The sequence below is a fragment of the Phodopus roborovskii genome, unplaced genomic scaffold (assembly GCF_943737965.1).
Source record: "Phodopus roborovskii unplaced genomic scaffold, PHOROB, whole genome shotgun sequence".
Classification (NCBI taxonomy): Eukaryota; Metazoa; Chordata; class Mammalia; order Rodentia; family Cricetidae; genus Phodopus; species Phodopus roborovskii.
In genome coordinates, this window is record NW_026126410.1 from 7,912,592 (window position 1) to 8,470,548 (window position 557,957).

At 39.3% G+C, this 557,957-nt stretch overlaps 25 protein-coding genes across 27 annotated transcripts; 23 read left to right on the top strand and 2 right to left on the bottom strand.

Moving 5' to 3' along the window:
• Positions 1-3,465: 3,465 nt before the first annotated feature.
• Positions 3,466-66,505, bottom strand: Wdr17 (WD repeat domain 17). Its single transcript, XM_051182427.1, has 29 exons — positions 66,438-66,505; positions 61,975-62,103; positions 59,163-59,346; positions 56,577-56,807; positions 51,774-52,025; positions 49,956-50,078; positions 46,965-47,149; positions 45,972-46,140; positions 44,813-44,904; positions 42,889-42,971; positions 40,742-40,828; positions 34,250-34,414; positions 32,395-32,597; positions 30,112-30,261; positions 29,866-29,996; positions 29,454-29,579; positions 28,033-28,188; positions 25,839-25,903; positions 22,825-22,957; positions 21,745-21,836; positions 20,604-20,703; positions 19,656-19,795; positions 13,520-13,631; positions 10,889-11,030; positions 10,495-10,597; positions 9,180-9,281; positions 6,611-6,709; positions 5,813-5,996; positions 3,466-3,666 (listed from the first exon to the last, which is right to left on the bottom strand). Exons 1-29 carry the CDS (start codon positions 66,501-66,503, stop codon positions 3,547-3,549), a joined length of 3,924 nt encoding a protein of 1,307 aa, XP_051038384.1. The 5' UTR covers positions 66,504-66,505; the 3' UTR covers positions 3,466-3,546.
• Positions 66,506-123,877: 57,372 nt separating this feature from the next.
• Positions 123,878-386,698, top strand: Gpm6a (glycoprotein M6A). Of its 3 annotated transcripts, none has more exons than XM_051182436.1 (7): positions 123,878-124,042; positions 353,627-353,819; positions 371,759-371,915; positions 375,906-376,059; positions 380,208-380,284; positions 380,840-380,905; positions 384,598-386,698. In XM_051182436.1, the coding sequence occupies exons 1-7, from the start codon at positions 124,039-124,041 to the stop codon at positions 384,748-384,750; spliced, it is 804 nt and encodes a 267-aa protein (XP_051038393.1). In that variant the 5' UTR covers positions 123,878-124,038; the 3' UTR covers positions 384,751-386,698. The 3 variants fall into 3 exon arrangements, with proteins under 3 accessions (XP_051038393.1, XP_051038391.1, XP_051038392.1); XM_051182434.1 differs by lacking the exon at positions 123,878-124,042 and adding an exon at positions 274,999-275,608; XM_051182435.1 differs by lacking the exon at positions 123,878-124,042 and adding an exon at positions 307,318-307,354.
• A 10,799-nt stretch (positions 386,699-397,497) lies between these two features.
• Positions 397,498-399,798, bottom strand: LOC127220721 (disintegrin and metalloproteinase domain-containing protein 25). The gene is made up of 2 exons (XM_051182647.1): positions 397,974-399,798; positions 397,498-397,673 (listed from the first exon to the last, which is right to left on the bottom strand). The coding sequence occupies exons 1-2, from the start codon at positions 399,796-399,798 to the stop codon at positions 397,498-397,500; spliced, it is 2,001 nt and encodes a 666-aa protein (XP_051038604.1).
• Positions 399,799-455,493: 55,695 nt separating this feature from the next.
• On the top strand, positions 455,494-456,985 carry LOC127220722 (elongin-A3-like). The gene is made up of 2 exons (XM_051182648.1): positions 455,494-455,985; positions 456,068-456,985. The coding sequence occupies exons 1-2, from the start codon at positions 455,494-455,496 to the stop codon at positions 456,983-456,985; spliced, it is 1,410 nt and encodes a 469-aa protein (XP_051038605.1).
• A 2,359-nt stretch (positions 456,986-459,344) lies between these two features.
• On the top strand, positions 459,345-463,134 carry LOC127220723 (elongin-A3-like). The gene is made up of 5 exons (XM_051182649.1): positions 459,345-459,944; positions 460,012-460,820; positions 460,862-460,929; positions 462,674-462,801; positions 463,057-463,134. The coding sequence occupies exons 1-5, from the start codon at positions 459,345-459,347 to the stop codon at positions 463,132-463,134; spliced, it is 1,683 nt and encodes a 560-aa protein (XP_051038606.1).
• A 61-nt stretch (positions 463,135-463,195) lies between these two features.
• Positions 463,196-464,686, top strand: LOC127220724 (elongin-A3-like). The gene has a single exon (XM_051182650.1). It carries the CDS (start codon positions 463,196-463,198, stop codon positions 464,684-464,686), a length of 1,491 nt encoding a protein of 496 aa, XP_051038607.1.
• A 2,339-nt stretch (positions 464,687-467,025) lies between these two features.
• On the top strand, positions 467,026-468,516 carry LOC127220725 (elongin-A3-like). The gene has a single exon (XM_051182651.1). It carries the CDS (start codon positions 467,026-467,028, stop codon positions 468,514-468,516), a length of 1,491 nt encoding a protein of 496 aa, XP_051038608.1.
• A 2,348-nt stretch (positions 468,517-470,864) lies between these two features.
• LOC127220727 (elongin-A3-like) lies at positions 470,865-472,356 on the top strand. The gene is made up of 2 exons (XM_051182652.1): positions 470,865-471,356; positions 471,436-472,356. The coding sequence occupies exons 1-2, from the start codon at positions 470,865-470,867 to the stop codon at positions 472,354-472,356; spliced, it is 1,413 nt and encodes a 470-aa protein (XP_051038609.1).
• Positions 472,357-474,714: 2,358 nt separating this feature from the next.
• Positions 474,715-476,205, top strand: LOC127220728 (elongin-A3-like). Its single transcript, XM_051182653.1, has one exon. It carries the CDS (start codon positions 474,715-474,717, stop codon positions 476,203-476,205), a length of 1,491 nt encoding a protein of 496 aa, XP_051038610.1.
• A 2,370-nt stretch (positions 476,206-478,575) lies between these two features.
• Positions 478,576-480,066, top strand: LOC127220729 (elongin-A3-like). The gene has a single exon (XM_051182654.1). The coding sequence runs from the start codon at positions 478,576-478,578 to the stop codon at positions 480,064-480,066; it is 1,491 nt and encodes a 496-aa protein (XP_051038611.1).
• Positions 480,067-482,441: 2,375 nt separating this feature from the next.
• LOC127220730 (elongin-A3-like) lies at positions 482,442-483,869 on the top strand. Its single transcript, XM_051182656.1, has one exon. It carries the CDS (start codon positions 482,442-482,444, stop codon positions 483,867-483,869), a length of 1,428 nt encoding a protein of 475 aa, XP_051038613.1.
• Positions 483,870-486,318: 2,449 nt separating this feature from the next.
• Positions 486,319-487,809, top strand: LOC127220731 (elongin-A3-like). The gene has a single exon (XM_051182657.1). It carries the CDS (start codon positions 486,319-486,321, stop codon positions 487,807-487,809), a length of 1,491 nt encoding a protein of 496 aa, XP_051038614.1.
• A 2,367-nt stretch (positions 487,810-490,176) lies between these two features.
• Positions 490,177-491,668, top strand: LOC127220732 (elongin-A3-like). The gene is made up of 2 exons (XM_051182658.1): positions 490,177-490,394; positions 490,522-491,668. Exons 1-2 carry the CDS (start codon positions 490,177-490,179, stop codon positions 491,666-491,668), a joined length of 1,365 nt encoding a protein of 454 aa, XP_051038615.1.
• Positions 491,669-494,045: 2,377 nt separating this feature from the next.
• Positions 494,046-495,536, top strand: LOC127220733 (elongin-A3-like). Its single transcript, XM_051182659.1, has one exon. It carries the CDS (start codon positions 494,046-494,048, stop codon positions 495,534-495,536), a length of 1,491 nt encoding a protein of 496 aa, XP_051038616.1.
• Positions 495,537-497,904: 2,368 nt separating this feature from the next.
• Positions 497,905-499,395, top strand: LOC127220734 (elongin-A3-like). Its single transcript, XM_051182661.1, has one exon. The coding sequence runs from the start codon at positions 497,905-497,907 to the stop codon at positions 499,393-499,395; it is 1,491 nt and encodes a 496-aa protein (XP_051038618.1).
• A 2,367-nt stretch (positions 499,396-501,762) lies between these two features.
• Positions 501,763-503,253, top strand: LOC127220735 (elongin-A3-like). The gene has a single exon (XM_051182662.1). The coding sequence runs from the start codon at positions 501,763-501,765 to the stop codon at positions 503,251-503,253; it is 1,491 nt and encodes a 496-aa protein (XP_051038619.1).
• Positions 503,254-505,619: 2,366 nt separating this feature from the next.
• LOC127220736 (elongin-A3-like) lies at positions 505,620-507,110 on the top strand. Its single transcript, XM_051182663.1, has one exon. It carries the CDS (start codon positions 505,620-505,622, stop codon positions 507,108-507,110), a length of 1,491 nt encoding a protein of 496 aa, XP_051038620.1.
• Positions 507,111-509,493: 2,383 nt separating this feature from the next.
• Positions 509,494-510,984, top strand: LOC127220738 (elongin-A3-like). The gene has a single exon (XM_051182664.1). The coding sequence runs from the start codon at positions 509,494-509,496 to the stop codon at positions 510,982-510,984; it is 1,491 nt and encodes a 496-aa protein (XP_051038621.1).
• Positions 510,985-513,360: 2,376 nt separating this feature from the next.
• On the top strand, positions 513,361-514,851 carry LOC127220739 (elongin-A3-like). Its single transcript, XM_051182665.1, has one exon. The coding sequence runs from the start codon at positions 513,361-513,363 to the stop codon at positions 514,849-514,851; it is 1,491 nt and encodes a 496-aa protein (XP_051038622.1).
• Positions 514,852-517,222: 2,371 nt separating this feature from the next.
• Positions 517,223-518,713, top strand: LOC127220740 (elongin-A3-like). Its single transcript, XM_051182666.1, has one exon. It carries the CDS (start codon positions 517,223-517,225, stop codon positions 518,711-518,713), a length of 1,491 nt encoding a protein of 496 aa, XP_051038623.1.
• A 2,374-nt stretch (positions 518,714-521,087) lies between these two features.
• On the top strand, positions 521,088-522,578 carry LOC127220741 (elongin-A3-like). The gene has a single exon (XM_051182668.1). It carries the CDS (start codon positions 521,088-521,090, stop codon positions 522,576-522,578), a length of 1,491 nt encoding a protein of 496 aa, XP_051038625.1.
• A 2,368-nt stretch (positions 522,579-524,946) lies between these two features.
• Positions 524,947-526,438, top strand: LOC127220742 (elongin-A3-like). Its single transcript, XM_051182669.1, has 2 exons — positions 524,947-525,735; positions 525,803-526,438. The coding sequence occupies exons 1-2, from the start codon at positions 524,947-524,949 to the stop codon at positions 526,436-526,438; spliced, it is 1,425 nt and encodes a 474-aa protein (XP_051038626.1).
• Positions 526,439-528,801: 2,363 nt separating this feature from the next.
• LOC127220743 (elongin-A3-like) lies at positions 528,802-530,292 on the top strand. Its single transcript, XM_051182670.1, has one exon. The coding sequence runs from the start codon at positions 528,802-528,804 to the stop codon at positions 530,290-530,292; it is 1,491 nt and encodes a 496-aa protein (XP_051038627.1).
• Positions 530,293-532,654: 2,362 nt separating this feature from the next.
• LOC127220744 (elongin-A3-like) lies at positions 532,655-534,145 on the top strand. Its single transcript, XM_051182671.1, has one exon. The coding sequence runs from the start codon at positions 532,655-532,657 to the stop codon at positions 534,143-534,145; it is 1,491 nt and encodes a 496-aa protein (XP_051038628.1).
• A 2,362-nt stretch (positions 534,146-536,507) lies between these two features.
• LOC127220745 (elongin-A3-like) lies at positions 536,508-537,998 on the top strand. Its single transcript, XM_051182672.1, has one exon. It carries the CDS (start codon positions 536,508-536,510, stop codon positions 537,996-537,998), a length of 1,491 nt encoding a protein of 496 aa, XP_051038629.1.
• Positions 537,999-557,957: the final 19,959 nt, after the last annotated feature.

The following is a 557,957-nucleotide window of genomic DNA, read 5'->3' on the forward strand; positions in this document are numbered from 1 at the left end:
TTATTCTTGTTGGGTGTCAGAACACAGCTATAGAACCCAATCTGGTCAGTGTACCCTGAATGTGGGATATGGCCTTCTGCCTTGCTTTCATGCTTTCCCAGATATAATCTATAGTCTATGCCAGACAATTGTGTTTAAACTGGTCTGTCCTGAGAAAGTTCTGGAAAAGGGCTGCTCTGTTAATATTTAGTGTGTGCTTATGGGCATGTATTTACATGTTTTTCTGATATTGTTTCCTTTTTAACTCCACCTTCCTTGTATCATTGCTTTCTTTGTTTCATTCATATATGAAGGGGCACTGAAACTACTGTAAAACTGTCCACAGCATTACACTGTAGTTTGTCCTATTTTTTAAGGTTCTCAAATTCCAGCTCTTGCAGACAGATCTACATAGTTTGGCAAAATTTGACAAGTAGATACATCAAGAGGCAACTGAACACAGCCAAATTCTATGGACAAGAAATAGCAGCACCCATCTGGGAAAGTTTGTTGGGTGATAATAGGGGCACTGGTGGGAGGGGCTCAAACACTGGAATATCCAGGTGAGTAACCACGGGAACACTGGAGACACCAGGTGTGATTGGAAGTTTTCAGGTACCAACTGCCATAGTTAGGCATGTTCAAGTGTGACTGCTCTGGTCAGCAATGCTCAGATAGCCAGCCATTAGGGATTTTCTGAGAATGTTTCAAATTTTTGTTTCTTAGCAAAACCAAGAATCCTGGCATTGCTAGACCCTGGTGAGACCTGCAGCTACACCAATATTTTCATTGGCTCTGCCATTTTTGGGGCCTTATCTTGGAGATCCCAGTCCTTTGGCAATGATATGGAGAAGCAATAGTTGCCTTAAGTTACTTAGAGCTGAGTAGAAATATTGGAAAGGGGAAGGTTTGGAATAGTGATCCCCAAAATGGCCTCAAGCTGACAGATGGTGGTAGGAGACCTGAGGGAATTCTCTCAGGATCATTAGGTTCATTGACCTATTATTTCCTGAAAAAAAGTCTGAAGAGCCTGGGCAATCATTACTATGAGAATACAGATGAGAGTCCAGGGAGAAGTACAAGCCGTGAGGCCACAGGAGAGCACAGTGAGGGTTTTGTATTAGAGTCTGCCCGTGGGAGTCAGATTCTGCATGACAGCTCATGTAGTATATTAATCTGCTCTCCTGCCTGGTCAGGTCGGTTTATACAGTAGCAGCAGTTTCCTTCGTTGAGAATGAAACAAGTGTCTTCTTCCTCAGCTGCCAGCAGGTCTAGGGACTTTTGGTCTTAAAATACTACCGAGGTCAGGGGGGTGAGCTGTTATTTTGTTAGCAGCAGGGCTGAAGCAAAATTCTGGGTGATACCTGTTACATGGATGGAGATCTGCTAAGATGCAGACTATGACCCATCATCCCTGAGATTACCAGGTTTATGCCAACTATGAGTAGGAGAGCCATTGCATGCCGGTCCCTATGGAAGTGCTGAAAAAGAAGACAGACTTTCCCTACAACATATAGGGGAACTAATAAGGTTAGGAAGCAGAGACCAGGGGCGGATGCATCTGTACATTTATAGAGCTTACAGTGACAACAGAAGAGAATCCCCTCTGCGATTAGTAAGGGTTTTGAGACTGAGCTAGCCTCATAAGCAGGTGAAAGACAAGACTGGAATACCTTGTTAATGGACAATCGCCTGGATTTTCCAGAGCGTGAAGAGAGGCACTAGAGATCTAGGGGGAAAACAAAATATTTGGGGTTATGTTGAAATGTGGAGGTGGCTTTGATGGTTTATAAAGATGTCACAGTTATGAGAGCAGGCTGAATGAGTCAAAGGTCAGGTGGATCTACAACCAGAGAACGGAACAGAAGGTGGCATTGAAGGTGAATGAAATTTGGGCAGAGTGTATTTGAAATCTCCATGCCAGTCACCCTGTCTGAGAGATCAGGAGGAAAGAAGAAAATACCAGCAAAGGGGCAAGGGGAGAGCCCATAATAGATGTTGTCAAGGACAGTAGGTTAGTCAGCATTCTTTAGAGGAGCATAATTGTTAGAATGGATAGATATAGATAGACAGACAGATAGATAGATATATAGATAGATAGATGGATGGATGATAGAATGGCTTTATTAGAATGGCTTACAGGCATGAATTGGGATTAAAAATTGGTCTTTCTACTTCAACTACTTTAGTTAAGAAAAACACCTCACTGGTAAACTGAGACACTTGTGTTTTAGTTAATTTCAAGCAAGAGATTCTTAGCTTAATGATGCCATCTGTTGTCAGGAGTACTTATCTCAGAGAAGGAATCAGGGGCCTGTTTGAGCTGTAACAGGTAGATCCATGTCAAGACACCCTGAAGCTTAGCCATTGTTGGTGTGGTGAGGATGACCTGATGTGGAAGGGCTCATGGATGAGAAACTTTCAAATTAACCCAGTTCCATGGTAGGGTGGTCTGGACATAATCAGCTTGTCCACTGAGCAGGTGTCTTAAGAGAGTATGTGAAGGTAAACAGTCACAGAGTGAGCCCAGTCCCAGAGGAGGTCAATTTCCTAAAAGAATAGGTTAGTGATACTTTCCATCAAATGGGCAGAGGGAGGAGAGAGCTGCAGCTTGTCTGGAATGCAAATTAGGGTGAGAGGTAAGCGTTCAGTCCAAGGAAGGTCAAGTTCAGAAGGCAATTTCAGTGAGTTTTAATAAGTACATTAGTCCTCTCTCTTTCACGAGGACCTAGAACAGCAGGGAATGTGAAGATGCCAGAGCTCCTGACACTAACCTTGTGACTTTAGAGATGAATGCCAGGCCACTGTCAACTGTCTAGATCTAGGAAGTTCAAATATGACTAAACTCTTCATGAGGAAGAACCATGCCACTGTTGCAGTCTCAGCCATGGTAGGAAAAGCTCCTTCCCATCCTGAGAAAGTGTCTAGCATAGTAAGAAGATACGTATGTGTTTTTGTTAGGAGGTATATGTGTGAAAGTTAACTGCCAGTCTTCCCCAGAGTAACTACTCCAAAATTGGTGAGGATTAAAGGAATGAGGGGTTGACAAATCTCCCTGTGGGGAAGGAAGTTTGGGTGTTGTGTTGAGGCATCCCTGGGTGAGAAAACCAAAAAGGTTGGGATGAAAGAAGAGAGGTTGGAGAAAGTGTGAACAGGCCTTTGGATATCTGTCAGGGAAAAGTATGTGTCTTGAAGAAGCTGGCCCTGGGGGCCTGCAAAGGCTCCTGTGGCCTGGAGTGTTTATCATTGGGACTCAGAGTAGGTATTTTGTTGACTTTCTTTGTTGTCTTTTGAAGCTTATATACTCTGCAGATTATATAGCCCTTTATAATTCAATCAAAATTTATAAATGTATAAATAGCATTTATCAATGAGATATTTTTCCTTTGGAATTATATAAATATTTTATTTTTGAAATTAATAAAATTTAATATTATTCCTTCATATCTTCTAACCACCAACCCACCTCCCAATTTATTATTCTTGAACAGCCAAAATGAAGATTACAAATACCCCAAATTTCCTTTTTACAAAAACCACTAATTTTGGAGAAAAAAAAATTTTCAGTCAAAATGGATTGAGACGTATTCCAGTTCCTAAAGGTGAGAATGGATTCACTTTTGCCCACATCAGAGCATCGTTCAAAGAAATAGCTGATTTCCCATCTTCCAGAAAATACACAGGGCCCTGTGCACAAAGTTGAGAAAAGAGAAGATGAGACTACATTTACCACACAGAGAAACCACTGGTGTAATTAGGCAATGCTAATAGGCAACTTAGTAAAATAAAAAAAGAGTTTTTGTTTGTTTGTTTGTTTGTTTTTTAAGGTTACCAACTTAGGAACATCTTCAAGTACTTCATGTTCCACAATTCTGTGATGGCTATTACAACAGAGATTTATGCTATAATTTTAATTTTGTATATGCAGCAGTACTATCAATGACAATAAGTGCTGTTAGTTGATTTATTGTCCCAAAGTTAGCTTATTTTATGAACGCCCACTGTCAAGTAACAGACTCAGATATACTTTGTTGTGTTAGTTATGAAGCTAATGTCAGCGTGCCTGGGAAGTGACTAAAGCCAGCAGCTTGTGTCCCTTTCTACAAAACAGGAGGAATAAATTTCTCTGTGTGTGTGTGATTTAAAATTATACTCTGTTACGTGACTTGAAAGACTATAGTTTAGTCCCATCAGTTATTAGTTCATCTTGAGTAATTTGGAAAAGTCTTTCAACCTGTCTTACTCTGCTCTGAGGAAAAGCATAATGTTAAAAAAAGAAAAAATCAAAAGACAGTATAATTTTAATTCTTTGATTAGGCTATAATTTTATCAAATTCTGGTTATAATTTTAATGATATGTTCTATTGTTTGCAATTTACCTTTAGAGCTGGAAAAATTAATCATTAGTTACCTTCACATTAGTAAGTACTTCAAATTTATAAAAGACAAATATATCAATTTCAAGTTAATGATACTCTATAAGAAGCTGGGCATTGGTGGCACACACCTTTAATCCTAGCACTCCAGAGGCAGAAGCAGGCAGATCTCTGTGATTTCAAGGCCAGCCTGGTCTATAGAGTTAGTTCCAAGACAGGCTCCAAAGCAATACAGAGAAACCCTGTCTTGAAAAACAAACAAATACTCTGGAAGGATAGTACATATTCTACATTAGTTATATGTGCATTGAAGTAATTAGTAGATCTTTTGTGGGTGTGGGCCTGTATAAAGAAAAACAGCAGCTGGTTGGCAATCCTTCATGGAGCAAAGGGGCCTTGTGCGGAAAGGGATGAAGGGACCAAGAAAATTGCTCATGAGAGCAGAAAGTGATTTTGAGACAAATTTCCAAAGTTTCATGATTCACTACTAAGCTACTGGTTTTGCTGCTTATTTTTTAATCTCTCAACACAAATGAATGATATGAGTGTACACAGTTATGTGTCCTTTGCTTTGGAGATTATTATTGTGTTCTTAAGAGTCTGGTTTACAATTGGTCAGCTAAGCTATAGGCAGGGATTGTATTAATGAGCAGCTATTCCATGTATTTTGAGTGTCAGAATCACTCACTGGCCTAGCATGTCATGATAATAAATATGTTTTTAATATTACATCAGAACTGCAAGGACCTGCCCATTAAAATGTATAACACTGGCAGCTGGAGCACTCTGTGAGAGACTGTGATAATTCACTTGGCAAATTTGGCTTTGTTTACCTGGCAAGGACAGCTACTCTAAGATAATGAAGACTTCTCTTATAACAATCTCCTTGGGTTACATTTGGAAGATCTTAGCTTTGCTCATCATTAATTTGACTATGTGTTAGACAATGCTCTTCAGTAATTAATCATCCTCTGACATGAATCACAGTGAATTTTAATTGCTGAAAGTCCAGCAAAATCATGTAAGATCACTTGATGTAACCATAATATACATGTACTGGTTTTATTTCTTTGTGTTTATGCAACACAAATGGATACTAGAAAGTAAAATACAATCTTCTGTGATAAAATCATGTGTAAATGATTGTTTCACTGACTTACTTTCCTTTAGGCTATGAAGTATATTTATTTTACAACATCTTTTTTACTATCTACGTAATAAACTGCTGCAAATTGTATGCATTACACCATTGCTTCAGTGATAATAACTCAGTGATAATTTCGAGGGGTTTATTTTAAGGGGAAAGAGACAACTTATATTAACACAGAAGCACAAACGGCAATATTTTTATACTGAAACCTGTACATTTGCCTAATTTACTGAGTTTATATTTGTTTTAGGATAATATGAAAATGCATAATAGATTTATAAAGTTAGTGTCTGATATTGTTCTGTACCTGAATTTTTAGTCCAGTAAGACAAGAGATATGAATGTCTGAATGGCTTGGGAGATTTGATCCAGTCACATAATCTGGTCCAGTAACTCCTTTGAGTGTCTCTTCTTTCAGTCTCTTTAATAAAGTCTCATAAACGGTTTGTTGTGAATTGGAAGGGGGTGTACACGGAGACTCTTCTGATGACCTACATTTTAAATTAAATTTTAATGTGTCATTTTTTTATAGAATTACTGAGATTTAGATGAGAGATGGTCTCTAATGTTGTGGAATAATCTTCTTGCACACTGTCAAGATGTGTCACTCTGATTGGTTTAATAAAAAGCTGAATGGCCAATAGCTAGGCAGAATTTCTAGGTACAGGGAATACCAGGAGACATAGAGGAAGCAGGAAAGCAGGATAGACAGTAAACAGATGAGGTAACAAGCCCCGGGGCAGAATTTAAAAGAAATGGGTCAATATATAAGAGCTAGACAAAAACAAGCCCAAGCTATTGGCCAAGCTTTCATAATTAATAATGAGTCTTTGTGTCATGATTTGGAAGCTGGCTGATGGGACAGAGGAAGACTCATTACAGCCTAATTAGTTCATTATTCTTTCTAGATGGACACAAATTAAGTTATATAAAAGCAAAAGACTTCAGAAAGGCAGAAATTGTCATCACAATATACTACTACTAAATATCCTAAACAAATTGACAGTTTTCCTAAAATTGATTTTTAAAAAAATGCACATCTCAACACTTTTGTGTGTAACACTAAATTCCTTCTGCATTTGTATGTTTTATTGTATTCACTCACTGTTTGTCGGGCTGTGTGCAAGCTCTCCATGCATCCAATTCCTCAGAGAGATGTTCAATTTTTAAAGGTACTGACACCACTCGGCGTTTTAATAGCTGACTGAAACACAAAAAAAAAATTGACATCTGACATAACAGTAAAACATCAGACAAAGCACATGAACTCTAATAACGAATTTTATCTATAACAATTGTTCAACAGTGTGTATGCACATACAATTATGTATGCATAGGCATATATATATATATATATATATATATATATATATGTTACTTATATGTTTATCATTTAAGTCCCTGGTAAGTCTAAAATGCTCAAGAAACATGGTTGGACGAGTGACTGTAGTTAAATACATTGCACAGTCTATAAAACATGGGTGAGACAAGACAAGCAATGCTGAATAGCAGAAGTGAGATAGAACAGCTAATGAGAACCTTGACTTAATTATGGAATAATACATACATACATAGATAGATACATAGAAAGAGAAAAGGACTCAATTCGAGAAGCTTGTTTTACTTGAGCCCACACTGAGTTTATGGCTGGAGTGTGGTGCAGGCTCCTAGACTCACACACAAGGGGCTTTGAGACTATATTACATCTGAACATAAAATGAGTTATCTCCAAAATAACTATAGGTAAAGCTCAGAAGGAGTTTTGGGGGACTGGTTGTGCAAGTCTGGCCACCTGAATTTTCATCTCAGACCCCACCTAAAGGTGGAAAAAGAGAATCGACTCCACAAAGTTTTCCTCTGCCTCCAGATGTGTGCCTTAGGATGTGGCATGAACCACTCCATCCCCACCACACATGCAGGAAAACACACACACACACACACACACACACACACACACACTTTAAAATTAACCTTCTGTAAGACAAATAATAGAACAGAAACAGGAGAGGTGTGAAGATATGGGTGTTTAGGGACAGGGAAAACGGGAAAAGAAAAGTACTGGAAACAAGACAATGGAGAATTGGAGAGTTAGTACTGTAAGAGAATAAACACAAGCTGGAGGATATGACAGAATCGTCATCAAAAAGAAATCCTCTAAAACTGAGACTTCATGAAGTTCTCTTTCTTAATCGCCATGGTTTTCATAACCTAGACATATTCTAGGAAGTGTCTCCTGCCTTACACATAATAATAGCCTTTGCTTTTGTACTTTGCTGTTTTTGCTTTCCAGTTTCTGAGGCAGGCTCACTCTGAATGCAGGCTTATGTGAAACTCTCCATGTAGTCCAGGCCGGCCTTGAACCAATGGGAATCCTTTTACCTCAGATTCCCATGATGAAATAGAAGGCATGAGCCATCATTTCCTTCTTTCATCTTTTTTTATTAATACTAATTTAAGAGACTGCTTTTCTCTCCCTTGCTATAAGTCAAACATAGTTGAACAAATTCATCATGGTTTTAATGTCTATGACACCCCTTATTGCTCCCATGTTTTAAGATTGAAAGTGGGTTTTGACATTTGGTTTGTTGCCTTCATATACACAATTATCTTTGAGCATCCAGGTGGTATTATTCTGCCTTATTGCTTAGCTTGTACTAGGTAGCAGTGGATGCTTCTTCACCAGAGTTAAGAATAAGAAATCTTTCCATTTATCTCATAGTTTCCTACCTTGTATAAAAGGTACTAAGAAAAAAATTTCCTCCTAGATTCTAAGCAACAAGAATCAAAGGGTTGCACGCTACACCATTTTGCAAGTTAATTAATTTTGGAAATTAATTTTCAGGAAATACTCTGTGAATTTTTTACTTACAAATCATACGCATACAATGAGATGTATCCTGCTAAGTAGTGGGATGGATTAGAAATGAACATCCCTTGTTTCAGCTTTAAATTTTTATTTTCGAATGAAGCAAGTTTTAAGTATAATGGATTATGATTGAAGTTTAGTAAGCTGTTAGAGAATGTAGGTGTTTGGCTGGCAGGGTTATAAAACACAATCTATTGTGAATATTAAATACTAGCTTATTTGCTATTTTCAAATGTCCTTTACTCGAGTTTTTTTCTGCCACATATTTTGGGAGCTAATATATATAGCTTCCTATAATCTAATAGCGGTGTTACACAATGATGGAAGTGAAATGTAGGCATGAATATAGATGGAAGACTTTCCAGAACAAAATGAAGTCTGGCCTGAAGATGACCTTTAAAATCCCCTCCTCCCACACCTTTGTGTCCTCTCTAGGTTGCAATCATGCACACAGAAGGTAGCTTCTATTTTGTAACCTTGGTAAACTCACATAGAAGGAAAGAAGAGGAGAGATTCAGAATAAAACAAAAGGGAAAGATCCAGGTCCTTGATGGAATTGCTGGACCACTTTATGAGTTCTGGGGCGCCTCTCTGAAGAATCCTGATAGGCAAACATCAACATTTCCTATGCATTTAAATGTCTGTTAGTATCTGTCGCCTAATGCACTCACAAGTCACATACTTAGCCCTTGCTTTATTGTCCAGAACACACTAAGTGAACAAGTGAATGCATTCAGTTCCTGTGGTCTACTCGGAGGCTGTTTATCTTAGTACAAAGGATTTCTCCATAAAATATTTTTATTCTTACCTTGTGTACTCATAAAGAGCTGGGACAATGCTTTGATAGCGTCTCCTGATAGCCAGTAAGGCACCAACATAACCACATAATATGAGTAATTCATTTCGAGCACTGAAAGAGAATGTTCATTTTTAATCTTTACAATTTGAAGCATAGGACATTACTCTCTTACATAATTCAAACACATCTCTTTATGTTCTTACAGATGGTACCTATAAAATACATTTAGGGGGCTGCTCTTCCAGAGGTCAAGTTCAATTCCCAGTTATCACATGGTGGCTCACAGCCATCTATAATGTGATCTGATGCCCTCTTCTTGTATACAGGTGTACATGCAGATAGAGCTTTCATACATAAATCATCATAAATGTTAAAAAAGAAAAGCTGAAATTACATAAAAAATACACTTAGAAATTTTGTAAAATTGGAGAAAATTACTTATTTATTAGATAAAAATTAATCCATAATTCTTATTCAAAAATTAATGCTCACATATATTATAATTTAAAACAAATGTCTTTAAATTGCACTTAGTTCTTATCTGCTTATTTAATGTATTTAACATATTTATGTTTTCATGCTTGAACCTGAACCAGAGTCCTCACATAGAGCAAACGCCCTACTGTTCTAATTGATCTGCACCTGGAGGCTGCTCAAGCCCTTCTCTTCATGTCATTTGTCTCTAAGTAATTCCTTTTATCAGATTTAGGCACTTATGTCCCATTGTGTCGACTCTAGGAAAGAACTAGCAAAATCAATTGCACTTCCTGTAAGGTGAACTTGACAGTTTTCCAGGATGTTCCATTGAAAATCTCTTACAAATTACCCTCAAATCTCTGAGGACTTCAATTAAATGGGGGAAAAATTCCTAGGTAGTTCTTGAGTTTAAGGATGCTGTCATTTTCTGTTTTATGTTTTTTTATGGCTCTTGTATCTCTCTTATCTAGGATTAGCATGATGTTTTACGTGCAGCGGATATTGAAGAAATATGACCTTTATTTTCTTAAGAGTCCCATGCCCACATCCATCTAAATGCTTTCAACCAGCTTTCTTTGAACAAGTGTGCATAAGCCAAAATATAAACACGTTCACACACATAATCCTACACATACTAGCTATTATTAACAGTTACTATTAATTTCAAGTTCAAGTTACTGTCTTCTCTTGATATTGTTGTAATAACAACAAAAGTAATAACCAATGGTTTAATTTGTCTTATAAGTTCAGCTACCTATAATGATCCTATCTCTTGATTTGAACACCAAAACCAACAGTACTGTTAAAAATGGTTTTATGTTTTTATGTCTTGAAGAAATGTACTTACTCAGTGCACAGATGCAAAAGTAATTTTTCAGTACGAATAAAACTCAATAGGTCAAGCACAGGGTATACAGCATCCAGAGTCCAGTCTGAGTTACCCATACATCCTGGCAAAATAAAGCCAAATGAAATGTATTTTAAATTACAGAACCGAGTCTTGTTCATCCCATTTTTAAAGTTCTATAATCAACACTTGTCTGTAGTTTGTACACAACAAACTATCGTGCCCTTCACTGTCACTAGGCTTTCCCATAGCATAAAATCAGGAGGGACACCATGTTTTACATCAGTAATCTCTCTCCTTGTGAAATGTAGGGTGTTCAGTGCTTGATTATTAATTAGTAAAAATACCAAATGAACAAATAGACCTGAAAACCAACCACCAACTAGAAACTTACCTTTGACAAAGTCAATACCAATAGGGAGAGCCTTTTCGGGTTCCTGGCTTAGTAAATAATACTTTATGGTCTCAAATACATTGCCATCTGCAAAGGCTTTTTCAGCCAACTCAGTGCATTCTTCAATTGGGGGTAGATTGCACTAAAAGTAATTCATTGAAAGACAATATTACTAAAATTTACAGGGATAAAAGCTATAGAACAAACACTCATTATTGCCAAAATAATCTGTCTGTTTCACTTATTAAAGTTGCCCAAAATATATGTAAGTGAAATTATTTATAAATGAAATTATGGAAATACTTCTTTAAATTTTACTTTATTTAAATAAATTTTTCATTTATTTTACATAGTGACCATTTCCCCTCCTACTTCTCCCTATATATCACCCTCCCCTCCCATTCCTCCTCCACCTTCATTCAGAAAGGAGCAGGTCTCCCAAGGGCTTGAACAAAACATGGCACATCAAACTCCTTCCCTTGAGTGAAGGTCCAGCTAAGAGCCAGGAATAGTTCCTGCTCTCCTGTTAGGACTCTTACAAAAAGTCTAAGCTATACAACTGTCACACACATGCAGGGGGCCTAGGTCAGGCCCATGGAGGCTCCCTAACCATTGGTCCAGAGTCTATGAGCTCACATGAGCTCAGGTCAACTGTGTCTGTGGGTTCCTCCATCATGACCATGAACCCCCTGGCTCATACTATTCCTCCTGCCTTTCTTTGGGAGGACTCCTGGAGCTCTTCCCAGTGCTTGGCTATGGAACTCTTCATCTGCTTCCATCAGTTACTGAATAAAGTATCTCTGATGACAATTAGAATAGACACCAATCTGATTATAGTAGATGCATTTTAATTTAAACTAAGAGTTTCTAATTGTGTTTACAAATATGAAACACAGATAATATTTATTTCAAATGTTTTATTTATCTTTAGGCATTTGTTATATTTTTTTACTTATCTATGTGTGTACTTTGTGAATCATGACATACATGTGGAGGTCAGAGGGCAACTTGCATGCATTGTCTTACTCCTACCATGTGGAAACAGGGACTGAATTCAGGTCATTAGAATTGAGAATAGGCACCTTTACCCATGGTCCATCTCCACAGTGCTCATTTCTTAATAATTTTTCAGACAGGAATTCAATGAACAGAACAATACAAGGAGTATTTGAAAATTTCCAATAATGTCACAAACAATATTTTCCATAATATCAGATATGGACACACATATATACATTTACTCCATTACATATTTATTCATACTTTGATCCATCTGTGTTAACATAATAATAAGTATATGCTAAATGATAAGTGTTACTCACTAATTGGGAAAAAAACGTCAAATTTAAAAATAAAACAAAATTTTGTTACTTTGAAAGTTAAGGATGAGGAAATATGTTTGCTTATTTTTGGGGGGGGGTTGATTTTTGTTTTGTTTTTTCTTTTTTTTTTTTTTTTTTTTTTTTTTTTGCTTAAAAATGTAGTAATTTTGGCTGTATGTAGTGGTGCACACCTTTAATCCTAGCACTAAGGAGGCAGAGGCAGAGGCAGATGGATCTCTGTGAGTTTGAGGCCAGCCTTGTCAGAATAGTGAGATCAATGACAGACAGAGCTACATAGTGAGACTCTGTTTCAAATAAATTAATCTAGCATTTTCGTACATGCGTTATAGCAATATATACATTACTGGTTATTTTTGAAATGAAAGTATTTCACATTATTAAACTACTCACTATTAAAAACTCACAAGTTTTTATTAATGTTAATGTTATTAAACATTATTAAAATGTACTCTTAATTGTACAAATATTTTCTGTTAAGCACTTTGTCTCTTTTTATATGCAATATTGGTAATTAGATTCCAGCAGTCTTTGAATATATTTTAAATCATATTTGAATAGTACATATGAAATTCATTGATTTTTTTTTAAGTTGTTAAAGGGGTGGTGTGATAGCTCAGTCAACAAAGCACAAGGCCTGTAATCATGAGGTTCTGAATTTGGCTCTCCAGGACCAGTACAAAAGCACAGCAAATCAGTCTTGCTTGTAATACCAACACTGTACAGATGGATACATGAAGAATCCTGGAGCTCACTGGTCAGCCAGTCTAGACAACCAGTAAGATCTATGTCCCATGAATGACTTCCTAAGGACTAAAATCTGGGAGCAATAGAGGAAAGCATCTGACACTGTCCTGTGACTTCCTGAGGTGTGTGTGTGTGTGTGTGTGTGTGTGTGTGTGTGTATGTGTGTGTGTGTGCGTGGTGTTAAAATACAGTCTCAATTTGGAAGCAAGTCTTCAGATACAAAGTAGTACAGTATAAAGGACAATGGGTTGGAGTTGAAATTTCCAATTTTCAATTAATTTGGGCCGATTATTCTGTGACTTTCCTTTCTGTGTACAAGTTTTATGTAAATAGTTCCCAAACTATATGTATATCTATTCCAAGCCCTGAATAGAGGTCAATAGTATTTCTTCCTTTTAGCTACTATTTTTGTTGAATCAATAGGTATCACAGGGTTTATTTAATTTTTGTCATGAATTTCTATTTGATTGAACCCAAGTCATAGCATTTACTAAAATCATAGCATTTCATTCCAGGCTAGAGACATTAATAGACCACTAACTACCTTCTTATGAAGATCATTTATCTCTTCATTGCACCCCGGGTAGAAGGCACAGAGTTTCACTAACTGTGCTTCACTATCAGGAGTCATCAGTAGAAGATCAGCTGCCAAGTTCCTGTTTGTATAGCAAAGGAGAAAACCCCATTGAGGAAATGATCCAAAAATAGAGCCACAAGCATTTCAAAAAAAAAAAAAGAGGAGACTCATATAATGCTTATCCAATGTTTGCTTCATTATTTATAGCAACCTGTCTCAAATATAAATTACAGAAAACACATTATGAAGGATGAGTACATTATCAAAAGTTTACAAAATGCCAAATTTGCATAATTTAAGTTCTTGGATTATAGAACCCAATTTTATTATTAGAGAAGAATTCTCTACCAGACTGTGCAGTTGTAGATTCTATTTTGGAGAAAATCATAAAGTAAAGAGAAAGGAAACACATTTCCCCTCTTTATCATACTTATCAACAATGGGAAGTTCTATTACCCTATGCTCTGACTCCAGCAGAATACTTAGCTATTTTAACTTTTTTGACTTCTGTTGTTCTGCATGTTTTTTAAGGTTTAGGAAGAAACCAAAGAAAGAGATATAGTTTAAAATATTTTAAAAGACTTCAATTAGAGTAATAAACTGCTTATAGGGATAAAATGGCACGGATTTAATAACACTGTGATAAAAGATATTTTCTGTGAGAAGCTTTCCATAAAGCAGTAAGAGAGGACTGTTTTGTTTCAAGTATTATAATTAAGGAAACACCAAATTTCCAGTGGCTCAAGATAATATTTAACTTTCAAGAATGGCACATGCACACACACACATACACACACACACACACACACATACACACACACACACATAAATACATACACACACAAACACTCACACATGTACACATACAATACACACATACAGCAAACCAACAGCCAACATAAAACTAAATGGAGAGAAACTCAACATGATTCCTCTAAAATCAGAAACAAGGCATGGCTGCCCACTCTCTCCATATCTCTTTAATATTGTACTTGAAGTTTTTGCTAGAGCATTAAGACAACACAAGGAGATCAAGGAGATACAAATTGGGAAGGGAGAAGTCAACCTATCTCTATTTGCAGATGATATGATAGTTTGCCATGTGACCAGAAAAACTTTACCAGGGAACTCCTACAAATGATAAAGACTTTCAGCAAAGTGGCAGGATACAATATTAACTAAAAAAAAAAAAAGTAGTCCTACTATATACAGAAGATAAAGGGGCTGAGAAAGAAATCAGAAAAACATTACCCTTTAAAACTGCCACAAACAATATAAAGTATCTTGGAGTAACTCTAACGAGACAAGTGAAAAACCCATATGATAAGAACTTTGAATCATTAAAGAAGATACCAGAAAATGGAAATGTCTCCCATGCTCTTGGATAGGTAGGATCCACATAGTAAAAATGACAATCTTACCAAAAGCAATCTACAGATTCAATGAAATCCCCATCAAAATCCCAGCACAAATCTTCACTGACTTTGAAAGAAAAATACTCAACTTTATATGGGAAAACAAAAAACCCAGAATAGCCAAAACAACCTTGTAAAATAAAGTAACTTCTGGAGGCATCACCATCCCCGACTTCAAGTACTAATATAGAGCTATAGCCCTGAAAACAGCTTGGTATTGGCACAAAACAGATAGGTAGAGAAATGAAATAGAGATGAAGACCCTGATATTAACCCACACATGGGCACCTGATTTTTGACAATGAAGCTAAAACTATACAATGGAAAAAATAAAGCATCTTCAACAAATGGTGCTTGTATAACTGGATGCAGACATGTAGAACACTGCAGATAGAGCCATATCTATCACCATGCACAAAACTTAAGAACAAATGGATCAAAGACCTCAATATAAAACCAGCCACACTGAACCTCTTAGAAAAGAAAGTGGAAGGAACACTTGAACAAATTGGTACAGGAGACTGCTTCCTAAACATAACACCAGTAGCATAGACAGTTTGAGTGACAATTAATAAATGGGACCTCCTGAAACTGAGAAGCTTCTGTAATGCAAAAGACACAGTCAACAAGACAAAATGGCAGCTCACAGTATGGGAAAAGATCTTCACCAACCCCACATCTGACAAAGGGCTGATGTACAAAATATACAAAGAACTCAAGAAGGTAGTTACCAAAACACCAAATAATTCAATTAAAAATTGAGGTACAGAACTAAATAGAGAATTCTCAAAAGAGGAATCTAAAATGGCTGAATGACACTTTAGAAACTGTTCAACATCCTTAGCCATCAGGGAAATGAAAATCAAAACAACTCTGAGACAGCATCTTATACCTGTCAGAATAGCTAAAATGAAAAACACCAAAGACAGTTAATGCTGGAGAGGATGTGGAGAAAGGGGAAACACTCCTCCATTTCTGGTGGGAGTGCAAACTCGTACAGCCACTTTGGAATCAGTATGGTGGTTCCTCCAGAAAATGGGAATAGTCTACTTCAAGATCAAGCAATTCCACTCTTAGGCATATACTCAAAGGATGCACATTCATACAACAGGGATGTATGTTCAACTATGTTCATAGCAGCATTATTTGTAATAGCCAGATCCTAGAATCAACCTCAATGCACTCAACTGAAGAATGGATGGAGAAAATGTGATATATTTACACAATGGAGTACTACTCAGTGGGAAAACAAACAAACAAAACAAAAACCCAATAATGAAATCTTAAAATTCGAAGGCAAATGGATGGAACTAGAAGAAACCATCCTGAGTGATGTAACCCAGACACAGAAAGACAAACATGGTATGTACTCACTCATATATAGATATTAGACATAAAGTAAGGTTTATCAGACTACAATCCACATCTCTAGAGAAGCTAGGAAGCTGGAATGACTATAAGAGACATACACAGTTCCCCAGTGAAGGGGAAAGGGAAAAGAGCCCCTGAACAAATTGGGATCATGGGGGGAGAGGGAAGAGAAGTAAGAAAAAGAGGAGGGGAGAAGGGGGTGTTGAACATGAGGGATCAGGATGATTGAATGGGGAAATGAATAGAGGAGAACAAGAAAAGAGATACCATAATAGAGGGAGCCATTATAGGTTTAAAGAGAAATCTGGCACTAGGGAAATGTCTAGAGATCTACAAGAATGACCCCAACTAACAATCTAAGCAATAGTGGAGAGGCTACCTTAAATGCCCTTCCCTTATAATGAGAATGAGAACTACTTTAAATGCCACCCTAGATCCTTCATCTAGTAGCTGATGGAAGCAGAAGCTGAGATTCACAACTAAGCACAGAGCCAAACTCCTGGAATCTAGTTTCAGAGAGGGAGGAGTGGTGAACAAAGGGTCAAGACCATGCTAGAAAACCATACGGAAATAGCTGACCTGAGCAAGTGGGATCTCATAGATTCCAGAATGACAGCTGGGGAACTAACATAGGACCAAACCAGGCTCCATGAACATGATATTAGCTAAGAGGACTGAAAATGGAACCAGTATGTATCCCATGGAGGGATACTCCCTTAGCCTAGAGACACGGGAGGGCCTAGACCCTACCCCAAATGACTTGACAGACTTTGATGATACCTTATGAAATGCCTCACCCTCCCTGGGGAGTGGATGGAGGATGGGATGAGGGGTTCGGTGGGGAGCATGGGAGGATAGGAGGGAGAGGGAACTGGGACTGCTATGTAAAATAAGATTGTCTCTAATTTAAATAAAATTTCTAATAAAAAATTCTAATTTTTCTATGGTTAAATTTTAGAATATATAACTTAACTTATACAAATTGGAATATGGTAAAACCAAATGTTAATCTTAAATACTTAAAATTGTATGAATTTCTAAAATAACATGTTAAAAAGAACAAAAACTAGACAGTACCTGTATGAAACTGACGGGAAGCTGGAGAGAAGATATTGAATATAAATATCAGACAAGCATCATAAATACCGAGAGGCAAACAAAACTGCATCATGTAAATGTAAAATACAAAAACTTTTGATTAATGAAATTATGACTAAATAACTAAATTTTCTTGATTTTTAATCTGTATGATTCCAATAGCTATGTGTGCATTTCTCGTGAAAATTGCCATGCTAAGCATGTTATTTTCCAGAATTTGAACTTTAGCCTGGTTTCTGGCCATGCAAAGGAAGATTCCCCAGGGGCTTGTCACCAGGTATAAAAGTTCAATTTTTGTTAGAAGGAAGTATGACAGATATCAGCTCATTGACATAGTTTTAAATTAAACACCTGGATAAAACAATACTAATTAGTAATTAGCAACCATTTTATCTTTACTTTTTCTCTCTTATAAAAAGTATAATACTTTTTTACTTTTTGAAATTAGAATTAAACACCATTTATAATTTTTCCTCCATCTCAATCTCCCATGTACCCTTCCCTCTCTCAAACTCATGTTCTCTTTTTTCTTTGTTGTTATGTGTATACATATATAATCCTAAATTATAATTCTAAATGTATGAATACAACCTAGTCATTCCATATAATGATATATATATATATATATACATACATACATACATACATACATACATATATATGCAATCTTTTTAAAAAATACTTCATTCAGATTACATATCATCTATGAGCATGGAGTCTGCCATATTTGTAAATAAATCATTTGTGTTAGATTTCAAACTTTTTGATTGGTCTAAGGCCAATCACAGTAGACTACATAGTTGATTGTTGTAGGCTTTTGACAGGGAGGAGGGGGGGTCATTTGAAGCTCTCAGAGGACAGTTGATATTGGAAATATTTTAGTCTATCACAGGGTACCACTATATTTGATAGAGGGGAGTACTCTTAAATCACTATAAGTCATGAGTAAACTCTGAGTAATTGTGATATCCTTAGTTTACTATCAAATTCCAAGGTCAAGGAAAAAAATAGAAAGTGTCTTTTCAATGAACCAGTGATAAATTTTAATAGTCAATGGCACAAGCTTTATTGCTAGCTTGTTACTTTTGTTCATGATTCACCATGTCCTTGGACAAAACAGTATCTGCTCCACAGAGCCCAGTACTTAATGTCATATAAACTATTTTAACTACTGCTTGGTACACAGTAAGAAGTTCAAACATGTTAGCTATGCCCAAATCCTCCTCCTCATCATCATCATCATTATCAGCAGCAGCAGCAGCAGCACATGCATGGTTTAATACTAATGGTCATCCACAAATCTTACCAGTTTGTTCACATGAAGTGTGGACTAAGAAGAAGCCAACTTCATCATTAAAACATTTGTTTAGAAATTCCCGAGAACGTATGTATTTTAGAGAAAGAGTAAAATTCTGAAGGTTTATTTTTTTTTTTTTGGCTTTATGTGAATGTTGGTGTTTGAGAATAAACGTGCAGCATGTGCACAGGTGCCCTTAGAGACCAGAAGGGGAGTTAGAGTATTTGCAAGCTGCTTGACATGGCTGCTGGGAATTAAACCCATGTCCTCTGTAAGAAGAGTAAGTACTCTTAACCACTAGGCCAATTCCCCAACCTCAAACTAACAAACAAATTCTATAGTCAATAATCACCTATTGAATGACAGCTAAATATATTTTCTAAAAGTGTCAGGGTAGTGACAGACTGTCTGACCTGAGACTAGGCTGATATAAAACTGAATGAGAATGCCTTAGACCCAGATTCCTATGTAACCCTGGGAAGATCTACCTCTTGAAAGTACAGAGTTTGGACAGGGACTCCTCTAAGATTTCAGCCAAACTAATTTTGTTCCTCAGCCTTAAAGTAAGACACAAGATGTGACAAGAAGAGATGGGAAAAGATGTGAAAAATCTTAATAGTGGGAATGGGTGGTCCTAATATTGTTGAAAAATAGATTTATTTTCTCATGATTTTTATAACACTTGAAGCTTTAAAAAATTATAGCTGGGCTGCTTCAGAAAGGGTCATGATAGATTGTGTTCCTCTGCCACACTTTCTTTCACAATGATATCTCAAATATATGTATATAGATAAATGGTATAGATATTATAGATATACAGATAATCACACATAACATACTTCATATCTTTCCAAAAGCAGCTTATCATTTTCTAAAATGCATACTATAACTGCATATACCCTTTCAAGTAGAAGTGTCTTACCACATTGGAATCATCATGCATTTTCTTGCCAGTAACTGCAGGGCATAATGGGTTGCTGGGGCTGCAGGTTCTCCTAGGACAGTGCCCACTGAGACAGCCAGGTCTAGTTCATTCCCACGGATCAGGTATGCCATAGCCAGCTTGTTTTCAGAAAACAGTTCCTTCAGTTGCACAGATGCTTGGTGGAATGCTCATTTTCATCCAAGTTCATAAGCAGATAAATTAATATTAACCTAGATACTAATTGTATTAAATATATTGAATATACTATTTCAATTAAAGTACCTACACAATAATAATTTAAATTTTCTGAAGGAAAAACTGAAGGTGATGGTGAGAAATACAGCTCATTTTTCAGCTTAGAATTTAAAATGTCATAACTCACTTTCTGCAATGCTAGCGATGAAACCTAAGACTTAATACATGCTAATCAAGTGTTCCATCAATGAGCCATGATCCCAATCCCTTTTGCTCCTAAAATACTGTCCAGTATCTTGAACATGTCACTTGGTCTCCATCAGAAAAGAGCATAAAATCTTAAAAGCTCCTTCTAGATTACACAAGATAAGTAGATAAAACAAGAAAACACATAGTATGTGGTGTGTTCATGACTAATTCATCAAGACACTTGGAAGCATGATGCCATTTAGTCTTCCCTTCTCAAGTACAATGACATATTTGTGAGCTATTCAGCTATATCATTGGTTCTCAACCCTCCTAATGCTGCAACACTTTAATACAGTTCCTCATGATGTGAGCCTCATCCATACATTATTTTGTTGCTACTTCATATTTTTGCTACTGTTATTATTAATACTGTAAATGTCTGTTTTCCAATGGTCTTAAGTGATCCCCGTGAAAAGATAGTTGGTTGACCTTCACTGACTGGGTCACTGACCCACAGGTTGAGAACCCCTGAGCTATATGCACCACTCTGAACTATTTTACCTCAATATCATCTACAGCAAGGTGACAGCATGCAGCCAACACCGCCCGGCCATCCTGAAAATACCATTCTGCCAGTTCATTTATGACTTTGTGTAAGAGCCTAGAAAGAAAAAAAGAAACCAGTATTTACTATTAATTCAATCATAACTATGAATTATGTACATTTTACGGTAATTAAAAGAACAAACAGTTCAGTTTACAGTCTTGTTTAAGGTTTAAGCCAGATTTGAGACTGTAGCCAGGAAATCAGTTTCAGAAAGTGATACAAAGCTTTGCCCAGTCTTGGCCCCTACAAGCACCAACAGAAAGCCTTGGGGGTGCCAAGACAGCACTGTATTGTCTACCATTCTGCATTAGATAATTTGTAACAGCTATGGTCTGACTGTAGAAAAAGCAAGTTTGAAATGAAATTTAAAAATTTTTTAGTTACTATCCATGATGGGGCACATATACATCATTAACATTCCAAGTTCGGAAGAAAGAAAGCAAAGAACAGAAGCTAAGACACACACAAAAGGAAACACTTGTTATCACTTCAGTTGTTTGCTTCATGGTGGATCACCTAAAAAATAAGTCTAATATTGTTTAGGTGGATCACCTAAAAAAATAAGTCTAAAAATAAATTAATAGAAACCATTTAGAAAAGTCATAGGAAAGACCAATAAGCAATATAATTAAAGAAAAGATTGAAAGTCTACAAAGTTTTAAGTCATAAGTTTCAAAGTTTTAAGCCATAAGTTTTTACAAGGATTTCGTCTTTAAAAGAATAAATGGTATTCTAGGCTCTAACATTGGCAAATGTGGTTACAAAGAGATTGTGGGTATTGTGTATTCTGCTTTTTACAATAAAGCCAGACCTCCTAGTCTACTACATGTCTTGCTCTGTTTTGAAACTAGTTAGGTGTTCCCATTGATATGCCCCCAGGAAGCTCTATGAGTTGGTAGACTGGGTCTACCTGCCCAACAGTTTTCATTCATAGGGATGGATTTCATCATGGAGGAGATGATGGCAAGTAATGCATTTGAACATTAGACAGCAAGTGCTTGCTTCACAAAAAGCGGCTGAATGACCTCACTTTCAAAACTTCTAAAAGGGAAACAGCCACAACATAATGACCCAAAACTAAGGCACATCACTCACTCATTAAACTCTTCTTTGTAGATATCATCAGAACATGAAGATCCCTTCGGTGTAGATACATGTAATGGTTGCATATTTCCTTCACAGGCAGCCTAGAATTCAATGGAGCTTTAATTAACCATTAGAAAATTACGGATAACCCACTTCAGATTCATTCATTTATTTATTTATACATGCATTCATTTTTATTTATTTATTTATTTATGGGTTGATGGTTTTTTGTTTTTTTGTTTGTTTGTTTTGTTTTGTTTTGTTTTTTGAGACAGGGTTTCTCTGTGGCTCTGGAAGCTATCCTGGAACTAGCTCTTGTAGACCAGGGTGGTCTCTAACTCACAGAGATCTGCCTGCTCCTGCCTCCCATGTGCTGGGATTAAAGCCTTACACCCCCACCACCCCACTCAGATTATTTTTTAAAAGATGATATACTTACTCACCCCTCCCTGTGAGTGCAATGGGTGGATGGGTGTGTGTTTGTGTAAACCTGTGTATGGAAGTATGGGCATGCAGAAAGCAGCCACTTTAGAAGTCTGTTCTTTCCTTCCACCTCATTTTGATGCTCAGTCTCTCTAGTTTCTGGCACTGCAATGCACTACACAATCTTGCTTCTGGCTAATCATCTTGTCTCAGCCCCCATCTTGCAGTAAGAATGCTTGGCTAGAGCTGACAGCCACCACACTGGCTTTGTCAGTGAGTTACAGGAATCAAACTCAGGTTGCAGGAACTTTGTGAAAAGCACTTTCCTACATGGAGCCTACAAACTTAGAATTTAAAAAGGAGACAATATCAACTTCTTCATGAGTACCATTATCAAATGTCAAGTAACTTTAAGAGAGATGATCAGAGCCGAGACAGCTGAAGGTAAAGACATGATTATTTGCCTATAAAGTTGAGAATGAGTCCAATGTGACCAGGCTAGGATAGTATGACTGAAGTGTCAGGACAGAAGGCTGGGAAAGTACACTGACTACCACAAGTCATCTGTGCTTGTCCATCACATGAAGACAGACTGACCAACATGGCTTTCTACATTCCCCATATCCAGCCACAATGTATTTACCCAGCATGCCTGTGTGATTGTACCTGTGCAATAAGCAGAGCTTCTTTCAGCTGACCTCTGGACACAAAAAAATTGACGAGTTTTTTCACATCACCAGTGGCTATACAGTAGGGAATGACATCATCCTTATCTTCCTGAATTAATTGGTCAGCTCTCCTAAAGACACAAGACTATCTTTATTACTCTACATTTAATTGAAACATTAGTTTTGAGGTGTTTTTATTGGAATGATATTTTCAAAAACATGTCTACAATTACTTGATTTCATAAAGACCAAAGTTTGTATTTTAATTGTATATCTTGCAAGGAATATAATAAAGTTCTCTAAAATGATTCATTTAGTTTCTAAGTTTCCCTTCAAACACTTATCTATCTATCTATCTATCTACCTACCTACCTATCTATCTGATTAGAGAAAGGATCATATGTATCCCAGTCAAATCTTGAACTTATATTCCATCTCTTTCCATGTCCAGAGTTCTGGGATTGCAAGTATGTGCCACATGCTCAATTTATAGAGTACTAGGAGCCTATCCCATGGATTTATGTATTCTAGAAAAGCTCTCTGCTGACTGAGTAACATTTAAGAAACAGATGAAAAAAAAATCAGGTATTGGCTTCCTAAAATACAGTTGGAATTTTTTTTCTACATTCCAATTTGCTCCCCCTTTCTTCTAACCTTGCTTTATCTCTTTTCTGTCCAAAGCCTTTGACCTTTCAACTATTACTAAGGAAAATAATATCCTAGTGTGGTCCAGTTTTCTTGTATGGGCTAACAGAGTAATATTACCTATTTTATATTGCTATGAAAATAAAAAAAAAATCTTCAACTCAACAATCTCAAACAAAGCTAACAATCTCATGTGTTACTTAATTCAAACATGCTAAATTTCATTGGTACTTTGCTTTGTTTTGAGATCTCAGTTAATAGCAAGCAGCATCTACCTTTTTTTTTTTTTTTTTGAAACCTAAGACCCAAGGACTCTTTATACAATCCCTCCTGTCTGTTACTGCAGCCAGGTCACTTTAACTCATAAGCATGTCAAATTTGCCAGCCCTTCTCCCTCTGTATCACTGTGTAAAGCTTCCATGCCACCCTTGTCCTCTGGAGCAGAGGGAAGAAGCAGATGCCACTATGCTGTCCTCGTGTCTGCCATTGTCCTTTTCCAATCTGCCTTATTCTTCAGCTTATGTGAATTTTTAATAGGGAAATTTGAGCTGGTCCGTTTCTACCCTGTTTAAAATCCTTTAAAGTCTTCTGTTGGTCTTAGGAACTAGAAAAAAAAATCTTAAATGTTTAAAAGCTCAGAATAGTTAGGTCTCGCTTCCCTACTATTTCCATTAGGGACTTACACCTGAGTACTCCAAAACCCTTCAATTCCTTATCTCTACTGACTAAGTCTCAAACATTTTTTCTAGTGCCTTCTATTAGCTTCTTTTGATTTGTGGCAGCTAGTATAAATACAAGCCAATGCCCTATGTCTTCTTTTATAACATATTTGAAGGTTGAAAACATTTATCTCATTAATATCTGGCATTAAAAATTAATATGATAAAGATGCTACAAAAGTATATTGACTATCATGAAATACCTAATATTATTTAGTTTTGTCTGCTATTAACAATGAGTGAGTGACTATACCTTGGTCCTAAGTGACTTTCACTTAAGATTATATTGAGGCAAATTAGGGTTTTATATAATAAGTCACTGCTAACTTGAATTCATTAAGCATTCATGGGAACAGTATCATTCTCAGTGTGTTGATAAAGTATAGAAAGGATTTGACATTCTGGGAGCTTGAAGGCTCAAGCAAGTGGTGTACTTATCCTATTTCTGGAAGAGTGGATTCTAGCCAACAGTGTACTTTCCCATGGCAAACTGTACACATCCTTCTAGCTTTCATGCTTAGCCTTTACTAATTTTAATTTGTGTGCATGACTAGAAACAGGATTTTTTTCTAAACCAAGTCTGAAAAGAAAAAACTCTAAAATTTCTCTTTATATTAGCAAAAGAAAGATAAATACTCTCAAACAGTACTCCAGTGGCTTAGTACAGAGATTAATAGGTAACCACATAATGGGTATAAAATAAACAACTGCTGATGGTAGACTAGATAAAATGTGTTCTGAGTAAAAATGTGTTCCAAAAAGTATGCCTTTAACTCTTAATACATGGAACATTTAAATGCAATATTAAAATGAAATACAATCTTTTCCTATGTACTCTACTAAGTCATGATAAGGTAGGCATGAATTGCAGTATGAATATTTTTTAATAAAAATTAAATTTGGCTAAGGAGACACAATGGATATATCAAGAGAGAGCAGCAATGCAATGCGTCTTTAGCTAGTAGATATCCGAGATTGCAGCAGCCACCAGGAAACACCCCTACCCCACCCCTTCTCAAGATACTGCCTCAGAACCTCCGGTAAAAACAACTCAGCCAAAAAAACTGGCTTTGGATGTTTAACCTCAAAGAATTATGATATTATATCCCAGTTTGTGGCCATTTGTTACAGAAACTCTAGGCAATTAATATAAATGAAGAAAAAAAAAACATTTTTGTAATGTACTTAAAGTTTTTGTAATGTACTTAATGCAGTCCAATGTGGTCAGACAAATCTTTTATTATTACCTTAGACTTAACATGGAGACATGGCAAGAATTAGTGTCTTCATATAGTTTTGATCATACATAGAATAGTATTCTACAAGCTTTTGATAACCTTCAGAAAATCTTCCCACTGAGACGTCAGTAGGAATATATATTTGGTAATTTGCTGGGTTTTGTTTTTCTCCATTGGCAAGGAGAAAATTCCACCTACTATAGCCATTAGAGATCAGGGTAAGCATAATAATACCAAAATGGTTTGTAATCAAATCATCTAATTATTATACCGGTAGATACAAAATTCTCTTATTAATTAATATAACACAGCTATAAGAACTATTAAGAACTGCTGCCATATTTGCATGTTCTTTCTGTATCGATATATAATATTAAGATCACCCTTTAGACACAGGCTATTGGCTTTACCTCTGCATTAACTTCCTCCAGTATTTCATGGAGACTCCAGGTGCAATGGACAGGGCTTTGTCCCACTAGAAAATTAAGCAAGAATAGAAATGTACATATTGAGATTGTATTGTATAATGTCAAGCAGACCTTTTAGAGATTTATGCTAATAACATAATTTTTAGGATTATTAGAATATCAGGAATTTAACTGTAAAGTATTTAATGCAGTCCAAAAAAGATAAATACCAACACACTGTAAAATAAAATACATTAGATTTTCATATTTCAGAAAAAAATCCAACTACAAACTTAGAAGGATCTGTTTCTTTTATTGAATAATTGATTCATTTATATTGTATAATTAATTTTGTAAATATTATTTACTGTTGTGGATTCCTTTAAAATTAAAACAACTTGTCATATTTATAACTTGGACAACATTGGAAGAATATTATTATTCAATCAAAACTGGTTATTATTTTACTTCAAAATATTGGTTTGAGGTCTAATAAAAATGGAAGAGAAAATATTTTAAAATACTACTGCATAAATGAAAATTTCATTTTAATTTAGGCATTTCAAAGCACTGGGATTTATAGTGCAATTAAGGCTACATGACTGGTATTAACTTAAAATTTTAAGTTACAATTTAAATAAATATTTATTTTTATTTATCTGTATACATTTTCATTTGTGTGAATATGTGGTATCATTTTTAAAACTGTCTATTTAAGTCATACTAATTAAAAGGTTCTTTAGATATGTTTTTACTGAAAAAAACATCTATTGTAGAGGAAATGGAAGAATAAAATTGAAATGTAGATGAACTTTGAACTCCCTAAGCTATTTCAATAAAAAAATAAATCTTGTAAGTGCATTATGTTTACTGACATAGAAACCACTCAAGGAGTGGTGGTGACAAGTACATATAAACACCATCAGATTTCTGAAGAATTCAGGTAGAATTTCAGGAATCATTGAAGCCATCAGCATGTACACAGCAGTACAACTATACAGCTTTTAAATAGATTCCCAACTGAGAAAGGGATGGAGTTAAGAGTTTAAAATCTTATGTACTCAAATACAAACAAATATCAATGAATAATTGTACTATTCTCCCAAAACGTATTTATTCATTTGTCATTTGTCATCCTGACTTTAAGGGCTCTGTTGAAAATGTAACATTTAATCAAATTGTCACTATGTGCTAAATAAAAAACAATTTATCACTTTTAAATACTTTTAGTTACCTTTCTAATAATCAACATTTTGAACTGTATGCTTATTTTACTTATATTATTTCTGTGTTCCTTTTTTATTTTTTATTTGTGTGTGTGTGTGTGTGTGTGTGTGTGTGTGTGTGTGTGTGTGTGTTTGCGCGCATGAGCGCACGCGCATGCACGCGCACGCACATGCTCCCAACCACTGATCCCCCCTCCAGGCCCTAGACATGTGTTCTTAATACCACAATTGCTAATAAAAATGTTACTAACCTCAAGGATTTTTAAAAATAATAAAGTGTTGTATCCATGCCACCCTACCCTTTGTTTTGTTGTGGTAGAGAGGTAATGTCTCTTGATCTAATATACGTTGGGGAAAAAACAGGTAAAAGACTTATGGACTTTCATGACTACGTAATCAGTACCCAGGCCAGAGAGTAGAATCCCCTTCATCTGTGTCCATATTCCACTTCATTTGGTACCCACTTGTCAAAGGAAGCTTTGTTCTAAATTTTATTTGTACATATTCACTCTAAGCTTTTCTGAGAAGTGTGCTTTGCTGCTTTAGTCTTCTTTAGAAATTGTAACTGTCCTGATCACATCTTAATCTCACTCACTGAGAAATTTCTCTTCTGGCCAGGGAGGAATCCGATTGTGACAAATGGAGGAGATTCTACTCTAAGCAGATCAGCCAACACAGATGCATTAAAAAGATCTTGGCAGCAATTCTCATCCTTCAGCATAGAAGAGAATATCCAGAAGGGCTATTTGTGCTTCTGTAGGTCTGATGTGGGACATGTGTGTTTCTATGTGGGACTGATGTTGCTACCCTGGAGACCTTACTTTGCTACTTCCCTACAGTATACAGCTGACACCAGTTTGATGAAGAAGTAATTATATATGGGAAAGTTAACTTCTATGTGGGATGAATTCTGTTCCTAATATATGGGATGCTATGTTAGACTCTTGACTTTTCGTTTAACAGCACATTACCTCTCCAAGCTCTACCATAAGTTCACAGTATCTCTGAATTTGTCCCAATCTCAGGTGCAGTTCAGCGGCTTCCTTCAGTTTTTTCTCCTTAGTAGGTGCCCCAATACCACCACCAAATTTAGACACTTTGATCGTTGTTAGTTCTTGGGCCTCAGACTGAAAAGAAATCGTAAATAGATAAATTAGTATGAGAACAGACATTTTAAAAGCATGTAATTTTGGAAATTAAATGTTCAGTATGTTTAATCTGTAAAATGTGATAGCTGTGAGGGAAAAAATAATAACTAAAAGGTATAAAATTAAGGCTTATGGCAAGAAAGGAAAACTAGAGAGAACAAGAATTTCTGCCAGTAGATAACTCCCTGACTACAGAGCACAGAGCCCACATGATATTCTCAGGAGATAAAGAAGAAAGCCAGAGCCCACCACCACCATCCTCGCTCCCTGCCCCATTACCTTGAGAACAAGGCCACTGAGCCTACCTACCTTGTAAAGAAAGTTTGTACTCTGTAAAATCTCTGTAACCTTGGAAACCTTGTGAAGTAAGACTAGCAGTTTCTAGCCCTTTTCCCTTTTAAAAATACTTCACTATTGTAATCAGGTGCCTTACTCTTCCAATAGAGTGAAGTCCCAGCCAGTTTGGTTCTTAGTAATAAAAACCTTTTGCTTTTGCAGTCAGGAGTCACTTCCTTGGAGGATGAGGAAACCCGGTAGACACATTAATAGCCTTTGCAATGTTTGGCCAGTTCATGGAGTAAGCCCTTTGGAAGAGGTGCATCCCACTTTCCTTACTCTTTTCCAGTGTGGGTTATCTAGAATTCCAGAGGCCAAAGGTGGTGAGACCTAGCTATTTAGACCTATAAAAATGCTTTCCAATGAGAGGGAAAAATTCCTGGCTCACTTCGGTCCCCAATTTGTAAATCTGTTTTCCTAGAATAGTTATCAGACATTCTGTTTGTGACTTAAGCATTCTTTTTTATGAAGGTAACCATCAAATATGATTCCTAGTGTTATTTCCTTGCTGTCTGATCCATTGATGTTCAACAAAAACATATAAAGTGTTGTACTTTTTTTTTTTTTTTTTTTTTGTCTCCAAGGGCGGATATTGTTGTTGTTGTATATTATCTCAGACATAATGTAGGTAGTAGTCACAAGAGTTCATAAGCTAAGCTATGACCACCTGAGGTAACAGGGTAAAGGTAAACCTTTTCATGGAGTCCCAACTCAACTTGAAGACTCATGGAATTCAGTCTATCAAACTATGGCCACCTTAACCAATTCTCAAGTAATTTGTACTTTCCTCATTAGTCTTACTATTTCATCTTCTCGGTGTTTATTTCAGTCTACCAACAATTTTCTTGCTTTAAGATTAAAAATAGAAAATTTGGTTGGAGCATACCATACTTGTGTACCTCACTTACCGTTCGAAATTTAATCAGGTGTTTCAAATGCATCATTCCTTTGCTGTAGTTCTGAGGAAGCAAGCTATCATCTTGTCCCTTAATCACGGCAACCAAGTTCCACAAGTTATCACTGCCCCCTGGAGGCTGGAAGTAGGCACAGAATAACCAAAGAGAAAACCTCACAGAAGAGAAATCCTCAGGTATTTCAGCCCTTCGGGGTAATTATGTCATACAGTTCTCTGAATTAAAAAAAAAAAATTAACAGAAACCTAAATTCACGATCTCATCTTTTCTTCTGGCTTTAGATCTGCTCTCTAGTATTGTACAGCTGGGGTGATGAGTGCAAACAGGCTACGGTTTAAGGATAATACGTGCTGTAACTATTCTGCCTAAGGAGACAATGTCTACTGAGAATTTCTGTATTACTTACTGATAAACACTCTGAAAACAATCTTAGCTTTTTCACTCGAGAGTTACACGTGAGTTTTTCTACTTCTTGTTTAATGTCCCTTGACACTTTCCCGCACAGGAGAGGTGGACTGTTTTCTTTTATAGTACTGTCTGAGGAAAAAAAAAAAAAAAAAAAAAAAAAAAAAAAAAACATGATTCAGTGAGGAAATGTTTCGTAGAAAATATTGTTTAAAGATAAAATCAAGTGCATGCACATATTCAATACCAGTGTTCCCGATAATTTCTTCCCAAGATCTGTCTGCCAGAATATTTATTTGTAAAGGGCTGATTAAAGGTATTAATGACCAGAGTCTCACTGTAGAATCACGGGAGCAGGAAGCCATAGTGAAGGGACGACTTGGATGACAAGTTAAACCTGATTGAGAGGGGAGAAAACCTGTTTTAGCAAAAGAAGACATGGAAAAATGCTTTATTTAAAAATGTATGCACTATTTTATTAAACTTTGACAGAATTGAAGCTATGAAGAAATGTAACTCAAAGGCTCTCTCTGAGCCAAACTTCTACTTGCATTTACTTAATACTAGAAGGTAATAAGTTGAATATCATAGGATATTCATATCCTATGAATATAGGTAGAAATGTATGATTATGAGAAAGGCAACTTTCATTTGGTTAAGCAGTAAGTACATTGCAATTCCTTTCTGGCTCATGACATCTATAAATTAACAGATGAACAAATGAAACTTCTAGTTTCAAAATGAAAAGCTCAAGACCTTTAAGTTTAGACACCAGAAAAAGTATTTTTTATTTAATTTATTATTTTACATGTTGATCCCAGTTCCCTCCCTCCCTTTTACCCTCTTTGCCCCCTCATATGCACCCTGACCACCCTCCCCTCCCATACCCCCACCCCAATTCCACATGTAGGGAAATGCCATCCAGGTGGGGTCATGTAGATCTGACAAGTCATTTGAAGTAGGGACTAGGACTTTTCTCCTGTCTCTAGGTTAACGCAGTATCCCTCCATGGGGGATGTGCTCACAAGATCCTTTTGTGCACCAGGGATACATCCTGGTTCCACTGTCTGAGATCCCTTAGACTGTACAGTCCTTCTCGCTGAGACCCATATACAGGGGGGCCTGAGTCAGTCCCATGCTGTATTCCCAGCTATCAGTTAGAAGAAGATATTTTATATTATATATTAGATATATTGAATGTCATAAGGGAGTATGATAACATTCTATTCCTTTCTCCTCCCACTCCATACTCCTCAGAATCAAATGTATTCTTCTATAGTTAGTGTTCTTTTATATTTACATATATGTGTTTATATACACATAGCCTACTGATCCTACCTAGTGTTGTTCATATGTGTTTAGGGCTGACTAATTGAGATTGATGACTACTGCATATTCACCCTTGGGGGGAAAAACTCATTTTTCCCTCCCTCAGAAGTCACTGACTGCCTTCAGCCCTTCACCTAGGGCTAGAGCCACACATCCTCAACTAGAGGCTACTGGGGGAAAGTACATGGTTGTGAATGCAATGATTTGGTCTGCCTTCCCTAGAACATATTTTTAACTCTTAATTTGATGACTTACTTCCAGAAATGCTTAAGAATGGCAGAAGACACAAACACAGATGAGTAATTTGCTTTCTATTCCAAGCTTAGTTGTACTAACAATTGTGATGGTCAAAAAACAAAACAAAACAAAACAAAATCACTGCTCACAATACCCTCAAATAAGGTAATGGATAGATGTACTGGCTGGTTTTATGTGTCAACTTGACACATGCTAGAGTCATCAGAGGAAGGAGCCTCAATTAAGAAAATGTCTCAATGAGATCCAGCTGTAAGGCATTTTCTCATTTAGTTATCAATGCGGGAGGGTCCAGCTCATGGTGGATGGTGCCATTCTAGGGCTGCTGGTCCTGGGTTCTATGAGAAGACAGGCTGAAGAAGTCATGAGAAGCAAGCCAGTAAGAAGCTCCCCTCCATGGCCTCTGCATCAGCTCCTGTCTTGGAGATCATGTCCTCTGTGAATTCCCGTCCTGACTTCCTACAGTGATGAACAGCAATGCTCATGTGCAAGCCAAATACAACATTTCCTCCCCAGCTTGCTTTTTGGTCATGGTGTTTTGTCACAGCAATAGAAATGCTAATCAAGACATAGGTAAGTTGTATCTGAGCTGTTACTAATTTCATATTCTGTAATTTCTTCTGGAGTAAGGCAAGTGACAAGAGCAAAATTACATGTGTCTACATATATGTGCACACCATGAATATACACAGAAACACAATTCCTGCAGAACGAGCTCCACCTGCTACTGAGCGGCATCTTCTGAATAATCTGTCATGTTTTCTTTGGCTAGTGTGTAGTGATTCTAATGGTTTTATATAAAAAAAAATAGACATGTGTTTTCTCCAATGTGAAGTAACATCACTTCAAAGTACTGTGACTTATTATAAATATTTCATTGCTCAAAAAATAAGCATCCCAGTTCTCACTACACCAAAATAACAAATACATGGGAAAAAAAACTTACCATATACATCCGCGCCATGATCGCATACAGTGTCTATGCAAACTCCTCCCCGAGTATCCCATACTTTGATAGTAGAGTCCCAGCTTCCAGATATTAGTAGGTATGGAATCTCAGTGTTCCACGTTAATCCCCTCACAGGGGCAGTGTGTCCATTGAGAATGCTGATGCAAGCATCCTGAGTATAATCCCAGATTCGAATGGAGCTGAAAGACAATTTTATGTCTACATAATAATTTCTCCCAAATACTAACCTTGTCTCATTAGGACACAATGCTTACTTCTTAACACATTTAAAAAGCATTGTACAGGGCTAAAGAGATGGCTGGAAGGTTAAGAGCAATAGCTAGTCTTCCAGAAGATATGGGTTCAGTTACCAGCACTCACAAAAGTGGCTCACAACCATCTATAACCCCGGGTCCAGGTGATCTGATGCCCTCTTCTGACCTCTTTGAGCACTGAACACACACAAGGTGTGCAGATGCAAGCAAAAAACCTAGATAGGTAAAACAATGAAATTCCTAAAAGCATATTATATTCAAGACCTGAGAATTTTCTCTTTACTGCTGACATAAATGAGTATGTTAGAGTTAACTATTCCAACACAGTTTTTCCTAATCTTTATTGGTAATTTATTATTGATACAAAATACAGTGCTTGGGAACTTTAAAAACTATTTTTGCTATATTTATATTGTTTTAGTTTTTGTTTTGAGAGAGAGAAGGAGGGAAATAACATAAAGAAGGGGGCTGGGGAGGGGAAGGAAAATGATCAAAATACATTATATAAAAAATTTTTAAATCAAAAGAAGGAAAATAAAATGCTTCAGAATTTATATAAGTAAGAAAGGATTTAAAATGAACCACTAGATCTATAAGGACTGGCTAAGATACCCAGAACATTTTGCTTTGTTTAAATGTAAAAGATACATTAGAAATGACATTAGAAATATCATCTGTGCTAATGATTACTACTGCATGGGAATAAACAAGCTGCATTTGTAAAGACTTATAACTGTCATTCAAATTAAAATTTCATGTTTTTAAAGATTATATTTTAGAAAAGTATAAGACAACACAATTTTTCATGCAGAATAGAATTTAGATATTAAAGTCTTTGCTGAGAGACTAGAATAATCTCATCAGGAAAGTATATTCAACTTCACACAATAATCATAATAAAAGTCACATTTCAAATAACTCTCTCCTAGTTAGTAAAATATAATCCAAAAGAGCAAAGCTGAAAATCCTCAGCTATGTAGTATGAATCAGGAGGTATTATGTACTGTCTTTAATTTGTGCAAAGTAAGATTATTTTCACTATTTTTTTCCTTATCTGCAAATAGTGATTACCAAATTATAATATCAAAAGTAAAAGAAAAAATATACACAAGATTTCAGGAACTCTTACCAATAGAGAAAAGTATAAAATTACTCTCTATTGTTTCTCTTTATGCTAAAATTTATAATGTTTTTCATTCCAATTTTGATAAGAGTACAAATGTTTTCTACATTAAACATAAAAATGTTATAAATTATCTCATTTTATAGGGATATTTAAGATCTTTCATTTTACAATCATTTTCTATGAAAATTCTTGATACTAAACTAGGAACAAGCATCCACATTTAGCAAAATATACAAGAAAATTAATTAAAATCAGGAATACAGTGGCAAATATAAACAGCATAGGATTTAAACTAAGTTTTTGGAACTTATTTTGTCTCCTTATTAGTTGTATATATATATATATATATATATATATATATATATATATATATATATGCTAATATAACACGCATTTCTGGGAAGCTGCAAGCTTATAAAGTACAAAAAAATTAGAATTCAGAAATACATACCCATCATCAGAACCACTGCAGAGAACACCTTCCCTCAGAGGAGACCACTTAACATGGAAGACTCTGGCTGTGTGCCCACTAAATACTTTCAGTGGCTGGTTAGAGCTAGTGGCTACATAGAAGACCCGGACGTTTTTGTCTTCACAGCCAGTAGCTATCATGTCTCTGAAATGCCACCCATGGAATATTAAAATATGACAATGAAAGATTAATTACTACTAGCAATTTAAAAATATGTCACAGTTCTAATTACTAAGGATGTTATTCTTGCTTCATATATATATATATATACTTATATATATATGTATATGTATATATATATACACACACACACATATATATATATATATATTATGCACGATCATGCAGTTGCTCATTTGGAGAAACTGAATAAGAGTATAGTTTCTTTCTTAGTGTTCCCTTTTAATTGGTTGGTTTTGTGCTTCATTTGTTATAGATCCTAAGCTGACTTTCAACAGCTCAGGCTTAACATGTCTTGTGCTTCTCAAACAATACATTTTTCAACTATTTTCTTAAAAAGGGTCCCACATGGTGAGTGATGAGATATGCTTACTTGCCGGTCACCTAATTATTATTATACACCATGGACTTTATTGATTTTTTTACTTTTTGTGGAATGGAAACAAAGAGCAAAGACTTCTCTGGAAGGAAACTGGGAAAGCTTACTACTGCAGACAAGGACTGTTGCAATAAGTCACCTTGACCTTTCCATTCCTCCTTGTTGGCTTTTCCATCCAGTTTAGTTTAGATGCAAATAAGAATCCCATGGAAACACAATACTATCTTTTAATATGTTAATTCTCACAATTATAAGAGCATAATTCTACTTAAACCAGATGATCAAAACTGAGCCTGGGAAGGAACTATGGCTACTAAGCAAAACGAGGAAATCATGAACCTGCCAGACACAAGTCTACTTGAGGGACAGCTACACTGAGCAATACCAGAGCAGTCTCTTCCTCCTAGAGAAGAGGGAACTTAGATACTTTGGACTGTATTAGCTAAGAATTGTGGTAATGTATGCTTATGATTTATTAAAGCCACTGGAGACCAAAATAGCAAAGTAGCCATACTAGTTAGCCAGGACTAAGGATTAAGAGGTAGAAGGATCTCTGTTAGTTCAAGGCCACACTGACTACATGAAATTGATCCATTCCTAAAAGAAACAGCTGGGATCACAGGCTTTTGAGCCTAGCACTAGGGAGTTATACAAGACAGGAGCAGGGTCTCAGAGCTGGCATTCAGTCTGAGAGTTAAGTCTCCAGCCACATTGTGGAAAGTATAGCAGTCTGAGTGAATCTGAGGAGCAGTGAAGTCAGGAGCAGTCTGAGGATTGCCCCTTTTGTCTCAGGTAAGGTAGAGGTAGTGGCCAGCCAGCTGCTTTGTTTTTCTGAGCTACAGCTTGAAGCTTGAATTCCAGTATCTGTCTCTGTGTCTTTTATTTATTGTGCTAAAAGAATATTCTACTGAGCACAACATAAGACAGCCAGTAATCTCACAGAGCTTACCCTGGCAGGTATGTCTAACACTCATCCCATGGCCTCAAGTGACTTAGGATAGCTATGAATGTGACTTGATACAAACTTCTAACATAGTCAAAACATTATGAGATTTGTTTTTGCAACTCTTTTTTTTTTTTTTTTTTTTTTTTAGTAATTTGAAGAGTTCTTGAGTGTGAACTTTGTAGGTGACATGACAATGTAGTTTTTTTAGTATCTAATGACTGAACACAATTGTGACAGTCTTGGTTGTCAACTTGACACACTTAGAAAGAGGGAACCTCAGTGGAAAACTGCCCCCATCAAACGGTCCTGTGGGCATGCCTATAGAGTATTTTTTAAAATTGCTAATTGGTACAGGAGGGCCCAGTCCACTGTGGGAGGTACTAATGCTGGGTAGGTGGTAGGACTGTGTAAAACATGTAGTTGAATATGCGCCAGGAAGTAAGTCAGTAAGCAGCTTTCTTCCAGGGTCTGCTTCACATCCCCACTTCCCTAGCCGTGGCCAATCTCTGCTTCTTTTTCTCTCTGTCCTGAACTCTTCCAGATGCCTCTTGATGTTGTCTCTCCCTCTTCCTCCCTCTCTCTCTCTCTACTATCCACAATAATACCTGCCCGTGCTTAATCATGGAGTGACCATCTGGGTGGTTTCCTTACTGTGTCCTGGATTACAGTTCACATGGTAGGCACAGATAGAAATCTATAGTGCTGCAGAGCTTGGTATGGAGCAATCTAGAGAGTACTGTATTAAGACAGGTAACCCTGGCCTCTCTTATTCAGATTCAGGCTTAAATGTCAGTACAATAAGTATAAGTTTGGGTGAGTGTACATATATGCTATGAATCTGGTAGAGCTTGAGGGGAGGGAAGATGAGTTGGAGAGCCAATAGGATAAATGTGACCTGACAGCAGAAAGGAGGCTTTGGGGAGGGGTGAAAAGAAACAGGGGTTTCAAGAATATGAAAGAGAAAATAAGAGAACAGAAACACATTTTGCTGATAACGCAGTAACAAAACCTAATACTGTATATGCTAATATAAAATTAAAATATCCATAAAAAAATTAAAATGTCTCTCCTAAGGAGTTTGAGGGTCTTGTGGATTCTCTTTACTTTCTAAGGAAGAACAACCAGAAGACTGACCTTTCTCATCTATTATTACTACAATTTTGCTGTCTCCAAGAGTACACCACCAGTTCTATTGCGTCGAACACTTTGAGGAGAAGTGATATTAGCTCTTCTTTGAATTTCTGGTAGAATTCTGCACTGAAACCATCTGGCCCTGGGCTTTTTTTTTTTTTTTTTTTTTTTTTTTTGGTTGGGAGACTTTTGATCTTTTGATGACTGCTTCTATTCCGTTAGGAATTATAGTTCTATTTAAATTACTTATCTGTTCTTGATTTAATTTTGGTAGGTTATATGTATCCAGAAAATTGTCCATTTCTTTTAAATTTTTGAATTTTGTGGAGTATAGGTTTTCAAAGTATGACCTGAAGATTCTCTGGATTTCCTCAGTATCTGTTTTTATGTCCCCCCTTTTCCTTTCTGATTTTGTTGATTTGCATGTTCTCTCTCTTGGCCTTTTGGTTATTTTGGATAAAGGTTTGTTTATCTTGTTGATTTTCTCAAAGAACCAATTTTTTGTTTCATTGATTCTTTGTATTGTTTTCTTTGTTTCTACTTTATTGATTTCAGCCCTCAATTTGATTATTTCCTGGTGTCTACTCCTCTGGGGTGAGTTTGCTTTTTTTTTTTTTTTTTTTTTTGTTCTACAGCTTTCAGATGTGCTTTTAATTTTTTAGTGTGGCTATTCTCCAGTTTCTTCATTTGGGCACTTAGTGCTATGAATTTTCCTCTTAGTACTGCTTTCAGAATGCCCCATAGGTTTGGGTATGTTGTGCCTTCATTTTCATTGAATTCTAGAAAGTCTTTGATTTCTTTCTTTATTTCTTCCTTTACCCAGGAGTAATGCAGTTGATCACTGTCAATTTCCATGCATTTTTAGGGTTTCTGCAATCCCATCCTAGAGTCTTTATCCAGTAGCTTATGGGAGCAGAAGCAGAGATCCATAGCTAAGCACTGAGCCAAACCCCTGGGAATCCAGTTGTAAAGGGAGGAGTGGTGAACTAAGGGTCAAGACCATGCTGGGAAAACCCACAGAAACAGCTGACCTGAGCAAGTGGGAACTCATGGATACGGGACTGACAGCTGGGGAACCAACATAGGACCAAATCAGACCCCCTGAACATGGGTGTTGGCTAGGAGAACTAGGAAGTCTATGGGGCCTCTGGCAGTGGAACCAGGATGTATCCCTAGTGTAGGAACAGACTTCTCAGCCTAGATACATGGGGGAGGGCCTAGGCCCTGCCCCGGGAATGGATGGGGGATGGGGTAAGGGCATGGGAAGAAGGGAGGAGAGGAAACTGGTTTTGATATGTAAAATAAGATTGTTTCTAATTTAAATTTATTGAAAGTTAAAAAAAAAAAAAGACTACAACCCTGGTTGTCTGCCAAGATTCAATGAATTTTAATTCAATGCTTAAATGGGTCTTCCAATATTTAATGATTTTTTTTTTTAATGCTTAAAAAGAAAGCTTGCCTTTTTATCCTATGGTCAATACAAGAATATTCAGGAATTTCCCCAGGAGAATACGTGCAAATCTGTGGGTTTTTTTTTTGTTCCTTGCACTTGGAGTAGAAACTCTAGCAGCTCACATATGCTGGGAAAGCACTCTACCTCTGACATGGATCCTCACTCCTTGGACCTGTGCTTAAATGTTCAACCTGATCACAATAAAACAAAGGTGACTCTTGCTGGATGTTCCATTACACTGTGAACCCCGAGTTCACATTTGTATTAAGTAAATAAAATCAACCTTGGGTCAGGAGGCCTAGTTAGCTACTAGATGACACGAAGTAATCATAGAGAGTCAGAGGTTATCTGGAAGATGATAGAGAGATGCACAGGAAGTAGTAGGGAGGTACTTTGAAAGGTGTATGGGGGGGTTGTTTGTTTGTTTGTTTTGGTGGAGGGCTTCCCTCTTTCAGAGAAGCTGGTAAAGAGAGAAGGTTGACTAGTTGCTACTTAGCCTCTCTGAGCTAGTAGGTTTTCATCCCAGCTTCTGACTCCTGAGTCTTATTGATGAATAGAATGATAGTGATTTAATTAAAAGCTATATTTGGTGGCAACCAAGGAGCTGGTATCTGATGCAACAAAATTCCTGCCAGACCACAGCTTGAGCAGCCTGGTCACTGCTAGAAAAGCAGGCCAATAACTGCAGAGCTGCAGTGAATGGATGAAACTGGAGTAGATCAAAGTGTAGCCTCTGCATTGATAGAAAAACAACAGGTGACTGGAGAAAAGACAAACATAATAACATGTCTAACTTCTGAAAGGACTTTGAAGCAATCCAAAACCAATCACACAAATACCTAAACTGCATATCTGGAAGGAGCATGTTGGAATATGGATATATGGATATTTAGATAGTCATGAGGAATTGAGACAGGCTGTATTGGGCAATAGTCCCCAGCCATAAAAAACTGCTTAGTCCCAACCTGATACTTCTTGATTGTGTGTGTATGTTTGTGTGTGTGTGTGTGTGTGTGTGTGTGTGTGTGTGTTTGAGAGAGAGAGAGAGAGAGAGAGAGAGAGAGAGAGAGAGAGAGAGAGCTCAACCATTCTAACTGTGATTCACCTTCATCCCATGGAAAGGTTGGGGCCCTTTGAAATGCCAATACAGCAGTCTCAGCCTATTGAGACTGGTTCTGCTTCTCAGGCTTCACTTTTCCTACAAGTATAACCAGCATTGATGGTTATGATAAGGCATGAAATGGTGAAATGGAAGGTTACAAACAAAAAACAAACCCAACACCAAAGCCTCCTCGTGGCAGCTTTTGTTGTCAGTGACTGTTAGTCTTCAAGACAAGAAATGATGGGAGAAGGCTGGCCTAGTCATCAGCTAATTTTGTATGTCACCTAGTTATATACAAATAAATTCTGTTATCCACTGGTGCATACATAATGGAAGAAACACAGATCTATTATTTTGTATTGTATGTTGATTCAGGAAGTATGTTTCTAATATTTACTGATGTTTTCCATTTTTATTACAGGGAAGCATTAGAGAATTCATGTTGTTTTTGACAATATCTAAAGAAACCTTCCTTTTAAAACACGTATTTATACCCTATCAAAAGAAGCTTTTAAGCAAAATTATTTGAAATACAGTCAGTTGGAGGCCCAGTTTTAGTGGAATTTTACTTCTATTGAATTTTAAATGGGAGCTGATCTTTACAGGATAAGTAGTTCTCATACAAGCCTGTCTTTCAAATCCACCCACAGAAGTTCTGCATCTTGGGAAATTATGCAACGCAGAGGCTGGCACTCAAACTGGGGGAAGGTAGAAAGGCAATGTAGAACTACATAGATGCCTAAAAGAACCACATTTCTGTCCTGGAGTCACACATCGTATAGGCACACTTCTTATTTTTATTGGTTTATTAGCAGTGTGCTATTTCCCCCCAGTGTTTTATAAAATTATTTTGAGGAGGGTAAATCAGTATTCTTAAATCATATAAGAAAGTACCCTGGTAACACATGCCTTTAATCCCAGCACTTGTGAGGCCAGCCTGGTCTACAGAATGAGTTCCAGGACAGGGTTCAAAGCTAAAGAAACACTCTGTCTCGAAAAACCAAAAAAAAAAAAAAAAAAAAAAAAAAAAGAAAGAAAGAAAAAAGAAAAAGAAGAGAGAGAGAGAGAGAGAGAGAGAGAGAGAGAGAGAGAGAGAGAGAGAGAGAAAGAAGGCACTGTGGACTACAAACAGCCAAAATAAATGGGCTTTTCCAAAGCTCCTTGTTTTCTAGATAAAGCAAATTAACAGCAACGGAGAATAGGTATTATCTATGAGAGTAGCTTTAAAGTTTTTTTTTTAAATCTCTGAAATATAATTATTATTTAGGAAAAGAACTTACTTGTTGTTTTGACTCCAATCACAGCCAAACACTGCAGCTGGGTGTTTGTACTTGTGTAGTAGTTTACCATCAATTGTTCGAATAATACTAAAATTAGGTAAACAAAGTAATAATTGCAAGTTTGAAAGGTCAGTATTCTAAGATAAAAGCCATATCTACAAATTGCAAAGGAACAAGAGGTACCACATGTGGTGACACAGACATTTAATCCTACCACTCAGGAGACAGAGGCATGTAAATGTCTATGTGTTCAAGGCCAGCCTGATCTACATAAAAAGTTCCAGGTCAACCAAGGTTATACAAAGAGGCCCTAAAATGCACACACACCCACACCACAGAGAGAAACTGTACATAAAAGATGATACCAATTACAAGTCTACTTCACATAATATGAATGACCATAATTCATTTAGATCAAATTAGAGGTGAAAACTGATTCAGAAGCTACTTTGTTGGAAAGATTTCTTAATTGTAGAAAAATATAATTTCATGTACTGTCAGATATGATGTAACATATAGATTAGATTTTCAGCTTGAAATTTATGCGCTTAAAATTAATTCCTGCTTGTTCATTAACAAAGTTCATTCAATGGACTATTTCACCAAGATCAAATATTGCAGTATTTTCCCTGATGTATATTCAGATATGCAACTTAAATTCAGAAATTCTTAATGCAGGGTCCTGTGATCAAATTATAAAGTATACTTTGCTACACTAAAGATCTCTGAATTTAAGCCACATTGCAGAAAACCTATTTTATTATTGCCACAATGCAAGTGCTCTTGGAGATAAAAGAAGCTGTCCCAGATCTCCATGGAAGATGCTTTTGCATTACATTTGGCCTGTCAAAATTTACTAGGCACTCCCACACATTGGGCATGACTGATGCTGACAAATGAAACTAAATGGTGCTCTGAAGATGAACTGTGAAGTTAATTATGGATTATTTAATTTTAAACCCTTAAGCATGTCTTTTAGAATTTAGAATATGCCAAATATCAAATCACTCTTTACGGAGGAAAGTCACTAATGGTGACTTGTGAAGTATGTTATTGTTTAAGCTTGTTGGTTTTTTTTCCCCATTGTGATTTTCTATATGTATTTATTATATGTAGTGTTCTGTCTGCCTGTATCTCTGCAGGCCAGAAGAGGGCATCAGATCTCATTATACATGGTTGTGAGCCACCATGTGGTTGCTGGGAATTGAACTCAGAACCTCTGGAAGAGTAGCCAGTGCTCTTAACACCTGAGCCATCTCTCCAGCCCAAGGTGGCTGGATTGACAGCTGTGGGGGCTAAGGACAAAACTTTTTTTTTAATATTTGGTTGTAAGTCTAGCCTTTAACGGCTGAGCCATTTCTCCAGCTTTCCATTACGATTTTCTAAAAGAGGATTAAAAAAAAAAATTGGACTTTGTACAGCAAAGTCTAATGAAGGCAAGTTTCCCACTCTCAATGAGCAATGCTCAATGGTGACTTCATTCCGAATTACAGGGTAGCATTGACTTAAAACAAGGTAGTCATTTCTGTATGGGTTTTTACCCATACAGAAAATGCACTTTTTCCTCGGACTTGTCAGGATTAAGAACACGTACATCAGAAGCACATGCTCCACAGGAGGGCCTTTTCACCTTTTTGTCATATTCCTATTTTCAACAGCTTTCATTCTTTAATAAATAGTGGAATCTGTGAATCTGGGAGTTTATTATGTTACTCAATGTCTCTTAAATTTTCTGGGAAATTGGGTGCCATAAGGCAGTTCATTTTTTCAGTTTAGTGTTTATTTAGAAGACAATGTCTGTGCCAGATATGGTGGCAAAAAGTATAATCCCAAACTTGGAATGGAGAAAGGAAGATCAAGAGTTCAAGGTCATCATCAGCTACATAGGGAACTGAAGGCCAGCCTCTGCCTTAAGAGACTCTGACTCAAAACAAACAAACTCTATATTGGGTTCATTTTGTATTTTGAAATGCTTTTGCATTGCATTGTTATTTAATAATGACATGTTACACCAATATACCACTGCTTATGTGGGGATTTAGATAAAATTTATAATGGTACATTGTACAAACAAAATATACAAGTGAGATGAGCAAAGGTGTCCTTTCTAGACCAATGAACTTCTTACTATCAGATATAGTACTTACCAAAAGCCATCACCACTGCAGGTTGCTATTCGATTGGAATCTCGATGACTCCAGGCAATGTAGAATATTCCATTTTTCCCATGCTTTAAAAATATAAAGCAGTTATCAGTAAAAAAAAAAAAAAAGCATTCCTTTTTAATTTTTTGTACTTATTTCTAGGAATTATTCTTATTAGTAACTAATTCTAGAGGATACTAACATAGATGTAAATGTCAGTGGCAGAAATCTGAGTATGTATATGCTTACACAAAGTTTTTATTTGTGTGTGTGTGTGATGTGTGCATGTTCATGTATATGCATGTGTGTGAAAAACAGGGGTACACCTTTCACGGCATGCATGTGGAGTTTAATGGACAACTTTAGTTATCAGTCCTTGCTCTCCACATTTTTGATACATTTTTTTTTTATGATCACAGCTGCATGTATAAAACACAGCTGACCCTCAAATCTTCAGAAAGTCTCCTATACAGTTTTCCACAAACTGCCTTGCACAAACACAGGGATTACAGCACATAGGCTACTGCATAAACAGAGGTTTAGGTGAGTGCTGAGAACTCAAACTCAATCAAGTTCTCCAGTTTTATGTCTTGAACTTTTCCAAGTGTTAGGTTCAACATGGGCCCCAAACAGTAGCTCTGCTGACAATGTCCTGTTTGACTGTGTAGGCTCAGCACAGGGTGGATTCTGACTGGGAAACAGGATTGCAACTTAAAGTCAGCATTCCTGGGAATCTTGTAAAGTGGGTTTCTGTTTGCCAGGGGAAGCCATGATTTCCCTTGTCCTCCACTGCAAACAACTACCTCCCCAATGGGAACTCTAGTTCCCTATTAACTCAGCACAGCAGATCAAAGTCCCACCATGGGTTGCCAGGCTGTTCTGTCCCACTCCCACTACTCTATCTCCTAGGCTGTTCCAGCAAACAGACTCCCTCCTCCCCACAACCTGCCTTCTGCATACTCTCTTTGTCTTCTGAAGGACAGCCTGACAGTTTGAATTCCCCCAATAAACCTTTCTTTCTATTCATGCAGGGGTCTAGTACTGCGGTTTCACCAGGCCCTCACAATCAGCACCTGAACATGTATTTTAAAATATATAAAGGAGCAGCCACTCTTATAAACAGATTTGGTAAGCATACAATAGGCTGTAATTTTTGTTGGTCCCAAGGCTCAACTGGACCGGTGCTCTCACATTAGTCATATGTAAACACAGTCAAACTAAGTTAAAGGAGGCTTCTCAGGCCATTCACAGATTTGGATTCACTTGTCTGTCCCTTCAAGTCCAGTACACAGTTGCTAATACTCACCTTTCACCTTTAAGCATTCAAACACAGACTACCACAACTAATGTTTAAGGTATAATGTCAGTTAACTTTTTTTTTACTCATGTTGCTCTCGTTTCAAAGGTCAATTTTCATTAAGATAATTGGAGAATTTCTAGAACTGGGAAAGACCTAAGAGGTGCAGTTATCTCATGTGAGGAACAGGGGAACGTCTTTCATCAACTCTGTGATGAGGAAATAAAAGCTGTAACAAACCCATTCCCAGATTTTAATCAAACTTCCTCTGTTTTGTGAATTGCTTAAATCATGACTGCTATCAAGGTGAAGCCAAAGGAATTTATAAACACCATTTTAAGGTTGATTTACAAGAAAATATACTCGAGTTGTTAAGACAATTTTCAGTGGGTTTTATGATGTTGGAGAACCACAATAGAAATTTATACAAATGAGGAGCAGGGGTGGGGGGATGGGGGAGGGGAAGAGCAGAGAGCATAAGTGAGCACAGGTCTTTCTTTTAAAGGGGTCCTTTGCACCTGGGCTGGCCAGGGTATTGCCTAAGTACATTCTGCTAGATGACAGGGGCAGGCCAGCATAATGCCTGAATCCTTACAAGCATGCCACTGGACAGCAGTAAGCTAATCTTACCTCATTAAATCGCTGTATCATTTTGCCCTTTTGAACATCCCAAATAAAAGCACCATTTCGGGAAGTCGCACCAGCAATGCAATTTAAGTCACCTTAGGAGACAATTGATAGGAGATTACATATTTAATATATTCTACAAATGTGATTCTCTTTAAAAATGTAATTTTTGAAAAGGGAAGACTTGAACTTTATTTAAGAATTATGGTTGATACTTTATTTCTGTGGGGAGGGGAATGTGCATGTTTTAGAACTTAGTAGAGGAATCCGTAGGAACTGGTTCTCCCAGTCTATAGTGCATGTACCAGCAGATTAAACTCAGGTCACTGGACTTGGCTCATATAAAACTTCTAATGGAAATTTTCAAAAGTATAATTGTATATAATTGCTATCAATGAATCAACTATGAAAGAGAACCATGAAATGAATATATTAGCTATATAACTTCAATAGTTACACAGTCAATTTATTTAGTCTATAGCCCCTACTAAATTTTTTGGAACATATCTCTGATAACATTTGGAGATCATAAATCATCATAGGAGCTGAAAAGACAGGTGGTTGTATTATCAAACCAAGTACTATAGGCATAGTCCCCAAAGTTAACAGTAGCTTCTGAGTATTATATGAATGTGTTAGTAATCATATTTCCTGACTGTCTAGTACTATTTTAATGGGTAGGAAAACATTATTGTATGCTGATCAAATAAAAAAAATTTCACTTGAAAATACAAGCAATACTACCTGTTTTAAAAATGAAAACACACACACACACACACACACACACACACACACACACACACATGAAACTTCTGCTAGGGAATTTTTATTTTCACAAATCAGAATCATATGAAAATATTCAGGAAAAGTTTGTATCATGCAAAATCTAATTATCTTTAAAGGCATAGCTCTAAAATACAACCAATAATGCAATAATATTCAGATCATCTATATTTACTGTAGGTTTTCTATGTGGCTATTGTCTTAACAGTCCAGGAGTCAAAGCTTTTCTGGAGGTGATCTGTGCTAAAGCCTATCATTTCATAGAAGAGGAACTGACCAAATGTGGCTATTAATAAACCTGGATGAAGAAGATAAATCTGAATAAAATTTAGGACTGTCCATTGATTTCATTCAGATTTTAAGAAAAAGGAGGTCTTACCTGGAGCCCATGAAAGAGCAAAGATGACCCCTTCGTTGCCAGGAGATGTGTACACTGCTGTTAAGGTGTTTATATCCCAGACTTTTATAGTTCCATCAAATGAAGCTGTTGCTAAAAGATTTGGATCATCGGGCTTGAACTTGCAGTCAAATATAGTTTCCACATGGCCCTATGATTCATTATTTAAAATAAAATCACATTGTGGAGGAAGCTGTTATTAATAAAGCATAATACATAATAAAATTTATACATGTATAGTGACAAGAACATGCATAAGTTCATAATTTCCATTAAAAGAAAAAAGCTTTTTCCTACTGTTGTGCTTTGGAACTTCAGCTTTGGAGACTTGAAAACTCATAGCAAATCAAATATATCTGTTTTCTTTGTGCCAAAAGGAAATGATATGTGTGAGAGAGAAAATCACAGAATTTTTCTTAGTTTTAAAGCCTTGTTTTGAAGGCTTTGATGCCCAATGATGCAGCAACCACAAGTGGGCCTCCCAAATGCTAAGTGATGCCCTGAGTGTCCAGCCTCATCAACAGATCAACCTGCGGGCATTTTTCAGAAGTGGTAGGCACTTTAGGAGGTAAGGCCTCATGAACAGATATAGGTTTTGGGGGCCCTGTTTTAAAAGGGCGTATCTCTGCAGTTTCCACCACTCTGTGTCTGCTTCTTAGCTGCCAAGACAAGAGGACGCTCCAATCATTTTTCTTCCAATAATATACTGCTGTTCCCTCTTTGCTTCTTTCTCATCTCTGAAGCCAGCAACTAAACCGTGTCTCAAATACAAGACAAATCCAAAGAGCTACATCCCCAGCTTTTGGTTGTTATTACTCTGTGTTATTTTCTAAAATGTTTCAACAACAAAAACGTCAATATATTATTACCTACATAAATAATGTTTAGCAATATTAATACACAGTGTATATAAATATCACAAATTTATACAAAATAAGCATTGTACCCAATAGAAGGAATAAACTGAGTACATACCAATTCCCTAAGAAAATCCCATTTCTTGGCTCCCATGTCATAAAGCCCAACTCCACCATCCAAGAAACAGCACACAACATGACCAGGAGGAAGAGAAAATGCTTGATTCTGTGTCAAATTCGGGGATGGAACTGCTTCACTTGTTGAAGATGTATAATGATTTTTGTTTGGAGACTGGACTGAAACTAAAACATGAATGAAAATAGCAATCACTTTTCTCTAGAATAAAACTACAGGACTTAACTTATACTTCAGTTCTCTGTTTTGTTCTAAATGCATAATCTGTATCAATAAGCACAATTTCTGCTTCCTTGGAATCATCAAAAATGTGGACATATGAGCATAAAATTTGATTATGTTCAGGAAGTATATACAAGTACAGATAAATCAGTATGATGGCAAATTGGTCAGGAATCTTAGTCTTTTAAGAATGTGTAGCTTGTTATCTCCATAAAATACAATATTTTTTATTTTAACAACAAAAACAATCTCCTTTCAAAACATTGTCATGAGAGGCCGGAAGAGGCAGCTCAGCAGGTAAGAGCTTGCTGTACAATCATGAGAACAAGAGGTAGAATTCAAGAACCTGAGTAACAAACCTGGTTGTCCCACAAATACCTGAAGCTCTGTCTCCAGTGGATCCAATGCCATCTACTTCTTCCACACTCAGAGGTACACACATGTGCACATATACTCCACAATTACATGGGAAGACACACAGACACACACACACAAAATATATAATATGCAGTAAAAAAGCTTAAAGCCCAACAACACACATAGGTGATGCTTTTCTGTCAATACAAGTAACTTTACGACTTGATTTTCCAGCTGGTGAGAATTGTTTCTGATACTTGATGCCATTATAAATTTTTGGTATGCATAAGTAGTTCTTAGTATTTTAGTTTCTGTTTAAAATTTAAGAAAGCCCTTGTTGCATTCATTATAGATTTTTTTTTTGAGCCTGAGAGTTACAGGAAGTCCAAACCAGAATGGAAAATAATAAAATAGGCATTTGATAGCAATCTGTTTAGTTCAATGACATGCACGATGGGTAAAAGTTAACATGATTCATGATGTCTCCTTGATAATTTAATTATTTGACATCATGAGTGGTCTTGACACATGCTCTACATCAAACTACTTGGAATTCTTGTTGTTTAGACTTAAATGTCTTTATTTTTAAATTTCTCTTCATAGTGGTTCTTAATGCATGATACTGTATTTAATGCAAACTAGGAAAATAAACATAGAAGTCTATCTAACAACAGAGTATTTGAAAGATACTACTCAAAAATAACAATACTGGTATATAATTTAAATTTTCTGGCTTTTTACTAAGTTATGTACAATTTCATAGTCAGAAAAATACAAAAGAAGAGAATTATGAAGTCTAAATCTTTCCACAATGTGAAAATTCACAATCACAAAACAAAGAAAGTAAAGCAGTCAGAAAAAGCACATAGAAATGGTGTGCAAAATGCTAGGAACCTGTCAAACATTATCCACAAAATCTGATTCTTCTAAACCCAGGATCAAATCCCTGAAAAGCTGGGACTCTACAGGAAGATTTAAGTTTATAAAAATGGTCAGAGTTCAAATATACTAACTTCTAACTATCAAAGATCTCTGAATTAGAAAAAAAAGCATTAACTTGAATAGCCATTGTTAATTAGATTTTTATGAGGAAAAATAGGCATGATTATGGGGGAAATGATTATTCTAGATCAGTGTGTGTGTGTTTGTGTGTGTGTGTGTGTGTGTGTGTGTGTGTGTGTGTGTGTGTGTCTGTGTCTTTGTCTGAGTGTATATTACATGTGTGCAGCTGCCTGTCAGGGCCAGGCAAAGGTGTCAGATGTCCTGAAGCTGGAGTTACAAGTAGCGTGAGGTGCGTGGTGTGAGTACTGGGAACTGAACTCAAGTCTGCTAAACAAACAAACAAACAAACAAACAAATCAGCAAGCTCTCTCTTAACCACTAAGCCCTAATTCTAGATTACTATTATTAATACTATGTTTTAATCAAAAGCCCCATGATTGGCTATACAATACCCAGTGGTGACCCCTAGAAACATATACATGGATCTAACACTGGATGAAGTCCGCAGATTGTATCTGTTTATTCTGTTATCTGTCACAGCAATGGCAAAAGAAGAGGAATCTGTGAATTTGGGGGGGGGATCAAACATTAAGGGGTAAGAGAAACTATTTAATTATTTATTATTATTATATTATTTTAATTGGAGAAAACTGTTCCTTAGTCCACAGTTTTTACAGTCATAATATGGGCACACTAGCAGCTGTGCAGAACAATTATGATAGACCTAATAGAAAGTCAATTTTATTCTTGTTTAACTTAATAAAAAAAAAATCTAATGAAAAACTTCTTCCAAAGTTCCAGATATTTTATTTAGAAGGTGTGTTTGACTACTTATCTTACATTAGAAAATTAGCAAATAACCAAAAAGTAATGTGCAAAAACAAAACAAAACAAAAAAGAGTAGAGGTGACTCAAAATTCTATAAACTTGTGGACAACTGATGCCCAAATGTGAAACCCAGATTTCTAAGTCCTGTAATTTGAACACTGAGATTATTTTGAACTTTTTTTTTTTTTGCTATAAACTTTGTAGGTTGTAAATAAGGTGTCCTTAAAATATGAATTATACCTTCTGGGCCAATTTTTAAAAATCCCATCATTCTTGGTAATTCTCACTGATATCTGTTTCATCTTCCTCACAGAAATAAATCAAGATTATATGAATATCATCATTCAATGGCATTTTGCAAATGTAGGTTGGCTCTAAATAATTTTATATTAGAAATACTAGTTATTCTGTGGTTTTGATGGACCATTCAGTATGCATATTATCAAGGCTAATTCTTTAACTTGCTTTTCAATAGTATAAAATATGTGATATATTTTTATTGTATCAATCCATGTGCAGAAATATGATATTGTAAAATATTAAAGCTTGTATATTTTTACTTACATTTTTTCTTTGGAGGAGAATTAACTACATGCAAGCAGTGAAATCCCGTTTTCTTTAATTTAAAATTATCGATAGGTGTTGTTCTTGAAACACTCCAAATTCGTAAAACGCCCACTTGAGAATCTAGTCAGATCATCAGAAATGCAAATGTCAACACATTTTGTTTGACATTAAAATACCCCCAGTCATAGAAGGTAACAACAAGATGTCCAAAGGTAATCACTGATGTCATTGAAATATTAATGATGCAATCAAAAGAAATAGCTGATATCCTGCTCTGGTTTTATATTAGGACATGCTTATTTTTTATTCCATTGCACTCTGCCACAGGGTTAGAAACTGCCTTCCCTAGAAGCTATCCACTGTGAAGGTCACAGGCAAGCTCCATTGACAATATTAATTCTAGGAAATGGTTGGGCACAGAAAGTTGTCCACTTCTAACACTAATGTATCCGTCTGTATTGAAATATCCATCTACTGCTCATTACATGCTTTCAGCCAGATAAATCAAACATGCTTGAAAACCAAATAGAAAATTGCCTTCTCTAAATCTTTCTTCAATGGCTGCTTTGGACAATAGTCTGTTTGTGCCTCAAGCAATCACATACTACCACTTAATACCCAGCAATTTTACCAGTGTTTATTAGTAAATTTCCATAACAATTCTACCCTGATGCTCATAATAATAGTGGTATTCACAGCCACCTAAAGTGTGAAGAGTGTAAATAGCACTACCAATGACAAATCACATAATAAGATATTATTTATGACAGGAAGGTGTGACAAAGCTGATCTACACTACCACACAGATGACTCTTAAAAATACTGTGTTAAGTGAAAGGAACAAACACAAAAGACTACATTTGCAATGATTGTCTGAAATGCTTTCCAATAGGCAAGCTCAGAGACAGAAGGTAGATTATCTGTTTATATGCATATGTGAGTTTTTCAGGGTGTCAAAAGGAATATGGCACAAGGGTATTAGGGGGTACAGGTTTAGTTGAGTGAAAAATATAAGTCATACAATCTTGAGAATAGACTAGAAACTACTGAGGTGTGGTTGAAACAGATGAATTTTGTGGTATATGGAGTTTATCTTAATAGTAATAAAAACATTTAAGTATTTTTCTTATCTATTATTCATAAAACCCCACAAACTTAATTAAAGTTTATTAAGATATATAAATTAGGAATCCATCTATCCTGTATTTAAATTAAAACTGCAAAAGTAAAACAAGTACAAAATCTCACAAACTATTGAGAGGAAAAATAGTATTATTTCATGCCAAGTAAACTTAACTCTCATGGAATGATTAACTCTCCCCCCCCCCCCCGAACCTTAGTAACTGGTAAAAGCTAGATGTCACTTTGCCATTCCTAAATTCTTCCATCTTCTCCGATGTCATTAACCACCTTGACAGCTTCTCTCAGGCAAAGGCAGGAACGATATACTACTTTCTCTTTAAAACTTGATTGAAAATATTTAACTATTTTGGCATGTCTGGTGATGATCTGTTCAAATTAATGAGGCTAATTAGCTCCTATCAGGAAATTTGATTATTTTCCAATCAATACCTTTGCTATCCTCGATTTACTCCTGGTTTGTGCATATATATAATAAAATATTACAATGCATTTTCACACATGGGAAATATGGTGCCTTAATTTCAGTTTAGTCATGTCAATGACACACTTTATATCTCAGACATTTACTATATTAAATATTAGTGATGCTAATCAACTAACAAAATACAATTTACCTAAATCAGTTAATGAATATTCACATATGTGAAGCTTTAAGAATGTGGATACATTTACCTCCGGTTATAAACATGCCTGGAGCACTGGGAACCCAGGCTAGGCACTGCACAGACCCTGCTGCATTGGGAAAACTAAACGTTGTGATGCAATAAAGAGATTCAGAATCCAGCAGACGAATGCCATAATGCAAGTTAGCCACCAGAAGGTAGTCAGTTGAGAGTGGGTCCCACTCCAGGGCTGTCACTGGATCCTCTTCATCTGTTCCTTCAAGAGACTCAGGCTTCAGAACGTGCTTCTGATGTTTACTACCTATTTCATAAAAAGAGAATTGAGTCAAAGAGCATCGAAGATCCGTGTTTCACTGATGTTTTCTACTGCATGTCACCAGGCTCTGAGACTCCTAGCAGCATGATCTGGCTTTCTTATATGGAAGGCATTCTTGGCATGTGAATGGGAGAATTTCTTGCCCTGATGATATGACACAGGGTTAACTGCTTTGCTTTGATACTCTCGGATGCTTTAAGTATTTCTCATATTCATTACTGAAAATCTGGAATAAAAAGATTTCTTATCTTACCAGGAGTCATTTTCACCTTCTCAGGGACAGGGAAGTAGTTGTAGAATAGAGAATATCATTAAAATGTTTACATAAGTAAAAATAGTTGGTTGCCTAGGTCCACACTTAGGTTCTACTGCTGGCTAGCCTTGCTCTCCTGGAAAAGACACAGTGTTCAGTGCCTAAGCTTCTCTGGTTTTATAATAGAGGGTTTAATATTTGTTCACAGAGATTTTGAAACTATTGCAGGGGTAGTTCATTAAAGAGCTTATCATAGTAAAGTGTGCTATAAATAGCATTTTCAGTATTTATAGTAATTCCTTTCTCATTTATCATCGTCAGTTGCCATAATTCAAACCAGAGTGTTAAAACAATAAATCTGAGAACAAGTGAAATTAAACATACAAAAAACTATCAGAAATTGTTTTTGCTTTTATAAATTAAGCATATAACAAGCAGTGTGGGGAAAAAAAATCTTTCACTGATGAACCACATGAGAATTCCTCTGGACCAGCCCAGTCCTCTTATTCTCAAAAGATAACAAATGATGCAATTAAACATAGACACTGCAAATACAAAAGACATATTTTTAGTCTGAAGAATTATAAACTTCAGAGAATGTGCTCGCTTAAAAGTGCATGATTATGGAGTGTGGGAAGACAGACACTGCTTGCCTTGAAAGTGTAAGGATCTATATTCAATTCCCAGAGCCCGATAAAAATGCTGAGCATGATGGGACATGGTTATAAGCCCAGCGCGCTGGATTTGGAGACAAGCAGACTTCTGGAGCTTGCTGGGCAGCCATTCTGGCTCTATGGACATGCTGCATGCCAATGTGACAGCCTGTCTCAAAAGTGAAGGAGATGGCATTATTGAGGAATGGTGCCTGACACTCTCCTCTCAACACAGACATATGTACATATGCACATGCACACAAATGTGCATCTTCAAACATTCTTATGCATGTACACACACACACATCACACATACATACACAAATACACACACACACATACACACACACACACTTGCAAGTTCACCTACACACATGTAGTCCCCCACACAGGAACACACACATCAAAAGCAAAGCAAAACAACAACAAAACCCAACTACACAATCACTCCTGTGTCAGTCTCAAAATTACATGCTCTTTTTGACAACCCAGAGCATAAAAGTATAAACAAGTTAATATCCCTTAGCTACATAAACTATTTACTTCCATAGTGAATTTAATATCTTATTGTTTCAGCTTTGATTAAGTTCATAAAACCATGCTATTTTCAAAATACACTGCTTGTCTTAAATAGGTAGTATTTTATTTAGAATTATATGCTCACAGAAAATGGATGTGAGATTTTGTTTATTTAACTTTCTACACTTTGTATATTAAGATAAAAATGGGTTTGATGTTAAAGAGATGGCCTTAGAGAGCAAAGTGCTTACCATGTAAGCATAGGACCAGAGTTGGGATTCCCAGTACCTGTGGTATCTTGAAATTCGCAGGCAAGTGGATGGCAACTGAAGAAACCATCCTGAATGAGGTAACCCAGTCACAAAAAGAGGAACACAGTATGTACTCACTCATATATGGATTTTAGACCTAGATCAAAGGATCACCAGCCTATAATTCACACCACCAGAGGAACTAGGATACAAGGTGTATTCTAGGAGATTCATATAAAGTCCCTCACAGAACTGGGAAGGGACAAGTCCCCCAGAGCTCAGGTGAAGTGGGGGGGGGCAGCGAATGGAGAGAGAAGTAGGAGAAAATGACGGGGAGGAAAGGAAAACATGTGCGACCAGGAAGATTGAGCCTGGTTAGGAATAGAAGACAGGAAAGAGAGAGACAGAGACAGAGAGACAGACAGAGAGAGAGAGAGAGAGAGAGAGAGAGAGAGAGAGAGAGAGAACATAAAAGAGGGAGCCAATATTGGTTTGAAGATAAAATTGAACACAAAGAAAGGTCTAGAGAACTACAAGACTGCTGCCAATTAACAATTTGAGCTTCCATGGAAAGGCTATCATGAATGCCCTTCCCGGAGAGTGAGATCAACAACTAACTTATCCATGGAGCCCTCAACTAATGCCTGTTGGAAACAGGATCAAACACCCATACATAAACAGAGTCGAACTATAACCCAGATGCAGATGGAGAGGACAAGACCATGAGGCAGAAACACATACAGACAGCTTACCTGAACAAGAAGGAGCTAATGGCCACTAGACTGATAGCTGGGAAGCCAGCATGGGACTGACTCAGGCCCCCTACATATGGAATTGGGGTGGGGGGATGGGAGGGGAGGGTGGTTAGAGTGCATGTGAGAGGGCAGAGAGGATAAAAGGGAGAGAAGGAGGGAGGGAGGGAGAGGGAACTGGGATAGACATGTAAAATAATAAATTAAATTTAAAAAAAAATGCTTTGACTCCCAAATTTAAGTTCAAGGGCAAGTTACTGGGGAAAAGGACTTCTATTTTTGTTTCCACAGAAAATGAAAAGATGTGGATTCCTTCTAGACTAATGTGGTTTGATCAAGCCAGACCGCCTGAAACAGAGTACAAGGTGCTCCTACATTCAAAACAGCTGGATAAAGCAGCCTTGCAGACTACAGCCAGGATTTCTGAATCTTCTTAGAATCCCCAATGACAGCGCCCCTTACCAGCAGGAAGTAGTTTGGAAAGAACAATGCCCAAATTCCCAAATATTGTCTATAAATGTTTATTTTCATTTAAATGGACTTTGTTATATAAAATAAATTTAAAAAAAAAAGACTTGTGGATTATAAAGAAACATACAATGTATGTTAGTAACTGCTCTTTTTCCTTTCTTTGCTGCTGTATTCTTATAATTTATTCAGAGAAGTCTTTCCTAAATTACTGTAACTAGATAAAACCCTTTTTAAGAGTTAAAAAAAATGTAATTTGTATAACACATTGTATTGATTCGGCTAATGTGTTTAGTAAATTTTCTTTTGAATTTAAAGAAAAAGAAAAAAAATGAAAGTGAAATATCATACAATTGTCAAAATTTTGATTTTGAGATTAGATGGTTAAAGAGTAAATAAATCATGTAAAGTTACACAATTCACTGTGCCCATAGGGGGGAAAATATAAAAGCAACAAACAAAATATATACCCACAAATAAAACTTCTTCCATTCAAATTTAATTCTTTATTAGTGTCAGAAAAATTGATCATATTTTTAGTTACATCATTCTTGAAAAAGCAATAATAAAATAATTTATTGCCTAAATTTTAAAATGAATGTAAACCTGACAAAAATTCACAACAGGCCCAGTCAATCCAGTTAAGTAACGAGGAGCTCAAAGATTTACTGTCCTTTTCTGTGAGGTGGCGACATCTTTGATAAAGAGCAGAGTTATCCCAACACCTTTATCAAAATGTAAATCCTCTATGGATAGCATTAGAAAATCGTCACAACCCCCAGCTAAAAATTCTTGTTCATTTGACTTATTTTCCCATAAATGTGCAGATAAAAAGAACTGATGTGAAAATTCCAAGCAATGATGGATGATTGGAGCTGATTCAAAAAAAGGTGCTGCACAGATGACAGAAGGCCTTTCAAAAAAGTTTGCTTCATATGAACACTAGGACTCAGCACAACCTGAATACTATTGTGCTTACACTATCATTTTGTGAAACTGCACTTCAAGCACTGTTGTAGTTCAGATTTGGGAGAGTCCTCCAAGGGCTCATGTGTAGGTTTGGTCCACAGCCTGTGGTCCTAGTGACAGGCAGTGAGAGACCCTTTAAACATCCAGTTCTGGCTGTCCAATTCCAAACACACATACAAGTAACATTAGCCAGCCAGAATAGGTTGTGTTTAGGAAGAGGTACTGACTATTCACATGCACATATGCACACAGCAGTTAATGGAAGAAGAGTCAGTGAATCTGAAAGACAGCAAGGAAGATCCCATGGGAGGGTCTGGAGGAAGCAAAGGGGAAGGAGAAATGATGCAATTGTATTATAATCTCAAAAAGCAAAGCATTTTTAAAAGTTCATTAAGAGCATACTTTTGAATGGGATGATGGGATTAACTTCCCTTCCTCTTCTCCTTTTCATACCCAGCCACGTGATGGGTAAGACTTTCCTGTCATGTTCTGGGTAAGTGGCAGTGTGTTCACACAGATTCAAAGCAATGAGGATAACTGACCAGAGACTGGAACCTCCCACACTGTGAGCCAAACTGAGCCAAAGTAAACCTTTCATTTTTTCAAGTTGTTGTGAATAAGAAAGTACATTTGCTAAGAAAAGTAGATGGGATCAAGTTAAAATTACTTACCAGGCTGAAAAATTGATATGCTGCCATCAATATGACCAAATACAACTTTCCCCTTCTTTTGGGTGTGCCATCTAAATATACTGATATCAGACACAAAACTGTGAGCTTCTTTGTGTACAGACACTCCACTGTCTGGTCCCGAGATGGTCCAAAGGAGCAGAGGACCTTTGTGGGAAACAAATGCCACCATATCGTCTGTGTCCCAGCACCAGCCGAGACAGGCAGGTATCCCTGGAAAAAATTAAATGCAAACACACACAACAGAAAGATGGGCATAAGATTTGAACAACTGCTGTTTGCATTGCACATTTATAAAACTTCAAATATAAGCATTATTTCACTAATGCATATTTCACTAATCTGAAAAAAATCAATTTCTTATTTGGGAATTGTATTTATAAGATAATCTTAAAAACTACAGGGAATATGCATAGAGAATACTAATTCATTCAATCCAGTTTTATATATATATATATATATTTGAAATGTGTAGGGTTGATCAGTATGTTACTGTGTAGACCTAGTGACAAATTTATCATTTAATAATTGGGCAAATCTACCACTTGTTTTCCACTAGATAAATTACTAGGGGAGAAAAGAAAATAGAAATGAAAAACACACAGGTCCAGTACTACATATGGAAGTTGAAAAAATCCACTGAATAGCAATTTTTCCTTTGCTTAAGCTCAATTTCCAAACAAATGAAGTCTAAGATACCTTAAGAATTCATACTAGAACTAAAAAAATTTAAACATTTCTAAATAAACTACTAAAATTTTCAATCTTTAAATTATGAAATATTTGGAAATAACCTGAAGGAGTCTTTGAAAATATTCAAAGCAAAAATTAAATCAAGATTTCCTACACTATTAGCACAATCATTTAATTTTTCTACAGATGCCAGTGAGAAAGTCCTTTTAAGCTGTATATACAGAAACACAGGGAGCTATGGCTAATCAATTAAGCAGTCTCCTCCCACAAACACCTTAGATTCACGTAAGGTTTGCTCATTACTTCTTACTTTTCTGGTTGTGAGCCTAGTCTTTAACAGCTGAGCTGTCCCTGCAGCCCTGCTCATTACTTCTTGACAAAGGCATCTAATAATTATCTGTACTTCCAAAGCGTATTGAAACTATTACTTTCAAACAAGCTAATACAGATTCTGTGCTGTGACTTTATGAGAATAATGCAGGACAAATATTTAGTTTCTTTATCATAAAATATAAAATTAACTTCCAGTAGAGTTTTCTATATTATATAAGATCATCTACAAAAATATAATGTATTGGGTATATGTACTGTTATTAATGTAAATAATACTAGAATGATCCATAGGACTTTTGATGAATGAGATTACATACAGAGAGATACAAAAACTCCTGATTCAGACACAAATGGCTGTTTTTATGTCACAATAGATGTTTTTCTCAGTGATACACTTGAAAAAAAATCAAAGAAAAACTGTCACGTATATTAATAGATGTTCACTACATAGTTGGCTTTATAAATGTCTTTTCAGAGGTTGGAGAAAACTTTACTCACTATCTGGCTATTCCAAGACATGAAAAGAGATTACATAAATTTAGAAGTAAAATTCACTCTTTGCAGTTACAAATTACTTTAATTTGGCAAATACCCTTAAACCACTTGAGTAGCAAAATTAATTACTTTCACCAAACTTTTAAACATTTTTAATGACCTAAGTTGAAAAGACAATATACTAAATGTGTTGAATATGGCTAGAAAATAAAGGCTGTTATTGTTACAGAAAAACATAGGAATAAATGTGTGAATTGCCAATATTGCAAGTACATGTTAGAATATAATAAAGAAATTTTGAATAAAATTACCCTATTGTAATAGTTGTGTCTCAGTTTTATATCTCAAAGTTATTTATATCACTTTTAAAAGAAACTTAATATTGACATCATATCTAGAAATACCTTACATGGTTATAAAAAATCATCGAGTTATCATTGGTAGAGAAAAGTAAAGTTAAATATGACACTGAAAATAAAATGGTTATTTAATTATATCATCATTATAGGTAAAATCAAAGCCCAGTGCTGAGTAAAAAAGGATTGTGATATTATCAAATTCCCAAAAACTTGTTGAAACAAGTTTTCATCTCTACCAAATCATACCAAAAGAAAAAGAAAAAAGAAAAAAAAAAATCACAAAACTTGCTTAGCAGTACATCATGTAGACGCAAAGTATCTGCATATTATCCTTATGTCTCAAAGACCATTAGGGAGTACCCTAATGAACAGTCAAGGTCTAGTACCTACCTCACTAATATTTTTCTGCTTTTGTGTTGATTCTGGAAATTTTCATATTGAGCTTTAACATTAATTTAATTATTTGTAATTGGCTGTATCCTTAGTTAATAACACCCTCTGGATATTTATCTTGAGAAAATTTGTTTCAGTTTGCATTTGTTTGCATTTGTCATGGCAAGAAATTTATTTTGTATACATGTTACTACTAGAAATTTTAAATGTTGTTTTAAAATCTAAACTAGCTAAATAGTGATTATTGAAGTAGAAATATTTTACTTGATATAATAAACGTTAATGGTAAGTATACCTTTGAGGTTGTCGAGTTTAGCAATGACTTTTTGTTCTGCAACATTCCAAACGATCACTAAGTTATCAGTACTGCCACTGGCAAACAGGTCAGGGTTATGTGGGCACCAAGAGATTGCCGTGATTGTCTTTTTATGTTCCGACATAATTGCATGGAGTTTGAATTCGTTATAACGGTGATCCAACTAAAACGAAGCATGTCAAGCAGTTCAGTTCTCCTTTATTAATTAGTATGCTCTCCATTAGAAATCATACTCTATAAAACAGAAGCTATGCACAGAAATTTTGGTTTGCATAATAATAAATATGAATTCAATTCATGCCTTGGTTTTCATTCAACTGAATTCAGTAAGCAGAAAGAAACCACTTGAAAAAAATAACTGAGGAAGCAAAGATTTTATATTAGAAGTAGTAAATTGTTTAAGATTTTAAACATGTGCATTTTAAATTTTTATTATATTTTTATCCATGTATTTTGTGAAATATAAGAACCCTTTTAATTTAGAGTCTTTTAAATTTAAGACATTTGCATAAAAATTAGGTTAAATAAACCAACTGTTCTTTTTTTTTTAGAGAAAAACAAAACTAGGTTTTAAAGCTTATTTTAAAATTGGTTTATTTAAAAAAAAAAACACACAAGTGTTTATAAAAACTTTGAAATATTCAATGATGTTGAAAAACAATTCTCCAAAATATTAAAGGTGTTCCTTCTCTTAAAATGAATTGCTTTGACTATCTCTGGCATATATTTAATACATTCTGGTTGTTGTCTTCCACTAGTGTTCCCCCCCGCTGCCCCCCACAACCTCTTTTCTAGATGCATGATTTTGAGAGAGACAGACAGAAAGAGAGAGAGAGAGAGAGAGAGAGAGAGAGAGATCTATTTAAATTAACCAGGCCTATCTGTGTGAGTGCTGATTAGAATAATCCACTGGAACCTGGTGGGGTCTGCAATGGACTCCCAAGCAAAAACAATTACTGGCCTTTTCTCTGAAAGTGTCTGTTAGGTCCCTAAGAAACTCAGGACAACTCCATGGTGCCTATTAGCATAGCCAAGTGCCTGTTGGTCTCTAGCAAGTACCTGTTTTATGGAGTCCACTCATAATCTCTCATCCTGCCCCCTTACCCTAAACCTCTCCAGCTCAGGAGCCTCCCTTCCCTCTCCCCTGCTTCTGTCCTATATAATTGCTGTTTGGGCTCTAAGTTCTCTCTCTCTCTTTCTCTCTCTCTCCCTCTCTCCCCCTCTTTGTCTCTCTCTCTCATGTTCAGCTACTCTTTTTTTTTAAACTATTAATGGTGTAACAGACCCTTTATAAATCTAAATCACTGGTTTAATTGTATTTGTATGTATTAGTGGATGAAGTGTCCAAGGAGGCCAGAAAAGGGCATCATATAACCTGAAGCAAGAGTTATACAGCCAGTTGCTAGCTGTCTGATGTGGACTCTGGAAATCAAACTCAGGTTCTCTGGAAGAGTAGTAAATATATATATAAATATATATATATATATATATATATATATATATCTCCATTAATTATTACTGCAGGAATTCATTCCTCATTACTTTATCACTTGGATTTATTATATCTTCATTAAGGTTGGTCTTTTTCCTTTAACATATACCAATGAACCTTCACAGTAGCCCTTGAAGTTTTAAAAATCATTAAATTAAAGGTTAGCTATTTTTTACCACATGCTTGAAATAAAATCCTACTTGCTAACCATAGTGCAGTTTCCTACATGATCAAGCTTCTTCTATCTTGTCTCCTTGGCCTTCAATGTTTTCCTCACGGATTTTCTCTATTTTTCACTCACCATCCCTGAATATGAGTTCAGAAATATGTTTTAAGACCAAGCTCCTTAATTTCATAATTCTCCCCACAAAACTTAGCCTGTACAACTCTGTCCTGTCGAATGTTGTTCTGTTTGCATAATTGTTTATTTTGAATAGCTATTATAGTTTTAAATTTAAAATTGGTTAGCAATGCAAACTATCTGTAGCAGTATTATGAATATTCCCAGTGAGTCTAACAAAGAAAAGGGGGTTATATAGTGGTTCATCAGAAATATCTATATATACAAGGATATACGAAGAAGCAATGTTGTACACCAGTGATCTTCACTGACTTTACTAGCACAGTGTAGAACTTTAATTTATTAATAAATTCTATTACAACAATATTATGAGACTGTGCTGCTACACTGATAGGAATCTAAATTGCTATTTGCAAAATTAGCCGAATATATTTTTTCATTGTAAGTGAATGGTTATATCAAGTTCTAATGCCAGGCAGAAAAAAAATACCATTTATTAATTCAGAAAAATATGATAGCAAATTATTGCTAGTGTGCACTGGTACCAGGAACTATTTAATAAACAGTCTCTGAAAATTATTTTTTTTAATTTATGTGTATGTGTCTGTGTGGGCATATAAATATAGTGTCCAAGGAGGCCAGAAAAGGGCATCATATAACCTAAAGCAAGAGTTACAGCCAGTTGCTAGCTGTCTGATATGGACTCTGGAAATCAAACTCAGGTTCTCCGGAAGAGTAGTAAGTATTCTTAATTTAACATTTTCCTTCATACCATCATCTTCAAAGCACTTTAGATGATGTTTAAGGTCATAAGCTTAATTCAGATTAATGCCATTGCTTAGTAATATAATTTACCCTTTAATATAAATATTCAAAGAAAAAACACAAATACTGATTAAACTATCATTTCTCATATTACATAGAGGTAATGTAAACATTAATTAAATAATAATTGTATGCACTAGAATCAGAAATTGAAATAATCCACGCTATTAGACCTGGTATATATAGATGGCCAGAGTTGCGCAGTATGCAAAGCGGTCTCCGTTGGCAGCACACACATCTTTGTTCCATGGCTGACACCCAGCAGCCAGCAGCCCCACTTGCCTGACCTGGGACATGGTTGCCTTAAAAGCAAAATTGAACAAATGTCAATCATTCTCATCATTTGGTACTGTGAATCAAACTTCCCAATTTTATCTTCCCTAATACTTGCTTTTATGTACTGAAAATAAATTATTGGTAGTATTAATCTCAGCTTAATTTTTTCTGATAAAAATATCTGAAAATACCAAGTAGACTTCAAAGCAGGCAATTTAAGTTAGAAGAAATCATAAAATGACAACTGTCATGAGACATGGACCTAGGGTGGGAAGACTGTCAGGGCTGATGGGGAGTAGAGGGCAAGTGAAAGTTCATCTACATGGTTTAAAAACAGAAACACCCAGATCTCTCTCTGACATCTACAATTATCCAGTATTGGCCATTCATCCAAGGCAGCCAGTTCAAATTTGGAATAACTCGGTTCACAGATTTTTAGCATAAAATAATAATTTTTTATTTGAGTGTAGTATAGTTCATTTACCCACTCATCTACCGGGGAAGCCATTCATTGTTATATCTCAACTATTTTTTATTTTCCAAAATTATGTAATATTAGAATTTCTTTGTTGGTATAAAATTCAATATGCTGTCCATCTTACATATGTTTTGCAAATCTAAGATACAATACATTATATTCCTTCATCTATTTATTTTTATTTATATTTTGGTTTTTCTGAGACAGGGTCTTGCTACATTGCACAAGGTGATGTCTACCTCTCCTAAGTAATGCATGATGGTCTGAAGTTGCAGTAATTCCCTTGCCTCTATCTTGAGAATACTGAGATTATAGGTGTGTTCACCACTCTCACCCTTAACTCTTCTTAAAATTTGGAACTGAGTAATCCTTTAAGCCAGCCAAAAAAATAGTAAATAGAAAAAAAATTAAAAATGACATTTTATTCTTAAAAGTCCATGTATCAATAAACAAATCAATACCATTACATTTGAAAACCTTTATTGGGTATTTAAATAAATCCTAGTATTTGGAACTTCTAGAATTTTTTTTGACAGGATCATAAAATAGATGTAAAACTTACATAGATTTTATTGGTGTAAATCTGTTACTAAGGAGATGAAATGGAATTCCCAGAACCCTCTATTATTTTTGTCATCAGCATGAATAGTTACAAAATTCATGATTCTTCATTACCAAAAATAGAATATATTCAATTTAAGGGACATTTTAAATGCTATTTTCAGAAATTTTAAATATAAGTTGTAAAAAGTTTCACAGAAAAACAACTAGACTGTGACAAGTAGCATTTTGCAGGTACACAGAATAAATTCTCAACATCCTCACTTCATCATGCAACATGGTTTGTGAACCAGGAGACAGTGTCATGTGCATTCTAAGCATCAGTTCTTGGGATGGGGGTGTTCGTTTTGGATGGAAACTAAGCATGAAAAAGCTCACTGAATAATGCAGGCTTATAGTGGCTTCAGGGAGAAGGCCTGTGCATTGTTAAAGCCACATCAATGGTAATGATAGCGGCTGACAACAACAGGGCTATTATTTTCATTTTGTTAACTTGTGTCCAAGGTTTGCTCTTGAGCCCCTACACAGAACATGTGCAAGCACACACACACACACACACACACACACACACACACACACACACACACACACCTCCCTTATGGAAACTTACTTTCTCATAGTCAGTGGGTGAAATATAACAGAAAACAAGCCAGAGAAGGATTTTATATATTAGGATTTTAGAGGTAGTAACGTTTACTTTTGAGTGTGAGGGGTTATTATGATTTAAATTTAGTTAAAATTTAAATATAAATGATGTGGCATTACAATATAGTCAAGAATAAATTATAACTGTAAAGTTTGTATATGTGTGTTTGTATATTTGAGTCATAAATCGTCCTTATATTAAGGTACAAGTGTCAACTTACTGCTCTAAATATCAAACTCACACGTAAGTGTCAGTTTTCAAGCTCAACTCAATATTTTAATTTGTTTTTTTATTAACTAACATTTTTAAATGGTGATAATATAGGCTACATATACATATACACAAACTGGAAAATAAGCTGGATGGCTAGGGGTGATAAAAGCCAATACTTACTTCATCTCATCTGTGTCTGGATACAAATGAGTGAACCCTGAGCAAGAAGGAGCCCAGACTCATGAAGATGATATGTCCAATTTTAGTAGTAAACTATTTTTGTGATTAAGAAAGGGGACAAGACCAGGTTATAGAAACACATAGAGACAGCTGACCTGAACAAAGAGGAGCTAAGGGCCCCCCAGACTGATAGCTGGGAATCCAGTGTGGGACTGACTCAGGCCCCCCGAATATGGGTCTCAACCGGAAGGACTGGGCAGTCTAAGGGACCTCAGATAGTGGAACCAGGATGTATCCCTGGTGCACAAAAGGGCCTTGCGAACACATCCCCCATGGAGGGATACTGCCTTAACCTAGAGACAGGAGAGAAGTCCTAGTCCCTACTTCACATGACCTGTCAGATCTACATGACCCCACCTGGATGGCATTCCCCTACATGTGGAATTGGGGTGGGGGGATGGGAAGGGAGGATGGTCAGGGTGCATGTGAGGGGGCAGAGAGGATAAAAGGGAGGAAGGGAAGAAGGGAGGGAGGGAGGGAAGGGGAACTGGGATCGACATGTAAAATAATAAATTAAATAAAAAAAGATAAAAAAAAAAAAAAAGAGAATACTTTCTTTTAACATCTTGGTTTATTTTCAAAAGGACCACAGTAATACTAGTGACTGAAAAGAGGAAGATTCTAAACCCTTACAATCTCTATACGATGCTCCAAAGGCACTTTAAAATAACATGTATTTTAGTAAAAAGCGTTTTTACTAAAATCAGTCCTTTCTTGACCACATGGATTGCATGTCAAAGAAAATCTTTCTGAAGACATTAAAAATGAATTTGTTATTGTATTTAAAGTGTACTCACAAACTTAAAAAAGGGCATTTGGCATTGTAGTTCAGTGTTTGCTCCATGGAGTTTGGAATCTTGCTATTAATACTCATAGGCTGAAATTCCCCCATCATTTTCATTGTATTATCCCATTACTGAAGTTTAGAATTCAGGATGGAGAGCTCTTTACTATGTCACAGCACGTTTCCTGAAGAATGCTTTAGAATTTACTTTATGTGTGTTTTTCTCCAGAGGCATATGGCTACGAGATCCAGAATGTTTATCAGCTTGTTCCACAGCAAAGAAAAGAAAAGACTACCTGAAAAACAAGTCCCCAGAGGCTATGCACTACTGAGCATCTATAATTAAAAAAATAAATAAATAAATAAAAAGATGAGAAAAAAATTGTGATTGGTGTGATTAGAACAGACTGCAAGGAAGTGAATAAAAAAAAAAAAAAAGAAAAATTACTGCATCTCCTCAGTAGCATGTGCCCTTGAACAGCAATGAGAACCATGGTCAAACTTCACAAAGACACTCTGACTCTTTTGTTCACAACTTAATGCAAAGAAAGTTCACAGTCTGTCTTCTTCTAAATATCAAGAAACTCTCCATTGAAAAAGTAAAATTAAAACTTTTGACATTTTATATTTTAAATAAGATTTTTTTCTTTTACTATTATAATGCTAAATTGTACTTTGTTCAAGATAATGGGCTGAGTTGTCATGGTAACATTTGACACCCTTTGAAACATAATTATAAGCATTTTAATTCTCTTTAAATTTATCAGATACAATAAGATACCCAGGATGTTTGTTTTTCCTCCAATAATAGTATAATAATACTAAGTATTAATATAAAACTGCCTTCTATTTAATTAAATAATTTTATTTATGGGAAAAAGGTTTGTAATCATTGCTATTTTTATACATGAATCACATACAAAAGAGTATTTTATAGTTCAGTCTTAAAGACAGTCTGAAAATATTACTGTGAGTTTATCTAGGCAGGAATGATGCCTCAGGCCTATTATATAGCTACTCAGAAAGCTGAGGCAGGAACAGCACAGGTTCAAGGCCAACGTAGGCAGTTTAATGAGATCTTGTCTCAAAACACAAATGTAAAGAGGGTTGGGCATATAGCTCATGGGTAGAACACCCACTTAGCATCCAGGAGACACTAGGTTCCAGCTAGAACTAAAAAAGAAAATAATCTAAAATTGGAATGGGAAGAGACCTTTGGTCAATGTATAGCTATAACCAGTATAAATTATATTCTTACTTCTGTTTAAATGACTATAATAGTCTCAGAGTTTTGTATTACACAATGTCCATAAATATAAGGGATGGAACAGAGCTCTACAAAAAAAAAAAAAAAAAAAAAAAAAAAAAGCAAAATAAATAAATAAATGAATAAATAAAACCTCATAAAAATTGTAATTACAACATAAATATTTCTTACTCTTTGTAGTCCTTCAAACCAATCATCTTGCTCAAACCAATGTGAAATGTAAGTCATCCAAGCCATAGAGTGTTTGTACTTTAAGCAAGTCAGCTGGAGAATTGTCAGCGCCTAAAGTAATAACAACGTGTTTCAACCAAGCAAGTTTCACCAGGATCTCCCCGTGAAATCATGTTCAGTGCAAGAAGCTAATACTAAACAAACATTTGCACATAGCTGTTGAGAGAAAGCTAAATCAGAAAATACAAACCTATATTCAAAACTAAAAGCTAAAGTAATTTTATGTCGTTCAGTTCCAGAAATGACTATCAAATATTAGGCTTTATCCTCACCTACTAGGAACCCCTTAGATTTAATTGTTTTAAGAAAAAAATGGTTTATAAAAGTTAACAGGTTTTAAGTTCCAGAAAAATAACAAAAAGGAAGAAAAATATATCAGTCATGTATTTCTGTTTTCTTCTATTACAATACTTGAGAGAGAAATCATTTTGTAGTTAATGAAATACAAATGAAGTAGCTGCAGCAGAATTTTAAAGGTTGTGCATCACTTAATACATCATGAATGAGTTAGAGTGTGATAAAAATCAATTTAATATTAGTTAAGTTTTATCGCTTCTGGAAAAAAATAATTACTAGCTATAACAGTGTAATGTTACATATATTTCAATATGTATGGTGTGATGGTTTGAATAAAAATGGTCCCAACAGGCTCATAAAGAGTGGCATTATTAGGAGATGTGGCCTTGTTGGAGTAGGTGTGGCTTTGTTTCAGTCAGTTTGTCACTGGGTGGGGGGGGGGACTTTGAGGTCTCAAATGTTCAAACCGGGTCTAGCCCTTCCTGCTGCCTACCGATGCAGCACTATGCCAGCCTGCATGCTGTCATACTTCCTGCCATGACGATAATAGATTAAATCTCTGAACTATAAGCCAGCCACAATTAAATGTTTTCTTTTATAAAAGTTGCCGTGGTCATGGTGTCTCTTTACAGCAACAATACCCTAACTATGACATGTGGGGAAGGAGTGTGTGTTTTATGTTTCTATGTGAGTGCCTTTTCCTTCACATAAAAGGATCAAGGCAGGTTTTGTTTGTCTGTGGAAAGATGAACGTGGGTGAAAATTCAGCACCACCAGTTAGTGGACAACAGTCCCATCCTTATTGTGGTCCTTACTCTTCAGAAATATTTTCACTAACATCTGCTTGCAACTTCAGACCAAAAAGCATGGGCATAGATTCCTACTTCTATATGAGGTTCCAGGTGTTGTTCCTGTCACTGAATTTTGATGCTGTCCTGGAATCTGGACCTTGACTCTTCTGCAGACTCTTTATTTTGTTCCTGATGATCTCAGATTGGAATCTGAGACCTTTTCTTATCCTCCTCATTCTTCTCTCTCTTATGCTATTTTGTGTTGTATGTTGTTGTGGTTGCTGTTGTTTTTCCAGACATGGATTCTATCTTGCTCTGTAGACCAGGCAGACCTCAAATTCGCAGAAAGGGATACACCTGTCTCTGCCTCCCAAGTGCTGGGATTAAAGTGTGTATCACCACATGTAGGCGACTTACAATTTCTGACTTAAATCCTACTTTCACCCATTCTTAGCTGGCACCACCCATTCTAGTGAGTGCTTCCTATAGCCAATTGTTCTCGCAGTATATGGAGACTACTCTAAGCATGCAAATCCCATCAGCTTCATTTTAAGGCCCCTACTTAACCTAGAAACTTCAGATTTTACCTGCTCGTTTCAACACCAACATGTTCAAACCTAGCCTGTCTCTCTACAAAGCCCTTTCACCACCCAAATGTCATTGGTTTTAACAAAGCCTCTCATGATGTCTGATACAGACTACTGAAGTAGGCTAATGACTAGTGCCCTTATTTCATTGCAATTCCCAAATGTATTAGTTTACTTCTATGGTGCTATGATAATCACCACGATAAAAAACAAGGTGGAAAAGAAAGGTTTCATGATGTTTACAGGTTACCATCCATCACCAAGGAAAACCAAGGCAGGAACTCAAGACAGACCAGGGGCAGGATGTGAAGCAGATACCACAGAAGATTGCTTACTAGCTGCTATCCCAGATTTTCTCAGCTACTCTGTTTATATGGCACTGTCTATGGTAGTATGGGCCCTCCTTCATCTATTAGAAGTTAATAAAATGTAGGTCAATCTGATGGAGGCAATTCCTCAATAGAGATTCCCACTTCCCAGATGACTAGCTTGTGTCAAGTTGAAAAAAAACCTAACCAGCCCATTAACATGTATTGATCTTTACTTCCTGATGCTCTTATATAGGCAGTATTTTCCTCTCACCCTTTTGTGTGAATGAACTCTTTCATTTTTTGCAAGTCCCAGCTTAAATATGTTTTTTCCTTCTCATATTGTCAAAGTTCCTCATATATGTATATTAATATCTAATATTAAGAACTCAATGGTGACTATGGTGATTATTTTTGTAGGTATAAAGTTAATTCTCCAAAGTCCCCCCCCCCAAAAAAAAAAGTGCCTACTCTTCACTGTATAGAAGATATGAAATGTTTACTGGATACATGCAGTGTCAGGGAACTCTGCCATCTACTGGTAGGTACCTGTGAATAAGCAGTGCACAGTCCTGATACTTGGAAAGGACACAAAAGAATGCATTCAGAATGAAATGAGATTGCAACCATATAGGAGTTACATTCTGCTTCTTGTAGTGACGTAGCTAACCAAATAACTTACTAAAAACCTTCAGTGGTTAAAACACAAACCAGAGTTGGTAAACATGTTTTGTAGTCATGTCACTACATGTGTTACTGTGCATTGTGCACATGTGTTATTGAGAATTATGTTCTTCTAAGCCCAGGGTAGTTACTATTAATACATTGTTTATGAAGTATGTATTGTAATAGCTATGTCTTATTTACTGATGCATTTTGAAAAGCACTACCTTAGCTCTTTGAATGAGAGTGTCCAATGAAGGCTCTTCTCATGTACTTGGTCCTTTAGTTGGTGGTGGTGTTTCAGAGAAGTTTAGGAGGTGTGGCTTTGTTGGAGAGAGTATGTCACTGGAGGTGGAGGTTGAGAGTTTAAAGACCCATGCCATTTCTAGTTAACTATTTGTTTCTTGCTTGCCATGGAAGATGTGAGCTCCTGGCTTTCTACTACTGTTATCACACCTGTATCAGCGGCCATATTGTTTCCACCATATGGACTCTAACCCTCTGTCACTGACTAGCACTGCCATGTCTGCACCTGCTGCCATATTGTCCCCACCATATGGACTCTAGACCTCTGGAATTATGAACCAAATTAACTCTTCTTTCTGTAAGTTGTCTTGGTTAAGGTCTTTTATCACAGCCACAGAAAAGTCACTAGTACAGTTACTTAACAGTTTTTTTTATTTTAGTTTTAATCAATTGTGAGTATGTGTGTGTGTGAGAGAGAGAGAGAGAGAGTGAAGGAGAGAGAGAGAGAGAGAGAGAGAGAGAGAGAGAGAAAGAGAGAGAGAGAGAGAGAGAGAGAGAGAGAGAGAGAGAATGTGCACATGAGTGAGGGAACTCTCAGAGGCTAGAAGAGGGCATCATACACCCCAGAGGAGACTTCACAAAGAGTGCTGAGAAGTCCTTTGCAGAAGCAGTACATGTTTTTAACTATAGTCCTATAGTTTAACCTTGTTTCCAATACTAAAGGCAAACTATTTCCTGTCGTCAAAGCAGATCGCATTTTTAAATGTACTTGTTGGTCTGATTGCATGTATTTTGATTTTACCTCTTTTAATGTCAGAATAGTAAATGGTGTTTACTTCCTACATTTCTCTGGGGGGACGGGAGGCAGGGTGTAATCCTTTAGTTGACTTAATAGAAAATGTATGTCATAGTTAATCAGCAATAGCTGAGACACGAAGGAAAAAGTCACAGCGCAGTTTATCCCACATATTTGCACCTCAGAATCTATGTCCATCTGTGCAAATACCTAATGGTTTATTACCCACAAATGTCATCAATTCACATCAGAAGATTATTACACAGATTGTACTCAGCAATGAAAGAAATGATAAAAATACTGTTAGCACTTAAAATAAAGATAATTGAAGTACAGTCTTTTTTAAGGCTAAAATACTATGAGTGTAAGACATCCAAACCTACAAGGAATCTGTGGTCTTATTATTAGTCCTGATTTTCATGTATTTCTCTCGCATCTTCATCTTTAAATAACTTCATCATGGGAAGACTCCACATCCCTGCCTATTGCCTTTGAGGTTGCCAAGCAACTTGCTTTACCCAGTGACAGATGGGCAAAAGTCACATCCTTGTTTCCATTGTAGGCCATGATTGTAGGGCTGTTTCAATGACAATGAAATCATTTTTGTTGCTACTTCATAACTGCAATGGTACTAATGTTATGAAGCATGATGTAACTATCTGATATGCAGGATATCTGACAAGTGACCTCTGTGAAAGGGCCGTTCAATCCCCTGAAGGATTGAGACCACTGGTCTAAGAAGGGTCATCAAGAATAATAACATTCCGCTTGTTCTCTAAAGTTAGGTCTCCATCCTTTAGATCTGCAGTCCCATTGTACTTGATATCTCAGGCCCAGGTATTGACTATGACTCTGAAATGTTGCTATTTGCAGCCTATCCTCTGTACAGCACTAACCTTCTCTCCTCCACATTGTATTATCCTCTATGCTGTGATAAAAGTGCAATTAATTCCTGAATGGAAGGTGTGAAGTGCCATATTCACTTAGAGTACCTGGTTACCAGGCACAGGTTGTGTTTGCATTTCTTTTCATGGTTTTTCCCACAAGCTTCAGCTGAGAGCCTTGGAGAAATGCCAGAAGAGAACCTGGGAGAATCCTTCACTGGCACTGACAGGTAAAGTTCACCTTGATTTTGATATTAATAGACCTTTAACACTGCACACTTTCCCAAATCCCCCTTTGATTAAAGAACAGTCTCTGTGCTTGCTGGAGAAAAGAGAGGAACAAACACTTGAGTTCCTAGACTCCATCTCCTCATTTGTTTTTTCCTCAGGAAAACATCTTGAGCCTTATCCTCTACCAAAATAAAACATATTTGTCACTGTTGGACAAAGTGCAAGAAACATCTCCTGAATACTAGGCATTCCACGGTCTGGCTATCACAGAAGGGAATGTGGGCCTAGGTACAGGACAGGAGCCTCACAAATCTCCCCTAAGAGCTCAGTCTAGAAGATGAATTTTGTAATGTAACCCCCCATTGACATAAAATGCTAATTCAATGGATAGGTTGCTAATGAATTGTCTTAATGCTGTGACTCATCTGCACAAATAACTATAACTTCATCTTCACTTAAAAATACTTTCTGAGTATGTAGTTATCTATTTCTTGGCAGTTTAATTGTAATTTAAAACTGGATATCTCCTGAAAATTTCAGCAAAATGTTTTATTAGAATCTCTAAGTCATTCCATTCTAAAACAACTGAAAAACAAACAAAACCAAAACAAGACTTTCATTGCAGTAATAATTCACTAATGCTAATGCAACTCTAAAATGTCCAGCATGTATTATAATATGTCATATGCTAAATAATTTTTGTTATTATATTATAAAATGTAGTTCCAAGAGCTACTTAAAAGAATTTCATTTTCCAAGGAAATCTATCTTGAGTTCCTGCAAAATGCACCATACTTACAAGAAATGTAAATGCAACCAAATAACATTCAGAGAAAAGCATTTTACTTTCTATGAAAATCAGTTTGATTCAGCAGATAAATCTAACAAGATGTTTTATTTTTTATTAAGGATATACTTTCTTTTCTAAAACACATCCCTGTCCTCATTATTTCATAAAACTCAGAGTAAATACATTCAAAATATTCTCTGTAAAACTTTTTGTAGAATGTATTAAACATGTCCATACTGCAGCTTGCAGGCCATGTATGTCCCAGGATGCCTATGAATATGACTTAACACATTTGTGAATGGCAATATCATGTCACAATGTCAAAAGTTTGGACACCAATAAAGATGACTCTAACATTAGAGAAAATAACTTCAAGGTAAAAAAAAAAAACATGTATTGCTAAGTACTAAATATACACACATTTTTATAATAAATAGAAAGTGCCTATCATTCCCACTAACAGAACATTCCATTTCACCTTACCCTTTATCTGCCACTGGATTCTTGGCCCTGTTTTATGAAGCTCCAGAATTTTGGTTGGGGTATGGCAGCACACCTCACATGATTTAGATGACTAAGGTCAACAGCAGAGACAATTTACTGGGAAAGGCACATCTAGTATCTTGTAAGAACAAGGATTAATCCCCTAAATTCCTGCCATTCTTGACTTTATGTTTTATATGCTTGACACAATATTTAACGTAAAGATTCTCAGTGTATGTCAATTTGTGGTGTTCTTAAAAGCTTAGATGATAAAAATAGGTCACAATAAGTACAGTATTAACCTACTTTGAAATCCTGGATTAGGTGGTGAGTAGAAAAGAGTAAGGTTATTAAATGGCTCACAAACTGATGTTTAAACCTGTGAAAATTTCAATGTGTCAGCCAAGCCAGAAGTTTTATGTAAGGTCTAATAATAGATATCAACCAGAAAAGCAAGATACTTACTCAAAAAGGTAGAAATGTGAATTATTTTCAATGTCTATCTAAACATAATTATATTTATGTAAGTGTGTAGATATGTGTTTATATGTGTGGAATTGCATGTACATGCAGCTATGTGTACACATGTGTGCATGTATTGGATACCAGAGGGCAGCCTTGGGGGTCTTCCTCAGGACTGTGGCTCATCTTTTTTGAGATAAAGTCTCTCCTTGGCCTGGAGCTCCCCAATTGGGCTAGAGTGCATGGTCAGTGAATTCCAGAGATCTTCCTGAGTCTACCTCACATGTACTTGAGGCTAGTTAAAAAAAAATAATAATTCTGGGGAACTTGTTAGAAATTCTTATTTAGCAGATGTGTGACCTGCTTATTTAATGTTTATCAAGCCCTCAGGAAAGCTAATGCTTTGGTGGAGGGTACACTTTAAGTAAATGGGTTATAGATGCCATTTAGTACCAAAGCAGGTGACAAGCCTAGATTTTAAACATGTCCCACTTTAAAATTTTAACTAAAGGCAGCCATAATCTATGCTTCAGATATAACTTCCCAAAGCATCTTAACTCTAATATTCTTAATGACCAATTTAAGTGTGTCAGCTATGTAAATTTATGCAACAAGGGGTACAATGGGTTGAAGAACCAAATTGCAGTCACAAAAGACTTCTATGCAAAACTTAAATTGCATTCACTTATAAGTGAATCAACAAGTAACAATAATTGTGGAAAGTGAGTTTTCAAGTAGCATTTTAACAGTTTTTTATTTGTGCTTTTTGTTTGTTTGTTTGTTTGTTTTTTGTTGTTGTCATTTTTGGTTTTTGGTTTTTGAGACTGTCCTGGAACTTGTAGACCAGGCTGGTCTTGAACTCACGGAGATCCGCCTACCTCTGCTTCCCAAGTGCTGTGATTAAAGGCATGAGCCACCAACGCCTGGCTGCAAACAGTTTTATATGATAAAATCAAATACATGTATACTGTTTATTAGATGCAATTATTATTTTAGGAATATATAAATAATTTCAACCTTAACTATTCAAAATACTTGGATTAGCACAGAAAGAATTTCAATGAGGGAGAAAACAATGTTGGGAGTACACTTCAGCTCCTAAGAGGGAATGAAGAATGCTAGGAATCTGGAATCCGGAGCCTGAGGGGTTCAAGACCAGGCTTCCAGTGCTAATTTTGAGAGCCAATCTGAAGGCCTCACCAATAGAATAACCATGCTCTACAGACCTTGCATCTGACATTCTGAAATGATTTCTTCAAATACATTGTCATATTTTTATCTAAGAAAAATACTAGATAGAAGGGTGAGGTGGCTTATGCCTGTAAATCCAACACTCCAGAGGCTCAAGCAGGAGGATTGCTATGTGTTGCAGGCCATCCTTGCTGCCAATGTGAGATTCTATCTCAAAACAAAACACTACATAATTACATTTTTACTGAGATTTATTCAAACATGTATCAAAAAACAAAGAATTAAATGTACTCTATTACTAAGCAATTCAATTACTCTGTTTTGAAGACTTTGTATGCAGATATTTGTATAAAAAATGAAAGGTATTTTATACCACATCAAACATGAGTGTTCTGTGTAATAAGAATTCCTTTCTATTTTCAAATTACAAAGTAACTTTTCTGCATGTATAATATGACATGTAGCTGACTATAGATGAAATTTCCTGGAAAAATATCAATGTTTGTAACATAAGGTGTCCAGAATTTGAAAGCAGAAGTGGTAAGCAGTAAACCTGAGTACAAGGAAAGCTACTTAAGGAATTCTGCTTTGAATTCCCCATCTCCCAGCATTTGAGTCTACAAAACAAGTACTACATGTTCTAATATTCTCATGGACATGGGGATTTATCTCAAGACTCTTCAGCAGAACAACCTGACCATGATATTTATCAGACAACCTTGACAAGGCAAATGATATTGATGGATTATCTCCTACAGTGTCTTACTGTTGAAGATTTCTATTACTGCCAGTTTATGTGTTCCTATGTTTTATAAACTGGAATGCAGAATTTCAGGAGTTTGGAAATAACCTAACAAGCCATACTTTTTAAGTTTTGTAAGATTATAAATACAGTATCTTTAGTGTGGCAAACAAAAACATTATTTCACAACCATACAGCTGATAGTGGGATGACATGTAAAGGATTATATGTGACTCCTAATTCAGAGTGTCCCTTGTCCTTTCTTTTTTGGCAAAATCTAGAAATTTTTAAATAACTGAATTTCCCTTCAATCTTTCAAAAAATGATAATGGGATTTTCTTTCTACATATTTGTCTCCAACCAGCACGTGTCTCCAACCAGCTGTGTCAGGGTTCTTTACCTGGATTGAAGTCAGATAAATAAGAAATTTCAAATCCTGGACTGTAGAAAGTTTTGTTTCCCTCAGTGTTGGCATCTGGGGCAATGACAGTAAGCAATGGGAAGTAGTAGTAAGTTCATAGTCATATGCAGGCCTCAGACATGGGGGTCATTAGCCTTACAAGGGTTAACAGTTCTCAGCCCCTGGCCTGAGACCTTTGACTCTGAAGTCTGAGAGCTCTCTGAAACTTTTCTAGTGGTCAATGTCTGCAGTGTAGTCCTCTAGCCCTAGCCACTCTAGAACTTTCGATTATCAGTGGTCCTTGTCAGAACTAGCGATATCTGCCTGTCTCACAGGCACCCAGTGCATCCAGGGGTTTGTTCAAAAACTAGAGTGTCAAGTATGATTGGAATCAATCAGGCACAGGCTCCCCATGGAGCATATAGTTTGTGCCATATCTAAGGACTCAACCCATGTTTCTTTAGCAAACAAGCAGTGACTGCTGGCATGTTGTGCTAAGAAACCTGTCCCTGGGGCTAACAGATTCAGTGTTATAGAGTCCTTGCTTGTTGTCAGACAAACAGCACTACAATGATTTTAATAGACTTAACAGATTTAATGATGCTTTGAAACTTCACAGTTCCCAAGGAGTGGTGAATCCTTCTTGGAACTTTTAAATAATGTCAGATGTGAACTCAGTTTTCCTTTAGGTTTTGTTTCTATAGCAGATTCTCTAGGGGGAATTTCTAAAATTCTCTTTAGGCATGCATATATAATTGCTTGCTCCAGATCTCAAAGGCACAGCTTCATTAACTGTGGAAGAAAAATGGCTATGATATTATCAAAGGGCAACTGACAGGCATAGGTACTGGAAATGTGACCTGTAGTTTAACATGCTTCTAATACAAATGAAAGGGCATGATTAATAAATTCATAAGAAATCCTTCCCTGAAAAAAATATGAAAGAAAAAATCCTATCTCCTTAAAAAGGTTTATTTAAAAATAAAATATTCTGCATAGGTTATCCATCCATGAAGTTACACTGGTAGTCACATACGAGCATTTCATTCTTCCATGCATAGACATAGCATCTCCATGAATGGCTAACTAAACTGGTTATTCAAGTAATATTAACTACTATTCTTCCTGTATATATCAGATTTCAACTAAAGCTAGACTATGGGAAGAAAATGCTAATCCTTCAAATTAGTGGAACTTTGATTTTAGTCTTCAATACCATGCTTCGGAAAATGAAATTAGGTTAAGTTAGAAAATGTATACATCTTATTAATAATGACATGGTAACCATTCATGTTGACCTTGTATGGCTCAGCAAGTTAAACAAATCATAGAGGCAAACACACAGGGTGATTCAAAGGACACTCTTGGCCCATCTCTGCTCAGGCTAAGGGCTTCAGAGTCATTTCTAAAAAACAGTAACAAAAACAGACTAACTCTAGTCATCTTTACTTAGAGCAGATAAATTTTAGAAATGAATTTTGTAAGCTAGTTCACTTATAGTTTTCTATACATAATACTATTATATATTGTGACAAAAGTGTGACTTTAGAATGACAATATACAAATTTTAACTATAAAATTAAAAAGAATGTTCTAATAGTCAATTACATATAATATTTCCCTAGTTGTCTATGCTTCTTGAACAATTTCTATTAAAACAAACATAAAATCTAACAACATTAATATAAATTAAATATCCAACTAGTCTTTATGTGTGTGTGTGTGTGTGTTTATATGTTATACTTGCAGTGTGCACTCAAAAACATGTTTTTCCTTTTATGAAAGTCTTTTGAAATAGATCATTGGTTGATTTCAATTTAGAAACCTTCCTAAGCACTCTCAGTTTAATGACCTAACACTACCACGTGTTACATTAATCCATAGATAATCCACTAAAGCAGGTTTTCCACATTTTCTAAAATTGACAACTTTTCAGAGTAACTTAAGTTTATCAGATAATCTCAGATTTCTGCCTTCCAACATAAAACTATGATCATGACCTTGCATATTCAGGCTGTTATGGCAGCACCTCAGAGAAGAAAGAATAGTCTTTCTATACATGTTAGTCTCTACTGTGACGTTAGGTTCTCCACATGTGAAATGATAAGAAAAATCCTGAGCCAACAAATATGTAGAATGTTTCCATCTTTGTTGAGTTCAAGTTTTTAAATCCTCATATATTCTCTTGCATATAAGTAGCTTTTGATTATTGCAATCCAGAAATGACATTATAATGCTAAAACTTGCCATTACAACCTAATATTATTGAGTTTTAAATTGAATATTTCATGTCTCTTAAACAATAAATGTGTGTGTGTTTTTTCTTTCGACAATAGTTGCTCTGAATAAACTAAAAATATAACATCTTCAAATTTATGTTAAAGATATTTATATAAAATAAGCAACTTGTGTATGATATATGAGTCAACTTTTTAGTGCATTTCATTCTAATGGATTTTAAACAGCATAGTTTTTGCTCCTATATCTGAATAAAAAAATAAAAAAGGCATATGAGGAACAGGACAAGGAAATATTTTCATAATTTCCTTAATATGGAATAATCTTTCTTCATGTTTGGCATTGCTGTACTATTATAGTAAATTTCTTTTTCGAAGCTTTTTTGGTACATTCCAAAGGGAGAGGGTAATCTACGCAAATGTGTCAGGCATACTGATGGAGTAACATTCTAGGCTCTAGTTATGCTTAATAACCTTAGAAATAAAACCAACGTGTCTAGAAACAACCACAGTTTCCGTGCAGAGAGAGTTGACACACATAACTGTTGAGTTCTTACTGTGCCTTCTTATACTCAGATGTGGCTGTAAAACTCCAGGGATTAGCCGGTTAAGCACCACAGTTTGCACAGCTCTGAAGGAGACACAGAGCCCTACTCTGCGACCTCAGAGTGCTGGTTTCTGAGGAAAAGCCAACTCATTTAGCATCACCCTCTTCCACCGGGCACTGACCCGAGTGCGTATTTTGTCAGCTCACCTAGAGCCTTACCTGGGGGAGGCAGCAGCTGCAGTCCAGGACAACGGCAGGTGTTGAAACGGGAACGGCCAGAGGGAACGCCCCGGCCCGCGCACCTGCCACGCCCTCCTCGCTGCCCACTCAGCTCTCAGGGGCGGGGCGGCCCTGAGCATACCAGAGCCAGAGGCGGATCCCGCCCACCCTCCACAGTGCAGGGTGGGGCCGAGAGCACTCTGGGTCCCGTCCCCTAATAGCACGTGACATGCATGCTAGAGTTTGATTGGAATACCTGGGACAGAGAGGCTGAAGTCTTTGGCGACCTCTGGAAACCAGGCTGAGAGCAAGTGGGTTACCTAGCAACAGAGCTGCTCTTCAGAAGATGCAATTCCTAAGCACTGGGGGATAGCTTCAAGCCCAGGGTGGGTTTTAAAAGGTAGGGCAAAAGGAATAGGACCCACCTGCGTTGTCATCGCATAATATTCCACATCAGAGTTGTACCATATATAAAAATGGGTGGAACGAACAAGAAACAAGTCATCTGACTTCTACATTAGTCTTGAACCATTGTTTGGAATGTGAGTGTAGAATGCTGTCTGCAGAGCAAACAGCATTCTACATCTGATTGGCTCAAGTAGCCCCATAGACCACATCTGTGAATTGGATTGTTTCAACTAATCCAGCTGCATCCATACAGTGAGCAACAATGTATTTCCCCTGTGGACTCTGGTGGAATGCAAATGCTTGCTGCTGTTACTCATGTGATTAGGGTCTACACATTTCTGAAATAGCTTTTTTAATTGGGTCCTTTAGTCAACACATTAGAGGAAATTGGCCTTCGTATACTTGAAACTGACCCAAAAAAAGCACAGTATTCACTGCAAAGGGAGAAAGCAGATGATCATAATCAATGTGAGTAGCCACAGCAAAAGAACATTGACTTAACTTGCCCCAAATAGTGGGTTCCACCCGTGGATGTAGTTAACAAACTTGTTATAGTCACAGAACAAAAGTCACAAATAAAGCATTTGTCAGATTCGGGAACATCAGACAAGCAGGTTACACAAAGCTTGGAAATCTACTAGAGGTTGTCTAGAGACATGCTTAGCCTTTGGTTTGTAGAAGCTCATGGTCTGCTAAGTTAATACACGTGAAAAGTTTTATATAATAGTGAAAGGGATTTTATGTCGACACTGAACAATAAACAGCTACTAAATGGAGTACTGAGATCCCAAATAATTTTGGCTGTGGATCTTTTCCCAACTCTCTACAATCATTAGCTTTTTAATTAGTTCATCAGTCTAAAAGCTCTTCTAAATAACTGTGATTTTTTTTCCAGAGAAATTCAGCTCACAGAATGAAGTTCATTGTGACATTTAGAGCTTCAATCATATGTCAAGTTCTGAATAATCATCTACCCTTATAAGAGAAACTTTTGGGAAGCAATTCCTACTCACCTTCATAATACATTTTCCTGCTATTTTCTTCAAACATATTCTCTAAAGATATTGCTCCCCTGGGGTCACTTATGCTATATTTGTAAATCAAAATTAAAATTGACTCTCTCTGTAGAAAATAAATTTGACAAAAGTTGAGACTATTTCTGATAACTGTGTGCCCTACATCATAACAAAATAACTTAAAATAGCATATTTCCAGTAAATGTTTGAAGGAGTGAGTGAATGAAAACTAAATGGCACACAATATGCTCCCCAAAACTATAAGAAGTAATACATAGAACATTATGTGTTAAATAATGATATTGTGAGTTCATTTTAGCTGAGGGAGTTTTGAAGTTTTTGTTTTCATATTATTCAGGAAACAGAAACAAATAGGATTTAACAGACAGAAAAAGAGATGGGAAAACTGTGAAGCATGGACAACACTGGGAAAGAATATCACAAATTTAATTTTGTCTTGCTTGCTTTCTTTGTAAGATGTGAGGGTGGCTATCAAGAGATATGAAAGGGCCTAAAGACTGTGGGAAGAAAGATAAAGCTAGAAGAATAGGAAAGCCAGATTCAGGAAGATACAGAAATCGGCATTTAGGTCAAACATTAATCTCTTGTAGCCAAGAGAATCCAGTTGCCTTAGTGATGGGAGATGTCATTCTGCAAATATGTTTCTCTTATTAGTTAATGAATAAACACCTGTTGGCAAATTGGAAAGCAAAATAGGTAGAACTAGGAGACAAGGAGAATTCTGGGAGTTGCAGTAGAGAGGAGTCGAGATATAGGACCTAAGAGAAGAGGTCTGAACTCTCTCTCTCTCTCCATAAGATAAAACCACATGGAAACACTTAGATTGATAAAAATGGGTTAATATTTAAGATAGAGCTAGCCAATAAGAAGCTCTAGCCATTGGCCAACAGCTTTATCACTAATAGAGTCTCTGTGTGTTACTTTGGTACTGATGCAGCTGTGGGACCAGGCTGATGAGAAAGTGCTCTTAACATCTTAGTTAACATTTCTTTTGCTCTGAAGAAACACCATGACCATGGCAACTCTTATAAAAAAAAAAACCAAAAAGAAAACAAAAACATTTAATTGGTGATGACCTATAGTTTAGGGTTTAGTTCATTATCATTATAGCAGGAAACATGGCAGTGTCCAAGCAGACACGGTGTTGGCGAATGAGCTAAGAGTTCTTGATCCTCATGCAACAAGAAGTAGACTGAACTTAGTTTGAGCAAAGGAGACTTCAAAGCACACCCCCACAGTGACACCCTTTTCCCAACAAGGTCCTATCTCCTAATATTGCCATTCATGAGTTTATGTGGGCCAATTACACTAAAAATACTACACCATTAAAATTAGTAAAAACAAAACAAAAAAAACAGGCCTTTTTCTTAAGGAATGATAGCTTGGAGAATATATATATATATATATATATATATATATATATATATATATGAATACAGAGAGGTAAAAAACATGCATGACTGAGAGGAAAAAAATGACATGTTTGTTGTCTGGGCTATCACAGAATGACAAGGATATTCATATGAAAAAAATGCTGCAATTTTTAGAATTGGCTTGTGTTCCATGTAGATATGAATGCTTTATAATGGAGAAAAAAATTCTCTCCATAATGGACCTAATGAGAAAAAAAAAATTCTCTCCATGTAAGAAAATATACTGAATGAGATATCCATACCCAAAGTCTCTAACTGTGCACTCACTTTTTACAAAGAAAATACTGATGCATGAAAAAGATTACTGAATACATGGACACATATGTGTCTTTGAACACCACACATACAGCACACACGTGGATGCCAGAGGACAACCTTCCACTCTGTGAATCCTGGGAACTGGTCTGGTGTCAGGCAGCTGAGCTGTTTGGTTCAGTCGTTTTTTTTTAACAGGAGAGTAGTTTTTAAACAGCCCCAGAGTTAGATGCAGAGAAGCTGCATGATCTCATTTCTAAAGGAAGGGTGGCTTCACTCTGCTGTTCAGTCTTTTATTCAGCTGATACTTGACGCGATGTTCCCATCTCACCAGGGAAAAATGTGTCAGTCACTACAGATAACTGACATTTTCTGAATCATTATTAGTTCTTGCCATTCCAAGCACATGGAGCTCACCATCATTAAAACATGCATAAAATATGCTAACATGGTACAAAAGGTGAAAGCAAAGTTTAGACTTCTGATTCCAGAAAGTATACCTGCAGCTGTTTTGCTATGAAAACAAAGTAAGATGTTGCTGTCTGGGAGTCCCATATGGGGCAATTTGTTGAAAACATTTCAGAAGACTTTGAGTCCCTAGATACGGCCAATTTTGTTTAAAACTGGCTGCCAGCACTTATTTTTAATTCAAGGTTTAAGTCTTTTAATGACACCAGGTTGAAAGAAAGTTAATTTTTTATTTTATTTTTTTAATTCTAAAATCATAGCAATAAGTAAAAATCCAGTTTTCATAAAAATCTGTTCAGAATATGGCTAATTCCCTTTGGGCATGCTTTTCAGAGCTGTTACAAAACTAAGCCTCAGGGCATTTGCCTCTGTTACCATGGTATTCTCAGTTCATAGAATGCTTGCCAGGAAAAAATATCTCAGGAATTCATTATAAAATATGACATTAGCATATTGCTTTATATTTTCATGATAGTACAATTTTTTTAAAACTATGGATTTTATTTTATGACATAGATCTTCTTTGTTCTTTTATTGTTCTCTTCCTTCATTTTTTTTTTTATTTTTTGGTTTTTTCAAACCATGTGGTTTTTCCACATAGCCCTGGAACTTACTCTGACTCAGAGATATGCTGGCCTCTGCCTCCCAAGAGCAAGGCAATAAGGATTATTCTTCCATGGTCTCTGCTTCATTTCCTGCCTTGGCTTTGTGGCATGATAGACTGCCATTTGGAAATGTAAGATGAAATAAACCTTTATTGCTTAAGTTGTCTTTGGCTGCATTTTATCACAACAGAGAAACAAAACAGAATAATGATCATTTCTAAGTACTGTCTAAATCTTTACTTGCTAGAGCATCCTACATAATATTATTATGCAAAGGAATTTTCCAACTAGTTCTTGAAAGACATGATCAGATTTTAATGTTTGTATGGCAGGATGGTGCCTCTCATTGTGACCTGAATACTTGGGAGACTGCAGTAGATTGTCTCCTGTCTGAGTCCAGCATGGGCTACATAGTAGGTCCTAGGACAGTGTGAGATCCTGTCTCCAAAAATTATTTTCAAGAGTTGTTTGGTTTTTTTAATTCAATAAATATAACCTCTCCACATTTATAAGCACTCTATGTATCAGAATGGTATTATAAACAGTTCAAAGGAAAATCCAAAACATACAAATCCATGTTATATGAATACATATTTTGATAATAAATAATAAAGGAAGTTGATTTAAAACAGTTCTTCAGGATACATATTTTAATGTTTATTAAAGACTAAAGCAAATTTGAATATTAATGAGACACATGTGATGTACTTGTTAGTTTTTACATAAATAACTAAATCACAGCCAAGTGTTTGTCACTGCAGGACACAGAGCATCTTAAAAGTTTTTTTAACTGAATAATATTCTTATTTGGTTATTGTAAACACTGAGAAAGCCACTATACTTAATACAGAATAACGGAGGTGTGTTTCGGGCCTTTTCAAAGTTGTTGGACATTCTGCCTTAATCTGAAGCCAAAATTTATTTAGCAGTTTTACAATTTTTTTCACAGTCTCATAAACTACACAATCCACACCGATCATATTTACTCATTATTTTTGCTTAACCCTTCCACTCCTACATAGTTACCCCTCCCCAACACTGGCTCACTTTCATTTCTTTTTAAGTATGTTGTCTGTGTGTGACCTAATGTGTTTAATTAAAGTTACTTGCATGAGCTTCAGTGAGGAGTTATTTACTCAAATATGGCAGATTATCATCTGCTGTCCCACAGAGGAATATGGCTCCCCACTCCCTCTGCAACTTTTAACTGCCTATAGCTCCCTGGGGGAGGAGTGGTTCCTCATCAGGCACTCCAGTGCAGGGCAAGGTCAGTGATATCTTTTCTCGTCCAACAAGCCAGTGTGGAGGAAACTTGCAGTTCAGGTCTAGTTTGATTTTCCTCTGTCCTGCAACCAATGTGTGTGTTATCTTCAGCAATAGTTTTGTCCCTTAGGTCTGGTGAGTCACAAATAGCAATGGCAGTACCATGTATTGTCGTGAGGTCTCTGGGGCTTCCCTGAACAGCAAGCAAAAGGAGGGATCACATAACACACACACACACACACACACACACACACACACACACAAACACATGTGTGTGTGTGTGTGTGTGTGTGTGTGTATTTCAAAATACATAAACCTAACCTGCTCAATTTGTATAATGTTACTTGTATGTTTGTTTTGGGCTCTGCATTTACTATTGCATAGTCAATTGATAGCTTACACAGTAGCATTCCATATGTTTTTGCATTCTTAATCGTAATTAAATGTACCCCACCCTCCTCTGCTCTCCACTCCTATACTCTATCTCTGTTTAAACCATCTGATTCCCAGTCATCCTTCCTTCTTATTGATGTTTAATAAGGATCAGGAGAAACAAATAGGCCGAATAGATGTTTATTCAGGGAGAAATAACTTACAACATAGACAGATGAACACCAGCAGGTTCCTGGTCCCAAGGATGTCTCCAGATGTACTCCTGTCCCCTGTCCCCGTGCTGCAAGCAAGAGAGCTCTCTGAGCCCCCTCCTCAGACTTGGTTCCCCCAGGTACCTTCCAGACCTGTCTCCATCCCCCAATGGGCGTGGTCTATGCCACAGGTGCAGAAAAGGTGAATATCTCACTACACCTTCTATTTTTACATTTAAGTGCTTTATTATGCTCCCCTCCATTAATCTCTCATGACCCCTTTCTGGCTTTTCAGCCTCTATTAGATATTCACTACAATTGAAGACTACAACTAAAAACTCAAGAGTGGAAATCTCACACTTGAGAGAAAACACATGATGTTTTTCTTTCTGGGTTACCTCAGTAAGTATATTTTCTATTTTTTCCCAGAAAACTTCACAATTTCATATTGAATACATTGTGTAAGTTTGTTCATCTTTTGGTGGACAGCTAGGTGAATTCCTTTTGTAGCTATAAGCTAAGAGTGCAGCAATGAACATGGGTATTCATCAACCTCTGTAGTAAGATAGAGTCAAATATATGTTTGCAGTAAGATATATCATATATATGCATGTGAAATAGCAATATATATGTGTATATTTGCAGTAAGATATAGTTGTGTGTGTGTGTGTGTCTGTGTGTGTGTGTGTGTGTGTGTGTGTGTGTGTGTGTGTAATAGCAATGTCCTTCTATTATGAGTTTCATGGAACTTCCACACTGATTTCCACAATGGTTGCCCCAGTTAGTACTCTCATCAATAGTGAATGTGGTTTCTTCTTTCCCCACATCTTTGTTAACATTTGTTGTCATTTGCTTTCTTTACTACATCCATTTTGACTGGGTTGAGATGGAATCTCTAAGTAGTTTGATTTACATTTCCCTGATGCTCTATTGAAAACTTTAAAAAGAATATGTATTGCTCATTTGCAGTTTTTCTTTTGAAAAGTCCCTGTCCAGTGCTATAGTCTGTTGTTACCACCATTATCTGTTTTTTGAGACAGAGTCCTGGAACTCACTCTGTAGACTAAGCTGGCCTTCAACTCACAGAGATCCATTTGCCTCTGACTGCCATGTCCTAGAATTAAAGGCATGAGACACCACACCCTGCTGGTTCTATAGTCCATTTTCAGTGGGTTGTTTGTTTTCTTGATATTTAGGGATTTTAGTTCTTTGTGTGTACAAAATGTTAATTCTCTATCAGATGTGTATCAGGAAAGTATTCTTCCCCATTCTCAGGGCTACCTCCTTACTTGCTTAACAGTTCCCTGTGCTGGACAGCGACTTTTTAATCTCATGAGGACCCATTTGTCAAACACTGGTCTTATTTTCCGAGCAACTAGAGCCCTATTTTAAGTTCTCAGCAGGGCCTCCACCTTGAGGTATAGTTCTTACTTTTTTCTCTATTTGTTTCTGAACCTATTAATATTGTAGGAATTTTGAGTTGTTTGTAGAAGGTAAGTCACTACAGGCCCTCCAGTTCTCTATAAGGCTGTTCATTAAACTATCCTAGAGACCCAGCCACCTTCTGAATCCACCACCAGTTTCAGTCCAGTGATACCTGGATCACGTGAATAAGTGAATAGCCAAAGGGGTACATTTGGTGCTTTGCCATCAATGTCAGGGCCACTGGAACTAGAGTTAGACAGTTGTGAACTGCCATGTGGGTGCTGGGAATTGAACCCGGGTCCTCCTGAAGAGCAGTCAATGCTCTTAACCACTGAACCATCTCTCCAGCCATCCCCCCACCCCCCCCCACTCCCACCCCTACACTCTTATAGTGTGAGATAACTGGCATTACACCATGAGTCCACCACACCCACCAGGTCAAGAAAGTGGAAGCCACAGAAGGTGCTGTCAAATGGACTATCTGGACTATGGCCTCTGGGCCCTTCCACTTCCTGCCCCTCTACCTCCTTCTGAGTCTTGTGTTTGGTATGAATACAGGGTCATGGTCCAATACCCACTGCCCTTAGGCCTGGACTAGAAAATGAGGAAGACAGGGATCTTGACCTGTACTTACTGAGGCCCACTTTAAATGTCTAGTTGTATTTTTTTTTAAAGTATGGAAATTTATCTTTTGAGATGAAAATACAAAGTTTACAATTCTGCGTGTGCCCTGTGGCTGGCCCCTTTAGTTGGCAGAAACAAAGGAATAATTTGCATTATAATAACTGTGTAAAGCTAAGACTTCCTAAAACAACCCTTTAAACAGATTCTTGCCTTTGAGAAACAGGAAAAACCCTGGAGAATCAGACTCTGTGCCCCAGTAAGGGAACCCAAGGACAAAGTTAACAATTCCCAGTCAAAAATCAGCCAGGACTGCTGACTATGCTTAGACACCCAGCCTTATTCTTCTTAGGGATAGGAACTAACCAGACTGTCAGCCCGCTGACTGATAAAATTCACTGTGACTGGGGGCAGCCCAAATTAATGTTAGACAACTTACAAGGGGCTAAAACTTGTCTAATATCCAAAACTTTTAACTGAGGCAAGTACCCTTACTCTAACACCTGGCATTCTACATTATGGGTTAATGCATCTCAATACCATAAATATTAATGAACCCCTGAGACTACTTGGTAGACATGTGCCAGTGGTTTGACTAAATATGCCTCTTCTGATGTTTTCCAAACTAATTAGACAGGTTGATGAGGACATAGGGGTAATAAAACAACAGTAGATTCCCTTGCAGGAATGATCATACAAAAGCAGAGAGGCTTATACTTACTACTTGTGAAATAAAGCAAATTATGTCTGGCTTCAGCTGGGGAGAGGGGACCTGTTATTTCTATGCTAATTGATTAGCAGCAATTAAAAAAAAATCTGTCATGACCAAAGAGAAAGATGAGACAGACAGACAGACAGACAGAGAGAGAGAGAGAGAGAGAGAGAGAGAGAGAGAAAGCATGCTAGCATGAGAGAGACATACTGTTGCTCTTCTCTTGGTCCCCCAGCCTAAGTACTTTGCCATCAGCCTTGGCTGGACCTTTAATTCGCATTCTGATTGTATTAACATGGGGTCCTGGATCTTTAACTAAAACAGGATGAGTTGTGATTTGACTCATTCAGTAAGACCAATGAGACTATAACAGGGCCATAGACCTTAGGAAGCCTCCAGACCTTAGCACAACTGACTCCATGATGGAAGTGCCACTAAAATTATAAAACTCAGTGTGTAGACCTCATCACTTACCAAAAATGAAAACAAAGACTTAGTTCATTTAAGGCCATAGGTTTTGGAAAGTCTCTAAATGTACTTAACTTGCTTTTTGGCTTCTGTGGTTCTCCTTCTGGCTAACTGCTCTTGTTACCCAGGACATAATTTTTGTGCTTAACAGCTCACCCTGAGAAAGGCTTGGGGCTACACTGGAATGCTGAGCACCAAGTGTAGTCAATCAATGGCTGGGTAAGAAAGTCTTTCTATTAGCTTATACACATGTTTGAGCAGTCTTCCTGGTGAGTACACTACAACATGTCAACAATCTGTTGGATTTATATATAGAACCTCTATTGTGTTTGACTTACTGTTTTACTACAATACCATGGTTTTTTTTGTTTGGTTGGGTTTTTTTTTGTTGTTTGTTTTTTGTTTTGTTTTGTTTTGTTTTTGGTGGGGGCATGGGGTTCGAGACAAGATTACTCTATGTTGTTTTGGAGCCAGTCCTGGAACTTTCTCTGTAGACCAGGTTGGCCTGAAACTCACAGAGATTCACCTGTCTCTGCCTTCCACCTGTGGGGATCAAAGGTATGCACCACCAACACCTGACCCATGTTGGTTTTAAAAAAGAAATTAGAAATTAATTAAAATTCAAGGAAAGGTATACTAGGAGGAGGGTTTATTTTTGTTGTTTCATTGTTTGTTAGTTTGTTTTTGGCTCAGTATGAAGGGATAAAGCACATTAGCATCATGGGAAATGTGGATCAGACCAGAAGCAGGACTAGAGTCTGAAATCTCAAGTCCCATCCCACAACAATGCACCTCCTCCAGGTGGGTCCCAAAAGCACGGCCACCAGCTGGGGAGTCATGTTTAAAAGCATGTGTTTGTGGAGGCACATGTCACATTCACTGACTTCATGACATGTAGGTTACCTAAAGAATAAACATATTTTTAGCATATGAATAAATTGAAATAGCACTTAAAGGTGGGTACAGACAGCACAACTCCTGGTAGAGAGGGAGGAAGAATGAGCAAAGGGGTCAAGACCATGCTGGGGAAACCCACAGCAATACCTGACCTGAGCAAGTGGGAGCTCAGAGACTCCAGACTGCCATCTGGGGAAGCAACACAAGACCAAACTAAGCCCTCTGAATGTGGGTGTCAATTAGGGGCCTTGGGAAGCCATGGGTCACTGGCATTGAAAACAGTATTTATCCCTAGTGCATGAACTGGCTTTTTTGGAGCCCATTCCCTATGGAGGGATACTTTCTCAGCCTAGATACAGGGTCCTGCCCCAAATGATGAGACAGACTTTGAAGATCCCCCATGGGAGGCCTTACCTTCTCTGAGGAGTGGATAGGAGTGGGATGGGGAGATGGTTGGGAGGAATTCTAGGACAGGAGGGAATGGGGACTAGAATTGGTAAGAAAAATAAGATTGTTTTAAATTTAAATAAAAATTAATCTTAAAATGTAGGTGCATAATAATATGTGGTCATGATTGTAACAGTTACCAATGTAGTAAAAGAAGATTTTGGTCCATTTATTACCTACTGCTATTCCAAAGTTTCTATTATCACTTTTAAAATGTTTTCTAGAAGAGTGTTTTTGATGGAGCAAGGAGCTAGGAATAGGGGGGAGTGATATATGACGATAACTGTCTCTCTAGCGGGAAACATATTAAATATCAATAGTAAAAATTATGGTTACCTTTGCTTGGTCAAAGTATACAGCTTAAGACAATATTTTCGATATTATCTGAACAAATTTATAAATGCCCTATCCAGGACAATTCAAGTTTTCCAAATGGTTTTTAAATGTGAAACAGTTCTAAATTGCCACTAGATGACACTATTGCCTCCTTAGAAGAGTTGGCTTAGAGGTTGCTTTCTGTTGTGAATGTTTGGGAAACAGAAGTTCCTCCGGTCATACTCCCTGTTTAACCTACCAGTTTCATCTGCTTGCTCATTCAAGTAGTTCTAGATTGTTGATTTTCCCAACCTTGAAATCATGGAGTAACTATTAAACCAATAGAATTAATCCAGGGAAGTTCAAGCATTAGCCCTTCTTCTTCAAGAGGGCCTCTTGCCTTGTGCTTTGTGGGAAGGCAGTAGGTTGCTCCTGAGTCCTGCACTTCACCTACCTAGCTGTTCTCATTCTCTCCTGTGCCCCTACTTTGCCATTGATGGCTAGACAATCAAGCAGAATTATTCCAGTGAGATGCAGTTCTATCTGCCAAAGCTATAGTAATGGGTAAGCACATAATATCCACAGATCAGGTGAGTTCTCAGTCTCTTCACATCCCATCTTTGCAGCATCTAGAGCTAAAGGATGCATCAGACTTCCAAAAAGAACTGCTCTAATAAAAGAACTTGAACCAATTGGGAAGAACTTCCCACTAAATGCAAAATATGTGTTTTATTACCATTCATATTCCAAACACCAAATACAAACCACAAACCAAAAACCACTGAGTTAAATTTATTTTTGCAATGTAAAGATTTTCCTAATGGGTCCTCATAAATTCCTCATCTTGTTATTTTTACATCAGTAATTGCTACTTTGTAAAATTATTCCCATCTTATGGCGGATTGAATAAAAATGGCCAACATTGGCTCATATATTTGAATGCTTAATCATCTGGGAGTGGCACTACTTGAGAAGGGTTAGGAGGTACGGCTTTGTTATTGTAGGCGTCACTTTGTTAGAATAGGTGTAGCTTTGTTTAGAGGAAGTGTGTCATTGGGGATGAGCTTTGAGGTTTTAAAAACTCAAGCCCAGTGTCTCACTCTTCCTGCTGCCTGGAGATCCAGATATAGGACTTTCATTTATTTATCTCTTCCTGCTTCTGGGGGTCTGGATACACAACTCTCAACTACTTCCTCAACATCACATCTGCCAATATGCCATCTTTCTCCCCACTGTGATGATAAATGGACTAAGTCCCCAAAAGTGTAAGTAAGTAGCAATTAAATGTTTCCTTTATAAGATTTGCTGTGGGCATGGCATCTCTTCACAGGAATAGAAAAGTGACCAAGACACTTTAGATTCCCTATTCACTGTCCAAGTACTCCATCTCTTACCAACAGTGCTTACTGTTATTTTGTCTCAGAGTCCATCTTTGTCCCCTTACTAGAATGAGTGCCATAAAAAAAATAAAAAAAAATTAAAACAAGAGAGGCATTCTAAAATACCACCTTTGTAAGATATGAGGACAGGAAGGAAGCAGAAAGAGTGAAAGGAGGATCTTCTCTGGCATAGTTTCTTAGAGCAAACTTCTGCCATTGTGAGTTCATAATAAGAACCTCAACACTTGAGAAGCAGAGGCAGGTAGATTTCTGAGTCTGAGGCCAGCCTAGTCCACAGCCTGAGTTCTAGAACAGCCAGGGCCACACAGAGAAATTGTCTTGAAAAACTAAACCAAAAACTAAAAATCAAAACCAAAACTGAACCGAACCGAATCAAACCAAACCAAACCAAAACAAAAAAAGAACCTCAATATAAATGAGCAATTTAGGCCTGTTCCAGTCAAGGTCTTCTGGTACTGCCTTTGAGCTATGCTTCTTTGCTGTCAAATGAGTTGCCGAGAAAATAAACAGAGGAGCAACACACGCACTCTGAAGACAAGTATCAATTAGCACAGTCTGTGCAACTTAAAATGACATTATCTACATGTCTGGCTATGTCAAACCAATAAACAGCATTGTGTTTAACTTAAAGTCTTAGAATGTTTAAAAATATATTCAGTAGGCTGTTTTAGTTTTGTGAACATTTGGTAGATATTGAAGCAGAGGTGGAAAGGTCTCCAACTTCTCCCCTCATTCCTCCCCACAATTCTCAGAACAAGCAAAAAAGTAACCATGCTACTTTACTATTAAGAACTTAATAATCTTCGTATTAAATCAATAGCTGTCATGATACACCCTTCCCTGTTCCTAACTTCTCTTCTCTATCAAACACTCTAATTATTTTAGCTTTTCTATGCAAATCACACCAGAATCATTGGCAATATAGAACTGTGATTCCAATGATGTCAATCAGCTGAGCTCCACAGTTACTGATACTCTCTCTATATGAGGCAGAAGACTCTAGCTGGTGGTTGGGAATAGAAGCACAGAATGAAAACGGGAATCCAGTGAAAACACTAGTCATGGCTGAGAAGGCTCCAGACAGCATTCCCAATGAGTCTATACCAGATCACAACATAGGCCTGCCCTACCTTGGAACCCCTCTGAAAAGACACTTCTTCCCGCCATATATTCAAACTCTACAAGCCAGCTGAATTACCTGCCATACATTGTTAGCTACAAAAGCAAAAACAAGGACATCTTAGTAATCTGGCCATCTCCTATATTGTCATCAATAACTTATTGTATCTGAGACATATATAACTTAATGTATTTTATTAAAATAGCACCCCACATCCTTTGTACTTTTTAAACATCTTTATTCCACTTTAAAACTGACATACCTTTACCTTTGGAGATTCTGACATTACACTTTCCATCCAATGCAAAGACCACTCCTTTTATATCCCAAAATGTATTTGTGTCACATTGAAAAGAACGAAAAGATTGTTTTGACATCTAGAAATATGAAACTTGGCTTTTGTCTGGGGAGGAATGGAAAATATGTTGTAAACCAATTGAAAATAAGAAAACTACTATAGAATGAGCAGAGGTGTCTATTCTTCTTGCTGTCAAAAGATAGGACCCAAATCAACAAGATATGATATGAATGCTTGAGGAAGGACCAGTTTTTTGGACATGCTTGGACACCATTGACAAATGACTTAATATTGTTGCTATGCATTCATTCCAGTTGTCATCAAGAGTGGCCATCTTTGTCATTAGCATCAGCTGTCATTTTGAACTTAACAAATAAACAAAACTGAATTTTCTATATTAATTATTTCCAAAAACAGCTCTTGGTACTAGTTTACAGATATACCCAGATTCTTCCAACAAAATAATAAATAAAAAATGATAGATTTACTTTTAAAAAGCTTGGAGATCTACTTTATAAAATTATATACTTATAATGAAAACTACATTGGGGTAAATGAGAGTAACCTCGGGCTTGTTTTGGAGACATCACAAAATGCACTGGCTTTAATATACTTTCACTTCATACTGTCGTGTTTACTTATTCATTCTTGATTTTATTGAGCTCTTGACTAATGACTGTGAGGTAGGCCTGTGCTTGGTTTTAAGATAATAAACTCAGAAAGACCAATTTTCTAGGTTCAAGAATGTCAGAGTCTAACAGAAACACTGAAAAACAACTTAAACACAGTGCAATAAGTGTACTAATAAAATCAGTGTGTGGAGTTTTAGAAAAGAAAAAGTAGTTGAGAAATCAGGATGCCCGCATGGAGAAAAATAACTGGTCAAACAAAATATCATTATTTTCCAAATTTTTAGATTAAATGACAGAGCCAAAGAAACATAAAGTAACATTTGAAAATGCAAGTGTAAATTATTTCATTTCAATAGAAAATGTGCTATTGATCCCTCTGCTTCCAGCATATAACCTATAAACACAAAAATTGTGCTCCCATAGCTACATTCTCCCATAATGTTGGGGTTCTTCCTTTCCCTTCTTCCCTCACCCTTGATGAGAAAGGGTTGTGAGCAGAAACAACAGCCTTTTGTTTTTAGCCTCAGTCCTTTTGATATGATAATCTGTTTTCATATGCCAGTCTTCCTCTCAACTCCCTACTGAGTTCAAGACCTTACTTCCTGGCATAATGCTTTCCTCTCTAATTGCTTCTGTACCCAGTGAGGGCAACATTCTCATACATGACCCTGTTTCTTTATCTTCACTGTCACTATTTTGTTCTAGCATACTCAGATCAATTCCATAAGTCTGAGGATCAACATATTAAACTTGCAAATATGAAGAGTCTAAGATGTCTGCAATGTTGTATCCATATATATAAAACATATCCATGATGTATGTAATATGTGTATGCACGTATGTATATGTACATATGTAGCATACATGAACTTGTGAATGTGTATATGTGTGTATATATAAATTTGAAATCTCAGGTCTCTTGTTGAAAAGAAGGAACATTTGACCTTGGTTTTTTATATTCCTAAAAGTTCTTGGGAAACCTCAAAAGTTTATGTTTATGTCTCATGTATATTGAAATTTATGGTAAATTATAACAGAATATTTAAAAATACTTTTAATTTTATCTTATTATAGCACCAACAAATTACTTGCAAATATAGCCAGGTGGTTTTTTTCTATTAAATATTTATATTTAGAATAGTTAGAATAAAATAAATAGTATAAAATAGAAAAAATTATTTGATATTTTAAAATTTCTCCAATGAGTATCTAAAAAGAACGTGACTAGTGGATTGAATATTTAGACTGAATACTTTGCATTAATTTGGCTCTAGTGTTGTGTATGATGACACTTCTAGAACATCACCATGAAAACATGATACAGAAACAGCAAATGGTACCTAATGATTTTTATGAGGCTATTATGGAAATGATCTCAACACTTTGCAACCCAATTGGTCTTTGGTGTAGCCTTGTGGAATCATCATCATCATTAGCCCTTCTTTTCTACCTGGTACCCAGAGTAATCCCATTAATATCTTCCGATTCTAAAGGAAAGGTCTCAAACACTGTGAACAGAATAAGTCAGTAGTTAAGTCCCTAACATTAAGTGGTCAGCGTAATTGTTACTGAAGGTAAGGGCTTCAGAGACTGTACATCCCATTCTATAGCCAGGTTAGTGGGGAGAATGACCACGGAAATAACATCGAAGACAGCACAGTTTACTGTACGGCAAGGAGAAAATATAGGTAACAGATACAAGTTTTCAAACTGCCTTGTGGCTTGAAGTGGAAGGCCTGTGGGTATAGGGAGCAAAGGAGAACAAACTACTTTAGCTTTTCTCTGTGCCTGTGAGCCTCCCAATGTAGTCTCAAAACCAGCAATGCACTTGAAACTGCTAAAACATGAATTTTCAAAGACGTATGTCCTACAGCATAAGCATATGGTGATGTGCCAGCCACATTATGGCTACATAAAATGGAGGTAAGTTGGGCAATCTAAGAATGTGTGGAATGGACTCTCAACTTAATGGGCAGGCTATGAACTAATGTCAGATACAGAGAGTACATCATCAAAATAAAAGTTAGGGCAAAAGAAAAATTTTACCAAAAGAGTTATGTAAGTATCTTGTATAGATCAAGTTAGTTAATCAAATGCCAGAATCCAGACCATATTCACAGTTATTTCCTCTTTCCAACTGCCCCATGCCCCAGTTCCTTCAGAAATGGCCCTTTCCAATGTCATGTCCTTTTAAAACATTTTTTATTATTATTGTTCATTTTGTTTTTGATAACTCACGAAGACTTAGTGCTTCCAGTATGTGTTTAGGTGTGGAGCCATCTGCTGGAGCATAAGAAATCTACTAGTGGCCACACCAAAAAAAAAAAAAAAAAAAATGACCCTTCCCAGCAACTATCAGCTGCTCATAGCTTTCACAGTACCAGACAGTGCTAGCAAGCCTTCTGGGAAGACACCAGCAACCTTATCAAGCAGTATGTCTTACATGCCACAATACTGACCACTCCCCTCACCCCCCCAGGCCAAATGGCCCACTGGTTCGGGAACATTGTAAGTGATATGGAGAATCTAACTGCATTTGGATTGGATTTTAGGCCGCTTCTAGAGGAGAAAATTGCATGCATGGTACTATAATTTTCGCCAAAAGTCCAAGGTTGGTGTGCTGGCTAGTTTTGTGACAACTTGCAACAAGCTAGAGTACCTGCAAAAAGGAAGTTTCAACTGAGAAAATGTGTGCATAAGGTCTGTCTGCATGACGTTTTTTAAATTAGTTATTGATGGGGAAGGGACCAGGCCATTGTGGGTGAGACCATCCCTGGGCTGACTGGTCCTAGTGTCTCTAAGAAAGCAGGCTGAGCAAGTCATAAGGAGCACGCTGGTATGCTGCCTGCCTCTGTGGCCTCTGCTCAGATCCTGCCCTGTTTTGAGTTTCTGTCCTGACTTCCTTCAGTGTTAGCTATGATGTGGAAGTGTAACCCAAATAAACCCTTTCCTCCTCAGCTTGCTTTTGGTCATGGTGTTTCATCACAGCAATAAAGATGTAACTAGGAGAATTGGGGAGGTTATAGACTGTAGGGAGGCTCTCAGTCTTAGTCAGGGAAGCTTCTTTATGCAGTGACCTATGGTCAATGATAGTGCTGTAAGTACATAATTTGTTCAAGTGACAAAAATGCAAGCCTGGGTGCTTACCCCTAAGTGGTATGTCTCTTTTAACCCCAAATCCCACTCCTTCAAGGCTCAAGTGAAAGGAATGTAAGTGCCAGATGATGTGAGGACTTGTTTGAAATGCAAACATCTGGACTGGAGAGGCTACAGCATTCAAAAGTTCACAATAGCTGTGTTCACCTGCATAAGACATGTACACGATTGATCCAGCCAAAAACCTTTAGACTCTATCCTTTACCTAGAAGCTGCATTGTTTAGAAATTAGATGTGTTTATTTGTCATTATTTCAGTAAAGATTTTACAAAAGTAAACTATCTTATTAACCAATTAATTGTAATTATCTAAATTAGGAATTTGATATTGAGATTGTTGGCTAATCCACAGACACTCAAATATTTTCATATTTCTCAGTAATTTCAAATAAATTCCTGACCATGCATTGCTGTCAGTTGAATGTCTTCCTCTATAGTCTGAACTATTCCTCAGGACATTTTTCTCTTTTTTTTTAAATTTAAATTAGAAACAGTCTTGTTTTACATAACAATCCCAGTTCCCTCTCCCTCCTATCCTTCCATGCCTTCCACCAAACCCCCTCCCCCATCCCATCTCCTCTCATAGGTGATCTTCAAAGTTCATCACATCATTTGGAGCAGGGCTAGGCCCTCCCCCATGTGTCTAGGCTGAGAGAGTATCCCTTTATGTGGAAAGGGCTCCCAAGGTCTATTCATATACTAGGGATAAATACTGATCCTTTACCAGAGGCCCCATAGGCGGCCCAGTCCTTCTAACTGACAACCAAGTTCAGGGGGCCTGAGGAATTGCTTGTGTAAGTTTGCTGGCAAGAGATGAAATGCTTTCTTTCTTTATCACACCTTTCTATCATAATATACAGATCACAGGGTGAAAAGCAACCAAGCAAACAAGGAATGAATACTCTAAGCAAAACATACCTCCTCCAATAAGGCTGATATATCTCTGGTATTTTGTTACAGCTCTGGAACACTGACTGACACAGCTGTTGTCTCCAAATTAAGCTACTTTCCTTTCCTAACTAAGTATATTATCAGAGATGATTTGAAACCAAGATATAAATAACCTTTTACTTATCAGACGTTCATCCACTAATTTTAGTGTCTGTTAATGACCCTTGGAATCAGTTGCAGTATAATGGCTGCCAAAACATGATTATCTAATCTTTAATAGTCCTGTTTTAATCAGAAGTAAGATACATTCTATAATTGGGTTTATACTCTCATAGCTTAATTTTTTTCCTAATGGGTTTTTATATTTCCATTACTTTCCCAATCTCAAAGTTCTATAAAAATCGTGTAGGCCATTTGGTCAAAAGCTATTTTATAAGTTCATTTGCTTTCCCAAATAAAAATAATTATATGTATTAATTGTTTTAGTCATATTTTAAAAAATGATGTTGAATACATTTTAAAGTATAATTTTTAAATATGGAAAGTGCCACTATAAAGATGGATTAATGTTTTACGTTAAGTGAATTGGGTTAGATTTTTCCATAAATATGAAATTCACCAGGTCATGCTCATCTTTTTGTCCTGAGTATCTGATATTGTATATGTACATTGATCATGATCATGCATATCTTCAAAGTATGGGCATAATAATACTTTTCTTAATAAACTAATTTGCCTCAAGTATTTTCTTTTTCTTTTTTTTAAAATTTATTTTATTTTATTTTATATAACAAAGTCCACTTAAATGAAAACAAACATTTATACACAATATTTGGGAATTTGGGCGTTGTTCTTTCCAAACTACTTCCTGCTGGTAAGGGACACTGTCATGGGGGATTCGAAGAAGATTCAGAAATCCTGGCTGTAGTCTGCAAGGCTGCTTTGTCCAGCTGTTTTGAATGTAGGATCACCTAGTACTCTGTTTCATGCAGTCTGGCGTGATCAAACCACGTTAGCCTGGAAGGAATCCACATCTTTTCATTTTCTGTGGAAACAAAAATAGAAGTCCTTTTCCCCAGTAACTTGTCCTTCAACTTAAATTTTGGAGTCAAAGCATTTTTTTTTAATTTAATTTATTATTTTACATGTCGATCCCAGTTCCCTTTCCCTCCCTCCCTCCTTCCCTCCCTTTTACCCTCTCTGCCCTCTCACATGCACTCTAGCCACCCTCCCCTTCCATCCCCCCACCCCAATTCCATATGTAGGGTAATGCCATCCAGTTGGGGTCATATAGATCTGACAGGTCATGTGAAGTAGGGACTAGGGCTTCTCTCCTGTCTCTAGATTAAAGCAGTTATCCCTCCATGGGGGATATGTTCGCAAAGTCCTTTTGTGCACCAGGGATACATCCAGGCTCCACTGTCTGAGGTCTCTTAGACTGCTCAGTCCTTCTGGCTGAGACCCATATTCAGGGGGGCCTGAGTCAGTCCCATGCTGGCTTCCCAGCTATCAGTCTAGTGGCCCTTAGCTCCTTCTTGTTCAGGTAAGCTGTCTGTATGTGTTTCTGCCGCGTGGTCTTGTCCTCTCCACCTGCATCTGGGTTCCAGTTCGACTCAGTGTTTATGTATGGGTGTTTGATCCTGTTTTCAACAGGCATTAGTTGAGGGCTTCATGGATAAGTTAGTTGTTGATCTCACTCTCCAGGAAGGGCATTTATGATAGCCTTTCCATGGAAGCTCAAATTGTTAATTGGCAGCAGTCTTGTAGTTCTCTAGACCTTTCTTTGTATTCAATTTTATCTTCAAACCAATATTGGCTCCCTCTTTTATGTTCTCTCTCTCTGTCTCTGTCTCTCTTTCTCTCCTATCTTCTATTCCTAACTAGGCTCAATCTTCCTGGTCGCACATGTTTTCCTTTCCTCCCCCTTGTTTTCTCTTACTTCTCTCTCCATTCGCTGTCCCTCCACTTCCCCTGAGCTCTGGGGGACTTTTCCCTTCCCAGTTCTGTGAGGGACTTTATATGAATCTCTTAGAATACACCTTGTATCCTAGTTCCTCTGGTGGTGTGAATTATAGGCTGGTGATCCTTTGATCTAGGTCTAAAATCCATATATGAGTGAGTACATACTGTGTTCCTTTTTTTGTGACTGGGTTACCTCATTCGGGATGGTTTCTTCAAGTGCCATCCACTTGCCTGCGAATTTCAAGATACCATTATTTTTTTTCTGCAGAGTAGTATTCCATTGTGTAGATGTGCCACATCTTCATTAACCATTCTTCAATTGAGGGGCATCTAGGTTGCTTCCAGGTTCTTGCTATTACAAATAGTGCTGCTATTAACATAGTTGAACAGATGTCTTTGTTGCATGGATGTGAATCCTTTGGGTATATGCCTAAGAGGGGGATTGCCGGGTCCTGTGGTAAACTAATTCCCATTTTCCTGAGGAACCGCCATACTGATCTCCAAAATGGATGTATGAGTTGGCACTCCCACCAGCAGTGGAGGAGTGTTCCACTTTCTCCACATCCTCTCCAACATAAGTCATCACTGGTGTTTCTAATTTTCGCCATTCTGGTAGGGGTAAGATGGTATCTCAAAGTTGTTTTGATTTGCATTTCCCTGATAGCTAAGGATGTGGAGCATTTTCTTAAGAGTCTTTCAGCCTTTTTGATTTCCTCTATTGAGAATTCTTTCTTCAGTTCTGTACCCCATTTTTTAATAGGGTTATTTGGTGTTTTGTTGACTAGTTTCTTGAGTTCTTTGTATATTTTGGAGATCAGCCCTTTGTTGGATATAGGATTGGTGAAAATCTTTTCCCAGTCAGTGGGCTGCCGTTTGGTCTTGCCCACTGTGTCCTTTGCCTTACAGAAGCTTCTAAGTTTGAAGAGGTCCCATTTATTAATTGTTTCTCTCAGTATATGTGGCCCTGGAGTTTTGTTCAGGAAGCAGTCTCCTATACCAATTTGTTTAAGGGTACCTCCTACTTTCTCTTCTAAGAGGTTCAATGTGGCTGGATTGATGTTGAGGTCTTTGATCCAATTGGACTTGAGTTTTGTGCATGGCAACAGACATGGGTCTATCTGCTATCTTCTACACATCCTTATCCAATTGTGCCAGCACCATTTGTTGAAGATTCTGTCCTCACCCCATGGTATAATTTTAGCTGTTTTGTCAAAAATCAGGTGTTCATAGGTGCATGGATTAATATCAGGATTTTCAATTCGATTCCATGCCTCAAGTATTTTCTTACAGCTTTTGAAAGTTGTCTTTATGCTAAACTATATTCTTTTTCTAAGTATGTTATAGTCAACTTCTACCGATCGATTTAGACATGGGACCTGAGGATTCAAAGAACAGGTACACCACAGTCTAATGCTGTAGACAACCTTGATTCAGTTTCAGTGTGCTTATATTCACAAATATAAGAAAGCAATAATCCAAGAAAGGCTGTTTGAGTTCAGAAAAGCATAATCAGGAAAAAAAAGTAAATAAATACCAGTAAGTATATACTAAATATTAACAAAGCAACCATTTCCCAGAACTTTCTCAGGACAGAGCAATTTAAACACAATTGCCTGGCATGTACTATAGATTACATCTGGGAGAGCATGGAAGCAAGGCAGAAGGCTATATACAAATTCATGGATCTTTAGCTATGTTCTGACAACCAACAAGAATAAACATGTCTTATAAATTGAATGCAAATGTTTAACACGGGAGGCATGAAATCACATCCAAGAATAAGCCAGGAAACAAAATGCACCTGAGGTAAAAGGCCATTTGCCTTTTACCTGGAGCCTCTCTCACAGTTCCCAAAGATATTTGTTCAGCATGTGTCATCCTTTTGTCTGTATTCTGACATATTGTGTGAGGTAATTTGTAACTATGTCGATATATGTGAATATGATATCAAGTAGCCATAGCAATGGTAGTTTTTAAATTTACAACTTGACTAGACAAACTAAAATGCTAGAGACTGCTGGCATTCTAAAGTTTTCTCTATGTATACATATGACAGGAAGGTGTGAAAGGCAGAACATATTTACCAATAGGCAAACATTGCCTCTAAATCTATACACATTTTATCTCTGGATATTCAGATATCATCACTATCAAATTTTCTAATCCACTTAAAAAGAATAGAGGAAATCTTCACTGTTAGAAAATGATATAAATTGGTGATACCACAAAGGAAATTTGAAAATAACCTTGTGAAAAATTGAACATACAAATAATTCTACCATGGAATTCAAGGAGTGACATTTTATTAGTGGTTTTTGGATAATTAACTTTAACATCCAAAACTATCATGAAAAAATAATTTGCATGTGAATGCCTAACTAAAGCTTTTAGATCTCTCTCTCTCTCTGTTTCTAACTTATTGTATGTTTAGATCTGAACCCTATTATTGCTTTAGACACACATTTTATATTTACTCACTGGGACTGCAGTCTAAATAACAAGCTTATTGAATATAAGGGTTTGACAGTGTCTCACGTAGCCCAGACAAACCTCAAACTTGATATGTCGTAGCCCAGACAAACCTCAAACTTGATATGTTGCCAAAGATGGTCTTGAACTCTTGATCCTCCTGTCTCCACCTCTTATGTTCTGGGATTGCATGAGTATGAGTATAAAATGACTCCTATCATCATGGTTTTTGCTTATTGAAACTTAGTTTGTATTTTTATTTTATTTTAAATGCCCAAATTTTCTTTCTTCCAGGCCTGAGGAGTGTTGTGTTGTCGATATGGACCATATATTTTGCTGATCTACACATTCATAAATTGACCTAGGATGCTTCTATGGCTAAGCAGTTGATACTGATAGTGCTTTGAACATGGATGTGTCAGCATCATGTCTACACCACTGTATGGTTCTTTTACTACACAGTGAGAAGTTGAGTTTCTGCACCATATTCTATTTTGAACTCTTTTTTTGCACTTAATATTTACTTTCTTTCTGTTTGTAGGGAGAAGCAAAATACCTAGAAGCAGAGCCATGTGTAGCAATTCTTTGAAAGGAAAATTTCTACAATGCATTTATTATTGGAGAAGTGTCTTGCAAATTTGGATCCAATACTTTGAAGAAATGCAGAAAGTAAAAAACACCATCACATTTTTGACAATCATCTTAGGGAATTCAGCAATTATCTGTGGATGAGACTGTACCTTGTCATAAGTATAAAGCTGAAATTTAGGAAATGGTTATCTGGAACGGGAAATGGGTTCTAGATTATTTGGTGAACTTGTTTCTTACACATATGTAAATCTCTTGTCATCATAGCTGTATTTCCCCCCTGAGGCCTGATCAGTTTTCAGCCTGGTAACACACTCCTATATTGAAACCAGTTGCTCAGTCCTTTAAAGTATTTTTTTCTGACATTTTTATTTAATTTTTTTACAGTACATTTTGATTTGAAAGGATTTGATTTCCTTTCTCACAACTCCTCCAAGATCTCCCCTACCCATTGAACTTTAAGTGCTTTCTTTCTCTCTTTCACTTAAAAAAAAAAAAAGACAAATCACAAAACCCCACAAAAATGTAAATAAAACAAACCAAGAAGGCCAAAAAAAATAAAATGCCACCCCCCAAAAAAAATCAACACACAAAATAAAGCATTGAGTTCATTTTTTGTTGGCTGACTACTCCCTGGAATGAGACTTGCCCTACAGTATTGCTGATATACCCAGTGACAAAAATTATTTTTCCTTTTCAAGTGGGTATAAATTACAAGTGGCTTCTCAGCTAGGGGTAGAATTCCATCTCTAGACGCTGGAAACCTGTCTGTTTTTCACGTGTGCAGCTCTTGTGTGTGCTGTCACAGTCTCTTTGAGTTCATATGTGTGTCAGTCACATGTATGTGCTGTCATTATCTTAAGTTCTTATGTATGAAAGACAATGTCTCCTTGGAATCAGTACAGCTCTTATAATCTTTCTGCCTCCTCTTCTACATGGATCTCTTAACCTAGATGGGAGGGTTTTGGTGAACTCATTTTATTTAGCACTGGCTGCTCCAAACTGTCTCACTCGTTGCTCAGTTTCCCGTAGTGGATGTGTAGCAGACTTTCTTTCGGGCCACTAACCAGCTCCCAAGTCATGACAAGGAGACTTATAATTAATTATGAATGCTCAGCCTTAGCTTATCTTCATTGTTTGCTGGCTCTTACAACTTATTTTAACCTGTTTCTTTTAATCTACATTTTCCATGAGACTTATTGCTTTTTTTTTTTTTTTTTTTTAATTCTGTATGTCCTACACCTGCTTCTCATGTCTGTCTGACTGGTGGCTGCCTAGCTGGGTGGCCCCAGACATCTCCCTCCATTTTCCTTCATTCTTCTCTCTCTCTGTGTCTCTCTTGAGCCTAGATTCCTCCTCTTAGTTATTCTCTTGCCATCCAGCCCCACCTATCCCTCCACTGCCTAGCTGTTGTCCATTCAGTTCTTTATTAGACTAATTAAGTTCTTTAGGCAGGCAAAACAGCACATCTTTATATGTTAAACAGATGCAGCTAAACAAATGTAACACACCTTTACATAGTTAAAGTAATATTATATATTATAGGTATCTGAGTTAATTCCCATGTATTGAGAGAGGAAGTATCTCTGATGTGAGTTGAACAGGGCACTGATCTATGGGCACAGTTGTATGTCATTAGGAGTTACTCTATTGCTATGCTTCTTTAGCAGAATAACAGTATTAGGTTTTCTGCTAGGCCAGTGACCAGTTAGTTTCAGGTTCTCAGACACTTAACAGGGTCAGATATGGGTTCGTTTTCATGGAGTGAGCCTAAACTCCAATCAAAAAGTTGTTAGTTACTCCCATAACACTTGTGCTAAGATTTCACAAGCCTGTATTGCAGACAAATTGCTTTTGTAGTTCTCAGGGTTTGTAGCTGCTGGGTGATACAATTAGTTTTTCTCTCTGGTAGTGTTCAGAGTATCTTCCAGTACTGTGAACTGTGGTGCTATGTTATTTATGACTTGTTAAAGCTTGCCTGAAGATTCAGTAAGCAAGTCACCCTCTAGCTATAGAAATCAGGCAGTGGTGGTACACACCTTTAATCCCAGGACTCAGGATTAAGAGATAGAGGGATCTTTGTTGGTTCAAGGCTACCCAGGGTTACACGAGATTGAATCAGTGTAAAAGAGTAACAGAACTCATGCCTTTAATCCCAGTAATAGAGAGATATAAAAGATAGCAGGGTTTTCAGTAGTCAGTCTCAGGATTCTATAGCCACACCGAGGAGAACATAGCTGTCTGGGATTGAAGTCTGAGGTTTGGTGGAGCCAAGATAGCCTTTCAGTCTGAGCTAGAAGTAAGAGCTAGTGGCTGGCTGCTTTACTTTTCTGATCTCAAGCTTGAAGTCTGAACCCCAATATCTGTCTCTGGGTCTTTTATTTATTGTGCTACAGTGAACAGTAGTTAATAGCTTCTAGTTGGGCACCAGCTCAATTGCTCTGTGTTCAATGACTTAAGTAAGAGTTGTCTTCAGCCACAGAGCCTTACCACCAGGCTGAGAAACATTCATAGTATTTTCATAGAAGTTGTATAGTTTTACATCCCATTAACTGTGTACAAGGGTTCAATGAGTTCACATCCTCTCTGACACCTGTAATTTTCTTCTTTATAATTTTTATATTAATAGGTACGAAGTAGTAGCTCCCTGTAGTTTTGATTGGCATTGTGATTCTGAACGTTTTCATGTGCTTACTGGCAATTTGTTTATCATCTTTGAATAAATGTCTATTCAAGTCCTTTTCACATCTTGAATCTAATTGTTACCAAGATTTCAGAGTTCTCTGTATTCATGATATTATTTCCTTATCAAACATGCTTTGTGAAGATTTTCTTTGACCCTGGGCATTGTCTTTGTACTCTGCTAATTAAGAACTAGTTTTATTTTTAGAGATGCATGTTTAGAGTATATAATTTTCACAGATTGAATATATTTATAGATCAGAATATGAAGTGTTTATTCTATTCATCAAGAAACATTTCAAAACTGGCAAAGAAAATCTTAAAGAAGTTTAAATGCAAAGATTTAGAATGGCCTAATTTTAAAATAACATTTTGTGAATTGTAAGCAATCATGTTGTTAAGTATACTATTGGCACTGAAATAAATATGGAACTTTTACATGCAAGAATGTTGTTATAATTTTATTATGCATCCTTTTTTTGCTGCTGTTGTTTTGAGACAGGGTTTCTCTGTACAGCCTTGGCTATCCTGGAACTCACTCTTTGGACCAGGCTGGCCTCGAACTCACAGAGATTAGCCTGCAGGACCATAGCCAACAGATACACAAGATGTCTTTTATTCTGATAAAGTGATTTATTCATATAGCTTGAATTAGTATCATATAATTTAAGGATCAATGACACAAAAGAAAAATAATGACAATGAAGAGCTTTATAGTGGCTCACTTATTTCCTGTAAGATAAAACACTAATTTTATTATATTCCTCTGGTCAGTTCAGATAATAAAAATTTATTTTACACAATTTTCACATTACAGTTCTGTTGGCATTTTTCTGAAATGATTCCTTTTTTTTCTCCAAGAGCTCCAATTTACACTTTGTAAGAGTCCAAGATGCCCTGCCATTTTCTTAGCCAGTTAGTTCATGTTTGGCAATTGTATACACTTGATTTATAATTGAGGACCAATATCACAGATGGTAATCAACCACTTAGGTACCAGGGGATTCCAAGAATGATGGGTTGATAAATGGCATGATCTCTCTTTGTATTCTCCTTCACCTTTGTCTTAGCAGACAAAGCTTCCTTCTCTAGGTGAGATATTTTTGCAGTAGATAAAAAACTAAGTTACCTTCATAATGTAAAGTCAACTGCCTTAAAACTTGACAGCTTAAAAGAACAACGATTTACACTGTTCATGGCTGATTGCTGAGTGCTTCTCTCCATGTGGATGTGGTTGTCATGACTATACTGAGTTGGTAATTTTCCAGAACTTAAAATTTCAGGGACATTAGAGCTGACCACTGCTGTGGCATCTTATTCTCCATGCCGTGTCTAATTCTTAACAGGTCCTTTGCAAAATCATGATATTCTGGACATTTTAGCTAGTGGCTCAAGAATCTCATGAAACACAGTGTCTACTTCTGACCCTGGTAGAGTACAGCTTTCATTTCATTCTTTTGAGTAAACAGGTTAGAAAATCATGATTCCAAGGTACAAATAATGAACTTCATTTACATGTGTGTACATAGGAAAGAGGAAAACTTTGTCAGATAATTTTCTAATTGTAAGCAGAGCAGATTTTTATGCTAGCAAAGTTACTTTCTCACATTTGTCAGCAATTACTTTCTTTTCCTACTTTCAGCCCATCTGTTTTGAGTATGCCCCTATCATATTATTTTATGTGTTGAGTCCAGGAATAAAAACATGATCTAAATGAAAGTCATGTGAGTGGATTAAAGTTCATTTTTCTGGTCTCTTTTGAAAAGTGAGATTCCCCAATTTCTCTCAATTAAATTGAAGCTATAGTGATTTTGCTCGACAGAGCTAGTAAACAGAAAGTCTGTCAGAGACTGAACGCAATGACAGGAAGTAGAGTCAAAACCTGAGTGGAGGGTCTTGACAAATATTAAAATTAATATTTGTAACTTGAACCTGGCACCAGCATGCTCAAAGACAGAACTAGAGCTTGGTTTTCTGTGTTTTAACCAGTTTCTTTATGACCCTCTCTGAGACTAAGATGGGTTGTGTTCACTTATGATTAGAAGATATGTAACAAATAAAAACAATGAATTAAAATAATCTACAAGTCAACAACTGTCTTCACTATTTTGGTCACAACTTATTGAAGGCACAGACATAAGGAAAAAGACTTGTTCTTTGTAAAAATGAAGGTGCAAGTCTCCAGGTCATGACTGCTACCACATCTATGTTAGAAAATGAAAGCAATAGATGTTGATAGCATCAAGTAAAGAGGTTATTTATGAGGGGGGAAGATGGCCTGTAGTTGTGGGAACAGAATACTAAAAGCCCTGCATGGAGAGGAAGCTTGCTAGATTGTAGAAACAAAACAAAATACCATTGATTATGAAGGTTGAACACATGATCAATGAGGGAAATCACAGTCAAGTGAGGTCAGAAGGTAAATACTAAGGTAACCCTATCATGAGAGGCCCAAGAGGCTATTTAAATTGCTTTAATTTTCTTTCATTATTTAGGTGGAGGGTTTTGTTTGACTAATCTGTGACATGATTTGTAGTTTTAAGAAGTTGGGTTCACCTGTAGAACAGAGGATAAAGGGATGGTATGTGAATATGTCTGAGAAGACATTCTATGTGGGTAACCATGGGGTTCAACTGCCTCTCTTGCTCTGAAACATTGTCTTGACTGTACTCCTCCTCAGCAGCTATATTACAAGATCTTTTATTCTGCACTCCTCCAGATAGTCCTCTTTCAGTCTACATAATCTAGAACTACTAAAACTCATTGGCAGTCTCATAGAAACATGTTTCTTTTTAATTAATTAATTAATTAATTAATTAATTTTATTTTACATATCGATCCCAGTTCCCTCTCTATCCCTACCTCCCTTTCTCCCTCTCTTCCACCTTCCCATGGCCCCTGGCCACCCTCCTACCTCACCCACCCCCCACTCATATGTAGGGTGATGCTTTCCTGGAGGGGTTATCTAAATCTGTCAAGTATTTCGAGTAGGAACTAGGGCCTCCCTCCTGTCTCTACGTTAAGGGAGTATCACTCCATGGGGATCATGCCCCCAAAGTCCTTTTGTGCACCTGGGATACATCCTGGTTCCACTGTCAGAGCTCCCTTAGACTGCCCAGGCCTTCAAACTGAGACCCATGTTCAGGGGGTCTTAGTTGGTCCAATTCTGGTTCCCTTGCTATCAGCCTGGGGGTCCATTAGCTCCTCCTTGTTCAGGTCAGGAGTCTCTGTGGGTTTCTATAGCCTGGTCTTGTCCTCCCTCTCTGCATTTGGATTCCAGATTGGCTCAGTGTTTAGCTGTTGGTGTCTGCTTCTGTTTCCATTAGCTACTAGATGAGGGCTCTATGATGGTGGATAAGTTTGTCATTAATTTCATTATCAGAGAAGAGCATTTATGGTAGTCTTTCTACTGTTGCTCAAATTGTTAGTTGGGGTCAGTCTTGTAGGTCTCTGGACATTTCTCTAGAGTCAGTTTTCTCTTGAAACCTATACTGGCTCCCTCTTTTATGGTCTCTCTCTCTCTCTCTCATCTATTCCTCCCTTGACTCAATCTTCCTAGATCCAAATGCATTCCTCTCCTCCCTTTCTCTTTCTCCTAGCCCCCTCTCCACTCATTGTCCCCCCCCCACTCCAAATATGATCAGGAGATCTTGTTCCTTTCCCCTACTTTGAGGGACCTTGTATGAATCCCTTAGAATCCTCCTTGTATCCTAGTTTCTCTGGCAGTGTGAATTATAGTCTGGTGATCCTTTGCTCGATGTCTAAAATCCATATGTGAGTGAGTACATACCATGTTTTGTGCATGGCAATAGACCTGAGTCTATCTGTAATCTTCTACACACTATCTTCCAGTTGTGCCAGTACCATTTGTTGAAGATGCTTTCCTCCTCCCATTGTATACTTTATGCTGTTTTGTCAACAATCAGTTTTTTGTAGGTGTGTGGGTTAATATCAGGATTTTTGATTCGATTCCATTGGTCTACCTATCTATTTTTGTGCCAATACCAGGCTGTTTTCAGCACTATAGCTCTATAGTAGTGCTTGAAGTCAAGGATGGTGATGCCTGCTGAAGTTCCTTTATTGTACAAGCAATTTGTTTCTTTTACTAGCACTCATTCAAATAGCATTCATTCACTAGTATCTTTCTTCCACCATTATTTTTAATAAACAATGTCAATAAATAATGTCAATCTTATTCAGTATAGATAACCTGAGGGACTATCAGAGTTGCAATAATATTTAATAATTCCTCTGAATTTATCTTCATATATCCCAATTACATTATAATTATAAATTACTAGCATTTCATAGTCATTTTAGCTTATTGAGAACATTATATTATATTCATGTGGTTATAGATTTATTATAGGCACTATAATAAAAATATATTTGTAATTTACAACCAGCCTGACCTTTTTGTTTCTTCTTCATAAGGACTGAGGACAATCCTATAACCCTAACACCTTGGGTTTAATTACCTGATTAAAATACCATTAATTACTTGTTACATTTATATTTAGGTATACCAGCACAAAATGAAGAATCATAACACAGAAGCTGTCATCAAAACATATCAAGCATCTCCAAAGACAGAAACAAATAATGAAACTTGAAAGTACTTATCTTTGTTAATGATATATATGAGTTATGACTGACATGGTGTGACTTGAAGCCAGGCTCTGCAGGAATATACTTTATTATTTTATATTTCATGATAGAAATGTTAATATTGTTCTAGATAAAAATAAATCTGCATTGTCTATACTAAGTGTAAACTTATTTGAATTTTATCTTAGATTATTTTTTAAAGATATTGCAGTAACTTTTTATAGTAGAATATGTTTGAATTTATGGAACTTCATTTTGAAATCGTCATGTCATTTTATCTATATAATGCACAAAGTGAAGGGAATAACATTTAAAGCTAGAAAACGTGAATCTAACTGACTTCTGCTAATTGGATTGTATTTCACAAAAGATTTAAGGTGAACTTTCATAGCTTTCTCCCATACCCTTGGGTGCACACAAAATTACATGTTGTTAAACCTTTTTTTAAAAAAAGAAAGCATACTCTTCTAAAAAAAAAAACAAAATAAAGAAGAAGAAAGAAAAAAGAAAAAAAACATTCTAAATTCTGTATTTGATACTCAACTTTCATCTGAAGTTTCTTAATAATTATATAACGTTTAAACCTAAAATCGGCTATGCTTATTTATGTTATACAGTTTATGAAAAATGCATTATGTAACCAATTTCTGTATAACATTATAGTCATGATCGTCTCAATTTTTTTTCTTATCATTTAATGTCAAACACCTAACAATAATGTTCAAAGATTTTCCCACACATTTTAGGAAAAGAATTTAAGTTTGTAAGTATTGTTTTTATTCTGTCAGCAACAGAAATTACTCATTGCTAGTTACCTTTCTCATTACTATGCAAAATAATTGACAAAAGATAACATGAAGGAGGAAAGGTCCATTTTAACTCATGGGTCCTTGGAGCACAGTTCCCCATAGTGGCCAAGCATTGTAACAAGAGCATAGGGCAACTGTTAGAATGTGGGTTCTGGAAATGCTCAGATGACTTCTGGTGCTTAACCTGATTTTTCATTCATTTCCAGCATCTGAAACCATAAATTGCTACCACTCCAAACCATGGGCTGTTCTTCCCAACTCAGTTAAGCCCCTTTAGAAATGCCTTTAGAAGTACTCCCAAGATTTTTTTCTCTTGGTGATTCTGTGTTGTCAGTGGAGACTGGTTGTCCTATCTGCTATATGTGGGTTTCTAAAAATTCTTTTTCTAAATAGTGATAAATGAGCAAAAGTATACATATTTGCAACACTTATTTTTCTTTTTTGTTTTTGAATACTTGCTGTTTTGAATCTATTTATCAGGAGAGCATAGTCAATTATAAAACTATGCATTACTTACCCAGCTTTGGACTCATACATGCACCTTCCAGGCCAAGAATAATAAGCTGAAGCCTTATAGAAGACAAGTTGATTATAATCTGTTGTGGGATATTTGTGCACTGTGTTAGATGTATTGCTGTGATTGGTGAAATAAAAAGCTGAACAGTTGATAGCTAAGCAGGAGGTATAGGCGAGACTTCTAGGCAGAGAACTCTGGGAAGAAGAAAGGCAGAGACACCAATAGGACGTAGAACAAATAGGACATCAAGATAGAGGAAAGCTAACTGTGTCCAGTGATGGAATGCAGATCGACAAAAACAAGTTAATTGAGTTATAAGAGCTAGTTAGGAAAAAAGCCTAAGCTAAGGCCAAGTTTTCATAATTAATAATGTTTCTCTGTTGATGTCTGGGGACAATGAGAAAGTACAATTATAATAGTCATACAGTATGGATTATGGAGTCAGATTTCCTGAGTATCTTTGTAAACTTGTATGAATTTAAATTTCCTTTGTCTCAGCTTTCCCACTTATATAACACCATAATAATTTGGGTTGAAAAGGAGAGGTAATGAAAGAAAATTACTAGCAAATAACATGATACATATTAATACCAAGTGAATACTCCAACCAGTTTCTATGGTACCTTGGGATGTTTTTTAGCTAGAGTTCTGTTAATTAATAATTTCAGATGTTTTTTTCCCAGAACTAAGTGAATTCTGAGAGATTATATAATTTCTGGGATTTATTGCAAGGCTCATGAGGAGCATTTTGTGGCAGTGGCTTGCTTAAACTATAAACATAGCTATGATCCTCCCACACACCAGTGTGTTGGAGGTAAAGGAAATGAAGTTTGAAAATAAATTAGGTTAGATATGAAAAATAGGAAAAGGACTGAAGTTTATATTGGGGCTCTGTGTTAGCCAGTCTTTCATTAGGATAATAAATTCCTGAGATGAATCAATTTTTCAAAAAGAAAAGATTTATTTTAGTTTAGTGGTTTGGAGGATTTGCTGTGTATTCTGTTGGCTGCATTGCTTTTGAGGCTACTACATGACAGCACATCATGGTAGGTGTATGTGATAGGACAAGGCCACTCACCTAGTGACTGGTAAGAGGTAACATTCAGAATTCTGCTATTTCTGTAGAAGGCACGCCCACTCCCTTGAAAACCATCCAATGGTCTTTGCATCTTAAAGCTTCCCAGTACCTCCCACTTCCAGTAACAATAAGCTAAGGACCAAGTCATTTGCATATGGGTCTTTGGAGGACATTTTAGATCTGAACTATAGTGGGAATAATCTATAATGGAATTTTGTATTGCTATTGTCATTATCTTATTTATTTAAGTTATATCAATAAGATTAACTCAAGGGAATTTTAAATGCTTAAAAAACGTTTGTCGCCTCAGGGACATAGTAAGTAATATGTTTTTTAAATATGCAAGAATGCAATATCAAGCAATGGAATAGAAAGAGAGCCCAAGATTGATATTTTTAAGACCCTAAGACTATAATCAGTTACAAACACTAAAGTAGTGTGGTTATAGGATAATTATGGATGCATGTTGAATACAACAGGGGAACATTTTTGGCAGCAAAAACAGGGAACTGATGTAATGAGAATCAGCACAGAAGAAGAACAAAGTTACCACCAAGAGACATTAAGTTAGATTAGGGTCAGCACTGCTCAAGGGAAGGAATGAAGATTCCGGTGCCAGTTCCTACTCTGAAATTCAGTGATTACATAAGGATGGGAAAGAACACTGCATGTTTAACCCCAGTTTTTCCATCTGTCATAGGAACAATGTTAATGTTACTATTTTGTTGTAAAAGAGGGTTTTGGTGTGTGTGTGGAGGAGTGTTTGGTCTTGTGTATGAAGGTACAGAAGCATGTGAATGCCCAATGTGCAAGCAAGCACATTGTCTTTGAGAGGGTGAAGTATATATAGGTAAACTGTCACGTATGCAGACACTTGAATATTAAGGGTCATAAGGCATGTGCTAAATGTCTGCCTTCTGTCCAGCATGCTGTGAATCCAAAACCATCATAAAATGTATTAAACATGAAAGAAGAAAAATGAAGAAAGGGCAGAAGGATGTCAGGCAGGCACAAAGAGAAATTTCAGCCATATAATGTGTGTTATACAGTATTGCTACGAAAACTGTATTATGCCCAGGAACCTAAGGGCAGAAAACCTACAGTTGCTATGTAAACAGTTTTCTCAAAAAATTTGCAATTCTCAATCAGTAATCTCTTTTCTGTTTTCTTAGGCTTCTTCCTGTCCCCAAAGTACAATCACCATTGGTGGATGTGTGGTGCCCATTGGTTCTTCTCTCAACATTGTGTCCCATTCATGATGGTCAGCACACAACATTTCCTTTGGCTCCTTTTCTTCTGTTTGTTTGTTTTGTCCTATTCTGGAATATTTGTTTTTATTTCATATAATTTGTTATCATTAGATGCCTTTTCTAGATGCCTGTTGTGTATCCTAATGGAAGAGGAAAAGAAAGGGTGTGGATTTGGATGTGTGAGGAAGTGGGAGGATCTGGGATGAGCTTGGAGAGGGGAAGCCATATCACAATATATTGCATAAAAAAACTATTTTCAATAATAATAATAATAATAATAATAATAATAATAATAATGCATTAATTCATATGGGAGGATATCTGTGATTGGATATTGAATAGTCAAAGTAGCCACATTAGATCTCCTAGCCCGAGAAGAACCAGGAGTCATGATAGAAGGCTATGGAATGAGTGCTAGACTCCCTGCTAAAATCCTGATCAGCTGGAAATAAAGACCATCCCTACAAAGCCAAGCCTTCCACCCTTGCCTGTGGACTCCTCTCCACCCCAATACCAGCTCATGTTACAGTCACATCAGAATCACCATCCTGAACCATGTATCCCACAAATGAAATGTTCTCCACTCTTCCCCATCTAAGCAGGTAAAGGAAGAACCAAATATGCCTGAAAGAGTGGCCTCAGCCTCTGTCAAGAGCCCTCTCTGCCAAGAGCCAATCCCTACAATGGGCTTCTCAGGGCCATTGCAAGGTATTCTTCACCTTGATCTACATTTTAAATAGCAGAGAGAGAGAGAGAGAGAGAGAGAGAGAGAGAGAGAGAGAGAGAGAGAGAGAGAGAGAGAGAATGGCAGAGACAGAGAATGAAGCCGAAAACCATGTTAAGCAATCAAGCAGCATGGAAGGCAGCAAAGGTAGATGTCTGGGATAAAATTAACCAAGAATGTCAGCTGTATCCTGTTACTCGAGGAAGGAGGGTCTTCAGAGCAGTGGGGCCCAATGAATTGTGTGGGAGATCAGGCCAGAACTGAACACAAACAACTGCTAGAGGAAGCTTGGAGTACTGTGCTTGTAGAACACAGTAACACTGAGCATTTTATACTTCAGGGGATGAAGATGTCCACACGGTCATCAATGTATTTCTCTACAAGGTTCAAATTAAGACTATATCCAGCACTGAGTGTTACGAGCAGTTTTCCTGCCAGCCTGGTCCCAGAGCAGGATCGGCCCCAAATAACACACAGAAGACTCTATTAGTTATAAAGCTGTTGGCCTATTACTAGCATTTCTTATTGGCTAGCTCTTCCTTAGCTATTAACCCATTTCTATTAATTTAAGTATTTCTACGTGGTCTTATCTTATTGGAGAGAGAGTCCAGACCTCTTCTTCTCAAGTCTCTACATCTTGAATCCTCCTACACCTCCCAGAATCCTCCTTGTCTCCTGTCCTGTCTATCTTGTCTTCCTGTTGGCCAACCATGCTTTATTAATTAACCAATAAGAGAAACATATTTATAGAATGACATCTCCCATCACCTAAGAGCTTCTGTTGCTGTTAGAGGACAAGTGAAGACACTTCCAGCCCCCTTTGAAGGAAATACAGAGACCCTAGCCTCTTCCTTTTTCTTCTTTCCTTCAAGCGACCACCATGTGGGAGTTTTGTGCTACTTCATGCTTCTTGCCATGAAGTGCTGTCCTCCCATAAGGTGAAAGGCAATGGAGTTGAAGAATTGATTTGAAACCTCTACAACATTTAGTAAAAAAAAAAAAAAAAAAAAAATTCCTTGCCAGCCACGGTGGCACAGTCTTTAATCCCAACACTTCAGAGGTAGAGACAGAAGGATCTCTATGAATTCTAGGCCAGTCTCGTCTACAGAGTGAGCTCCAGAACATCCAAGGCTACACAGTGAAACTGTTAAAAAAAAAAAAAAAAAAAAAAAACCAAACCAAGATAATTGATTATCATTATCTAAGGAATTTTTGTCAAGTAGTAGAAAACTGAACATATGCATCCACTCAGATAACACTAAAACAAATTTACAAAAAAGCGAAGTAAAACGCAACAAAATGACGTATTGGTTCATTGGCTCACCAAAGAACACTTATTCTTACTGAGGAGCAGGGTTCATTACCCAGCACATACATGTGGATCAAAACCATCCATAACTCCAATTCCAAGAGACCTGATGCCCTCTTCTCACCTCTGCAGTCACCAAGTATAAATACTCACAAAATAAAATAAATAAATCTCTACATGTCTCTCAGCATTTGCTATGCTGCTCAAGTATCTATAAATTTTATGTTTTTTTTCTTTTTTTACATATAAGTCATGAACATTTTTATTTTTAGGTCATAATGAATTTCGTTCATATCTCCAGTAGTGTTCACAATTGCAATTTAAAATAGTATAACATTAAATTTTCAGTATTTCAAATGAATTCCGCTACTTAAATTCTACTTATGAGTGCTTTCCTTACCAACTCCTAGTGTTCCTGTGACTTAATTTACTACATCTATAATGCTCCTAATATCTGTCTACAAAGTCTTGCCTCACAGTGATTATCATGTCCACTGAGCTTTATAAATAAACTCCATTGGTAATTCCATGGTTTACTTTCTCCATAACCCCGAATTTTTATGTAAAAATAGTAAAATATCAGCTCCATTCTTTACTGCCTTTCAAGCTTTATTTCCACTAAATTTACTCTTAAATTTCATTTGTGCCTTGAGGAACTTGACCTTCTGTTTATCCCCATCTATTGATATTGCCCGGGGTCCTCTACCTTACAACTTTAGTTCAGACTAAAAGTAAATTAACAGGTACTCACCCAAACACTGACACACACACTCAAACACACACCTGTGCACATACACACTTTTTTGTTTGTTTGTTTTATAGAATGAGTCTAACTATATTGTTCGGGCTGGCTTTGATCTCCATAAATAGCTCAGGCTGAGCTCAAATTTGTGGCACTTTTGCCTCAGCTTCACCATGGCCAAGTCTAATACTGCCACCATTGCTTCATCCTCCTTCTCTTTCTTCTTGTTTGTTTTTGCATCCCAGCTTCCTAACTCTTTTTTCTCTACTAGAATTTCTTAGTCTTTTATTAATACACCTAATCACTTCATTTCTTCTTCTGTCCAGGTTATTATAAAATGCTGAAATAATCACAAAAACAATAGCTTATTTCCTTATAAATTTCTTCTAGTCTCTGCTGGGACCCTGATACTGCCTGGTATTTCTTTTACACACTGTGCTCCTCTCCCCTGCCACTCACTGGGGCAGCTTTGATGAAATTCCTTACTTTTTGCCAACTGAGCTACAGTAGTAATCATTTCTTTGTAAATATGTCTCTCTCAGAATGCCCAGAGGGCGCTGACAAGATCAAGCCTAAGTTTCTCTACCTCTACCTCAAAGTTTTGTACTTATTTAAAATTTTCTTTTCTTTGCCAGTCGTTTGCTTTCTGAAAACTCTGTAACTTTTTCAGATGTTTTAACTCTCCTGCCCTGTGCCTAGGTTATTATCTTCCATTTGTTTTTAGATCAGAAGTAGATTTATAAGTGCTTTATTTTTATGTGCATTATCTAGTTAAACATTTCAACAATTATTTTAGCTTTCACAAAATAAAAATTTCCCGATCCCATATACCTTACAGGCACTGCCCTACCCACTTTTCTGCAAACCCCTATACTAATCCAGTTCTTATACATGTCCATTTCAGCTACAAATTATTATAAGAGCTTTAATGACACAAGTTGAACATGCCTCAAAGCTTTCCTGTCCACCATTTCAGCTTTTCTAATATGTGCCTAGTGAACTTTGCCACATCCTTTCTTGTTAAGCTACAACCTCCAACTGAGTACATTCAGGGGTACACTCCTTAACTGAGCATTTTAAGCCTTGACAGTTCTGTTGTGTGAATATTCATAGACTTCCTACTACTTTGGAAATAATTGCCATGCTTGCCTTACCTACTCCAGGCAATAAACCTTTCTGTTCTCCTTAGTTTTTGACCTGTTTTATGCTTATTTGCTTTTGTACTTACCAAAATGCTCATTGTGTTTGGTAACATTCTTGCTAATTTTTTCTAATCATTGAGTTGATTACCAGTTCAAATCAAATATTTCAGTTGTTACCTTAACCTTTCCTCTAGTGACAGCTAACCCAGCTGACCATTTTGTCTTAGTCAGGATCATTATTGTAATGAAACACCATAACCAAAAGAAAGTCAGGGAAGAAGGGATGCATTTGCCTTATGCTTCCATGTGATAGCTCATCATCTAAGGAAGTCAGGACAGGAGATCAAACAGGGTAACAATCTAGAGGTGGGAGCTGTGCATAGGCCATTGAGGAGTGTTGTGCACTCACTGTGGCTTGCTCAATCTACTTTCTTATAGAACTCAGGATCACAGGCTCTGAGGTGGTCCTCCCATATAAATCAGCAATTAAGATAATCATCTATAGGCCTGCTTACAACCCCATTTTTTCCTGTTTTAAAAAAAATAAGTGTTTATTTAAATTAAAAACAATCTTAGTTTACACACCAATCCCAGTTCTCTCTCCCTCTCAACCTCCCCTTCCCCCTTTCTGCTAATTCCCCCATCCATGTTCCAGGGAGGGCGAGGCCTTCAACAAAGTCTGAGACATCCTTTGGGGCAGGACCTAGGCCCTCCCCTGTGTATCTAGACTGAGAGAGAATACCTGCATAGGGAATGGGCTCCCAGAGCCCATTCATGTAATAGGGATAACTGGTTCCAACACCAGAGGCCCCACAGACTGCCCAGGCCTCCCAACTGATATCCAGGTTCAAGGTTCCTGGTTCGGTCTTATGCTGGTTCCCCAGCTGTCAGTCTGGGGTCTGTGAAGTTCCACTTGATCAGGTCAGCTGTTTCTGTGAGTTTCCCCAGCATGGTCTTGACCCCTTTGCTGATCACTACAACCCCATTTTATAGAGGCATTTTGTCAACTGTGGTTCTTTCATCTCAGATGATTCTAGCTTCTATCAATTTGAGATCCACCAATCCACCACACACTTCTTTCTTTACAATTTTTCTGGTTTATTAATGGCTTTCTATATCTTCCCTTTCCTTATCCATCATTTCCCTCAATGAATTTAAAGCACTGATAATGTCAAATTGATATTTGGCTGGGACATAAAATGTTCAGTTTATGACCTGTGCTGCTCTATCAAATCCCTTTAGTCTGCATGAGGTTTCATTCATCTCAGAATTATCAAGTTCCACCCAAAGCCTCAATTATTATTCAAAGGGATGTTAATGACTTCCATATTCTCAAATAGAATTCTAGTAATATCGCCTTAGGCCTGGCTACAAAGGTGACCTAGATAATAAGGCTTGAGACGATACATGAATGCAGAGGTATAATGATGACAACTTAGGACTTAATGAGCAATTGGGAGATGTATTAGTCAGAGTTCTATTGAGGAACAGAACTTATGGAATGAATCTAACCACACACACACACACACACACACACACACACACACAATTTGTTAGAATGGCTTACAAGCTGTGGTCGTCAGTCTATTCCAGAATCTCAAACAAGTAGGCTTTAATGCTAGGGAAGGAATGGACTTGCCAGTAATTCTATGTCCTTTATACAGGCTGCCAGCGAAGGTGTGTCCCAGATAAAATGTGGATCTTCCCACATCAAAAGATCAGAATTAAAAGTGGGTCTTCCCATATCAAATGATTTAATTAAGAAAAATGTACCTCACAGGTGTACCTAGCCTCTTGGGTTTTAGTTAATTCCATTTGTAGTCAAGCTCACAACCAAAGATAGCCATCACAGGAAATAAGAGTGAAAAAGCAAAAGTTGGGGCTGGGGAGATGGCTAGATTGGTAGCGTGTTTTCCATGTTCTCTAGCACCCATGTAATAAGTGGTGCGTGGTAGATCTGCCAGTAATCTCAGTACTGGAAGGTGAGGGTAGGAGGTTTGTTGGCACTCACTGTTTTCTGGCACTCTTGCTGACCCAGTGAGCTCCAGGTTAAGTGAGAGACCCTGACTTGCACAAAAGACTCGATGTCAACATCTGGTTTACATACACATACACCAAAAACATGCAAGCATGCTAATAAACAATTTTAAAGAATTTTTAGTCTTTTTCCTTTTTTGAAAACAGATTTTTTTTTCATACAATATATTTTGATTATAATTTCCCCTCCCCCAACTCCTCCCAGTTTCTTCCACCTTTCTTCCCATCTGGATCCATACCCTTTCTGTCTCTCCTTAGAAAATAGACAGGCATATGAGGAGTAATAATACAAGAGAAGAAAAGAAACAGACAAGTGGGAATAGAGCAAAACAAAGAAGAGAAAAAGCAGGATGAACACAGATGGAGGTAGAAACACACATGTTTTCACACATCAGACTCCTATAAAAAAACAAAACCAAAAGCCATAATGTGAGCAAAGAACCCATAGAGTAAAACAACAGCAACAAAAATACCCAAACACAACATTATGAGGCAAAGGACCTCCAAGAATGCTGTTGAGTCTGTTTTGTGTTGGCCTTCTACTCCTGGATACATATCCTACCCAAAAGAGTAGTTTGTTTTCATTTGCAAGTGGTTGTCAATTGTAGATTACTTCTGGGTTAGGGGTAAAGGCATGTGTTCACTTCCCACAGCTCTAGGACCCCATCTGATGCAGACCAGCACAGGCCCTGTGCCTGCTGCCTCTGTAAGTTCTTATGTGTGCCAATCTTCCTGTATTTAGAAGGCCTTGTTTCCTTGGTGTACTTCATCCCTCTTTTCTCACACTCTCTTATTTCCTCCTTTTCCATGGGGTTTCCTGAGCTCTGAGTGGAGAGCTTTGATGGAGACCTACCACTTAGGACTGAATGTTTCAAGGTCTCTCACACTTTGAATGTCTGGCTATGTGTCTCTGTATTTATTCCTGTCTGCTGCAGGAGAAAGCTTTTCTGACAATAGTTTTTTAAGGTATAAGCAAAAAGAAATGCAAGAGAGTTGATATTATAAATAGCAGATATTTATTGAGGCAATGAATTAATTTGTTTCTATTGAATCTAAATATAAAATTTTGCAATTTTTAAAATCTCAACTAATATGATAGTATTCTACTTGAAGGATCACTTTAAAATAGATAGCTAATACATGCCTTCCTATATTGATGTATTAGACCAAAAAAGAAATAATAGCATGGCTTTGACTCCTAGATATTAGTGTTTGATATATTCCATATCTTTATCATTATTGTTTATATTTTTGGAAATTTCATACACCTTTCAATAAAATATTATCTGAAACCTCCTCATTTTACCTTTGATTCTCTCCATATTCCATATCTGCCCTCTCCTACCTGACTCTTTTTTTTTTCCCTCTCCTTTTTGATAGTCACGTACAATTAGTACTACCCATACACTCATGGGTGTGGGACCATCCACTGACTCATGGGAAAACTATCAGTGGCCATACCTTCAAAGAAAAATGATTTTCCTTTCCCAACAGTTATCAACTGCCAATTGTTCCTCACTAAGGGGTGGGACCTGGAGATTATCTCATGTGTCTCTGGAGAAACATTGGCAAGCTTGATACTCTGTAAGTCTTGTGGAGTCTCAGATGAAGCGGTTAATGAATGCAAAGGCATGGCATGCCCCAAAGACAACGTTTGGCAGCATTCCTCCCTATCCTGCAGCCCTTACATTCTTCCTATGTCCCCTTCCTCCATGATCTCAGAGTCTTGGAAGCAGGGAGAATTGATACAGGTTTAGGCCCGAGCGAGTTATGCATCTCAGTACTGGCTGCAGTCCACTGCAAAAAAGAAAAAGGAGTTTCTCCTACCAAGACTTACAGATACCAAGGTCTATGGACATGAGCATGAATATTTAGAAGGCAATTTGGCAAGCTAATAGTAGCAAGATCTACCCTAGGCCTATGACCTTCTCAGTCTTTGGCTTTTGACCAGGGTTACTGTAATAGACAAGGAATTCTTTCCTGTGAAACATGCCTCAAATCCAATCAGAAATCTATCAGATGCCCTGTAACAGTCAGGTTATTATTGCATCAGTGGGCATATCTTGCCAGAGAGGTCCACATTGCATCATGCTGAGTTCAGTATTGGGTAAGACAAGTAGTGTCTTTCCTTCCTCTGCAGTGCTCATAACAATCTTCCAGAATTATTAAAGCTAGCCACCAGAGAGGAAGCATTCCAGTTAATTTGGGATGGATTTCTCTAAGCCCTTCAGCCAAAGTGTGTATGTCTTCACTAATGGGGATTTATCATGTAATTATGGTGGGTAAACCAAAGGCAATGGCAACAGCCTGCATTGTTTTGGAGAACCCTGGGGCCTTCGTCTCATAGGGGATACCCCATGCTTTGTCATGTGATTTTGCATGTGGATTTAATAACCTGCATCTACTGGAAACAATATCATCTACTCATGCAGGGTATCTCCATTTGAACTTAATGTTTCAAGGTTATATTTTACAATTAGCTTCCTAACAAGTGGCTTTTTAATGCAATTTCAGTTTAAGTTAGTCCACCCTCTATCTCCTCCTCTGACCTTTGTTCCACATCCCATCCCTAGTTAATCCTTTACCCAGCACTTAGCCATTCTCCTAAGCTTCCACAAACCTCCTTGCTTACTCAGTATTCCCTTTTCCTCTTTTGTATTACATGCATTCTATTATCCCTTCAAGGATAGTTTTTAATCAGGTTGTGAGACAGTAGGCTTCCACATGACTTTCTGTACACACTCCCTTCCAGTTAGCCATTCTCCCACCCCCAAGTTCCCTCAAGCTTCCACAAACCTCCTTGCTTAATCCTTTCTGCCCTCAGGGTTCTGCCTCTTTTGTTTTACCAATCATTGACTGTCCTCCCTCTTTCAGTGGTCACCACTCTCTCCAAAAAAGGCCCCTTTCTAGTTTCCTGGCTACCATTATGCTCCAAGTTAAAGACAGAATACAAGGGATTCGAAGCAAGGACCTGACATCCACATGTGTAGTTTCTCGTCTGAGTTACCACAATCACTATATCCATCCATTTACTTGCTAATTTCATGATTTTAGTTTTTTTTTTTTTTTTTTTACAGCCGAGTGTTAGTCTGTTGTGTATATGTACTTCATTTTTCTTATCCACTAATGTGTTGATGAATACCTAGATTATGGCATTCTCATAGCTACTGAGAACAGCGTGTCAATAAGCATGGTAGGATATACAGTCCCTGCTTTGACTGCATGACCCACAGTGGTATGGCCAGGTCATATGGTAGTTCTATCTATAGTTTTTATGTACTGTGATTTCCAGAGTGACTGAACTAATTTGCATTCCCATCAACATTGTATGAGTTTCCCCTTTCTGTGTCTACACCAGCATTTTTTGTCATCTGTAGTCCCAATGACAGCCATTCTGATGGGGATGGGATGGAATCTTAAAGTAGTTTTAATCTACATTTCCCTGATAATTAGAGATGTTATACACTTAAAGTGTATCCTAGCCATTTATATTTCATCTCTTACAAATTTTCGGTTTGGGCCCACAATCCACTTTTTTTTAAAATTGGGTTGCTTATTCTTATAATTTTTTTAGGGATATTTAAAGTATTTCTGAATCTTGCTCTGCTGAAGGATACCTAGCCTTTTCTCAAGGCTTTATCAATCTCCATGGATACAGTGATACATTGTAGTAAATTGATTAAGTTCAGACTCTGTAGCATCTCTGCTTACCTATGAGTTTGTCTTGCCTACTTACTACACAGAGGAATTAGAGCAAGTGCCTAGGAATACTGTCTGGCAGTTAGACTCACTTGATGTTGCCACCTTTATTTAATATTTCAGAGTCATGATGGAATTCCACAGAAATTTTAATTTCTAATTATATTGTCTTAGAATGAAACAGCTGGTGCTTGCAGATCTGAGCATTTGAATCAGTCTTTAGTATTCATAACTTATTTATGTAAAACTACTGTATGAATGGCATGCTTTGCTATAATCACATGTTGTTTACATCTATCAGTTACCAGAAGGGTGACTGAATGATATGTTGACCACTTTTAACTGTTATTGACTACTTCCTTTCTCCTCCCACAAGAATGACTTTCTATTCCCATTGAACTGAGATACATTAGCAACATCCCTTCCATGAGGGTATCTCTTCTTTTATGGGAGACATGGCTGAGTAAATGTTTCTAAACTATTTAGATGGTATGGTCTGTATGTGTTCATGTCTCCCACTATGTATGTTTTATATAGCACCTTCACCATTGGATAGCAATCTCCTCAAGGTTGATCTACTTTATATTTTTTTATTCTTGGGATAAACTTGTACACTTTAGGGTGTATGCTACAAGAAACAGAAGCTCAAGGCACTGGGGAATTACTAAAATAAGCTCTCCAGGATAAACCTTGAAAAAAATTAGGCCAAATCCCTGTGGAATTATTATTACTTCTTTTGGCTTGAAGGGACATTAGAGGTAATTTTTTTCCCCAGATCTTTTCTTTCTTTCTTCCTTCCTTCCTTCCTTCCTTCCTTCCTTCCTTCCTTCCTTCCTTCCTTTCTTTCTTTCTTTCTTTTTACAAATTAGGAAACCAAATCCCAGTGTATCACTGGTATAGCAGGGTTCCAACTCCAGCCTCCTTCTGTCCAGGTGTCTGTTTGTCCTCTGCTCTCAGGTGAGTTCTGCTCATTATGGTGTGTGTGTGTGTACATGTTTGTGTGTTTTTTATAGTACTATTACATTGCAAAATGAAATATTTAATGTAGAGGATATTGCATAGTATAATGGAAAATTTTCTTAATTTTCTTCTATTTTTTTAATCATCCTTATTAAGAAAAAAAATATTGTACTAAAGACAACGGGGAAGAAAAGACAACATTGAATAAATTCATATCAGCTATCTTTTTTTTTTTTTTTTTCTGGAAGATTTGTTTTTTCCTTCCCGAGACTATTCCTCTTCCCACCATTCTTTTGGGTAAGAGTTAATTCCTGGATTCCTGGGGTGCTATGACAATGTGTAGGTTGACAGCGTGTTTAGGATGGAGACATTTGCATGGAGCTTTCAGAAACTGAAAGGGGTCAGGGTAGGGGCCTCTGGGAGCTAGGCAACTGCAAAACCCGGGAACTAGGTTTCAATCAAGAGGCACAGGTGGTGAGGGAGGGGTCTGCGGGCGCGCGCAGCGGAATTTTGCTGGGGCCTGCCGGGCTGTCTCCGCTGGGAGGGGCCAGGCTGTGAGCGGCCGAGAGCAGCTTGGACAAGTGGACGGCTCGCAGCGACTGCCTGTTCCTTCACACGTCTCTGGGGACCTCAGGAGAAGCAGGAAGACTTTTGGATATGGGTGAGTGCTGCGGCCCCCAAGGCTCCGGCTGGGGTGGGGGGAAGCTGTGTTACTGAAGGGGAACGCTTGTGAAGCACTGGTTGGGCCGACCCCCCGTTGGCCATTCCCTCCTGCGCTTTGCCGCCAAGGGCTAGCCTCTGGACTTGTTCTGAGGAGAGGGGAGTTGGCACTTGAGGCAAAGAACGGAGCTTAGGGTGCCTGCGAGTTTGGCGTACCTTGCTCTGGACATCACCTGAGGGATTTTAAAAGAGAGACTAGTAATAGCAAGTGGATTCCAAGAGGAAACAGCATCCTGACGTGTTTGAAGAGGGCTTCGTGGTGCAAGTTGAAACAAGTCATAAGTACCTACAACTTAGAAAACTTTCAGCTCTTAACAGGTTTGAGTAGAGGAAGACACTGCAGAAGGGCAAGCTTTGGGGGCAGTTTCTAGTCCCTGTGTAAGCGGAACCCCCATTTTCACAGATGTTTTTGAAGTCAAGGCTGAAAGCTTCACATTTCCTTGGAAGGATCTTGTTAAAATAAATGATCTAGTTGAAAGGACGCCCTGAGTGGCTCGGGTCACCTCCGGGTACCTCTTGGAGCAGTTCAGTTTCGCTCCAGTTTATTTGGAGTTCAGCGGCGCAGGTTGGCACACTCCCAGGAGTGTTGTGGGGTGCGATGGAGGTGGAGGACTGCGTGTCGGTCTTAGGGATACAAATTGAGCATCAGAATGAAGTGGTAAGGGTGAGAAAAGTTCTTAAGCCAGTGGAGAAGTGACCCACTATCTAGGGACTCGGTTGTGTTGGTTTGGTTTATGCGTAAAAGTGCTTGCACAATCTTGCATTTCCACGGTTACTGATTAGTGATCCACCAGCCGCAGGGGATTTACTATGCAAAGGCCAGTGGACTCACTGCTTCCGATCCAAGTCCATTAGTCGCCCCTCCCCCGTCGCTCCCTTGTCCTTTGTTGTGATTTCACTAAGAGTAAAGGAGCCCTTTGGGCTGACATGCCCCTGTAGAAATTCCTAAATTCCCACAGGCTCTGTGTTAGGGGATGCTTTGACTACTAAGCAGTGAGGTTTATACACACTGGCCAACTTGGAAGAAAAGAAAACAGAAAGGGCGAGGGACATTTTTGCCTATGAATGTTAGCCTTGATCAAGACATTGATAGTTTCTTCTTGCATGACCCTGCAAGAGTCGTAGAAAGACTCATTTTTTTTTTTTTTCTTTTAAGTCCTTTGAACAAAAAGTGCTGGCAGTGATTTCCAGAATGAAGTCTAACTCTAGTATTTTTTTTTTTTTTTTTTGAAAACGGAAGCCTTATTTCCAACTTATAAAAGAAAACCAAACCTCTTCCCCACTGATATAGAACATAGGTTTTTAAAAATACAGTTGTATTTTTGTTGCACTAGAATAGCAGTTGTATGAGAATAATACCTGGGGAAGGAGTCTTTTTTGAATGAAAAGCCAAAATAATTGACTTGATGTAATCTTGTCATAAACTCTATTAAAACATCAAGATACTAGTATTTAGAAAACATGACATTATTTACCTTTATCAACTTATGTTTGAATTGTTTGGCTATCAAAATTAAGGTTTTCCATTTCAAAGTTAATTATTTCTATAGTTTGTATTTCCAACCCACAAAGAAAATGATAGACTCTGGACTTTACTTTGATGCTTTACTTTTACTTTAGTGATTACTAACCAAAATGTAGAAAGTGCTGTGGGACCAAGTTGGAGTCAGTTTTGTATGCTGGAATAATCTGGAGTTTACCCTTAGTTCTTAAAACTACTGTTCCTTCACGAAGGATTGCATGTTCCTCTTGTATTTAGGATCACCTAAAACTCCTATAGGTATCAGTTACCTATTAGGAGGCAGGATAGTAGAGGAACAAGTGAGAAGCCGCAGATTAGGAAAGAGAAGACAGGATAAGAAAATCAAAAAATTAGTGTGTAGTCAAGGAAAGCAAGAGTCTAAAGCCAAGACTCAGAATAGAAATTAAGAGAAACAACCTACAGAAAAGTTAGAATAGCCAGTGTGAGAAGGGAGGAAAGAAATATGCCCAAAAACTACATAGAAAATACTTTATTATTGAAGTTATAGTCCTTCTGTTCCTTTCAGTTTACTTGTTAAAAAGACAGAACTTCATTTAGTACCTCTTTTATTTACAGGTGATAGTCGTTAGTTAGTGGCTCAGTCTAGATTGCTAGGCTAAACAGGAAAATGTTGGACTGTCCCAGAAGTCTGTATCTTCTTCTGGTGTCATGATAGTTGAAAATTAAGTGGGGGGAGTGATGGCACACTCCTTTGATCCTAGCACTCAGGAGGTAGAGGCAGGCAGATCTCTGAGTTCAAGGCCAGCCTGGTCTACATAATGAGTTCTAGGATAGAAAACTTGTCTCTCAAAAAAACCAAAGAAGAAAGAAAAGAGTACAGAAATGAAAGTGGTGGTGTGGGGATGAACAGAATAATCATCAATTGTCTGAGAACTCCTTATTTTACCATTGTGGAAAAGTAAGAGTAATTGGTCCAATAGTCTGAATAACTTATAGTCATCATATCTATAAAGCACATTGCTAATTTTAAGAAAACAAAACAACAAAACAAGTTTTTGCAAAGTAGGGAAGTAGGATTGGGGTCTTTTGGATTTTCCTTCTTCAGCAATGCCCTTGGTTTGGGTTAAAACACTTTTTGCCGAAAACTTCTCTGAAAGGTTGAAGAAAATAGATTATATTTTAAAAAATTGCAGCATTAACTATTTGCTAAGCATATTAATATTTTAGCTTCAAGGTTAAATTTAATTACCATTCCTGCTCTCAACTGTGGGTTTTCAGAGTTCAGTAGAGAGATAGGTCAAGGATATTTAAAATTTCTTTCCTAAGCATGTTAGTCACTGATCTTCTTAATATGTCAACTTGGTGATCTTTGATAGCTCACAAATTGTTGAATTATTGGCATCTGATAGTGTCTTTTGATTTTGGGCGCATCTGTGGCCATCTTTGTTGTTTTCTGGAAAGGAAAGTTTCCAAGAAATAGAATTCCAAAAACAAGTGTTTTAAGACACCCATGGACTGACCTAGCATCAAGGAAGTGTCACAGGAAATGAGTTTTGCTGCATTTTCTTGACCACAAAAGTCTAACACTGTGTGAGTCATGGATAGGAGATGAGGACGATCATCTGGATGCCAAGTACATCATGGCTGACAAAAGAAGAGAAGGAGCTGAACAGAGCAGAACAATATATATATTTCTTAAAACAAATCCCTTATAAATGTGCTTCATGTTATGTGTACAACCAGATACTAAGTAAATTTCATTGAAACACATATTGCAAGTGATTATATCTTTAATTAGAAATGTAGAACTACCTGATCAATTACACCACAGTTTCAGAGCAAAACACTGAGTGTGGCAATTGATCCTTGGGTAGAAATATGGTTTTTGAATCTTGATTTTCAACTCTATGCCAAATGGTGGCAATAAAATCAGCTAATCTTTCCTACTTTCACATAAATCAGAAATTCTAAGGGTATTATAAATTAATGTTTTATTTACAAATTATTGAGAACAGAATTTATGTCATAAGTTCAAATGCAGATAAAATAGCAAACATATTCACTAACCTCTTGACAGAAAAATTAAATAATTGTTGATCTGTTTAGGAGCTTATTTTATTTTTCTAGAGTATATTAATTTTTATAAGTGTATTATTTTAAATGTGATTATACTTAGTTATACTTCTGTTTGAAAAAGATGCACTCAAATTAACTATGTAAATTTCTACTTCATGAAACTACATCTAAATCTTTGTGTTATTTTTAACTCCCAAAGATCAGAGCTGTCACAATGGATAAAAACAAAAGGTCTCTTCCCTAGACAGGTGAAAAATAAAGAAAACCTATTATAAATTAAATGTTTAAATTCAAAGAAAGGATTCATTTCAGCTTAGAAACATAGAGATCCAAAAATGTTAGATTCCTACTGTCTGTCTGAACTTGATTGATTTGAGGTCATTGTGTTAACAACTCTTTAAAAAGAAATAGAAATTAGGGATAGGTCATATGATGCACATACTTCCATACTGTACATACATACTTCTCAAAGTAAAACAAACAAGTATCCTTTCATATTGAGGAATCAAAATGTCAAAATGTTAGTTTTACACACACACACACACACACACACACACACACACACACAGAATCAAGTGATAAGCAATGTTAAGAAACTATTCTTTAGTTTGTTAAGATGTTCCTTTACTACTTATTCTAGAAGATATGCTTAAGATCTCTTATAAAAATAAGTAACTCTTGCTACTTCTATTTTTCTTTTTGTTACAGAATTTCTAATAAAATTAGACTACCAGAGAGCCTGTTAAATACTTATTCCTGGGCCTGACTCCTGAGACTCACATTTACAATGCCTGGGCTCCAGACTTCTACCTACAGTTTTAATGTTCAGTTCAATTAATTTTGAGTCAGGACATGTGGGACTGTATTGAGAAATAAAATGTTCAGAATGCTTCTCTTCCTCAGCAAACTAATTGTGCTACTCATTACAACTTTTAATCATTTCCTTATATAGATACAGTAATTCATAATTATCATAATCATCAGCACTTAAACATTTACTACCAAGGCCTATATTTTGAGATATCCACATTTCCATTTTATCACACTGGACAGTGTGATATTTAAGGTTATCACTGCTGTGCCTTTTTTTTTTTTCTCACAGGAAACCTAACATGGCATTTTTCTTCTAGAATTTGTGGAATCTCTCCCTAAAATCATTCATGACTTTCAGTATCAAGGCTTCAGGTGTGGTTTATGCTTATATGACTTTCTGGACCTCTGTATTCAGCTGTCGGGCTCTACTTCTGCCCTGGAATCCTTCAACATCAGTATGTTCAAAATGGATACCAGCCACCAAGGGGAAGCTCATTTTCTCCATCCTCTTGTTTCCTTTTTCCCTTTGGTACCTAATATAAAGAGATACTTGTCGATAAAGAAGAGATGCTATAAAAGAGATTTGAATGCAGTGGTCAATGAATTATTAAATGCATATACAATGCTAGGAGAATGGTAGTCAAACTATGAGTTTAATGCACTAGCACTTGGAATTTGAGTCAACATTATATCCAGTTAAAATATATCTTCTGGCTAGGTGCTGTGGCACATGCCTTTTATCCCAGCACTAGGAAGGTAGAGGTAGGTGGATTTCTGTGAGTTTGAGGCACATGCCTTTTATCCCAGCACTAGGAAGGTAGAGGTAGGTGGATTTCTGTGAGTTTGAGGTCCTTTGGGTCTATATGGGGGAGTTATGTTAAGTGGTTACATAGTTACAGGGTTACATGGTGAAACTCTCTTTCAAAACAAACAAAACCCACCTTCTCGTCTATGAACACCCAGTGCCTGATCTCTGCATGTCTTTTTTTTTTTTTAATGGGTAACAGTTATTTGTTAATATAAAATTTCTCTTCATTACTTGGTACATGTCTGGATTCTGGGGGTAGGGGGTGGGGTGCAGCAATTTCCAGAAAGCTGACCAAGATATCATCAAGTTCATGAATTTTAAGGTATTGGTTCAATGTTGCCTCCTACCAATACAGAGTAACTAAAGTGTAAAACTGAGTGTTTGAGGACTGTAACACATTAAGCCTTAATAAAGGTAGGGGACAGAAAAGAAGGTAAAAACTTGAGTGTGTCTGTCAAGAACAGGATAGGAATATGACTGAAAAATACAAGACAAAGATCATTGGTACATGATAACAATAAAGCAAAATTAAAGGACCCACTGAAAAGAAGATTGGAGTTAGAGTAATTCCATTATTCAAAGAGGAAAAGCCTTTGCAATGAGTACCCTACAGTGTTCAGTGCAATAAGAACCTAGAAAAATCAAATATGGCTCTTTAAAAATTTTTTTGTTTTATTGAAAATGGATTTTTTTCTCACATACTATATCCTGATTATGATATTTCCTTCCCCTCAATTTGTCCAGTTCCTCCTCATTTCCCTCCCACCCAGATCCCCAATCTTTCTTATGAGAAAATTAACAGGTTTCTAAGTGATAATAAAGGCTAACATAACAACATGAAACGAAAACTAACATAGGACAAAAACAAACAACAGGAAGAAAAGAGCCCAAGAAAAGGCACAAGGGATGCATATTGACTCAAAGATCCACTCATTTGTATACACAAATTCCCCAAAACCAGTAAACTGGAAGCCATAATGTAGACCCAAAAGGACCCATAGAATAAAATGGGAAAAGGGGAAAAGTAAGTATATAGATAAAATAAAACAAAACATAAGATAGAATAAAAACAAAACAAAAACAAAACAAACAAACAAACAGAAAACCCCCCAAATCCCTGACAAAACAGTGAACCTGTAAAGATGCCATTGAGTTCATTTTCTGTTGACCATCTACTACTGGGCTTGTAGCCTACCCTAAGAGTAGTTTGTTTCCCCAGTGAGACTCATTTGCAAGTTGTTACCAATTAGAGATAGCTTCAGAGTTAGGGTGGGGCTTGTATGCATTTCTGGTGCAGACCTGTGTAGGTCCTGTGCATGCTGACACAGTCTCTGTGAGTTCATATGTATGTAGATTCCTGTTGATTTAGTGCTTTAGTGGGTCTCCTTTCCTTGAATTTCCCTCATTCCCTCTGGTTCTTATACTCTTTTTGCCTCCTCTTCCACAGGGTTTCCTGAACCCTGAGGGAAGGGGTTTGGTGGATGCATCCTATTTAGGGCTGAATGTTCCAAGGCCTCTTACTCTCTGCTTAGTGTCTGGCTGTGGGTCTCTATTTGTTCCCATCTGCTGCAGGCAGAAGCATCTCTGATGATGACTGAACAAGACACTGGTCTATAAGTAGAGCAGGCTGTCATTAGGAGTCATTTTTTTTTTTTTTTTTTGATACATTCTTTTAGTAGAATTGAAGTATTTGGTGTTACCCTAGATCCCAGGGCAATTTAGTCTCAGGTTGTTGGTCACCCAAGCAGTGTCATTTATGGGTTACATCTTATAAAGTGGTTCTTAAGTCAAATCAGATATTAGTTGGTTAATCCCACAAGCTTTGTGCCACAATTGCACTAGCATATCCTGCAGTCAGGTCACCACTGTAGATCAAATGCTTGTGCTTATCTTGGTGTTTATATTTCTCCTATGGTAGCATTCAGAGAACCTTCCTGTACCAAAGATGATGGAGCATAGAGTTGAAGTCTTTATGTAGGTACCAGGTCAGCTTCTTCACTCAATGAGTTCTGTAGCTGTTGCCTTCATCAACAGGGTATGCGGAGGGCAGAATACAATTTTGTGGAATTAGTTCTCTCATGTTTTTGTTTGGATTCTGGCTATCAACAAATTCAAGTCATCAGACTTTCACAGCATCTTTACTTGGTGAGATATTTCGTTGGCCTGACTGATACTTTAATGAGTAAATTTGCATTTATTTTAACACCCTAAACTTTTAAAACACATTGCCATTTATATGTGGGGATTTTGGACATTTCATTTTGTTTATTTGGTTTACATTTATATATGTGATCACAAGATATTACCCCTTGTTCTATGGCAGTAATAATGATATAGGAATCATTTTGAAATCCTACAAATAATGTTTTAGTCACTGATAATGTTCTCTGCTGGTAATACCATAATGTGGTCAAATCCTAACATTTAGGTCCTGAGCAAAGATATTATTTTGTTATTGTTTAAATATCAAAGTCCAGAGAAAAGATGCTATCAAATAAGTAAGTCACTGCTGACTTACTCCTTCAGGTATAATATATTGCATTTGTTCTTATTTTTAATAAAGAAAATCCTATATTTCAAAAGTGCCAAGTTAAGTTTTGGAGCTAAGTTTTCAAAAGAATTGTAAAGGCATATTGTATTTAGTAGATGGTTTCCATTAAAATAATCCTACTCTATACTCTAGTCTCTCTTTAAAGGACAGCAAACATTGGATATTTGGGGAGTTTTTTGCATTCTTTTTTGTGTCCCTATACTAAACGGTAAAGAAAGAACAAATAGCTACATACTAGGTATGCACAGAATATATGACAAAGTTATCTGTCGTTGCTATCCTTCTAACATTATTCCTTCCTACAGAAAGCTCTAAAAGGAAGGGAATACTTTTATTTGTTAATTGTATGTCAGAATGCAAATTCAATGTGGAAGTCTCTGGGGAGAAAATATCAGAAAGGTTTGTCCGTAGCTATTTCCTAAGTTATACTAATGACTGAAATCACAGGGAAAAAAGTTAGTCTTAATTTCATTTCATTTCTAACAGTTTTCCTTAATTAAAATCCAATTACCCAACACAATAAACATATCTTAGTTCAAACAGGATGAGATGTTAAGTGATACTCATTGTAAAATGTCAAAAAACATAAAATATCCATCTCAATTCACATGTGTCATTATGTGTATAATATAAGGCCACCACATATTCCATGTTAGAAGGGTATTTCTCCCACCACAAAGCAGCCCTTTGAATTTATGTTAGTGTTGATTTCACTGAAAAGGGAAAAGGTACATCTAAGGGGGAACCTCCTGCTCACTTTGGTTGGGAAACATAATGACAGAATGAGAGACTTAGAGTAAGAACAATTTCCAGTTTGAAAGCAATTCTGCTTATTGGAATTAAAAACTCTCTCTCTCTCTCTCTCTCTCTCACACACACACACACACACACACACACACACACAAAATCTTGCACACAGGGAACCGATGATTATTATTCTGAAGAGTAGCTTCAGATATACAGATTAGTATATTTTATTTAGAACACTGGCCAAGATGGAAGAGAGCTTAGAAGTTGCAGGCACGACAAGTTCTCTGACGGAGTACCTGGAAGAGAAATGGGGAACTTGTGACTTTATCAGAAGGTGGACCAGTAGTGATGTGGAAATATACTGTGAAGAGCAGCAAAACAGCCTTGGGTGTGGGGTGCGCATGCTCTGGGACACTCCAGCTTTTGCTCAAGGGTTACTAAGTTCCCTCTGCTAAATTTCCCATCCTCAGGAAAGGTATGTGGGACCACACCCTAGCCAGAATTTTATAAACAAAGTAAAAAGTACCCTGGGAGTGAGCCAAGCAGGGGTTCAACTAAACAACAGTGTCTTATCCTTCCTGTTCCCTCACCCTGTCACTCCAAATCTAGACCTGTCTTCATCTTCACAGGCACTGTAACAGACCTGCTAGTATTTTCGTCCTTATAGATTACTATATGGCCAAACACAGCCTTTTAAAGTCATCATTAATTTTTAAAGTTAGTATATAAAATAATGGGTTTCATTATAGCATCTTAAAACATGTATGTCAATTGCATATAGTTCTTACCCTCTTTTCTCCTCACTCTTATCTCTTTTCCCCTTCAATTTCCTCCCTACTATTGCTTTCATGATCATGCAATTGTAGTGTTACTGGAAGATAGCTATCCGATCAGATTACAGATATAATAACAAAATAAACATCAGAAATAATAAAGCCACCACCATTCTTTTATTCACTAGAATAAAGACATGGATGAAAGAAAAAAAAAGACATTTCAGTGAGACAGTGGAAGGAATCAGCAAGCTTAAGCAAACTGAAAATATTTACAATTCTGGTAATTACCAGTTAATGAAGCTCTATATTGCAATCCTGCAATTAAAAAAGAAAATGATTTGGAATACTTCCTGTTGGCCCAATTGCTCAAAGTTGTGATATTCCTCTGTTTGTAGACCTTCCATGACTTCCTTCCACCTTACATGGCTGTCCTTACCTTACCATCCTTACTGTCCTGCTACCTTACATCAGATAATGGCCTGATAGAAAACAGAGTTGTTAAAGACTGGGCTGCCAGTTGAATCCATTTATACATAGGACTTCCTAACAATTTTTAAAGTCTAACTAAATCCCTGCCATGATCCAGTGAGAAATTTTTATCATCTGATCTAGAAATAAGAAGATATATAATTATAAATTAAATAATGTATCCTATTTAAAATGAAGCATTAATTATAAGTTAATAAAATATTATAATGATTAAACTAAGTTTAAAAAATCTAAAATTTAAATGTTTTGGTTTTACATAAATATGGCATAGTTCAGTGTCCATAAAGATAGCCAATCAACAGATTGTTCATTATTGAGCACTGTAAAAAGTTTCTCCTATCCCATCCTTCTTAATGGTTTGATACATGTGTGATTGACTTGACATGAAGGGGAAAGAGGAAGATTCCCTTTTTTGTTACTTGAATTTCACAATCTTACTTTTAGGGCTCTAAAATCCTGGAACCCTCTTGTCTCCCCTTCCTTCTCTTTCCGTCCCTTCCCTTCCCTTCCCTTCCCTTCCCTTCCCTTCCCTTCCCTTCCCTTCCCTTCCCTTCCCTTCCCTTTTCTTTTCCTTTTTCCCTATTTTCCCCTTCCTGGGCTTCTTCTTGGCTTTAGAATTCAAATGGTGCATGCTTGAAGAAAGCTATAATCCTTGTGTTTGAAAACCTCATTCACTGCTCTCCTATCCATGTTAAGGACCGATTCAAAACAGCATTATTACAATAAAACACAGCACAGCATAATTAAAATACTGCATTCTCAATAGGTCATTTAAAAAAAAAAAGTAATTGGATATTTGTAATTATGCTTTCTTTGCTTGTCCCTGACTCCTTCCTCAGTTAATGTGTGGTGCTATGTGCAGATGAAATTGAGATGCAATGTGTATAGAGTACATCTTGCTACCAGGGCACAGGACTTTTCTGTGTGATCTTTCATTTCCTACAAGGAGTACAGAATTGAGGTACAAGTGGCTTTTTGTTTTCCTCAAGTTGAGTCCTTCTGTTTTCTTTGTCACTGGCTTTCATCCTCCGCCCCACTGGCTGTAGCTCACTGTTTATTTATTAGCTGTTTAGTATGGAAAAACATCCAGTCTTTTAGTATTAATAAGAAATCGGAGCAACGAGTGTGCCCATCACGGTACACTGGGTATCATCTTTGCCTGTTAGGCTCTTGGCTGGTTTTTATTGTATTTGACTGTCCTCAAAGTTTGGGAAATCTGACTGTGGGTTGTTATGTTCCAATCCTTATTAACACTTGCCAAATCTTTTGTCCTGCATCTTTATACTCATGACAGCTTCTAGGTCAAATTTTAGTTTTGATCACTGAATCTTTAAAAAGAAAGCTAAGGAACCGACATAGCCAGCTCATTTTCAGGGTTGGCAAGGGATGCCGATTAGCTGTGAGCTAGTTGTTGAAGTCATAGCAACAAGTCCCACTTACTATCTTTTAAGCATCTCAATTAAGTTTCTTTGGTCTTTGGAACTATAACTACAAAAAATTTCATCTCTTTGAGAAAATGAGATGTTTGGGAGAAGAACTTCATAGAGTTAATTAAGAACTCTTTTCTAAGGTTCATTTCTGAACTGGGAAACCAGGGATTATTTGGGCTCCTGGATTTTCTTTTTATTGCCAGTTTTTATAATAGGCTTTTGATGGGCTTAATCTTTTAATTTTAAACTAACTATTTGCCAAGATTCTGGCTGCCATTGCTGAGGCTACCAAGCTAAGTATATGCATCAATAACCAGAGAAATGGCACTGAAGTTGTCCACAGAGGCAACAAACACCATATTATATTTTCAACAGAGGTTCAGGACAATTTTTAGTAATACAATTATTCTGAGAGAATATAGCTAAAGTTACTTTCTGGAGAACATAAATTTGGGGAGACCGCTTATTTTTTATTTAAATTGCAATAAAACTGGATTAAACTAGATTTTTTTTTCTAAAAATGACAAGAACTATAGTTCTTGCCTACATGAGAACTGTTTTTATATCAAAAAGTAAATTTCAAACTTTTCTCCTAGAGAATAATGGAGAAATAAGGTTATATTATTTTCTTTTATCAAGCCACTAAATAGTATTTTATATTGTCTGGTTCATTATTTTCTTAGATAATGAACAATTTAACCTTCCTCAGCAAATGTATTTCATATTGGTTATACATTTTTATGAATATGTTTTGGTGATATTTATGAATAAGTTTATGTAAATGGAGTACATAATTGGTCTTAGTAATAAATACCTGGAGTCAGATATAGAGGGAAATGCTGAGAGATCAGAGAGAAGGAGCAAGCCACCACCACACCTTAACTCATTAGCGCTCGGCAGACAAGAGAGCAAGTTTCTGTTTCTCCTTGCTTATATCCTGTTTCTAGCTCACTTCCTGTCTGTCTATACAGACCTCTACACCTCTATGATTAGCCAGTGGCATGCCCCATTCTCTGACCTTCATATAGGCTGTATTTAAACAAGCAATTACATATGCATGTATGCATGAATGAGTATGAGGGTGCAAGCACATTCATATCCATTCATATTGGCTCATGTGAGTGAATGTTGGAAGACCACCTCAAGTATCAGTCACAACCTTTGACTTTGAGACAGGTTTTTGTTGTTGATTGATGTGCACATTAAGCTAGCTGGCTTACAGCACTCATCCGACTCTCCTGTCTCTATTTCTCCTTTCCTTGTAGCATCATTGGAATAACAGTTTGTGTTACTGTGCCTTGACTTCACTAGCCCTAGGTATTTGGCTAGGTTTTCAGTAGCAGATATGACTTCTTTGTTGTAGAACAGTGGGTCTTAAGTACCATTGAGGAGCTGTTGGTTACTGACAAGGTATGCATGCTACTACTGAACCCTTAGAGTTATTGTGGTGGTCATTGTTGTGGTTCACAGACTTCACAGCTGCATAGGATTGTTCTTTGCTTCCCTCCTTTGTAAGGTTACAGAGTACCTTCTGGTACTATGAAGGTTCTTAGGGAAGAGGTTTTCAAATCAGTTCTAGCTCAGGAGCATCTGGGTCTTGTATCTGAAGTGGATAGCATCTGCATTCAAAAATCTTAGAAAAACAATGTTTATAGTAGTTTTACTTATAGCCATTTAGAATTGGGAAGCAATCCAAGTGTCCATGGACAGGTAAATAGATAAACAAGTTTTGTGGTTGCCATGCAAAGAAATTCTACTCAACAGTAAAAAGGAACAAATTACTGATAACACAACATGGATAAATCTTAGATATATCTTAAATCAAATGGGTAAATAGTCAAGGATATCAACCCACTTATATGACATCCTGGAAAAGGCCAACTGTGTAACAGTAAAAGACACATCGATGATTAGCAGAGGCTAGAAATAAAGTGACTATACAAAAAACATAAGACAATTTGAGGGAACATTGGTCCACATCTTCACTTCGGTGTGGCTCACATCACTGTACATATTTTATATAAATGATAGAACTGGAATGTACAAAAGTGGAGTTTAAGTTCAGCAAACTAATCTCCCAGCAAAAAATAGATCAAAGCAGAAACAAATAATACTAAGTATCACTGTTGGTTAGTTTTGAGCCATATAAGCCATGGTTGTTAGTCATTTTATATTATTTGAAGTAACAATGCCAAAATAAAATGACTTTACTAAGTGATAGAATGAAAGTTACTTCTGGAAAAATTTGCTGTGTAAATTTCTATGTCTTTAATCAGTTTTCTTCCATTTCTTTCAATTTCATCTATTGTATGAAATCTGTTAACTTCTAGACACAATAGAAGAATTTCTGAAAATTGCTCTCAGTGACAATCTTCTTTAATTCATCTTACTAAACAAGAAGTAAAGAATATATTCATTTTATTTTGGACTAAAATGGATTACTTTTGAAGTGATTGATTAAAATTGATTATGTTTAAATTGTGAATGCTAATAAGCAAAAATCAAGTCCTTTGGCTGGTGTACTGGCATTCTGATAGAGACAGAGCCCTTGAAATCTAACTCCTGAGACCTGATAATGCATGTCATCCTTTCCAGTGGTCACTTCACTGTAGTTATTGCTGGCTTAAACATTTTATGTGTCAGTTTTATTGAAATATGAAAATTCTATCTTGTTCCTGCATTTCTACTATTAGTGCAATTATTATTATTTCCCATACAACAGATCCAATTATAATTTTAAGAATTTTAAGTTAATTTTAGAGAGCCTTTATAAATTTACTAGAATATTCCAGTTAGTGGAAATCAATCTTACACAAATGGAAGATAATACTGGTAATAATAGGACTTATCTCAGAAAGCAAAAGGTATTTCTGTGTTTCTGGCATGCAAGGACTATTGGTGTTATATTTATAGCCATCTAAATATATCTAAATCATCTCATCTAGTATACAAGCCATGATAGATGTTCCAAACTTAGGGGTGTAAGCTTTATTTTTATTAAAACAATACAATTGATTGTAGCTAAAGGTGTAAACCACATAGCCACTATATACACCTACCAGGAGCAGCTATGTCATTCAGAAGGCAAGCAGCAGATGACTTTTATAATGCTAACATCAATGCAATTAATATTGAATTAGGATAATATGATTACGACTACTGTGATTCCTAGTTTTTATTATTTGTGCTTGATTTTGAATTAGCAATGCAAATAAAGTAAAACTATTTGTAGTATATTGATTGGACAATCAATCATTTGTATTTTCAGTAGGATATACAAGGTAAAATTCATTCTCTTCCCCTTGTGCTGCCCTCTGAACTTCTCTTCCAGTTCCAATTTTATTAGAGTGACATTAATAACTCAATATCTAAGGAAGAAAGGGTTTAATAGGATTGATATTTGCTTTTGATTTTGGTTTGGAATTATAATGTTGAACTTAAGAACAGAATAATTGACTCTATTGATGTGCACATTCTGCTTATCCCACTGCATATAGAAAAGGTGTTTAAATAACCTCGTGTGCAATGTTTTGATTAAATATTCAGCAGTATAATTTAGTTCTAGCTTGAAAACAAATCCTCAGCTCTTGATATTTAAATAGAATTGAGTGAGTTTTTGCTGTTTGTAAACTAGTACCTTATAAAACTATTGTTTTCATATGATTGTGGAAGTTGTTTCTTGAGGAAAGTTATATTTTCTTCAAACACTTGATTCCAGGTCTGACCACATTTAATTAAGAGAAGACTGATGTCTGCTGTGAGTTAATGACAAATTTATTGGGAGAGATTAAAAATGTATACTGGAACATTTTTCTACAATAGTTCTGTGTTTCAGGTGTGTAAATTTTTTTTACCTAAGTTGACAGTTTTACACTTTACATGGGCTCCGATGAACTAGGTTATGTACTAGGTTTGACACCATCTCTAGTAGGATACAGTGTACAGGACAGCAGGGGTTCCCACTTCTTACTATACATCTGAAACTGGAGAACTTTTGAAACATGATCCTTGACTTTCCCATAGAGACATAGCTCCAGCTGTTTCAAATGAATGCCCAGACATTAGTATTTTGAAGAGCTCCGAACTGGAATCCAATATGCAACCAAGACTGAACATGCTTGAATTAGACATTGGGGGAAGTATATGTTTGGGAATGGTGGTGGTTAATGTAGGCATGTGCACATGTAGGAAGAATAAGCACATGTGTGTTCACAGACAACTGAGTTCAACATCCAGTGTCTTCCTTGATCAACCTTGTAATTTGAAATAGGGTCTTTCAGTGAACTTGGGAATCAGTGATCTGGCTGCGCAGGGCAGGCTAGCAAGTCCCAGAAATCTGCCTGTCTTCCTCTCCTGAACACTTCATTTTAGAGGTAAACATTGTGCTAGGCATTTTCTGTGGGCTCTGACTCAGATCGTCATGCATGTGTGACAAATACTGTACGAATGGACTTATCACCTCAATCTCTAGACTTTGGCATTTTTTTTTTAAAGGAGCTCAGTACTTGAACTCAATATGAAACCATGATTGGGGACATCTGAGTTAGACTCTTTGTGTCTTCTACTGTTGTGCTATTCAATGACTCAAGATCAACCTACTGCTGGACGGACTTAACAAACCCAAGCTTTCATGGTTTACACACTACAGTCTTCTTCCTCTATTAAATCACAGCTCAGTGTGGTTGTAGGGAAGGTTTACTATGGCAAGTTGTGGGAGAATGACACTTTTGATTACTAGCACCATCAAACTTCAGAATTTTTCACACAGTAAACAAGAAGAAAAGAGAAAATGAGGGAATTCATGGTCATTTTTATCGATCAGCTCTGAAATGCCATATCTACTGAACATGACAATCTGTGAGGCAAATTTAATCCAATGGTAGCCTCATGTAAGACCAAGGAAGTTTGGAATTCCAGTCTCATGCATTTACTTGAGATTTGAAAACAAGGTTTAGGTAATAGACCCAGGAAAGGGTCATGAATGAACTACTAAGGAACATTTGTTGGTAACTGGCCTTTTAAGAATATTAAAGTCATGAACTTTGATTTTCCACAAGTGGTATTTCTATTAATAGGGCACAAAAAGTCTGATAGTTCAGTGCAAATGCCATATTATGAATTCTAACTTTGACAAATTTATTTCTTAGATGTGAATTATTTTTTTAAATTTCAGAATTCAAACTATTCTAAAATATATTTCTTTTGATTCTTACTAATAATTTATTCAAAATGAAATATTACTTTACCGTTTTAACTTTATTTTACCAAGAGTTAGTAGTAGCATAATTCATCTTCAGAACTTTTTTATGATTTTAAAAAATTATAGTTTCCAATGTTTTAATTATGTAAATGCAAGTCTGCTTATCTTCAGATCTCTTAAAAATGAAGAATATTGTATGCTTTATTTTTTAACTTCTTGGACAATATTTTTTGTTTCAGTGTATACACTTCTATTTATTTATTATTAACTTGGTGTCTCACTTGAAATCTTTGAATGGAATTCTCTATGTCAGTATTTTCATTTTACACAAGTCTTCTTCCAAACCCATGGCAGGATTTGGTAGATGAAGCAGACTATTAGATCACCATTCTCCTATGTAGCCACTTTTACAAAGACAAGTCTATGAAGCTCTTATTGCATGGATACATATCATACCTCTGGTTGGTTCTGAATTGGTGATATACTGCACTTTGTTCCTTTTTTTTTTTTTTAAACAAACACTACAAAAGCAGGAAGGGCCAGTTTCACACTAGGAAAATGGTTTGAATACCTTCATGCTTGAACCAAGACTGAGACAAACATAAAGGATACAATTTTGGCTAAAGAATCAGTGTAAAATATTATTTATGTACATTAACATTGAATGTTAGTTCTGAATTAGAGGCAGGCCTACTTGTGTTCTTAAACAAAAGGACTTAATTTTGATTTCTAGCATAAAATAGAGTTTCAAAACATCTATACCATGTTGGAAAGAAAATCTCACATAAGAGGGTTTTAAAGGAACCTAGGGCCCTTTGCATAGAAGTTAACTTGGCACTAACATGCCTTGAGTCAAAGAACCTCCAAAGATGCTGTTGAGTTCATTTTCTGTTGGCCATCTACTTCTGGGCACGCAGTTGACTCTAAAGAGTTATTTGTTTCCCCATTGAAACTCTCTTGGAGGAAGTGGTTGTCGATTGAAGATAGCTTCTAGGTTAGGGGTGAGGACGTGTGTGTGTTTACATTTTCAGCTTTGGGATCCCATCTGATGCAGACTTGTGCAAGACCTGTATATGCTACCTCAGGCTCTGTAAGTTCACATGTGAGTAGAACCATTCCATTCTGCCTTACACTCTTTCTGCCTTCCCTTCCACAGATTTCCCTGAGCCCTGAGGGGAGGGATTTAGTGGAGGTATCCCATTTAGGGCCAAGAATCCCAAGGCTTCTCCCTCTGCAATTGTCTGGCTGTGGGTCTCTATATTTGTTCTCATCTGGTGCAGGAGGAAGCATCTCTGAAAAGTGGCTGAGTGAGGCAATGATCTATGAGTATAGGAGAACATCATTAGGAGTCATTTAATTGCTATATTCTTTGTGCAGAATTGCAGTATTGGGTGTTACCCTAGTTCCCAGGTTCTTTGTCATCCAAGCAGTGTCAGGCGTGGGTTCCATCTTGTGGAGTGGGTCTTAAGTCAAATTAGATATTGGTTGACTGCTTTGTGGAACAGGTTTGTGCCATTATTGCAGTAGCATATCTTGCAGGTGGGATACCAGTATAGATTCAAAGATTTGTACCTAGTTTGGTGTTTACATTTCTCCTTTGGTAGCCTTCAGAGTACCTTCCTGTACCATGGACATTAGCATGTGGTGATGTATTATTTATGATTTATTAAAGCTTGCCCAATAATTCAGAAAGCAAAGCCAGCCAAAAGCTATAGAAGTCATGCAATGGAGATATACATCTTTAACCTCAGAAACTGTACTAGCAAGCCAGATAGCCAGGCAGAGGTGACACACACCTTTAATCCCAGGACTCAGGAGACAGGCAGTTGGATCTCTGAATTTAAGGCTACCAATGACTTCAAGGCTATTTCCATTATTTTTTCTATTAGATTCAGTGTATTTGGTTTTATGTTGAGGAAAGCAGGGTGTTCTACCAGTATTTGCTTAGTTCCCTAGGAATGGGGGCAGAGAATGAGGAGATGCCACAACAGATAGTCTGCAACAGAACTATGGATGGGACTGGGGCATACAATATGAAGGAGAGGAGGGAAACTAAAGATCTGAAACTCACCTACTTGCTGAGTTGACCTATTTGCTTTTCTGGCAGACTTAGTTGGTTGCTCCCAGAGAATGCCTGCTAAAGTTGTAGGCTGGGATAGGAGAATGAGTAGGAAAGAAGGTTGGAAGAGAAGATCTGCATGATCTGTTGGAGATGAAGGTAGAGACCGCAGCAGGCATTCAGTTACAGAGATAGAGATGTGATTGGGAGATTGCATTTGGATGAGTGAGGGGTGAAGTTCTGACGTTAGCCTACCTGCTTCCTTGGCCAGCACCCACACATTTGTTTCCCTCTACCTTCACATTGGATGACACCAGCTCCAGAGGATTGACACTTTCTTCCGGCCTGTGAAAGCACCTCCACAAAGGTACTGGTACACATGTATGCATGTGCATGAATGCACTCATGTGTGCACACATACGTGTGCATACACACACACACACACACTCACACAGAACAACAAGATCATCCTGTCTATCCAAGCTAAAAAATATTCATAGTTAATGGGGGAGAAATACAAATAGACAGTTGCAACCCAAAGAGTAAAATTTCTACAAGAACAATGTTAATGACTTTGTTACCCAAGTTTGCATTGAAAACACATGATCTGGAAGGTGGGGCTTAAAGTGTTAGATCTTTTGCTGAACAAGAGTTCCTGGGATTAGGTCTTTGGCCAATTTGTGAGGTGGAACTCATATTTTGAAAGACTTATGCACAAGTGCCATCCTTCATGTGTGGAGAAGATGCAGGGTAGAGCTACTGGATGATAGAAGAAAGTCAGGTGTGAAGACTGAGTGTAAATAGGTGGAGGATTTGGAGTTTACAGAATATAAAGTAGGTTAGATTGATTGACAGGTTAGTCAGGAAGAGTCTTCCTGTGTTGAGAGAGGTATATGAGGGCTATCTGTGGTGTACATGGCCTTGTGGTCACATTGACAGCTTTGCAATCAGAGGGCAGACAAAGCTATGCTGTTTAATAAATACTACTTGGGGAACTGAATATGGGTAATCATGAAAGAAACAAAACAACTAAGCATCTACTTGGTACATTTCAACAGTGCAAATTACTATCAAGCTTCCAATGATAAGTTAAAAATGATGAAATAACAAAACTGGTGAAAACAAACATGGTGAAGTGTCTCAGAATGAGCTATTAAATTTAGAAAAGTAGATCTGATGACGGTGTGAACAGGAGTAATGATTGATTGGATGATGAATTGGGACATATGAGATGTTCCATGTTCCCAGCCCCTCCTCAGTGAATTCCCTGCTAACTAGCATCTCCACCCAGAGAATGAACAGGAGGTGAATCAAACCTCTTTAATGTGCTTTCAGAACAGATGGTTTGAAGAGTGATGAGTCAGTTTTTTAAACTGCAATTACCATTTGCAGTGTGATTTGGGAGTCACTGAAGATTTCATTTATTCATCCCATCCCAAGATTTCATTAGCATGTATGATTGAGTCAAATTGATTTTAATTATTTAGTTGACCCTTTTAATTGCCTCTGACAATTTGTAAGCTTCCTGCAGATTTGTAACCTGACCACATCAGAGGAGCCATGTCTTCAGTAAGTCCAGCCTGAGGAAAAGCACGGCAGTGCAAGCCACAAAATCATGTTCTGAAACTTTGAGAAGTTGATTTGGGCATTGGATGAAATCTAGATAATATCTTGATTCTCTTTATATTTTTAAGATTAATCTTTCCTTTTAGTATATATACTTTCTTAGTGGATTGCTTTAGGTATAAAGACCAAGCATGGACATGTAATGGCATGTAATTCTTCAAGGATTTCTGTTAATGGAAACTAAAATACACACAGAAGAAAGTTTATTTTCTTCTTTTGAAACAGGGTTTCTCTGTGTAGTTTTGGAGCCTGCCCTGGAACTATCTCTGTAGACAAGGCTGGCCTTGAGCTCATAGAGATCCAACTGCCTCTGCTCCAGAGTGCTGGGATTAAAGGCATGGGACACCACTACCCAGATAGAAATAAGTCTTCTTGATTTTGTCTCATGTAGTTCTTTTTTTTTTTCCTTTTTATTTATTTATTTTATATTACCAAGTCCATTTAAATGAAAACAAACATTTATAGACAATATTTGGGAATTTGGGCGTCGTTCTTTCCAAATTACTTCCTGCTGGTAAGGGGCACTGTCACGGGGGATTCAAAGAAGATGCAGAAATCCTGGCTGTAGTCTGTAAGGCTGCTTTGTCCAGGTGTAGGATCACCTGGTACACTGTTTCAGGCGGTCTGGCTTGATCAAACCATATTAGTCTGGAAGGAATCCACATCTTTTCATTTTCTGTGGAAACAAAAATAGAAATCCTTTTCCCCAGTAACTTATCCTTGAATTTAAATTTTGGAGTCAAAGCATTTTTTTTTATTTATTTTATTATTTTACATGTTGATCCCAGTTCCCTCTCCCTCCCTCCCTCTCTCCCTCCCTTTTACCCTCTCTGCCCTCTCACATGCACTCTAACCACCCTCCCCTCCCATCCCCCCACCCCAATTCCATATGTAGGGGAATGCCATCCAGTTGGGGTCATGTAGATCTGACAGGTCATGTGAAGTAGGGCCTAGGGCTTCTCTCCTGTCTCTAGATTAAGGCAGTTATCCTCCATGGGGGATGTGTTCGCAAGGTCCTTTTGTGCACCAGGGATACATCTTGGCTCCATTGTCTGAGGTCCCTTAGATTGCTCAGTTCTTCTGACTGAGACCCATATTCAGGGGGCCTGAGTAAGTCTCCTGCTGGCTTCCCAGCTATCAGTCTGGTGGCCCCTTAGCTCCTCCTTGTTCAGGTCAGCTGTCTCTATGTGTTTCTGCTGCCTGGTCTTGTCCTCTCCATCTGCATCTGGGTTCTACTTTGACTCAGTGTTTATGTATGGGTATTTGTTCCTGTTTCCATCAGGTATTAGTTGAGGGCTCCATGGATAAGTTAGTTGTTGATCTCACTCCCCGGGAAGGGCATTTATGGTAGCCTTTCCATGGAAGCTCAAATCGTTAGTTGGGAGCAGTCTTGTAGTTCTCTAGACCATTCTTTGTGTTCAATTTTCTCTTCAAACCAATATTGGCTTCCTCTTTTATGTTCTCTCTCTCTCTCACTCTTTCCTATCTTCTATTCCTAACCAGGCTCAATCTTCCTGGTTGCACATGTTTTCCTTTCCTCCCCCTCGTTTTCTCCTACTTCTCTCTCCATTTGCTGCCCCCCCACCTCCCCTGAGCTCTGGGGGACTTGTTCTGTGAGGGACTTTATATGAATCTCTTAGAATACACCTTGTATCCTAGTTCCTCTGGTGGTGTGAATTATAGGCTGGTGATCCTTTGATCTAGGTCTAAAATCCATATGAGTGAGTACATACTGTGTTCCTCTTTTTGTGGCTGGGTTACCTCATTCAGGATGGTTTCTTGAAGTGCCATCCACTTGCCTGCGAATTTCAAGATACCATTATTTTTTTTTTCTGCAGAGTAGTATTCCATTGTGTAGATGTGCCACATCTTCTTTAACCATTCTTCAACTGAGGGGCATCTAGGTTGCTTCCAGTTTCTTGCTATTACAAATAGTGCTGCTATGAACATAGTTGAACAGATGTCTTTGTTGCATGGATGTGGATACTTTGGGTATATGCCTCATGTAATTCTTTAACTCCTTTTTTTTTTGTGTGTGTGTTTTTCGGTTTTGAGGCATGAGTTTCCTCTATTGTGCATGGGCTTTCTTTCTACTAGCACACAGTGGAAATATTAACATAGATTACAGTCACGTACACATATATGCATGTCCACTAACACTCAGTGAGTAACCATGGCATTCATATCACTGTTCAAGGCCGTTTGAACTCAAAGTTGCTAACATACAAATATAGTAATATTAATTGATATATCTTTTACCACAGCTAAGAAGAAGAGTAATCTTCCCTTCATAATTAAGGAAGGAAGGAAGAGTCAGATAAGAATGTTAAAGACTGTGGCAAAACAGAAAATGAAGAATACATTAAATAAGGGCGTAAATCAGGGAAAATAATATCAAGACACAAGGATACTTATAGTAGTCAATTTCTTTATATTAACAATGAACATTCCCTCTAAATTTTTTTACTATAGGGTATATGAAAAGGCTGTGGATCCTAGTTCTTTAAGTTATTAGGATTACCTTCATCAAGAGTTTCTTACTTTATTGTGTAGAGCCTCAGGGTCCCCATTTTATGTGACATGTGGATGATCAAAGGTGGAGTAAGATCTACTTTCTTTCATAGACTTCCTACTACACTCCTGGGCATCCACAGGGAATATAGAGGCTTCTTGCTATCATCTTTCCTTGGTAATTATTTTCATTTTCTTGTTTATAAATATTGAAGAAAAGTGTGTGAGCTACAGGGATCACACTGAATATCTAGAAATCATTGGCTGTATTTCTCTAGTTCTCCATCCTAGAATAATTAAAGTCGTAGGGAGACTTTTGAAGATTCCCTGTCATGTCATTTTAAAAAATATGTGTTAACCTATACTCTTCAATCATAAAAATTCCAAAGAAAATTCAAAATGGTCATTGCTAAGGTAAACAATTTTGCAAGTAAAAAAATGTCTGCATATAATATTAATTTAAAACTTTCTCTTTATAATTTTGTTATTGTTGTTTTTATGAGGCATATTTATGAAGTTTATCTTACCAGCATGATTTAGGTCAATAGAGTGTTTGTTTTAAGCAAATGCTATAACTTTTGAACAAAATACATACAAATGATTATTTTCATGAAGATATCCTAGAATATCATTTTATTTCTGAGTACCTTTATAGCAAAAGGAAGATATAAAACAAAAAATTCCAGTGCTTTGTAATAGACAAACATGATCCAAGTCTGAAAACATTTTGCTGTTTTTGCAACTGCCAGAGCCAAGTTGCAGTTCTTTGCAGGAGCTGATGAGGGATAAAGTATATGCAAAGCATCACTGTGTGGAGAGATGGGAAGGCTGAACAGCAGCCCCGCCTTGGGAGAACTCTGGTCAAATGAGCTGCACATGACTGTCTTCTGACTGGAAATACTTGTTAAGTAGACAGCAGAGAACAATGTACTTAGCTGCTGCCCAAGCAGAGGGGCAGCTGTGTCATGCCAAGGAAATAGCTGTTTCCACCCTCCCGAAGGCAAGATAACCCATAGCTTACATTCACAAAATTCCATTTTGTTCCTACTGGTTTCTGTTTATAAAAACCAAAGGCAACAAAATAGGCTGATTACATCCATATCATTTTTAACTTCCACTGCCACCTCTACCCTACTTGCCTGTTTCTGGAAAAGCACACGAAGCTTTTTTGTTTGAGAGGCTTCAACATAGGATGGAAACTACCAGAGAGATGAAGACAAGTGTTTCCCCTTTACCTTTGCTTTCCCCATCTCCTTTTTCTAGTCTTGTTTGATTCTTTGGGAGGCTCAGTCAGTTACTTTGGAGTCTTCTGCCTTGGCTTCTTCTTTCTCTCGTGAGAGGCACAGACTCAAGTTGAAAAAAATACAAAATAGAGGAGTAGATAGATTAAGAAACAGCATGAACAGGCTATGATCCTCAGCAATGCACCTGATTATCATCTGAATATGATGCATCTATACAATAGTTAAGGTGTATTAGACATCAGCTATACTTGAGTTTTTGAAAATAAACATGGCTCAGAAACAGGGTTGTGATGAGTAGATACTACAGGCACTATGGTTGTCTCTAACTGACACTGTTTATGGTTGTTTTGCTTTATACGGAAAATAGTAAGGAAACATATCTCAATGTGGACTTGAATGACCTGATTCATGAGAGTTAGGCATCAGTGGGAACTGAGCACTGAACAATTTTAATCCAAGTCATGATGAAATCAGGGTTATAGAAAATCTGCACAGGCTCTCTGTTAGAATACATGACTTACTGGGTAAAATGTCAAAGTGGGTGATATTGCATAGAAGTAGGCTTTCCTGGGAACTAGACCCTTCCTGGGGTCTGTATCCTTTACATATCTAACTGAGGATGTATTGTTTTTGCAAGGCTTACTGAATTCCCAGGAGTGTTCAGTGCTGGTCCATGGCAGGATCTCACCTCCCACTGACTTGCTTCTTTGTACTGCTGCCTGTGTTCTTCAATTGGGAAAATAGGGCCAAGGGAGCTGTGACTATCAGGTGATACTGACATTTGGTGGACACTGAGGACATGGTCATCAGGAGATTCCTTCTCCCAACACCTTCTACATTTCAGTGGAAACAGTGGCACAGAAGTGTTGCTGGGTTTTGCCTTTGTTTAAGCACAAGATGTTTCTTGTGGCCTTGAAGATAAGGCTTTCTTTTATTGACTTCCTGCTTTTCTTTGTCTTGCTTGGGATTGTGCTATAGTCTAAAACCCTGTATATGACTCTTTAGGTCTTATTTGACTAAAGAGAATCATAAACTTCAAAAGAATTTCTACAAAAAAAGGACTACACAGATTTCTTTGCCATATATTACTTATAGCTCTGTATTTTTATAAATATTTGTAAATGGACACAAATATACATGCACAAAAACAGGCACATCTACCAAGAACTATTACACAAATGTATGCACACACGTGCATACACACAGGCACACACACACACAAACACACACAAAAAACTCATGTTACTCTGTTTATTATAAAAGTTTACTGTAATTATTTCTTCATGTGACATAAATTCCTTATTTTTGCACCATCCTGTCTCTGAAATGTTGGTGTTTGACTGTCAGTTGATCCATATGCTCCCTGTACAGCAGTGTGACCTTCAACCCTCAGTTTCCTTCTCTGCAGAAAAAGAAAAATCTGGTTCATGTTCATAAATGCCAAAAAAAAAAAAAAAAAAAAAAAAAAAAAAAAGAAAAGAAAGAAAGAAAGGTTTCCTGTGAAAACAAACATTTATTATGAGGTGACAAAGTGCACGGTCACTTTATTTTTATTTCCAGAGAATTTGCCAAGTAGTAAAATGTTTCTTTGATGAAAAGGGAAAATAAAAAAGGCAATAGAAAGGAAGGGTATGGTGCAATGTTTTAGTGTCATTGTGTTTTAAAGAACAGTGACATCTAAAGGCCTTTGAGGAATTGGACATGAAAACAAAAGTAATTTAAAACTTTTATTTTGAGCTTGTGGATACTCATTTTCAAACTTCACTGTACCTTGTTCTGTGTCACTTAAATAAATGACAGGCATTGTTTTTTTTTCCCACAGAAAATATCTTCTTTTTAATTGACAGAGGGGCTGAGCAGAAAATATGAGAGCTCCTGTTGGGATCCCTGCTCCCCACACTCTGATCTCTAGCATCACCTACATTCTACAGCAGTGTGTTTTCTGGAGAAGCTGATGAGCCAATATTCATGCAGAATTACTAAAGAGAAACCCACAGTTAACATTGAGATCTATTGTTTATATTGCACAGTTTGAAGATTATGACAAATGTGTAAAAGCATACCTACTAACATAGCAACATATCACATATCTCCCTATGTCCTTTTTTTTTTTTTCCTTCCCAAACAGGATTTCTTTGTGTAGCCCTGGCTGTCCCAAGACTCATTTTGTAGACCAGGCTGGCCTCGAACTCAGAGATCTGCCCGCCTCTGCCTCCTGAGTGCTGGAATCAAAGAATCAAAGGCATGCCCTACTACTTCCCATCCATCCTTATTGTTTTTTGTTTTTTCTTTATAATTTTATTTTTTTTTTAGTAGTGGATTCTAGAACCCCTGAATTTGGATGCTGTCTCTATTGTTTCTTTTAATTATTATTATTATTTATAGAATGAGAAATAGCTATGAGTGCAGAGTACCTGGCCTGTCTGTATTGTCTATTTTCATTTAAAATATGCATTTAGAGGTCATCTATCACTTTTTGCTACTTTGATGTAAATTGTTGCATTGCATAATGTACTATTTGTTTATACAGTTTCTATCAAAGAGTATTTCTGCTGCTTTTGATTTCCACAAATGCAAAAAAAAAAAAAAAAAGTCTATAAACATGCACATTCAGGTCTTTATGTAGATAGAGCTTTCCAATTCCTGTTGATAAACACCAATGAGCATAACTGCTAGACTTCTGTTTCGAATGTGTTCAGTTAGATAGGACCTGGAAAACTGTCTTCCAAATTGTCTTCAACAATGCTGGTCTATTTAGATTATCAAATTAATACATTAAATATGAGTTTTTAACATTATGTATTTTAAGAAATTGTTCATCAATCTTTTAGATATAAGGTTTTGGTCTGTTTTTAATTATTTTTGAAATTAAAATATAATCATAACATTTTCTCATTTCCCTTTCCTCCCTCAAATCCTCCCATGTACCACCTTGGCCTTGCATTCTCTCAAAGTAGTGGCCTCTTCATCTCTTCTTCTCATAGATAGCTATAAACAGGTAGATAGATAGATAATAGATAGATGGTAGATATAGATAGATGATAGACAGATGACAAGTAGAACTCTGCTGAATCTGCATAATGCCTGCCTTCCTTCCTTCCTTCCTTCCTTCCTTCCTTCCTTCCTTCCTTCCTTCCTTCCTTCCTTCGGAGAAAGGATTTCTCTGTGTAGCCCTGGCTGTCCTGAAATTTGCTCTGTAGATCAGGGTGGCCTCAAATTCACAGAGATCTTCCTCCCTCTGCCTACTGAGGGCTGGAGTGCTGGGATTAAAGGCATGTGTCATCACCACACAGTACATAATATGTTCTTGCATGTATATGATTCTAGGGCTGAATGGTTGACTACTTGGTACTAAATAACCAATTGTGCTTTTCCTTTGAGAGGACTCTTTCTTCAGCATAGAACTATAGGTAATTAAACTATATAATTTTTTTAAAAAATAATAAGACATGTTTATTTTCTCTTAAATCGTTTTTGTTACTGATGTGGTTGCATGTAACAAATATGCAGGGGTTTTTGCATTTGTGAGTACAGATAATAAATTTTAGAGAATTACATTTTATTAATGGTAAGCATGTCAATTTTTTTCAACATCTCAACTAGCTGTCTTGTGAGCTCTTATCAGACACAGGAATTAAGCAATGTATTATGAAGAGTAAAACATAGTTTATAAAATATGAAGACAGGGAGCTCTGGTAAATAGTATGTTTTTCTGGTATTTTTAAAAAGGTAATCTCTGGTATTTTTAAAAAGGTAATCACTGTACATTTTTAAGTACATCTGCATATTGCACATTAATCAACTCAAGATGGAGCTACCTGTAATCTCAAACATCATCATTTCTTACAATGAGAAATCTCAAAATTCTTTGTTTTCAGTATCCTACATCAATATCCTAAATACAGTATCCTAAATCAGTATCCTAAATACAATATTATTTCTTGTATGCACTTTCTGTACAACAAACTATGAAATCATCTCATTCTGTTTAGAATACATTATTGAAAAAGAAAAAATATAAACTCTGGTAAAGTCGTGGTAAAAGTACAAAATGGTATGGACAATATTAAAAACACCATACCTTTGCTCAAACAAAATAAACAAAACCACATGATCCACCACTGAGTATATAACCAACAGCAGTTGAAATCAATTTGATATAGAAATACCAGTCATTTTAAATAAGTATTCATTTCAGTTATTTTTGTCTTTCTTTTTAACATTTTATACACTCATTATTTTCAGCATTTCTTTTAGTCATTTTTACATTTAAAAATATACTTAAATTTTATATTGTTATTTGTTGTATGTCAGAATAAGCACACATATATACATATACACAGACACACACATATATGTATACACACACACATATATATATGTGTTTAAGCATATATATATATATATATATATATATATATATATGCTTAAACATTTGTCATTTCTTAGACTGAAGCATCCAGTCATTTCTTCTGGCTTTTATTTCAGTCATATATTTTTAATATATTTTCTAGAAAGACTGATTTTTCCTCCATCTACCCTGCATTAACAACTAGAGGGTGTTTTTGACAATACATTACAGAAGACTCCTTTATTTTAAAAGTTGTTATTCTAATCAAGTTTCTTATATGTTCAGACACTAATTACACTCTTCAGTGATTTAATAACATTTGTTGGCATGTGAAATTCAGTCTCCATAGGAGAACAAGAAATCTTAATTTTCTTGTTTGACATGGGATTAGAATAGCTTTTTGTAAGAACCCCAGCAAGAAACTGTGACTGTCAGATGAAATCAAAATTTCCTTTAATGTACACCATATCTCCTTTTGGGTATATTGGCACTGTGGCAGAAGTGGACCCTCAGATGTTTGCAGATACCAACAGTTTATTTCAAGATATGATCTGGATTCAGGACAATGAATTGCTAATATATTCACAATGACCAGAAAACCCTAGGGATCTATGGAAATTTATTTTTCTGGTCAAAGTAGAAGGAAGAATACTATCTCTTTAGACTACAATTTGACTCTTTTTTTTCTATGCTACTCCGAAAACAAATTTTAAAGTAGATTTTGAAAAATGCTTTATGGCTTTCATTGGCAGTAGCTTTGAAAATACATTTCAAATATAATTATAGTTTGTAACCTAATGCTCCACAGTGGAACAAAAGCCCTGCCTCTGAATGGATGTTAGTTTCCCAAACTTGGAACATTTTCCCCTGTTTTCTTCTTTATTGGTTAGCATTTAGAATTTTGAGGTAAATGGGGCCGTTCAAATATTTTGTTTGGGACAACTACTTTTTACAGGAAATTTAAAGCTGTATAGTGCATTCTGAAACACTGAAAATATTGATGACAAACTAAGCTTATGGTTGCATTAATGTTTATAAGGGTTGATATGGTTGACATGTAAGTTAGGTTTTTATGACTGCTAGTTTCAAGTAAGTGTTGGGCAACACATGGAAGATAAATTGCTTTAGTTTTAAAGACAGTTGACAAATGCATTTAATCAATATTTTATAAATCTGGAATTTTTATTTAATATCAGAAAATTTTTATAGTTTCTTCAACAACAAGATTTAACAGAATTGTGTTTGTTGTTGACCTCAACATTCTTAGGTCTATTACAGAAAAGATACCCATATGGAATTTGTTTTGAATCAGTTATAATTCTCATAAATGATGTACTTTCTCACAAACTTTTGGTTGTCCCAGACAAGATTAAGTTTAAAGATAGTTTATATTTTTGTCCATGTCTCTTCAATATTTTTCAAAGCTCTTAATAGTTTTACTTTTAAATCATATGTATATATGTGTGTGGGGAGTGTGGTTTTGGGGTATGCAGGGCTACATGTGAGGGTCAGAAGAGGATATGATATTTCCTGAAACTGAAGTGATAGGCATGTCATACTCTGTTTGATAGTCTGTTATTGACTTTTTTCCCCATAAAAGTGGCATTTATTTCTACTCTTCACCACTCTACCTCTTTGAACCAATAATATATAGCATCTAGCCATTCAACTTCTAACATAATAAACCCTACAGTTTTGCTATTAAATGTTATATAACATAACTATTTTAACTTTCAAACTCCATTATCTCTCCATCTCTATTTACAGCCAAAATTTATACTTTTGTCTTAAATCCTTGTTATAAAAACAACTTCCTTTAATCTGTCTTTGCCTTCAAGGTTTGTTTTGCATCTAATCACATTCTATTAGAATACTTTTATATATGAAATAATCAACCCTCCTGTCTTTCAGAGACCCTCCAAAGAAAATCTTGGGTTCAGAGTCTGTGTGGTGTACATGTCACCATTTTTATCCTCTCCTTATTTTTCATTTTAAACACAAAACACATATGAAAACATTTTCATAAAACTCTTACAGTTTATGAATCCTGAAGAAGTCTGTAAAAGTATCTTTCTGTCTTTTCCCTTTCTCCCAGGGAACAATTTATGAGAACTCTGATGTGAGCAACAAATAATTGAATTTGATCATGATATCTAATATAAAGTAAATGGCAAGAATTCTTTTATCAGATTGATCATGGGCACTCAGCCCTGCTGTCTTCTTCATGATTCAGTTTCTTGGGCTATCACTCGGCCTCCGTGCACCTTCTAAATCACACTTTTTGTATTTTATTTTTTAAGAATCTTCTGAATTTCAAATGCTCTTTAGGTTGGTTGTGGGTGAGGCATTCACTGTTCTGAACACCTTTTACATTTTATATAAAGCCTAGCTAGTATACACATACTAATGGAAATTTAGTTGTGAATTTCCTTCAGATTAAGTATCCCCATCACATATTTCTTAGCAGAAGGTTTAAAATAAGATGTAGGATTTTTGATCAGTAGGTAGGGCAGGTGAGGTATAGACTGGAACAGAACTGATCACAGCAAGAAATCTTGAACTCAACTGAGGGGTACAGTGTGTATTGTGCTCTCTCTCTCTCTCTCTCTCTCTCTCTCTCTCTCTCTGTGTGTGTGTGTGTGTGTGTGTGTGTGTGTGTGTGTTTCTCAGCCTCCTTTAGAGCCCAGACTCTCAATTTAGGTGCTTCCTAGACAGTACATGCTGTAACAGCTAGTTTTTGTACAAAGATAATGTCAGAGAATAGTTTCTTTTCTTTTCTTTCTTCCTTCCTTCCTCCTTCCTTCCTTCCTTCCTTCCTTCCTTTCTTTCTTTCTTTTTTTTTCTCCTTTGGCTTTTCCAGACAGAGTTTCTCTGTGTAGCCCTGACTAACTGTCCTTGAACTCATGAGAGCTACTTGCCTCTGCCTCCCTGGTACTGGGATGCTGGGATTGAAGGCGTGCACCACTGCTTTCACTGACACCTGGCTCTCTTTCCTTTTTGTTAGGTGAATAATTAAAAATATATAGATAGCTCCTATATATAATGAATGGCTCAACATACAATTGTTGGCTTTATGATGGGATGAAAAGAGTACATTCAGTAGAAACTGTGTTTTTAACTCTGACCTTTCCTAAAAGTACTGCAGTGTACTCCATTTTTACTTGTAGTGTTTGAATGAGTGAGATATGATATTTGATTGGTTAGATTTCTTAAATGTATTCACCTTAGGCTCCACCTAAGTTCTGTAGGTGGCATTATAAGTTCTGTATATTCTCCCCACTAAAAATATTGTGAACTAATTCCCACTTACACATGCAGTAGAATATATGATTTATTTCATTTTGATGTTTGTATTAGAGGATAACAAATAGCACTTTATTGTTCCTTCTATGAAATGGTCCTCACTTTTCCTTTTTCCCATAAACACCTGTTTTGGTCTCTTGAAATATAGTTCAGATTAAAATTACTTAACCGTTTTTAGGAACATAGAGTCTAGTTGAAATGAATACTGAAAACTTAAGTTCGGAAGAAGGACCTCTGCAGTTTCCTTGTACCTGTCTGTTATTGAGTTTAGCAGATTAAAAATTTCTGAGTCAACCTCAGCTGATTTAAAACTTTACTAAGTTTGTGCCTAAGTAATTAAACATTTTATATGATTAAGAAGTAGAACTGGACAGAGTATGATTTTGGAAGATTACTATTAATTAAATTATGATAAAAGATTAATAACATGTACATGAAAATTCTAAAATATGAACAAGCAAATACAAAGCTGAAGTTCATAAAATAGCAGGGATCTGAGCTACAGAAAAATCAGAACAGTAAAATAAAATTGAGTGAAAATTCTTAAGCAGAATATATACTGAGTTCTGTATCTATTTTCCATGGATTATGAATGATCTCTTGTTTTCACAACTTCAAAAGCAAAGGCCTGTTTCCCATATGACAAATACAAGCTAGAGTATGTATCTGCCTAGTCTATCAGAAAGAAATTTCCCAAATATTTCTTCAAAACTAGAAAGTTTTAAAATTTGCAGACCAATATCATAAAGTCCTTCTACTATATATAGGCACACACAAGATTTCACAAAATAAATGTTCACCCAATCTGATGACATCCTCATTTAGTGACATTCCATGGAGCATTTAGTGTAAACACAATGAATGTGATACTTTTCAATTAGTTTTTGAGGGAAGTTGGATTGGGGAGAGAGGGTGTATTTGTCAATTTTCCTGATAAAAATGTTCCCCACAAACCTGAATTCAGTGACACCAAAGGCAGAACTAGAAAGAGGGACACATTAGAAGTCACCCAAGTCCAGCACTTCCTGTGTGGGTCCATCCAAACTCCCAGGAAGTCTGATATTAAAGAGTGCATTTGCAGTAATGGTAGTTTTCTCTTCATGCTGATGGAAACAGGCTCTTCAGTATTTTCTCTTGTACTAAGCATTTTTGTTGTTGTTATTGTTACCAAGTTGCATGTTTTCCATTCCGCATCTTAACAATTTCTTGGTACAGAACACTTTCTTATTATTCGTCAAGACCAGGACCAGATGCTTTAATAATGGTGCAAACCAGAGGTGGGTTATATGTTTAATAGTTTTTTTTTTCAAATTAAAAATTTCAAAATAAAATATGCATGAGAAGATTTTACCTTACTTCTATGTATTACAGCTAATTTACATTTGAGTATATGTACAAAGACATGATTTTTATTTCTTGTTATATTCATTTACTCCAACATTTTAATAAATCCCAAGAATTTACTGCTACTGTTACTATTGTTACTCCTTTTGTTTCAAGTTAAGAGCAAGTAAGTTGTGCAGTTGGGATTCAAAACTTGGTCTTTTGGTTCCATAAGGCTCTCATTTTGCAATTTTTGAAATATGTTCTCTATTTTCATGGAATAGTTTGAGAAAAGCAAAGGATGTGAGCCATTGAAATTAGCTACTTCTTCAAAAGAGCTAAATGTATTTCCCTTCACCTGTGACCTCCAGGAAGAGTTAAAGTTTCATCTGATTGGTATTAGTGGAAGGGTAATTCCCAGCTTTTGTCTGAAAACTACAGATGTCAAATGTTGGCTTTGTCTAGTCATTGTAAAATTCAAGATATTCATTTAATTTCCAGGCATTGTGTTTTGAAACAAAGGGTGATATAGCTTTACCTCTCCAACTCTTTCTTAGGAAAGATCTTGGAGTTCATCTCAGATTCTCAAATGTAAGATGATGAATCTATTTAGTGATTGTTGTCATGTGCCCTCTTCACTCAAATACTTTCCAGTCCTCTTATAGAGCACTTTCTCAGCATGCCTCATAATTGACTTCAGTCCTTATCTCTCTTTTTGTTGATGCTGTAAGATTTTGCTATTTGCTGTCAGACAGCCAGGAATGTGTTGCTCTTTTCCTCATAAAACAAAAATAACAAGTTCAAATAATTTTTGTCTTGAATAAATAAAGGGATATGAAGTTCTCTGAGCAATAGTAATGCAAGATGGTTGGACTACAACCCCTAGGTTTGTTTTTAGGAACTATTTTACAGAGTTACAATGGTCTCAGAAGATAGGAGGGTATCTTGACTTGAAGAAAGACAAATGATGCCCTTACCTCTTTCTAGGGATGACTCAACTTGTCATCTCAAATTTAATAACTTTTAGGTCTGTCTAGGACTTTCATTTCATTTTCTAGTAAAAATGATCAGTCACTCTTAGAATGGCTTTATTGATTGCTAGTCATTAGTCTACATGCTCCTTATACACTTTAGTTACATTTATCTTTGTTACACTACCTTAGCTTTACGAGTAAGGAATTTGTTACTAAAAAGATGAAGAAACTTGCTTAAGTTCCTATGGTTCATGGAGTGCGTGAGCCATGGTTTACAGTGAGGTGACTCAGCCACATGGACTACATATATATAACTATTAGAACAGCACTGCCCTGTAGAACTTTGTCAGCTGATAAAAAAAAAAAAAAATTTGTTAGTATTCAGGCTTTTGATACGCCCTCAGCTGCAGCCACTAAGTGCACCACCTATGCACACTCACTTCTTTCTTTTTAAAAGGACCCTGCCTATCTCCTATCATTCCCTCTTTCTTCCTCTCCTTCTCTCTCTCTTCTGTTCTCTCCCTCTCCCTTTTCCCCTCCCCTCCCCCTTTTCTCCATTTCCTCTCTCCTGCTGCTGCTGTCTCCAGAGGCTGGTCTCCCCCAATCCTCTTCTTCCTTTTTATGATTTCTTTCCCTAATAAAAATCCCTCTGGGCCAGGTGTTGGTGACTCTTGCCTTTAATCCCAGCACTTGGGAGGCAAAGGCAGGCAGATCTCTGTGAGTTCAAGGCCAGCGAGTTCCAGGACAGGCTCCAAAGCAATATAGAGAGACTCTGTCTCAAAAAACAAAACAAAACAAAATAAATCTCTCTGCTTGAACCCTGTCTCACCTTATCTTTCCCTTGAATGTTGCTGTTCTTAAATTTCAACAACATAGCCTATATTTCTTCTGTCAGTTGTCAGAGCGTGGGTCTAAAGTAGGTATTGAACACTTCAAATGCAGGCAGTGGGACCAAGAAAATACATTTGAAAATTTTGTTCTATTTTAAGTGTTTCAAGTTTAAACAGCTCCATATGACCATTGTCTAATTAGATAGGACAATCCCAGACAACCCTCTTTAGGAAAAGCAGAATGTATTTGAGTGAGAGAAGATTGAGCTAAGGAAAGAACTGGACAAATGTATTTCATCAAAAGAGCTGGGTTGCCAGTGTTTATGATAACTGTTAAGTAAGTACCATTCCAACTCAACTTTAACAGTCACTGTGGTAGTTAGAATTTTCAGAACAAGTCTTCCATATGTCCCATTGGCTTCAAACCAGTACATCATAATTTTTAAAAAGTAATGATATATCAACTAAAATTAATTAGTGTTAAGGGAAATATCTGCCCTAAACAGCTTTCAGACTATTGGCTGCATTCATTTCAAACCCTTTATGCTACCTTAAAATAGATATAATTCAGGTTTCTGGAACTGCCTTTTCCTGAGCCATTTTCATGTATTGCACAGATTACTGCTTCCCGAGAATGTATCTCTGTGGGAATTGTCACGAATTCCAGTAGAGTATATCTATACATATGTCACTGCAAAACTGCAATCCTAGGACTGTTTTGATGTTGAAGATGTTTGCCTACTTTTGATAGCCCTTTGATTTTACACAATTTAGGACTATAGGTATTTTAAAAGCACTCTCTAATCTTGAGGTGGGGAAAGCAGAATCTTCCTGTTATGCAAGTTTTGTAAACAGGTTATTTATTTACTCTTTGTTCATTATATATTGAATTCCCTGAGACAGATGGCTGCGAGCTGCTGTGTGGGTGCTGGAAACTGAATCTGGATCTTCTAAAAGAGCAGCCATCTCCACTCCTTTGTCCAGCATACAATAGCAGAATTTGACTTACTAGAGAACAAGATGACTGATCATTTATTTATATTTCTATATTATTAATTCAAAATTGTATTTTGTGTATATGCATGTTTTGCTTGCATGTGTGTTTATGCCCTACTTATGTGCCTGGTACCCACCAAAGAGAGCATCAGTGTTATAGACAGCTTGATATGAGTGTTGGGAATTAAACCAAGGTCCTGTGGAAGAACAACCAGTGTGCTTTTAACCGCTGAGCAAACTCTCCATTCCATATTTATTTATTCTTTTCACTCATTTTATTAAGAATATTTGATTAAATAGATTTCATTTATTTGAAATATAATATCTCCCTTCCTTCTTCTCCCTCCATACATTCTCATGGCCCCTCTCATTCCCTCTCAAATTCATGTCCTCTTTTTCTTTAATTATTATTGCTACATGTGCACATGCATACCTATGTGTAAGTATATAGTAAATAAACCTGTTGAGTCCTTTAAAGTTACTTGTATGTATATGTTACAGTACTGACTACATGGCATTGGATAACCAATTGGGGAGCTCATCACTAGGGAGTAATATTTCTCCCAATCTTACTTTTAGCATCATGGCTTAACTCTTTGTCTATGATTGGGCTGTGAGACTCTTAAGCTCATGAGTTCAGGCCCCACATTGGGTACCGTTTTGTTATGAGTACTCTTCCTGCCAGCCTGGTCCCACAGCCCCAAATGAAAACTCAGAGACTTATATTAATTATAATACTGTTGGCTGATGGTTTGGGCTTCTTATTGGCTAGATATGTCTTAATTATTAACCCATTTCTATTAATCTAGATATTTCTACCTGGTCTTATCTTACCCGGGAATGCCTGACTTCTGTCCTCTCTTCTTGTTAATCACATGGCAACTGTACTATGCCTGTACCTTCCTCCCAGAATTCTCCTCATCTGCGAGACTCACCTATCTTGCTGCCCTATTGGCCAACAGTGTCTTATTCATTAACCAATAAGAAAAACATATATAGAATAACATCTCCCTTCATTACATGCTAGTATGGCTGTTGGTGGCATATTTCTTCAGGTCTTGTTTTTGTAGCCATAGTGTTATACTATCATGTGTGAAGCTTCTGTGTCATTTCAAGGAGATGCAATCTCAAAACAGATTTTCTGTTTCTCTGACTCTTCTTTCTGCCCTTCTTTCATGATGTACCCTGTGCCTTGTATTTGAGTGTTTGCTGTAACTGTGTCAGTCAGGGGTGGACATTCTAAGATCAATTGTCCCCTACATTTTAGAACAGTTATGGCTTTCTGTAATGGTCCCCATCTGCTACAGAGAGAAATTTCTTTGAGAAATAAGAGCTATACTTAATTGTTTGTTTAAAGATAGGATAATGTGTTAGAATTTATTTTTAAAATTATATTCTTTTATTTGTTAAATGAATTTATTTATTTTTCTTTAGCTCCTTTCCTTCTGTTTGTTTGTTTTATCCTATTCCAATGTGTTTCTTTTTATTTAACTTATTAAATTGTATTTTATTTTTATTACTATCCATTAGAAGTTTGTTTTCTAAAGGGAAAAAGGAAGAGGATGGATCTGGATAGGAGGGAAGATGCGTAGGAATTAGGAGTGGTAGAGACAGGTGAAACTGTAGTCAATATACTTGAGAAAAAATATTTGTAGTAAAGAAAGGAAAGATAAATATTTATAATGCAGTGAGGTATGAAACTTATGTAGTTGGTTTCCTCTAAGATGTGTAACCTTACCAGCTACTAGTGGTTGGATAGTTTTACAGTTCCAGACACCATTTCCTTCCTGTTAAGGGGCTCTTAAGTCAAATTACACACCTGTTGGTTACTCTCTTAAGGTTCCTATTGCTGTGAAGGGACACCATGACCACATCAGCTCTTATAAAGGAGAAACAATTAATTGGGGTGACTTAAATTTTCATAGGTTTAATCTGTTATCATCATGGTTCCATGTGGTGGCACAGACATGGTGCTAGAGCTGAGAGTCTTACATCTTGATAGGCAGGCAATAGGAAGTGGTCTGACACATAGAACAGGAGCTTGAGCATATATGAGACCTCAAAGCCTGCCTCCAGAGTGACATACTTCCTTCAATAAGGCCACACCTCCTTCAATAAAGCCACACCTCCTAATAGTCCTATTTCCTTTGGGGGCCATTTTCTTTCAAACCACCATAATTACCATCAAGATACAAGTACCATTGCAGCTTTAGGGGTATCTTTCAGTTTTGGTCTTTGATGTACTTAGGCTACTGATTGCTTCTCTCCTTTGGCAGCTTGAATAATACCCTCCAGTACTAGAAGCTAATCCTTAGGGAGGGGACTTTTAAACATTTAGGTGAGGTCCAGCTAGATTCTTCCAAGTTCTCTGTCCATTGTGCATGGTATCTTCAGCAATAGTGACTTACCTTCAACTTCTAGGAGGCAACCAAGAAAAGCACATAATAGCCTATATTGTTTGAGATTCTCTTGGGCTCCCCTACCAACAATTTGAAAGGAAGTTTCTGTTGCCTAATAGTATAGTTTTTGTAAGATAATCTATGGCTATTAGAGAAAACATCATTCTCGAGAAGGATAGCTTCCTTTAAACTATATACATATGTATTCCTTTAAACTATATACATATGTATACATAAAAAACATATACATGATAGGTAATTTTAGGTAAATACAAAACAATATGATAATTAATGGCTTTCAAATATCCTTAATATTCTTAGTGTTATTATCCCTTTCTCTCCAAACCCAAGTTAGTTTTGAACTCCCCATATACTCTAGGTTCAATCCAAACTCAAGAAAATATTCCTGCCTTTGCCTCTTAAGTGCTGGTATTATAAATGAGTCAACACACCCTGCTAGTTATCTATTTAATACATAATTTCATGGTTGCTGGGAAGCTACTTATACAGATATTTGCATGCAAGAAAAATATCTGTGGAATTAATACTTCCTAATATTTATAGTTACATGTTACTTGGATGGAAGAATTTTAATTTTTCTTAGATCCATTCTTATACTAAAACAGCAGAGGCTGCTGTGTAGCTGCAGCTCCTCAGCTCCTTTGTCACAATGAATAGCTAGGGAAATAATTGAATGTCACTTCCACTCAGTTCCTTAGGGGGCATCCATTTTGCATCCATTGCCTTATACTGAAATCCTCTGTGGTAATCCTTATGCTCTCAGAACTCTGATGCTTGGATTTCTGTCATCGAACTTTGTTGTACTAACACCAAGTACACAGAAACAAGCCTTCTCATAGCTCCTTAAGGATTATATTCCCTTGACATAAAAATGTGCTTTCATGATATTTTAGTTCCAATGATTTAATTCCAATATTTAAGAAGTATTTGACTAATTTAACTCAGATAAACCTTGATTTATATTAAGGTACATTTTTTTTTGAACTGGGTACTTCTTTTCCCTAGAAAATACCTATAGTTTATTTGTATTTGTGATCAGTTTGTACTTATTCTCCATGTCTATTTTAGGTGTTTTCAATGCATAACCATTCATTGTTCCAACAACCTTTCAAACTAGGTAGGTGGTATCTGTCACTTTCTAATTAAGGTCACTGGTGCTTCAGGAAGTTCATTGATTGGTTAATAGAAAAGTAAAGGTATATTCCAGTATAGGTTATTTCCCTTTCAACTCTGCCTGTTGTATTCTTTTCCCATCCAATAAGGACTTCATGGTGTGGACATTATAGATATCACTACCTATTTGTAATGTTTGATTTCCATCTTCAGTTCTTATCCAGAGAAGGAACGATTGATAATGCTTTGTTCTTCTGCTCATTTTTCCCAGATAAAAATTCACACAAAATAATAAAGCATTTCATTAATATTGAAAAATGGCTTCTTTTAGAGGGCATATAGTTACATGTATGTAATTTTTTGTCTTAAGTGTCAAGGGCACTTATAATTTATTTTAGCTTTTATAAACTCATTAAAATGAGTATAAATCTTTTAAAATTTACTATATCTCATTGGAATATCCAGAAATGTAACAAAATGGTTTTTACTATTTTTCTTATAGTATAATTATGTATGTGTACTTGTAAAATATTAAAATATTACAGAAAGCAAATACATTAATATATTTTCACACTATATTGAATCCCCACCATAGTTTTTATTATAAAATGAATTTATTTCCTTAATGATAAACTTTGTATGCTCTAAGATTTTCTCAGGGAGATTTTTACCTTCTTTTCTTAACTAAACAATTTGTCATTTTGGTGCTTACATCTTGTTTTAATTCTAAGAATTTTATTTCATGTAAAAGCCACTACATGTATGTCTTATCACATACCTACAAAAGTTTCCAGTGTTTATTTCATCCAACCATCTTAATGCAGGAAATCAATTATCTTTAAAGCAAGCTGTGTACAACACCATCTTTTCCAGGAATGCCCTGAATGTGGAAAATGAGAAGATACTGTTGAAGACTGTCAGCTTAAATTAATATTCCTCCTGCATTTCAAATCAAATTGTTGATGGATTCTAGGGGAATCAGCTAACAGATCCACCCTCACTTCTTTAATGGTTCCAGGGCATTCCTTTCTTAGGCCAGCTCTGAATAAATAGAGACAGGGAGAGCTAGGTACCACTCAGTTTGATAACTTCTAATGAATTCATTTCTCAAACTGAAGATAAGCAACTATGTTTAGACAAAATCTTTGCCAAGCATGCTTAAATGTCATTTTGAGGTGAGATATATATTAAAAAAAAATGTATCCCTGGACTTTTGAGAAGACTCATTTTTCTTATTAAGAATTTCTAATTTTCTCATTATACACAGGAGAAAATATATAAAAGCAAAAAGAAGGAAAAAAATTCTTTGTAACCATATTATTCTTTAGTAGTTGCTTTTACTGAGTATTTACTTTGAAAAATTGTTGTTAGGGTCATATGGAATTTTGAATTGGAACTCATTTTAGGTGCTGTGCCTGATTCCTTAGTGGTACAGCAAGGGGTTTCCTTGTGGGCAAGACATGTCCAGATCCTCATTCCTAAACTTCAAAAGCAGCTTTGTTGGCAGAACAAGAAAAAAGCCCTTTGTCTGAGAAGTTAACACCTGAAAGCATTTATAGTTGATTTCAATGAGTCTGGGTGACTTAAACAGCAGGTACCTAACTCTCACAGTTCTGTGGGTTAGACTTCAGAGACCAAGACAGTAGTTAGCCCGGCTCTTGGTGACTCCCTTCTTCCAATGGCTGTCTTCTCAACATGTCCTACATGGTAGAAAACTGAAAAATCATATTACTGGTGTTGTCAAACAAGATAATGTGTCCCATTCATGACTAGACATCACATTCTTGGCTTAATTATATACATCCCAAAGTTCCAGCACCTTTTATTGTCACAATGGGAAATAGAACTTCAGTATATGAGGGGCTGCATAACATAAACATCTAGTCCACAGCATGAGGACACCATTGTATTTGAGGAGATGTCACAAAGAACAACCCCTTTCATAGGGCTTATAAGCCACAAGTAATTGCTTCAGGCATCCCTATAGTTACTAACTTTGAAATGCTGTGTAGTTGGGAAGTCCACAGTGACACCAACACAAGGTTTTTCTGTATTAGCAATAGAGTTGCTAAGAAAGGGAGAGCTCCATTCTTCCTATTCACATATTAATACATTCATACCCTCAGCAGTTACCCAAATGTGTATTATGTACCAAGGGTTTTGAGGAAAATATACAATATGATGAAAAACCCAGTCAACAATTATTTGTTCTAAAAACATATAAAAACCCACCAATAAAACAAAAGAAAATAAAAACCTGTTAAACAGTATAGGAAATGAAGTGCACTTGAAAAAAAATTACTCATGCCTTAGATGTAATAATGAACAATGAATCTGTTCGGTATCTTTGGTTAAACAATTTATATTTGATATATATAATGTATGCTTATTATTACTGTGGGGTGATAAGGTCTGCTGCACTAGCCATTCATTTTGAAAATCAAATGAGGCAATGAATATAAAAGCCTTTGCAAAATATGTAACACAAATGCTGGAAGTTATTGGGAATGATTTTAAAATGAATTCTTGGTTAGGCTTTTCATTTCATAGTTGCTTATCTTGAAAACATTGTTGCTTTTGAAATTTTAAAGCTTGTGAAAGGAGTAAACATTTTTAAAATGACTTTCTTCAGTAGAAGTTTCCCCTCTAGTGGTTGCTGTGGATATCACATGAAAATTTTCTAATGATTCAGATGAAAATGAAACAACTAAAAAGAACAACAAATATTCTGAAATGTTGAGATGCCAGGATCTCGGTATATAGAAAAACTATGCAGTTCTATTTTAAGTTTACACTATGACACCAAGGTTTTTTGAAAATTAGAAAAAAATTACAACTTTGATCATACCTGCTGGATTTCAGTGAAGACAAAGGTTAAGATGCCTAAAGGCTCAGGAGGAACAGTGGAACCATACACCCCCACTTCCTTACATGTATAAAACACATTTGATATCAGCACTTACTTGTTTTTTTCCTGATTTCTTGATCTGGCTTGCAGTCCAGCGATAACCTCTGTTGTTGGCTTCCTCAGGAAGCTGAGCAGAGCGTCTATGTGAGTAAGCACATTTGGGCTTTCTTCCTTTGTTAAATTTATTCTTCTCTCATACTACACATCCTGAGCACGTTGTTCCCTCCTTCTGCTCTCCTAGTTTTTCCTCCACACTTTCTTCCTCCCCAGATCCACTCCTCCTTCATTTCCCTTCAGAAAAGAGCAGACCTCCCAGGGACATTGTTGATCTTTCTAAAAGGCACCTTAAAACAATTTTCAAAAAGCAAGAAATTTGTTGAAAGGTTTGATGTGCTTTAAAAACTCCGCTCCTCTAGCGCAGCCTCCTGGGGTTGCTGCTGTCTGTCATCTGCCATTCTGAAGCCTCTCTTGGATTCCCTTCTGCCATGAGTCTGTCCTGCATGCTGCCATCTTTATCTCCCAGTCTCTGCATTTGCCCTCGCTATGCCCTATCGTGGCATGCTCTACATCATGTTGCTGTATCCTATGGACCATTTGTTTACAGACATCACATAGCTCAAAGAGATCTTTTCTGGCTATGTTAACATAGCAGCTTTTGTGAGTTATCTTCATCACTTGGCCTAGTGTTTTACTACAGAACTCTTATCACACTCTAAATTTCAGCATTATTTAATGGTCATTAATTTCTTGTGAGAATGTTCCACAAGAGTGGAAGTTTGGTGAGGCAGATTTGTACTTATCCATGATTGTATGGCCAAAAGCAGAACATATACTTGGTGTTCAACATTGGTTGACATGAGATAATAAATGGAAGATGATTTAAACATTAATTTATGAACTGGTGCCATTTTTTAAAATAGATCTGCTGAAACATTAAGTAGTTTTTGTGCTCTGTTTTTTTTTTTTTTTTTTTTTTTGAGACTCATTTCTCCATGTTGGAGACATTAACATGGAAAAATTAACATCCTCATTAGTTTTGTGTTTAGATGAGGCCTGTAATTCTTTTTTCATATTTTCTTCCATTAATTCGTTAAACATAAACACACATAAATGTTGCCTCATCATATCATCTTTTTGCCTCAATAAACAGAAAACAAAATTGACTGCCTATCAAAGGCTTTCTTTTCATACGAATTATTGATACGTTTTAGAATCTCATAAATGAGTACTGTATTACATCCCTTCCTTTCTTCCTCCAATTCTTTCTATGTCTACCTATTCTCTTTCAAATGTATGACATTATTTAGTCATGATTTGTACACACACACACACACACACACACACACACACACACACACACAGACTATTGAGTCCATTTGGGGTTGTTTATATGCATCTGAGTTTAGAGCTGACTACATAACCTTTTAGAGGGCTCATTCCTGGAGAACACTTCTCAGTAGCCAGTGATTGCCTGTAGCTCTTCAGGCAGTGGATGACTGCCCACAAATGCTGGAAACCTGAATTTCATTACACAACTTTTGGGCAGTTTGGTAGGTTGGAGAGTGTCTCACACAGGTCACTCTGGTGGTCTGAAGCTAGTTCAGTAATTCTGCAGATCTCTGCTTCTTCTATGTAGCTTGCCTCATCTGTGTCTCCTTGAGGTATTTCTGCAGGGTTGAGTCTCTTCTAGGTGGGTCAGCTCCTCCGAGAGTATGTCTCAGCAGTAATGGCTGCTTAAATATGGAAAGGCAGTGAGAGGCTTTTGAACCTTACCAGTTTAGGTGACTTCCTGAAGCTATTTAGTTGTTTACTTCTGTGGCTTTGTCAGCTTCCCCTGGGAGGAATATTTCAGCCCTCCTTAGAGCATCCTGTTTTTCTACTTCCTATTTTAACAGCTGAGTCTTTAAGAGCTTCCCTGCAGGGTGTAATATTTTAATCTTGGAGGAAATTGCTGCACAACTGAGCTCTTTCAGATTTTTTAATGTAGGTGCTTAGAGTTAAAAATTTCTTTCTTGGAACTGATTCTAATTTGTACCTGAGATTTTGTTGTGCAGTGTTCTCTCTTTCCATATTTCCAAGATTTTTAAAAATGTATTTCTTCTTTGACCCAGTCCTCATTCAGTAATGTATTATTTACTTTGCACGAATTCAAGTGATTTCTAGAAATTTGTTTTTGTTAGTTTTAAGTTTCATAACATTTCAGTCATATAGTATACATTGAGTTGTTTCAATTTCCCCAAACTTGTTAAGATTTGAGTGTGTGTGTGTGTGTGTGTGTGTGTGTGTGTGTGTGTGTGTGTGTGCATTCTAGTATGTGGTTCATTTGAGAAAAGCTACCATGGGCTGCTGATGGGATTCTTTAGAAATGGGTTGGCTATTCCCTAGATATCTGTTAGACCTATCTCATGTATAGTGCATTTTAATTCAGACATTTCTGTTTATGTTTTGTTCAGATGACCTATCTATTGGAGAAAATAGTTTGTTGAAAACATTCATTATAATTGGGTTTATCTGTGTCTTAAAGTCTAATAAAATGCTTTTTTATGAAATGGTGCGCCAGCATTTGGTTTATCTTTAGGATAGTAATGTCTTCTTGGTTAACAGTACCCTTCATTTAGAATGAAGTGTCCTTCTTTATCTTCTGATTAATTAAAGTGTATAGTCTATTTGTCATATTTTATGGTAATGACATTACTTTGAATATTTTTTTTCAGTTCTTTTACTTTAAATTGATGTTTATTCTTGAAGGTGAGGAGAGTTCCTTATAAACAAAGTGTGTTTACTTACACATCACTCAGGAGATTATTCTCATCCTCTTTAAGTTCGTTGAGGTGTTTGTACATGTCTTCCTTACAAAAAACCTTGATTTCTTTGATAATATTTACAATTGTTCTTTTAGTTCTGTATCCTGAAGTTTATCCTAGGCAATTATCATTGAACACCTTTGCTGTTGAACTGCTGGATTTGGGGCAGGGGGGCATGTTTTGGCCATTTTTTTATTGTTTATGTTTTTCTGATATGCCCTAGGCAGGTGGACTTCCTTTGTTGGTTATGTGTTTGCTATGAGATTGGGTTTTGATTGGGTTACTGAAGGAGCTATACAACCACATACATGCCAGGGAGTGTGGAGATGGTACAGGACAATAAGATTCTGAAAAACTCTCCAAGCTACATGTGTAGAGCTAAGCAAGGAAGTGTAGAAAGAGTAGGGACATGCACCATCATGGGTGAACTCACCTCAAAAGGCAGGTATAGCACCTGCACAGCTAGAAATAGTCAGATTGGAGACATGGGGCAATTGGGCTTGACACTATGCAAACTTAGCAGGTACAGTGGAGCTTTGTGACCATAGCTAGCCCAAGAGTGTGGTCATTGCACAGGAGTGTAAGATTCTGGAGCATTCACCAGGAAAGGCTGGTAAATAAGCTATGCCTTGGAGGTAGGCTTCCTTTCAAACCTTTTGACTAGTTTTGATTGTTGTTCTCATTTGAAACCAATTATTTTTCCTATGACCTCATGAGTTTGAGACCAGAAATACACGGGAAGATGATGCAATTGGGGTGTCCAAAATAGGAACTTCTAGATTTGCATCTAAAGACTATAATGGAAAGACTCATAGAACACACTATCAAGCAATGCAGTGCTTTTTTGTTGCTTTCCATTCATGTTTGCTGCCTGGTAATCAGAAACCATTACTTCACACAACAACGAGACAGGTGGTTTTGCTGAAATCTGTGGCAAAAAGACTAATATTCTAAAAACTGAATTCCCTGCTTAAATTTTCTACTCTGTCATTTTTTTCATGCAGCCTTTTGAAATCATGCATATATTATAAGAGTGTTCCCTTGATCATAATTTTAAAGAACTCCATGCTTGCTAAGTGTGATAGCAATTCAAATCTGCTCAGTCTGCTACTGTGTATGTGCGTATGCACTTAAGAAACAATATATTTTAATCTATTGCCAATGAATGGTAAGGAATTATAATAAAATTTACAGGCAGTTTATAGATGGTTCTGTTTATTACTGACTTTTAAAATAAATAGGTTTTAAAAGATGGCTCATCACTGATTTATTCAGGCTTTCTCTGCTTGCACTCATCCTTCCCTTCACTTGTTACCATAGTTACTGGTTTAATCATGATGCACAGAACCATTTCTAATTACAGTATATGCCAGCCCAAAAATTAATTCATTGCATATCTTAGGCCACAAACAGCTTGTCACTTGTTTTCTGGTACTTTATTCGCACATATTCTGAAAAAGACATTTGTACATAAATTTAGACATGTTATTATATGATATTTGTTATCAAATGAAAATCTGTAATGTGACTCGAGTGAGAATAACTGAGAGAACAAATTTTTGAGAGATAAAGAGTATTACTATTAAGATAGCTTTTATATTGTCCTTAATGAGTCAAAAACACACTTACTTTGTTAACCAGATGTTAATCATCTACAAATCAAAATGACCTATCTGTTGTGACTAAGCATTTGAACCAGAACTCAATAATTGAGCACTAAATCTGATTTCCTAGAATATGGATGTACTTTTTCCATTTTTAAAGTATCTTGTAGATCACTTAGCACACGCTGCTTATGGCTATTTGAGTAGGAATGGACCTCAGAGACTAATGAGTTTGAATGCTTGACCCATAGGAAGCGGCACTGTTAGGAAGTATAGATGTGGCTTTATTGGAGGAAGTGTGTCACTGTGGAGGTGGGCTTTGAGGGGTTATATGGTCATGCTAGGCCTATTGTGGCAATCATGTCTTTCTGCCTGCAGATAAGATGTAGAACTCTCCAGCACCATGTCTTCCTGAATGCTTGTAGGTGGAATTTTTCTGTGTTGACAGCTTCCCCTATATAATCACTTAGAAACTTAATATTAATTGCAAATTCTTGGCCATTAGCTCAGGCTTATTGCTAACTAAATCTTACATTTAATTTAACCTACTTTTAAAAAATCTACCCTATGACACATGGCTCATGGCCTATTACGTCATTTTCTACATGTCCTGATTCCTCTGTGTCTATTGGTGTCTCTCTGACTCTGCCCTCCTTTTTCATCTCAGCATCCTTAGTTTTGTTGTCCCGCCTATACTCTCTGCCTGGCTACTGGCCAATCAGCTTTTTATTAACAATGGTAGCAGCACATTTTTACAGTGTACAGGATTATTCTACAGTACATGCCATCATGTTTCTTGACATAACAATAATGGGCTAAACTTCTGAAACTCCAAGATAGCCCCTATCAACTGCTTTCCTTTATAAGAGTTGTGGTGGTCATGGTGTCTCTTCGCAGCAATAGAAACCCTAAGACTCTGGTATATATTAATGGATTTAAAAATATTACTAGCGTCAAGAGAGTCAGTGTTATTCAATGAGATGGCAGATGAGGAAGAATAATATCTACCATCTTAGTTACTGTTTTAGTAATACTGGGTGTATCAATCTAGTGAAAGAAGGCATAAAAACACAGATATTGCAATTTGTTTCTTTTTGATTTATAAATAAACAGCTGTACAATTTCTTACATGAATTTTTACTTTACTTGTTTTTTTGTGACTGCCATATATGAGCATTGCATCTATATTGCTCCCACCTTTTACTCCTACTCCTCCCGTGTCACCCTTTAACCCAAATGACATTCTTTAATGTTACAGTAGTATTATTATTATAGTGAAAATGTGTTGCATTACATTCTTTCTTAGTAAAATGCTTGGGGAGAAACCAATTTCATTATCTTTTGTCACAAAGTTACCATATATCTTTTCCTCAAATCTAGAGGCATAGTTTTCTGTTTGTTCAAGGTATCCAGATATTTTTGTTCCCCCTTCTCCCCTACCACCCCCAGCTGGAGAGAGAGCTGACCTACCCCTTCCCTCTTACCAGCTCTCGGGAAAGCAGTTCTATACCTAGTCCAAAAAGCTCAGGAGAGCTGATCCTGTTGACAGAGGTGGGATGAGCCAGTCTTGAAGTTGTGAGCATGAGAGAGCTGTCCCCACTACTTGTGCATCCTGCAGAGTCATGTGCTGGGGAGTTTCCCCTTGCCACCTGTGACAGATAAAGGAGTCAACTTTCCCCCTTACCAGCTTCAGCACTCAGGAAAGTGAGCTCTGCACCTCTCCTGGGAAACACAGTAGAGCTGACCCTACTAACGGATGTGGGTGAACTGGCACCCAGTGTGAGCTGGGGAAATCTGATCCCACCCCGCATCTGCCATATTGTCTTGTTGGAAGGGGAGAGATGCCCTTCTCCCTCCTCACTACAGGAGGGCAGACCCTGAGGTCATAAAAATGGGAGAGCTGGTCCTGCCCTTCACTGCTATAGCATCCAGGAGAGTGTCACCTGCACCTCACCTGGCCAACACAGTAGAGTTGGCACTGTTGGTGTAGGTGTAGGAAAGACGACCCTGAAGACAAGAAAGCAGGAGAACAGGCCCCAGCCCCTTGCTCATTGCTGCAAGGGGTAACCTCACCAGGGTAATGTCCTCATCCTGGTGGTGTTGACAAGGGAGAGCTGTTGGGCTGACCAACCCCACAACTACCAAGGCCTAGAACCAGGGTAATGAGTTGTCCCACCCCATCATCCACTCCATCTATGATCTGCTGGAGCATGTGAAGGGGCTGGTCCTGCACACCAAAAACTTCAGGATCTCCATGACACAGGGCAACAACAGGATAACCAAGAAGAGTCCCACTGAGGACCCAGCATAGATTGTGTAGCAGAAGCCAGAGGCCTCAGACCAGAGCAATGACTCTTCACAATGAATATTTGTAAGTAAAGATTCATGGATAAAGGGGTTTACTGCATGACTCACTGTGTCACTCTATAGCTTCCATGATAGGATTGCTTTTTTTCCTTTTTTATTTTGGGTAGCAGGTTGTTGCAAGGGCAGAGGGTGGAAATGAAGGGATTGGGAAATGAATGGGATTGAGATGGATGATGTGAAAGGCACAAAGAATTAATAAAAAGAAAGTTAAAAAAGTCAAAATAGTTTTGTGTTTCTTGGGGTGAAAGTATGGGAGGTAGGCAAACAGAAATACTAACAGTAAGTTACATCATTAGCCCCCTAGTTATTTCTTTTTTTTTAAATCACGAATTATTTATGAGGCAGCTCTTGAATCTTTATATACACTGTTTAAAAACTCCTATGTTGTTTCAGGGGAAGATTATGACTCTGAAATGTCTTATATTTCAGGTACTTCTAATTTCACTGATGAAGCTGTCACACAGATAAGAAATATATTTCTATTGTTAAGTAATAAATGTACCAGTCTATTTTTGTTTTTTGAGACAAGAGTTTCTCTGTGTAGCTTTGGAGTCTGTCCTGGAATTCGCTCTGTAGATCAGGCTGGCCTTAAGCTCAGAGAGATCTGCCTGTCTCTGCCTCCCTAATGCTGGGATGAAAGGCATGTGCCATCACCACCTGGTAAATGTGGCAAATGTACCAGTCTTAGGTTACCTGGCCTGGCCAGGGTTTTTTTTTTGTGTGTGTGTGTGGCATGTATGCATTTTCCCAGTAATATCATATATAATTAGGAAGGAGCTATGGGCTTAATTTTTGCTTATAGAGAAACTCATTATTGCCAAATTACAAGTGTTATGAACCCATTAAGGTTAAAACACATAGACTTAAAATAGAAACAAAAATGTCTTTTCATTAAGATTGTTTTGTGTCTCTTTAAAATCATCCTATTCACCAGGCAGTTGTGGCTCATGCCTTTAATTCCAGTCCGCAGAAGGCAGAGGTAGGTATATCTCTGTGAGTTTGAGGACAGCCTGGTCTATGAGTGAGTTCAAGGACAGCCAGGGTTGTTAGACAGAGAAACCTTGTCTTGGAAAACCAAAACCAAAAACCAAAACCAAAAAGGCACCCTATTCTAGGTATAGCATAAGACATATATCCACTTATACATGTTTCATTGTGAGATAAATATTGTCTTCTAGTTAACTTTTATTCTTTTATTATCTGGTAGACCTCAAGAACAGTTAATGGACATATAGTGAGTATTTTGTGTTGCTAATTGAAACAGCTTTTAAAATTAATGAGCCATTTAACTGCCATGTGAATTGATGGAGAGCGGCCTCTCTCTGATGTGAGAAGATATATTTATTGGCTTTTTCAAACGTTGTTTTTTTAACTTGCCCAGCAGTAAACATAAATTGCCAAGAAAGCACCATTCTATTAATTGATTGTACTTACTTGAGATGAAGTACTTAATTTTGATAACAAATTTTGCATCAAGAAAACGGATTTTTTTAAAAAAGAAAAAACATAACTCCTTTCTTGACTCTTTGGGAGTTTCACATCACTGTAATTCTGTTCACTTCCCATAACACCCTGTCCTCCCCTCCTTCCTGCTATGCCCCTACCCTCCCCCAATAAGGAGACAAATCAAAGTAAGCAAGTGAACACAAGCAAAGGCAAAACAAACATAAAAACCAAAACAAACAACAACAAAAAACTTCCAAACAAATACAAAACAAAACTTACAAAAACAGAAAAATCTCAGTGCTTCTTCTTTTTTTTCTTTCTTTTCTTTTCTTTTTTCCTGCTTCTTCAACACCTCTTCATTCCTCCTGAAGGCAATGGAGACTTCAGTGTGCCATATAGTATACCTCTTTGCCTATTGCAATGAGTCACTAGTTTGGTTCAAGGCCTCTGGCTTCTGGTACACCACCATCGCTAAATTCCTTACCAGAACTCCTCTGGGATACCTTTTGTTTGCCATGAGTCCAGGAGATCTTGTAGGTATCATTCACTAGCTCAAGAAGGTCCTAGATCTGGTAGATGCTAGGGTGGGTCAACCCAAGCTCAGGCTGTGGGCCTGGATAGTAGACAAGCTGGTCACTCTGGGCCCCTGCCATCAGCCTCATGTGAGTGGGTAGAGTTAGTTCCCCTACATGCAAAACCTCAGGGTCAGTTCATCCTGGTCTGAGGAATACAGATTATTAAATCATTCAGAATTCTAATAATCCAGATGTGAAATTACAGGCATGAAATTTGGTGCATGTATTCGTCAGTTTATTCCCCCTCAGGGTCCATTGGCAATGCAACAATGATTCACACTGATTGCATTTGCTGGAATAATATAAAGATTTTGTTTGTTTGTTTTTCCAAATTCAGATATGTGACAGATGTAATTTGGACTTCTATTCAGATATTCTTATCTGTCAGTCATAAACAGTGTAAAGATTTTGAGACATAAACATTATCAGTATCATTTTAAGGACGTGTTTAATTATCTAATTTAAATACACAGTATTAAGAGTTAGCGTAAGATAGAAAATAAATAGTTCATAATTTGTCTTAAGCTAAAATCATATCTGTAGAAATAATCATCAATTTTCAAATTAAGTAGGTCTACTGTGAGTTCCTTTATTGTTAAAAGTATTTATATTATTTAATTTTAGCTTTTTATCTCTATGTGATGTTTGTTTGTGTGGGGATAGTTTTGTTAGAAAGGAAGATTAAATTAAATTGCCTTTTCCCTCCACTTAGTGTTTTTATGAACATTTTCCTAATATCTTTTTTTAGGTTTTAATTTAGATTATCTCATATATGGAAGGTTGAAAAGATGTGCTTCTGCTTCATGTATAATTTGAGTGGGGGGATGAATTAGTGCCACACTACATTAAGGAGGAAATTGTAGCAATGGTGTCTCCTCATTGGCAGAATCAAAAAATTAGTGTGGTCCTAAATTTTGTATTGGAAGAGTATCATTCCTCCTAAAAGTAATAGTTTTAAATATCCCCTTTGAGTCCTAGGAGAAGTTGAGACTTTTGAACATCAGATGGCATTAGGACAATAATTGAACATCAGCATTATTATATATTAGAATACATATAGATGATTGGCTTGTTTTAGGCACCAACTTCAAAAGTGGAATTACACTTGAAGACAAGCATAATAATGTTAGACCATTTGTCAATGTATCTGGAAGCATAAATTTTAACTTCAGAATTATGAAGGAAAGAAAATAAAGAGTACACTATTGCTCTGCTGTTAATGAAAAGAATATATGCAAGCATTTATAGAAAGTTGAAATCTTACTTTTATTTATATTTTGAAGAACACATAAATTTTAGAACTGTGAACAAAATGTTGGTGCAGACCCTCAAACAATGTAAGTTTTAGTGTTTGAATGGTAACTTTTTCAAAATTAATGAGTTGATAATTATTAAGAATATTGTGTATGTGAGATATTCTGTATCTTTAGATTTGAGTAACTTTTGTGACATTTTACTTCATACTAAAGTTAGCAACTGTATTGAATAATTTATTTTTAATCAAGATGTATATTAAATGTTTATTTGATATATAAACAAAAGTTAGTGTATCTGAGGTTTCCCAGATTCTCAGATATAACTAATACCTTATTAGATATTAAATCGTCAAAGTTTGGTAACCACTGGTTTTAAAAAGTAAAAAATTAACTTTATTTATAGTCAACTTTATGAAGAAAAATTTTTCCTATTATACATTACACTCATTATAACCAGAGCAAATGAAGTTTGACGAAAGTGAAACCTAAGTGACCACCATCAACTCTCTGAAAGCTTCTATTGTTCTTTGCTAGTTACACACCCTAGACCATTCCTATCCCCGATTAGCCTCTCAACCATTGATCAGTTCTGCCTACATCACAAATTAAAGAAAATATACATGGCTCTTTGCATCTGACTTCTCTCAGCACCTAGCTTTTGAGACCTATATCTGCTACTCTACATCTTAATAGACCAATTCTTGGAGTGCGGAATAGTATATAAATGTATAGATTTACACTGATGAACATATGGGCTATTTTCATTTTAGCCAGCTATGAATAAAACTTATAAGAATATTATGTAAAAGTCTTGGGCTGAAAATACTTTTCCATTTTCACTTGCTAGACTCCTAAGAGTACAATTCCGAGATCACAGAGGAGGACATATTTAACTTTGGAGAAAACTGCCAGTTATCTTCCATAACTCAAAGGCAGACGCTATTGCTGAGAAATATAATGACTTTGTTTTTATTTGTACTCTCTGAAGTTTAAAAAATTAAATATATTTTCATAAATTTTCTTATGATTTATACATATATACATTTATATTATTTTGTAAGTGTCCCATACCTTGTAATAAAATTGTCAAATTTTTTTTATGACACATCTTTTCTAGGCTGTTAATCTTGTGTCTTTATAATTAAAGGACATAATTTACATAGAACATATACTTGGGTGTTGTTTTTCTATATAGTTGATAATCTGTATTTTATTTGTTCCATAAATAGTATTAAAATTGACAGTAGAGGGATGAGAGAGATGGCTCAGCAGATAAGAGCACTGGCTGCTCTTCCAGAAGACCCAGGTTCTGTTCCCAGCATTCACATGGCAGCTCAAAACTGTTTGTAATCCAGCTCCAAGTGGTTTGAAACCCTCATACAGGCATAAATGCAGGTCAAGCACCAATTCACATAAAAGGAAAAATAAATAAATCACTTTAAAAAGAAACTTCACAGTAGAGGTAGATTGTCTTTTATCTTTTTTATTTATTTATTTATTTATTTATTTGTTTATTTATTTATTGATATAACCAAGTCCATTTAAATGAAAACAAACATTTATACACAATATTTGGGAATTTGGGCGTCATTCTTTCCAAACTACTTCCTGCTGGTAAGGCGCGCTGTCATAGGGGATTCGAAGAAGATGCAGAAATCCTGGCTGTAGTCTGTCAGGCTGCTTTGTCCAGCTGTTTTGAATGTAGGATCACCTGGTACTCTGTTTCAGGCAGTCAGGCAGTCTGGCTTGATCAAACCACATTAGTCTGGAAGGAATCCACAGCTTTTCATTTTCTGTGGAAACAAAAATAGAAATGCTTTTCCCCAGTAACTTTTCCTTGAACTTAAGTTTTGGAGTCAAAGCATTTTTTTTAAAAATTTAATTTATTATTTAACATGTCGATCCCAGTTCCCTCTCCCTCCCTCCCACCTTTCTTCCCTCCCTCCCTCCCTTTTTCTCTCTCCTCTCTGCCCTCTCACATGCACCCTAACCACCCTCCCCTCTCATTTCCCCACCCCAATTCCATATGTAGAGGAATGCCATCAAGTTGGGGTCATGTAGATCTGACAGGTCATGTGAAGTTATCTTAATTTTCTGTATGTTTCATCTATTCTTTATTACTTTTTCCCTAAATTCTTTTGAATCAACTGATCTTCTTATTTTTTTCATTCCCATTTCAATTTTCATAATAGTTTTAATATTTTCTCTAGACTACCCAACATGTGCTTTAATTTGGTGAAGTGTCCCTTTAATATTATTATCATGTGTATGTAGTGTAAGAATCTTGTTTTTATTTTTTTATTTTTATTTTACATGTCGATCCCAGTTCCCTTTCCCTCTCTTCTTCCCTCCCTCCCTCTTTCCTAGTGTAAGAATCTTAAATCAGTGTATTTTTATTTCACCTTCCTTGTGCTGTTGTTACATATTTTATTTTTATGCATGTTATAAATTCATAATACCTTTTTATTTGTATTTTAAAAAGTCACTTTTTCATCAACAATAGTTTTAAATGAGAATATGTCTTTGAGATAGTTGTATTGCTTCATGTGGCCTTAACCTATTACACACAACCATTTATGAACAGAAAATTTTCATTTTCTCAATTTTAGTGGTTAGGAAGAACAAACTTATTACTATAATAATTCCACTTTCTGGTGAAGGTTGCTCTCAAATGGTTCCCAAATAGTGGCTTGGTATTTATCCTTTGGACAAAGGAAATACTGAGTTCACATGGTTGAAAGCTGAAGGGCAAGAGAGAAGACTTCTATTAATTCCTTACCCTCTTCATGAGCGAGGATGACCTATTCATCTCTTAAAGGCCACTATCCAATTGGAAACATCTTATTTTGGTGGGATCACATTCAAGACATAGATTGCATACTAACATTCTTTTAAGTATATATTTCTTTATGATACAGTTGAGTTCTGTTCACTGTGAACAGAATATTTTGTTTGTTTGTTTCGTTGTTTGAAACAGGGTTTCTTTGTATAATCCTATCTGTCCGGGAACTCACTCTGTAGACCCTGCTGGCCTCAAACTAAAACCTGTTTCTGCCTCCTGAGTGCAGGGATTGAAGGTATATGCCACCAGTGCCTGGCTTGTGTCAATATTTTTAGTAGAGCAGAAATGGATCATTTAAGTCTTTATTGTTTTTAAAAATACTTCATTTAATCTTTAGTATGAGCAGAGTTGCATGTTCAGCATTTTTCGTATGTTCAGCAATGTAAAAACGGTATTCTATTTTCCACATATTCAACTAATAGTAAGATATAGAGAATCTTTAATATAGAGAATTGAACTACTTACTTGCTCATTGACTTAAGTTATACACCCCAATTCAGAAACTGCCATCAAAGGGCTCTAAGCAAATCTGTTGCAAATATGAAACACAGATGATGTCCATATGTAAGTTGCAATTTCTGTAGCTAAGGCTTCAACGATGCTTAAATTATGCAATATTTATTGAATATTTCTCTCAATATCAGTTTTTTATCTTGTAAAATGGACATGATGATATTAATTATATAAGAAAAGCAAATGCTTAGAATTATGCCTGTCTCCAACGAAGAGATCACTAAAAATTCACTATGATGACGTCAGTAACAGTATTTGCTGCACCATGATGCAACACTTGTTAGCATTAACATTTTTAGTTTCTGTTTTTAAAGTTAAGTATGATTGGCTTCTTGTGCCAGAAATCTGATAGTTTAGCTAGGCAGACTTAAGACAATATCATCAGAATTCTGGATAATTAATTTGCATATGTTTGCACCATGTATTGTATAATTCTTATATTGTACTACATGTTTGTTGATGAGATTATAAATTACTTAATAATAAAACAAAATCATGCAGTATTCACTGAGAAGGAAAGGTTCTGTGTTTAGGAAACAGTTGTATTCTCTTGTTGTGTGGGAAGAAAGAAATGGCTCTTGGTAGCTACAGGAAAAGTGCCAGGATTCTGGGCAGAAATCTTCAAATTATTTGAATATCCTTTATTCTTAAGAATTCAGAGAGATTAAAATGAGGTTCAACTTTGGAAACTCAAAAGAGCCCCATCAAGCAAGAAAAAAAAATGTGTAAAACTTAAATTAAGACTTGGGTATAATTATCTAAATTTAGTTTCTGAAGTGCAGAAAATAAGCTGTATAATATCCAAAATGCTCTTTAGAAAGATGAGTTCATGTTGAAACTTTTTCAAAGAACAACAGAAGAAAAGTTTATAAAGACTATTTATCATTATCCTTTTTTATTCTTTTGTTTTGCTTTATCTGATGGAGCCTAAATAGCTTTTCTTTCTAAGGAAGCATATTTGCATAGAAGCAATCTTCAGAATGAACTAAACCCTTGTGGCATCCTTGTTTTGAAGCTTCTAATACTCTCTCTATGTTGTAACAAAAGGCACTGCTTTATTATTATTATTATTATTATTATTAACAGCAGAATTCCCTGTAAGACTGACAATGTTTCTGTGCCTAATGAAGGTGAACTGAATCATCTCAACAGTCCATATAGAACATCAGATAAAACAATTGTCCATGGCTGTTTTTGGTGAAACATAAAGGTAGAGATTTTAAAAAGTAGGGATCATATAGATACCTGTGTGTACAGATAGGATGATAATCTTTCTAATATTATTTGATGTCATTAAATAGTTTACTATGTGTTTATATCTGTCAAAAATTTAGACATTCTGCTTTATAATCCATTACATTGCGTGCTATTTTTCAACACTAAACTAAAAGCATCAATGTCTTCAAAACATTTTTATTTTATATTTATTTAACATAACTGGTGGTTAATACATACCTGGGGCTCTGCATATATTCAGAGCGGTGTAGATTCAGTGTCAGTACACCGTAATTTCACTGTCTTCCAAATAGAAAAGATTTAGGAAGAATTTAAAATTGGCAAGTCATGTATGTGCCTCACCTGTTTATGTGTCAGGACAAGTTTACACTATAGTTTTGTTTGTATATTAATAATCACATAGATTTTCCTTTGAGCCCTCTGCCATCTGTGGTTGTACACTTTATACAGAAGAAGCAAAAGGACCCCAAGGGATGTGTGAACAGCCCAGTGCTTCTAACTGTTGGCTAATTAAAGCACAAGATAATGAGATTTCTTTATGAGATTTAGCTTTCAAAATATTTTGACAATGTTAGGTGATTTGAGGGATATGAAAATGTTCCTTTCTGCTTATTAAAGTATTTTAAACATAGAAGCAATCATTAGTGTTCCCAAATGAAGCCTGTTCTTTTGTCCTATGTCAAAGGGTCATCGAGTTAGATTTCACTGGCATTTCTGGGAAGCCTACTGCTTTTAAAATGTTTTATCTACTTGATCATAGTTATGAAGCTGCTGGTAGTTAACACATCTATTTATGTCACAGGAGCCTTAGACTCATAGCAAAAGCAGCCTTTTCCAGATCTCCCTTCTACACTGATTGCTCGATAAGGTTAAACATGGTATTTATAAAATACATTTTTCAGAAAATTTACTTATGGAAGTTGAGCAAGGATATAATCTATTGCTATTAATCCAAGTCATCTCATTATAGCAATTCCATTTTAATTTTGAGAAACAACCTGAGTATATTAAAATCTTATTAGTCAGAGTTTAGTTCTTATTTATATTTTATATAGTTTTCACATTGTAATTTATGTAGGATAACAAAATTTCCATTGTTCCCTGGTGAATTTTCAGTTCTCTGCACTGCCTACCACATGTCAGCTAAGTCTATGCAGCTACCATATGGCTGAGAAGTAAATATTTTTTTTTTGGACATACATCTTTCTCCTGTACCAAGCTCTTAAGCATGGCTTTGAAATATTGATTTTTAAACTTTAGAGAGTAAATAACAGTAGACATGGAGAGGTATGTTCTACCCTCTTAAACTTACAGAACTTACCAAGATAGCTTATGGTCAGGACCATCTATGGACTCAAAATAAAGAATACAAAGCTGAGTGATGTCCTCACTTGAGCTTTTATGACACTATAGCAATGCTTTCTTGGTAGAGTTGAAAGAACAGCTCACAGTATTTCACTGTATTTATTCCAACCATCTTATTCTTAGTCCCCAGAAGACTAAGGAGGGAGTTTATATCATTAAAGGACATTTATTAATCTTTATTAATCTTCACAACACACCAAATTTCCAAGCCATTAGCACTGAGAAATGAAAAATATGTTCTCTACAGGATATTCATTTTTAAGGAAAGAATAAATTTATAAAGGAAAGCATAAATACATGAAAAAAATTGGAAACATTCCCACTTTCTGAAACTGTGTTCTCTATTGAAAACACTCCAGTTCCATATGCTCCTTCAGAAATGAGCACCAATTATAACACTAAAGAGAATGAGCACTCCTGCTCTCCCAACCAGTAACCCTGATGGCCAGAGGATGTACTGAGTAGGTTTTTTGCCAGCCTGGTCTCACTGCAGCGCCAGCCCCAAAGAACACACAGAGACGCTGTATTTGGTATAATTCTTTAGGCCAGTTACTAGTGTTTCTTATCGGCTAGCTCTGTCTTAATGATTAACCCATTTCTATTAATCTAAGTATTTCAACGTGGTCTCATCTTACTGGAGAGCAGTCTGGTGTTCTGCTCTCTCCAGTCTCTCCATTCTGACTCCTCCTTACTACTTCCTCTTTTCTCCTTATCTCCTAGACCCTCCTATCTTCCTGTTGGCCACAATAGGGCTTTATTCATTAACCAATAAGAGAAACATATTTACAGAATGACATCTCCCATCATCTCCTCTTTTCTGTCTAAAATAAAAAGGGTTTTAACCTTAGCATAGCAAAATATATCACACAACAGTTATCAAATAAGAATCACAGTTAACAATATTTAGTCCATTAACATTTAGCAAGATTTAAAGAAAATATTTTATCATCGATCCTATCTTTTTGAGTCTAAAGTGCTATATGTAACTTATCATTAATCCTAATTAAGGAAAACTATAACCATAATCATTTGTCTTTAACTCTTGCTCTCCCAACCAGTAACCCTGATGGCCAAAGGATTTAACACTTTAGCAGGAGACCAGTAAAATGCAAGATTTGTTGATATGGATTGTGTTGTGTGGCTCTTTCAAATAGAGTCTTTCAAATAGAGACGATCTGAAGGAAACTTTTGTCATTGAAAAAGGGGGAATATCTGAATTAACATTGGCCACCAGCAGACATTAAGTTCACCCATGAGCTTCAGCTCTTTTCAAAGGCTATCTTTTTTTTTTTTTTCTCAAAAGCCATTGCTGCCCTCAACGTGTACCTTTAGCTGTATTGTAGAGTGAGAACTCATCTATCATCTTTATCACCGAAGCCTCATTTCTTACCTTTTCTGAGTATGGGTATGGAAAAATACAGTTCTTTCAGAAACAATGGATACTTCTTTTAAATTATGCATATTAAGTCTTTGAGATGTTCATGCATCTTATTTTAGTCATATCCATCCCCCTCCTCTTCTAATAGTCTTTCCCCAATTTCATAGCCATCAAATTTTATATCCTTATTTATTTTTTAAAAAATCTCATTGAATCTATACCTTCATTAGTTAACTGTATGGCTATCCACTGAAGCATGTTAGATCCACCATGGGCCACTCCCTTAAAGAAAGTTGAAGTCTTCATATCTTAACAGCTTTCAGTTATCAACAATTTCTCAGTTAGGGTTGGGGCTTCTTGCCTCCACACTCCCCTCCCCCCCCTTAGGATTTTGTCTGATTTGCACAGGTCTTGTGCATGCTGTCAAAACCATTGTGAGTTCATATGTGCAACTGTACTATTGGCTCAGGAACACACTATTTCCTTGTAATCATCCACCTCTTCTGGCCATTGTAGTTTTTCTAATTTCTCTTCTACAATAATCCCTGAGCCTTGGCAAGAGAGGATGTGATATTGATGTCCCATTTGGAGCTCAGCATTCCAGAGACATTAACTCTCTACTTCTTGATCAGTTGTTAAGTCTCTGTGTCAATCACCGTCTACTGCAAAAGCAAGCTTCTCTGATGGGGTTTGACAGATGCACAAATATATAAGTATAATGAGAATTCATTAGCAATGTATTTAATACAGTGTTCCATTGTACAGTAATAGTATTATGATCTCCCCTGGGTCTCTTATCTGCCTACCCACAAGTTCTTGACCCTCATAACTGTACCTGGTATGGTTTTGTTTTGTGTTGTGACCCTTAAATCCAAACAGAAAATGCATGTATATAATAAAATAAAATCATAACCATCTTATACTCTTCCCTTAAAAAAATCTACTACCAAATTGGTGTTGCTGATATGTGCATGGTGTGGGCCACATCCTCAACTAAGAATAATTCTCCCTTACCCAGAAGCTATCAAGGGCCAATCAACTGCCAATATCTCCTCAATAACAGGTGTGGCTTTTAGCGCTCTTGAGACCAAAACTACATGCAGAATTTTAAAAAAGATCTAATCCCAATGCTGGTCAAATTATTACATAATTTGAAAAAGAGGAAAGTTTGACCTTTTTTTTTTTTTTTTTGTGGAATGACTTTGCAGTTATATAAAAGTTGATTTGGTGCACACCTTTAATCCCAGCACTCAAGAGGCAGAGGCAGAGGCAGGTGGATCTCTGAGTTCAATGCCAGCCTGATCTACAGAATCAGTTCCAAGACATCAAGGGCTTCACAATGAAACCCTCAAAAAACCAAAAACAAACACACACGCGCACGCATGTACACACACACACACACACACATACACACACACACACACACACACACACACTCAGGGAAGAAATATTTAAAAATTATTAAAATCAAATAAAAACTGATTTGACATATTGTATACTATAAAAACAATTAGCCAGGGGCTATAGATATAGCTCAATGGTAGAGCACTTAGCTGGTATGTTTGAAATTCTAGATTCAGTCTGTTTTTCTAGTTTTTTTTCTATTTTTTCTCAAGATAGAAAAGAAGGAAAGCTCTGAAACTCATTTGATAAAGCCAATATTTCATTGATACCAAGGAAGATAAAGACACCACACAAGAAGGAAATAACAAACTAATCTCCTGGATGAATATAAATCCAAAAATTCTCACTAAAATAAAACATCAAAAGATCACTCATAATGATCAAGTTGGCTTCATTCCAATGATGAAGAAATTGTTCTGACAATGGATATTTTTTAGTAGTAAGAATCATCTCCCCAATAGACTCAAAAGAGAAACTGTAGATTTCTTGTGTTGGTTGTCAAACTTTGGTTTTTCATAAGACTAAAACATTTCCGACATGAATATGCAATATTCAATGATAAAATATGCACATATATATGTGGGTTATTAGAAATAAAGTCAAATTATAAAAACATGATCTGTATAAAGTAAACAATACTCCTTTTATTAAAAGCTTACACATATATTTGATCTAACTCACATTTTGTAAATAACATATTATTATAAGCCGTGTGAGTTAATATCTTGGTATATGCTTGATCATGGAAGAAGACAGAGACTCAAAGGTTGGATTCAGTGTATATCATTACTATCTATTAGTAACATTCAAAATTAATATTTTTCCAATTGACAGAGCTTTGTAGAGAACATTTTGAGTTAACAACCTCTTTCTAACAATTATGAAATTTCTATAACTGAGATGCAACTTTGAGAATATTAATCTAAATAAAAAAACATGTTCTAGCCTGGTGTGGTGGCACATGCCTTTATTCCTAGCACTTGTGAAGCAGAGGCAGGCAGGTCTCTGTGAGCTCGAGGCCAGCCTGGTCTACAGAGATAGTTCCAGAACAGCCAGGGCAGTTACACAGAGAAGCCCTGCTGCTAAAAGTAAACAAACAAACAACAACAAAAACAAAAAGACAAGACAAGCATCTTCTAGTATTTCCATATTCTAAAATAATAAATATTTTACAGAGACTATCTGTATACCTTAACTCAGTGTAATATTTATAGATATTATTTTTTCAGTACTGCAGACTAATTTTAGAATATCACACATTCTAATGAAGTGATCTGCCAGTGAGCTACAATTTTCAATGGCATATCATCGTATTTCTTTAGATTAAATTTTACATAAATGTAAAGTCATTCCTAGACTGGTTTGTAAACATCTATTCCTTACCTTTATATCACAGATTATTGTCTTCATGTTCAGTCCCCTTAAGATACCTACTAACAATAGCTGGTTTGTGTTTTCCATGTTATCAGGAATAATACCAATTTATTAGAAAATACTGTGAGGCTGGGCATGCCTCATGTGAGGTGGCACATGCCTTTAATCCCAGCACAGGAGAGAAAGAGGCATCCAGGGCTCTATGAATTTAAAACAAGCCTGTAGCAAGTTCCAGGCCATCCAGGGACACAATGCCCTGTCACAAACAACAACAAATCTGAGCACGCAAATATTATATGTACACCTTCATATTCTTGGAGAAATAGAAAGTTGGTCTTCACAATTTCTTTAAACATAGGCTTTAATTGCATACCCTGGCATAGTGGTGCTGCCTAACTAAAATATTATCCCAATATAAATTTTGTAATGATTATAGATTTAGTGTGTGTGGCAAATGTTATTGTTGACAGGTGTTGACTTGCTTATCCTCTCTTGATTTTATGCTAGGTAGATCTGCTCAGTTTCTATTTTTCTTATGTCTGTCATATACATCTAGCTTATTGACAATCTTCCTGCTTGTTTTGACTAGTGGGGTGACAGCTCTGTCCTCTCAGTCTCTAGCAAAGGTTGTAGCACATCTGACTGGGACAACATGTTGTCTGAGTAGCCACTGCACTGGGTAACATCACTACTATCTCAGTCTGTGTGGAGCAACTAGAATAAAGTTTGTTTAATTTCATCTTTGAGTCTATTGCATGTTTTTTTTTTCAGGAAGACTTTCGATGACTCTTTGTAAATACAGACGGGTCATTCATAATTTTCTTTACATTACTTGTGTTAAAATGAGTGTTCTGTTCATCATATATGTTTCTCCATGCTCATAGACACTGACATGTCAGAAGTGGAAGTTATTGTGATTTCCTATATGAATAAAAAGCATGGATTGTATTTAATTCAGAACACTTGAATATGAGATAAAAGATGCAGTGAATAAGTAATAGAACGATATTACTTTAATCAATGGTCTGTTTCAATTTATAACTGATAATATAATAGTGTGACATTAGATACTGAAATGGAAGGGTAATTTAAAAAATTAAAAAGGATTGTTGAATATTCAAAAGATTTTGTTAGATAGATTTAATGAGTGCTAGAATTACTTACGTTAGAATGTATAGGCTATTATATAAGATAAATATTATTAAATTTCCAAATGAACTGCCCTGTGTCTTGATGCTGTATTGATTCCAATAGAAAAGAGAGTATATTAACTGGTTTCATCAAGATATATTAAAACTTGCCTCCTTGAGTTTCACATTGCTGTATTTCATTAGTGTACCTTATAAATATTATGTTCCCAATACTAAATTTCTTCCTTTAAGTGTGGGCCTCAGAGTGGAGGTAAAGATGGATGCCTGTGGGAACTATCTACCCTGGCTCAAGTACACATCTTTTGCCAATAAATTAAGATCTTTAAGGGTTCTGAGACAATTTTCAGACTCTCTCCTATGCTGTACAGATGAGAGAAGTGAGAATCTACTGCTGTAGTCTTATCTCCAGTGCCAAGACTCACAAGAAGACTCTTCTAGAACCTATAAGGTATTTAAATATGTGATAATTCCCTAACACTGACATTGGTTTAGAAGGGAAACTAATATTATTTTTCCTGTGTCAGGTATTCATATGTGTAGTCTTGTGTTATTGTTACATTATCTATGGTAGACAATACATATATTATTATACAATTACATATATTATATCATTTTATGACATATTACTTTAGTTACATGTATATTAGGTATGTCAGTAGGATTTGGAATCAGTTCTCTTGAGGACTTTATGGCTTGTGTTTAGTTACTATATAAACTGTGATATATCATCTACTGACCATCTAAGAAGCATATCTTCCCCCTGCCCAGTTCTGCCTCTGTTCCCTTGCATTACAACATTGAGAAATCAACAACCAGAGAAACACAACCAACCTCAAATGGTTTTATGTAGACGTCAAACAAGACAATATAATTTACTAGTTACATTCTCTGGCTACTTTTGGAAGTATGGAACATTTTGATAGTACATAAAATACTACTCCAAAAATAAATACAGGGAATTTAGCAAATTATATGATAGACCATTGTTAGATCTTGAATATTTTCTGTCATGTAACACCCCCTTACCCCATATTCTCCCAAAATGAGTTAAACTCCCTGTATAAGCAAAATTAAGATTTCACCCTCCTTTTCATGGGAATTCCTTAATGTTTGAACTATTTCATATTACTTATGTAGGTTATAAAATATTTTTCTTTATGACTATTTTACTGGAAATACTGATGCATCAAGATATTTTGGTGAGATAGAACTTAGGCCTCATTAGATAAATTAATTAAAATAGTCAAAGTTTCCCAAACATAGAACAAAATGTTTCTCACAATGTTTCTCACAATCCTTAGGCTAATCAAAAGTTTTAAAGTGCATGAAACTGTGAACTCAGGTTCAAGTCCCTATCATACTGCTTGAGTTATATACTTTAAAGTTTGACAACTTCAGGCATTTCTTCCTATTTTAAAAAGAAAATAATTGGTCATGTTGTATATTCTGTGTTGTTCTAAAAGGGTGGCTTAAATTTACTTTTGTGAATTGATATAAATTTAGGACATTTTATAAAATCTGTCTTTGCATATGTTAGACGGTTTGCAACTTATTTTTAGTTTCCATTTTTTTTTCGCAGTACATAGCTTGCTATCTCTTCACCTTCTTAGAGATACTCTTCTCAGAATTAAACATAATTCCCGATTTAACCCTGCCTCTCCCTTGGCTTCTCCCAAGGAACTCATGTAGCTCCTAGAAAAGACTTTCCTTGAGATGTGGGTCTAGGAGTGCTTTGTGATTGGGAGATACATTTAGAAAGTGTTGTTAGATATTTTATGAATATGGCAAATAATGTTTTAATGTGGTATATCTAAGGGTCTAGTTAGTTAAGTCAGAATTGTTGTGGGGACCATAGAAAGGAAGACCAATTTATAAAAGAGGTCAAATGTTAACACAGAAAATATATTTATTATATTAATTTATCTCTCATTTTTTTAAATATCATGAGTTTAAACACCATTACAGTATTGCAAACACTCAAAAATCAGACACCAGACAATCTGCAAGAAACTTCTTTCTTCAGACTTTCAGATCTTGACACATCCCCCATGGAGGGATAACTGCCTTAATCTAGATAGTTTTATTTAGAAGTAGCATCTTCTGTGATGTGATTAAATACTGTGTTCTACACAAATGTCATATGTTATAGTTGACCTAAATGCCCCTCCCAATTTTTGTGTTAAAGACTTGCTTGTGATCTTGTGAAACTATTGGGAAATGGCAGAACCTTCAGGAGATGGATTCCAGTAGAACTAGGTTAGGTTACTGAGGATTTGGAATGCTCAACCACTGTTTTTCACAAAAGCAAAGGGAACATTTCATTGTAAGATAGTGGATGGAAAGAATATAAAAGCTGCAGGATGAGAAAGAGCACTATAAAATGCGTCTTCTGGACATGCTGTGTGTCCTAGCTAGTCTTAGGTCAACTTGATGCACAAACTAGAGTTATCTGAACGGAGGGGACCTCAATTGAGAAAATGCCTCCATAAGATCTAGCTGTAGAGTAGTTTCTTAATTAATGAGTGATAGAGGAGGGATAGTGGGGCCATCTCTGAACTGGTGGTCCTGGGTTCTATAAGGAAGCAAGCTGAGCAAGTCATGAGAAGCAAGCCAATAAGCATGTCTGCATAAGCTTCTGCCTCCAGATTCCTGCCTGTTTAAGTTCCCCTCATGACTTCCTTCAATGAAGTACTACAATATAGAAATGTAAGCCAGTTTCCTCTTCAATTTCCTTTTTGGTCATGGTGTTTCATAACTAAGACACTGTGGCTCTGGTATCCACAAATTCATAGCACCAGAAGTTATGTACACAAGTCTGGGCTCATTAACATTTTATCACAGAGAAGGGGGGAGGCTAGGCTCATAAGGCCATGCTCTCTCAGAGGAGGTACAGCCAATTAAATGCTTCATGGAAAGGAGAAGCCATTTTTCTCAAAAATACAGCTACTCATCATTCAAGCAATGAATCTCCATCCGTGTTCATTCAAGCAACTCTAGTTAAGTGCAATGTATCACACACAGAAATCCTGTGTGCAAGTTGGAGGGAGTCTTGGGAAGAAGGAATGTAGTGGCAGATAGGAGTGAAGAGTGTGAAACTTTGATAAAATAACATTACATGTATTTATGAAGTTGCAAAATGATAAGTGAGCAGAAATGCTCTACTAATTATGAGTACTCTATTAGATCTTGTTAAATTTTTTCATGTAAAATTATGAACAGTAGTACATAAATTATTATTGACTGATATTTCCAAAGCAACTTAGTAGTCTTGGTGTCCTTCTGCAGCATGCAAGCACTTGAGAAATCTTTAGAATCACTGGGTTAGGGTTCTTGAACCATTTGGCCTTATTTTTTCATTGTCTTTTTATATGTGTTTTGTACTGATTCATTCCTCCTACATACCAGATCCCATAGTTTTTAACATGTCCATCTTGGATTGTTTTGATACCCTGCCCCCATCCTGGATTTTTTTTTTAAATCAGGAAGAATGAATGAAAAGAAAACATCTGTTAGGTTTTTAATAGCTTTCATGCTACTATGACAGTGTGGGTGCATAGAAATAAAGTAGAGTTGACCTGTGTTCACCTTTTTCTTCTTGATAGAAGTATATTACCCTTTACAGGTGAGAATATGTTTGAATTTACCCTTGGATTTATTGTTTTGATTGACCATTGCTAATATTGTATTGAATGGAATATTGGGGTCATAGGTTTTGTAATGGAATCCAAAAACTATCCACAAGAAAAAAAAAATAAAGACAACAAAACAAAGCAAAACAACAACAACGACGACAACAAAACAGTGTTAAGAGAAAACAACCAAGTGGGAGCTCTTGGACCCCTAGACTGATAGCTGTGAAACCAGCATTGGACTAACTGAGACCCCCTGAACATGGGTCTCACTTAGAAGGCCTGGGCAGTCTAAGGGACCTCTGACAGTGGAACCAGTATGTATTCCTGGCACACAAAAGGACTTTGGGAGCACATTCCCCATGGAGAGATATTCCCTTAGCCTAGAGGCAGAAGAGAGGGCCTAGACCCTACTCAAAATAACTTAACAGATTTTGATGATCCCTCCTGGAAGGCATCACCCTCCCCGTGGAGTGGGGGGGTGGGAGAGGGGGTCGGGGGTCATTGGAAGGGAGGGTGGAAAGTGAGATCAATATATAAAATAAGGAAAAATTATATATATATATATATATATATATATATATATGTTCTTTTCAATAAAAAGAAACCCTAATTGAGGAGAGAGAGACAGACAGACAGACAGAGAGAGAGAGAGAGAGAGAGAAAGAACGAATACTCTGTTAGAAAACATTAGAATGTGGCAGACATCTTAAAGCTTGGAACTCCCAATGATAAGAAAATGTGATTGTGTGGAGAGAAGAGGGAGGCAATGAAACTGCATGTGATGGAGGAAACAAAGCAAGGCTGGTGACCCAATCTAATCCTCAGTGGACTTCTGTAGATTTGCCAAAAGAAATAAACTGTATGGCTTCATCAGTATGGTTTTATCAGAACATTTAATCATGAAGTAGTGATGATAGTAAATAAACCTTGGATAAAAGGATTTTTTTTGAGGCAGGAGAATGCCTATATAAAGCAAAATACCCTGAAGCATGAGTTCTTTCATAAGCTTAAAACTCTCTTGTATATTGGTGATAACCTGTAAGACCTCTGTTGTGCCTCAGATTTTATTCTGGACTAGAAAAACTAAGCCCAAAGTCAAAGAAATGTCATAGGCAATCACCAGGAATGTCTCAGGTGATGTCTCAGACTCCCTTATTTGAGCCCTGTAGTTATACTCCTGGTGAAGTATTTATGGAGCTTCACACCATCCAGGAGCTCTGTTTAATTGAAAGCTAACTCAAATTATTAAATTTTCCAAATTCATGCTGCTTTTGTGGGTTATCTTCTCCTGCAGGATGTTATTGTTATGAAAATGAATAAGAAAATTCTTAATGACCCAAATAATCATATCTATAGTTAATTTATTTTACAGCATCAGAGAACTTTCTTCTGAGACAATAGGTACAGAAAAGAAGCAAAATCCAACTTCTTTAAAAACAGAATGTAAATATTTGCCAAATAAGGAGTGGTTTAGCGACTATGCAACTTGTAATCCACTCTTGCCCTGTTTGTCTAATGGCTAAGAATTAGGAGATGTGCTAAACTGAAAATTAGAGCTGGTGTGCTTTAATCAAAACTCTCCACTATACACTGCAATTTATAGAAAACAAAGAGGAAGTAGCATGTGAAAGACTGGAAAGAGATGTGGTCAGGAAGAAGTTTGGGTCCTGGGTAGCAGGGAAATGTTGAGGGAGGATTTTTTTTTTTAATGCTTTGTATGGTTAGCTATCAGAGAGCCTACTAACTGGAGTAGCTGAGAAGGAATGCCAGATCAACTTCCTTACTTATGTTTGATCTGAGAAGTGTGATGCAGAGATGACAATACATATGTGCATAAAAAAGAGGAGGAAGACAAGAATTAAATCTAAATGGCTACCTGTATATGGAGATGTACAAGCAATAAAAAAAAAATCTTTGAAAGCCATCTGCAAAAATAAGAGTGTTTCATTAAACTGACACCATCTTACCAGTGAGGTGGTTCTTGTGCTATGTTATATTGTACTGGTCATATTGCTCTAAAGATAGTTGGGCAGGAGCAGCTGACACAAAATTCCATGCTTTTGGGTAAATTTAGAATTATGAAGATGGTCACCAGGCCCAGTTTTATGGAGAAAGTGGTGTTGTGTTAAAGACTTAAAGAAGATAAATGAATGGGCTGTGGGAAGATCCTCTGGCAAGTGCAATGGTCAGTACTGGTATTCTGGGAAGGAAGTTTGTGGACTGACAAGTTCCAGAAGCATTTGAAAGGAGGCCCATGTGCCAAGGTGAAGTGGAGAAGATCAGTATTGGGAGATGGGACTGGTGGTGTATGGTGGACTATGGTAAGAATTTTGACTTACATTTTGAATGAAGTTGGAATCTACACAGTTTTGTTAGGAAAGTAACTCATCTGGTTTGTGTCTTGAAAGAATTTCAGCCTACTGTTTTGGATAGAGATGGTAGGTGAAAGGACACAACTTGTTGGCCAGAAGTACAATGTGATTGCATGACTTTAGCAAAATTTATAGAAGCACCTATGTATTCTTGTTTGCAAAAGTAAGTATTAAAACATATTAAACAAGTGTGTTAACAATGCCTATATATGCATTGGGCATATAACACTCAGGACAAGAATGCCTGAGGTTGTTAGTAAGAAATCACCCTTTTGTTAGGCATGAATTTACTTGTCTAAGACACTTCTTGGAAACTGAGATTATTATTAGAAATGTAAACAGGTAAAAATGACACTGGAATGATGCAGAAATTCACTGACATAGTTTGCGCTGATTTGAAATGACATACATCACATTTCTATACAGAGTTCATAATCCAGTTGTTTGTTTTGCTCTACTCATATAAAGGCAAGCTAGTATTATGGGAAAATTGAAAAGAAGACAAAGTGAAATGTTGTGATAGATGGTTGCCATCTCCTTACTTTTACAAGCTGAAATAGGAGGGTGGGGAATTCAAGGATAGTCTGGGCTATATATTCAGGCCAGGTGGACTACCAGTGAGACTAAAACAACAACAAATAGTACTCAATGCCTGGCATTGGTGGCACTTGGCTTTAATCCCAGCACTAGGTAGGCAGAGGCAGGCAGATCTCTTTGAGTTTGAGGCCAGCCTGGTCTACAGAGTTAATTCCAGGACAGGCTCCAAAACTATACAGAGAAACTCTGTCTCAAAACAAAACAAAGCAAAACAAAATACTCAACAAAGGGTAAGGGCACAGAAGTCAGTTACTTTACTTTTACTTAGTTGTGGCAATAAAAATGACAGGCAACACTTATTTAACACGACATGGCAAGTCCTGTATTTTTTATTACTTTTGTTATCTCAGGTACGTCTCACAGTTAAGTGAGCATGCAGGTATTATCACCTCTGTCATGAAAAGGAGGTGGTTTTGTTTAAGGAGGTGAGGCATATATCCCTCTGCGTGTTATTTCCTGACAGTGGCCTGGTCCTGGGGCTGAGATACTTAAATTATAACATTAAACCCAGAAGTTACATGTAAATGGACTCTTATTAACTTCTATAAATTAACATTTTCTTATCCCATTGCATACTGAATACAACTATTTAAATATGCTATAAATGGAACTTACATTTTTAAACATGCTATAAACTAAAAGTGAGAATATTTTGTCTTTGTCAAATTAAATACTTTATTTCCTCCTAAGAATTCTCACATACAGGTGTTAGAAATAAACTTCACTTGACTCTTTCTTTTTTATACCTTCCTTTTCCTAACTAGGATCATTAAAATCTCTCTCTAGGGATCATTAAAATCCCCCCTCCCTGTCTGTATGTCTCTCTCTCTCTGTCTCTCTCACACACATCTCCATCTCTTTGTCTCTATTTTTCTCTCCACTTTGACATGTGAACTCATCCATTTACTTTGAAATAACAGCAACTTTAGCTTTGAAAACCTCAGTAGGTGTGACCACATTGAAGTATTAGCTATCTTCTCCTTCCTCTTTCAGTTAGTATTACTTCATACCAAGTCTCCCCTGAATGGGATTATCATTTCCCCGGTTATTCTGTTTCTCCTTCTCATGCTCTGATCACTTTTCTCTGCTATGATTTGTAAGCATAAAAGGAGTAGAAATTCAAAGTTCCCTCTGTCTCCTTTCACTTCTTGGAAAATTAGTCCTATTCACATCCTTGCTGTCTCTTTTACATATCTCATCCTAGGTCACCATTTTCATGTAGATAACTTTATTTAGAGTCAGGTATTATCTGTGTGAATCTTCTATTTGATTTTCCTCTTTAGAATGTTTCCTGATTTTCCATTCTTCCAAGTCATTACAAAATTTATGTTTTCTTTTTAAAATTTATTTAAAAGTTCCCTTTTTTCATTTAACTTGCCAACTATGGTTCCCTCTCTCTTTCTCCCCCCCCCCCTCAACTCCATAGCTACTCCTCAGTAAGGTTAAGGAGTAGGGGAGTCAACAAAGTCTGGAATATCAGGTTGAAAGAACCAAACCTCTCCCCATTGTATAGAGGTTGAGCAGGTATACCTCAATAGTGAATGGACTCCAAAAAGGCAGTTCATGCACTAGGGTAAATCCTGTTCCCCCTGCCAGTGGTGCCACAGACTGTCCAAGCTACATAACTGTCAGCCATATTCTGTGGGCCTAATTCTGTCCTATGCATGATCCCCAGCTACCAGTCAGGAGTCAGTGATCTCCCACTAGCTTGGATCAGATGTCTCTGTGGGTTTCCCCATCATGATCTTGACCCCTTTGCTCACTGCTTGGTGCAGTGCTTAGCTCTGGATCTCTCTGTATCTGTTTCCATAAGTTACTAGATGGAGTTTCTATGATGCCTTTTGGCTAAGATCAAGTGAAAATTTATGTTTTCAAAGTAATCATTTATGTCACTGGGAAAGCCCTCTATAGACTTCATTGATACCTGCCCAATAGAGTTAAAAATCTCTTTTCTTGTGAGACAGAACTCGTAAGGGCCTGTGCAGGCATTCCTCTCTACTTAAGCTTTCACATTTGAGTAATAAAATGGAAGTCTGGTGTAATATAAAAGTGCTAATATCTACATAGGGCTAGAATGTCCTTAGCTTTATTTGGCTGCCACAACTCAGGTGTTTAGACATTTCTTTGTAGTTTGTGGTACTGCTTTGAGAAACCGTGGAACTGTTAGGACTAAGGTCTAAACAGCATAAGTGTGCCACTGTGGTGGGTCTTGAAGGTATATTCACTTTTGATTCTGGCCTGCCTCTTACCTTCTGAATCCACCAAAGTGAGAGTATGTGGTGTTGCCCATTGATATACACGCTTCTTCATACCCTCCTGCCACTAACAACAGTAATCTGTCAAAGGGCTCGAGAGCAAAATCCTTTCTTCTGTAAGCTGCTTCTGCCAGGTCAGTGATGAGAAGAGCAATAACAGATTTAATTGATAATAATTAACATACTCTGAGAAGGTTCTGGACTATATGTGGTGTTTTCAAACCAGTTTTTTTGAGGGTTGGGGGATACATGGCAATGTTTAGTACATAAAAAGTAAGGAAGTTTACATGGAGAGTTTGGAGAGTTTTAGGAGTTCTTAAGTGTCTGCTTTGTACATTGAGTCTTATCTTTCCCAATTGACTCCCTCCAAAGCATTTTTCAAACCTTGTAATGAAGCCAAAAGGGAAAAGATCTAAAAAGCAATGTGAAGTCGATTAGTATGTGTCCCCATAGTTAGGACACACAGCATGCTGCTACATAAGATGCCTGGGAAATCTCAATGACAAGAATATGCTCTGAGAAATTAAAGAAGTATTGAGTTATTTTATTCTTCTGGTTTATTTATCTGGTTTATTATGATCTTCTGGAGCGGCAATATCATAATTCCTCTTGTCTAAGGCTGTCTGAAAAAGAAAAAGCAGGCACGTTGTGACCCTCAGGCCAAATCTTGTTGCCTCTTTTGCAAATATTAGAACATATCCATGTTCATGCACTTACATTATATATAATGGCTTTGAGCTAAAGTAGTGGAGTTGAATAGTTGCTTCAGAGACTATCTGACTCACAAAGTCTAAAATATTTTTCACTTGGCCATTTGCAGAAAAATATTGTTGAACTCTGGTGTAGAGAAGTAGGCAGATTTAAGCAAAGGGGGCTGTAATTATGATTTGATTTTTCAAGCTAGAGGAAGAAGAAAGCATAGAAATAGAACAAGGAGATAATCCCTGTGGTTATGGAGGACATTGCTGATGGATACAGCAGAGACATTTCAAACATTCCAATTAATGTGGAAAGAATCTGCTTGCTTTGTTTTTCTTCCTTGTCCTATGGTTATAATACTAGCTTATGATCACCTCAGTCATGCAGAAGGGTCCTGTGTCTTTCTTCTTGTTGTCTAGTCACTAGTACAGGTGGACTGAGAAGTGAGTTACCAATTGGAGGAAGAGGAGTAATACTAGGAGGAAGAGCCTGCCCCTCTGTTCAGATTTTCAATCAAAGTGGAATATTTATTATTCCATAGGTTTCAGTCATTTTGTTTTCCAAAGCAGTCAGCCATTTTTCAACCTAATGACACTATGGGAAATTTGCAATCTAAATAACCAGAAGAAGCATACAATAAAGAAGCTTTATTCAAAGTAAGGGAGAGACTATTGGCATGCTGGAGCAGGCTCCTACTGCTACTACTGGTAGTTAAATATTCGAGAACAACAGGAGCCTATAGTTAAAACATTTGTAGCTCAAAATTGGTCACATGGCAATATTGGTAAATACCATAAATCAGGACGTTTTATCCTTGAGAAAGTCACTCTGCTAGCATATCACTGGATAGAAACAACTCTACAGAGTACTTTCACAGCACAGCAAAAGTAAATAGATTTTTTTCACAGTATTTTGTGAGTTATTCATGCTTAATATCGTGTATCCTTGATTCTGTTTCTTTTGCTTAAAGAATATTTGTATCATATATTTTCTTGAGATTATAATCTAATTATATCAATTTCCCATTCCTGTCCTTCCTCTAAACTCTCTTATATCATCCCAACCCTTCCCTCTTTCAAACTCATGCCCTCTTTTTTTCATTAAAGGTGTGGTTATTTCTTCTTCAGCATCCTCTTTAACCCACAGCTTCCTAAACTATGCATTGCTTGTGGAACTCATAAAGTATCTGCCAATGGAATAAGGTTTCCACATTCACATTGACAGAACACATCTCAGAATCATGTGTATGGTGAATCCAAGTTGCTTCTGTCAGCCATCACATGTATTGCACCATACTACTCTGCTACAGTCTTGATTTTCAACCCATAACATGCCCATGTTCAGTGCATATGCTCATACCAACATGGAACCAGTGAATATTGGCAGAAATACCATGGCTCTCCTTGGAGAGTAGTGGATGTTGTGCATTTCAGAGTTCTTATTGTACATTCAAAATGCTCCAATCTCATAAAAGCAAAATTGTTTCATTACATAAAGCAAAGATTTTAAATATTTTGCTACATTATTTCTCAACATGTAAATAATAGAATGTATTCTCTCTATCGAAATCTATATATGTACATATATAGTGTTTGATTCTAAATGTTGCTATTTGTTTGCTGGCATGAATATTTTGCAGAAAAAAAAACATTAAATGAATTTTGGCATGGAATTAGGGCAAACTTTTTAGTAGCCTTTAAAATGGTCTTCTGCCATTTTGTATTTATATAGTCTCAGAAGGGCTAGATGTAAAATAAAGTTATTTACCAACTCTGAAAAACATTGAACATGCTGAATATTCCCCAATATCAAATATTCAGCAAATGTTTATTTTTATGAAAAAGAAAACCACTTATAAAGAAACATAACCTACGTGGTCAGTTCCGATCCAGTAAAAGAACCTGTTGCAAACAAGGGGACAATGCATGTGGCACAACACACCACGTTGTACTCTGGCCTCTCAACTCATATCTGCACACACTCTCCCCATATGAACATGCACATGTATACACAGAAATGAAATATAAAAAAAAAAAATAAAGAGTAAAGATGGGGTCTGGCGAGATGGCTCAGTGATTAAGAGCACCTGTTTCTTTCACAGAATACTGGCTTCACTTCCCAGAATGCACATGATGGCTGCACTGTCCTCTTCTGACTACCACACACACTAAGCACATATATGGTGCACATATATACATACAGGCAAAACATTTATATGCATAGAACAAATAATTTTTTTAATTTTGAAAAAAAGAGTGCAAAGAGAATTTACTGATGCTTGAGTTTGAAAAGGAGCAAAATTAAGATCAGAGAATTCTTTTATTTCCCCACCCCAGAGAGTTCTTTGTTAAAGTGTGAAGTCCCCTCAGATATATTCTGAGTAAGTGTCAAAGAATACCATATAGGAACAAAACAATCAGAAACCAAAAAACCCAGAGCCAGCAAATACTCTGAAAGATTTATCATTAGCAAGGTGGCATGATAATTTAAAATACTATAACAACTTAGGGAGTAAAAGCCAGTGTAGAGGCATCATCCCCTCAGCCTGGTAACAACCATGGCTAAGAGACAAACTGTACTTATGAGATTTAAGAAGAGCTATTTAGCTGTAATGACCACAGGGCTTTTCATCTTTGTGCTCGATGATGGTTCTGTCATGACTCCAAAGGGTAATTTGATACCTTGACAGGACGAGGATGGTGGGGCAAGGATGCCATGCTCATCAGTTTGGGCTGTTTTAGAAACTGATGACATGTGACTGAATTGTCTCAGCTTGACTGGCATTCTTACCAGGGTAAATTTCTACCCTTGTCCACAGAAGCATCTGTGCCTACAGCACTGAGAAGGAAATGATGCTATCTCGATGGTCTTCCTAGATCAGCACCATCAAATTGGATTCCTTAGACTTGTAAGAAAATGACAGAAAGTGAGGCAAAACTACATTTCAAAGGACTCTGAGTGTGGCTGCTGTGGGGGAGGTGGTGATATGTAGATATTCCAGCTTAGAGGCTGTGGAAGGAACAGAGCCGTGTTTCTGAATATCACCATGGTTACAGTCTATAAAAATAATGAGGAGAGAAAAATAAGAGCACTAGAGTTTGATCATTTTCCCCCTCTTTGATTGGTTTTTATCTATTTGTCTGATAAAATGAAAAGCTCCCTTGCTTTAGAATTATCTCGATTTAAGGAAAGACCAACATCAAATTGTAAATTTCTTCTTAAGTCTTAGCTCATTGCTAAACATGCAGAGTTGTGTGTGCTCTCTTTCTCTCTCCTCTCTATACATCTGTGCTTAACGCACTGTTATTGTAAAATTTTAAGTCATTTCTAGTCTGACAGCTGAGCTGCAATCAAAATTCAGCTTTATATTTTACCCACTGCCTGCTTCTTAGGCGCATTATCACTGATGCAAAGACATTGGTGCTTGAATTTCAATGTCTCATGCATCCAGCTGTGGCCATTCATTCACTCATTGAATTTGATGGTGAGAAGCACAATAAGAACGATGACTTAATGGATTTTAATGGTGACTGTTATTGAAACCATTCTGCAATTTTCATTACCAAGAGAAATCCCTGCTGAAATATTATTCCTGCTTCCCAGTGCTTCTGGTAAGCAGAGAGACAAGGTGATGCATTCCACACCAGCTGTGTCAACTTAATTGAGAAAAACTAAGTGTCCACACTCAGTTTATCTTTGCTAAAATGGCCCACTTAATGTGGAAAGGACAAAGGGCATTCCATTTTCACAATCTAATGAAAACAGTTGACATTTCCCCAAGGATAGCTTTCTTCCATCTACAGGATGAAAACATATATATATATATATATATATATATATATATATATATATTCATAATGTTAGACTGTATCAAAGGGCATCAAGAACATGTTGACATGAGGGCTATTTTGAGCTGGGAGTAATTAAGAGGCAACAGGCACAGAAACGCCCTCTGTTATTCCTGAGTTGGCCTTAAATATGGACATAAATCTCATGAAGATGTGTTACCGGATATGATTTTATACTTTTAGTTCACAGTGAGCTCTTGAGAGGAATCTGAGCAATAATATTATAACAACCTTTATTTTGCACTGCTTTGCCTAATGCAATGGCCTTTCCTCAATCTACTATCCCTAAAAGCCCATTATATAACAGTATAGAGAAAATAAGCTTTTTTTGTTTTTTGGTTTTTTTTTTTTTTTTTTCCTTTCTCTTTTTTTGAGATGGGGTTTCACTGTGTTGTCCTGTATATTCTGGAACTCTGTAGACCAGGCTGACCTCAAACTCACAGAGCTCTGCCTGCCTCTGCCTCATTCAATTGACCAGGCAATTGTACCTTCATTATACTTCAATAACACCTGGTATATAGAAATATCTGTTAAGAAGTAAAATAAAGTATGTAAGAATTATTATGCTAAGGATGAATAAATGGAGGAATGAAGCAGGGTCTTCAGGTAAAAAGAACAGAACATTATTCCCAAGACTAGGCCAACTTGGTTCTTACCAGGACTCCGAAGAGAGCAGACAGAAACAATTCATCTTGCATGTGGGCAGCCAAAGTTAAATGGCAGAATATGCATTGGGTCTTGACATTTGTCAAGACTTTTCTGTTGCTGTAATAATATACCATGACTGAGGTAAATTAGAGAAAGGATTATTTGACTTACAGTTCCAGAGGTTTAAGAGTGGGTCACAGCAGATAAGCATAGCAGTAGACAGCAGACATGCTGGCTGGAACAGAACCTGAGAGTTTGCATCAACTGGAAATGTTGAGTAGCTTTCAAACCCAAGAACCTATACACAGTGACATACTTCCTCTACTATGGCCTCAGCATCCAAGCCTCCCCAGATAGCACCAAATGAGGACAAAATATCCAAATGCCAGAGGCTATAGGGGACATTCTTTTTTAAATCACCACATTGATATTTTGGGAAGAAGCCAAGCAGAATGACAGTAGTACACATTTTATTAACAACAACAACAACAAAATTCCAGACATTCAGATCTCATAAGGAAGGTGAGAGTATTAAGAGCTTTACCAGCATGTTCAGTTACCATCTATATAGATTCTAAAGCAGTTTCTTGATAATGTCTTGTGACTCCATGACCATTACATGGGCAGTTTGGAGTATATCAAGCAAGCTGGAAAGAACAATTAGGGAAGCAAGTCACTAGCAAGAGAATCTTGGAGAAAGGTATAGTTTCAGGGATCTTTGCGAGATAGCATTACTTACAAAGTGATCAAAAGTATTAATCAAGTAAATAATGTACAACATCCAAGAGGTATGAAAATAGAGGGAGATATAGAATTTTTCAGGGGTGACCCAGTACTTCTGGAATGATTATTCAAGAGTGTTTCATAAAATAGTCGGCACATGAATTACAAATTGAAGAAGATTGTAAACCATATGTAAAGGAGAAGGGGCAATTAGTGAACAAAAAGAGCACAAATTTTGTCACAGCCATAAGAAACTAGGGAATTGATAGAGTGCAATCTCTTTTTATCTAATGCTTTTTAGAAGGTTGAGGGGGTAACTGGGAATGAGCTAGAGTGACTTGACTACCTTTGTACAAATTTTGATGATTCAAATCTTGATGTCTGTGCCATCTAATTTTTTGATATTCATATTAGCAATATATCATTTTATTTTTGAGAATTATATATTGTAATTCACTGCTGTTACCAAAAGGAAGGAAAATTACAGTCTTTTTAAACTTGGCTATTTCTTGAGAAAGCCCTCTGATTTCTTCCTGTCTGTCTTTCCTTACATGTAACACACAACACAGCCATGCACACAAGCCATGTTGAAGTTTTTAGTATTGTAGTATTGTGTGTGTTGATCTCTGTTCTTGGCGCAATTACAGCATCACAGCTTGCAATATTGTGAATCATAGCCTGCCTTTTCATTTTAGTCTTTATTTAGTCCTATAATTAGCTAAATGAGCTTTGAAATTATGAGTTGAAGCCTCAGACTAGTCTCTGACTCTGCTATTCCAAGATTAAACTTGGTTCAATACTTTATGTGCCTGAAGAGAAAAGAGCAATGTAAGGTGGAGTCCAAATTCCCATCACTTACCATTCTCACTTTACGCAAGGACTAACCACTGTCCTAAAATGAATCATTTCTTGATGTCTATTTTTGTTCATTACTTGTCGGTGCCTTCCAAATAAAGACCATTCCTTAGAATTCATGGACATTCAAGGGATCCCTAAGGTTAACAAACAAGTTCACTCTATGGAATGGCATAGTATTTACATATAACACAGGCGTAGTCTTTTTGATTAAGAATACCTGATATTGTCTATCTCAAGATCCAGAAATTCCACTCTTAGGCATATACCCAAAGGATGTACACTTATACAACAAGGATATCTGTTCAACTGTGTTCATAGCACATTATTTGTAATAGCCAGAACCTGGAAGCAACCTAAGTGCCCCTCAACTGAAGAATAGATAAAGAAAATGTGGTGCATTTACACAATGGAGTACTAATCAGTGGGAAAAAAAAATCCCAACAATAGAATCTTCAACTTGCAGACAAATGGATGGAACTAGAAGAAACCATCCTGACTCAGTGATGTAACCCAGTCACAAAAATACCAACATGGTATGTACTCTCTCATATATGGATATTATACATAGAGCAAAGGATCACCATTCTATAACCCACATCTCCAGAGAAGCTAGGAAACAAGGAGGACCCTAAGAGAGGCATACATAGTCCCTCAGAGGGGAAAGGAACAAGATCTCCTGGGCAAATTGGGAGCATGAAGGGAGGGATGAGGGAGATAGGAGAAAGAGAAGGGGAGAAGAGGATGGAGGAGGAAGGCATGAGGCACCACCAGAAAGACTGAGTCAGGGGAAGAATAGAGGAGAACAAGAAAAAAGATACCATAATAGTGGGGAGCCATTATAAGTTTAAAGAGAAAATCTGGCACTAGGCAAATATCCAGAGAAGCACAAGGATGACCCCAACTAGGAATCTAAGCAACAGTGAAGAGGTTATCCTAATGCCTTTCCCCTACAAAGAGATTGATGTGTACCTTATATGCCATCCTAGAAGCTTCATCCTGTAGCTGATGGAAGTGGAAGCAGAGACCCACTGCTAAACACTGAGCAGAATTTCTGGAATCCAGTTGCAGAGAGGGAGGAGAAATGAGGAAAGGGGTCAACACCTGACTTGGGAAACCTATAGAAACAGCTGACCTGAACAAGGGGGAAGCTCATGGACCTAGTCTGATTGACAGCTGGGAACCAGCATAGGACAGAACCAGGCCCACTGAATGGGTCTGTCAGTTACAAGACCTGGAAAGTCTATGAGGCCTCTGGTAGTGAATCATTATTTATCTCTAGTGTATGAATGGACATTGGGAGCCCATTCCACAAAGAGAGATACTCTCAGCCTCGACACATGGGGGAGGACCTAGGCCTTGCCCCAAATGATGGGACAGACTTTGATGAAACCGAATAGAAGGTCTCACCCTTTCCATGGAGCAGAAGAGGATTGGGATGGGAGTTGGTGGGGAGGATGGGAGGGAGAAGGAACTGGGATTAATAAGATTGTTTCTCATTTAAGTTCAAAAAAAGAATACCTGATATTGTGTAAGTGTAGTGTAAATAGCTTTATTGCTTATTGTTTGGGGAATAATGACAACAGAAAAATAATGACATATTCAATACAGATGCCATTTATGAAAAAATTAAATTCATCAGTGGTTAAAGACAAGGTGCTTGGGAACATGGAAGGCTACTTGTTTTTGAATAAATGAATTATATCTCAGTGGTAGAGACAGTGAACTACTTCAAAAAAGGGGCTGTTACAATGGGTGCATAACAGATTTGGAGTCATGTTTAGTTACAATATGGTGTAAGTGAGACTTTGAGTTGCTTACAATAGGAAGTAGAAATGATTCTGCTATTGAATATTTAATAAATATTATTGAAACGGAAGTAATAGGGCAGACTCTAATTAGGAAGGAAGAATCACTAGTTTTGGACAAGATTGAGGGTGTTTGGTCATTCCTACTTTGCCTTTTTCCTCAACATAAACTTAGAATTGTTGTTAACCTATTGGTTACACTCTAATGTCCACAAACTGACATTGTCTGATGTTGGTAGTAATGTTCCATGAGACTATTTTTGTTCAGTAGACTAACATAAAGACCATCTTATACATCTTAAAAGATGACTCTGGGACAACTTCAGCTTTGCTCATTTAAGAGCCTTTTCTTTCAAATATCAACATATTCATACAAATACGAACATACATATGCATGCCATTTATGTTACATGTGATTTTGACAAATCTATGTTTAGATAGATTCAGTTAATATATGCATGCTCCTTAACAACTTGCCTTCTAACAGTTATTCCTGGTGCTCAAACTAAGAAGTTGCTTGTGTGCAGCAGACTCACTGGGACTTTAACACGAGTTATAGTTATTTTAAGCTTTAGACAACCTGCATGTTGAACGAGACTTTTTTTTTTTTTTTTTGCCATTCTCTATTTTGGATTTGCTCATCATTTGTATACATTATTGCTTATTGAATTACAGTATGATTTTACTATGCTCCCATGTTTGGGCACAAACTATGTGCTCAGTCTATGAACTGTTTTCTTTCAGTTGTAATGGCATATAATCAGGATTTTAAATTTAAATGTGATAAATATATTGGTCTTTCATTTTATTTCTTTTGTTTTTTGAGTCTTAAAAATATACTTAATTTGCGCAGGAAATTTTATCTCTTGCCCCTTCTCCAGGGAACCATGTATGTCTCTATTAGAGTCCTCCTTGTTTCCTAGCTTTTCTGGTGGTCTGAATTGTAGGCTGGTAATCTTTTGCTCTATGTTTAAAATACCTATATGAGTGAGTTCATACCATGTTTGTCTTTTTGTGACTGGGTTACCTCACTCAGGATGGTTTCTTCTAGTTCCATCCATTTCCCTGTGAATTTCAGGATTCCATTGTCGTTTTCCACTGAGTAGTACTCCATTGTGATTTGAGCAAATTGAGAGCATGAAGGGAGGGTAGAAGTAGTTAGGAGAAAGAGAAGGGGATAAGAGGAAGGGAGAGGTGGGCATCAGGGAACAGGAAGATTGAGACAGGGAAAAATAGAGGAGAACAAGAAAAGAGATACCATAATTGAGGGAACCATTATAGATTTAAGGAGAAATCTGGCACTAGGGAGATGCCCAGAAATCTACAAAGATGGACCCAACTAAAAATCTAAGTGGAGAGGCTACCTTAAATGCCCTTCCCTGATCATGAGATTAACGACTACCTTATATATCATCCTAGCACCTTCATCTAGTATCTGATGGAAGCAGAAGCAGACACCCACAGCTAAACACAGAGCATAACTCCTGGAATCCAGTTGCAGAGAGGGAGGAGTGATGAGCAAAGGGATCAAGACCAGGCTGGAGAAACCCACAGAAACTGCTGACCTGAACAAGGGGGAGCTCATTGGTCCCACACTGATGATACCTGGGAAACAAGCATAGGACTAACCCAGACCCCCTGAATGTGGGAGTTACTTAGGAGGACTGGGAAGTCTGTGGGGCCTCTAGTAATGGATCAGTATTTATCAAATGGGCTTTGGGAGTCCATTCCCCATAGAGGGATACTCCCTCAGCCTAGACACATGTAGAAGGGTCTGGGTCCTGCCCCAAATGATATGACAGACTTTGAAGACTCCCCATGGAAGGCCTCACCCTCCCTGGGGAGCAGAAAGGCGATGGGCTGGGGCTTGGTGGGGGTGATAGGGGAGGATGGGAGGGTGAAGGAACTGGGATTGACACATAAAACAACCTTGTTTCAAATTTAAATTAAAGAAGAAAATAAAACACAAAAATATACTTAATTGACTTATTTATATTTGTGACTTAAGTATGTGGCAGCAATAGGGTATTCCTGTCAAATTCTGGAGAGTAATCAAGAGTAATGGCCAAAGCTTGTAATGTTTGGAGTGGGGTTATTTGTGACTCCATGGGCCAACAAATCAAGAAGAATACCTCATTCCTGGTACTGCTTTTTTGTTTGTTTGTTTGATTTGGTATTGTGTTATATCTAGTTAGGGCATTGTCTCTTCACTATAGGGAAACTGCATTTAAACTCTTTTTATATATGTGTTTGTGTACAGTTTAGGAAACTTTTAAAGCAGTATGTTTCTATGTGGATTTTTCAGAAGGCTAGTATTGTTAGATATCACTCTCTGTCCATATTTCTTTGTATACCCTGCCTATCCATCTCCTGCTCCATCTAACCCTTCCTGTTTTGTAACTTACATTTACTTCTTTATTGTACTATATTACATCCTACCTTTATTGAAAGACCCCCCTCCTCCTCTATGGCCCTTTACTACTAGTTTCTTATAGTCTATAGTTATTCCAAATGAAGCACACATTATAAATCTTTAAAGTGAACATCCACAATGATAAATCATTGAACCCTTTGATTGTCTCAAAATTAGTTTTTATATTTGTTTATTATACACATGGGATGGTACATGTTCAGTGCAACTTGCAGAAGTGGGCATTCTCCTTCCACCATGTAAATTTGGGGAAAAAAATCTAGCTTGGTGGCCAGGATATCAGGCCTGGCCTGGTAGAATATGCTTTTACATGCTTAGTACCTCATTGGCCCTCTGTTAATTCTTATTCAACATTTCTTTAAACAAAAATAATTCTTTCCACATATCCAATAATCAGAGACAAAAATGTCAGTAAAATTTATGCATTGCTTTAAAAAATTCACTATACATGAATAAACTAAATTTGAATTTCCAAAGAAAGGAAAAGCATATTTTTGATGTTCTAACTATGTATGTATGTATGTATGTATGTATGTATCTATCTATCTCTCTCTCTCTCTCTCTCTCTCTATATATATATATATATATAAAATTATTTTCAAATTGAAATGAAATGTGTTATAATGTAATTTAGAATATTGAGTATATATTTTTGTTAAGGCAGTCAATGTGTAGTAAGTTTTAACCGTAGGCTAGGCGTATACACCAATAATAGAGTGCTAATCTAGAACGTACACTGTCCCCAACACTGCAGGAAAAATGTTACTCCTGAAAAAAATAGTATTATGTAAATTGGCACAAATGTTATGAGAATATTTTGAGCAATAATTTGTATTTATAAATACAGAATGGATTTTCAATTTATTCAGTACTCTAGTTAATATTATTTTAATCCTGAACTGACACAGGTTACATTAATTATCTTGAATATATGTACATTTTAGAAAGTACCTTAAAACTGTAAGCTTTAGCCTAAGATCCTAATTCAGTTTTCAAAATAAGTGAACAAATCACTGCTACTGTCCATCCTAAAACAAGGTAAGTTTTGATACTCAATTTAGTGAAAATTTCAGTTTTGTTTGTAGTAACTTTAGAATGTGAATCTTATTTTCTTACTATACTATAAATTACAATGAAATTTTATATATATGTGTGTAAATATATATATATATATCTCATGAAAATTTAGCCTATGTACTTAGAGTCACTGGATTTTCAAGACAGCAGAAAAAACTCTTTAAGTGATTATTTTAATTATTGATTGGCTGTTGGAATGGGTTTTACATGGCTCAATTTACATTTCTATTGTTATTTCCATAATATTTCTATAGTGCTAATTGACAGGAATAGATCTGATGTGAGTAACTCATTAGATGTGAGTAAACACTGTCATTTCTCCATAGCCCTCCTTAAAGTTATGTGGGTTTTTTTGTTTGTTTGTTTTTGGTTTGTTTTAAAATATTATTTGCTCATCAGCCTGCAATTCCTTATGGCCTTCTTATTCTTCATGTTTTCTGACATAAGCATATACCTAAATCATAGCACATATACAAATATTTTAAAATGTATGAATGAGTAACCCTTAAAAAAAGAGTAAAACTTAAAGTAGTGTAAAAAAGTTATGGTTTATTTTTGATTTATATTTTTACAGTAGATGAATATATTTTAATTAAAACGTAAGTATATCACTTCACTCCTTCCCTTTCCTGCCACCAACCTTCCAAATATTCTTCCCCCCACTTCCTCTCAAATTGTTGGCTTCTTTTTCTTTGTTGTTGTTACACGCAGACACACACACGTGTAAATATATAAATAAAATAGTGAGTCTGCTTTTGTTATTTGTGTATATATGACTTGGGGGCTGCCCACTTTGGAGGAGATAACCAATTAGAGAGCACATCTGTGGAAGAGACTATTTGTCCTTCTCTTAAGTTATTGGTTACCCGTGGGATAAGTGGGAACTATGGGAATTTTTTCCTCTCCCACATGAGCGTATCTATTGATTGTGTAGTTGTTGAGGTCTTTTTCTGTTGTAACAGTCTCATAGCAGACTTCTGGGTCCTCCGCTTTTTGCAATCTTTCTGCTCTGTCCTCTATGATGTTCCTGAGTCTCAGGTGCAGGAGTTGTGCTGAAGATGTATGCAGGTGGAAGATGTATGCAGGTGGAAGATGAGTTCACCAGATCCAAGATAAATAATAAATGGCTGTTTTATTGGGGGAACAACATACACAGATAATAATAAAGAACCGCTGCAGCCTTACTCTGCCCTTGTGATCCTATCTGTATCCAGAGAGAGAGGAAGAAAAAGAAAAAGAACGAGGAGGGGGAGGAGGAGGACGACGACTACGACGAGACGAGGAAGACGGAGGAGGAGGAGGGGGGGGAGGAGGAGGAGGAGGAGGAGGAAGAAGAAGAAGAAGAAAAGAGGGTGTGCATACTTCCCTCTTTCCAGTTCTGACTACACCTGAAGCCACGCCCAAAGGAGGTGTGGCCACTAACACAAATTCATTGGCAAGGCTAGGTGCCTCTATAGATGTATTTGTAGGGCATGGGCTCCCAGAGACACATGGTCTCTGCCATGTGTCTTGTTGTGGGTTCTTTTAATAGTCTCCATTTGCTATAAAGGGGAGCTTCTCGCATGAAAGGTGATAGCTACACTTACCTGTGAGTTTAAAAGGATATATTTTAGAGTATAGTTAGGATGGTGCTGGTCAAAGAAAGTGGCAGTAGTAAGTTCTCATCTTTGATCCATGAGCTCACTAGCCTTAGGTGTTGCCAGGTTTCTAGTACTAGAAGTGATTTCCCTCCTGTTGAGTTTGTGTCAGGCTAATTAGACAGCTCTTGGTTAATGCCAATATATGTCACTTTTGCTCCTTTAGTAATATCTTGCTTTGCTGGTTTTTGCTATGGTTCATAGGTTTTATAGCTGGTTAGAACTATGATTTCCTCTCTTCCTTGACAGTTTGAATAGTATTTTCTGGTCCAATGGAACCTATACTATAGGAAGGAGGCTTTCAGGTTACATCCATCTCAGGTCATCCAAAGTGCATCCTACGTGTGCAATGTTTTCAGCAATAGGGACTTACCTTCAACCTTTAAGAGGCAACCAGGCGTTACACAGGGAGTCACTTGAACTACTCTGATCAACAACCTCAGCAGTGGTTTAATTGGCCAGGTGTGTTAGATACTCTATGGCTGTTGTGGGAGTATTGTCAGCCCATGAGGCAGACATTATTTTGTGTGTGTGTGTGTGTGTGTGTGTGTGTGTGTGTGTGTGTGTGTATACACTAGTAGATTCATAATAGCAATAATATGATTTCTTGAAGCCTTGTCAACAATCTTTGTGCTATGTGTTATTTTCCCCTCCACCCTCTTTATCCTTAATTATTGATCTCCTTCTTCCTCTTCAATACAGTGCCTTCCTTGTATTTCTTGTTTCCTCCCTTTGTATCTCCTGCATCTTTCTATTCCCTCTCAAGTCCCCAAACCCACGATCCATTTATATTTTCTTAGTTTCTGCAGTCACTCCATGTTATACACTGACATCTGAAGATTTGGAGCTAGGAGTGGCAGATGATAGAAAATATGTGGAATTTGTCTCTCTGTGTCTGGGTTTTGTTGCTCAGATTAATCTTTCTTGGGAATAGCCATTCACCTTCAAACTTCATAGTTAAGGAGAGAATGAAAAAGATAAAAATAAAAACTTCAAGGTTTCTTAACCTTATAGCTTGTCTCTATGACCATCATTTTATTGTTGAAAGAATATTATTTGTAAAAAAAATTAAAGTAAATGCTATTAGAAGAGACTGCAATTTTACCAATAGGAAATAAAATACTAATATTCATGATGCTTTTATTGAATTCTTTCTACCTTTACTGAAAATTTTATTAAAAATCAAGTACCATTGAGTACTTTCATTAATCATCCCTATATCAAATCATCAGAAATATTCACTATCTTCAAACATTTTATTAAGTACACAATAGATCTTCTAAACATGTTAAAGAAAATGTATACAACTGACAAAAATAATAGGTAATATTAATGAGACACACTACCTCAGATATAAGGAACAGCATGTCTATATTCCCATGCTGTTTCTAGATAAGGACTAAACAAGGCATAGAGTCTCTATTTTCAATTTATTAAAATGACAGTTAATACTGATAAATGATATACAACGAACTATTAATATGGGAAATCAGATATAAAATATTATGATCCTTACTAACACACACACACAGAGACATGTTTTTTAATAATGTCATTGCTTAGAAAAGGCTTTAAAAACTGTTGTTTTGAGACTGGAGAGATGGTACAGCAGTTTGGAGCACTTCAGAGTTACTTATGCACAGGACCCAGGTTCAGTTCAGAGCACTGACATGGGAGCTCACAGCCATCAGCAATGTCAATTTCAGCAGATCCAAGGCTTTCCAGTTTCTACATGCACCAGGCACACATGTAGTGTACATAAATGTGTGCAGGAAAAACACATACACATAAAATAAACCTAAAACAAAAAAACTTTTTTATTATTATTACATTCAATAATGTAGCATTCCATTTAAAAGCAAGTGAAAATGAAAATATTCATTTTTATTTATATCTACTTAGAACATTTACACTATAATATTTAATAAGGGAAGAAAGCAATTACCCACACTATTATAGTATTGCTATAGAAGGATCCACAGCTGTCCTGTGGTATAGAAGCACATAATATTGCAGTTTGATTACTGACCTTGCACATTTAGAAGTAGTTTCTGTTTTAAAAAGTCATGTTTTTTTAAATTTTATTTTATGTGCATGAGTGCATTTGCTCACATGTATGTTTTTGCACTGAGTGTGTGGCTGGTGCCTGCAAAGAACAGAAGAGGGTATCTGATCCTTTGGAACTGGAGTTATGGATGGTTGTGAGCCACCCACCATGTAGATGTTGGCAATCAAGCCTGGGTCCTCTTCAAGAACCAGTGATATTAGCAGATGAGCCACCTCTCCAGACCCAGTAATTTTCTGATTGTCACACAATGGCTGCAATTGCCTGTCATACCTTATTCACCAACCGATGGAGAGAGAAGTAAACTTCATCACTGTATGCTTAAGCTATATATCCTGTGCCCCACAGTGGCCCACATCTATCCCTTCCATTGCACTTATCTTAGGAAAATGGACAGTCAATGGCTCTCAGTTTCTGCAATGACAGAATCTCAAGGCATAGTCCTAATATTTGGAAGAATGGGTTTCTATCATAGGAAAGATACTTGCTCATTTGGACCTTGGGAGCCTCCTGTTAGCACAGAGTCCTATAAGGACCATGACACTAGTCTTTGTACCCTTCCTTGCCTTTTAGCTAGAATCCTACAATTTCTTCCTTTTGTCCTTCTTAACCATGGTCTTTAAATTCAATGCTGAACAGCAGGAAAGGAACAAATACCACACTCTGACGTAATTCAAGGTGGAGGGTGCATTGGGTTCTTCACAGTTCTTGGACTGGTTAATTCCTCTTTGACCCCCCCCCCATTCTTGGCATTTCATTTAGGCAAACACTAAAAATCTCCCACTTTCATCTTTAAGCATACCCTTTCAATGTCTGTTTGGTGTTATCTTCTTCATTGGCATTTTCAAATGTCTTAAATTGCACAGCCCACAGGACAGACTTGACTGAAAGCATGTGGTTACCATGGTACTCAAAAGACAATTTCCAGAGAGAAGTGGAGCTTCTCTACAAACAGAAGCAAAAACTGAAAATAGACAGAGTGACATATTTTCTCTCCAGAATTTGAGGACAAAAAGTACAGTATATGTTAGTAAAGTGCAACCTCAAATATTTGGTTTTAACTTCCTTACGACTCTGAATCTAATCTATTTAATGACTTTTAATCATGACACTGTCCAATGAACGGGTGATATGGTTATTCCTATAGACCAGTGTTCTAAGGATGGCTATAATCTTGAATTCTAATATAAGCAACTTCATGAAGTTCCTCATATGATACTCCTGGGCTGTCACCACACTCCTCTAGGTTTCTTCCCACATTCGTACTATTTTCAGTTGAAGGCACCATATGGGAATCAAGTTACATAGAGAAATCACAGTGAAAATTCTAGAAGGTTTGAGCTTGTTGAAAATTTGTCTAATCTTCTCAAATTATGGATAAAGAAAGAAAAAGAAAAGAAAAGAGAAGGTTATCTGAGTTATCCACTTAAATGTTTGATTAGAAATAAAACAAGCACTTGCATATACATGCAATTACTTTTCTCACACTTGTATCTAAATTCCATATTCATTTCCTAATCGTTAATAGGAGTTTATCAAGGTCTATGCTAAAAGAGTTGACCCTCTAAACATCTGCCTTTGAAAAAAAAAAATCACAGTAAAATTTTGCATTTGAGGCATCTGTTCTTAACAGTGCTTGGGAGTTTATAATGTGTTTATTTCTCTGATTGCTCAGTCTAGGAAAAATATGCTGGAAATATTTGTTTTACAATTGAATTCACCGTCTTTAATTGATATATGCAATGATGTCTTTGGGGATATGTTATATGACATACTTATAAAAAGCTAACATCTTGAAGACCTTGGGAAACCATCCTCCAACTTATTTTAAAAGTTATATTGTTGATGAAATGATCATTGCATAGATGACTGGTTATATTTGGAGGTCATAAAAAGCATGAATTTATTATCATTTTTATTTACCTGGATTATCAGTGTTGTTGGTGTTTCTTTGTCACCTCCAGTTGACTCGGGGGAATATAATTGCTTAGAAATGCTGTTTCTCGTTCAGTCTTCAAGCTATGGGTATGTTATTTGTGAAGGCATGTGGGTTGATGGAGGATATGGTGAATGGAATACAAATGCTTATTGATAACTTAAGTCAACATTAATTTCCAAGCTTGATTATTTTGTCTGCTTTTTTTTTATTTTGCATTATTTGTTGCAGGGCCTCTTGTGACCCAGGTTAGTCTCAAACTGCCTGTGTACCTCAATTGACCAAGAACTCTCCTGTTGCTACTTCCCAAGTGCTGGTTGTGATGTCAGTTATGTGCCATCACATCCAGCTTATAGGTTTGATTTCAGAAGCTTATAGAATAGAGAAAGAGCCTCAAAAGGACAAGACCAAGATAGCAATAGAAATAAACAGTAGAGATTGAGTGCAGTTATTTGAAAGGCTCTGCCAGACTACAGCATGTAGGGAGTATGTGTTCACAAGTTTTCTCCATTGTCATGTCAAGTTTCAATGTCCTGATAGTAAATCTTATGCTGAACTCTGGACACATATTTATGATTCCTGACTGCAATGATGACAAGCAAACTCGTTTTGCTTCTGTTTTTGTAATTCAAGACATGAACATTGACTTTGCATTGCAGCACACTTATGGCAGAACTTGACTGACTCCATTAACAAAATCAAGATATATTAAAAAGTGCTTTCTTATTGGCCAACAGAGCTTTATTCATTAACCAATAAGAGAAACATATTTATAGAATGACATCTCCCATCATCTCCTCTTTTCTGTCTAAATAAAAAGAAGGGTTTTAACCTTAACAAAGCAAAATATATCACACAACAGTTATCAAATAAAAATCACAGTTAACAATATTTAGTCCATTAACATTTAGTAAGATTTAAGAAATTATTCCATCATCTATTCTATCTTTGTAATTTATCTTTAATCCTAACTAAGGAAAACTATAACCATAAATATCTGTCTTCAACTCCATCAAAGACCACAGAAGGATAATATACTCTAGAAATGACAGAGACTACTCGCCTGGTCAGTCATACAAAGTTCTTCTGTAATCTTCCATCTTCAGCCCATAGGTCATGGTGCATCTGGAGACTCTTCAGCAAAGCAGGATAGCTTAAACTATTCACCTGCATTGTCAGTTTGTCAGTCATTTTTCTCTATGTCCTGCAGACTGTCTGGCAGACTCACACATGAAGCAGGAAGTCTGTAGCAATGTCCATCATGTATTAGCAGTCACGTTCCTGAGTCCTGCATGTCTCATTTATACAGCATGAAGTCAAACAGTCCGGACAAGAGCAGTATCTTGTCCTAATGCCTAGTCTTGCCATATTGAAAGCAAACTCCATAATGCGTTTCTTTGATGTCCATCTTCCTTTCTGACGCAGTGGTGTTACTAGGAGCAGTTGTTCCTCATTGTCAAGAAATGCTAAACCATTTTAAATGCCATATTCTGTAGGTCTTTGAAAGGTTTGAAGAATGCCCATTCATCTCAAATACATCTCCTGTCTTGAAACCTAACTAACTTAACTGTACGTTTTGACTATAATAGGTAATTATCTATAATCTGTACTACATTATACATTATTTTTAAATGAGCTATATAAACACAATGTCTAAACAAAAAGAGAAATATACATATCACAAAATTGACCTTAAATTGTATCAATAAATGAAAATCCATTCCAAAACAAAGTAATCATTTCTATACCATAATCCCCTTTTTACCTTTAAAAAATTTGTTGTGGTCATTAACCATTTATAACCAACTCCCTATAAATAAAAACAAACATTAAGATGCTAGCCTGACTTGGAAATCACTTAATAATGAACTAAGACTTTTTAGTTTGTTTTTTATTGAGTTGTATTGTTGCTGCTGTTTGTTTTTTGTTTTGATTGGTATTTTTATTTTATTCTTTCTCTCTCTTTCCCCTCTATCTCTCTGTAGTGTGTGTGTGTGTGTGTTGTGTATGTGTGTGTGTGTGAATGTGTGTGTAAAAAGAGAATTAAACCACTGAGCTACACTCCTGTTCTAAGCTTGCTAAGTTCTCTTATCTTAAGATTCCAAGAAAACTTGACAACTTCTCTGTGAAAGTTTCAACATTTTAGCTCCTATCTTCATGTTGCCAAACCATCTCCTTTCTTTCCCTTCCACACCATAGTTTGAAAACTGCTTTTTCAAATTTCTAGAGAACAATCCCCATACAGCATGTCTTTTTTTTTTTAAATCTTTTCTACTATGGCTTTGAGAATTAAATTTTATTTTTACAATGCCTCTCACCTCCTGTTTTCTTTTTTTCCTGGAAAATTTTGTTTCTCTAACAAGTAATATGTGGGAGTTCAATGATACATGCTCAGGTTTGTCATCACTCTGATTTCAATACAACAACCTGTAGTAACTTGGTGATGTGATATGAAATTTCTGCCTGCCATAAAGGACACAACAATCAGTGCTTTTGGTTGTCTCTCTCACTCTTTTATGGAACATTGTTCTTCTTGTCTTCCTAACTAGTTATTAATGAATTTAGTTCTAGTTTCCTATATATAATTTACTAAAATTTATCAGACTCTTTGTTTTAGTTGCCTAAATTTATTTTAATGTTATATGAAGCACCAGAACAGTCAAAAAGTTGTAAGGATGCTGTTCACAATATTAAATTGGAACATAATGTTTTCCAAAGTTGTGAAATGTTGTTCATAATTTCTTTAGGTATTAATTTTTCTGTTCCAAACTCACCAATTCCATGTGGTTTATGTACAATCTAATGCAGTTTAATAAGTCATATTTTTAAATTTGGTTGGTTGCAGGATAGGAGGATTTCGTGCTACCCCCTGCCTTTTGTTTTAAGAAGAAAGTTTTCTTTGTTTACAGACGTGTAATCTACTAAACTATTGAGTTGGTTGTTTAAATTTTCAAAACACAAAACTAAAGCAGTAAAAAGTACAGTAAGACAGATTCAATAGTTATTTATACTAATAGTGAAGGATGGAGGAAACAAAAGGCAGGGAGTATCAGACTCCTTCCTTCCTTCCTTCCTTCCTTCCTTCCTTTCTTTCTTTCGTTCTTTCTTTCTTAGTAGTTAGTAAACTGTTGAAATCCTTTTGTACATGGGGAAAAAGTCATGCCAATGAGACTGTGGGAAGTTGGAGTTAACAGAAGCACATATTTGCTGGATAAGTGTAACTGTAAGACCCTCAGAATGAGGGGTCTTCCAGGTTTGGTCGATACCCCAAGAACTCAATGTCCAGTCCAGTTGCTGCAAAACGCAAGAGGCTTTAATGAACTGGAAATAGGGCTCCTCCAGCATGCAGGCTAGAGAGAAGCCCCCTCCCCTGGGCCCAGGTGTTTTTAAAGGCAAACCCACAAGCTTAGGGAGGGGGTGGGACCCTCTGTCCATTGAGTACATGACCCTTGGAGGCTGGATGGTCTGCTATTAGGATCAACAGACCTTAGGACCTCAGGATGTGCTAATTAATTTTCTCTGGCCAAACCAGAGTTGTAGCTATCTCTTTGTTTTCTATGGACCCTATTCACCACCTGCTGACTCATAGGAAAGGAGGGGCAGTGTGAATTCTTATTTCAGGGCCTTGTGAGAGGAAGTTAGCAAATTCCAAGGAACAGATATTGGTTTCCAGATTAGTCCATCATTAACATTACTTTTTTTGTCTTTCATAACAAACAGTAGGATTTTTGGACCATGATTGTTTTAGGGCTTCTTAAACTATAAACATCTTTCCCATATTGACTAACAATCATAAAGAGAACAAAGAAATGAGTTATATTTTACTGTATCTTCCAAATATTAGAGATTTATTCTAAAACTATATATCCTGAAAACTATGAATAAAGTCATAGCCTAAAAAATTTAATATCTTTTTATGATATTTTTAATTTAAATTTGAAACAAGCTTGTTTTATATGTCAATCCCAGTTCCTACACACTCCCCTCCTCCACTTTCCCCCTCCAACCCCTATCTCATCCCCTTTCTGCTCCCCAGGGAGAGTGAGTCCTTCAATGGGGGATCTTCAAAGTCTATCATATCATTTGGAGCAGAGACTAGGCCCTCCTCCATGTGTCTAGGCTGAGAGAGTATCCTTCTATGTGGAATGAGCTCCCAAAGTCCATTTGTATACTAGGGATAAATACTGATCCACTACCAAGGGCCCCTAGTCCACCTAACTAACACCAACATTATGGGAGTCTTGTTTGGTACTGCTGGTTTCCCAGATATCAGACTTGGGTGCATGGGCTCCCCCTTGTTCAGGTCAGTTGTTTCTGTGGGTTTCTCCAGCCTGGTCTTGATCCCTCTGCTCATCACTTCTCCCTCACAAAATTAAATATCTTTTAACAAAATAAAATGAATACAGTGATGATTTTCAGTAGTTGTCTTTTAAACTTAGTGGTAGCGTCTAGGGAAAAAAATATTCAAAATGGCATGTTATTTAATGTAATAACTTAACCTGACATTTAAGTATGAGTCTTAGGCAAATGTGGATGTTTGACAGTATTGGTAGCATTAACTCATTAAGCTAAGGAAAGCTGAAGACAAATGTCTTTCTTCTTTCTTTTCTACCTTGTCTTTAGAGACAATGCCTCTCTCTGAACCCAGAGCTCACTGCTTCAACTAAGCTGGTAAGCCAGTAAGTCCCTAGGATTCTCCTGCATCTGCTCCATCTCTCCTGCATTGGGATTTTAGATGAATGCCTCCATGCATAACATTTATGTGGGTTCTGTGGATCCAAATTCTGGTCCTCAGACTTGCACAGAAAGCAATTTACCCACTGAGCAATCTTCCATTCCTTTTTATTCATGTTAAAATTAACATGTCTACAAATCTACTTGTTCCATTGACCATTCCCATGATTATATATTATATCCAACATTTGAAAATATTTTTGTATTTTCAATTTTCCTCCCCACAATGTGAAATGTGATATATATATATATATATATTTGTCCAGTAAGTAACTTCTTTTTAGCACTCTTTGACAGTTAATTAGCATTTTTCTAAACTCAGGGGATGCAATTTCATCAATCCCAATAGGACTTGTTAGAGAAAGAACTCTGATAATCACATTTGGTTTCACAGAAGTGTAAAATTTAGAATCTTATTTTCACAGGAAAGTTATACCATCTGTCTACATGTTAATTTATTGCTTCAAATGCATTAAGTTTTTTACACCTTTTATTTATCACATAAATTTTGGCATTGTTTACATATTAACCCTAGTGTTCCTAAAATACTATTGGGGAGCTTTTATTATAAGAAATCTGAGTTATGATTTCACTTAAAAATAGGAGTATTAATTTAATATTCCCTATGAAATCTAAATCACAGATTTTAATTCTCAAGGGAAAACCAAACAGTGGGAATTTGTTTTATGATTCTTATAAATGTTTTAATATTCCTCTTTGCCTCAGTTTCTATATAATAAATGCTTATTAACTATATAATAAATATGGAACAGCAATTCACCATAGAAACATGAAGTTTCTTTTAATGTGTTCGGGGAAAAAGTCAGCTGGCTAATGCTCATCCACCCACCTCAAAAAAAAAAAGCAAAGCAAACACAATCTCTAAGCCATTTGAGGTAGTGTCTGGACACAGAAGAGAAGCATGTGTGTCTAGAGCATACTGCGCTAGCTAAGATAGAGCATAGAGATTACCATTTCACACTGTGGTGATGAGTAGGTCCTAGACATACTACAACCATGTGAGGATGTCACACACCTGTGACTGCAAAAGTGAGAGGTGATAAAACATGTTACTTTTAGAGGATGGATTAAAAAAAGGCATAGAGATTATATTTAATAAACTGTAATTGTAAATTCCCAGTGGAATGAGCCAGACATTTCCTCTGGGAAGCTATGTCAGAAACAACAACAACAACAAAGAATGTGTTAATTGTGCCTTGGTAATGAAATATTGCAGTGTGTCTGGTAATAGTGGAGAAGAAATATTAGAATCAATTTTTTTATCTCTTTCTGTAGGCAACATTGTAAGCAGATCATATATATTTTGAGGTAAAATGGTCATTCAATCACTCAAAGCTGTATTTGTCTAAAGATAAAGAGGGACAATGCTACAAATTTTACATGACATCTCAGCACATCATGTATCCATAGCAAAGAAATATTAAGACAAGCAATCTTTGAATGAAAAAAGGTTAAAATTAGCTTAAAATTGTTGCTTAATAAATGAATAGTGCATAAAGTCTGTACCTAACTATACTGTAGAGGACGGTTTCATTGTTAACATCAGTAATAAAAAGAGGAGAGAGAAAATTGTTTGAACAACTAAGGAATACAAAGTTTAGAAATATACAGAAATATAGGGGAAAGGTACGTCCTTTTTTAAGACTAAGTTATTCTTTTGAAAATAAAATTCTATAATCCGTGATGATTATAAAACAAGTGAGACAAATGGCAAAGAGAACTCAAACTATCAAACTATTTTGAAATGTACGTGAACATTTCAATAGTCTTATTGTTATGAAAGTAGAGTTTTTAGTTTAAAACCTTTACATATCCACAAACCAGTTCAGAGAGCATCACTGAGGTATTCTCCCAAATATTTACATAGTAAATAATACTGTTTCCCTTTTCACAGAATCTTATTAAAATTAGTAACGATAATGCTATGATTGCTCTCTTGATAAAAAGTCTGACAGGCAATTCAAGAAAATAAAACTTCGGGATGCACCATAAACAAAGTTATACTTACCGAAACAGTTGTGAATTTATGCCATTTACTCATGTTAATTAGGCCTTAATAAAGATGCTAAGTGTGTCTGTACTGAAAACTCATCACAATGAGAGTAATGGATAGAAGGAAAGAAAGGAGCGGGTCAGGAGGGATGGAAAGAGATAGGTGGAAATAGAAAACAAAACAAAAAGCAAATAGTCAGAGCCACAAAAATGAATTTAGAGAATCAGAAATGCTCATATCTGTTAAAAGTCCACCCAGTAAAGCCATTTATGAATCAGTTCATTTATTTACTTAGTTTTAGTTAGAATCCAAAATAATAAGACTTGTCATGATATTTTCATATAATGTGACCTCTTTAGAAGATCAAATTGACAGGCTTGGTCTTGCCTTAACTGACTGTGCCAGGATTTGTTGACTCCCTATGGGAGGCCTTACTCTTTCAGAGGAGTGGATTGTGGGGAGGATAGGTTGGGGATGAGGCAGGGACAGTGGGAGGGGGACACTGAGACAAACAAAATTTATAGAAGGAATTGTTTACTTGAGCTAATGATTCCAGAGGGATAAGGGTTGTCAAGACTGGGAGGCATGACAGCAGGCATACAGGGTGGCTGGAGAAGCAACGCTGAGACCTCACATCTTGAGTAGCAAAAGTTGAGAGAGAGCAAATTAGAAGAACCTCAGGCAGGTCTTTAAACTCTCAAAGCCTTCTCTAATAGGACATACTTCTGTCATCAAGGCCCTCCTAAACCTCCCAGTGCTATGAACTGGGCAACAAGTATTTGAATACATACGGAAGTGGGGATAAATTCATTCAAACCACCTCAGTAACAGCTGGATGTACCACTCACTTTATTAAACATGGAGTAAATAGCTAATACTACTACTACTGGTGATTAAACTGATCCTGAATCTGAAATTCAATGTGCTGCATAAACTATATGCAATGTTTACTAAAGGACTTGAACAGGAAGGTCTAAACAGTGCTACCCAAGGTAATCAAAACCTTGATGAGAGTACATGCTTATTCATATCAGTGGATTGAACTAAATGTGTCCATATTAACACCATAAGCAAACTCTACATCACTGCAGATACTGTACACCAGCAATAGATATCTTAAAATTAACATTACAAGAAGTGTTGAGGAGTACCTAGTGAATGATTTAATTTCTACATGTTTATTAGCTTATGAGCATGCAATCCTCATGTTTTGTTGGAAGTCAAAAATGGTCATCCTTGATGCAAGGTATTATGAATGATCTAGAGGAAATTTTGGCATTATAGCATTCTACTGGCACTATTTACAAGAGATACTCATTGTGAAAAATATGTTGGGCTTTCAATGTACATTTTGTGTGTGTGTGTGTGTGTGTGTGTGTGTGTGTGTGTGTGTGTGTGTGTGTAGGATATTTGAAGAAAAACTTTAAAAGATTTCCAAAACTTCTTCCCAAGGCCAAATCTATAGAAGTCATAAATAAAATATGAATGCACAAACTACAATTTCAGCTTCCAAATAATCTACATACTAGTTCAATTACAACTGTTAATTTGAGATTAGTAGATCAGTAATGAGCTGCACATTGAAAATAAACATATTGAAATATTTTAATATAACAAGTATATTAGTGTATGTACTAATAAAGGTTTTGAGGTAGAAAATATACAATGCATTTATTTCATCTCTTTTATAGAAGAAATGTAAGTATACTAGAGTTAATTCATAATGATATGAACAAAATTAATTTGATAAGTGGAAGGATCTTTATGACCAACTCTAGCAAGTCAATGTATATATAAATTCTTATGTAGTTACCAATGTGTGGTGTTATCAATGGAGATAGTGTGCTATTGTCTTATCTTGTTTCAAATTATTGATTATTTTATGATTAGTATTTTTTGTTCTCATTCATTCAAGTCCACCTAGGACAGTGGTAACAATATTAACTTCTTGAATTTTTTTGCTAACAACTTATTTTATTCTGGAGTAAATTTATAATATGCCTAACACCTTGTAAGGGACACAATTATACAAATAAGTGTAGAAAACAGAGTTTATTAGTAATTTAGCTCAGGTAGAGCTTAAATTACTTCTTTAAGAAATTTTCTTCAAAAAAGCTGACAAAAACCAGTCTTGCCATGTTGACTTACTGATTTAGAAGTTAGAAATACTCATTGATTAATTTATAAGATAAAATTTGAATCATATTTGCAAATATAACTATAATGGTTAGTTTTAATTGTCAATTTAGAGTTAACTGGGAGGGGATCTCAATAAGGAACTGTCTAGATTGGCTGTGATATGCCCATGGCAAATATTAGTAGGGCTGGTAGACCCAGCCTGAATTTGGGCAGCACTCTGTCATAAGTTTGGCATCAGACTAAGTGAAAATGAAGGATCCAGCTGAGTGCTAGCATGAATATACCTATAATTTTCTTCTGGATGGAGATTTAATGTGATCGATTCTCTCAAGCTGTGAGTTTCTGTTTGATGGACTGCAACTTGGAATTTTCCCTGAAGTTGCCTTTTCAGAATATTTTTATCATATCAACAGAAAACTTAAGACCATAGGCTATGAACCTGAACATTTTTTTCTGGAGTGGTCGTGTTTCTTGAAGAATAGTTTTTTTCCTAGATCTTATTATTTATATTAGTTCTTTTTGAGTAATATGCTTTCATCAGATTCACCCTTTTCTCCAGTTCTGTTCAGATCCACCCTTTCTCTTATCTGTTCAACTTTGCTTTGGGTCCTCATTTTTAAAAAACACATCATGACCAATGTGTTCTGATCTAATATCTTTGTATGTATGTGTAGCCCTCTACTGCAGCGCAATTGACTTACCAAGGATTACACTCTCTCCTTTAGGCAGCTAACAATACCAAAAGCAAGCTCTGTGAGTGGGATGTGATTTCATGCCCAATTCCCATTATTACAATGGCCATGCATGTCTAAAATAGCAGTAAATACATGCTCTGATTTGGTCTAGCTTTGGAATTCATGGATCTAGTACATCCTGCCTTACTTTCTGTGAGTTAATACCTGTAGCTTTCCTCCCTTGTCAAGGAAACACCGTTTCCTTATCGTCGTTCATAACCATTGTCTCTTAGACTTATTTTGGCCCATCTTTTGCAACAATGGCTGTTGGAAGGACAAGGGGCAGTTTACATGTTTCATTTAGGACTGAACTTTCTTCAGTCTCCTGTTCTCTGCACTTTGGCCAACTTTGTGAGTTTCTGTATGAGTGTCTGTATTAGTCACCGTCTACTGGAAGCAGAAACTTCTCAGCTAAGAGCTAAGAGATGAATTAATCTGTTAATATAACAACTCACTGGAAGTCAGCTTAGTAATATGTCCATTTATCAGAATAATAGTAGTAGTTACTCTTCTAGCCCCATGACCTATCTGTCTATAGGTTGTTGGTACAATAATGATGCCAGTTGTGGAACAGGTCTTAAATCCAATTGAAAGTGGTTGGTTACTCTCATGATTTTTGTGCCACTATTGCATCAATAGGCATGACTTGCCAAGCTAGTCATTACTGTTGCTCACATTCTTCACATCTGGTTAAGATTGATGAATACTTTTCTTCTCTGGCAGATTACATAACACCTCCTAATATTATTAAAGCTGGTTAATAGGAATTAAGCTCCACTAGACCACTATCAGCTTTATTTTTTCCATGGTGCATTACACAAGTATATGGTGTTTTCAGAAATAGGGTCTTACCATAAAGTTCTGGAAGGTAACAAAGAGCAATTGCAATAGCATGAAATTTTGGCAGTCTGTAGGCTCTCATTGCCCAACAACTTCAAAAGAAGTTTCCCATTCTTGGTGCTGGTATTTTATTTGTTATTCTTTGCTTTTGAGTAGGAGTATGTAAACATTTATATGTGTATATATTTTAGGAAGCTTCTACAACAGTAAACTTTCTTATTACTCTTTTGAAAGATCTATAATGTTATTTATTCCTTTGTATTCTTTACTCTAACCTGTCAACAGCTCCCTATCCAATTTAACCTTTCTGTTCAAATACCCTCTTTTAACGATGACCAAAGAACAGTCCAATATAGTCAATTATTTCTTTTTCCAAAATGATCATTGTCAAGATACAATACTTATATAGATTCTATGAGTTATTATGAAAACAAACTAAATCTCAGATAACATTTTATCTCATAGAACATATTCATATCTTACTAACTACAAACACGTCTTTTTGAAGTTTTAGTGGAAAATCTTTTATTCCTTAGATAACAATTTTCTGTAGCTATGCTAAAATTACTGGAAGCAGGAAACAAAGTTCAGTCAGAAAAACATGGGCAATTTAGGTAGAGTATATATAGCAGAAAACATTCTAGTGCCTTTTTAATATGCCATAAATAATTAAAGCATACAAATGAAATGAAGTTGTATAAATTATTTAGTAGCACATATTGAAAAAAGGATTAAGAGCATAAATATTAAGAAAATGAAAAGTCAAATAAGTCAGGTCTCCCTGTTACCAGGATATAGAATAACTAAACAGGGTATGCCATATTGCTGGTATTTATAGACAGAGCAGGATCTACAGCCCTAGAAAGCCTTTTAAGAGAATGTGAGACCTGGTTTGCCTGTGATTTAATCTAACAATAATATCAGGGTTAAGGTTTGACTCAATTAGAGCTAGTTTTCCTCCCAATCTTGATGAAGTAGCTTGTAAGGATATCCAGTGTGCAGAGGCACTCTGGTTTTCTAATTGGTCTTCTAAAAGATGTATGTGATATTTCCATTTCTTCTTCATTGCTTTTAGGATGTCTTGGGTTATGTAGTCAATGTCTTTCATAAATACAGTGTTATTCAAATTGTCTATGACACTTGTCTAAATTTTAGTTAATGTGTCTCTTTCATGGAAGGCATAGATTTCTTCACATTTTCATCTTTTCAGAGAACTATTGTTCCCATGGTCTTCCCTCCTCTCTCACCCACTCATTTGTCAAATCCTCCTGAAGGCCAAGTGAGTAAGGGGGCTTGAGAAACTCCTCTGCTCCTGTTTTTGCCCATAGCAAGCAGCTTCTCTGTTTAGTGTTCTCAGAAAGAATGGACCAAGGTTTACTAATCTTATCCAGTCTTTGAAGGTTACAACTATGATTTTTCTCTACTGTTTTGTTCTTTTCAGACTTAGTTGTATCTATTCCATTTTTATATTTTTCCTGCTTCTAGTTTTAGGCTCAATTTGTTTTTCTTTAATATCTTGAAACTAAGTGTTGTCTATCCATCTTACATTTTTCATTTTAAACAAATGAACTTAAAGTTAAAACTTTCCCTCTAGGCTAAGATTCTCAGGTCAGTGATAGTCCAGCCCTGGAATTTACCTTATGCACCAATGTTAATAAAAAAAAATATATATTTTTCTTATAAATTTCTCTGTGAATGAAACTGGTTGTAACAAAGAAACTAAAATAGCAGCTCTGTGGATTAAAAGGGAAAAGTTTGTTCTAAACTGCTAAAGCAAGAGGAGTTGGAAAGATTTCCAGGGTTATAAAAGAATGGGAGAAGTGGGGCTTCTAAGCAGTTAGTAACCACCAGAGTCCTATGTTAATTGAAGAACCACATGTTCCCCTTGCCAGAGACACAGAGAAGGATGCCCTATGTAGCAGGCAAGGACTTTCTTCAAGTCCCTGAGAGAACTGTGACTTTTATTTAAATGCCCTACCTTTGGAAATGGACTTTCTTGGTGGTCCAGGCATTCTGCATCTCAGAAATATGGACAAGTTGTCTTTTACATTTTGTTTCAAAATCATTGAAAATGTCTCTTGAGATGTTGTCTTTAATTATACGTAATTTAAGAACATGTTGCTTACCCTTGCCCTGTTCTTTTCCATCCCCCTCTATGTTCATGAATTTGTAAATGACACATTCATGCAAGTCTTTTCCTTCTTCAGTTGTAGAGATTACATATTTAAGCTTCCAGAGTTATCAGATGAAATGGCCCTTTATGAAATTTAAACTCAGGCACACATCTGAAAGTCCAAGAAAGCTTATATAATTTGTAGATTATATATGCAACCTGGTGTTCATAGTTTTTAATGGCTTTTTTTCTTCTTTTAACTATTTTTTTTTCCAAAAAAAACAAAAATAAATAAATAAAAGGGAATTGATCTCAATGGCTTTACCTAGATACCCAGATTCTTTGTTTCCTTGTGCTAACTCAAATGTATTTCCAAAACATGTACTTGTTTCTTATATTTTTGTTGTAAGCCTAGCCTTTAATGGCTGACTTATCCCTCCAGCCCATGTGCTTGTTTTTTAATCAAAATCCGATTGCAAGAGCTTTGTTTGGCAATCTTTTCAGTTCATCTGACCAATTAAGAAATATACTCTCATAGGTTTAAAGAGAAATCTGTCACTAGAGAAATGTTCAGGGGTCTATAAGGATGAACCCAACTAACAATCTAAGCAATAGTGGAGAGTCTACCTTAAATGCCCTTTCCTAATAATGAGATTGATGACTACCTTATATGTCATCCTAGAGCTTTCATCCAGTAGCTGATGGAAACAGAAGCAGACACTCACAGCTAAACACTGAGCCAAACTCCTGGAATACAGTTGCAGAGAGGGAGGAGTGATGAACAAAGGGGTCAAGACCAGGCTGGAGAAACCAACAGAAACAGTTGACTTGAACAAGGGGGAGCTCATGGACCCCAGTCTGATAGGTGGGGACCAGTGTAGGACCGACCCAAATCCCCTGAACATGGGTGTTACTTAGGAGGAATGGGCAGTCTATGTAGTCTCTGATAGTGGATTAGTATTTATCCCTAGTATATGAATAGAATTTGGAAGCCCATTCCACATAGAGGGATAGTCTCTCAGCCTAGACACATGGGGGAGGGCCCAGGCCCTGCTTCAAATGATATGATAGACTTTGAAGACCCTCCATGGAAGGCCTCACCCTTCCTGGGGATCAGAAAGGGAATGGGATGGGGGGGGGGGCAGGGGGGGAAAGGAGGTTGAGGGAAGTGAGATTGATATGTAAAACAAGCTTGGTTCAAATTTAAATAAAAATATTATCATAAAAGAAATGCTTAGTTTGCTATTTGTTTTATAGAAGGGCCTTTGTTTTGTGAATTATTGAAATGCTAACTCAATTAGTTTTTCAAGTTTCTTTAAGATAAAGTGGTATTGCTAAAATTCCTCCTTAGGGAAGAACAGATAACTAACTCCTACACATTAGGCTAAGGTTTAGACTAAGGATGAACATAGGCAAGTTTTGTTGAAGTTCACTCTCAAGAGTCAATGCCTTCATTGGCTTCATAACAGAGCATAGGTAAGAGATTACCAGGATTTGCCAACAGGGTGTGCTTGAAACGCTCCACCCAGCATACAGCTGTACTAGTCCATAGCTACAAAGATAGAGCACCCCCATTCCCCGCCCCCCCCCACTTCCTTATGGGCTGGACTTCTCTACTTTATAAGCTTGCCCCTCAGGCGAGGTGCAGTTAGGCAAGAGTTGTATAAAACAGGTGGGTGGGAGCAGCTGGGTACTCTGGGGTGGGTTTAAACAGTCAAGGGTCCCAGTTCAGATAATATTCTGCAGGAATAAACAGCTGAATGACATTCAAAGGTGGACATCCATTGTTCACATTAACCTTGAGCAGTTATCATTTTCCTTGCATAAATATGCCTTGGTACTGAAACTGTTAAGCACTTTTAAGCTTACAGTTGTCTGTTCTTATTAAGAAGGCTTACAGGTTTTTTTTCTTACTTTTATTTTTGGTAACTGAATGGTATTAATAACATAATATCTCCACACAAAAGTACTGCTTAGAAATAAGACCTAAGAGAGTCATGTGAGTTCTCAGGTTGCCATGACTCTCTGTTCAATCTCTGTTTTAATACCTTAAAACATAATCCCTTAAATAAAAGCATAGCATGCCTCTGCAGGTAATCTTATTAATTCTTTGTACTAAGAAATGCATTTCCTGATTTTCTTACTTGATGGCATTGTTTTTCTGGCTTTGCCAGAAAAGAAAGAACTCAAATTCCCATTTTTTTTGTCCCATTTTTTGTTTTAATTTCATTTAGTACTTTAAAAAAGGTTCAACTCGAGCTTTTAGGTAGAATCTGGTACACACACACACACACACACACACACACACAGAATAATACACCCTCACATAGCACACACACACACAGCACCCCTCCCCCCAACACACACTCCTAGGGTCATAGAAGCCTTTTTTACTATCCTTTTTCTTTTAAACTCAGCATGAGGCTAAGCTTTTTGATAACATGCCAAAACAAACAAACAAAAAACAAAACAACAAACAAAACAAAACAAAACAAAAACCCTCTTTTCAATTTTGTGAGTTGAATTCAAATAATCACCCTAAATATGTGCTAGTTGTTAGGAATAGAAGTGTAATCTATTTTTAAAGTACTTTAATCTCTTTGAACTAAAGTTATTTGAACTATTTGCTTTATAATAATGGGGAAAAATAAAGCAAGTGAGCTAACAGTCATCTGAAATTCACTACAAGCTTTTGAAAGACTGGGGTCCCCAAAAGAGGCTGTTAATCAGAGGAGGAGTTGATGCCAGCAATAACTAAGTAGTGTACTGAAAGACAGTATTAGCAAACGGAATGACAGTGTTTATTGAGTGTTGGCCTAGGCACTTCATTACATTTTATTCCATAAATTGCTGTGAAATTGTTTGATTTCTCTTTTGCTGTAGGAGTAGAAGGCATTTGATTAATATTTTCATCATTGCTATCGAAGTTTTTAGATGTTTCAGATAACAAAAGAGAGGTTTTATTTTTTGATAATGATGATGGTGATGAGACAAGGTTTCATCTAGCCCAGACTAGTGCTGAACATACTAAGTAGCTGAAAATAACCTTGAACTTTTGATAGTGTGCCCCCCAAATTGTGTTTATGGGGGAGCTGGTAATTTAACTCAGGGATTCGTACATGCTAAGCTAATACTCTGACAACTGACCAGGTCCTCAAACCCCCTTAAAATATTTAAGAAGCAGAATATTGGTCAAATAAGAGAGATAATTAACTGTTACATAATTGGTACTCAAATTATTTTTCACAATTTTACTAATTTAATTTTTGTTTTGTTTTTCAAGACAGGGTTTCGCTGTGTAGCTTTGGAGCCTGTCCTGGAACTCACCTAGTAGACCAGACTGGCCTCAAACTCACTGAGATCCACCTGCTTCTGACTCCTGAGAGCTGGGATTAAAGGCATTTGCCACCACTATCACCCAGCTCTCATTCCATTTTTCAAAAATGCTTTAACACTTACATATTTGAGTATAGAAACATTTGGTACTATTACACATTCAAAGGTATTTCAGACTCTAAACCATCCAGGGGTAAGGCTGTGACATCAGACACTTTAAGGCTTTAAGGTTTCCTTTTCTGCTTTGACCTTGAATAAACTAGAAAGTAGAGCAAGAATAGAAATTATATTTCTATATGCCATCCTAGAGCGTTCATGGGAGCAGAAGCAGACACTCAAAGCCAAACACTGAGCAGAATTCCTGGAATCCAGTTGTAGAGAATGAGAAGTGATGAGCAAAGGGGTCAAGACCAGGCTATAGAAACTGCTCATCTGAACAAGGGAAAGCTCATGGACCCCAGACTTATAGTGGGAAACCAGCATAGGACTGACCCAGACCCTTTGAACATGGACCTCAGTTGGGAGGCCTGGGAAGTCTATGGTACCTCTGACAATGGAACCAGGATACATTCCTAGTGCAGGAACGGACTTCAGGCGCCCATTTAGCATGGAGGGATACTCCATTAGCCAAGAGATACAGGGAAGGGCCTAGGCCCTACCCTAAATGACTTGACAGATTTTGATGATTCCTCATGGAAAGCCTTACCCTCCCTGGGGCGTGGATGGGGAATGGGATGGGGGTTTCTATGGGGAGAATGGGAGGATTGGAGGGAGAAGGAACTGGGATTGATATGTAAAATAAGACAAACATTTTTAAAAAAGAATAAAAATTAGACTGTCCTCTGAAAAAGGACTTAACATTTTAAAAATATTATTTAATCTAACCAGAAGTGGTAGTGAATGATTTTAATCCCAGCACTCAGGAGGCAGAAGCAGACAGATCTGAATTCCAGGCTATACTAGGCTACATAGCACACTCTAGGTGAGCCAGTACTATGTAATGAGACCCTGCCCCCCCAAAAAAAACAAACAAACAAAAGAAAAAATAAAATGTAGGCACATATCCTTTTGTATCTTTCTGGTTATTCATCTGCTTCTATAAATGTTCCTTTCTTTTTATCAGTTTATTCTGTCTACAGCCTTTAAAATTTATAAAATTATCTTATTAAATGTCCATATATTTTCCATTTTCTTTTCTAAGGAAATTGTACTACTTCAGATTCTCACCATTTTTACCTTCTCGTGTAATTACCCTGAAGATTAATACTGAATATTTGGAGTAGAGATTTTGATCTTCTAATACTATCTAATATTTCCTTTACCAGTTGATAGACTGAACAAAGCTTCCTTTTGAAATGTTATGGGGAGGTCAGTATCTCCTCTAGGAGCATGTTTGCCTGTGTTTGTTCCTTTCTGGGATTCTGCTCTAGCTGCAGTTTTAAGATCACCCTTTCCTGTGTCTGGCGCTTTCCTTATGTATTTCTATACCATGTGTGGCACCACTGCCAATATTTGTTTATTTGGTCAATGCTGATTCTAGTCTGATGTTTAAAACACATATTTCCTAGAAGCCTAAAGATAATGAAGAAAGTTGCAGTTAGATGCAGATTGGGAAACTATTTTAAATTTGGTATAACATTGGAAACCAAAATAGATCTTGAATGTGAATAAAATTTCCACACCATGGGAACTCAGCTTGCAAATTGCAGTCATCCTTTCTCTTTCACCAGCTCCTATGTGCAGCAAACCTTGGGCCTGAAAGGAAGTGAGCCTTCCTTACTCCAAAGATCCTACACTCTGATTCCTGTCAGGAGGGAGTGAGGACTTCTCTTGAGTGGAGCCAACATATTCTTTCCAATTGAACAGCAAGAGTAGTTGTTAAGAAATTGGGAGATGAAATGCACAAGAAAACAAAGGACTGCAGTTATGTTCTCTATCCATGCAGATATTTCTAGTCAAAAACAAAGCTGTTGCAAGGAGGACAATGACCTTGTTCATATATATATATAATATATGAAAGATAGCATTTCTTTTATTCATATGCTCTTTTCAATATTGTGCATATTCATGCAACTGTATACACAATAGATATTTAGTTATTACAATGCAGTTATTACAATTTAGTTATTAAAATGCAGTAGAAATAAAACTATTAGGATATCTAAGGGTACTAAAGAATCCTACCTCAGACCATCTAACTACTAAGGCTCTAAGCATATCTAGACTACATTTTGCCTACTTTTCTCAAATATTATGTAAATCTGTTAAAGCCAACGTGAATAATATTTAATTGCCTTACTCCAAATGTTTGTTCTTTAATCACAAAATTTCTTTAGTGACATCTTTTGACCATATGGGTCAATATGACCTCTTTTCCCCTTGTCATATCTGTAATTTTTTCCCTTAAACTTTGAGTCTCTATCACAAAAATGTTCTTCCCATCTTCTCTTTTGTATTTCAACTGTCACTCTGTGTATACTAATCACGTTTGTTCTGACATCCTATAGAATGGATTGTAGCAAACTTGTATTTATTAACATGTTATAATTAAAATGTTAAAGACCCATGTCCTTCTGACTAAGGAATAACTTGGAATAAAGTTCTCATGGTTCTCTGCATACTGTTTATTCAGTGACTGTCAGGCTTACATTTATTTTTTACAGATGTGCATGAGTAAAGCTCATGGCAACTCATTGATGACTTAATATTTTTGCATCTTCCATTCTTCCAGACTCATCCAACCAATTCTCTATTCATTATTTTTCTCAGCTTCTTTTTTTGCATCTTGTTCCTTATTACATGTGTCCAAATACATCCACTTCTTTGAGTCCTTAATCATATAATATCTCTTCTCAGAAATCTTTGACAAAAATGTGTATTCCTTTTTCAGAATTAATTAATGCTTCTCTATACCTTATCCTAAGTTTTATTGTGATTATCAGTATCACTACTTTTTTTGAGACAGAATCTTTGAGTGAGAAAGGTACATAATGAGATGTAATGTATATGTATTTTTTAAAATGAAAACCAAGTAGAATTGCCAAATACTAACTGTACTTCTTAGTCTTAATGGAGTACAGTGATTATTTTCATTTATTTGTCAGTGGAATCCTCTCTATATTAAGTGTTGCAGTTTATATTATACTGGAATCATATTTGTCTCTCAATATTACTGCATTGAGGGTTGTTTTTAGTTAGTAGTTTCATGTCTAATGTGGGACAGAAGGGAAATCTTCACGTTGCAACTTAGGGCAATGTTTGCATAAGAAAAGTCTCCACTGACTATAACATTAAAATCATAATAAAACAATATAAAAATCCTTGCCCTTCTCAGAAGAGACATGTACATCTTTTGCTTATGCATTGATTGGTTGTAATTAGTCCAAATGGCCCACCTGAGCAAGGTTTGGCAGAGCGAGGAAGCACACAGATATCTGGAGTACTGCATTTATTACCACATCAACTAGCACTTAGCATGGAAAATATGGCTTATGCTTTCATACAGGAAATATTTTTGTCCTGTGAAGCTCATATAGATTAACAAAATAAATTATGTATTTTGAAATCATGGAAAAAGTCATCATGCAGGAATATTTCAGGTACTCTATTTTCTCACTTTTCATTAACTGCTTTTGTTAACATCTACAAATAAACAGACTACTACAATGATAACATTTTTTCAGTTAATGATTATAACAGTTCATTATTATTACTGAATCACAATATTTATTACCTCATATTATATATGCATATATATATATATCAAAAGCATTGTATACATTATCTGTAACAATCTTAGAATGATCCTCTGCAGTAGATATCTAGTGAGTAGTACAATTTTATATACATTTTTTGAACTGAATTTTTTTATTATTATTTTTTCTTTTTTTACATGTAGATCCCAGTTCCCTTTCCCTTCCATCCTCCCATGCTCCCTGACCCCTCCCCTCCCATCCCCCACCCACTCCACAGGGAAGGTGATGCCTTCCAGGAGGGATAGATAAAATCTGTCAAGTATTTGGAGAAGGGTCTAGGCCCTGCTTCCTGTCTCTAGGTTAAGGGAGTATCCCTCCATGGGGAATGTTCTTCCAAAATCCTTTCCTGCACCAGGAATACATCCTGGTTTCACTGTCAGAGGTCCCTTAGATTGGCCAGGCCTTCTAATTGAGACCCACATTCAGGGAGTCTGAGTTGGTACAATGCTTGTTTCCCAGCTATCAATCTTGGGGTCCATTAGCTCCCCCTTGTTTAGGTCAGCTGTCTCTGACAGTTTCTATAGCCTGGTCTTGCCCCCTTTTGTTATCACTCTTCCCTCTCTGCAGCTGGAATCCAGGAGTTTGGCTCAGTGTTTAGCTGTGGGTGTCTGCTTCTGTTTCCAACAGCTACTAGATGAAGGCATATAAGTTAGTTATCAATCTCATTATCAGGGAAGGGCATTCAAGGTAGCCTTTCCACTGTTGCTCAGATTGTTAGTTGGGGTCATCCTTGTTGGTCTCTGGACATTTCTCTACAGTCAGTTTTCTCTTGAAACCTATACTGGCTCCCTCTATTATGGTATCTATTTTCTTGCTCTCTTCATTCAGGATGGTTTCTTCAAATTCCATCCATTTGCCAATGAATTTCAAGATTCCATTGTTTTTTTTTTTCCCACAGAGTAGTATTCTATTGTGTAAATGAGCCACATCTTCTTTATCCATTCTTCAGTTGAGGGGCATCTAGGTTGCTTCCAGATTCTTGCTATTACAAATAATGCTCTGTTTGTTGCATGGATGTGGATCATTTGGATATATGCCTAAGAGTGGAATTGCTGGGTCCTGTGGTATACTGATTCTAATTTTATATATATTAACTTGAAAATTGAAGGTACAATGGGATGATAACTTTTCAAAATCCTTCTCTGGTGGTGGTTCTGGAGAGAACGCCCAGGTCACCAGCAAAATAGAAAAGAGCTCAACTTCAGAGCCACACCCTCTACCATAAGGTGGGGTTTCATACTCAGTGTTTGAGGCTGCACTCAGGAAGTGCCACTGAACCTTCAAGTCACTTTCTAAAGCCCTAAGTACAACTTGGGTTGGACTTTTACTTGAAGAATTTTATGCTACATTTTGTTTGGAAGATAGTAAGATAGTTTTAGGACTTGAGTATACAATGAAAGGAAGAAATCTGGAGCTTTCCATTTAAGAACTTATTCATCTAATTCATTCCAGCAGCAATATATAGTTGGAATTCATCAGCTCTCAGAGGCAAATTTGAAATTATTCATGTGGCAAAAAGCTTTCATTAAGGGCTTGTATCTGAGACAATGAAGGCCAGGGAATTATAGCAAAAATCATGCACTGGCAGCCTTGTTTGGGTGCTAGTTTTCTTAGAGCTACATAATTATAGTCTTAGTGCTTTGCAACTATCTGAGGAAGTCTCAGAAACTGAGGGTGGGCAAGGAGAAATAATACATGAACCAGGTAGATAAGTAAAAGTTAATGATGTTTCATTGCATAATATAGTTCTGGCCGTGCAGAAACTACGTTTGTTTTCTAGTGGAAACATCCAGTGGGGGTTTTCAATGAAAATCATTATCTTAACTATCTTAGCTTCTTAGAGGAAAATATTCTTAACTTACTTTAGTGTTAATTGGAATGTGTTTTTTTTTTTTTTTTTGTCTTTAACCAAAGTGTCTTCTATTTTGAAACTAAGTAGCTATTTTAATTTTGTGACTATTTGTATTATATATTTATGCAAGCCTGAAGCTAAAAAAGGAAAAATGTCTTGGCTTTTGGCTCTTAAGTGCCATATTTTGACATAAAATAGTCCAAAAATATCATTGAGTTTTCATCATGAAGTCATATGACACATGAAGTCACATTGAGTACTTTATTTTTACTATTTCATCTTTAGGCTAAATCATTTCAAGGAATATATTACAGCTTTAAAACACTGATAATGAATCTCTGCATACTTGTATTAAAATACTTAATGTAATTTCTATGTGTATGAGGCTGTGGAACTGAAATGAGACACGAACGACTAGAGAAAGAACTGGCTACAGAAATAAGTACATCTGTTGCTTTTAAGAGCAATAGGTTGTTGTGCTTGAAATCATCAAAAACCTTACCTGCTGGAGAAATGGCAGGAGTATCTGTTATTCCACAGAATACAGGGTTGCTGTCAAGACCAAAATCTACTATATAAGAATACCTTCAGTCTACAGTGATGTGACATGTATCACATGAAATAGCATAGTCAAAATTTTTTCCCATATTCCAATGTTAAATTTGGTTTTGGGGAATTTTTTAAGTTTAGAAATTGTGAATGCATAATCCCCCAAAATGAGTTCTGGGCAAATCATTGCTGTTACCATAAAGAAGAAAAGCTATTTTTCCAAAATAATTCTTAAGCATTTTTTTTTGTATGCTAAACCAAAATCCTTCACATTTTTGTTTCCAGAATGGAGTTAATGTATCTCAGAGAATTTTATCAATTTCTTTTGGTTTTTAAAATTATTATAGTGACATTTATATTCATAAACAATACTCATTAGCTAACAACAATAGGTTTATCTGGCTAATTTTTATGATAAATTACATGGTAGTTATAGAAGCTATAGTATGTATTATGTATGAAATGTTTTATATTTTATTTCTACATCTTTTGAAATAAATATAAAATCTGCTTATGATTATTAATATCAGCTTTAACCCTCTTTTGTTAAAAGGGGGCAGCTGCCTTCATTTGCTCACATGACATTGGAATTTAGCATTTATATGAATAGATTTTTTCTTGAAAATATTTGAGATGACAGAATGTTTTCACAACATACTGCAGAGGTGTACTGACCCTTTAATGCTCTCTTTCTGTTGTCATGGAAATAGATTGTTAAGTAGGTTTATCTGCTGTGCTTTGCTTTTTATAGACTAATTTCAAGTTGGTTTTGGATAAGCATTCTTAGCCTTCAAATAAAAACACTTAACTTTACAATATTTTTAAAATTTTTTCTCCTAATAGGACTTTTAAAATCCTAAATATAGTGAGTTTTAAGATGTACATTAATGTACATTTGATATATATATATATATATGTATACACACACACACACACATATATATATACATATATATATATATATATATATATATATATATATATATAAAATGTTTTTTTTTCAGGACAAAAAGCAAAATGCTTTTTAAATCTAAGGACAATAAAAACCATATCCAATCTCCAGTTTTTAAAAATCATCTTACTATTGGTTTAGTATTGGTAATATAAGTCAATCAATACATGAGCATCTTTTGAGACAAACATCTTACAGTTCTGTCAATCACAGATATAAGATAGTACTCATGGTCTAAGCTAAGACTGGATGCATGGTGTTTCTCACAAGTTCTTTCATTTTGACTCACAGTCTCCTTTGGGGAAATACTGTGATTTTGCTGTACTCACATGAACAAACTGCCCATCTTCAGTCCCTTTTACTTAACCCTGACTACAAAACCCCATACCCAAACCTCAGGAAGCAAGTAAGAGGACACCTTATGGGAGCTCTTATTGTTTCTTTTATACTTGATGGTCAATTTAAAGTACATAAGATCATGTAACTTTCCCCTTAAAATTCTCATCTGATATTTAAAACTAAATGTGACATGCCTCCTTGTCGTTCTGGTGTCACATCCTATTTTCTCCTTTATGCTTCTGTTTAAGCTATGCTGACATTCACTCTGTTTAAGCAAAATGTTCAGCACATTTCCACATAAAGAATTTTGCAGTGTCTCTACTTGGGAATCATTTGTTCCAAATACTACTATGACTAGTATCTGCACTTTCACAAAATATTGACTTAAAAACATGTGTTCTTGATACTGCCTTCTTTAACCAGTCTGTCTAAAGATATTATCTTCAAAATTATTTATTTCTATGCTATTATTTTATCACTATCTCCTTAGAATGCACTATCTTATATAAGATCATTAATACACTTAAAGTTTCTGGCTGGTGTTTGCATATAAGCTCCAAGACATGAGAGACTTTTATCACTTTTATTATTATTCTCCATCATCTAAACTACTTTCTGGATGAGTACATGCTTTAAAGTTATTAGGTAGATGAGAAAATGAGGAGTAAAATGAAATTGAGCCAAGGACAATGATGATTGTTCTATATAAAGATATGTCGTTGCAGTCAACAGAGTGTTATGAGTGAAAGCACAGAGAGGGCTTGAAATGTTAAAACAAATGGAAACACCTTGTGTCATAAAATCAGGTGTTTGCTAGATGGTGCTATGTCTGCATGCAATGTGGACTATTGGAAAGTACTCTCCTTGACATGGCATCTTTCCTGTCCCCACACATGTGAAGTTAGGAGTGTCTAGCTGTGTGTGTATGTGTGTGTGTGTGTGTGCATACATGCATGTATGCACATGCGTGTATACTCTTCACAAAGTCATCCAGGAATACATGAAGGATGGATGCATGGCTAGTCAGCAGGAGAATCAGGAAATAAAGATAAGAAAGGACAGTTGAGGCAGTACAGCTGTGCTAGGAAACATGGAGAACATAAGTGACACAGACAGGCTGGACACAGGGCTGCTGCAGCTCGTAATATAAAGGGGGCAAAGTAACATAAGCCATTCACTTTCAGGCTTGTACATCCTTACCACTCTCCTGTATATAAATATATGATGTACAATGCTTTTATGTTATTAATCATATACATCATATTCATTATATAACTAATATGGATATATGCAATCATTATAACCACATATATAGTACCTAATTCATATAATTAATTATATATATATATATGATGTAGAAGTAGTAGTTTAGTAGTACATTTTATTCTAGGAATAAATGTTGATGAGTTAGTTTTAAATATGTAACTTTGGAATGTTAGTAAGATTTTAAATTAATTTTCCTGGCATGGAATTGCCTAGCATGTGTAAGGTGCTATAATTGACCCTCAGTGCCACACCAAGTAAGTTCCTTTGTATTGTAGCAAAACCAGTAGTTGTAGAGAATAAGAAAGCTCAGATAATCTAGTTTTTGCTACTATCTTTTATATATATTGATATCTATATTTTTTGCTTTCTTCGGTGTTAATATAGGGCTAAACAGTGGACGCCATTTATATTATGTTAAATCTTCTATGTTAACACTTCACTACTTGATAAATCTATAATTCTGTTTCTCAGTTATGTTCAGATATAGTGCCTCCCCATACAAATACATATGTGCATTCAAGGGTATACACACACACACACACACACACACACACACACACACACACACACACACCTTCTTGGTAGTATAGTGGGGTTTAAAAATGAAAATAGAGAGGACTATTACATTTATATATGCCTTTGTATCTTATTCCTCATGTTTTCTGGCTCAATACTTACAGAATCTAAAGCTTCCACAACCTGGTCTTGTGATTCACAATAAAGATTGTATCTAGATCTGGGGGAATGGCTTAGTGGGTAAGAGCAATGACTAGTCTTCACAGGACGCATGTTGGATTCTCAACACCCACTTGGTAGCTAACCACCATCTTTAACGCCAGGCCTATAGGATCTGTCACTGTATCTGGTCTCTGTAGCACTTCATGCACAGACACACATGCAGGAAAATATCCATACATATATAATAAAAGTAAAATCTTAGAAAATGGCATCTGGGCCTGGAAATAATTTAATAGTGAAATGTATTTTACTGCTTTTCCAGAGGATCATTTCAGTCCCTGTACTCACATGGTAGCTCACAACCAACTCTAGCTCCAATTCCAGGGGGGTTTGGTGTCTTTTTTGGCCTCCTTATGCATGTACAGACATGTGGTGTCCTTACACAGAAACACACATATGAACACATAAATAAAATAACTAATAAAACAAAATAGATGATTTGTGTTGTCCCAAGGCAGTTGTATTCTCCAAGGTAGTAAAGTGTTTTTGTAAAAGCTAACATACAGAAGCTAATGGTTAAGAAAGTCTATTTCCACCATGCTATAAAACTGATTCCTAATCACTTAAATGAGTCTCAGTGAATGACACCCTCACATGCTGTTTACATATTGGCATGTTCCCAAGGTGAAACACTATACCTGTGGCTTACCAGAACAGAGAAACCTGGCAATCTTCACAAGCAACCAGGACAACATGATATGGTTCTGTGGCTCTGTCTTCACCAGCCAGGAACCCATACTAGGAACCTACAGTGAGTCAGTGGGAAACATGGAGGTCATATAGAGGGGACAACTGATTGTTGTGATGGGAAGAAAAGAGGGTAGGGTTACCAAAGCCTGGACTTTTAATCTAGTTTGCAATATAAAGAATATAGAGAAATGCAAGCAATTCATCTTAATGTTTCATTATCCCAACCTACCTTTGAGAGAGACATGTAATGTAAAACACTCTGCCTATCAATAAAATAAAGAATGGGTTTTTGTCTTAATAGGAATTATGGTAATACTAATTCTATTGATGCTAGTTTATATTATACTTATCATTTTTTATGGTGGGTCCTCTCAGGTCTTCCTAGTGTAATCTTAGAAAAGCTCTCCCCCCCCCCCTTTTCGTTTTTAAATTCTTGTTAAGGGAAAAGTGCAGATGTGAGTGGATGCTGATCATTTAATCCGCTCCTTTCTGGATTAGAAATACAATGGAGACATTGTGTACATAGCAGAACTATGTGAGTTTACCTTGCACTCTCCATACAAAGGCAGTAGGGAAGGGAAAAGCATTCGGGGAGGGTCAGAGCCCCAACATTGCATTTTTGCCAGCAGACTGTATCCCCGAGTAGGAGTGCTCAGTGTCCTGCATCCCTTCTCACTTCTTAAAGGTTTTTTCTAACCACCCTAGCAAACAAACATGCTAAGAAAAAAGCAAACTAAAAACAGCACTTGAGCAATTCTAAGGGTGGCAGAATCTTTTGTCCCTCTTCAGAAGTGTCAACTAGCCCTTCCCCTGTGCTGGGCTGGATGCCAGGTTGGAAGTGTAGGTGACATTCTATCTCAGATTTTTGCTTTGCTTTGTGAAAGCCAGGCCCTTATTTTCAGATTAGAGCCCTGACAAATAAATAGTTGAGTAAACCTCAACATGTCCCTTCCAGTGAGTAGGCATCAGTGTTTCTGGCACCCCTAGATGTCCAGTGCAGTCCCAGAAGGTCTTGTTTCACATGCCCCTGGGAAGAAAGCAGCATAAATCTCAGGAGGGTCAGAGTCTCTAAAGCACACAGACTCCAGTCAGTAGGACTAGCTATTCTGAAGCGCACAAGCCCTATCCCATGCTCCTCAAACATTTCTCTAGAAGGTTCCTTGCTGCTAACAGGATCTAGGAGTCCTCTCACACCATTTCCTCATTTATAAGTCAAGATATCGTGTTTGAATCTTGATGGTTCAAAGTAAGGCCTTATGAATTTAATTTTGTCTATGATTTTTCCTTCCTTAGACCTGACAACTTACTTGTTTATTGAATTAGGTGTAGCAATTTAGAGTACTCACAAGGGATAGTCAAACAAAAAATAGTTCGGAAATCTCACAATGAATCAGTCTCTACTGTGACTCCATATGATCCACATACACAGGCATACTGCTTATTTTGGTCCCTTAATTTTCTTAGGTTAAATGGCAAAAAGCATATCTCAATCTCTCTGCTAATAACAGTGGAAAATCCAGTAAAGGCTGATGGAAATTTACCTATCTTTGCTTATGCATTCTTTTTTCAAAATGGGGGGTATTCATTGTCTAGATACAAAAGCATGAAAAACTGAGTGTTGCTCTATGTCTAGATTAAGGATGACTGGGAATCAAACCATATATATATATGGCACCCACATGGCAGCTCACAATTGTCTGTAACTCCAGTTCCAGGGGATCTGACACCTTCATACCAATACACATAAAATAAATTAAAATAATCTATGTAAAAGAAAAAAAAAAAGAAATTGAGGTGGGGGGAAGACCAAGTCCTGGGCCTACTGGACATGATGTCTTCTCTCATTTGTCAGTTTTTGACCGATTCTTTATCTCTTCTTCTTCCTCTTTCTTATTGTTTTCTCTGTTTAGTTCTATGCCATTCACAGCCTCTGCAGGATTCTTTATTCACTCTAATAGTATTAGAGTTGCTGTGATTATTACTTTGTGCTTTTGGTCCTTTTGGTATAAGTCTATCCCAAACATACATTTATCTTTGCTTATGTAGCTTTTCTTAGTGTCCTAGTAAGCATCACCTTCATCCCCAGGAATCAACCCTTTTATCACCATAAAAAAGAAAACTAGCTTTTCGAGTGCTGCTTTGAAGTACAGCTACTGAAGATAACAATCATATTCTTCACTGGGAAGAGGTCTAGAATATGAACTATACCATTACCATGTGAAACTATCAGAGATTCAGAGCCTACCTCAGTGACAGTTTCTTTCTCTGATTGTCTACTTTGTGGATGTATATTATGAAGCAACTCTCAACTTTTTTATATTGTTAGATTTCCACTTCCTTCTATTGCAACTAAAGAGCCTTTTACAATAATACATTATACATACATTGTATATGACTTAAAATTTACCAGAACAGAAATATTTATATGGACTTTAGGAATAATATAATAGAGACCCAAAACAAGCTAGAAACCTAATCTCTGTTAAGTACATTAAAATACTATAGGAAATAGGATAATATGTCTTAATTTTTTCCTTATTGATATGATTATTACTGCTTTCTTCTCTCAAGACTTAGACTATAAGTTCTTAGAAGGAAAAAGGCTTTGTTTATTTCTGTGTTGTTATTAATAAGCACAAATTCTGATGCATATTAAGAAATATATCAAGTTTTGAAGAGAAATAAGATACCATCTTCAATAAAATTTTTAGAATAGCAATTTTATGTTACATTATATAGTGCATTGTTGTATTACATGTCCCTTGTTTTTTTTATAAAAAACTTAGTAACTCTCCTCTTTGCTGATAGATAATTAATTTGAGATCAAAGGGAGTATCAATGAAGGAACATTTAGTTTTGGAGAAGTAAAGTAGAATTAAGATGGTAAGTCATGCCCTGAAAATTTCAAAGGTCATCTATGAATTATGAAAGGGAAAACAATGAAATAAATAGAAATAAAATTGTAGAGACTCTTCAAAAGACCGTAGAAGAATAAAAATGGATGTTAGTTAATCAAGACATTTATTTTTCAAAGCTCACTAAGGTTTTTTTCCCTGACATCTGGCTCAATTGGTATTTTAAATTTCAATTTAATTTTAATATTAATTAAGCAGTTTGTTTTTGATTCATTGGGCATTGGTTGTAGAAAATAAATTACCTTCTAGGGTCAGACATCAAGTAATATATACTTTTGGAACATAAACCTAATGCTTTAGCTTTTATTTTTTAAAAACATGTCCAAAAGTTGTTACCACAAATACAGGACAACCATATAAAGATATTTTCAATTTTACTTAATAATTGCTTTCTATATTATGACCTAAATGGTTACATAGAGTTATAAGCAGCATTTGTATATTTAAGTGTGTAGCAAATATGATTAAATGACTATGCCTGTACTTGATGCTTAGTTAGGATCAGCCAGTGGAATTAAATACAGTTTCAATAATGTTCAATGATCAATAACAGAATAATGACTTTCATTGTTGCTCCTAGCTTATGGCTCCTGATTCATGTGGTCAATACAATTGATACTGTCCAATTATAAATTTTTGTTGACTTTCATGTCCTCATCCTGTGCATCCATAAGCATTCCCTCTCTTTTCCTCCCTGCCTTATCGTCTCTCCTTTTCCTGCCTCAAGTCAATGGCTGTGAGAGACTCCAGAAGATAGACATACATCTCAAACAGTGGCCACTACGAAGTCTGGAAGCTGGGCCTTTTGATTTTCCTTATCCAGATCACAGTGATGACAAATAGTTAGTCATTATGCAATAGATAAATATGTTGTGAATAACATGATTTCAGAAATCATTCTGGACACTCTGTAATTTACCTTGCCCATTTATTCCATAAAGACCAATCCCAGTAATGTATTTGCCTTTAATTTAGTTAATTTCTGCTTCATATGCAAAAACTGAAATCTGTTAAAACTCCTAGCCAGGAGCTTTCTAGGTAAAAATAGTGATTTAGGACACTTTATCAGTTAAAAGCCAATTAATTATACCTCTGTCTTTACTATTTAGTTTAACATTTGATTTAATTTTGTACATTGCAGCTGGCTCAATATGGTCTTTAAACAAATTATTGCTGTATTGGAGTATAGTTGTATTTTCATCATATTTTGGCAAAAAAGGATATCAAATAAGCAACTTAAAATGTCTCAATCTTGATATGCTGTGATTTTATTACTAAAATAAATAATTCGTTTTTCACAAGTACAGAAAATGCTGATAATGTTTACTTTTTAAATTTAAAAACTGTGTTTTTTATGTGCATGGGTGGTTTACCTGCATGTATGTGTACCATGTATTGGTAGTGCCCAAAGAAGGCCGAACAGGGCATAATATCCCTGGCACTGAAGTTACAGATGGCTGTGAGATGGAAATTTGACTGGTTTCTCTGGAAGAGCAGACATTGTACTTAACTGCTTAGACATCACTCCAGCCTTATTTACATTAAAATCTACAATAATGTTTTACTGCTGAAATAAATATTTAAAAGAAATACCACTGCACAACTGGTTGCAAACAATACTCTGCACAATTAAAAGATGGAGTTTAATGTCAAATGGTCCTCAGGTGTGGAAGGGCTCTACTTGCTATTATTCAGCTTCTTGCAATCTCAAAAATCATATGCATTTAGTCAAAAGTTTATTTTGATCTTTCCCAGGCTTGTGTTATGTAACAGGTGCTCTTTTGTCACTGAATTCAGGAACAGCAAGACACAGTACCCAGGCAGACATTTGATTAGGAGGGGGAAACAACAGCTTGTTAAGTGGTGACATTTTGTAGCTTCCATGAACTAGATGTATTTTTCAATTACTATATTTTCAATTTAAAATTAGTTTGTTTCATCATTAGTGCATCATAAATCATTGAGTATCTCTAATTGAAAACTACTTGAAGATGCAAACCTGTCATGAATAATATAAAGTACATTCTTATTAATCCATGTCAATAATTCATAAAATCTAAGTTTTTTTCTGAGTTATGCTTTCTCTGTGTAGACCTGACTCTCCTAGAACTCTCACTGTAGACCAGACTGTCCTCTACTCACAAAGATCCACCTGCCTCTGCCTCCTGAGGGCTGGGATTAAAAGTGGTGTGTCACCACTGCTCAAAAATCAAGTTCTTTTGTTTTTGATTCTTAAATTTATTTTATTTTAGAGTGTTGATACTATATTAGTCCAGGTAGCTCTTTAATGCCTGTCTCAGGTTACTGAGTGCTGGATTTATAGATATGCACCTCTGTGCTTAGCCAGTCTCTGTGAGTTATGCTGTTGTTCTATTAAGTACTGTGCGTGTTACTGTTCTGAACTATTGTTTGATCTGGGGATTCTAAACTCAGTTACAGATTTAGGATTTATAAATATAAGATACTTATATTTATAAGTATAAATATACACTTGTATATGTATAATTATACGTATATGTATATACAAGTGTATATTTATACTTATAAATATAAGTACCTATAAGAAAGATATAGGTACTAATTTTGGTAGGGAATAAGCATTTTGTTGACTCTAATTAAAAACTCATCTTGGGGTATCAAAAATTTATAAAGAAAGCCTTCTTGTAAAAGGTGGTTTGTTTTATTTATAAGTGGCAAAATATTTTTCAAAGAATAATAGTTGTCTTGACATAACAAAATATAATTGTTACCTGCTTAATTTTTTTTATGCATATAGAGTATTTTTTATTTAATTTTATATAACAAAGTCCAATAAAAAAAAAAAAAAAATATATACAAAAATTTTGGGAATTTTGTGCTTTTTTTTTTACAAAATACTTCCCGCTGTTAAGGGGCCCTTTTTGGGGATATTAAAAGAATTATAAAATCCTTCTTTTCTGTTCGGGGCTTTTTTTTTCCAGTTTTTTGTAAATTAGAACCACTTTTTATCTTTTTTTTGGGGGTTTTGTTTTGATAAAACCACATAGTCTGGAAGGAATCCACATCTTTTCATTTTCTGTGGAAACAAAAATAGAAATACTTTTCCCCAGTAACTTGTTCTTCAACTTAAATTTTGGAGTCAAAGCGTTTTTTTTTTTTTTTGTTTTTTTTTTTATTTTACATGTCGATCCCAGTTCCCTCTCCCTCCCTCCCTCCCTCCCCCCAAGTCCTCCCTCCCTCCTTCCCTCCCTTTTGCCCTCTCTACCCTCTCCCATGCACTCTAAACACCCTCCCCTCCCAACCCCCCACCACAATACAATATGTAGGGGAATGCCATCCAGTTGGGGTCATGTAGATCTGACAGGTCCTGTGAAGTAGGGACTAGGGCTTCTCTCCTATCTCTAGAATAAGGCAGTTATCCCTCCATGGGGGATATGTTTGCAAAGTCCTTTTGTGCACCAGGGATACATCCTGGCTCCACTGTCTGAGGTCTCTTAGGCTGCTCAGACCTTCTGGCTGAGACCCATATTCAGGGGGGGTCCGAGTCAGACCCCTGTTGGCTTCCCAGCTATCAGTCTAGTGGCCCTTAGCTCCTCCTTGTTCAGGTAAGCTGTCTCTATGTACTTCTACCGCATGGTCTTGTCCTCTCCATCTGCTTCTGGGTTCTAGTTTGACTCAGTGTTTATGTATGGGTGTTTGCTCCTGTTTTCAACAGGCATTAGTTGAGGACTCCATGGAGAAGTTAGTTGTTGATCTCACTCTCCGGGAAGGGCATTTATGATAGCCTTTCCACGGAAGCTGAGATTGTTAGTTGGGAGCAGTCTTGTAGTACCCTCGACCTTTCTTTGTGTTCAACTTTATCTTCAAACCAATATTGGCTCCCTCTTTTATGTTCTCTCTCTCTGTCTCTGTCTCTCTCTCTCTTTCCTATTTTCCATTCCTAACCAGGCTCAATCCTCCTGGTCGCACATGCCTTCCTCTCCTCCCTCTCATTTTCTCCTACTTCTCTCTCCATTAGCTGTCCTCCCCCCACTATACCTGAGGTCTGGGGGACTTGTCCCTTCCCAGTTCTGTGAGGGACTTTATATGAATCTCTTAGAATACAACTTGTATCCTGGTTCCTCTGGTGATGTGAATTATAGGCTGGTGATCATTTGATCTAGGTCTAAAATCCATATATGAGTGAGTACATACTGTGTTCCTCTTTTTGTGACTGGGTTACCTCATTCAGGATGGTTTCTTCAAGTGCCATCCACTTGCCTGCGAATTTCAAGATACCATTATTTTTTTCTGCAGAGTAGTATTCCATTGTGTAGATGTGCCACATCTTCATTAACCATTCTTCAATTGAAGGGCATCTAGGTTGCTTCCAGGTTCTTGCTATTACAAATAGTGCTGCTATGAACATAGTTGAACAGATGTCTTTGTTGCATTGATGTGAATCCTTTGGGTATATGCCTAAGAGGGGGATTGCCGGGTCCTGTGGTAAACTAATTCCCATTTTCCTGAGGAACCGCCATACTGATCTCCAAAGTGGCTGTATGAGTTTGCACTCCCACCAGCAGTGGAGGAGTGTTCCACTTTCTCCACATCCTCTCCAACATAAGTCATCACTGGTGTTTCTAATTTTAGCCATTCTGGCAGGGGTAAGATGGTATCTCAAAGTTGTTTTGATTTGCATTTCCCTGATAGCTAAGGATGTGGAGCATTTTCTTAAGTGTCTTTCAGCCTTTTTGATTTCCTCCATTGAGAATTCTTTCTTCAGTTCTGTACCCCATTTTTTAATAGGGTTATTTGGTGTTTTGTTGACTAGTTTCTTGAGTTCTTTGTATATTTTGGAGATCAGCCCTTTGTCGGATATAGGATTAGTGAAAATCTTTTCCCAGTCAGTGGGCTGCCGTTTGGTCTTGTCAACTGTGTCCTTTGCCTTACAGAAGCTTCTAAGTTTGAAGAGGTCCCATTTATTAATTGTTTCTTTCAGTGTCTGTGCCCCTGGAGTTATGTTCAAGAAGCGGTCTCCTATACCAATTTGTTCAAGGGTACCTCCTACTTTCTCTTCTAAGAGGTTCAATGTGGCTGGATTGATGTTGAGGTCTTTGATCCATTTGGACTTGAGTTTTGAGCATGGCGACAGACATGGGTCTATCTGCAGTCTTCTACACACCCTCATCCAATTGTGCCAGCACCATTTGTTGAAGATGCCGTCTTTGCCCCATTGTATAATTTTAGCTGTTTTGTCGAAAATCAGGTGTTCATAGGTGCGTGGATTAATATCAGGATTTTCAATTCGATTCCATTGGTCTACCTGCCTATTTTTATGCCAATACCAGGTTGTTTTCAGAACTATAGCTCTGTAGTAGAGCTTAAAGTCAGGAATGGTGATGCCTCCTGATGTTCTTTTATTGTATAGGGTTGTTTTGGCTATCCTGGGTCTTTTGTTTTTCCGTATAAAGTTGATTATTATCCTTTCAAGGTCGGTGAAGAATTGTGGTGGGATTTTAATGGGGATTGCATTGAATCTGTAGATTGCTTTTGGTAAGATTGCCATTTTTACTATGTTTATCCTACCTATCCAAGAGCATGGGAGGTCTTTCCATTTTCTGGTATCTTCTTTAATTTCTTTCTTTAGAGTCACAAAGTTCTTATTATATAGATCTTTTACTTGTTTGGTAAGCGTTACACCAAGATACTTTATGTTGCTTGTGGCTATTGTAAAGGGTGATGTTTCTCTGATTTCTTTCTCTGCCTCTTTGTCGTCTGAAAAAAATAGGGCTACTGATTTTTTTGAGTTTATCTTGTATCCTGCTAGTTTGCTGAAGGTGTTTATCGGCTGTAGGAGTTCCCTGGTAGAGTTTATTGGGTCGCTTATGTAAACTATCATATCATCTGCAAATAGAGACAGTTTGACTTCTTCCTTTCCAATTTGGATGCCCTTGATCTCCTTTTGTTGTCTTATAGCATTAGCTAGAACTTCTAGTACGATATTGAAGAGATATGGAGAGAGAGGACAGCCTTGTCTTGTTCCTGATTTTAGAGGAATTGGCTTAAGTTTCTCTCCATGCAGTTTGATGTTGGCAATTGGTTTGCTGTATATTGCTCTTATTATGTTTAGGTATGTTCCTGTTATCCCTGACCTCTCTAATACCTTTATCATGAAAGGGTGTTGAATTTTATCGAAGGCTTTTTCTGCATCTAGGGAGATAATCATATGGTTTTTCTTTTTCAGTTTGTTTATATGGTGGATCACGTTGATAGATTTTCGTATGTTAAACCATCCCTGCAATCCAGGTATGAAGCCTACTTGATCATGGTGGATGATTTCTCTGATGTATTTTTGAATTCGGTTTGCCATTATTTTATTGAGTATTTTTGCATCGATGTTCATCAGGGATATTGGTCTGTAGTTTTCTTTCTTAGTTGTGTCTTTGTGAGGTTTGGGTACCAAAGTTATTGTGGCCTCATAAAAAGAGATTGGCAATAAACCTTCTGTTTCTATCTTGTGGAACAGTTTGAGGAGTAGTGGTATTAGTTCTTCCTTGAATGTCTGGTAGAATTCTGCACTGAATCCATCTGGCCCTGGACTTTTTTTAGTTGGAAGGCTTTCGATGACTGTTTCTATTTCATTTCGGGTTATAGGTCTATTTAAGTTGTTTGTCTGTTCTTGATTTAATTTTGGTAAGTGATAGTTATCCAGAAACTTGTCCATTTCCTTTGAATTTTCAATTTTTGTGGAATACAGATTTTCGAAGTATGACCTGAAAATTGTCTGGATTTCCTCTGTGTCTGTTGTTATGTTCCCCATTTCGTTTCTGATTTTGTTAATTTGCATGTTCTGTCTCTGCTTTTTTGTTAATTTGGATAAAGGTTTATCAATCTTGTTGATTTTCTCAAAAAACCAACTCTTTGTTGCATTGATTTTTTTGTATTGTTTTCCTGGTTTCTATTTTGTTGATTTCAGCCCTCAAGTTGATTATTTCCGGGCGTCTGCTCCTGCGGGGTGAATTCGCTTCTCTCTGTTCTAAGGTTTTCAGTTGCGCTGTTAATTCATTTATGTGACTATCCTCTGTTTTCTTCATATGGGCACTTAGTGCAATGAACTTCCCTCGTAGAACTGCTTTCAAGGTGTCCCATAAGTTCAGGTATGTTGTGTCCTCATTTTCGTTGAATATTAGAAAGTCTTTAATTTCTTTCTTTATTTCTTCTTTGACCCAGGAGTGGTGCAATTGCACATTGTTAAGTTTCCATGAGTTTGCAGGTTTTCTGCTATTTGTGTTGTTGTTGAATTCCAATTTTAAAGCATGGTGGTCCGATAAGATACAGGGGACTATTTCTATTCTCTTGTATCTGTTGAGGTTTGTTATGTCTCCTAGTATGTGGTCGATTTTAGAGAAGGTTCCATGTGGAGCAGAGAAGAAGGTATATTCTTTTGTCTTTGGATGGAATGTTCTATAGATGTCTGTTAGCCCCAGTTGAGACATAACTTCTGTTAATTCTTTTGTTTCTTTGCTGAGTTTCTGATTTGTGGTCCTGTCTAGTGTTGAGAGTGGTGTATTGAAGTCTCCCACTATAAGTGTGTGAGGTTTTATATGAGCTTTGAGTTTTAGTAGTGTTTCTTTTACGAATGTGGGTGGCTTTGTATTAGGGGCATAGATGTTCAGAATTGAGACTTTGTGTTGATGGATTTCTCCTGAGATGAATATGAAATGACCGTCTTCATCTCTTTTGACTAGTTTTGGTTTGAAGTCTAGCTTGTTAGATATTAGGATAGCTACGCCTGCTTGCTTCTTATTTCCATTTGATTGGAAAATCTTTTCCCAACCCTTTACCCTGAGGTAATGTCTATCTTTGGAGCTAAGATGTGTTTCTTGTATGCAGCAGAAGGATGGATTCTGTCTTCGTATCCATTCTGTTAATCTGTGTCTTTTTATAGGTGAGTTAAGACCATTAATGTTGAGGGTGAGTAAGGACCATTGATTGTTGATGGTTGTTTGATTTAGGTTTGTTGTTGGCAGTGGTATTGTGAATATATTTGTTCTGCTTCACCCTAGGTTTCTGGTGTAGTTGGATTATCTGTTGCCTACATTTTTGTGGGCGGTGTTACCCCCCCTGGGGGGGGGATTTCCCCCCCAAAATTTTGGTGGGGGGTGGGTTTTTTAAATCCAAATTGTGAAAATTTGTTTTTGTCAATATATATCTTCTTCTCTCCTTTTTTTTTGTTTTGGTTTTTTTGTTGTATTTGGCCCCGGCGCCCGCCCCCTTTTTCCTTTAAAAAATTTTAAAACCTATCTTCGGGCCTTGGGTGTTTTGGGGTTTCTTTAGAGGAGTTTTTTTTATTTTTGTCTGTTTTCTTTTAATATTTCCCCTCTCTTTTCCTTCTTTGTTTTTTCTTAATATTTTTTCTTTATTCTGTATGCTAGGTGTTTTGATTATTATTTGTCGAGGGGGTCTTTTTTCTTTGGTCCAGCCTATTTGGGGTTCGGTATGCTTCTTGTACTTTCATGGGCATGTCCTTCTTCAGATTTGGAAAGTTTTCCTCGATGATTTTGTTGAATATGTTTTCAGCACCTTTGAGCTGGGCTTCCTCACCTTCCTCTATGCCTATTATTCTTAGGTTTGGCCTTTTCATGGTGTCCCACATTTCCTGGATATTGTGTGTTAAGGATTTGTTGGATTTATGGTTTTCTTTGGTCGATGAATCTATTTCTTCTAGTTTATCTTCTGCGCCTGAGATTCTCTCTTCCATCTCTTGAATTCTATTGGTTATGCTTGTGTCCGTGGTTTCCGATTTTTTGCCCAGCTTTTCAATTTCCAGCTTTCCTTCCATTTGTGTTGCCTTTATTTTCTCAATTTCGGTTTTCAAATCTTGAACCGTTTCCTTCACCTGGTTAATTGTTTTTTCTTGGCTTTCTGTACTTTCTTTACTTTCCTTAAGGAATTTGTTCATTTCTTCCACTTTTTTGTTTGTTTTTTCCTCTATTTCTTTAAGGGATTTTCTCATATCTTCTTTGAGGGCCTCTATCATTTTTATGATGGTGATTTTTAAGTCGTACCCTCCTGCTTCCTCTGCTTTGTTGTTGTGTTCCATTCTAGTTGGTGTAGATTCCCTAGATTCTGGGGGGGGCCTGTTTGTTTTTCTGTTGGTGGGTGGTCTCTTGTGTTGCCCTCCTCCCCTTGTTTCCTTCCGGGTGTGGGGGGGGGGTCCCCTCCCCTTTCTCTTTGGCCCTTCCGGGGGGGGGTGGGGGGGGTTGGAGGTTTGGTTGTGTGTTTGGTGGGGGGCCCGGGCTGGGGGGGGGCCGCCCGGGGGGGGGGGGGGGGGGGGGGGGGGGGGGGGGGGGGGGGGGGGGGGGGGGGTGGGGGGGGGGGGGGGGGCTGTGGGGGGGGGGGGGCGCTGTGGGGGGGGGGGGGTTCTTTGGCAGAGGCCTGGATTTGTGGGTCAAGGATCTTGCCTGCAGGAACTCCAAGTGGACCCGCAGAGATAGGCGGATCTCTGGGAGGGGCCTGGGACTCCAGCAGAGGACTGGAGGCGGGGTCAGGGACCAAGCCGGTGGAAATTACAGGTGGTCCCACTTGGATAGTCAGGTCTCCTTTGTTCGGAGTTGCTCCGAGAGGTCTCCGAAGTAGGGTGGACTGTTGGCTCCACCCTCTGTCCCAGTGCTCAACCAGAGAGGCAGGACCGTAGGTGGGGTAGGGCACAGGGTGGGGGGGGGGTAGGCTGGAGGTTTGGATGGGTGGGGGTGTGTCAGATCTCCAAGGGTGCTCTCAAAGGGGACAGGAGACAGGAGCAGCAGGATCAGGGGCCAATCCAGGGAGTTCAGGCGGGGGAGGGGGGAAAAGAGGTTGAAGGGGACGGGCAGCCCCAATTGGGCCCAGACTCACCTCTGGCCAATAGCCGGCAGAAGAGGACGAGGGCTGGGCTGGAACTTGAGAAGGTTTTGCAGGGTAGTGGGATCTCACTGGAAACTGGTGCTCTCCAGCTGAGACCTCGTTCTTTGGCAGGGGCCAGGATTTGGGGGTCAAGGATCTTGCCTGCAGGAACTCCAAGTCTGCTTAATTTTTTTTTAATTTAATGTTTAAAGTAAGGACACAAAGTCTTCCAAAAATTAAACACAAAAATATCCTCATGTTTCCCTACTAACCTTGGAAACAATTAACAGCATGGAAAACATGCACATATATTTCAATGTGATTTATTAGTAGACTGTAATACACCTTTGCTATACTATCTAATGGCAATATACAATTCTACATTGTGATCATATAGGGAAACTTATGAAATGAAAGGTATAGAGTTGACCCAGGTATTGCTAAACTAACTCAGTTTTTCACGTCAAATATACTGCCTGTTGAGAAAATAAATATAGGGAGCAAAAATAAAAATCTAATTTATAGATAAGATGTAAATTACGTTTAGAAAAGCAAATTACTTGATGAGTCAGGAAAATATAAATTGCTTTAAACACTAGCTTTTCATTACTTAAGACTTCTCTCTTATCTTTCCTTAAATAGCTTAAGCGAGTGTAAATCATTAGAACTGACAACACCTTTGAGGTTTGAGAAAGGAGACTGAACTGTTAAGTGCCACTCATGGCCATGCTAGCACCTGTGTGAGCACTCGATCCTCAGCAAATCACCTTTGAATAAGCTTTGCTTTTCCTCTTTACAAATGAGAGATGGGAAGATGAAGAGGTTACAGAGAATTCTGCACAGGACTGGCTTGCAAAGCTATCATTTTAATTTTTCCATACTTGAATTGCTATCAGCTAACCAAACAAAGTGTAGAGAATGGCTGAAGGCCTCCTAAGTGAGGAAAATAATCTAGCCAATTGTTTTCTAAGTCTGTTGACATAACCAATGTATTTGCAATCATTTTACTTCTTCAGACTGACTTAATTCTCACACAAACTCTGCCATTTTTGTTCATCTGTTTTCACATCTGTAAGATGAAAATGATACCACCATAAATTCTTACAATTGCTAAAATACTGAGAGCTGTGATAGTCTTAAAACAGTCATTAGTTAAATGATTTTTTATTATTATGAATTGAATTTGGTGGACTATTACAGTTGTATTTTTATGCATATAATGTACTTTTTATTTAACAATGATTATAATTACATCATGTTATATATATTGTCATGAGACTTGGTCTCTTCTGTTGTCTGGAAAATATATGTTTCCAAAACCTCATTTCTGTCACTTGTAAAATGATATCTACCACATGAGGCATAAAATGAGATATTATATATAAAACATTAGGACAGTACATAGCATAGCATTTTGAATGAGTATATTGGGAAATTAGTAGGATACACATTAATATATTCATTTTTTAAGGAAGTAGAGAAAACGCTTCCTTGATTACAGTTATATAATGAGCTAGTAATACACATTCTTGTGTAGCAGAGTACCTGAAATGTTACTTTTAATAATAAAAATTAGCAATAGAATGAAGTCTAATGAGCTCTCTGTTCCCGTACTTCCTGAATTGTGCATATGGGCATGCCTGTTATAAGACATGTCTATTAGTAAGAAACTCAGGAAGCTCTGTCTATTGAGCAACAAGAGACTTCCTTGGAGTTGTTCTCGGTATTTGGGGAGGGGTACATACAAGAAGTATGCCAAATCTCACTCGACAAGGTGTATGCTTTGCTTGCCTTCTCTGTAAATTGCTCATAGATGGCTAGTCATTATCACCTTTTATTATTCATTTCTATACATTTACAATCCTTTGTTTTAGATATACTTAAAAGTCAACATAATGTTTTAACTACTCTATTACTAAGTCCTAATTGCTGTACAGTCAGAAGATTGATATACTTAAAATGTAACAGTTTATGATGGAAGTGTGAGTACTTATAATCACATAGCCCCACATCAACATCTTTATTCTGCTTAGGTGTTGATATGCTACCATGCATAAATATCACCCCACCACCACCACACACACACATACATGAGTCAGAGATGAATTTCTGTATTAACATATCCTTTGGGTCCTATAAGCCTCAGGATGTAGCTTGTTGCCTATAAGTTTTGAAGACAGGTGCAATAAGCCATACTTTTTCTTTCATTAAAACTTTGAGAATCTGGGAAAAAATTGGGAAATGTTCTTACTTCTTTTATTTTTTTCACAATAGCTTGAGGTGTATCTCAAGTGTTGTTTCTCCTTGTAGATGTGGTAGAATTCCGTGCTCACCCATCTGTCCCTGGGCTTGTACTTGGGAGATTTTTAATTGCTTTTTCTAGCTCAGCACATGCTATGGGTCTATACAAATTTTTATTCATCTTGACCTAACTTTGTTAAGCATTTTAAATCTTGAAATTGATTCATTTCTTTTAGATGTTTAGCTTGGTAGAGAAAGACTTTTAAACCATGTCATAACGACTCTCTGAATTTCCTTTGTGTCTTGTGGAATGTCTGTCTTTTCATCTCAATTTTATTGATTTGGATTATCTCTTTTTTCCCCTTTTGTTGAAAATGGAATTTTTTCTCGCATTATATGTCCTGAATACAGTTTTCTCTCCCTCTGCTGCTACCAGTTTCTCCCCATATCCCCTCACATACTGATCTACTTCCATTCTACCTCTCATCAGTAACAAAGAGGCGTCTATGTGTCAATCATAAAATAGAATACAATAAGATAAAATAAAAATTAAAACATCAGAATTGGACAAGACAAATAAACTTAAGGAATAGAGACCAAGAGAAGACACAGGAATCAGAGACCCACTCAGTCACACATTCAGAAATCAAATAGTAACACTAACTTGAAGCAGTAATATCTATGCAGAGGACCTGGTGCAGACCGGTGCACACTCTGTGCATATAGCCTTCCTCTCTGAGTTCATGTTTGTGTTGATCTTATTGATTTAGTGACCTAGTTTTCTTAGTGTCCTCTATGTCCCCAGGCTTCTATATTCTTTCTGTCTCTTCTTTAGGACACCCTCAGCTCTGATGACAGGGATAATGGAGACCTGTTTAGGGCTAAGTGTTCCAAAGTCTTTTCTTATGCATAATGCTTGCCTGTGGGTTTCTATATTTTTTCTGCTTTAGGAAGAAGCTTCTCTGATGATGACAGACCAAGGCACTAATTTGTGAGTGTAGTAGAATGTATTTCAGAGTAATTTTATCCAAATAATATATATATATATATATATATATATATATATATATATATATATATATATTATTTGGTTTTACCACAGGTCCCTCAGTTATCTAGTCTCAGGTTTTTGCAGTGTCAGGTACAGGTTTCATCTCCTGAAGTGGCCCTTAAATCAAATCAGATATTGGTTGGTTTTCCCACAAGTTTTGAGCTACCATTTCCCTGGTATACCTTGCAGGCAGGACGCAATGGTATATCAAAGGATTTGTGGCTGGGCTGATGTTTACATTCTCTTTTAGTAGCTTGTAGAGTAATTTCCTATACCAAAGACTCTAGTACTTAGGGGTGAAGGTTGAATGTAGGCACGAACTTGACTTCTCCATGTTCACTGAGTTGTCTAAGTGTTGTCTTTAGCAATGTGGCCTTGCTATCAGTTTGTGGAGAGCAACCTGTAGACTTGGTAGGAGCCCAGGATGTTTGGGCTGAGTAATACTTCATTGTGTAAATGTGCCAAAATTTTTTTATCCATTATTGTGGAATCTCTAGTGTTACTAACAGTTTTCCTGCCAGCCTGTTCCCATAGCCGTGTCAGCCCCAAATAACCTACAGAGACACTGTATTAGATATAAAACTGTTGGCCTGTTACTAGCATTTCTTATTGGTTAGCTCTGTCTTAAATATTAACCCATTTCTATCAATCTAAGTATTTCCACGTGGTCTTATCTTACCGGAGAGAGGGTCCGGAATTCTGCTCTCTTGGTCCTGCATTTTGAATGTCTTCCTAACTCCTCCAAATCCTCCTTGTCTCCTATCTTGCTTCCCTATTGGCCAACAGTGCTTTATTCATTAACCAATATGAGAAATATATTTACAGAATGACATTTCCCATCATCTCCTCTTTTCTGTCTAAAATAAAATGAAGGCTTTTAACTTTAACATAATAAAATATATAACAAAACAGTTATCAAATAAGAACTAGAGTTAATAATATTTAATCCATTAACATTTATCAAGATTTAAAGAAAATTTATCCTAACCTTATGAGTCTAAAGTCTATATGTAACTTATCTTTAATCCTAACTAAGGAAAACTGTAAGCATTACTATCTGTCATCAAAGACCACAGAAGGATCGTATATAAACTCTAGAAATGACAGAGAAAACTCACCTGGCCAGATACCTGAAGTTCTTCAGTAATGTGTGTGTCTTGCAGACTATTCAGCAAGGCAAGAAATTTCAAAATGTCCCACCTGTGTGGCAGTTTGTCAGTCATTTTTTTCTGTGTCCTGCAGAATGTCTGGCAGACTCATCCATGAAGCAGAAACCCAGTAGCATTGTCCATCTTGTTTCAGCAGTCATTTTTCTATGGGTCCTGCATGTCCAGTTTATAGAGCATCAAGTCAAATAGTCCAGACAAGAGCAATATCTTGCCCAAATGGCTAGTCTTGCCATATTGAAAGTAAACTCCATAATGATTTTCTTCAGTGTCCATCTTCCTTTCTGACGCAGATAGTGCTGCCAGCAACAGTTGTGCCTCATTGTCAAGAAAAACCCTAAACCATTTTAAACGCCATATTCTTTAGGTCTTTGAAAGTTTTGAAGAATGCCTATCCATCTCAAATATATCTTGAAAACCTAACTAACATAACTCTAAGTTTTGACTATCATAGGTAACTATAATCTGTACTAAATTATATACTTTACATTTTTAAATGAGCTATATAAACACAATACCTATACAAGAGGAAAAATATACATATCACAAAATTGACCTTAAATTGTATCAATAAATGAAAATCTATTCCAAAACAAAGTATTCATTTTTATACCATAATCCCCCTTTTACCTTTAAAATGATTGGTTGTGGTCATTAATCATTTATAACCAACCCCGTTTAAATGAAAACAAACATTTATAAAATATATTTGGGAATTTGAGCGTTGTTCTTTCTAAACTGCTTCCTGCTGGTAGGGGGCGTTGTCGTGGGGATCCTAAGAAGACTCAGAAATCCTAGCTGTAGTAGTCTGTAAGGCTGCCTTGTCTCAGCTATTTTCAATGTTGGATCACCTGGGACACTGTTTCAGGGGGTCTTGCTTGATCAAACCATGTTAGTCTGGCAGGAATCCATAGCTTTTAATTTTCATGGAAACAAAAATAGAAATTCTTTTTCCCAGTAACCTGTCTTTAGACTTAAATTTGGAAGTGAAAGCATTTTTAAAATATATAAATTGGATTAATTTAGAAGCATTGATAATCAAGTGTATTGTAGCAATTATTCCTTCCTTAGCAATGGAAGAATTTAAAGACAACAGCATAGCATGCAGTATCCAGACTCTTTGTGTGCTTTCCATCTCCATGTGGATTTTTTATTACTCTATTTCTTTTATTTTTATTTTTTCATTTTTTTTTGAGACAGAGTTTCTCTGGGTAACTTTGGCTGCCCTGGAATTCATTCCGTACAACAGGTTTTCTTTGAAATCACAGAGATCCTCTTGCCTCTGCCTCCCAAGTGCTGGAATGAAAGGCATGTGCCACTAATGTCTCAGCTACTCTTTCTATAATTTTTTCTAAACCAGGTATTCACACACACCATTGAATTGTTAGCAGTGCGCTTTAAACCCCTGTGGGTTTTTTTGCTGCTTATGCTGAGTCAGGAAACTTCCCTTAAAGGAGCAGCTCAAATCTCTGCTCGTCTTTAGCAAAACAGAGTCCAACTGAGAAAAATGTTGCTACCAAGAAGCCTTGCTTGTCTTTGTTCTTTTATTGCTAAAACCCCCTTTTAAGCTTTTGTCAAGTTTTAAGTGAAAGTTATTAGTAGCCACCTTGCCGGTGCCATTTTGTTACAAGAAGGTTTCCCACCAGCCTGGTACCACAGCCCCACCAGACCCAAATAACACACAGAGACACTGTATTAGATATAAAGCTGTTGGCCTGTTACTAGCTTTTCTTATTGGCTAGCTCAGTCTTAAATATTAACCCATTTCTGTTAATCTACGTGGTCTTATTTTACGGCAGAGAGAGTCTGGAGTTCTCTCTTGGTCCTACATTTTGAATCTCCTTCTACCTCCCCCCCCCCATCCTCCTTGTCTCCTAGTCCTGCCTATCTTGCTATCCTATTGGTCAACACTGCTTTAGATTCATTAACTAATATGAGAAATATATTTATAGAATGACTTCTCCAATCACTCTAGGTTTTTGCTGACAACTCCAAAATAAGTAAACCATTCATTCCCAGCATTGGGATTTTTATTTGTTATCTTCTGGTTTTTAGTAAGGAAATTGTTACTTCACTATAGAATAACTACATTTAAATCTTTTATTATATGTGTCTAAATGATTTTATGAATCTTCTACACTCGTTTCCTTATTTAAAAAGTCTTTGGTGTTATTTATCCTTTCCATTTTCTCTACTACTCTTGTTCTCTAATTTATCCTTCCTGTTGCACAATTCCATTTTAACCCTTTGTAGCATTGCTTCCTATCCCATTTTTTTTAAATCCTCTCTATGACATATTAGTAATTTTCTGTTGGAAAATATCTGTTGCCTACATTTTTGTGGGCTTAGTTACCTTCCTTGAGTTGGAGTTTTCCTTCCAATACTTTCTGTAGGGCTGGATTTATAGATACGTATTGGGAAAATCTGGTTTTGTCATTGAATATCTTGTTTTCTCCATCTATAGTCATAGAGAGTTTTGCTGGTTATAGTAAACTAGGCTGGCATGCCTGTTCTCTTAATACTTGTAGAACATCTATCCATGACCTTCTGGCCTTGAGGGTTTCCATGGAGAAGTCAGGTATAACTTTGATAGGCCTTCCTTTATATGTTACCTGTCCTTTTTCCGTCACTGCTCTTAATATTATTTCTTTATTCTGTATGCTAGGCGTTTTGATTATTATATGTCAAGGGGTCTTTTTTCTTTGGTCCAGCCTATTTGGGGTTCGGTATGCTTCTTGTACTTTCATGGGCATATCCATCTTCAGATTGGGAAAGTTTTCCTCGATGATTTCGGCACCTTTGAGCTGGGCTTCCTCACCTTCCTCTATGCCTATAATTCTTAGGTTTGGCTTTTTCATGGTGTTCCACATTTCCTGGATATATTGTGTTAAGGATTCGTTGGATTTCATTTTCTTTGGTTGATGAATCTATTTCTTCTAGTTTATCTTCTGCACCTGAGTTTCTCTCTTCCATCTCTTGAATTCTGTTGGTTATGCTTGTGTCTGTAGTTCCTAATTTTTTGCCCAGTTTTTCTATTTCCAGCCTTCCTTCGTTTTGTGTTGCCTTTATTTTCTCTATTTCAGTTTTCAAGTCTTGAACCATTTCCTTCACCTGCTTAATTGTTTTTTCTTGGCTTTCTGTACTTTCTTTACTTTCCTTAAGGAATTTGTTCATTTCTTCCACTTTTTTGTTTGGTTTTTTCCTCCATTTCTTTCAGGGATTTTCTCACATCTTCTTTGAGGGCCTCTATCATTTTTATGATGGTAATTTTTAAGTCGTTCCCTTCGGCTTCCTCTGCTTTGTTGTTGTGTTCCATTCTAGTTGGTGTAGATTCCCTAGATTCTGGTGGTGTCATGCTTGTCTTTCTGTTGTTTGTGTTTTCTTGTATTGCCGACTTCTGATAGCTTCTTCCAGTAGGTGTTAGTGGGGTCTCCCCGTCTCTCTATGGTACTTCCTTGGTGGGCTTATGTGGGTCAGAGATTCAATATCTATAGTTCTGGGTGGTCCAAGCTCTATAGGAGGTCTCTCCACAGATAGAGACCCCGGGATGGGGTCAGGGATGAAGAGCCAGTAGAAGATGCCTCTATTCAATGGCTAGTGGAAGAGGACACAATCTGAGCTGAAACTTGGGAAGTTTCTGCACAATAGTCTGATCTCACTGGGAACTGGCACTCTCCATCTGAGACCTCTTTCTTTAGCAGAGGCCCTGCTTTGGGGGTCAAGCCTCTTGTAGACAGGAACTCAGAGTAGACCCCCAGAGAGAGGCGGATCTTGGGGAAGGGCCCAGGACTCCAGCAGAGGACTGGAGGTAAGGTCCAAGACCAAGCAGGTGGAAATTACAGGTGGTTCTGCATGGATAGGCAGGTCTCCTTTGTTCAGAGTTGCTCTGAGAAGTCTCCAAAGTAGGGTGGACTGTTGGCTCCACCCTCTGTCCCAGTGCTCAACTGGAGGGGCGGGGCAGTGGGCAGGGTAGGGCACAGGGTAGAGGGGGCATGCTCGCGGTGGGGATGGGTGGGGTGTATCCTCATTCTTTCTTTAAGAAAATTAATTTTTAAATTTAAATATAAATATAAATTTATACATATATTATGTATACATCTACCCATAAATATATAATGAAGAATCTTTTAGAGCTAAAAGAGAGAAATAACACCCCATAGGTACTTAGTAATTACATTAGTTTTCTATTCATTACCTTTGAATGTTTTAGGTTGCAAAATAAAAATAAGATTTAAGTATTTACTTACATCATGTATTTCCAGGTCTTGATTAGTTAATACCTTAATAATTTTCTGTTACTGAGTCATTGCTGAGTTGTAGAACATAGAAGACTTCTAACGTATATTAAAATGCTCATAAGTATGGGACTTGTAAGATCATTTCCTTTTCCAAACTTCAGCCTTATTACTTAGAATAAAGACTTAATGCTTTCAGGTTTGTAAACAAAATTAGTGAAATATAGTATGTGTCACATGGGAACTACATGAAAACATAGTTATTGCTAAATAATAAGAGCTAATCTTAAAAGTGCACACCTCACAAGTTTTTCCTCACTTTGTGAGCTATGAGAGAAAGAAAAATGCATCTCATAGCTTCTGCTCTCAATGACAGGCAAGGGAAATGAATACCATGCACATTAATATAATAAATATTAAAAAAATGTGTGATGCCTGCCACATAAGAGCTGTAGACAGGTGATACTGATATTCAAGTTGCAGAATGGAGGGAGGAATAAATCATGTCTTCCTTAATATTTGCGATATTAAATGCTAAAAACAGCCTTGCATTTTATCTAGGACAACTGTAGTGGGATGTTTATTGGTGTCTTGAGCATGCTGCTAAACGCTATAAAAGCTGTTGCAAGCTGATGGATTGGTGCAATTGTTGCAAAACCAAGATGGAGTTAAGTGGTATCCTGCAGGGTTCATTTGGAACTAATAGTGCACAAGGAACAAGAAACTTTGATCTTCCAGAGTTATAATCTATAAAATGTGAACTTTCTTGGGAAAACACAGAGAATATTTTCTATCTGTTTCTATGACATTTGGGACTTGGACACCTATTTTTTCCACTTAGTGTAGAACAGATCACAATGGAAAGCTTCTTGCTGAAAAATAGCAACCCTGCAAATACATCCAGACATAGGGACCATTTGGATATGGTTTACTTCTCTCAAACATTCATGCACTCAAGACTTAGTCCCCACTGTAGTTGGCAGTCTCTCTCTCTCTCTCTCTCTCTCTCTCTCTCTCTCTCTCTCTCTCTCACTCACTCTCTCTCTGTGTGTGTTGTTGTTGAAACTTGAGATGTAGAACTTAAAGGAAAGCAGAATTTGATGAAACAATTCTAAAAAGTGATTATGCATTTTGGAAGTGGGTTAGATCTTGGAGGACTGGATTACTTACATAGGGGGTTGTTATGAAGCAATTCTATGTCTGGTCTTTCTGCACTCGTTCCTGGAAGCTCCACATTTGTTCCCATCATGTGATGGATTTGGCACTGTTATGAGGAAGCATAGGACTCGCCTCAAAGTTGGGCCTCCAGAGCTTGGAGCTCACAACCTCTGGACTTGTGAACAAAATAAACATTCTTCTTTATTGTCAATCCACATTTTGTTGGAGCAAAATGAAATGGGGGTTTTAACATACACACATATATACATATCTGTGAGAATATTGAAATACATACATACATTAAAATGGTATTTAAAAACACATTTATTTCAGAAGAAAGGATTGTTTATTCACTCTGTTCTTTGGGAACGGTCCATTGACTTTAATTTCATCAGATATGTTCAGAGGACAAATTGAAAGATGAGAAAAGTCCCCAATCTGTCAAGTGTTTTGTTTTTAGGTAAGAATTTCTTGGTGACCTAAGAGTCTGTTTGGACTGTGAGAGCACACATTTTCATTCATGAAAGGAGTAGCTGTCTAAGACAGAAGCAGAAATGCCAGCATGTTCATGGTAAAGCTTAGAGACTTCGATCTTAATTCTCCTCATCACATCATCTGCACCATACAGTACAGTCTGCTTTGTGGAGGCTCCTCCTACCATCTGCATCTAATCTAAGACCTGGGACAGAGATCTACAGTCAACACTCAAAAATTTAGAGGCCATGACAGGCTTTCAGCTTTCCACTTCCTGCTTGTTTCTCCCTCCCTTCCCTCTTCTCTGATCCTCCTTACCTCCTTCTAGATTCCTCATTCTATCTCTTTCCCTCCTCTCCTCCTCACCTTTCTCTTTTTCCTTCACCTTCTTTTCTTTTTCTTCTCTTCCCATCCCTCTCTCTCCTATACCACTCCCTTATCTCTCTATCTCCTTATTTTCTCTTTGGGTCATTTTATTGTTGGTTTACTCATACATGGTTTGCATATGCATTCTCCAATAGATATGTAAAGTCAGGCCCTCCTCACTAAACTACAGCAAGGAAAAAGGAAGTGAGAAAGAAATAAGCTATATCCATGTCTATTGCCATGAGTGTAACATTGAAACTTTACCCAAAATAATGAGGTGCTTGTATAAAATGTCTAATTACTGGATAATTGAAGCAAAGAATGACTTATCTTCTTGCAGGATATAACTTTAGTGTTAACAAGGTCAAAATTAAAATTAAATCCCACTCACCACTTCTGGAGCCTCAAGGAAGTTTTATACAAGTTTGAAAGCTTCAGTTTTTTGCATGGCAAAAGCTGGTGTTTTAAAATTTTTCATGTAAATTATAAAATAAGATTTTTAACTCTAGCCAAATGACTAGAACATTGTATGTGGTTAGTAATAACCAACTTAATGTTATCACTTTGCTAAAGCTGACAATATTACATTAAATCATTAAATGGCATTAATGAAAAGTCTAAAAAATTCCTGATTATATTAAAAATAACATTTAACACTTTAATTTAATCTGTTCAGAATTTATGTCTGTCTCACACATACAATGTGTAAATAGTCAATATACACTTACATGTCGTACTTCTATCATTTAGTTACAACCTTTTGCTTGTTGGTGATTTGTTCAGTTGTTATTTGTATAGCATTTCTTCTAGTGCCTGTACTAAAATTTTATAACTGACTCTCTTTTAATGGGAATTCTCTTCTCCAACATATAGTGGAGATAGTTTATAAAGTCATTTTACTTTGTATATAATGAATATGTTATATTTTAATATATTTTGTAATAATATTACAAATTGAATCCCAAATCATGACTTAGACTGAAACATATAAACAGTTAAAATAAATGTTTCCAAATTATTATTAAATAGTGCAAATGTAGAATTAACAGTCAATTAAACAACACATAGATAGCAGGATACACAATAAGACATATAAAATAAACATCAAAATATCAGGTATAAATATTAGAAAGATAACTATTTTTAATATATGATTGTTCAAAAATGTTTAGCTATAGACATCAAAATGAGTGTTTAGCAAATATAATTCTTGCAAGATCAATTAAAATACTTTTTGTGATTAAAAACATTGGTGAATTTAATATGGAATTTTAAAAGGTAAACAACCAGAAAATGAGTTCAAGGCCAGACTGATCTGAAGAGATAGTTCCAGAACAATCAAGGCTACACTGAGAAACCCTGTCTTGAAAAAAAAAATTAACAAAAGAAGTATTAAGAAAACATTCTAAAAATCACAAGAGAAGTCCTATATAAATGAAAATGATCAAATAGTTACTGAAGCTAATTTGACTATATAATACTATTTATCATATCTCAATGAATCTGTGGTGTTGACATGAAATTAACCGATACAACTTTCTTTCAATTTTTATATTTTAAAAGTATTTCTCAAAGGTACAAAAGTAATTAAAAGGTAGGCTTAAGGTAATTTTGATGAATTAGGAATAGGAATCGATGGAGACCTTTTCTTTCATACAAAAATTTAAGGTTAAGCTTAATAAAAAAAAATATTCTTATCATCAGAAATAATGAACCAATGAAACAGAAAAGGGAAATCAGAAAGTGACCTGTGTATATTTGGTAGGTGAATGTTGACAGGTAGCACAGGGAACTATCTTGCAAAAAGTGGATTACTTAATAAATAGTTAGAAATGATGATCTTCATAAAGAAATTTCTTAAATACAATGTATAAATATTTTTGTTTATAAAATAAATTGAGCAAAATATAAACTACTGCATATTAACCATGATATCTTTGAGGCATAACTGTTTTAATGTTTGTGTTTATTATATAAAATGATGCTTTTCGTCTTAACATTTTTCACGCACTTGACTTAGTATATGATGAGACACTGTGACTCTTATGAAATGAAGCATTTATTTGGGGCCCTGCTTAAGGCTTTGGAGCATTAGTCCATGGACATGATGGTGGGAAGTAGACAGGTATGGCACTGGAGCCATACTTAAGTCCTGATCCACAAGCAGCAGGCAGAGGGAGACACTGGTCCTGGCTTGGGCTTTTGAAATTGCAAAGCCTACTCCCAGTGACAAACCTTCTCCAACAATGCCAAACATCCTAATCCTTCCCAAAGCAGTTCTCTCCCTGGTGACTAAATATTCAAATTCATGAACCTCTGGGGGGGGGCATCCTTATTGAAACCACCATACACATATATTATAAATTTTCAGCATATAAATTTCCCATTTGTTCTCTTTCTCATCCCCCCTCACTGTTCTTATTCCTCCATAATAGCATTCATTCATTTATTTTGCTTTCTAAAATAATCTATAATCTGTCTGTGAAAGAAGATCTGCCATAAATCTGTCTTTTTGAGTTTAGTTTATTTTAACTAACCCAATAATATCCCGTTCTATTTGTTTTACTACAGAAAAAAAATAGATTTTAGAAAAGAAAATTAAATTTTACCTTGGTAGGTTTGTACTATATTTCAGAGAATTCAGACTTGCCAAAAGAAGACATTGTTTTCTAATATTTTGGGGAGAGATACTATAGAAGCTATATAGAAGTTTTAGAACTTGTGTCAACTTTTTTATGGTACAAATGCATTCATAATGACAAATGATTCTATTTTAAAAAGGCATAGTTGGGCTAGAGTGCCATCCATGAATTGTTGTTTTTTGTCTTAATCATTAATTATGAAATCATAGCTTTTCCACCGAATCTTGTCAAACAAGTTTCTTGGTTCCTTTTTGTTTTACTCTCTAGACTGTGAAAAATGTTTTTATTGTTCTGCCATCAACACTGCAAAAAGATATTTGTTACATACTAACATGACATTTTCTCTGTGAATTGTTTTGAGTTATGTTCAAATTCCAAGATATTTTGTAGAGACTGAAGCATTCAAGAAAATATATTGTAAATCATTAAGTGCATTCATTTTCTTATTCATTTGTCATTATTATTCATTCATCCATTCCTATGTATTGAACACTTCTTATATTCTTGAGTATTGGGCAGTGTAACTCATACATCATGGGGCTTAAAGGATAAAAGCAAGTGTACCTAAATATGTAAAGTGAAGTCTTTCAAAAATGATACTTTAAAGCATGACATATGAATACTAAGCAATACCTTTGCTATGAGTCAGGAAAGCTTTTCTTGCTGATAATATTTCAACCTAAGTGTAAGGTATGAGCAATGCTAGAGACCCACAGTTACTAGAAAAATGTATTTTAGGAGGAAATTACAGTATGCACCTGAGACATTAGAAGGTTATTAAATGAAGGTATTGTAGCAGGGAGTGGTTTGTTGGAAATGTAAGTTCTACAAATTCTATTTTCCCAACAAGAATGTTGGACTTATACTAAAAACACTGGGTAACAAATGGCTAGTTGTAAAAAAGGCTTTACCACTGTTATCACTGGATTGTGGTAAATTTCATGAAAAGGCTGTATTAATGAATTTGAGAGACAATGCCATAATTTGAAAGTGCCTAAGGGACCAAGAACAAAACAAGATACTACCTATAATAAAGGTCTTTTCTTCCTTTCCTTTTATTTTTAGGATCATTATTCTTTTATATTATTTTATATATATGCATTTTCATTAATTATTTCTTTTATAGAGGTACATTCCCCCCCCCCACAATATACTCTGGCAAAGGCAATTTCTTAAGGGCAAATACTAATGTGTTTCCAATTTTGTCCTTTTTAGATTAAAGTCTTCTAAGCGCAGGCTATGTTTTGTGAATATTCATCTCTTTCATTAATTTTGGAAAAAGTAAAATCAAAATTTATCTCGGAATTGAGTTATTCAGTATAAGCCCCCTGAGAACCTTCAGAAGATGATGCCTAATGAATAGTAAAGGAAGGTTTCCCCAAGTAGCGATATGGTAGTACATTGTATGTGATCAGAATTGTATTTCTATTTCTGAGCTTTGTTCATATTCAATTTGAATAATCTGAAATAACTTTTTTCTTTCTTCTTTATTTTACCTACCCCTTTCCTGGCTAATGTTGTTGTCTTTGTTTCTCTGCCTTAATCAGGTTACATTAAACAGAACACTCTAGGAGACTATAAGACTTCCCTGACGTTCCCACACTGGTCAGCCAATACCAAGCAGTCAGCTCTGAAATCATATGCATACTACATTATATGCGCCAAGCAAGTTGTAGTTGCATATTTAGGAATATAAAAACACAATTACAGAAATAGAGATTGTGAAATTGAGAGAAAGAGAGGGAGATGGGGGAGAGAGGTAGCAAGGGGTACATGGGAAAGATTAGAGGGAGGAAATGGAAGGGAGAAAATGATGTAATTATATTCTAATTTAAATTAAGTAAAAATTAAACATGAGGAGTAGATGAGATGTTCCTCCACTAGACTCATGTGCTCCCTTCTGCACTCTCTTTGTCCTTATTATGTAACATTTGTCACCCATCATTGTAATTTAGGATTGTCTTAACTAGAGGAAGTGTGTATAATAAACCAGAGATATTTTTATGTACCTGCAGTTCCAATAAGAGCAAGAATGCTTAGTAAATATATGTATGATAAGAATAAAGTGAAGGGGGTCATAAAAAGTAAGTCTACCATGACCTGTGATAATTGTGATCATTCTATGAATGAATTGTTTTAAATAAATACATAAGCTAGAGAACTGTCATAATTATTATCTGACATTTTTAAACTTAAAAATTTTAATACATTCTTGGGATTGTTATACTTTTAGTTTTCTAAGAGAAAATTATTGAATTTTATTTCCAACCTGTACTCTGAAGCAGCAGTTAATCTGGATCTTATTTCTTTTTGTAATATGGCAAAAAATGCAAATCAAATATTTCATTCATGAGATGATATTCTGCCTAGGTTTGGAAGATTTCAAAGCAAAGCTGTTTCTAAACTGTTTATGTCTATTGGTTCTGTGCACTATACTTGGTTCATATAACTATATTTTGTACATATCCTATTTGTTCTCTGACTCAGAGACCATGAACATTTCTATGCTCTTTTTTCATTCCTTTTGCATTTGCTTTGGAGTAACTAAAATGCTGTATTTTAGTATATTAAAAATTTTAAATATAAAGATAAGCACATTGTATATTTGAGGTATATGTAGATATTTTCTCAGTCAGTAACATGTCTTAAAGGGAGAAACATCTAAAGTTAGGATGAATGAGAGGAACTTATGGTTTTCGACTAAGTAAGTAATGTGTCCTTCACATTACACAGAAAATGTAATACATATCATATAATCTCAGATAATATTTCAAAGAATGATCATTTGTAACATTAGTGATCATAGTTTTTAAGTGTGCATTTATATATTTAAAATACTAAAAGTAGAACTAAAGTGGAGTCAAGAAAAATGCAATGTGTGTAATTGAAGAATATTTGATGAGGCACCAACATCATTGTAACTTGTAGATTTTTAAAATTAAGTTTCATTTAAATTAAAAACAGTCATATTTTACATACAAATGCGAGTTCTCTCTCCCTTCTGTCCTCCCATTTCTCCCACCATCTCCCCATCCCACCCCCATGACTCCTGGGGGATCATCAAAATCTGTCACATCATTTGTGGCAGGACCTAGACCCTCCCCTGTGTATCAAGGCTGAGAGAGTGTAACTACAGAGGGAATGGGCTGCCAAAGCCCATTCATATATTAGGGATAAATACTGGTTTCACTGCCAGAGGCCCCATAGACTGTCCAGGTCCCCCAACTGGCACCCATGTTCAGGGGGCCTGGTTCAGTCTTATGCAGGTTCCCCAGCTGTCATTCTAGAGACTGTGAGCTCCCACTTGCTCAGGTTGGCTGTTTTGGTGGGTTTCTCCAGAATGGTCATCACTCCTCCCACTCTGCAACTTGATTCCAGGAGTTTGGCTCAGTGTTTAGCTGTGGTTATCTGCTTCTGTTTCCATCAGCTACTAGATAAAGGTTCTATGATGGCATATAAGGTAATAATCAATCTCATTATAGGGAACGACATTTAAGGTAGCCTCTCCACTATTGCTCAGATACTTAGTTGGGATCATCCTTGTGGATTCCTCAAAATTTCCCTAGTACCAGGATTCTTATTAAGCCGACAATTCTTATTAAGCTCCCTTTATTAATGTATGTCTTTCCTTGCTCTTCTTCTCTGTTCCTCCCCCAACTCAACCTGTGATCTCTCATGTTCTCCTCCCTCATGCCCTTCCCCACTTTATGCTCCCAATTTACTCAGGAGATCTTGTCCCTTTACCCTTCTTTGGGAATCCATGCATGTCTCTCTTAGGGTCCTGCTTGTTTCCTAGTTGCTCTGGGGATGCTGATTGAAGGCTGGTTATCCTTTGTTCTATGTTTAATATCCACTTATCAGTGAGTACATACCATGTTTTCTTTTCTGTGCCTGGGTTACCTCACTCAAGATAGTTTCTTCTAGTTCCATCCATTTGCCTGGGAATTTCAAGATTCCATTGTCTTTCGTTTGTTTGTTTGGTTTGGTTTTTTCCCTCCACTGAGTATTTCTCCATTGTGTCAATGTACCACCTTTTCTTTATCATTCTTTGATGAGGGGCATCTAGGTTGCTTCCAGGTTCTGCTTATTACCAATAATGTTGCCATGAACATAGTTGAACAGATGTCCTAAGGTATGAATGTGCATCCTTTGAGTATATGCCTAAGAGAGGAATTGCTGGATCTTGAAGTAGACTGATTCCCATTTTCCTGAGATGCCACCATACTGATTTGCAAAGTGGCTGTACAAGTTTGCACTTCCACCAGCAACTGAGTAGTATTCCTCTTTCTCTATACCCACTCCAGCATAATCTGTCCTGGGTATTTTCTATTTTAGCCATTCTGATGGCTATCTCAGATGGTATCTCAGAGATGTTTTGATTTGCATTTCCCTGATGGCTAAGGATGTTTAGCAGTTCCTTAACTGCCTTTCAGCCATTTTAGATTTCTCCACTGAGAATTCTCTATTTAAATCTGTACCCCATTTTTTAAATGATTTTTTAATTTAAATTAGAAACAATCTTGTTTTATATGTCAATCCCAGTTCCCTCTTCCTTCCCTCCTCCCCCGCCCTCCCACCAACCCCCTATCTCATCACCTTTCTTCTCCCTAAGTAGAGTGAGGCAATCCATGGGGGATCTTCAAAGTCAGTCACATCATTTGAATCAGGGCCTAGGCCCTCCCATGTTTGTCTAGGCTGAGAGAGTATCCCTCTATGCGAGATGGGCTCCCAAAATCCATGTGTATACTAGGCATACTGATCCACTACCAGAGGCCATATAGACTGCCCAGTCCTCCTTGCTGACAACCACCTTCAGAGGGTCTGGTTTGTTTGGTCCTATGCTGATTTCCCAGCTATCAATGTGGGGTCAATGAGCTCCCTGTTGTTCAGGTCAGCTGTTTCTGTGGGTTTCTAGAGAATGGTCTTGACCCCTTTGTTCATCACTCCTCCCTCTGTGCAACTGGATTCCAGGAGTTCAGCTCAGTGCTTTGCTGTGGGTGTCTGCTTCTGCTTCCATCAGCTGCTGGATGAAGACTCTAGAATGACATATAAGATAGTAATCAATCTTATTATCAGGACATTTAAGGTAGCCTCTCCACTATTGCTTAGATTCTTAGTACCAAGTTGTTTTCATTACTATAACTCTATAGTAGAGCTTGAAGTCAGGGTTTTGATGCCACCAGAAGTTCCTTTATTGTACAGGATTGTTTCTGCGTCCTTCGGCTTACACAGAAATAAAATGCATATCATAAATAATCTCTGATAATATTTCCAAGAATTTGTAACATTAATAACCATAGTTTTTAGGCTTGTATTTATATATTGAAAATAGTAACTAAAGTAGAGTCAAGGAAAATGCAATGTGTGTAATTGAAAATTATTTGACGAGGCACCAACATCATTATAACTTGTAGATTTCAATGAGTAGTTTAGTTACTTTTCTATTGCTTTGTGAAAGCACCTCGGCCAAGGCAATTTATAAAAGAAAGCATTTAATATGAGCATGTGATCACAGAATTTCCATAGCAATCACGATATGGACTATCGCAGCATGCACACAGGGTATGGCATAGAGCAGTAGCTTGGAGCTCACTTCTTGACCTATAGGCATGAGGCAGGGGAGCTAACTCCTCATGGTGTAGGCTTTTGAGCCCTCCTAGCCTGCCCTCAGAGACACCTCTCCACCAGCCAGGCCATCCCTCCTAATTCTTCTCAAGGATTTCCACCAATTGGGGACTATGAATTCAATCATATGAGTCCGTAGATGCTATTCTCATTCAAAAACACCATAATGGGAATACAGAGAAAACATTGTTGGCACTTACTAAGGTTAATGCATTATATTTAGAATTAATAAAACCAATCTTCTATAAGGTTTCATCATGAACCGCTTTTCACATACATGGATGTTTAAGTGTTTTTACTTGAAATGACAAAAGTTTTACAAATGGTTCTCAAATTACCAATTCCAGCTGTCAAATGGAAAAGGGTGAATGGGGAATTTGTGTTTAATGGGTACTAATCTTCACTTTGGGGTGACTAAAAACTTTCAGAGATGAATGTTGTAGACAACACTAGATAAGTGTGAATTTACTGAAGCCACAATAATGTAGATTTTAAAATGGCTCGCATGAAAAAGCTTTGTGAATTTATTAACAAATTAGTCTTAGCTTACTTACAGGTTATTGATATAAGAATGCTCTTTTTCTTCTCATCAATTTGGAAGGAGTCCATTATTTCCAACATGAGAGGGAGCTTTGTATATTTTAAAAAATAAATATGAGTTGCTTCTGTTTTACAAAGGCAACCATTTCAACAAAAAGTTGGAGATTATACAAATGTATTCTCTCTTGCAATTTCCAGAAGAGAAAGAAGTTCTCACTTTTCAATTGATCTTGTCCAACAAATACTTTTAACATTTTTTATTTCTTTATTTTTTATTCTCTCCTCTTTTCTTTTTTATATGTGTGGTTAAAAAACAGGTATGAACCAAGAATGATTTTCAAAGAACACTGAGACACCTGTGATAGGTTAAAGAAGAAAAGTAGAACTGTAGCAAGAATAATAACCCAGAGACAGATATTGGGGTTTAGTCTGAAGAATAGAAAAGCAAAGCAGCCAAGCCACAAGAGAGTTCTTACCTCTACCAATGCTCAAACCAAAGCAGCAATCCTGTCCTCAGCATGAGTGCAGACTGAATAATCTGCATTCCTGTCCCTCCCTGTTATGTGCCTTTCCCCCCAGCCTGGTCTCACAGCTGTATCAGCCCCAAAATAACACACAGAGAGTCTATTAGTTATAAAGCTGTTGGCCAATTGCTAGAGCTTCTTATTAGCTAGCTCTGCCCTAGCTATTAACTCATTTCTATCAATCTAAGTGTTTCTACATGGTCTTATCTTACTGGAGAGAGGGTCCAGAACTCTTTTCTCCCATCCTACATCTTGACTCCTCTCTACTACATCTCCCTGAATCCTCCTTGTCTCCTAGTCCCACCTATCTTGCTTTCTTATTAGCCAACAGGGCTTTCATGTATAAAGAGTGACATCTCCTATCACCTCTCTAGTGCTGGTATTAAAGGTATGTATCACCACAACGTGTCCTCTATGACTAAGTAGCACAGCTGCTGGGATTAACGGTTTGTGCCACCACTGCCTGGTCTTTATGGCTGACTAGTATGGCTACCTTTGTACTCTGATCTTCAGGCAAGCTTTATTTGTTAGACCACCAACAAAATATCACCTTGCAGAGCAATTTAAAAAAAAAATCAAGTTTTTAATTGGCAGGGTGGTGGCGTCGCAGGCCTTTAAACCCAGCAGCTGGAAGACAGAGGCAGGCAGATCTCAGTGAGTTCGAGGCCAGCCTGGTCTAAAAATCATGTTCCAGGACAGCTAGGGCTGATAAACAGAGAAACCTTGTCTCAAAAAAAAAAAAAAAAAGAGTATTAAAGAGTATTAAAAGAATATTAGAATTGGCTGATTATGATTATGTGTGTTCTAAGAGTTTCTTCTTCATTTATTGTCTCAACCCTGGATATGTTTGAGTAGCAGATGTATTTTCCAAAATATAAGGGAAAATACTTCTTTTCCTGTTTTCCTTACATAATGCATAATGTGCTTGGCTATATTTTAAAAATCGTAAAATACTGTAAAATATAAGGTAGTATTATTATTTGTGTAGGTGCTGCTGTTAATAATTTGCTTCACTGCTTATTTCTGTCATGAGATGAATAAGGCAGATAAACAAGGATGGAGGCTCCATTCTGCTCTGACTGTGTGCCAGGATATGTCAACCAAGATGGGTTGAAACAGAGAGACTGCTATGATTTGGCTTCTTTGATTTCCCTTATGGTTTCTCTCAATCTGCTTTGAACAAGCAAGTGTTTCAAAATTCTTGAATGCAATTCACAATTACCTTTGAATTAAACTCATTTGATGAAAAGAATAGAAATAACAATGGATTGTCAGAGAGAAGTAGACCTTCGTTTATGTAATAAACTGGACTATTGTCTGATAATTTTTCCTCCAAATAATTGCTCTTATAATTGAGAAGGTGTTGTGTGATGTGCTAGTGGTGTGCTTTAAAAACCTATGTGGAAGTTTTCTTAGAACACAAGAAATATGTGATATGATTAATGAGGATGCACATGTTTCCACTAAGGGCAAGAGCTTATTCATTTCTGTGTGCACGTTTCCCTATACTTGTGATTCGAGATGAACACAGGCAAGAGTCTTCCTTTATTTCTCTGGGAAAGCTTGACACAGCCTTGACAGTGTTTATTTTCTTCCGGTACCTTTTGTGAAGCATTGAGACTTTGGTTGTGTCCTGTCACTCAATAGATTGAGCAAGATTGCTGATTTATTGTCAGACTGCAGCACTGTGATTTGCATTCCAAATCAGAATGCAGATTCCCATTGCAACATGTTCTCCTGTTGTTCCCTTTCTAGAATCCTTTCGTTCTTTTTGTCGTCCCCGGTCCCAGTAAATCCACCCTTAGAATTTTTCTTTCCCCAAGATTCCTGCTTAGCTTCTGTGTGCAAATTAATAATAATTTACAAAGACAACATTAGATTATTTTTTTATCTTTTCCTGTAAAAGTCATATGTCGCTAAATAAAATACGTATTAAAACAAAAATGTTTATATTTGTTCATTCGAAAATTGTGGGGTTTTTTTTCTTGATTCTGAAATAGGTGAGCTTAAAGGTCCTTTCTTCATAAAAACCTTTAACAGACCAGCCTCGAGATAGTCTAATTGCAGCCCTCCTTGGCACCTTTAAATCAAATTAACTAGACACTTCATGAGGAGGTAAAAGGAAAGGGCATTTTTGTAATGAATCTGACTGGGTGAGAGGAAACTACTGCAGCAGAGAGACACGACAAGAATCTGGGCTTTCCCACTGTGGCAGCAAAGGGGGGAATTATGGGTTGGTGGTCCACTTCATGTTAGGAGGACACCCCTCCATCTGTTCCCAGTTCAGCCTGCTTCCAATTTAAAGCTGAGATTTCGACACAAACCTCAATTTCTTTCCCCCATTTTAAATGCAAAGCAAGGCTTATGAATCACGGAGTCCCTGCTCCTAGAATTCACACCATTTTCCACACCCCCTCCCCAAATTATCCGGCCGTTTGTTTGAGTACCTGCTTGCTGTGGCACACAATGGGGCAGCTTTGAGAAGAAAAATTGATAATCTTCACGGAAGAGTAATTTGAATGAAATTACACTTGACAGCCAGTCTCCAAGCAAACAAGAGGCGCGAGGGAGCCTCGGCTAAGCTCTAAGGACTTGCCCAAGCCACTGCTGCTGGAGCTGCCCAGGGAAAAAAAGCACCCGCTTTTTCGACATCCAATTGAGCTTTTGACTAATTCTGTGCACCAGATTCTCCTGAAGAAAGGTAGCCATGGAAGAGAATATGGAAGAGGGGCAGACACAGAAAGGTACTGTGCTTTAAAAAGAGGTTTATTTGTAACGAAGTGATTATTTTGTGCTTTCCTTGTTTGCTTTAGACACTTGCCAGAGAGACTAATAAATATCTCTTGGAAGGCATTTTCCCTTCCTTTTTGTTAAGCTCCTACTTGCTGTAATGTCTATTATGATCAATGTCACTTGAAAATCTTTTATGGATAAATGTGTAAATGCACATCTAGACATTAATATTAAAAACAGTGCAGTGTGGTGAAGTATCCCTTAGTCTAGTCTTTGTTAGACTTCATTTATTTCATATTTTCCTGGTTGTCAAGCTCAGTTCTGAGATTCTAGATTAGAGCCACAAACATAATTGGTGCACAAGTTGCAGTTAAAAATTTGATGATGTAACCATTATCAATACCTTTGCACAGCCAACTGATAGAACAAAGACCAACAGCATTTAGTGTAATTTGGTTGGTACATATTTAATTTATTTATTTTCATGAATACAATGTTGTTTTAATAAATAAGGAGCAAAACTTCATGGATTTGGGGGAGTATTTAGTGATATTAAATTTTCCTTTCTGTATGGCTGACTATAATCAACTTATCAGTAATACATGTTAAATTTCACATACAGTTTTTAAGCTCTATAGTCATATCTGGTAATATGTGGCAAAATTTGTGTGTGTGTGTCTGTGTGTGTGTGTGTGTGCATTAATAGAGGTTAAATGCTGCCATTTTCAAACAATTCTATCTGTTTTAAATTTTTTTCGACACAAAGTGGGGTTTCAGAGGAAATTAGTTCCACCCCAGTAGAGGCAACGTTTGTTCTCATGTCTGTGCACAGGCTTATGTAACGATAGAGAAAACACTCTTGTTTTCTTAAGATTAAAAGAATAATGCTACATCATACACTTAAAGATAATAGTTAAGAGAATTACTGGAAAAGACACAGTTCCAGAAATGATCTTGAATATAAAGAAATGCATCTTTGTTTTAAAACTGCATTTTTAAATGATGTCATTTGAAGTTTGGGGGGTGCAGTAGAGGTTTTTTCATATGTTGAAATGTTCAGGTATGCTGGTCCTCTTCTCTAAGTGCACACACACACATGCACTCACACCTGCACTTACACCTTTGGGTATGGATGCTATACCCACCTGTATTCTGGGGCTAAATATGTAAATGTTTGCTATATACCATAAAGACAAGCGAATGATCTCCAAAGTTTATGCTTTCCTTTTTAATGACACACTTAAAGAGAAACAAAAATCAGCATGACTCTAATATGAGCTTTTTAAAATAAAAGCATCAACATCATTTATCATGTACACACAAAATTTAAGGGTTCATTAGAGATTTTAAGATTTTAAGGTACAGATTTTCTTGGCATTTTCTGGCCTGTTCTATAGTAATCTTTCAATGGACTGCTTCATTTTACAAATATATCTCTTATTATCATATCTTTCTACTGTACACAGTCTTATTCTTCTTAGGCAGAAAAAAAAGACAGTTCAATCATTTAGGTAGACACTAAATAAAACCTTCCATTAAATTATGGACCATGTTAACAGGTTGAGTGTTTCACAGCAAGCTATGGTAGAGGTAGGAACAAGAAAAATGATGTAATGATGTTATGGGATTTTTTTTTCTCAGGCAATACTAAAAATCGTTCATAGAGGGGAGCCAGTAGTGCTCTGACAGGACAAACTGTCACACTGGGTGTCACATCACTAACATATGCACATATAAATCAGCAATAGTGGAGGAAAGCAATTTTAAATTTAAAAAATCTATATAGTCTTCTGTAATTACATGAAGGTTCAAGTAAAATGTCTATGGAGTGTCTTGACTTGATTAGAGAAAGGATTAAGTTCTCTTCATTCCTGAGCTATATATACTCTTGACACTTTTTTATATGTCGGATGTTGGCAAGTTATATTTGAATAATCTCTACAGTAATGGGGAAGGGGACATTGTAAATTTTGTATTGATTAATGTTAAAGGGACTATTTGATAAGCAGATAAATGTTTTAAGAGTTCGGGTAGATAGATTTGATGATCTATCCACTGTAAAGGGAAGTAGCAGTTTATGTTTCCTCTGGTCCTGTTTTCTTAAATGGCATACATAGGATTTTTAGTAAAAATTCTAACAACAGCATTCTCTTCTAAGTAAAAGATGTTCTCCAGTCCTTCTTATAACTTAATGCCTTTTATTGTACTTAATGATATTGCCTCATGACCATGGTATAAACCAAAGGTAACTTGATTATATTAAATAGAAAAGCATTACACCAAATGCACATTGGAATTAAATTGCAGAGTGTGGTAACAGGTTAAATGTCTGAGGGAGTCTTAGCAGCTGCATATACCAGGAAAAGTGATGTCATCATCTGTGATCCATTTTTCCTCCAGTAACTTTGAAAATTGTTCTGCAGGAGAAGGAGCAGCAACTATATTTTCTTGATATGAATCAGAACGATTGAAATTTTATATAAATTTTTCTATACCACCTTTTAAATTCCACTAGAATGTAAAATTGAACCCAATAGTTTAATTAAACATAGCAGAAAGGTATATTAATTTATGCTTAAGGAATTACAAGGGTCCTCCCTAGGGAATAACATTTTTTCTTTATATTTATATGCTCTTTCCATGTTGTCTATAAAATATAACAAGAACGACCAGTAATGACTTCTGTCCTGATGCATATCCCAATCTGGAGGGTAAATAATTTAAGAGGATGGATGACTTCAGCAGACATTCTGTTCCATCAGCCCATGCTTTGTTACAGTTCTAAAATGGATTTCATTAATCTATTGCTCCATCCTTTCTCCGCCTTCACCATTCTAATGTTTTAAAAATGTCACATTTGTAAAACATGCTCTCTAAGTAAAATCCAATTCCTTAAACATGTATTCAACTAGAACAGCAGTATTCTAGAATGAAATGGGGAAACATAAAAGTAGACTATTTTGAACATGGCCTTTGGGTATGGCCATAATAACCTAATATAATTGACATCAAACAAAAGATGGAGGCCATGCCATGGCATCAAATTCTCCTGGTTTTATAGAGAGGTCAAGGAAAGACTATAAATATTTTTGTGGTTCTTTAAAGACATAATGATATCCTCCATATAAGTATACATGCTAACCAACTGCTGCAGTCTGAAAGAGTTGAATGGGAAATATCATAAATAAACATTATCTAAATTTTAATTTTCCTACTGTACTGGCAGTGTGAAGATACTATATGCTATTTTAATCCATCCTTCCTAGTATATGAATCTCTCTTTGTCCAGTGTATCTATGTTGTATGTATCACACACCCACCAGTCATCTTCTGGATTTTCAGACTAGGTGTTGAATATTAGATATTGTTTATCACAGTGTCCAAGAAACCCTTACATTGCTTAATAATTTCAAAGATGAAAAATAATAATGCTGGCAATTCTGATGAGCCAAAGAAATTTGTAAAGGGCATTTTTAAAGTGAAAGGTGAAACTTTTTTTTTTCCCCTCACAAAAGATTCCAAGAATTTTTTTATTATGTCTAGCTGGAACAACAAAAAACCACATTTAAACTCAATGACAATAATAAAACATTAACCATATTGGGCACATTGTTTTAAACCTTTGAGGAGAATGTTCTCAGTGTCTCCTCAAGTGCTTATTCTCTCAACAGTACATGGGGACCAAATACACAGGAGTGTTCTCTGGCATGGCTACTTATTACACAAGTTGATGTGCCATGTAATGCTTAGATATTTTTTCTTTAAAAAGTTTTTTCATTTTACATACCAATCCAAGTTCCTCCTCCCTACCCTTCTTCTACCCTCTCACCTCTCCCACATCCCACCCCCCAACTGGCTAATGCTTATATTTTAATGTTTGTGAATTAAATAGGGTTGAACCTTGTTGGTTCTTTAAGAGGAGGACTGCAGAGTATTCAAAAAGTCTCAGACAATACATTGTACTCATTCAATAAAGAACATTTAAGAAAGACCCCGAGTAAATAAGTGATCCAACAAAGCTCCCCTGTTGGACCAAGTTTGTTTATAAAGCCATTTGAAAGGTGAAAACTCTTAACATCTTTTGATGGTCCATTCACTGTAAAGGGAAGTAGCAGTTTAGGTGGAATCATCTGCATATCAACTCTGTGGTAGTTTAACTGTCAACTGTCACAGTACAGCATCTTAGTTAGAGTACAAGCTAAGTTGTTAGTCTTATTCCATTCCATCTTATTACATAAGGCATTGTACTATTTCACATTACCACCCAGAGAAGAGTGATTACAATACACCAAGCAATTCTGTGACATGCAAAGGGAAACACTGAATTCCCATGACTTTAATTGCAGTATATCAATTGTGATATTGTATTATTAGTTCTATGAGTTTATTATTAGTTGTTACTATCTTACTGATCCTTGTTTATTCATTATTTTCTTCTAAATGTAAGGCTCACTACTGTCCATGATATCAGATGTCTACTGGAGATCTTAGAATATACACACTATGAATGAGAGGAGCTAGTGGATTAGGGAGATGATGACAGCATGTGTTGTAGCAGGAGTCCTTTACATCCATGTAAAAGCAAAGCATGGCTTACATGTCTCTAACCTGACTATTGAGAGGAAGAGAAAGGAAGATCTAGGAGCTCCACTGCAACAGTGAACTTCAAATTCAGGGAAAGTCTACCTGAAAAGAATAAATCAGAGGGTGATAAAGCAAGACTCCTGACACCACCTTTGCCTTCTATGAGCAATATATATGCACACATATGCACATATGTATACACACATCAGTACCACATGCACACACATTCACTCACGCACATACACACCAGTACCACAACCACCATATATAGACACACAAACACCCCAATGCACACATACTAAAAAGGGAATAGTAAACATATTTTTTATTTGTAAACCTGCATTTATGTCTCACACATTTTGTCAGTTCTTAACAGGAAAATACAAAAGTAGTTAGAGAGTTTCTAATAATCAGTGAATTAGTGGGTACACGGTTAGGTACACAAATAAATGGATGACTGTTCCCTCATAAACAATTTTAGTCATGACATTACTGAATTAGGAGGGCTTTACAGAGGAAGTCTCCTGAGACAATGGGTAGAGGAAGGGATGATGGACACAAAAGATAGCAGCCACAGTATTACTCACCATGTTTTCCTGTTGTAACATATCTGTGGTACATGAGACTGCTCTCAACTTTCAAGATGAACCAATCAACCACAGACTTCCAATTCAACACTGATACATGCACTGCCTCCTCAATGACAACAGTCTTTGGTGACCTACAAAAACAGTATCCCTATTAGAAGCAAAAGGTCAGATTAAACATAAGTGAAGTCTAATTTCACCACTATATCTAGGCTGACTGAAATTCCTAGAAAATTTTTTTTGAAAAGTTTTTTTTTTTTAATTGAAAGATTTTTTTAAAACATTCCTGATGGGAAGATTCATGAAAAGGGAAGACAACCTTGGCTTTATCATACCAGAGAATGTTAGCAAACATAATTATTGCCTAGTGATTTCAGAAACAGACATTAGCCTGAGGACTTAACATAAATTAACTCATTGACTCTTCCGTAACCTTAATTGGTACTTGTATTGAGGAAACAAAATCAAATAGGTTAATTAACTAAACCCAGCTCACACAGTAGACAGTAGTAGTAAACTTGGGTTGAATACAATCACATCTGAGATCAGAATGTGAGCTTTTCAATACATGCTGCTTTATATTAAGTTTCAATAATTGCCTATCTGCACATGCCCCCCCATGTGACTGCTTTAACCACACACTTCTAGCAGATGCATCAACCATATTCTGGGATTTATGACTACATTGTTTGTACTCTTCATTCTTGGCTTTTGACCACTTATAAATATCCTTCCCAAGGGCAAAACAAAATTGACATGGAACATTAAGTTACCATAAGTCATAATTGTCTGAAAAGATAAGCTGAGTCAATTTAACTCACATTTTCATACCCAGAAAACAATAAGTCTTGGTTCAGTACTTTATTTCCTCACGTATTTTTATAACTGTTGTCCATCTCTCAGCAAATCCAAGTCAATCTCTGTTATTATAAAATCAAATCTCACTATAGCAAAATTAAACATTAATAAAGTGGTGTCTCTATAAATTCTGTGAAGAGTGTATTTAGTTTAATTTTGTGAGTATAGTTAACTAAATGCATTCCCAATAGATGCTTAAATCTCAAATTGATTCTACTTTTTAGCACATCCTTGATGCTTTGGATTATTTCCATCCTTTATCTTTATTTTCAAAAATTTTACCCTCTCCAAAATAACAGTGCTTACCAATAAATACTGATGGAAGAAAAGTTTTATAAATATTGGAAATAATTAGAATAGATTATAGAAAAATTAAATACATCTGCTATATTAAAGGATTTTAAATTGTTAGTATGTTGAAATATTTAGTCCATTAACTGTAAAGTAACAAATCAGCAACAAAGAATTTTGAATTAGTAAGTTGCTGGGTTTAACTAACACCTTTTTTCTTTTTCTTTTTCATTGTTGACCACTTACAGACTTGTTAAAAAGGAACTATTTTTGTTCACCTAGTGGATAACCTTCATGTCAACAAATACTGTCACAAATCATCTCTTCAGCTGCCATCTCAGTGTTTGGTTAACAAACCTCAAAAGCCCATCTAATTTCATGTAGAAGCATACAAAAAGTCTGACCTGCAATCTGATTCCCCTGCTTTTACTAGTTGAACGGGCCCAACCAGAATGTCCTTTGTCTAAGAAATTATTTTTGTCCTTTCCGTCTATCAAATATCACTCTAGGATAATGCTTAGTGGGGGAATTTAGGTGTGTTATTAATTTAATAGTAATTCCCAGAGCATGTACAATTCCATAGTTATGATAGCTTCTTTCATTTAGTTGTAATCCATTTTTGAATTTTATCTTCTAAAATTTTATTGCATCAGTAAACAATTATCTTTTTATACCTATGTTTCCTTTTCTCTCTGAGCTCCAAGATACTTATTAATGGGTTTCCAATATCTTGTTAGGAGGATAGGTTCAGGGTCGTTATAAATACATAAAGTGAGTGTGCCCATTCACTCTTCCACTTACTGCTTAAAGTTGAAGTAAAGCTGAAGTATTTAAGCAGTTATAAGTACAGTGTGATTGACTGAAGTAATTAAAAGTGTCGTCTTTGAAATTCGTTCATTGTCCAGAAGACAATGACTCATAGTGGATTTCTAACGTAAAGAATTCCTACTGTGCTAAATTTGGCCTCCCTTTCTCTACCTCCTTTCTTCCTAGCCAGTCTTAGAACATTACCACACTTCTAAGTTTTCTAAACACTAAAAATTTCATTCATAGAAAGCAGAAAGCCAAGATTATTTTCAAAACTCACTTTGGATAGCATCCCTCCTGACAGGTGCCACAAGTATAGGTTCCTAACATCACAAAATTGATTCATGCTTTCCCAAATGCTCTCAAATTGAGCTGGGAATTCATCCTGCATACCTGCATATTCTTCTTCTTCTTTTCTTTTCTTTTTTTTTTTTTTTTTTTTTTTTTTTTTTTGGTTTTGAGGTTTCTATATGTAGCTTTATAGCTTTATAGATCAGGTTGGCCTTGGCCTTGAACGCACAGAGACCTGCCTGCCTCTTCCTCCTGAGTACTGGAATTAAAAGTGTGTACCACCACTGCCTGGCAATCATCTTAGATATTTTCAGTCTGAACCAAATTTCTTTTTTGTTCTGTAAAACCAAGAAACACATATGATAACTGGTTGGTGTTTCCTCTAATTTTGAATAGAACACTTTGAATTTAGAACAAAACTGGTCAAATACTGGAGAGTGAGGATTAATTTATAATACTAACAATTACGAGAGCCCAAAACAAAGGAAGGATGTCTATTGGCTTTAAATATTGTGTATGCCTTTAGAAAAATCAGCATATTAAAGCATTGAATTATGTTATAATCAGATTACTTTCCAGAAAGTGTATAAATATGATGAACTTTTAGAATGTTTAATAGCACAATATAGAGGGCTATGATGAGTTCTGTTCATGAGAAGGGTGTTACACACATGATGCATCACTCATGTTGTCTTCTCTTTTGGAATGTGCACACTTTTCCCTCATTTTCTGAATTCAGCATTTTCAGAATTAGCTTTCTAATTCTGTTTTCATTGTGTTTTGTGTTACCACATCAAATTTAATCATGAACAATTGTAACTACTGTAGTTTCTGCGTAAAAAGAAGTTTACTAGTCAAATTTATTATCTACTTCTTTGTTCCTCTCTTCATAACATATTGTGACTATTTTTAAGTAGTTATGCACTTTTCTAGAGGCAGAAAGCAAGTACTGAAAGATGTCAGTTTTTTGAGTTGTTTTAATGGTTATTTTTTAAATGTTTAACATTTAATATGGAATATGTCATATTATTAATACTTATATGTATATTATTTCCTGTCTGCTTTTTCAAAGTACAAACTTCTTAAAGGTAAGAATTTTATTTCTTTTTAAATCTAATCGACAAAACAAATGCCTTCATATCTGGTGACGCCAAAGATAGATGACAGAGAAGGGGAAAAACATGAAGGAAGAGAAGAGAATGTAGATAATGTCAAGCATACAAGATAAGAGGAAGGTAGAGCATATCTCCTCCCAGAGACAACTCTTACAAAGCAGCTAAAGGCAGAATGCTGACTTGACTCCATGTTATGCAATTATACATGAACTAAAATAATCTATTCTTCAACCTGATAATATTCAGCAGCTTGATAGCAGGTTTCAGTAGACTGAATAGATTTTTCCTTTTTTGTTATTGAAGAACCCACATATTTTTAGTATTCCAAGTTAAGCAATTAAGTGAAACACATAAAAATGTCAAGTTCATCAGATAGTTACAAAAATTTGGAATGAAAATTAAATCTTAAAACATTTCATATAATGTGCATTAATGAATAATAAAATAACAATATAAATATTTACTGTTCATGGCTTCCTTTGTTCATGACTATGTTGATAAAAAAATCAAAGTATAAATATCGCTTTGAAATTATCTAAGACAATTTAATAAGATCAGAGTTGCATAGAATGTTTCTAATAGATAAATTTCTGGGGTAATAAGTTTCAAGAATAATGTGTCAATAACATAATATTTATTCTTTTATATTTGGTGTCAATTTTCATGTTTCAGTATATCAATTCCTAGAATTAACTGCTGTTTTAAATCTAAATTGAAGGCCTCATGAAATCATAACATTTAAGGTCAATAATGAGTAACTTGAGACATTTTAGTATTCATTTTTTTCTCCCTCCAATTTTGCTTACTAATATTTTGATGTACTAATTACAAATGTGCACATTTAGAACGTGAGAAATCACTACTGTGTAAAGGTGAAAATGAAATCTTGAAAAATCAAAATAACTTCAATTTCAGATGACTGTTACATAGTAAAGTAGAAAAAGATACTCTAGAGAAAATATTTATTAATATAAATGTGATTTTTACTGAGAGACTTGCTAAAATGCTAGGTAAAAGCTTAATTAGTCAAAGAGGTAGCAAATACTTGTTACTTATATCAATTTTTCACAAAGGGGCAATAGGTCTTGTTAGTATGTATCTATGTAAATCTTTTTCTTAAAATTATTTAGAAATTTCTACATTGAAACTGTGGCTTATTTTATATGATTGTTTTACATGGAAAATTACACATAAGTTTATGTCCTATTTAAATTTTATATCATCTGTATAATATTTGGTCTTTACTTTGATACTTCACTTTCATAAAAAGTATAGTTATGAAAACACTAGTACAACATAGGGATGCTAAGATATTCTCAGACAACCAATCCTCTGACTAGATATTCAATGGAATAGGGGAAAGATTGTTCAACATATTATGATATAGAATTTATATATTCATGTAGTGTCATCTTGTTTTGCCAGTGAACTGATGGTGATGACCACACCCTTTGAGCATGGTTTCAGATGCAGATGTGGCTCATTATAAAGAAAGGAGGGGCTGGCTGGAGTTTTCTTGGGTTGTGAGTGTGTCACAAGGGAAGAGACTGCATCTTATGTACCAGGAAGACCACAGTGGTTATTTGCTCTTATCTGTGTAAATGCTTCTCTCATAAATACCTATTTATCATTTATCTTGGGTCTGGTGTACTCAATTAAATTCTGCTTTCAATTGGCGCCCACATGGGCCACGATCAGCCCAAGTGACTGGCCAGGCCCTGGTATTCCACAGGGCTTGTATTTACTGGAGAAAGTGAGAAAGTCTTTGCCCATGTTCATCAGAGATATTGGCCCAGAACATTTTTGTTGGATTTTTTGTTTTCAGCATCAGGGTGATACTGGCTTCATGGAGACAATTGGGAAAGATTCCTTCATTTTCTATTTTGTGTAATAATTTCAGGAGTTTTACTGTTAGTTCTTCTTTGAAAGATTGGTAGAATTCTGGCTCCAGGGCTTATTTTTATTCAGTATGTTTTTAACTACTGCTTCTATCTCAATAGATCTTATGGGTCTATTTAATTATTGATTACATCTTGATTTAATATTAGTGTGCCAAATTTAGAAATTAATTTGTTTCCTTTAGATTTCCTGGTTTGGTGGAATGTAGAATTTTAAAAAATGTCCTCATATTCTCTGAATTTCCTTGGTGTCTCTTATAATGTCTCATTTTTTATCCATGAATTTATTAATTAGGCTCCTCTACCCACCACCCTTTTTTTTTTTATTTGCTAAAAGGTTTGCCAGTTTTGTTAATCTTTTCAAAACTATCCAACTTTCTCTTTAATTGATTCTTTATAATGAGCCAAAAAAGAATAAAATATTTATATTTAGCTTGCTGCTACATTAGCTTAGTAGAAAAATTCACTCAAGTTGAAGACATGAATACAAAACTTAGAATTGCAAAACTCAAAACTCACTGACCTGTGAATTTTAGTAAGAGATTTTTTGCCTCCTATTTTTTCTTTTAAAAATCAGAATTTTGTTTCTTTTTATGATTTTGGAATGGTGAGTTTTACTAAATATACAATGCAGTTGGTAACATTTTACTATATTTTAATCATTGTTTAGTCCAATATGTACTCTTTAGGTTTTTCTCATTCTATAGCATGCAGGGTGTGGTCCTTGGTAGATGCTTCAGTGGATGAATCCACAATCATTAAGCATGTAAGTTAGACTCAGTGGGTTTTACAAAAAAAAAAAAAAAAAAAAAAAAAAAAAACAAGGAAGAAAAAGGAAGGGGAAGAAAGGAAGCTGGATATGAAGTTGAGATTGAGATGGGCACAAACACTGGAGGGTTTGGCAGAGGATGTGGTGTGAATATTATCAAAATACACTGTATACAGCTGGGCAGTGGTGGTGCATGCCTTTGATCCCAGCACTCAGGAGGCAGAGGCAGGTAGATCTCTGTAAATTTAAGGCCAGCCTGGTCTACAGAATGAGTTCCATGGCATGCTCCAAAGCTACATAGAGAACCTCTGTCTCAATCCCCTCCAAAATATATTGTATAAATGTAGGAAATTCTGAAATAATAAATAAAAACTTGTCTTGAAAAAGCAAGGAAAGGAAAGTTTATATATTGTACTGGGTGCATTTCTAAGTGAGTTAATATTTATAAAATCATGTAATTCCCTACTTGATAATTGAAATGATTATGATATACTTATCTCTTAAATTGTATTTTATATTAATTGAATGTTGATACTGCCAAGTCTGTTGTAAAACTATTGCAAATCAATTGCAAACTTTTGTTAGGATATGTGACAGAAGTATAAGTTTAGTAATGAATAAACAACATAGTTATTTTAGGATGGCTATAAGCCAGAAAAATTCTCCCAGTTGTCAATAAACAGACTAGATAATAAAGCTTTTGATATTAAAGTAGAATTAAGTTATAGCTAGACCTCTGTACATAAATAAGTAGATATGTAAGAAAGAGCCAGTGGCATTTGAAACAAGCAGGGTAATTTACATTTAAATTGTTCAGCCAAGATATTGTATATGTTCAGAATCTTGTGTAAACTAAAGCTGGAGTAATGGAGGGAATTGTTATGATAGCTTATCAACAGGGTACCTTAACTGGTGTGAGTCTCTCCATGAAGTTGCTGCATGCACAGAACTCGGCTCTGGCTTCTCTAAAGGAAAAATGCAGTAAAAATTAGAAGAGAGATGAGAAGTTGAGCCCACAGTACATTTATGATGTAGTTCTGGAAGTAACTCTATCCTTTCTGCCCTGTGCTATTATTAATAAACAAGTTATTAAACATAGCACTTACTCAAGAAAGAGAGACTGCAAAGAACACATGTGGTGTGGGCATTACTGAATATAATCTGAGAAGTGTCTACCATGCACCTCAATAAGTGCCTCAGACGGAAGATAATCAGAATGGAATTCAATATGTGGAATGTATTTTACATTCCTTGCTCTCAGATTTCATCATTTCAGTCATCACTTCTATAATTTTTCAAAGCTAGAATTCAATAGGTCATTATGAATACTTATTAATTGCTAACAACTAGTAAGTTCCCTCTTTTATCAAATCTAAATGCCCATCAAATCCTTTCCCTCAGTCATTTCTCCTAATTGTGATTTTTCATTTTCATCCAATTATTTGCTAAGAGTGCTAATTAATTCTTATCTTTAGCTATTTCAGTTTTCACTCCCATCTTTCAATTCAATCTCTATTCACATAAAGGGTTGTTTCTAAAGTCAAACTAACTGTAATCATAAATTCTGTAGCTGATAGGCTTGCATTAGGGATCAAAATATAGTTTAGTAGTATACTATTTACCTAGCATGCAAAAAGACTGGGTTTTTAGTCCCTGTCACTGTAAAAATAAAATAAATAGTAGATGAATAACTGAATAGTTTACAATATGTTAGTATATTTAAGATATATTAATTATCTTTACTCTGGTGTATCAATCTCTTCACCATTTAATTCAGAATAAACTGCCCAAATCTTGTTTTCAATTGTATAATTTACACAGTAACTACGTGACATTTTCTATTCTATTAATGTACTTGGGAGAGTCAATAACAAATCTCTTGTGACAAATTCCAGAATTAAAAAAAACCCACTGGTGTAATCCTACCCTGCTCTAATCATATTATGTCCAAGTTTGTCTTAGCTTCTCCTTGGCATAATGATATCAGTCCATTTCATAATCCAAAGAAACAAATGTTTTATGCTCCTATTGCTGAACAAAGCTTTTAATTCTAAATAAAAACTAAATAAAAATACATTTTAATTAGATTGCATTACTCATTCAAACTGAATTGTGTTTCTTCTGCTTATAGCATTACTATCTGCACTAATAAATTCTTTTGTTTCCATGCCAGTTGTACAGATGACTTTATTGTCTAAAGACTCTTAGTTATTAATACATGAGTGTGACGTCATTGGCATGGCAGTCAAGCCTACAGTATAAAGAAAAGTTCCAAGGTGAAACCAACATCTGGAGTTGTCCTCTGACCTCCACACCCACGTTGTACATGGGCACAACCACTACACACACATGTGAATCCATACACACATAAACTGTTTTAAATAGGCCTCCAAAATTGTGTTAATGTATGGAAATGTTTTTGGAATTTTTGTAGGACACTCAATTTTCAGAAAAAGTCAAGACCACAAAATATTGAGAATATAATGCTATTTCATTACAAGACTGGGAGACATATACATGTGTGTGTCACTGATCTAAATACTTTCTTGTATTTTGGTTAGAGCTTCCATATGGATACAACCATCCCTGAGTAATATTCATTAAATGGAAGGTGTTTGAATCCTTTCTCTGATACATAGATCATATTTAATTTCTAAGTGCAGTTTTAAACATTTAAAGATAGTTTTCAGAAATTATTTTCTTTATATAATAAGACTCATAATAGCAGACAGTACACTCTTTAAAAATTCATAGTGAATAATGAAGCAGCACTGCACATTCTGTGATTGACACTAGGTAATATGACAACAAGTGACAAGTCACTTGGACTGGACTCCATGACCTTATTTTCCTATTTGCAGTGTTAAGAAGTCAGACTAGAGTTCTATATTAATTTTAAACATGTTTTTAATCCAGTATTTTAAGAACTATACAATAATAATCTAGTCTTTTTATATATGTATTTTATATTTTTAAGTAAAATAAGTATCTGTAATTCAATATTATATAAAATTAGGCCTGTCTGAGTAGTGATTTTCTTTTACCTGGTAAAGCTTTTGCATAAGTTATATTAAAAACACAAAACAAAGATTTACCAGAAAACAGAAACATCCATATTTTAAAAATTTATTCTGCTTTCTTTTTCTTTCTCTTACAGAAATTCTTTCCCCTAAGCGCATTATTATATATATGATAAGAATTACCAAGTGAAGATACCAAAAAAGATATGGTACATGTATGAGAGATTATTTTAACTATTTCTTTCATCCTAGTACAAGCATGTTTTGGCTTATTATCTTCCTGAATTAAACAAAGTAACATTTTATAAGAAACAAACAAGACATTGCCTTTTGTTGCAAAAGGCAATTCACAATCTGTGCTATTCTAGCTTTTTAAGGGGGAGCCATTCACAAACAATAGCTAACAATATTATACTCCTTAACCTCTGGCTTCAGGAATTTTTATTATTTTTTTTTTAAGGAACTGAGTTAATTTTGAAATTCAATGATTTCCAAGTTGGAGAACTGAGTATTCCTCCACCACATTTATCTCCAGAGGCATTTGCTTTTGGAGTGAAAGAAGCTAGAACACAGTGGCTGTAATGTTTTGCTAGAAAGTAAGTTCATAAATACAATATCCAGGGAAGGGAATAAGAGCATTGGGATTGTAATACTTACTACATTTTGGCTACTTTTTAAAATTGAAGGAAATATTTTTCATCTAGACTTTTGAAATCTCATTAATGTGGTAGTCCCTTTATTTTGCTGCCCAATTTGTTGAAAGATAGTAATTGGGTCACTGTATTGAAATGCCCCATGTAAGCTCAGAATTCTCTCAGTTGGTTGTCATGACAACCATAGTGGTCGATTAAACATGCTCAGAAATTGGTGACCTGGGCTTCTCAGAAGCCGTTAACTAGATTGAGACTAGAACACTGTCTTAATAATGTTAAATTGTGCAGAAATTTTTAAGATTTTTCTTTAAAACACCATTATATAATTATTTGTGCATCATTAGTAAGCTACACTTTAACATACAGATGTAGATACTTAAAACTCACTTCGGTGCCTACAAAATGCAGTTCTAATTCTAAGTTAACTCAAAGGACACAAGGGCGTTGAAACAGCATTACAATGTTAAGTAACTCTGTTATAGCTAATGCTAATATTAGTCAATACAAATACAATGGCTATAAATTGTGATTTGTATTTATCTCTTTCTCCCTTTTAACTGTTCTGTGCAATGAATGGCAGATGATATCTGCAGATGGCACACAGAGGCATATTGGCACTCAGGCCGAGCCATTGCTGGCCAGTAGCTCCACAGCCAGGTTTAGGGACAAGGATGATGGTGACGTTATAGAACATTAACAAAACAGAGTGCTGGGTTGAATTTGAGAATGTGACACATGGTTGTATTTTGTATTCTTTGGCTTATGCACATAACTATTAACATAACAAAAATGGGAGGCAGTAAATTAAAACAAGTTATTACAGCCTTATAAATCTATATTTTTCTCATTTCTTTTCTGTGATTTCTAAGACCTTACTGATTTGGGGATGGAGGAAAAATTCTCTGTTTGGCATGAGTCTGTTTTAGAAAGTAAGTCTCTGTATGTCTGGAGGAGAAGGGAACCAAGACAAGATAAAGAGTGGATATAAGAGATTTTCTCATCTGTCCTTGGCTTAGGAGCCAAGAAAATTGGTATGTGTGATACATCAAGGGAACATATTTAATTTTATCCTTTTTCATTGATATGGATACTGAAACTCAAGTCCACCTTTTTTCAATAAAAATAAAAGACTATGGATATCAGCTCTTGAAACATTCTAAAGTTTTTTCAAAAATATGTTGTCAAAATTAAAATCTGGTGTCTTGTGGTAGCAGTTTTTGATAGAAGAACATATCAGTTCATCTTTCTACAAAAGGAAATTAACAGTATAAGACTAAGGAACTAATTAGGGACAGGTATTAGTCAAAAGCCCTGAGGGCATTAAGCAGAGGCAGTAATATCAGGGTTAGGTTCCTTCCGATCCTATTTCCTCCCTCAATACAGTCAAACATGACACTCCCAATTTAAGATGTTCACGTAATATAAATATAACAGACCATGTTGGTTCCAGTGATTTTTATTTCAATATCCCTCATTAATTTTGATCAGGTTACTTGTTTGTAGCTGAGTTCTTAACAGTTTACCATGTACATTAATTTTTGTGTAAAATTTTGTTTAATATTTTATTACATTTAAGTCAATCAGCAACTATAGAAAGATGAATGGAGATAAGTAGTTAACTATCACTGGATTATCTTTTAAAAAATAAGCTTCTAAAAACAGAATATAGATTTGAAATTAGCCTGCAGTAATATAATACATTCTGTAAGGTTTTACTTTTCATGTGTGAATATCATTAACACTAACAAATATAGTTGGTATTTATATATTGTTAATTAATGAATTCAGAAATATCTGTTATTAATTTATTTTTTAGTTTGGGGACAAATATTTCTTTTGTTTTAATTGTACTTCTATCATGACCCTTTGATTAAAGGTTTTTAAGTAATTGGACTCAAAAGTATTACTTTTTTTAAATTCTACTGTGGAGTGTTCAGTCTTAATGTGGACATTTATATCACACCTGTTCCTTCCAAGGCTCAGGGATCATTGTGGACAATACGGTGGAAAGATTGTTAGACCCAGAAGTGATGGAATGGATGACTACAAGGTAGCAGTGTTTACTACATACTGCAGTGCAGTTGCACATGTGAAATCACAGCAGTGGTGACAGCATGTACAAGACTTGCATGAGCTCAAAGTACACAGCATCTACAGCTTGGAGAGAGGAGGTAGTCCCATATTCCCCTCAGCTGAGGAGCTGTTGGCATATGGTCCCTACTGGAAAAGTCGGTTTTCCTTTAAGATTGTGGCCTTTGGTAGGCTCCAGTGGAATGTCACACTCCTAAGAAGATACTGATGTCACTAATATAACTTAATGTCACACACCTAAGAAGATACAGATTGCACTAACATAACTTAATGGTTCTTTTAAAGAAAAAAAAAACAATAAAGAGGACCCAAAGTTGAGAGGGCAGTGGAGGGGGTGGTGGTTTTGAGAGGTAATAATTAAAATATATAAAATTCTCTAACAATTTATTAATATAATATATATGTATACACTTGTAGGAAAGAAAGTAAAGGCTGATATTGGGAGGAGACTGTGGGCAATATATATAAGATTACAAAATGGTTTCTCTTTCTAGTGGGAGATTAGGTTCATTCCTAACATACATTTTCTGTTAGAGAAAGAAAAATGTTGTGAAGAGTGGAGAATGAGAAAAGGAAAGTAGATGCTGGTATGGACCAGATATAGAAAATGTCTATGTGGTTAAATTAGTTCTAGAAAACACTGGAAAAGGGAAAAGAATTTTTTTGACTGCATATACTTTCATTCACCTGATATGGAGAATAGAAAGATAACCTACTTTAGATATTTTAACTGCAAGTGACCCTAGGAAGCTACATGGTGGTGAGAATAGGCAGTAGGAAATGATGGACTGAGAGAGGAAAGACCAAAGGATTGAACATATTTACCCAGAGACTTTCTCTATGAAGCACAGATTAGAGGTCAACTGAATTATACCCACCTTCAGGTATCAGGAGGAGTGAAACTTGGAGAGGTAAACTGAATAGATGCCCACACACTTAGAAGAAACTCAGTGAAAAGGGGAGAGTGAAAATATCTTCCAGATATTTACTATTAACCAGTGATCATTTTCAGTAGAAAACAATTAACCTTTAATGACTTGAACAATTGCCATTACTAAATGTCTCCACCTGAGATCCTTAAACATCCCAAGCTCCTGGTTTTAGTATCCTAGTAATTTATTTTTTTTTTTTTTTTGGTTTCTCAACCAATACAAGTACCTAGCACTTTTACCTTAACAAACACCACTGAATTTTCTGTTAAAAATTGATATATGCAGCACTATTCTGTCTAGTTTGATAAAGGACTGTGGTCATGCCTTAGGTGATAGGTTGGAAGCCATCAGCTGTGTTAAGATTTTTCATAATTTTTTTCAACTTCTGTATAGGGAAATATATTGCTCTCTGTCACAATTATGCATGTAACTGTCTTTTTGATGGACTGCATCTAAAACAACAGAAGAAATACACCCAGCCCATTTTGTTCACCAGTCTGTCTATTACGCTAGCATGGTGATTGGGTAGTGACAGGTGTTCAATAATTAGTTCTTTAATTAATTAAAACCATGAGTGAGCTAATCCAATTAGTCATTATATACAGTGCTAATTTATCTGCATGTGTTTTTCACATTCAAAATTAATTTCTGGCATCTTTATTTGGTAAGGGTATCTAGTTGCCTATGTGAAATCTATTGACAATGGATTTTTGCAAATGTAATATCTTCAGTCATAAATGAATTTTAGATTTGTATAAAAGGGAAGGAAATAAAATAAGTAATCAGTTTTGATAACTATTATGCTATTATGAAAATTTTTGCAATGAAAATAGCTATAGGAAAAGTTAAAGTTATCCCAACAGCTGTAGGAAGTATTGACATACATTAAAAACTACTCCCAAATGTTATCTTGAGGTAACATTTTCTTTTTCATTTTCATGCCTTGTGGTATATTTCATTCATTCCTCTGTCCCATGTGACCTTAATTGTAAGATAATTGAACATGTATAACCACTTGGGGGTTTATTGAATGGGAATATCTAAGGAGTCTCAATGTTGGCTGGTGGCTGATCTTAGCTTGACATGTGACTGAACATCCATGTGTGACTTCTGATGGACTTTTGTTTTCTCCAAGGATGGAGGCTAGACTCAAAGACAACATGCCATAGCAAGTGCTCTTAGAGATTCCGATAACTGCTCCTGGTCTTCTTATTATGTGACTTCAGACATTTAAGATCTTTACTTATACCACATTCCATTTGGAAAGACGAGTCCCTAAAGCTGTCTATATTCAAGAGATGGGAGTCAGAAACTTATCATTTTTCTTTTGACATTTGTTAAATGTTAAATATACATTCTCAACAAAAATAAAACACAGAAATAAATATTTCCGTTGAGAAGGAAAAAATACAAAAGAGCTACTCCATGAAGAAACAAAGTTAATTTAGAGCATTTCTCAAATAAATAAGCAACGTAAGACAAACCAAATTAAATAATCAATTTTTAAATTAGAAAAGTTAGACGTAATTAAGAAGTGGCTTTAATTTTCTGTGTATTGTTAGAAGTTACACTATTCACAACTCATGGTATGTTTCTATAATTTTTTAGTTAAATTAGAAACAAGAAGTTTTACATAGAAATCCCAGTTCCTGAACCCTCCTGTCCTTCCCTGTTCCCCACACCAACCCACCCCATACCCTTTCTGCACCCCAGGGACGGTGGAGGCCTTCAATGGGGAGTCTTCAAAGTCTGCTACATTATTTGCAGCAGAGCCTAGGCCCTCCCTCATGTGTCTAGGCTGAGGGCATATCCCTCTATGTGGAATGGACTCCCAAAGTCCATTCATATCCTAGGAATAAATACTGATCCACTACCAGAGACCCTATAGACTGCGCAGTCCTCCCAACTAACACCACTTTCAGGGGATCTGGGTCAATCCTATGCTTGTTTCCCAGCTATCAGACAGAGTTCATGAGCTCCCCCTTGTTCAGATCAGCTATTTCTATGGGTTTCTCCCCCCCCCAGTCTTGACCCCTTTACTCATCACTCTTCCCTGTCTGCAACTGGATTCCAGGAGTTTGACTAGTGTTTAGCTGTGGATGTCTGCTTCTTCTTCCATCAGCTACTAGATGAAGGCTTTGAGATGGCATATATGGTAGTCATCAATCTCATTATTGGGAAAGGGCATTTAAGGTAGCCTCTCCATTATAGCTGAGATTGTTAGTTGTGGTCATCTTTGTATGTCTCTGGGCATTTCCCTAGTGCCAGATTTCTCTTAAAACCTATAATGTCTCCCTCTATTATGGTATCTCTTTTCTTGCTCACCTCTATTCTTTCCCTGACTCAATCGTTAGTTTTTTGAAGTGTGTTAGGCATGGAGACTGGAAAGATTGCTCAGTGGTTAGAAGAGCCTGCTGCCCTTGCAAGAGGCCAGAGCTTAGTTCACAGCTCACAGCCATCCAGAACAACTGTTTCTGGAGATATATGGCTTTCTTCTAGTCCTTCCAAGTACGTGCACACACATGCTCATTTTTACTCAATATAATACACATACATATAAATAAAAGCTAAAAATGTATATTAGACTTGAATATAACTAGTCTTGCATTGATTTCATTTACTATGTTGACCATAAAATAAATTTACATATACATATTAGAAAAGTAATCATTCAATAGTCTCTTCAGATACAGTATCAGTTCAAATGATTACACTATCCATTTAAAGAACAACTGAAAGCATTTTAGCAGTTTTAACAGCTATTCATTGATTGATTTTATTTTAACTTATGTTCCATGTGTAATGTGCTATGTACTATTCGTGGACTGGAAACTTTTTCAGTGTATGAATAACCTGTATAAGACTCCCATACTTATTGATATTTTGCCCAATAAAATGCTTTATCTTGCTTGGATTTTCCTTCTCCTAGTCAAATGTTTGTAACTAATTACACAGACTGGAAAACATAACTCTGTTTATGTTTTATGAATTTGAGATGAACAAAGTGTTATGTTCAGTGAGTATATGACTTGGTAAAGCAGGAAAACATGGCTGACAAAATGGACATTACAGTCTCAGAGTTCATTCAGTAGTAGAGATACTAATAGCTAAGGATCAGTGGAAAGTCAAGTATTAGCAGCTTCCACACAATTTAGCTTCCAACCTAATGTTATAATTGCTCCCTCTTACACTTGTTTCTGGCATTATCATGTCATCCACAATAATGGCATTCAGTGCAGCCATGGGAGACTCTTTCTAGAACCAACACCATGGTATTTGAACTTCCAATCTACAAACTAGAAGTCAACTAAAGCCCATTTTCTTACAATTTATTCTGCTTCAGGTACTTATTGATAGCTGCAGAAAAGGAATTAGTATATTTCTTATTTAACCCTCAGCATACCAATATTGTATATTCATCTATTTAGTTGCTTTAAAAATACGTGTTCTGAGTCTACCACATTTCAAGTCTTCAAGGAGGAATAAGAGACAATGCATGGCTGTTTTAATGCATGCACTTCCTTTTATGGAGCATAACTGAAGTTCACTCAGTGATTCATCAGAAGGGAGAGAATAACTAAGCTTGGCATATTGAATTGAGGCAGGACCACATCCCTCCCCAGTGCATCAAGCCTGATAGGGGAAGCAGGAGGAGGGGAGGGAGGGGAACTGTGGTTGGTATGTAAAAGGAATTTTAAAAAAAAGAAAGAAAATGCCTTAGAGGTCTGCCTACAGCTTGGAAAAAAACAGAAGTGAGAGAATAAAATATTTTTCTTTCTTCAAACTATTCTCTTCACTTACTCTACTGTCATCGGTAAGTAACCATGTGTTATGACAGTTTTCATAGGCTTTCCAGAATGAATGCAAAACTTCCTCTTTGCAAGTTGTTCCTTGTGTTATTTCTGAGCTTACATTCTCCTCTTGTCTTCCTTTAAAATCTTACCCTCATGCTTCCTTTTCTAGAACTATGAAACCCTCACCTGATAGCTAAATTGATGAGACTGTCAGATTGGCAGTCAGATTAACAGAATAGTTAAATTTATGCACTTGATGGAAAAATATTTTAAAATTTGATAGCCAACCTTCCATGCTTGTTTTCTGAACATTTGTTTCTGATTTACACTGTAATTTCCATCTTGAGAGTTATGAATCATGAGGAGATGGGTTTTGACAGTGCTCTCAAGGCAAAAACTCACTCAGCGTGATCTGTATGAAAGCCCTACTTTGTCCTGGTGAGAAGCCTCAGTGGGCAAACATTTTTGCCACCAAGATTGATTAGTTTGGTCTCTAGAACCCACATAGTAATGGAGAGAGATATTCCCCCACAAGGTGGTCTTAAACACCATGTACATCTTCATACACACACACACACACACACACACTAAATAAATAAATGTGAAAATACAAAGAAGAGGGTCTTAATTTTAAAAACATAACCAACAAAACAACAGAATTGGAAACCTCAAGAATATCCATTATCCAATGAGTGAAATGATGTACTCTGATTTCTGCAGGGAAAGGATGAACACTACATACCACAACACTGAAACAATATAGGATGTGAGTGATAGTTTGGATATGTTTATATTAGGACTGCTTTATTTTCCTATAAAATAATTAACAATCCTGCTCATAGACCTTTCACAAGATGATAGCATAAGAAACAGTAGGAGTTGGAGAAGAACAAAATGCATGAAGTAGAATGGAACAACTAATCATTTTCACTGACATGCATGATATGATAGAACATTTTTCTTTATCTTATGTCTTTATATGAGTATCTCTTTATATGACAAAGTTTACCATAATTACTGATGAATGTGTAACAATTTATTAAATGAAAAAAATGATTCCAATTGTTTTGTTAAGGGGATAATACATAGTTTTGTTACAACTGTTTATGTCCTTACATTGTAACTTACATTATTAACGTATAATTCTATCACTGATATGTTAAGATATTATATGGCAGCATGTTTTTATTATATAGTGAATACTCTGTATTTAACCATGAATGGAAAACACTCATAAAAATTGTTGGCATCTGTTCTGAACACACATGGACTGCTTTTTTGTCATCATTCCCTAAACAATTCAGTAATGTTAATTTTATGTAACATTTGCATGGCAGTTGGCATTATGGATAATGTAGAAATGATTCAAACTGTATTAGAGAATATGAGTAGACTGCACTCAAACCTTCAGCTTTTGATAGTCACAGGTGACCAGTCGTTTACAACAGATACAAATGGATTAACATATATTATATTTAGTATATTATATTTATTTTATATTTATGTATTTTATACATAATTTTATAACTTATGTATATTTCATAACATCTTTTCTTATGCACACTATCAGTGAGGTAAAATTATTAGACATTTTGGTCATTTGAATTTGATTTTAAAAATTAAATCCTTACTAAAGAAAAAGATAAACACTATTGTGTTTGAGTATATTTTCCTCCGTAGTGTTGTAATTATTTGAAATATTTAATCTAGCAAGCCCAATATATCTCCTCTTAACTACACTTTCTCTTATTTTCTTGTTCTTAACTTTTATGTAATATGCTGAGTCAAATTAATGTTAATGGGGTAGGATGATCCACAGGGACATGGGAAACCTATTAGTAACCAATTTCCCCAAAGAATAAATGAGTCTGTTTACCCAAACAGTAATCAATTGCCAGTAGCTCCCTGGATAGGTGTATGACTTCAGAAAACCTTTCCCAAGTTATCTGATAGAACTTTTATCTGCCTTGAGCTTGTGCAGGTCTGGTGTGCAGGCAATCACAGTTGCTTGAGTTCTTGTGTACCATAGCAGTGTCATGTCTAGAAGATATCATTTCACAGCACTCCTCCACATCCTCTAGCCTTTTCTTTCTGTTACTTTCTCTGAGATATTTTCTTTTCCTTGAGAATGGAGAGTTTGATATTGATGTTCCATATATGTGTGGCTAGATACTCTCAGTTGTTTATTCTTTGAACAGTTGAGTCTCTGCATTTACTATCCACTATGATAAGACATGATTTCCAATATTGTGAGCACTAGACATCTATGAATGTAAATATAAATATTTAGAGGGAAATTTGACAACATAACCATGTGGCAAAACAACATCAGCAGGTCTTCCCCTTGGGCCTAAGACTTTCCTTGCCATCTTTTGTTCCATGTTTATAGTACAGGCATGAAGTTCTAAGAGGTGAGAAGTGAGAGTGAACCATAGCCAAAGAGATCATTATAGATCCAAACACTCTCAAGGGAAGCTGACCTACAAGTTTGGTAGGCTTTGCACCATCACCAAATCTCAAGTCTCCAAAATAAAGCATTTCTCAAGCCAGGTGATTAACAAGACCATTTGGAGTCATTTTTAAAGGAACTATGGCCTCATTCTTCACCACTAATATTCTCATCTTGTAGGTGTCTCAGAGCGTCTCATCTCTACCAAGGGCCACAAATACAACACAGATACCATGCTTTGGGCCAGTAATCAGTGTCCACCATTTCTGCTTCGCCTTAAAAAAACAAAACTTACAAATCAGGATCACCAAACCTGCTAATATCTAACTACCTACCAAACATTCTCACTTATTTCCACTACTTTGTCTGAATTTAAGTAGAGTATCTTAAATCCGTGAAACTCTTGGATAAATAACGTGTGAGAGTAATACCAGTTAACTTGACAGGGGCAAGTAAAACTTTCTAGGAATAAAATATACTGTGACACAGTATTACTTAAGTAGATCCTTTTCCTATTCATACAATTGATTTCCTTCTGATTGCTAATCCTTGTCGTGCTTGCAAGATCAATGGTGGAATATATTAGACACTGCAGAAGTTAAAAGATGCTCTGAGATCCCCTGCACACCTGACTTTTTTGGCAGCTACTCAAGTTTTGACATCATCAATCGACACAGTTTGCTCTTTCAGTTTTTGAGCTTGGGGTACAACTTCCTCACATTGAGGCTGGCTAGGTCTTTGTTTAGAAGCCAAGTGGCAAGATACATTTGCTCTTACTGTCAGTTACATGAAAAAGGCACATTAACCTAATTTTCCGTAGGATTTACATATAAATTGACTTAGCACAGGGGACAAAGTCTCTTCAAAATGAAACACTTTTAAGATAGGTTTCCAATTATTGAATTGAAAATTTAATCTGAGAAACTTTCATTAAAAACTCTTGCCACAGACTTCTTTCAAAAAGTCTTTTCTCGTCAACACGTCAGTGTCATCATTTTAGAGTGAACATTTGGCTCCAACGTCTAGCAATTTTCATGGTAATTTTCAAACCACAAATTAATTGTCATGTCAGATGTATTGTGTCCTTGGCTTTTTACATCCTGACAGTTTCCTTTAACCTAATGTCAATTGATTAGTGTCTTCTGACATTTTTACTTTTCCTCAAAGTTTTCTCTTTAGTATTCTTGCCCACTGTCAGCCTACTCAGAGTGAAATACAGTCCTTCTGTTTGTGTTTCCATTGCAATGGAATGGTTTATAGCTGTTCACCTAAATTTTCTCAAGTGTACTGATTCACAGTGGAGAAGAAAAATATGTCCCTGATGTAAGAAACTTTAGTTATTTGAATGAGAAATATGTTTAGTGCATATAACCCATGGCTTACTTGATTTTAATTTGCATGTAATTTTAAATGCTAGAAATGTTTTGATTTTTGTCTTGTAATGGTTATGTAAAGTAATGCCTACTACTTTAAAAGAATACATGAGCAAGACATTTGGGGAAAAGCTTCCATCTTCTTCTCCCTCAAATATCCCATTTTTTCTCACTTGACTTTGAAAATAAAACATTTTACAGTGAGCCCTAGAGATATGGCTCAGTAGTTAAGAGTGAATACTGATCCTACAGAGGCAACCCCCAAGTACCTGTACCACTCAGTTCCAGGTGATCTGACACCCATTTCTTCCTTGCACAAGTACTGAACTCACATGTACATCCTGGCATCCAGATACCTATTTATAACTAAATAGGTATCTACAATGGATAGTGAGAGCAGCACAAAATAGAAAGAATATACACAATTTAGATTAATGGAAAAATCTAGATTTTTCAATAGGATCATAAAAAGATTTATATCAAACATCAAAAAATCTTCATTGTTTTGGCAGACATGACTTTAGAAAAATGCCATTATTGAAATATTGGGTATTTTGCATTGATCTTTAAGGTCTTTATGAAATATGCTAGGACTGCATTTTGTCATTCAAACTGGAAGATTTTCCATTCTGGTTTAAAGGAAAGGATTTTTTCAGTCCTTTCTTCAGGTCTCTCAGGTTTGTCCTTCAGATTTTCTGAGAACTGAAATGAAAGCTCCAGCGACTCTTTTGTCTGTTGATAACGACAGCTTTTAGACTAGCTGTTGCTGTGTTGCCATGGAAACCATGCAGGTTCCTGAGGTAGACAGGTTTTGGTCCAACAATTCAAAGTGATACTTTCCCTCCCTATTTTTCATGCATGATTCTGTTTTCTGTTGCTCAAAATATAAATTAAAATGTCCTACATGTTATCTAATTTGAACGTATTTGGTACCAAGTACATATTTAGTATTAGTGTTTAATTTTTATAGATGTTTTGATAAAAATTCACATCTACATTGAGAATTTTTCTTTTGTGCATGAGAGATTTTCAGAATGCAGTGCCCTAATAGAAACTGGATAACCATAATAAGCTTTTAGTATGATGATTAATTCCAGCAGTCCTACTCAAAGCCCAAGGTGAATTATTGATGAAGAGGGCTCAGGGAATTGAGCCTTAAAGATGTTATTTTACATTAATTAGTTTCCTTGCTTCTATTTTATTTCTAAACACTGAATGATTATATTTCTTCTTTATAATGAAACTTTAATATGTCTCTCTTTCCTCACCCTGGTTTTGCAACATATAAAAGATAGATTGAGGTAAAAATATATAACTCTATTGACAAACAGGAAAGGGGAAGGTGATAAATGCTTAACTCAAAGTAAAAGTAAAGTCTTTGTGTGCCTTCTCTTACCTTCTTCCTTATTTATTTTTCCTTTCTTCCTCTTCTCTGTCAATAATCAGAGATCTAGAAGCTAAAAATGCAGCACAATAGTCATGAAGAAATGCTGGCCAGTCAACATGGGCATGATGTAGAGAAGGAAGGGAGAAATGTGACTGTTTCTCATATTCTAGATGAAATACTGGTGAGATAAGACACAGTAGAACTTTATATCAGTGTGATACTACTATTACTTTTACTTCATGTTGATTTTAAGCTTTATTTTTTTTTCAGTTGGGTGTGGAATCTGGGGCTGTCACAGACTGAATAAACGTTTTCCTAATGAGCAGCCAGTGTGCTACTATTCACATTATTATGATTGTCCTTTTTTTTAATCTCCCAAGCCTTTTCTGATGATATTAATGTTTATTATAATCAAAATGGCTTTTGCTCAGGAGTTTTCACTTTCTTCCCAATTAAAACTGGCACTTATTGTGCATAAGGGCGGGAGCAATGGCCCATTTGAAGTAACTGACAGTAATTGATTGACAGATACACTGACCTCCCATTAAGAGGTTTGTGGGATGAGTCCATCCATCTGTGTTCACAATAAGGAAGCATTCTGAAGACCATTCTCCCTTCTTGTGACTGGCCTGGTAAGAAGGACACGTGTGTGGAAAAGAATCATGCCAGGACAGGCACTTGTTTGTAATGTTCATGAAGAAATGCCAGAGCAAGTATCTGTAAAAAAGTTGGTGGACTCTCACAATAAGAGAAAAAAGTTCTGATTAGTGATGAATACAATAAGCTTTATGACTGAAAGCATGGGGTGTAAGGGGTTCACAGGGATTTGATGAGTAGAATGAGTAGAGGAAGGTAGAGGAGAGCAGTACTAATTATTCAAAAAGTAAATGCAGGGATCTTGTCAGTGTATTTACGACTGCAAATCCAGTTCTACCTCCATGCCTTGGAATAGGAGTAGTAATAGACACTGTCAATTAATGAATTAGAAGATGATCTTTCTGTTTAGGGAGATGCCATTTAATAACTGTCACTGTATGTTCTTTTTATTTGTTTTTTATTCTTAATTCAATTTGCTGTTTCTTTGTTTTGTTTTATGTATTATGTCTGCTTTTAGTTCTTTTACACAAAACAAAACAAAAAACCAAAAAGTAAACATATTGAAGGCACCGAGAAACATTATGAAATCAGAATGTGAGAATTCAATTTGAATATGTAAATGATCACATGAATTGGTTTCAAGGCTGGACACAGGCAGAAAAAGAACAAAGAACTAAAAATTATAGCCACAATCAGCACAATATGGGGTTACAGTGGGTAAAATATGTGTTAAAGTACTCCTCTTCTCACATAGACAAAGGCCAGGAAGGGGGTATAACATAATTTTAACAGGTATCTTCGAAATTCTGTGATAAAAGCTTTACTTTCTCTCAATCTCCCTTCCTCCCTTTCTTCATTCCTTCCTTTCTTCCTTTCTGTTTCCTGTTTCTTTCTTCACTTAATATAGAAAACAGTTCTCAAACTGATAATGATGAATAGGGGATGTACCATAAATGAAGTAAGGAAGAAAAATCAGCTGAAGTTGTATGATTATTTTGGAAAAACAAGCATTAATAGTCTGCAAAGCTACCTATGTGTATATGGCTATTATGGTCAGTGAATTAGTAGGGAGGTGCAATATTAAACATAGATCAGAAAATATTGTAGAGAAAAGACATTGATGGTGTAGGAGAATCATGAAGTTGTCTTAGCACAAATTCAATACAGGTAAGTGATGAATAAAGAAATAGTATTGAATACTATGAGAAAAGAGAGAGTACAGAATAGAGAGGAAAGACTAGACAGCTAAACAAGGAATATATATCATAGTGGAAATTATAATCCATTCTTTGGTTCTTGAACTCATTCTAAAGCTTGGAAATCTTCTTAGAAAAGGGATTAACATGAGTGACATGTTACAGACACTATTTTCAAAATGTCACTATAGCCACAGAGAGATAAATTGATAGCCAAGAGTCTAAACTTAGGCAAGACAGGTAGCCAAGAGGGCTCTATAAAAGATCTAGGTATTTCTTTCTTAAAACCTATAGTCAAAATGAAAGTAAAAAGATGCTAAAATGATTACATCAGAGGCTGGAGATGTGGCTCAGTGGTTTAAGACCAGTTGCTGCTAATCCCAAAGAACAGATTTTAGTTCCCAGCACTCACTCACATCTGGGGGTCTCAAAATCATCTATTATCCTAGTGTCAGAGAATATAACACAATCTTTTAGCCGTTATGAACTCCTGCAAACACATAAGCAAACACAGAGAGAGACACACATTTATATATATAAGCAAAAATGAATCTTCAAAAGAATTTTTAAGTGAATAAAACTAAACCAAAAGAGCTCTATTCTTCCTTATGTCTAATCAAATTGCATACTCTTGTTTTTTGTGTTTTGATTTTTCAAGACTGGGTTTCTCTGTGTAGCCCTGGCTATCCTGTAATCTGCTCTGTAAACCAGGCTGGCCTCAAACTAGGAGATCCACATTTCTTTGCTTCCCAAATGATGGGATTAAAGGAATGTGCCATCACTGTCTTGCCCAATTACATACTCTTAATGAGCTTTTGTGTCTTCCCACTCTTACTATAACAAACTAACAAAACATATCCCTGTTATACAGGGTGTAGTGACACGTGCCTCTAATCCCAGCACTCACACTCAAGAATCAGAGAAAGGCAGCTAACTCTGTGTGAGTTTGAGGGCAGCCTGGTCTACATAGAAAATTTTAGGCTAGCCTGTCTACATAAAAAGTCACAGGCCAGCCAGAGCTACATAGCAAGACCCACTGCTCAAACAAACAAAACCTCTCCCTTGGAAGAATTAGAAAGATAATGTGGCTTACCAAAATACATGTTAATATTGATCTGAGAATTTTCAATACAAAGTCAATGGGGGAATATACTAAAACACAACCCTGTTCTTTATAATGTCCTGTTATTTATCAATGTATTAGATATTTATCAAAACTACCATCCAGAGAGCTTATTTTTCTCATTTGTAACAGAAGTGCATATCTTCATTTACCTTTACTAGTTTATATTCAGATTAAGTGGCTTCAACTTTTGTGATATGAGGTACAGAAAATTATGTGATTAAAAACCTCAAATTTATAAATACATTTATTACTTTGCAAATGCAATACACTTAAATATAGTTTATTTTTAAATCACTATTGACACATGATATATTTTCCTGATCCTAACACAGTGAGAGTGAGCTGTGTCCCTTGCCTCTAGTCTCAGGGTAATTGTACTGGAAACCAAATTCAGGGCTTCACACATGCTAAGCAAAGGCCTTCTCACTCAGCCACAGTCTTATTTCTTTCTAATTGTGCTGCTTGAATTTAGTAATTATGTAGAATTGTTCCCTTTTTCCCCTTCCCTATATATTCTCCCAGTCTTCAAAGAGTAACAATAGTAATAGTTCATTGTTCTATCATGTAATAGTTCACCTCTCCAGGAAGCTACCTGTTTTTCTGGTATTTAGAGTAAATCATATCTAAAAGATCATATACAGAGGAAATTATATTTTTTCCAGTATTGGGAAAACTCGAAGGCATAGTGTGCCTAATTGCTGACACAAAACTGGCATATTTCATTCAAAGAGTGTTTAAATAGTTAATTAATTTTAAGTCACTTTTGATCATGTGATATAGTCCCCTTATCTGATAGTTATATTTGTTAAACTCAGTATTAACATAAAGAGGTTAAGCAATAATTTTAAATGGTAATTGAAACAGAAATTCTACTTTGTAAATAAAAAGAATGTCATTTTGTTTAATGCAAGTCTCATTTTCACTTATTTCACTTTGACCTTATAAAGGCTGTATCTAAAACACCTGAGAATGCTGACCTGAAGGGTAAACAGCTCTTCATTCCCAAAGTGCACCTGCCTCAGCTTGCCTAACAGAGAGCTTGCTTCCTCTGTAACTTGATCAATGTAACAGGAGACATCTAAAACATTTGCTTCATACAAGTTTATAGTTTCTTCCATTGGCAAGAAAGTTGGATGGCTTTGCATGTTACAGACCAATCATCCACTCTATACCAGAATTATAACTCTGCATTCAAGGGACAGGGGTTGTCAGGCCCAGTGTCTGCTGCACATATTTAAGTAAACTCTAGCTTTCTAGCTAGGCCAGGTATAGCCCAAAATCCAACCATATTTAAAGCTAAAGTAAGTTGTTTCACAATGGCTGAAGTCATAGTTGTACATTCAGTTTGGTGGTGTTAAATAGTTTATCTATGAATGAAACAAAATGAGAAAAAATTCATTGATAATATGCTTATAAAATATATTTCTCTTTTGATTGGTAAGACTAGACCATGAATTGGAGGGCGTGGGGGGTTTGAAAGGAAAGCCAGCCCAGCCAGGCTTCTGGTTTTGGCAAAGGCTTCTTCCACTGGCTTACAAGCAATCTTTATGTATAGAGAACTCTTTCCTGTCCCCCACAGCAGTGTCCCCTCCCTACAACATATGTAGCTCTATTCTGCCAAGAGGGGGCCAGATTGGCTTTCAAGAGTTGTTCCATCTGTGGCTCATGAGCTTTTCAGTTCTCTAATTTTTCCTAAAAGAATAGTCAGTATCTTTAGGAGAACTGAGGTTGCTGAATATTTAAAACATTATGATTTTATTTCAAGGAATGGTGCTAGGCTCTCTGAATATGAGAAGAAATGAAAGAAATGCCATCACATTTTGATTTTTGTACTATATCTCTTTCTTGTTCTCTGAAAGGTGATGGCTAAAAGCCAGTAGAACTGTCTCATTAGCTCCTGGGAAACATTATGATTAGATGGGATACTCAGCCATAACGGGTGAGTATGTACTGTTATGCTAACACACAACCAGGAAACGTGGGTGCAGATGGCCTTTGTTGGTGATAAGCAGGTTAGAGCAATGCAAATCCACTTAACTTAAAAATTGGTACATTAAGGCATTTAAATATGATTGAGTTAGAACAAAGGGAAGAAAAATAGGAAAATGAAGCTAAGTGATTAGTGTAAATTAAAACCATTTAACTGGAATCACTTGAATAACTTGGCTTGACATCTTTTGTAGTTTTTCTACCTGGTTTTACTAAGCACCATTTTTTCAACAAGCATTCTCCAAATCCAGTTATTTTGGAAACACTTTCATTCTGTTATTTTCTTGAAAACTGAACATCTAAAGAAAATATAGTGAAATACTAACCTTTTCTAACATTAAAATAATTTAAAGTCTTTGTTTTTGAAGTCAAAGATAATATTGACTTAAATATATATAGCCACTTCATCTTACTGTGAAATCTCCAGTGAGTTTGTAGTCTAGTATGGTAAAGCTAAATTGAATGAATAGTCAATCAGACATACTTAGTCTAGTGGCAGTAACAAATGAATTTAAGATATTTCAAAGGAGAAGCGTTTGGATGTGCTACTCTTGATTGGAGACATTTGAAGCTAATTTGAAGATCATTACACATATGTAAAGGCCTGAAAGTTAAGTAGGGATTTGAGGAGATGAAGGGTTTTCCAGTGAGAATGGATCATTGAAACTATGTATGAGTGTTCTAAAACTCTAAGATGCAATGCAGCTACAATATTGTTGAGGGGCTGCACTTATCTGTGGATATAAGAAAAGATGTTTATAATAAATAGTTAATGACTTTTATGCTGGTGTAGTTAAGCTGCAGTTGTGAGTTCTCCTCCAACCCAATACCAAATCATCAACCCCTCAAACATACACACAAGTAGCATTCTATACATTGAGTATTGTGTACTTACGTATTAGGAATACACACACACACACACACACACACACACACACACACATGTATGTATATATATGTGTGTGTATTTCATGTATGACTGGAACAAACACTGAGAAAAGAGGTTATGAATTTGAAAGAGTGCAAGTGCATGTAGGAGGATTTAGTGAGAAGATGGGGAAATGAGAAGTGAGGTCATTATTTCATAATTTCAAGAAAATAAAAGAAATAAAAAGCTGTGGCAAACCTCAGGATCCACCTATCTCCAACCAAAAATATTCTAGGGTTACAGGCATGGATGGTTTTGCATATGGTGCTTGGGATTCCATTCTTGTTTTTTTGCAAATAAAACATTTCTATCAACTAATCTGTCTTCCTATACCAGATAGACTACTCATTAAAGCTACATTAAAAATGCTAGAGCAGTTGACTCATCATTATGCAGAAAGTAAAATTAATTTTCACTGGTTGTCAAGCAAAATTAATGAGCCAATGACAGGATTTTGGTAAGCTGGTCATATAGCATTATTCTTTAAAAAGTGGAAGAACGATGATAAAGGGAGGGAAGAGGAGGGCGGAAATGATATAATCTCAATAGAGAACAGATTTTTAAAAAATGTTTATCATTAGAAATAGTAATCACTTAAACTCCAGCTCCCTAAACTGTTGGCTGTGACCCCATATGCACCCACATAACTAAAATTTGACAAAAGTACAAGGATTCTAAACAAAAACAACAGACAACTAATCAGACTCAAACACCTTATGGACCTGAGGCGTTTTTGGCAGCTCTTCCCATTTCTCTCAGCCTTAGCTATGTTCATTTTTTTATGTATAAATAACTGTACAACTCCATCATAATCCATCTGAAAATGGATTATGCATTTGAATAGACAGTTTGCTCAAAGACATACACAGATGGCTGAAATGAGTTAAAAAGAAAATGGATGTCAGAATGTCAACAAAGTATTCCATACCCACTTCATGTAATTATATCTCATGCATTTTACTTTGAAATCTGAGGTGAAAATAGGCTTGCATTTTCTTAATTCATACATGAATTTTTGCAGCCTATGTTATTAACTTTAGATTTTTTTTTTCAAATAAATGTTTGAGCATCTTTCTCATCACAAATCTAAGTCACTGTCCAGTGATTTTATTTTTTTGTTTTATTTCTTAAAGCAAGGTCTTCAAATAACTGGCCCGATTTGATTTATTTTTTTAATTTATTTTATTTTCTATGCATGATTGGTTTGCCTGCATGTATGTTTGTGTACCACATGCATGCTGGATGCCCTGGAGCTGGAGCTATGGATGGATGTGAGACACCTCATGCTGGGAACTTAATCCAGCATTGTAAGAATGCAAGTGCTTTTAGCTGCTGAACCATCTCTCCAGCCTATTTCTGCAATGTGTAGATACAGAGATCATGTTCAAATGAACTCTGTTTTATAGCTAAGGATGGGTGAAGGATGGTGATATGGAAGATTAAATATTAATGATGTACAAAATCCCCAAGATTTTTCCGTGATGCACACAGAGGCATAAGGTTACAAATATGACTCCTAGAAAGATTTAATTTCTGCGGCTCCAACTTTATTTCCCACATGGGAAATGAAGAAATTATGTTTCAGTTCATGGAAATGTTAATGGACTTAATTAAATGGTGCTTTCTAAACTCCAGAACATTTTGTCTTTAGTTGTTCACACATTGTCAAACATGATACTTTTCTGTCTAACTCTTGGTCTGACAGACAGCTCTCTCCCTTCTCACAGACGGAACCGTAGCACAGCTTCCTGAAGTAAGCTGCTTCCTGACCACAGTCGGGATTAAGTCCACAGACTGCTTTTAGGAAAGAAACCACTGTTATCAACAGAGAATTGCTACTGAGTACAGTTCATAAGACAAGAAGAGGACCACATGGTTTAAGTTGTACTTTCACATAGGACATATATAAACAACGGCCTGAGTATAGGCTGCCCTCCCTCACTATAATGTATTAACATTGGGAATTCTTGGCACTCAAGGGTGTGAAATCAGACTTAGTCTTTTGGGAGGCATGTCTCTTGTGGGGGTTTTTCTTTGGTCCATTGATCCCTTCTTGGTGAAGACTTTGTTATAACAAAAAAGAAGGCTAGCCATATTCTGCACTAATTAGTAGACTAACTCTAGTTCAGTCAAACATGGGAGCTCTCCAAGCAGAGAGAACAGCATGTACAAAAGCAAAACTTGCAAATAAACTTGTATAAATCAGGGAATCATTCAGTGTGCTACCCACTGACAAACTTAAATTCTGTCCTTAGGGTAACAAGAAGGCAAAGAAATTTACACAGAGATTTGACAATGTTCATTTTTTAAACAATTACTCAGGAATGGTGAGGGAGCACATATTCAAAAAACAAGGAGAGAAGAAAAAACCTCCATAAATAGAAAATTATCTGCAAAAATGAAGGGCAGGAAAGCTAATTATCATTTAGGAAGCATCATTAGATAGCATAGAGTTAATGTGATGTACAGGGGCTTTTAAATACAGTGAAGAGGAAAGTAGGGCACACTCTATAGTTTTTGGTACCTGGATATTTCCTGGAATCTACAATATAAGATTATCAGGGAAGAGGAAGCTGACATTGTTCTGACTCTGGGATATTTTTATAAAAGCTTCTAAGCCCAGAACAATGTTTTGCTTGTTATTTCTAGGGCTAATACTTTCTCAGGTATATTAGTTTTTATTTTTCACAAAGCACATGACTTTTTCCCCTTCATTCCTATTTCTCTAATGCTTTAAGACCTTCTACCACTATCATTGATAAAACACAAACTCATTTCCCTTGACTTGTAAATATTACTGGCTTATGTAAATTTGACTAACACTATTGGACCTTTCTCTATATTTAATATTCCTATAGTTCAGCCCAAACAAAACAAAAGTGTTTATACAGATGACTATATAAAGAAAATACACACACACACACACATCCTTAAAAAGAAAATCTGTAGAAATCATGACAAAATTAAAAATATTGCGTTAAGTAAAACAATCAAAACATGGAGGTATAGATATTGTATAAGTATAGTAAGATGCCTGCACTTGTAAAAGAAAAGAATCATGGTTACAGAGGCTACAGGTGAGTAGGAAATGGGAGGTGATGAAGGGCACAAAATACTAGAGAAAAGAAATATGTTTTGGTATTCAGTGTTCCATGTGATGAAGATAGTGAATTCTAGAGGAATGTGTAGTTCAGAATATTAAAAGTAAATTTGAAATGTCTTCACCGTTAAGATTGATGGATATTTAACTAGCCTGGTGTACATTCCATATTGTATTCATGAAACATGATTTTGCACCACATATATGATAAATGTTGATTTGTAGGCAAAATATTTTAAAAATAAATAATAATAAATATGGTAAAATTACTAAAAGAGGAAGTTTGGAATACAGGAAACTATACATATAGTAAATAGTATATTTGGTGCTTTAGATAACTTTATATTGCTTTGAAATATTTAAGTTTATATTTAGCTCTGAAATATATAGCAAATAATTTTGAAATTTATTAGTGTGTTGTTCATTTACTTTTAAAATAATTATTTACATGAAGAGAAAAATCTTCCTCTGATTAAATATTAAACATAGAGCATAATACTATATTGTAATCCCTGTAATGTCACAGTTCTGTTCAACACTAAGATGACCATTTAGGTAAAATATGATAGATATCAACAATTGAGATCTACTTTTTATTTAAGTAGAATGTCATTTTAATTCCAGTGTAGATTCTTTCTACCCTCATCCTTCTGACAGCTATTTCGTAACAACTGTCAGGAACCAGCTGACCTGTTCCAACATGCCTGAAAAGGAGAGTGAGGATTAAGAAAGAAAAAGGCAAAAGATAGAAGATAAAGCTGGGAGGGCTCTCAGTGAATACTGCAGACACCTCAAATTTTATTTTACATAGAACTTTTATACCCAAAGCAAAGGGGGAGGGCAAAAGACTTCCTTATCATGATTAAATAACAAACCAGTGTAATTGCTTCCTTAATTCTCAAAGCATCCAATAACAATGCCTTTACTAAATATCCTGCCATTAGGCCTTGAGAAGTAAAACATCTAGTAACCACACCTTAGATCAAACATCCTGTTATCTGACCTTGAGGATCAAGAGTAGTTTTCAACTCTCTGACCTTAATTCAAGATGGCAAAGAGTCAAATATATGGGCTCCCACAAATAATATCCCCACTAATTATCAGACAGTTCCCACATCATCTAGGCCATCCCAGCCCTTTGTGGTGCAACTACCAAGTACTTTCTCTGACACTGGAATTCTCATCCACACCTGAAGGACAGTTCTAAAAGTATGTCCAACTTTTCTCTGTTCATAAAGGTAAGATCTTTACTAATCTTTTAGTAAAAATCTTTACTAATCTTTTCCTAGTTGTGAGCATATTTCTAAACAAAGTGTGATCCTTGAGCCTCCAGAGGATTAGACTTCTTGGGACCCAGAAAATTATGTACATTAAGTTCGTAGATTGAAAAGAGGGGGTTCTTGTGGGCTGCTTTAGATAAAGTCAACAACATAACAAACAGTTATAAAAGTGTGATGTTTTTAAAAACAAATATTTGTATCTCTTTATTCCAGCTTTTTAAACAACTCCAATAAAAATCTAAAACAAAATACTGTTGTGATTATCATTTCCAGGAGGATCAATGTATACTGCACATCTAATGAATTTTCTTTACGATCCAGGATAGATTAATTTGTAATAAAATGTAAATGTGAAATACAATGATCATGTCAAATCAAATATCTCTAGATATAACTTATTTAAAACATTTACGAAAGTACCCTCAAATGGGATTGCAATAGTATATGGTATTTTTATCTTTAGTTTTTGTGAAGAACCTCCATATCATTTTTCAAATAGCGGAACTAATCCTGTTTCCATAAACAATGAACAAGGTTACCATTGTCTCTACATTCTCATCAATACATGTTATCTGTTTTTAATATAAAACTCATTTTGATGGGTGTGAAATACTAACCCATTTTGGTGTTAATTTACATTTCCCTATGATTAGGAATACTCACCCTTTTTTATCTGTCTGCCTTTCAAAAACATTATGTATGACCTCTGCCCATTTTTAATATTTTGTTTTTTTTCTATTGAGGTCACAGTGAATCTTGGATATTAACCCCTTGTTGGATATATAGCTTTCAAATTATTTTTTACAATTAGTTGGTTGTCTGTACACATTGTTGTTTCTTTGATTTCATTTGTAAATAAGATTTACTACTTTGGAGTCTGCATGATAAGATTACACAGAGTATTTTGGTAGTTTGATGAATCATTTGCTTGTCATCTTTCAGAGGAATAGGTTGATTTCATTTTTACTTCAGTTATTGCATTGATACATACACACATATGTGTATATATATATATATACACACATTATATATATATATATATATATATATATAATCATCTTAGTTATAAAACTGAACTCCCCTTATGATTTACAGTTAAGATTTTCACAAGATAGGCTAAATCATCATCTAAGTGTATCTAGTTATTTTATACAAAGCCAGGTTGGGCAAAGGTTTCAGAATATAAACACAAAGTCTAGGGCCAAAACAAATATATGTAAAGTCCATCTTCTTCGGGGTTTCCATGTTGAGCACAGTTGGAGCCTTACTCTATCAGCACTATATGCCTTAGAACATTGCCTGTAGCAATGCCAAATGTACTATCACCTCAGAATTTTTATGATTGAATTCACCATAGCACCTGACTTGCATGCAGTATCTTAAGATATACATAATACAATTGCCATCTTAACTGAAAACTTCCCCACTGAAGAAAACAAAGCCTTAACCAAGAGGAACTACAGAAAATCTTCCTATGACTGTCCTATGTTGCTCATCACTTGTTTTTCATATTTCTTTCTCAGTATATGCCAATTCGCTCTTTAACCAGTCTAGAATTCATAATTATCTGAATCTGAATACATGCTTTTTTATAGGGAAAGTTGATGTTTTTTGAGTTATAAGGAAATCTTAGCCTTTCTGTCTGGAACTGTCAAAATGTCCATGTTGAGTTCTTCAGAGGATAAATTCATTCCCTTTTTAAGTTCCTGTTGCTGGTTCTAAAGTCCGGACAGGAGCTCCAGTAGTCACTCATTTGGGTTATTAACATCTGATTCTGCCCCCAGCCTTATCCCAGCTTAAATATAAGCAGTGAAGTTTTTCCTCAAATACGAATCTATGTCAGTCTCTGCAGAAATAAAACTGAAATCCATTCTCATGAAAAAGCCTTCCCAACCTAAATTTATACTTCTCAGATCTCCATTAACTTCTGTCTTGCCTTTAGGCTGTATACCCTGGTAATATTAGCGAAGATGGTGTTTTTACTCATTACCATCTTCCTGCGTGCTTTATGTATCTGGCCATTTTTACACTGTACTCATCTCATGCCTCTTGTGCTTTTGTAATTCCTATGTAGTCTAGAAATAATAATGATCAAGTGAGTGTCCCCTCTTTAAGGGGTTTTTGTGAACCAGGCATCATCTCATTTTTAAAGAGATTCTCTGGAACCTCTTAGCATAGAAACACACTCTCCCTTTGCTACACAAGCCTGTAAAAGCAAAAATGCAGTTTTATTTAGATCCGGGATGTAAACGATCAATCATGGTGTGCTAGATACTTTCATGTTAACTGGACACAAGCTAAAGTCACCTGAGAGGAGGGAACTTCAATTAAGAAAATGCCACCACAAGATAGGGCTTTAGGCAAACCTATAGGGCATTTTCAGAATGTGTGATTGGTGGGGGAAGGCAAGCTCGCTGTAGGCTATGTCATCCTTGGACTGGTGCTCTTGGGTTCTATAAGAAAGCAGGCTTTGATGAGCAAGCCAGCAAGCGGCACCCCTCCATGGCCCGTGCATCAGCTCCTGCCTCCAGGTTCTGGCACTGTTTGAGTTCCTGTCCTGACTTTCTTTAGTGTTGGACTATGGCATGTAAGTATAATTCAAATAAACCCTTTTCTCCCCAGTTTGCCTTTGGTTATGGTGTTTCATCACAGCAAAAATAACCCTAAATAAGACACTAGGCTTGGTTGAGAGCCATTTTACTAGAATGGTAAGAAGAAGTTTTTGTAGACAGTTGATGACTGTGAAATAGTTAAACAGCTGTGAGATACAGATAACAATGTTTACCAGTCGAATTCCTGAGCTGTAAATATAGGGAAAGCATAGAAGTCAGTTCTATCTTTGCTTAACTACCCATTATTTCATGGAATGTATTCGTTGATGACATTTGTTTATGTTTCACAAAACACCTTTTGTTTATTTCTTGGCCTTATTTCAAATACAAACTGTTCATCTCATTTTGGAAGTCATTTGAACTTTGGATGTGCAAGATCAAACTCTTAGAGCAAAATGTGGTGACATCAGTTTTAATGACGGAATTTTAAATGAGCAAGAGATTTTCTAATGCAATAGCTTCTCATCTCATCTCATCTCTCTCTCCCCCCAACACACACACAGACACACACACATGAAACAACGTTTATCAAACTTTCATTTATGGGTATTTGATGAAATCCATATGATTTATATATTGTTGAGGTTAATTTTTTGTATGCTTGAGAAAAATCCAAACTCCAGAGAAATAATTAAGATTACATGACAGTTTGTATATAAATGAGGTGGCTAGAATAATAAATTTCAAATTTTAACCTGTTGCTTCCTGACTCCCTAAAATGTAACTAACTTTCCTGAAAAGAAACCCTTTTGCTGCAATATATTCATACATTTCTCTTGGCAAACTGTGAATCTCAGGGACTGACTGTTTGAAAGGTAGTTTCAAAGTTCTTTTATATCTTCTGCTTCCTAACCTATATTTATAGAACTAAGATTTAATGGAGAAATAAAATAATAGTAATAGAGTCTTATCTTTCCTTGAAGGAAATAGGGTTCATTTCATTGTTTCTAAAACATCATATACATATAGATGGATTTAAAAGTTCCAGGAAATTCTTTATTTTAAAAAAAAAAATCTTTTCCCTATACAATATAATCTGATTAGTTTTCCCTCTCCCAATCAGTTGCCCATCCACCCAAATCTATACCCCCTTTATCATTAGAATACAATCCGGCATATAAAAATAGTAAAATAAGATAAAATCAAAACAAACAAACCAAAATGGAATGAAGCAAGAAAGCCAACAAAAGAAAAAGAGCCAAAGAAAAATCACAATAAACACATATAGACACAGAGGCACATCTATTCAGACGCACTGAACACGTGGCTATTGAATATCTTCAAAATATTGTATAACTAAGATTTCTAATGGTTTAAAATATTTTTCACATAAACCACTTTATCAATCTTAACAATTACAACTTAAATTGCTTTAGATTATTTAATAGCAAACTATAATTTAGGAGTGACACCAAGTAATAATAGATTAACGTGACTGAGTATGGTGGTACACACCTTTAATCCCAGGAGAGCATTTAAATTTAGGAGGCAGAGGCAGAGGCAGGATTCAGTTAAAAACCAGCTTGGACTGCATGTGAATCTCAGGGATGAAAGGTTACAGATACTGTCATACAAAGACACAAAATAACAGGTTAGCATATATTTCCAGGTAGACCATTCACTTTATGCAGCTCTCAATTTCATAAATGAATTTCCCCAACAGGAAAAGTTCATGCCTTTCAATAGCTCCTTTTTTAAAATTATAACCAGTTTTCAAGTTGGAAATGTGATATTGTGCTACTGACATTAGGTATGCAAAGGCTTGGGCAAAATGGATTACTTTTAGAAATAGGTATTCTTGTTTTCTTTTGAAGGAAATCTAAAAGCACTCATGTCTGATGCTTTACAGAAGAAACTTTCACCTGTATTTGATAAATCTCATGTAATTTATTATTATGTTTTATTTCTATATCATTGAGAAAACATAGTCAGTGAGATATAATGGAATTGAGGATTTGAATATGGTAAATGGAATAAAAGAAACTCCAAATTTTAAATCCAGACCAGGAATTTAAAATGATGTGGAACTTAGGGTTTGAAATGAAGTGCCATCTACTCACTCAGTGCTCTGTCAGCTGTGGACTTTCACCAAATGCTCTGGCCTCTTAGAACAAGATAGGAACTCCTCCACAAATTATGTCAGTTTTATAGTGAAATGTTCTTTTTGCATGAAGTGGAAGCTACTAGGATTCAAAAAATAAGCTGTAAGTTTTTAAAATTAATATTATAAAATCAATTTGATATCTCTTTTCCAATAACCTTGTATATCTAAAAGGAACTGAGGTGGTATGTGGGTATGATAGGCAGATACAACACAGATGAAATGAAAACTGATGAAATTTCTTTGGCTTCAATTATTTGGATTTTAAATAATTTATAATCTTTTTTCTCTTAAGCAGAATTTTAGTTTTGAAAATTGTTTTGGCATTGGTTTACTTATCACAAGCTATGTTTCCAGTGAAAGAAATATTTTTAAAAAGTAGTATCAAATCATGGAGCCTTCTATCTCTAAATATTTCATTCCCCATTTATTTGAAATTTGTTTTCCCCTCTTGACTAATTCTTTCATTAATATGCTCATGGTCAATGTCAGGAATTATAGATCTAATTCATGTGCTACTCAGTCCACGTCTGTGTTGTATTTGTTTATAACAATTTCAGGACAGACATTGAGAATATCTTCTCAAGCTTATACTATCAATAAAAGCAAAATGGATAACTGCCAATGACACAGTTTTCTGTGTTACCTCTTCTGAATATTTAAAATGGCTGATGCTAATTTATTTTAAAATACAATACATGGAACTGTGTTTAACCTTAAGTTTTGAGACTTCCTTCAGACTGTTTTATTCATTCAACCTTTGATGTGAATATCAATAATATTTATTGGCACTTAAAAAGTAATGGTGTGTATGTAATTTCACTTCTATACAGAACAACAAACAACACTAATGATTGCACCGTCGTTAATGTCCAGAGTTTACAATCCACATGCCTCTCTCTCTCCCCCGCCCCCCTTCTCTCTCTCTCTGTGTGTGTGTGTGTGTGTGTGTGTGTGTGTGTGTGTGTGTGTGTGTGTCTATACAAGCATGCATTCACATGCCTATGGAAGGCAGAGGCATCAGTTTCCCTCCCCATAGTTAAAGTTACAGGTTGCTGTAAGTAACTCCATGTGAGTTATGGGAACTTGAGCTTTCTGTAAGAACAGTAGGTGTTTCTAGCCACTGATCCATCTTCCCAGCCAGAGTTATTTGAAATCTTGAACTTGGTTGCTTAAGGTTGTTGAAGTTTGATTTATAAATCTACAAAATGAGGTGTATAAAGATTGGTTATGAGTTGTAGATTGTGCCAGCTCCTCCTCTAACATTTTCTTTTTGGTTCACATTTCATCATAATAAATTTGATGAGCTATAATTAGCTAATTTACAAGAATTATGGGTGTTTGTAAACAAGAAGGTGGTTTGTCCATGTGATTCTGTATCAGCACACAGGGACCATTTCATTTTCTAGTAGCTTTTAAGGATCATACCGACTTGTCTTTGGATAACAAGCATGTACCACCATACCTGGATTTTAAGTGATGTTGGCAGTTGAACCCTGGTCTACATGATTATTAAGCATGCATTATACCAACTGAGCCATAGCCCCCATCCTGTTTATCTATTTTTAAATTAATACAGTCAATATTGCAAAAGTCTTGTCTCTCCAAGTGGGTTCAAATAAGATCAAAGTCAGATCCATGGTTATTTTCTAAGTAGATTTTCTTTACCTGAAATGATCCAGAGAAAAACGTCACCAATGATTGTGTAATGACACATTCCTGAACTATTTTTTCCAATTGTATCCAGAATCCACATTTATATTATAACCTCAGCATCACAGCATGATAGCCATCTCTGTCTCAGCTATGTAGTATATCACCCTCCTGCCCAGTAACTTTCATCTTCTATTCACTCCCTATTGCATCCTGAATAAAAGCTACATTTCCCATAATAGCATCAAAGCAACCACATTATCTACTCTCATAATTGTTTCGACATCATCTCTATTAGCCTCCTCCTGCACTCACCTCCAGGAACAGTATTTGCCCTTTCTCTCTGAAAAGTGTGGTTTAAGGCTTTGTTTGGGCTTCTTCTTCTCCTCCTCCTTCTCCTTCTTCTTCGAATTTTTCTTTTTTGTTGTTGTTTTTTGGTTTTTTAAGACAGGGTTTCTCTGTGGTTTTGGAGGCTGTCCTGAGTGCTGCGATTAAAACTGTGTGCCTAGAAAATTCTTCCCAAAAACTGTATACATGCAGCCAGCAGTCCCAAATATGAAAAATGCCCACCTTCACCATGAAGCCTTCCATCTCCACAGAACCAACTTGTCAATATATTTTGTGTCCTATATCACTTTGGATTTACATCCTTTTTCCTGTTTATTTTTTCTTTATGTTACATTTATATTTAGAGTATTTGCCTGATGTATTTTTACTTGCTATTGAAGTGTTTACTCCAGGAGTACAAGATCTGTGAAGCAGGTGGAGCTGAATTATTTCACTAATGTGGTCTAAATGATAGGGACAACTCCACTTACAATATTGGTGAATTGATTAAGAAATATTAAAATATTCTATAGATTCTGTTAAACCCAATTGAGACATAACGTTTGTTAGTTCTTTTGTTTCTTTGTTGAGTTTCTGATTGGTGGTCCTGTCTAGTGGTGAGAGTGGTGTATTGGAGTCTCCCACTATAAATGTGTGAGGTTTTATGTGAGCTTTGAGTTTTAGTAGTGTTTTTTTTTTTTTAACGAATGTGGGTGCCTTTGTATTTGGGGCATAGATTTCAGAACTTTGTGTGAGACTTTGTGTTGATGGATTTCTCCTGCGATGAATATGAAATGACTGTCTTCATCTCTTTTGACTAATTTTGGTTTGAAGTCTAACTTGTTAGATATTAGGATAGCTATGCCTGCTTGCTTCTTATTTCCATTTGATTGGAAAATCTTCTCCCCACCCTTTACCCTGAGGTAGTGTCTATCTTTGAAGCTTAGATGTGTTTCTTGTATGCAGCAGAAGGATGGATTCTGTCCTCGTATCCATTCTGTTAGCCTGTGTCTTTTTATTGGTGAGTTAAGACCATTAATGCTGAGGGTGAGTAAGGGCCATTGATTGTTGATGCTTGTTTGTTTTAGATTTGTTGTTAGCAGTGGTATTGTGAATATATTTGTCCTACTTTACCCTTGGTTTCTGGTGTAATTAGATTATCTGTTGCCTACATCTTTGTGGGCATAGTTAACTTCCTTGGGTTGGAGTTTTCCTTCCAAATTTTTCTGTAGGACTGGATTTGTAGATACATATTGGGAAAATCTGGTTTTGTCATTAAATATCTTGCTTTCTCCATCTATAGTGATTGAGAGTTTGGCATATGTGGACTCCTAGTACTTGCAGAACATCTATCCAGGACCTTCTGGCCTTGCAGGTTTCCATGGAGAAGTCAGGTGTAATTTTGATAGGTCTGCCTTTATATGTTACCTGTCCTTTTTTCTTCACTACTCTTAATATTCTTTCTTTATTCTGTATGCTAGGTGTTTTGATTATTATATGTCGAGGGGGCTTTTTTCTTTGGTCTAGACTATTTGGGGTTCAGTATACTTCTTGTACTTTCATGGGCATGTCCTTATTCAGATTGGGAAAGTTTTCCTCAATGATTTTGTTGAATATGTTTTTGACACCTTTGAGCTGGGCTTCCTCACCTTCCTCTATGCCTATTATTCTTAGGTTAGGCCTTTTCATGGTGTCCCACATTTCTGGGATGTTTTGTGTTAAGGATTTGTTGGTTTTATGATTTTCTTTGGTAGATGAATTTCCTCTAGTTTATCTTTCACGCCTGAGATTCTCTTCCATCTCTTGAATTCTGTTGACTTGTCAAACTATGGCTTTACATTTTCATCAGATTCCCACACTCAGACCTTTCAGGACACAATGCCAGTGAGCGATAAATTGAGATTATCTGGTTGATGTGATTAAAAATACTTAACAGAAGATTTTTGTAGAGTCAGTTTCCAGGATAAGAAAATAGGTTTGGTCCTATACTCCTACTTCTCTCCCCCTAAAAAAGAAAAGAAAATCAAAACAAACACACACACAAACACAAAATCATTGTCTCAGTTATAAATACAGTTAAAATATAATTTAACTATATGTGTGTGTATTCATATATATATACATACATATATATATGTATATATGTAATTCTTTTCTATTTCCCCTCTATCAAATGTTAGATTTAATTGCTATGTCTCTTATAGCAATCAATGAAAGACAATTATCCTCACCTTACTAGTATCCTCCAAATTCATATCACAGTAGTAGAGGGAAGACAAATGAATGAAAACATAATTCAAAACTGATCATGGTAATGTTAAAACATAATTAGAAATGAAATAGGAATTGGTTATTAGAGGTCTGGGATTTAAACATTTTATATCACGACTAATTACTATTTATTAGAACATGCTACCCTACACAGTGAAGTACATATTCTTTTCTGTTTCTATCATTTTTTTCTTACTTTACATATTGATCTCAGTACCTTCTCCTTCCTTCCATCCCTCCCTCCCTCCTTCACTCCCTCCCTCACTCACTCACTCACTCCCTCCCTCCCTTCCTCTCTCTCTCCTTTCCTCCCTTCCATGCCCTCAGACCCCCCTCCCATCCCATCCCCCCACTCACATGTAGAGTGATGCCTTCTAGGAGGAGTCATCAAAATCCTTCAAGTCATTTGGAGTAGAGACTAGGCCTTCTCTCCTGCCTCTAGGTTACGGGAGTATCCCTCAATAGGAATGTGCTCCCAAAGTCCTTTTGTGTACCAGCAATACATCCTGGTTCTACTCTCAGAGGTTCCTTAGACTGCCCAGGCCTTCTAACTAAGACCATGTTCAGAGAGTCTGAGTTGGTCCAATGCTGGTTCCCCTGCTATCACTCTGGGGGTTCTTGTTCAGGTCAGTGTCTCTGTGGCTTTCTGTAGCTTGGTCTTGTCCTCCCTCTCTGCATCTGGATTCCAGTTCGGTTCAGTGTTTACCTGTGGGTGTCTGCTTCTGTTTCCATCAGCTACTAGATAAGGGCTCTATGATGGTGGATAAGTTAGCCATCAATCTCATTATCAGGGAAGGACATTTATGGTAGCCTTCAAACTGTTGCTCAAATTGTTAGTTGGGATTAGTCTTGTAGGTCTCTGGATATTTCTCTAGAGTCAGTTTTCTCTTGAAACTTATAATGGCTCCCTCTATTATAGTCTCTCTCTCTCTCTCTCTCTCTCTCTCTCTCTCTCTCTCTCTCTCTCTCCTCTCTCTCTCTTGTCTATTCCTCCCTTGACTCAATCTTCCTAGTCCTGTGTGTTTTCCTCTTCTCCGCTTCTTTCTCCTAGCTCCCTCTCCACTCACTGCCCCCCCACTCCCAATATGCTCAGGAGATCTTGTTCCTTTCCCCTTCTGTGAGGAACCTTGTATGAATTTCTTAGATTCCTTCTTGTATCCTACTTTCTCTGGTGGTGTGAATTATAGGCTGGTGATCCTTTGCTCTATGCCTAAAATTTATATAATAGTGAGTACATACAATGTTCCTTTTTGTGACTGGGTTACCTCATTCAGGATGGTTTCTTCAAGTTCTATCCATTGGCCTTTGAATTTCAAACTTCCATTGCCCCCCCACCCCATCAGAATAGTATTCCATTGTGTAAATGTGCCACATCTCCTTTATCCATTCCTCAGCTGAGGGGCATCTAGGTTGCTTCCTTCATGTGACAGAGGGCTGATCTCCAAAATATACAAAGAACTTATTAAACTAGTCACCAAAACACCAATTAACTCTATTCAAAAATGGGGTACAGAACTGAAGAGAGAATTTTCAATGGAGGAAATCAAAAAAGGCTGAAAGACACTTAAGAAAGTGCTCAACACCCTTAGCTATCAGCGAAATGCAAATCAAAAGAACTTTGCAATATCATCTTACTCCTGCCAGAATGGCTAAAATTAGAAACACCAATGACAACTTATGCTGGAGAGGATGTGGAGAAAGGGGAACATTCCTCCACTGCTGGTGGGAGTGCAAACTTGTACAGCCATTTTGGAGATCAACATGGGGGCTCCTCAGAAAAATGGGAATTAGTTTACCATAGGACCTGGCAATCCCCCTCTTAGGCATATACCCAAATGATCGACACCCATGCAACAAAGGCATCTGTTCAACTATGCTTGTAGTAGCATTATTTTTAATAGCAAGAACTTGGGATTTAAACTTTTAATTGGTGAGGAATCTGCCAGGGAACTAGTTGCCAAAATTAGCCTATTAGAACAAATACTTGAATGTAAGGAGATGAACTCTGTGTACTACATTTGGGGTAGAAGTATGGTAAGTAGAAAAGCCTGAGAATGTGGGGTGCAGAGACTGTGATGTTGTGTGTTTTGCTAGCAGGTCATCAGAGATATAAGAGTCACAGGCATTACTACAGTCTGTTGAACATATATTTGTATTTGGGGATTGTAAATATGAAAATATGTAATTTCCTCCTTCTACAAAAAAAAAAAAAAAGGAGTGGGGAAGCACTATGTGTCAGGCAACCAGGAACTGATCGTTTGCATTGTGCTTTAATTATGAATTAGAGCACTTCTCCTACTTCATATTTTTATGCAAAATTTTAAAAAATAAAGACATAATTTGCAGACATATATTACTTCAATTGTTAGAATAATCTCCCTAAAGTCTTTTCCCTTATCTCGCATTTGTAAAAAGGAAGTCAGTGTTTTATAAAAAAAAAAAATGAATTTTCTTCTTGAAGTTAGTTTATTAATCATTTTTTTTTTTACAAAACTCTATCCTCATTTTTCATAGGGACATTCAATTGTTTAATATTCTTTTAAAGAAAAGATATTTTCATTATATGAAAATTCTACCTATAACTTTGCTTTCTTTTCATTCTGTGCATCTGTGCAAATGTGACTTGCTCCTGCTAGGCAAGTTCTACAACTAAGCTATCATCCACAGTCCTGTCTCCATTTCTCAACTCTAAAACACAAGAATTTTAAAATGGATTTCAAGCAAAAACAATTTGCAAGGTGGGCATGGTGATACATTTCTCTAATCACAGTTCATACAAGTAGAGGCAGGCAGATTTTGTGAGTCCAAGGCTAGCCTGGTCTTCATGCATGGTAACTTCCAAACTATCAGGACCTGACATACTGTCACAATACCAAAAATCTTGTTTTGCAGTTATAGTGACTTACACATAAATATTTTGATTTTGTTGTTTACAGTCAATAAATCCTTTTAAAAAAGCAATTTTACATGGGTGTTCCAGACTTACATTGACATGCAATTGTATTTTGATACAAGTTTTCACTTTAACTTCAATTTAATTATTGGGAGATAATACTAAAATTTATTTTTCCTTTAACAGCAAAAATAAGATTTACAGAGAAAAATTCTCATTCTCTTCATTACAACATTACACTGATTTTTTTTTTTTGATAGATGTTTTTAAATCAACTTGGAATTGTTTTTGCTATGCTGTGCACCAATTGAAAATATTTAGGTAGTATGGTGCTCATTTTGATAACATGGAAAAAGAATAGATCCCTACAGATCAAGATTTTATGCTGTCCTACTTAGGATTTTATAGGTGCCCTCTTCCATTAGGTTTTATTTTGTGTGTGTGTGTGTGTGTGTGTGTGTGTGTGTGTGTGTGTGTGTGTGTGTGTGTCTGAGAGAGAGAAAATGTTCTTTTTGTTCTAGAAGAGTGAAATCCATTAAATTAAGATCAGAAGGAGGAGAAATTGTCTGCATATTTGTGTGTATATTTAAAATGACAATACAAACTCGATCTATTTGTGTTTGCAATTATGTATGTACGGCTATTGGTAATAAGGGATGATAATTTGTTCTGCTTTTGATTAATGCTTTTATTTATGGAAAGAAGCAGTAGTGTCATAAATGCATTCATATAGTCAAGGATGGATTTGTGTATTCATCTTTATGGACCAAAGAAGAAACACCAAACACCAACACTGAGAACTAATATTTGTCTCTGTTTTGTGGATTAGTCAGAATTTTGGACAAGGTGTAGCTCAGGCATAAAGTACTTGCCTAGCATGTGCAAGGATTTGAGCACCAGAAAAAGGAAACAATGATGTTAGGATCCAGGATGAATATAAGTATAGTCAGTTTCTGTCTTTGAATTTCTAAAGTCTATGCTTATTTTAAACTCCTAAATCTGCCCAAAGATTTTTTTTCTAGTTTTTCTGTTTAGTCTGCTAATTCATTCATGCCTATGGGATCAAAGAACATATACACACTAAATGTTTTTAAAAATGCAAAACTATTAAAATTATTTGTGCCAACATTTTAATGTTCCAAATAAAATAATTTGTATAAGCCATTGTATCATTTTGTACTTAATTTAATTTTTAATATAAAAAATGAATTACTTTTGTTATATACTCTCAACTCTGATATATGATCAAGCTGAAAACTTGCACAAATATAAAACTTGTATTCTTTCATCTTCATTTTGGTGTTTTGTTATTTTTATAGCCTCTCGATGGTAGAATAAGTTATTGATAAGGAATACATGGCAACTTACAAATATGAGAGTGGATTAAGTGGGCAAGCACCTATCAGAGGATATTCTTCCCCATGGAGATAGAACAACAACTAAAAGATAATTGAATTTTATTTTACCAATATTTTAAACAGTTTAAGTAACTTTATTTCTTTTTGTTTTATCTTATAAGCAGCTTCATTTTTGTATAGAAGACTGTTTTACGGTAAAAAGAACATTTTGTCATAGGACAGTGAGCACCCTGAGAGATGAATCGTATCAACTCCACTTAGCAGTATACTGTGACATGGGTCTGATACATAATTCATCTGGCTTATAACTTCCCTCTGAAACCTGAGAGCTTAGGCCTTAGGCAAAGCAATTCATTTTTCTGTGCTCAGGTTTTCCCAGGCTGTAAAATACAGATAATAGCAAAAAAAAAATTTGCCTGGCAATTGGGTTAATAGATGTTATCTCTTCAAAATTCAAACTCAATATAAATGTAAATCTGAATCTTATTTTGAAATATTCCTCTGAGGCATATGACAATAATTATCAATTCCACAAAGAAATGTTATAGAGAAACTGCAGCATGTTTTTGTAGTGTCTGATAATGCAAGGTATAAAGTACTGTATTATGTATTTGAGCTAGTTATAAGAGGGCCACAGATTATTTTCCTCATTTTTCAATTCTTAAAGACCATTGTATATCATGGATCTCAGTTCTTGGCAGAAACTTTCATCAAGTCTCCAACTCCTTTGCTTCCAGGTCATGTAGATAAGCATAGGGGACAAAGTGATGGAAAACGCATGCTGGCATCTGTTGACAGTTGATAGCTGCTATGAGAGAAAGGGGCAATTTTCTTTATGAGTGAAGCTCCTTGTCAGTAGACTGTGCTCCAGTGGAAGACCGTATATTCAAGAATATTTGGGCAGAACAAACTGAGCTTAATGACACAAACTCCTTGGGTAGGAAAGTGAGAAGAGACCTAAGAGGAATTGAAGAGGGAGATGAATAAGAAATATTAAATTCTCAGAGAACAAAAGTCAGAGAGAAAAAGAAAAATATGTAAATATTATGAAGTAAATAAGAAAAGTAAAAAAGGAAGGAAGGAAGGAAGAAGGAAAGGAAGGAGGAAGAAAAAATGAAGAAAGGTCCACCATAGGCTTAAATGTTTGAACACTTGGCCCCCAACTGTTGGCTCTGTTTTGGGATGTTTAGGATGTTTAGGATGTTTAGGAGGCACATCCTAGCTGAAGCATGTCATTGGAGATGAGCTTTAAAAGTTCACAGCTTCACCCTACTTTAGTGCTGTCAACATTGTGCTCAGTGTGTGACTTTCATTTCCTTGTGCTCCTGCTGCCCTGCTATCCCTGACATAAGACCAAATAAGCTTTTTTTCTATAAGTTGCCTTGGTCATGGTATTTTATCGTAGCAACAGAAAAGCGCTGATAGACACATTTATATAAAAATGCTTATCTTCACATAATAAAAGACATGGCATTTGTAGAATTTGAAAATGAAGAGAGGATCTTAGAATCCTGCAGATATTTCGTATAATCTGCACCTTTTAAAAACAAGTGTGTGCTGAATACATGAGCACAGCAAGACTTCCCAAAAGGTGTCATTTAATTGGAATGAACATATGTCCTAGTTCTGGAGACAGTGTAAGTTGTAAAAAAAAAAAAAAGGATATATTATGATTGCTTGGATCTTGCCCTGTCCTAATTATTAATAAAAATCTCATATTCTTAAGTGTTAGGAAATTTGAAGATACAATTTGCCATGATATCATACTTATAAAAAAATTGAACACGAATATTACATGTAAAAAAAAAATACTAGTTGTAGATGGGAAAAATAGCTGGTTTAAATTCAGTCACCCAGTAAACAGCTGACCTAGGATTCTGACCCATGTGTTCGAATTTCTGTATCCATTCTGCTTCCATTCTTCTTATGCCTGGTCCTTTACTAGTCAATGTACAGCATGCTTTGTTATTACACCTGAAAGAAAGCCAAGAGAGCCTAATTATATAACCAGATTTGCCAAGACTCCAAGCCTGACTATTAATTCTTGGAGTTCATTAATTTTGGCTTTTAATTATTAAAATTTACATGTCCTAAATTTATTATTAATTTGTCCTAAAATTATTAAAATTTATAGGCCCTAAATTTCCTCTGTATTTAATCTTCATATAAAAAATTACTGTGCATTTCAAAATCTATATTTTCTTATATTTATTTGTAAATTTATGTGCCAATTAAGTTCCTCCTTTTGGGTTATTTTTGTTTGTTTCTTATTGTAGAGAGGACATAAACATTTGATGTACTTATCTAAAATATAACGGCTTCACAATTATTACAAGTAAATAAAACCATGTTATTTTCTACAGATATACATTTCATCTATGTGCTACTTATTAGTTAAGACCCTCGCTATAGTAGCCAAGAGAGAAGAAATTAATTAAGTAGTAACTGTTTTAAGTTAATAAGCAAGGATTTATTGAATATGAATTTTGGACCACTTACCTTTCTAAGGATCCAGAGATACTATCCTGAAATTAAGAAATCAAGAATTCTTTATGAATTTGAGGCCACAGACATATGTGAACATGGAACTATAAAACAACTCCAGAAACAACAGGGAAATTGGGAGATAATGAATATCAGAGTATTTCGAAGAACATGAATACTCGACCATGGAAATAACACTTATAAAAACCCTTGAAGGAAGAAGTCATATAGATATCTAAGGAAGGAGTATTACAAGTATGTTCAGTGAGCAATGAAAACTCTTGAGATCAGAATGTGCCTGCTGGTCTTGAGCAGAAATGAGGCAAGTGAGGTGAGTTTCATGTCAGTAAATGATAATGTCAGGGAAGTGTCATATGTTGAAACTGGAAAGGTCTTAGTTTACTAGATCTTGTGCTGGTTCTCTTCCATAGGCTAAAGAGACATTGGGGAATTAATGAAAATGGAATGACTCACATTGTTTTGAAAATAAAAAATAACTTGTAATAACTAGTATGTACCTTCTAGAATACTTTTTAGATTCTTGCTAATTCAGCCAATACAATTTGCAAATTTGACATAAGCCAAGCCATACTCCTGACACTGCATACAACATACTGAGCAAAAGTCCTGTTGTGCCTTTATAAGGAGCAGCATTATTTTCAACAATCAGTCGTCTTACCTTTCTGTGAATCCTATAAGCCAAAAACCAACATGCCAGACAAGATATTTCTGCAAGTTTAGTGGTGCAGTAGAAGAAAGGAAGCTGCTCTCTTACCTGGGTATTAGCCCCTGCTCCTCCAAAAGGAGCAAAGGCTGATGCTTTATATTTACTTAAGAACCTATGTGTTAGGCAGTCATAGGCAATGGGGAGAAGGTACTACTGTCATTTAACTAAATTAACAACATCTATTTCTAAATATCTATGTTTTTACCCATACACAAAACTACGCAGGAACCTTAATCATAGAAGGCTTTATTTTTTAATGAATTCAGAGGTTAATGGCTGTGCAAATGCAATAATGTTTGGGGGCTCAGACTTAAGCAAGGCATGTAGACTATCATTTCGAAGTCTCAGAGAACCTTGGAGAAATATGAGAGCAGAAAGAAAAAAAGAATGAAGGCTTTGAAATGCCAATCTCTAAACTAGATACAACCATTACATTTGGTAGCTCTCAGCAACAGCAATTAATTGAAACTGGTTGACACAAGACTGGCCCTGTCAAAAGTCAACCATGAAAAAGTAAGGGAATTATGGGACTCTTCCTCTTACTATAGAAAAATCGGCTACTGATAGACTCTGGGAGATGGATAATCATTGTATTTGGCTTTGTATCTACTGCTGAGCCTACAAAACTCCAATAGATAGCTCTAAATCTATGGTTGCACAGATTCCTCTAGTTAAACTTATTGGATCACAAGACACAATAAACAGACATGAATGTGAGAAAAAAGGTTTGTAAAGAATGGGTTGGTTAGACAGGGATAATAGAGAGATGGAAGGTGGTGATAAGTGAGAGTCTCTGTGAAATGATCAAAGACCAAATTTAATTTAATTTAAAAAATTCTATGTGAGCCTACAATGATATATTACAGTATTCAATTGGTTCTTGATCTTGGGAGAAATCAGAGAAGTATATTGTACGGCAAGGCAGGAAAGACAGAGAAGTTAAACATAGAGCCATCAATGAAGCAATTTTGCTGAAGCAGATTTATGATACCCGTTATATTTCAGCTACCAGTGAAACATGTACATTTAGTGACAGTTTTAATGTATTTCTTTTAAAAATATAATGTTTAAAGAATATTTGCAAACCCATGTGGAAAATCCACTGAGAAAAAAAAAAGAGAGAGAGAGAAATCATGAGAGCCACTGACTGCCTTAGAGTTCAAAAAGTCTAAAGTAATAGAATTCACTTTAAATAGGCATAAAGACACACCACCAGAGTCTAGGGATTCTACACCAGCAAGACCTGAACATCCCAATCAGATGAAGCAGAAGAGAATGACATTAAAAACAACTTTGTGAAAATGATAGAGGATATGAGAAAATCCCTTAAAGAAATGCAAGAAAAAACAAACCAAAAATGCAAGAAGTAGAGGAAAAGACACCCCCCCTCAAAAAATTGCAACAAATAAATCTCTTAAAGCAAGGAAAGCCAAGAACAAACAATTAAGCAGGTAAAGGAAACAATACAAACAGTTCAAGACTTAAAAGCAGAAATAGAGACAATAAAGAAAACACAGGCTGAGAGAATGCTGACATTTACGCTTGTCAATAGCAAGACGATTCCGACTTCTAAAGTGTAACAGTCCAACAACAGCTCAGCACTGCAGGTTTTGGCAGATCTTCGTGTTTATCATCAGACGGAAAATTCCAATATGATGATTCCCATGTTTCATAAGAGAGGATAAGTATACTTGTAAATTGTAAGAAATTAATTTGAAAAATGTAATTAAATTAAGATAGGATGGCTTTAGCTAACTGGAACTGACATCTGCTCTCAAGCTGAATTCTCTCATTGACCATAGCAGAATCTGTTGATGACTCATATTGAGACCCATTAATTTTGATGCATATTTTGAGCTTATAAGCTCAAATTTTAATAGGTGAAGAACTTATCAATAGATAATATAAAAAAGTAATGAATTTTTGAAAAAGGAAACAAATAAAGGGTATACATTACAAAGTCGAGTCAACTATCAGATACCTAGGCCTTATCTAAGTGACAAAGCATACAGTGTTACTATAAGCTATGAGGTAATATTCACCTCTCTCTTTCAAGATGCTAAATCATTTATACTTAATCCTTGTTAATAGTTTAGAAGAGGACTATTCTTAAATGAGTACCAACTGTCCTATGCATTTATAGTAGCAAAGTGTCTCGGGGACTGAAGAGGTTGCCCAAAAAATAAGTTCAAATCCTATAGCTATCCTCCATATAAGTGGTGGAAAAGTCACTAAAGCTTTGAGAATGGGTTTTGACATCTGGGGCCAAGATGACATTTGAGGATTAGGAGACAGGTAAAAATTTGAAAACTTGGTGCCTTGGGAGATACTGAGGTCTCTGCAACACAAAAAATAAACTTTAGTTAGTTGGTAAAAATGAACTTTAGTTTTGTCTTTACTAAAATTTGAAAAAGGGGTACCAATGTGACAAACTAAACATATTTATAAACCAATTATTAAAATGTGTGAGTTTTTTAGTCTTATTTAAAGATCAGCTGCCAAAGCTCTCTCCAGTTCTACAATGAAGGGTTTTAAGTATTTTTAAAATTCGTTTTATATTTTTTGTTAGTTAATGCTGTAATTTAAATATATATTCCCTTTCCTTTTTATTTGATTTGTGTGTGTGTGTATGTGTGTGTGTGTGTGAGTGTATTCTACTTGTGAATAGTTCTCATAGTGGCCAGAAGAGGGTGTGTGATCTCCTAGACCTGGAGATACAGGTAGTTATGAACAACTGAAGATTGTGCTCTGTGCTCCTGTACCATAGTAGAGCAACAAGATCCTTAACCACTGAGTGATCTCTCTACCTCTAGCTGGAACATTCATAATATGTCATTTTAAAGAGAAAATAATTTGATCAGAAAATAATTTTCTTGTCAAATCATTTTAATATACTTATATATATCTGTATGTTTTACAACCAAAGGCTATTTCTAAATACTTAGTCATAAGTTAATATTATAATCTTATTTTGACAGCAATAATAAATTGAATGAGTGAATGCTTGTTTTATTATTATTGAATGTATTTAATAAATGAATGATTAGAAATTGTTTTAGATACTTTCTAAAAATGCAGTTGGAAGACTTTATATTAATAGAAATGTTGACAAGGAGGCATTATATAACCAACTAATGGGTTTTCTAATCAATTAACCATTAGGCAAATGTCCATAATAAACCAGATTGCATTAGTTAAACATATTCCCCATAGATGATTCAATAGTCTAGTGAAGATGTATTTAATTTAAAAGGCCAGAAATTGTCTTCCACTCTCTCACATTTGTGAAAGGTTAATGATAGTGAGGGAAAACAGTCAAGAGGAATTTGTTACTTTCTTTTTCTTATCATTATTCATTAAATCATGTTTTGTACTTCATGTCTAAAGTGATTCTTTGATGGCATGCATCAATGATTTCAAACCAGTTATCTTTCCATTAACACCAACTAAAAACATCCCGTGCTGTTTTCCTTTGTTCCAGAAAATAGAGGATTGGAACACTGTAATCAAACTTTTTGCAAGGGAGAATATTGGAATGAGAGGTGATGGGAGATTTTTTTTTTCTTGTATAAAATGAAACTAACATTTTTCTCTAATGTTTTATCTGTAAACTTCCCTCTACAGTCAGTTAGAACAATGCTTTGGGTTTCATTTGTAGGAACAAAAATTTTAAAGTCAATCCTTGGATACATGTATCTAACATAAAGATTAAGATACATACATCTCCAAGATACTGTCTTAGTAACTTATATAGACAAATTGCTAAATCCATTTCAGACCAAATCACACAACTGTTTACTGGGATATATTCTTGTTTAGTTTTCTACAATATAGTTTTCTATCATGTACTCCTGGGAAAGGGAAATATAATTTCTTTTAGATTTAGGAATTTGTAGCAGAATTTTTATTTAGATGCAGAGAGTAAATTAAACTGAGTGAACTAGAGATACATATGGCTTTGAAAAACCAATAATATCTCAGGTACATTAAGAAAAATATGATATATTTACAAAGTATGGTATACCTGAAGATAAATTTAGCATTTTCTATGTTACTATAAAAGTTAATCATTTTCAATTATGTATTTTATGTTAATAAAACCAATTATTATTTAGAGATTTATATGTAATCTGATTATTACAAGGAATTTGTTTTATTTAAATAATGAAGATAGAAAAGAAATACCAATTTGTTGTATATATTGACTCAAACCTTAGACTGTCCCAAATACTAAAAGGTTTATAAATTACCGTGTAACCATACCATGTTCAATGGTACCATTTTACTGGTTTTAATTTTTAATTTGATCACTTAAGTATGAATGCTAGTATGATGGAGGACAAAGTATACTAATATAACACTTTATTTGGATAATAAAAATGAACTTGCACATAAACAATGACATAAACATGTTATTTGACAGATTATATACTTTATATAATATTCCTTAGTTACTTGTTCACTTTTGTGACAAATGATGGTATCAAACACCAAATGATCAGTTCTGAAAACATACACCTAGAAGTAACATTATATGGACTGAACAGCTTATATTTAAGCATTTAAGAATATATATATATATATATATATATATATGTATATGTGTATGTGTGTGTGTATATATATATATATACACACAAAATATTTAATGAAAAAGAGGCTGTGAATTTGAAAGAGTAGAAAGAATGTACATAGGAAGTTGTGGAGAGAAGAGAGGGAGAGGGAAATATGCATTTATGTTATAATATTTAAAATTAAAATAAATAATTTTTAAGAAGAAGTAAAATGATCGAAACTTAAGGAAGGGTTTATTTGTGTTATGGTTTAAGGATATATGTAGTCCCTTTTGCAGGACAAGTCATGCTAGTGGGAGCATGTAACGTCTATTTGTATTGTGTTCATGGTCAGGAGGATGCCCGTACTCATTTTCTTCTCTTTATTCAGTCAGAAATACCAATCCATGTGGACCAATGTTCTGTTTCCTAGATGATTCTGGATATAATCAACTTGAATTTCAAGACCAACCATCATAATGATGTTTCCATCTTCTAAAATTTAGATAATTTCATTATATCTCAGATTTGCTCTATGACCAGAACATTGCCTTTGGAGTATGCTGAGCAAGATTTCATATTAATAGTGAACATTTTAACATTCTTATTTTTATTTGTGCCTTTCCAACAAGATATTTTTAAATTATTTTTAAGAGCTTTCAAGAAACAAAATCCTTGAGTAGGTTTCCAGAATCAGTGTTTGACAAAGCTGAGTGAAATGAGCTCAATAGTCCTGAGGTCTGGGTTGGTGGAGGAATGTGGACATGTCTCTGTGTTATGCATTGTAATTAAAAAACAGTAAGCTCATATTGGGCAGACAAACCACTGTTTTATGTCAAAGGTTATTCAAATTTAACTACAAGAGCTTACTTTTAAAATTCTATATAAGAGAACATGCTGTCAGATAAAGAGAAAGGAAGTAGCAGCAACAGTTTAACATTTATTTGAATCCCATTTCCAATAATTATGTGTGTTTTATCTTTTTACTATTTTTATCGTATTATCACCATTTTCCAACAAGGGAAACATGGGAGTCATTTCAATTCCTTTATTTTTCAGCCTGATACTATTTTGTGTCTTTTTCCTACCCTTATTCTCTCTAAACTCATCCTTGTATTTCTTCTGTTGCTACCAATTTAGGCATTTTACAATTTTCAGGTTTAGTAATCATAATACTTTTCATCTTTATCTCAGTTCTGTTTTGCTTCAATACATTTTGTTCCACCCAACTATATTAACAACCTCTCACATGTCAAACACCCAGTGCTTTGAAGGACTCCCAAGTGCACAGATTATTAGAAAACAGTGATGCACACAATGCTTGTTCCACTTCTGATCAGATCTCTTCTCCATTGCCCTTTAATCCAATGTGTGCCTCACAATTCCTGTTAGTTTACCTTCCATCCTTTAGAACATCAACCCTGTTCTCTTTTTTTATAAGTATCAAAAATACATACAGGAAAACACTTAAGAGATTTTTCAGTCCATTTGAATCGTTAACGGTTCAATGGAGGTTCAGAAGACTTGCTTGCTTATTAACACAAAAGGATATTCTAACACACCGTGATTGACAGCTGGATCCCTGCCTTCCTCTTTGCCCTCTCAACCATCATCCTTAAGCAGCTCTTGTTTTACCACCTACGTATTAATTGAATCCATAGTTCATTTATTTTTATAACCCATTATGAAAATGTTCTACAAAGAGAAAATGAAAATGTAAAAACTTCATGCTTACTCCTCTGTATTATATCAGTAGATATATCAATTAAATTTCATGACTAAAATACTGAGAAATGGAATCTTCCTACATGGACTCCATTACCAATGATTTCACAGTCTCCAGCAATTGATGCAATTTTACTTTCCAGGAATTTTGTGATCATTCTTATAATATTGTTGAAAATCAGAATCTAAACAGCTTTGACTTCTTTTCTTTGTAGTTATGTCACACCTTTTGATGTGAAATTGTTGTTTATGGCTATTGAATTTCTTCATAATTAAAATTTCAATTCATTTGTTTAGTTTGATTATACATTGAGTATAGTTTTTATCACTAAAAACAAGAAGTGTGTTATTACCAAGAATGCACCAACATTGGATATTACATAAACTTAATACATTTAGCTACTTCATTTTGATGTCTTCTGTGTTGACTGTGAGCTATACAATGTAATTGTCAATACCTTGCTCAGACTTTTTTATAGATAAAAATATAGCATTATTCATCAAATGTTAATTTAACACCAATTGTATATTTTTTCATACCTACTTTCATGGTAAGCTATACCAGTAAAGAATTTAGATCAAAAGGTACTGAAAAACTAAAACTTTTGCTAGTTACCACAAAAAAAAAAGACAGTTCTGCCACTACTTTCTTCAAGATCTTTTCAACACTACTCTCTTGAAATGATGGAGCTTATTACCCAATGTAGTAAAGGAGTAAACAGATAAATACATAAACAATAAGTAAGAGTGTCAAGACTATGATGTACTCTGACAAAGAGATTTCTCAGCAATTAAGAACACTTGATATTTTTAAGGAGGATCTGAATTCTGTTCCCAGTACTCACATGAACACTCACACCTTTTTGAATTCCAGTTCCAAAGATCTGCATCACACACACACACAGAGACAGACAGACAGACAGACACACACACACACACACACACACACGTGAAACAGTTATCATATGAATACATATACCTACCTCCACACACAAAATATATCTTGTAAATAAGAATATAGTGTATTATATTTAAACACTTAGAAGATAGTACTGTGTTAAGAATTAAAAAAAATCAGAGCAGAGCATGTGTGTACAATGGGATAAAATTTGCAAATGGGATACTTGATAAGGTATTATCAAAAACATGTAAGAAGTCAAAGAGTTGATTAAACATCTTCAGGAAGAAAGCCTGTAATAGACCATACAGCATTCCTAAGTGTGTTGGCTGATGAGCAAGAAAGTCATTGTAGTAGACAAAGTGAGAAGTGGTGTGTGAAAAGTTGAGATCAGACACATGGTGAGGGAGACTATCTGCAGGGTCCCAAAGGACCACAGAGAGGTTTTGATTTAAGAGAAATAGCAAGCTGCCTCACAATGAGTAAACCACACATTGCCCAGGCTTGTTTCTGATAACATCTGACTCTCAATTGAATTCAGTTTTATTGCCAGCCCCATGTGATACTCTTTTTGTATATGTTTTTAAAACTTTTATTGATTCTTTGTAGGTTTCACATCATGAATTTTGATTCCATTTAAATCTCCATTCCCTCCATCCACCCTCTGCTCTTGCCAACCTCCCCCACAAAATAAAACCAAACCTAAAATAAAGACCAAAAGTCAAACAAAATGAGAGAGGTGAGAATCTTGTCATGGAAGAAGCTGTATGTAGTGTGGTCCATTGAGGCACACAGTTTACTCTTTAGTCCATTCATCTTCACTTGCAAGTGTTCATTGACACAAGTCATTGGTGTGGCTTGAGACCTCTGGCTTCTACTACACCACTGATAGTGGGCTATCACTGGGGCTCCTCTTAGATACCCTGCTCTTTTCCTGTGTTGTGGAAGTCCTGCATGTAATTTAAGGAAGAAAAAAAAAACACCATGTGAGAGAAAGACACCATGGGACAGGGTTCAAGCAGAGGTTTTTTTTTTTGGGGGGGGGGGAGTTTTTGTTTTGTGTTTTAATTGGTGGAAAGGATCATAAAAAGGGGAAAGGGAAGCAGGGAGGCCTCTGGAGACAGGAGCAGCAGGAGACAAAAGAGAGGAAAGAGGAGGAGCAGGGGAGAGAGAGAGGAACAGAGAGAGAGAGAGAGAGAGAGAGAGAGAGAGAGAGAGAGAGAGAGAGAGAGAGAGAGAGAGAGAGAGAGAGAGGAAGGAAGGGAGGGAGGAAGGGAGGAGGATAGGAGGCAGGCAGGCCCTTTTAAAAGGGAACAGTAAATATGCACAGGTGGTACTCTTAGTGGCTGCAGCTGTGGGAGTAGAGTAGCCTTTCAGAATCCTGAGGACAGTCCAGTACAGATGCCTGCATACTAACACTGCTGTTTTGGATCTATAGGTTCATCTCTTTCATTTGTTCCAGCAACTCATAGATGAGTTGGGGTGGGCCAACTCATAGCCCTGGCTCTGGGCCTGGGTAGTAGTAGCTAGATTGGTCAGGCTGCCAGCTGTCCCTCATCTCCACTACCCAGATGAGCACTGCTTTGGCTAGCTCATGCACTGTACCCTGCAGCAAAAAGTGGGGGATGTGATATTCTTTTTGTTCATTAGCAGACTCAATATTTATAGCTAATATATCTTTAATTATTAGGTCGCCATTTCTTCACTATAGAAGAGTATTCATTACTTAATTTAAAGATGATTAAAGTACAACATGTTTTTAAAGGTCAAATTCTGAGACTTTGGGTAAATACAATACTCTAGCAAACTTTCGCTACATACACATCATCATCCATTAAACTTTCAAGAAAATACATCTCTGGTTAATCAGCTACATCTACAGAGTTTATCAAGTAAGAGTTGAAGTCATGATAGTAGAAGAGGAAGGAATTGTGACAGTGGCTTTGCTTTCATTGGTTTTCTGAGATGAGCCAGCACTCAGATTCTTGAGTTATATGCTTCACAGTCATAAGATGACCAAAGTCAGTTTTGCTCCATTCCCCCCCACCCCTGGGTTTTCCTAATTCTGTGAAATACCTGAAATGCTCACACCCCTTATGTGAAAATAAAATAATCATATGTGTATATGTATGTATTATGGAAGGAAAGCCATGAGGCCTCAACCCTGCACAAAGAAATAAAGACAGCAAAAGAATGCTGAAAGCAAAGAAATAGTCTTCCCTAGAGAAGAGCACAATGGTCTGCCCTAAAAACACACATACAAGTTACATTAGTAGACTAGGGAGGCTGTATTTATGTATTTAGAAATATGTTTATATAGGTATACATATATACATATATACATATGTATATATGTATATATATGTATATATTTATATATATATATATATATATAATTAATGAAAAAAGAGACCATGAATTTGAAAAAGACTAGAAGGGCATATGAAAGGATTGGGAGAGAAGAAATTGAAGGGGAAAATTATGTAATTATATCATGTTCTTAAAAAATATTATAAATGGTTTAAAAAGAAAAATGGAAAAATTAAAGAATTACCTGATGTAAGATTTTTCCTTTTTTTTTTTTTTTTTTTTGCACAAGAACTCTAAAGAGTATAAAACCTGCCCTGTATCCTTAAAAAATTAATGATGTTTTTAAAATGAATTTTTCTGTTTTAAAATTTAAAACAGGAAAAAATGCTGAGGAAGTTTAAGTGGCTGCTAGTTGTTGGAAAGGCAAATATGCAGTATAAGTCCTGTTATTTTCTTTGAGTTCTTTTATCCTAGGTCAGCAACAAACCATGACTAAAAGCAACAATTACCTATTTTATGAGAACTATACTGTTAAGGTTTTGATTCAGTTTCTTTTACATCAATATACTTTAATCCCATTGTGATTTGGGTTGACATGTTGCCCTCAATGGGCAGACACTTTGATGTTCCTTCTTACCAGATAACCAAAGGAACAACAGCAAAACAAATGCTGGACATTGTCCTGAGAGCCAGTTGAAGTGTTTGAAATGCTGCATCTAAAAGGATGTGTAAAACACGGTTGCTGGTCTCAGGAACTGTCAATCAAACCACAGTGTGCCTATTAGAGGCTATAAGAAGTGAACATCTTATTTAATATTTTCGCTTTGTCACATATTCCATAGACATTCTCCTACCTGCCTTACAGCAATTCTTGTTATTTGCTATCACCAGAAGTGAAGGGAGGGAGCTGAAAATAAGCTTTGTGTGTATTCATGAAATTCCGGGGATTAGTAACTTGAATAAAAAGATCTATGTGTAGAGCAGGTTTTCTCCATAGGCTGAACTCTCTTGAAGAAGTGTCCCGTGGAGAGTGGAGCACAAAAACAGCTACAAAGCAAGTTCTGCTGTTCCGTGTTCACAGGCTGCTTTGTAGTGCTCTGGTCTCTCTAAGCCTTTCCCTTTCCGCCTATGGTGTCTTAAGGGGCATGAGGGATATGATCAAAAGAGAAAAATGACATCAAGCATTTGTGGTATGGGGGAAATTATAGGTGAAATTGCAGTAATAGGAAAACGTTCATCTGTCTGCTGTAATTACAATACTCATTCAAATTGCAATAGAAGCAACAAAATGACAGTCTGAGGCTTGGCTCAGAAAAAAAAAAAAAAAAAAAAAAAAAACACCATTTCCTCCAAATCTTAAAAAAGATAATGTATTGAATGAGTTTTAAAGATGGAGGCATCTGGCAACAGAGCCTTTAGTGAGCGAAGGGAAAGGGGTGTTTTGGAGTTTTGGAGAGAGAACAAAAATATAATTCTGTTGATTCAAAATGCAATTTAGCTTTTGAGAGACTCTGGTGCCTGAGAGAAGACAGTGTTTGCCATGGCACTGCCACCTTGAAGGGCTGTCATCAGCCTTTGTCAGGCTCGATCAACAGAGATTACTGTCAGGCTCCCGGGCAGGACTTCAGCAGGAGGAAAGGAGCTTGCTTCTTAACACAGATTGTGGCAATTTCATTCCAATTGTACTGGAGCAATTGCTGTGTCCTCAATCTAATGTTATCATAAAACACCATAAATAATGGTCATCAGGCAACATTTATTTTCTTTGCTGCATTTTTGAAGTCATGTTTCAATATAAAAAAATATACTTGAAAATATAGCTTAAATTTTTGCCTGGTAGCCAGTTTGGATATATTGTAATAACTATGAAAGAGAATTTTAATGATCTACTTCCTTGAAAGTAATGGTCTTTTAAATTTGGAATAAATATAAAAGTTCAAAAATTTAAGATTACATTGAAGACATAGTTGATAAAAAATGGTTAGATCTGCAAATATTACAGTGTATTCCCTGTGCTATGTTAAAGCAATAAATTCTCTACAAGTAACATGCATTTAAAAGGTATCCCATATTTTTAGTTTCAAATTTTTCTTTCACAGCTTGAAGCAGAATCAGGAAATATTTTTTTGCTGTTTAAAATAGTACATTCAAAATTCGTATTTTTATTTTTAAGAATAACTTCACAATATTCAGTGACATTTTAGCCATACTCTAATTTTAATGTATTTACATTTCAACATTTAATGAAATATTAATCTATAATTCTTATTTTGCACAACTACCATGGAATTTGGTAGAAAATTGATCTACAGATTTTTTTCATTCTCTCTCCTTTGTATTGTGTTATGTAGCTTAAACAATGACCAAGTCTGGTTTTAGGAATATATAGATTTTCTTAGAGTTAAGATGACTATGCTACTAAACAACTCTTTGGAAACTATTAAACATTGTATTGTACAACTAAAAAATTATTTCTCTTCTTTCATTGTTTGAAAGTAACTGTATGGGACCTCCTAGTTGAGGGTAGAATCACTCTTGATAGCAAGTCCGAGTGTCTGAGTCCCACACACATAACGACTTGAAGGGAAGATAGAATCTACTTCCACAAATCGTTCTTTGACCTCCACACACATAGCATGGCATTCACACATACACATATATGCAAACACACACACATACAAATAAGTAAAGTAAGTACATACATAAATGTAATTAAAAAGAACTACAGGAATGGTATGAAGTACAGATTGAAATATTCTTGTTGTAAATTTTATTATTTGCATACTGAAAATAGTTCACAACTACAATAGCTCAGTGATATATACAAGACATTAACTTTATTATTATTATTATTATTATTGTCTTTCAAGAAATTGTTTCTCTGTGTAGCCCAGAGAAACTTGCTCCATAGATCAAGATGGACTCATGATATAGCCAAGATATTACCATAGCCTATCTCAATTTTGCATAAAGGATCATTATTAAGGATAGGTTTATTTAACTTTCTGAGTTTCCTTGGGAAACATATTTCAAAAGATGCTTACATAATGATCAATTGCTTTAATTAATCATGTATATGTAAATGTATGGAAATTAAATGTAAAGCTACTATTTCTCTAATATATTATAAAATTGACTCAAAGAAACATTTTCTAAATCTAGGGAGGCTTACCCTTAGTAACTATACTATAAAATAAAATTAGTAACTTTGAATTTAACTTATATTAGTAAATAATGCATTATAAGATGAAGTATGACCATGAGATGTCTACCTTACTACCAATGAAGACAAGGCTTCTGCTAGACTTTTATGTCATAGAATGTTTTAAAATTGTTCCTCCAGTAGCTGAATTGGTGCCCTATGGGATAAGACAAAGGACAACCATTTCTGCAATGTACCTGAGTCCAAGAGACTCATCCCCCAAACAGCACAATAACCCAGACCAATATTTCTAAGGGATTTCAGAGTTATGTAAAATTGTATTGAATACTAAACTTTGTGGTAATAAATTCCTCTAGGTAAAAAATAAAAGCTATCTCTTTTCCCTAGGTTAGCTGTCTTCTGAGGCAAATGTTCTTAGCTTTTATTATCACTTTTCTCATTTGGAGTTTAATTACTGTAAGTCTTCAGGTCTTTTGAGGTGTTCTTCTATTGTCTTAGTGTGTCATTTTGTGCTTTATGTTGAGTTTTGTGAAGAGTCATACTAAAAATCCTCACTATGGCATAATTATTGCCCTTTGAAAGCAAATGTATCCCAAAGAGTTTGAAATATTGATGGATACAAAGTATGTTGTCTACGTTTTTTTTCTTCTATAAATTTTAGATAATGACATATTACAAGAAAGCTTTTAAACTATCACTTCAGCACACTGGAACAAATATTATTGAAAAGTCAGGTGACTAAGTAACTGTGAGGTAAATAAGTGAAAATTAGTATTTTAACTAAACAGCCACTGCCAAAGTTTCTCAGCTTTAGTTCCACTGTTAGGGTTCTGTCATCTCTTTGCAGAGTAACAGGTTTAAGGCAATTATCTATGAAATAAAATTTCCAATTAAGTCACTCAACAAATATTAATTGATCACCTATTATATGTAAAATACTATAATTCGAATTGAGTATACAGAAATTGACAACATAGAAATTCTTGACCTCATGGGTGCTTATAAATCAATAAACAAAATAAGTAATATATTAAATAATGGTTAGTGTTATGTAGAAAAGGCAAGTAACCTCTGGAGATGAGTCCAGTTTTGTTTTGTTTTTCTAATTTAACATTTATTGATTCTTGGTAGATTTCACATCATGAATTTTAATCCTATTCATCTCCCTGTCTATTTGCATTTCCCCTTTGCCCTTCCAAAATCCCTCACCCTCAAGATAAAACAAAACAAAGTTTAAGAGAAAAGAAATATGTTATCATGGAAGCTGTAGAGTGTCACAGTGAGTCACACAATTTACCCTTTGATGCATACATCTTCCTTACAAGTGTTCATTGCAAAGAGTCATTGGTCTTGTTTGAGGTCACTAGGCACTCACTAGAACTCTTGGATATCCTGTAGTTGTCCTATGTTACGGAGATTCTGCAGCTTTGGATTGGCAGGACTGGCCCCTTCATGTGCTTCAGCAATTCATAAATGAAGTGGATCGATTGTGGGGTGGGCTAACTCGCTGCACTGGTTCTTAGTCTGGGTGGTTGCTGGGTTTGGTCAGCCTGTCAGCACTCCCTCATCCTCACCTCCAGGGTGAGCTCCCTGGTACCATCCTTGCTAGCTCACCCTATGCAGTAAGCCACAAGGGGTGAGGCCGGCTCTGCTGTGCTTATACTCTCTGGGCCAATTCACCTACACTTACACCACCAGGGCCAGTTCTACTGTGTTGACCAGGTGAGGTGCAGGGGCCACTCTGCTGAGTTTTACAGCTGGTGAGATGGTGAGAGGCAAGGCCAACTTTCTCACTCTCCTGAACTCAGGGACTGCTCTCCTATCCACCACAGGTGTATGTAGTAGTGAGCAGGAGAAGCATTTCCTCTCCCTTTCCCATGCCACTGTTATATGACAGATGAGGGGGGCATATCTGAACCCCAGTCAAAGGGGTTAACTCTATATGTTGCCCAGGGGAGGTGCTGGGCCTGATCTCCCTAGTACTGCAGCTTGTGATGGGCAGGGCTAACTTTGTACAGTCCAATCCTCTTGACCATCGGTGGTAACAGGAGCCACTGACATCAAAATAGAGCATGGCTACTTCAGGGTCACAGACCCAGACATCATCAGCATGGCCCCAAGTGACAAGCAGATTACTCACCTCAGTCTACTCCTCACAGCTTTCACCTCTTCATATCAACCTCTCTCCACAGGACATGAACCATTCAGTCTTTATCTCTTCTATACCCCACCATGTATTTTTTTTCTCCATGATAGAGGATGACTTCAAGTCCCAGTGCCTTGAAGAAATCAGCCATGGTTTCTTCTCCCAGGCCTAAGGAAGAGATCCATGGGTGGTCGTGTGGATCATTGTCTCCTGCTCAGTCTTTATCTTGTTCAGTTTTAAATGGGATAACCTCACATCAGATTGAAGATCACTGCACACCCAAACACAGTGTTGGATTCAAGTTGTTTGAGAAGCTCAAACACCTGTACCTCCGTTAATAATAACAGGTGGCCGAGTTTTGCTCTGCTATTCCTGGGCTTGGTCTTTAAATAGATTGGGAAACTGTGCTATGTCTTACTGTGTTGTAATCCATCTGTCTATCACAATGTGGCTTGCATTTCACATTGCAAGACTGACATATCTAGCCTTTTGTTTAGAAGGACCACAGGAAGTAGAAAGACCTCACATGTAATACAAAAAATAAAAGATCCAGATACTGAAGTTGGGGTTCAAGCTTTAAGTTGAAGATCAGAAAAGCAAAGCAGCCCAGTAAGTAAATCTTACCTCCACCTTAGCTCAGACCAAAGGGGGTGATCCTTAAACTGCTCCCGACTTCACTGCTCCTCAGGTTCAATCAGACTGCTATGTTTTCCTCAATATGGCTAGAGACTAAGGCTCAGACCGAATGCCTCTACCTTTTATACTTCTCAAATCCTGGGATTAAAGGCAGCCGTGAGCTCTGATTCAATCTCCACTAGCCCATGGTGTTCTTGTACTCAGAGATCCATCTGCCTTTTTCTTGATTCCTGGGATTAAAGGTGTATACCACCACCGCCTGATCTCTATAGCTTGAGGCTGGCTTTGCTTTCTGAATCCTCAGGCAAGCTTTAATAAATCACAAATTACCAAACTCAGACTTACCACACATGCTAGCTCTGGCTTCATGATTGTGGTAAAGATTTTTACACACATTCAGTTTAATCTACTACACGCAAAAGACTCAAAAGCTGAGCACCCGCTAACCACAGTGGTATGCAGAGAAAGCTGCATTGTTGAGTTTAGTAAACCCATCAAAATATGACACAATAATAAATTGTTATTTTAGCTAATATTTATTTAAGAGAATTTTGTAGGCAGTGGATATTGCAACAAACAAGCAAATATACATGTACGTGAATGAATAAATGAGAATGTTTTGAGGTCATGAGGAAGCAAGGCATGAAGTTTAGGCAGTTTATATCAAGAATGAATCCATTTCAGGAGTAGATAAGAATTCTGACCAGATCTTCAGACACCACAAGCAATCTGTGGTCTATGGAAACCTTATGTATGTTTGGAAAAACAGAGTTAATATGCTCCAAACATTTTCCTCCTAAAACATCTTTTGTTTTGTTGTTGTTTTTCTGATTCTGAAACATGTCTCCACCTGACGGTTTCTTTACCCTGAGGGCTTATTTACTACAGCTACAAGTGTATGGTTCTAATCATTAATGAAGCAATTAGCTTTCTGCCTTGAGGAAACAAGCTAATTAATCAAAACATTCTTGCTAAGTCACATTGACCAGTACAGAAAGTTCCATAATTTGCAATATAATTCTAACTATCTGTATCTTTAGTAATAGGGTTACCAATGGAATGTTTTCTGGAAAAAAAATACAGTAAACAGGCTTTGAAATACATTTCAGTATGTACTCTTAATAATCATTTAGACATCATATAACTCATATGGAGCTGAGATGTTTCACACGTCCATGCAGTGGTAGTCCTGGCCATGTTTCTGTGACATAGAAGGTGTTCATAGAAATTCAGTGGTATCATTACTTGTGTGTTGTGTATTCCAATTAACAAATTCTAAAAATTTCTCAGTGATACTTGTTTAATCACCGTGCTACACATGATTCATACTTTACAGACAAGTGTTAAAACACTGTGACAATTACATATGATGCTATGTTGTGTTCATGAGCTGCCATATCTGCTCATCAAAATTAGCTAAAACATTATATAAAAACCTTGGGATCACAACAATGGGAACCTAGGGTCTCTAGCTATGGCATAATTCCTGGTGATTTTGGTAACTACAAAGTTGAGAGGACAAGAGAATTCCTCCAAACTTGGAAGATACTTTTCAAGTATTTTTATTAAGTAGTTTAAATTTGGTATTATAGCAGTGACTGAAATGTTTAAGATCAAAGCCTGTCATTGTAGTGTACTATTTTGTTACTGCAATGTACAAACACGGTATTATGAAATATCTACCAGGGAAGGCTAATTGTGCATAGATTTAAGGCAATAGAAAATCTTCATTAGCCAGCCAGTCTTTGTTAGTTTATTATTACCCCCAGTGTAGTGGGCTTTTCTTTCTTGGTTGATTCACCTTGGGTATCACTAACAGTTAGCAAGAAGCAGAACTACAGAAGCTAAAAAGTAAGGTTAGTACTTTTAGACACTTTCCCAGAACTATAGTTTTGTGAATTAGGTCTTTGTCTCATGTTGGGAGTCATTGTTGCCTATGACCTGGCTTCTAAAGCCTAGCTGGTACTTTCATCATGGAGTGAGTTGTGCTAAAGTCTGGAAACCTATTACGATTGTGATGGAAGACCACAGATTTAGATTTATTCATATGCCGACTTCTGTATGTGATTTAAGGCAACAAATACTTTATAAAGTTTTAATAAAGATTTAATATTTTTGAATCCTTAATTGTTTGATAGATAATCTAGTATACTCTAAAACATGAGTTATTTCCTTAATTGCAGTCATTAGGAAACATGAATACTAACAATTAATAAAGTGTTTTATAAGCATGTCCAGTGCAATTACTTTTTATGTTTAATTTTGAACAATTATTGTTCATATTTCAATTATTCTATATTGTATAAATGTTAAGCCTACTGTTGGTGATTTGCTAGATAATGTTATGATCACAAGATATCATATCAAATAACAGATTTTGATACAAAGTTTTTTGACATTTCTGAAAAAGCATTAAATTTTTATGTCATTAATATGTAGGAACAAGTAATATCCAGGTCATAGTTTTAATCAATTTGACATAAAAAGTACATAGAACTAATAGACACTCAAGAAATCTTTCACCGACTATTGAAATAGTGATTTTCCCTGCTATTAGGCCAGGTATAGAAGAAGGGTGAGCATATGAAATAAGTTTAGCTCAGTCAAGTCTTGTCATTGTTCCTTCACTCCTACCCAGGGGATAGGTTTCCATCTTTAGTATGATAGGAGAAAATCAGATGGGCTCTACTCAATTAGGATTTCTACAATAGAACAAAAAACTAAATTGGAAACTGAGGCAACATTTGTAAAAAGAGCTAAAGAATGTAAAGGTTTATTAATATTTTAACTTTAGCTGGTAATATCTCATTTCCCTCTCCCAAAGACTCCTATTGATTACTGAGATTTGTCTAATACCTAAATGGATTCTTGGAGTCTTCCTTTTGAAATTTCATTAGCCCTTAAAGCAACATAATCCAGCACTGAGCTTCAAGGCCTTCTAAGTTTTAGTGCACTGCCCAGCAGCACTAGTGAATGGCTTCCAACCACTGGAGAGGCAATCATCAAAGGGATGTTTAGGAATCCCTGCCTAGCTGGAGGCTTATATTGTCAACTGCCAGGAAAGTGTTTTGTACTCGCTATTATATGAAATTCCGACTTCTGCTTTTACCTTTGTTATTGATAAACCTTACATTGGATAATGTATGTTGATCTTTGACCTTAAATCTCCTAAAGTGCTTTTTTTTTCTCCAATTTCCATCTTTGACTTAGTATTCTAACTTAGATCTTCTTTCTTTGCCTTTTAGTCATCTACTAAAGGGAAGAATTATGTTATCATGTTTTATTTAGTATACCATTACATCTTTCAGATACTTTATATATGTGGCCTCAGTCTTTCAAAATCTGACATCAATAGTTCACTATTCCTGATCTGTCTTCTCTGCCTAAATTTTCTTCACACTTCTCACAATCTCACAAATACTGTTTTAACAATTTGTTCATTAGGTCTCCCACCTGTTTAATATTGACCATGTTAGGTCCTGCATCTCTAACGATTAGCATAATCCCTGGCTTCTGTATGAGGATTCAATAATTATATTCTTAATGGACTAATAAGAACAAGAGAATTCAATAATTATACACTTAATGGACTAAAGAAAAGTATTCAATAAAATGCTAAGGTGAAATTTGAAGCTGTGTATTAAAAAATCAGCATTGCTGTTTTTGGTAATAAAAAGTTCAATTTGGAAAAATTTGACATGGCTGGTAAAAGTAGCATAAACTGATTTTATATATGATATAGAAGCATGTTACAGAATTTGAAACAAAAGAGACCCATTTAAATAAATAAGCCAACATTAAATTAATAATGAAACATATTTTCTCTCTTAGAATCAGAAACACAAAGTGATACTTTTTCTCTTTATATTTCTCTAATTTTGGTTAACAGAGTAAAATAACAAAAAATTATAAATGAAAAGGCACGGATGTTAAAAAGACAGAGATAACGCTAAAATTTTTCATGGATGCTACGACTATCAACAAAATAATCCAACATTGCAAAATAATTCCTAGAATCTAGAATAGATTTTAAGGTTCATAGTTCTAAAATAAATACAAAGATAGCAAGCAAAATCTAATGAATCAATTTATGTAACCAAATGTTTTCTAAAACTGATATGACCAAGCATGCAAGGAATAAATGGTACACATAAGGAAAATGAATATGCTGGAGCAGTGTTCTCTGCCACAGATCAAGACAGGGATTTGATATAGTAATTGATGTGTCCTGAGCTGTGGTAGAAGGTGGTATTGACACAGAGACAATGACTGATGGAGGACAATAGCAGGCTCATAAGCCAAAGCAGCTCCTTGCCTGCCTGATAATGACTAAGGCAGGATTTGTTCATACAGAACAAGCATCTCCTTAGTAAATGATCCTGGAAAAACGTATCAAGTAGATTTTACTGTGTTGTCAGCCTCGCTTTCCAATTTATTTCCTAAAATCCATGTTTCTGATCTCACTTTTTTTTAGCTCCTTGGAAGTAATTATAGGCAAATATTGTGCTTATTTGTCAATATTTAAGTAGAGGTAAACTGATTATATGCTTCCTGGAAAAATAAATGAACATCTTTTTTTAAAGAACAGCCTACCGAGGAAATTTCTGCAAATTTTACATTGGAAGAAGTCGGTTTTATACCCTCACTAATTAGTGAGCAAAATGCTAATATTTTAGAAGGTGTGCTGAAAATAAAGCTAGGTGGTTCTTTTATATTTATCTTCACCTTGAAACTGACAACATGGCATTATTTTAGTTGAGAGGTTATACCAAGAAATTGGATATAATAAATACTTCTGTTTGCACACAAATTCCCTGTCAATATTTGAACCTTAGTTTTAACTGAAAATTAAAAGGCACTTTACTCATCTATAGTATATACAAAGCAATCATTACTGCTCTTATAGAGATTTTTCTCAAGAAATCTATTTCCTCCCGTGGCAGAATCCCACTTACTGTGCTTCATTAATATTCATTTAATAGAGTGTTTTTGCACTTTTGGTTCAGTAAAAGCATGATGATGGGGGACAGCAGAATCCTCAGCCTTTGAGGGTGATTATTGGGAATGCATCCTGGCTCAGGGGCACGGTTGCCATAGAGATGCTACTGATCTGCCAAAGCTGTTTCTCACTGTGGGTGGAAAGCAGCTCCCCTGCCAGCAACTATGTGGGATTCTGGCAGCTGGAGAGAATGCTGAGATGATGTGCTTCTCCTCCATATGTGAGTTCAAAGAGACTCCTTTAAATGCAGAAGGCAACTCTGCTCAGACTCATAGGAAGAATGGGTTTGATTAGGATGTAGTGCGCTACAAGCACAATATGTCCTCCAGTGAGACACATAAGGATTTTCATTTAACAAGTTTTGCAGAGGGTCAACACTTAAATTAAAATTTTCTATCCCAACCATGCAGAAATGCAAACTTAGAGGAATTTGCATTTGTCAGCAAAGGTAACAGAATTTTGAGTAAATTATCTGGCAGTGTTTAAATGGGGAGGAAGGGTATCTTTTGGAGATCCTAATTTGGAAATGTATACTAACTCGGAGTCTTAACCTTTAGTTTTCTCTAATATTAGACTTTTTATAAAAGCAACCAATGAGTTAAATTTGCAAATAGTGCTTCCAGATGAGCATCTGGTTTCTTCTTGGAGACATGGAGCCTACCTAGCACAGAAGCTAATGTTGGTCATATACAACACAGGAAAAATATGACCTAAGTAAAACCAAACTCCACACTAGAAGTAACATTAACCAGAAGTTCTAAGTGACCATTTTGGTGATGACTTTTATTTTATTTTATTTTTACTTTATCCAATCTCGAGTTGCTGTGATTTAATATTTTATTTATCTGTAAATTCTATGTTCTAGGATAAAGCAAAGATGGTGGCATTCAGTATTTAGAATCTTCTCTCTGTATTTGAACTTATAACCAGATGCTTGTATTGAGCATGAGAATATGGTTTTGACATTTCAAAATGCCTGCAATAGAATCTTTCCTTGAATGTATCAAATGTTTTGAGATTAGGAACAGAGAGGAACCACAAAACTGGGACTTGAAGTCATTGAAACCCATTTAATAAACTAGACAAATTAGGAAATTGGTTTTTTTTTATACTAATCTTGTTTCCCCCTTTCAGTTTAAATAATGAGTGAGATGGGGATTATAGAATGTCAAAAGGGAATAGTTTTAATTTTTTTCTGCCACCCTGTTAGTCTCTACCCAAACTGGGCTCAATGACATTCAGATACTACACACACTGGTCTCAGCCATCTGTTGGTGAATTTTTTTCTACTATATGAAGTCTCAAGCTGTTCTAACCTTTTCTATTTCCACACATTGTGTGTGTGTGTGTGTGTGTAATGTTCAGAAAATAATTTTGCTCTTACAAGAAAAAGCACCAAAACCAGCAAGGTACTCCAGCTACTTTTTAAAAACTTCTGATGGAGATGATGTTGGATGTGATTCTTATGGTCTGTTTAAAGAGCAATGTCAAAATAACAGTCTACTTCATTCTTCAAACATAAAGTCACTTCACACAGGAACTTTTATATCTAATGTTTTATATGTTATTGCATACACATATGGACATAGATTCATAAAGGTCAAGGATCTGTATCCAAAAAGTACTATAATCCGGAAGCCAAAACATGCTCAGATATAAAACTTTTTCAGCCCTGATGTGGTGCTGCTAGTACAGAGCCCCATGATTACCCTCATATGACAGGACATCACTAGAAGGCAGACATACTAAAATATTATATAATCACATTCAAGCCAAGTACATAAAGTGTGTATGTAATTGAATTTCATGCTGAGATATCAGTTCCGTCCTCAAGCTATTTGTTTATATGAAGATATTCCAAAATTAAAAAAATAAAATAAGTCTGCCAGACCAAAGCACTTCGAGCCTCAGGCACTCCAAATTAGGGATATTCAACGTTTATATGCATTTTAGGCAAAGTACACTTAGCTTTTCCTATGACTGACAATCACAACCCACTTTAATTTCTCACTTGTTACTTGTTTCAGAAAAGGGGGAATCCTAATCCATAACATTTCCTCATGCAAATGAAATTGAACTAAGAATTTTCTTTTTTATATAATTTTTTAACTTTAAATTTGAAATAAGCTTGTTTTACATGTCAATCCCAGTTCGCAAACTCTCCCCTTCTCCCCTGCTCCCCCCATACCCATGCCATCCCCTTTCTGCTCCCCAGGGAGGGTGAGTCCTTCCATGGGGAATCTTCAAAGTCTGTCATATCATTTGGAGCAGGGCCCAGGCCTTCCTCCATGTGTCTAGACAGAGGAAGTATTCCTCTATGTGGGGTGGGCTCCCAAAGTCCATTCCTGTACTAGGGATAAATACTGACCTCTACCAGAGGCCCCATGGACTTCCCAGTCCCCCCAACTAACACCACCTTCAGGGAATCTGGGTTGCTCAGTCCTATGCTGGTTTCCCTGCTAGAATTTTCAAATGGAAGAACAATGGGGTAAATCTCTGGATTGGAGATATATGTGGCAGGGCTGGGGTAAAACTGAACATGTGAGATCACCTTGGAGGCTTACTAAGACTGCTAGTACTGCAGCCTCAATTACCTAGTCTGAACAGCAGTGCTTCCTGCTACCGAACATATCCATCTAAGATTTTCTAGTTAATTTTCTTGAGCATATCTAGAACTCACCAAAAAAAAAAAAAAAAAAAAAAAAAAAAAAAAACTTTGGCATTGCATTTAAGCATAAGCAAATATGTTTGGTGATAAGTCAGGTTAAATGCCCAAGACTCTCTTTAAATGGAGGCCTAAGTGATGAACTTCAACAACTAAAAGTACCTGTTACGGTCACAGAATTTTTGATAACCATATGAAAATGTAATAATAGTAGTAACAGTTGAATTACATCTAACCATAACAGCTCACAGTTATGTAGCATTTTGTTGCACAGGTATTATTTTATATATGCGCTCATTTAATCATCACAAGAGCAGCAAGAGGGCATTCTCTTATTTTCTGTTTTGTGAGATAATATCAAAATGACGAATCTTTTAAAAGTCACAGTTATGGCATAAATGGCATGCCCTCCCTGCTTTCTGTTTTCTACCATGTCTATGTCTTTCTCATTTATTTTCAACCCAGATCTATAAATAGATTTAGTATTATGAGTCACTGTATAACGAACATACATAGCTGGGCATTGGTGGCCCACACCTTTAATCCCAGCATTCAGGAGGAAGAGGCAGGTGTATCTCTGTGAGTTTGAGACTATCCTGGTCCACAAGAGCCAGTTCCAGGACAGGCTCCAAAGCCACAGAGAAGAAAAAAAAAAGAACACACGTATATAATGAACTCAAAATTCATCTCTAATCCTTTAGTAATTAATTGGAATGTATTCAAATGCTATCTGATTTTTTTTCTTTTCTATTTTCAGAATCTATAGGTAAAATATCAGTTAGTTGAGTTTCCAATTGAGTGCTACAAGTTTCAAATAATGATATGAACAAAAATGCACAAATAGGGGGCTGGAGAGATGGCTCAGTGGTTAAGAGCACTGATTGCTCTTTTGAAGGATCCAGGTTCAATTCCCTGCATGCATGTGGCAACTCACTCTGTCTGTAACTCCACAATCTAACACCTGTATACATACAGACAAAACACAAATGCACATAAAAATAAATATTTTTTAAAAAATGCACAAATAGTTCAAAGAATAGAGATAATTTAAGTCAAATAAAAAATATTTGCACTATAAAAGCAATGAATTCAAAACACAATGCTAGCATGCTTGTGTGGTGGTTTATAGTGAAACTCTGGTTAGTAAAGAAGAGTTTCTGTTGAACTAAGTAGAGGATGTGATCAAAGCTGTTTAAACATCCACATGGCTATGAGAAGTGTTGTAACAATGGACTTTATCTTCACTCTTCCCAAGGCACACTAGGACTTGACTTAATGTATACTAATACTGTTTTCTATAGTGTTGAGGTTATAAAAATACTTTAGTAAGATGAATAAACGTGAGATGAATAAATAACATGAACTTTCATGTTTTTCTGTTGCTCTATTACAGGGTGTTTTGAGTGCTGTATTAAATGCCTGGGAGGTATTCCCTATGCTTCCCTGATTGCCACCATCCTGCTGTACGCGGGCGTTGCCCTGTTCTGTGGCTGTGGTCATGAAGCCCTTTCTGGAACAGTCAACATTCTGCAGACCTACTTTGAGATGGCAAGGACTGCTGGAGACACACTGGATGTTTTCACCATGTGAGTCACTTTTCATGTCCACTTTTTGTATAGTGCTTATTTTGCTTAAATTCCTGTTTCTTTTTTATTATTATTTAAATTTGAACAAGCTTATTTTACATGTCAATCCCAGTTCCCTTATACTCCCCTCCTCCCCTGCTCCCCCTAATCCCTATCCCCTCCCCTTTCTGCTCCCCAGGGAGGCCTTCCATGGGGGAAATCTTCAGAGTTTGTCATATTATTTTTCTTTCTAAATAAATAGAATGTTCAGTTAAGTAAGGTGATAATGAATTTAAAAATATATATATCTTCATGAGGTAAACGTAATTTAGAAAAGCATTGATCTGTCAACCAATACAAGGTGCTATGGATAGATTATGAGGCCAAATTAACAGAGGTTAAACCTAGGCTTTGTTGACATGAATTAAATTACCACTAAGCAGGAAATTTTTGCCTTGCTCTTCAAATTTGAATATAGACTCTCCCCAAGATGGTGAAAAGACAGATGACAGCGGCAAGCACAAATCTAGACTTTAATGTTAATTTTAAGAAATTAATAAAATTCTAAGGAGAATCAGACACTTCACAATTTTAACCCAGCCATGTGCATATTACATTACATTCCTTATCTTACAGAAAATTTTATTAAAGGATCTTGTGGTCTTTGTAAGGAAAAAATTAAGTATTGAGAAGGTTTTTTTCTGGAAATACCAATTATGATTTTGATCCACTAAACTATTAATTTCTATGATTATAAAATCATGATGATGTTGAAATAATGTGTTTGTAAATATTAAGCAGCCTAGAAATGAAAGTCTTTTGTCCTGGTTTCAATCTCTTATTAATATTATAGAGAAGCAGTACTTAGGATTTATTTCTATTTTTTGTTTTTATTTATTTATTTATTTATTTTATATAACCAAGTTCATTTAAATGAAAACAAACATTTATAGACAATATTTGGGAATTTGGACATCGTTCTTTCCAAACTACTTCCTGCTGGTAAGGGGCACTTTCATGGGGGAATCGAAGAAGATTCACAAATCCTAGCTGTAGTCCTTAAGGCTACTTTGTCCAGCTGTTTTGAGTGTAGGATCACCTGCTAGTCTGTTTCAGGCAGTATGGCTGATCAAACCACATTAGTCTGGAAGGAATCCACATCTTTTCATTTTCTGTGGAAACAAAAATAGAAATCCTTTTCCCCAGTAACTTGTCCTTCAACTTAAATTTAGAGTCAAAGCATTTTTTTTAATTTAATTTATTGTTTTACATGTCTATCCCAGTTCCCACTTCCTCCCTCCCTCCCTCCTTTCCTCCCTTCCTCCCACCCTCTTTCTTTCCCTTTTACATTCTCTGCCTTCTCAAATGGACTCCAACCACCCTCCCCTGCCATCCCCCCACCCCAATTCCATATGTAGGGGAATGCCATCCAGTTGGGGTCATGTAGATCTGAGAGGTCATGTGAAGTAGGGACTAGGGCTTCTCTCCTGTCTCTAGATTAAGGCAGTTATCCCTCCATGGGGAATGTGTTCACAAACTCCTTTTGTGCACCAGGGATACATCCTGGCTCCACTGTCTGAGGTCCCTTAGACTGCTCAGTCCTTCTGGCTGAGACCCATAATCAAGGGGTCCTGAGTCAGTCCCATGCTGGCTTGCCAGCTATCAGTCTAGTAGCCATTAGCTCCTCCTTGTTCAGGTAAGCTGTCTGTATGTGTTTCTGCAGCCTGGTCTTGTCCTCTCCCTCTGCATCTGGGTTCTAGTTCTACTCAGTGTTTATGTATGGGTGTTTGATCCTGTTTCCAACAGGCATTAGTTGAGGGCTCCATGGAGAAGTTAGTTATTGATCTCACTCTCAGGGAAGGGCATTTATGGTAGCCTTTCCATGGATGCTGAAATTGTTAGTTGGGAGCAATCTTGTAGTTCTCTTGATCTTTCTTTGGGTTCAATTTTATCTTCAACCCAATATTGGCTCCCTCTTTTATGTTCTCTCTCTCTCTCTCTCTCTCTCTCTCTCTCTCTCTCTCTCTCTCTCTCTCTCTCTCTCTCTCTCTTTCCCATCTTCTATTGCTATCCAGGCTCAATCTTCCTGGTCGCACATGTTTTCCTTTTCTCTCCCTCGTTTTCTCCTACTTCTCTCTCCATTCGCTCCCCCCCCCCCACTTCCCTTGAGCTCTGTGGGACTTGTCCCTTACCAGTTCTGTGAGAGACTTTATATGAATCTCTTAGAGGACAACTTGTATCCTAGTTCCTTTGGTGGTGTGAATTATAGGCTGGTGATCATTTGATCTAGGTCTAAAATCCATATATGAGTGAGTACATACTGTGCTCCTCTTTTTGTGACTGGGTTACCTCATTCAGGATGGTTTCTTCAAGTGCCATCCACTTGTCTGCGAATTTCAAGATACCATTATTTTATTCTGCAGAGTAGTATTCCATTGTGTAGATGTGCCACATCTTCATTAATCATTCTTCAATTGAGGGGCATCTAGGTTGCTTCCAGGTTCTTGCTATTACAAATAGTGCTGCTATGAACATAGTTGAACAGATGTCTTTGTTGCATGGATGTGAATCCTTTGGGTATATGCCTAAGAGGGGGATTGCCGGTTCCTGTGGTAAACTAATTCCCATTTTCCTGAGGAACCACCATACTGATCTCCAAAATGGCTGTATGAGTTTGCACTCCCACCAGCAGGGGAGGAGGGTTCCACTTTCTCCACATCCTCTCCAACATAATTCAGCATTGGTGTTTCTAATTTTAGCCATTCAGGCAGGGGTAAGATGGTATCTCAAAGTTGTTTTGATTTGCATTTCCTGATAGCTAAGGAATGTGGAGCATTTTCTTTTTTTATTTTATTTTATTATTTTATTTTATATAATAAAGTCCAATTAAATGGTAACAAACATTTATAGACAATATTTGGGAATTTGGGCATCGTTCTTTCCAAACTACTTCCTGCTGGTAAGGAGCACTGTCATGGGGGATTATAAGAAGATTCAGAAATCCTGGCTGTAGTCTGTAGGGCTGCTTTGTCCAGCTATTTTGAATGTAGGACCACCTTATACTCTATTTCAGGCGGTCTGGCATGATCAAACCACATTAGTCTGGAAGGAATCCACATCTTTTCATTTTCTGTGGAAACAAAAATAGAAATCATTTTCGCCAGTAACTTGTCCTTCAACTTAAATTTTGGAGTCAAAGCATTTTTTTTTTAATTTAATTTATTATTTTACATGTCGATCCCAGTTCCCTCTCCTTCCCTCCCTCCCTCCATCCATCCCTCCCTCCTTTTACACTCTCTGCCCTGTCACATGCACCCTAACCACACTCCCCTCCCATCCCCCCACCCCAATTCAATATGTAGGGGAATGCCATCCAGTTGGGGTCATGTAGATCTGAGAGGTCATGTGAAGTAGGGACTAGGGCTTCTCTCCTGTCTCTAGATTAAGGCAGTTATCCCTCCATGGGGGATATGATCTCAAAGTCCTTTTGTGCAGCAGGGATACATCCTGGCTCCACTGTCTGAGGTCTCTTAGACTGCTCAGTCCTTCTGGCTGAGACCCATATTCAGGGGGGCCTAAGTCAATCCCATGCTGGCTTCCCAGCTATCAGTCTAGTGGCCATTAGCTCCTCCTTGTTCAGGTAAGCTGTCTGTATGTGTTTCTGCAGCCTGGTCTTGTCCTCTCCCTCTGCATCTGGGTTCTAGTTTGACTCAGTGATTATGTATGGGTGTTTGATCCTGTTTCCAACAGGCATTAGATGATGGCTCCATGGAGAAGTTAGTTGTTGATCTCACTCTCCGGGAAGGGCATTTATGATAGCCTTTACACGGAAGCTCACATTATTAGTTGGGAGCAGTCTTGTAGTTCTCTAGACCTTTCTTTGTGTTCAATTTTATCTTCAATCCAATATTGCCTCCCTCTTTTATGTTCTCTCTCTCTGTCTCTGTCTCTCTCTCTCTCTCTTTCCTATCTTCTATTCCTAACCAGGCTCAATCTTCCTGGTCACACATGTTTTCCTTTCCTCCCCCTCATTTTCTCCTACTTCTCTTTCCATTCACTGCCCCCCCCCACTTCACATGAGCTCTGAGGGACTTGTCCCTTCCCAGTTCTGTGAGGGACTTTATATGAATCTCTTAGAATACACCTTGTTTCCTAGTTCCTCTGGTGATGTGAATTATAGGCTGGTGATCCTTTGCTCTAGGTCTAAAATCCATATATGAGTGAGTACATACTATGCTCCTCTTTTTGTGACTGGATTACCTCATTCAGGATGGTTTCTTCAAGTGCCATCCACTTGTCTGCGAATTTCAAGATACCATTATTTTTTCTGCAGAGTAGTATTCCATTGTGTAGATGTGCCACATCTTCATTAACCATTCTTCAAATGAGAGGCATCTAGGTTGCTTCCAGGTTCTTGCCATTACAAATAGTGCTGCTATGAACATAGTTGAACAGATGTCTTTGTTGCATGGATGTGAATCCTTTGGGTATATGCCTAAGAGGGGGATTGCCGATTCCTATGGTAAACTAATTGCCATTTTCCTGATGAACTGCCATACTGATCTCCAAAATGGCTGTATGAGTTTGCACTCCCACCAGCAGGGGAGGAGTGTTCCACTTTCTCCACATCCTCTCCAACATAAGTCATCACTGGTGTTTCTAATTTTAGCCATTCAGGCAGGGGTAAGATGATATCTCAAAGTTGTTTTGATTTGCATTTCCGTGATAGCTAAGGATGTGGAGCATTTTCTTAAGTGTCTTTCAGCCTTTTTGATTTCCTCTATTGAGAATTCTTTCTTCAGTTCTGTACCCCATTTTTAATAGGGTTATTTGGTGTTTTGCTCACTAGTTACTTGAGTACTTTGTATATTTTGAAGATCAGCCCTTTGTAGTATATAGGATTGGTGAAAATCTTTTCCCAGTCTGTGGGCTGCCATTTGGTCTTGTCTACTGTGTCCTTTGCCTTACAGAAGCTTCTAAGTTTGAAGAGGCCCCATTTATTAATTGTTGCTCTCAGTGTCTGTGCCCCTGGAGTTATGTTCAGGAAGCAGTCTCCTATACCAATTTGTTCAAGGGTACCTCCTACTTTCTCTTCAAAGAGGTTCAATGTGGCTGGATTGATGTTGAGGTCTTTGATCCATTTGGACTTGAGTTTTGTGCATGGTGACAGATATGGGTCTATTTCCAGTCTTCTACACACCCTCTTCCAATTGTGCCAGCACCATTTGTTGAAGGTGCTGTCATTGCCCCATTGTATAATTTTAGCTGTTTTGTCGAAAATCAGGTGTTCATGGGTGTGTGGGTTAATATCAGGATTTTCAATTCGATTCCATTGGTCTGCCTGTCTATTTTTATGCCAATACCAGGCTGTTTTCAGAACTATAGCTCAGTATAGTCAGGAATGGTGATGCCTCCTGAAGTTCGTTTATTGTATATGGGTGTTTTGACTATCCTGGGTCTTTTGTTTTTCCATATAAAGTTGATTATTATCCTTTCAAGGTCGGTGAAGAATTGTGGTGGGATTTTAATTGGGATTGCATTGAATCTGTTGATTGCTTTTGGCAAGATTGCCATTTTTACTATGTTTATCCTACCTATCCAAGAGCATGGGAGATCTTTCCATTTTCTGGTATCTTCTTTAATTTATTTCTTTAGAGCCACAAAGTTCTTCTTATATAGGTCTTTTACTTGCTTGGCAAGCTTTACACCAAGATACTTTATGTTGCTGGTGGCTATTGTAAAGGGTGATGTTTTTCTTATTTCTTTCTCTGTCTCTTTGTCGCCTGAAAAAAGTAGGGCTACTGAATTTTTTGAGTTTATCTTCTATCCTGCTAGTTTGCTGAAGGTGTTTATCAGCTGTAGGAGTTCCCTGGTAGAGTTTATTGGGTCGCTTATGTAAACTATCATATCATCTGCAAATAGAGACAGTTTGACTTCTTCCTTTCCAATTTGGATCCCCTTGATCTCCTTTTGTTGTCTTATAACATTAGCTAGAACTTCAAGTACAATACTGATAAGATATGGAGAGAGAGGGCAGCCTTGTTTTGTTCCTGATTTTAGAGGAATTGCCTTAAGCTTCTCTCCATTCAGTTTGATGTGGGTGGTTGGTTTGCTGTATATTGCTCTTATTATGTTTAGGTATGTTCCCTTTATCCCTGATCTCTCCAAGACCTTTATCATGAAAGAGTGTTGAATTTTGTTGAAGGCTTTTTCAGCATCTAGGGAGATAATCATATGGTTTTTCTTTTTCTGTTTGTTTATATGGAGGATCACATTGATAGATTTTCATATGTTAAACCATCTCCTCATTCCAAGGATGAAGCCTACTTGGTCATGGTGGATGATTTCTCTGATGTATTCTTGAATTCGGTTTGCCAGAGTTTTATTGAGTATTTTGCATTGATGTTCATCAGAGATATCGGTCTGTAGTTTTTTTTTTTTTTTTTTTTTTCTTAGTTGTGTCTTTGTGATGCTTGGGTACCAAGGTTATTGTGGCCTCATAAAAAGAGTTTGGCAGTGAACCTTCTGTTTCTATCTTGTGGAACAGTTTGAGGAGTATTGGTATTTGGTATTCCTTGAATGTCTGGTAGAATTCTGCATTGAAGCCATCTGGCCCTGGACTTCTTTTGGTTGGAAGGCTTTCGATGACTGCTTCTATTTCATTGCGGGTTATAGGTCTATTTAAGTTGTTTGTCTGTTCTTGATTTAATTTTGGTAAGTGATAGTTATCCAGAAATTTGTTCATTTCCTATGAATTTTCAATTTTTGTGGAATACAGATTTTCAAAGTATGACCTGAAAATTGTCTGGAATTCCTCTGTGTCTGTTGTTATGTTCCCCTTTTCATTTCTGATTTTGTTAATTTGCATGTTCTCTCTCTGCTTTTTCTTTAATTTGGATAGAGGATTGTCTATCTTGTTGATTTTCTCAAAAAAACCAACTCTTCGTTGCATTGATTTTTTGTATTATTTTCCTGGTTTCTCTTTTGTTGATTTTGGCCCTCAAGTTGATTATCTCCTGGAGTCTACTCCTACGGGGTGAATTCGCTTCTCTCTGTTGAAAGGCTTTCAGTTGCACTGTTAATTCTCTTATGTGACTATCCTCTGTTTTCTTCATATGGGCACTTAGTGCAATGAACTTCCCTTGTAGCACTGCTTTCAAAGTGTCCCATAAGTTCGGGTATATTGTATCCTCATTGTTGTTGAATATTAGAAAGTCCTTTATTTCTTTCTTTATTTCTTCTTTGACCCAGGAGTGGTGCAATTGCGCATTGTTCAGTTTCCATGAGTTTACAGGTTTTCTGCTATTTGTGTTGTTTTTGAATTCCAATTTTAAAGCATGGTGGTCCAATAAGATACAGGGACTATTCCTATTCTCTTGTATCTGTTGAGGTTTGTTATGCCACTTAGTATGTGGTGGATTTTAGATAAGGTTCCATTTGGAGCAGACAAAAAGGTATAGTCTTTTGTCTTTGGATGGAATGTTCTATAGATGTCTGTTAACCCCAGTTGAGACATAACTTCTGTTAGTTTTTTTGTTTCTTTGTTGAGTTTCTGATTTGTGGTCCTGTCTAGTGTTGAGAGTGGTGTATTGAAGTCTCCCACTATAAGTGTGTAGGGTTTTATATGAGCTTTGTGTTTTAGTAGTGTTTCTTTTACAAATGTGGGTGACTTTGTATTAGGGGCATAGATGTTCAGAACTGAGACTTTGTGTTGATGGATTTCTCCTGCGATGAGTATGAAATGACCGTCTTCATCTCTTTTGATTAATGTTGGTTTGAAGTCTAACTTGTTAGATATTAGGATAGCCACACCTGCTTGCTTCTTGGTTCCATTTGATTGGAAGAACTTTGACCAACCCTTTACCCTGAGGTAATGTCTACCTTTGAAGCTTAGATGTGTTTCTTGTATACAGCAGAAGGATGGATTCTGTCTTCATATCCATTCTGTTAGCCTGTGTCTTTTTATAGGTGAGTTAAGACCATTAATGTTGAGGGTGAGTAAGGACCATTGATTGTTGATGCTTTTTTGATTTAGGTTTGTTGTTGGCAGTGGTATTGTGAATATAATAGTTTTGCTTTACCCTCGGTTTCTGGTGTAGTTGGATTATCTGTTGCCTACATTTTTGTGGGCGTAGTTACCTTCCTTGGGTTGGATTTTTCCTTCCAATTCTTTCTGTAGGGCTGGATTTGTAGATACGTATTGGGAAAATCTGGTTTTGTCATTAAATATCTTGTTTTCTCCATCTATACTGATTGATAATTTTGCTGGATATAGTAGCTTAGGCTGGCATCCATGTTCTCTTAATACTTTTAGAATATCTATCCATGACCTTCTGGCCTTGAGGGTTTCCATGGAGAAGTCATTTGTAATTTTGATAGGTCTGCCTTTATATGTTACCTGTCCTTTTTCCTTCACTGCTCTTAATATTCTTTCTTTATTCTGTGTGCTAGGTGTTTTGATTATTATATGTCGAGGGGTTTTTTTTCTTTGGTCCAGCCAATTTGGGGGTCGGTATGCTTCTTGTACTTTCATGGGCATGTCCTTCTTCAGATTTGGAAAGTTTTTCTCGATGATTTTGTTGAATATGTTTTCTGCAACTTTGAGCTGGGCTTCCTCACCTTCGTCTATGCCTATTATTCTTAGGTTTGGCCTTCTCATGGTGTCCCAAATTTCCTGGATGTTTTGTGTTAATTATTTGTTGGATTTATGATTGTCTTTGGTTGATGAATCTATTTCTTCTAGTTTATCTTCTGCACCTGAGATTCTCTCTTCCATCTCTTGAATTCTGTTGGTTATGCTTGTGTCTGTAGTTGCCGATTTTTTGCCCAGTTTTTCTATTTCCAGCATTCCTTCGGTTTTTGTTGCCTTTATTTTCTCTACTTCAGTTTTCAAGTCTTGAACCATTTCCTTCACCTGGTTAATTGTTTTTTCTTGGCTCTCTGTACTTTCCTTAAGGAATTTGTTCATTTCTTCCACTTTTTTGTTTGTTTTTTTCCTCCATTTCTTTAAGGGATTTTCTCACATCTTCTTTGAGGGCCTCTATCATTTTTATGATGGTAATATTTAAGTTGTTCCCTTCTGCTTCCTCTGCTTTGTTGTTGTGTTGCATTCTAGTTTGTGTAGATTCCCTAGATTCTGGTGGTGTCATGCTTGTCTTTCTGTTGTTAGGTGTTTTCTTGTATTGCCTTCTTCCCATAGCTTCTTCCAGTAGGTGTTGGTGGGTTTTCCCCTTCTGTCTATGGTACTTCCTTGGTGGGCTTATGTGGGTCATAGATTCAATATCTGTAGCTCTGTGTGGTCCAAGCTCTCTAGGAGGTCTCTCAGCACACAGGGACCCAGTGATGGGGTCAAGGATGAGGATCCAGTACAAGATGCCAGCAGGAACTCACAGTGATCCTGCAGAGATAGGTGGATCTCTGCGAGGAGCCTGGGACTCCAGCAGAGGACTGGAGGTGGAGTCAGAGACCAAGTAGTTGGAAATTACAGGTGGTCCCGCGTGGATAGTCAGGTCTCCTTTGTTCAGAGTTGCTCTGAGAAGTCTCCGAAGTAGGGTGGACTGTTGGCTCCACCCTCTGTCCCAGTGCTCAACCAGAGTAGCAGGACCGTGGGTAGGGTAGGGCACAGGGGGGGGGGTAGGCTCGTGGTGGGGATGGGTGGGGGTGTATCAGAGCTCCAAGGGTGCTCTCGATGGGGACAGGAGACAGGAGCAGCAGGATTTATTTCTATTAAGTTATTAATTCTCATCATCTATTGGGTGATTTCACAGTCATAGAAATAAAATATTTATTATTTTTAAACCATTCATATTTGTTAATCTTGATTACTTGTATTTATTTCATGTTGCTTGGTTTTATGTGTTTGAAATTTTCTTTCTTTCTTTTTTTTTTTCTCTCTAAAATACTCAGTAGTTCTTGCTGCAAGCTCACACCTTTTGGAATCAGATTGTTTATACTTTCAAATGTTAATGGTTTTCTGGGTAGATGTGGTACTGTTTCTTTCTACTCAGTAACTTCCAGATGAAAGTAATCAAGTGTAATTCTAATTGATCCAGTCTGGTTCCTTTGATATCGGTGTCATTGATAACTCCATAGTAGAATAAAATTATCTTAAATCTACAATATCAAAAGTATGCAACATTATGGTCCAGGTGTGGTGGCACACACCTTTAATCCCAGCACTTGAGAGGCAGGAGCAGGCTGACCTTTGTGAGTTCCAGACCAATTTGGTCTACATAGAAATTTCCAGAGTTACATAGAATACCCTGCCTCAAAAACAGTATTGCTAAATTTCTTTATTCTCCATAAACTAGAAGAACATTGTTTTCAACAATAGTTTTTAATAACTTGTATCCTTAGAGTAATTAGAGTTAGTATATTTATCAGTAAGATTTGAAGATTTTAAACTGATAATTTCTAAGCAGTTAAAAAAAAGAAAGAAAGAAATGAAAAATGGAATAAAAGAAACCTAAACACTTCCACCAAAAGTGATTAGAAAGGGGATTGTTGACTCAGTGAGATAAGCAGAGACAGGTGGTGCACATCTCTGGGGTAGAAAGAAAGGCAAGTTCAAATCCCACCTGAGCTGCAGAGTACATTCAATGCCAGCCTAGGACAATTCGTATAAGTCTTTCTCAATATTGAAAGCACACATAGAGCTGGGGAGAGCTCACTGGTAGAATACTTGTAACACTTGACTATATGACAGATTCATCTAGTATATGTGAGGTACAACTCCTAATAAAAAAAATCAGAAATTAGCATTAAAAACTACAGTCCATAAATCTGAAGTATTATTGCCTCTCAAACTTTCAAATGAATGCTTATTATCAGGTTAAAATTATCTATTTCATGTTGCAATGTTATTTTACAAATCCTTTGTAAATTATCACTAGCTATTCAATTGGATAATAAATAAATATATATTCCTGTAATTTATCAATTGTCATAGAGTTAAACAGAAGCAAATACATAAAACCAAAACTTGATAGTGATTCAGCACCTTAGATTTAAATATCCATGAGACCCTTTATCCATTAAGGAAAAATCACTTTGACTGCCAGGGAAGGCTTTGGTTGGGTTCCAAAAGTGAATTAGAATTGATTGAATTCTTAGAAAAGGAAGGAATAGAAAGAAACAGCAGAAAGAAAGGGATAAAGCCTACAGTGGGAGAACTCACATGGTTTCAAATGCCATGTTCCACTTGCTGTATCTCTGGCATACACTCATCAAAAGAACTGACAAATCTCACCAGACACTTACCAGACCTTTGGATATACAGATGGTGTTTTAGCCAGATGTAGGTGTCATTAATTAAGCATCTGTCAAGTGCTTTTCTTCTTTTCCCTATATTTCAATTCAAAGGGTTTGCCTGTGCTTACCTGGCTGTTCTGGAACTCGCTCTGTAGACCACCCTGGCCCCAAACTCACAGAGATCTGTCTGTCTTTGCCTCCTAAGTGTTAGTATTAAAGCCATATGCCATTACCCCCCCACCTCAATTCAAAATTTAGTTTTAGGGAAAGGGCCCTCAGATTCTAGGAATATTTTCCTACGGCTGTAAACCTGAATTTTGTTTTGAAACTGGCCTGTTTATAGTCCAGTTTGCTTTCTGTTGTCATAATAAACATCTTGATCACAAGCAACTTGGGAAAGGAAATGGTTTATTGGGCTTACAGAGTAAAGTCTGTCATATAGGAAAGCCAAGGGAGAAAAAAAAATAAAATTAATTACTTAATTATTTAATAAATTAACTTCCACAATAATTCTTTGTTTATTGCTCATGCTCATCATATGAAGTGTAATTAAGCTATTTCAAAATATAACTGGATAATCAGGGAGTAGTAGTACATGACTTTACTCCCAGGACTCAGGAGACAGACATAGACTGATCTCTGTGAATTCCATGACTGCGTGGTCTACTTAGTAAGTTCCAGGACAGACAGAGCTACATCCTGAGACCCTGTCTTGGAGAAATTAAAGAAAAAAAGAAAAGGAAAAGGAAATCCAACTGGGTAATTGCTAGTTAGTCTCAGAGAGGTTGAGTAAGATGATTTCATGGGTGTATTTTAATGTGATGAAACTGACATTTTCTTTTCAGTTATATCTCAGCAGAGCTGGACAAAGTATGTTCTCACTGTTCATTATTTTAAGCTACCACAGATGTCCTTGAAACCACAGCTTCTCTATATTTAGTCTGCATTCAAATTGCTTTATTCAGTTACAGCACAAGAAGTTTGTAAGGAGTCATAAGTCTAATAAATGACTATGTGTATTAATGATTTAATGATTATAAAGTTACATATTTGATATTTAGACAACAAAATTTAGAGTATCACAGATGTCTGCTGAAGCTCTGGGGATACTATCTGTGGGAGTTTAAGTAAAGGAATTTAGAAAATACTTTTTATTATATATTTTTAAAATTTTACATTTGATCTGTTATATGAGAAATTAAATGAAAGAGCAACGAATATATTTGCATAGGAAGACTAGTAAGCTGATTTGAGGGTCCAAATGATTTATATTTATATAGTTCTAATTCATTAAATTCATTATATAACCCTCATAGAGCTTCCAGATGGAGTAAATCCTGCTCCTTGAAAAAAAAAAAAAACTCTTAGTGTTTATGAGTAATAACTAATAAATTCGTAAAATATGTAAAGTTTTTGAGGTTGTGGAGATCCCCTCAGTAGGGCTGCCTACAGTGATAGGGGTGTCTGATGAATGGGAAAGGTAATGGAGAAGCAGAGGATTCAAAATAAGAATTATAGGATACTGGTGGGCAAATATTAGGTATACAGGTGGTACGTCTTGCTCATAAATACCTTGTTTGAAAAGAATGTGTAGGAGAATGATCACAAAGAAAGCACATGGCCAGTTTTAGTGCTTTACAATGTCTTGTTTCAGCCATATATTAAGTTTCCTACTTAAAAGAGGAAAGAGGCTTGTTTTGTTAGATAAGTGATAACGATAAAAAGACTTCTGAAGACTCATGATTTCCACCTGTGTTCCTCAAGATCTGAGGAATAGCTCCATCCTTTATCCTTACATTCATTTCTTCCCCCTCCCTCCTCTCTCCTCCATTATTTTTCTTCTTTCCCATCCTTTCTCCCTCCTCTACTTTTTCCTCTCCTTTTCTCCCTTATTTCTCTCCAAACCCCCTAAATACATGAAAGTTTCCACACATAATGCAGATTTCTAAGACTAAAGAGCAATTTATGAAATGCAGTTAATGTTACCTTTGTGACTTTGGGAGCACATTCCCCATGGAGGGATACTCTCTTACCTAGAGGCAGAGGAGAGAGCCTATTTCCTACTCCAAATGACTTGACAGATTTTGTTGATCCTTCCTGGAAGGCATCACCCTCCCGGTGGAGTGGGGGGTGGGGTGGGATGGGAGGGTAGTGGTGGGGCATGGGAAGGAGGAAGAGAGGGAGGGAGAGACAGGGAACTGAAATTGATATGTAAAGTAAGAAAAATAAATAATAAGAAGAAGAAGAGGAAGAAGAAGAAGATAGAAAAGAAAGAAAGAAAAGTTACCTTTGTGTTTTACTACTCATCCTCTCGGCATGAACTGCATGCAGTTGGTTTTCTTCTTCTGCATTATGTTTCAGACATGTAATCATGAATACTATCATTGGTGTATTCTACATCCTAACTTCTCAGTTCATGTTAAGCCATTTTGTCATGGTCCAACCAATGTGTCAAGTCCTTCAAAGGAAGAAGAGAAGGAATTTCTAATAGTTTTTTGATCTATTGGTAGAATTTTTAATGTCTCTGTCTATCATTATCTATTGGTTTCCAGAAGCTTCTTTAGCTATTGATAAGTAGATTTGTGATAACTTTATAATTTAATCTTCTTCTCCCATTATTTCCCTTTTTCAACAACACCTACTACATATTAGCACAACCATTGGGCTCACTCACTCAGGCTGTCTTGTTATCTGTTGTGTGATGAAGAGTAACTCTTCTAATTTGTGATTCAGAATCTCTTACCTGAGAAAAAGTTTTGACATTGTGTTATTGCTATGTTCTTTAATTATCATTTGACAAGTAAGCAAGATGAAGCTAAGTATTTTCCAGCATACAACACATCATACAGGCAATGAAATGTGGAGAGTGGCTGATATCAAAAGGTGATCAAGACAACTAATTAAGTGATTTGGCCTCTTGAATAAATATCTTAAGGTCTGGTCACATGCTAGCTGTGATCCTAAATAAAACTTTCTATATAATTTATTTCTTAAAGGTTGTATTTGAATTCTGAAAAAAATAATAAGTGTTCAGGATCTGATAACATTGATTTATTGACAGAACAGATTTTATTTTTAAAATAATTTACTCTGACTTTATAATAATTTATCAAGATTTACCAGATTTATTACTTATTTAATACTTTAAAACAAAAAAAAGATAGATTCACCAAATTTACTCCCAACCAACATTATTAATTTATTGTGTCCAAGGTTTTAATGTTCATATTTATTCTTTGGAAATTAATGAATTATAAAACACTTAGCAACATTTTAATGGTTTGAAATAAAGAAACAAGATAACAAAGGAAGACAAACCGAGGCTTAGAAACCATAGTAGTTTGCAAACTCTCTCTATTCATCTACAGTACAGACAGTTAAACCAAACATTTTGCCTTCTACTTACAATAATGTTTCAAAAACTGGCAAATTAGACTTGATTGGATAACAGAGCATATTTTAAATCACAGCTAAAATTTGTATTGGAAATCCTATTGAATTAATGGGTTTGTAAATAACAGTCAAATGAGGTGTATTTTTACTATGCAATTTTTTTTAGGGTTCTAATCCTTAAGAACTGCATTTAAAAAAAAACAAATCAGAAACTATTTTTCTTAAAACTAAGAAATTGGTTAGTTCATAGTTTCAGAGGTCAAAATCCAAAGCAGGTTTACTGCAATGGGCTGAAATCAAGGAGTTGGCAAAACTGGGTTCCATCTGGAATCTCTGGAGTTGTTCCATCTTACAAAAGCCACCTGCATTCTTGGCTCTTTGTCCCTTTCCATCGTCAAAGCCAGCCATGTGGCATCCTGAAATTTCTAAATTTTATAGTGGCACTCTTATATCTTACATTTTAATGATCAGCACAATTACATTGAACCCACCCATTTTCTCCAGGATAATTTTTGTATTTGTAGATCATTAATCACATTCTGCAAAAATCCCTTTGATGATTCAGAGTTACTCACAAGCCCTTTCAAGGAAGTAGGATGTAGACACTTTGGAGATCCTTATTCTTTAAACCACTGCTAAAAGTAGGGAATTGGGTAAATGGGTCTCCATATTGTAGAATGTACCATAGACTTGTACACATATCTTTTTCTTAGTAACACATGGAAATCGGGTGATTAGGAAGCAGAGACCATTCTCTGCTTTTGAAAATAGACACTTTCCAACTCAGAAGGGATATGACATACTCTAGTATTGCTGTCAAATCAGTGCAATGTAGTAAATAACTTGCAACCCATAAACATATTATTACACAATGCCAGAATTAGATTAGTTGTACTGAGACTTTACATATTTGGGTACAGAAATATATTCCTAATACTGCCATAAATATAACTTTGTGATTTAAAATGTAGGAAAGAAGCTGTGGGTAGATGTGGAACACTTATTTAGCAGACACAAAGATACCACGATTTCTTTCTTTATTTATTTATTTTATTTTTCTTATTTTACATATTGATCCCAGTCCCCTCTTTTCCCTCTCTTCCACCCTTCCATGCCCCTGACCACCCTCCCATCCCACCCCCCCACTCCACATGTAGGTTGATGCCTTCCATGAGGGGTCATCAAATTTGTCAACTCATTTAATGTAGGGACTAGGCCCTCCCTCCTGCCTCTAGGCTAAGGGGGTATCCCTCCATGGGGAATATGCTCCCAAAGTCCTTTTGTGCACCAGGGATACAGCCTGGTTCCACTGTCAGAGATTCCTTAGACTTCCCAGGCCATCTAACTGAGACCCATGTTCAAGGAATCTGAGTAGAGGATATCCCAATTTCATGTCCTAGCAGTAAAGAAAAAAAATGAAGAGAAAGAGAAAAAGGAGGAGAGATAAAAATATATACTCTATCATGTTTGGAAAGTTCATAAGTCTGGAATAAATTTGTCATCAGGGGAGGAGTCTTGTAGAAGACTCTACAGAAGGCTCAGCAATTTGTCTCTTCCAGGTACTGGCTTGAAGCCACATCATTCCAATCTGCCTTCATCTTTATATTGATTTCTCCTCATTTAAAACTTAAGTGGAAATCTTATTAGATAAGTCATAAACATCTTAATTTTGAAGGACTTTGGACATTCCAATGAAGATGAATAGTTTTGGTTTAAAAAAAAATGGTGTTAATCTACACCATAGGCATCACATGCATCCCTTGTATATTTTAATATTGATGTTGTTTTAAGGATAGAATGTCATAAAGGTAATTCATAAAAAGTCATAAAGTTAATACATTCCAAGTATTGTAAATGATGAATTCCTCAGGTTATGTAACAAAGAGTGCTGGTGTCATCTCCACATTCCCACATCATTCAGCAGCTCTGACTACACTGAGTGTGAACTAGTCACTGGTAATGATAATGTCTGAAAATAAATCCTAATAGAACTTTTTCAACTAAGGATACAATCTTGTTTATAAATATTTCCTTTGTTTAAAAGAGATATTATATAGAACACAAAAACAGAACTGTAAATAGAAACTTATTTCACAAACATGCAGAATCTTTTTTCTAAAAATATCGAGTTTTGTTCCCCTAAATACAGAGGTATAGGATGAAAATGTATCATCAGTAACTTACTCTCTATCATCTATCTCTCCCAGCTTATGTCTAGCTGTTTTGTATTTATCAGTCCTCTGTGTGAATATTTTTATATTTCCTAGACGTAATTTTAGTATAGATTTTTTAAACAATAAGTGGTATGATAAAGGTAAATTACTGTTTTAACCCTCTCAGGATTTTGGGCTCAATTCTATATGATATTAATTTGTGGTTCTACCAGAAAAAAATTATTTGTTGTTTTTCTGGAAAATCACTTCATTTTCATTATTAGTACTATTGTTGCCAGAAAATATCAGTGATGTTTATGATAGAAGTTAAATAAAATCCAATTAAAAATCAGTGTAGTGACAAAGTAAGAAATTTATATAAACTTATAAAAAACTAATAAATAGCACCCAAACATTCTTAATCCTTTTATATGTTCAAAAGACTCAATGTTTTATCCACATATATGCATTTGATAATTTTCCTATGACTACCCACTTATCAAATGATTAGGCAACCTCTTAATTGTCTAAGTAAGACTTCATTAATGTGATCAGAGAACAAGAGAGACTGGAGAGGGAGAGCATAAAGTCTACATACACAAAACCTCAGCCCCTTGTTGATAAATGTTGAAAATGGCAATATATATACATGTATATATATGCATATGTATATATATATATTAACATTAGACATATAAAACATGGATGTTTTATTATCTGCCTACTATAATGAATACCAATGTCCTTTTAATTTTCTTCACCAATATTTTATTTAATATAGCATTTTTTGATCCAGTTCAGTCCATCCTCCTTTTCCTCCCCCATCTTCCTCTACTTTATCCTTCTAAACTTCATACCTTCTACCTCTCTGTTAATTTAATATTCATTTAGTAACTTTAGTGCTGCCTGCATGGGCTTGGGTATGGGACAATATACTCAGGGATCACATCTCTGAGGAAAAGTAACTTTTCCTCACCCAATAGGCATCGACTGCCAATAGCTCCTTGATCTGTGCAGAGATTTTTGGATGCTTGATTTTATGTTTATCTTCTGCTTTCATTTCAAAAGATCCATGAACACATGAGGGCCAGGTTTTAAAATCAAATGACAAACAGTAATTGTAATAAATGGTAATTTTCTTTTGGTTTTCTTTTTCATCTCCAGGATTGACATCTTTAAGTATGTGATCTATGGCATTGCAGCTGCTTTCTTTGTCTATGGCATTTTACTCATGGTGGAAGGTTTCTTCACAACTGGCGCCATCAAAGATCTCTATGGGGACTTCAAGATCACCACCTGTGGCAGATGTGTGAGCGCCTGGGTATGTTGATTCTCTGCACTTTGCATGTAATGTGGGTTGATTTCAGTATCACACAGATGTTCAAGATAAGATTTCTAAAGTAAGTGTACTTGTGAAATGTCAGTTTTAAATTCTAAAATCATATGCACTGCAACTAATTTTATTTTACAGGAGGAAACCTTTATTTATTTATTATTATTTATTTTAATGGACCTTGAGTTATCATACAAAATAATATAAAATCCTCCCCCCTAACATATAGGCAGTGTCTATGCTTATGCACCTAAGTTTCTTTCTCTTCTTTTAAGCATACCACTGTGTTAAGCTATATATTTGAGGGAAACTATATCATAAATTTTTTTTATAAACTCACTAACATTGGTCTTCAGTCTTTACTGGTGAGAAGTTTAGTGGTAAATAAGATCAACATTCATAACAGAACTAATGATATACAAAACTTGTAAAAAAAAAAAAAAACAAATGTGGTATGGTTCAATGTGGTGTTGCATGTTTTATGCAGAATAGTTTTCCTACAGTTAGTCAATGAAGCACCCATCCTTGACTGGTCTTTCATTCTACTTTGCTGAGATATACAAGAATATGTATTTAATAGCACTGCAATAAGTCACAAAATGAAAGTGATCAGTAACAAGGAATAATAAATTGCTTTAGTCTCACAGAAAAATTAAACATACCTGTTACCAGCCAATCTTCATATTGAACAACTTGTGACCAATTCTATGATGCTACTTGGTTGAGTTGTGGACATCTATTTCTATCTAGGAAAAACTCTTATTGCAATTCCTAACAGATAATATAGATGCCTGAAGAAAAGCTGGAATTTCACTAATGTGACTTCAGGACTTTAAAAAAAAAGGCATCTCCACCTAAATTCTTTGGATTGGTAATATCAAATTTCAGATCCAGAGGAAATAAGATACATAAAGATATTGTATTGATCTAAAAATTATGCATTTTCACTTTTTGGTAAGATTTAAACAATTCCTCTACAAAAAGGCAGTTTTCTGACCCTAATTTACTCTCTAGTTTGCAAACACTGTATGAAGTCAGTGAAAGACCAGCTCTATTGTTCAGATAACTCTTGGCTCGATAAAACGTAGAAAGTAATTTCTCTTTTCTGAGTCAGTGTTGACCTATTTGACAACATTCAAGATCATCTATGAAGTTCAGAGTCTACTACACAAGTGAAAAGACAAGAGAAAAGGGTTTGTAAGCTGATTTCTAATGGCTCAGAATGTCCTACTGGCAGAACAATTAAAGTCAAATGTGATGTTTCATTCAGAATAGTAAAATCATCACATAGTAAAAATAACCACAGAGAAAATTCACATCTATGTACAGATAATTACCTGACTGTCACTCACTGTCTTAAAAGGAATCTAGAATAACTATTTTTAAATTGAATCATGAGCCACACTGTTTTTCTACAATAGTAGCAGAAGGTTGGCAACAGCAGCTTCAATGGCTATTCAATAGGTAGTCGGCCCACAAACATGTGCCTGCCTATTCCTGTAACACCTGGCATACAGGCTTGATCAAAGCTGAGAGAAGCAGAAACTGTGATCTTCAGCACAGTATAGAGTGAGGCCTGTGACTACTGTTGTCCTGCCTTCATGCAAAGAACCAACTCCAAGGTCTGAATCCTTCCTACCTTCCTGACTTCATGCCCCTTCTCGCTATGGATAGAGAGAGAGAGAGATAGATAGATAGATGGATGGATGGATGTTTGGATAGATGATAGAAAAATAATGGATAGATGATCAAGATACATAGAATATATATATATATATATATATATATATATATATATTCCAAATAAAAACTAATAAAAAAATGAAAATCTAAGAAACAAAAAAAAAGCAAAAGTACCAAAACAAAAAAAGTGCACAAACAAAATGTGATATTTATTTTCTGTTAGTAAACTACCATGGGACCTGCTCTGGATTATGGTTGAAATACCAGCGAGACACTCTATTAAATAAAATGGACTTACACTTGACCTTATTTTATTTATTTACTTTTTTATTTTTTTGCTGGCTTATGTGAATACTTTATCTTCAATCAGGGTCACAGCTGCTTTATCCAAATAGCAACATTGTGACATATCCAGAACTTAAGGAAACCAAACTTAGTTACTGTTGTCTGCCCATTTTGCACACAAAGTCATGTTTTTCACATTTTTTCTTACTCTTTGATTTATTCAAGTTATGATATACAATTTTCTACTAAAGCTTTCTAACAGCATGCCTCTTTCCCCCAAAAGAGTTTTATCATCAGGACATCTTCACAGTTAACATAGTCTGCAATAATTTCTTAAGACATTTTTCTGTTGTGATAAATGAATTTTGAATAATTTTGCCTCTCCAAGTAGTCCTAGTTATTTTAATTTCTCCCAACATGAAGTTAAATATTCTTCACATATTCTACATAGATGTACTTAGTTAAAACACATTGTGCTAGTGGTAAAAAAATCATAATAATATTATCAATAGTAAAATCAACTGAGAGTTGGTCAGAGCTTCTTATATGACATTTCCTTTACTAAACATTTCCCACATGTCAGCTCATTTAAGGTTGCCTGAGATGTATAAGGTCTACTTAGAGTTATTACTTACACATTATAAGGGTGGAAATAGAGGCCTGAAGAAGATCCCAGCTACTGTTAAAATGGCTGTGTTTTTTAAAAATATGCCATATGTTATAATGAGAGACTTAGTGGGTTGGGTAGGGTAAAGGGGCTTGCTCTGCAAGTCTGACAACCAGCATTAAATTCCTGAAACACTTGCAATGGTGGGCGATTGGCTCTATAATGTTGTCCTATGACCTTTATACAATTTCTGTAGTGTGCGCTGCCCCACACTCATATGCAAAAATACTATCCAACCTTTAAAAGATATATATATAATATATATATTTTAAAATATATATATATATATATGAATAGATCTTTTTCTTTTATATTTGAACTAAACTGGAAACTATTGTGCATGCAGAGGGGAATGCATTGATGGAGAGATTTTGCCATGTCTGTGATTTGGAATCTGCGGTGATTCTTTACAGACATTTATAACTTTTGGTGCAAAAGAATGATGTGACAAGTAGACAAAGCTTTATGAATTGGTCCTCTTGGCAAACAAAACAGTGGGATGCATCTGTTACTGTGCTTCACTTTATATACTCCAGGAAGGAAACACACACACACTCACACACACACACACACACACACACACACACACACACACATAATATCACTCCCTTTCTCTGGTAGAGACAAACAAAATGTTGGTCATACTCAGTACTCAACTGTGTTTGAAGACCCAGAATTGCAGTTGTAAAACTGGGGAACCAGCATTGGATCTTATGAAGCCTTCTGAATGTGGGTGTCAGTTAGGACACCTGGGCAGTCTATGGGACCTCCGACATTGGAACCAGTATTTATCCTTAGTACGCAAATGGACTTTGGGAGCCCATTCACCATGGAGGGCTACTCTTTCAGTCTAAATGTACCAGGGCCTAGGCCCTGCCCCCAAATGTATGTGACAGACTTTGATGATTCTCCATGGAAGGCCTCACCCTCCCTGAGGGGTCAGTAGGGGTTAGTGGGGGGGGGGATGGGAGGATGGGAGAAAGGAGGAACTGGGATTGATATGTAGCATAAGATTGTTTCAAAGTTAAATTTTAAAAAGATTTAAAACAAAAAGACCTAGAATTGTCTGTATTTCCACATAGAATATTCTATTCATTTGATGAATCAACCAAAGTGAAAGAATTCGTTGATATGAAAACCTATGTCTTTTTACATATCAGTTCTCATGAAGAATTTATTAGGAAAATTCCCATATTCTAATATAATTCCTAACAGCATTTTTGAGTGCTTAAGCACCAAGAGTCTAAGCAGTGTGCATTTGTTGTGAAGTTTGAAAGCAGAGTTGTTTGTCAGGGGCTTACACGTTTCTTCTTTCCCTGCTTTCCCTGCTTTCCCTGCTGCAGTTTATCATGCTGACATACCTCTTCATGTTGGCCTGGCTTGGAGTCACAGCTTTCACCTCGCTACCAGTGTACATGTATTTCAACCTATGGACCATCTGCCGAAATGCCACACTAGTGGAGGGCGCAAACCTCTGTCTGGATCTTCGTCAGTTTGGTAGGTAGATAGTGGATCTCAAAGTAAAAATGCTTTGATTAGCTACCTCCAAAACACTGTAAATTGAATTGCTTTAGAATCACCAGAGATAAATGTATCCAATTGTACATATCAGGGCATTGTGTAAATTTAAGTGGGTAGGAATTCAAGAGTGAAGGAAAATTGCTACCATTATACATACACATTCACATTTGAATATGCTGTCAAAATGTACAGAGAAAAACTGGTTTCTTTTTCCTAATTTCAGCCCTCTTTTTCAAGCTTCATCTGATATCTGTGTTCTAATTCCATTATTCCATAGTTAACTCTATAAATTATGATAGATATCTAGAATAAGGATAATCAAGGAAGACATATTTCATGGTCCTGTAAGGTAAGAAAACTTAGCATGAAGTTACAGTATATTAGAAAAGGGGGGGGGAAAGAATAGGAGGGAAAGAATTCTTGTCTTGTTTTGTTTGAACCCTAGGGCCTTATGCATGTAAGTTCAAAAGCAGCCCCTCCACTGTCCTTGCAGATGAAGATCTGAGGCTCCATGTATTTTGATGTAAATTTGGGAGCAGGAAGATGCGCTCTGTGTGTGAAGTTCTTGGCTAGAGGGCATATGTACTATTGCTTCTACTGAGATTGTAGTGTAGGAAGCAAAAAGACTTCTGAACACACATAAAGGATCTGCACATTCCTTCTGTGGTACATGCAATTTGGTGCACAAGCATGAATACATACATGCACATGCACACATACGCACACATACACACACATAAGCACACATACACACAAATAATACTCATGCACAATAATAAACACATTTTAAAGATTTAAATCCCATACTTATTAACTACTAATGTGGAGAGAGAGAATGTGTGTTCCTATATGTCCTATATGCATATATGTGCATGCGTGGGAGGCCAGAAGACACACTGAGGAGTCAGTTCTTATATACTGTCCAGTTTTTTGTTTGTCTTTATGGTGTTGTTTTGTATATAGGTTTACTCACTATTGGGAATCTTAAAAAGAAGATCAGGCTATCTGGCCAGTGTTCCCAAGGGCTGCCTGTCTTCACATTTTCAGTGTCACGAAACCCAGATTTTTCTAATATGAACCCTTGAGATCAAAATTATATCGTTATATTTGTAAGCACAATATTACTGGGCTATTTCCCTACTTGCTTGCTGTAGTACTCCAGACCTAATTTCATAGATTCTGTGCTAAATATGTGTATTACAGTCTAGAAATATGTGTATTTGAAAATGATTCTGGATAGTTGGTCTATGAATCAATAATAGGCAAGTGTCAACATGAGTGAAATAGCAGCTTCTAACTTTTAATTCCTGTTTGCTAATAGCACTGTGTTTGATATCATCATAAAAAGGTCCTCTCTGTTGAGCATTATGTCTTTATAAACTTCCAAAAGCCTTGAACATGCTGAACAAACTTGACCCTGACTTAGTAGAGTCTGGGGCATAACACTAAAATAGTCGTGATGCTTCCACCATCATGTTAATGAACCAAAGCAATGAACTAGCTACAATCAAATCAAATCAGTACAGTCCTCATGAAAAAAAAATGTTTAAAATTGCTCACTTAAATTTATATCTCATATTCCTAATTCTAGGCACAGTTATAGTGGCCAAATAAAAGCTGAGAAGTAGTTTTTTACATTATAGCTGATGACAAACTTTTATATTTATTTACTTTTCTTATTTTACATATCAATAGCAGTTCCCTTTCCGTCCCTCCTTCCCTCTCTTCCACACTACCGTCCCATCCCCCCCCCACACACACACACCCACAATCCACATGTAGGGTGATACCTTCCTGGAGGTGTCATCTAAATCTGTCAAGTCATTTGGAGTAGGGACTAGGCCTTCTCTTCTGTCTCTGGGTTAAGGGAGTATCCCTCCATGGGGGGATATACTCCCAAAGTCCTTTTGTGCACCAGCAATACATCCTGGTTCTCCTCTCAGAGGTTCCTTAGACTGCTCAGGCCTTCTAACTGAGACCCATGTTCAGGAGGTCTGAGTCTGTCCAATGCTATTAGTCTGGGGGGGGGGCCCATTAGCTCCTCCTTGTTCAGGTCAGCTGTCTCTGTGGGTTTATGTAGCCTAGTCTTGTCCTCCCTCTGCATTTGGTTCCCAGTTTGGCTCAGTGTTTAGCTGTGGGTGTCTGCTTCTGTTTCCATCAGCTACTAGATGAGGACTCTGATGGTGGATACATCAATCTTATTATCAGGAAAGGGCATTTATGGTAGCCTTTCCACTGTTGCTCAAATTGTTAATTGGGGTCAGTCATGTAGGTCTCTGAACATTTCTCTAGAGTCAGTTTTCTCTTGAAACCTATAATGGCCCCCTCTATTATAGTCTCTCTCTCTCTCTCTCTCTCTCTCTCTCTCTCTCTCTCTCTCTCTCTCTCTCACTCACTCACTCTCTTTCTCTCTCTCTCTCTTTCATCTATTCCTCCCCTGACTCAATCTTCCTAGTCCCACATACTTTCCTCTCCTTCCCTTCTCTGACAATTTAACATGAATGTTGCTGAGGTTTGAACAGCCTAAAGACTTTCTCTTGAGGCTCCTTTAAAACATGTTTAATACTCAGGAGATCTTGTACCTTTCCCCCTCTCCAGGGGACCATGTATGTCTCTATTAGGATCCTCCTTTTTTCCAAGCTTTTCTGGCCCTGTGAATTGTAGGCTGGTAATCCTTTGTTCTATGTCTAGAATCCATGTATGAGTGAGTACATACTGTGTTTGTCTTTTTGTGACTGAGTTACCTCACTCAGGATGGTTTCTTCTAGTTCCATCAATTTCCTTATGAATTTCAGGATTCCATTGTGTTTTTCCACTGAGTAGTACTCCATTGTATAAATGTACCACATTTTTTCCATCCACTCTTCAGTTGAGAGTCATCTAGGTTGCTTTCAGGTTCTGGCTATTTCAAATAATGTTGCTATGAACATAGTTTAACAGATGTCCTTGTTGTATGAATATGCATCTTTTGGGTATATGCCTAAAAGAGGAATTACTGGATCTTGAAGTAGACTGATTCCAATTTTCCTGAGGAACCACCATACTGATTTCCAAAGTGGCTGTACGAGTTTGCACTCCAACCAGCAGTGGAGGAGTGTTCCCCTTTCTCCACATCCTCTCTAGCATAAACTGTCTTTGGTGTTTTTTTTTTTTTTTTTTTTTTTTTAATTTTAGCTATTCTGGTAGGAGTAAGATGGTATCTCAGAGTTGTTTTGATTTGCACTTCCCTAATGGCTAAAGATTTTGAGCACTTTCTTAAGTGTCTTTCATCCTCTAGGGGAGAGGGAGTTAGGAGAAAGAGAAGGGGAGAAGAGGAGGGGAGAGGTAGGTATGAGGAAACAGGAAGACTAAGACAGGGAAATAATAGAGGAGAACAAGAAAACAGACACCATAATATAGGGAGTCATTATAGATTTAAGGAGAAATTTGGCACTAGGGAAATGTCCAGAGATTTATAAGAACTACCTCAACTAACAATCTAAGCAGTAGTGGAGAGGCTACCTTTAATGCCCTTCTACAGTAATGAGATTGATGACTACCTTATATGCCATCCTAGAGCCTTCATCTAGTAGCTGATGGAAACAGAAGCAGACATCCACAGCTAAACATAAGCTGAACTTGTATCCAGTTACAGAGATGGATGAGTGATAAGCAAAGGGGTCAAAACCAGGCTGGAGATGCCCACAGAATCAGCTGGCCTGAACAAAGGGGAGCTCATGCACCTCAGTCTGATAGCTGGGAAACCAGCATAGGGCTGACCCAGCCCCCCTGAATGTGGTGTTAGGAGAACTGGGCAGTCTATGGGGCCTCTAGTAATGGATCAGTATTTATCCCTAGTATTTGAGAGCCCATCCCACATAGAAGGATACTCCCTCAGCATAGACACATGGGGGAGGGCCTGGGCCCTGCTCCAAATGATAAGACAGACTTTGAAGACTCCCCATGGAAGAAGGCCTCACCCTCCCTTGGGAGCAGAAAGGGAAGGAGCTGAGTTTTGGTGGGGGTAGTAGGAGAGGATCAGAGGGTGAGGGAACTGGGATTGACATGTCAAACAACCTTGTTTTAAATTTAAATAAAAAAGGAAAAATATTTAATGCTAACCTATAATTTTCTACACACTGTAGGGATTGTGACAATTGGAGAGGAAAAGAAAATTTGTACTGTCTCTGAGAATTTCTTGAGGATGTGTGAATCTACTGAGGTGAGTATTTTTTATACTCTAATTTTGTCAAAATTATAGCATATTATTTTCTACTTAAAGAATGTATTATAATTAAATATATTTTGATTTTTCCTATCAGAGATTGTTTTTGCTTCTATTTATTTATACAAGATACTAGAGAACAAATATGAAAATTATTTTGTATTATTTACATACAATTATAAATGCTTAAGATGTTTCAGAAATTCATTTTAATAAAGGTTGAAAATTACCAAGATATTTCATAACTTTATGTTGTGTAATCCATATTGTAAAATCCATCATTTCCTATGGCAGTCTCATCTTTATAATGAAATTATAGTAAAATAGTTTCGTTGTAATGATTTAAATGATTTGAAAGAGAAAGAATTTTTGATGCTATTGCTGATGAAATGCAAGAATTGTCAAGTGCTCCATCTTTCTGATGACATACTAAGTCATCTTTATATGATAGTGCCAGTTCCAGTCTCTCTTACCTGTGTAAGTGACTCACCTTGGGTTTTTGTGTGTTCTGTTTTGTTTTGTTCTGTTGGGTGTTTGTTTCATTTTTTGCAGCTGAACATGACCTTCCACTTGTTTATTGTGGCACTTGCTGGAGCTGGAGCAGCAGTTATTGCTATGGTAAGCCCCTCACAGCTCTTTGTGACTCAGCAATTTGAATTACAAAGCTATTTGCTTGAATATGTAATTTGTTTCCCATATAATATCCACATAAGATGTTATGTCAGTATAGGAAGAGGGGGGGGTCTGGAGATAAGAATCAATGCTTAAGAACACTGGTTGCTTCTCCAGAGAGCCTGGGTTCAATTCCTAACACCCACATGGTAGCTCACAGCTGGGGGTCTGACTCCTTAATCTGGGCTCCACAGGCACCAGTCATTCATGTGGCACACATAGGTGTAGACAAAAACACTCATATACATAAAATAAAAATAAATCTGATTTTTAAAGAAGAAGGAAAAGGTTTTTTTTAATATCTGTATTGATTTATTTGGTGGTGGCTATCTGTGGGCCAAAGTGGGTGTACGTATGAAGGTCAGAGGACAGTTTGGGGGAATGATTTATCTTTTCTATTATTTGGGTCAAGGATTTTGAACTTGAGTCATCAGGCTTGGCAGCAATCTCCTTTACTCATTGCGCCATCATACTGGCCCTATAAATATTATTTTGTATAAAAACAGTATAGAAGATTGTGCTAAAATATTAAACTCTCTTCAAAGGTTAATTCTTTCTGGCCAGTATTATTCTAAGATTTTGAGTTACCATAAATGATTTTCAAAAGTGTTTATGACTTCTCTGCTTAGTTTACATCATTGGAGGCAAAGTTAACATAACTACCACTACTGTTTCTGGAACTAAAAGCTCATTGCTTTAGATATTCTTCCATTTAAAGTACTTAAATGATTTGTATACACAAACACATTCAATATTTATAGGAACAGTTATTCATATCTCATTCTATATTTATCATATAGCTATCATTATTTCCATAAAATAGATGAGAAAATTCAGATGATTTCTAATCTATCAAAATATTGGTGGCATCATCTGTAATTTAAGGCATGGTTGCAAGGATTTGTGTTAAAAATCAGCAGTTTCTCTACTCAATTATTTTGTAGCCATGTTAAGATGAACCACATGCTACAATAGTTCTGAGATAACCTTACAACCATCAGTCAGGGAAGGGTAGCAACAGCATGATATTAAGACAAAAACTCTCCCCAGCTTCAGAACTAAATGGTCCTGGATTTCTTTTCATTATTTTACTCATATATGTTTAATTTAATAAATTAAATAAATATAGTAAAATAATGTTTATTAATTCAGGAATAATATTTTCTTGTCTAACAAAGAAGAAGGTTTTGAATATGTAAAATAATATACTTATTTGCCAATCATTCTAACTAGCACTTGATTTTGTTCCTCTAAATTATTTACTTTTAGAAGTTGACAGAAATTCAGTATATTTATCTCATTAAGGGCTTTGGAAATCTTTGCAATGTGAAACTGCTAAACTAAAACAAATGAATATTTGCCTTTGGGGGTGAAAAGATAAATCTACTTTTCTAAGTGATCTTCAAGGATACAATACACAATCTTTAACTATATTTACCACATCAGAGAACAGATCTGTTTATCATATATGCCTCCTATGCAGTAATTTTTGTGCCCTTTGACTAATATTTCCCCCATATTCTCTTTAAACCCTGGGTCATTCTACTTCCTACCACAAGTTAAATTTTAGATTGAGCATATGAATAAGATCAGGGATGTTTTTAAAAATCTTTGTGGTCCTAGATTGTATCAAAATATAACAGAATCCAAGTGTTAGTGCAGTAATAGAATTTTCATCTTTAACAGACTAATATCATTTCATGCTCAATTATATGATCAAAATATTACAAAACTTGAGCACTGGGAAGTTTTCTTTGATCCACATGCATTGACAGAGCTTAAACTCCTAAACTCTTTTAAAGTAAGAGCCATAGCATAGTATGCAGGAATACCATCCACAGCTCCTTCTCTCAACATACTTATGGCTTATATTAAACAAAATGGAAAATTTCAAAAAAAATAGCATATTCTAAAAAAAAAAGCCAATGCAGATTATATTTTTTCCTACAGTTGGGTGTCACAAAAGTTAGGATCAGGAGCTGTTGATCTAGCTCAGTGGTAGAGTACTTGCGTAGCATGCACAAAACCTTGGGTTGGCCACCAGCATTACAATTAATTAATTAATATTTTGCTAAAACTTAAACACATGATACACTATAATATTTAGTTCAGAATGGTTTTAATATATATGTACTTTTCTGTTTCAGTTGGTCTCATGTCTTGTAACTTTTATTAATTTTTAATTGAAATAGAATTACATCACTTACCCCTTCCCTTCTCTCCCTTCAGCTCCCTTACAGTTACCTTCCTTCAAACATCTCCCATGCCCCCTGTCTTAGCTACTTTTCTATTGAAATGACAAAACACCATGACCAAGGCAACATATAAAAGAAGGCATTTAATTTGGGGGATCACCTTTCCAGAAAGTTAGACTCCATAACTATCATGGCAAAGAGTATGACAGCAGTCATGACATTGGAACAGTAGCTAAGAGATTAACATCTGATCCATAGGCAGAAAGAGACAGAGACAGAAGACAGAGGAGAGAGAGAGAGAGAGAGAGAGAGAGAGAGAGAGAGAGAGAGAGAGAGAGAGCATTAACTAGTAATAGTATGGGCTTTTGAAAGCTCAAAGCTCACTCCTAGTGACATACCTCCTCCAACAAGGTGACACCTCCTAGTTCTTCCCAGAGTTCTACTGTTAGCATACCAGACATTCAAATATTTGAACATATGGGGGGGTCATTCTCATTCATACCATACAGCTATCCCTCCCAAATTGCTAGCCTATTTTTCCTTGATAATATTTGTGATTCAGCAATAAGGTACTTAGCATTTTATTTTCTAAATGTTTAATAAAAACATTTTCTATATTTTTAATCTCAGAAAAGTGCAACTTAGTTATTAACTCTTCCATCAAAATTTACCATGTTGACAACTTTTGTTTTGTACAAGATGATGGAACCTAGAAACTTGTGAATGCTAGTACTTGGCCACTAAATTAGGTGATGGAAGAGTCTAACTAAAGGGCTCAAGCTGACTTTGAACTTTTATCCAGGTTGCCATTAAAACTGTGATCCTCCCTCTGCAGCTCACTGAGTAGCTTTGAGTACAGGCCTATCCCATCAGGCTTAGCTTATGTGCTCCACTTTTTAACATACTACCTTCCTGGTTATTGTGAATCCATACTAATATAGAAGATCCATATGACAAGAAATGCTCTATCTTGTAGTATACCTAATATCATCTAAAGGAATCGAAAGTGAAAATGAAGAAAATTAGTTTAATAATTAAATACACAAATTTGTTTTAGAATTTCTGAGAGCATTCTTCTCAGCACAATGTAAATTCAAAATATGAACTGCATAAGAGAGTAGTTCTGCTATTGTATACAGCATGATTCACAGATACATAAATATGGAGCATGCAGTCTTAAGAGTTGTGTAAGTGATGATAGCATAGGCAGGAAACATTAAAGAGCATTTATAATCAAAGTTGAATTATCTCAGAATTGAAAAGTGGTAAAAGATAGCTGAATGAGGAAATACATTGTAGCCATAGTGTCTTTATCACAAAAATGTTGTTTATTTTTAAAATGTGAGCATTCCTTTATAAATATATAGTATGGTTACTTATTTCATCATAACAATATACTTATAATACACAGACTTCCAGTATAAATGATGTTATCTCCATCAGGTTCACTACCTTATGGTTCTGTCTGCCAACTGGGCCTATGTGAAAGATGCCTGCCGGATGCAGAAATATGAAGACATCAAGTCGAAGGAGGAGCAAGAACTTCATGACATTCACTCCACTCGCTCCAAAGAGCGTCTCAATGCATACACATAAATAAGTCTCTCTGTTGCTTACCATTCAAATGCATTGGTGTTTAATTAAGGGCCATCCAACCATCCAACCTGTGAAAAGCAAAATGCGAGTGCTTCTCATCAAAGATATGTAGGGTGACTAAAGAATCACTTGATTAGAACTCTTTGCTGTTTAGCATTCGGTCTCCTAATTTGTTAAATTGGAATAACCAGATCTCTTCTACAAGCTCCTATTCAGCCTTTTTTTTTTTTTTTAAGTTCTCAAATTGATTCAGTAGTTCTGTAAGATCAAAGATATTAACATTTTCAAATGCAAATATTTGTTTGAATTTTAATCATCTCCCACATATCACACATAACACTTTTTGCATTGTTTCTTATGTTTTGAAAACAAAATAGCTTTTTATACTTTTTAGTTTTGATTTCGGTAACTAGTTTAACTACAGGTAACCTTCAAAGGGACCATTGTACATTATGAACAAGAGACAGAGATAGCATCACAGTGACTCTTCTTGAAATATGGAAATCTAGTCCGGAGATCATTGGCCATATGACTATAGGCCCTGGTTAATGTTTTCATCAATTAAGGTGCAATTTCTAAATTTATAAGGGTAGGTTTAAAAAAAAAGTGCTTCTTATCTTTGTTAACATTGTATTTTTTTTTCTTGATGTACTTAAAAGGTATTTCTCTGATTACTCATGTTTATGTTGTGAGCACGTAGAAACAGTGATGCTAATGCATGGCCAGTTGCCTTTCTAAGATTGTGACACCAGGCTTACATTTTAAAGTTTAGTGTAGAAACAATTATCATGGAATTAACTATTGTGGACTGTTGGAAAATGATCTTCTTGTGATTTATGCAGTGGCTGGATTGGATCTTTTAATATGATAATGTGGAAAATGAATTACCTTTATGAAGGTGGTATATTAAACATAAGCACACTAACCCCTCAAGACTTGTTTCACCCACTTAAAACTTTTAATGGATTGCACCTCTGTAAGCTATTTCTTAAAATGTGTATGATATATTTGAAAAGACTTCCATTAATATAATAGCTTTGCTTGCAGCCTTCCAATCTACGTTGGTTTACCTGTAGTGTTTTCTAAAGGGTGGTCAGAGGCCACTATAGAATGTATTGTTTGGGAGTATAGTGATTTATTTGTGCTTTTATTTCAAGTAAGTCATTTTAACTGAACGTTCATTCATATTCATTTATAAGAAGTACCTATATCAAACAAATTTTAAAGGAAAAACAATCAGTGTTACTGGACCAAATTTGCTGTTTATTTTAACCTTGACTCTCTTTTGATTATGTCTAATGCTACAAGAATGCTGTAAAGTGTCATTTAAAATAATGATGTAGCCTGACAAGAAATTTTGTCAGTGTATAAACCTAGGTAGTATTGTGCACTGATTTGACCATTGTGAAATCCTCCCTCAGTGTAAGTGCATTCCCAATAAAAATTATTGAGTGAAACAATCTTTGTACAACTACTAGTCATGCATCATCAGTAATTTTACAAGTTCTTGTAGTAGGTAGGGGGTATTACTAGTGTTATCTGTGGCATGATTATGCATTCTGTAATATTAATTTGGGGGTCTTTTTGCTTTTTTAACACTTAGATTACCTTACTGGTTCAACAATTTTTTGGATATATGCAGTATTAAAGATATTCAGCAAAAGTATTAATGGACTTCTTTAAATTCTATATTATAGTGTTTCAGTTCTGTGTCTACAGTTTGCGATGATTTTTAAAACTGTCTTTTAAATTTATGTAATGATGTTGACATTTTGGCTTTCATTTCTGGTTTTAGGGTTTGTATTTTCACGGAGTGCTTTGTAGCAGGCATTACAAGTAATCTGTTTTGTACATAAATGTGCCAACAGCTTGATGGTGGCGTTTTTGAAATGTAGAACAAAGTGCTTGCAAAATGTAATAAATACACTTGTGTACTTTGTGTACTTATTATTCGTTTCTGCAATGTTTTTGTTTGTTTGTCTTGTTGATATTCCTCTTGAATGTGCAGTCTTTACAAATGCAGTAGATGCCGTCCTGGCAAGATCCTTACTTCATTTGAGAGGATCTGAAACTTCACCACAATACAAACTCTGTGTGTGAATGTCCACTGGGGAAAGACTGACAAAAAGTCAATGAATAAAGTCTTCAGGGATTATTTTGTGTTAAAAATGCTGTTTGCCCAATTTTTGTTTAGTTTAGTTTTGTTTTGTTTTCTTGCCTGACTTCTATTCCTTGTGCTTTCTCCAGGACTTCACAGACTCAGAGAAAAACAAAAAGAAAGATTAATGTATTTCAAAAACAAAAATTGATTTCTTGGTTTCCTTCCAAGTATCAAGGTGAGAGCAATGAACTGGAAAAAGAAATGTGTTTTCTTGAATTTTTGATGTAAATCTAAATTATTTTTCTTCTTATGGACAAAGTCACATAAAAATGATGACATCAGAGTTACCTATTCATTTTATAAGATTTAGAAAATTATAGTCTGTACTCATGTGTTGCCTCATGTTAGAACATGAAACTTTCATGAACTTCATTGTAGAACATGTGTAACATTTGAAAGTACATCTGTACAAGTAAAAACCAAAAATTAAGATAACAAGAAAGCCATTCCTCCATGAATCCTCTTCTTAAATGATACTTCTTACACTTCCATATTTTCAAGGGTCTATTAATTTTAGTATAGCAATAAAATAAATTGTCTTCAAGTTATCAATGTGAACAAAACTTTCATAAAACAGTCTTCCCAATTTACACCTGGGAAATCTGTTCTGATTCTACAAGGATATTTGAAATTGTTGAGTATGGAACCTTATATACATTCTGTTTACCTATAAAAATACATACCTATGATATTTAATGCATGTTATATACATTGAAAAACAGCATGGATAATAATGAAAAGACAGCTACAGCAATATATTAGTTAAGATAATATAATCTATATCTCTTTTGCCCCTTATCTCTGGCTATGTTCCCCTCTCCCTTCCCTATAATCTGCCATACTGTTGGTAGTATGTATACTATGGATTCACTGGACAAATGGATAGTATGTATATTATATATACACTAAACAAATAGGTAGTATGTACACTATAGATATATTGTACAAATGGGTAGTATGTGCATGTGCACTGTGGATACACTGAACAAATGGATAATATGTGCACTATGAATACACTGGACATATGAGTAATATATACATTGTGGATACAATTGACAAACAGGTAGTATGTGCACTGTGGATACACTGGACAAGTGAATAGTAAATGTACACTCTGGATACAATGGACAAATGGGTAGTATGTATACTGTGGATGCTGGATAAATGGCTCATTCAGAGTCGAATGAGTATGATCCCTGCACTCATAACAGCCATTTAAAAGTCATGAATTTCTGAAAACTTTCAGTTAGTTTTGGCTATAATTGAACATGAGTAATTGACATAAAACGTCATAGAAGGAGGGACTGCTGTAATACATTTTTCAAAATCTGATTACCATGCAGTATATTTTAAGGTTTTTTTTTTTTTTTGGTTGTTGTTGATGATTATGATTTAATTAGAACATTTCCTTTCTTCTCATTCCAAACATTTTGTATACCAATCCGCATTCATTTTCAAATTCATGGCATCTCTTTTTTAAATGAGTGTCCTTTAGTTTTTATTTGAAAAAACCTATAAAGCCTATTTTTAAAGTATATCAATAAAAAGGTAATACTAAGAAAGTTAGGAATTTTAATAATAAAATAATAAAATAAAAGCCACCTTTAAGTTAGACATATGTTTATTAATATTAAAAGTTAGAAAAAGATTTTTTGAAAAAGCAAATCTAACTTTATTTTTATCTTTATAAAAAGATGTAAAGAAGTTTAACAGCATTATTTTAAGCAAATGTGTAGATTAAAATATAACTCATTTTAATGAATTACACTATAATGTCATAAAGAAAGACTTTAACATATGTTAAACACTTAAACAGGTCTGGACATAATGTGTTCAGACAACAGAGCATTTTAACTCACTAGAGAAAAATATGCATGAAATCCTACCAGTTAAAATATAACCAAGATGTTGATCTCAACATAAAAAGAATGCTAGGACTCTTTATTGCTCTGCAAGAATTATCAGTTATTAAAACAAAAAAAAAATACAGTAAAGGAAACAATGTCCTTAATGAATAAATTAAATATCTTGACTGAAGCATCTTGATATGTATTTTCTTAATTTGTATATATACTTTTTTATTTATTTTATATAATCAAGTCCATTTAAATGAAAACAAACATTTATAGACAATATTTGGGAATTTGGGCATCGTTCTTTCCAAACTACTTCCTGCTGGTAAGGGGCACTGTCATGGGGGATTATAAGAAGATGCAGAAATCCTGGATGTAGTCTGTAAGGCTGTTTTGTCCAGCTGTTTTGAATGTAGAATCACCTGGTACTCTGTTTCATGCAGTCTGGCTTGATCAAACTACATTAGTCTGAAAGGAATCCACATCTTTTCATTTTCTGTGGGATGTGTTAGCAAGGTCCTTTTGCGCACCAGGGATACATCCTGGCTCCACTGTCTGAGGTCCCTTAGCCTGCTCAGTCCTTCTGGCTGAGACCCATATTCAGGGGGGCCTGAATCAGTCCCATACTGGCTTCCCAGCTATCAGTCTGGTGGCCCATTAGCTCCTCCTTGTTCAGGTAAGCTGTCTGTATGTGTTTCTGCCGCCCGGTCTTGTCTTCTCCAACTGCATCTGGATTGTAGTTCTACTCAGTGTTTATGTATGGGTGTTTGTTCCTGTTTCCAACAGGCATTAGATGATGGCTCCATGGAGAAGGAGTTGTTGATCTCACTATCGGGGAAAGGCATTTATGGAAGCCTTTCCATGGATGCTGAAATTGTTAGTTGGGAGCAGTCTTGTAGTTCTCTTGATCTTTCTTTGGGTTCAATTTTATCTTCAACCCAATATTGCCTCCCTCTTTTATGTTCTCTCTCTTTCTCTCTCTCTCTCTCTCCCTCTCTCTCTCTCTCTCTCCTTTCTTCTATTCCTAACCAGTCTCAGTCTTCCTGGTTGCACTTGTTTTCCTTTCCTCCCCCTCGTTTTCTCCTACTTCTCTCTCCATTTGCTGCCCCCCCCCACTTCCCCTGTGCTCTGGGGGACTTGTCCCTTCCTGGTTCTGTGAGGGACTTTATATGAATCTCTTAGAATACACTTTGTATCCTAGTTCCTCTGGTGGTGTGAATTATAGGTTGGTGATCCTTTGCTCTAGGTCTAAAATCCATATATGAGTGAGTACATACTATGCTCCTCTTTTTGTGACTGGGTAACCTCATTCAGGATGGTTTCTTCAAGTGCCATCCACTTGCCTGAGAATTTCAAGATACAATTATTTTTTTCTGCAGAATAGTATTCCATTGTGTAGATGTGCCACATCTTCATTAACCATTCTTCAATTGAGGGGCATCTAGGTTGCTTCCAGGTTCTTGCTATCACAAATAGTGCTGCTATGAACATAGTTGAACAGATGTCTTTGTTGCATGGATGTGAATCCTTTGGGTATATGCCTAAGAGAGGGATTGCCGGGTCCTGTGGTAAACTAATTCCCATTTTCCTGAGGAACCGCCATACTGATCTCCAAAATGACTGTATGAGTTTGCACTCCAACCAGCAATGGAGGAGTGTTCCCCTTTCTCCACATCCTCTCCAACATGAGTCATCACTGGTGTTTCTAATTTTAGCCATTCAGGCAGGAGTAAGATGGTATCATAAAGTTGTTTTGATTTGCATTTCCCTGATAGCTAAGGATGTGGAGCATTTTCTTAAGTGTCTTTCAGCCTTTTTGATTTCCTCTATTGAGAATTCTTTCTTCAGTTCTGTAACCAATTTTTTAATAGGGTTATTTGGTGTTTTGTTGACTAGTTTCGTGAGTTCTTTGTATATTTTGGAGATCAGCCCTTTGTGGCATATAGGATTGGTGAAAATCTTTTCCCAGACTGTGGGCTGCCATTTGGTCTTTTAGACTGTGTCCTTTGCCTTACAGAAGCTTCTAAGTTTGAAGAGGTCCCATTTATTAATTGTTGCTCTCAGTGTCTGTGCCCCTGGAGTTATGTTCAAGAAGCGGTCTCCTATACCAATTTGTTCAAGGGTACCTCCTACTTTCTCTTCTAAGAGGTTCAATGTGGCTGGATTGATGTTGAGGTCTTTGATCCATTTGGACTTGAGTTTTGAGCATGGCAACAGACATGGGTCTATCTGCAGTCTTATACACACCCTCATCCAATTGTGCCAGCACCATTTGTTGAAGATGCTGTCCTCACCCCATTGCTCTGAGAAGTCTCCGAAGTAGGGTGGACTGTTGGCTCCACCCTCTGTCCCAGTGCTCAACAAGAGAGGCAGGACAGTGGGCAGGGTAGAGCACAGGGTAGGAGGGGCAAGCTGGAGGTGGGGGTGGGTGGAGGTATATCAGAGCTCCAAGGGTGCTCTCAATGGGGACAGGAGACAGGAGCAGTGGGATCAGGGGCCAACCCAGGGAGTTTGGGGGAGGGGGAGAGAAGTTTTAGGGGAGAAGCCACCCTAATTGGGCCCAGACTCACCTCTAGCCAATGGCTGGCTGAAGAGGACAAAGGCTGAGCTGAAACTTGGGAAGTTTTTGCAGGAAAGTCGGATCTCACTGGACGATATGTATATTTATAACCTGTGAAATCTGTCTTGACAATGTGTGGAAATGTCAGAGAAAATGAAATTAAAAATGAAGGAATTAAAAATCTGAACTATTATCAAAGGAATAAAAAGAACACATATCAAAATATAGGACAGAGTTTTCTGTGTTATTCACTTAAGATGCAGAATATATGAACATTGTTCATTGGGTTCGTTTCTTTTTTCTTTTTTCTTTAATTTAGTTGAGGCATAGTCTGCATATTCCAGACTAGCCTGTTATGATATACTCCTGGCTAACTTAGAATTCAGATAGAATACTGTCTGACTCTGTAGTCCTGGGGTTATAATCATGTGTCACACCACCTGGGATGTTTGGTCTTTCATTTTCTTTTTTATATGCGTTGTTTTCACTCTGTTTTTTATGTCCAGATGATTCTGCTGCTTTTATTAGAAAAAAAATTATAAAAGTGACCTTAAGAAAATTATTTTAACTGATTTTCTTGTTGAAAAATCTGGGAATTCACCCCAATGATCCACTGAAAACACAGATAAAGTATTTTGTACTTGCAATTAAATAAGCATTGATTATTTCCCTTTGGGTCTTCTAAATTTTCTAGTCTCTCACATCTATTTCCTTCTTACAGAAATTTATCTATATACGTGTATATGCATGTGCATTTGTTTTTGCATATATATGGCTTTGGCAAGAAGATATAAGCCTAACTCTTTAATATGTAAAGAAAAATGATTTCCATAACCAACAAATTAGTGTTAAAAAGCACCAGTGTTATTCAAGGACTCAGAGAGAAGCTGGAGCCATCCACTAGAGAATGTTAGCAAAGCCATCATTTCCCCACTGGTGTCTGCTCTTCAGTGACCCACTCCTCAAAGGCAATTCAGGCTTACTTGCTATTGCAATTATAATTTACATTTGCTTTTTTCACAGATACAATGTTGAAAATAACTTCTATATTCATCATCTTCCTTAAAACTTTTATTTTTAATAAGATGTTATCAAGCCTTTGAAATCAAGTACAATAACATTTTGAAGTGAGAACTGAGTGTTCTAGTTATGTGAATGAAGCATAACAAGGCAGTAATTTTCCTGAACAGCCTCTGCTGCTTTAAAATAGTTTTGTTTTCCAAGCCACCTAGAGCTTGAAGTAGATAAACCGGATTCGTTACTTGCATAAGGTGACAATTGGTTTTAAGGTTTTTTTTTTTTTTTTTCTCTTAGATTTGCACTGTTCTTTACCTAACACCTATGAATCACCACATAACTTTCAGACATTCTTGAATAGGATCTCTCTCTATTTATGTAAATATAAGCTTCATGCTTAAAGTAAAAGAAAAGAGGTATTTGCTGAGCCAAGAGAAGGCTTCTAATATTAATATGACCCTGATGCATAGTATGCAGAGGGTACAATTTGGCCCTACTTCCTCCAGCTACTCAAATCTTTAAAACTTATAATCCCCAACCACTGCAAACCATGTATATTTTTGGCATCTCTTTATTTATTTATTTATTTATTTATTTTTCTTATTTTACATATCAACCCCAGGGTGATTTGGCATCTCTTTTTAACTTCATATGTCTTTTGAGTAAGTATACTGTACTGAAACCAAATACCTTGGTCTTTTACTGCACAAGGTCCTGCCCTATCATCTTAATCCTGTTATAGTCACACTGCTGCTGATCTTCAGTCACTTTGAACTGTTGTCTGTCTTTCAATGGACATGGTAATATAATAACCCTTATTTAACTCATCTTCCTTAAACTTCATATACGAACCTAACAAAATATGTCTAGAGAAAAATACATTCCTAACTCAAACATGTAATATTAGCTTTAATCATGCCTTCAGAGCTGCCAATAAACATACTCTATTTCTCCAGAACAAGGATTGGCAAATTTTTTCTATAAATGACCATATATCAGATGTTTCAAATTGTATGTGCTACCATGCCTCTCCTATACCTACTGAATTCTGAGATGTGCAGTAAAGAAAGCAATAGCAGTAATATTAGTCTCTACACATAATAGGAGCCTAGAAATATCATAATTCACTTGTACTAAATTCTCATGTAACATTATATAATGGCTGCATATAACCTATGCATATCCTTTCATAGAATACAGTATAAATTCTGTTGTTTGAATAGTTGCCAGACTGTTATTCAGGGAAGACTGATGGGAAAAAAAAGTGTGCCCATGTTCAATATAGACACAGTGGCTTTTTCCAAATGATTTAAAAGACAAAGTATAACATAAGTTTAAGGTGAGAAATATTAAAGAAAATAATTGATCATGTAAGATATTTTAGGGTTGTTGCAGCTTTGAGACAGGATGGGGATTATCAAGGAGATTTTCTATAGAAGGGAGGTTATTTAATAAAACAGAATAACTCAGATCAGACCCTGTCTGTTGTCACCATCTATCTCTTCTCTACTCCACAGGCAAAACTATCCCCTCACAAAGTAAGTGAAAACATGCTACTTCTTCCATCCATCCTCTGAAGCAGGTGTGCCCAACCTGTGGTCCTTAGGCAACATGTGTCCCAAGATAAATATGACCCAGTATATTTGTAGATGACATTATGTCTCATTGTCAAGTGGTTAGCTGTATACAAGTGTTTATTGCCATATACAATAGTGAAAGACAAAGGTCTCCTCAATCAGCTTCCAAAGCTTTCTAAGTTTCCTCCAGATATACACCCCTTCTTAATATTCTTTTCTGTACATAAGAAATTCTTTCCTGGCACCATGTACTTGCCCTTCTCTCTCCCTAGACTTCATTCCATCAAGATATCTTGCTCAGTATGTCTCTTCAACTGCATTCCCCTTCACACCAGTGAACAAAATACTTCATACCTTCCAGTCTACCCTAGAAGCTTCATCTTTTCATACAGTAATTCCTACCACTTTACATTTACTAATCCAGTTTCATTATACAATTTGCTTCACTTACGGTCCAAAACTAGTAAGTGTGCAAGTGTTCCTAAGTATTCCAGAAGACCATGGCCCTAAGTATCTTCCTTAATGCACTCAACGTTACTGGTTTGTTGCCCAGCTCAGACTCCTCCTTGTGGAGTCTTCACTAATGTACTGCTACAGACACCCAGCAAACCTCTGATCATACTTGACTATGAGTCCTCCATTTATCCTCCTTACTTAGCTATTGCCCAAAGTACATGGAAGATAATTCTGTGGCAGATATCCAGTAGTTACACAGAAGCATCCAATTGCCTAGAACCCTGAAAAAATGCAATTAAGCTATGTGACAAAAACAAAAGAATAAGGAAATTGGTTTCTCAGTTAAGTAGCCAATATAGGTCTCCAGCTTCCTACTAAGCATATTTTCTTGAAAGACACAGTAACTTGTTCAATTAAATATGGAATTTGTATATCATTCCCATTTTCCTATCTCATTGAAGGGCTTCAAACACACATTCACTAAAGCTATTAGAAATTTTTTACTCTTGATAATGTCTCAACATGTGTAGATATAATGTTTCTTTTTAAATATCTCTCAATATTATCTATTACATTCCATCTTCACACTTTCAATCCACTTCGAGAAACACCAATTTTCTCTATCTTGAATTTCTGTAAAAGGGTCCTATCCTGTAAAAGCCTTTCTCTCTGCACCTGTGTGACTATCCTGGGTCTGTTAGGGGGATGGCTAAGTCTCCATTGGCTTTCCTTTGTTTCTGAAGGAATAAAAACTTTAATAACTTTGCTCATGAAGAATTGCTTGACTGTGCCCCTAAGGAAGCTTCACTGTTCTTATCCACTATTTGAACCACAGACACGCAGAGATTTTTCATTCTTCAAATCCATCATTGTTTTGCTCCCAAGCTGAGTTTAAACTATATCTTGTCTTCCTGGAAATTTCCTCTCCTTTTCCTCATTTGTATGCAGCCTTCTCCATTCTTGAAATCTTTCTTAATTAGTGTTGTTACACGTATATACAAATGTATATGTGTGCTTTGTGCGACGTTTTATTAACAGTTCAAGTTGGTGAAAGTTTTGGGATGATTTAAAATTTGAGATTATAACACTGTAAACAAACTTCCATAATTTTCATGAATATAATTAAGTGATTAATTGCAAAATGGTATTGTACCTCCTTCATTTGAGAAAAATGAAATCTTGGAATGGCCACTATCTTATTCTGAACTCTACTCCAAATACCTTCTACTATGTTTGACATAGATTTTTTTTTTCTTATATATTTGTAGAAGAAAACAAATTCTCAAGCTAGGAAATAGATCACTCAAGGAAGCCAATTTGTTTTTCATAACTGCAAAGGTATTTGGATGAATCAGTAGGTTGGTAAATCTTTATTTTGGCAAATGGTTATGTTAGGAGTGACTATCAAAAGCTTTAGGTAAATATATTCTAGTAGCTATTTTGCATTTAAATATGGTAATAGTGTACTTTCCAAATAGGAAGTGGTATCTGCCAAAATTCTATTTCATTTTGTTATTTTCCTTTAATGGATCATTTCTAAATTTCTAGGATTGATGATAGCATTTGATTATCATAATTTTAATGAAAATTTTGGTGAACAGGGTCTGATATAGTTCAATTGTTATTGCCTTTATAAAGCCCATGAAGTACTGTAAAATGGTAATATAAATACACCATAAGTTCTAGTTAGTAAAAGATGAGAATTTTAGATCATTTATTTTAGTTAACACATGTCTTGAAAGTCTGTATCAGGATGTCAAAGAGATGGTTTCATGGTTAAGGTTCAACTTCCAGTACTGACAATGACATCTATTACTCAAGTCTCAGAGATCTAGCACCCTCTTCTGGCCTCAATGGCACTGTGTGTATGTGGTATAAAGAAACACATGTAAGCAAAACACAAAATAAAAAATAAAAAAGGATGAACAAATGTATGTTATTTATCCACATTTTTTTAGTATTTCATATTTATCCACTGCCATTTGAGTAGTTGCTTTGTACCAAGTATTTTATACCCCTATGGACAACTAACTAACGTTCTTGCCCTTTCATAGATGAGACATTAGATAAGGCAAGCAGTGAGGATTGCTGTGACCACTACAATACAATAGACATAATAAAAATTGGTCAGAAATTGGATACACTACTTAGATGGAGTCATAGTTTCCAATAAAAGAAAAGAAAAGGAGTCAAACCTTACTTCACATTCATTGGCTTGAGGGATGCAACTCCAGTTATAGCAGCCAATATCCAAATAACTAAAGTTGTTAACTCTTCAGAACTTGTCTTGAGAGCATAAAAGACAAAGTGCACTACATCAAATAAGGCACCCTTCTCGTTGAACCAAGTGTATTTTCATACATTACTTCTCTTTGATCTCTGTTGTCTCTTCTTCTGCCTGCCCACATTGCTAGGTGGATCTTTGAACCTCTATTGAGATCTAATGAATGACTAATGCATGGGCCCTTTTCCTGTTCAGGGAAAATTTGCTGAATTTCAATTGTCTGAAGTTGTTAACAACTGTAATGATAATGCACAGACCTAAAATAAAGCTATTGCCAATGCAGCATTGACATAAATTTTTCTCCAATAAGTCCTTTAGTTTACCAGTCTCCCTGTAGCACTCCTATTGGCAACAAAAAAAAGTGGTAGGAAGAACTAGAAAAAGCAAGTGTGATTTTTTTCCTGTGAGAGAGGAAAAGAGATTTCTAATTGAGTGATAACAAACTAACACAAACTCAGACACACCATCAAATTGACTGTGCTTTGATCAGTGAACACAAACAGACTAATTCAACAAAAACTAAGTATTTAAAAAAAAATTAAGTCAATGAAAATATGCCAAGAAGCACCTTTATTGATGTCTATGCCTTTATGATCATGGAATACAATAGATCTCTGGGATTTTTTTTTTCTCAGCAGTCTTTGATACATGCCATGTTCACCAGAAACAATTGAAAATTTTCATTAAGAATGAGTGTATTTTTTTTAAATTCTGCATTTTTGCCATTGTTTCTAACTTAGGGTATAGATATTTTACTGTTTTTTATTGGAGGAATGATCCTTTTATGACATTCAACTCTCTGTTATAGTGCATTTGAACTTTTTGCTCTTTCTAGAATTTCAGTGTCTTTCTTTTTCCTCTTCTTCCTCAGGTAACATCTCGACATTTTGCTTTTGTTCCTTAAGTTCTGTTCCAATACTTTCCTTTTCCATCTTTGGTGATCTCTTAACTTTATGTTTTTTTCTCCTAGGTAATGCTGCGATGTATCTCCTTCTTTTCTCATATCTTTTATTCTCTAAATACAAAAAGAAAAGTAACAAGAAGGAACTTAAAATAAAAACCAAAATCCAAACAAGAAATACAATGTAAAACACATTCAGTGATCTTCTCTGGGGAGGTGGGCCACTGTCAATACTACCTCCATAACCCATTTTTAGGCAGTTGGGTGGGGCCCAATATTCATTGCAGTGGCAGTGATGTTTATTGTTACAGATCCCTCTCTTATTGCAGAACATGGGCATGCAAGATTCTTCCCATGGTGGCATGAAGACACATTTCCTTTCTAAGCACAAAAAGTCTGGGCCACATTCTGTACCATCCTTCACTTCACCGATATCAGGCACACTCATCCCAAAATGGTAGTCAGTACTCCAGCAGCTGTGTCCATCAACGTGAGTTGAATGCACAGTAGAATGATTGTGCAGATGAGGAACTACTGTCACATTCTCACACTGGACTCTCCCACACAGAGCATCTTTATGATGACATCTTACATACTTAGTATCTTGCATACCACAATGACCAAAACGATCACCTCTGGTGTTCATTGCTAGGTAGCAGTTCTTATTTGCATTCTTGGCTCCTTCACCAAAAAGTTTTCTGCACTGCTCATTACGGTCATTACATCTCTTTTGAAAACAAATATTCCTGCCCAGACAGTGAATCCCTTCCTCCACATACACATCTTCCGGGCACGCCCCAGAGGTACCATTGCACCACTCTGGCAGATCACATGGATTGTCCTGTTCCCTACACACTGTGCCTGATGGCATGAACTGACAGTTTTGGCAACACAGCCCAGAAGCACACACTGCCCCTGATACCAGAGTGCAGTTTTCTGAACAACATGTATCTTGAGCACACTGTTTTAAGGAACCACAGTCACATTCCTCCTCACTTTCAATAATACCATTCCCACAGCGTTTCTTTGTAGTGATATCCTTTAAATTTTGGAGATTGTGCAAACAATTCTTTCTAGAAATAGTTTCTAGAAATTGTGCATAACTACAGTTGCTGAATGTATCTGAGGGTAGTAGCTTTTTGTTCATTACACATATGTTTCTCCCACATGTACAATAGTTACCTTCATCATTCATCATCCCCAATGCATGACCAATCCCATGTGTCACATATGTCCTAAATGAAGCCAATCCATCATCCATAATGCACTCTAAACCACAATTCAAATTAATATTACATACTTTTGAAAAATATGCCATAGTAAGATCATTGACACAAAAATCCTGTTTCACAATAATATGTGCAGAATCATGAGCCACGCGTTTATTGAAGCTGAATCTCTTCCATTTGCAAAACTGTTCCATCATATGACGTGTGGTTGTTACTATATATGGGTTTCCCGAACTCCAAATTTCAACTGTAATCAGAACCACGTCAAGATTAATTGAGTTATAAATATCATCTACTAAATTGACACCCATTAATACATCCATCTCCACAATCGATACATTACTATTCCTAAAAGCGAATCTCCCATGATCTACCACAATTGCTAGTTCAAGGAACCATCGATGAAGCCACCATCCTGTGTAAGGTCTTTGCATCAAAGTGGAATCAGCATTCTTTTGAAACTTCAGTTGCTCTGCTATTTCTTCCTTAGTTAGTCTACAATTTATGGCTGCATGCTGTGTGTCCTCCATCTTATACACCAAATGTTCAAATGTGACAGGGAGCACTTTGGGCTTGATTTCATAGGTGGTTCCATTTGTCTGCAGCATCCCTTGAAAACCTCCTAGACAAGTACTAAGAGTAACCATGGATTTAGGGTCCCCTTCCACATAACCATGGTAGTAGCAATCATTTTGAACAAAAGGCTGATCTTCAAGAAGAGAACCCTGATCATTGTAAGTGAACACAGTGAGAGATCTGGGCACCAAATGCTTCTTGGCCTTCATGTGGACAATGTGTCTCTGGCCCCCGAAGTGCAGGCTATAGGAGATCCAGCCTAGAGCTTCCATACCTCTATAAGTGCCAGTGACTCTCAAAGGTATCACTACTTCAGGGGGGCTGTGGTATTGGGATATACCAGTCTGTGGCCACACAGATAGAAACAGGGTTAATTCCAGCCAGCGTGGCAAGAGAGTGCTCTTCACATGCACCAGGATCTCCAGCACTGTCATTATGAAGTACAAAGTGAGAACGAAGGATGTAGAGACCTTTTCTCTTTTTTAGTGTGTTGTAGGTGGTGGGCGTGTTGAATGGCCAGGCTTCTGGAGGAGTCAATCCATCATGGGGAAAACTGAGGGTAAAAAGAAAAGGGATGGCAGAAAAGGATTTGGGAATGGGCAGACTAGGTGGGGCAGAAAGAACAGAGATTGGGTTAAAATGGTTTAGTGTGTAGCTCATGGAATGACTCATTACAGTGTACTGCTCATAAATATTGGTTAGTCAGAATTGGAGTCCAGTGAGCAAAAGCCCAGCAACTGACCATGAATTGATAATTATAGTGTTCACAGAGAGTCATTCATGATATTGTTCATGTGCTTGTATGTATATGTGCATGTATATTGTCTCCACTACAAATAAATCAAATAATGTCAGTAAAAACATAACTACCTTGTTTTGATAGGGAGTCATGATTTGCACACAATGACTTAGGAAAACTCCATTATTCTCCTTTGTATTTCAAAGGACTAATATTATTCAGGAGAAGTATGTAAAAGTTTTTCATACACATTATTTTATCACATATATTACTTATTTATTTTATATGAAATCATCTTCAGTATTCCTACTTCTGTAAACTCCATCTAATCTTGTGAAACATTAAAGTATGAAAGTATCACTAACAATTCATTCTTATGGTAATGGATATATTCAATGATGCACACACCTAGGAACAAAAAAGTAGTACACTTGCAGACTGGAATAGTACAGGTAAATAGATATGTTATTCAAAGGTTTCTATATCTAGTTCTATTGTTTTTCTTTAAGCCTCTAAGCATATTAAGCAGAATATAACTCTAGCTTAGTAATGGAACACTTGGAGATGGAAGAATATGTAAGAGAAAAAAATATGTGAAGAAATTAAAAGGAAGCCAATGAACCCCAAGAAGAGGGTAGAAGTTTTGGTAAAAATAGTGCTGTTGTTTGGTGCAACAATATATAAATATCCCTGTGACTTTTAAAAGTATAGGCTGATATGTGTAATCAGCATTCAGAGATATTTATCTTATAAAGTTATACAAGCAGAGGCATGAGCCTGCACACACACACACACATACACACACACACACACACACACACACACTCATATATTAAATACCAAAAACCTCAATAATACAAATGTGAAATTGAGAATTATGCTACTGACAGAGTTACTACCAACTTGAACTTATTTCTTCATTCTTAAATAAAACAGGAATGAAACTATATTATATGCATACACTGGGTTGCATAGCTGGGGAAATATGTACATGTACCGACTTAAATAAATTAGACATGTAGAACATACCATTAGGCCTAGCATTTTTTTCTCTTTTTTATTTTATTTTATTTTTTTTATTTTACATGTCGATCCCAGTTCCTTCTCCCTCCCTCGCTCCTTCCCTCTTACGCTCTCTGCCCCCTCACATGCACCCTGGCCACCCTCCCCTCCCATCCCCCCCACCCCCATTCCACATGTAGGGCTATGCTATCCAGGTGGGGTCATCTAAATCTGTCAAGGCATTTGAAGTAGGGACTAAGACTTCTCTCCTGTCTCTAGGTTAAACATCCTCCATGGGGGATGTTTCCACAAGGTCCTTTTGTGCACCAGGGATACACCCTGGTTCTACTATCTGAGGTCCCTTAGACTGCTCAGTCCTAGCTGAGATCCATATTCAGGGGGTCTGAGACAGTCCCATGCTGGTTTCCCAAATATCAGTCTGGGGGCCCATTAGCTCCTCCTTGTTCAGGTCAGCTGTCTCTATGTGTTTCTGCAAACTGGTCTTGTCCTTTCTCTCTGCATCTGAATTCTACTTCGACTCAGTGTTTAGTTATGGGTGTTTGCTTCTGTTTTCAGCAGGTACTAAATGAGGATAGTGGATAAGTTAGTTGTTGATCTCACTATCAGGGAAGGGCATTTATTTTATGGTAGCCTTTCCATGGTTGCTCAAATTGTTAGTTGGTGTCAGTCTTGTAGGTCTCTAGACCTTTCTTTAGGTTCAGTTTTCTCTTCAAACCAATGAAAGAAACACCATATGATCATCTCCCTAGATGCTGAAAAAGCCTTCGACAAAATCCAATACCCTTTCATGATAAAGGTCTTGGAGAGATCAGGGATAACAGGAACACACCTAAACATAATAAGAGCAACATACAGTAAACCAACAGCCAATATCAAACTGAATGGAGAGAAGCTTAAGGAGATTCCAATAAAATCAGGAACAAGACAAGGCTGCCCTCTCTCTCCATATCTCTTCAATATTGTATTTGAAAATCTAGCTAAAGCTATAAGACAACAAAAAAGAGATCAAGGGGATCCAAATTGGAAAGGAAGAAGTCAAACTGTGCCTATTTGCAGATGATATGATAGTTTATATAAGAGACCCAATAAACTCTACTAGGGAACAAATGATAAACACCTTTAGCAATACTAGATAAACTAAAAAAGAAAAAATCAGTATCCCTACTAAAATCAGATGACAAAGGGGCTGAGAAAGGCCTAGCATTTAAGACAACAATATGCTTTATGGGTCTATAGACTTGTATTGTTTTAAGTATGATTCCTATGCTTTTTTGTCTGTTTTTAACCTATTGAGTATATTTACACATCTCATCATGTTGCTAAAGAAGTGAATTTATTAAGTAATGAAGTTAAAGATTCCTAGGTTAGCTACAGTGAAAATCTGCTATGAAAGAATTCAATTGCACCAAAGAAAAAACATACCACCATAGTAAATATAAAATAAATGTTTACAATATTCAACACCTACCTATGTCAAGACTTAGAACCTATTTATCTTCAGGTATTCTTTTATCATAATCCTATGTAGTCTGACTTGTTCCCTTTAAATAACTACTTTGCTGTTACATATGGAATATTATTTTCACGAAAAACAGAAAGATCCCTTCTCTTTATATGTGTTTTTTGGAGAACTTTGTCTTACCTGATGGTACAGAAAGTTTACAGCAAAAATAGGAGAATGTTTTTACTTTTGGTGTTTCAATATGCAATACATATATAACTAGGTGTTCAGCTATGATTTTTTATTTCCAAATCCAATTTTTGTTAGAACTTTGTAAAACTATTACTGAGTTTTCTTCCTTAGTCGTGTACCAACATACTAAATAGTCCTCAAAAGTAATAGGGTGGCCAGGTGTCTTACCAGTATCCTCACATAAGCATGCTAAGCTTATGAAGAACCCATAAAACATAAATTTTCACCTTTATAGTTTATCTTAAACCATATTTACCATCAGTTTAAGATCATGACCTATACAGTATTAGCACACTTGAATATCTAACTCATATATTAAAAAAATTAATAATCTTTATTCCTAACTGAAAATTACTCTTCAAATCTTCAAAGGATCCAACTGTTTTCTTATACTTCAAGTTAATTTCATTATATCTGCCATCACTATTGCCCAACTAGGAGTGCCACAAATTCAATCATCTTTGACCCAAATCCTCAACTCAATTTAGAATAATGCTTTTCCACCTGCTGCAATATGCTAGCAATAGTGCTGGGGAGAAATCATAGTCTACTTACTTAAAGAACTATCAAATAAAAGAAAGCTAAAACTAGGACAAAGGAGCCCTATACTCTACCACCAAGGATGAAATCATGAATGGATATTCATTTTAAACACTCATATATTGTTAATGATCTGAGATTTATTGTCTTCATTATTTTGTAACTTTCTGGTTTTCTGAATGAATTTAATTGCCAAAGGTACCTGTAGTGGATAGAATAATAATGGCTCACATAGGCTCATATATTTGAATGGTTAGTCACCAGGGCATGGAACTCTTTGATGGTTAGAAGGATTAGGATATCTGGCCTTGTTAGTGGAAGTATTCACTGGGATTCTCTTGTTTTCTCTCTCTCTCTCTCTCTCTCTCTCTCTCTCTCTCTCTCTCTCTCTCTCTCTCCCATTAGCCCCCCTCTCTAATATATAGATCAGGATTTAGCTCTCAGCTACTGCTCCAGTATCATGCCACAATGCTGATAATGGACCAAATATCTAAAATTGTAATCAAGCACTCAATTAAATGCCTTGGTCATGGTGCCTCATCACAGCAATAGAAAAAAATGACTAAGACAAAAGTTGGTACTGGGAGTACAGTCAGCAATAGATCAGTGACTAAGAAAGTACCTAAGATGAAAATTAATGGTTTTTATGTGTAGATTGGGTAACTATATTTTAATACTGGTAATTTGAATTATATAATCAACAAACTTTCATTTACGACTTGTTTAATAGAGAATCAAATATTATGAGTCTTTGATTTGCCTTTGAAGAGAGGTGGCAGGAAGCTGTTTCAGGTTGAAAACTGACCTCACAGAGTAAAAGAAGGGTCTTGATTACTTAGTATGTAATCAACACTTCATAGGATGCATGGAGCTCATGTGGGTATGGTGGGTGGGTGGGGGGCAAAATCCCTAGAAGAAAACATCCAAGGTTTCTAATGAAATCCTGGAGCATTGTGTTGTTTTTCACCAACATATTTGATAATTATTATGAAGTTTAAATTTTATTTATGATAAGGAATCATTTATTATGTCCATGAATAAACTTAAATAATATTTATGTCCCATAAACAAGTAATAGGAAAGTTAACAATGAAAGTGCTTCAGTCAGACTGTCTTGTCACATTATTTTTTAAAATGACTCCAGGGACAAGAGTACCTGAGAGAATATATTTTGATAATTTTGCATAAAGTGACAGCATAGTAAGATACTTTTAAGTTAATGGCCATATATCATATTTGATATGTTCTCCTTTCTTCTCTATAGTCTCATCATATTATTAATCTCTTTACCCTAATTGCTATCTGACCTTCTTATTCTAACATGTAGCCTTATTTACTTTGTTTCAAATTATGATTAACAATATCAAATTAAAAATAATTTAGCAACATTGTCCAAATAAAATTATTAGTATTCAAAAACCACATTATTCTTTTTAATGTTCTATATACATACATGTAGAACATGAATCTTTGTCATATATATATGTGTGTGTGTGCATATGTGCTCAACTATGCATAAATATAGTTGTGTCTTTCCATAGAATTAACTGTTAAATGACTTACCAAAAGATTAATTATTGGATCCTTATTATGGTCTTAGGAGTTGCAGGCTCATTCAAGATTGTTTATAACAGCCACCTACATGGACTAACATTTTTATTTGAGACTTCACAGAGCAAAGATAAGTGTAAATTCTGTCCTTCAATTGTCCCTCATTTAAGTTCTAGAACATCTGCCTAGAAACAAGTTTGTCTGAGTTCTACAGAACCAATCACATGACTGCATTTCCCTTCCCACTCTGGTTTTATACAGTTTCTGTCAACTCTTATTACAAAGTATCTCAGCATGAAGAAACCCAATTTTTTTAGCCCTGTTCAATGGTCAGAGCAACTATTCCATATGGATGAATTTAATTTCCTTCCTTGGATGTTTATGCTTCCTTCATACAGTATAATTATTTTATATCTCTAAATTTGTTCATATTGTTACACAGTACAATGTAATTTCCTTAAAAGGGAACCATATTATGACACACTGCAAATATATTGAATACCAGAAGAAAGTCCAACTTCAACTTCATTGGTAATACTATCTCTTGACTCTGGGCCTCTGCTGCAATCGGGGTCTTTCTTTGTAAGGACACTGTGTGACAAAGAAGCATATCATTATGTAAATATTACACAGAACTTTAGTCACCAAGAAAGGCAGAAACAAATTAGGAAATAAGAAAATGAATAAAATAATACTGTCAGAATAAACATCATATGTAAGTTGACTGCCTAACCTTTAAATATCCTGCCTTGGAGTGGCTACATTAAGCCACTGGTTATTGGAAGTCACATGAGATATTTATTATTATACTTGACAGCTTCTTTTTACGAGCTAGAAATAATAAACAATGTTAAAAGTTTTAAGTATGGATACAGTTTTATGTATGGAAAATACTTGAAACTGAAATTCAGAAGTCCTGTTTACAAAGAAAACTGTTTCATTGAATTGAGTCAAGATGAAAGTCTGTGTATCAAAATGAGAGAACATGAAGGTATAGCTCAACATTCTTGGGAAGTATAACTGGTGTTCTTTGCAGATGTAAAAGGATAAAGGGGAACTGATAAACATATAAATGCTAATATATTTAGGTAGTCTATTGAAATATCCACTCTGTGGACATCTGGATCATGCTCAGATGATTTCCAGGATGTTAGGGCATGGAAAAATTCCAAAAAAAGAAGTTGCTTTACAATTTTTGATGTAGTATCTATGCCATGGCTTAATTGTGTCATTATGTCAGTGTGTTTCTATGTCTTTCAAAGTAATTTTGCTATCCATCAGTCATTTTTATTTATCGTACCAGGTTAGAGATACATGAAAAGTTATGATATCTGCATTTCCATGCATCCCATGGTTTTTCCACTATTCTTCATCTTAGTATGATTTGGGTGAGGGATGATTAAAACTCATTTCTTAGCATAGGGTAGCCTGAATATCTCAATCTTCCCCTCCAAGCCTCTGAAACACAGCAGAACTAGTTCTTAAAATATAAAATCTGAGGGGCTGGAGAAATGTTTCAGAGCACTGGCTGCTCTTCCAAAGGGTTTGTCTCCATTCCCAGCTCCTATGTAGTGGCACACAACCAAATGTAATTCTAGTTCCAGGGAATCCAACACCTTCTCCTTGCCTCTGTGCACAAGCATGTAAGTGACATAAAAGGGCACACAGATAAAGCACCTACACACTTTGAAAAAGATAAAATTTGTTTTCATGACTTTACTCCTTGTTTCCAAAGAATTCCATTAAAATAGTGCATAATAATTAGCTTTTATACCAGACAATTAATATCTTAAAATTCTGAATTCCTGAAGACTCCATGATTACTATCATGGTTTGTGTAGAGTCATACTTTCTCTGAATATGCTAGAATGGTTTATTGCATGTTTATCCCCTAGACTCAGTTTCTTGGATGGCAGCATAAGGCAAATCTTCACCTGCTGTTCTTGTATCACAAATGCCCTTCTTCTAAAGGGACACTTATATCAAGTAGTATAAGCTTTAAGTTTAATTTAATTTAATTGCAAGACTCAAACAAGGTGATCTCATAATATTGAGTTTATCAGGCACAGATAACAATATTAAGTGTATGTTCACTAAGCTTCAGATTATATCTATCTATATGTGAAACAAATATCCACAGATCTGAACTGAGATATAGCTAGCAAACCAACAGTGGTATAAAGCTTTCAAGGATAAATTTTCAATGACTGTGAATATTTAGTCACAAAGTCAACACATTTGTGTAGCATGAATTTCTAATTGGTCTTAATAATAGAAATTTGTAGTCAACTATCTGGGGGGTGAAAGTTGAAGGATCAGAAAAGCAAAGTAGCCAGTCACTAGAGTTCTTACTTCTACCAATGCTCAGACTGAATGGGGTAACCTGTCTCTACGAATCCTCAGACCCAGACCATCTATCTCTATGAAACCTCAGACTGAATGCCCTGAGCTCCTGTCTCTTGCTTTACATTCCTCTCTACACCCAGAAATATCACTCCTGTGTCCACTTCCCTAGTGCTAGGATTAAAGGTGTGTGACTCCCAAGTACCCAGGTTAAAAGTGTGAGCCACCACTGACTGGCTCTGTTTCTCTGTTAGACTGGATCAATCTAGTATAGCCCACAGTGGCCTTGAACTCACAGAGATCTGCCTGCCTCTGCCTCTTCAGTGCTGGGATTAAAGGTGTGTGCCACTACTGCCTGGCTTCTATGGCTAACTAGTGTGGCTAGCTCTGCACTCTGATCTTCAGGCAAGCTTTATTTGTTAGATCACAAACAAAATATCACCACATATTTGAACAAAACTATGTAACAAATGGGCATATACACACTTAAAAACCATGGTAAGAATATTAATTCTTAGATAAATGCAGAATGCTATCAAAGATAAATCAAATGTTATATTTAAAAATAAACCTCCAAGAACTTAAAAAGATTACCTCATTCAGGATTTTCTAGTTCCATTCATTTGCCTGCAACTTTCAAGATGTCATTGTTTTTTCACTACTGAGTAATACTTCATAGTGTAAATATACCACATGTTTCTTTATCCATTCTTTAGTTGACAGGTATCTATGTTGTTTCCTGGTTCTGGCTATTACAAATAATGCTGCTATGAACATAGTTCAGGAAATGCTCTTGTAGTATGATTGTACATCCTTTGGGTAGATGCCCAGAAGTGGTATTGCTGGGTCTTGAGGCAGATTGATTCCCAATTTTCTGAAAAACCACCATACTGATTTTGAAATTGGCTGTACAAATGTATACTCCCACCACCAATGGAGGAGTTTTTCCCTTACTCCACATCCTCTCCAGCATAAGCTATCATTAGTGTGTACGATTTCAACCATTCTGATAGGTATGAGGTGGTATCGCAGAATCATTTTGATTTGCATTTCCCTGATGCTAAAGAAGTGCTAAGGATGAGCACTTCTTTAAATGTCTGCCGAGCTCCTGGAGTTCAGTGGAAAAGAGGGTGGAGAGATCTTAGGAGCAAAAGGAATTAAGATAATGACTGGGAAAAACAAAGAGACAGCTGACCTGAGTTAGTGGAAGCTTACAGTCTCTGGACTGATAGTTGGGGCACCTGCGTGGGACCAAACTAGTTATCTGTTGGGTGTGGGGAGATGGCAGTGGGACCAGAACTTATCCCAGGTGCATAACTAGCTTTTTGGGGGCCCATTCCCTGTGGTGAGTTACCTTGCTCAGCTTTGATACAGGAGGGAGGAGCTTGGTCCTGCCTCAACTTGGTATGTTGAACTTTGTTGATTTCCCATGGGAGGCCTTACCCCCTCTGATGAGTGGATGGGGGTGAGAGGAGGGGAGGGAGGGGGAACTGGGGTTGTTATGTAAAATGAGAGAAAATTTAAATGAAAAAGAACTTTAAAAGACTGAAATCATATGAGATACGTTTTTGTTCTTTCCCAAAAATAAATTCTGGAAAGATAAAAAGATTCACATGTATGTAGAGAGTAATGTATCTTTTGCTTTATTTTATTTCTTAGAATGATAGGTGTCTCTCTCACCTACTGTCCCCCTCATACATGATAAATAAAGCCTCTTCTATGGGGTTATAATCACTAGGCCTATACAATATCTTGAACAACCAAGAGTCAATGAAAAGCCAAAAAGGTAAAGCATGCCTTGGTATATGAATAAAAACAGGACATTCTAGAACATGTGGAATGTGCTAAAAACAGTATTTTCTAAAACAACCAGTGTTGACTATGTAATTCTGCATGTATAATGCAGATTTGTTTTTATTAACTGCCCAAAACAGTTATTTCCTGAAATTTTAAGATAGTTCATAGTTGAATATATTTATTTGCTTAATAAACAGAATATTATACAAATGTAGTTTGAAAAAATTTAATTTACATGCATGAAACAAAGACGTCTATCATTCATGGGTAAGTCTTTGTAAAGCATCAGTTAACACAGTTGCAAAAACTACTACTTCAAGTAAGATTATTGATTAGCTCAGAAACAAAATGACCACACAGAACTTACACAGTGGGATCTTCCACATGGGCATCATCAGTAAAATAAAAATGATCTATGTATTTCCTTGGGAATCCAACCAAAGGCATTTTTGCAGTACTGGTAAGTACTTCACACAAAACAGACAGCAGGGAGCCGGGATCATCAGGGAGACAGCTGCAAGAAAGCTGAACTGAACCAAGATTCTTGAAAAGCTTAGATGTGGATTTAGTGTTGATTGAGCCTTTGAATGAGATCACCATCTGAAGATCATGATTGCAGCTTGGTGGTATCCAGAGTACAAGATTCAGCTGAGCTGTGCACTAACACCTGATTGTTATTCTAGAGAATAAATACATGCTCCTTTAAAGTTCTAGAATTGAGCTAATTCAACAATAATTGTTGCACATTTAGGAAATAAGCTTTCTCTCATTTTTCTCAAAGATAATGGGATTCATAATTTGTTCAGTGTTGGTTTGGCTTTTTTATTTTTGTTTTCCAAAGTGTTATTTAGTTATATTATTATAAGAGATACAAAACCTTTTACCAGGTCGTGTTTTATATATGTTTGTATACAAATTTATAGTTAGTCATCGTTGGTTATTTGTCTAAAAAGACTAAGGAACAAACAGAATAATGACTTAAGAAGAATGAGTAGTTGATTTAGTGAAAAAGACCATTCATTGCATTTCCATGAGGCAGATGGCATCCTCTATGACTGAAAGGATAGAATACCACATATTTATAAAGATTACCAGTAAATATTAGAACAGTAGTAAAAGAAAAATTTTAAACCCCAACATTGTAGTCATCTGCAACTTGAAAAAGAATATAATATGTTATCAAACAAAGTCCACTGAAAGAATTTGACTCAACCATGGGCTAAACAGCAAAATTTACAATGTTGTCACAATAGAAACTAACAATTGTTGATATATATTTGAAGATTAACATGAAAAATAATCTTGGAGCAGGTATGTTTGCACATACCTTTAATCCCAGAACCCTGGAAACAGAGACTGGTAGATCTCTGTGACTTCAAGACCAGCCAGATCTACATAGCCAATTCTAGGACATTCAGAGCTAAATAAAGAAACCCTGTCTCAAAGGGAAAAAAAGTCTTGCATAAGAAACACTTGCCGGTTATAGGAGGAATTAAAAATAGTGATCTGGCCAGACTTGATGGTGCAGACTTGAAGGTGCAGGAGGATCATAAGTTGAAGACACATCTAGGTTACACAGTGATCTCAAGACCAACATGGACAAGGTAGTAAGATTCTGTCTCAGAACGAGAAAACTTTAAAAGGGCTTCTAGCTCAGTGGCAGAGCATTTGCCTTACAAGCATGATACAATAATTTCAATCTCATATTTACATCATTTTCAAATACTCTCCAAGGTTTTCATCTTCTTCATTACAATGTCTCAACAACAACAAAACAACACAGGCAGAAACAAAAGGATCCCTAGATTTCTACCTTCAGAAGTGCCCCTGTGTTATTTATGCCCTTCTTCATTAGTGAACCTAAGCTACTTTGTTCTATTCCTTGGTTCGAACTATTAGGTTTACATAAATTTTACTACACCTGATACAGGAAACCTAGCTAACTGCTCAATATAGTGAAGTAATGGTTATTGTAAAAACATATATAACCACTAATTTAATAATAGTATATTCCTTAATAACAATCTATAGATATCTGTCCTGACACTCAAGAGATAAGCATAGTCTTCACTCCTCACCAAGGAAATTTCTCCCTGCAACAGATTGAGGCCACTACATTAAATTCCAATCAATCAAAATGCCCAGTCACAAGGAACACATCTACAAAACAACCCCACACCTAAGGCTCAGGGAACATTGCAGAAGAGGACATAGAGAGATTGTAAGTCAGAGAACAAAGGAGTTTTCTGTGAGACTGCTTCTCCTGGCAGTTTCAGTAGCTATACCCACCATTTATCATCAACATGACTGCCTAAATGTGAACTGAACATGGATGACACCAATGGACATGCCAAAGTCAATGGGGAAAAAATCCATAGGCCTCAATTACACAGAGCTATAGGCAACTGAAGAAAGCAGGGAGCAGGAGACGAAATCTCCTCAGGGAAGAGCACAACAATTGTTTGTACAGTGCCAGATCTGAAACAGACACGTAAAAGTAACTTTACAAGAACTGAGCAAGTTATATTTAGGAAGGCATATGCATTTATAGATAAGTATATACACATATATATGCATTACCATTACTGAAAAAAAGGCAATGAATTTGGAGAGTGGGGAGGAGTAAATGGAAGGGTTTGGAGGGAGGGGAGGGAGGACAGGGAGGGGAGAGATGTTTTAAATATATTGTAAGCTCAAAAAAAGGGATCAAATTCAAGTCACCCAATTCTACTACAAAAATTATATATAAGCCATAGAAGCCCATGATATTTTTCCTTATGATGTTCAGAATGATTAATTAGGATAATAGTTTATGGAATAATTGAACTCTTGATTCAGTTAAAGCAGCATTTCCATAAAGTCATAATACCATGTGAAGGCAGATTGAGAATGAGTTGTCTGTTAACATGTTCTTTGAATAGTTCCTCAGGACTGTCTGTACATAATTTGTTTCATGCCATCTGTTCACTCTGCCTGAGTCACAGAACTGTTCTTCAGCATTCCTTTTACCACTGAGGGAGAGAAAATATCCAGGTGCACATGAATCTGAGTACTTACTTCACCACTATTCTATTAATGTGGATTGCAAGAAGGGGGAAATCCTGTGTATTTTCTCAAATGAGTTGGAAAAAAGCCTCTTCCACTGTCCACTAAGTACCCAGCAGCTATCCCACAGCAACAGCATGCTAACAGTGCTACTGAGTGAAAACATACTCGTTAACTCATGTTTGGTGTTTTACCTATTGTTGGACAAATTGGTTGCAATAAAGATTTTATAAGATTCGGTGCAAAATATTAGCAGCATGCTATTGAAAATAGTTATGTAATTCCAGTTCCTTCCATAGCCTGAAGCAAACCATTTCTTCTAAGAATTTCAATTACTTTATCTAAAAATGAAATCTGGCTGGTAAAATTTGATTTCTCTGTATGTAAAATGTATCAGTCAGATTTTATTATTTGCAAGATAATTCGATGTTTTTTTTTAACTAGTTGTGCTTTGCAGATCTCAAGCAGCAGTGGAATATTAAGACTATAAGATGCTATGATTCAGTTAAATGATCCATTTAAGCTCTTGAAACAGTAACTCTTTTGAATACATCTTTGTAGCCACCACAGTACCTGGCAAAATGCTTCACAGAGAGGTGAACAAATTGATTTTTGTTAAGTGAATAGACTTTACACTCAGTCTATTACCAGCATTTTCCATAGAAGCAGCTGTATTTATAACTGGGATAGAATAAAAATACACAAAATTCCTGAAAGATAAATGGATTTAAATTGTAGCCAGTTCAAGAGTAAATAATTGAGTAACATTTAAGACTTTTGTGTCCACAATGGTGAGTTCTGTCTGTGCCCCTGCACAGTCATGGACAGTATACTCTCCCACTGCCAACTGTAGGCCAAACATTGAGTAGGAAAAATGGCAGGATGTGTTCATTCATCACCACTCTTTCAGATTTGTTCCCTCCCTAAATTTAGGTGTTGGGCAAAGATATTAGATGAAAGGAAACATATATTTTCTTAGTTGTTATTCAAAGTGCTTAAATAACTATGGTCTAAGGAAATTTAATCATATGTATTCTCCACCGCTTCTTTAGGGCTCATCATTTTGGTGAAACCACTTGTGAAAAATATTTTCCTATTAGGAATTGAATCAGACAGTTTACAAGGTCTACAAGGTCATGGATTTACCTTTTAATTACAAAGTGTAAGATACTGCTCTAGGCAACAAGAAAGTGTTGTCTGAAGTATGATAATATCTAACTATCGTCACAAAGTAAAAACATTTAAACCTGCAATACAGTAAAAATGGGAAAGTAAGTTCAATCTTCACTTTTTCACTTTTTTCATGAAGCAGTGTATTAAATAAATTGTAAAATAATCAAACAGTTACTGAAAGATTTGAGGGAAAAATAACTTTTGGATAGGTTTTTCTGATATCATGAAAATTTTAATCATGTTTGTTTGCATGCATACAAATACATTGTGTGTGTGTGTGTGTGTGTGTGTGTGTGTGTGTGTGTGTGTGTGTGTGTGTCTATTAGCAGGGGCAGACTGACATTGTTATTAATATAGCATAACATTAACCTCAAAATCAGATAATCAGTAATATCAAGTAATTATCTCATGTCTAAACCTTAACTGCATACAATTTCTAGTCCATGAGACTTAAATGCAAAGAAAATGGCTGAACAGAAAGGCTGTCGCAGAAGAAAATAAAAGGCAATGCAAGTTCTTCCAAAGAATTATTGGATGCTGACATCTAGTGGCTTAGAAAAGTTAGCATTGTGGCATAGTCTTAACAACACAATATACTTTCAAGAAAATATGTATGCCACTCGGTGCAAACACACACATGTACCAGTGGATATATTTAATCTGTATATTTAACTATAATTCCTTATTGTCAAACTCTGCTGAGAAAGGTAAACCATTATGAAATGAATTTTCTTTTTAAATCAGTGATACTCTACTCTCTGCAGCAAGCATTACACTGCCTTTATCTTCTGTTCCTCTTCCTTTCTTCCTCCCTCAGTTTCTCTTTGCCACAAGCTCTCTGTTTCTGCCTCTTTATTTGTCTCTGTAATGCATATTATATATGAACAAATCTAAATATAAAAAATACATGACATATATTAGCTATATTTACCCCTTCCCTCATTCAACACCTATACAAATGTTCCTCAGTTAAGGTTTCTATTGCTGTGAGAAACACTAGAACCAAAAGCAGCATGGGTAAGAAAGGATTCATTCCATTTTACACTAAACAGGATACAGTTTCTTACTGACAGAAGTCAGGACAGGGACTTAAGAAGGACTAGACCCCGCAGACAGGAACTGAAAAGGAAACCATGGAGGAGTACTATTTACTGTTTGTTCCTCAGGGTTTTCCCAGCCATTTACACAACTTAGGACCACCTGCCCAGAGATAATCCTGATCTACATGTCACATCAATGGTGAGTCAACAAAAATCCTGAAGATTTTCTCTACAATCTGATGGATTGAGGTTCCTTTTCCAAAATAATTCTAGTTTGTGTCAAGTTGACAAAAATTTAATTAGGACAAATAGCTTTTCCACCTCCTGGACACTAATTCTTTAATGATCTGAAATGAGCTGCTTATGTGATAAATTCTTCTGGAATTTTAATATACTTTCCTTTATGTCCTGTTCCTGGCATGCTTTACCATGCTCATTGAAATTACCAATAAGAGTATAACCCTGTAATAATAATTCTCACTCCTGAATTTCCTGGTATATTTTCTCCATTTCAGTTTTATTTCCTTCTTTTCACTTCCTTGGTAAATTACAGATTATAATAGTAGTACAATTACTACTTGTATTGTTTTGGCAGCACTTTCATAATTTCCATCAATGAATATGCAGAGTAAGGACCTTATGATGGAAAGCAGATCACATTGATTTTTTTCATTTTTCTCTATTATGGATTCTTTCCTTCATCTCTATCCAAAGCTACACAGTAATTGAGTTTCAAAAAAAAGTTTTCTTTCTTTGTAGAATTTCAAGCTCTTTGTCAACAGAATACAAAGTCATCAGCATGGTGCATCTCTTTATGAGTTCTGTCACAATTAGCTGCTAGAAACCAAGAGGAAAGAAAGAGACACACACACACACACACACAGAGAGAGAGAGAGAGAGAGAGAGAGAGAGAGAGAGAGAGCGAGAGAGAGAGAAGGAGGGAGCATAAAGGAAGGGATGAATAAAGGAAGAAAGAAAGGAAGGAAACAATTCAACAAAATCATTGAAGAAAACTTTCCCAATCTGAAGAAGGACATGCCTATGAAAATACAAGAAGCATACTGTACACAGAATAGACTGGACACCCCCCAAAAAAAGAGCCCTTGCCACATAATAATCAAAACACCTAACATAAAGAAAGAATATTAAGGGCAGCAAAGGAAAAAGGCCAGGTAACATATAAAAGCAGACCTATCAAAATTGTAACAAGTACTTCTAACTGCTGAGTCTTCTCTGCAGCCCTTGTTCTGTGTCAATATCCCCTGTGCTTCATCAAAAATTCAGGACTCTCTTTTCTCTTGAGCATTAAAGTCATTATTGCTTGTTATTTTTGCTAGTGCTCTCTGGATGTAATGATTTCTCGGACTTATTTTCAGTGTTTTCTGCTGGGGGTATTTCCCACTGACATTTTATAAGAACTAGGGAGCTTTTAATTTCCAAGCTTTCTGATTGGTTATCTTCAGAAGTTTAGTTTGCAGAAAGTCTTGTCCAAGGTGCTGAATTTCTCATTTTAGTCTTGAATCTTCATTAAGATCATTAGCCATTTGTAACTACACTCTTGAATTCCTTTTCTGACATTTCAAACAATTCAATATCTTGTGATTCATTCATCAAAGTCTTACTAATTCTTTGGTATTGTGTTGTCTTACTTTTTATATTTCTTGTATTCCTGTGCTATATTTTCCATATCAAGATGGATTTGGAGCATAAATGATCCATGCCTTCTCAATGAATATTCCAAAGAGCAGAGTATTAAAATATAGCTATAAAATATTGGTGTAGATCTCTGAGTATCTGCCATCTAGATTCTAAAGATAAAAATCAAGGAAGCCTTCACGATTGGTTTACTCGTTGGCTCTTCTAGCCCAAATCCAACAGATCTTAACACTGAATACATTAGAAGTACCTGCAGAAAGTTTGATGTATTTGACACAATGTTTCTCTGAATCTTTCTCTACCACTTTAGCCAACAGATCCTGTTACCATGGTTGAAATATGTTAGAAGCTGTGCACTCTCACATAATATCTACCTACAAAACATATGCAAACATGAGATCCTGAAATTCTAAGCTGTTTCTGCTTTTAATAAATACTTGAAAAATCAGTTCTACTTGCATATAAGTGGAAACATGGTTTAACTGATACTTCTGAAATCCACTTCAAGATTTTTAAAAAAAAAAAAAAGCAATAAAATATATTCTTGTGAAGCAAAATGGCCTATGCCATTTATTTGGGAGCTTTTTGTTTGTTTGTTTTGGTTTTTTGGTTTTTCGAGACAGGGTTTCTCTGTATTGCTTTGGAGCCTGTCCTGGAATTAGCTCTGTGGATCAGGCTGGCCTCGAACTCACAGAGATCCCCCTGCCTCTGCGTCCTGAGTGCTGACACAAAAGGCATGAGCCACCAACACCCAGCTATGCTAATATTTATGTATTTGTTTGTTTATTTATTTTATTTTATTTTATTTTTTGGAGACAAGGTTTCACTAGTAGCCTTGGTTGGCCTAGTCCTTACTGCAAAACAGATTGGCCTTGACCTCACAGAAATCCACCTGCTTCTTTCTCCTCGGTACTGGAATTAAAGATGCACACCTCCACCCCAAGCTATGTCAATGTTTGTAAATTCTTTATTATACAGTTTTTAAAATAATTAATTAGAAGCAAAAAAATTTAAATGATAATGCAGTCTTTGTCATGAGAATTTTTAGTACACTTAGATAAACTTGCTTTCATATTTCTTATTTCCATAATTGACAATTGCAGCATACTATTCCATTCAATAAGTGACATTTGTCAGCAATTAGATAACTAATTATGACACATGTCAACTTTAGGAGTCAGAGTCAGCTAGATTCTATTTGTGCTCTAATTTCTGATTATGTGTAGTTGCTAGAGTTGCCACAGACTATCAAGAACATCTTCTAAATAACTTATAACTTCATGAGAATTTATATGAAAGCCATTTATCAATTGCAATAAATTTTCATATTAAATAGGTGCAATCTCATTAATTAAATCAGCAATATAAATAACATGTATCCTTCTCCCAAAGAATATTGGAACCTTACTCTTTGCCATTCTGTTTAGGTTGCTCTCCTAAATATTTCAACACCATCCAGGTTGCCATCTAAACAATAATTATGTTTTTTTCCTTAAGATTTTTATCACAGAGAAATAGACCTTAATAGTTTTGTTTAATTAGTGCTACATGTTAGACTCTCAGCAAATGTATGTTGCACAAAAAGAAAAGTGGAATGTATAGTATGATAACAGAATGACTCCTGAGTTAATAGGAATTTCATGTTCCAGTGGAAAGATGATGATAATAAAATAAGCGGGCTGGAGAGATAACTCAGCTGTTGAAGGCTAGGCTCACAACCAAAAATATAAAATAATTAGCTCAATATCTATCACACATTCATACTGTCTCCCCACTTCTCAGTAAATAGTACTTTCAGAAGAAACTTTTAAAACTCACAAAGAAGAAAAAAAGGAAGGAAGGAAGACAATGTACACTTCGATATAAAGCAGTGAGATTCTTCCCTCTTGAACTGTAGAGTTGGTGTTGTTGCTATACAGCAGTGTGAATCAGAGAGATTCACCACACCCATGGATCAGGATCATAGCTACTACATAATGCAAAATGAATGAACATTGCCAAATGCAGTACCGTTATCCTTGTTTAGAAATTTAATAGGCCTTTTGCACTATGCCTGGTGTAAAGAATGGTGTGATGAGGCAAAGAAGTCTTTAATGAGAGAAGAATTGTGGTGAGATATTGTGGTTTAGTAAAGCTTGCTTGTGGATTCAGAAACCAAAATCAATCGCAAGCTATAGAAGACAGGTACACACCTTTAATCCTAGGACTCAGGATTAACAGATAGACAGATCTCTGTGAGTCCAAGGCCACCCATATCTACACAAGAGTAAAACAGTCTAAAAGAGAATTGTAGCTCACACCTTTAATCCCAACACTACAGAAATTTATAAGACAGAAACAAGATCTCAGAGAGGCTTTTAGTTCTCCAGCGACACTGAAGAGAGGCAGCAATTGAGACTTGGTGAAGAGCTCGTGTGTGGATTAGCCCTTTCATCCTGAGCTAGAGGTGAGAGCTAGTGACACGATGCTTTTCTTTTCTGATATTCAGTTTGAAGCTTGAAGCCTAACATCGGTCTCTGGGTCTTTTATTTTTTGTTACAAAGTATTCTAAGATAGACTCAATGCTGCTCAAGAAACTCCATTTCTTGATGTTCTTACAAGGATCCAAGAAGGAGAAATAAAAACCACAAAGATAATATGGTCATCATTGTCAGGCAGAGATAAAAAATTATTAATCAGACTTGATCTAATGTTTCAAACTGTTTAATTATAATTTTCAAATTATTTTATTCATAGATTAGTAAAAATATAGAAGACATGTTGGTTTATTTACATGTGTGACGTCACAAGCAAAATCATGATGTGTGTTAATTCTCACCAAAAATTCCATGAAGCATATTTAGTAATTTTAAACTTAAAATAAATTATAATAATTATATGTGAAGTTTGAGGTATAGTTAAATCTACTAATTTCCTGACTTAGATATTTTTTTTCAGATTGGTTTCTTCATTTTGCTCTATTTTTTTATTTATTTTATATAACCAAGTCCATTTAAATGAAAACAAACATTTATAGACGATATTTGGGAATTTGGGCTTCGTTCTTTCCAAATTACTTCCTGATAATAAGGGGTGCTGTCATGGGGGATTCTAAGAAGTTGCAGAAATCCTGGCTGTAGTCTGTAAGACTGCTTTGTCCAGCTATTTTGAATGTAGGGTCACTCTGTTTCAGGCAGTCTGGCTTAATCAAACCACATTAGTCTGGAAGGAATCCACAGCTTTTCATTTTCTGTGGAAACAAAAATAGAAATCCTTTTCCCCAGTAACTTGTCCTTGAACTTAAATTTTGGAGTCAAAGCACCTGTGGAAAGGCTACCATAAATGCCCTTCCCGGAGAGTGAGATCAAAAACTAATTTATCCATGGAGCCCTCATCTAATACCTGTTGGAAACAGGAACAAACACCCATACATAAACACTGAGTCAAACTAGAACCCAGAAGCAGATGGAGAGGACAAGACCAGGCTGCAGAGACACATACAGACAGCTTACCTGAACAAGGAGGAGCTAAGGGCCACTAGACTGATAGCTGGGAAGCCAGCATGGGACTGACTCAGGTCCCCCTGAATATGGGTCTCAGCCAGAAGGACTGAGCAGTCTAAGGGACCTCAGACAGTGGAGCCAGGATGTATCTCTGGCGCACAAAAGGACTTTGCGAACACATCCCCCATGCCTTAACCTAGAGACAGGAGAGAAGCCCTAGTCCCTACTTCACAGGACCTGTCAGATCTACATGACCCCAACTGGATGGCATTCCCCTACATATAAAATTGGGGTGGGGAATGGGAGGGGAGGGTGGTTAGGGTGCATGTGAGAGGTCAGAGAGGGTAAAAGTGAGTAGGGGAGGGAGGGAGAGAGGGAGGAAGGAAGGGAGAGGAACTGGGATTGACATGTAAAATAAAAAATTAAATGAAAAAAATGCTAACTTAAATAATTTATGTTCAAGTTTTTTTTTCCTTTTTCTTCTTTTCAGGTGTTTGCATGTAGTATACATGCATGTGTGCAGTGGTACTCAGATGTGTATGAGGGCACAGGCACACACATTGTCTTCAACTCTTTCATCTTCTTTTATTTTTTTTTATTCTCCAGACAGGGTTTCTCTGTGGCTTTGGAGGCTGTACTAGGACTAGATCTTTTAGACCAGGCTGGTCTCTAACTCACAGAGATCTGCCTGCCTCTGTCTCCCGAGTGATGAGGTTAAAGGTGTGCACCACCATAACCCTTCCTTCTTTTGAAGCTGGGTTTCCTAATCAAATTCAGACATAACTTTCATGGTATTTCCCGTGTCAATTTTCTCACGGATTCCTCATCTCTTGCTTCTGAGGTTGAACTATGGCAGTCTGCTGTACTTTCTGCACCTTTACTGGGTTCAGAGGATCTGAATGCTGGTCATGCTCTAACTGCTGAGTCTTACCCTCAGCCCGTATTCATATTTTATTAGCTACTATTTCAGTGGCTAGCTATCTATGGTTTAAGTTTGTCTAACAATCATAGTTTAAAGACATTGCTCAACTCAAAATGACCCATCAAGCTCACCTAATATCCATGTGCCTGCATGTGTGGCAGGAAGCAATTGGAAGTCCAGTGTGCTGTGAGATGGATCCATATTATTATGATTCAGGTAATCAATTTTTTAAGTATTTTTTTAAATTTTTTAAATTTATTTTCTATAACAAAGTCCATTTAAATTAAAACAAACATTTATAGACAATATTTGGGAATTTGGGCATTGTTCTTACCAAACTACTTCCTGCTGGTAAGGGGCGCTGTCATGGGGGATTCGGAGAAGATTCAGAAATCCTGGCTGTAGTGTGTAAGGCTGCATTGTCCAGCTGTTTTGAATGTAGGATCACCTCGTAATCTGTTTCAGGGGGTCTGGCGTGATCAAACCACATTAGTCTGGAAGGAATCCACATCTTTTCATTTTCTGTGGAAATAGAAATCTGTGGAAATTTCTGTGGAAATAGGAAATAGAAATCCTTTTCCCCAGTAACTTGTCCTTGAACTTAAATTTTGGAGTCAAAGCATTTTTTTAAATTTTAATTTATTATTTTACATGTCGATCCCAGTTCCCTCTCCCTCCCTCCTTCCCTCCCTCTCTCCCTTCCTCCCTCTCTCTCTTTCTCTCCCTTTTACCCTCTCTGCCATCTCACTTGCACTCTAACCACCCTCCCCTCCCATCCCCCCCTCCCCAATAACATATGTAGGGCAATACCATCCAGTTGTGGTCATGTAGATCTGACAGGTCATGTGAAGTAGGGACTAGGGCTTCTCTCCTGTCTCTAGGTTAAGGCAGTTATCCCTCCATGGGGGATGTGTTCGCAAAGTCCTTTTGTGCACCAGGGATACATCCTGGCTCCACTGTCTGAGGTCCCTTAGACTGCTCAGTCCTTCTGGCTGAGACCCATATTCAGGGGGACCTGAGTCAGTCCCAGCTTCCCAGCTATCAGTCTGGTAGCCCCTTAGCTCCTTCTTCAGGTAAGCTGTCTGTATGTGTTTCTGCCGCCTGTTCTTGTCCTCTCCATCTGCTTCTGGGTTCTAGTTCGACTCAGTGTTTATGTATGGGTGTTTGTTCCTGTTTCCAACAGGTATTAGATGAGGGCTCCATGGATAAGTTAGTTGTTGATCTCACTCTCCGGGAAGGGCATTTATGATAGCCTTTCCACGGAAGCTCAAATTGTTAGTTGGGAGCAGTCTTGTAGTTCTCTTGATCTTTCTTTGGGTTCAATTTTATCTTCAAACCAATATTGGCTCCCTCTTTTATGTTCTCTCTCACTCTCTCTCTCTCTTTCCTGTCTTCTATTACTAACCAGGCTCAGTCTTCCTTGTAGCACATGTTTTCCTTTCCTCCCCCTCGTTTTCTCCTACTTCTCTCTCCATTCGCTGCCCCCCACTTCTCCTGAGCTCTGGACGACTTGTCCCTTCCCAGTTCTGTGAGGGACTTTATATGAATCTCTTAGAATACAACTTGAATCCTAGTTCCTCTGGTGGTGTGAATTATAGGTTGGTGATCCTTTGCTCTAGGTCTAAAATCCATATATGAGTGAGTACATATTGTGTTCCTCTTTTCGTGACTGGGTTACCTCATTCAGGATGGTTTCTTCAAGTGCCATCCACTTGCCTGCGAATTTCAAGATACCATTATTTTTTGCTGCAGAGTAGTATTCCATTGTGTAGATGTGCCACATCTTCATTAACCATTCTTCAATTGAGAGGCATCTAGGTTGCTTCCAGGTTCTTGCTATTACAAATAGTGCTGCTATGAACATAGTTGAACAGATGTCTTTGTTGCAAGGATGTGAATCCTTTGGGTATATGCCTAAGAGAGGGATTGCCGGGTCCTGTGGTAAACTAATTCCCATTTTCCTGAGGAACTGCCATACTGATCTCCAAAATGACTGTATGAGTTTGCACTCCAACCAGCAGTGGAGGAGTGTTCCCATTTCTCCACATCCTCTCCAACATGAGTCATCATTGGTGTTTCTAATTTTAGCCATTCAGGCAGGAGTAAGATGGTATCATAAAGTTGTTTTTATTTGCATTTCCCTGATAGCTAAGGATGTGGAGCATTTTTTTAAGTGTCTTTCAGCCTTTTTGATTTCCTCTATTGAGAATTCTTTCTTCAGTTCTGTACCCCATTTTTAATAGGGTTATTTGGTGTTTTGTTCACTAGTTTCTTGAGTTCTTTGTTTATTTTGGAGATCAGCCCTTTGTCAGATATAGGATTGGTGAAAATCTTTTCCCAGTCTGTGGGGTGCCCTTTTGGTCTTGTCCACTGTGTCCTTTGCCTTAGAGAAGCTTCTAAGTTTGAAGAGGTCCCATTTATTAATTGTTTCTCTCAGTGTCTGTGCCCCTGGAGTTATGTTCAGGAAGCAGTCTCCTATACCAATTTGTTCAAGGGTACCTCCTACTTTCTCTTCTAAGAGGTTCAATGTGGCTGGATTGATGATGAGGTCTTTGATCCATTTGGACTTGAGTTTTGTGCAGGGCAACAAACATGGGTCTATCTGCAGTCTTCTACACACCCTCATCCAATTGTGCCAGCACCATTTGTTGAAGATGCTGTCCTCGCCCCATTGTATAATTTTAGCTGTTTTGTCGAAGATAAGGTGATCATAGGTGTGTGGATTAATATCAGGATTTTCAATTTGATTCCATTGGTCTACGTGTCTATTTTTATGCCAATACCAGGCTGTTTTCAGAACTATAGCTCTGTAGTAGAGCTTAAAGTCAGGAATGGGGATGCCTCCTGAAGTTCTTTTATTGTATATGGGTGTTTTGGCTATCCTGGGTCTTTTGTTTTTCCATATAAACTTGATTATTATCTTGTCAAGGTCGGTGAAGAATTGTGGTGGGATTTTAATGGGGATTGCATTGAATCTGTAGATTGCTTTTGGCAAGATTGCCATTTTTACTATGTTTATCCTACCTAACCAAGAGCATGGGAGATCTTTCCATTTTCTGGTATCTTCTTTAATTACTTTCTTTAGAGTCACAAAGTTCTTATTATATAGGTCTTTTACTTGTTTGGTAAGTGTTACACCAAGATACTTTATGTTGCTTGTGGCTATTGTAAAGGGTGATGTTTCTCTGATTTCTTTCTCTGCCTCTTTGTCATCTGAAAAAAGTAGGGCTACTGAATTTTTTGAGTTTATCTTGTATCCTGCTAGTTTGCTGAAGGTGTTTATCAGCTGTAGGAGTTCCCTGGTAGAGTTTATTGGGTCGCTTATGTAAACTATCATATCATCTGCAAATAGAGACAGTTTGACTTCTTCCTTTCCAATTTGGATCCCCTTGATCTCCTTTTGTTGTCTTATAGCATTAGCTAGAACTTCTAGTATGATCTTGAAGAGATATGGAGAGAGAGGACAGCCTTGTTTTGTTCCTGATTTTAGAGGAATTGGCTTAAGTTTCTCTCCATTCACTTTGATGTTGGCAGTTGGTTTTTTGTATATTGCTCTTATTATGTTTAGGTATGTTCCCTTTATCCCTGATCTCTCCAAGACCTTTATCCTGAAAGAGTGTTGAATTTTGTCGAAGGCTTTTTCCGCATCTAGGGAGATAATCAAATGTTTTTTCTTTTTCTGTTTGTTTATATGGTGGATCACGTTGATAGATTTTTGTATGTTAATCCATCCCTGCATTCCAGGGAGCAAGCCTACTTGGTCATGGTGGATGATTTCTCTGATGTATTCTTGAATTCGGTTTGCCAGTATTTTATTGAGTATTTTTGCATCAATGTTCATCAGGGATATTAGCCTGTACTTTTCTTTCTTAGTTGTGTCTTCGTGAGGTTTGGTGACCAAGGTTATTGTGGCCTCATAAAAAGAGTTTGGCAATAAACCTTCTGTTTCTATCTTGTGGAACAGTTTGAGGAGTAGTGGTATTTGGTATTCCTTGAATGTCTGGTAGAATTCTGCATTGAATCCATCTGGCCCTGGACTTTTTTTGGTTGGAAGGCTTTTGATGACTGCTTCTATTTCATTGCGGGTTATAGGTCTATTTAAGTTGTTTATCTGTTCTTGATTTAATTTTGGTAAGTGATAGTTATCCAGAAACTTGTCCATTTCCTTTGAATTTTCAATTTTTGTGGAATACAGATTTTCAAAGTATTACCTGAAAATTGTCTGGATTTCCTCTGTGTCTGTTGTTATGTTCCCCTTTTCATTTCTGATTTTGTTAATTTGCATGTTCTCTCTCTGCTTTTTCGTTAATTTGGATAAAGGTTTGTCTATCTTGTTGGTTTTCTCAAAAAACCAACTCTTCATTGCATTGATTTTTTTTTTGTATTGTTTTCCTGGTTTCTCTTTTGTTGATTTCGGCCCTCAAGTTGATTATTTCCTGGCGTCTACTCCTACGGGGTGAATTCGCTTCTCTCTGTTGTAAGGCTTTCAGTTGCGCTGTTAATTCTCTTATGTGACTATCCTCTGTTTTCTTCATATGGGCACTTAGTGCAATGAAATTCCCTTGTAGCACTGCTTTCAAGGTGTCCCATAAGTTCGGGTATGTTGTATCCTCATTCTCGTTGAATATTAGAAAGTCCTTAATTTCTTTCTTTATTTCTTCTTTGACCCAGGAGTGGTGCAATTGCACATTGTTCAGTTTCCATGAGTTTGAAGGTTTTCTGCTATTTGTGTTGTTCTTTAATTCCAATTTTAAAGCATGGTGGTCCGATAATATACAGGGGACTATTCCTATTCTCTTGTATCTGTTGAGGTTTGTTATGTTACCTAGTATGTGGTCGATTTTAGAGAAAGTTCCATGTGGAGCAGAGAAGAAGGTATATTCTTTTGTCTTTGGATGGAATGTTCTATAGGTGTCTGTTAACCCCAGTTGAGAAATAACTTCTGTTAATTCTTTTGTTTCTTTGTTGAGTTTATGATTTGTGGTCCTGTCTAGTGTTGAGAGTGGTGTATTGAAGTCTCCCACTGTAAGTGTGTGAGGTTTTATATGAGCTTTGAGTTTTAGTAGTGTTTCTTTTACGAATGTGGGTGACTTTGTATTAGGGGCATAGATGTTCAGAACTGAGACTTTGTGTTGATGGATTTCTCCTGTGATGAATATGAAATTACTGTCTTCATCTCTTTTGACTAATTTTGGTTTGAAGTCTAACTTGTTAGATATTAGGATAGCTACGCCTGCTTGCTTCTTATTTCCATTTGATTGGAAAATCTTTTCCCAACCCTTTACCCTGAGGTAATGTCTATCTTTGGAGCTAAGATGTGTTTCTTGTATGCAGCAGAAGGATGGATTCTGTCTTTGTATCCATTCTGTTAGCCTGTGTCTTTTTATAGGTGAGTTAAGACCATTAATGTTGAGAGTGAGTAAGGACCATTGATTGTTGATGCTTGTTTGATTTAGGTTTGTTGTTGGCAGTGGTATTGTTCTGCTTTATCCTTGGTTTCTGGTGTAGTGGATTATCTGTTGCATCCATTTTTGTGGGCATAGTTTCCTTCCTTGGGTTGGAGTTTTCCTTCCAATTCTTTCTGTAGGGCTGGATTTGTAGATACGTATTGGGAAAATCTGGCTTTGTCATTAAATATCTTGTTTTCTCCATCTATAGTTATTGAGAGTTTTGCTGGATATAGTAGCCTAGGCTGGCATCCGTGTTCTCTTAATACTTTTAGAACATCTATCCAGGACCTTCTGGCCTTGAGAGTTTCCATAGAGAAGTCAGGTGTAATTTTGATTGGTCTGCCTTTATATGCTACCTGTCCTTTTTCCTTCCCTGCTCTTAATATTCTTTCTTTATTCTGTATGCTAGGTGTTTTGATTATTATATGTCGAAGGGTCTTTTTTCTTTGGTCCAGCCTATTTGGGGTTTGGCATGCTTCTTGTACTTTCATGGGCATGTCCTTCTTCAGAGTTGGAAAGTTTTCCTCGATGATTTTGTTGAATATGTTTTTGGCACCTTTGAGCTGGGCTTCCTCACCTTCGTCTATGCCTATTATTCTTAGGTTTGGCCTTTTCATGGTGTTCCACTTTTCCTGGATGTTTTGTGTTAAGGATTTGTTGGATTTATGATTGTCTTTGGTCGATGAATCTATTTCTTCTAGTTTATCTTCTGCGCCTGAGATTCTCTCTTCCATCTCTTGAATTCTGTTGGTTATGCTTGTGTCTGTAGTTGCCGATTTTTTGCCCAGTTTTTCTATTTCCAGCATTCCTTTAGTTTGTGTTGCTTTATTTTTTTTTCTATTTAAGTTTTCAAGTCTTGAACTGTTTCCTTCACCTGCTTAGTTATTTTTTCTTGGCTTTCTGGACTTTCCTTAAGGAATTTGTTCATTTCCTCCAATTTCTTGTTTGTTTTTTGCTCCATTTCTTTAAGGATTTTCTCACATCTTCTTTGAGGGCCTCTATCATTTTTATGATGGTAATTTTTAAGTCGTTCCCTTCTGCTTCCTCTGCTTTGTTGTTGTGTTCCATTCTAGTTTGTGTAGATTCTCTAGATTCTGGTGGTGTCGTGCTTATCTTTCTGTTGTTAGGTGTTTTCTTGTATTGCCTTCTTCCCATAGCTTCTTTCAGTAGGTGTTGGTGGCGTCTCCCCTCTCTCTCTACAGTACTTCCCCGGTGGGCTTATGTGGGTCTGAGATTAAATATCTGTAGCTCTGTGTGGTCCAAGCTCTCTAGGAGGTTTCTCTGCAGACAGGGACCCAGGAATAGGGTCAAGGATGAGGATCCAGTAGAAGATGCTAGCAGGTACTCACAGTGGTCCTGCAGAGATAGGCAGATCTGTGGGAGGTGCTCGGGACTCCAGCAGAGGACTGGAGGTGGGGTCAGAGACCAAGCAGGTGGAAAGTACCGGTGGTCCAGCGTGGATAGTCAGGTCTCCTTTGTTCAGAGTTGCTCTGAGAAGTCTCCGAAGTAGGGTGGACTGTTGGCTCCACCCTCTGTCCCAGTGCTCAACCAGAGCAGCAGGACCGTTGGTAGGGTAGTGAACAGGGTGTGGGTGTAGGCTCGTGGTGGGAATGGGTGGAGGTGTATCAGAGCTCCAAAGGTGCTCTCGATGGATACAGGAGACAGGAGCAGCAGGATCAGGGGCCAACCCAAGGAGTTCGGGTGGGGAGGGGGTTGAGGTTGTTGGGGACAGGCAGCCCCGATTGGGCCCAGCCTCACCTCTGGCCAATAGCTGGCAGAAGAAGACAAGGGCTCAGATGGAATTTGGGAAGGTTTTGCAGAATAGTCGGATCTCACTGGAAACTGGAACTCTCCAGCTGAGGCCTCTTTCTTTAGCAGAGGCCCAGATTTGGGGGTCAAGGATCTTGCCCACTGGAACTCAGAGTGGACCACCAGAGATAGGCGGATCTCTGGGAGGGGCCCGGGACTCCAGCAGAGGACTGGAGGTGGGGTTAGAGACCAAGCAGATTGAAATTACGGGTGGTCCCGCATGGATGGTCAGGTCTCCTTTGTTCAGAGTTGCTCTGAGAAGTCTCCGAAGTAGGGTGGACTGTTGGCTCCACCCTCTGTCCCAGTGCTCAACCAGAGCAGCAGGACTGTGGGTAGGGTAGGGCACAGGGTGGGGGGGGGGTAGGCTCGTGGTGGGGATGGGTGGGTGTGTATCAGAGCTCCAAGGGTGCTCTTGATGGATACAGGAGACAGGAGCAGCAGGATCAGGGGCCAACCCAGGGAGTTCGGGCTGGGGGGGGAGAGGTTGTAGGGGACAGGCAGCCCTGATTGGGCCAATAGCTGGCGGAAGAGCCAGGTAATCAGTTTTATTTGGTTTGTGAAGTAATGTGACATTTAGCAATTAAGAAAATAGTTTGATTTCAAGTGTCACTGGCTTACTCCCTTGTCTGTATAAAGATCTCTGCTTTTATTAGTTACAAAAAATTATTTTAATCGGGTATGATTTAATATAGATGTAGTCATGAATACAATAAATGACACTGCTAGCAAATGTAGTAGTTTTTAATTTCATGTATATTGGCATGTTTTCTGCACATATGTCTGTGTATGCATGAAAGCCAGAAGAGGATATTGAATTTGATGGAACAAGAATTACAGCTTGTTGTGAGCAGCTGGGTATTGAACCTCCATTCTCTGAAAGAACCATCAGTGCTTTTAAGTTCTGAGCTATCTCTCCTTCCCTCTACTATTCTTTCAAAAGTTTGCTTTAGTTGTCCGTTATTAGAGTCATGAAATAAATCAGATTCATTTGAAATTTATCTTAGGGTAAAGTCAAGATATAACTATCAAAGAAATGAATAACAGCATGAGTAAATGGTAATGTACAGTATAAATCAATACCTCATATTGTTTATTTTAAATATCTGCCTCTAAATTGTTATCAATAACTTTGGAGCAAGAGAAGTATATACAAATACTCACTTTAGATATGTTTAAATTAGTAGGTTTGCCTCACAATATATAATCATATATTATCCTAAAGATAAAACCTCCTAGTAGAAATATAAAGTCTCTACTATTCCTTGCCAATATCTTCATGCTTAGGATACATTTTGCTGCATTTATAACAGATTACAGTCTATTGAATGTCAGAATGTACTTCCTGGAACTTTCAGGTAAAAGTTGTGGATTTTTTCTCCAAACTCAATTGAGTGTCTGTATCCTAATATCTCTGCCCCATTATACAGTATAAAAATAAATGTGAAATTTAAGATGAAGATTGCCTAAGAAAGATTTATATCATTCTCTCATGTACAATAGGGAAAGTCGAATTTGCAGGCAAGCTGATGGAACTAGAAAAAACATCCTGAGTGAGATAAGCCATACTCAGAAGACAAACAAGGTATGTATTCACCAGTAAGTGGATATTAGAAGAAAAGCAATAGATAACCAGGCTACAATCCACCACTTCAGAGAAGCCAAGTAAAAAGGGAGACAAGGACACACATGGAAGGCCCCAGGAAGGGAAAATAGTTAAGATCCCCTGGTTAAATTGGAAGGGGTTAGAAGTTAGTGGGTAGGGATGAAAACATGAGGGATCAAGAAGACTGAGTTGGGGAGGGATGAAAAGGAAGCAATGTAACTGATATCTTGATAGAGGGAGCCTTTATGAGGTTAGGGAGAAACCTGGTGATAGAGAAATTTTCAGGAATCCACAAGGATGATGCCTGCTAAGACTCCTAGCAACAGAGAAGCTGTCTGAATGGGTCTTCCCCTTTATTAAGATTAGTGATTACCTTAATTGTCATCATAGAACCTACATTTGGCAACTGATGGAAGCAGAGGCAGTGACCCACAGCCAAGCACTGGGTTGAGCTCCTGGAGTTCATTGAAGAGGGAGAACAGGGATCATATGAACAAGGGGAGGGAGGAGGATCAAGACTCCAATAGAGAAAACCACAGGAACAGGTCACCCGAGCTAGTGGGAGCTAGGGGACTATGGACTGATGGCTGAGGAACCTGAATGAGACTGAACTAGACCCTCTGAATGTGGGTGACAATTATGTGACTTCATCTGTTCAGTATAGGCACCAGGACCTATCTCAGGAATATGAACTTGCTTTTTGGAGCCCACTCCTTATGGTGGGATACCTTGCTCAATCTTGATACAGGGGTGAGGGGCTTGTTCCTACCTCCACTTGGTGTGTCAGGCTTTGTACATTCCCCAAAGAAGGCCTTACCCCCTCTGAAGAGTGGATGGGGAGGTGGGAAGGGTGGAAGGCAGGTTGGGGGTGAACAGGAAACAGGGGCTTGTATGTAAAATGAAAAATCTTTAAAAAAATTTATCAGGTCAAAGAATACTTGAAAGCCAATCTTCATTGACTAATTGTACATAGAGCTAAAATTTTAGTATAACTACATTCATTGTACATAAGAACATGTATTTTTATGTTAGACTATTTTAGATACATCTTTGTTGTTAGACTTTGTTCTTCCTTGTTTTACTTTTGCTTTGAGGAAGTTGAGGTAGGCTCATTCTATGTATCCTGAGCTGCACTTGAGTTTAAGAGTCACCTTCTTCAGCTTTCCAAGTTCTAGAATTACAGACATAAGTCTAGCTATCCTAAGTAGTCTTTGTATGATGGGTTGTTAAATTCCTACTGATGATAGGTTGTCAATATTTGTCATCTTACATAGGTTAAAAAATTGGGGCACAGTAATGAAAACAACTTGTCCAAGATTCTACATATAAAGCCCAGATTCGAATTTATATGGCCCAATACCTGACGATTGTGACGTTAGTGCCAAGTAAATACATCATATTAACTTAAATCATGTGCAAAAGTAAAAACTAAAGTCAGGCATCAGTTATTTGAAAGTTTATTTCATCATGTGTAAAATTAAAATAACTACAAACTGTATAAAAGATATATAAATCCACAATTAGAAATGGATTTGTTTATTCACTTAACAAATATTAAACACCAACCCATTTGTCACTACTGTAAACATTTTTCTCTAATGAACTACCTTGATACTTCAATAAAATGGAGAATTATGTGAGAAAGTATCCAAAAGACTGATGTCTTTGAATGTATTAAGGTCAGAATATCTGGTATAATAAACTTATCCTCCAGTCAACTAATTGTATGTTTCAACACAGTGACCCATCTCCCTGTTCTGTCAGAAGTCCTGAAGCCTCCAACCCAAGTAAAAGGCAGGATAATATGGGCTAGAAAGGGAAATCTTGGAGAGGAGGGACTGTGAACAGTTTCTTTGACTGAAATTATCAATATGGCGGTTCCTCAGGAAAATGGGAATTAGTTTACCACAGGACCCGGCAATTCCCCTCTTAGGCATATACCCAAATGATACACATCCATGCAACAAAGACATCTGTTCAACTATGTTCATAGCAGCACTATTTGTAATAGCAAGAACCTGGATGCCCCTCAATTGAAGAATGGTTAATGAATATGTGGCACATCTACACAATGGAATACTACTCTGCAGAAAAAAAAAATAATAGTATCTTGAAATTCGGAGGCAAGTGGATAGCACTTGAAGAAACCATCCTGAATGAGGTAAGCCAGTCACAAAAAGAGGAACACAATATGTACTCACTCATATATGGATTTTAGACCTAGAGCAAAGGATCACCAACCTATAATTCACACCACCAGAGGAACTAGGATACAAGGTGTATTCTAAGAGATTCATATAAAGTCCCTCACAGAACTGGGAAGGGAAATGTCCCCCAGAGCTCAGGGGAAGAGGGGGGGGCAGCGAATGGAGAGAGAAGTAGGAGAAAACGAGGGGGAGGAAAGGAAAACATGTGCGACCAGGAAGATTGAGCCTGGTTAGGAATAGAAGATAGGAAAGAAAGAGAGAGAGAGAGAGAGAGAGAGAGAGAGAGAGAGAGAGAGAGAGAGAGAGAGAGAACATAAATGAGGGAGCCAATATTGGTTTGAAGATAAAATTGAACCCAAAGAAAGGTCAAGAGAACTACAAGACTGCTGCCAACTAACAATTTTAGCATCCATGGAAAGGCTACTGTAAATGCCCTTCCCAGAGAGTGAGATCAACAACTAACTTATGTATGGAGCCCTCAACTAATGTCTGTTGGAAACAGGAGCACCATACATAAACACCCATACATAAACACTGAGTCGAACTAGAACCCAGATGCAGAGGGAGAGGACAAGACTAGGCTGCAGAAACACATAGACAGCTTATCTGAACAAGGAGGAGCTAACGGGCCCCCAGACTGATAACTGGGAAGCCAGTATGGGGCTGACTCAGGCCCCCCTGAATGTGGGTCTCAGCCAGAAGGACTGAGCAGTTTAAGGGACCTCAGACAGTGGAACCAGGATGTATCCCTGGTGCACAAAAAGACCTTGGGAACACATTCCCCATGGAGGGATAACTGCCTTAATCTAGACACAGGAGAGAAGCCCTAGTCCCTACTTCACATGATCTGTCAGATCTACATGACCCCAACTGGATGGCATTGCCCTACATATGTTATTGGGGTGGGGGGATGGGAGGGGAGGGTGGTTAGATGCATGTGAGAAGGCAGAGAGGGTAAAAGGGAGGGAAGGAGGGAGAGAAGAAGGGAGAAAATGGGGCAGAGGGAACTGGGATCGACATGTAAAATAATAAATTAAATTAAAAAAAAATGCTTTGACTCCAAAATTTAAGTTCAAGGACAAGTTACTGGGGAAAAGGATTTCTATTTTTGTTTCCACAGAAAATGAAAAGATGTGGATTCCTTCCAGACTAATGTGGTTTGATCAAGCCAGACCACCTGAAACAGAGTACCTGGTGATCCTACATTCAAAACAGCTGGACAAAGCAGCCTTACAAACTACAGCCAGGATTTCTGAATCTTCTTCGAATCCCCCATTACAGTGCCCCTTACCAGCAGGAAGTAGTTTGGAAAGAACGAAGCCCAAATTCCTAAATATTGTCTATAAATGTTTGTTTTCATTTAAATGGACTTGGTTATATAAAATAAATAAATAAATAAATAAATAATGAAAAAATAAAATTTTGCTTATTTATTTCTAAACTTTTATTCTCCTCTCATGCATTACATCCAGACCACAGGTTTCCCTCCCTCCACTCCCCCAGGCCCTCCCCCAAACCCACTCCTCCTGTTTCCTTTCAAAAGAAAGCAAGCAAATAAACAAACAAACAAAACAAAAATACACAAAATGCAGGTCTCCCAGGAATATGCACTGAACATGGCCTAACACCTTTTACTGAGCTTGTGATGGTAGGAAAGAAGACACCATTCACCACTAGAGGTCGATGAAGAACAATGTCTTGAAGTTATGATAGTCCAAAATATTGTATGGACATTCTTATATTGATATTATTTATCTTCCTTATAACATCCACATTCCACTGGGACACTTTAAGGTTATTTTAGAAAACAATTTGTAAGTACTGTTTCACATACAGAATTTCTTTTATGAAAGTTTATAACAAGACTATGTCAGGAATGGAAAGATGGAAAGCCCTTCAGATTACCAGAATACCTGACCAGTGTATGAGCTTGTAATTGGGAACATCTTCCTGTGAAATGATAACTTAATTAAACGAAGTAAGTGTCTGTAAGATCTTTAGTTTTGTTAAATTAGACTTTACAAAAAAGTAAGAAAAAACAAGCAATAGCAGAACACTTTTAATTTTACCTCAAGTTGATTTATAAAGGACATAGAAAATAATCTATTGGAAACTGATTTCTTATTTATCCTTTTATATTTTCTCTGTTACACTCTTGCATCCTTCTCTGTGTAAATGGAAATGTTTTCAGCATTTCACTCTGCAATTTAATTTTTCCATATGCATTTGTTTGGCAGAATGTTTATTAGGTTGAAATATCATCTTTTAGTTCTTAACATCTGAAGGATTTTTTTCATGAATAGATGTGGAATATTATCAGAGGCTTTTCTGTATGACATTATCATAATACCTTTGTCCTTGATTTGTTTTATAGTCTATACTGTTGATTATATATGAAGTGCTGTTAATGACAGAAGAAATACTCCAGAAATGGTGGTGACATTTCCTCAGAATTAAAAGTGGGTGTTGGGTAGAGCAAGCCTCTCTAATCAACATCCCTATCCCTACTGTGCCCATTTTTTGCTAGTCCACCTCTAAGGACATTCTGTGCAAAGGAGATATTTAAAGGTTCACTTTATAGTACCTGAATTATAAATTATAAATTATGTCTCAACTTTTTCCATATCTAAGCTATGAATACTTGGCTGTGTGAGTCCAGGTGGATTCCTCCAAGTCTCTGGGTGTATCCTGCAGGCAGTGCTCTCAAGAAGGCTAAAAGGTACAGAACTAACAAACTCACTGTCATTCTTTTTCATTCTAATTCCCTGTAAAACTGAGAGAAATGTGACTGTTCTCTGATGGTGTGTAATGGTTTGAATGAGAATGTTCAGATGCTACGTCTGCCTACTCCATGTTTCTCAGAAGAAAAAAAGTACAGGCGTGACCTGGTGGCCACTCTTCCTGACACACTAAGTGTCTAAATATTCTGAGTATTCCCAGAAGCCAGAACACTGAATTCTGAGGTCTGTACTCTCTGTGTCTTTTTATTAGCTTCTTTTGCATAGAGACGCTGTGGTAAGAATGCTTACTGTCCAGTCTAAGGTAATGTGTTAACCAAACATAGTTCATAGGCTTCTACTATATAAGTAATTGTATGCAATAAAGCAGACATGGTTCCCTGAAATTGCATCTAGAGTGGTTCTTCTCCATGCCATTGACCAACACATGGGCACCGTGGTCTTGGAGAGATTCCTCCATAATTACTGCAACAGTGCCCAGCCACAATGGATCCTTATCCTTCTGGAAGTGTGTTGCCAAATAAACTCTTCCTTTTGCAAGTTTCTTTTGTTTATGGTGCTTTATTCCAGCAATAGAAAGGTTAATAATAATGAAGTTATTACTAGAAACTGAACTGCTGCCATGAAGAATCAGACCATGTTGGGTTTTGGTACAACCCAGAAGACTTTGGAACTTTGTATTAGAAAAGCAATTGCATAGGGTAAACAGAGCTGTCTTAATAGGAGTTTGGAGGACAGTAGTGGTGAGAGCAAGCTAAGAAAGTCCAGTTGAAGAGGTTTCCGGGGGAACAATATTAACAACTAAGTAAAAAAATTGTTACAATTAAGAGTTTGCTTGGTGTCACAAAAGACTTTAAAATTTAGACTGTTTTCTTCTTTTTGAGACAGGATCTTTCCACTATGTTGCTCTCACTATCCTAGGACTCCTTAGGTAAACCAGTCTGGCATCAAATTTACAGAGATCCACCTGCTTTTCATTCATGAGTACTGGTATAAAAGGGATGTGCCATATTCATGGCTTAGACTTCAGATTTTAAACATTGTTGTGACAGTGAAAGACATGTATTTTTCAAGTTGAATCAAATGCATATTGCATTAAGATAGGAGTATGAACTTATGAGGTCCAGTCAAAGTCCTGTGCTGGTTTGAGTAAGAATGTCCTCTATAGGCATGTGCATGTGAATATTTTGTCCACAGATGGCATTACTATAGGGGATGTTTTGGTGAAGTGATCTTACTAAAGGAAACATATTACTGAGGACAGGCTGTGGGAGTTTAAGGCCTCTTCCTATTACTAGTTCACTGTCTCTATTTTGTGCTTGTGATTCAAAATGCGAGTTCTCACCATCCTTCTCACATGAAAAAAATGGGAAACAGTTATAATAGTGTTAGTCTCTGTGTGATTACACAATGCATGATTTAAATTATGAAACAATTAAATGAAGAAATAAGGAAACTAACCATATTTGACACACTGTTAATCATCATTTTGATAACTCTTTGTTTATCTCGAGAAAAGTTGATTGATATGACTGCCAAGATGCAGGCCTTGGAGAAACTTATTAAAGCAGATCATAGGGATATTTAGGCCCAGACAGAGGAATTTAATAGGGCTGTGTGTTATCAGACCTCCAATGACAACATCATTTATTTGTATTTTAATTTTGGTCTCTGCTCATAAATGGAAGTTTGCCAATATATTGGCTTTGTGGGTTTTCCTGATTTTTTTGTTCTCTCTTTTATAGCTCTTCTATTATCCAGAACAACATGTTTGTTTGTTTTTTTTGTTTGTTTGTTTTTTTGTTTTTTTTTTTTTTTACAATATGTATTAGGCTCTTTAATTGCTCTGGGACAATCTTCCATGGTAACAGGAAAGGACAGAACTAAATTTGGAATAGGATTTCGATTAGGGGAGGCCACTCTGGGTGTTTGCCAATTGCAAAGTATTTCCTTGAAATCTCTTGTTGAATCAAGGGCAGATGGGAAGCCCATGCAGAAGGCCAGGACCAGAGGATTCCAAGTGACTGTGCACATTTTTGGAGAGCATGATATCCTGGTCCAGAGTCTTCATGCTGGCCTGAAAATGTAGGTTTCAGCATGGAAGGTGATCATCTTGGTATGTAGGCCTTGAGGTTCCTTGGCTTGGAGCTTTGGATATGGGCTCTCAGGGTTTGCAGCCACAACTCTTAACCTCATTATATCAAGAGTTTTTCCTTGATGGGTTTGTGTGTCATAGCACCTGGTGGGCAGCTCCTCTCTTCTCTTTCCACAAACCAGTTGTACCTAGGCAATCCCTCAAACAGATACATACGCAAATAGCTGGGACACAAATATTCATTTGGGTTTTCCTCTTGGGCACCTTGGTTATTTATCTGTAAGATGATCCTACATTTTTTTTTCAATCTAATTCCCTCCATCACTTCCTTTCTCACTTTGCTCTCCTATCTCTGTGTAACTCCTTCTACTCTGTCTCCCTCCCTCAGTGTGTGAGAGTACACATACTCTATATTAGTTTTACCTTCCATTGGGTATATCTGTGTTGCTGCCAACTTCTTTATGGAATTTCAACCAGGCTATTTTTAAGGGTGGGTCCCATAATAATGGTTACCTTCCCCCGTGAAGTAAAATGTGTGGAGTCTCGTGGTCCATTCTATTTTTCCTCATTCTCTGTCAAATTAATAGCACACACACACACACACATACTCCATTTCTACCTCTGATTCAATACATCTTACACACTTTCCCTTACTTCTGGTAAATCTCAAAATAATTTTGCCCCCACTAGTATCCACACCTGTTTTCCTTTCCACGTTGTGCTTGCTTGCACTCTATGCCCTTGAATCCAGTGTCTCTCAAGAAGTGAAAGACACATCTTTTTTCTGTAATTAAGTAGAATGTCTGGGATATATGGACCTTTTATACACTCCTCATGTGTTTTTCTACTTAATTAAACACAGTTTCAAAATAATTAGAAGCACATGTTTTACTTTTAATGTCTTTGGTGTTCAAATATTTATGAAACCATTGTTTATCATCTATGCATTAAAAAATCTAGATATCTATTTGCCTATGTTTTAACCTATCTTCATATATGTACAATTATCTACTATCTCTATGCAACACACTCTAGCTACTTGGCATAAACCAATGTATCTATTCATCTAAGTATCCCTTAAACTTCCTTTTTAAATATTTACATGCACATATAAAATATGTATAATTGTCCTTATCTATACAGACATGAGTAGGAAGACATTTGTGTCTGAAAGGGAGGGGCCCAGTGCTTCTATATTGGTATTCAAACAAAACCTTTCTTTCTCTGCTGCCTGAATTCACTGGAGATATCTCAAAGGTGACAGTGATGTAAGGGCCGAGAGCAAGGTCGGTTCACTTCCTAGACCACCTAGTCTTGTAATCCTTGAGGGTCTTGGCCATGAGTGGGGCAGGTCTCTTAGTCTTGTCGATGCTGCCCAGGGCCAGGCGTGGAACCCTCTTCACAAGGTCAGGGCCAGGGGTTTTGCGGAGGCTGTTCGCATTTTCGGCTGAGACCTCCCGTCTGGGTGCGGAGTCTGCGTGCTGGCCTGGGTTTGTGGTCAGGGCATGGATGGCGATCAGCTTGGTTTGACGGTCTTGATGCTCCTTGGCTTGTGAGCTTTGGATGCGGGCAATCAGGGCTTTCAGCCTCAGCTCGCTGGACTGCTGCAGCCTGAGGTGTGTCTGGGTCTCAGTCTGGGTGTTAGTTGGTTTGCAGGTGCGGGTCTGGGGCTGGGACTCTCCCTCTTGCTGACTCCAGAGCTGGCATTCCTCCGGGGCCACTTGGCTGTGAATTTTCCAAGTGCAGTCGGGGTTAGCAAGCTGTCCTTGTTGCGATTTCTGTGGGAGAGATCTGGCAGGTGTGCGACCCGAATACACTGGGGTTCTTAAGTTGGTCCTGAACGCCCAAGGTGCTGCTTCTCGGTCAGTGTGCAAGGAAGAGTCCTCCAGTCCATGGGTGGGTAAGGAGGCTTGGAGACTGGAGTTTACCTCTGGAAAGGGACTGGCATCCAGGAGGAAAGGCAGGTCCCTGAAGCTTTCAGACATGCTTCGAGACCCGTTTTTTGCTCCTGGGCTCTGCGCCTCAGCTTTCCAGGTGCTTTTCCTTTTCCTCTTGTGGCAAGACACGCCAGAGGAAGACAGCGAGCTGTCGTAATTGAGACAAGCCTCAAAAGAACCAGCCTGATACTCTTCCTGGATCGAAGGACCTGGAGTCTTTGCCCTCGGGGGAGACAGGCACTGCTTCCCTGATCCAGCCTCTAGCTTGCTGGAGTGGGGCTTCATCCCTTTTAGCCTCTGGGGCTTCTCCACACTTTGCTTGGCCTTGGCTACCCTCACCTTCTTCTCTGTGGCCAGCTGAGGGTTCAGAAAGGCCCCCCTTTGCCTCTTTCTCCCTTGTGACTCAACGCTCGAGCTGCTTGTTGAAGTTGGGTTTGAGCTTGTGTATTTGCTGTGGAGTGGCCTAGGCTGTGGGCTGTTACTGCTGACTTCGAAGACCTCTCTCCCATCTTGTCTGTGTCTCCGGGAAACAGAATTATGTGTCTTGTCTTCTGCAGAGTACGTTGGAATCTCCGTCATCAGGCTCTTCTGCAAGGCAAAGTCACAAATCCTTGGAGAATGCAATACTTTTCTAAATTTTGTGAATAGTTCTGCAATGATGCAATGAATTAAAAGTAGATGTTGAGATAGCATTTTTGATTGAGTATGCTTTGCTTTTTTCCGTGGTTTGGCAAATTTGCTAATCAGTATTTAATTATGACCATAACTCTGACTCCCCATTTACTTAATATCTGAGCTTAAAAAAATATCTAAGTAACACATATTAGAATCCCTAATTTTGTAAAAGAAGGTGAGTGGACCTGAGGGAGGGGGACATCTAACAGGAGTAGATTGAGATTGAATTGTGGTTGAGATATATTGTATGCTAGAACAAATTATTCACAATAAAAATGTATAATGGTATAATAAATATAATGGCTAGATAATCTGAAATACTAAATATCTGAAAATGACTCTCACCCCATATCTGTTTGTCTCTGTCCTTGTCAGTCTGTGTGTGTGCGCACGTTTGTGTCTCTGTGTCTGTGTGGGTATGTACATGGTGGTGGGGAAAAATTCATCCCTGAATAAATTCTGCTCCCACTGTCATGTAGAACAAGGCTCTTGAGTGACTTACTAAGTGATGGATTTTTCCCTTTATAACTTTTAGTAGATCATTTGTAACATCCATGTGTTTGATCAATATTTTTATAGACCTAACATGGAGAGTATAAAGCTGCTCCTTTACCCCCTCTTGTTAAAGTTCTAGAATTACCTTCCTAGCAACAAAGTGTCTTCATTCTACACAATTTCCTATGTTTCTTTCCTGTTCAACACATGAGTTCACATCTTCCAACAAACATTATCTGTCTTTTTCTTCCTAATTAATGCATAACATTAATTCTTGAATATTATAATTTTGTCTTACTTACCCCTGGTTTATCTGTCCCTTCCATTCAGGATAAATTACACTAAGAATATCTGGGAAAAAAAGGTATAAGATAATATATTATTTGCCTTAATTTCACAAAAGATATAAAGAGAGAGAGAAAAAGAGCATACATACATACATACATACATACATACATACATACATACATACATATTGAAACTTCCCTACAGGGATTCACAATACTCTCCCCAAGAGAAATAGTACATGTTTGGGAATGGGCTTTCCATGGGTGCCATGTCTGTCTGTGAAAGTGTCAAAAAAAAAAAAAAAAGAAAGAAAGAAAGAAAGAAAGAAAGCCCCTGATAAAGCCCAAGAAGCAGGCCAAAGAGGTGATGAGGAAGATAACGCTTTCAAGCAGAAACAAAAAGAGGAAGAGAAGAAATTTGAGGAGCTAAAAGCCAATGATGCAGGGAGGGAAGGACCCATGGCCATAGGTGAAATCTGGTGAAAATAAGCTGTTCCTCATATCTGAGATGAATGTGACCCTCTTCCATTCCTATTTAAACATCTAGATTCCCTGCCATAACATCTTTGCCATTACAGCTAGAATGAAGTGTTATCTTTGAGCCTGCTGTACAGTATAATGAACTTTTGTAAATAATAATAATAATAAAATGAATAATACAATGGCAAAAATTAAAAGAGTCATAGTATAACAAAAACCCAATACAAGATACCCCCTGACTGGATTTGGTGGCACACACCTTTAATCCCAGAAGTCTGGAGGCAGAGGCAGGCAGATTTCTGTGAGTTCAAGACCACCTGGCCTACAGAAATAGTTTCAGGACAGGCTCCAAAGCAATGCAGAGAAACTTTGTCTCAAAAAAACAAAAAGAAAAATATAGTACCCCCACTACAATTAAGAGTCAGAAACCCCAAAATATAGGCTATTGCTGCTCCTCTTTGTTCACCACAGAAGTTGGTGGAAAATCTCTATTGCTGAAGATATCTCGCATGTCAGACATAAGACTCTGAAGACCAAACAGCTCTCCTCCTCAGGGTAGTCAAGCTACCCTGTCATACATTCCCACAATCACTTTCTTAAAGTGAAAAATATTTAACAGAGTGCATTGCAGAGTGCATTTTCTGAATATTCTTATTCAGAGGATTATTAAATGAGTTATGGTTCTGAAAATTCATTTTAACTCTTTTCTAACAATCAAATAAATTCTTCATATGTTTTCTTTATACTTCCTAGGGCAAACACACAGACAGATGCCTCACATATATGTGTCCTATTACAATTACTTATGTGCAAAACATTTTACATTATTTGCCCTTTCAAAATATTCGTTTCTCCTTTCTATTGTGTAATTCTATAGAAGCTGATGTCTTTTAAACAGCATTTCTATTAGTAGATGTAGTGATTTTCAATATCTGAAATATTTTTGTTCATTAAGTTCTTATATTTATATTTTGTATGTCTTCCTAAATTTTATTGGAGATAAAGTCTCATCATGTAATATATGCTGGTCTAGAACTCATTGCATACACCAGGCTGGCATTGAATTCAGAGATCTACATCCCTCTGTTCCTGAAGTGTTGATATTAAAGGCGTGTATGCTAGCATGCCAGTAGATACCTTAATTTCTTATCAGTGCTGATGTTAAACATATAGAGGTAAGAATGGGTAGTAATTTCATGTTTACTTTGTTTTATGAATTTGGAATATTCCCATTGCTCTGTATACTCAACGTTTTGTAACGTTATACCTGTGTTTTCTTGATTTTCTTTTCAATTATAATTCTTTCCTTAATCTGTGTCCAAATCCATCAATTTAATAATTTTACAAAACGACCTTCTAGAATAAACATTTTTCTTCTCCAATTTACATTCTTTTTCACCTTAGGGTGCTTATACAATCATTTTATAGTAATGGATTTACTCTCACATGTATACTAATTCTTGGTTTTTCTGTCAACATTGTTTCTCTATCCATGGAGATATGAGAGAAAGATAAAGAAAAGGTACAGGTTGTAGCCCTTATACATATTGAATGGTTTGGCTCACAGATTGATGTGAACTAAGTGAACTAAAAAGTGATCATTAGCCCATATATTGATGTGTACACCCATACAAAAGAGTTTGTTTTCAGGCTTAATCAGGGAAGCCTCTCTGTAGAGCTAAATTCAGACATTCATGACTCACAAAGATGCAGACAATAAATACTGATTGAGGTCTCAGGTCTACAAAAGACATTTACACCACTCTATCTGAGGCTCAGGAAATAGTAAAGGGGTCAGAAAAATGCAACAGCTGGAATATAGGGAGAAGGCACAGCACAACTATTGCAATCATAAATTAACAACAGTTGCGGAATTTCCACCCCCCCCCCCAAAAAAAACCCCTTCCCTGGGAACTCCCTGGATTGGCCCTGAATCTTACTCCCCTCTGTGTCCTGTCCCCAGTGAGAGCACTCCTGATGCTCTGATACACACCCATCCACCTCCACCAAGATCCTGCACTCCCCCCACCATGCCAACTGTCCCACCACTCTGGTTGAGCACTGGGATAGAGGGTGGATCACCAATCCTGCCAGCTTCAGGGAACTACCTGGAGCAGTTCTGAGCACACTAGACCTGCCTATCCATGCGGGACCACCCAGAATCCCTGCCTGACTGACCTCTGACTCACACTCCTGGTCCTCTGTTGGAGGTGCTGCCCTTCCCAGAGATCCTTCTATCTGCTACCCGCTGGATCTTTGACCACCATCACCGGGCCCCTGCCTGAGAGACCTGCTAGAGAGCTTGGACCACCCAGAGCTACATACATTGAACTACTGTCCTACCTAAGCCCACCAGGGGAGTACCACAGAGAGAGAGAAACCCCACCTGTGCCTACTGGAATAAGTGATGGTTAGACTGTAATATAAGAAAACACCTAACAATAGAAACACAAGCATGACACCACCAGAATCTTGAGGCTCTACACCAACTAGATTGAAATCAAAGCATATGAAGCAGAAGAGACCAACTTAAAAAATATTTTCACAGAAATGATAGAGGCCATCAAACAGGATGTAAGAAAATTCCTTAAAGAAATGAAAGAAAAAAACAACAAAAAATTTAAAGAAATGAACAAATCTCTTAAAGAAATATGGAAAGCCGAGAAAAAACAATTAAACAGAAGGAAACAGTTCAGACTTGAAAACTGAAATAGAGACAACAAAGCAAATACAACTGAATAAATGCTGGAAATAGAAAAACTGGGCAAACGTTCTGGAACTACAGATATAAGCATAACCAAGAGAATATAAGAGATGGAAGAGAGAATCTCAGGCACTAAAGATAAAGTATAGGAAATAGATTCATTGACCAAAGGAAATTGAAAATCCAACAAATTCTTAAAAAAATCCAGGAAATGTGGGACACTGAAAATGCCAAACCTAAGAATAATACACATAGAGGAAGGTGAAGCCCAGCCCCAAGGTGCAGAAAACATATTCAACAAAATCATTGAAGAAAACTTTCCCAATCTGAAGGAGGTCATGCCCATGAAAGTACAAGAAGCATACCAAACATCAAATAGACTGGACCAAAGAAAAGAGACCCTTTGACACATAATAATCAAGCACCTAACATACAGAATAATCAAAGAATATTAAGAGCAGTGAACGAAAAAGGCCAGGTAACATATAAAGGTAGGTAGACCTATCGAAATTACCTCTGACTCCTCCATGGAAACTCTCAAGGACAGTAGGTCCTGCATAGATGTGCTACAAGTACTAAGAGTCCACTGATGCCAACTCAGGCTAGTATACCCAGCAAAACTCTCTATCACTATAGACTGAGAAAACAAGATATTCAATGACAAAGTGAGATTTTCACAATAATTATCTATAAATACCTGATTTTTTGACAATACAGCTAAAAGAATACAATGGGGATGGAAAACTTATTCAACAAATGGTGCCGGCACAAATGGATGATGGTGTGTAGAAGACTACAAATAGTCCCATTTCTATCACCATGCACAAAACTCAAGTACAAACGGATTATAAACCTCAACATAAATCCAGCCACACTGAACCTCTCAGAAGAGAAAGTCAGGGGTATCCTTGAACAAATTCGTACAGGAGACCTCTTACTGAACATAACTCCAGTAGCACAGACACTGAAATCAACAATTAATAAATGGGACCTTCCCAAACTTAGAAGCTTCTCTAAGGCAAAGGACACAGTTGACAAGACCAAATGGCAGCCCACAGATGGGAAAAAAAATCTTCACCAATCCTACATTCCACAGAGGCCTGATCTCCAATATATACAAAGAACTAAAGAAACTAGCCAGCAAAACACCAAATAATCCTATTTAAAATAGAATACAGAACTGTATAGAGAACTCTCAATAGAGGAAATCAAAAAAGGCTGAAGGACACTTAAGGAAGTGCTCAACATCCTTAGCTATCAAGGAAATGAAAATGAAAACACTTTGAGATACCATCTTACTCCTGCCAGAATGCCTAAAAGCACTGCTAACAATTTATTGGTGTGTATGAGAGCTGGCAACGGCAGTGACCACATCTCCAAGCCAGGAACATGCTACTGGATGGCAGCACAAACCAAGGTGGTGAACACAGCTCTCACTGCTGGCAGTAAAGGTACCCGCCGCCATCTTTGGTAAATTGTGGCTGACACAGCTATGACTTTCATTTTAGCAATGTTGTTTACCAGATAAAAGACTCGTGGCCAGAAAAAGATAAACATTTACAGGAAAGTCAGATTCATATTAAGAAAAACCTCTAAACGTTTACAGTGTGTTTTAAAATATACCTAGACCTGGGAGAAAAGAATAAAATGGTGTTTTAAAAAGACAAAGAGAAACTGGGTGTGGTGGCACAAGCCTTTAATCCCAGCACTGGAGAGACAGAGGTTATAGTTTTCCTTAGTTAGGATTAAAGATAAGTTACTTAGACTTTAGATGCTCAAAGATAAGATAGATGATGGAATATTTTCTTCAAATCTTGCTAAATGTTAATGGACTAAATATTGTTAACTGTGATTCTTACTTGATAAGTGTTTTGCTATATATTTTGGTATGTTAGGGTTAAAACCCTTCCTTTTATTTTTAGACAGAAAAGGAGATGATGGGAGATGTCATTCTGTAAATATGTTTCTCATACTGGGTAATGAATAAAGCACTGCTGGCCAATAGGAAAGCAAGATAGACAGAACTAGGAGACAAGGAGGAAAAAGGAAGTAGTAGGGAGGAGTCAAGATGGAGAGTCTGGAGAGAACAGAACCGCTGGCCCCTGCTCTCTGGTAAGAAGACCACATGGAACTACTTAAAGTAATAGAAATGGTTTAATACTAAAGACAGAGCTAGCCGATAAGAAACTAGTACCTGGCCAACAGCATTATATCAAATACAGAGTCTCTGTTAATTGGGGCTGGCGCAGCAGCAGGACAAGACCAGTGGCGGGCAGAAAAACCGTACTCCTTACACCTCACAGAAGGGGAAAGGGACAAGATCTCCAGAGCATATAGGGATTGTTGGTGGCAGTGAACGGAGAGGGAACTAGGAGAAGACAAGAGAAGGAGAGGAAAACACATGGAACTAGAAAGATTGAGTTAGGGGAGGAATACAAGACAGAAATGAGAGAGATGGCGAGTGAGAGAGACCATAAAAAAGGGAGACATTATAGGCTTGAAGAGAAAAATTTAACCTAGAAAAATGTCCAGAGTTCTACAAGACTGACCCCAACTAATAATTTGAGCAACAGTGGAATGGCTACCATTAATGCCCTTTCCTGATAATGAGATCAATAACTAACTTATCCAGGAACATGCAGCCCTCATCTAGTAGCTGATGGAAACAGAAGCAAACACCCACAACTAAACACTGAACCAGAACTGGAATCCAGATGCAGAGAGGGATGATAAGACCAGCATGCAGAAAACCATTGAGACAGCTAACCTGATCAAGGAGGAGCTAATGGGCCCCCAGACAATAGGTGTGAATCCAGCATGGGACTGACTCAGACCCCCTTGAACATGTGTCTCAGCTAGGCCAGAGTAGTCTAAGGTATCTCTAACAGTGGAACCAGGATGTAGTCCTGGTGCACAAAAGGGCTTTGCGTGCACATCCCCCATGTAGGCATACTCACTTAACCTAGAGACAAATGACTTGACAGATTTATATGACCCCTCCTGGAGGGCATTACCCTACATGTGGAGTGGGGGAAGTGGGAAGGGAGGGTGATGAGGGGGGTATGAGAGGGTGGGAGGGAGGGATAGAAGGAGGGAGAGTGGGAAGGAGAGGCAACTGGGATCGATATGTAAAATAAAAACATTAAAAAAAGAAAGTTTCTGTGAAAAATCACAACAGTTAAAAAAAATCAAAACCAAAAAAAAAAAAAAAAAAAAAAAAAGTTGCTACATGGGGTTCACTTTCATCAAACTGGCTTTTTGTGACACAATAAATAATAGCACAGAGACAGATGTTGAGGTTCAAGCTTCAAGCTGAAGGTCAGAAAAAGTATAGCAGCCAAATTAGTAGATCTTACCTGTACCCAGCTGAAATGGCAGTGCTGTCTCCAGGAATCCTCAGAGCAAAAGCTCTCAGTTTCTGTTGCCTCCTCCTTTTATTCCTCTCTCCACCCAGCCATACCCTCCTGTCTCCACCTCCCTAGAGCTGGGATTAAAGGCGTGAGCTCTGTTATTGCTTTATGCTAATTCAAATTCAATGTTGTATATTCTTGGAAGACCTGAAATCTGAGAGATCATCAGCCTTTGTTTACTGTGATTAAAGGTGTGTGTCAACACTGCCTGGCTTCTATGGCCAACGATTATGGCTGTTTTGCTATTTTGATCTCCAGAGGCTTTATAAATCATTCACAGTAAGTTAACACAGGCCTTATCCATGGTTTGAGGGAGGGACCATGATACCCTAATCCTTACTGCTAAACTACTTGTTATTAATGGGAGCATTGGTTTCAGTCTTGTGAAATCTCATTGGTCAACACATCAGGATCCAATTGATAGTTCTAAATCCGTGGTTTCACAGATGGGCCTGGCTAAACTCAGTGGGTCACAAAAAACAAGTGGCACTAAACAAATTAAATAAAAAAATTCTCAAATTAAACACATTAGTGGAAGGGGTAAACTAATAAAGGGACCAGACCCTCCCTCAGCCCCCTGATTTAGCAGCCATGACAGGCTACAGAAAAGACATGTAGGCCTCTGATTCAGTACACGACTCAAAGAAACTCCAGATTCCATGGCCTTCCAGAGCCTAAGGCCAAAAATGAACACAAAGAAAGTCCAGATGCCCCTTAGGCTCCTAGATGCTTGGTTCCTGGGAACTGTTTGGCCACAAAAGAAACTTAGGAGAGACCAAAACCTCCCCTGTAGTCTCCAGGATACAGTTCTAAAATCTATTGGTACCAATGAGCAACAGGCTACCTGCAAGTAACAAAACAAAGCCATAGAAACCACAGAACATTCCCTCTCAGCATTGACGAATGAAAATAATTGGTGCACAGGTATGTCATGCAAAATATGACTTTGGGAAATTCTCGGTTGTTCCCCAAATGTCAACCAATTAGAAACCAGCCCATACTACCGATGTAATCCTGTGATTTTTGCCTTTAAACTGACAGTAGACAGGGAACTCACTTCCTCTGGTGGATGCTGTGTCAGCCAGCTAGATGAGGTCCCTGTCATGGATGGATGAACAATAAAACTTATGTATTTGCCTCAGTGGGTCTGTCTCTACCTGGTCATCTTTGGGGATCTTCACAACTTAGGCACAATGATTAGTAAATCCATAGTCTCATTGTTTGTCAACCTCCTCTGGAATTAGCTTATATTGGATTAGAATGCCTTCTATATTTAAGAAATATTTTTAAAAATTTAAATGGGTTTTGTAATTTTAATGTCAGGAGTACTGCTTTGCATTTTTCCATCTCCAATTCTTCCTGTATGTCATTCCATCTCAACTCTCTCTTATAATGGCAAGTCTATGAGTGGTAGGATTTCTTGTTCAGTTGCTTAACTAATGTCATATTAATAAATTGGATCGATATTGAGATATAAGTATAGGCTTATGTAATTGAAAGGAGGGTTTCAAGGAAATATCAGGTTAAAAAGTGTATTCTTTGAATAATATTGTTGTCTTTTAAAATTGATCTTTATTTTAATTGAAAACAATCTTAGTTTATATTTTACCAATTTCAGTTTCCTCTGCCTCCCACCAATCCCCATCCCATTCTCCATCCACTCCCTAGAGAGTGGGAGGCCTCATATTTAGGGCAGGACATAGTCCCTTCCCTGAGTATCTAGGCTAAGAGAGTGTCCCTCCATAGAGAATGGGGTGCCAAAATCCATTCCTGCTCTAAGGATAAGTACTAGTTCTACTACCAGAGGTTCCATAGACTGCCCAGTCCTGGAAACTATCATCTACCTTCAAGGGGCCTAATTTAGTACTATGCTGGTTCCTCAGCTGTCAGACTGGTGTCCCTGGGCTCCCACTTGTTCAGGTCAGCTAATTCTTTGGGCTTCCCCAGCATGGTCTTGACCCATTTGCTCATCACTCTTCCCTCTGTCCTACTGGATTACAGGAGTTTGGCTCAGTGTTTAGCTGTGGTCCTCTGATTCTCCTTCCATCAGCTACTGGACTGGGTCACTGCTCTATGATGGCATGTATGGTATTAATCAATTTCATTATAGGGGAAGGGCATTTAAGGTGGCTTCTCCACTCTAGCTTAGATTCTTAGTTGGAGTCATCCAACTTGTGCATCTCGAGATGTCTCTAGTGCTAGATTTTTCGTTAATTGCATAATGGCTCCTCTATTAAAATATCTCTTTTCTTGCTCTGCCTTTCTGTTCTTCCCCCAACTAGACAGTCCTCATCCCTCATGTTCTTCTCCCCCTTGTCTTTCTCCTTCCTCTCTCCCCGTCCCCCATACTCTCAATTTTCTCAGGAGATCTTGCGCCTTTCCCCTTCTCTGGGTGTCTATGTATGTATCTGTTAGGGTCCTCCTTGTTTCCTAGGTTCACTGAGACTGTGGATTGCAGGGTGGTTATCCTTTATTCTTGTGTAATATCAGCTTATGAGTACTCACCATGTTTTTCTTTCTGTGCCTGGGTTACCTTACTCAGGATGCTTTCTTCTAGTTCCATCCATTAGCCTGAAATTTTCAAGATTTCATTTTTTTTTCTGTTAAGTAGTACTCCACTTAACAGCACATTTGCAGCACATTGTCTTTAGCCATTTGTTGCTTGAAGGGCATCTAGGTTGCTTCAAGGATCTGGCTATTACAAAAATGCTGCTATGAACATAGTTAAATAGATGTTCTTGTGGTATATCTTTTCGGTATAAGACTAAGAGTGGAATTTCTGGATCATAGGGTAGACTGAATGATACCCATTTTCCTGAGGAACCACTTTAATGATTTCCAAAGAGGCTGTGGAAGTTTGCATTCCCATCAGCAATGGAAGAGTGTTCTCCTTTCTCCACATCCTCTACAGCATAAACTGTCATTCGTATTTTTGATTTAATCATTCTGACTGGAGTAAGATGATATCTCTGAGTTGTTTTGATTTGCATTTCCTTGACAACTAAGGAAGTTGAACAATCCCTTAAGAGCCTTGTAACCATTTTATATTCTTCTATTGAGAATTCTCTGTTTTATTCTGTACCCCATTTTTTAAGTGGGATATTGGTGGTTTGGTGACTAGCTTCTTGAGTTCTTTGTATATTTTGAAAATCAGTCCTCTGTAAGTTGTGGACTTGGCGAAGATCTCTTCCCATTCTGTGGGTTGCTGTTTTGTGTTGTTAACTTTGCCTTACAGTTGCTTCTCAGTTTGAGCAGGTCCCATTTATTAAGTGTAAATCTCCGTGTCTGTGCTACTGGTGTTAAGTTCAGGAAGTAGTCTCCTATGCCAATTAGTTCAAGGGTACTTCCCCATTTTTCTTTTAAGAGTTTCAGTGTGGAGAATTTATGTTGAGTTCTTTGATCAATTTGGACTTAAGTTTTGTACCTGGTTTATACATGGGTATAGATATGGATCTATAGGCAATCTTCTACATGTCAGCATCCACTCATGTCAGCTCAATTTGTTGAAGATGCTTTCTTTTTTTTCTTTGTATAATTTTAGTTTCTTTCTCAAAAATCAGGTGTTCATAGGTGTGTGGTTTAATGTAAGGGATTTCAATTTGATTCCATTGGTCTACTAGTCTATTTTTGTGTCAATACCAAGCTGTTTTCAGGACTATGACTTTATAGTAGAGCTTTGAGTCAGGGGTGGTAATGCCTGCAGAAGTTCGGGCAGGAGGAATGGAAGGAGGGAGGGAAGGAGGTCGGTAGGGTGGGAGAGGGAACTGGGATTAACATGTAAAATAAAAAAATAATAATAATATTAAAAAGTTAAAACTTATTAAAGACCAAAAAATAAATAAATATATAGATAATTATGAGTTAATAATTAAGGTAGAGCTCACCAATATGAAATGCTAGTTGTTGGCCAAGATTTTCATATTAATAGAAGTCTTTGTGTGTTGTTTGTGGCTGATGTGGCTGTGGGACCAGGAACAGGATTTGGTTGTGGTGGTGGTATTGTGGGTGTGTGTGCTTCCCTGTTTTTTTTTTTTTTTGTTTGTTTGTTTGTTTGTTTTTTATTTTTAGCTTTAGGTGATTTGGGATTATATGTTAGGTGTATTTTTATTAGTGTATCTAGCTTCTTTAGGCTGGAGTACTTTCTGTAGGACTGGATTTGTGGATATTGTCAAATCTGGTTTTGTCATGGAATATCTTGTTTTCTCCATCTGTGTTTACTGAAAGCTTGGCTGGGTACAGTAGTCTGGGCTGGTATCCATGGTCTCTTAGTGTTTGTAGAACATGTATCCAGGACCTTTTGGCTTTCAGATTTTCCATTGAGAAGTCAAGTGTAATTCTAATAAGCCAGCCTTTATGTGTTACTTGGCCTTTTTCCTTTGTAGCTCTTTATATTTATTCTTTATTCTGTATGTTTGGTTATTTGATTTTTATGTGACATGGGCACTTTTTGTTTTGGTCCAGTCTGGTATTTTATAACCTTCTCGTACTTTCATTGGCATGTCCTTCTTAAGTTGGGAAAGTTTTCTTCTATGATTTTGTTGAATATGTTTTTTGTGCCTTTGAGCTGGCCTTCTTAGGTTTGGTCTTTTCATGGTGACCCATATTTCCTGGATATTTGTGTTAAAGATTTGATGGACTTAACATTTTCTTTGTTCAATGAATGTATTTCCTCTAGTGTATCTTCACCAGCTGAGATTCTCACTTCCATCTCTTGTATTCTTTTGGTTACATTTGCATCTATAGTTCACAATCTTATACCCAATTTAATATTTCCAGCACTCTCTCAGATTGTGTTTTCTTTATTGCCTCTATTTCAGTTTTCAAGTCTTGAATTGTTTCCTTCACTTGTTCTTTTTTCTTGGCTTTCCATGCTTTCTCTTGCATTTTGTTTGTCTTTTCCTCCTTTTCTTTAATTGATTTTCTCATTTCCTCTTTAAGAACCTCTATCATCTTCATAAAGTTATTTTAAAGTTTTTTCTTTTCTGCTTCATTTGCCTAGGGATGTCCTGGCCTTGCTGGTATAGAATCCCTGGACGCTGGTGGTGTCATATTACTATTTAGGTTGTTGAATGTGTTCTTACATTGACATCTTCCCATCTCTTCTTTCAGTGGGTATAGAACCAAGGATCCCATGGCAGCAGTTTTCCTGGTGGGTGCAGTACAAAGGCTCCAGTGGCAGCACATGCTGGATAGTTTGGTCTTCCCCCAGGTCTCTGGGAATTTGGTGAATGGGACAGGTCTACATGTCCATCTAACAGCTTTAAATTGGGGTAAATGGGTAGGAGAAGGCACAGCACTCACTTTTCCTTGTTGGTGTGGGGCTAAGGCTCCAATGGCAGCAGATAGATGAGTAAACTTCTGTGGACAAAGATGTTCATACCTCTAGGGGAAAGGATGACTAAACTTCTGTGGGAAAGGATGACCAAACTTATGTGGAAAAAGATGACCAAATTTCAAGTGTTAATGGGAGAAGATGTTGAAACTTCAAAGGAAGAAGATGCTAAAATTTCACCTAGGATATGAAACCAAAAATTTAGCATTTCAAATAAATAAATAAATAAATAAATAAATAAATTTCCCATGTACTCAACTTGCATGCTCTGTCGAAGACCACTGCCAGAACATTGGTGATTCATGATGCTCCAAAGATTATTAGCTTATAAATATAGGCAATTCTTATTTATTTATTTATAAAGTTGATGACTTGGTTTTTCATGGCAGTGATTTATTTACATTTCCTAACCTAACAGTTCCTGGATTGTGTGTGTGTGTGTGTGTGTGTGTGTGTGTGTTTTAATTTGTTAAATTTCATTCCTATACTCCTTTCCTACATAACATGTGCACAGGGAGCCTAAAAATACAAACATTTGCTTCTCATAATTTCCTAATTTTCTGCAAATGGGGTAGCTATATGCAGTTTAGAAATCTAATGGAAAAGTTGAAGAACTGTTTGTGAGAGTGTTACCTAACATGTAGCCTTCAGTTCACAATATCTGTGGTTTTAGGCCTGTCAATGCTTTTGTCAAAATGTTTAGAGAAAAGAAATTTAAGAAACTTTATTTGAACAAATGGACTATGAATGTATTTATCACTCAAGAAGAAGAGACTATGTATGGTTTGCATCTAGCAATTTGTCTGATCTCCAGAAATAGCAAAGGCTTTATTTGGGTTTCTGTTATGAATTTAAACCAAGACCAGAGTAACTTTTATGAAGGAAAACATTTAAATGGGGCTTGCTTACATTTTCAGAGAAATAGTGCACAAAAATCACAGTGGCATGCAGGCAGACATGATACAAGAGAAGGAGCTGAGAATTCTACATCGTCATGCATAGTAATAGAAGAAGGCTGTGTGCAAAACGGGATTAGTTTCAGCAAATAATGCCACAAAGGCCACATAAACAATGACACACTTCCTCCAACAAAGACACACTTCCTAATATTGTCACTCCCTATGTGCCAAGAATTTAAGCACATAAATCTATTGGGGTACATTGAATCTATTCAGACTCTATTCAAATCAACAAGAGGCCAATGCAATTGTTACAATAAGCATCCCATAACTTGGACAGGTTATAAGTCAGCATTTGTTGCCTGCATTATGTTGGTGGATTGCAAAGAATGTAAGTGGCTAAGAATTATTTATGGTTTAGAAAGATATACCCCAAAGTTAAGTTGCTAGTTCTTTACAAGGTACCACAGAAAGAAGTTTGGAATATAAGGATTAAAGTTATGGATATGGATAGCCCAGTTTCCTTTCTGTTAGCCTGACCAAATATTTCAGTCAAATTGACAACTTACACTTCATCTTCCAGGCAGAATTAACTTCTCCATTCATAACTGTAGTTATTTTGCAAAGAAGTGTAAATGCATGCAGATTCCAGCACCAATTCACTGCCACTTGTGAGTGGTTGGCCCTTCCAGGGCCTAACTACTCCTTTGCCTATCACACTTCTAAGGGAGCCTTCTCTTGGCCTTGGACATGACTTCTTTCCATCAGTTTTTATACCTGAGTGTTTTTCCCATGTCACTGGAAAAATAAAACTGCTCAGTAAAAGCACAGAAAAAAACACCACATTTTTTTTAACTCCATTATAACCGGGTTGCAGAGATATTTGTTCATGATCAAACAAATAAAGCATGCCTGAAGATCAGAGAACAAAGCAAGCCATACTAGTTAGCCATAGAGGCCTAGCAATGGTGGTCCACACCTTTAATCCCAGCACTTGCAAGACAGAGGCAGATGGATATGTGTACCTTTAAGGCACACTGAGCTACACACATTGATCCAGTCTAAAAGAAACAGAGCACACACATAGGTGAACTCAACACTTGGAATCACATGCCTTTAATCGCATATCTAGGGACGTGAAGGCAAGGTGATATGGCTGGGTGGAGAAAGGAATATAATTGAGGAGCAGTGCAGCTTAAGAAGCAGTGCAGGATGAGGAACACTGTACTCTAAAGCAGTCTGAGGTTATGGGGAAAGAGATGCACTCTGGAGATGGAATGTGAGTGCAGGATCACCCTTGTGGTCATGGTATGGTACAGATGAAAAGTTCTAGTGGCTGGCCAATTTACTTCTGTGTTCCTCAGTTTTGACCCAAAATCTTAAATAGGTTTTTTATAGTAAGAACAATTAGAATTTCTGCTACATTGTTGGGCTCCGACCTGAAACAAGACATCAGGACTTTGCCTGCCAGAGCAGCCCGATGACAGAGCTTCGCAGAGACTCTGTAGAAGAAAAGGCAAGTGAGCTAGGTTCTTCGAAGTCAGAAGTACCAGCCCACAGCAAAACCCCAGCCAAATCACACACACCAGCCTCGACTGAATGGCAACTCACAGGCCAAGCACAAATAGCCAGCAGTAAGAAGGAGGCCAAGAGGGACCTTCAGGAACAGGCAGCTAGCCACAAAAGGCAGGTACGGGGAGGCAAGACCACCCAGGCAAGTATCGGGGAGCCCTGGTGGCTGCAAGGAGTGAAGGCCCTCTCTGGCAAAACATCTAAGCTGCCAGCACCTGACTACTCCGCAGGAAAAGACCCCAGCTCCCTGTATTCGGGAAGACCAGCAGCCCAGTACTTTGCAGGCTCAGCTCGACTAACAAAGCTCTGCCTCTTCCTCCACTCTGCCTCTCCACAGTGGAAGAAGAAAAGCAGAGCCTCAGAGCAGAAGAGCCTCCGGGTGAGTCTCAAAGCTGCAATAATTTGAATCTCCTCCTGAATGCCAGTCCCTTTCTAGAGGTCACCTCTACTCCCCAAGACTGCTTCCCCACCACACACCCCCGTGCACTGGAGGACTCTTCCTTGAACACTGAACAAGAACCAGCACCTTGGGCGTTTTAGAGCCACCTTGAAAGCGCCTGTGTATTCGGGTCGCACAAAAGCCAGATATTTCCCACAGTTATCGTTGCATCAAGGTCGCCTTGATAAACTCAACTGCAGATCTGAAACTCATAGCCAATAAGCCCAAGATGAATGCCAGCTCTGGAGTCACCAACAGGAGGAGTCCCAGAGGAAATCAAAAAGATACACAAACTTTTTTCCAAACTAACCAAAAAAAGCAGAGAAAGAACATGAAAATTAACAAAATCAGAAAAGAAAAGGAGAACATAACAACAGACACTGAGGAAATCCATACAATTTTCAGGTCATACTACATGGTATGTAAACTACATGGTATGTACTTCTAGGCTGGACTTGCCCTCTGGTGAGCTCGCCAACCCGAGACGGGACAGAGGAACACTGGCTGGCTCCCAAGTCGCAAAGGGTCACCTGTGAGGAAGTCTGGCAACCATGGGGGTCTTTTGGAGTGCCAGAAGGGCATGAGAACTGGCCATGCAGTGCATTTGGAAGGGGGGGAGGGTGCAGGTTGGTGGTGGAATGGGCGTGGCTGACAGACCCCTGAGTTGGAGATGGCCCGCCCACGTGAAGCAGCCTGGGAGGTTGATTGGGCTGTGGTGAGGGGGCGTGGCAGGGCCACCAGCTTAAAGCAAAGGTGAGCAGAACAGAGGCCAGGCAAGCAGACAGAGCCTCCTGAAGCGCACCCCAGCGCAGAAGCTCTGCCCTCTGCCCTTTCCTTCCTCACACCGCCACCAGCCGCCACCCTTCGCCCCTGCCCCTGCCCCTGCCCCTGCCCCTGCCCCTGCCTCCGCCGCCAGCCAGACGGTGGTCTAGCCCAGTCAAGCCTGCTGTTCTTTGGATGCCCGGTTGGATCCTTGGGTCGTAGCCAGTGCAGATGGAGGAGGCCCCCAGCCGCCTAGAAGCCCTGCAGAAGCTGCGGGAGCGCCTGTGCACCGAGACAGAGCCCAGCAAGCTCTACAGCACCCTGAAGAAACTCTCTCGCCTGCCCGTGCTGGGCGACACCCTGGAGGAGATTGGCTTCAGGAAGACCATCAAAGTGTTGAAGAAACAGCAGCTCCTGCTACCCTTTGCCAAGGACTTAGCGGCCCAGTGGTCAGAGGGGTCCCACTTTGGGCCCCGGCCTGAACCCAGACCCCAGGACTTTGCCTCCCAGAGCAGCGCGACGACAGAGCCTCGCAGAGACTCCCCAGAGGCGCTTGAGCCTGCTTCCCGGCCACAGGGAGGAGGTGGCAGAGAGGTCTTGGAGGTCAGCGGTAGCAGCCCGCAGCGAAGCGCACCTCGCAGCCCAAGCTCCGAGCCAGCGGGAAGAAAGAGGCCCAGAGGGTCCTTCGGGGGCAGGCAGCTAGCCGCGGAGAGCCAGGTACAGGTACGCGGAGGCAAGCCCCCACAGGGAGGTGTTGGGGCGCCCTGGCGGCTGCAAGGGGTGAAGGCCCTCTGCGGCAAGCCAGCGGCTGGGCCAGCGAAGCGGCGTCCGTCTCCCCCCGAGGGAAAAGACCCCTGGCCCCTGGATCCGGGAAGACCAGCAGGCCGCTTCTTTGCAGGCTCGCCTCGACTACCACAGCTCTGACAGCTCTCCGTCTTCCTCCGCGCCCGCGCCGCCGCCTCCGGGCAAGAGGAAGAGGAAAAGCAACTGGAAAGCTGAGGCGCAGAGCCCCGGAGCAGAGGTGCCTCGGGGCGAGTCTCACAGCTGCAGCGATCTGAATCTCCTCCTGGATGACGATCCCTTCCCAGAGCTCACCTCCGGTCTCCAAGCCTGCTTCTCCGGAGGAGAAGGACCTGAGGACTCTTCCTTGCACACTGACCGAGAAGCAGCACCTTGGGCGCGCAGGGCGACCTGGAAAACGCCTGTGTATTCGGGTCGCACACCAGCCAGAGCTCTCCCAAGGAAATCGCACCAAGGACGCTTTGCGAACCCCGACCGCACGTGGGAAACTCACAGCCAACCGGCCCCGCAGGAATGCGGGCTCTGGAGACAGCAAGAGGACCAGTCCCGCACCTGCAAGCCAACTAACCCCCAGACTGAGACCCAGACACACCTCAGGCTGCAGCAGTCCAGCGAGCTGAGGCTGAAAGCCCTGACAGCCCGCATCCAAAGCTCACAAGCCAAGAAGCATCAAGACCGCCAAACCAAGCTGATCTCCTTCCACGCCCTGACCGCAGACCCAGGCCAGCATGCAGACTCCGCACCCAGACGGGAAGACTCCCCCGAAAACCTGAACTGCCTCAGCCAAGGCCCTGGCACTGACCTTGTGAAGAGGGCTCCGCGCCCCGCCCTGGGCGGCAGGGACCAGACCCGTGCTAAGAAAGCCGCCCCGCTCATGGCCAAGGCCCTCAAGGATTACAAGAATAGGTGGTCTCGGAAGTGATGCGACCTTCCTCTCTCTCCCTCAGCCCTGGCATCGCGGACTCCTTTGGGATTTGCCCCGTGAATGCGGCCAAACGACAACCGAGGGGTTTATGTAGGTTTTTTTTTTTTTTTTTTTTAATGTACTTATTTTGTTTGTTTGAACACCGATTTAGAAGAAGCGCGGGGTTTGGGGAAATCCTCCTGTTCAGATACGGGCATCTTCATCCTACTCATGTCTGCGTAGATATTTAGAAAGAGAGTTGAAGGGATACACAGATGCACTGGTGTACGTCGACGGGATAGAGAACGTTACAAAGAGACTGTAGACAGGTGATTGTACATACATAAAGGTAGTGTCGGACATAGACCGATAGTTACATAGATTTTTAAACACATTGCTGCATAAACAGTGGGAACAAAACTATTTGAACTTCAAATGTATTAAATATAAAATATGTGCTCGTACATGTTCGTTTGCATGGGTGTATTTGTGTTTAATAAAGTTGAAAACTACTGGAGGAGTGTAAAAAAAGATTCAAACAACTCAGATATTTCACTTCATAACACAAACGTGGAATTGTGAAAACCACACCTGGATCCCACTTCTGGAGAGGTACAGGATTCAAAGACACAGAGTGGAAGCAAGCAAAACGTGGAAACGAAAGCAGAGGTGTGGGTAATACTGGGGGAAAATTCTTTTGAGACTTACACGAAGTAAGGGAAAGGGAGTAAGATGTACTGGATCAGGAAAGAAAAAGGGTGTGCGTGTGGTGTGTGTGTGTGTGTGTGTGTGTGTGTGTGTGTGTGTGTGTGTGTGATGAAGTATAAGGAAAGAATCCTAATCAGGGTGGCATTGGCAAACACCTGTCATTTAGCACTAGGGAGAAGGAGGCTGGATGATCATTGTGAGTTCCAGGGCACCTGATGAACAGAGCAAGCTCCAGGTCAGGCTCCCAGGCTACAAAGAGAACCCCTGTCTCAAAAAACCTAATAAAGAAACATCAAAATCAATCAATAACTTAATGGATGTTAGAAAAATGTTTCAAGACACCCCGGGCAATCCAGCACATTAGGGAAAGATGACAGGCATTGTGAGAACCACCCTTTGATCCAAAATCTTGAGATGCCCCCGGATTCAAGGATGTGGTGTTCCTGACTGGAAAATCGGAGTGAAAAACAACTGGGGAAGGAATGGACTCTTCAATTCCCTTTTCTCTCTCTCTCTGTCTCTCTCGGTCTCTCTCTCTCTCACACACACACTGTTTCTCTCTCTCTCTCTCACTCTGTGTGTGTGTGTGTGTGATTGTTTCTGTACCTCTGTTTTTATGTGTTGGTTTGTGAGTTGTTTGTCCATAGGATCCTAAAGAGAGGGAGTCCGAGTAAGCGAGCGAGCGATAGAGAGATGAGAGAGAGGCAGAGAGAGAGAGAAAGAGAGAAAGAGAGCAGGAGAATGGGACACAGAGGGAAAAGAATTAGATTCAAACCAGAGAGAATCTAATCCGAGGATAATCTTGGAAATGAAGAATCAAGGTCAAGAAGCAAACCCAAATGAAAGTTCATGGCCCCGCAGGCTATTTGCATATGCGTCTGTGTGAGGGAACCCCTGGGTACTACTGGCTTGTATAAAGAGAAGGGAGGAGCTGCCTACCAGCTGATGGAGCAGGGATGCTCTGAGCTGCAAGCCCACCAAGGTGAAGCTCTTGACTTAAGGAAGCTCATTTAAGAAGCCTTGTGGTCCTGTATTAGGTGCACAAAAAGTGGAAGCAACAGGGATTTCAGCTCTTTCTTCTTCATGCATGGTGAGCAGGTAAACTACATGGTATGTACTTCTAGGCTGGACTTGCCCTCTGGTGAGCTCGCCAACGCGAGACTGGACAGAGGAACACTGGCGGCCTCCCAGGTCGCAAAGGGTCACCTGTGAGGAAGTCTGGCAACCATGGGGGTCTTTTCCAGTGCCAGAAGGGCGTGAGAACTGGCGGTGCGGTGCGTTTGGAAGGGGGGGGGGTGGAGGGTTGGTGGTGGAATGGGCGTGGCTGACAGACCCCGGAGTTGGAGATGGCCCGCCCAGGTGAAGCAGCCTGGGAGGTTGATTGGGCTGTGGTGAGGGGGCGTGGCAGGGCCACCAGCTTAAAGCAAAGGTGAGCAGAACAGAGGCCAGGCAAGCAGACAGAGCCTCCTGAAGCGCACCCCAGCGCAGAAGCTCTGCCCTCTGCCCTTTCCTTCCTCACACCGCCACCAGCCGCCACCCTTCGCCCCTGCCCCTGCCCCTGCCCCTGCCCCTGCCCCTGCCTCCGCCGCCAGCCAGACGGTGGTCTAGCCCAGTCAAGCCTGCTGTTCTTTGGATGCCCGGTTGGATCCTTGGGTCGTAGCCAGTGCAGATGGAGGAGGCCCCCAGCCGCCTAGAAGCCCTGCAGAAGCTGCGGGAGCGCCTGTGCACCGAGACAGAGCCCAGCAAGCTCTACAGCACCCTGAAGAAACTCTCTCGCCTGCCCGTGCTGGGCGACACCCTGGAGGAGATTGGCTTCAGGAAGACCATCAAAGTGTTGAAGAAACAGCAGCTCCTGCTACCCTTTGCCAAGGACTTAGCGGCCCAGTGGTCAGAGGGGTCCCACTTTGGGCCCCGGCCTGAACCCAGACCCCAGGACTTTGCCTCCCAGAGCAGCGCGACGACAGAGCCTCGCAGAGACTCCCCAGAGGCGCTTGAGCCTGCTTCCCGGCCACAGGGAGGAGGTGGCAGAGAGGTCTTGGAGGTCAGCGGTAGCAGCCCGCAGCGAAGCGCACCTCGCAGCCCAAGCTCCGAGCCAGCGGGAAGAAAGAGGCCCAGAGGGTCCTTCGGGGGCAGGCAGCTAGCCGCGGAGAGCCAGGTACAGGTACGCGGAGGCAAGCCCCCACAGGGAGGTGTTGGGGGCGCCCTGGCGGCTGCAAGGGGTGAAGGCCCTCTGCGGCAAGCCAGCGGCTGGGCCAGCGAAGCGGCGTCCGTCTCCCCCGAGGGAAAAGACCCCTGGCCCCTGGATCCGGGAAGACCAGCAGGCCGCTTCTTTGCAGGCTCGCCTCGACTACCACAGCTCTGACAGCTCTCCGTCTTCCTCCGCGCCCGCGCCGCCGCCTCCGGGCAAGAGGAAGAGGAAAAGCAACTGGAAAGCTGAGGCGCAGAGCCCCGGAGCAGAGGTGCCTCGGGGCGAGTCTCACAGCTGCAGCGATCTGAATCTCCTCCTGGATGACGATCCCTTCCCAGAGCTCACCTCCGGTCTCCAAGCCTGCTTCTCCGGAGGAGAAGGACCTGAGGACTCTTCCTTGCACACTGACCGAGAAGCAGCACCTTGGGCGCGCAGGGCGACCTGGAAAACGCCTGTGTATTCGGGTCGCACACCAGCCAGAGCTCTCCCAAGGAAATCGCACCAAGGACGCTTTGCGAACCCCGACCGCACGTGGGAAACTCACAGCCAACCGGCCCCGCAGGAATGCGGGCTCTGGAGACAGCAAGAGGACCAGTCCCGCACCTGCAAGCCAACTAACCCCCAGACTGAGACCCAGACACACCTCAGGCTGCAGCAGTCCAGCGAGCTGAGGCTGAAAGCCCTGACAGCCCGCATCCAAAGCTCACAAGCCAAGAAGCATCAAGACCGCCAAACCAAGCTGATCTCCTTCCACGCCCTGACCGCAGACCCAGGCCAGCATGCAGACTCCGCACCCAGACGGGAAGACTCCCCCGAAAACCTGAACTGCCTCAGCCAAGGCCCTGGCACTGACCTTGTGAAGAGGGCTCCGCGCCCCGCCCTGGGCGGCAGGGACCAGACCCGTGCTAAGAAAGCCGCCCCGCTCATGGCCAAGGCCCTCAAGGATTACAAGAATAGGTGGTCTCGGAAGTGATGCGACCTTCCTCTCTCTCCCTCAGCCCTGGCATCGCGGACTCCTTTGGGATTTGCCCCGTGAATGCGGCCAAACGACAACCGAGGGGTTTATGTAGGTTTTTTTTTTTTTTTTTAATGTACTTATTTTGTTTGTTTGAACACCGATTTAGAAGAAGCGCGGGGTTTGGGGAAATCCTCCTGTTCAGATACGGGCATCTTCATCCTACTCATGTCTGCGTAGATATTTAGAAAGAGAGTTGAAGGGATACACAGATGCACTGGTGTACGTCGACGGGATAGAGAACGTTACAAAGAGACTGTAGACAGGTGATTGTACATACATAAAGGTAGTGTCGGACATAGACCGATAGTTACATAGATTTTTAAACACATTGCTGCATAAACAGTGGGAACAAAACTATTTGAACTTCAAAGGTATTAAATATAAAATATGTGCTCGTACATGTTCGTTTGCATGGGTGTATTTGTGTTTAATAAAGTTGAAAACTACTGGAGGAGTGTAAAAAAAGATTCAAACAACTCAGATATTTCACTTCATAACACAAACGTGGAATTGTGAAAACCACACCTGGATCCCACTTCTGGAGAGGTACAGGATTCAAAGACACAGAGTGGAAGCAAGCAAAACGTGGAAACGAAAGCAGAGGTGTGGGTAATACTGGGGGAAAATTCTTTTGAGACTTACACGAAGTAAGGGAAAGGGAGTAAGATGTACTGGATCAGGAAAGAAAAAGGGTGTGCGTGTGGTGTGTGCGTGTGTGTGTGTGTGTGTGTGTGTGTGTGTGTGTGTGTGATGAAGTATAAGGAAAGAATCCTAATCAGGGTGGCATTGGCAAACACCTGTCATTTAGCACTAGGGAGAAGGAGGCTGGATGATCATTGTGAGTTCCAGGGCACCTGATGAACAGAGCAAGCTCCAGGTCAGGCTCCCAGGCTACAAAGAGAACCCCTGTCTCAAAAAACCTAATAAAGAAACACCAAAATTAATCAATAACTTAATGGATGTTAGAAAAATGTTTCAAGACACCCCGGGCAATCCAGCTCATTAGGGAAAGATGACAGGCATAGTGAGAACCACCCTTTGATCCAAAATCTTGAGAGGCCCCCGGATTCAAGGATGTGGAGTTCCTGACTGGAAAATCGGAGTGAAAAACAACTGGGGAAGGAATGGATGCTTCAATTCCCTCCTCTCTCTCTTTCTCTCTCTCTCTCTCACACACACACACTGTTTCTCTCTCTCTCTCTCTCTCTCTCTCTGTGTGTGTGTGTGTGTGTGTGTGTGATTGTTTCTGTACCTCTGTTTTTATGTGTTGGTTTGTGAGTTGTTTGTCCACAGGATCCTAAAGAGAGGGAGTCCGAGTAAGCGAGCGAGCGATAGAGAGATGAGAGAGAGGCAGAGAGAGAGAGAAAGAGAGAAAGAGAGCAGGAGAATGGGACACAGAGGGAAAAGAATTAGATTCAAACCAGAGAGAATCTAATCCGAGGATAATCTTGGAAATGAAGAATCAAGGTCAAGAAGCAAACCCAAATGAAAGTTCATGGCCCCGCAGGCTATTTGCATATGCGTCTGTGTGAGGGAACCCCTGGGTACTACTGGCTTGTATAAAGAGAAGGGAGGAGCTGCCTACCAGCTGATGGAGCAGGGATGCTCTGAGCTGCAAGCCCACCAAGGTGAAGCTCTTGACTTAAGGAAGCTCATTTAAGAAGCCTTGTGGTCCTGTATTAGGTGCACAAAAAGTGGAAGCAACAGGGATTTCAGCTCTTTCTTCTTCATGCATGGTGAGCAGGTAAACTACATGGTATGTACTTCTAGGCTGGACTTGCCCTCTGGTGAGCTCGCCAACGCGAGACTGGACAGAGGAACACTGGCGGCCTCCCAGGTCGCAAAGGGTCACCTGTGAGGAAGTCTGGCAACCATGGGGGTCTTTTCCAGTGCCAGAAGGGCGTGAGAACTGGCGGTGCGGTGCGTTTGGAGGGGGGGGGGTGGAGGGTTGGTGGTGGAATGGGCGTGGCTGACAGACCCCGGAGTTGGAGATGGCCCGCCCAGGTGAAGCAGCCTGGGAGGTTGATTGGGCTGTGGTGAGGGGGCGTGGCAGGGCCACCAGCTTAAAGCAAAGGTGAGCAGAACAGAGGCCAGGCAAGCAGACAGAGCCTCCTGAAGCGCACCCCAGCGCAGAAGCTCTGCCCTCTGCCCTTTCCTTCCTCACACCGCCACCAGCCGCCACCCTTCGCCCCTGCCCCTGCCCCTGCCCCTGCCGCTGCCCCTGCCTCCGCCGCCAGCCAGACGGTGGTCTAGCCCAGTCAAGCCTGCTGTTCTTTGGATGCCCGGTTGGATCCTTGGGTCGTAGCCAGTGCAGATGGAGGAGGCCCCCAGCCGCCTAGAAGCCCTGCAGAAGCTGCGGGAGCGCCTGTGCACCGAGACAGAGCCCAGCAAGCTCTACAGCACCCTGAAGAAACTCTCTCGCCTGCCCGTGCTGGGCGACACCCTGGAGGAGATTGGCTTCAGGAAGACCATCAAAGTGTTGAAGAAACAGCAGCTCCTGCTACCCTTTGCCAAGGACTTAGCGGCCCAGTGGTCAGAGGGGTCCCACTTTGGGCCCCGGCCTGAACCCAGACCCCAGGACTTTGCCTCCCAGAGCAGCGCGACGACAGAGCCTCGCAGAGACTCCCCAGAGGCGCTTGAGCCTGCTTCCCGGCCACAGGGAGGAGGTGGCAGAGAGGTCTTGGAGGTCAGCGGTAGCAGCCCGCAGCGAAGCGCACCTCGCAGCCCAAGCTCCGAGCCAGCGGGAAGAAAGAGGCCCAGAGGGTCCTTCGGGGGCAGGCAGCTAGCCGCGGAGAGCCAGGTACAGGTACGCGGAGGCAAGCCCCCACAGGGAGGTGTTGGGGCGCCCTGGCGGCTGCAAGGGGTGAAGGCCCTCTGCGGCAAGCCAGCGGCTGGGCCAGCGAAGCGGCGTCCGTCTCCCCCGAGGGAAAAGACCCCTGGCCCCTGGATCCGGGAAGACCAGCAGGCCGCTTCTTTGCAGGCTCGCCTCGACTACCACAGCTCTGACAGCTCTCCGTCTTCCTCCGCGCCCGCGCCGCCGCCTCCGGGCAAGAGGAAGAGGAAAAGCAACTGGAAAGCTGAGGCGCAGAGCCCCGGAGCAGAGGTGCCTCGGGGCGAGTCTCACAGCTGCAGCGATCTGAATCTCCTCCTGGATGACGATCCCTTCCCAGAGCTCACCTCCGGTCTCCAAGCCTGCTTCTCCGGAGGAGAAGGACCTGAGGACTCTTCCTTGCACACTGACCGAGAAGCAGCACCTTGGGCGCGCAGGGCGACCTGGAAAACGCCTGTGTATTCGGGTCGCACACCAGCCAGAGCTCTCCCAAGGAAATCGCACCAAGGACGCTTTGCGAACCCCGACCGCACGTGGGAAACTCACAGCCAACCGGCCCCGCAGGAATGCGGGCTCTGGAGACAGCAAGAGGACCAGTCCCGCACCTGCAAGCCAACTAACCCCCAGACTGAGACCCAGACACACCTCAGGCTGCAGCAGTCCAGCGAGCTGAGGCTGAAAGCCCTGACAGCCCGCATCCAAAGCTCACAAGCCAAGAAGCATCAAGACCGCCAAACCAAGCTGATCTCCTTCCACGCCCTGACCGCAGACCCAGGCCAGCATGCAGACTCCGCACCCAGACGGGAAGACTCCCCCGAAAACCTGAACTGCCTCAGCCAAGGCCCTGGCACTGACCTTGTGAAGAGGGCTCCGCGCCCCGCCCTGGGCGGCAGGGACCAGACCCGTGCTAAGAAAGCCGCCCCGCTCATGGCCAAGGCCCTCAAGGATTACAAGAATAGGTGGTCTCGGAAGTGATGCGACCTTCCTCTCTCTCCCTCAGCCCTGGCATCGCGGACTCCTTTGGGATTTGCCCCGTGAATGCGGCCAAACGACAACCGAGGGGTTTATGTAGGTTTTTTTTTTTTTTTTTTTTAATGTACTTATTTTGTTTGTTTGAACACCGATTTAGAAGAAGCGCGGGGTTTGGGGGAAATCCTCCTGTTCAGATACGGGCATCTTCATCCTACTCATGTCTGCGTAGATATTTAGAAAGAGAGTTGAAGGGATACACAGATGCACTGGTGTACGTCGACGGGATAGAGAACGTTACAAAGAGACTGTAGACAGGTGATTGTACATACATAAAGGTAGTGTCGGACATAGACCGATAGTTACATAGATTTTTAAACACATTGCTGCATAAACAGTGGGAACAAAACTATTTGAACTTCAAAGGTATTAAATATAAAATATGTGCTCGTACATGTTCGTTTGCATGGGTGTATTTGTGTTTAATAAAGTTGAAAACTACTGGAGGAGTGTAAAAAAAGATTCAAACAACTCAGATATTTCACTTCATAACACAAACGTGGAATTGTGAAAACCACACCTGGATCCCACTTCTGGAGAGGTACAGGATTCAAAGACACAGAGAGGAAGCAAGCAAAACGTGGAAACGAAAGCAGAGGTGTGGGTAATACTGGGGGAAAATTCTTTTGAGACTTACACGAAGTAAGGGAAAGGGAGTAAGATGTACTGGATCAGGAAAGAAAAAGGGTGTGCGTGTGTGGTGTGTGCGGTGTGTGTGTGTGTGTGTGTGTGTGTGTGTGATGAAGTATAAGGAAAGAATCCTAATCAGGGTGGCATTGGCAAACACCTGTCATTTAGCACTAGGGAGAAGGAGGCTGGATGATCATTGTGAGTTCCAGGGCACCTGATGAACAGAGCAAGCTCCAGGTCAGGCTCCCAGGCTACAAAGAGAACCCCTGTCTCAAAAAACCTAATAAAGAAACATCAAAATCAATCAATAACTTAATGGATGTTAGAAAAATGTTTCAAGACACCCCGGGCAATCCAGCACATTAGGGAAAGATGACAGGCATTGTGAGAACCACCCTTTGATCCAAAATCTTGAGATGCCCCCGGATTCAAGGATGTGGTGTTCCTGACTGGAAAATCGGAGTGAAAAACAACTGGGGAAGGAATGGACTCTTCAATTCCCTTTTCTCTCTCTCTCTCTCTCTCTCTCGGTCTCTCTCTCTCTCTCACACACACTGTTTCTCTCTCTCTCTCTCACTCTGTGTGTGTGTGTGTGTGTGATTGTTTCTGTACCTCTGTTTTTATGTGTTGGTTTGTGAGTTGTTTGTCCACAGGATCCTAAAGAGAGGGAGTCCGAGTAAGCGAGCGAGCGATAGAGAGATGAGAGAGAGGCAGAGAGAGAGAGAAAGAGAGAAAGAGAGCAGGAGAATGGGACACAGAGGGAAAAGAATTAGATTCAAACCAGAGAGAATCTAATCCGAGGATAATCTTGGAAATGAAGAATCAAGGTCAAGAAGCAAACCCAAATGAAAGTTCATGGCCCCGCAGGCTATTTGCATATGCGTCTGTGTGAGGGAACCCCTGGGTACTACTGGCTTGTATAAAGAGAAGGGAGGAGCTGCCTACCAGCTGATGGAGCAGGGATGCTCTGAGCTGCAAGCCCACCAAGGTGAAGCTCTTGACTTAAGGAAGCTCATTTAAGAAGCCTTGTGGTCCTGTATTAGGTGCACAAAAAGTGGAAGCAACAGGGATTTCAGCTCTTTCTTCTTCATGCATGGTGAGCAGGTAAACTACATGGTATGTACTTCTAGGCTGGACTTGCCCTCTGGTGAGCTCGCCAACGCGAGACTGGACAGAGGAACACTGGCGGCCTCCCAGGTCGCAAAGGGTCACCTGTGAGGAAGTCTGGCAACCATGGGGGTCTTTTCCAGTGCCAGAAGGGCGTGAGAACTGGCGGTGCGGTGCGTTTGGAAGGGGGGGGTGGAGGGTTGGTGGTGGAATGGGCGTGGCTGACAGACCCCGGAGTTGGAGATGGCCCGCCCAGGTGAAGCAGCCTGGGAGGTTGATTGGGCTGTGGTGAGGGGGCGTGGCAGGGCCACCAGCTTAAAGCAAAGGTGAGCAGAACAGAGGCCAGGCAAGCAGACAGAGCCTCCTGAAGCGCACCCCAGCGCAGAAGCTCTGCCCTCTGCCCTTTCCTTCCTCACACCGCCACCAGCCGCCACCCTTCGCCCCTGCCCCTGCCCCTGCCTCCGCCGCCAGCCAGACGGTGGTCTAGCCCAGTCAAGCCTGCTGTTCTTTGGATGCCCGGTTGGATCCTTGGGTCGTAGCCAGTGCAGATGGAGGAGGCCCCCAGCCGCCTAGAAGCCCTGCAGAAGCTGCGGGAGCGCCTGTGCACCGAGACAGAGCCCAGCAAGCTCTACAGCACCCTGAAGAAACTCTCTCGCCTGCCCGTGCTGGGCGACACCCTGGAGGAGATTGGCTTCAGGAAGACCATCAAAGTGTTGAAGAAACAGCAGCTCCTGCTACCCTTTGCCAAGGACTTAGCGGCCCAGTGGTCAGAGGGGTCCCACTTTGGGCCCCGGCCTGAACCCAGACCCCAGGACTTTGCCTCCCAGAGCAGCGCGACGACAGAGCCTCGCAGAGACTCCCCAGAGGCGCTTGAGCCTGCTTCCCGGCCACAGGGAGGAGGTGGCAGAGAGGTCTTGGAGGTCAGCGGTAGCAGCCCGCAGCGAAGCGCACCTCGCAGCCCAAGCTCCGAGCCAGCGGGAAGAAAGAGGCCCAGAGGGTCCTTCGGGGGCAGGCAGCTAGCCGCGGAGAGCCAGGTACAGGTACGCGGAGGCAAGCCCCCACAGGGAGGTGTTGGGGCGCCCTGGCGGCTGCAAGGGGTGAAGGCCCTCCGTGGCAAGCCAGCGGCTGGGCCAGCGAAGCGGCGTCCGTCTCCCCCGAGGGAAAAGACCCCTGGGCCCTGGATCCGGGAAGACCAGCAGGCCGCTTCTTTGCAGGCTCGCCTCGACTACCACAGCTCTGACAGCTCTCCGTCTTCCTCCGCGCCCGCGCCGCCGCCTCCGGGCAAGAGGAAGAGGAAAAGCAACTGGAAAGCTGAGGCGCAGAGCCCCGGAGCAGAGGTGCCTCGGGGCGAGTCTCACAGCTGCAGCGATCTGAATCTCCTCCTGGATGACGATCCCTTCCCAGAGCTCACCTCCAGTCTCCAAGCCTGCTTCTCCGGAGGAGAAGGACCTGAGGACTCTTCCTTGCACACTGACCGAGAAGCAGCACCTTGGGCGCGCAGGGCGACCTGGAAAACGCCTGTGTATTCGGGTCGCACACCAGCCAGAGCTCTCCCAAGGAAATCGCACCAAGGACGCTTTGCGAACCCCGACCGCACGTGGGAAACTCACAGCCAACCGGCCCCGCAGGAATGCGGGCTCTGGAGACAGCAAGAGGACCAGTCCCGCACCTGCAAGCCAACTAACCCCCAGACTGAGACCCAGACACACCTCAGGCTGCAGCAGTCCAGCGAGCTGAGGCTGAAAGCCCTGACAGCTCGCATCCAAAGCTCACAAGCCAAGAAGCATCAAGACCGCCAAACCAAGCTGATCTCCTTCCACGCCCTGACCGCAGACCCAGGCCAGCATGCAGACTCCGCACCCAGACGGGAAGACTCCCCCGAAAACCTGAACTGCCTCAGCCAAGGCCCTGGCACTGACCTTGTGAAGAGGGCTCCGCGCCCCGCCCTGGGCGGCAGGGACCAGACCCGTGCTAAGAAAGCCGCCCCGCTCATGGCCAAGGCCCTCAAGGATTACAAGAATAGGTGGTCTCGGAAGTGATGCGACCTTCCTCTCTCTCCCTCAGCCCTGGCATCGCGGACTCCTTTGGGATTTGCCCCGTGAATGCGGCCAAACGACAACCGAGGGGTTTATGTAGGTTTTTTTTTTTTTTTTAATGTACTTATTTTGTTTGTTTGAACACCGATTTAGAAGAAGCGCGGGGTTTGGGGAAATCCTCCTGTTCAGATACGGGCATCTTCATCCTACTCATGTCTGCGTAGATATTTAGAAAGAGAGTTGAAGGGATACACAGATGCACTGGTGTACGTCGACGGGATAGAGAACGTTACAAAGAGACAGTAGACAGGTGATTGTACATACATAAAGGTAGTGTCGGACATAGACCGATAGTTACATAGATTTTTAAACACATTGCTGCATAAACAGTGGGAACAAAACTATTTGAACTTCAAAGGTATTAAATATAAAATATGTGCTCGTACATGTTCGTTTGCATGGGTGTATTTGTGTTTAATAAAGTTGAAAACTACTGGAGGAGTGTAAAAAAAGATTCAAACAACTCAGATATTTCACTTCATAACACAAACGTGGAATTGTGAAAACCACACCTGGATCCCACTTCTGGAGAGGTACAGGATTCAAAGACACAGAGTGGAAGCAAGCAAAACGTGGAAACGAAAGCAGAGGTGTGGGTAATACTGGGGGAAAATTCTTTTGAGACTTACACGAAGTAAGGGAAAGGGAGTAAGATGTACTGGATCAGGAAAGAAAAAGGGTGTGCGTGTGGTGTGTGCGTGTGTGTGTGTGTGTGTGTGTGTGTGTGTGTGTGATGAAGTATAAGGAAAGAATCCTAATCAGGGTGGCATTGGCAAACACCTGTCATTTAGCACTAGGGAGAAGGAGGCTGGATGATCATTGTGAGTTCCAGGGCACCTGATGAACAGAGCAAGCTCCAGGTCAGGCTCCCAGGCTACAAAGAGAACCCCTGTCTCAAAAAACCTAATAAAGAAACACCAAAATCAATCAATAACTTAATGGATGTTAGAAAAATGTTTCAAGACACCCCGGGCAATCCAGCTCATTAGGGAAAGATGACAGGCATAGTGAGAACCACCCTTTGATCCAAAATCTTGAGAGGTCCCCGGATTCAAGGATGTGGTGTTCCTGACTGGAAAATCGGAGTGAAAAACAACTGGGGAAGGAATGGACGCTTCAATTCCCTCCTCTCTCTCTCTCTCTCTCTCTCTCTCTCTCTCTCTCTCACACACACACACACACACTGTTTCTCTCTCTCTCTCTCTCTCTGTGTGTGTGTGTGTGTGTGTGTGTGATTGTTTCTGTACCTCTGTTTTTATGTGTTGGTTTCTGAGTTGTTTGTCCACAGCATCCTAAAGAGAGGAGTCCGAGTAAGCGAGCGAGCGAGAGTGAGATGAGAGAGAGGCAGAGAGAGAGAGAGAAAGAGAGGAAGAGAGCAGGAGAAGGGGACACAGAGGGAAAAGAATTAGATTCAAACCAGAGAGAATCTAATCCGAGGATAATCTTGGAAATGAAGAATCAAGGTCAAGAAGCAAACCCAAATGAAAGTTCATGGCCCCGCAGGCTATTTGCATATGCGTCTGTGTGAGGGAACCCCTGGGTACTACTGGCTTGTATAAAGAGAAGGGAGGAGCTGCCTACCAGCTGATGGAGCAGGGATGCTCTGAGCTGCAAGCCCACCAAGGTGAAGCTCTTGACTTAAGGAAGCTCATTTAAGAAGCCTTGTGGTCCTGTATTAGGTGCACAAAAAGTGGAAGCAACAGGGATTTCAGCTCTTTCTTCTTCATGCATGGTGAGCAGGTAAACTACATGGTATGTACTTCTAGGCTGGACTTGCCCTCTGGTGAGCTCGCCAACCCGAGAAGGGACAGAGGAACACTGGCGGGCTCCCAGGTCGCAAAGGGTCACCTGTGAGGAAGTCTGGCAACCATGGGGGTCTTTTCCAGTGCCAGAAGGGCGTGAGAACTGGCGGTGCGGTGCATTTGGAAGGGGGGGGTGGAGGGTTGGTGGTGGAATGGGCGTGGCTGACAGACCCCGGAGTTGGAGATGGCCCGCCCAGGTGAAGCAGCCTGGGAGGTTGATTGGGCTGTGGTGAGGGGGCGTGGCAGGGCCACCAGCTTAAAGCAAAGGTGAGCAGAACAGAGGCCAGGCAAGCAGACAGAGCCTCCTGAAGCGCACCCCAGCGCAGAAGCTCTGCCCTCTGCCCTTTCCTTCCTCACACCGCCACCAGCCGCCACCCTTCGCCCCTGCCCCTGCCCCTGCCTCCGCCGCCAGCCAGACGGTGGTCTAGCCCAGTCAAGCCTGCTGTTCTTTGGATGCCCGGTTGGATCCTTGGGTCGTAGCCAGTGCAGATGGAGGAGGCCCCCAGCCGCCTAGAAGCCCTGCAGAAGCTGCGGGAGCGCCTGTGCACCGAGACAGAGCCCAGCAAGCTCTACAGCACCCTGAAGAAACTCTCTCGCCTGCCCGTGCTGGGCGACACCCTGGAGGAGATTGGCTTCAGGAAGACCATCAAAGTGTTGAAGAAACAGCAGCTCCTGCTACCCTTTGCCAAGGACTTAGCGGCCCAGTGGTCAGAGGGGTCCCACTTTGGGCCCCGGCCTGAACCCAGACCCCAGGACTTTGCCTCCCAGAGCAGCGCGACGACAGAGCCTCGCAGAGACTCCCCAGAGGCGCTTGAGCCTGCTTCCCGGCCACAGGGAGGAGGTGGCAGAGAGGTCTTGGAGGTCAGCGGTAGCAGCCCGCAGCGAAGCGCACCTCGCAGCCCAAGCTCCGAGCCAGCGGGAAGAAAGAGGCCCAGAGGGTCCTTCGGGGGCAGGCAGCTAGCCGCGGAGAGCCAGGTACAGGTACGCGGAGGCAAGCCCCCACAGGGAGGTGTTGGGGGCGCCCTGGCGGCTGCAAGGGGTGAAGGCCCTCTGTGGCAAGCCAGCGGCTGGGCCAGCGAAGCGGCGTCCGTCTCCCCCGAGGGAAAAGACCCCTGGGCCCTGGATCCGGGAAGACCAGCAGGCCGCTTCTTTGCAGGCTCGCCTCGACTACCACAGCTCTGACAGCTCTCCGTCTTCCTCCGCGCCCGCGCCGCCGCCTCCGGGCAAGAGGAAGAGGAAAAGCAACTGGAAAGCTGAGGCGCAGAGCCCCGGAGCAGAGGTGCCTCGGGGCGAGTCTCACAGCTGCAGCGATCTGAATCTCCTCCTGGATGACGATCCCTTCCCAGAGCTCACCTCCGGTCTCCAAGCCTGCTTCTCCGGAGGAGAAGGACCTGAGGACTCTTCCTTGCACACTGACCGAGAAGCAGCACCTTGGGCGCGCAGGGCGACCTGGAAAACGCCTGTGTATTCGGGTAGCACACCAGCCAGAGCTCTCCCAAGGAAATCGCACCAAGGACGCTTTGCGAACCCCGACCGCACGTGGGAAACTCACAGCCAACCGGCCCCGCAGGAATGCGGGCTCTGGAGACAGCAAGAGGACCAGTCCCGCACCTGCAAGCCAACTAACCCCCAGACTGAGACCCAGACACACCTCAGGCTGCAGCAGTCCAGCGAGCTGAGGCTGAAAGCCCTGACAGCCCGCATCCAAAGCTCACAAGCCAAGAAGCATCAAGACCGCCAAACCAAGCTGATCTCCTTCCACGCCCTGACCGCAGACCCAGGCCAGCATGCAGACTCCGCACCCAGACGGGAAGACTCCCCCGAAAACCTGAACTGCCTCAGCCAAGGCCCTGGCACTGACCTTGTGAAGAGGGCTCCGCGCCCCGCCCTGGGCGGCAGGGACCAGACCCGTGCTAAGAAAGCCGCCCCGCTCATGGCCAAGGCCCTCAAGGATTACAAGAATAGGTGGTCTCGGAAGTGATGCGACCTTCCTCTCTCTCCCTCAGCCCTGGCATCGCGGACTCCTTTGGGATTTGCCCCGTGAATGCGGCCAAACGACAACCGAGGGGTTTATGTAGGTTTTTTTTTTTTTTTTTTAATGTACTTATTTTGTTTGTTTGAACACCGATTTAGAAGAAGCGCGGGGTTTGGGGAAATCCTCCTGTTCAGATACGGGCATCTTCATCCTACTCATGTCTGCGTAGATATTTAGAAAGAGAGTTGAAGGGATACACAGATGCACTGGTGTACGTCGACGGGATAGAGAACGTTACAAAGAGACTGTAGACAGGTGATTGTACATACATAAAGGTAGTGTCGGACATAGACCGATAGTTACATAGATTTTTAAACACATTGCTGCATAAACAGTGGGAACAAAACTATTTGAACTTCAAATGTATTAAATATAAAATATGTGCTCGTACATGTTCGTTTGCATGGGTGTATTTGTGTTTAATAAAGTTGAAAACTACTGGAGGAGTGTAAAAAAAGATTCAAACAACTCAGATATTTCACTTCATAACACAAACGTGGAATTGTGAAAACCACACCTGGATCCCACTTCTGGAGAGGTACAGGATTCAAAGACACAGAGAGGAAGCAAGCAAAACGTGGAAACGAAAGCAGAGGTGTGGGTAATACTGGGGGAAAATTCTTTTGAGACTTACACGAAGTAAGGGAAAGGGAGTAAGATGTACTGGATCAGGAAAGAAAAAGGGTGTGCGTGTGGTGTGTGCGGTGTGTGTGTGTGTGTGTGTGTGTGTGTGTGTGTGTGATGAAGTATAAGGAAAGAATCCTAATCAGGGTGGCATTGGCAAACACCTGTCATTTAGCACTAGGGAGAAGGAGGCTGGATGATCATTGTGAGTTCCAGGGCACCTGATGAACAGAGCAAGCTCCAGGTCAGGCTCCCAGGCTACAAAGAGAACCCCTGTCTCAAAAAACCTAATAAAGAAACATCAAAATCAATCAATAACTTAATGGATGTTAGAAAAATGTTTCAAGACACCCCGGGCAATCCAGCACATTAGGGAAAGATGACAGGCATTGTGAGAACCACCCTTTGATCCAAAATCTTGAGATGCCCCCGGATTCAAGGATGTGGTGTTCCTGACTGGAAAATCGGAGTGAAAAACAACTGGGGAAGGAATGGACTCTTCAATTCCCTTTTCTCTCTCTCTCTCTCTCTCTCGGTCTCTCTCTCTCTCTCACACACACTGTTTCTCTCTCTCTCTCTCACTCTGTGTGTGTGTGTGTGTGTGATTGTTTCTGTACCTCTGTTTTTATGTGTTGGTTTGTGAGTTGTTTGTCCACAGGATCCTAAAGAGAGGGAGTCCGAGTAAGCGAGCGAGCGATAGAGAGATGAGAGAGAGGCAGAGAGAGAGAGAAAGAGAGAAAGAGAGCAGGAGAATGGGACACAGAGGGAAAAGAATTAGATTCAAACCAGAGAGAATCTAATCCGAGGATAATCTTGGAAATGAAGAATCAAGGTCAAGAAGCAAACCCAAATGAAAGTTCATGGCCCCGCAGGCTATTTGCATATGCGTCTGTGTGAGGGAACCCCTGGGTACTACTGGCTTGTATAAAGAGAAGGGAGGAGCTGCCTACCAGCTGATGGAGCAGGGATGCTCTGAGCTGCAAGCCCACCAAGGTGAAGCTCTTGACTTAAGGAAGCTCATTTAAGAAGCCTTGTGGTCCTGTATTAGGTGCACAAAAAGTGGAAGCAACAGGGATTTCAGCTCTTTCTTCTTCATGCATGGTGAGCAGGTAAACTACATGGTATGTACTTCTAGGCTGGACTTGCCCTCTGGTGAGCTCGCCAACGCGAGACTGGACAGAGGAACACTGGCGGCCTCCCAGGTCGCAAAGGGTCACCTGTGAGGAAGTCTGGCAACCATGGGGGTCTTTTCCAGTGCCAGAAGGGCGTGAGAACTGGCGGTGCGGTGCGTTTGGAAGGGGGGGGGGTGGAGGGTTGGTGGTGGAATGGGCGTGGCTGACAGACCCCGGAGTTGGAGATGGCCCGCCCAGGTGAAGCAGCCTGGGAGGTTGATTGGGCTGTGGTGAGGGGGCGTGGCAGGGCCACCAGCTTAAAGCAAAGGTGAGCAGAACAGAGGCCAGGCAAGCAGACAGAGCCTCCTGAAGCGCACCCCAGCGCAGAAGCTCTGCCCTCTGCCCTTTCCTTCCTCACACCGCCACCAGCCGCCACCCTTCGCCCCTGCCCCTGCCCCTGCCCCTGCCCCTGCCCCTGCCTCCGCCGCCAGCCAGACGGTGGTCTAGCCCAGTCAAGCCTGCTGTTCTTTGGATGCCCGGTTGGATCCTTGGGTCGTAGCCAGTGCAGATGGAGGAGGCCCCCAGCCGCCTAGAAGCCCTGCAGAAGCTGCGGGAGCGCCTGTGCACCGAGACAGAGCCCAGCAAGCTCTACAGCACCCTGAAGAAACTCTCTCGCCTGCCCGTGCTGGGCGACACCCTGGAGGAGATTGGCTTCAGGAAGACCATCAAAGTGTTGAAGAAACAGCAGCTCCTGCTACCCTTTGCCAAGGACTTAGCGGCCCAGTGGTCAGAGGGGTCCCACTTTGGGCCCCGGCCTGAACCCAGACCCCAGGACTTTGCCTCCCAGAGCAGCGCGACGACAGAGCCTCGCAGAGACTCCCCAGAGGCGCTTGAGCCTGCTTCCCGGCCACAGGGAGGAGGTGGCAGAGAGGTCTTGGAGGTCAGCGGTAGCAGCCCGCAGCGAAGCGCACCTCGCAGCCCAAGCTCCGAGCCAGCGGGAAGAAAGAGGCCCAGAGGGTCCTTCGGGGGCAGGCAGCTAGCCGCGGAGAGCCAGGTACAGGTACGCGGAGGCAAGCCCCCACAGGGAGGTGTTGGGGCGCCCTGGCGGCTGCAAGGGGTGAAGGCCCTCTGCGGCAAGCCAGCGGCTGGGCCAGCGAAGCGGCGTCCGTCTCCCCCGAGGGAAAAGACCCCTGGCCCCTGGATCCGGGAAGACCAGCAGGCCGCTTCTTTGCAGGCTCGCCTCGACTACCACAGCTCTGACAGCTCTCCGTCTTCCTCCGCGCCCGCGCCGCCGCCTCCGGGCAAGAGGAAGAGGAAAAGCAACTGGAAAGCTGAGGCGCAGAGCCCCGGAGCAGAGGTGCCTCGGGGCGAGTCTCACAGCTGCAGCGATCTGAATCTCCTCCTGGATGACGATCCCTTCCCAGAGCTCACCTCCGGTCTCCAAGCCTGCTTCTCCGGAGGAGAAGGACCTGAGGACTCTTCCTTGCACACTGACCGAGAAGCAGCACCTTGGGCGCGCAGGGCGACCTGGAAAACGCCTGTGTATTCGGGTCGCACACCAGCCAGAGCTCTCCCAAGGAAATCGCACCAAGGACGCTTTGCGAACCCCGACCGCACGTGGGAAACTCACAGCCAACCGGCCCCGCAGGAATGCGGGCTCTGGAGACAGCAAGAGGACCAGTCCCGCACCTGCAAGCCAACTAACCCCCAGACTGAGACCCAGACACACCTCAGGCTGCAGCAGTCCAGCGAGCTGAGGCTGAAAGCCCTGACAGCCCGCATCCAAAGCTCACAAGCCAAGAAGCATCAAGACCGCCAAACCAAGCTGATCTCCTTCCACGCCCTGACCGCAGACCCAGGCCAGCATGCAGACTCCGCACCCAGACGGGAAGACTCCCCCGAAAACCTGAACTGCCTCAGCCAAGGCCCTGGCACTGACCTTGTGAAGAGGGCTCCGCGCCCCGCCCTGGGCGGCAGGGACCAGACCCGTGCTAAGAAAGCCGCCCCGCTCATGGCCAAGGCCCTCAAGGATTACAAGAATAGGTGGTCTCGGAAGTGATGCGACCTTCCTCTCTCTCCCTCAGCCCTGGCATCGCGGACTCCTTTGGGATTTGCCCCGTGAATGCGGCCAAACGACAACCGAGGGGTTTATGTAGGTTTTTTTTTTTTTTTTTAATGTACTTATTTTGTTTGTTTGAACACCGATTTAGAAGAAGCGCGGGGTTTGGGGAAATCCTCCTGTTCAGATACGGGCATCTTCATCCTACTCATGTCTGCGTAGATATTTAGAAAGAGAGTTGAAGGGATACACAGATGCACTGGTGTACGTCGACGGGATAGAGAACGTTACAAAGAGACTGTAGACAGGTGATTGTACATACATAAAGGTAGTGTCGGACATAGACCGATAGTTACATAGATTTTTAAACACATTGCTGCATAAACAGTGGGAACAAAACTATTTGAACTTCAAAGGTATTAAATATAAAATATGTGCTCGTACATGTTCGTTTGCATGGGTGTATTTGTGTTTAATAAAGTTGAAAACTACTGGAGGAGTGTAAAAAAAGATTCAAACAACTCAGATATTTCACTTCATAACACAAACGTGGAATTGTGAAAACCACACCTGGATCCCACTTCTGGAGAGGTACAGGATTCAAAGACACAGAGTGGAAGCAAGCAAAACGTGGAAACGAAAGCAGAGGTGTGGGTAATACTGGGGGAAAATTCTTTTGAGACTTACACGAAGTAAGGGAAAGGGAGTAAGATGTACTGGATCAGGAAAGAAAAAGGGTGTGCGTGTGGTGTGTGTGTGTGTGTGTGTGTGTGTGTGTGTGTGTGTGTGTGATGAAGTATAAGGAAAGAATCCTAATCAGGGTGGCATTGGCAAACACCTGTCATTTAGCACTAGGGAGAAGGAGGCTGGATGATCATTGTGAGTTCCAGGGCACCTGATGAACAGAGCAAGCTCCAGGTCAGGCTCCCAGGCTACAAAGAGAACCCCTGTCTCAAAAAACCTAATAAAGAAACACCAAAATTAATCAATAACTTAATGGATGTTAGAAAAATGTTTCAAGACACCCCGGGCAATCCAGCTCATTAGGGAAAGATGACAGGCATAGTGAGAACCACCCTTTGATCCAAAATCTTGAGAGGCCCCCGGATTCAAGGATGTGGTGTTCCTGACTGGAAAATCGGAGTGAAAAACAACTGGGGAAGGAATGGACGCTTCAATTCCCTCCTCTCTCTCTTTCTCTCTCTCTCTCTCACACACACACACACTGTTCTCTCTCTCTCTCTCTCTCTCTCTCTCTCTCTCGGTGTGTGTGTGTGTGTGTGTGTGTGTGTGATTGTTTCTGTACCTCTGTTTTTATGTGTTGGTTTGTGAGTTGTTTGTCCACAGGATCCTAAAGAGAGGGAGTCCGAGTAAGCGAGCGAGCGATAGAGAGATGAGAGAGAGGCAGAGAGAGAGAGAGAAAGAGAGAAAGAGAGCAGGAGAATGGGACACAGAGGGAAAAGAATTAGATTCAAACCAGAGAGAATCTAATCCGAGGATAATCTTGGAAATGAAGAATCAAGGTCAAGAAGCAAACCCAAATGAAAGTTCATGGCCCCGCAGGCTATTTGCATATGCGTCTGTGTGAGGGAACCCCTGGGTACTACTGGCTTGTATAAAGAGAAGGGAGGAGCTGCCTACCAGCTGATGGAGCAGGGATGCTCTGAGCTGCAAGCCCACCAAGGTGAAGCTCTTGACTTAAGGAAGCTCATTTAAGAAGCCTTGTGGTCCTGTATTAGGTGCACAAAAAGTGGAAGCAACAGGGATTTCAGCTCTTTCTTCTTCATGCATGGTGAGCAGGTAAACTACATGGTATGTACTTCTAGGCTGGACTTGCCCTCTGGTGAGCTCGCCAACGCGAGACTGGACAGAGGAACACTGGCGGCCTCCCAGGTCGCAAAGGGTCACCTGTGAGGAAGTCTGGCAACCATGGGGGTCTTTTCCAGTGCCAGAAGGGCGTGAGAACTGGCGGTGCGGTGCGTTTGGAAGGGGGGGGGTGGAGGGTTGGTGGTGGAATGGGCGTGGCTGACAGACCCCGGAGTTGGAGATGGCCCGCCCAGGTGAAGCAGCCTGGGAGGTTGATTGGGCTGTGGTGAGGGGGCGTGGCAGGGCCACCAGCTTAAAGCAAAGGTGAGCAGAACAGAGGCCAGGCAAGCAGACAGAGCCTCCTGAAGCGCACCCCAGCGCAGAAGCTCTGCCCTCTGCCCTTTCCTTCCTCACACCGCCACCAGCCGCCACCCTTCGCCCCTGCCCCTGCCCCTGCCCCTGCCCCTGCCCCTGCCTCCGCCGCCAGCCAGACGGTGGTCTAGCCCAGTCAAGCCTGCTGTTCTTTGGATGCCCGGTTGGATCCTTGGGTCGTAGCCAGTGCAGATGGAGGAGGCCCCCAGCCGCCTAGAAGCCCTGCAGAAGCTGCGGGAGCGCCTGTGCACCGAGACAGAGCCCAGCAAGCTCTACAGCACCCTGAAGAAACTCTCTCGCCTGCCCGTGCTGGGCGACACCCTGGAGGAGATTGGCTTCAGGAAGACCATCAAAGTGTTGAAGAAACAGCAGCTCCTGCTACCCTTTGCCAAGGACTTAGCGGCCCAGTGGTCAGAGGGGTCCCACTTTGGGCCCCGGCCTGAACCCAGACCCCAGGACTTTGCCTCCCAGAGCAGCGCGACGACAGAGCCTCGCAGAGACTCCCCAGAGGCGCTTGAGCCTGCTTCCCGGCCACAGGGAGGAGGTGGCAGAGAGGTCTTGGAGGTCAGCGGTAGCAGCCCGCAGCGAAGCGCACCTCGCAGCCCAAGCTCCGAGCCAGCGGGAAGAAAGAGGCCCAGAGGGTCCTTCGGGGGCAGGCAGCTAGCCGCGGAGAGCCAGGTACAGGTACGCGGAGGCAAGCCCCCACAGGGAGGTGTTGGGGCGCCCTGGCGGCTGCAAGGGGTGAAGGCCCTCTGCGGCAAGCCAGCGGCTGGGCCAGCGAAGCGGCGTCCGTCTCCCCCGAGGGAAAAGACCCCTGGCCCCTGGATCCGGGAAGACCAGCAGGCCGCTTCTTTGCAGGCTCGCCTCGACTACCACAGCTCTGACAGCTCTCCGTCTTCCTCCGCGCCCGCGCCGCCGCCTCCGGGCAAGAGGAAGAGGAAAAGCAACTGGAAAGCTGAGGCGCAGAGCCCCGGAGCAGAGGTGCCTCGGGGCGAGTCTCACAGCTGCAGCGATCTGAATCTCCTCCTGGATGACGATCCCTTCCCAGAGCTCACCTCCGGTCTCCAAGCCTGCTTCTCCGGAGGAGAAGGACCTGAGGACTCTTCCTTGCACACTGACCGAGAAGCAGCACCTTGGGCGCGCAGGGCGACCTGGAAAACGCCTGTGTATTCGGGTCGCACACCAGCCAGAGCTCTCCCAAGGAAATCGCACCAAGGACGCTTTGCGAACCCCGACCGCACGTGGGAAACTCACAGCCAACCGGCCCCGCAGGAATGCGGGCTCTGGAGACAGCAAGAGGACCAGTCCCGCACCTGCAAGCCAACTAACCCCCAGACTGAGACCCAGACACACCTCAGGCTGCAGCAGTCCAGCGAGCTGAGGCTGAAAGCCCTGACAGCCCGCATCCAAAGCTCACAAGCCAAGAAGCATCAAGACCGCCAAACCAAGCTGATCTCCTTCCACGCCCTGACCGCAGACCCAGGCCAGCATGCAGACTCCGCACCCAGACGGGAAGACTCCCCCGAAAACCTGAACTGCCTCAGCCAAGGCCCTGGCACTGACCTTGTGAAGAGGGCTCCGCGCCCCGCCCTGGGCGGCAGGGACCAGACCCGTGCTAAGAAAGCCGCCCCGCTCATGGCCAAGGCCCTCAAGGATTACAAGAATAGGTGGTCTCGGAAGTGATGCGACCTTCCTCTCTCTCCCTCAGCCCTGGCATCGCGGACTCCTTTGGGATTTGCCCCGTGAATGCGGCCAAACGACAACCGAGGGGTTTATGTAGGTTTTTTTTTTTTTTTTTTTAATGTACTTATTTTGTTTGTTTGAACACCGATTTAGAAGAAGCGCGGGGTTTGGGGAAATCCTCCTGTTCAGATACGGGCATCTTCATCCTACTCATGTCTGCGTAGATATTTAGAAAGAGAGTTGAAGGGATACACAGATGCACTGGTGTACGTCGACGGGATAGAGAACGTTACAAAGAGACTGTAGACAGGTGATTGTACATACATAAAGGTAGTGTCGGACATAGACCGATAGTTACATAGATTTTTAAACACATTGCTGCATAAACAGTGGGAACAAAACTATTTGAACTTCAAAGGTATTAAATATAAAATATGTGCTCGTACATGTTCGTTTGCATGGGTGTATTTGTGTTTAATAAAGTTGAAAACTACTGGAGGAGTGTAAAAAAAGATTCAAACAACTCAGATATTTCACTTCATAACACAAACGTGGAATTGTGAAAACCACACCTGGATCCCACTTCTGGAGAGGTACAGGATTCAAAGACACAGAGTGGAAGCAAGCAAAACGTGGAAACGAAAGCAGAGGTGTGGGTAATACTGGGGGAAAATTCTTTTGAGACTTACACGAAGTAAGGGAAAGGGAGTAAGATGTACTGGATCAGGAAAGAAAAAGGGTGTGCGTGTGGTGTGTGCGTGTGTGTGTGTGTGTGTGTGTGTGTGTGTGTGTGTGTGATGAAGTATAAGGAAAGAATCCTAATCAGGGTGGCATTGGCAAACACCTGTCATTTAGCACTAGGGAGAAGGAGGCTGGATGATCATTGTGAGTTCCAGGGCACCTGATGAACAGAGCAAGCTCCAGGTCAGGCTCCCAGGCTACAAAGAGAACCCCTGTCTCAAAAAACCTAATAAAGAAACACCAAAATTAATCAATAACTTAATGGATGTTAGAAAAATGTTTCAAGACACCCCGGGCAATCCAGCTCATTAGGGAAAGATGACAGGCATAGTGAGAACCACCCTTTGATCCAAAATCTTGAGAGGCCCCCGGATTCAAGGATGTGGTGTTCCTGACTGGAAAATCGGAGTGAAAAACAACTGGGGAAGGAATGGACGCTTCAATTCCCTCCTCTCTCTCTTTCTCTCTCTCTCTCTCACACACACACACACTGTTTCTCTCTCTCTCTCTCTCTCTCTCTCTCTCTCTCTGTGTGTGTGTGTGTGTGTGTGTGTGTGATTGTTTCTGTACCTCTGTTTTTATGTGTTGGTTTGTGAGTTGTTTGTCCACAGGATCCTAAAGAGAGGGAGTCCGAGTAAGCGAGCGAGCGATAGAGAGATGAGAGAGAGGCAGAGAGAGAGAGAAAGAGAGAAAGAGAGCAGGAGAATGGGACACAGAGGGAAAAGAATTAGATTCAAACCAGAGAGAATCTAATCCGAGGATAATCTTGGAAATGAAGAATCAAGGTCAAGAAGCAAACCCAAATGAAAGTTCATGGCCCCGCAGGCTATTTGCATATGCGTCTGTGTGAGGGAACCCCTGGGTACTACTGGCTTGTATAAAGAGAAGGGAGGAGCTGCCTACCAGCTGATGGAGCAGGGATGCTCTGAGCTGCAAGCCCACCAAGGTGAAGCTCTTGACTTAAGGAAGCTCATTTAAGAAGCCTTGTGGTCCTGTATTAGGTGCACAAAAAGTGGAAGCAACAGGGATTTCAGCTCTTTCTTCTTCATGCATGGTGAGCAGGTAAACTACATGGTATGTACTTCTAGGCTGGACTTGCCCTCTGGTGAGCTCGCCAACGCGAGACTGGACAGAGGAACACTGGCGGCCTCCCAGGTCGCAAAGGGTCACCTGTGAGGAAGTCTGGCAACCATGGGGGTCTTTTCCAGTGCCAGAAGGGCGTGAGAACTGGCGGTGCGGTGCGTTTGGAAGGGGGGGGGGGTGGAGGGTTGGTGGTGGAATGGGCGTGGCTGACAGACCCCGGAGTTGGAGATGGCCCGCCCAGGTGAAGCAGCCTGGGAGGTTGATTGGGCTGTGGTGAGGGGGCGTGGCAGGGCCACCAGCTTAAAGCAAAGGTGAGCAGAACAGAGGCCAGGCAAGCAGACAGAGCCTCCTGAAGCGCACCCCAGCGCAGAAGCTCTGCCCTCTGCCCTTTCCTTCCTCACACCGCCACCAGCCGCCACCCTTCGCCCCTGCCCCTGCCCCTGCCCCTGCCCCTGCCCCTGCCTCCGCCGCCAGCCAGACGGTGGTCTAGCCCAGTCAAGCCTGCTGTTCTTTGGATGCCCGGTTGGATCCTTGGGTCGTAGCCAGTGCAGATGGAGGAGGCCCCCAGCCGCCTAGAAGCCCTGCAGAAGCTGCGGGAGCGCCTGTGCACCGAGACAGAGCCCAGCAAGCTCTACAGCACCCTGAAGAAACTCTCTCGCCTGCCCGTGCTGGGCGACACCCTGGAGGAGATTGGCTTCAGGAAGACCATCAAAGTGTTGAAGAAACAGCAGCTCCTGCTACCCTTTGCCAAGGACTTAGCGGCCCAGTGGTCAGAGGGGTCCCACTTTGGGCCCCGGCCTGAACCCAGACCCCAGGACTTTGCCTCCCAGAGCAGCGCGACGACAGAGCCTCGCAGAGACTCCCCAGAGGCGCTTGAGCCTGCTTCCCGGCCACAGGGAGGAGGTGGCAGAGAGGTCTTGGAGGTCAGCGGTAGCAGCCCGCAGCGAAGCGCACCTCGCAGCCCAAGCTCCGAGCCAGCGGGAAGAAAGAGGCCCAGAGGGTCCTTCGGGGGCAGGCAGCTAGCCGCGGAGAGCCAGGTACAGGTACGCGGAGGCAAGCCCCCACAGGGAGGTGTTGGGGCGCCCTGGCGGCTGCAAGGGGTGAAGGCCCTCTGCGGCAAGCCAGCGGCTGGGCCAGCGAAGCGGCGTCCGTCTCCCCCGAGGGAAAAGACCCCTGGCCCCTGGATCCGGGAAGACCAGCAGGCCGCTTCTTTGCAGGCTCGCCTCGACTACCACAGCTCTGACAGCTCTCCGTCTTCCTCCGCGCCCGCGCCGCCGCCTCCGGGCAAGAGGAAGAGGAAAAGCAACTGGAAAGCTGAGGCGCAGAGCCCCGGAGCAGAGGTGCCTCGGGGCGAGTCTCACAGCTGCAGCGATCTGAATCTCCTCCTGGATGACGATCCCTTCCCAGAGCTCACCTCCGGTCTCCAAGCCTGCTTCTCCGGAGGAGAAGGACCTGAGGACTCTTCCTTGCACACTGACCGAGAAGCAGCACCTTGGGCGCGCAGGGCGACCTGGAAAACGCCTGTGTATTCGGGTCGCACACCAGCCAGAGCTCTCCCAAGGAAATCGCACCAAGGACGCTTTGCGAACCCCGACCGCACGTGGGAAACTCACAGCCAACCGGCCCCGCAGGAATGCGGGCTCTGGAGACAGCAAGAGGACCAGTCCCGCACCTGCAAGCCAACTAACCCCCAGACTGAGACCCAGACACACCTCAGGCTGCAGCAGTCCAGCGAGCTGAGGCTGAAAGCCCTGACAGCCCGCATCCAAAGCTCACAAGCCAAGAAGCATCAAGACCGCCAAACCAAGCTGATCTCCTTCCACGCCCTGACCGCAGACCCAGGCCAGCATGCAGACTCCGCACCCAGACGGGAAGACTCCCCCGAAAACCTGAACTGCCTCAGCCAAGGCCCTGGCACTGACCTTGTGAAGAGGGCTCCGCGCCCCCGCCCTGGGCGGCAGGGACCAGACCCGTGCTAAGAAAGCCGCCCCGCTCATGGCCAAGGCCCTCAAGGATTACAAGAATAGGTGGTCTCGGAAGTGATGCGACCTTCCTCTCTCTCCCTCAGCCCTGGCATCGCGGACTCCTTTGGGATTTGCCCCGTGAATGCGGCCAAACGACAACCGAGGGGTTTATGTAGGTTTTTTTTTTTTTTTTTTTTTTTTAATGTACTTATTTTGTTTGTTTGAACACCGATTTAGAAGAAGCGCGGGGTTTGGGGAAATCCTCCTGTTCAGATACGGGCATCTTCATCCTACTCATGTCTGCGTAGATATTTAGAAAGAGAGTTGAAGGGATACACAGATGCACTGGTGTACGTCGACGGGATAGAGAACGTTACAAAGAGACTGTAGACAGGTGATTGTACATACATAAAGGTAGTGTCGGACATAGACCGATAGTTACATAGATTTTTAAACACATTGCTGCATAAACAGTGGGAACAAAACTATTTGAACTTCAAAGGTATTAAATATAAAATATGTGCTCGTACATGTTCGTTTGCATGGGTGTATTTGTGTTTAATAAAGTTGAAAACTACTGGAGGAGTGTAAAAAAAGATTCAAACAACTCAGATATTTCACTTCATAACACAAACGTGGAATTGTGAAAACCACACCTGGATCCCACTTCTGGAGAGGTACAGGATTCAAAGACACAGAGTGGAAGCAAGCAAAACGTGGAAACGAAAGCAGAGGTGTGGGTAATACTGGGGGAAAATTCTTTTGAGACTTACACGAAGTAAGGGAAAGGGAGTAAGATGTACTGGATCAGGAAAGAAAAAGGGTGTGCGTGTGGTGTGTGCGTGTGTGTGTGTGTGTGTGTGTGTGTGTGTGTGTGTGATGAAGTATAAGGAAAGAATCCTAATCAGGGTGGCATTGGCAAACACCTGTCATTTAGCACTAGGGAGAAGGAGGCTGGATGATCATTGTGAGTTCCAGGGCACCTGATGAACAGAGCAAGCTCCAGGTCAGGCTCCCAGGCTACAAAGAGAACCCCTGTCTCAAAAAACCTAATAAAGAAACACCAAAATTAATCAATAACTTAATGGATGTTAGAAAAATGTTTCAAGACACCCCGGGCAATCCAGCTCATTAGGGAAAGATGACAGGCATAGTGAGAACCACCCTTTGATCCAAAATCTTGAGAGGCCCCCGGATTCAAGGATGTGGTGTTCCTGACTGGAAAATCGGAGTGAAAAACAACTGGGGAAGGAATGGACGCTTCAATTCCCTCCTCTCTCTCTCTCTCTCTCTCTCTCTCTCTCACACACACACACACTGTTCCTCTCTCTCTCTCTCTCTCTCTCTCTCTCTCTCTCTCTGTGTGTGTGTGTGTGTGTGTGTGTGTGATTGTTTCTGTACCTCTGTTTTTATGTGTTGGTTTGTGAGTTGTTTGTCCACAGGATCCTAAAGAGAGGGAGTCCGAGTAAGCGAGCGAGCGATAGAGAGATGAGAGAGAGGCAGAGAGAGAGAGAAAGAGAGAAAGAGAGCAGGAGAATGGGACACAGAGGGAAAAGAATTAGATTCAAACCAGAGAGAATCTAATCCGAGGATAATCTTGGAAATGAAGAATCAAGGTCAAGAAGCAAACCCAAATGAAAGTTCATGGCCCCGCAGGCTATTTGCATATGCGTCTGTGTGAGGGAACCCCTGGGTACTACTGGCTTGTATAAAGAGAAGGGAGGAGCTGCCTACCAGCTGATGGAGCAGGGATGCTCTGAGCTGCAAGCCCACCAAGGTGAAGCTCTTGACTTAAGGAAGCTCATTTAAGAAGCCTTGTGGTCCTGTATTAGGTGCACAAAAAGTGGAAGCAACAGGGATTTCAGCTCTTTCTTCTTCATGCATGGTGAGCAGGTAAACTACATGGTATGTACTTCTAGGCTGGACTTGCCCTCTGGTGAGCTCGCCAACGCGAGACTGGACAGAGGAACACTGGCGGCCTCCCAGGTCGCAAAGGGTCACCTGTGAGGAAGTCTGGCAACCATGGGGGTCTTTTCCAGTGCCAGAAGGGCGTGAGAACTGGCGGTGCGGTGCGTTTGGAAGGGGGGGGGTGGAGGGTTGGTGGTGGAATGGGCGTGGCTGACAGACCCCGGAGTTGGAGATGGCCCGCCCAGGTGAAGCAGCCTGGGAGGTTGATTGGGCTGTGGTGAGGGGGCGTGGCAGGGCCACCAGCTTAAAGCAAAGGTGAGCAGAACAGAGGCCAGGCAAGCAGACAGAGCCTCCTGAAGCGCACCCCAGCGCAGAAGCTCTGCCCTCTGCCCTTTCCTTCCTCACACCGCCACCAGCCGCCACCCTTCGCCCCTGCCCCTGCCCCTGCCCCTGCCCGCTGCCCCTGCCTCCGCCGCCAGCCAGACGGTGGTCTAGCCCAGTCAAGCCTGCTGTTCTTTGGATGCCCGGTTGGATCCTTGGGTCGTAGCCAGTGCAGATGGAGGAGGCCCCCAGCCGCCTAGAAGCCCTGCAGAAGCTGCGGGAGCGCCTGTGCACCGAGACAGAGCCCAGCAAGCTCTACAGCACCCTGAAGAAACTCTCTCGCCTGCCCGTGCTGGGCGACACCCTGGAGGAGATTGGCTTCAGGAAGACCATCAAAGTGTTGAAGAAACAGCAGCTCCTGCTACCCTTTGCCAAGGACTTAGCGGCCCAGTGGTCAGAGGGGTCCCACTTTGGGCCCCGGCCTGAACCCAGACCCCAGGACTTTGCCTCCCAGAGCAGCGCGACGACAGAGCCTCGCAGAGACTCCCCAGAGGCGCTTGAGCCTGCTTCCCGGCCACAGGGAGGAGGTGGCAGAGAGGTCTTGGAGGTCAGCGGTAGCAGCCCGCAGCGAAGCGCACCTCGCAGCCCAAGCTCCGAGCCAGCGGGAAGAAAGAGGCCCAGAGGGTCCTTCGGGGGCAGGCAGCTAGCCGCGGAGAGCCAGGTACAGGTACGCGGAGGCAAGCCCCCACAGGGAGGTGTTGGGGCGCCCTGGCGGCTGCAAGGGGTGAAGGCCCTCTGCGGCAAGCCAGCGGCTGGGCCAGCGAAGCGGCGTCCGTCTCCCCCGAGGGAAAAGACCCCTGGCCCCTGGATCCGGGAAGACCAGCAGGCCGCTTCTTTGCAGGCTCGCCTCGACTACCACAGCTCTGACAGCTCTCCGTCTTCCTCCGCGCCCGCGCCGCCGCCTCCGGGCAAGAGGAAGAGGAAAAGCAACTGGAAAGCTGAGGCGCAGAGCCCCGGAGCAGAGGTGCCTCGGGGCGAGTCTCACAGCTGCAGCGATCTGAATCTCCTCCTGGATGACGATCCCTTCCCAGAGCTCACCTCCGGTCTCCAAGCCTGCTTCTCCGGAGGAGAAGGACCTGAGGACTCTTCCTTGCACACTGACCGAGAAGCAGCACCTTGGGCGCGCAGGGCGACCTGGAAAACGCCTGTGTATTCGGGTCGCACACCAGCCAGAGCTCTCCCAAGGAAATCGCACCAAGGACGCTTTGCGAACCCCGACCGCACGTGGGAAACTCACAGCCAACCGGCCCCGCAGGAATGCGGGCTCTGGAGACAGCAAGAGGACCAGTCCCGCACCTGCAAGCCAACTAACCCCCAGACTGAGACCCAGACACACCTCAGGCTGCAGCAGTCCAGCGAGCTGAGGCTGAAAGCCCTGACAGCCCGCATCCAAAGCTCACAAGCCAAGAAGCATCAAGACCGCCAAACCAAGCTGATCTCCTTCCACGCCCTGACCGCAGACCCAGGCCAGCATGCAGACTCCGCACCCAGACGGGAAGACTCCCCCGAAAACCTGAACTGCCTCAGCCAAGGCCCTGGCACTGACCTTGTGAAGAGGGCTCCGCGCCCCGCCCTGGGCGGCAGGGACCAGACCCGTGCTAAGAAAGCCGCCCCGCTCATGGCCAAGGCCCTCAAGGATTACAAGAATAGGTGGTCTCGGAAGTGATGCGACCTTCCTCTCTCTCCCTCAGCCCTGGCATCGCGGACTCCTTTGGGATTTGCCCCGTGAATGCGGCCAAACGACAACCGAGGGGTTTATGTAGTTTTTTTTTTTTTTTTTTTAATGTACTTATTTTGTTTGTTTGAACACCGATTTAGAAGAAGCGCGGGGTTTGGGGAAATCCTCCTGTTCAGATACGGGCATCTTCATCCTACTCATGTCTGCGTAGATATTTAGAAAGAGAGTTGAAGGGATACACAGATGCACTGGTGTACGTCGACGGGATAGAGAACGTTACAAAGAGACTGTAGACAGGTGATTGTACATACATAAAGGTAGTGTCGGACATAGACCGATAGTTACATAGATTTTTAAACACATTGCTGCATAAACAGTGGGAACAAAACTATTTGAACTTCAAAGGTATTAAATATAAAATATGTGCTCGTACATGTTCGTTTGCATGGGTGTATTTGTGTTTAATAAAGTTGAAAACTACTGGAGGAGTGTAAAAAAAGATTCAAACAACTCAGATATTTCACTTCATAACACAAACGTGGAATTGTGAAAACCACACCTGGATCCCACTTCTGGAGAGGTACAGGATTCAAAGACACAGAGTGGAAGCAAGCAAAACGTGGAAACGAAAGCAGAGGTGTGGGTAATACTGGGGGAAAATTCTTTTGAGACTTACACGAAGTAAGGGAAAGGGAGTAAGATGTACTGGATCAGGAAAGAAAAAGGGTGTGCGTGTGGGTGTGTGTGTGTGTGTGTGTGTGTGTGTGTGTGTGTGTGTGTGATGAAGTATAAGGAAAGAATCCTAATCAGGGTGGCATTGGCAAACACCTGTCATTTAGCACTAGGGAGAAGGAGGCTGGATGATCATTGTGAGTTCCAGGGCACCTGATGAACAGAGCAAGCTCCAGGTCAGGCTCCCAGGCTACAAAGAGAACCCCTGTCTCAAAAAACCTAATAAAGAAACACCAAAATTAATCAATAACTTAATGGATGTTAGAAAAATGTTTCAAGACACCCCGGGCAATCCAGCTCATTAGGGAAAGATGACAGGCATAGTGAGAACCACCCTTTGATCCAAAATCTTGAGAGGCCCCCGGATTCAAGGATGTGGTGTTCCTGACTGGAAAATCGGAGTGAAAAACAACTGGGGAAGGAATGGACGCTTCAATTCCCTCCTCTCTCTCTCTCTCTCTCTCTCTCTCACACACACACACTGTTTCTCTCTCTCTCTCTCTCTCTCTCTCTCTCTCTCTGTGTGTGTGTGTGTGTGTGTGTGTGTGATTGTTTCTGTACCTCTGTTTTTATGTGTTGGTTTGTGAGTTGTTTGTCCACAGGATCCTAAAGAGAGGGAGTCCGAGTAAGCGAGCGAGCGATAGAGAGATGAGAGAGAGGCAGAGAGAGAGAGAAAGAGAGAAAGAGAGCAGGAGAATGGGACACAGAGGGAAAAGAATTAGATTCAAACCAGAGAGAATCTAATCCGAGGATAATCTTGGAAATGAAGAATCAAGGTCAAGAAGCAAACCCAAATGAAAGTTCATGGCCCCGCAGGCTATTTGCATATGCGTCTGTGTGAGGGAACCCCTGGGTACTACTGGCTTGTATAAAGAGAAGGGAGGAGCTGCCTACCAGCTGATGGAGCAGGGATGCTCTGAGCTGCAAGCCCACCAAGGTGAAGCTCTTGACTTAAGGAAGCTCATTTAAGAAGCCTTGTGGTCCTGTATTAGGTGCACAAAAAGTGGAAGCAACAGGGATTTCAGCTCTTTCTTCTTCATGCATGGTGAGCAGGTAAACTACATGGTATGTACTTCTAGGCTGGACTTGCCCTCTGGTGAGCTCGCCAACGCGAGACTGGACAGAGGAACACTGGCGGCCTCCCAGGTCGCAAAGGGTCACCTGTGAGGAAGTCTGGCAACCATGGGGGTCTTTTCCAGTGCCAGAAGGGCGTGAGAACTGGCGGTGCGGTGCGTTTGGAAGGGGGGGGGTGGAGGGTTGGTGGTGGAATGGGCGTGGCTGACAGACCCCGGAGTTGGAGATGGCCCGCCCAGGTGAAGCAGCCTGGGAGGTTGATTGGGCTGTGGTGAGGGGGCGTGGCAGGGCCACCAGCTTAAAGCAAAGGTGAGCAGAACAGAGGCCAGGCAAGCAGACAGAGCCTCCTGAAGCGCACCCCAGCGCAGAAGCTCTGCCCTCTGCCCTTTCCTTCCTCACACCGCCACCAGCCGCCACCCTTCGCCCCTGCCCCTGCCCCTGCCCCTGCCCCTGCCCCTGCCTCCGCCGCCAGCCAGACGGTGGTCTAGCCCAGTCAAGCCTGCTGTTCTTTGGATGCCCGGTTGGATCCTTGGGTCGTAGCCAGTGCAGATGGAGGAGGCCCCCAGCCGCCTAGAAGCCCTGCAGAAGCTGCGGGAGCGCCTGTGCACCGAGACAGAGCCCAGCAAGCTCTACAGCACCCTGAAGAAACTCTCTCGCCTGCCCGTGCTGGGCGACACCCTGGAGGAGATTGGCTTCAGGAAGACCATCAAAGTGTTGAAGAAACAGCAGCTCCTGCTACCCTTTGCCAAGGACTTAGCGGCCCAGTGGTCAGAGGGGTCCCACTTTGGGCCCCGGCCTGAACCCAGACCCCAGGACTTTGCCTCCCAGAGCAGCGCGACGACAGAGCCTCGCAGAGACTCCCCAGAGGCGCTTGAGCCTGCTTCCCGGCCACAGGGAGGAGGTGGCAGAGAGGTCTTGGAGGTCAGCGGTAGCAGCCCGCAGCGAAGCGCACCTCGCAGCCCAAGCTCCGAGCCAGCGGGAAGAAAGAGGCCCAGAGGGTCCTTCGGGGGGCAGGCAGCTAGCCGCGGAGAGCCAGGTACAGGTACGCGGAGGCAAGCCCCCACAGGGAGGTGTTGGGGCGCCCTGGCGGCTGCAAGGGGTGAAGGCCCTCTGCGGCAAGCCAGCGGCTGGGCCAGCGAAGCGGCGTCCGTCTCCCCCGAGGGAAAAGACCCCTGGCCCCTGGATCCGGGAAGACCAGCAGGCCGCTTCTTTGCAGGCTCGCCTCGACTACCACAGCTCTGACAGCTCTCCGTCTTCCTCCGCGCCCGCGCCGCCGCCTCCGGGCAAGAGGAAGAGGAAAAGCAACTGGAAAGCTGAGGCGCAGAGCCCCGGAGCAGAGGTGCCTCGGGGCGAGTCTCACAGCTGCAGCGATCTGAATCTCCTCCTGGATGACGATCCCTTCCCAGAGCTCACCTCCGGTCTCCAAGCCTGCTTCTCCGGAGGAGAAGGACCTGAGGACTCTTCCTTGCACACTGACCGAGAAGCAGCACCTTGGGCGCGCAGGGCGACCTGGAAAACGCCTGTGTATTCGGGTCGCACACCAGCCAGAGCTCTCCCAAGGAAATCGCACCAAGGACGCTTTGCGAACCCCGACCGCACGTGGGAAACTCACAGCCAACCGGCCCCGCAGGAATGCGGGCTCTGGAGACAGCAAGAGGACCAGTCCCGCACCTGCAAGCCAACTAACCCCCAGACTGAGACCCAGACACACCTCAGGCTGCAGCAGTCCAGCGAGCTGAGGCTGAAAGCCCTGACAGCCCGCATCCAAAGCTCACAAGCCAAGAAGCATCAAGACCGCCAAACCAAGCTGATCTCCTTCCACGCCCTGACCGCAGACCCAGGCCAGCATGCAGACTCCGCACCCAGACGGGAAGACTCCCCCGAAAACCTGAACTGCCTCAGCCAAGGCCCTGGCACTGACCTTGTGAAGAGGGCTCCGCGCCCCGCCCTGGGCGGCAGGGACCAGACCCGTGCTAAGAAAGCCGCCCCGCTCATGGCCAAGGCCCTCAAGGATTACAAGAATAGGTGGTCTCGGAAGTGATGCGACCTTCCTCTCTCTCCCTCAGCCCTGGCATCGCGGACTCCTTTGGGATTTGCCCCGTGAATGCGGCCAAACGACAACCGAGGGGTTTATGTAGGTTTTTTTTTTTTTTTTTTTTTTTAATGTACTTATTTTGTTTGTTTGAACACCGATTTAGAAGAAGCGCGGGGTTTGGGGAAATCCTCCTGTTCAGATACGGGCATCTTCATCCTACTCATGTCTGCGTAGATATTTAGAAAGAGAGTTGAAGGGATACACAGATGCACTGGTGTACGTCGACGGGATAGAGAACGTTACAAAGAGACTGTAGACAGGTGATTGTACATACATAAAGGTAGTGTCGGACATAGACCGATAGTTACATAGATTTTTAAACACATTGCTGCATAAACAGTGGGAACAAAACTATTTGAACTTCAAAGGTATTAAATATAAAATATGTGCTCGTACATGTTCGTTTGCATGGGTGTATTTGTGTTTAATAAAGTTGAAAACTACTGGAGGAGTGTAAAAAAAGATTCAAACAACTCAGATATTTCACTTCATAACACAAACGTGGAATTGTGAAAACCACACCTGGATCCCACTTCTGGAGAGGTACAGGATTCAAAGACACAGAGTGGAAGCAAGCAAAACGTGGAAACGAAAGCAGAGGTGTGGGTAATACTGGGGGAAAATTCTTTTGAGACTTACACGAAGTAAGGGAAAGGGAGTAAGATGTACTGGATCAGGAAAGAAAAAGGGTGTGCGTGTGGTGTGTGCGTGTGTGTGTGTGTGTGTGTGTGTGTGTGTGTGTGTGTGATGAAGTATAAGGAAAGAATCCTAATCAGGGTGGCATTGGCAAACACCTGTCATTTAGCACTAGGGAGAAGGAGGCTGGATGATCATTGTGAGTTCCAGGGCACCTGATGAACAGAGCAAGCTCCAGGTCAGGCTCCCAGGCTACAAAGAGAACCCCTGTCTCAAAAAACCTAATAAAGAAACACCAAAATTAATCAATAACTTAATGGATGTTAGAAAAATGTTTCAAGACACCCCGGGCAATCCAGCTCATTAGGGAAAGATGACAGGCATAGTGAGAACCACCCTTTGATCCAAAATCTTGAGAGGCCCCCGGATTCAAGGATGTGGTGTTCCTGACTGGAAAATCGGAGTGAAAAACAACTGGGGAAGGAATGGACGCTTCAATTCCCTCCTCTCTCTCTTTCTCTCTCTCTCTCTCACACACACACACACTGTTTCTCTCTCTCTCTCTCTCTCTCTCTCTCTCTCTCTCTGTGTGTGTGTGTGTGTGTGTGTGTGATTGTTTCTGTACCTCTGTTTTTATGTGTTGGTTTGTGAGTTGTTTGTCCACAGGATCCTAAAGAGAGGGAGTCCGAGTAAGCGAGCGAGCGATAGAGAGATGAGAGAGAGGCAGAGAGAGAGAGAAAGAGAGAAAGAGAGCAGGAGAATGGGACACAGAGGGAAAAGAATTAGATTCAAACCAGAGAGAATCTAATCCGAGGATAATCTTGGAAATGAAGAATCAAGGTCAAGAAGCAAACCCAAATGAAAGTTCATGGCCCCGCAGGCTATTTGCATATGCGTCTGTGTGAGGGAACCCCTGGGTACTACTGGCTTGTATAAAGAGAAGGGAGGAGCTGCCTACCAGCTGATGGAGCAGGGATGCTCTGAGCTGCAAGCCCACCAAGGTGAAGCTCTTGACTTAAGGAAGCTCATTTAAGAAGCCTTGTGGTCCTGTATTAGGTGCACAAAAAGTGGAAGCAACAGGGATTTCAGCTCTTTCTTCTTCATGCATGGTGAGCAGGTAAACTACATGGTATGTACTTCTAGGCTGGACTTGCCCTCTGGTGAGCTCGCCAACGCGAGACTGGACAGAGGAACACTGGCGGCCTCCCAGGTCGCAAAGGGTCACCTGTGAGGAAGTCTGGCAACCATGGGGGTCTTTTCCAGTGCCAGAAGGGCGTGAGAACTGGCGGTGCGGTGCGTTTGGAAGGGGGGGGGTGGAGGGTTGGTGGTGGAATGGGCGTGGCTGACAGACCCCGGAGTTGGAGATGGCCCGCCCAGGTGAAGCAGCCTGGGAGGTTGATTGGGCTGTGGTGAGGGGGCGTGGCAGGGCCACCAGCTTAAAGCAAAGGTGAGCAGAACAGAGGCCAGGCAAGCAGACAGAGCCTCCTGAAGCGCACCCCAGCGCAGAAGCTCTGCCCTCTGCCCTTTCCTTCCTCACACCGCCACCAGCCGCCACCCTTCGCCCCTGCCCCTGCCCCTGCCCCTGCCCCTGCCCCTGCCTCCGCCGCCAGCCAGACGGTGGTCTAGCCCAGTCAAGCCTGCTGTTCTTTGGATGCCCGGTTGGATCCTTGGGTCGTAGCCAGTGCAGATGGAGGAGGCCCCCAGCCGCCTAGAAGCCCTGCAGAAGCTGCGGGAGCGCCTGTGCACCGAGACAGAGCCCAGCAAGCTCTACAGCACCCTGAAGAAACTCTCTCGCCTGCCCGTGCTGGGCGACACCCTGGAGGAGATTGGCTTCAGGAAGACCATCAAAGTGTTGAAGAAACAGCAGCTCCTGCTACCCTTTGCCAAGGACTTAGCGGCCCAGTGGTCAGAGGGGTCCCACTTTGGGCCCCGGCCTGAACCCAGACCCCAGGACTTTGCCTCCCAGAGCAGCGCGACGACAGAGCCTCGCAGAGACTCCCCAGAGGCGCTTGAGCCTGCTTCCCGGCCACAGGGAGGAGGTGGCAGAGAGGTCTTGGAGGTCAGCGGTAGCAGCCCGCAGCGAAGCGCACCTCGCAGCCCAAGCTCCGAGCCAGCGGGAAGAAAGAGGCCCAGAGGGTCCTTCGGGGGCAGGCAGCTAGCCGCGGAGAGCCAGGTACAGGTACGCGGAGGCAAGCCCCCACAGGGAGGTGTTGGGGCGCCCTGGCGGCTGCAAGGGGTGAAGGCCCTCTGCGGCAAGCCAGCGGCTGGGCCAGCGAAGCGGCGTCCGTCTCCCCCGAGGGAAAAGACCCCTGGCCCCTGGATCCGGGAAGACCAGCAGGCCGCTTCTTTGCAGGCTCGCCTCGACTACCACAGCTCTGACAGCTCTCCGTCTTCCTCCGCGCCCGCGCCGCCGCCTCCGGGCAAGAGGAAGAGGAAAAGCAACTGGAAAGCTGAGGCGCAGAGCCCCGGAGCAGAGGTGCCTCGGGGCGAGTCTCACAGCTGCAGCGATCTGAATCTCCTCCTGGATGACGATCCCTTCCCAGAGCTCACCTCCGGTCTCCAAGCCTGCTTCTCCGGAGGAGAAGGACCTGAGGACTCTTCCTTGCACACTGACCGAGAAGCAGCACCTTGGGCGCGCAGGGCGACCTGGAAAACGCCTGTGTATTCGGGTCGCACACCAGCCAGAGCTCTCCCAAGGAAATCGCACCAAGGACGCTTTGCGAACCCCGACCGCACGTGGGAAACTCACAGCCAACCGGCCCCGCAGGAATGCGGGCTCTGGAGACAGCAAGAGGACCAGTCCCGCACCTGCAAGCCAACTAACCCCCAGACTGAGACCCAGACACACCTCAGGCTGCAGCAGTCCAGCGAGCTGAGGCTGAAAGCCCTGACAGCCCGCATCCAAAGCTCACAAGCCAAGAAGCATCAAGACCGCCAAACCAAGCTGATCTCCTTCCACGCCCTGACCGCAGACCCAGGCCAGCATGCAGACTCCGCACCCAGACGGGAAGACTCCCCCGAAAACCTGAACTGCCTCAGCCAAGGCCCTGGCACTGACCTTGTGAAGAGGGCTCCGCGCCCCGCCCTGGGCGGCAGGGACCAGACCCGTGCTAAGAAAGCCGCCCCGCTCATGGCCAAGGCCCTCAAGGATTACAAGAATAGGTGGTCTCGGAAGTGATGCGACCTTCCTCTCTCTCCCTCAGCCCTGGCATCGCGGACTCCTTTGGGATTTGCCCCGTGAATGCGGCCAAACGACAACCGAGGGGTTTATGTAGGTTTTTTTTTTTTTTTTTTAATGTACTTATTTTGTTTGTTTGAACACCGATTTAGAAGAAGCGCGGGGTTTGGGGAAATCCTCCTGTTCAGATACGGGCATCTTCATCCTACTCATGTCTGCGTAGATATTTAGAAAGAGAGTTGAAGGGATACACAGATGCACTGGTGTACGTCGACGGGATAGAGAACGTTACAAAGAGACTGTAGACAGGTGATTGTACATACATAAAGGTAGTGTCGGACATAGACCGATAGTTACATAGATTTTTAAACACATTGCTGCATAAACAGTGGGAACAAAACTATTTGAACTTCAAAGGTATTAAATATAAAATATGTGCTCGTACATGTTCGTTTGCATGGGTGTATTTGTGTTTAATAAAGTTGAAAACTACTGGAGGAGTGTAAAAAAAGATTCAAACAACTCAGATATTTCACTTCATAACACAAACGTGGAATTGTGAAAACCACACCTGGATCCCACTTCTGGAGAGGTACAGGATTCAAAGACACAGAGTGGAAGCAAGCAAAACGTGGAAACGAAAGCAGAGGTGTGGGTAATACTGGGGGAAAATTCTTTTGAGACTTACACGAAGTAAGGGAAAGGGAGTAAGATGTACTGGATCAGGAAAGAAAAAGGGTGTGCGTGTGGTGTGTGCGTGTGTGTGTGTGTGTGTGTGTGTGTGTGTGTGTGTGATGAAGTATAAGGAAAGAATCCTAATCAGGGTGGCATTGGCAAACACCTGTCATTTAGCACTAGGGAGAAGGAGGCTGGATGATCATTGTGAGTTCCAGGGCACCTGATGAACAGAGCAAGCTCCAGGTCAGGCTCCCAGGCTACAAAGAGAACCCCTGTCTCAAAAAACCTAATAAAGAAACACCAAAATTAATCAATAACTTAATGGATGTTAGAAAAATGTTTCAAGACACCCCGGGCAATCCAGCTCATTAGGGAAAGATGACAGGCATAGTGAGAACCACCCTTTGATCCAAAATCTTGAGAGGCCCCCGGATTCAAGGATGTGGTGTTCCTGACTGGAAAATCGGAGTGAAAAACAACTGGGGAAGGAATGGACGCTTCAATTCCCTCCTCTCTCTCTTTCTCTCTCTCTCTCTCACACACACACACACTGTTTCTCTCTCTCTCTCTCTCTCTCTCTCTCTCTCTGTGTGTGTGTGTGTGTGTGTGTGTGTGATTGTTTCTGTACCTCTGTTTTTATGTGTTGGTTTGTGAGTTGTTTGTCCACAGGATCCTAAAGAGAGGGAGTCCGAGTAAGCGAGCGAGCGATAGAGAGATGAGAGAGAGGCAGAGAGAGAGAGAAAGAGAGAAAGAGAGCAGGAGAATGGGACACAGAGGGAAAAGAATTAGATTCAAACCAGAGAGAATCTAATCCGAGGATAATCTTGGAAATGAAGAATCAAGGTCAAGAAGCAAACCCAAATGAAAGTTCATGGCCCCGCAGGCTATTTGCATATGCGTCTGTGTGAGGGAACCCCTGGGTACTACTGGCTTGTATAAAGAGAAGGGAGGAGCTGCCTACCAGCTGATGGAGCAGGGATGCTCTGAGCTGCAAGCCCACCAAGGTGAAGCTCTTGACTTAAGGAAGCTCATTTAAGAAGCCTTGTGGTCCTGTATTAGGTGCACAAAAAGTGGAAGCAACAGGGATTTCAGCTCTTTCTTCTTCATGCATGGTGAGCAGGTAAACTACATGGTATGTACTTCTAGGCTGGACTTGCCCTCTGGTGAGCTCGCCAACGCGAGACTGGACAGAGGAACACTGGCGGCCTCCCAGGTCGCAAAGGGTCACCTGTGAGGAAGTCTGGCAACCATGGGGGTCTTTTCCAGTGCCAGAAGGGCGTGAGAACTGGCGGTGCGGTGCGTTTGGAAGGGGGGGGGTGGAGGGTTGGTGGTGGAATGGGCGTGGCTGACAGACCCCGGAGTTGGAGATGGCCCGCCCAGGTGAAGCAGCCTGGGAGGTTGATTGGGCTGTGGTGAGGGGGCGTGGCAGGGCCACCAGCTTAAAGCAAAGGTGAGCAGAACAGAGGCCAGGCAAGCAGACAGAGCCTCCTGAAGCGCACCCCAGCGCAGAAGCTCTGCCCTCTGCCCTTTCCTTCCTCACACCGCCACCAGCCGCCACCCTTCGCCCCTGCCCCTGCCCCTGCCCCTGCCCCTGCCCCTGCCTCCGCCGCCAGCCAGACGGTGGTCTAGCCCAGTCAAGCCTGCTGTTCTTTGGATGCCCGGTTGGATCCTTGGGTCGTAGCCAGTGCAGATGGAGGAGGCCCCCAGCCGCCTAGAAGCCCTGCAGAAGCTGCGGGAGCGCCTGTGCACCGAGACAGAGCCCAGCAAGCTCTACAGCACCCTGAAGAAACTCTCTCGCCTGCCCGTGCTGGGCGACACCCTGGAGGAGATTGGCTTCAGGAAGACCATCAAAGTGTTGAAGAAACAGCAGCTCCTGCTACCCTTTGCCAAGGACTTAGCGGCCCAGTGGTCAGAGGGGTCCCACTTTGGGCCCCGGCCTGAACCCAGACCCCAGGACTTTGCCTCCCAGAGCAGCGCGACGACAGAGCCTCGCAGAGACTCCCCAGAGGCGCTTGAGCCTGCTTCCCGGCCACAGGGAGGAGGTGGCAGAGAGGTCTTGGAGGTCAGCGGTAGCAGCCCGCAGCGAAGCGCACCTCGCAGCCCAAGCTCCGAGCCAGCGGGAAGAAAGAGGCCCAGAGGGTCCTTCGGGGGCAGGCAGCTAGCCGCGGAGAGCCAGGTACAGGTACGCGGAGGCAAGCCCCCACAGGGAGGTGTTGGGGCGCCCTGGCGGCTGCAAGGGGTGAAGGCCCTCTGCGGCAAGCCAGCGGCTGGGCCAGCGAAGCGGCGTCCGTCTCCCCCGAGGGAAAAGACCCCTGGCCCCTGGATCCGGGAAGACCAGCAGGCCGCTTCTTTGCAGGCTCGCCTCGACTACCACAGCTCTGACAGCTCTCCGTCTTCCTCCGCGCCCGCGCCGCCGCCTCCGGGCAAGAGGAAGAGGAAAAGCAACTGGAAAGCTGAGGCGCAGAGCCCCGGAGCAGAGGTGCCTCGGGGCGAGTCTCACAGCTGCAGCGATCTGAATCTCCTCCTGGATGACGATCCCTTCCCAGAGCTCACCTCCGGTCTCCAAGCCTGCTTCTCCGGAGGAGAAGGACCTGAGGACTCTTCCTTGCACACTGACCGAGAAGCAGCACCTTGGGCGCGCAGGGCGACCTGGAAAACGCCTGTGTATTCGGGTCGCACACCAGCCAGAGCTCTCCCAAGGAAATCGCACCAAGGACGCTTTGCGAACCCCGACCGCACGTGGGAAACTCACAGCCAACCGGCCCCGCAGGAATGCGGGCTCTGGAGACAGCAAGAGGACCAGTCCCGCACCTGCAAGCCAACTAACCCCCAGACTGAGACCCAGACACACCTCAGGCTGCAGCAGTCCAGCGAGCTGAGGCTGAAAGCCCTGACAGCCCGCATCCAAAGCTCACAAGCCAAGAAGCATCAAGACCGCCAAACCAAGCTGATCTCCTTCCACGCCCTGACCGCAGACCCAGGCCAGCATGCAGACTCCGCACCCAGACGGGAAGACTCCCCCGAAAACCTGAACTGCCTCAGCCAAGGCCCTGGCACTGACCTTGTGAAGAGGGCTCCGCGCCCCGCCCTGGGCGGCAGGGACCAGACCCGTGCTAAGAAAGCCGCCCCGCTCATGGCCAAGGCCCTCAAGGATTACAAGAATAGGTGGTCTCGGAAGTGATGCGACCTTCCTCTCTCTCCCTCAGCCCTGGCATCGCGGACTCCTTTGGGATTTGCCCCGTGAATGCGGCCAAACGACAACCGAGGGGTTTATGTATTTTTTTTTTTTTTTTTTTTTTAATGTACTTATTTTGTTTGTTTGAACACCGATTTAGAAGAAGCGCGGGGTTTGGGGAAATCCTCCTGTTCAGATACGGGCATCTTCATCCTACTCATGTCTGCGTAGATATTTAGAAAGAGAGTTGAAGGGATACACAGATGCACTGGTGTACGTCGACGGGATAGAGAACGTTACAAAGAGACTGTAGACAGGTGATTGTACATACATAAAGGTAGTGTCGGACATAGACCGATAGTTACATAGATTTTTAAACACATTGCTGCATAAACAGTGGGAACAAAACTATTTGAACTTCAAAGGTATTAAATATAAAATATGTGCTCGTACATGTTCGTTTGCATGGGTGTATTTGTGTTTAATAAAGTTGAAAACTACTGGAGGAGTGTAAAAAAAGATTCAAACAACTCAGATATTTCACTTCATAACACAAACGTGGAATTGTGAAAACCACACCTGGATCCCACTTCTGGAGAGGTACAGGATTCAAAGACACAGAGTGGAAGCAAGCAAAACGTGGAAACGAAAGCAGAGGTGTGGGTAATACTGGGGGAAAATTCTTTTGAGACTTACACGAAGTAAGGGAAAGGGAGTAAGATGTACTGGATCAGGAAAGAAAAAGGGTGTGCGTGTGGTGTGTGCGTGTGTGTGTGTGTGTGTGTGTGTGTGTGTGTGTGTGATGAAGTATAAGGAAAGAATCCTAATCAGGGTGGCATTGGCAAACACCTGTCATTTAGCACTAGGGAGAAGGAGGCTGGATGATCATTGTGAGTTCCAGGGCACCTGATGAACAGAGCAAGCTCCAGGTCAGGCTCCCAGGCTACAAAGAGAACCCCTGTCTCAAAAAACCTAATAAAGAAACACCAAAATTAATCAATAACTTAATGGATGTTAGAAAAATGTTTCAAGACACCCCGGGCAATCCAGCTCATTAGGGAAAGATGACAGGCATAGTGAGAACCACCCTTTGATCCAAAATCTTGAGAGGCCCCCGGATTCAAGGATGTGGTGTTCCTGACTGGAAAATCGGAGTGAAAAACAACTGGGGAAGGAATGGACGCTTCAATTCCCTCCTCTCTCTCTTTCTCTCTCTCTCTCTCACACACACACACACTGTTCTCTCTCTCTCTCTCTCTCTCTCTCTCTCTGTGTGTGTGTGTGTGTGTGTGTGTGATTGTTTCTGTACCTCTGTTTTTATGTGTTGGTTTGTGAGTTGTTTGTCCACAGGATCCTAAAGAGAGGGAGTCCGAGTAAGCGAGCGAGCGATAGAGAGATGAGAGAGAGGCAGAGAGAGAGAGAAAGAGAGAAAGAGAGCAGGAGAATGGGACACAGAGGGAAAAGAATTAGATTCAAACCAGAGAGAATCTAATCCGAGGATAATCTTGGAAATGAAGAATCAAGGTCAAGAAGCAAACCCAAATGAAAGTTCATGGCCCCGCAGGCTATTTGCATATGCGTCTGTGTGAGGGAACCCCTGGGTACTACTGGCTTGTATAAAGAGAAGGGAGGAGCTGCCTACCAGCTGATGGAGCAGGGATGCTCTGAGCTGCAAGCCCACCAAGGTGAAGCTCTTGACTTAAGGAAGCTCATTTAAGAAGCCTTGTGGTCCTGTATTAGGTGCACAAAAAGTGGAAGCAACAGGGATTTCAGCTCTTTCTTCTTCATGCATGGTGAGCAGGTAAACTACATGGTATGTACTTCTAGGCTGGACTTGCCCTCTGGTGAGCTCGCCAACGCGAGACTGGACAGAGGAACACTGGCGGCCTCCCAGGTCGCAAAGGGTCACCTGTGAGGAAGTCTGGCAACCATGGGGGTCTTTTCCAGTGCCAGAAGGGCGTGAGAACTGGCGGTGCGGTGCGTTTGGAAGGGGGGGGGGTGGAGGGTTGGTGGTGGAATGGGCGTGGCTGACAGACCCCGGAGTTGGAGATGGCCCGCCCAGGTGAAGCAGCCTGGGAGGTTGATTGGGCTGTGGTGAGGGGGCGTGGCAGGGCCACCAGCTTAAAGCAAAGGTGAGCAGAACAGAGGCCAGGCAAGCAGACAGAGCCTCCTGAAGCGCACCCCAGCGCAGAAGCTCTGCCCTCTGCCCTTTCCTTCCTCACACCGCCACCAGCCGCCACCCTTCGCCCCCTGCCCCTGCCCCTGCCCCTGCCCCTGCCCCTGCCTCCGCCGCCAGCCAGACGGTGGTCTAGCCCAGTCAAGCCTGCTGTTCTTTGGATGCCCGGTTGGATCCTTGGGTCGTAGCCAGTGCAGATGGAGGAGGCCCCCAGCCGCCTAGAAGCCCTGCAGAAGCTGCGGGAGCGCCTGTGCACCGAGACAGAGCCCAGCAAGCTCTACAGCACCCTGAAGAAACTCTCTCGCCTGCCCGTGCTGGGCGACACCCTGGAGGAGATTGGCTTCAGGAAGACCATCAAAGTGTTGAAGAAACAGCAGCTCCTGCTACCCTTTGCCAAGGACTTAGCGGCCCAGTGGTCAGAGGGGTCCCACTTTGGGCCCCGGCCTGAACCCAGACCCCAGGACTTTGCCTCCCAGAGCAGCGCGACGACAGAGCCTCGCAGAGACTCCCCAGAGGCGCTTGAGCCTGCTTCCCGGCCACAGGGAGGAGGTGGCAGAGAGGTCTTGGAGGTCAGCGGTAGCAGCCCGCAGCGAAGCGCACCTCGCAGCCCAAGCTCCGAGCCAGCGGGAAGAAAGAGGCCCAGAGGGTCCTTCGGGGGCAGGCAGCTAGCCGCGGAGAGCCAGGTACAGGTACGCGGAGGCAAGCCCCCACAGGGAGGTGTTGGGGCGCCCTGGCGGCTGCAAGGGGTGAAGGCCCTCTGCGGCAAGCCAGCGGCTGGGCCAGCGAAGCGGCGTCCGTCTCCCCCGAGGGAAAAGACCCCTGGCCCCTGGATCCGGGAAGACCAGCAGGCCGCTTCTTTGCAGGCTCGCCTCGACTACCACAGCTCTGACAGCTCTCCGTCTTCCTCCGCGCCCGCGCCGCCGCCTCCGGGCAAGAGGAAGAGGAAAAGCAACTGGAAAGCTGAGGCGCAGAGCCCCGGAGCAGAGGTGCCTCGGGGCGAGTCTCACAGCTGCAGCGATCTGAATCTCCTCCTGGATGACGATCCCTTCCCAGAGCTCACCTCCGGTCTCCAAGCCTGCTTCTCCGGAGGAGAAGGACCTGAGGACTCTTCCTTGCACACTGACCGAGAAGCAGCACCTTGGGCGCGCAGGGCGACCTGGAAAACGCCTGTGTATTCGGGTCGCACACCAGCCAGAGCTCTCCCAAGGAAATCGCACCAAGGACGCTTTGCGAACCCCGACCGCACGTGGGAAACTCACAGCCAACCGGCCCCGCAGGAATGCGGGCTCTGGAGACAGCAAGAGGACCAGTCCCGCACCTGCAAGCCAACTAACCCCCAGACTGAGACCCAGACACACCTCAGGCTGCAGCAGTCCAGCGAGCTGAGGCTGAAAGCCCTGACAGCCCGCATCCAAAGCTCACAAGCCAAGAAGCATCAAGACCGCCAAACCAAGCTGATCTCCTTCCACGCCCTGACCGCAGACCCAGGCCAGCATGCAGACTCCGCACCCAGACGGGAAGACTCCCCCGAAAACCTGAACTGCCTCAGCCAAGGCCCTGGCACTGACCTTGTGAAGAGGGCTCCGCGCCCCGCCCTGGGCGGCAGGGACCAGACCCGTGCTAAGAAAGCCGCCCCGCTCATGGCCAAGGCCCTCAAGGATTACAAGAATAGGTGGTCTCGGAAGTGATGCGACCTTCCTCTCTCTCCCTCAGCCCTGGCATCGCGGACTCCTTTGGGATTTGCCCCGTGAATGCGGCCAAACGACAACCGAGGGGTTTATGTAGGTTTTTTTTTTTTTTTTTTTTAATGTACTTATTTTGTTTGTTTGAACACCGATTTAGAAGAAGCGCGGGGTTTGGGGAAATCCTCCTGTTCAGATACGGGCATCTTCATCCTACTCATGTCTGCGTAGATATTTAGAAAGAGAGTTGAAGGGATACACAGATGCACTGGTGTACGTCGACGGGATAGAGAACGTTACAAAGAGACTGTAGACAGGTGATTGTACATACATAAAGGTAGTGTCGGACATAGACCGATAGTTACATAGATTTTTAAACACATTGCTGCATAAACAGTGGGAACAAAACTATTTGAACTTCAAAGGTATTAAATATAAAATATGTGCTCGTACATGTTCGTTTGCATGGGTGTATTTGTGTTTAATAAAGTTGAAAACTACTGGAGGAGTGTAAAAAAAGATTCAAACAACTCAGATATTTCACTTCATAACACAAACGTGGAATTGTGAAAACCACACCTGGATCCCACTTCTGGAGAGGTACAGGATTCAAAGACACAGAGAGGAAGCAAGCAAAACGTGGAAACGAAAGCAGAGGTGTGGGTAATACTGGGGGAAAATTCTTTTGAGACTTACACGAAGTAAGGGAAAGGGAGTAAGATGTACTGGATCAGGAAAGAAAAAGGGTGTGCGTGTGGGGTGTGTGTGTGTGTGTGTGTGTGTGTGTGTGTGTGTGTGTGTGTGATGAAGTATAAGGAAAGAATCCTAATCAGGGTGGCATTGGCAAACACCTGTCATTTAGCACTAGGGAGAAGGAGGCTGGATGATCATTGTGAGTTCCAGGGCACCTGATGAACAGAGCAAGCTCCAGGTCAGGCTCCCAGGCTACAAAGAGAACCCCTGTCTCAAAAAACCTAATAAAGAAACACCAAAATTAATCAATAACTTAATGGATGTTAGAAAAATGTTTCAAGACACCCCGGGCAATCCAGCTCATTAGGGAAAGATGACAGGCATAGTGAGAACCACCCTTTGATCCAAAATCTTGAGAGGCCCCCGGATTCAAGGATGTGGTGTTCCTGACTGGAAAATCGGAGTGAAAAACAACTGGGGAAGGAATGGACGCTTCAATTCCCTCCTCTCTCTCTCTCTCTCTCTCTCTCTCACACACACACACTGTTTCTCTCTCTCTCTCTCTCTCTCTCTCTCTCTGTGTGTGTGTGTGTGTGTGTGTGTGATTGTTTCTGTACCTCTGTTTTTATGTGTTGGTTTGTGAGTTGTTTGTCCACAGGATCCTAAAGAGAGGGAGTCCGAGTAAGCGAGCGAGCGATAGAGAGATGAGAGAGAGGCAGAGAGAGAGAGAAAGAGAGAAAGAGAGCAGGAGAATGGGACACAGAGGGAAAAGAATTAGATTCAAACCAGAGAGAATCTAATCCGAGGATAATCTTGGAAATGAAGAATCAAGGTCAAGAAGCAAACCCAAATGAAAGTTCATGGCCCCGCAGGCTATTTGCATATGCGTCTGTGTGAGGGAACCCCTGGGTACTACTGGCTTGTATAAAGAGAAGGGAGGAGCTGCCTACCAGCTGATGGAGCAGGGATGCTCTGAGCTGCAAGCCCACCAAGGTGAAGCTCTTGACTTAAGGAAGCTCATTTAAGAAGCCTTGTGGTCCTGTATTAGGTGCACAAAAAGTGGAAGCAACAGGGATTTCAGCTCTTTCTTCTTCATGCATGGTGAGCAGGTAAACTACATGGTATGTACTTCTAGGCTGGACTTGCCCTCTGGTGAGCTCGCCAACGCGAGACTGGACAGAGGAACACTGGCGGCCTCCCAGGTCGCAAAGGGTCACCTGTGAGGAAGTCTGGCAACCATGGGGGTCTTTTCCAGTGCCAGAAGGGCGTGAGAACTGGCGGTGCGGTGCGTTTGGAAGGGGGGGGGTGGAGGGTTGGTGGTGGAATGGGCGTGGCTGACAGACCCCGGAGTTGGAGATGGCCCGCCCAGGTGAAGCAGCCTGGGAGGTTGATTGGGCTGTGGTGAGGGGGCGTGGCAGGGCCACCAGCTTAAAGCAAAGGTGAGCAGAACAGAGGCCAGGCAAGCAGACAGAGCCTCCTGAAGCGCACCCCAGCGCAGAAGCTCTGCCCTCTGCCCTTTCCTTCCTCACACCGCCACCAGCCGCCACCCTTCGCCCCTGCCCCTGCCCCTGCCCCTGCCCCTGCCCCTGCCTCCGCCGCCAGCCAGACGGTGGTCTAGCCCAGTCAAGCCTGCTGTTCTTTGGATGCCCGGTTGGATCCTTGGGTCGTAGCCAGTGCAGATGGAGGAGGCCCCCAGCCGCCTAGAAGCCCTGCAGAAGCTGCGGGAGCGCCTGTGCACCGAGACAGAGCCCAGCAAGCTCTACAGCACCCTGAAGAAACTCTCTCGCCTGCCCGTGCTGGGCGACACCCTGGAGGAGATTGGCTTCAGGAAGACCATCAAAGTGTTGAAGAAACAGCAGCTCCTGCTACCCTTTGCCAAGGACTTAGCGGCCCAGTGGTCAGAGGGGTCCCACTTTGGGCCCCGGCCTGAACCCAGACCCCAGGACTTTGCCTCCCAGAGCAGCGCGACGACAGAGCCTCGCAGAGACTCCCCAGAGGCGCTTGAGCCTGCTTCCCGGCCACAGGGAGGAGGTGGCAGAGAGGTCTTGGAGGTCAGCGGTAGCAGCCCGCAGCGAAGCGCACCTCGCAGCCCAAGCTCCGAGCCAGCGGGAAGAAAGAGGCCCAGAGGGTCCTTCGGGGGCAGGCAGCTAGCCGCGGAGAGCCAGGTACAGGTACGCGGAGGCAAGCCCCCACAGGGAGGTGTTGGGGCGCCCTGGCGGCTGCAAGGGGTGAAGGCCCTCTGCGGCAAGCCAGCGGCTGGGCCAGCGAAGCGGCGTCCGTCTCCCCCGAGGGAAAAGACCCCTGGCCCCTGGATCCGGGAAGACCAGCAGGCCGCTTCTTTGCAGGCTCGCCTCGACTACCACAGCTCTGACAGCTCTCCGTCTTCCTCCGCGCCCGCGCCGCCGCCTCCGGGCAAGAGGAAGAGGAAAAGCAACTGGAAAGCTGAGGCGCAGAGCCCCGGAGCAGAGGTGCCTCGGGGCGAGTCTCACAGCTGCAGCGATCTGAATCTCCTCCTGGATGACGATCCCTTCCCAGAGCTCACCTCCGGTCTCCAAGCCTGCTTCTCCGGAGGAGAAGGACCTGAGGACTCTTCCTTGCACACTGACCGAGAAGCAGCACCTTGGGCGCGCAGGGCGACCTGGAAAACGCCTGTGTATTCGGGTCGCACACCAGCCAGAGCTCTCCCAAGGAAATCGCACCAAGGACGCTTTGCGAACCCCGACCGCACGTGGGAAACTCACAGCCAACCGGCCCCGCAGGAATGCGGGCTCTGGAGACAGCAAGAGGACCAGTCCCGCACCTGCAAGCCAACTAACCCCCAGACTGAGACCCAGACACACCTCAGGCTGCAGCAGTCCAGCGAGCTGAGGCTGAAAGCCCTGACAGCCCGCATCCAAAGCTCACAAGCCAAGAAGCATCAAGACCGCCAAACCAAGCTGATCTCCTTCCACGCCCTGACCGCAGACCCAGGCCAGCATGCAGACTCCGCACCCAGACGGGAAGACTCCCCCGAAAACCTGAACTGCCTCAGCCAAGGCCCTGGCACTGACCTTGTGAAGAGGGCTCCGCGCCCCGCCCTGGGCGGCAGGGACCAGACCCGTGCTAAGAAAGCCGCCCCGCTCATGGCCAAGGCCCTCAAGGATTACAAGAATAGGTGGTCTCGGAAGTGATGCGACCTTCCTCTCTCTCCCTCAGCCCTGGCATCGCGGACTCCTTTGGGATTTGCCCCGTGAATGCGGCCAAACGACAACCGAGGGGTTTATGTAGGTTTTTTTTTTTTTTTTTTTTTTTAATGTACTTATTTTGTTTGTTTGAACACCGATTTAGAAGAAGCGCGGGGTTTGGGGAAATCCTCCTGTTCAGATACGGGCATCTTCATCCTACTCATGTCTGCGTAGATATTTAGAAAGAGAGTTGAAGGGATACACAGATGCACTGGTGTACGTCGACGGGATAGAGAACGTTACAAAGAGACTGTAGACAGGTGATTGTACATACATAAAGGTAGTGTCGGACATAGACCGATAGTTACATAGATTTTTAAACACATTGCTGCATAAACAGTGGGAACAAAACTATTTGAACTTCAAAGGTATTAAATATAAAATATGTGCTCGTACATGTTCGTTTGCATGGGTGTATTTGTGTTTAATAAAGTTGAAAACTACTGGAGGAGTGTAAAAAAAGATTCAAACAACTCAGATATTTCACTTCATAACACAAACGTGGAATTGTGAAAACCACACCTGGATCCCACTTCTGGAGAGGTACAGGATTCAAAGACACAGAGTGGAAGCAAGCAAAACGTGGAAACGAAAGCAGAGGTGTGGGTAATACTGGGGGAAAATTCTTTTGAGACTTACACGAAGTAAGGGAAAGGGAGTAAGATGTACTGGATCAGGAAAGAAAAAGGGTGTGCGTGTGGTGTGTGCGTGTGTGTGTGTGTGTGTGTGTGTGTGTGTGTGTGTGATGAAGTATAAGGAAAGAATCCTAATCAGGGTGGCATTGGCAAACACCTGTCATTTAGCACTAGGGAGAAGGAGGCTGGATGATCATTGTGAGTTCCAGGGCACCTGATGAACAGAGCAAGCTCCAGGTCAGGCTCCCAGGCTACAAAGAGAACCCCTGTCTCAAAAAACCTAATAAAGAAACACCAAAATTAATCAATAACTTAATGGATGTTAGAAAAATGTTTCAAGACACCCCGGGCAATCCAGCTCATTAGGGAAAGATGACAGGCATAGTGAGAACCACCCTTTGATCCAAAATCTTGAGAGGCCCCCGGATTCAAGGATGTGGTGTTCCTGACTGGAAAATCGGAGTGAAAAACAACTGGGGAAGGAATGGACGCTTCAATTCCCCCCTCCTCTCTCTCTCTCTCTCTCTCTCTCTCTCACACACACACACTGTTTCTCCTCTCTCTCTCTCTCTCTCTCTCTCTCTCTCTCTGTGTGTGTGTGTGTGTGTGTGTGTGATTGTTTCTGTACCTCTGTTTTTATGTGTTGGTTTGTGAGTTGTTTGTCCACAGGATCCTAAAGAGAGGGAGTCCGAGTAAGCGAGCGAGCGATAGAGAGATGAGAGAGAGGCAGAGAGAGAGAGAAAGAGAGAAAGAGAGCAGGAGAATGGGACACAGAGGGAAAAGAATTAGATTCAAACCAGAGAGAATCTAATCCGAGGATAATCTTGGAAATGAAGAATCAAGGTCAAGAAGCAAACCCAAATGAAAGTTCATGGCCCCGCAGGCTATTTGCATATGCGTCTGTGTGAGGGAACCCCTGGGTACTACTGGCTTGTATAAAGAGAAGGGAGGAGCTGCCTACCAGCTGATGGAGCAGGGATGCTCTGAGCTGCAAGCCCACCAAGGTGAAGCTCTTGACTTAAGGAAGCTCATTTAAGAAGCCTTGTGGTCCTGTATTAGGTGCACAAAAAGTGGAAGCAACAGGGATTTCAGCTCTTTCTTCTTCATGCATGGTGAGCAGGTAAACTACATGGTATGTACTTCTAGGCTGGACTTGCCCTCTGGTGAGCTCGCCAACGCGAGACTGGACAGAGGAACACTGGCGGCCTCCCAGGTCGCAAAGGGTCACCTGTGAGGAAGTCTGGCAACCATGGGGGTCTTTTCCAGTGCCAGAAGGGCGTGAGAACTGGCGGTGCGGTGCGTTTGGAAGGGGGGGTGGAGGGTTGGTGGTGGAATGGGCGTGGCTGACAGACCCCGGAGTTGGAGATGGCCCGCCCAGGTGAAGCAGCCTGGGAGGTTGATTGGGCTGTGGTGAGGGGGCGTGGCAGGGCCACCAGCTTAAAGCAAAGGTGAGCAGAACAGAGGCCAGGCAAGCAGACAGAGCCTCCTGAAGCGCACCCCAGCGCAGAAGCTCTGCCCTCTGCCCTTTCCTTCCTCACACCGCCACCAGCCGCCACCCTTCGCCCCTGCCCCTGCCCCTGCCCCTGCCCCTGCCCCTGCCCCTGCCTCCGCCGCCAGCCAGACGGTGGTCTAGCCCAGTCAAGCCTGCTGTTCTTTGGATGCCCGGTTGGATCCTTGGGTCGTAGCCAGTGCAGATGGAGGAGGCCCCCAGCCGCCTAGAAGCCCTGCAGAAGCTGCGGGAGCGCCTGTGCACCGAGACAGAGCCCAGCAAGCTCTACAGCACCCTGAAGAAACTCTCTCGCCTGCCCGTGCTGGGCGACACCCTGGAGGAGATTGGCTTCAGGAAGACCATCAAAGTGTTGAAGAAACAGCAGCTCCTGCTACCCTTTGCCAAGGACTTAGCGGCCCAGTGGTCAGAGGGGTCCCACTTTGGGCCCCGGCCTGAACCCAGACCCCAGGACTTTGCCTCCCAGAGCAGCGCGACGACAGAGCCTCGCAGAGACTCCCCAGAGGCGCTTGAGCCTGCTTCCCGGCCACAGGGAGGAGGTGGCAGAGAGGTCTTGGAGGTCAGCGGTAGCAGCCCGCAGCGAAGCGCACCTCGCAGCCCAAGCTCCGAGCCAGCGGGAAGAAAGAGGCCCAGAGGGTCCTTCGGGGGCAGGCAGCTAGCCGCGGAGAGCCAGGTACAGGTACGCGGAGGCAAGCCCCCACAGGGAGGTGTTGGGGCGCCCTGGCGGCTGCAAGGGGTGAAGGCCCTCTGCGGCAAGCCAGCGGCTGGGCCAGCGAAGCGGCGTCCGTCTCCCCCGAGGGAAAAGACCCCTGGCCCCTGGATCCGGGAAGACCAGCAGGCCGCTTCTTTGCAGGCTCGCCTCGACTACCACAGCTCTGACAGCTCTCCGTCTTCCTCCGCGCCCGCGCCGCCGCCTCCGGGCAAGAGGAAGAGGAAAAGCAACTGGAAAGCTGAGGCGCAGAGCCCCGGAGCAGAGGTGCCTCGGGGCGAGTCTCACAGCTGCAGCGATCTGAATCTCCTCCTGGATGACGATCCCTTCCCAGAGCTCACCTCCGGTCTCCAAGCCTGCTTCTCCGGAGGAGAAGGACCTGAGGACTCTTCCTTGCACACTGACCGAGAAGCAGCACCTTGGGCGCGCAGGGCGACCTGGAAAACGCCTGTGTATTCGGGTCGCACACCAGCCAGAGCTCTCCCAAGGAAATCGCACCAAGGACGCTTTGCGAACCCCGACCGCACGTGGGAAACTCACAGCCAACCGGCCCCGCAGGAATGCGGGCTCTGGAGACAGCAAGAGGACCAGTCCCGCACCTGCAAGCCAACTAACCCCCAGACTGAGACCCAGACACACCTCAGGCTGCAGCAGTCCAGCGAGCTGAGGCTGAAAGCCCTGACAGCCCGCATCCAAAGCTCACAAGCCAAGAAGCATCAAGACCGCCAAACCAAGCTGATCTCCTTCCACGCCCTGACCGCAGACCCAGGCCAGCATGCAGACTCCGCACCCAGACGGGAAGACTCCCCCGAAAACCTGAACTGCCTCAGCCAAGGCCCTGGCACTGACCTTGTGAAGAGGGCTCCGCGCCCCGCCCTGGGCGGCAGGGACCAGACCCGTGCTAAGAAAGCCGCCCCGCTCATGGCCAAGGCCCTCAAGGATTACAAGAATAGGTGGTCTCGGAAGTGATGCGACCTTCCTCTCTCTCCCTCAGCCCTGGCATCGCGGACTCCTTTGGGATTTGCCCCGTGAATGCGGCCAAACGACAACCGAGGGGTTTATGTTTTTTTTTTTTTTTTTTTTTTTTTAATGTACTTATTTTGTTTGTTTGAACACCGATTTAGAAGAAGCGCGGGGTTTGGGGAAATCCTCCTGTTCAGATACGGGCATCTTCATCCTACTCATGTCTGCGTAGATATTTAGAAAGAGAGTTGAAGGGATACACAGATGCACTGGTGTACGTCGACGGGATAGAGAACGTTACAAAGAGACTGTAGACAGGTGATTGTACATACATAAAGGTAGTGTCGGACATAGACCGATAGTTACATAGATTTTTAAACACATTGCTGCATAAACAGTGGGAACAAAACTATTTGAACTTCAAAGGTATTAAATATAAAATATGTGCTCGTACATGTTCGTTTGCATGGGTGTATTTGTGTTTAATAAAGTTGAAAACTACTGGAGGAGTGTAAAAAAAGATTCAAACAACTCAGATATTTCACTTCATAACACAAACGTGGAATTGTGAAAACCACACCTGGATCCCACTTCTGGAGAGGTACAGGATTCAAAGACACAGAGAGGAAGCAAGCAAAACGTGGAAACGAAAGCAGAGGTGTGGGTAATACTGGGGGAAAATTCTTTTGAGACTTACACGAAGTAAGGGAAAGGGAGTAAGATGTACTGGATCAGGAAAGAAAAAGGGTGTGCGTGTGGTGTGTGTGTGTGTGTGTGTGTGTGTGTGTGTGTGTGTGTGTGTGATGAAGTATAAGGAAAGAATCCTAATCAGGGTGGCATTGGCAAACACCTGTCATTTAGCACTAGGGAGAAGGAGGCTGGATGATCATTGTGAGTTCCAGGGCACCTGATGAACAGAGCAAGCTCCAGGTCAGGCTCCCAGGCTACAAAGAGAACCCCTGTCTCAAAAAACCTAATAAAGAAACACCAAAATTAATCAATAACTTAATGGATGTTAGAAAAATGTTTCAAGACACCCCGGGCAATCCAGCTCATTAGGGAAAGATGACAGGCATAGTGAGAACCACCCTTTGATCCAAAATCTTGAGAGGCCCCCGGATTCAAGGATGTGGTGTTCCTGACTGGAAAATCGGAGTGAAAAACAACTGGGGAAGGAATGGACGCTTCAATTCCCTCCTCTCTCTCTCTCTCTCTCTCTCTCACACACACACACACTGTTTCTCTCTCTCTCTCTCTCTCTCTCTCTCTCTCTCTCTCTGTGTGTGTGTGTGTGTGTGTGTGATTGTTTCTGTACCTCTGTTTTTATGTGTTGGTTTGTGAGTTGTTTGTCCACAGGATCCTAAAGAGAGGGAGTCCGAGTAAGCGAGCGAGCGATAGAGAGATGAGAGAGAGGCAGAGAGAGAGAGAAAGAGAGAAAGAGAGCAGGAGAATGGGACACAGAGGGAAAAGAATTAGATTCAAACCAGAGAGAATCTAATCCGAGGATAATCTTGGAAATGAAGAATCAAGGTCAAGAAGCAAACCCAAATGAAAGTTCATGGCCCCGCAGGCTATTTGCATATGCGTCTGTGTGAGGGAACCCCTGGGTACTACTGGCTTGTATAAAGAGAAGGGAGGAGCTGCCTACCAGCTGATGGAGCAGGGATGCTCTGAGCTGCAAGCCCACCAAGGTGAAGCTCTTGACTTAAGGAAGCTCATTTAAGAAGCCTTGTGGTCCTGTATTAGGTGCACAAAAAGTGGAAGCAACAGGGATTTCAGCTCTTTCTTCTTCATGCATGGTGAGCAGGTAAACTACATGGTATGTACTTCTAGGCTGGACTTGCCCTCTGGTGAGCTCGCCAACGCGAGACTGGACAGAGGAACACTGGCGGCCTCCCAGGTCGCAAAGGGTCACCTGTGAGGAAGTCTGGCAACCATGGGGGTCTTTTCCAGTGCCAGAAGGGCGTGAGAACTGGCGGTGCGGTGCGTTTGGAAGGGGGGGGTGGAGGGTTGGTGGTGGAATGGGCGTGGCTGACAGACCCCGGAGTTGGAGATGGCCCGCCCAGGTGAAGCAGCCTGGGAGGTTGATTGGGCTGTGGTGAGGGGGCGTGGCAGGGCCACCAGCTTAAAGCAAAGGTGAGCAGAACAGAGGCCAGGCAAGCAGACAGAGCCTCCTGAAGCGCACCCCAGCGCAGAAGCTCTGCCCTCTGCCCTTTCCTTCCTCACACCGCCACCAGCCGCCACCCTTCGCCCCTGCCCCTGCCCCTGCCCCTGCCCCTGCCCCTGCCCCTGCCTCCGCCGCCAGCCAGACGGTGGTCTAGCCCAGTCAAGCCTGCTGTTCTTTGGATGCCCGGTTGGATCCTTGGGTCGTAGCCAGTGCAGATGGAGGAGGCCCCCAGCCGCCTAGAAGCCCTGCAGAAGCTGCGGGAGCGCCTGTGCACCGAGACAGAGCCCAGCAAGCTCTACAGCACCCTGAAGAAACTCTCTCGCCTGCCCGTGCTGGGCGACACCCTGGAGGAGATTGGCTTCAGGAAGACCATCAAAGTGTTGAAGAAACAGCAGCTCCTGCTACCCTTTGCCAAGGACTTAGCGGCCCAGTGGTCAGAGGGGTCCCACTTTGGGCCCCGGCCTGAACCCAGACCCCAGGACTTTGCCTCCCAGAGCAGCGCGACGACAGAGCCTCGCAGAGACTCCCCAGAGGCGCTTGAGCCTGCTTCCCGGCCACAGGGAGGAGGTGGCAGAGAGGTCTTGGAGGTCAGCGGTAGCAGCCCGCAGCGAAGCGCACCTCGCAGCCCAAGCTCCGAGCCAGCGGGAAGAAAGAGGCCCAGAGGGTCCTTCGGGGGCAGGCAGCTAGCCGCGGAGAGCCAGGTACAGGTACGCGGAGGCAAGCCCCCACAGGGAGGTGTTGGGGCGCCCTGGCGGCTGCAAGGGGTGAAGGCCCTCTGCGGCAAGCCAGCGGCTGGGCCAGCGAAGCGGCGTCCGTCTCCCCCGAGGGAAAAGACCCCTGGCCCCTGGATCCGGGAAGACCAGCAGGCCGCTTCTTTGCAGGCTCGCCTCGACTACCACAGCTCTGACAGCTCTCCGTCTTCCTCCGCGCCCGCGCCGCCGCCTCCGGGCAAGAGGAAGAGGAAAAGCAACTGGAAAGCTGAGGCGCAGAGCCCCGGAGCAGAGGTGCCTCGGGGCGAGTCTCACAGCTGCAGCGATCTGAATCTCCTCCTGGATGACGATCCCTTCCCAGAGCTCACCTCCGGTCTCCAAGCCTGCTTCTCCGGAGGAGAAGGACCTGAGGACTCTTCCTTGCACACTGACCGAGAAGCAGCACCTTGGGCGCGCAGGGCGACCTGGAAAACGCCTGTGTATTCGGGTCGCACACCAGCCAGAGCTCTCCCAAGGAAATCGCACCAAGGACGCTTTGCGAACCCCGACCGCACGTGGGAAACTCACAGCCAACCGGCCCCGCAGGAATGCGGGCTCTGGAGACAGCAAGAGGACCAGTCCCGCACCTGCAAGCCAACTAACCCCCAGACTGAGACCCAGACACACCTCAGGCTGCAGCAGTCCAGCGAGCTGAGGCTGAAAGCCCTGACAGCCCGCATCCAAAGCTCACAAGCCAAGAAGCATCAAGACCGCCAAACCAAGCTGATCTCCTTCCACGCCCTGACCGCAGACCCAGGCCAGCATGCAGACTCCGCACCCAGACGGGAAGACTCCCCCGAAAACCTGAACTGCCTCAGCCAAGGCCCTGGCACTGACCTTGTGAAGAGGGCTCCGCGCCCCGCCCTGGGCGGCAGGGACCAGACCCGTGCTAAGAAAGCCGCCCCGCTCATGGCCAAGGCCCTCAAGGATTACAAGAATAGGTGGTCTCGGAAGTGATGCGACCTTCCTCTCTCTCCCTCAGCCCTGGCATCGCGGACTCCTTTGGGATTTGCCCCGTGAATGCGGCCAAACGACAACCGAGGGGTTTATGTAGGTTTTTTTTTTTTTTTTTTTATTGTACTTATTTTGTTTGTTTGAACACCGATTTAGAAGAAGCGCGGGGTTTGGGGAAATCCTCCTGTTCAGATACGGGCATCTTCATCCTACTCATGTCTGCGTAGATATTTAGAAAGAGAGTTGAAGGGATACACAGATGCACTGGTGTACGTCGACGGGATAGAGAACGTTACAAAGAGACTGTAGACAGGTGATTGTACATACATAAAGGTAGTGTCGGACATAGACCGATAGTTACATAGATTTTTAAACACATTGCTGCATAAACAGTGGGAACAAAACTATTTGAACTTCAAAGGTATTAAATATAAAATATGTGCTCGTACATGTTCGTTTGCATGGGTGTATTTGTGTTTAATAAAGTTGAAAACTACTGGAGGAGTGTAAAAAAAGATTCAAACAACTCAGATATTTCACTTCATAACACAAACGTGGAATTGTGAAAACCACACCTGGATCCCACTTCTGGAGAGGTACAGGATTCAAAGACACAGAGTGGAAGCAAGCAAAACGTGGAAACGAAAGCAGAGGTGTGGGTAATACTGGGGGAAAATTCTTTTGAGACTTACACGAAGTAAGGGAAAGGGAGTAAGATGTACTGGATCAGGAAAGAAAAAGGGTGTGCGTGTGGTGTGTGCTGTGTGTGTGTGTGTGTGTGTGTGTGTGTGTGTGTGTGATGAAGTATAAGGAAAGAATCCTAATCAGGGTGGCATTGGCAAACACCTGTCATTTAGCACTAGGGAGAAGGAGGCTGGATGATCATTGTGAGTTCCAGGGCACCTGATGAACAGAGCAAGCTCCAGGTCAGGCTCCCAGGCTACAAAGAGAACCCCTGTCTCAAAAAACCTAATAAAGAAACACCAAAATTAATCAATAACTTAATGGATGTTAGAAAAATGTTTCAAGACACCCCGGGCAATCCAGCTCATTAGGGAAAGATGACAGGCATAGTGAGAACCACCCTTTGATCCAAAATCTTGAGAGGCCCCCGGATTCAAGGATGTGGTGTTCCTGACTGGAAAATCGGAGTGAAAAACAACTGGGGAAGGAATGGACGCTTCAATTCCCTCCTCTCTCTCTTTCTCTCTCTCTCTCTCACACACACACACTGTTTCTCTCTCTCTCTCTCTCTCTCTCTCTCTCTCTCTGTGTGTGTGTGTGTGTGTGTGTGTGTGATTGTTTCTGTACCTCTGTTTTTATGTGTTGGTTTGTGAGTTGTTTGTCCACAGGATCCTAAAGAGAGGGAGTCCGAGTAAGCGAGCGAGCGATAGAGAGATGAGAGAGAGGCAGAGAGAGAGAGAAAGAGAGAAAGAGAGCAGGAGAATGGGACACAGAGGGAAAAGAATTAGATTCAAACCAGAGAGAATCTAATCCGAGGATAATCTTGGAAATGAAGAATCAAGGTCAAGAAGCAAACCCAAATGAAAGTTCATGGCCCCGCAGGCTATTTGCATATGCGTCTGTGTGAGGGAACCCCTGGGTACTACTGGCTTGTATAAAGAGAAGGGAGGAGCTGCCTACCAGCTGATGGAGCAGGGATGCTCTGAGCTGCAAGCCCACCAAGGTGAAGCTCTTGACTTAAGGAAGCTCATTTAAGAAGCCTTGTGGTCCTGTATTAGGTGCACAAAAAGTGGAAGCAACAGGGATTTCAGCTCTTTCTTCTTCATGCATGGTGAGCAGGTAAACTACATGGTATGTACTTCTAGGCTGGACTTGCCCTCTGGTGAGCTCGCCAACGCGAGACTGGACAGAGGAACACTGGCGGCCTCCCAGGTCGCAAAGGGTCACCTGTGAGGAAGTCTGGCAACCATGGGGGTCTTTTCCAGTGCCAGAAGGGCGTGAGAACTGGCGGTGCGGTGCGTTTGGAAGGGGGGGGGGTGGAGGGTTGGTGGTGGAATGGGCGTGGCTGACAGACCCCGGAGTTGGAGATGGCCCGCCCAGGTGAAGCAGCCTGGGAGGTTGATTGGGCTGTGGTGAGGGGGCGTGGCAGGGCCACCAGCTTAAAGCAAAGGTGAGCAGAACAGAGGCCAGGCAAGCAGACAGAGCCTCCTGAAGCGCACCCCAGCGCAGAAGCTCTGCCCTCTGCCCTTTCCTTCCTCACACCGCCACCAGCCGCCACCCTTCGCCCCTGCCCCTGCCCCTGCCCCTGCCCCTGCCCCTGCCTCCGCCGCCAGCCAGACGGTGGTCTAGCCCAGTCAAGCCTGCTGTTCTTTGGATGCCCGGTTGGATCCTTGGGTCGTAGCCAGTGCAGATGGAGGAGGCCCCCAGCCGCCTAGAAGCCCTGCAGAAGCTGCGGGAGCGCCTGTGCACCGAGACAGAGCCCAGCAAGCTCTACAGCACCCTGAAGAAACTCTCTCGCCTGCCCGTGCTGGGCGACACCCTGGAGGAGATTGGCTTCAGGAAGACCATCAAAGTGTTGAAGAAACAGCAGCTCCTGCTACCCTTTGCCAAGGACTTAGCGGCCCAGTGGTCAGAGGGGTCCCACTTTGGGCCCCGGCCTGAACCCAGACCCCAGGACTTTGCCTCCCAGAGCAGCGCGACGACAGAGCCTCGCAGAGACTCCCCAGAGGCGCTTGAGCCTGCTTCCCGGCCACAGGGAGGAGGTGGCAGAGAGGTCTTGGAGGTCAGCGGTAGCAGCCCGCAGCGAAGCGCACCTCGCAGCCCAAGCTCCGAGCCAGCGGGAAGAAAGAGGCCCAGAGGGTCCTTCGGGGGCAGGCAGCTAGCCGCGGAGAGCCAGGTACAGGTACGCGGAGGCAAGCCCCCACAGGGAGGTGTTGGGGCGCCCTGGCGGCTGCAAGGGGTGAAGGCCCTCTGCGGCAAGCCAGCGGCTGGGCCAGCGAAGCGGCGTCCGTCTCCCCCGAGGGAAAAGACCCCTGGCCCCTGGATCCGGGAAGACCAGCAGGCCGCTTCTTTGCAGGCTCGCCTCGACTACCACAGCTCTGACAGCTCTCCGTCTTCCTCCGCGCCCGCGCCGCCGCCTCCGGGCAAGAGGAAGAGGAAAAGCAACTGGAAAGCTGAGGCGCAGAGCCCCGGAGCAGAGGTGCCTCGGGGCGAGTCTCACAGCTGCAGCGATCTGAATCTCCTCCTGGATGACGATCCCTTCCCAGAGCTCACCTCCGGTCTCCAAGCCTGCTTCTCCGGAGGAGAAGGACCTGAGGACTCTTCCTTGCACACTGACCGAGAAGCAGCACCTTGGGCGCGCAGGGCGACCTGGAAAACGCCTGTGTATTCGGGTCGCACACCAGCCAGAGCTCTCCCAAGGAAATCGCACCAAGGACGCTTTGCGAACCCCGACCGCACGTGGGAAACTCACAGCCAACCGGCCCCGCAGGAATGCGGGCTCTGGAGACAGCAAGAGGACCAGTCCCGCACCTGCAAGCCAACTAACCCCCAGACTGAGACCCAGACACACCTCAGGCTGCAGCAGTCCAGCGAGCTGAGGCTGAAAGCCCTGACAGCCCGCATCCAAAGCTCACAAGCCAAGAAGCATCAAGACCGCCAAACCAAGCTGATCTCCTTCCACGCCCTGACCGCAGACCCAGGCCAGCATGCAGACTCCGCACCCAGACGGGAAGACTCCCCCGAAAACCTGAACTGCCTCAGCCAAGGCCCTGGCACTGACCTTGTGAAGAGGGCTCCGCGCCCCGCCCTGGGCGGCAGGGACCAGACCCGTGCTAAGAAAGCCGCCCCGCTCATGGCCAAGGCCCTCAAGGATTACAAGAATAGGTGGTCTCGGAAGTGATGCGACCTTCCTCTCTCTCCCTCAGCCCTGGCATCGCGGACTCCTTTGGGATTTGCCCCGTGAATGCGGCCAAACGACAACCGAGGGGTTTATGTAGTTTTTTTTTTTTTTTTTTTAATGTACTTATTTTGTTTGTTTGAACACCGATTTAGAAGAAGCGCGGGGTTTGGGGAAATCCTCCTGTTCAGATACGGGCATCTTCATCCTACTCATGTCTGCGTAGATATTTAGAAAGAGAGTTGAAGGGATACACAGATGCACTGGTGTACGTCGACGGGATAGAGAACGTTACAAAGAGACTGTAGACAGGTGATTGTACATACATAAAGGTAGTGTCGGACATAGACCGATAGTTACATAGATTTTTAAACACATTGCTGCATAAACAGTGGGAACAAAACTATTTGAACTTCAAAGGTATTAAATATAAAATATGTGCTCGTACATGTTCGTTTGCATGGGTGTATTTGTGTTTAATAAAGTTGAAAACTACTGGAGGAGTGTAAAAAAAGATTCAAACAACTCAGATATTTCACTTCATAACACAAACGTGGAATTGTGAAAACCACACCTGGATCCCACTTCTGGAGAGGTACAGGATTCAAAGACACAGAGAGGAAGCAAGCAAAACGTGGAAACGAAAGCAGAGGTGTGGGTAATACTGGGGGAAAATTCTTTTGAGACTTACACGAAGTAAGGGAAAGGGAGTAAGATGTACTGGATCAGGAAAGAAAAAGGGTGTGCGTGTGGTGTGTGCGTGTGTGTGTGTGTGTGTGTGTGTGTGTGTGTGTGTGATGAAGTATAAGGAAAGAATCCTAATCAGGGTGGCATTGGCAAACACCTGTCATTTAGCACTAGGGAGAAGGAGGCTGGATGATCATTGTGAGTTCCAGGGCACCTGATGAACAGAGCAAGCTCCAGGTCAGGCTCCCAGGCTACAAAGAGAACCCCTGTCTCAAAAAACCTAATAAAGAAACACCAAAATTAATCAATAACTTAATGGATGTTAGAAAAATGTTTCAAGACACCCCGGGCAATCCAGCTCATTAGGGAAAGATGACAGGCATAGTGAGAACCACCCTTTGATCCAAAATCTTGAGAGGCCCCCGGATTCAAGGATGTGGTGTTCCTGACTGGAAAATCGGAGTGAAAAACAACTGGGGAAGGAATGGACGCTTCAATTCCCTCCTCTCTCTCTTCTCTCTCTCTCTCTCACACACACACACACTGTTCTCTCTCTCTCTCTCTCTCTCTCTCTCTCTCTCTCTCTGTGTGTGTGTGTGTGTGTGTGTGTGTGTGATTGTTTCTGTACCTCTGTTTTTATGTGTTGGTTTGTGAGTTGTTTGTCCACAGGATCCTAAAGAGAGGGAGTCCGAGTAAGCGAGCGAGCGATAGAGAGATGAGAGAGAGGCAGAGAGAGAGAGAAAGAGAGAAAGAGAGCAGGAGAATGGGACACAGAGGGAAAAGAATTAGATTCAAACCAGAGAGAATCTAATCCGAGGATAATCTTGGAAATGAAGAATCAAGGTCAAGAAGCAAACCCAAATGAAAGTTCATGGCCCCGCAGGCTATTTGCATATGCGTCTGTGTGAGGGAACCCCTGGGTACTACTGGCTTGTATAAAGAGAAGGGAGGAGCTGCCTACCAGCTGATGGAGCAGGGATGCTCTGAGCTGCAAGCCCACCAAGGTGAAGCTCTTGACTTAAGGAAGCTCATTTAAGAAGCCTTGTGGTCCTGTATTAGGTGCACAAAAAGTGGAAGCAACAGGGATTTCAGCTCTTTCTTCTTCATGCATGGTGAGCAGGTAAACTACATGGTATGTACTTCTAGGCTGGACTTGCCCTCTGGTGAGCTCGCCAACGCGAGACTGGACAGAGGAACACTGGCGGCCTCCCAGGTCGCAAAGGGTCACCTGTGAGGAAGTCTGGCAACCATGGGGGTCTTTTCCAGTGCCAGAAGGGCGTGAGAACTGGCGGTGCGGTGCGTTTGGAAGGGGGGGGGTGGAGGGTTGGTGGTGGAATGGGCGTGGCTGACAGACCCCGGAGTTGGAGATGGCCCGCCCAGGTGAAGCAGCCTGGGAGGTTGATTGGGCTGTGGTGAGGGGGCGTGGCAGGGCCACCAGCTTAAAGCAAAGGTGAGCAGAACAGAGGCCAGGCAAGCAGACAGAGCCTCCTGAAGCGCACCCCAGCGCAGAAGCTCTGCCCTCTGCCCTTTCCTTCCTCACACCGCCACCAGCCGCCACCCTTCGCCCCTGCCCCTGCCCCTGCCCCTGCCGCTGCCCCTGCCTCCGCCGCCAGCCAGACGGTGGTCTAGCCCAGTCAAGCCTGCTGTTCTTTGGATGCCCGGTTGGATCCTTGGGTCGTAGCCAGTGCAGATGGAGGAGGCCCCCAGCCGCCTAGAAGCCCTGCAGAAGCTGCGGGAGCGCCTGTGCACCGAGACAGAGCCCAGCAAGCTCTACAGCACCCTGAAGAAACTCTCTCGCCTGCCCGTGCTGGGCGACACCCTGGAGGAGATTGGCTTCAGGAAGACCATCAAAGTGTTGAAGAAACAGCAGCTCCTGCTACCCTTTGCCAAGGACTTAGCGGCCCAGTGGTCAGAGGGGTCCCACTTTGGGCCCCGGCCTGAACCCAGACCCCAGGACTTTGCCTCCCAGAGCAGCGCGACGACAGAGCCTCGCAGAGACTCCCCAGAGGCGCTTGAGCCTGCTTCCCGGCCACAGGGAGGAGGTGGCAGAGAGGTCTTGGAGGTCAGCGGTAGCAGCCCGCAGCGAAGCGCACCTCGCAGCCCAAGCTCCGAGCCAGCGGGAAGAAAGAGGCCCAGAGGGTCCTTCGGGGGCAGGCAGCTAGCCGCGGAGAGCCAGGTACAGGTACGCGGAGGCAAGCCCCCACAGGGAGGTGTTGGGGCGCCCTGGCGGCTGCAAGGGGTGAAGGCCCTCTGCGGCAAGCCAGCGGCTGGGCCAGCGAAGCGGCGTCCGTCTCCCCCGAGGGAAAAGACCCCTGGCCCCTGGATCCGGGAAGACCAGCAGGCCGCTTCTTTGCAGGCTCGCCTCGACTACCACAGCTCTGACAGCTCTCCGTCTTCCTCCGCGCCCGCGCCGCCGCCTCCGGGCAAGAGGAAGAGGAAAAGCAACTGGAAAGCTGAGGCGCAGAGCCCCGGAGCAGAGGTGCCTCGGGGCGAGTCTCACAGCTGCAGCGATCTGAATCTCCTCCTGGATGACGATCCCTTCCCAGAGCTCACCTCCGGTCTCCAAGCCTGCTTCTCCGGAGGAGAAGGACCTGAGGACTCTTCCTTGCACACTGACCGAGAAGCAGCACCTTGGGCGCGCAGGGCGACCTGGAAAACGCCTGTGTATTCGGGTCGCACACCAGCCAGAGCTCTCCCAAGGAAATCGCACCAAGGACGCTTTGCGAACCCCGACCGCACGTGGGAAACTCACAGCCAACCGGCCCCGCAGGAATGCGGGCTCTGGAGACAGCAAGAGGACCAGTCCCGCACCTGCAAGCCAACTAACCCCCAGACTGAGACCCAGACACACCTCAGGCTGCAGCAGTCCAGCGAGCTGAGGCTGAAAGCCCTGACAGCCCGCATCCAAAGCTCACAAGCCAAGAAGCATCAAGACCGCCAAACCAAGCTGATCTCCTTCCACGCCCTGACCGCAGACCCAGGCCAGCATGCAGACTCCGCACCCAGACGGGAAGACTCCCCCGAAAACCTGAACTGCCTCAGCCAAGGCCCTGGCACTGACCTTGTGAAGAGGGCTCCGCGCCCCGCCCTGGGCGGCAGGGACCAGACCCGTGCTAAGAAAGCCGCCCCGCTCATGGCCAAGGCCCTCAAGGATTACAAGAATAGGTGGTCTCGGAAGTGATGCGACCTTCCTCTCTCTCCCTCAGCCCTGGCATCGCGGACTCCTTTGGGATTTGCCCCGTGAATGCGGCCAAACGACAACCGAGGGGTTTATGTAGGTTTTTTTTTTTTTTTTTTTAATGTACTTATTTTGTTTGTTTGAACACCGATTTAGAAGAAGCGCGGGGTTTGGGGAAATCCTCCTGTTCAGATACGGGCATCTTCATCCTACTCATGTCTGCGTAGATATTTAGAAAGAGAGTTGAAGGGATACACAGATGCACTGGTGTACGTCGACGGGATAGAGAACGTTACAAAGAGACTGTAGACAGGTGATTGTACATACATAAAGGTAGTGTCGGACATAGACCGATAGTTACATAGATTTTTAAACACATTGCTGCATAAACAGTGGGAACAAAACTATTTGAACTTCAAAGGTATTAAATATAAAATATGTGCTCGTACATGTTCGTTTGCATGGGTGTATTTGTGTTTAATAAAGTTGAAAACTACTGGAGGAGTGTAAAAAAAGATTCAAACAACTCAGATATTTCACTTCATAACACAAACGTGGAATTGTGAAAACCACACCTGGATCCCACTTCTGGAGAGGTACAGGATTCAAAGACACAGAGTGGAAGCAAGCAAAACGTGGAAACGAAAGCAGAGGTGTGGGTAATACTGGGGGAAAATTCTTTTGAGACTTACACGAAGTAAGGGAAAGGGAGTAAGATGTACTGGATCAGGAAAGAAAAAGGGTGTGCGTGTGGTGTGTGCGGTGTGTGTGTGTGTGTGTGTGTGTGTGTGTGTGTGATGAAGTATAAGGAAAGAATCCTAATCAGGGTGGCATTGGCAAACACCTGTCATTTAGCACTAGGGAGAAGGAGGCTGGATGATCATTGTGAGTTCCAGGGCACCTGATGAACAGAGCAAGCTCCAGGTCAGGCTCCCAGGCTACAAAGAGAACCCCTGTCTCAAAAAACCTAATAAAGAAACACCAAAATTAATCAATAACTTAATGGATGTTAGAAAAATGTTTCAAGACACCCCGGGCAATCCAGCTCATTAGGGAAAGATGACAGGCATAGTGAGAACCACCCTTTGATCCAAAATCTTGAGAGGCCCCCGGATTCAAGGATGTGGTGTTCCTGACTGGAAAATCGGAGTGAAAAACAACTGGGGAAGGAATGGACGCTTCAATTCCCTCCTCTCTCTCTTTCTCTCTCTCTCTCTCACACACACACACACTGTTTCTCTCTCTCTCTCTCTCTCTCTCTCTCTCTCTCGTGTGTGTGTGTGTGTGTGTGTGTGTGATTGTTTCTGTACCTCTGTTTTTATGTGTTGGTTTGTGAGTTGTTTGTCCACAGGATCCTAAAGAGAGGGAGTCCGAGTAAGCGAGCGAGCGATAGAGAGATGAGAGAGAGGCAGAGAGAGAGAGAAAGAGAGAAAGAGAGCAGGAGAATGGGACACAGAGGGAAAAGAATTAGATTCAAACCAGAGAGAATCTAATCCGAGGATAATCTTGGAAATGAAGAATCAAGGTCAAGAAGCAAACCCAAATGAAAGTTCATGGCCCCGCAGGCTATTTGCATATGCGTCTGTGTGAGGGAACCCCTGGGTACTACTGGCTTGTATAAAGAGAAGGGAGGAGCTGCCTACCAGCTGATGGAGCAGGGATGCTCTGAGCTGCAAGCCCACCAAGGTGAAGCTCTTGACTTAAGGAAGCTCATTTAAGAAGCCTTGTGGTCCTGTATTAGGTGCACAAAAAGTGGAAGCAACAGGGATTTCAGCTCTTTCTTCTTCATGCATGGTGAGCAGGTAAACTACATGGTATGTACTTCTAGGCTGGACTTGCCCTCTGGTGAGCTCGCCAACGCGAGACTGGACAGAGGAACACTGGCGGCCTCCCAGGTCGCAAAGGGTCACCTGTGAGGAAGTCTGGCAACCATGGGGGTCTTTTCCAGTGCCAGAAGGGCGTGAGAACTGGCGGTGCGGTGCGTTTGGAAGGGGGGGGTGGAGGGTTGGTGGTGGAATGGGCGTGGCTGACAGACCCCGGAGTTGGAGATGGCCCGCCCAGGTGAAGCAGCCTGGGAGGTTGATTGGGCTGTGGTGAGGGGGCGTGGCAGGGCCACCAGCTTAAAGCAAAGGTGAGCAGAACAGAGGCCAGGCAAGCAGACAGAGCCTCCTGAAGCGCACCCCAGCGCAGAAGCTCTGCCCTCTGCCCTTTCCTTCCTCACACCGCCACCAGCCGCCACCCTTCGCCCCTGCCCCTGCCCCTGCCCCTGCCCCTGCCCCTGCCTCCGCCGCCAGCCAGACGGTGGTCTAGCCCAGTCAAGCCTGCTGTTCTTTGGATGCCCGGTTGGATCCTTGGGTCGTAGCCAGTGCAGATGGAGGAGGCCCCCAGCCGCCTAGAAGCCCTGCAGAAGCTGCGGGAGCGCCTGTGCACCGAGACAGAGCCCAGCAAGCTCTACAGCACCCTGAAGAAACTCTCTCGCCTGCCCGTGCTGGGCGACACCCTGGAGGAGATTGGCTTCAGGAAGACCATCAAAGTGTTGAAGAAACAGCAGCTCCTGCTACCCTTTGCCAAGGACTTAGCGGCCCAGTGGTCAGAGGGGTCCCACTTTGGGCCCCGGCCTGAACCCAGACCCCAGGACTTTGCCTCCCAGAGCAGCGCGACGACAGAGCCTCGCAGAGACTCCCCAGAGGCGCTTGAGCCTGCTTCCCGGCCACAGGGAGGAGGTGGCAGAGAGGTCTTGGAGGTCAGCGGTAGCAGCCCGCAGCGAAGCGCACCTCGCAGCCCAAGCTCCGAGCCAGCGGGAAGAAAGAGGCCCAGAGGGTCCTTCGGGGGCAGGCAGCTAGCCGCGGAGAGCCAGGTACAGGTACGCGGAGGCAAGCCCCCACAGGGAGGTGTTGGGGCGCCCTGGCGGCTGCAAGGGGTGAAGGCCCTCTGCGGCAAGCCAGCGGCTGGGCCAGCGAAGCGGCGTCCGTCTCCCCCGAGGGAAAAGACCCCTGGCCCCTGGATCCGGGAAGACCAGCAGGCCGCTTCTTTGCAGGCTCGCCTCGACTACCACAGCTCTGACAGCTCTCCGTCTTCCTCCGCGCCCGCGCCGCCGCCTCCGGGCAAGAGGAAGAGGAAAAGCAACTGGAAAGCTGAGGCGCAGAGCCCCGGAGCAGAGGTGCCTCGGGGCGAGTCTCACAGCTGCAGCGATCTGAATCTCCTCCTGGATGACGATCCCTTCCCAGAGCTCACCTCCGGTCTCCAAGCCTGCTTCTCCGGAGGAGAAGGACCTGAGGACTCTTCCTTGCACACTGACCGAGAAGCAGCACCTTGGGCGCGCAGGGCGACCTGGAAAACGCCTGTGTATTCGGGTCGCACACCAGCCAGAGCTCTCCCAAGGAAATCGCACCAAGGACGCTTTGCGAACCCCGACCGCACGTGGGAAACTCACAGCCAACCGGCCCCCGCAGGAATGCGGGCTCTGGAGACAGCAAGAGGACCAGTCCCGCACCTGCAAGCCAACTAACCCCCAGACTGAGACCCAGACACACCTCAGGCTGCAGCAGTCCAGCGAGCTGAGGCTGAAAGCCCTGACAGCCCGCATCCAAAGCTCACAAGCCAAGAAGCATCAAGACCGCCAAACCAAGCTGATCTCCTTCCACGCCCTGACCGCAGACCCAGGCCAGCATGCAGACTCCGCACCCAGACGGGAAGACTCCCCCGAAAACCTGAACTGCCTCAGCCAAGGCCCTGGCACTGACCTTGTGAAGAGGGCTCCGCGCCCCGCCCTGGGCGGCAGGGACCAGACCCGTGCTAAGAAAGCCGCCCCGCTCATGGCCAAGGCCCTCAAGGATTACAAGAATAGGTGGTCTCGGAAGTGATGCGACCTTCCTCTCTCTCCCTCAGCCCTGGCATCGCGGACTCCTTTGGGATTTGCCCCGTGAATGCGGCCAAACGACAACCGAGGGGTTTATGTAGTTTTTTTTTTTTTTTTTTTAATGTACTTATTTTGTTTGTTTGAACACCGATTTAGAAGAAGCGCGGGGTTTGGGGAAATCCTCCTGTTCAGATACGGGCATCTTCATCCTACTCATGTCTGCGTAGATATTTAGAAAGAGAGTTGAAGGGATACACAGATGCACTGGTGTACGTCGACGGGATAGAGAACGTTACAAAGAGACTGTAGACAGGTGATTGTACATACATAAAGGTAGTGTCGGACATAGACCGATAGTTACATAGATTTTTAAACACATTGCTGCATAAACAGTGGGAACAAAACTATTTGAACTTCAAAGGTATTAAATATAAAATATGTGCTCGTACATGTTCGTTTGCATGGGTGTATTTGTGTTTAATAAAGTTGAAAACTACTGGAGGAGTGTAAAAAAAGATTCAAACAACTCAGATATTTCACTTCATAACACAAACGTGGAATTGTGAAAACCACACCTGGATCCCACTTCTGGAGAGGTACAGGATTCAAAGACACAGAGTGGAAGCAAGCAAAACGTGGAAACGAAAGCAGAGGTGTGGGTAATACTGGGGGAAAATTCTTTTGAGACTTACACGAAGTAAGGGAAAGGGAGTAAGATGTACTGGATCAGGAAAGAAAAAGGGTGTGCGTGTGTGGTGTGTGTGTGTGTGTGTGTGTGTGTGTGTGTGTGTGTGTGTGATGAAGTATAAGGAAAGAATCCTAATCAGGGTGGCATTGGCAAACACCTGTCATTTAGCACTAGGGAGAAGGAGGCTGGATGATCATTGTGAGTTCCAGGGCACCTGATGAACAGAGCAAGCTCCAGGTCAGGCTCCCAGGCTACAAAGAGAACCCCTGTCTCAAAAAACCTAATAAAGAAACACCAAAATTAATCAATAACTTAATGGATGTTAGAAAAATGTTTCAAGACACCCCGGGCAATCCAGCTCATTAGGGAAAGATGACAGGCATAGTGAGAACCACCCTTTGATCCAAAATCTTGAGAGGCCCCCGGATTCAAGGATGTGGTGTTCCTGACTGGAAAATCGGAGTGAAAAACAACTGGGGAAGGAATGGACGCTTCAATTCCCTCCTCTCTCTCTTTCTCTCTCTCTCTCTCACACACACACACACTGTTTCTCTCTCTCTCTCTCTCTCTCTCTCTCTCTCTGTGTGTGTGTGTGTGTGTGTGTGTGATTGTTTCTGTACCTCTGTTTTTATGTGTTGGTTTGTGAGTTGTTTGTCCACAGGATCCTAAAGAGAGGGAGTCCGAGTAAGCGAGCGAGCGATAGAGAGATGAGAGAGAGGCAGAGAGAGAGAGAAAGAGAGAAAGAGAGCAGGAGAATGGGACACAGAGGGAAAAGAATTAGATTCAAACCAGAGAGAATCTAATCCGAGGATAATCTTGGAAATGAAGAATCAAGGTCAAGAAGCAAACCCAAATGAAAGTTCATGGCCCCGCAGGCTATTTGCATATGCGTCTGTGTGAGGGAACCCCTGGGTACTACTGGCTTGTATAAAGAGAAGGGAGGAGCTGCCTACCAGCTGATGGAGCAGGGATGCTCTGAGCTGCAAGCCCACCAAGGTGAAGCTCTTGACTTAAGGAAGCTCATTTAAGAAGCCTTGTGGTCCTGTATTAGGTGCACAAAAAGTGGAAGCAACAGGGATTTCAGCTCTTTCTTCTTCATGCATGGTGAGCAGGTAAACTACATGGTATGTACTTCTAGGCTGGACTTGCCCTCTGGTGAGCTCGCCAACGCGAGACTGGACAGAGGAACACTGGCGGCCTCCCCAGGTCGCAAAGGGTCACCTGTGAGGAAGTCTGGCAACCATGGGGGTCTTTTCCAGTGCCAGAAGGGCGTGAGAACTGGCGGTGCGGTGCGTTTGGAAGGGGGGGGGGTGGAGGGTTGGTGGTGGAATGGGCGTGGCTGACAGACCCCGGAGTTGGAGATGGCCCGCCCAGGTGAAGCAGCCTGGGAGGTTGATTGGGCTGTGGTGAGGGGGCGTGGCAGGGCCACCAGCTTAAAGCAAAGGTGAGCAGAACAGAGGCCAGGCAAGCAGACAGAGCCTCCTGAAGCGCACCCCAGCGCAGAAGCTCTGCCCTCTGCCCTTTCCTTCCTCACACCGCCACCAGCCGCCACCCCCCTGCCCCTGCCCCTGCCCCTGCCCCTGCCCCTGCCTCCGCCGCCAGCCAGACGGTGGTCTAGCCCAGTCAAGCCTGCTGTTCTTTGGATGCCCGGTTGGATCCTTGGGTCGTAGCCAGTGCAGATGGAGGAGGCCCCCAGCCGCCTAGAAGCCCTGCAGAAGCTGCGGGAGCGCCTGTGCACCGAGACAGAGCCCAGCAAGCTCTACAGCACCCTGAAGAAACTCTCTCGCCTGCCCGTGCTGGGCGACACCCTGGAGGAGATTGGCTTCAGGAAGACCATCAAAGTGTTGAAGAAACAGCAGCTCCTGCTACCCTTTGCCAAGGACTTAGCGGCCCAGTGGTCAGAGGGGTCCCACTTTGGGCCCCGGCCTGAACCCAGACCCCAGGACTTTGCCTCCCAGAGCAGCGCGACGACAGAGCCTCGCAGAGACTCCCCAGAGGCGCTTGAGCCTGCTTCCCGGCCACAGGGAGGAGGTGGCAGAGAGGTCTTGGAGGTCAGCGGTAGCAGCCCGCAGCGAAGCGCACCTCGCAGCCCAAGCTCCGAGCCAGCGGGAAGAAAGAGGCCCAGAGGGTCCTTCGGGGGCAGGCAGCTAGCCGCGGAGAGCCAGGTACAGGTACGCGGAGGCAAGCCCCCACAGGGAGGTGTTGGGGCGCCCTGGCGGCTGCAAGGGGTGAAGGCCCTCTGCGGCAAGCCAGCGGCTGGGCCAGCGAAGCGGCGTCCGTCTCCCCCGAGGGAAAAGACCCCTGGCCCCTGGATCCGGGAAGACCAGCAGGCCGCTTCTTTGCAGGCTCGCCTCGACTACCACAGCTCTGACAGCTCTCCGTCTTCCTCCGCGCCCGCGCCGCCGCCTCCGGGCAAGAGGAAGAGGAAAAGCAACTGGAAAGCTGAGGCGCAGAGCCCCGGAGCAGAGGTGCCTCGGGGCGAGTCTCACAGCTGCAGCGATCTGAATCTCCTCCTGGATGACGATCCCTTCCCAGAGCTCACCTCCGGTCTCCAAGCCTGCTTCTCCGGAGGAGAAGGACCTGAGGACTCTTCCTTGCACACTGACCGAGAAGCAGCACCTTGGGCGCGCAGGGCGACCTGGAAAACGCCTGTGTATTCGGGTCGCACACCAGCCAGAGCTCTCCCAAGGAAATCGCACCAAGGACGCTTTGCGAACCCCGACCGCACGTGGGAAACTCACAGCCAACCGGCCCCGCAGGAATGCGGGCTCTGGAGACAGCAAGAGGACCAGTCCCGCACCTGCAAGCCAACTAACCCCCAGACTGAGACCCAGACACACCTCAGGCTGCAGCAGTCCAGCGAGCTGAGGCTGAAAGCCCTGACAGCCCGCATCCAAAGCTCACAAGCCAAGAAGCATCAAGACCGCCAAACCAAGCTGATCTCCTTCCACGCCCTGACCGCAGACCCAGGCCAGCATGCAGACTCCGCACCCAGACGGGAAGACTCCCCCGAAAACCTGAACTGCCTCAGCCAAGGCCCTGGCACTGACCTTGTGAAGAGGGCTCCGCGCCCCGCCCTGGGCGGCAGGGACCAGACCCGTGCTAAGAAAGCCGCCCCGCTCATGGCCAAGGCCCTCAAGGATTACAAGAATAGGTGGTCTCGGAAGTGATGCGACCTTCCTCTCTCTCCCTCAGCCCTGGCATCGCGGACTCCTTTGGGATTTGCCCCGTGAATGCGGCCAAACGACAACCGAGGGGTTTATGTAGGTTTTTTTTTTTTTTTTTTTAATGTACTTATTTTGTTTGTTTGAACACCGATTTAGAAGAAGCGCGGGGTTTGGGGAAATCCTCCTGTTCAGATACGGGCATCTTCATCCTACTCATGTCTGCGTAGATATTTAGAAAGAGAGTTGAAGGGATACACAGATGCACTGGTGTACGTCGACGGGATAGAGAACGTTACAAAGAGACTGTAGACAGGTGATTGTACATACATAAAGGTAGTGTCGGACATAGACCGATAGTTACATAGATTTTTAAACACATTGCTGCATAAACAGTGGGAACAAAACTATTTGAACTTCAAAGGTATTAAATATAAAATATGTGCTCGTACATGTTCGTTTGCATGGGTGTATTTGTGTTTAATAAAGTTGAAAACTACTGGAGGAGTGTAAAAAAAGATTCAAACAACTCAGATATTTCACTTCATAACACAAACGTGGAATTGTGAAAACCACACCTGGATCCCACTTCTGGAGAGGTACAGGATTCAAAGACACAGAGTGGAAGCAAGCAAAACGTGGAAACGAAAGCAGAGGTGTGGGTAATACTGGGGGAAAATTCTTTTGAGACTTACACGAAGTAAGGGAAAGGGAGTAAGATGTACTGGATCAGGAAAGAAAAAGGGTGTGCGTGTGGTGTGTGCGTGTGTGTGTGTGTGTGTGTGTGTGTGTGTGTGTGTGATGAAGTATAAGGAAAGAATCCTAATCAGGGTGGCATTGGCAAACACCTGTCATTTAGCACTAGGGAGAAGGAGGCTGGATGATCATTGTGAGTTCCAGGGCACCTGATGAACAGAGCAAGCTCCAGGTCAGGCTCCCAGGCTACAAAGAGAACCCCTGTCTCAAAAAAACCTAATAAAGAAACACCAAAATTAATCAATAACTTAATGGATGTTAGAAAAATGTTTCAAGACACCCCGGGCAATCCAGCTCATTAGGGAAAGATGACAGGCATAGTGAGAACCACCCTTTGATCCAAAATCTTGAGAGGCCCCCGGATTCAAGGATGTGGTGTTCCTGACTGGAAAATCGGAGTGAAAAACAACTGGGGAAGGAATGGACGCTTCAATTCCCTCCTCTCTCTCTTTCTCTCTCTCTCTCTCACACACACACACACTGTTTCTCTCTCTCTCTCTCTCTCTCTCTCTCTCTCTCTCTCTGTGTGTGTGTGTGTGTGTGTGTGTGATTGTTTCTGTACCTCTGTTTTTATGTGTTGGTTTGTGAGTTGTTTGTCCACAGGATCCTAAAGAGAGGGAGTCCGAGTAAGCGAGCGAGCGATAGAGAGATGAGAGAGAGGCAGAGAGAGAGAGAAAGAGAGAAAGAGAGCAGGAGAATGGGACACAGAGGGAAAAGAATTAGATTCAAACCAGAGAGAATCTAATCCGAGGATAATCTTGGAAATGAAGAATCAAGGTCAAGAAGCAAACCCAAATGAAAGTTCATGGCCCCGCAGGCTATTTGCATATGCGTCTGTGTGAGGGAACCCCTGGGTACTACTGGCTTGTATAAAGAGAAGGGAGGAGCTGCCTACCAGCTGATGGAGCAGGGATGCTCTGAGCTGCAAGCCCACCAAGGTGAAGCTCTTGACTTAAGGAAGCTCATTTAAGAAGCCTTGTGGTCCTGTATTAGGTGCACAAAAAGTGGAAGCAACAGGGATTTCAGCTCTTTCTTCTTCATGCATGGTGAGCAGGTAAACTACATGGTATGTACTTCTAGGCTGGACTTGCCCTCTGGTGAGCTCGCCAACGCGAGACTGGACAGAGGAACACTGGCGGCCTCCCAGGTCGCAAAGGGTCACCTGTGAGGAAGTCTGGCAACCATGGGGGTCTTTTCCAGTGCCAGAAGGGCGTGAGAACTGGCGGTGCGGTGCGTTTGGAAGGGGGGGGTGGAGGGTTGGTGGTGGAATGGGCGTGGCTGACAGACCCCGGAGTTGGAGATGGCCCGCCCAGGTGAAGCAGCCTGGGAGGTTGATTGGGCTGTGGTGAGGGGGGCGTGGCAGGGCCACCAGCTTAAAGCAAAGGTGAGCAGAACAGAGGCCAGGCAAGCAGACAGAGCCTCCTGAAGCGCACCCCAGCGCAGAAGCTCTGCCCTCTGCCCTTTCCTTCCTCACACCGCCACCAGCCGCCACCCTTCGCCCCTGCCCCTGCCCCTGCCCCTGCCTCCGCCGCCAGCCAGGCGGTGGTCTAGCCCAGTCAAGCCTGCTGTTCTTTGGATGCCCGGTTGGATCCTTGGGTCGTAGCCAGTGCAGATGGAGGAGGCCCCCAGCCGCCTAGAAGCCCTGCAGAAGCTGCGGGAGCGCCTGTGCACCGAGACAGAGCCCAGCAAGCTCTACAGCACCCTGAAGAAACTCTCTCGCCTGCCCGTGCTGGGCGACACCCTGGAGGAGATTGGCTTCAGGAAGACCATCAAAGTGTTGAAGAAACAGCAGCTCCTGCTACCCTTTGCCAAGGACTTAGCGGCCCAGTGGTCAGAGGGGTCCCACTTTGGGCCCCGGCCTGAACCCAGACCCCAGGACTTTGCCTCCCAGAGCAGCGCGACGACAGAGCCTCGCAGAGACTCCCCAGAGGCGCTTGAGCCTGCTTCCCGGCCACAGGGAGGAGGTGGCAGAGAGGTCTTGGAGGTCAGCGGTAGCAGCCCGCAGCGAAGCGCACCTCGCAGCCCAAGCTCCGAGCCAGCGGGAAGAAAGAGGCCCAGAGGGTCCTTCGGGGGCAGGCAGCTAGCCGCGGAGAGCCAGGTACAGGTACGCGGAGGCAAGCCCCCACAGGGAGGTGTTGGGGCGCCCTGGCGGCTGCAAGGGGTGAAGGCCCTCTGCGGCAAGCCAGCGGCTGGGCCAGCGAAGCGGCGTCCGTCTCCCCCGAGGGAAAAGACCCCTGGCCCCTGGATCCGGGAAGACCAGCAGGCCGCTTCTTTGCAGGCTCGCCTCGACTACCACAGCTCTGACAGCTCTCCGTCTTCCTCCGCGCCCGCGCCGCCGCCTCCGGGCAAGAGGAAGAGGAAAAGCAACTGGAAAGCTGAGGCGCAGAGCCCCGGAGCAGAGGTGCCTCGGGGCGAGTCTCACAGCTGCAGCGATCTGAATCTCCTCCTGGATGACGATCCCTTCCCAGAGCTCACCTCCGGTCTCCAAGCCTGCTTCTCCGGAGGAGAAGGACCTGAGGACTCTTCCTTGCACACTGACCGAGAAGCAGCACCTTGGGCGCGCAGGGCGACCTGGAAAACGCCTGTGTATTCGGGTCGCACACCAGCCAGAGCTCTCCCAAGGAAATCGCACCAAGGACGCTTTGCGAACCCCGACCGCACGTGGGAAACTCACAGCCAACCGGCCCCGCAGGAATGCGGGCTCTGGAGACAGCAAGAGGACCAGTCCCGCACCTGCAAGCCAACTAACCCCCAGACTGAGACCCAGACACACCTCAGGCTGCAGCAGTCCAGCGAGCTGAGGCTGAAAGCCCTGACAGCCCGCATCCAAAGCTCACAAGCCAAGAAGCATCAAGACCGCCAAACCAAGCTGATCTCCTTCCACGCCCTGACCGCAGACCCAGGCCAGCATGCAGACTCCGCACCCAGACGGGAAGACTCCCCCGAAAACCTGAACTGCCTCAGCCAAGGCCCTGGCACTGACCTTGTGAAGAGGGCTCCGCGCCCCGCCCTGGGCGGCAGGGACCAGACCCGTGCTAAGAAAGCCGCCCCGCTCATGGCCAAGGCCCTCAAGGATTACAAGAATAGGTGGTCTCGGAAGTGATGCGACCTTCCTCTCTCTCCCTCAGCCCTGGCATCGCGGACTCCTTTGGGATTTGCCCCGTGAATGCGGCCAAACGACAACCGAGGGGTTTATGTAGGTTTTTTTTTTTTTTTTTTAATGTACTTATTTTGTTTGTTTGAACACCGATTTAGAAGAAGCGCGGGGTTTGGGGAAATCCTCCTGTTCAGATACGGGCATCTTCATCCTACTCATGTCTGCGTAGATATTTAGAAAGAGAGTTGAAGGGATACACAGATGCACTGGTGTACGTCGACGGGATAGAGAACGTTACAAAGAGACTGTAGACAGGTGATTGTACATACATAAAGGTAGTGTCGGACATAGACCGATAGTTACATAGATTTTTAAACACATTGCTGCATAAACAGTGGGAACAAAACTATTTGAACTTCAAAGGTATTAAATATAAAATATGTGCTCGTACATGTTCGTTTGCATGGGTGTATTTGTGTTTAATAAAGTTGAAAACTACTGGAGGAGTGTAAAAAAAGATTCAAACAACTCAGATATTTCACTTCATAACACAAACGTGGAATTGTGAAAACCACACCTGGATCCCACTTCTGGAGAGGTACAGGATTCAAAGACACAGAGTGGAAGCAAGCAAAACGTGGAAACGAAAGCAGAGGTGTGGGTAATACTGGGGGAAAATTCTTTTGAGACTTACACGAAGTAAGGGAAAGGGAGTAAGATGTACTGGATCAGGAAAGAAAAAGGGTGTGCGTGTGGTGTGTGCGTGTGTGTGTGTGTGTGTGTGTGTGTGTGTGTGTGTGATGAAGTATAAGGAAAGAATCCTAATCAGGGTGGCATTGGCAAACACCTGTCATTTAGCACTAGGGAGAAGGAGGCTGGATGATCATTGTGAGTTCCAGGGCACCTGATGAACAGAGCAAGCTCCAGGTCAGGCTCCCAGGCTACAAAGAGAACCCCTGTCTCAAAAAACCTAATAAAGAAACACCAAAATTAATCAATAACTTAATGGATGTTAGAAAAATGTTTCAAGACACCCCGGGCAATCCAGCTCATTAGGGAAAGATGACAGGCATAGTGAGAACCACCCTTTGATCCAAAATCTTGAGAGGCCCCCGGATTCAAGGATGTGGTGTTCCTGACTGGAAAATCGGAGTGAAAAACAACTGGGGAAGGAATGGACGCTTCAATTCCCTCCTCTCTCTCTTTCTCTCTCTCTCTCTCTCACACACACACACACTGTTTCTCTCTCTCTCTCTCTCTCTCTCTCTCTCTCTCTCTCTGTGTGTGTGTGTGTGTGTGTGTGTGATTGTTTCTGTACCTCTGTTTTTATGTGTTGGTTTGTGAGTTGTTTGTCCACAGGATCCTAAAGAGAGGGAGTCCGAGTAAGCGAGCGAGCGATAGAGAGATGAGAGAGAGGCAGAGAGAGAGAGAAAGAGAGAAAGAGAGCAGGAGAATGGGACACAGAGGGAAAAGAATTAGATTCAAACCAGAGAGAATCTAATCCGAGGATAATCTTGGAAATGAAGAATCAAGGTCAAGAAGCAAACCCAAATGAAAGTTCATGGCCCCGCAGGCTATTTGCATATGCGTCTGTGTGAGGGAACCCCTGGGTACTACTGGCTTGTATAAAGAGAAGGGAGGAGCTGCCTACCAGCTGATGGAGCAGGGATGCTCTGAGCTGCAAGCCCACCAAGGTGAAGCTCTTGACTTAAGGAAGCTCATTTAAGAAGCCTTGTGGTCCTGTATTAGGTGCACAAAAAGTGGAAGCAACAGGGATTTCAGCTCTTTCTTCTTCATGCATGGTGAGCAGGTAAACTACATGGTATGTACTTCTAGGCTGGACTTGCCCTCTGGTGAGCTCGCCAACGCGAGACTGGACAGAGGAACACTGGCGGCCTCCCAGGTCGCAAAGGGTCACCTGTGAGGAAGTCTGGCAACCATGGGGGTCTTTTCCAGTGCCAGAAGGGCGTGAGAACTGGCGGTGCGGTGCGTTTGGAAGGGGGGGGGTGGAGGGTTGGTGGTGGAATGGGCGTGGCTGACAGACCCCGGAGTTGGAGATGGCCCGCCCAGGTGAAGCAGCCTGGGAGGTTGATTGGGCTGTGGTGAGGGGGCGTGGCAGGGCCACCAGCTTAAAGCAAAGGTGAGCAGAACAGAGGCCAGGCAAGCAGACAGAGCCTCCTGAAGCGCACCCCAGCGCAGAAGCTCTGCCCTCTGCCCTTTCCTTCCTCACACCGCCACCAGCCGCCACCCTTCGCCCCTGCCCCTGCCCCTGCCCCTGCCTCCGCCGCCAGCCAGGCGGTGGTCTAGCCCAGTCAAGCCTGCTGTTCTTTGGATGCCCGGTTGGATCCTTGGGTCGTAGCCAGTGCAGATGGAGGAGGCCCCCAGCCGCCTAGAAGCCCTGCAGAAGCTGCGGGAGCGCCTGTGCACCGAGACAGAGCCCAGCAAGCTCTACAGCACCCTGAAGAAACTCTCTCGCCTGCCCGTGCTGGGCGACACCCTGGAGGAGATTGGCTTCAGGAAGACCATCAAAGTGTTGAAGAAACAGCAGCTCCTGCTACCCTTTGCCAAGGACTTAGCGGCTCAGTGGTCAGAGGGGTCCCACTTTGGGCCCCGGCCTGAACCCAGACCCCAGGACTTTGCCTCCCAGAGCAGCGCGACGACAGAGCCTCGCAGAGACTCCCCAGAGGCGCTTGAGCCTGCTTCCCGGCCACAGGGAGGAGGTGGCAGAGAGGTCTTGGAGGTCAGCGGTAGCAGCCCGCAGCGAAGCGCACCTCGCAGCCCAAGCTCCGAGCCAGCGGGAAGAAAGAGGCCCAGAGGGTCCTTCGGGGGCAGGCAGCTAGCCGCGGAGAGCCAGGTACAGGTACGCGGAGGCAAGCCCCCACAGGGAGGTGTTGGGGCGCCCTGGCGGCTGCAAGGGGTGAAGGCCCTCTGCGGCAAGCCAGCGGCTGGGCCAGCGAAGCGGCGTCCGTCTCCCCCGAGGGAAAAGACCCCTGGCCCCTGGATCCGGGAAGACCAGCAGGCCGCTTCTTTGCAGGCTCGCCTCGACTACCACAGCTCTGACAGCTCTCCGTCTTCCTCCGCGCCCGCGCCGCCGCCTCCGGGCAAGAGGAAGAGGAAAAGCAACTGGAAAGCTGAGGCGCAGAGCCCCGGAGCAGAGGTGCCTCGGGGCGAGTCTCACAGCTGCAGCGATCTGAATCTCCTCCTGGATGACGATCCCTTCCCAGAGCTCACCTCCGGTCTCCAAGCCTGCTTCTCCGGAGGAGAAGGACCTGAGGACTCTTCCTTGCACACTGACCGAGAAGCAGCACCTTGGGCGCGCAGGGCGACCTGGAAAACGCCTGTGTATTCGGGTCGCACACCAGCCAGAGCTCTCCCAAGGAAATCGCACCAAGGACGCTTTGCGAACCCCGACCGCACGTGGGAAACTCACAGCCAACCGGCCCCGCAGGAATGCGGGCTCTGGAGACAGCAAGAGGACCAGTCCCGCACCTGCAAGCCAACTAACCCCCAGACTGAGACCCAGACACACCTCAGGCTGCAGCAGTCCAGCGAGCTGAGGCTGAAAGCCCTGACAGCCCGCATCCAAAGCTCACAAGCCAAGAAGCATCAAGACCGCCAAACCAAGCTGATCTCCTTCCACGCCCTGACCGCAGACCCAGGCCAGCATGCAGACTCCGCACCCAGACGGGAAGACTCCCCCGAAAACCTGAACTGCCTCAGCCAAGGCCCTGGCACTGACCTTGTGAAGAGGGCTCCGCGCCCCGCCCTGGGCGGCAGGGACCAGACCCGTGCTAAGAAAGCCGCCCCGCTCATGGCCAAGGCCCTCAAGGATTACAAGAATAGGTGGTCTCGGAAGTGATGCGACCTTCCTCTCTCTCCCTCAGCCCTGGCATCGCGGACTCCTTTGGGATTTGCCCCGTGAATGCGGCCAAACGACAACCGAGGGGTTTATGTAGGTTTTTTTTTTTTTTTTTTTTAATGTACTTATTTTGTTTGTTTGAACACCGATTTAGAAGAAGCGCGGGGTTTGGGGAAATCCTCCTGTTCAGATACGGGCATCTTCATCCTACTCATGTCTGCGTAGATATTTAGAAAGAGAGTTGAAGGGATACACAGATGCACTGGTGTACGTCGACGGGATAGAGAACGTTACAAAGAGACTGTAGACAGGTGATTGTACATACATAAAGGTAGTGTCGGACATAGACCGATAGTTACATAGATTTTTAAACACATTGCTGCATAAACAGTGGGAACAAAACTATTTGAACTTCAAAGGTATTAAATATAAAATATGTGCTCGTACATGTTCGTTTGCATGGGTGTATTTGTGTTTAATAAAGTTGAAAACTACTGGAGGAGTGTAAAAAAAGATTCAAACAACTCAGATATTTCACTTCATAACACAAACGTGGAATTGTGAAAACCACACCTGGATCCCACTTCTGGAGAGGTACAGGATTCAAAGACACAGAGTGGAAGCAAGCAAAACGTGGAAACGAAAGCAGAGGTGTGGGTAATACTGGGGGAAAATTCTTTTGAGACTTACACGAAGTAAGGGAAAGGGAGTAAGATGTACTGGATCAGGAAAGAAAAAGGGTGTGCGTGTGGTGTGTGCGTGTGTGTGTGTGTGTGTGTGTGTGTGTGTGTGTGTGATGAAGTATAAGGAAAGAATCCTAATCAGGGTGGCATTGGCAAACACCTGTCATTTAGCACTAGGGAGAAGGAGGCTGGATGATCATTGTGAGTTCCAGGGCACCTGATGAACAGAGCAAGCTCCAGGTCAGGCTCCCAGGCTACAAAGAGAACCCCTGTCTCAAGAAACCTAGTAAGAAATACCAAACTCTCACTACACAATTTGTAATCCCCAATGAGGTAAAACTTCCTTTACTTTGTCAGTCATTTTTTGTAATATTTCTACTTTTGAATCAGCTAACAATATATCATCTATATAATGCTAGATTATGGATTGTGGACTGTTTAGAAATTATTTCCAACGTTTTTTGCACAAAATATTTGCACAGGGAGGTGCTATTTAGCATTTCCTCTGGCAAATCCTTCCAGTTATATCTCTTTACTGGTTGAGAATTATTGCAATTAGGTACTGTGAAGGCACATTTCTCTTTATGTTGTTGTTTTAAAGGTATAGTGAAGAAAAATTCCTTTAAATCAATGAGTATAATAGGATATTCTTTAGGTATCAAAGAAGGCAAGGGCATTCCAGGCTGTAGAGAACTCTTTGGCTGAATAACTTTAGTGATGGTCCTCAGGTCTATAAGCTTTTTCCCGTTCCCTGATTTCATTTTGATAACAAATAGAGGAGAGTTCCAAGGAGTGGTAGATTCCTGAATATGTTCAGCATTTAGCTGTTCCTGAACCAGGTTTTCTAAAGCCTCGAACTTCTCAAATGTCATAGACAGGTTCCTCTGTTAGCCATTTTAATGGTAGGGCTTTTGGTTCCTCTGTTTGTTGGCACTTGTAGTCTGTTTTTGCACAGCTTGACATTGGTGTCTGTCTTGGATAGTATTTTATAATTCTTTTCCCACAATCATAAGGTCATTTATGATTCACATCTAATACTGGAGGAATGTTAATCTGTGCATGCCATTGCTGTAATTGATCACGACCTTTTAGGTTTATTGTTATATAAGCCACATATGGTCTCAACCTTCCAATCTGTCCTTCCAGTCCTATACATTAAATCAATCTCATGCTCTGTTTTATCTGAGACAGGGTTCAAATCCCTAAGAATTGAACATTTCCTTCTTGCAGGGCCCATCTTGGAGGTCAAGATTTATTAGTTTTATTTATGTCATTTCCCAGGGTCAACAATCTCTCCAAACAGTCTGTTATTCATTTTAACTATCAATCTAAGCCTATGACTGTTTATAGACGTTTGCCAAAATATATGTTTTTTGTTTGCTTCTTTTGTGTTTGATTCTACTTTCATCACTAGTATGCTATCCAGAGCAGTATGAGTTTTTCGATAGGTACTGGATTTTCTAATCATCCTGTGGGAGATTGTCCTCCATTGTGGCTGGGAATGTCTGGGCCACCTTTGACATGGGGGCCTTTGAGAAGCTCCCCAAGGAGTTTCCTGATTGTAAAGGGTTTCCTTGCTTGACTCTGGTCAATCTACATTCATTGGTCCAGTGTTTGCCTTTGTCACACCTTCTACATAACCCAAACGGCTGAGGCCTTTTGTTTGATTCATTCCTGGGAGTGTTATTTTTAGAAATGATTTGCCTACAACTTCTTTTTTAGATTTTCTATCCTACCACAGTTAAAACATCTGACATTTTGATATCTTTTCAAACCTTTCTAGATGGCTTCTCCTACCCAAACTTCTGTGTCACCATAGTTAAGATCTCTGTTATCTTGATGTCTACTCAGACCTTTAGATATGGCTTCTTCTACCCAAGCTTCAGTGTTATTGTCATTATACTCAATGTTGGCTGTATATAGGACCCATTAATCCAAAGGTGCTGATCTGATTTTTAAAGGCCAAAGCACCTGTTTGCATGGGGGATTTGCATTCTCATAAGCTAATGATTCTATGAGTATTCGCCTAGAATCTGTGTCTGCTACCTCTAATTGTATTGCCCTAGACAACCTTTCTAGAAATATATTAAAGTGTTCTCTTGGTGTTTGCCTTATCTTGGTATAGGAATTTATCCTCTCCCCTAGTATGTGAACCTTGCCCCAAGAATTCAAGCCTGCTGTACTGCATAGAGACAAGGTGAGGTTATCAGAGGCAGCTGGAGTTCCTGGGTCAGCATAAAGACCCTCACCAATAATTTTATCTTGGGGAGCTTTATAACCTGTATTTAAGCCCTGTATTTCAAGAACTTTTGCTTCCTCTCCATAAAGCCCTCCATTCTTATTCAGAGGAGTTTTCAAGTACAGCTGATATTGATCCCAATCCTTAGGGGTTACCTTGTTATTTCTTGCCCATGATTACATTAATTGTTTCACATATGGTGAGTTCATGCCATAAGAGACTACTGCTTCCTATATACCTTTTAAATCTTTCATACGTATTGGTTCCCACTGATATGCAACGACACCTATTGGGTGTGTTTTTTTTTTTTTGTTGTTGTTGTTGTTGTTGCTGGTTTTTCACTAATAGATACAGGGAAAACTCCTCTGACCCTAAACGGTGTAGAAAATTTTAAGTGTATTTCATGCCCTGTTCCCTATAGTTCTTCTTTTGATTTATCAGATTGAAGGTCTTCTAAGGCCTGTAATCTATTCACATTGTTTCTTTGAGTGTCTAAATTTCTTGAATCAAATAACTTTCTAGGGACTTCATTGAATCAGTCAGTATCTTGTTTTCTCTAACTACAAATGATTCCATATTTTAATATTCTCATCCTTATATATTACCTGAACAGCATGTAAACTGTCTTCCAGAAACAATGTTCTATTCGTTAGCTTGTCATTATCTTCAGATATGGATCATATTCTATCTGCTTGTCTTTCCATTTGATGTTCCAGTTTTTTTTTTTTTTTTAACTTTCTTAGTAGCTTTGTCCAACCAGGAATGAGCTGTTTCTGCTAGCTTGGTAATGCATTGGATTATTTCCATTTTGGTTATTGAGGCATCAGATATGGAACAAATTCTGTTGTCTATTTGGTCATTTTTATGTTCCTTGTTTTGTATTCTACCTGTCAGCTCTCTCTTGCCATCTTCAATATTCTAAACCTTTTCCTCTAAACGTTCTATGTTTTGCATTCTAATTTGTAGCTTTCCATTGTCGTTTTCAATATTTTGAACCTTTTTTCTAAACATTCTATGTTTTGTGTTCTAATTTTCATCTCTCCATTATCATTTTCAATATTATGAACATTTTTTATAAACATTGTTTGTTTTGCATTCTAATTTATAGCTCTCTATTGTCATTTTCAAAATTCTGAACCTTTTTTTCTAAACATTCTATGTTTTGCGTTCTAATTTGAAGCTCTCCATTGTCATTTTCAATATTCTGTGTTGTTTTATAGTTCTCTATTGTCATTTTCCATATTTTGAATCCTTGTTACTAAGTCTCTTATGGTTTGCATAAGTTCCTTATTGTTTGCTCTAATCACAAACCATTTCTTTAAAAATATCATAATAATGATGAAACCCATTGCTATTACAAAATAAAAACGTATATATTGGTTAAGTCATGATTTTCTTCTCTTAAAATTTCTTCTATATAAGAAGTAAAAGAATTCCTAAAGTCCTGCATTGTAAGATTATCTGCCATAGGTATGGAAAAATTGATCTCAGATAGTATATCAACTTAAATTGCAAAGAATTTTGCAATTACCTTAGGTGTAATTCTGTTGTCCTGGAACTTTGATGGTTTTAGTTGTAGATCTCAATTTGTGGTAGTTACACCTGGAAGTGTCCCACCAAATAGCATCCAGACTATCCTTCTGATCTTGGTCCCTGTAGAATAGCTCTTAACAAACTATGGCAAGCAAAATTTTGTTATACGAATGAGTCAAAGGAGCCTTGTGGAAATTTCTGGGACCACTGGGCTAACAGGTATTGCTGGCACTGCTGCTGGGCCTGGGGAAATTCACAAGCAGGGCTGGCACCATGCGGCTCTGTGCGAATGCTGAGTGGGGAAATGGGCAAAAGATGGGAGGCAGAGAGTGCCTTTTCAGGGCCACTGTGAGGTAAAGGAGTTGTAGGGCAGAGGCAAATGTCCCACAAGCTGTGGTATGTCCACCTGGTTAGGCAAGGGATTCTGCCCATTCAGGGATGGTGGGGGAAGGAAGTGGTGTCTGCCGCCTGGGTGAAAACCAGGTCCGGTGAAAATCTGGATCCTGCTTCTGACACCAAATACTGATGTTTAATAAGGATCAGGAGAAACAAATAGGCCGTTATTCAGGGAAAAATAACTCACAACATAGACAGATGAACACCAGCAGGTTTCGGGTTCCAAGGATGCCTCTGAATGTACTCCTGTCTCTGTGCTGCTAGCTCTCCGAACTCACTCCTCAGCCTTCCTTCTCCCCATGTCATGTCCCATCTCCACCCCAATGGGCGTGGTCTAAGCCACAGGTGCACACAAGGTGAATATTTCCTTACACCTACTCTCTCTGTATATCTTCAATAGTGCACTTGAAGTTCTAGCTAGAGTAATAAGACATCAAAAGGAGCAGATCACGGGGATACAAATTGGAAAGGAAGAAGTCAAACTGTCACTATTTGAAGATGATATGATAGTTCACATAAGTGGCTCAAAAAACTACCAGGGAACTCCTGCACCCAATAAACACATTCAGAAAATTAGTAGGATACATGATTAACAAAATAAAATCTGTAGCTCTACTACATAGAGATGATCAAGGGGCAGAGAAAGAAATTAGAGAAACATCACACTTTAGAATAGCCACAAACAACATAAAATATCTTAGGAGCATTATTTGTAATAGCAAGAACCTGGAAGCAACCTAGATACCCCTAAACTAAAGAATAGATAAGGAAGATGTGGTACATTTATACAATGGAATACTACTCTGGGGGGGGCAATGGAATCTTGAAATTCTCAGGCAAATGGAAGGAACTTGAAGAAACCATCCTGAGTGAGGTAACCCAGTCACAAAAAAAGGAACATGGCCCAAATTCCCAAATATTGTTTATAAATGTTTGTTTTCATTTAAATGGACTTGGTTATATAAAATAATAATAATAATAAAAAAGGAACATGGTATGTACTCACTCATATATGGATTTTTACCATAGAGCAAAGGATCACAAGCCAGTAATTCACACTGCCAGGGAAACTAAGGTACAAGGAGGAATCTAAGCGATTCATACAAGGTCCCTCAGAGAATGGGAAAGGAACAAGAACTCCTGAGCATATTGGGAGTTGGAGTTGGAGTTGGGGGGCAGTGAGTGGAGAGAGAGTTAGGAGAAAGAGAAGGGGATGAGAGGAGAACACTTGGAACCAAGAAGAATGACTTGGGGAATGAATAGATGAGAGCAAAAAAAAAAAAAAAAAAAAAAAAAAAAAGAGATACCATAATAGAGGGAGCCATTATTGGTTTGAAGAGAAAACTGACTCTATAAAAATGTTCAGAGACCTACAAGAATGACCCCAACTAATAATCTAATAATCTGAACAACAGTGGAGAGGCTACCTTAAATGCCCTTCCATGATAATGAGATTGATAACTAACTTATATGCCACCCTAGAGCCCTCATCTAGTAGCTGATGGAAACAGAAGCAGACATCCATAACTAAACACTAAACCAAACTCTTGGAATTCAGTTGCAGAGAGAGAGGAGTCGTAAGAAAAGGGGTATAGAAACCCACAAAGTTAGATCACCTGAACAAGGGGAAGTTCATGAATCCCCAGACTGATAGCTGGGAAATCAGCATTGGACTGACTCTGACCCCCTGAACATGGATCTCAGTTAGAAAGCCTGGGCAGTCCAAGGGACCTCTGATAGTAGAACCAGGATGTATCCCTGGTGAACAAAACAACTTTGGGAACACATTCCCCATGGAGGGATACTCCCTTAGCCTAGAGACAGGAATGAGGGCCTAGTCCCTACTCCAAATGACTTGACAGGTTTTATTGATCTCTCCTGGAAGGCATCACCCTCACTGTAGAATGGTTGGGGAATGAGATGGGAGGGTGTATTGGGGGGACATGGAAGGGAGGGTGAGGAAACTGGGACCAATATGAATATATATATATGCTTACATAATGACAAAAATAAAAGGAAAAAGAAGGTGAAAGAAAGAGAAGAGAGAGAGAGAAGAAATGTGCTTTGTGCTTTTTCTTCAGTAACCCACAGCACACATTCTATTCCTGATCAAAACAATATTTAGTCCACCACAACTTTTTCAGTTTTTCCCTGATTATCAAAAGTTTGACACATGAAGAAGTGGAAAAGAGTATATAAATATAGTGTATATATCTATGTACACTTCTCCATTCTGCATTTGGAGAAATGTGGATTCAGATAGCCTACATTTAGGACAGTGGCTTCCTTAGAAAACCATCACAGCCAAAGATTTTCACTTCCACTAGATGTCAGTGTGTGATAATTCTCTGGAAAAGTCTTGGGCTAGCTCTTCTTAAAATTTACTTCTCTTAATGGATTTTGTTCTGTCTTATTTGCCTTGTTTTGTTTGGGGGAGGTGTGTGTGTGTGTGTGTGTTTGAATTTTAAGCTTTTATCAAAAAAAATTAAAAACATTTGTGTGTGTGAGTGTGTGTGTGTGTATGTTTGTATTTAAGCTTTTATCAAAAAAAATTAAAAACATGTTCATTATGTGAAGTAAAATTCAAGAGGCCAAGAACAAAGTTAGGAAGGGAAAATCACTCAGCTTGATGCGTCCTTCTGGGTGCTGCAAGTGTACATATATACAGATAGTTGATTCTATAAGGCATGTACTATGCTTTGCCCCACAGTGTGAACATTCACCAACTAAAAGCTCCAGATCACATGACTATTTTGATAACCAAGAATACACTATGCCATTTTAATCTGTCAGACAAAATTATAATTCTGTCTTTCTTGACAACCAAAATTTCATAGAAGACAAACATGGCAACAGGCTCCTAGACAGAAGCACTGAAGAAGTCACAATTAAAATTCATTCTTTCCCTCAATGCTCAGCTCACAGCAAACACAATGCAAAGACCACACTTAGCACAACACTCTTAGCACAGTTCAATTGATCATCAGATCGACATACTAATATGAGGAAGAAGTCACATTACTGCTCAATAAATGTGTTCCTATGGAGTAGCTAGCTGCAAGACGAACTTGTGTCAGGGTTCCTCAGGATGTCAGTGTCAACACTGCACTGCAGATCTCACCCTGTGAGTTTCACTCTGCCTGTTCATACATTTTTTTGTTTTGCTATTGAGCAAATAATGTTTAATAGACCCATAGGGTGATGGATGAGTGTAAAAAAAATCACTCATTATCCAAACATTCCTATTACAAGACAGGAAATTTCAAGTTAGGCATAAAAACAGACTTATATATTAAATAATATTATGGAAAGATGACAAAATTCATTGTTCATCATGAGCATTTAAAGTAAATCCAAAGGAAATTTCACACACATTGGTGCATGTCCAAAGTTGAAAATTCATATGCTAATAAGCGTGGAAAAGAATGACAATATTCAAAAGTATCACTGTTTGCTTATTTTTTATACATATTTTTTAATTTACATATGGATCTCAGTTCCCTTTCTCTCCCTCCCACCCTCATTCCCTCACTCATATCCTGTCATGCCCCCATCCCACCCTCCCCTCCCACCCCCCCAACTCCACATGTAGGGTGATATCCTCCAGGAGGGGTCATCTAAATCTGTCAAGTCATTTGGGATAGGTACTAGGCCTTCTCTCCTGTCTCTAGGTTAAGGGAGTATCCCTGCATAGGGGATGTGTTCCCAATGTTCTATTGTGCACCAGAAATACATCCTGGTTCCACTGTGTGAGGTCCCTTCGACTTCTCAGGCCTTCTAGCTGAGACCTATGTTCAGAGAATCGAGTCAGTTCCATGCTGGATACCAAGCTATCAGTCTGGGGGCCCATTAGCTCTTCCTTGTTCAGGTCAGCTGTCTCTATATATTTCTGCAGCCTGGTTTTGTCCTCCCTCTCTGCATCTGGATTCCAGTTCTGCTCAATCTTTAGTTGTGGGTGTTTGCTTCTGCTTCCATCAGCTACTAGATGAGGGATCTATGATGGTGGATAAGGTAGTCATCAATGTCATTATCAGGGATGGGCATTTATGGTAGCCTTTCCACTGTTGCTCAAATTGTTAGTTGGGGTCAGGCTTGTAGGTCTCTGGACATTTCTCTAGGCTCAGTTTTCTTTTCAAAGCTATAATGGCTCCCTTTTTTATGGTCTCTCTCTCTGCCTCTCTGTCTCTCTGTCTCTCTCTCTCCTCTCATACATTCCTCCCCTGACTCAATCTTCCTAGTTCCACATGCTTCCTATTCTCCCATTCTCTTTCTCCTAGTTCCTCTCCCACTCACTGACCCCTAATCCCCATATGCACTGGAGATCTTTTTCCTATTCCTTTCTGTGAGGGACCTTATATGAATCTCTTAGAATCCTACTTGTAATCTTGTTTCTCTAGCGGTGGGAATTATAGGTCAGTGATCCTTTGCTCTATGCCTAAAATCAATATATGAGTAAGTAATTATCATATGATTCTTTTTGTGACTGGGTTACCTCACTCAGGATGGTTTCTCCAAGTTCTATCAACTTGCCTGCAAATTTCAAGATTCCATTGCCCCCGCCAGAGTAGTATTCCATTGTGTAAATGTGCTAAACCTTCTTTATCCATTCTTCAATTGAGGGGCATCTAGGTTACTTCCAGGTTATTGCTATTACAAATAATGCTGCCATGAAAATAGTTGAGCACATGTCTTTGTTGGACGCATGTGGATCATTTGGGTATATGCCTAAGACGGGGATTTCTGGGTCCTGTGGTAGACTGATTTCCATTTTCCTGAAGAACTACCATACTGATCTCCTAAATGGCTGTACACATTTGCACTCCCACCAGCAGTGGAGGAGTGTTCCCATTTCTCCACATTCTCTAGCATAAGTTGCCTTGGTGTTTCTAATTTTAGCCATTCTGCCATTCTGGCAGGAGTAAGATGGTATGTCACAGTTGTTTTGATTTGCATTTCCCTGATAGCTAAGGATGCTGAGCACTTTTGTAAGTGTCTTACAGCCTTTTTGATTTTCTCTACTGAGAATTCTCTATTCAGTTCTGTACCCCATTTTTAATAGCGTTATTTGGTGTTTTGTTCAGCTATTTGTCCAATGTAGGATTGGTGAATATTTTTCCCAGTCTGTGTTCTGCCTTTGGTCTTGTCAACTGTGTGCTTTGCCTTACAGAAGCTTCTCAGTTTAAGGATGTCACATTTCTAATTGTCCATCTCAGTGTTTGTGCTACTGGAGTTATGTTCAAGAAGTGGTCTCCTCCTTAATTGGTTCAAGGGTACCTCCCACTTTCTCTTCTAAGATGTTCTGTGTGGCTGGATTTATGTTAAGGTCATTGATCCATTTGTACTTGAGTTTTGTGCATGGCCACATACATGGGTCTATCTGCAGTCTTCAACACACTATCATCTAGTTGTGCCAGAACCATTTGTTGAAAATTCTTTTCTCCTCCCAGTGTATACTTTAAGCTGCTTTGTCAAAAATCAGGAGTTCATAGGTGTGTGGGTTAATATCAGGATTTTCTATTTGATTCCATTTTTCTACTTGTCTATTTTTGTGCCAATCCTAGTTTGTGTTCAGAAGTATAGTAGTAGAGCTTAAAGTAGGGAATGTTGATGCCTCCTGAAATTCATTTATTGTACAGGATTATTTTGGCTACCCTGGATCTTTTTCAAGGCCAGTGAAGAATTGTGCTGGAGTTTTAATAGGGATTGCATTGAATCTGTAGATTGCTTTTGGAAAGATTGCCATTTTTACTATGTTTATCCTACCTATCAAAGAGCATGGGAGATCTTTCCATTTTCTGGTATCTTCTTTAATTTCTTTCTTTAAAGACACAAAGCTTTTATTATATAGGTCTTTCACTTGTTTGGTAAGCATTACACCAAGATACTTTATGTTGTTTGTGGCTACTGTAAAGGGTGAGGTTTTTTTTTTTGATTTCTTTCTCATCTCTATATAGTAGGGCTAATTATTATTTTTTTTTGAGTTTATCTTATATCCCACTAGATTGCTGAAGGTGTTTATCAGCTGTGGGAGTTTCCTGGAAGAGTTTTTTGGGTCCCTTATGTAAATAGTGGTAGTTTGACTTTTTCTTTACAATTTGTATCTTCTTGATCTCCTTTTGTTCTCTTATTGTCTTAGTTAGAACTTCAAGTTCAATATTGAAGAGATACAGAGATAGAGGGCAGCCCTGTCTTGTTCCTGATTTTAGAGGAATCACCTTAAGCTTCTCTCCATTCATTTTGATGTTGGCTGTTGTTGCTCTTATTATATTTAGGTATGTTCCTGTTATCCCTGAACACTCTAAGACCTTTATCATGAAAGGGTGTTGAATTTTGTCGAAGGCTTTTTCAGCATCTAGGGAGATAATCATGTGGTTTTCTTTTTCAGTTTATTTTATTTTTTTAACTATTTATTTTTTTTTATTTTACATGTCCATCCCAGTTCCCCCTCCCTCCTTCTTACCCTCTCTATCCCCTCACATGCACCGTGACCACCCTGTCCTCCCACCCCCCACCCCAATTCCATATGTAGGGCAATGCCTTCCAGGTGGGGTCATGTAAATATGTTAAGTCATTTGGAGTAGGGACTAGGCCTTCCCTCCTTTCTCTAGGTGAAGGAAGTATATGGTGGATCATGTTGATAGATTTTTGTATGTTGAAATATCCCTGCAACCCAGGGATGAAGCCTGCTTGGTCATGGTGGATATTTTCTCTGATGTATTCTTGGATTCGGCTAGCCAGTATTTTATTGAGTATTTTTGCATCAATACTCATGAAGGATATTGGTCTGTAGTTTTCATTCGTAATTGGTTATTCCTGTGGCTTGGGTACCAAGGTAATTGAGCCTCATAAAAAGAGTTTGGCAATGAACCTTCTGTGTCTATTGTGTGGAACAATTGGAAGAGTATTAGTATTAGCTCTTCCTTGAATTTCTGGTAGAATTCTGCACTGAAAACATCTGGTCCTGGGCTTTTTTTGGTCGGAAGGCTTTTGATGACTGCTTCTATTTCATTGCAGGTTATAGGTTTATTTAAGTTGTTTGTCTGTTCTTAATTTAATTTTTGTAAGTGATAGTAATCCAGAAGTTTGTCCATTTAAATTTTCAAAGTTTTTGGAATACAGTTTTTTCAAAATATAACCTGAAAATTGTCTGGATTCCCCCTGTGTCCGTTGTTATGTTCCCCTTTTCTTTTCTGATTTTGTTAATTTGCATGTTCCCTGTCTGCTTTTTGATTAGTTTGGATAAATATTTGTCTATCTTGTTGATTTTCTCAAAAAACCAAGTCTTTGTTGCATTGATTTGTTTTGTATTGTTTTCCTGGTTTCTACTTTATTGATCTCAGCCTTCACATTGATTATTTCCTGGTGTCTACTCCTCTGGGGTGAGTTTGACTCCTCTTGTTCTAAGTCTTTCAGTTGTGCTTTTAATTCTCTTATGTGACTATCCTCTATTTCCTTCCTATGGGCACTTAGTGAAATGAACTTCCCTCGTAGCACTGCTTTCAGGGTGTCCATATGTTTGGGTAGGTTGTGTCCTCTTTCTTTCTTTCTTTTTTTTCTTTTTAATATATATATATATATTAATATATATGTATATATATATTTGCTTTGCTATTGATTTATTTTTCTTTTTATTTTACACATTGATCCCTGTTCTCCTACCCTCCCTCCTTCCCTCCCTCTTCCCCTCTCCCCCTTCGTCACATGCACATGCACACCACAACCCTCCCTTCCCATAACCCCCACTCCCCGACTTCACATGCAGTGTGATGCCATCCCAGAGTGGTCATCTAAATCTGTCAAGTCATTTGAAGTAGGGACTAGGACTTCTCTCCTCTCTCTAGGTTAAGGGAGTATCCCTCCATTGGGATGTGCCTGCAAGGTTCTTATGTCCACCAGGAATACATCCTGGTTCCTGTATCTGAGGTCCCCTAGACTGCTCAGGCCTTCTAGCTAAGACCCAAGTTCAGGGTGTCTGAGTCAGTTCCATGCTGGATTCCCAGCTATCAATCTAGTGGCTCGTTAGCTTCTCCTTGTTTAGGTCTGCTGTCTCTATGTGTTTCTGCAGCTTGTTCTTGTCTTCTCTCTCTGCACCTAGACTCTAGTTAGGCTCAGTGTTTAGTTGTGGGTGTTTGCTTCTGTTTCCAACAGGTAAGAGATTAGAGTTCTATAATGGTGGATAAGATAGTCATTGATGTCATTATCAAAGAAGGGTATTTATGGTAGCCTTTCCACTCTTGCTCAAATTGCTAATTGGAGTCAGTCTATTTGGACATTTCTCAAGGATCAGTTTTCTCTGCAACCCTATAATTGCTGGGATTCTTATCCTTCTATTCCTATAATTCTTAGGTTCAGTCTTTTTTCATAGTTTCCCCATAGAGTCCAGTGGGGGCGCTAAGCTTCAGGACAGAGGTATGAAATAGCTCAAGTTGTTTTTATTTATACAAATTACAATGCATTCACGCATGAGCAGTTTCAATATATATTTTCAAAAATAATTTTTGAAGTCTCCCACTATAAGTGTGTGAAGTTTTATGTGAGTTTTGAGTTTTAGTAGCATTTCTTTTACAAATGTATGTGCCTTTGTATTTGGGCATAGATGTTCATAATTGAGACTTTGTGCTGATGGACTTATCCTGTGATGAATATGAAACGACCTTCTTCATCTCTTTTGATTCATTTTGGTTTGAAGTCTAACTTGTTAGATATTAGAATAGCTATACCTGCTTGCTTCTTGTGTTCATTTGATTGGAAGATCTTTTCCCAGCCTGAGGTACCTGACTGAGGTAATGTCTATCTTTGAAGCTTAGATGTGTTTCTTGCATGCAGCAGAAGGACGGATTCTGTCTTTGTATCCATTCTGTTAGCCTGTGTCTTTTTATAGGCGAGTTAAAACAATTAATATTGAGGGAAAGTAAGGATCATTGATTGTTAATTCTTGTTTGTTTTATATTTGTTGTTGTTGTTGGTATTGTGAATATATTTGCCCTGCTTTGTCCTTTGGGTTCTGGTGAAGTGGGATTATCTATTGCCTATGTCTTGTGAGCATAGTTAATTTCCTTGTGTTAGAGTTTTCCTTCCAGAAAACCTCCACTGGATGTTTCCACTTGAAAACATAGTTTCTGTATGGCCAGAAATATATTGTGCAATGAAACATCATTAATTTTTACTTTTCTACCTGGGTCATGTACTATTTCTCCTTGCCTACCCTCTATTTCTGAGTCTTCCTCAGATAGTTGCAAAGCACCAAGACTGTAATTATGTAGCTCTAAGAACTAGCACCCAAACAAGGCTGCCAGTGTGTAATTTTTGCTATAATTCCCTGGCCTTCATCGTCTCAGATACAAGCCACTAATGAGAGCTTTTGCCACATGGATAATATCCTATTCACCTCTGAGAGCTGATGAAATCTAACTATATATTGCTGCTGTAGATGAATAAGTTAGATAAATAAGTTTTTAAATGGAAAGCTCCGGATTTTTTTCCTTTTCATTGTATACTCAAGTCCTAAAACTATCTTACTGTCTTCAAAACAAAATGTAGCATAAAATTCTTCAATTAAAAGGCCAACCCAAGTTGTACTCAGTGCTTTAGAAAGTGACTTAAAGGTTCAGTGGCACTTCCTGAGTGCAGCCTCAAACATTGAGTATGAAACCCCACCTTATGGTAGAGGGGGTGATTCTAAAGTAGCTCTTTTCTATTTTGCTGGAGGCCTGGGCTTTGTTTCCAGCACCACCACCAGAGAAGTATTTAGAAAAGTTATCATCCCATTGTACCTTCAGTTTTCAAGTTAATGCATATAAAATTAGAATCAGTCTACCACAGGACCTGGCAATTATAATCTTATGCATATACCCAAGTGATCCACATCCATACAACAAACAGAACAGCATTATTTATAATAGCAAGAACCTGGAAGCAACCTAGATACCACTCAACTGAAGAATGGATAAAGAAGATGTGATACATTTATACAATGGAATACTATGCGGGAGGAAAAACAAAAAACAACGGAATCTTGAAATTCACAGGCAAATGGATGGAAGTTGAAGAAACCATCCTGAGTGAGGTAACCCAGTCACAAAAAGAGGAATATGGTAAGTACTCACTCATATATGGATTTTACACATAGACCAAAGGATCATCAGCCTATAATTCACACTGCCAGAGAAACTAGGATACAAGGATGACCCTAAGAGAGTCATACAAGGGCCCTCACAGAAGGGGAAAGAAACAAGATCTCCTGAGTATATTGGGAGGGGGGGTCAGGGAATGGAGAGGGAGCTAGGTGAAAGAGATGAGGTACTATGAAGATTGAGTCAGGGGAGGAATAGATGAGAGCGAGAGAGAGCGAGAGCAAGAGAAAGAGACCATAAAAGAGGGAGCCATTATAGGTTTGGAGAGAAAAGTGACTATAGAGAAATGTTCAGTGACCTACAAGAATGACCACAACTAACAATCTGAGCAACAGTGGAAAGGCAACATGAAATCCCTTTTCTGATAATGAGATTAATGACTAACTTATCTGCCATCATAAAGCCCTCATCTAGTAGCTGATGGAAAAAGAAGCAGACACCCACAGCTAAACACTGAGCCAAATTCCTGGAATCCAGTTGCAGAGAGGGAGGAGAGATAAGAAAATGGGGGCAAGACCAGGCTACAGAAACTCACAGAGACAGCTGCTCTGAACAAGCGGGAGGTAATGGACCCTCAGACTTATAGCTGGGAAACCAGCATTGGACCTACTCAGATCCCCTGAACATCGGTCTCAGTTAGATGGCCTGGGCAGTCTAAGGGACCTCTGACAGTGGAACCAGGATGTATCCCTGGTGCACAAAAGGAATTTGGGAGCACATTCCCCATGGAGGGACACTCCTTTAGCCTAGAGGGAGGAGGGAGGGCCTAGTCCCTACTCCAAATGACTTGACAGATTTTGTTGATTCCTCCTGGAAGGCATCACCTTCCCTGTGGAGGGGAGGATGGGATGGGAGGGGGATTGGAGCTTATGGGAGGGAGGGAGTGAGAAGGAAGGTACTGGGATGGATATGTAAAATAAGAAAAAATGCAAGGAAAAAATAAAAATAGTTTTTTAAGAATAATTAACATTTACTCATTTTAGTTACTTTTCCTGTTCTCTGCTACCTTGATATCATTGATCTTTACCCCATACCACTAAGTTTTGTATTGTAAGCCAAATATACCTAGTGTTGAGAAATATTATTTCAAGATGTGTTATATTTTTTCATGCTGTAGAACATTTGATTTAATAATGTAGAGATATGTTGTGCTCTTTTATTATTATAAGCAGTTTTCCCACTAGCCTTGTCCAACAGCCAAGTCAGCACCAAATAACACACAGAGACGCTGTATTAGATATGAAACTGCTGGTTTTTTACTAGTGTTTCTTATTGGCTAGCTCTGTCTTAAATATTAACCAATTAATATTAATCTAAGTGTTTCCACGTGGTCTTATTTTACTGGAGAGAGAGTCTGGACCTCTTCCTTCAAGCCTCTACATCTTGAATCCTTACTACATCTCCCAGAATTCTCCTAGTCCTGCCTATCTTTACTTGCTATTAGCCAACAGTGCTTTATTCATTAACCAATAAGAGAAACATATTTACAGAATGACATCTCCCATCACCTCTTCTTTTCTGTCTAAATAAAAAGAAGGGTTTTAACTTTAACATAGTAAAATATATAACAAAAGAGTTATCAAATAAGAACTGTAGTTAACAATATTTAGTCCATTAACATTTAGCAAGATTCAGAGAAAATATTCTATCATCCACCCTATCTTTGTGAGTCTAAAGACTTATATGTAACTTATTTTTAATCCTAACTAAGGAAAACTATAACCATAACTATCTGTCTTCAACTCCATCAAAGACCACAGAAGGCTAATGTATAAACTCTAGAAATGACAGAGACAATGCATTGCCTGTTCAGTCACCCAAAGTTCTTCTGTAATGTTCCATCTTCAGCTTATAGGCCATAGTGCATCTGGAAGACTTCTCAGCAAATCACAAATGTCCCAACTGTTTTGGAGGTTGTCAGTCACTTTTCTCTGTGTCCTGCAGAATGCCTGGCAGACTCTTCCATGAAACTGAAACCATGTAGCACTGTCCAGTTTATACAGCAAAATGTCAAACAGTCCAGACAAGAGCAGTATCTTGCCCAAATGGCTAGTCTTTCCATATTGGAAGCAAACTCCATAACGAGTTTCTTTGATGTCCATCATCCTTCCTGATGCAGTTGGTGTTGCCAGAAGAAGTTGTGCCTCACTGTTAAGAAAAACCCTAAACCATTTTATATACCATATTCTGTAGGTCTTTGGAAAGGTTTGATATTTGTCCATCTCAAATATTTTTCTATATATCTAGAAATCCTAACTAACAAAAGTTTTGAATATTATAGGTAACTATATATAATCTGTACGAAACTGTATTTTGCATTTAAATGAGCTATATAAACACAATACCTAAACAAGAGGAGAAATATACACATCACAAAATTGACTTTGAATTTGTATCAATAAATGAAAATCCATTCCAAAACAAGGTATTCATTTCTATGCCATAACCCCCTTTTTAACCTTCATAAAAAGTTTGGTTGTGATCATTGACCATTTATAATCAACCCCATGTAAATGAAAACAAACATTTATAAACAATATTTGGGAATTTGGGTGTCTTTTTTTTTTTCTAAACTACTTCCTGCTGGTAGGGGGCACTGTCTTGGGGATCCTAAGAAAAGGCAGAATTCCTGGCTGTAGTTTTCTGCAAGGCTGCCATGTCCCAGGTGGTCCCAGCATGACCTGGGACACAGGGGGTCTTGCTTGATCAAACCATGTTAGTCTGGAAGGAATCCACAGCTTTTCATTTTTTGTGGAAATGAAAATAGAAATTCTTTTCCTCATTCCTTATACTTAAATTTTGAAGTCAATGCATTTTTAAAATATATGAATTGGATTAATCCAGCAGCATTTCTTTTAACAGTTGTTGCTATTTCCTCTGCAGTCAAATAATACAAAAACTACACAATAGCATATAGTATCCAGACTCTCTGTATGCTTTCCACTTTCACATGGCTTATTACTCTATTTCTTCTAATTTTATTTATTTATTTATTTATTTATTTATTTATTTATTTATTTATATTTATTTAGACAAGGTTTCTCTGTGTAACTTTTACCTGCCTTGGAATTAACTCTGTATACCAGGTTCACTTTGAAATCACTGAGATCTGCTAGCCTCTGCTTCATGAGTGCTAGAATTAAAGGCATGTGCCTCCACACATAGCTACCCTCTTTCTATTTTTTAAACCATTTTCTCCTGTTTCTTTTCCTCTCCCAAGCCTAGGTATTTTTTAAAACACACTGTAAACCTTTAGAGGTTTTTCTTTATCTTAATCTGTCGTTACTTTAAATCTTTATCATTTTCCGGCAACTAGTTCTTTATCTGCTAAACAACATTGCTAAAATTAAAGCTACAGCTGTTTTTAGCTGCTGTCTATCCAAGATGGCAGGGGTACGTTTACCTCTAGAAGTGAGAGCTGTGCTCACATCCTTGGTCTATGCTGCCATCAAGCAACATGCTACCGGCTTGGAGATGTGGTCATTGACACTGCCAGCTCTTGTACACACTATTCAGTAGTTAGCAGGGTTTGCTGCTTATGCTGAGTCAAGAAACCTCCCTCAAAGGAGCTACTCAAATCTCTGCTTATCTCTAGCAAAACAGAGCCCAACCAAGAAAAATGCTTATACCAAGGCTTGTTTGTCTCTGTTATTTTGTTTTAAAATCCTTTCTTAAGCTATTTTTAAGTTTTAAGTGGAAGTTCTTAGTATCCATGTTGTAGGCATCATTTTGTTAAGTGCAGTTTTCCCACCCGCCTAGTCCCACAGCTGTATCAGCCCCAAATAACACTTAGGGACGCTGCATTAGACATAAAGCTGTTGCCCTGTTACTAGCATTTCTTATTGGCTAGCTCTTCTTAAATATTAACCCATTTCTATTAATCTAAGTGTTTGCACTTGGTCTTATCTTACTGGAGAGAGGGTCCAGACCTCTTCCTTTCAAGTCCCTATATCCTAAATCTCTTCTTTAGTACATCTCCTAGAATCTGCCTTGTCTCCTAGTTTTGCCTATCTTGTCTTCCTATTTGCCAACAGTGCTTTATTCATTAACCAATAAGAGAAATATATTTATAGAATGACATCTCCCATCATTTTATGTTGCATTTGTTTAAGTCTTGAAAACTGTATAAAACACCTAATTTGTCTAATAAAGTGCTGACTGGCTAATAGCAAGGCAGGAGAAAGGATAGGAGGGACTGGCAGGCAGAGAGAATAAATAGAAGGAGTAAAAGTATGATGGGAAAGCAAGAGGGAAGAAGGAACAACAAAAGAAGAAGAGGAATATGTTAGAGGTCAGCCACACAGCCAGCCACAGAGAAAGAGTGAAAGTAAGATATACAGAAATCAGAAATGGTAAAAGCCCAGAGGCTAAAGGTAGACTGGATACTCTTTTTTTTTTTTTTTGCATTTATTTATTTTTATTTTACTTACCAACCACAGTCCCCCTCTATCCTCTTCTTCTGCTGCTCTTCCACCCCACATCCCAACCCCATCCACTCCTCAGAGGGGGTAAGGTCTCCCTTGAGGAGTCAACAAAGTCTGGCGTACCAAGTTGAGGCAGGACCAAGCCCCTCTGCCCCCTATCAAGGTTGAGCAAGGTATCCTACCATAAGGATAACTTAAGTTAAGAAAGCTGTCTATCAACAAGCCAAGCTAAGGCTGAGCATTTATAATAATACATCTCCATGTGTGACTTATTTGGGAGCTGGGTGATGGGTCCCTCAAAAGAGCAAAGAGCAAAGAAGTTAAAAAAATAACCAGTAACTGTTGCTGAAGTTTTCTTGTCCAGCCAGGTTTCCCCCGCCCTTCTCAGCCCCCAAATAAACACACAAAGACTTATATTAACCATAAAAGTATGGTCCAGTGGCTAGGATTTCTTAAGGGCTAGCTCTGTCTTAATTGTTAACCCACTTCTATTAATCCATGTTTTTCCATGTGGTCTTGGCTTGTCAGAGACTGCCTGGACCTGTTACTAC

Bases quoted from the DNA above. Each gene is read 5' to 3' on its own strand.
- LOC127220742 (XM_051182669.1), top strand. From the start codon at position 524,947: ATGGAGGAGGCCCCCAGCCGCCTAGAAGCCCTGCAGAAGCTGCGGGAG. The intron at 525,736-525,802 runs GTGCCTCGGGGC...ATCCCTTCCCAG, and splicing joins CGCAGAGCCCCGGAGCAGAG to AGCTCACCTCCGGTCTCCAA.
- LOC127220736 (XM_051182663.1), top strand. From the start codon at position 505,620: ATGGAGGAGGCCCCCAGCCGCCTAGAAGCCCTGCAGAAGCTGCGGGAG.
- LOC127220723 (XM_051182649.1), top strand. From the start codon at position 459,345: ATGGAGGAGGCCCCCAGCCGCCTAGAAGCCCTGCAGAAGCTGCGGGAG. The intron at 460,930-462,673 runs GTAGGTTTTTTT...CCCTCTGGTGAG, and splicing joins ACGACAACCGAGGGGTTTAT to CTCGCCAACGCGAGACTGGA. The intron at 462,802-463,056 runs GTGCGTTTGGAG...CACCGCCACCAG, and splicing joins GCGTGAGAACTGGCGGTGCG to CCGCCACCCTTCGCCCCTGC.
- LOC127220727 (XM_051182652.1), top strand. From the start codon at position 470,865: ATGGAGGAGGCCCCCAGCCGCCTAGAAGCCCTGCAGAAGCTGCGGGAG. The intron at 471,357-471,435 runs GTACGCGGAGGC...CTCTGTGGCAAG, and splicing joins CCGCGGAGAGCCAGGTACAG to CCAGCGGCTGGGCCAGCGAA.
- LOC127220734 (XM_051182661.1), top strand. From the start codon at position 497,905: ATGGAGGAGGCCCCCAGCCGCCTAGAAGCCCTGCAGAAGCTGCGGGAG.
- LOC127220744 (XM_051182671.1), top strand. From the start codon at position 532,655: ATGGAGGAGGCCCCCAGCCGCCTAGAAGCCCTGCAGAAGCTGCGGGAG.
- LOC127220732 (XM_051182658.1), top strand. From the start codon at position 490,177: ATGGAGGAGGCCCCCAGCCGCCTAGAAGCCCTGCAGAAGCTGCGGGAG. The intron at 490,395-490,521 runs GTCAGAGGGGTC...TCCCGGCCACAG, and splicing joins AAGGACTTAGCGGCCCAGTG to GGAGGAGGTGGCAGAGAGGT.
- LOC127220722 (XM_051182648.1), top strand. From the start codon at position 455,494: ATGGAGGAGGCCCCCAGCCGCCTAGAAGCCCTGCAGAAGCTGCGGGAG. The intron at 455,986-456,067 runs GTACGCGGAGGC...GCGGCAAGCCAG, and splicing joins CCGCGGAGAGCCAGGTACAG to CGGCTGGGCCAGCGAAGCGG.
- Wdr17 (XM_051182427.1), bottom strand. From the start codon at position 66,503: ATGGCTTGGATGACTTACATTTCACATTGGTTTGAGCAAGATGATTGG. The intron at 40,829-42,888 runs GTAAGTACTATA...ACCTAATTTTAG, and splicing joins TGCAGTGGTGATGGCTTTTG to TATTATTCGAACAATTGATG. The intron at 9,282-10,494 runs GTAAGTACATTT...ATTCTCTTTCAG, and splicing joins CTTTTGCATCTGTGCACTGA to TGCTCGAAATGAATTACTCA.
- LOC127220728 (XM_051182653.1), top strand. From the start codon at position 474,715: ATGGAGGAGGCCCCCAGCCGCCTAGAAGCCCTGCAGAAGCTGCGGGAG.
- LOC127220739 (XM_051182665.1), top strand. From the start codon at position 513,361: ATGGAGGAGGCCCCCAGCCGCCTAGAAGCCCTGCAGAAGCTGCGGGAG.
- LOC127220725 (XM_051182651.1), top strand. From the start codon at position 467,026: ATGGAGGAGGCCCCCAGCCGCCTAGAAGCCCTGCAGAAGCTGCGGGAG.
- LOC127220733 (XM_051182659.1), top strand. From the start codon at position 494,046: ATGGAGGAGGCCCCCAGCCGCCTAGAAGCCCTGCAGAAGCTGCGGGAG.
- LOC127220738 (XM_051182664.1), top strand. From the start codon at position 509,494: ATGGAGGAGGCCCCCAGCCGCCTAGAAGCCCTGCAGAAGCTGCGGGAG.
- LOC127220729 (XM_051182654.1), top strand. From the start codon at position 478,576: ATGGAGGAGGCCCCCAGCCGCCTAGAAGCCCTGCAGAAGCTGCGGGAG.
- LOC127220731 (XM_051182657.1), top strand. From the start codon at position 486,319: ATGGAGGAGGCCCCCAGCCGCCTAGAAGCCCTGCAGAAGCTGCGGGAG.
- LOC127220740 (XM_051182666.1), top strand. From the start codon at position 517,223: ATGGAGGAGGCCCCCAGCCGCCTAGAAGCCCTGCAGAAGCTGCGGGAG.
- LOC127220735 (XM_051182662.1), top strand. From the start codon at position 501,763: ATGGAGGAGGCCCCCAGCCGCCTAGAAGCCCTGCAGAAGCTGCGGGAG.
- LOC127220741 (XM_051182668.1), top strand. From the start codon at position 521,088: ATGGAGGAGGCCCCCAGCCGCCTAGAAGCCCTGCAGAAGCTGCGGGAG.
- LOC127220745 (XM_051182672.1), top strand. From the start codon at position 536,508: ATGGAGGAGGCCCCCAGCCGCCTAGAAGCCCTGCAGAAGCTGCGGGAG.
- LOC127220730 (XM_051182656.1), top strand. From the start codon at position 482,442: ATGGAGGAGGCCCCCAGCCGCCTAGAAGCCCTGCAGAAGCTGCGGGAG.
- LOC127220721 (XM_051182647.1), bottom strand. From the start codon at position 399,798: ATGACAGTGCTGGAGATCCTGGTGCATGTGAAGAGCACTCTCTTGCCA. The intron at 397,674-397,973 runs GTACAGAATGTG...TTTTGTATTTAG, and splicing joins TATCGGTGAAGTGAAGGATG to AGAATAAAAGATATGAGAAA.
- LOC127220724 (XM_051182650.1), top strand. From the start codon at position 463,196: ATGGAGGAGGCCCCCAGCCGCCTAGAAGCCCTGCAGAAGCTGCGGGAG.
- Gpm6a (XM_051182434.1), top strand. From the start codon at position 275,572: ATGGAAGAGAATATGGAAGAGGGGCAGACACAGAAAG. The intron at 353,820-371,758 runs GTGAGTCACTTT...TTTCATCTCCAG, and splicing joins ACACTGGATGTTTTCACCAT to GATTGACATCTTTAAGTATG. The intron at 380,285-380,839 runs GTGAGTATTTTT...CATTTTTTGCAG, and splicing joins GGATGTGTGAATCTACTGAG to CTGAACATGACCTTCCACTT.
- LOC127220743 (XM_051182670.1), top strand. From the start codon at position 528,802: ATGGAGGAGGCCCCCAGCCGCCTAGAAGCCCTGCAGAAGCTGCGGGAG.